Source organism: Microchirus variegatus (assembly GCF_963457635.1).
Source record: "Microchirus variegatus genome assembly, chromosome: 3".
NCBI lineage: Eukaryota > Metazoa > Chordata > Actinopteri > Pleuronectiformes > Soleidae > Microchirus > Microchirus variegatus.
In genome coordinates this window covers 18,650,078-19,226,793 of record NC_139804.1, presented here as the reverse complement: position 1 = coordinate 19,226,793, position 576,716 = coordinate 18,650,078, and the positions used below count along the sequence as shown (strand labels likewise).

At 39.4% G+C, this 576,716-nt stretch overlaps 13 protein-coding genes across 15 annotated transcripts; 6 read left to right on the top strand and 7 right to left on the bottom strand.

Moving 5' to 3' along the window:
• Positions 1 to 1,090: 1,090 nt before the first annotated feature.
• Positions 1,091 to 16,260, top strand: tbx4 (T-box transcription factor 4; the record flags this gene model as incomplete). Its single annotated transcript, XM_083886801.1, has 8 exons — positions 1,091 to 1,228; positions 1,485 to 1,579; positions 8,750 to 8,869; positions 10,216 to 10,363; positions 14,217 to 14,369; positions 14,460 to 14,548; positions 14,697 to 14,932; positions 15,614 to 16,260. The coding sequence occupies 8 exons, from the start codon at positions 1,091 to 1,093 to the stop codon at positions 16,258 to 16,260; spliced, it is 1,626 nt and encodes a 541-aa protein (XP_083742927.1).
• A 26,372-nt stretch (positions 16,261 to 42,632) lies between these two features.
• brip1 (BRCA1 interacting helicase 1) lies at positions 42,633 to 100,146 on the bottom strand (the record flags this gene model as incomplete). Its single annotated transcript, XM_083886875.1, has 27 exons — positions 42,633 to 42,678; positions 44,387 to 44,666; positions 48,100 to 48,214; positions 56,127 to 56,269; positions 58,516 to 58,638; positions 58,777 to 58,998; positions 63,146 to 63,868; positions 64,890 to 65,195; positions 65,329 to 65,411; positions 65,715 to 65,827; positions 72,573 to 72,694; positions 72,922 to 73,081; positions 83,156 to 83,317; positions 84,130 to 84,270; positions 84,443 to 84,620; positions 84,707 to 84,861; positions 85,621 to 85,753; positions 85,840 to 86,039; positions 86,165 to 86,386; positions 88,800 to 89,054; positions 92,022 to 92,087; positions 93,035 to 93,094; positions 95,809 to 95,958; positions 96,804 to 96,946; positions 97,241 to 97,471; positions 99,278 to 99,389; positions 100,054 to 100,146. The coding sequence occupies 27 exons, from the start codon at positions 100,144 to 100,146 to the stop codon at positions 42,633 to 42,635; spliced, it is 4,737 nt and encodes a 1,578-aa protein (XP_083743001.1).
• A 4,546-nt stretch (positions 100,147 to 104,692) lies between these two features.
• On the bottom strand, positions 104,693 to 115,572 carry LOC310924867 (protein phosphatase 1D-like; the record flags this gene model as incomplete). The annotated part of the gene is made up of 6 exons (XM_083886714.1): positions 115,026 to 115,572; positions 113,357 to 113,585; positions 110,939 to 111,063; positions 110,638 to 110,819; positions 109,872 to 110,096; positions 104,693 to 105,112 (listed from the first exon to the last, which is right to left on the bottom strand). The coding sequence occupies exons 1-6, from the start codon at positions 115,561 to 115,563 to the stop codon at positions 104,693 to 104,695; spliced, it is 1,719 nt and encodes a 572-aa protein (XP_083742840.1). The 5' UTR covers positions 115,564 to 115,572.
• A 2,691-nt stretch (positions 115,573 to 118,263) lies between these two features.
• appbp2 (amyloid beta precursor protein (cytoplasmic tail) binding protein 2) lies at positions 118,264 to 132,222 on the top strand. Of its 2 annotated transcripts, XM_083886791.1 has the most exons (14): positions 118,264 to 118,634; positions 121,016 to 121,104; positions 121,664 to 121,815; positions 122,467 to 122,590; positions 123,351 to 123,519; positions 123,647 to 123,736; positions 123,888 to 123,955; positions 124,036 to 124,141; positions 124,317 to 124,441; positions 124,854 to 124,939; positions 126,806 to 126,996; positions 127,454 to 127,619; positions 127,718 to 127,770; positions 128,546 to 128,749. In XM_083886791.1, exons 1-14 carry the CDS (start codon positions 118,497 to 118,499, stop codon positions 128,621 to 128,623), a joined length of 1,635 nt encoding a protein of 544 aa, XP_083742917.1. In that variant the 5' UTR covers positions 118,264 to 118,496; the 3' UTR covers positions 128,624 to 128,749. The 2 variants fall into 2 exon arrangements, with proteins under 2 accessions (XP_083742917.1, XP_083742916.1); XM_083886790.1 differs by lacking the exon at positions 127,718 to 127,770 and having other exon boundaries at positions 128,546 to 132,222.
• Positions 132,223 to 134,142: 1,920 nt separating this feature from the next.
• On the bottom strand, positions 134,143 to 137,057 carry LOC310924884 (uncharacterized protein). 2 transcript variants are annotated; one of them, XM_083886731.1, is made up of 6 exons: positions 136,877 to 137,057; positions 136,053 to 136,148; positions 135,861 to 135,973; positions 135,448 to 135,571; positions 134,748 to 134,920; positions 134,143 to 134,658 (listed from the first exon to the last, which is right to left on the bottom strand). In XM_083886731.1, exons 1-6 carry the CDS (start codon positions 136,914 to 136,916, stop codon positions 134,596 to 134,598), a joined length of 609 nt encoding a protein of 202 aa, XP_083742857.1. In that variant the 5' UTR covers positions 136,917 to 137,057; the 3' UTR covers positions 134,143 to 134,595. The 2 variants fall into 2 exon arrangements, with proteins under 2 accessions (XP_083742857.1, XP_083742858.1); XM_083886732.1 differs by lacking the exon at positions 136,053 to 136,148.
• A 2,062-nt stretch (positions 137,058 to 139,119) lies between these two features.
• usp32 (ubiquitin specific peptidase 32) lies at positions 139,120 to 191,317 on the top strand. Its single transcript, XM_083886189.1, has 34 exons — positions 139,120 to 139,253; positions 149,687 to 149,814; positions 155,146 to 155,251; positions 156,552 to 156,670; positions 158,427 to 158,586; positions 165,659 to 165,790; positions 165,995 to 166,102; positions 166,365 to 166,480; positions 166,949 to 167,011; positions 167,289 to 167,372; positions 167,467 to 167,528; positions 167,639 to 167,741; positions 168,594 to 168,780; positions 169,504 to 169,682; positions 169,989 to 170,129; positions 171,533 to 171,698; positions 176,461 to 176,618; positions 177,620 to 177,701; positions 177,852 to 177,926; positions 178,353 to 178,491; positions 178,576 to 178,681; positions 179,428 to 179,601; positions 180,622 to 180,796; positions 180,887 to 181,038; positions 181,903 to 182,014; positions 182,124 to 182,323; positions 182,480 to 182,664; positions 182,881 to 182,967; positions 183,430 to 183,550; positions 184,781 to 184,972; positions 185,112 to 185,337; positions 185,443 to 185,897; positions 185,983 to 186,075; positions 187,361 to 191,317. The coding sequence occupies exons 1-34, from the start codon at positions 139,196 to 139,198 to the stop codon at positions 187,532 to 187,534; spliced, it is 4,818 nt and encodes a 1,605-aa protein (XP_083742315.1). The 5' UTR covers positions 139,120 to 139,195; the 3' UTR covers positions 187,535 to 191,317.
• Positions 191,318 to 214,046: 22,729 nt separating this feature from the next.
• LOC310925007 (galectin-9-like) lies at positions 214,047 to 236,906 on the bottom strand (the record flags this gene model as incomplete). The annotated part of the gene is made up of 7 exons (XM_083886874.1): positions 214,047 to 214,193; positions 230,070 to 230,226; positions 232,338 to 232,426; positions 232,933 to 233,052; positions 233,563 to 233,767; positions 234,373 to 234,461; positions 236,874 to 236,906. 7 exons carry the CDS (start codon positions 236,904 to 236,906, stop codon positions 214,047 to 214,049), a joined length of 840 nt encoding a protein of 279 aa, XP_083743000.1.
• A 1,731-nt stretch (positions 236,907 to 238,637) lies between these two features.
• LOC310924339 (galectin-9-like) lies at positions 238,638 to 249,623 on the bottom strand. Its single transcript, XM_083886046.1, has 8 exons — positions 249,488 to 249,623; positions 246,773 to 246,861; positions 246,047 to 246,251; positions 244,470 to 244,589; positions 244,155 to 244,379; positions 243,426 to 243,514; positions 241,136 to 241,292; positions 238,638 to 239,371 (listed from the first exon to the last, which is right to left on the bottom strand). Exons 1-8 carry the CDS (start codon positions 249,518 to 249,520, stop codon positions 239,225 to 239,227), a joined length of 1,065 nt encoding a protein of 354 aa, XP_083742172.1. The 5' UTR covers positions 249,521 to 249,623; the 3' UTR covers positions 238,638 to 239,224.
• Positions 249,624 to 253,298: 3,675 nt separating this feature from the next.
• On the bottom strand, positions 253,299 to 276,947 carry LOC310925388 (kinase suppressor of Ras 1-like; the record flags this gene model as incomplete). The annotated part of the gene is given in 20 exon segments (XM_083887336.1): positions 253,299 to 254,589; positions 255,211 to 255,344; positions 256,875 to 257,010; positions 258,245 to 258,376; positions 258,472 to 258,605; positions 261,455 to 261,551; positions 261,783 to 261,979; positions 262,062 to 262,310; positions 263,084 to 263,138; positions 263,490 to 263,547; positions 264,664 to 264,838; positions 264,954 to 265,066; positions 265,929 to 265,990; positions 266,073 to 266,156; positions 268,104 to 268,170; positions 268,265 to 268,428; positions 269,250 to 269,622; positions 270,624 to 270,771; positions 276,872 to 276,892; positions 276,894 to 276,947. Coding segments are annotated over 20 exon segments (2,547 nt in total). The 3' UTR covers positions 253,299 to 254,495.
• LOC310924551 (centrosomal protein of 41 kDa-like) lies at positions 260,256 to 261,152 on the top strand (the record flags this gene model as incomplete). Its single annotated transcript, XM_083886333.1, has 1 exon — positions 260,256 to 261,152. The coding sequence occupies one exon, from the start codon at positions 260,256 to 260,258 to the stop codon at positions 261,150 to 261,152; it is 897 nt and encodes a 298-aa protein (XP_083742459.1).
• A 23,211-nt stretch (positions 276,948 to 300,158) lies between the features above and the next one.
• wsb1 (WD repeat and SOCS box containing 1) lies at positions 300,159 to 314,644 on the bottom strand. The gene is made up of 9 exons (XM_083886180.1): positions 314,417 to 314,644; positions 312,655 to 312,823; positions 310,017 to 310,300; positions 309,551 to 309,682; positions 307,490 to 307,590; positions 304,871 to 305,043; positions 303,709 to 303,822; positions 302,824 to 302,931; positions 300,159 to 302,329 (listed from the first exon to the last, which is right to left on the bottom strand). The coding sequence occupies exons 1-9, from the start codon at positions 314,454 to 314,456 to the stop codon at positions 302,167 to 302,169; spliced, it is 1,284 nt and encodes a 427-aa protein (XP_083742306.1). The 5' UTR covers positions 314,457 to 314,644; the 3' UTR covers positions 300,159 to 302,166.
• Positions 314,645 to 315,733: 1,089 nt separating this feature from the next.
• On the top strand, positions 315,734 to 335,317 carry cuedc1b (CUE domain containing 1b). Its single transcript, XM_083886495.1, has 11 exons — positions 315,734 to 315,866; positions 320,342 to 321,027; positions 321,734 to 321,861; positions 322,605 to 322,731; positions 323,616 to 323,877; positions 326,889 to 326,954; positions 327,143 to 327,223; positions 328,651 to 328,744; positions 328,990 to 329,048; positions 329,340 to 329,409; positions 330,816 to 335,317. Coding segments are annotated over exons 2-11 (1,200 nt in total). The 5' UTR covers positions 315,734 to 315,866; positions 320,342 to 320,715; the 3' UTR covers positions 330,817 to 335,317.
• A 10,470-nt stretch (positions 335,318 to 345,787) lies between these two features.
• Positions 345,788 to 437,104, top strand: sorl1 (sortilin-related receptor, L(DLR class) A repeats containing). The gene is made up of 48 exons (XM_083886153.1): positions 345,788 to 346,117; positions 362,434 to 362,550; positions 366,029 to 366,163; positions 367,433 to 367,594; positions 368,442 to 368,509; positions 374,956 to 375,136; positions 387,056 to 387,157; positions 388,469 to 388,638; positions 392,873 to 393,065; positions 393,365 to 393,482; positions 398,741 to 398,814; positions 399,966 to 400,054; positions 400,511 to 400,689; positions 401,464 to 401,650; positions 402,970 to 403,098; positions 403,996 to 404,081; positions 404,610 to 404,782; positions 404,893 to 405,024; positions 406,188 to 406,279; positions 407,142 to 407,388; positions 407,496 to 407,634; positions 407,725 to 407,898; positions 408,049 to 408,162; positions 408,272 to 408,394; positions 410,206 to 410,325; positions 410,420 to 410,545; positions 412,025 to 412,132; positions 412,407 to 412,538; positions 414,496 to 414,627; positions 414,803 to 414,937; positions 417,163 to 417,315; positions 417,512 to 417,682; positions 418,511 to 418,639; positions 419,345 to 419,471; positions 419,640 to 419,809; positions 420,608 to 420,720; positions 420,852 to 420,956; positions 422,063 to 422,129; positions 423,335 to 423,417; positions 423,506 to 423,596; positions 423,730 to 423,920; positions 424,552 to 424,671; positions 427,143 to 427,307; positions 427,987 to 428,161; positions 429,200 to 429,306; positions 430,043 to 430,235; positions 431,322 to 431,534; positions 432,942 to 437,104. Exons 1-48 carry the CDS (start codon positions 345,797 to 345,799, stop codon positions 433,007 to 433,009), a joined length of 6,699 nt encoding a protein of 2,232 aa, XP_083742279.1. The 5' UTR covers positions 345,788 to 345,796; the 3' UTR covers positions 433,010 to 437,104.
• Positions 437,105 to 576,716: the final 139,612 nt, after the last annotated feature.

The window sequence follows — 576,716 nt, the reverse complement described above, 5'->3', positions numbered from 1 at the left end:
TGTATGAACACATATTATCCTGCACATGTGACAGTTCTGCTTTTTTCCATGGAAATATGCGAATTTTTTTTAAAAGTGTAATTGTTGTACATTTTCAACAGGCCATTGAATATAATTCAAATATTTAATATTTAATTCTACATGATCGTCCGTCCTTCCATCCCTACAATGAAGGTGTGTGTGTGTGTGTGTGTGTGTGTGTGTGTGTGTGTGTGTGTGTGTGTGTGTGTGTGTGTGTGTGTGTGTGTGTGTGTGTGTGTGTGTGTGTGTGTGTGTGTGTGTAGCCCTGCTGATATAATGTATGAAGGTGGATTCTATTATTTTTACTAACAAACAGTATTGTATTTATCCACCGCACAAACACACTTTGAGATTAGGGTTAGGGTTACCTCAGATGTGTGAAATGTTTAGATTTGACCTTTAATGTATTAGTTTGTTGTCTGTAAAGAAGTTCAAAAGCACAAATAACTACTTACTTTTACTCTTAACTTGACATTTAAAGCAAAAACCACTTGAAAATAAAATAAAATCTTTAATTAATACTTTAATTCTCATATTTATCATGACAATCAATAATAGCGACTGATTTGAAAAGTTGTTTTTATCATGATAACCCTTAGCCATATTGCTTCATCCTATGGTGTATGAAATATTAATAAAGATTGTATTATTTTTCATAGAGTTGAGGCTGTAAAGCCAATGGGACTGTGATTAAGTGTAGACATTTTTTTTTTAGTCAAATAGGAAAATATAATTGTGCAGCGAATCAGTAATAATCATTAGTGCAGGTACTGTAAGCACATATTAATCATGTCTCAAGGCAACATTAGTGATGCCAGCACACGGCTGGTGTAGAATGTGTATGTTTGAGTGTTTGAGTGGACTGTGATGGCAGCGAGTTAACCAGTGCATTTCCACAGTTATCGCGCTCGTATTGGATCCACATCGTTATATTCTCTGGAGAGGAGAGTCTGTGTTCTGTCTGAGAAGTGTCACATGACAGCCCTGATGTACGGCGGACATTTCTCTGTGCTGTCAGAGCAGCTCGCTGATGCCTCTGACAGCTGAGTATGTGTCTAATCCTGCAGAGATGCTGCAAGAGAAGGCTTCAGCTGTGACGGATGAATGTACGAGCCAGACCAGCGTGGAGACGGATCACCTCGCAGACCGGCCACGACTGGGCCCGTCCTCAGCCTCCGCCATTCCCAGCTCCAATGAGCCTGAGCAGGTACACATGGGGATTTCATAAAGAGAGAGAGACAGATGCTTCTTATAAATGCACCCTGCAGACCAATGACTATTTTAGAGTTTTAAAATACAGATCAATCAAACTGTAAAAGTCACTAATTTTGAGACACATCAAAGGAACGATTTTAAAGCTGCTATATGCATGTGTGTGTACATCTTGGACAGGAAACTCTCTCTTGACACAGTTTTGTTTTGTGTTGCAAATTGATTTCCGCTCTCGACCGTTTCTCTCGCAGAAGATCGAGAGCATCAAGGTCGTCCTTCACGAGAGGGAGCTGTGGAAGAAGTTCCACGAGGCCGGCACAGAGATGATCATTACTAAAGCAGGCAGGTTGGTACAGCAGCACGAAACACACGTTATTCATCTGCACTGTAGTAGAATCTGCATTCACTGATATTGAGGCACACAGAAAGACCCAAAAAAGACCGTGACATTATAAGCTCTATAATACTTCAGCCGTATAGGTGTTCTTTAGAGCTGTTTTTGGGTGTTTTAACAATGTGAGCGGGAAGTGTGTTCCATGCATTTTGTCCCCTTATTATTTATCTTTATTCAAATTTGAATGTTGTTGTGTTTCATATATATATCCTCCAAACAATACTTTTTACAGTAATCTGTAAATAAAAATAAAATAAGCGAATTAAACTAATGCCATGACCTCTTAATGCCACTGTTGTAACTTTCCTTAATAATCAGTGAAGGAAGAAGAATTCAGATCATCTACGTCAGATGCTAAACGTAAAGATTTTGATTCAAATATATACGCATTGACTGAGTCTACTGCCGACTGATAAAAGCAGCACAGTGTGGCTTTAGCGGCTGTTGGCGAATGCAAACCAAGCATTTGCAGCAGCTCCACTGGAAGAGCACGAATCCGGTGCAGCGCGAGCTGACTTTTATGATGAAGAAGAAAGAAAATGTGATGTTTGTCAGTGACCTTGCACATACACGGCAATCGTTCATCAAGAATACCAACTCCAAAAATGAGACAACGGCCATTTTGGCGGACAGTTTGAAATATGTCAGGGAGTAACGGAGCAGTCAGGAGCAGCCACAGTGAGCTGTTACGTGAGGAGCTACACACCTCCAACTCCTCAGCCTGATAAGCAGCACGCACGCACACACACACACACATACAAATGCACATGAGCAGCAGGAGAATGAGATCAGAGCTTTGAACAGAATGTCTGACGTCTTTGTTTGTTTCGTTTCCCCACAGAACGATGTGACCTGTCATGTTAAACTACATTAGCTGTTAACTTTCGAAATTTACAAGTGTCTTCAAATCAACCACAGAAGGTTTAAAGTTTAACTAAAAACATGTGTACTTTTATTTGTTTGTTTGTTTTAAAAGTACATAATTTTTACTTTAAAAAGGCCTTGTTATGCACCTGGACCTCATAGAATGTTCTATCTATACATATATACATTTTTTTTAATATACAGTGGACAGTGGATTTATAGATGTACAGTTTAAAAATGTCAAAAAGTTAGTACTTACTATAGTCAAGAAATGTAAGTAATGGTTTTAATTATGGACACCAAGTATCATAGTAACATATCGCAGTTCTAAGTTTGTCTCTCAGGAAGAGATGGAGCGTTCCTTCAGGAGTGACTACATAATTGAAAACACAAATGACTGCCTGGCTGCTTGGATTTAATGCGACCTGAGGATTAGATAGTGAGGCCTTCAGACATTAACCAGAGAATGAGTACACTCGCAAATCGACCTCCGCCTCTCTTTCCTCATGGGATTTTTTTCTAGTCAGAAAATTTAGAAGGTCACCACATTTTTTTTTTCTTTTATGCTGCATAACTGTGAGAGATGGGCTTTCCCTTGTCCAGCTGATAAAGTGGGCTCTCAATCCTTAAAGCCCTTTGAAGGCAGTGGTGGAGCTGTGCAGCTGTGCTGGGAACCTGTGTCCTGTGTGCTTTCACCTACAGTCGCTCCGCAGCAGCGGACGTCACCAAAGCTGGCTTCAAAATAAAACTGTACGTGAAATCAATCCAGACGGGATTATTTATGGATGTTATGAATAGTGCGTGTGGAGCTGCTCACCTTGTTATCATGCAAAAGGACATTTGGTAATGGTGAAAAGAAGTAAAGTGTGTTCAGACAGTTGCGTTTAAATCTGGTACTCGTCAGTAAAAACATGTCCAGTGATTGTCCACTAACGTGACAATCAGACGAAAACATACAATCATCATCATCAATAATCATACTGCTTCCTTATAGTGTAATTACAAGCAGGAGTCAGATGATTAATAATTAAACACAAATTATTCCGATCGATTCATTATTAATTTGAAAGTGTCATAAAGTTTACAGCATAGTTGTGTATGGTTAAATATATATTAGGGCTGCACTTAACTAGATCTGTTGATTATTATCTCGATTAATTGTTTGGGCCAAAATGTTGATCAGTGTTTCCGAAACCTGGAAATGATGACGTTTTCTTTGTTACATGGAGCAAAGAAAACAGAAAATTCACATTTAAGAAGCTTTGATTATATAAAAAAAAGCAAGAAACAGCAACAATGTGTGCATTTTCTCAGTGTATGTTGGAACCTACATCATATTTTTATAACCTGTCAAAGGTGGGTCCCAGCACCTGAGAGTACATGTTTGAATAATACTGTAAAATAAGGATGTAGTTTCACACCTGGCAATTTGACCCTTGGGTGAAATGTGAACATTTCACTGAGAAAAGTCGAATGTCAGTGGGAAAGTGTGAAAATGGAGCAGCCAGACTCCAGAGGCAGAGTGGATCTGCAGGTGGCTGAGTTAAAAGAGCGGGGGAAAGACTGTGAGAGGGAGCCATGTCAAAATGTTAAGTGTTATGTGAGTCATTTGTAAACATTACATGATAAAGTGACTGTCAGTTAGAGCTGCACACGGCCATAGTCACAGTGGTTTTGTGGTGTTTTCAGTGCTGCCCTAAGGTTTGTGCAAGTGGGATTTGTTTCGGAGAAGTTGGAGTATTTTGTGATTGGAGCCATATTGTGCATTTTGAAGTGGAAACTGGCTTTGCCCACATAAACCCAATACATACAAGTAAAAGAAGACAAATAGAAAGAATGGCAGAGAGAGAGAATAGTGAAAGTGTTTACAACATTTCTGGTAGAAAAAGGCCACCGTAGATGCTTGATACTCTAGGGAAGAGGAGAGGTGAGTAGAGGAAGCCTCTGTTTATTGCACTTTGCAGTCTCACCATTGGATGTCACTAAGTCTTACACACTGGACCTCTGTCACTCTTCTTCTGTACTCATAATTAGTGGAGTGGAGTGAAAATAACTGGCCCCACCTGCTTCCCTTAGGGTACCAAAATAATACTGTAAGTCCAGGGTGCAGCGAGACCAACTCCACCCACAACAGTCAGCCGATTGGGCATCAGAAAAATATCACTTTCTAAATACACAGATATGACGCCACACATGCCGCCTACCAAGTCGTCAGTTGAAACGCTGTGACCCAGTCTGACCCAGGGCTTTACTATTCCAAACTGAACTATACCATAATGGAAACAGTATACACTGTTTCCCAATGCAACTTGAACAATGTATGTTCCTCTCCAGTGCTAATTTGGTCAATGTTGTAATTAGCTTCTTTCTCAATTGTTGTGTTATTTATCCTTTTGTAATACAGTGGTCACTGTGGAGGTACACCATGGTTTCTTCTTCTTTTTGAATGGTGTGGTGGCATTAATCAAGTCATTTATTAAATAGCCACCAGGGGAGTGATATTGCTGGGAGAAAAAAGAAACTGGAAGGAAGTCTATGGGAAAATAAGCCGACTTCTCTGTTCTAATCTCTTATAATAGCAGTAATTATTTGACTTTCGAAATTATTATTCCCATGTAGAGGAAAATTGAGAATAAAGCGGTGACCAGTGTGATTGACAGCTGGTATTATACAATAGGTTCATAGTTGTTGGTGACTGGAAGAGCACCATCAACTTTTATATAAAGCCAATGGTCAGCTGCCACAGAAGTAAACAGCACAGCTGTGTTTATTGCACGAACACATTGAATATTTTAACTAAGTCCCAACAATTAACATGTCATTTTTGGACAGTGCTAACACAAAGACAGACACAAATACATACATGAATATGGATTAGAAGAGCAGACGGGATAAAAGGGAAATCTGCTGTGACATGTGAGGAGGGTCAGCAGAGCAGATGTGATGTCAGAGGTGATATAGACACAGAACAACCACACTGTCAACCAAAGCAGCTCATATTTCCCCAACACTCTGAGCAGAAACCGGCTCAGTCCACTCCCATGCGGCACCTACAGCTGAGCCCAGTTATTGTGAGTGTCATTGTCCAGGCGTAATCCTGCCTTTATCTAAGCACCCTGTGAAGCTCTTCCCTCACTCTGCCTCATTGTACACAGCCCGTCAAGAGAGCAGCGGCCGCTTGATAAGAGAAACTTGGCGCCCACAATAGGCTGACTATGCTAGGTTGTAGCGCTTCATCATCCCCCAGCGTGGTGTTTGATCTCACTGTGGTACTGGAGATTCCCAGAGAGGAAATGGATCACTGCAGGGACAGAACATGTGGGAATGTTAAGAGAAACAGCTGGCACAGAAACACACACACGTAAGTCTGTGCAGCTATTCCTCTTAGGACACGTGCACTGACTTCTAATTTTCTCTATACCTAACTATAACCTGAACCTAACCATCATTCAAATCTTAGCCCTGAACTTAACCGGCTCCTTAGAAATGGTGATCTGGCTCATTAGAACCAGACTACTGGTCCTGATCGGGTCAGTGTTTATGACAGAACATGTTCAAAAGAGGTAACACAAACAAGTATACAATAGTTTCCATGACTTCAAAGAACATCGACTTACATTAATTTCCCGTAGACTTACTTTAACCTTAACCATAATTACTCGTGTCCTAACCCTGAACCTGACCTTAACCATAACTTTAAAAAAATGTCTTCACCTTAATATGTATTCATTTATTTTATAGGGACTTGATTTTGTCCTCATAAAGAAGACAAGTCCCAATAATGTTTCTGTGTAAACAGATTTAGGTCCCCACAACATAAGGAATACCAGGTACACACACACACACAGATATTATACAAACACCCTCAGTGACATCACCATATGTGTATATGCATGCGTACATACCTAAAGTATAATGCGTTCATGTAAATACACACATGTAAATATGTGTGCGTGCGTTATAATCTTTATTTAAGCTTTACTGAGATTAAAAGTATCTCTTACAAGAAGTTCCTGGCCAAGACAGGCACCGGCATGTTTAACAGGGTTTCAGACAGACATAACAACAAGTCACAGTAAAAGAAATGTAGAGCGATAAGGCGTCATCATATTCATAAATGATTTATCTAAAAGGAAGGTGAAATACTGAAGGATGAAATATCAAAATATACAACAGAACAATTTCCAGCATTCAGCCATAAAAAATATTAAAACATGTAGTTATTCAAAGCTAAAATAAAACAATTAGGTGAGGCCAGCTCTTTAAGATTGTGCTGTTTTTGTGCAATACAATCTTACAGCATCCAGTTCTCCAGCAGCCATAGTTGTGAAGTGTATCATTTCTCTCTGCATGAGTCGGCTTCTTTGTCGAGTGTCTCTAAAGGCTGCATTTGTCACGGGCCGTTCGCCAACCGTGTTTGAAGCGCGCCGAGATCCTCAGAACATTTGTTATTGTTGGACCCGAGCTAAGTTTGTATATTATCTACAGAACTGAGGCACGTTGTGACTCAACAACATCCATACGCGTCTGAGATTCCAGCGCTTCGGTTTGCTCTCTGCGGCGAGACACATGCATCTGAAGAGCGAGCAGCAGCAGAGCCCTTCACTGGGCAGTTACAGTCACTTTATACAACTCAGAAGGCCACATGTGTTGACACAGGCTTCCATCTGCTCTGTGTGTACGGTGTGAGAGGAGCCAGAGATGAGCAGAGGTCTGTTTCAAATGTTCCTCTAGGATTAACCCATCTTTCAGTGAGCATGATACCGGGACTGATCTCTCCTAATGATTGGATTTGAAGCCTGAGCGAGAGATTTAAATTACCTGCCCTCAATCCCTACCCTCTCTCTACCTCTCTTATGTGAAAGAGTATTTACTGTAACATGATCACATGGTGTAAGCACCGTGAGCCTTTTTGAAGACTGGCACTGACACAAAACAGCGAGCACGGCTATACTGTAGGTGTTTTGATGCCATGGCTCCCTCTGAATAAAACATGTAGACTTTACACAAGCGTGTGCGCCAACTATTTAACAAACTGCACTGGGCAGCACGCACACATAAACTGCAGGCCTTTCTGACCGGAGCCTCTTGAGCAAAGCCCGATGTCTAAACTGTTGTCCAGTCTCAGGCGCCATTAAAAACCACTTAGGGCTTTAATAGGAGGCACAGAGGCCTTTGTGAAATTTGCTTTAGTGCCGAAGGGATGAAACTGTTTTTGGTTTCCCAGCTGAGGTCAGGAAAAGTAGCTCCTCTGTGTGTTATTATTGCCTTTACTCTTTGTCTCAGGGCATTTTAATATTATATTTTTGGAGTCCTCCGAATAAGAGGATTTTAGACTTTTCACCAAATGAATGCACGCACGGAGTACAATGATTACCAGGAAAGGCGTTAAGATTGTGACATTAGGGACACCAACAATAACAGCTGTGGTAACAAGTCCAACTATGTAACATGCAAAAAAACAAGTCGTGCAGTTAAAGGACAGCTTCTGACCCTGCTCTTCTCCCAGTCCTATCATCTTCACGGCACCATGCTCATCTCACTCTCTTAAGAACATCAGTGACCTGCAGTCAATGAGATAATCTGATCTTCACCAACACTGCCTGTGACGATGCTACATGATACACACACACACACACACAGCTGTCTCGATTACTACCATGATCTTTGTAGAAAACGTTCGCAAATAAAAAGGCAACACCTCACAAATGAAACTAACCATAATGTAGAACACACATGGGCAACATGTGGCCCAGAGGCCAGATCAAAACCCGCAAACAGTTTTTATCCAGCCCGTGACAGGCGCATGGGTTAGCTCAAGCTGACAGCTCGACTGACGGATCTACATCATGATTTTAGCAGTTGTGATGTGATGAGGACAGAGGCGGAGCTAAGATGAGCGCCTCAAAAACAGAAAAAGTTGCCTCAGAATGTTGTGTTTTTAACCAGGAGTCTAATAGTGAGATATGATGAGACAATACTGCAAATACAGAGCAAACAAGTGAAACACAGCCAGACCTTTATTTTGAAAATGACAGGAAAGGAAGTGTACGTTTTTTGTTTATACCTCTCTGTTTTAATCAGAGTTATGGATGTTTTGTTTCGAATGGTTTTCATATGGTTCATTTTGTGTTTGTAACAGATTTCACTGACTTAATTCCAGCTTCTTTTTTTTACATTTAAAATGTAAATATGCATGTTGCATGAATAGATATTTTCAATGATTCTATGATCTAACAACTTCAATCCTTTTAACAGGAGGATGTTTCCAAGCTACAAGGTTAAAGTGACTGGGATGAACCCCAAAACCAAGTACATCCTACTCAGTGACATCATCCCTGCTGACGACCACCGCTACAAGTTCTGTGATAATAAATGGTAAGTTTGTAAAGTGGCTGAGGGCTTCCCCAATGATAATAAAAAAATTAAAATATGATTAAAAAAAACTGTTTTAAAGCAAGACACTATAAAAAAATAAATAACAGAAACAAAAACAGCCTTACTTGAACTGATATGACAATTTGCTTGTGACTAATATTAAAGCCATGTCATCCATCGTTTCTTTATCAGTTAAAGTCAGTATGAAGTAAATATGAAGTAAATGTTGTCATGTATCAAATTTCACACATGCAAAATACCACTCCTCACTGTAGCCAGCAGCTGGCTCAGACTTAAGGTGCCGACAGTGAGGACACAGTCAGGAAAGAAAACCCTATCCTACTTCGGTCCATGGTCTTGGAATGACCTACAGGTCTGTTTGACGTTGGGGGCTTTGATTCCCTTTCAGAAGAAAATTGTCTGAGTTTTTAGTCACTAGTTGCATCTGTAACATCTAGCTGTGAAGGACTATTGTTTTTTAATGTTTTATTATTTTACAGTTTTAACAAAGTAATGCCAAAATTGTTTTAATCCATATAAGAAAGTGTATTTTACGACCAGGCCAGGACATAAATTAGATGGACAGATCTCAATGGATATTTACTGGATAAATAAAGTAAAAAAACCAAAACAAAAAAACATTAAAAAACGACTGTTTAATACCTAGTGGTCATGTGATCTGAATGACAGTCACACGAAGAGTGCAGACAGTCCAAGTCACATGACAGATCATATTCAACAGAGAAAATGCTAAGTAAACAAATCATGAATTGGACTCCTCAGAGCATCAACATATTAAGATATCAAACACATACCAATACAAACATGAGAACATAATAGAAAACGAGAGGAATCAAGTTTCGCATTTCCTCTTGCAAAGGAAAAAAAGAAACCAAAACACACTTGACCTAAATTGTAAAAGTTTTGCCAGAAAAAGATTTCTGAGTTTTTGATCTTGTGACGCGGCCTGCAGTCGCTGGCTCTGCTCTGCTGTTCCTCAGCAACACTTGTTAGTCATGATGTTTTAGCAGAGGCTGCAGTTCTCAATTTCAGTGAGGGCTGAGAGCAGAGTCTTTGTAATCCCATCATCAACAAAGTTATGGTAAAGGAGACTGACATGAGGAACCACTGGCTCCTTAAAGCCGTTACCTATACAAATACAAACGATTCAAATTGTTTGTTTCACATTAAAGATCATGTATTAGGACGTATAAGGACTTTTATACTTTGACTTGGACTCTCCCTTAAAATCAACAGGGTAGTCATCGTTGTGAATTTTGAAGAAAAACACAAATGTTATTTTGTTCTTCTATCTTTAATTGAATGTATCTCATGCTTGTTTTTAGGATGGTGGCTGGAAAGGCAGAACCAGCGATGCCAGGGAGACTCTACGTTCACCCAGACTCGCCTGCCACAGGAGCTCACTGGATGAGGCAGCTGGTGTCGTTTCAGAAACTCAAGCTCACAAACAACCACCTGGACCCTTTTGGACATGTGAGTATCTGATCTCTACACAATTACATCATTCTAGTCGATTACAGTATGTTTGCATTTGACTCACCTCGCTCTGTAAAAGCTGAGAGCCGAGCAACAGTTGTCAATCATTTCATGTTTCATTTCAAGTGGCTGAATGAAAGATATAGTAGGCAGTTTTGTTTGTTATTGATCTATAATTCAATAATAACCTCGCAAAAAGGAAAGAGAGTCAGATTATACATGCAATAAATCAGTGGAGCTCTCCAGCTGACACATGTCATCTGTCACTTATGAAAGTGCAGCTCAACAATCCAGTCAGTGATGAATAAAATTGATATTTGATAAAGGAAATAGTGATATGGGTATTACATCTTGCCTGGGTGAGGGTGGGTCAGTGGGAGAGTGAGTTACCGTTCGACTAGAAGGTTGTGGGTTTGATTCCCAGCTACGCTAGTTTACATTCCGATGTGTCCTTGCGTGACCCTTATCCCCCATGTTGCTTCTGCCGGCAGTGTGATGAAAAATGTGTGATAGAAAATGTGCCGTACATTGATGAATGGGTGAATGGCAAAACTAGAATATAAAGCAGCTTTGATTTGTGGTCATCAAGACTAGAAAAGTGCAAAATAAATGGAGACCATTACTATTTACCTAACCAATCCACCAACCAAACTGGATTTTACCTTTACAATCTCATATATGATTTTGGACAAAGTATCTGTAAAATAAACAGCTCATGTGAGACATAAATAAGAGGAAAAATAATCACAACTGTTTTTATGGGCAGATTCCTTAAAGACGAATGGGAGAAAGAGAAGGAGTAAATAGTAGAGGATGGAGGGACAGACAGCAGAGGCAGAGGGAGGTGAAGAGTGTGACTGTGGCAGCACTCCCCACGGAGACTCAGGGATAACTTGTCTGAAGCCATCCCATCAATGGGCGGGCTCATTAGGTTCATAACCTCTCAGATCAGTGGCGGGGCCGGCTGTCAGGTTGAGTTGAGTGCCTGGTCAGTGATAAGGGCGAGTAATGAGGACACAGCAACTACAGAGGCCAAGCGGAGCCCAGATGACGCCCAGACCAGGAGGTGTGTGGAAGGTCAGAGTCTCTCAAAGGAGACTGAAGGAACCCTCCATTCACTACTAATTATGCTCATTACAGAATATGTATGACCGACTAATTTATGCATCGTCTTCTGAGCTCATACTGCCGAGTGTTTGACAGTGCACACGGTTGTTTGGAATTTCGGTTATTATTAACTTTTAAAATAGAATTGTGTGTCATCGGGAGACGATGTAAATCTGTGGTCTACAGAGTTCACTCAGTACTCCTCACACTGTAGAACAAGGTCTACATTTCTAGAGACCTTTTCCTTATCAGGGTAGTTTTTTAATTTAGAGGTCAACCAAAATTATATATTCATTCATTCATTCATTTTTACATGGTCAGTTACTTTGACTGAGTTTCTGTTTTTTCTATACATCTGATAAAATATAGTGTAATTAACTTAGAATTTACTATAGAATTAAGTTATTCTGTCGTGCAGTATACTGTGATATATCTTATCAATAAAATATATTATGATTATTATATTATTATTATTATTTTGGATTCAAAACACATGAAACAGGTTATCACATATTTGGAAGAAAGTGACGCAATTGACCAATGCAGATAATTAAATGCCCAGTGTGTAAAATTTAGGTGAAGTTATTATTATTGTTTGGCAGAAATTGAAGATAAAATATAAAAATGTAATCATCTGATTGTATGAGTCACAGTTTTTCCCTCACACAACAATCTAAACATCTTCAGAGTTCTGATGCTAAATGAAGGCCGCAAAGGTTTTCCAACATACTAAGTAGAGAAGGGAAGGGTGATATTCCGCTACCAACCGATTAATCAGTCTATCTCTGATGAATTCATCAAGTAGTAATGATTGTTTCTTCTCAATATCATGCCAAACCCACACAAACCACAGTCCCCTCTTGACAGTGAACGCTGCCAGCATCAGCAATAAAACGAAATGCTGTTTACAGCTGGTGGTCACCTGCAGTTCAGACTTTTAGCCGTACTTCATTTTATCTTCTGTGGTCAAAAGTTTAGAGCTTCATCCTGCAGCAGTATCTTATTTTCAGTAACAGCAATTATTCCCTAAAATAAACCATGAAGCAGAGAGAAATCGGCTTCAAATGCTGGCACTGGACGACGTAATCTGGGAACGATCCAATGTTGACGTTATTGTCTGGCGATCAGGTTTGTGTTGTTCTGTGCAGTCAGTGCTTATAAATAATTCTTATTGTCCTCTCTAGAACTCATTTCAAGCACATCAGTCAAAGTAAAATGATCGTCTCTGAATTATTTTATATCAAGGGAGATAAAAGAGTATTTTCTTTAAGGAAGGATTCCACGATGGCTGCCTTCAGACAGTGATCCAAGAGTCTCCAGTATCAGACAGCAGAGCAGACAAAGGTCAACAGAGAGACTCTGGAGAACCAACCAATAGCTTATCTCTGTCTCCAGCCTGCCTCAGCAACAGAAGCATGTGAGCGCGCCGCCGTTCAGCGTTCAACCTGAGCTTATTCCTCGCTGTGCCCTCCTCAACCTTCGCCTCTCGTCGAGAGCCTCCTGGAGGAGGAGAAGGCTCCTCATGAGACTGTCTGCTCAGAGAGGAGGGGAGCCGAGGTGCAGAGCTTGACATTCATCAGCCCTGACAGAGCTGGACTAGTGATGACCCCACTATTGTTGCTAACGCTTCAATGGGCACAGCACTAGGCTGTGGTGAGCGGTGGTGGTGAGTCGACCTGCAGCCACCCAAACAACCCAAACACATGCTGCCTGCTACATTGACGCACAAACACTCAGATTCCCCATCAGGTGTGACGGAGATGAGACATACAGAGAACCAGTGAGCTGATATGAACAACAGTGCACTTGAGCAGCTTAATTTAAAATGGAATCAAGCTGTTAACGGATGGGAAGTTGTATAAGCATATAACAAAGCATATGTGTTACTCTTAATGAGCTAACTAAACACAAAAAACACAAAAATAACGTTAATCATGGTTTTAGTATCAGGCTGGTTTGAAGGTCTGCTCTGCAAATGTAATATATAAATTAAATAGGCATCAAACAGTAAGTGAGGATGATATATGAGGCAAAATATGAAGGCAGATGAAGAACAACAGATAAATCATGTAAAGACACAAGTGCAGACAATGAAGACAATACCAGATTTATTATCAATTAAGTGACGCATTTGATATTCAAACAATAGATTTCATTCTTTGTTATAGTACTCCAGCCAATTAATTTCTTTGCTTTCGGCTTCTCCCTGTCTAAGGGTCACCACAGATCCACACACTTGTCTTGGCAGAGATTTTGAAACCAGATGCCCTTCCTGACATTATCTGAGCTTGGAACGAGCACTAGGAGTGCACTGGATGTAGTGTTCATGACTGGGGTGAATTTAAAATATCCAATAACAATGAGCAATGAGGATTGGATAGTTTGTGTAGGAGTAACCCAGCTCCCAATCCAGCAACCCTCCAAGTTCCCTTTCTACTATGTTGATTATGATCACTGTGCAATTGACAACTAATAGTGTCCAATAGGTGCATTGTTTCAGTAGAGGGTGGACAAACACTGGAGATTAATTTTCACTTCTTGCAATTTTTTTTTAACGTATTTTAAATATTTTTAATGTTTTCTAGAGTTTTATTTTGTAATTTTTCAATTGATTAGGTCTAAAGTAGGTAATCAGGAACTGTAACCTGACCTAACTGTTGTCTACTACACCACTATGGCTGTTGTGAATGTTGCTACAACAACTTAAAAAAAATGAAATGTTGCTCTCTCTACTCTTTCATAGATCATCTTGAACTCTATGCACAAGTACCAGCCCCGACTACACATAGTCAAAGCCGACGAGAACAACGCCTTTGGATCCAAGAACACTGCCTACTGTACTCATGTCTTTCCTGAGACAGCCTTCATCTCTGTAACCTCGTATCAAAACCACAAGGTACGGGCGTCTACTCATGCACAGATGAATCTAAATGTAAAAGTATTTCTCTAATTCAACAAGTACTTCAATGTAATTCAATGTTAATAGATTACACAGCTGAAAATAGAAAACAATCCATTTGCCAAGGGATTCCGTGGTAGTGAAGAGGGAGATCTGCGTGTTTCAAGACTACAAGGGTATGTTTATATGAAACTGAGTCTTTTGTAAACGTAAAATACTGTGTATAAAAAAAATATTTTTTGTCTCAATATAAGAATCTATCTTGTCTCCTTGAAAGAGTGTTGATACAAATGGTTGACCCTGTTGTGTTTCTCTGCGCTGAAGGAAAGACTTTCCAGTGATTTCAAAGAACATGGTTCGTCAGAGGCTCATCTCCTCACATAGTCACCTTGCAGGGAAACTCGGAGCTGGAGTTCTGACGGGACATCCTCAAGTCCTGTCCTCGTATCAGTATGATACTGGAGTTCCCATGTCAAACACAGACGCCCAAGATTCCATCGCAAACCACTTCACTCAGAGCAGAGATCCCGGCCTTCTGTACCACTGCTTCAAACACAGAGGTATCTTCTTTGTCTTTATTCAGTAATCATACAGAATTGAGCTATAGCTAAGCCCTGCCCTTTAAAACAGCTGTACCAATCACAGACAAGTCAATCAAGTATCACTTTCACAGTACGATCTGAGCTAAGACATCCATAGAAATCATCCAACCATCATTGGTGATCATCACTTTTCTGTGGGTTTGTATGGATGTGGGTATATATGAAGTTCCACATGGAAAAATAGTCAACCAATGTGCAGTGGTAAATACAAGTTATTTGGATAAAACCTATCGTCACGTTTCAGGCCATCTATCAACAAGCTGCACCTTGTTAGAATGGCAAGACGCTCAGCTAAATAGCTCCAACACCTAGCAATTGAAAAATTGTGTCAGCAAAATTCTTGGAACAAAGACCACTTAAGCTTCATGCTAACAACCTAACCTATAAATTATATGAAAGCCCATCAAAGAAGTGCATCTCACTGAACTCACTGAACTGGCAGTCAAAGCAAAAACACCAACTTCAATGACATTTGTCACCACAATGTCACCAGATCTTGCATTTTAATCCAGAATCTTGCAGTTTTAAAGCTAACATAAGGTGCAGTGTGTAAAGAGAGGGCTTAGCCATGGGTCAATTGAGCAATTTCCTTTAATGGTTCTCTTTAAAACTAATGAAGTTAATTATATAACTTTGCAGATAATGCCCGACACCTGGAGCTTGGCTGTAAGCGGCCGTATCTGGACTCGTCATCTGTGGGCTCAGAGGAGCATTATTTTCGTCCAACACCTTCTTACGAATCATCCCTGCTGTCCCGTCCATACTGCACAGAGGCGATCGCCTCTCGAGAGGCTTGTATGTATGGCAGTATGGACGCAGAGTCTGGATCTGGTGCAGGAGACTCTGACGACTTAGCCAACTCCCCTTCAGTAAATTGCAACATGTGGGCTACGATGCAGCCCTACCCTCGCTACAGCGTCGAGGGCGTTCCGTACCAGCCCTTTACAGCTCACTTCACCAACGCTGCTGCAGTCACACCAATGGTGCCACACCCCACCCCGTCCATAATGCAGAGGTCACAGGCTGACTTGGGAGTCTACAACTCCTCTTCAGTGCAGCTGCCCATCATACCGCCCTCCTCCTCTTCTTCTTGTTCTCCAGCTGTTCCTGGTTCCAGAGAGAGGCCAAGCCATCCGTCTCTGTACCACAAGAAGCCAGGCTCACCTCTTCGACCTCACAGAGATTTCTCAGCCTATCCTACTCAAGGTACCATATCCATCCGGGATCCGTCCTACCAATACCAAGTGGGGCTGAGCAGTGCAGGGACTCACTGGACTGAGAGCTAACATGGACCACTAGAAAAAACATTTTTGTCCAATGTACAAGTGTGAAATTATTCAAGGTTTATGCTCCACTGCAGTCAGATTGGTGGCCAAAGCTATACCATGAATTACTCTCAAACAACTGCAGTAATATGTGCAAGGCGGTGGCTGACGTCCACTTATAGATATGAAGCATTATGTACTAGAAGTCTGTGATCACATACAGTAAAATTGCTCCTTCATACTGAGATGCAAAGCATAGGTATGATCAGTCCTTCAATTGTGACAAAGGGAGCATTAATCTTGTTTACACAAACAAGTAACAACTTATTCTCAGGTTTACCTAACTAACCTGAAACAACAATAATGACATATGTTTTAAAAACAAACAGATATGGGGGGAAATTAGCTATTCTTTTTATACAGGGCTTTTATATGTTATGAGCAGTGAAGTTTAATCACTTCATGAAATAAAATGAGTTCTAAGGATGAGGCTGATGTTTTTACCTCTGACATGGAGGTTAAATCTTTGCTACGTTTGTGTCTGTTTGTGAGCAACATGACTTAATGTTTTGATGAAGTCTTCTGGAGATGTAGTAACCAGTGCATGGCTCACCCTGTTCATGTACTGAAACTGTGGGGAAGTGAGTGGCCTTGGCGGAGCTGTGTGCTTTCTGAGTGCTTTCTCTAGTGCGTTATGTTTCATGTTGTCAACAGAAATGAAAACACCGGCCCTCTCTCAACACTTTCCTTCTGTATTTGTGGCTTTTGCCTTCATGCCCAGTGGCTGAAAATGTCATTCACATACAGTAGTTCAATTAAGAAAAATCCCAGAAGAGCTGGGAATTGTAGTTTACAGGAAATTTTGCTCAAATAAATGGTATAATTGGTAAAAAAAAAGGTATATTGTTTAAGCTCTAGTTCAAGCATTCAACCTGAGGAACGACATATATCAAACACACCCTTTTGATCATGGCAGCCTACTTAAGTTGTCAGAGCACTGACCACACTTAAGCTGCCTGCTTGCTGCCACACTACACCACACTCCACACTAGCATTTCAAAAGCCCTAACGTCTTATAGGCCAGACTCTGAGTCTATATTCCCGCTGGGTGTAGATTATTATTATTACTATTACTTCCTTCTTACTCTTACGCAACGCTTAGTGCTTCAATGTGTGGAGTGACAAGATTGATGCGTAAATAGCAAATATCAACAATATAGTATTGTATTCTACTTCCACATAGTTATCACAGGTGGGTTCAATCCATCATAATTTATAAGTATAGCCCAAATGTATGAATCATAATTTGCCTCATGTGGCTTAACAGACTGAACACATTATATTTGGTGAGTATTTCTAGCACCAAAGCTTCAGCTCACAAACCCTCAGAAAACAAGTGGTACGGATGAATGGATGATACAGTTTATGCCGAATTTATTTGCATTAAATTACAGTGGTTTTGTTTATGACCTGAAAACCTGGGCAGATTGATGTGAATTGTCCTCTGATTGTTGGTCTCTGTCTTTTCACTAGATTATGTGACAATTGAGTCCTTGACACATTCTCATCTGAGAGCCAATGTATTTATAACCTTTACAATCCCGATTCTTCTCATGTGCCAAAATTAAATGTTTATTACTATATAATGATGTTTCAAGTAAAGTGGAGTGTATTCAGATGTTCATATCAGAACATGTTGGGACAAAACAAGTCAATTGTACATAGTCTAGGAATTTTATATTAATACTTTGAGTGAGAAAGCTAGCTCCCATACAGAGCTCCATAAAAGCAGCCAGGATGAGATGTCAGTGTTTTGGTCTGTTCACATGCAGCGTCTTTTGCGAGAATTCTTTTCAACACACCTGCACAACCAGAAGTAATGATCCAGGTTCACCACACACATCCAGTGCGATGCGTTTGTTTTTCTGTGCACATCTGTGGCACACCGAGTTGAAAATATTTCACTCTTTTGGAATGCAGCATCTTTTGATCCTCGGTCCAAAGAAGTAGGTCAAACTGGTCTTTGTTCACTCTGAATTAATCTTTGAGCCTCCATCATCCACAAGCTCCTGAATCAGGTGGTGATGAAGAGGATGCACATAGAACCAGGTTAAATCAAGTCACTGGTAATCTCCAATTTGTTTCCCTAGTTTTAATGCATTAATTAATTCAGTAAAGTAAGTAAGTAAAGTAATTCAACTCCAATCATCTCAGCAGCTCCCTTGATTTGGTTGCTTTACAACAACGGCACAACAGAAGCACATCCCCACAAGCGTCTCGGTTAAAAACACCTTTGGTTTCTTGCAGGCATTTTTCAAGCATTTTTAGACACTGCTGCATGTGAACAGCCCCGTATACACTTACTCTGTTTTGCTAGTTGTGCATGTGGTTGGTTGTCAAAGCTTGGCTCCAAACAATATTCTAAAGAGAACAGCAGTGCACTCAGAGGCAGAACCAGATGGGAGCTTAAAACAACTGTTGCTCAGCCATAGTTAGTAGCGTTTAAAAAAGAAAAAGAAAAAAGAGCTGCATGCAAATCCCACTCTCAAATGACTATACTTGGAAAACATTCTATGACTGCAAATACAAAACAGCCTTGACAGGGAAGCTAATATAGTTTTGTAATAGTCTAACAGAGTGTGAACTTGCAGTGAAAAGATTAATAAGTGGGTAATCCCTTATATTTTTATGTATTGTTACAGTTTCCATTTTGTCAAAATATATATATATTTTATTATACTGATGGTTTTGGACACCTAAAAAATAAACAATTTCATAGCTCTATTTTTTATTTGTGGCTGTTTTTCATTCGAGAACAGCACAATGGTACTAAATTACAAAACTGTAAGAAATTATCATTTTTGATACCATATTATTGCATTTTCAAATTAAAAACTGATCCTTGACAGTTCATTTTGTCACATCACATGTAAACTGTTTAGTTTTTACAGTATCGTTGGGCATACATTCATATTGGATGCAAAAAGTGTTAATGTTCAGTGTCAGTGCAGAGGATAATATGCCCTTAATGTAGCCTGGAGGAAACTAGTCACATCCATTTACTGACGAGTGCTGTTCATTCCAACCTTCATAATTAAGCATAAGTATGATGTTTATTTAACCTTTCTTTAAGGGTTTGAGTAACCTGAATTTACTGTGGCTGTAGATAAATCTGGTAATGTATACTGGAAGTAATAAAGCTGTATTACACTCAGCATTGATAGTACAAGTACAGATACAGATTCCTCACAGATTCCACCATACTCTGAGTTTAATAAACGTTAGAATCAAATCACATAATGAACATAAAGTCCTATTTTGTTTCCAGATTAAATGAGCCATGTACGAAACTGGACATTTAATATCAATATCAAAAATGTGCAAATGTAGTAAATGTATTTATCCATCATTTATTTAACTTTGTGGTGACTTGATGAAGTTCTCGTCAGGGCAAAGGAGGCTCTGTAGTCTTTAACTAATACAGTGTGAGCTCAGTTTCATCTTAACTGGGGTTATATATATGTACACACATATATATAAAAATATATATATATATATATATATATATATATATATATATATATAAACCCTGTAAAGTAGAGTATATGTTTGCCTGTGGTTTTGGAAACTGTAAGCTGCCAAAGCTGAGCATTTAAATGCAAACCTCCCCCCTAAATAAACTTGTAAAATAAATGCTAAAAAAGCTTTTAAAGATCTATGGTGACGTAGTTTGCGCTCAAACTAAACAAGTCTTCAAAGAAGGTCATTGCTGTTTTTCAGACGCAGTCGCCCCACTACTATAGTGCTGCACTGTTTTCACTGTATGGCTACTAAACATTGGACTGTCCAGCCGAATCAAAAACTAACACTTTACAATAAATGTTCCACTTGAGAAACCATCGTAAAATGATGAAATACTCTGCAATTAAAAGTCAAGGTGAGGCCAATTTGTTGGATGGAATGTAGAGATGGCAGGATGAGCACCTCAGCATACAGCACACTGCTCTCTCTCACACAGAGAGAATTATTAGATCATGAGTTATGCTGATGGTCAGGTCCTGGTTCATGTCAGCACCTCTTTCACTATCTTTCTCTCAGCTGTTGATTCATTTCAAGGAAAGGCTCTTCCCACAGAGCTACCACTCAAATCAACAAATAATTAAACAGCTATTGTGAAATGCAGAGCTGTAACTTCATTATGAAAATGGTGATATTTATTATCTGTTCAAAAACAGTTTTAGTTCGTTAAGTTACTCTCAAAAATATCTGCTACTGCAGATCACACATGTTCTTCCTCTTTGCTGACAAATGGCTTCCATTCATTTCAATATGGCATAAAAATCAATTGTCAGACTCTTGAAACTTGAAGCGTGTTTAATTTTTGTGATCCATCATAACAAACATCAAGTCTGCATCAGCTTCTTTCCCACGTCAATTCTTAAATTTCAAGATAATCCATTAAAAAAAAAGGAGAAAAGAATGGAAGCCAGTTGCTTCCTGGAATGAAAGAAAAGGTACATCCTATAATGTCATTCGCAACAAATGTGATATAACATGCGAGAGTGCACATATGGAAGCCATAAAAATTAAGTTCATATACAAGAAAGACTGTCTGGATTATCCTGTACAGTCCTATGCATTCTTGAACCACACATAAGTCATGGGGAGATGGTCAGGGCGGATGGTGCAGGAATTTAATACTGGAGACCAGGGTTTACATCCTGGGGTAGGTTTAAGCTAAAGAAATGACTGTGGGCTTAGTTAAATATTAATAAACTGTAAATAGATGGTAGGTTTCAAGGTTTAAATTGATACATTTGGGTGTTTGAAAATGCCTTAAATGTGTGATAACGTCACAAACATATTATGTAAATACATTTAAATTAATTCTCAAGGTTGGGGATGGATGACACAGAGAATAAAGCTTTACATACTGTAGTATATATTATGGAATCAACAATAACTGAATGAATACACAGGCAGAAATAAAAAAAAGGCAATCAAAGAGAATTTGGGGCCTCTGGACTGAACTGAACTGAAGGTAGCTTGTGACATTGGGTTTAGTCTAATACATAAGCATTGTTTCCATAAAGTAACACAGGGTTTCTGGGTCAGCAAGTCTGCAGTGGCCAGCGATGGTGTATATAATGTAAGTTTCTTTACCCATGACCATGAGGGTACACGTGGGTGCTATGCGGACATCCGGATGCAGCCCAAGCATTTGTAACCCCGTGGACTGTACGTGCAAACTTCACATGCTCCAGGAAGACAGTATATTGGTGCAGATTGGAATGTGGGATCAAGTACACATGTGTGGAACACTAGACCGAAGCAGACTGACATTTTGTGTGCATGGAACCATGGGCACATATGCAACTCTCCGCTGACACAGAATGTAAAATGTATAGAAATGGCCACTAGAGTTTCTAACCAGGGTGTTGTACCTTCTGTACATAACTTATCGTAAAAATGAAGGGTTGTTGTTGTAGGGTGGTTTTTGTGGCCCAGAGCTATTACCTGATTTACCTACCACTCTGTGATGCCCCAAGCTGTTGTGATCCTCTCGTCCTGGTTCTGTTTAAGCTTCAGCCTTTAATGTGGATGAGAGAGCAGAAGTGGACTGCACTTGGGACCAGCCATATCTGTTAAAAACACAAAACACTGTTTGAAACTACAGAGAAAATGTATTGTTAATATGGGTATTAGAACAGATCAAATTAGGCAAATATGGTTTTGTTTTAGGTACAAGTTTACACCAACAGTCTCTGACTTAAGTTGAATACTCCCTAGTTTTTTAGGTCAAAACACGAACAGTACTTTAAAAGACAGCAGAGACACGTTGGAATTTATGTTTTCCAACTTTCCACATAAAACTCCAGTCACTCTCATTACAGAGAAGCTAGGTTTAAGCCTGTTATGGAACACAAGTTAACCAAGCTGAATACGTACATCCAGTGAGAGAACCTAGTGCTTGCAATCCATCTGGAAGTCATTGAGGGTAGATCTGGCCATTCCTCTCTCCCCTGCATCGCACTACCCTTCCTTACTGTCGTCCCATAATCCCTTGTAACAGCCGCTTGGGTTTGGCTGGCCCATTTCGACACACTGAGGGGCTTAACTTGGCCATCTTGTAAAAAAGAAATGGCTCGCTTTTTTCGGCAAGCGGCTCCAAAAAGACACTTTAAATATCTGAGGGGGATTTAATATCAAGTCCATTTGGGCTTTTCTGGAGCCCTGTAAATAGTCAATTAGTGGATAATTCTGATTTTATCCACATGCGAAAAGATCTGGCATGGAAAGGACAAGGGAAGTCGGGGGGGGGAGGGGGTTCTCATTTAGCTTTACTTCAGGTGCCACAAGCACAAGGTGACTTTGTTGAGTTTCTGAAACTGAGCATGTTCAGATGTTTTAAGTCTCCTTATTTTTATTCCTTCATGAAAATGATTCATTGTTTACAGGAGGACAGAACACAGTACTCTCAGATGGATTACCAACAGTGGACAGAAGAGTGGGATGCTGGAGGACTGGGCCAGAAGGGCACACTTCTCTATTAGGGGGGACAATAAAATGTGTTTGTGTCCCTTGATCAAACCTACAGCTGTTGGCAGCAGAATAAACCAAAGCTAAAACGGTATTATAAAATAGAATCCCTACATTTCAAAGTGGCTTTGGATAAAAGCATCTGTAAAATAATCATTACAATGCGTTCCTGTATTAGACATTAAGGCAAGAAAAACAGACCTTTAACACTGAAAAAGAACATTTGATATCAGACGGATTCCTCAGTACTGAAGTCACAACAGCAGAGACACAAAACAAAACTTAAGTGTTGTCTTTGGACATCAAATAATCTTTGATGTGGGACATATAACAAAACATATCAAACTCAAATTTGTATCAAACTCAAAAGGATACAGGTAGGCTACAACAGGATTTCTTACTCCTGGTTCTGGGGTCACACTGTCCTGCATGTTTTAGATGTTTCCCTGTGCCAACACACCTGATTCAAATAGTCAGCTCATCAGCAAGCTCTGCAGAAGCCTGATAACGACCCATTTATTTGAATCAGATGTGTTAAAGAAAGTAAACATCTAAAACATGCAGGACAGTGTGTCCTAGGACTAGGAGTGAGAAATACTGCGCTACAACATAGATTATGCATAAATATTTCACGTTCATGACTACAATTACAGGCACCATACTGTAGACCATTGGTTCTCAAAGTGCGGCCCGGGGGCCAATGGCGGCCCACAGAAACATTTCTGGTGGCCCAAAATGAATTACAGTTGATAGTTTTAATCCAGGAGCTACTAAGCTTGTTAAATGTTTATTGGACATTACTGGATGCAGATCAATAAGTGTAAACTGTACAACTGCAATCTGGTCATTAAAATGACTACAAATGGGATTTCTTTCTGTTTTTTTCCTTTGGCGGCCCTCAGTCCAACGTTGGGTTCCCAAATTGGCCCTCAGGTATCAAAACTTTGAGAACCCCTGCTGAAGACTATATGTTCATAACACACCAAAAAGCTGGGAGAATTTAGTTGCTTTCTACAGGGAACTGTATATAAAAATGAACGTAGTCTTGGGTCCAGAAAGTGAAGCAAATGCAGAGGTTACTGAAAACTTTATCCCCATGAATCACTCATTTTGGTCCCATTTAGACAATAAAGCAATGGACGTACAGAGGCTTGGACATCTTGTGATTGGCAGCCAATTATAGGTTAATAGTTGCAGGGTTAGGTGGACTAGCAGTGGACTGGCTCTCATTCAGGCCCACCCCACTCACCCCAATGGTGGCAGACAAAATACTACAGGATTTAAAAACAAGAGGTCACAAACCAATGCATGATTTCACGGTGGGTAATTAGTTATACCTGACTGATACAGTATGTATTCACCATAGTAGGAAAAGTCTACATAATGCTTCATCTCAAGCCACAAATTAGATGGAATCATGTCCACTTTTGCACGACAGTAGCCTTTAAAAGAACAAGGGGTGAGCTCAGGTTTAGGTAAGGAAGGTTCCTAACCTGCAAAAACTGCAGTCACAAAGCAGAAAAATAATAATCACACTCATGGATATTGTTCAACACTAATAAATAAATGTACAGCAGCTTAACTGACATGTTTCAGTGCATGGATTTCCTCAGCCAGGCACTAAGGAAATCACTGACAGTGCGGTAATGTTGATATCCTGAATCCTGTAACAACCCCTCGTCTATACGGCTAAATAAAGACTGACAGTATAGTCATCCAGTGGAAAAGAAAGTCACATCTAATAGCAGCGAAGGAGAGTCCAAACCACACCTGACCCTTTTCCTACCCATTACCATATTTAGAAGTTCCACTTCTCTCCACATTTGGCCACAGCAGCAGCAGCAGCAGCAGCAGCAGCTGGATATACTTGATAACCTGCACCAGAGGATCCACAAATCATCTGGTTCCTAATAAGCAAAATCTGACTTGGGAACAGATAAAATTCAGTTTGATGTGATCTGGGTAATGTTCCATTTTGTTGCAGCAAGTTTAAGGTGCATCGACTGTGGCTAAGACCCACGTCGACCAAGGCAGTCACATTTATCACTTAAAGACTATAGAACTTAGTATTTACCATATCATCAGTCGTAAACATCCCCTTGTTTTTCCCCAGTGGCCTTACATTACATGTCTGTATTTGTTCCCCCCCCATCATCTGTCTGATATTTGAAAATTGTCATACTATTTTAAACTATTAAATACAATTTACTGGAATCTTGACTTCAGAATGTTTTGTAACTGTTGACCTAAGAGAATGTCACACAGTTTTAACAGGTCTGTAAATAAGTTAAGTATCTGTGTAACTAATAACTGTTGTTAACAAGTGTTCAAAATGTACAACAGAATATTACTTTAAAAGCTTTTGTATGGGTTTTGTTTTGTTATTTACCATGTGGTAATAAGCATCATCTTTGCAGTTGAAAAAGAGTGCAAGAGTAAATATCAAACACCCATTCAATGTCATCATGTATGACATGTAATAAGAAGAAAAGAAAAGTAAAACTCAGGTAGATGAAGTGACGCTGTGCATTTAGTAAATAAAACAAAGGCTTTGATAGTCACCTTGAGACACAGTGTGATCTCCATAGACAACTTGACTTTCATTGTAATGTTATTTCCAGAGCACTTTGGGTCTTATTGGACAGTCAGTGGGATTTCAACTCGCCACCTGACCCATCCTGCTTCCTTCTGCTCTTTGCTAACATAATCTGTTACACAGTGAAGTGAAGCAGCCAAAATGCTACATGCTAATAATAGCCAACTTAAAAAAAAAAAAAAAAAAACTTCACTAATGATTAAGGCAGATGATTAGTCATGAGCAAACGCCTGCCTTGCCATCATCAGCGAGTTAGGAGACGCACCCTTTGGTTCCCTAATTATTTCCTTTACCCTCTTTCACTTCTGGCTGGAGCCTATTTGATGTCTGGCTTTTTAGACAAGCGCCATGAGACAAAGCCACAAACCGCCCCCTTTCACCTCCACTCCAACAAGATTCATCTCGGCTTAGTGGTTCTATTGAAAGATTGTGCCCGTGGTTAACAAAGTCAAAGGAAAGGAAACTTCCCCAGACTTACACAAGTCCTGAAAGGTCCCTGCTTTTCAGGATCTTGTGTTTATGTTTACCCACAATTACAGAGGGAGAGGGTTCCTTAAGTTGTTTTTCAGTTCCAACTGATGGGCAGAAAAAAAGAAGTGGAGAAGTGTGACAGTGATTTCCTGCCGCGCTCTTGGGAGGAAGTATGACATCAGTACACACACACTGTACATACAGGCTGTGGAGACGTGGTATTGCAGGTCAGTGGTACGCAATGAGACAATGAGGCTTTAGGACATAGGATAGTGTCCTGTTGGAGCACCTCTACCCTCTACTGGATGAAATGTGTTATATCAAACAGACCTCTCAAATATCAGTGTGAAGTATCTGCACTTGACTCGGTTTGTCACAAATGTCTCATTAGCCATGAATAAGGCAGTATCTAGTTATTCAGGGCATGAAAAATGGATGTTGTGTGTTGAAATAAATAAATAACAGTGCGCAATGCTGTCATGTGATGGCAGTGGTTTAAAAATCATTAACCACTGATGACTAACAGGTAAAGGGGTCAACCAAGAAAAAGGACAGTTCAGTTTTGTTTGTGTTGATATTAATAGACAGAACTTTTTATCTGAATCTCATTTATGTTTTACAAGCAATCAGCATTTCCATGTTAAGGTGGATTGAATTAGTCAGTTGATTAATTGTAATGGTAAATGGTTTTGTACTTATATAGCGCTTTTCCAGTCTTGATGACCACTCAAAGCTGCTTTACAATACAGTTCCCATTCACACCCATTCTACTCACACTTTCATACGTTTTTCTATCACTCATATTTCATACCCACTCACACGCTGCCGGCACAGCCGTCAGGAGCAACATGGGGTTAAGTATCTTGCCCAACACATCGGCTTGTAGACTAGCCGAGCCAGGAATCGAAACCACAACCTTTGAGTTGAAAGACGACTCGCTCCCACTGAGCCACCGTCGCCCCAACGCATATAACTAATATTAAACTATTGTAACTTATCCATGTAAGTTTACATAATTTGTATATTCTTAGAAACTTGATAAATGCTGCTAAATGCACTACAACTTCATTTATTAATCCAAATATGCAAGGTTAATTTTGCAATTATTTGTATCATGTATTTACTATTTAGTTTATACATTATTCTGTTTGAAATAAACAAGTGCAATGCAGCGCAGACCCAAAATACAGATTAGACTGTGTTGTTCAATGAATATTTACATGTTGTGTCATATGTAATTATTAAACTATAATAAGTTTTCTGAAAAATAAAACAGAGAAAAACCCAAATCAGTCAAAAATGCTTTACATTAACTACTTTGGTCTGAGTTCATTTATGTGGTGACTCGTTTTTATACTTCTACCATGAATGCTTTCATATTTGTAAGTGTTTATAAGTGATTTTATTTCACCCATATACTATAAATAGGCTGTAGTTCATTTTTACACTCTTATCACTGCATTTCAGCTCTGGCAGCTTTGCCGCCTTTGCAGCCATTCTGGCAACAGTCCATCCAGACCAAGTAAAGGTGGGATTGACAGAGCAGGCCAGTCACATATATCCCTCTGAGATGTTTGTCCTCCACTAAATCTGTAACCACAATGCTCAGAGCCGGCTCCTTAAAGCTGCGTCTTTAGCTGTCGGCCTGGTCCGGATCAAGTATTTAGTGCGGTTTATCGGGGATCACATGCTGCTGACGGGCAGGTTCGCAGAAGGAGGAACAATCCTGACGAAGGTGATTAAGTATCTAAAGAAAGGCTGGGCGAGAGGCAAGAGACAGCTAAGTTCATCATTTTGCACGCTCTATGTAGAAGCCATGATTGGGTCAAACAACACCCAACCTTGCATTTCATTGACTCTTTCTAACCTTCACAGTATCACAGAACCTCCACAGGTGCAGAGCATTAAGCTGTACCTATTCACCATCTTCATAGTGGCATTAATTTTATCAGATCACTGTCTGCACTTCCTTGCTCCTCAGGCATCACATGATCAAACAGCATCTCATTGTTTAAGAGAACTTTTCAGGGATTCTTTAGAGATTTTTTCTTAAACATTTTTAAAGAAAATAATGTATATTAAAACTGAAATCAAGAAATTACTTGAAACTACAATCCAATGTCCTGAACTTACAACTTGTCAATTTCTTATAAAAGCACAATATTTCAGGGTTGGGTGAACATTTCTGTAAATATACCAGAATTAGCCGAAGCACTACTTTTCATCTGTGTCTCCATTGACTGATGCTAGAACAGTTTTGGGTTGTGTTGAGTGTGTCACTTCCTCTCTGTAAAGCACTTTAAATGTCTGGGTTTTTAAATGTGTTCAACTCAATAATTTAACCACACTTGACAACCACAGTAGGTTGATTTTTCATTTTGTTTGCCTTTGACTCCATTTGCCATCAGTAACTGCTACCAACACAGTTCTGCTGGAATCAAAGAATGCAGAAGTCACATGGGTCATGGAGCGACAAATATTTCCAGCATTTAATCCTATTAATAAGTTGATAAAATAACATATTATGTGACCTCACATGAAATGCAGTAAGTACTGATATTATATGTCAGTATGTCTTATTTACTGAAGCCTGTAAAATAAAAGCTGATGTAATTGTGGTGATGCTTGACTCATTGTCCTCACTTACATTTATTTTCTATTCATCAATAAATGTTGGTGCAAATGCTGTTAATAGCAACTACTCCATAGCACTCCAAATAACTGACTAAAACCTTAAATAGTTTTAGTCAGTTGTAACTTCTTTTTCAGGTTTTTAATCCCCAAAACCTTGCTTTGATTAGTGTAATCCACGGTTTCTCAATCCTGGTCCTGGGGACACGCTGCCCTGCCATGGTTTAGATGTTTCCCTGCTCCAACACACCTGATTCAAATGGTCAGCTCGTCAGCAAGCTCTGCAGAAGCCTAATAACGATGTATTTATTTGAAACAGGTGTGTTGGAGCAAGAAAACCCCTAAAACATGTGTGGGTCTCCAGAACCAGGATTGAGAAACCCTGGCGCAATCGATCAAGTAATCAAAGCACATTAAAGGTTAATATTTTCCAAACTTTCAAACAGTCTAAAAGTGATAACATCAAATTGTGTCTCAAATCTCTTTATGGCACTGACTGAGGGTGAGCATAGCATGTCTACGTGCCATAAGGCACAGCGTGGAATATCAAGTCTCCTCAAATCTCATCCGTTTGTCACGCCCTCCATCCTCTCGTGTCTCCCCGTGTGTTAGTGTGAGTGTGACTGAGAGGACAGCAGAGTGGAGACAGGTGTCCTGTTGTCAGGGCAAAGCCTCACCAGCTGCATCTCATCCTGTAATCGAGACTTTGACAAATACCCAGCTCTGCCACAAGCCCCAAGTCAGGGTCTAGCTCCTGCTCAGTCAGGCTGCATTCAAGTTATGGTAGATTATATTTGGCCAGGTGACATTTCTAGTATTTGCACAACACTATAAGTGTTTTACAACTTACTGGTTTTGTGTCTGAATATTATGGAGGATTCAGACACTTCCACATGGGCTTCAATCTCTATACTCAACATTGTTCAAATTAAATTCTCTAAAAAATAATGTTGTCTGGCATTAAAATGTATTCTCGATGCGTCCTGGCTGTGACCACTTGTGAGTGTTTCTCACTTTTCTGCATTGTATGCTAATACACACATGTGTTTGTGGAAACAAAGTTATGTTTTTAAGCAGCCTGACAGATGTGTGTGTTGTGTGTTTGTGAGTCTGTGTGACTGTGTATCAACAGGGTAACACAACAGCATGATTTACATATATGCACTGTAACATGAAATATTATTTTATATTATTATATTAATATTATATTTTGCAGCAGTAGATGTAAATAAATCTATATATATGAGCACATTAAGTTGACAGAGAAACTGCAGGAGGTCAGAGTCAAATGAGGACAAATTCCCGTTCACACATGTAAAATAACGTGTCCATAAATTTCGCCGTCTAATTGTCATTTTTGTGATGGGATGTGAGGACTCATTCAGGATGCATTGGTTGTATTCACATCATTAATTAATAGCAAATGTAAAGCCTACCATCTGAAACTCCACACATTTTACACTATGGTTACTTATTTGTTTTTACAGTGTTTTAGGGCAGATACAATAGTAATTTTCAAAACACTATTGTATATATTCATCTTTTTAAATGTTATTAATATTCATATTCATATATATTGTATTTTCCCTGCAGGGACAATAATATAGGGACAATAATATATGATTGATTTGAATACCAGTTTTGAATAAGGTACAAAGAGGGGTTTCAGTATTCTTGAATGGATAATCAAAAAGTGTGCAGTTATACAGGCTAACATGATGCCAACTTTATCATCAGGCCATGTAAATTAAACCTGTGAGTTATTACATTTGCACTTACAATTGCTTGATAAGGCTATGTCCTCTCTTGGGTCAAGTAGCCGAGGTGTAAAAAAACCCAGACCTGGTCCTTGTGATACAACACAAGTTAATCTGGACACCTGGTGTCCTTACAGCAGGTGTTGGATTACTTTTCCAGGATGTAACCCTGCCGGCTGGCCTGTGTCCTGCAAACTGAGCGTACAGTAAGAGGACTAAGCACAGGTAAGAAAAGGTAAACTTAAGGATTTAGGTCCTCAGCTCTGACTCCAAAGAGTCTTAGCAAGTGATTTGTGGCTCATCCTCGCTGGGCTTAGGCTGTGACGATCTGCCAAAGCTTGGCCATCAAATCAGGTCTCTACTTAACGTGGCACAGCCAGGTTGATCAGGGAGATGGCTGAAGAATGGGTCACACATCCTGTTAAAGTAGCTGTTTCAAAGGGTATTTAAAGGGTGATCCCATTACGTTGGATTGAAAACTACATAATGTGTTCCAAAACAGCTACAGGAAGGATTCTGACAGCAGCTTTTGGCAGGAAACATTCACAGGACACATGCTAACACATATCAGGCTTGTTTTTGTCACGAAGGAGGGAGTAAACTTCAGTGTTGGCAGAATACAACACATTTAAATTGTCTGGCTATTTGCTTTGCTCACACTTAATCTTTGTTACAGGATGTTGATGTGGAGATGCACAAATAAACTCAAAGTGATGTCAGATAAGGTGTGCTGATTACAAGGCTATTCCATCTGGAGTAATCATGTGACCATGGTTTATAAGAAAAAAAAAATGAGGATGGTATTGGGATGGGATATAGGTTATGGCCCAATGTGTTAACTTCATTCATTAATCACACCAATCACAGCAAGTATACGCTTCACAGTGAAATGATTTGCATAGGCAAAATGAGACTCACAATGGTGGAGTCCACAATGGTGAGAATCTTCATGTTAACAATTTCACAGTGCAGATGTCCAGGATAAAACGTGTGTCAATGATAGCTAGAGACAGTATGAACAAAGATTGCAGGGTTATAAGTTCGAGTGTGTCTCCAGTGTAACGGTCTTCAGTAGACACACTTGTACACTCTTAGAAATAAGAGTTAAGTAGAACCATATAAGGTTCTACGGCATGTCCTCCTAGGAGAACCATTTTTGGCTCCAGGTAGAACTTTTTTTTTTCACCAAGAACCCTTTTGGAGGATTCCACCAAGAACTCTTTTAAAACCCTTTATTCAGGAAAGGAGTTTTAAAGGGTTCTCTGGATCAAAATGGTTCTTACTGGAACCATTAGTTTTTCCAAGAACCCTTGAAAAACCTTTTCTTCCTGAAGAAAGGGTTTTTCAGAAGCAAATGGTTCCAGGTATAATTTCAGCCCTTGTAGAAGGACCCTTTTGGAACCCTTATTTCTAAGAGTGTATGGACCATCAATCTGTCCTTTATCACCACAAAGTGTTTGTTTAGTATCTTGTCATGTCGCCCACGGCGTCTGTCATGAGGCATTGAAGGCTTAAAAGGCTGAGTGATTTTCATCACCAGGGACAGGAAGGGTGGGCAAAGCCATGCCAGGCTCATCCTGCAAACACCTTCACAACTACTTCCTGCATAACAGAAGCAGAGATGCATGAGATTTGAGCTGCGTTTAGATTAAAAAAATAAATAAATAAAATCTCAGTCATTCAAAACAAGGAGTTGGATGAAAGGGTGTGTCGCGTGAGGAAATCACTAATTGCTTAAAGAGCCCAAGCACAGGGCCATGGTTTGCTATCACTAGCACTCATCTCACAGAGACACATACAGCCCAAGCAAAGACTAGCAACATCTGTGATAGCATAAACAACATCCTGATATAATTACACAGTCAGGAAGTTAACACAAGACAGTATGTCTGCAGCTCTGCACCACTCTGGGTGCAGGTTCCCTGAGGTGTAGTCCAGTCTGTGCATCCTCCTCACAGACAGTCTGCCTCTGCTGGGAGATAGTGATGAAGATAACCACTGGTGGAAGAAGAAATATTCACATCCACTCCTACACTAAACACATTACATAGAGAATATGGGCCCTCACTGGGTCTACATTATTGTGTTTTTATTGCTGACAGAAGTTGAGATTAAGCTAAATCTATCTGCATCCTGTTGGGTGGTTTAACAGAGTGTTTCCCAAACTAGGGGTCAGTAATTCTGGGGGAGCTGTTCAGACCTGGTATTACCATCTGTCCTCAATAATGTGACAGCACCATGTATCACTGTTCACACCTGGTGTGAAAATTCTTCCTGGATGTGATCAGATCTGGCATCCTCACTCTTTATTCAGTCACACATTGACGTCATGCCTGTTTGCAAAAAAACATATGATGATTTTAACAAATCATGTCTGCTTTATGTTTGTTTGCCTGTGTGACAGAGAAAGAAAGAGACGAGGAGCTTCACTGAATCAAACTGTCACTACTATAACGTGAAATACATAGTTATTAACTCATTTATTTTGTGTGTGGCAGTGGCCTTAAATAAATGAACGTGAGGGCACTGATTAGTGTAAGAATACTGAGAAACTGCAGCGAGTCAGATGACCTCAGCTGAGGAGGAGGAGGTCTCTAAGGCATCCTGAGGACAGACTGCATTTGCTCTGGAATGTGGACACATGTCCTCAAACCACCTCTATACGTGGCTTTTGTGATCAGATATGAGGATGAATGCAGGACGCACTGGGAGCGTTCAGACCGGTACTTAGTGTGATCTGCCCATGTTAACAGATGTTAGTACCAGGTCTGAATGGGGTCAGACCTGGGTCATCAACCTGTTGATTTTCTTTCCACATGTGAGGCGATTATGACGGATTCAAGTATCGGTTGTAGCAATTAAATTCACAGCAATTTGCAGGAATAATTATGATGTGTTTAATATCCTCTGGGATTATGGAGATCTCAAGTCTCTGGCCTTGTATGAAGCCCTGGTTTAACTTTCTGCACAACAATGCTTTCTATTTCATACAAAGATCAGGAAGAAAGTCCAATAGATACAAATCCAGTACACTCTACTGAGCAGTTTGTGCATTCAGTAACAGTATCGGTCTGACACTGGTCAACATCCCTGGAATCAGATGTCACATGCTTCACTACGGACAGACAATTAAAAATGGAAATAAAAGTCAGCAAAAGCTTTTTATTTGTTACACAGTTGGAGAATTATGTCTATGAAATGACATTTTAACAGCTTCACAGTTCATAAATGGTCTAAAATGACTGTATGACAAGTTTGTGATATCGGTATCCATACATACATATATATATATATATACATATATATATATATACATATATATATATATATTAAGACAAAATATTGCCTATTCACAGTTACTTAATTGTGTTTTCTTACTGTTAAATAACAAAGACACATCTAAATTGTGTGTACCCTTTTAAAAAAATAAAAAATAAAATAAGTTAGTGTTACCTTGCAAGTAACATGCACTTTCAATTACGTACATCTGTGAGGAATACTCAGGTTAAACTCTGGTTGTCTGGTTGTCACAACAAATCTAACAACATCCTGTTTTGTCTGACTGACTTCACAGCTCTTTATCCCTCTATAAACATTTTTAATTTTAGTTCTATGTCACTTTTGCTTTGCCAGCAGCATGGCCTGTGAAAGACTGTATGTTAAACAACTTTTTGAAATCTTGTTAAGTATGCCTGTTGTTTGAAGGTTAGGGTAGGGTAAAAAAAAAACAGCATCTCTTCTTTCTGCTGGTGTCTGGAAACTACAAGCTACACAAGCTACAGTGCCCCCTAGAGGCTTTTAGAATTGTATCAGGTGAAAGGAGAAAGTCAGAGAAGAGTTATTTTAGAGCATGCAGGATGACGCAAGGTGAGGTGAAAGGAGTGGTCAACAAAAATGTGTCATACCTAAACACACAAAACTGCAGTTTGTTTCCCACAGCACACCAACAGTTTATTTGAACACCATGACTACACACATTGTTAAAACATGTAACTGTGATCTTAATAACTAAGGTCAAAATTGACTTTTGCCCCAAACCTGGATGTGTATCTGACACTAACAAGATCTTTGTCTGAACCTAAACAAACTATAATTTGAGATTTTTTTTTTCAGCTTAATGAGCTAAAAAATATTTTTAAGAGGTGCTGATGATTTATTGGTCATTCAAGCCTTAACCCTTTAACACCTAAGCCTCAAAATGTCCGTCTGGACTTTTTTTTGCCTATTTTAACCATAAAAGGGCCAGTTATTATCCTGGTGCTTTTGCCCATTTTTCCAGAATAACATTCAATATCTGGCAGTTATTTATATTTACTGCATGTAAGATAGATGCAGTAAATTGAGATATTAAAATGAAGAAAAAAAAAAGTTTTATCTAGAAAAAACACTGTAGTTGTACATGAACACCAGATTCTGTGTGTTAAATTTGAAATTTGTGTATAACACGTATTTAAAATAACATTTGTTTGAGTCTTTGTCTCAATGTACAAAAACAGGCAAACATTCTTTGAACTATGTCCAGGTGTTTTTCCAACTCTCTCCTCCCTTGTGACAAAGCTGCTGATTCACCAGCTTCCTGCTACAGCGTGAGTGAAATTACCGTAATAACCATGTGTTGACTATGACGTGCAACTTCTCAACTTTCAGAAACCGTTGGAATTTTCCCGATAGCACAAACTGACGCGTATTTGCAGTAATGCAAAATGCACTTGCGTAAACGTGTCGTCTGCGATACGCTCTGTGTTAAAGGGTTAATAGGACAGACTGTAGCATGAAAGGGGGAAAGCAAGAGAGAGACACAGTGTAGGGCCATGTCTGCAGCTAACCTACATGTTGATGTTAATGTTGATTATCTTTGTAATTAACCGAGTACTTGTTTGGTTTGGAAAATGAATGGTCAGAAAATGTTGAAAAGTGTTGATCGTGTTTACTAAACCTGGACGTGATGATGTTCTCAAATGTCTTGTTTCGTCCACAAGCTATACTTATTCAGTTTTTGTTTTATGGAGCAAAAGAAATGAAAATATTCACATTTAAGAAGCTTAAAAATCAGAAAGCCTGTTTAAATTATTGAAAAAAAAACACTCAAACCAATTAATCGATTATCCAAAAACGATTCATTTAGTAATTGATTAAAAATTGTTGGAGCCCTAGAGTTTAGTATTTTGTACAGAGCCTTTTTCCTTCTTTTTTACCAGAAGACTCCACATATGGAAGAGGTTTTTGTTCACCATTTATTGACTTCAGTTGTATGTGTTACATAAATGGCAGTAAAATAGTTTGAATTACTACTACACAACTTGGTCACAGTGGCTTGTCATCTTTAAAAAGAGGGTCTGGGAAAAACTCCTCAGAAAAATGTTTATTGAGCCTCATTTCTGAATAGACTTCCATACAAACCAGTGGAGTTTTTACCCTAATGGCCATTCAAGAGAATACAGAGTAAAGGCACTTCCACATACCAGCCTTTCCACAACTGTCTGCTGTTGAACTTTAATACACATGTTGACAACACCACTGCCAATACGACAGGGGAATACAGAAATTACATCAGCAGTGTATTTAAGAGACATGTTGACTGAGACTCCTCTGTAATCACGCAGACAAATTAGTGCCTCCTGTTTAAGTATTTATGAACATCCTCTATGTGAAGTGAGTATTGATTGTGTGTGGAGTCAAATTATTAGGACAGTGATCCATGACCAGGCCATTTGTCAAAGTCACTGTACAAATGGCTGATTTCAAATTAATGACCATCTTGGCTTTCCTTTCAAAGCTTGCTTTTCCATTAAGAGGCAGTGCTGCTAAACTGCATGGGACTTAAGCTAAGAGACAGCTGTCAAGCAGACTAAGAGAGCAAACAGTGCACTTTTATTCATACCTATGTGCAAACATACACACACAGACAGACAGACAAGCAAACATGTGTGCTCAATCACAATTGAAAAGGTGAGAGGTAGAGCGCTCTGTGGCACCCAGAGGTTTTTTTTAAAGCTAGAAGCTCCACTCCCTTGTTGTCTCTGCAGCCTGTTCCCGGAGCGCCTGCGTGTGTTTGTCTCACTGCCGCGTCAAAGTGTGTGCTCACGAGGTGACTGTGAGCAGGGATGTGTTTTTTAGATGACATGAGTGTTTATTTTGCCAAATCCCTGTGTTTGCTTTGTATACATTAAGGGTTCACACCCTTAGTGACATTACTTGAAGAAGATTTCATTCAAATGTCACTCCTGAGCTTTACATCCATCAAAACAGAAAGTTTTTCATTAAGAAAGTAAAACATGAATAGATGCATTTTTGATTAATATACAAAAGAAACAATAAAGACGTCCATTCCAAAATATATTTAAATTGGCCAAAACAAAAACTAATCAATCGTTTTTCACTTGAAATCCACGACTCAGCACCTAATGAACTGTGATCCCCAACCAATTTGAAGAGATACTCTCGACATGTGAATGATAGGTGATAACAAATCCTGTTATTCCTGCTATACTAGTTCCCTAGACTGACACATGAAATGGTCAGATAGAAGAAAAGAAGAATTAAACTCAATTTAAGCCCCATGGCTTTGTTTTATCACTTCAAACATGACCTTCTAACAGATGCTAAACTGCAGCCTCTATTAATTTTTAACTGGTAAGTTTAAGACCAAATATCAAAAAATGTACTGTGAATTGTTGTGCTGTTATTAGTACTTTCCAGTGTACTTTTTATGGAAAAAATGTTGCGTCACTATGAGCAAAAAAACAGTTTTCCAAAGCTCCCTATCTTTGTCACTGAAATAGTCATGAGCACAACGTCCAACACAAGAATCAAACTGAACTATGCTGTAGTGTGTCGGTCATGAGTGATTCGTTCGAAAGTACGAATCATTTGAGTGAACGAACTGACTGGAATCACTTCATGAACTGATTCGTTCCTTTCTTATTTCAGTTGAGCTCAGCAGCTGGGAGTGGAACTGCCGCATTTTGTGAAACACTTGTGAAGTCGTTCGCAGACGCTGTCACTCACTCATGAATCTTCGGCAAACGACGCCAGCCAACGTGCGCCGAGCGGGGGGGGTGACTAGTAAGAAGAACTGAGTCTGCCGTGCTGCTGTGATTCGCGAACGAACTGACACAGAGAGCTGGTGAACTGTGGCTGTGGACATAAATCTCATGAACGAACTGACACACAGACCTGGTACTGTGGCTGTGGACGTGAATCTCGCAAACGAACTGACACACAGAGAGCTGGTGCACTGAACGATCGGTGAACTAATCTTTTGAACGAATCATTTCAATGAACAGATTCTAGTGATTCAGTACACTCAAATGAACTGCCGATCCCATCACTATTATGCCGAACTGTAGATCAGTTAAAAATACTCAAAAGTCCTGAAAACATGCGTTAATCACTAACATTTAGCAGGAAAGGTCTAAAATCTCAATTTCTAACAAATGAGTCTGGTGTATTTTACGACCACACTGTCAAAAGCCGGCGACCGTGAGCCGAATCACAACCTGACTGTGACTGTGTCAGACAGAGACTGTGCTCCAGTCATGCATGTATGGATGCATGGATGTACTGAACGATTCGCTGAACAAATCTTATTAATTAACTGATTCTAATTCACCATACCCACATCAAATTCAAATCACTGATGCTAGCCTACAAAGTGCTTCATGGGTCTGGTCCACCTTCTTAAATGCTCTCCTAAAGGCCTATGTTACACCTCGAATACTCTGTTCATCAAAGGATTGTCATGTGCCAATCACCCCGCACAAGACAATCCGGACTCTTTTCATGTGTCGTTCCACGCTGGTGAAGTGACGTACCGAGCGCTACCAGCTATCTTCAAGAAGCTCTTGGAAACCCAGCTCTTCCAAGACATCTTCTGTCCTACCACTTACCCTAACCCCTACCCTATCTCCTTCTGCACTTGGATCCACCTCAGCACTCTCACCCTCTATCAGTCCACTGTACCTATCTAGTGTTCTAGAGTTCTTTCCATGACTACTTCTTTGTCGCATATCCCTCTCTTGTAATTCGCATTAGATAAAAGCGTCTGCTAAATGCTTAAATGTAAATGTAATGATTCAGTACAGTGAAAAGAACTACTTTGCAGCTTTTTCACTAGTTTGTGTCACATATAAAACAACGTCACAGCAGTTTCATTCAGCCGTGCTATGACGATGTTGAGGACCTACTATGACGTAATGGAAAACAACGTGGTGGATGCCAAACTGAGTAGAGCCGGGTAGTTCTAGAACTGTAGCCTTCAGTTAGCATCAAGACTTAAAAGATTGTCATTATTTTCATTTCAGTTTCTGCCAAATGAAAATAATATCACATACATTTCACACACTGGTCCTTTAATGCCAACAAATAGGAGAGTGGCGTATACTTACAAGCTGATGCACATCACATGTGTGTTAACACAAATATCCAGTGCATTTAGGCATGTAGACACGGTCAAGATGAGCAGCTTAAAGGGACACTGTGTAGTATTTATGGGTTTATATGACCCAAAATCCACTTTTGTATACATATTATGTGCTCCTGCATTGTCTAGTCGCTGTATAATATTCTTTGTTTCATTTTCGTAGTGTTTCAAAAAGTCATGTAAACTAACATGGTCGCGGGCCGCTACTGCATTGCCACGACGCCATGTTTCTATCGGAGCCTGTTTAAACAAACGAGAGAGAACAAATCAAGCGTCGCTTTACTTGTAGCGGAAGTCCCGCCTCCTCTCTCTCCGCTTCGTCTGCTACGGCCGTGGTAGCTCGCCCTCTCCTTTGCCTCACGAACCTCATCTGCTGACACGGAAAAAGACGACGAGGACGACATTTGACCGGCTGAGGATACCGTAGCGCTCAGGGAAGGGAGGGGGTGAGCAGAGGAGCAGTTCTTTGTTGTAAATTTCAGCCTGTCCTCTAGATGGCACTATAAACTACTTACTTCCCCTTTGAGTGAATAGTCGAAAAAATACACAGTATCCAGTGAGCAGCAGTTCCCTGTGCAGAAATGGTTCTAAATGATAGAAAGGCAACGGTAACTCAAACAAGCATGTTCTGAACGCAAACTTGAAGCAAGCGGGCTATAGCAGCAGGAGACCATGCCAATTGCCACTCTCTTGCCGTTCTGAGATAATATTGCACTCTCAAAATGACATTATTATCACTAATGTTAAAATGTGGTGAAACTAGGTCGAGCAAAGTCAGATACAGACTTTTCACAGGACGCAGATTTATTCCCAATAAGATAATTTGCTCTCTCATCATCATCCTCTTCCTTACATATATCATTATTGTTTTTTGTTGTTGTTTGTTTCATGTTCTACGCACTCACACACCCTGGTATATACAGTAGAACAGCTGATTTTTTCCACCAAGTATCACCATACGCAGCTGAGGAACCACAGTTTGAGAATCATGTTGCTAAATAAAACACAGCAGAAGACACAGGAAGAGAATATGGTCTGGAGTTTTCTGTTTAAACATTTTACCAGTGCCAAAGCAAAACAGTTTGTAGCAAAAGTTAATTGTAGACATAATCTGAGTCAAATCAAATCAAATAAATCCCATGTATATATATATTCTGCATGACTGTAAGGCATAACTGATGCCTTCTGCCAGCTAAGCAAACAGGCACTGGGGCCAGATACTGAAAATCAAAGCCGAGCAATCACAACTTGTGAGACTTCAAGAGGAGCGATGGTGATGTCACCTCTGCTCACATGTTAACCCAGTGGCACCGGGAGCAAAACACACTGGTCTGGCTATAATCTATCTCCAAATGTTTATGTGGTGGACTCAAGCAATGCCATAATAGTAAATGGTTTTAGAACAAGCCCAGACTCGAGCCGGGCACCACTCCTCAATAAGTCAGCTGCATACAGAGCTGTGAACAGACTTTTTGCTGCTGAATTGTTCATGCTTCTTCCCTTGGGATACTCATGTTGTACTCACTCCACAATGGCTGGAGTATTCATTCAGTGACTCTTGACCATCTCTTTAACATTCTTTCATAACTTAATTCTAGACACAGTAAACCTGTGTCAAGGGATTGGCTAAACAAAAGTGACAAAGTGAAAGATGGAGACGCCATGTTGACTCTGGTCACTTTAGAGAGCTTTGCTGGGATAGCAAACAAGCACAATTAGCTTCAGAAACAGATGTCATTCTATTGTGAGTGACACAGCAGATACCAGAGGAGCAGCCTAACAACAGGGATAGCTGAGACTGTTCTCACTGCTTAATCACATGAGCCTCTGCAGGCAAAGTAAGTAAACAGTGCCCCTATCTGTCCGTAGAGGGTAAGACAGACAGGTCGACTTGATTCTGGGCAGGGCAGCGTGTCAAGGGTAACAAGGCTTAAAGACTCAAGCGGGAGGTGGGCAAAGGCAAAGACAGCATGTCTGCAACACCTTCGTGTCACAAAAAAGGGATTATTAGGTTGTCCCATGATCAGTATACAATGATGCACGCACACAGGAATACAGACGGCCCGATTAATTTGAGACGTAGCTGTTAAAAGCACAACAGGGGTGCGAGGGGCTTTGTCCCCCCCCCCCCCCCCCCCCTAAAGAACTGGGTCATGACTGAAAACCAGGAGAGGAGAGAATAAAGGAAACTGCATACAAATTGGTTGTGGGGGTGGGTCCTCGTCACCTGCCCACCCTCTTTACACATGGCTGTGTTTGACTGAAATTTCACACAGCTGAGATGAGACTATAGCTTAAACCTCCTTTTGTGTTTCTGTCAATAATCATGTTTGCACTCTCATGAGCCTGTGGCTTTAGCTCGAGTAAGTTATTTGCTGCTGCACCTCTACCACCTACATGACTGACTGATGTATGGCTTTGCTGGTACACAGGGATTATAGTTAGCAGTTACTGACACGTTTTCTTTGCTGCCTTTTATCTCCACGTTCTGCCTCCCACTTTTACACCATTTGAGCAAACAGTGTCTACAAAAAACAGACTCACATAAAAACAATGTTAATGACTTTTTGGTTTTTAATTCTTCAAGTTCACTTTGGGACAGATACTGGCAGTATGAGGTCTACAATATTGAAAAATTATATATATGAAGTCAACTTTTACAATACAACTTGAGTAAAAGTCTTTAAGTATATGACATTTACTATACTTTAATATCAAGAGTAATTTTCTGATATCAGTTTTAGGTGTAAAAGTAGAATTAGCAATGGTTGCTCAGTGGTTGAGCAAGTTGCCTTTCAACTGGACGGCTGGTAGTTCAATTCCTGGCTCTGCCAGTCATTACTGTATGTGTCCTTGGGCAAGACACTTAACCCCACATTGCTCCTGACGGCTGTACCAGCAGTGTGTGCGCTGTGAATGTGTCGGTGAATGGGTGAATGGCTAAACTGTAGTGTAAAGCAACAAGTGGTCATCAAGCTCTATAATAAATGCAAACTGTTTACCAACTGTCCTTATGATTTTATCTGGTAGTAACAAGTAACAAAGATAGTTTGGGGAAATGCATTGGAGTAAAAGTTCAAAATGTATTTAGGAAATGTAGTTGCAAGTTGCTAGAAAATATAAAGTATAAGTATAGATACTCATAGATTTGAAAGTGGGAATTGACAGTCAGTTTTCTGTGTCCACACTATCATGAAAGGTCACATAAATGCGAAAATCTGACATCAATCACTTCAGCCTGGCAATTTGAAAGTAGCCAAAGCACTGTAATTTTGTTTCATAACACACCAGCACACTCCATCTCTGTCCTCTTTCATATCGCTTTGTTGTGAATGTGCTTTTACTTGGTTAATTCCTTGCTAAATCAGCTATATCAAATCAAATCTGCATGGAATGTGCCAAAAAACTACACAGATTTTCAAATGCTGTTTCAACCTGTCAGGTTTGGTGTTGGCTGTAGAGATCGTGCCCGACCCACCCAATTTAGAACAACAACACACATTTAGAACAGCATCAGGTAAGGATATTATTGACAGAGCCTGCTCATAAAAGCATGAAATGATATATCATGTTGCTGCCATAATCATATCGATAATGTGGCCAATAAAGGCTAGTGAGAAAAAAATAAGTGCAATCTATCAACTACCACGGAGATAAATATCAGATAATATAAAACTTTGTCTCGAGAAAGAAAGAAAAACATTTGTTAAGCAAATCTGAGACAAACATTTAAATAATATGTTTTTGTAATGCATGAATACCTTTACTATACTTCTGTGTTATTGTGGTTATTATCATTATTAAATTGTTGCCCTGATGGAAACCAATGCTCCAGCTCATATTTCTTATATTAGGTCATATTTCACTTAGAAAGTAAGAATTGTATGTAGATTATTTAGTAATTATGACAAACATAAACACAAAACATGAATTACTGCAGCAGAAAACGATTGCATATTATTTGTCCAACCACACATCATTCAGCCATGTCATAAGTGGAATTCTCCAACATGTCTCGACTCCTGAGAATGGTGACACAGATCTAATGCAGGTTATACCATATGACCCCAGACTGGTCACGGGGAGCAGTGAGGGTTAAGTGATGGGTTAAAGGGATAACACCCCCATGTTACTTCAAGCACATATGGATGAGGATAGATGAGCATGAGCATCAGAAGATTAAGGAAAAGAAGAAGTAGTTCTACAAAACACTAATTACATCTGAGCGCTGGTTGAATTTCTTTGAACTGTGTTTCTTTAGAAAAGTCTCCACTTTGACCTTAGCTGTATCACTTTCACTTAAGACCTTAAAACGTTAATGTTGTTGGACTTCTATTCTAGTATCTGTGAATTAAAAGGGGACGTGAAATGCTGTGCAATATATGATAATACCAGTATAATGTTTTGTGTGATTAAAAATAAAGGCCATCTCACTATAAAAACTATATAATTGCATGCTGACATACTGATGCCATGACAACTCATTTAGGGTCTAAAGTGTGTCATATCCAATCACATTCGCAGGACATGGGAGCTGCTGGTTTATTTTAAACATCAAAGTCACACAATAACACAACTGTCTCTACTGATTCTGGTATGGGAGAGTGAGTGGTTTGCAAAGCAATACAAAAATTGCAAGGTAACAAACAGCACACAAATTTGATTACGGCAACAACGAGATGCATTCAAGGTACCCAGGTAATTTTAGCCCTAATAAATACTGTTGTAAAATACCTCATAAAAATGTTGCAAAATACCCAGTTTTCATGACCCCCTCTCAGATTGCATGTATCTGGACTGTGTGTACACGTGAGTACACGATGAAAATATGCAAATTCCACAAAAAAAAACAATGTATATATCAATATGTAGTGTTTGTTTATTAAAATTAAGATTCATTGTCAAACTATTTAAGGGTATAGGAATATAGGAATTTAAGGGATAGTTCAGGTTTTTTGAAGTGATTGAGTTGAGCATTTTAGGAACATATACAGCACTTTTTCTGGCCAGAACTTTGTAAACCGCTCTCTTCCCATACCAAAGTCCAGAGGAAAAATCAGCAGTTTTACATCTCACTTCACAAAAGTTCAAATGTGAGTTGTTGTAAGCAGTGGACCAGCATCTTCTTCACGGTTTCTGGTGTAGGAAAGCAAGAGCTTTAATAACTTTGGTTTCTAAGCAGAAACAACTGTCTGACAGTGAGATTAAGTGGTGAACATAATGGTTAAGATGTTGCATTTAAGCAGGGGTAGCTTTTATTAGATTAGCCTTTTTGTAAGTGGCTAAAATCTTTAATTCCATCCGTTCCTGCCATGTTATCCAGTAGTGTCTGGGTATCAGGAGCGTGCTCAGAAAGGTGATTTTCTCTGCAATGTCAGTGTTGATAATGTGTCAGTACCTCATACAACCACACTTCAAAAATCCTGAATGATCCCTCCATCAGTGATGAATCTAATATAGTTCTGCTCTCACTCATATCAGAAATAGAACCTTGTCATTTCTCACAGGACAACCTGTGTCCTTTTAACAAAAGTAGCAGCTCAAACACTAGCGCACACACAAATGCCGAGTTACTATGCCGTGCAGCCTTTCATGGTGAAATGAAAGGCTATAGGGTTTGTTGAGTACATTTAGAGAAAGTCACCTACAAAGTCAGGAGGGTAAATATAAAGAGAGATGGGCTTTGGAACTGAAGAAACAATGAATTAGAAAGGCAACTTTGAGCGGCACCTGTTCTGAAGCCGGAGCACCAGGGTGGAGGAGTGGAGGGGACAAAAGCTGAGCATTATGCTGGTTTTACAAAGAGCAGGCAAGTCTGTTTGCTTTAGAGGTGTTGCCTTTGCTGCCCCAGCGACTGTGTGCTGCAGGGACGCCCGCGGCTTTTGTTTTCTGACACGAACAGGGGGTGTCTGGAGCAAGTGGTGAACACTGATGCGTGACTGAATTCCTATTGGACTGCTGGAAGTGGGACAGTCTGTGGAGGACACCTGCATGCTCAGCTCTATAGTGGCTATATATTACGAAAAGAGCAGCACCAGCATGTGGGATGTGCCACTGATGATGGGTTCTGATAGTATGATGAGCATGGCTAATGTCAGTATAATATTTTGTCTGGAACTTACAAGACTTTGGTGTTTGAAGCAGCGTTTTATCTTTTGTCCACAAATTAGATGTAGTGTTAAAATAAATACTGAAATGGACAGTCAGACAGGTTTGAAGCACATTCACTTGTCAAAATGACATGACTACTGTCTACAGATGTTTGGTCTCTACTGGTCTCTCAACCTGTGTCTTCAACAAACTGTCTTCTTCCTGGTGACAACTTTGCCTCAAATACTTGTGAACTCCATTAATTGTTGATGACACAAATGAAACAATTTGCCAGTAATAAACATTTGCTTCTGTATAGACCGTGCAGCACAAGGCTGGTTTAATTAATTACACTGAGTGGCCACACTATTGGATGCACCTGCTCAACTGGTCGTTAACAGCTAATCACATGAAAGCAACTTTGGTAAACTTATGCTGCGTTCCAGGGCCCATCCAAACCAGTTGGACGTGGGACTTATCCTACCTCCAACTAGAAAAAGTGGACTGGAATGCCTGTCGAAGTGGGACCTCCTACTCGCGAAGTCTGGGCTGATCGACCTACCCCGACTTCACCAAAATAACGTCGGAGAATAATGGCAGTGCCCATGTAGTCACATGAATAGGCTATAAACTTTACTTTTCTGTGTATAGACTTGTTTTAGACACAGCAATTTTATCACAACTTGTTTTTCATGTTATGGCGTGAAACTATGTTGTTGTTTTTATCTGTTAGCATGAAGATATGTAGAGCTACGGTAAAAGTACACTCATGACGTTACATATCAATATGTATCGCTTTTACATATACGGCTCGCTTGTGTATGTAAGTAGACTGAATTGCTGACAGTCTCTTCAAAGCGCCGTGATCGTCCATGTTTTCTAACATTCGACTTCAATTGCTGGAATGCTTTGAAGTAGGAGCTACTACAATTCACGTAGGATAAGTCCCACATCCCATTTGTTTGGATGGGTTCTGGAAAGCACCATTAGGCATGTAGACGAACTGATGAATTTCAAACAGAGCATCAGAATGGGAAAGAAAGGTGAGTTAAGTCACTTTGAACATGGCATAGTTGTTGATGACTCGATGGACGGGTCCAAGTATTTCTGAAACTGCTGGGATTTTCACTCATTGAAATGATAATATTAGTCACTATTAATCAATATCAACTATTACTGATATATATATATCAGTCAATATTAGTATACATATACATATATATGTATATATATATATATATATATATACACATATATATTAGGGCTGTCAAAATAAATTTTTAATCAGATTAATCACAGGGTAGCTGTGGATCAATCACGATTAATCACGATTAATTACCATTCGTAAATATGCCAGAAAAATTTTCTTCTGTTGGAACGGAGAGATAAATAAAGTATGTGAAAATATGAATGTAAAGAACAATAAAATACTGTAAATAACTTTTTTAAAAACCTATACAAACTTAGTAAAAAATAAACATTACATTGTAAAGAACTCACATTATAAGACAATATAAATAAATAGAAAAAATAAAATACTGTAAATAACTTTTTAAAAAAACTTTAAAAAAAATTATACATTGCACTGTAAATAACTCACATTATAAACAAAATATAAAGTATAGAAGTTAAATAGTTTTCTTGTGGTACTAAACCCACAGCAGGAAATTCCTCATCAGCACCTTTGAAGCACTGCTTCTACTAGTTAGTGTTAGCGTCAGCTAGCATTCTGACGCTAATGTTAGCTGCAGTTCAAATCTGTGTCCCGGTTAGACAATGACTGTTAATGTTATGATTATATCATTATCTGCGCCAGTAGCACCACTTACAACTGTGTCTTTCTTTCTTTTTTCTTCATCCTCTTTTTTTTCTTCTTCTTCTAACTACCAGATTGATTACTCCTCTTCATTTTCCTTCAGCTTCATTTACAACTTGCAGAACGATAACTTCACACAGGTTAACGTGAGGTGACGTGGGGCCCCTTTAGGGAGGTTTCCTACTGAGATGTCACTGCAAATCAACCATTGTTGTTTAAGGGGGACAGGGATGCGGCTGGTCAGTGGTCACTGATGCATTTAGGCAACAGCCCTCAGGCTCCGAGTGTCGGGTGCCCCCTATCGGCTCGGGGGCCCCAAGCAGTTGCCTGCCTTGCCTGTTATTTTCATAAGCTGCACGTCTACCCGTAGCGCGATGAAAGTGCATTAATGCGTTAAAAAAAATTTAACAAGTTAATTCCACAAATTAATCATCCTGCGATAACGGGTTAATTTTGATATATATATATGTATATATATATTCATATATACATATATATATTAGGGCTGCCCTGAAACTTTTTATATATACATATATATATATATACACATAACTGTGCAGAAATCTTCAGCCACCATTAGATTTGTTGTTTTAGCAATTCTATAACGACAATAGAGGATAATTATTTCTATATCACTTTACTGGAACACATCCAGAAAATATGTATGCAGTTTTTTGTTGTTGTTTTTTTAAAGAAAAAAAAAATTCTGAAAAAAATAAAAAAACATCCTCTACAGGTGTCAAGTATTTAGTGTGATCTCCCCTTACACTTGAACAATAACACAGCTCTGTTAATGCTGGAGTGGAACCTTAATTAATGTTATTGGTAAATCCTGTGTTTATCCTACTATTTCATTAAAAAAAATAACCAGCATATCTGCTGTAAAAAAAATACGCCAGGTTTATTTAAGACATGCTTGAGCATTACATACACATGTTGCATGAGTTAAACTCATTGACAGCTTGCTAAAGACCAGCTTTAAGTCACATCACTTCATTACAAATGCCAATGATCACAGAATTTGACAGACAGAAAAAACGACAAAGCTGGTGGCGCCCTGAAACTTTTCACAGTACTGTGTATATAGTCCAGAGTTCAGTTCAGTTCAGACCTTTATTGTCCCAAATTTGGTTTGCAGCAGTGGTTAAAAAGACACAAGTTAGGACACACGACGTAAGGACACAGAATATTGCAAGCAACCTGACAAAATTGAGCTACAAGAAGTGTTTGTTTAAAAAAGGCTGATTGATTAAGTGCATTAATTGCATTGAGACTTAAATGGAACAAAAGTTTGGAGGATTGGTGGAGTATTGTTGTGATTCCAGTGGAGATATATACACATATATTTATATATATATATTTTATATATATATATATTTATATGTATATGTATGTGTATATATATATACACACTGTATGTCGCATATTGTTTAGGTTATGGGTCACTCTTTGTTGTCTACATTGTCACACCATAAAAAGTAATGATGCATTCTGTGCAAAAATGGCCACCCAAATAGGATTAATTCAAACTTCAAACGTAGGTAGAAGGTGTGTTTGTGTGCACACTTGTATTCAACACTTTTCTCAGCCCTTTGCTTTTGCATTGAGCCCGTGCTCCACTGTAAATCAGGGAAGCTGCTGCCGCTGAAAGCCTGACGTGGAGCACAGAGAAAGTGGATTTAACCTGTTCAAACAGAGATGGGTTGAGAAGTGTCATTCCCACGGCGAGGTGTGCCAGCAGGCTTTGAAAGTGTGATGAGTCAGGACAAGCTCCCTGCTCTGTTGCCACAGAATTAAAACACTGAGAGTGTCCTGTTTGATTTTAAGAGCTCATGTTGTTAAATAGTCTCGTCTGTCATCACTTACAGATTCTACTAAGAGGCCAGAACAAAGAACTTTTCCCGTTAATACTCAGTGTCGGGATTTTCCTGAATTATTCATATGATTGTGTGTGGTCAGAATAGGTGTGAGAATGCTAGAATGGAAGGGCAAAATATGTTGTGAAAAAACAACAATAACACATATATAGGGCCGACGCTGTGTCCTGTCTCACGTTCATTTGCATGGACACCCAAGATGAATTTTACAGGGATGTTTCACTGAGTGTGTTGAGGCTGTGGCCCTCAGGGCCCCAACACGTGCAATATTTACTCTGGTTGGACCACCAACAGCACAGCGCCTTCACTCCTCCCACTTTTCAACACGCTACCTTGAATATGTGTAAGTCCCCAACTTTTACTCAGCCTTCTGACAAGTAGCTCTCTGACAGCTCTTAATATGTCACCTTTCACCTGCACTCTGTCAAAAGAAAAGGCAATCCATCATTTCAGGAGAGAAAAACAGAGAATTTAGCACGGGATGAGTGAGTAGTTACATGATCTGCTGAAATATTTGCAGAAGGATTCTCAAATGTAGGAGTGCTTAAGCATATCTGAGGGAGTTTCCCCACATCTGCCCAGCATGAGCAGCAACAGATGGTAAAAAAAAAAAAATCCACCCCTGGAATCACAACCGTACTCAAATCTTTTATTCAATTTAAGTCTAACGCAACTTTGTAGACACAGCAGAGCATTTGAGGTGATTGTCTCAGCAACTGTGATTCGCTGTTGTTGCTTTCCCCAAATATTGCTTGATACCAGTTTTAGTACACTACCGGTCAAAAGTTTGGGGTCATCTATACAATTTTGTTGTGTTTTCCATTAAAACTCACACTTTTATTCATCAAAAGAGTTGCAAAATGAATCGAAAATATAGTCAAGACATTGACAAGATTAGAAATAATGATTTTTATTCAAAATAATAATTTTGCCCTTTAAACTTTGCTTTCGTCAAAGAACCAGCAAAACTGTTTTCAGCTGTGCTAACTTAATTTCAGAAGGGTTTTCTAATCATCCAATAGCCTTTTAACGCGATTAGCAAACACAATGTACCATTAGAACACTGGAGAGATGGTTGCTGGAAATGGGCCTCTATACACCTATGTACATATTCCATTAAAACCAGACGTTTGCAGCTCGAATAGTCGTTCACCACATTAACGATTCATTTATATATATTATACATTAACATTTATTACATTTATATATATTATATTCATTGAAAAAAGTGCTTTTCCTTCAAAAATAAGGACGTTTCTAAGTGAGCCAAAACTTTTGACTGGTAGTGTATGGATTGTGACTAAGGCGTAGAAAGTATTTGCTTAAGGTAAGGAAAAGTTCATGGTTCTTCCCAACTCTGTTGATCTGTTTGGTAGACGTGTCTTAACACATCACAGTGTCTTCATAATGGCACAACACGTCTTCTGACGTCTGGTCTTGAACTGGTTTTGAACTGTGGTCTGGGAGGGAGACGTCTCGCTATGTCAAAAAATAACATAAACTAGGAGAAAATATGTAACTCAGAATGCAGTTGAGAAGTGTGTCAACATTCATACATTTACACATATTTCAGATCAGCAGTGACTGAGCATGAGCCGCTCTTAATTCTGCACTTACACAGACTTCCTACCTGTACCCAAAACCGTCAGCTCAGTTTTGCTATTCATAGGCATGGATTATGTTGCAATTGTAATGACAAAAGATTACAAAAATGCTGCTGTGTAAACTTTACAGGGCTGTTTGAGTCTTGTCTGAGTATTACAGTGTGTATGTGCAGTGTTTTGGCATTTGTAAGCCTTTTAACGCAGTGTTGTGTTTCTTCACCTGGGACTTCCATTTGGATTGTGTCTCACTGGTTCACCCCAACATCAGTGCAATTGTCTTCTTTGTTTTCATGTGGTATGTGTTTTTTTTTTTTTAACAAAGACTAAATTTAAGTCTAAAAGCTTGAGTGAGCAAAGAATTCTCGTATAATCTTCACAGCCAAGCTAGACCCTCAGGCACCTGGTAATTCAGCATCTAATGGCAAGTGGAAGATGCCTGAGAAATGTTTTTTAGTGAACTGAACCTACACTGCAGAGCTTTTGTGTGCTAATATTTCAGCATTACTTAGGCAGAAACATGCAGCTTTTTTTTTTTTTTGCATCATACTGTGCTACAGTGTTTAAAGAGGCTATCTCTTTATACCTTGTCTTAAAGCAAAGTGCTGTTCCCAAATGAGAAGCAAATGTTTCTCGAGACAGATTTATGAGACACCATCATTCAAGGCCGTGCAGACTGTGCAGCTCAATAAAACATACGGTGACTAAGAGCAGGTAGGCAGTGAAAAAAGGTTTAATGGAATGACCATTTAAAATATATGATTTCAGTTTTAGAGGACACATTAACAACTGTCTGCTTGACATAGTATACTATGTACTGTACATCTTCAAAGCAAATGAACATCTGAGCCTAAAGATTTTCTTTCTTCAAATATCTAAAGACAAACAATCTTGAAATCATTTGAATGATGTCTTTAGTGTGAGGATGGTTGCAGATTGGTCATTAAATATAATATATATAATATAATATAAGCTGTGTAAGGTAAACTAGCACTGTTTTTTTTCTGTTGATATATGAAAACAATGATAAACTTTAGTTTTACTCTGTATTCTCTTGTATGGCCGTTGGGGGCAAATCCACTGGTTTGTATATAAAACTGTGACTTTGAACAATACCTAATGTATCTTAACCTGCTAGAGTTCACAGATGCTGCTAATTTAAATATATCATCCCTTGGCATTTGACAGACAATACATGTTTTATTTTCTTCTCACTTGATATAACAACTAGTTTAAGGTTTTCAATACAGCATGATGCCCATTCTGTAAAATGATGATCCCATTTAGAGTCAAATAGATGATAAATGTATTGACAGCAACATCCAATAGGTGCCGTTTATGGTTTTTTTTTTTTACTTTTGATATTAATTTTCAGCCCTCATCCCCTTCTCTCAAGAGGCTTTGCCTTTTGCCAGGGCACCACTGCAAATAAGAAATTGTTCTTAATGACTTGCCTGGTTAAGGTTAAATAAATAAAATGTTAAATAAATAAATAAATAAATAAATAAATAAATAAAAAAAGCAACAACATGGCACTGGACAAACCACTCGCCCACACACACCAATAAGTGATGTCATGCTGAGTTGACACTTGTCATGATTGAGTGAACATAGAACTGTGTCTTTTCATTATGTTTGGATTTCTCACAGGAGGGGGGAAGAATAACGTGGAAATCTGCACCAAATATCTTATAGTGAGATATTTCAGCGCAGACCAAAGCAATCAATAGAGCCATGCTGCTAAAGTGGTTAAAATGTCCGCAAGTCGAATGAAAGTGATAAATTATATCATTGTTCTTAGCAAGATTTCTCTTACTTCAGTTTAGAGCAGATCAATCAATGCTATTGATTGGTTTAGGTGGCAGAGTGAAGCTTCCGATTACATCCCCATTAAAGCTAGTTCAACTATATTGATTGAAATAAGGATAATGACAGATCTACTCACAAATCAATAATTATTATACCTTCTCTTTTGCACTTTGTACGAGCAAATCTAACTCAAGCAATGACCAATATTATATATACAGAAAATAAACCTTAAGCTATGGGCACATGAAAGAACGTGTACAACTGGACAACAGCAGATGATGATACTACATGAACATGACACCACAAAAAGACGTTAAGTAGTTTAATGGATCAAAGTTTTATATCTTTATATCTTTGCCAGCGTTCCACCATAGATTGGGTAAGGTGCACAAATGGCTAATTGCTCATCTTTAATGCTCTCCTGCTTGGACCCTACTACAATATGCACCACTAAAAAGGCACCAGGCTATTAGCCGACAAATGGTTGCCACAATCACACTTATAGTATTAACCAGATTACAGTGTAAGCACACAAAGATGAGCCCAAACAATGGTCGTCTATATCAAGATTAGTCAACTTACAAAACCCCATAGGAAGATTAGGTGTCTAATTCCACTGACCCTAAGAAATAAATCTGGGTTTATTATCCAAGAAGCCCCAAACCTCTGACTGAAGCCAAGTTCTAACAGCTGCTCCAGCAGACAGATTGTTAAAGACCCTCTACTGACGATCATGATCCAGTCAAGCAATCCTTATTAGGCCACATACGCTTAAAGAAATCAATTCCATTAGCGATTCACTGAAATAAAGCAGTTTATGGATATCGATTAAAGGGATACATGAAAGGAGACGGTGAATTCAAACCAACTGCAGATAGTGTTCATATTTGTATTAACCTGTTTTTTTCTAATGCTATTTCCACATTCATTTGAGTGTTTCATCAACAGCGTTTTCCTGATCATTTTTATCCATATTTATACCTGATTATATTCAGTGTGGTTTAAATGCTATCGTCAAATCAAGAGAAATTGGTTTTCACAAATTATATTTTGTAGAAACAAATTAGAATCCCCTTTAACTGTTACCAAACATGCCTGAGAACTATTATTTCTGTATGGAATGTTTTTTTTTAAACCATTTGTATACTATTATATGCAAACAGTATTTTATTTAAATGTATCACTTATTTATTTTTTATTTTTTTTAAAGACAGAAGAAATTTCTTAAGTTTCTAAAAAAAGTGATCGTGCATACTTTTTTAAAACTAACATTTTATACTGAGAAATGACCACTGGAACTTTGACATGAAGTAACTATGGTTACATTTTAACTGTCCTATAAAGCATTCTGGCCTCAACACTATAAATATGCCAGGTGCTGATTGAGTGAATTCTCCCTATCATTGGCTCAATGTTAATTTTTAATCAGATGTATGCAACATTTAAGCAATAACTACAGAGAAAGTTGTTTAACATCTCTTACAAAAAAAAACACTGAGTTACTTAATTTGCATCGATGTGCAAGGACTGAAGAGAATCCATTATGAGCTACAAACAAATCAGTGAAATGAAAGTAATTGCCTTTGATATCCACTGAGGCATGAAGATTTCATTAAAGGTCACACATCAGCACTGGCAAGCTTCCAGGCTCATCAGTGCCATAACAAAGAACATGTGAAACACACACGTCCCTGTCTGTTATCAGGTTACTACTGAACAGTAATTATACGCGATTACGACAACAGGTCAAATATAAAGATATCAAGGCAGGTGTTCATGGGAAGGCAAAGTCAGAACATGATCGGGGAGGGGGAGCATGAAGACGTGATGACAAATTGAAATCAACAGGCCAAAATGACAGCGGTCAGTGATGCCCGTAAAGTCGTTAAAGTCGTGAGTGTGTCCTGCCCCACGCCAAGAGTGCTGGAGTCTATAAACAGTGCTGCATGCAGACTGGTGTTTGGGTGTCTGGACATTGCACCCAGACAGACTCCAAAGCTTTACATGCAATATGGTGTATGTCAAATTCACAGCTCAACAGCAGGAACTTGAAACGCCACACGCAGGCGTCCAAGAAACTCTGAGGCAATGTGGTGGACCAGAGTGATTACTGAGCTTCACATTGCTTTTAGCTTATTTTCTTTTTAATAAAAATTGGTTCTCAGTTCACAGCTACATTTGTTGTCAAGGAAAATATATATATAGATATAATATATGCAAAAATTGGCAGAAATATTTAGCATTGTGACAGGTGACAAACGATGATATTTACAGGGATACAGGGATGTGACATGTTTTCATGACTCCGTAGTTCCTGTTTTAATGTGGAATTTCTTTTGTTTTCTTTTAGGCAACTGTTAACGTCTAAACATGAAAATGTTGTGATTTATTTATGTATTTATTTATTCTTCTCCACCCTTTTTTCCATTGTTTTCTGAAGGTTCCTATGGTATGGATGAAGGTCAAAAATGTGATTTCTTGTGATATAACTGTATGACTGAGATGAAATAATACGCTTAAAAATAAAATTATATGAGTGATTAATAACTGATTACAGATAAATATAGTTATGACCCTAAAGCATACAGTTTGCAATTGCATTGCAATTGTGTTTTGTCAAATAGGCTGTAGTATTAATTATTTTCCTCAATGTAAACTAGAATTGGGCAAAAAATGGTGGTTTGTGATTATCCACATTTTTCAGTCACAGCAAAGTCACTAATATGTAGAATCAATAAAGGATTAAAGGACAGACTTAATTAAACCACGACAAAAACAATCCAGCAAACAACGATTAGCTTGGCTCACATAACATCAGTATCTCCTGTTTCATAGACTCAAACATCGTCTTGATTTCCACTAATTCTATAAATATAAAACAATGCCTTTTGTCAAGATTGCATCAGGATGAGACAACGAAGATCTGAAAGTTTGGAAAGTTGCAGTTTAACCCTAAATTGTGAGGTCCTTCAGGGTTAATCTGTGTAATCTGGCAGGTCACAGCCATAATCTCAAGAGTGGCAACATAAGCAACTGTGCTAGAAAAAAAAGGACTACACAGTTATTGCAACGGTAATATTTTTGATTTGGGATTTAGCGAAACGGGATTAATTAACTGAAGAACAATAATAAGGAAAATCTCCATTAATCAAGGTCCTGGTAGAGGAAAGTAACTCTGAAGTGACTACATTTATAAAAAAATGTTTAAAGAAAATAATTAGGATTTCAGTCAAAGTGATTTTCAATGAATACAAAAACATTTAACAGTTACTGTGCAGCATAGAGGCATCTCCTCCTGTCTGTAAACCAAATCATTAAAAAAGCAGCTTAAGGATTAACAAATCACTGATGCCATGAAAACCAGCTCAGTCACTGCTGGAAGCTGTGATTCTTTGTACCGTGTCTCTGCTCTGTTACCACTGTAAGTCAGATTATGGAGGGGGGAGTCGTTATTGATTGAAATGTGCCTCCTGCACAGCAGGTGTTCACTCTGTACACGTTGATGGTACAAGTCGCAAAAACAACACCAGCAAGAAAACAGCAGAGCTGCTGTTTTATTAAGCTGCAGGACGTCACTATAACTGACTGACCGACGTCTTCATGTTTTTCTCTGTGGATCATGAACTGCATCACAGCGCTCCATCTGTCACATTTTAAACACAGCGAGAAGAGTGGCAACATGTCTCACTATTTATAGAAAATACTCTGGTCTTATGTGAAGGCCTGTGAAATTAAAAATACATGGAGCATTTATGCCTTGTTATTTGTGATCAGGACTTTTCATGTTATGCTGCTCGTCACTGCTCATTCTACCAAAGGAGCTTCATGCATATTCAGCACCATTGGATGTTAGAAACGTAGATAAACCGTAGCTGGTGCCAAAAGCCAAAAAGCAAGGAGTAGAAAAGAAAGACATGACAGGAAGCAGCAGAAAAGATAATCTGTTACTTGTCAACTACATGCTAACAGCAGTTAGTCGGTGCTGTTGCACAATGCACAAACACAAGACAACATTTGGGGGTTTTGGATGTCATTTCCATTATTTACTTCCAAACTCAACACTTCATTCATGACTAATAACGTTGTTTGCCTTCTGTTCCCTGGTGGTTGCTTGTCGTAATATTATGATGAACAAATTCAAAAGATATAAATAAATAAATAAATAAATCTCAGGACAAGCAGGATTTAAGATCTAGATGGCTTTGCATAAAAATTTTTTTTTTTTAAAAATAGGTCTATATTTTTGCATACAGTATATTCACATGTGTGAGTCTTACCTGATCTTTAGCATTGTCTTGAGGGTACTGGATCTCTGCTGCCATTAAAGCTGGAGACAGAGCAGGGCCTTGAGACAAACACGCTTTACACTGCAGAAACGTGGTAACAGAGCAGTCCTCAGAATTCCAGAAGGCGTTATATGCTGCATGAATGAGAAGGAGTGGGAAAGGCATGTAGCTTTACTCACACTAAAGGAACTAATATGACAGAAAATGTTGACTAGAAGTTAAAGAACGTGTCTCCTCTGAAATGTGTTGAATCTTTTTAATGTGCATAATTCTGGTTCATCATCTTAGATTTCTGAGCCTATTGTTTAAAGTTTAGAAAATAGGAAAAGAGTTACAACAAAAATATGTCACTAAATATTACTGCTCACACCTGACATACATACATTGTGAATGCGTCTTCAGATAAAGTGACCAATTGTGATGCATCCCAGGTATTTGATCCACGTAATACAAGGTGTACACAGTCCTCTTTAACACTGTTCACCCTGTTGTGATATTTCAGGACAGTTGTTATTACCAGGTCTGAACAGACTCTGTGATAGTCCTGTTCCAGAATGCACCCTGCCTCTCACTCATCAGCTGAGGTTTACTCCAGCTGCCCCTGTGACCCATAAGGGAAAAGCTGCAGAGAAGGATGAGAATGAGTGAATGGTCACCATGGCTGTCAACCCACCAGGTGACCTGTTGTCACAGTAGCATTGAAGAACAGTCCTTAGGGCCTTCAGGGATGTGAGATTTTGCACGACCAGGAGTGAGCCTGAGCTTTCTGGCTTTGATGGATGAAGTGTTGGACACTGGCAGCGACCGCTGACTACTCCAGGACTACATCTTACTTTTCTCAGTGATGCTAGATGATCAAATTCACACACAGCCCATCGTAGTGCACCTGAACAATCAAATCATAGTGGAATGATGTCAAATTGTGCCAAATTCAAGCACATTTATGAGTCATTTGTGTCATAATATAATTTCTTAACTGGTAAATAAATAGACTACCATGTGCTGCAGGAAGTAGTTCCATTTCACACATAGAGCAGTAGAGTCCACGAGAGCATGGCTCCTGTTCTTTCCCAATCTGGAAAAAATAATAGATTTAGCTCATTTTCTTTACTGTTTACTTGAAATACACACTGAAATTAAGACAAATTTCACACACAAAAAAAGTTTTGCCTTGAATGGCTAGGACAGTGAAGCTTAAACAGGATGCAGAGAGAGACGGGGAAGACACAGCACAGGACTGCAGGTCATATTTAACCCAGATTATTCAATGAGCCCTATGCCCTACAGGGGACCAGCACAACCAAGTGAGCAACTCGGCATTGCCAAAAAACACAACTTTTTTTTTTGTTCACGTATTCCTTCTGGTCTCCCAGAAAAGCTTTTCCCAGTATTTGCACTCATCTGCAGGTACTGGGAAATGTTACACTTGTACCTTCCATACAAAAAAACATTTTGAATGTTATGTTTTGGCAAATAATTCCAACCACATCATCATCCCCATTTCCTCATTTCAGCTGAAACTGCGAGAATCATTAAAATCTGGAACATATTTTGGTTCAGAAACGTGAGCTCACATGAATAGGGCATCAAGCTATCTTGGAATTAAAACAAAACTTAAGTTTTAATCTGTCTCAGTGAAACCATATCAGTTATCGGGTGCGTTGCTTTTAACAAACATGCTGCACATGCACAGCCTGTGTTAGTGCTTCTGCTGAGCCGTGACACGGGACACATACCTTTCTTTTAGGTGACGTCTTGCTACATCTGCTGCGTTTCTGTTTGCAAGATCTCTGTACTTTTATAGCTTGATTGAAAAACAGAGAGAGATGTGAGAATGTTTTATTCAAAGTTAGTAGAATACATCAGAGCTAAAACTACAGCACCATGACTATAAAAAGAAAGTTAGTATTCCATTGTAATATAAAGACATGACAATAACTCACTAACCTTACGTCATGATCCCTTTTCATGAAGTAAAAGCTTGTATGCTTTACCTTTTACAGATAATCTGTTAGTGCTATTGAGGCACAGGCCCTTACCAAAGCAAACTCAACTAACCACAGTCAGATTTAAGTAGAAAACTGTTTTATGTAGCCTGAATTCAAGGCACTTAACCCTTCATTGCTCTTGACGGCTGTGCTGGCAGCGTGTATGAAATAAAGGCACTGCACATAGATGGAATGCATGAATGTGTGAGTGAAATAACTAATATATTTTAACTAAATATAAATAGAGACCATTGACTTTAAAAGTGCTATTTTAACTTTTCTTCCTTATAAAAAATACAAATTTAAGTATGTGCAATATAATATATTATATAATTTATAATTATATAACAATATTATTGTTAATTATGGTGCTGACTTTGTCCAGAACTTACCTTGAGGTTTGGTTTGCTGACATCCTGGACCTTCCACTGACAAACTACATCCTGCTCCTCCAGTGTTCTGTTGATCACATGATTCTCCTTGATTGGGAGTCACAATGTCAGACTGAGCTGCTGCTGGAATAACATGAGTGGTGGACACTTTTATAAGAGCTATGCTTTCATTTACACCCACAGTGGACTTTCCTGAAGCAGTCACTGTGGTGTGTATACTAAAGTTAAAGATATGGCAGGAAATGTAACCATCATCCTTACCCTCTGACACATGACATGTCTGGTAATCATTATGTCGGTTTCTGTATGATCTGCTGCTGTCTACTCCTCTGGCTCTGACTCTGGATGATCTGCTCCTCACATTAAGGGTAATTTTCTTTAACTTGTGATCTGCTCTGACCTCGTCTGTCCTCCTCTGGCTGCTCCTGGGTTCAGTCTGCTCTAAGGTCACACTATCTACACTCTCCACTCCAAAGCCTCCACCTGTCAAAATTAAAATGACGATGCATTTTTAGCAATGAAACACAAGCATGTTGTCCTGAGCCACAATAAACAAGGATGCTATACGAAAAGAGATGAGAGTAACTGCCATAAACCAATGAATCAGTTGTGCCAATTATTTTGGTGCATTTTTGGCAATGTTTTATTATTATTATTATTATTATTATTAATAATGAATGAATGAATTCATTCATTCATTCATTCATTCATTAGAAAGCTGAGTTTTACCTATGTATGTAATTTTATAATTTTTTGTTTTCAAGATAACAAAAATTAGTCATTTAGTTGCATTAAAAATGCAACTAAATGTCTTTTGTGATAAAGTTTAGATTTTGATTACCTATTATTTTTTATAAACTGTTGAGGTTCATGGCAGTGGAGACACAAAATCTGATAGAAGAGATAGACAATAAGTGTTGTTCAGTAAATGTTTATACAATATAAGCAATTGTGTGTATCCTTTGTTAATTTTAAACTGCTACATTTTCTCAGATAGAGAAAAACTGCCATGTATGTATCAGTTGTACAGATCTGTGAAGATCGCGTAGCATAAAAGACTGCATGTACAACTGTTTCCCTGTACGAGATTTTTTTTTTTTTTGATTTTGTTATTGAAAGTAAGATAACTCCAATGATAACCAATACTTGTATGCTTCTGCTGACCAACAGTGTGTGCACACATTTTGTAAAATTTAGTAAAAATTGATGTAGATTTATAGAGCTTTGTAGATATATGAGTGCTGCCCCTTCCCAAAGCCAGAATTGAATATGGACAAACACATATGTCAAATCTGTCAGATTTCAGTTTACATTGATGGAGCCCTTTTTCAGTTGCATTTCTACCATGCAACGTTTTTGGCCCTTCTTTCCATCAACAATGTTTTCTCGGTGTAGCTTTGATGATTTGTGGTTGGGGGGAGGGGGGAGGCAGAATTAGTCTAATGGGGAAAATGCAGCCATTCACAGCCATTACTGGGTCTTTCAGAAGCGTGGGCTCCCTATTAAGTGCTTTTAACACACATTCACTGGCCTCTCGACGCTCCGTTTTGATGATGTTAACGAGTAGTCATGCACGATTACATATAAGGGTCTTGGGAGGGCAGCTGATGAGCAAAGAAAGGCTTTAAAGGAACACTTGTCTACTGTGTTCGTCTACACAAATCACACAGTGGTGAAGTTTTATGCCATAATGAGACAAATCACATCAGTGTAATCATGTTAAATCTAATTTCTGTCTCCCTTCAACTTACCCTGTTTGATGATTCTGCATTTACCACTGGCTTGATTAAATCACCTCAGCTCCTCACACTCAAACAATCAAATATGCCCATGAGCTGCTGATTACACATACGTAGTGTACTACACATGCATTTAAGGCTCAAAAATAAAAATCATATTTACGACCCAAATGGAGAAGAAGAAAAAAGATCTCAGTGAATTGTAGAGTAAAATAAAATCTTATATTACTAATGTGGAAATCTTACTGTGAATGACTGGTGTGAATGTCACTGGGCTAGGCAAATAAAAATGTGATTAGATGACATTATAATTGTAAATTAAATAGACAATACCTCTTTAATATATTTATGTGACAATACACATTCTTTTCCAGTCTATTGCCTTTGAGTTTTTATGGCATTTATTTGTATCTTAATATTTTTTTTGAACATGTATCCATGTATCCAAGCTATAAGCTATGTATATTATATATTTTTTTTTTTTTTTCCAAAAACAGATATTTAATTATATCAATTTTATAAAATGACTGACTTGAAACATTTTTATTTCTTTTTTTTAAACATATTCCACTGGCCATGAGTACAACTGTCCAGATGTTGAGGATCTCATGTTGCTTTGTCTCTTTCCTTTCACTGTGCTACTTTGTGTGTTTTGTGCTGGTTGGTCTCTCCTCTTTTCAGGTCTCCATCCTGGAGGATGGAAGCTTATGTAGTGGCAGATGAAAACTTCTTAATATCCTCCAAGATTGTTATCACAATACATGTTTTCAATCTATTGTCATTGTGAAGCTTCATACTGTAAATCTGTTCTGTACTCTATCCTGTGTCTGTCTTGCAAATGGATTTAAGATTACTTCAATAAGGAAATCAGTTATTATTACCAGTGATTAATCAATTAGTAAACAAACAAAAATAATAGACAATTTTTGCGATTTCAGTTTATTGTTTATTATTATATGTTAATATGTTCTGTTTGTTTTTGCTAGAATTTTCAGGACCAAGCAACCATTCATTAATTGAATCAAAAATCAATAGATGTGTCCATACTGAAAATAATCATGAGTTGTTCCAACTTGAATATGTCAATGATGTGTTGTCTTTTTTGTGCTGGAAAGTAAAATTATTTAGGTTACTAAAGTGCCAAACAAAGACGTTTTGAGGTACTTAAAACTACTGTAGTATTTCCATTTCCTGTCTCTAGAACACATTCCTCCCTAAAACAGAAATACAATTACAAAAAAAACAGCTTACACTAAATTTTATTGTGACAGAATTAACATGAAGGATTGTATTGATGGTTGAACAAATGTGGCTCCACGTGCTAATCCCACTCATGTTTACAGCACATAATTACATAATTGGAATAAAATGTGAAAAAAGGTCTGTGTTTTAGATTCAACCAGGCATGTTCAATGCATGCATGTAATGTGCCTCGCCCATAACGTACACATCATTAAAAACAGAACTAAATGATGTCATTACATGCTGTTTGCAGATGAACGTGGTTTTGTATTTTAATGATTTGATGAAATTCGAAAATCAATCAGTGCTGCAGCATCAGTAATGTTGGTTAAGTGTTAACCGAGAGAAGGCTTTAATGGCCAAAAGATGATGTTGTGTCACACAACATAAGTAGGTGATTGGACATGGGAGCTGGATGAAACCTTGAAGTGCGTGGGTGAGTTGCCCGAGGCAAGTAGACGGTCTCTGTTACATGAAACAGATGAACTGTGATGCAGTGTTTTGAGAAACAGTATAGGCAGCAATAGTATGTAGAAATTGTAAAAAAAAAAACAAAAAAAAAAACATTTTACATTTTCAGTTTCAATGTGTGTATATATATATATATACAGCTGTGGTGAGGAAATGTATCCCATCATACTGTGCAATGAACCAAGTATATGCACTTTATTCCCAAACACTGCCCAGCCAAAAAGAGTCACATACTCTGACATTTCATTTTGTGCCTAACTTACAAGTCTGTGGGAGCAGTCGGTACGTTTATATGACATTAAATGAGAAAATCATGATTTTTGTCCAACTAAAACTTGACTTTCAGTAAATCAAAAAGTACTGACACACCCACATAATGCAGTTGGGAGTCAAATGACTATTGTATGCAAACATTCAACTGGACCAGGCACTCTTCACAAGCAACGTAATTCCCACCCAGGCTTTAAACTAGAAATATAAGAATACACTGGCACATAGAAGACAACAATAACATAAAAACATGGCAACACCCAGCGCAGTACAGTTTTGAACTGATGAGGAGAAGAAACCAAATGTATGCTCAGCCTGCTCTAAGAACTGAGAATTTTAAAGTTCATGGATGGTAGGAAGACTCAGAATGCCGCTCAACATGCTACCAGCTCACCATCAGTTATAGTAGTTTCACCCTGTGACATAATAGTTAAACTAAAAATTACCTGGTATCACAACCTAGAATAACAGGGTCCAATTGTATTAGTCCAATAGAACAGAGTTATAGCTCAACTAAACTCTGCATGGAAACATACCAACTCGGGCATTGGTTCTTTTTGTGTCCAAAAAACGAGAGATCAACTCACTACCTGATATTTACTGAATAACCAGGTATTTCTGGCATATTCCAAGGTTCTTCAAGCTAAAATTGTGAAACAGTGATCATGAGTCATGCTCACACAGACTTTGGTGGGTTGGCCACAATCCCATTTAGAATCTCTGGGATGTACTACACTGTAGAAGACTTCAACAGCCATCCAACTCCATCATTAATGCAAGATCTTGGCGTGCCATAATTAAGCTAAAGCCGGTCCAACAAAATATTGGGGAATGTGACTCTTTTTTTGGCTGGGAAGTGTACATTCAGCTTAGTTTATAGCATTTATTGTATCCTGGTAGTTAGTTACCTTGTGGGGTGGGAGGGGGTCTGGACCTTGACAGCCGGTGGAGTCTATTGTGTGTCCGCCTGCTTTGGTTATCCACCTGCTCTGCATCCTCACCTTGCCCTTGTACTCTGATTGCTTCTTCATGTCCCTGTGTTAGCTCTGTGCTCTCCTTACTGACTGAAATTGCACCATGCCCATCAAGCACAGTGACTTTCCCTTGCCCCTGGGTCTGATTTGGTTCTTCTGTCAACAGGGCAGGGCTCTCTGCCCCTGAAACCACCCCGACAGGTGACTCTGTCTCCATCTCCATTCCTTCCTCTCCTTCACCTTCAAAAAGTTCTGGAGTAAAGAAAATGGTCTCATCCATTTCATCCTCATCTGGATTGTCTGCCGAGGGAGCTTCACTTTTACAGATGTAACGTTCTGTTGCTGTAGACAACCCCAGAGCCAGACTGTCTGGTTCCACTTTGACTTCACTCGAGGCATCTATGTCCTCATGTTGAAGACAAGACACCTCAGTCTCCGTCTGTGTAGAGGTGATCTTCTGATCCTCTGTCTCCTTCTTTGGAGAATTCATCTGCTGTTCCTCCTGGTGCTCAGAATGATTAGGTGCCTCAAAGTGCTGACTGGGATTATTGGCTGACTTCTCTTTGAAGATGGCTTTCTTGAAACAGCTGATGGGGCTGGAGGTGAAAATGCTGAACAGTGATTGAGCTGCGCTTTTCTGATGTGAGAGGGACTCTGCTGTCATGGAAACAGAATTCAGTTTAGTTTCTTTGAGTTTAAGAACTCAAAATTGTGACAAAGCTGCAGAAGCAAATATGTTGGGATGACCTGACATGAGACAACTGCACAGTCACCTAGGCTGTTTTATGTAGAAAGACATAAATGCGCGCTTACGCTCAATATAACCCAAACAAAGGTCGAGGGGATTTAATTAAAAGCAACAGTCCAACATCTGCTCATCAGCTCGCTCCAGCGCCACTCAGGCATGCAAAAGATCTTACAGTAATGAGGCAAGCCACTCAACTGATCCCATGGCTCCCGCCCCCAATATCCACCCCCCAACTATGAAGGAGGAGAGGGGGCGTCTGTGACTGCCCTTCTACCACCCTCATCCACCACACAATTCAAATGAGCAAACAGTTCAACCCTGCCATGACCCAGAGAGACAATGGGCGCTCACCAAGACAATGTGCAAGCATGTCATCTCAACATATTTCCATGTGCTGATGTCATGCCCACATGTCCTTCAGCACAATAACATCAATGTCTTTTTAAAGACATCGATTCTTTTAAATGCCGGTTGGTTATGATCGGTTCTTTTAAATGCCATAATTCATGATAAAAAAGAAGGCCCCAAAGAGTGGGAACAGTGTGGTGCTACTGGCTCAAATCTTTTAAAAAATACTCATCTAATCAGACATTTTAAAGAGTTTATTAACCATAAATATGTCTGTATAAGGGTATATTAACATTGTTAATTCTATTACTTACAACAATCTTCATTACTTATTATATGTAGATTTTGCTTTCTTTTTTCCCTTTTTAATGTTTGGATGCATTTCCTTGTTATGATAACAAATGATTATTTAAAAGCAAAAATGAGAATGTGTCACAACTACCCCCACCACACTTCCCAGGCCACTTAACTGCCAAGTTTGAAGTTGACTGGAGGAGCGGTTGTTGAGAAAATGAAAGGTCAGTCAAATTTGAGCAATTATTTTGTAAAACAGATTCATAGTAGTACTTCAATGCATCTCACCTGGTTTTTCTTTTTGCTCAGTTTTTAACTGTGCAGGAGTAAAGGGAAGGGATGTAGAGGGGCTTGTGTCCAGCTGGGGTTCACACGACTCTGGTGTCTGAGGAATTGAGGCCTGGGACAGACCCTCTTTCTCTCCAGAATCTGGGAGCTGACCATTTTGAGATGAGGTCGTGGAGCAGTCTGACTGGCTGCCTACATGGGGTGTTGCCACCTGCTGCTGTACCTGAGAGAATGCTACCAGCGACTGCATCGCATTGTCAAAGGTATCATGATGCTGGACAAGCTGGCGAACCCATTTCGAGAGACCTAAGATTACACATACATTCACATCAGAGACAAACACTGTCAGTGGTCTTATAATGGACAACTAGTGCCATCTAGTGTTCAAGTTGAGAGGCTGAGCACTTTACAAGTGAAGCCACAGCACATGAATGAATACCTGTGATGTATTTATTAGGATTGTTCCTGTAACGGTCATCCACTAGAATAAGAGCGCCCCAGTCATTCTTGTGGCGGATACACCTGTAAAGTGATGGTTGGTAGTGTAAGTACAAACAAGGAGAGCAAAATGTGAAATAGACATTTGATAAATGACATGCCAAACCATATTGCATTTCTACAACATTATTTAATGTCTATTCTGTACTTATGGTTCAGATAGATTATCTTCTCAACTATATACAATTTTGCAAGGTTATTTTGCAAGAGACCTTACACTTAAAGAACAAAGGCCTCAAAAGCACATTATCATTAGATAAGCATGTTGTCTCTGCTGATAGCAGTATTTAGCTATAGGAGCATAAAGCTTATTGAGGACTCATTTACCTCCCCAGTGCCTGGTTCAGAGCTCTGTAGGCCTGAATCTCATACCAGCGATTGCCTGGGAGAAGACCTCTGGACTTGCAGTGCTGGTCATTGTACTTCATCTTCAGTTCAACCTGAAACCACATATCAAAGAATGTTTAAAAAAAATGAAAAAAAAAATGCATTAAGGAACATTAATGCAATTATGTTAAGTCAAATTACATTGGGACTGGAGACCTGTCCAGGGTATATACAGCCTCTCACCGAATGTCTGCTGGGTTTGGCTCAACCCCCATATTAAATACACTAGTGTACTTTTTGTGAGTATTATAGGCACAATAATGGCAAATGTTGGCAGTATCACATTTCAAATACTGTCCTGATAGATGCAGATAGATCAGTCTGCACTTTCAGAACGAAAGACACTTTTGGCTAAAACGTGTCTTTAAGGTGTTACAACTGATTTCACTGTGCAATCATGGGAAAAACCAGCCATATTGGTCACCTATTTGTCATGCTTTCCCTAGTAAAAATGAGTGAATATACAGCACAGAGGAACTGTGTTATTCTGTATTGAAAACAACAAAGAGAGAACGGTTCAGCTCGCATCTATGGTGTTTTTTGCAGTCTCCCTACTGCAATCCTAAACCTGAAACCACCAAGAACAAAGTTGTTTGTTGCCTGTTTGCAGGTATAGGGTTTGTCTTGATGAAGATAAAGAATATTATCTCATGTTGCATATTGCAGCTTGGATGTTGTCAGCTATAATCCTGCAGTGCATTGTATTGATCAGTCATGCATATGGCAAAATAAAGGCTAAATGACAAAGAACATTCTTAATCATATCAAATATCATTTTAAAATTATACTTACTGACCAAAATACATAAACTTTGCTCTGAATAAAAGAAAAGACTAGTGTGTCATTATCAGGGAAATAATCTTTCATGCATCAATAATTAATTAAATTAATATCAAAGATGTCTGGACACATCAAGTGGGTAAAAGATATAGGGCACACCACATGCCCTATAATACCCAATGCCTGAAGTGGTAAAGTATCACCTTTCCTCAAAGTTAGATTTCTTCTTAAAAGGGGAACAAAGAGGCTGGCTAAACCATGGCTAAGACAGAGTAGACATGGGACATGGGAGGGGACAGACAAAGTGCCCAATGTGACATGAAGCATCCCTCCACAAAAATGCCAGGAAAGCATCCATCCATTTGCATCCGTCACTGCTGATTTTAGCACTAACCTTTCAGAATTGACAAGTGAAAAGTTCAGCTGGCGTCTGACGGGATGCCAGGCAGGGCAGGCTGCTGAACAGGCTCTAACTACTCTTGACAGGTACCGTGTGTTCGCCCTGAGCCACCAAACACGGGCCATGACAGGTGCAGCCTGTTACCTCACGTGCATCACGCAATGCCACTGTGGCCCGTTTGGACTGCTGTGCAATAACAAACGAGCAGAATCGCTGGGAAGCCTCCAAAGTCGGACAATGACACCTCACCTCAGATTCAGGCAAACAACTGAGTAACGCCTGCCACCATGGAACATCTGAACACTTGAGAAATTCTGCAGTTTGTAAAATGAAGGCCTAGATTTGTTTAAATCAGATGTTTGATCTGCAAGAATGCAACAGTAATGCAAGCGGTAACTTATAGCCCTGTCACAAAAGGTCTTGTTGATGTAGCTGGCATCATGTTTGCCTATGTATGAGACACCAGAGCAGTTAAAGAATACACTTCTAAAGCCACAGCTTGAATAGAAAAGGCCAGTAGCCCCGAGTCGACAGTGTCATCTAAATGTAATCACAGTCCATTTCAGCGCTTGAACCATCACATTCTTGCTCTATGCCATGTCACCATCCAATCTAACATGACAGGTTGCATATGTGAAAAAGCCAATTCTGGCTGCTAGCAAGTCCCGCAAATGTGCCAGAAAGCTACAAGCTAGAAAGGATTAGTTAAAATGTCAAGAGATCAGTCGCTTGCTTTGGCCTCATCCTCTACAGCTACCTGTTCATTCCAGAAAACATATATTTCACCAAAAGGCATGATTCGCAGCTGAGTGCACCTGCTTGAGCTACATTTTACACAGACAGTGTGTGAGTGAGTGAGTGTGTGGGTGTGTGTGTGTGTGTGCATCAGTGTCAGTGTGCATGCCTCTGGCAGTCCAGGACATCTTGTGTCTGTCACTGAGATTGTTGAGCGCCTCATCTGCTTCCTGGGGTTGAGGTGACAGCCGAGTGGCTCGTCTGGAACACAGTGTACATGTGTGTGCGCCTATGGGTCACACACACTTGCAAGAACATCAGAATATCATACTACTTTCCCCAAGCTAATGGGTAAGCTCACAAAATGGCAACACACAGAAACTTACTATGCAATATTTGCCATCTCAATTTAAAATATTATTGAATTATAAAGTCAGGCTGCTTGACTCTGTATGTATAAAGGCTCCACATTATACAATGGAGCATGAAACCCCAAAAAAGCCTTATGAACCTGGTCACAGGCCTTTGTCTGCATCATGAGACCAGTACACAATACAAATACACAGTATTTGCATTTATTACATGCAACGTGTATTTTCTAAGAAAACAATACGAACACTGTGTTCATCAAGTTCCTCCTTTTGCTCTCAAATAGCCTCAGGTCCTTTTTAATCGATTTCGCAAGTTGTTTGAAACTTGAGACACTGCTCCACTACGGTGACATGACTGCATCACATCATTACTGCAGATTTGGTTACTATTGGTTTTACTATTGGAGTGTGGAAATCCCAGGAGATCAGTAGTTTCAGAGATAAACTAGCTAATCTGCACCAACAGTCATGTTACTTTTGAAAAGCTCCAAATGATTTGGGGAAAATATCCAATTACTACTTTGAATGTTGTTGTTTTTTACCTGAAGTTAAGCCTTTAATAGTCAGTGGTTTTATTGATTTAAAAGATGCTGGACATGTAGTTGTATGTCATACATTTGTATGTTTTCCATTGGAATAGATCATGTAATGAAGCCCTTGCTAATTGTTTTATTTTAACTGCAATTCCAATTTGTTCAGCCCTAATAATAAAAACTTAACAGAGTACAGCTAGAGTAATAAACTGCCTTAAAAATAATATTACTTCTTCTGTCTGGCATCACTGAACATTTTGCAGAGTAAAATTGCGACTTTTATTATATCAAGAGCAAAGTTTGCTTCAGACTGGTGCTCATTTCGCCAATGAGAATGCATGTTATTGATGATGTGATAGTAAAAATGTGCAAAGCTGGGACAAACAAACCGGACCTTCCTCATATCTTTAACTGTATTTTCATCAAACTATCCTTATGTCTTATTCACCTAATCGTATTACACTCAGTGTGGATAGTGAGGGTGTGAGAAAATTAACCAATTAAATTTCTAATTTTGTGTAGCTTATTCATGTCTTGAATGTCTACATTCTGGATTAGCAAAAATCAAGGTTGATATAAAGCTGGCCTGTGGTGATGACAAGGAAGACACAGGCAGAGGACATCTACAGTATTGTAAAGCATTCCTTCAGTGTCTGATGATGAAGCCATATGTAGAGTCTTTTATGTTTGCCTGGAGCATCCATCATCCCTCTGCCAGATGATTTCTGTGAACTCTTCAGCATTCCTCCACAGACCCCTCTACATCATGCTCACGGGCTCTAGAATTAAAATGTTATTAAACAGTGGACAGCAGCATGACTGAACCCTTCATTAAACTAAGAGAGATGCCTTATCAGCTGTAAGTGTCTTTTTATTGCTTGTTAAGGCCACTTATCGTTGGCTCACGCAAGCAGGGCATGACTGTTCACTGTAAAACAAGCCACTGGAAAACTCAACATAAATGCAATACCACATTTGGTAGGGCTTTCACTACAGAGACTTCTCAAATTCAAACTTTGATCTTTGTCACAATAACACAACAGGCCAGTAAAGTTGCCTGCCATGTGCTTAGGCGGTGGGGTTTAAGAGTTATGTCTGTCTGGGAATGCAGGTCATGCAGGTACAGTATCTGTGAGATTGCTGGAGTGCTTTAAATCTAGAGAAGCTCTTATCTATGCAGTGAGGGTGAGTGTGGTGCAGGAAGAATGAGATAAAGTGTCTGGGTCCACGTGTGCTCTGAAGAGGATGTCAACATGTCAGCAAAAGTGCAGGGAGAGGAAAACGCATGAGCATGCCACACGAGGCGTCTGCCTGTGTTCACCAAAGACGTTTCAAACATTACAGCTGTAGTTTGTAACGTTTACATATAAACAAATGTCTGTTACATTCAAACAAACGTCAAAGGAGTTCACACAATGCAGAGTAAACTTGTCAGCTCCACAACTGAGCAGGTGAGGCAGAAGAAGCACAAAAGAGTTAAGTGGGTGCTGCCGCAGCATCTGTGCTAGTTTAGAATGCTACAAAGACTAGCTGGCTGCATGGCTTTGACAGTGATTAGTATCAGTGACCGCATTCTCTCAGTGGTGTAATGGGGTAATAGCTCAAAGGACTTCACAGCCCCAGAGGGCTCCTCTCGAGTCAACACTGCCACTCTACTAGTAAAAGACAAGATAAGAGGAGCAGTCGATGCAATGAAGTAAAGAGACAAAAAAAAAAAACTGAGGAAGATGAAAAGTAAGAATTATGAAGAAATAAATGTTAAGAAAACAATGTTCAGGAGTAAGTAAGTATAAAGGATAGTGTTTATTCATCAAACCTAATCCAGATTTAATTGTCAACCAAACATACCCGCTGATGGAGCGCATACAGACACAGACACCATATACAGTATACACCTACCCGCTTTCACCGTTTCCGAGTTTTGTCACTAATAATGAGATAGGGATGAGTCAATTTAATACTCTGTATCGTCTGATACTGGTCAAAATCGCTGCATTGGAATCCTAAAATAAAAAAATAAAAAATATATAAATAAAAAATCTAATGTAAATACTTGATTGAAAATGAAAAGGAGTGAGGTTTGCACATGTCTGCTTCAGTAATCATGTTAGCTCTGTGGACTTTAAGCTTAAAGAAAAACATCTAAGAATCATATTTTTGCTAACAACAGTATGATAACTCATAGTTGGATGGTAAATGCATCACATTAACAACACGGTGTTCAATTAACAGCTTTATTGTTTAAAATAGGTAAAAAAGACAATACAATATCAGTACCAGTAGATACTGATGATTATGATACCATTTGGGATGAAAAAGTGGTATCAAGCCACTCCTATCTCTAGGAATTAGGGAAGAGTTTTTGTTTTACATAGTAGATTAAATTATTGCAGCTATTACTTATCAGACAACATTATTTTTAAATATCTAGCAAACCAGTCAAACCATACATGGTATAACAACTCTCTCACTTGGCCTTCTGCAGCATGATTTAGACCATCTACCTGTACCTAAACAGCGGCACTCACTAAAAGAAATAAAAATAAATGTTAAAAATAAATCAGATTTTAAAAAAAGCAGCAGTGATGCCCTGAGAGCTGACAGATGTGAAACTGACAGCTTTCGCTACACCAACACTGACAGAACAGGTTAGTGAAAGCTTCATTATGCTCTGACAGGACACTGTGGAAGAGGACAGGGGAAGGGAGGTGGGAGGCGTTGAGGGAGACGTTGAGGGAGACTCAAACTTAAAGGTCAACTTTATCTGCTGAGGATGGAGCAGACACAGCATCGCTTTGGGATTTTGGGAATATTGGCTCTTGGTCAAAAACGTTGCTGAAAACAGTTTTTATTAATCTTGGACAAATGACAGTTCTCCATTTTCCCCATCCTTCTGATACTGTATTGCACCCCAATTTTAACCAATTAAATAATGCAAAAACACCATCCAATCATATTGAACAGCCTGAAAGAAATAATTGGATCGTGGTGCATCAATCAAGCTGTCATCTGCCCCCCCTCCCCATATGTGTGTAGCCCTCTTCGTGCACTAGTGATGCATGTGCAGAAAACAATTGCTAAATCCAACAAGACAGTTGCAGTACCGTTATGACAGAAAAGGTGCCAACAACAGGTGTTGGTTGCAAATGAAAGACATTTTTTGGAGAAGCTACTGCCAAGAAAAAGGCTGATGCAAAGCCATCCAAGACCAGAGAGAACATCGGTGCAGCGTTTGAACGGTGGTGACAACTGACAGCCCAGAAAGGGCTGCAAAGTCATGCCATGGTGGCTCTGTTTCTACTGGACTGGTAGGTTAACTGTATGTCTTTGTTATCTTTTTAGATTATTTGTTGTTTTCAATCACCACATTGTCATTTGAACAATTATCCAAAACTTAGCATCAGCATCAGTGCTCGTGAATCTGTTTTCATTGCGCATTCCTGTACTCTGCAGGTGGAGATTCGGAGGGAAGTCTGAAGGAAGGGGCTTGGACTTTTTAATTCAAAATGTAGCCTGCTCTAACAGTTTTTCCAGGATCTCCAACCCTACCTTTAAGTCTTTATGCCAACAAACCAGTGGTTATCAAACCTGCTTCATAAACAATTTGAAATTTCAGAGAAACATCAATAACATTATAACTAGGGATTCACCGATTGATCGGCTAGTAACCGGAACTGGACGATTTTCACGTGATGGAATGAAATGGCTCCAAAACACACATAAATCACTTGACCTTGTGTGTACTGAAGCAGGGTAGCTGTAAATCAAAATGTGGCAAACTCTCAAGATAGTGTTTTATTACATGACTATTTTTGGTAAACACTACAGTATGGCATGGAGTCTTCTCATATTTTACTCACCAAGCAGAAAACCTACCTACATCTGTCACTAAACAGATATTATTTTACGTTTATTTTAAGACAAGTTGTGAACCTCAGTCTTTGCCAGTTGTGTTCTTAGCACTTCATTTGTAACTTACCTGGAGGTCTTTGATATTTGGGAAGGGAATTCCAATGGTGACCACAGCCCTTGCATTGTCATCTGTAAAGTCCAGCCCTTCACTCACTTTACCTCTACATACAGCGATCAGCAAAGCACCATCTACAACACAGAAGTGAAAACACAGTCAGTGACGAGCAGTGTGCAGTAGAACTCTGGCAACTTTGATGCTGTTGTCCAAATACATACAAAATAAGTTCAAAGTACTGATTCACAACAATTTCCTATGGCTAAGACCTGTACTAGAGCATTATATGAATATATAGGAGCACAACTTTTTAGACCAAAGCAACTGGTTTAAAATCAGTGATGATGTTAACCAGCCTTACCTCTTTCACCACAGTATTTGATGGCATCGTAGTATGTGTAAAGCAGTTCGTCAAAATCCCCCTTGCCACCACCGCGGGGTTCAGTGATCACGGTTTTCTGCTGTTCTAGCTTCTCCCACAGACCAGTGTTGGTCCATCGGTCCCGGAGCTTGTCCAACATCTGATCAAACCACAAGAGTTATCAGGATGTAAATACAGATGTTTGCATAGCTTCTGAAACTTTGGAAAAGTTAAAATAGATACAATAAACAGAATTGTTAGTCAACCGTGCAATATCCTTAGATGAGTTTGCTACTTCAGAGTGCTCTCACACAGTCATTTTCTTAACGAAGGTATCTCATTAAAATGAACACTACATTTCTATTTCACTAGTCAAACAAGTTATTTGTGCAATGTTGTATTATCCACACACATTAAGATTTACCACATATAATTGCTAAAATGTTTTACCTCGATTGAGAAATGTTTCACTATTTAATAAAACCACAATTAAGAGCTTTCTTCAACTTTCACTCTGGAGTAGAAGTCTTTAAAGAGCCAACGTGTGTCCCTATGCAGTGTTAATGTCTCCTGGATCTGTGACAGGATGTAATGGGTTCCGTCTTGGGTCCTGCCCCACCCTATCGCAAATTTCCAATTGAAAATCCATTAGGATGTTTTTTTGAATAATCCTTCTGCAAGTCAGTAAGATAAACAAACACTAAAAAAACATCACTTGGTAGAGATAAAACTCGACCTGCCAGAAACGTGAACCATGGGAATAAACGACAGCCAAACAGCAGGAAGCTATATTTTAGTTTGGGGAACAGTGATGCCACCAATCTTTATATACTTTCAAATACACAGCTCTATAGAAGCAACAGCACAAAAAAGTTCAATAATATTAAATCACCATATGACTTTCTTCAGTATCAATACAACAAATGCTTGTTATTTATTTATGGATATAAAGTTTAGGCACTGGGATACACATCTCATACTTAATGTTAAATGTTTTTATCTCAGTTTTTTGTTCAACAAGTGTTTATTAAAAATCACAATTAACTGGTTTATTTAAATTCACATCTAGCGAAAATGTAATCTTTAATTCTAAAGTTTATCGTGATAAGGAGCAGAAATTACTGATTTGAAAAACTGCTTTATTGTGCTTCTTACGATTACAAAAAGAAATCATGAGTTTATCAGAGATAATGTGGAAAATACATCAAAGCCCACCTGTTCAAATAAGCCTACCCTCTGTAATTTTACTAAATTTTCTGATTACTATGTCATCATGGTGTCTGTTTTTTATAATTGTGTGTCTCTGTAAAGTGTCCTTGAGTTATATAAAGGCACTTATAAACACAATACTTTATTATCATTATTATTATCATTATTATTATAGGGTACTGTTTATTGCAAAAATAAGGTTTCCTATGGGCATCATCATCATCCTCTTCCTCAAACATACGTCAAACATTAAAACTGTTATTTTTTTCCACACTCCAAAAAACTATATCGCATCAGCCCAAAAAGTTCCAGGCTTTTGTTACATAATACTTAATATGCGTTTACATAATACTGTCAAGTAAGTTACAGTAAGACATTATCACACTTTCTCAGTCTGAAACAAAAGAGTTTGAACTAGAAAAGCACTCGGAGAGCGCAGACCTCCACCAAGGCAGCTCAGTGACTATAAAATACACCCTGCCGGCATGCATGCATGAACAGATCATGCCCAAAATTTAAGCAGTTGTTTCTGGTCCCATTGTGGACATTTCCTAAAAATTTCATTCAAAACTGTCCTTGACTTTTCAAGTTAGGTTGGTCACTAACAAACAGACAGACAGACAAACTCCGGCGAAAACATCACCAAGAAGACAAGGTGTTCAGTAAATGTCTGCTGCTGTGTCCTCACACAGCATGATGCCTTTTCCTTACTTGCACTTACAGAGCTGATGTGTTTAAACCTTGTCTGTAATAAAATCACTGCGGCTGTGCTATTGTTAGTACAAAAAGTCAGCAGCTCTCAAGGGAAGCACATTGATCTAAAAGCCCTCATTCAAACATGGCCCCACTCATGTCTGTGCTGTGCAGATTATATCCATGAATAAGCATGGCCTCAGAATCAAAGAGCAGCTTCACTGACATGGAAACGTGTAAGAAGGGTCAGGTAGAAGTTCTTCTTGTAGTCGACATCAAACTTTTGAATGAGCTAATAGTGTCGAACTGTAAAGTGTGAGCCCGGAGTTGATGGAGCCACAAGTTGGCAGGAAGTCGGGAGTTTTCAACAACACCACACCTATACTGTTCAAATTCATGTTCCTTTAAAGCGTTTAAAAATGTTTTCACAGGTCATGTTCAGTACAGGGGAAAAACTACAAAGTCTGATAATTTATTACATGCCTGTATATTTTTTTATATATATATGATTGTAGTGACATGAGGCATGGGAAAGTTTTAATCTGGTCAGTGCCTCCCAAAGCAAGAGAGGGCAAGACACTTGAATTAATAAAACATAACACATTCACTAAATATGCAAGGACTCCCCATTTACGTGCATCTTCAAATTCAGCAAACTGTTTGTCCTGCAATTGCTTTCCAGTGCAATCTCGAGCAGGAGATGAATAACTAATGTTATGCACTTACTGCAGATCTGCCAAGAAACAAAACAGCCATTATCTGCCAGGCTGCACATGGAAAAGAGATGATTCCACAAGGAGCGAGCGAGCAGTGGAATCTCATTCAGCAGTGCTGCACCCATTATGCTTTTTTTTTTTTTTATCACTGGCACAAAGCATTACTACTACTATGGTGTGCTTGTGTAATAATGTAGTGCTAACTATGGAGTAGTTATACATTCATTCATGCATTTTCTACGACTTTATCCTCGACATGAGCAAAACAAAGGCAACAGCATGTAATCATTACAGCTTTTGAGGAGGAGTTACGCCAACTATGGCTCTGGTGCATCATCAAGCTATATTTTCACATAACATGTAAAAAGTCTTGAACTCAAGACTGGAGAAAACAATTTTCTATTCTGTTATTGTCATTTTTTCCACATGTTCTCAGCCACCATGTATGAAGAGGAAAAGTAAATAAATTTCTGTAAGAGTGCAGTCAGCATTATGAAATTAAGGGCATTTACGCCGACTACAAACAGCTTTGGTGCTTATATTTACTTAATCTTATGGTGCTTATGTTAAAACTTAATCAGTGTAAACATAAGCACCAAAGCTGTTTCCATCATGGTACTGTTCAGTTTCAATCAACTTTTTAATAATTTAATACTTATATTTGGGACTCTGGAGTTCCTATCAGTGTGTGAAGTGTGAAAAATGATGAGTCACTCATGTTTTTGTGGTCCTCCTCAGTCTAAGTACAGGAGACAAAACATGCATTGTTGACTTCCGCGCTCATTGGGACGTCACAATGCGCTAAATTCCTGGAATTGTCCGTAAAACACGCAAGAATGCTGGCGAGGGCAACAGTTTCCCGAAAACCGGAAGTCTGCGAAAAGTTCTATTGTTGGCTCCACTCAGTGACCTTTTGACCTACATTCACAGGTGATTCCCATCATGTGAAAGGGTATTTAAGGAGGCCAATTCTAAGGGTTTCTCCTCATTGCATCTTCTCTGAAGAGTGGCAACACGGGAGCCTTAAAACAACTCTCAACTGACCTGAAAACAATGATTGTTCAACATCATGGTTTAGGGGAAGGATACAGAAAGCTATCTCAGAGATTAAAGCTCTCCGTTTCAACTGTGAGGAACATTGTGAGGAATTGGAAGACCACAGGCACAGTTCTAGTTAAGGCGCGAAGTGGCAGACAGTCACAGTCAACCCACAGACCAGCTCCAAAGGCCTACAACATCATCTTGCTGCAGATGGTGTCAATGTGCATCGTTCAACTATTTAGTGCACTTTACAAGGAGATGCTGTATGGAAGAGTTATGCAGAAAAAGCCTTTTCTCTGCACCCGTCACAAACTGAGTCGCTTGAGGTATGCTAAAGCACATTTGGAATAAGGTGCTGTGGACTGATGAAACTAAAATAGAGTTATTTGGGCAAAACAAGGGGCGTTATGCATGGCAGAAAAAGAACACAGCATTCCAAGAAAAACACTTGCTACCTACAGTAAAATTTGGTGGTGGTTCCATCATGCTGTGGGGCTGTGTGGCCAGTGCAGGGACTGGGAATCTTGTTAAAGTTGAAGGTCGCATGGATTCCACTCAATATCAGCAGATTCTGGAGAACAATGTCCAGGAATCAGTGACAAAGCTGAAGTTGTGCCGGGGCTGGATCTTCAAAAAGACAACGACCCTAAACACTGCTCAAAATCTACTAAGGCATTCATGCAGAGGAACAAATACAACATTCTGGAATGACCATCTCAGTCCCCAGACCTGAATATTATTGAAAAGTTGTGGTGTGATTTAAAGCTGTCCATGCTCGGAAACCATCAAACCTGACTTAACTGGAGATGTTTTATAAAGAAGAATGGTCCAAAATACCTTCTGCCAGAATCCAGACTCTAATTGGAAGCTATAGGAAGCGTTTAGAGGCTGTTATTTCTGCAAAAGGAGGATGCACAAATATCACTGTTTTTTTCCAATATGATATATTTAACTGAAATTTCTTATCCAAACGACCAATGATTTATAAAGGAAATCCATGAACATTTACAGAGGTGCCCAAACTTTTGCATACCACTGTATATGACAGCAATGTGCCTGCTAGAGCCTACACGACCGACATACATATAGTGTGACGTCACCGGTGCAAAAACAATGAATGATGTCATCAAATTTGACACAATGGATGAATGGATGACAACCACCTTACCATACCCTTTTATTCTGGTACCCCAAGGGAAGAGTGCCAAAAAATTGAGTGGCAGGGACTGGTTATTTTGGTATTATGAACAAAAAATTGCATACCTTACTGTCAACAGTTAATAAAATAGTTTTCTTAGTTTTTTGCAAGTGCCGACATGGTGACAGTCTGGATGTCTAAGTAAAGTTATTTTGACAGATTATCACTAGTCTAATATTCATCAGTGCTTACAGAGTCATAAGACAATGAAGCTCTTGTCACAGTGTGCTCTGAAACATCATCCAAGTTTGATCTTCCTCCACAGAAGCACCAAAAGCCCAGATGCTCTGAAGAGAAACCAGGGAATGCTGAACCCTCAGCAACACAAGCTCATGACAGTTGTTGTCCCGTGAAAGAGCTGCTGTCTTGGTTACTGGAGCAGCAGCGAGCCATCTGTGCTGATGGAGTTTCTACATTCCACGTGGTTACTGATGAAGTGAAATCATCAGCATCAGAAATATCTGTAGGTTTCTTTGCATATCATGACACATTAACTTTTAGGAGGTTTGAATAACAGATTTAAAGAAAGATTCATGATACTGTGTCTCCAGCTTACTTGTATTTTTTTTTTTTTGCATTTAAAAATAATATTCTTAATACCATACAACCACCACCACCAAAATCAATTACAGCTATGCATCATAGGTGTAATTGAAAAGGTGTTAAATAAAAGTGTTTTTATTGATTGCCCACACTTTACAACGCAGCATAAATGGGAATGTACAGTATTTGGCACATAAGAGGGCAAAGCAAAGTATGAATAATTGATTGTCCTTTCTGGGCATGGAAGGTGCAATGCCCAGCCTCTACTGGTGAAACGGTAAAGTGGGCCAGATTTCTCTGCCAATTGGGACAGGGTGGTGAACCAGATAGAAGCAGTGAACTGTGGTCTTTCTCGCACTTTTACACTTCTCCTCTTCCCCCCACACCTACTATCTCCCCATCTTTCACCTCTTCGGCATCCGGCCTCTTTCTCTATCCTCTTCCCCGTGTCCCTGGTGTCAGTGAGCTGTGTGGCGACACATTGCAGCTCTGGTGCCTGCTGAATTATGGAAGGGTTTGGAGGCCACGGCATTAATGAAACATGCAGCTAGGAGCCACATTTCACAGTGGCGAGCGGAGACGTGTTGTTGCAATGTAAATTATTCAGTCACAAAATATCACAGCAACCATCACGCCACCACTGGTGGCAAGAAGCCACCTGCCACCTCTGACCTGCCACTCTTCAAATAACAATGGAACACTGCTAAAACATGGCCTGCTGCCCAAGACTGAATACAGAAACATCCACATAAAAATCTACATGACAATTTCTAATTGTGCTAATTAATTATTAAAATATTGTACAAAAAAATACAGCACAATCATTTGTGAACATCACTTGTGTATCTTATTTGGCAAAACGTAACTGTCAGCATAATGTACTGTATGTTGGCAGTGACCACATGTCACCACATGAATTATGTTGCTCAATGATGTGTGCAGTGGTTTTCAGATAGCAGAGCTCTGAGGCAGAGAAGAACAATATTTAGCGCTGTAACAATTCAATGATTAATTGATTAGTATTACTTATTTTTCTCATTCTTTATATAAAAAGAGTATATCATAGGGCCATATATAATGGACTTTTGTTATGCTTCTATTAAAAACATTATTGTTACTGAATTATTTTCAGCCTGATACTTGTTCTTACACAATACCTTGTGTTCTGTTTCAAAGACAAGAAATAGTTGTTTCACGTTGTTAAAAGCTCCATTTGACTTTAGGTGGTTTTCCTTGCGCTCCATCTAACATTCCAACAAGCTCCAGCTTAGTCAGACAGCAGTAACCCTCAAGTTTCCACTGTAAAAACTCTTATAAAACAAAAGAGATCAGGAGTTCTATGCCACAGACAGAGACACAGTCTCACTCTGAGATAACAGTGCTTCTGGAGCTGTACCACCGCTGCTCAAATGGCCCCGAGCTGCTGAGTATGGTGCATGTGCTGCTTTGACTTTGATTTGACACATGCTCTGAAGAGCTCAGGCGCCAGCAGTGGGTGCGTCTTCACACAGACAGCGAGGCGACGTCACCTAATGGCCCTTATCAAAATCTCCATTAAAAGCATTATGTAGTCTCTGCCATCTTTTGCTGCCACTTCAATAAAACCCTGTTTTGTTTTTTTTAATAAACCATCAGTCCCCCTCTCTCCTGTGGAGCATTGGTCCATTCCTTTGGCGACTAGGACCAGATGGTAGAACCCACTGTGATTTTAAAGGGCATTAACTGAAGGGATGTTGAGGTTAAAGTGCTACAAAACCATAGCACTGGTGCAGGAAAGTTGTATGTGTGTGTAAGACCATGATTACAGGAAAACTTTGTTTGTCCATGCATCTTAAATAGAAGCAGAGCAAGTAACATAGTTCATTTGACTGCGGTGCACAAATGCCTTTGCTTTGAAAAGACAAAGTCAGCTATAAAAACTTGGCTTAATTATTTTCTTGATGACTATATTAGTGGTTTGGTCTAGAAATCTCAGAAAATGGTGAAAAACCTCAATTGTTCTTTCAAAAACCTCAAAATCTAGATGTCCTCAAATGCATTTTGTCCACAAACCAAAGAAAAAAGGAAGCGGAGATATATAAGAAACTGAATTTAGAGTAATTAAACAAAATGTTTCTAAATTATCAGAAATGTTTGTGATTTATTAAGTAGTCAATTAAAAATTGGGTTAATTGCAACCTTAATAAATACAGTGACAAAAGTCTAATTTACATTTTTACTTTTGTGAATTTTGTGTGGCATAAAAAGACAGTTTAAGCTCAGTGTATGTGTATGAGAGGACAACAACAGCTCTTTATGTCCATTACAAAAAAAAGCAGTGTATGAGAGGCTGAAAGCCATCACCTTCATACAGTGAGAGGGGTGTTCAGGGATGACCTCCCCTCTTTGTGTAGCCGACACAAACATACACACACACATGCACACAAACACACAGATTACAGAGCAGACGGGACTCAGCGGCACCAGTGAGGCCTCCATGGGCTCCAATTAATACCCCAGCCTTTCATTTCCCCCCTCATCTCCTCATCTTTAAGAGTTGACTGCAGATTAAATATTAATGCATCAGCACAGAGAGAGACAGAGGACTCCTACATGATTGTCAATAGTGAGACAACATCCCATTGCTCATAGTCGCTCCTCGGCTGGCATCAGAGGATGACAAAAGGGAAGGTAAAATGAGAAAACATCGAGGCCCAGAGTCTAAGCTTTCCTTCACAGTTTGGATGGCAGTATCATCAGCTGTTTGAGGAAGCAACCTGATAGTAAGCAGTGGAGGAGTATAGAGGATTCAAATCCACGACTCTGCACGTGTCATGCTGAAATGCACATCAAATACTGGCTATGCCAATATGCCAAGGGCAAAAACTAAAACTGCCAAGGGCAAAAACACAACTGTAGAGGTGCACAGATAGAAAGAAATGTTTCCACTTCACATGGCACAGACCCACTCATCACAGCAAAACTATCTAGCTTACATGATGTGATTTATTTGAGCCAGGATGAGAGAGTAGGAAATAAGAATTCAAAATGCTTTATACTTAAGGTGAAAGGTCAGGTTAGAGGTCAACCGAATAATCGTCGAAAAGTTTAAATTACATTTTTTTATTCATTATCATTAAACAGTTAAAATTTATCACAAAGAATCGGCCAAATATATGGGCCAAGAGAAAATCTGTATCAATATCTATTTTTTGCTCTGTACTCGCCCCTTGCACCAAGAATCAACCTGAGACACAGAGGTTATGATCGCTGCAAACATGTCTGCCAGTTCACAAAAGGCTCACCCAAAACAATCCGTGGTAGTTTAAAAGTACGGCAGGTTACAGATTTTTTTCTATGGACTTTGGTGCTGTGCAGTGCATTGTGGAAACACAATGATAATATGCTAGCAGACAATGCTTTCACTGCTGTAAGTGGTTAAATTGATTATTTTAAATAATACAGTGAAATGGGTTTATGGCACAACATTTTAACATGTTTGTGTATGTAAGTGATGATTTTTGTTTATGTTTAAAAGTGTTGCTGTACAGAGCCCTGACATAGCAGGGCAAAAAGACAACATTTGACTCATAAATAGTTAATTTTCCTTTATATACTGGAAAATTTTACATTTACAAATATTACAATTTTAAAAATCTTATGTCTGAAACTCTCTTCATAAGTACATTGCCTGCAGTGATAAAAGTAAAACACTTTTTTTTAGGGGTTGCAAGAGAAATGTGTGTCATAGATACCACTTCATTATAATGTGTAATCATACTGGCTGTAAACATGTACTGTCTGTTATACACACACAGTATGTTAACTGACGAAAAATGCTGACCCAAGTCACATGTAACTTGCAATGGGGACAAACACAACGACAAATGAAATCCACTTGCCCTTTTGTAAGCTAATGTGACAAGTGAGCTGTAGTGAACATTAATTATTCATGGACAAAAAATGCATAACAAACACAGGGGGACAAAGTGTCTACGAGTGTGCTCTCAGAAGCGCCCTCATTAACTGAAAGAGGATACAGTTCTGTGTGGATGACGACATTTACCAAGAACCTGACAAGTGTCTCTATTGATTAGTGGTGATCTATTCTAACATACTGTGCCGTGTTAGCAATGGGATCTATTGGAATACAGGTTTTGAAAACTCTAACTTTTTTGATCTAGGGTTAATACTAATACATTTAAACATCAGCAGCTGTATACATGACTCCTCTTTGTGGTCTATAACTCCTCCTAGTGGTAAAAAGTGAAAATTAATGTAAAAGCAAAATACACTGAAAATTATTATCAGTGTATTGCAGCAATGCAGTCAATATTCTGCTCTGAGAGTATTTTTTTATAGAGGATTATCTATACAAGCAGTCTATATCTATATGGGCAAAAAACCAAGTTACCATCATTGCAATATCACTCAGTGATACCATGTCTTGACCTCTGACAGCTTTCTCAGTCATGTTGAAGCTGGTTTATTGTACAAAGTGCTTAAAGATGTTTAAAAACAGTCACATCACTGCATTCAGACAATAAAAGAGCATCTAGAATGAGTGACAGAAGCAACAATGTGATACAACAAACACTGAGTTTGACCCAATACCCAATCATTTACCCATCAGAAGGCAAAAAATCAATACGAGACTATTATCCTGCAGAAATTAATTAAATGTATTAAAAATATTAATGCAATTATTGCAAGAATTTTCTTTAACTCTTAAAATGGCTCAGAAACAGACATAAAAATCCCTTACGTTGCATTTTGATAAGAAACTATTTTTGCATCATTGATAGCAGTTATGTAAACAATATAAAGTGAAAAACAAAATGTTAATCTCATTTACCTTGTAAGATGGCAAAAAGCAGAGCACCCCCTTGGCCACCACCTGGCACACATGATGCAGCAGGGCACCCACCTCGTCCTGGAAAGCATACGTTTCAGCATGTTGGAAGGTGGCACACAGTTTTCTGCCTTGGGGTCCTGCACCAATTGTGCCCACCCAAACCTGCAGAAAGTATGTTAGAGGATGTTTATGTGGACAGAGCATTTCTCCTTCATCTGCTTAGTAATTAGGTAGTTTCAAAAGATGAAATGCACACTGTGACTTGTTTGTCAGTTCAGGCTGCTATAGAACAAACATAGAAACACCCTAAAAGCAAGACAACTTCCAATGTACATATAAAAGGCTTATTCAAAGACAAACAATTTTAATGCAAGTATATTCAGTTTCTGGCCATAAAGCCTCCAATTTAAAATTATGTTTTAAAATCAAAGCTGAGTCATAGGTTCAAATAATCACAATTTCATTGTGACCAAGAGTACATTTCACCTTTAACATTAGTCAGCTATAACCATGCAAATATGATTACTACAAATGTTACATATTTTTTCAACTATTACCCCAGAAAACTAAATATTTAGTAGCAGTTAGACTGTGACACCTGCTGGACACAAGTGGTACTGTGATAGATGTGGACCAAATACAGGGTCAAAGCTTCAAATTGTCTAATCTACTCTCAGTTTCAGAGTTCTAAAGACTGAAACAACCACAGTTTATCATTTCCAATTGACTCTTTTGAAGACCTCATGTTGACCAACATGAGGTCGATTGGTTGATTCATCCTGAGTGAGCTGATCAAATGTGTTGCGCTCTATGTTCAGATAAACTCAGTGTTGTTAACTTGTAAAGTTGTCACATTTCCGAAACCATGCCTTCCTACAGTATGATACAGTACATAATCCAGTAAATAGACTTCTAGTGAACACAAAATACACACAGTTCAGAGTTCTCCTAGACTTAAGACATGGGCAACTGACCTGGGACTTCTTGATAACGTGATTGGCCTCAAGCTGAATGGTGAATTTCACCCCAAGTTCAGAGGAGAAGGAGCCCATGGGTGACAGGGTTCCTGAAGTCAGCACAATGCTGTGCACCACCCGACTCAAGTCAGAGAAAGCCTGAGAGATAAACACACAAACAACCATCAAGGGCCATTTTAGGAGAATGTTTTGACTGGAAAACTGGAAATCACCGTTTGTCACTGTTTTTTTTTTGTCATGTAATATGTAACTACAATTTAGAGCCCATTAAGTCTTGTATTGCTGTGGTCTGCAACATCAACCCTCTTACCACAGCCGGGTTGAGGCACCAGAAGCTGAGTGACAACACCTCTGCTTTAACTTTGGTGTTCTGGCGTTGTCTGTGGCGTGGGCGGACAAAAAAGCCCTGGGCATCAGGAACATCAGGTGGGACTTGGTTGGTCCAAGCATAGTTCCTCTGTAGAGCTACCCGGTAATCTTCAGCAAACCTATACAGGCAGAGAGGACAACAAAGTCACAACACAGTGAGTACTACATGTCAGCCACTGGCTAACATGTTTGTGTTGACTCTGACCTGCAGTTGTCCCTGAAGAGGAAATCCAGAACCATGAAGAGGTTTTTGAGGACAGTGGAAGTAGCTGAAGTGATGGTGGGGATCTGTACCATGTCCTCTTTACCATTGACTAGACCAACACGCTCCTCCTTCTCAAGAATTGCTTCCAGGTTTTGCTGTCACATGAAAAGACAGTGGACATGTGAGAATAAAACAACATATTACATATCATCCAGTGAGTGCAGTGTTGACTTTATGTTGTTTGGATAAGAAATGCAAACCTTTGGACAGGGCTTTGATAGTGTTGATTTACATTACAGTACATACAAAGTAAGTACTGTATTTTGGTTCCTACGTGTATTATGTTGATGAATGTTCCTGCAGGATTAATAAAGTATCTATCTAACTATGTCAGTAACCTTCTCACAGGGACTTACACAATCAGACAGTAGATGTCAATCAAAATCTATGTGCTTCACAGCCCGTATCAGGAAACATACTGTCACTGTTGTTTGTGCAGTGATATTTGTCAGTTTCCAGGGTTTGACGGTAAATCTGGGAGAATTTCTGTCTTAAAAACACTTAACCTGGAGCCAAAAAAAGGAGGAACAGACAGGATGTACGCCTAAAGTTGACCAAAGCTTAAAAACGTAAACACTGACTGCTAATAACCCCACAGTTTTGCCAGTCTCACACACATTTATGTTGTGCATACAACTTTTTCGACCAAACATCATTCACACCAGGAGCAATTAGGGGTTTATTCTTTTGCCCAGGAACACATCTACATGTAAGAGCAGGAGCTGGGGATCGAAACCAGCAACCATATAGTTGGAAAAAAAACCTGAACTATAAACCAAGCCACAGCCTCCACAAATAACTCATGACAGTGTAAGGTTGTCTTCCGTACAATTAAGTAAATATATTTAAAGTACCTTGAGGATAGCAAAAGTATCTGCAGTGATGCCCAGAGTATGAAAGATGCAGATTATTTCCTTTCCACTCCAGACTTTACTTGCAGTCTCATATCCTCTTTCACACATGAGGCTTTTGCTTTCCTGGATCCAGCTACACAAGAACAAATACAAAGTGAATATCTACTCTGCTAATTATGAGACCACCAGTGTGCACATATGAATCACTGAATGACTGACTTGATCAGACTGTAGCAGAAATCCCTGAGTGATTCATGTTGGGATTTTCTGATGTTGCATTTGATCATGCCCTCTAGCTCATCCCTGGTCAGCAACAGATTGTTATGGTCCAACGTGAAGCTGGCACTCTCCCTTGCACAGTCTTCAATGTTGTGGGCTTCATCCAGCACCAAGATCTGTCCAGCCAGGTCGATCTCCATCTGGTGCGGATGAATGTGAAGACAGAGAGAAGAAGAGAGGGAGAAGAGTGTTTAAAATATAATCTGCCGCTGTGGTTCATCATCCGTTGTTTGTTCCTCTTCTCAACTTTTTAAACCCCACTCACACTCTCTCTGATCATCGGGTCCAGGAGGTAGTTGTATGGGCAGAAGATGATGTAAGCACCCTGCCTAAGTTCACGGGCAGCATAGTAAGAGCATGAACGGAGACGTTTTCCAAGAGCCACCAGGTCCTCAATATCCCAGGCTTCATGAAGTCCATGAACCTTTTGTAGTGTTTGCTGGTCCCGCATTCTCTGGACCCCATGGTAGTAGCGGCACGACCTACCCTGTAATATGCACAGACAGAGACAAGAGAGGATAAATCAAAGCATAATGATAAACAAATGTTAATAATAATGAACGGCATTAACAAAGCACCTTATATTACTTCATACAAGCTAACAAAAAGAGTAAAAGCACAAAGAGTGATGAAAATGTCACAAAGACAAATCCAATCTAAGAATACCCAAATGCAGTTATGTAAAGCTTGTTAACTTGCATCAAACCCATTGAGACCTAAAGGCAGTGATCAAACCAAGTGTAAAATGACCCAGGCTCAAATTTCTCATCATACTGATGAGTTACCTGTGTACTACCCGTGTAAAATAAGCACAAAGACACTTTTCATGTAAGAAAGGCCTGTGTATGTCATTGTCAGGATTTGTTATGAGACAATTTTAGGAATACCATTAGAACACCTGAGAACAATGCAGGTTCCTCACAACTTCTTCTTTAAGTTGAAAATGGTACAATCTTCAGGGAACGATTAACAAGAGACACTGAGGCTGAAGTGAAAAAAACACAACCAGTTGAAGAGGCAGATAAGATGGTGCATAGTCAGGTCAGATGGAAGAGTGTCTTTGATTACCTATGCTCCATTTGGGGTCAAGTGCCTAAGTAAGTAAGTTAGTGGAGCAGCATTTAAACTGAAAACTTGCTTAGTTCTGTTACTTTGATTTGTTTAGACTCATTTATATAACAGAGAAACTAGATTCCCCTTTAGCAGAGTTGACAAAGATCATTTTAAATGCTGCCTGGGATCAAGTGTTCTTGCTATTGTAGTGGTTTACATGTTCTGACACTCATACAGTGAATGTAGACGTGTAAAGACGCACTATCTCATGTACCGACCACCAATTACTCTGTCAGCAAAGGTGCCTGCTTTAGATGTCCCACCCTGTTCTTTATGAATTGAACAGCTTGAGGTGACACTGTCACACAAATACTGTACACCAATGGATTCATATATCCTCCAGACACTACTTAAGATCATTGAATTAAATCTTTTTACTCTTCATAAGAACAATGACCACTGCCTTCACTGAATGAAAGAGTTTTGAAAATTAATGGCCAGCCAGCGACATTTAGGAAAGTCGGGACAGCCTTACGTTGAGTTCAAACAGAAATGAGCTGTTGTGAATAAAGACACCATTAGCTTATCAATGTGTGCTTTTGTATATGAATCGCTTTGTGCCTGTACAGGATAGTAACCTCACACCAACAAGACTAAACCCTGAGGTGATGAAGACACAGAGAATCAATGACACCCACTCCAGTGAGCAGTTAGAACTGGGCCAGCTACTTCATATGACAAAGTTAGACAATTGCCATGGAGGTAAACACCTCCAATGACAGCTTAATTGTGCTCATTACAGTAGGCGCCTCAACCTTAGGACAGTGTAAGGGCTTACAAGTGTCTCATGTTGCTCGCTCAATGCTTCTTGACATTTTAGTGTGTCCAAAAGACCCTGCTGTTGCAGATATTGTAGCAGTATAATTACTGCTCTAAGGCTACATCATCAAATGAACTGTAGTTACCCTAGGGTCTATGTTTCAACTCTTTCAAACTAAAATTAGAGGGTAAATCCACAATTTTTGAATCCAGGTGAACCTGCAAAAAAGGCGATCGACAACATTCCCATTGCTAGTGGCTGTTATGCCCTGTGGTGTTTTTCTTATTAACCCCTTTATCACCCCTGTGTGAAATGTGATATCACAAATGTGACAGAAAGTTGAAGGAGGAAAAAAACAACAGAGCTCAGTGACAATGTGTCTGTTATTTAAATTGTCCCTTGTTCAAAACTCATCAGCGAGTAAGCGGTTTTAATGTGTTGTTAACACTTTGTAAAAAGTAAGGCGCACTACAAACATTTGTGGCTCATGACAATTCTAACGGCAGAAAGATAAATCTGTGTCTAAGAGTTGCGCTGGCCATGTCATTAAGAGGAAATTTGCATCTTGTGTTCCCACTAATGCAGATGGGAGTCAAAGACGGTAACAAATCAAATGCACCATAGTCATTTGACGTGAGAGTGAATGTCAATCAAACGCATTCCCATGGATCATAAACCAACTTAAACGCTGGGATTTGTATCAGTGTGGTTATAAGGGACGGAAATTGATTGGAATTAAAAAGTTAAAGCAAAATGTTCCCTTTTACTTTGTTATACTTTTATACAAATTTGACCCTGTGAAGAAGAAAGTGCCATTAGGTGCTGGATTTTACAGCTACAGGGTTCAATACTGGTCCAGGAGTACTAGGCGTATATATTCAAAACAGATCATTGTGAGGGCTTGACTGAAAAGACCTAGGTTACAGACTGTAGTTATCAGGCTCCAATCAAATCTCACCATGTAGCCTGTAAATGTACATGGTGCAGATTATTAATGGCATTTGAGTGCTTATGTGTTTGTCCTCACATTCTTGGCCTCCAGCAGGTCCTTGCAGCGTTCATTGCGATTGAAATGCGGTGCCACCTCTGGGTTGACACAGGTGTGATCTCTGCTGGATAAGATGGTCATTGGCACACATGAGTAAACAGTGCGTTTCAGCTCATGGGCAATCTGTGTTATCTGCTTGTGTGTCCTTGTGCCAAAGAAAATCTTTGGGATTTGCTTTGTGCTGTCTTTCACTTTGGCTTTGGCACATGGGCACAGAGGGCAGGGTTCTTGGCCCTGGATGGAGACAAGAAAATAGAGAAACAACAATTAAACAAGGATTAACTTAAAAATCTGTACATTTTACAGCCAACTCCCTGATCAGAAACTGCTAATGTCATCCTGTGCAGTTGTGCTGACTCAATAATATCTCAGTTATGTAACACAGTGACAAGTTGATGTTCATGGTAAGTTTAATGTTGGCACTGGTGCGTCAGAGCAAAACGTTTCGAAAATTTGAATCCTGATTTAACAATACAGTCAAGAAACCTGAAAACTGTCCAGAACTGATGTTAAGCCATTGCACTGTTGGTTCCCTTTTTGAAATATTAATCAATCAATCTCACCAACACGCACCTTTGTGTGCAGTACACATTTAAAACCGTTCACGTTCTAAATGGTCAAATATATACTGTAGCTTACATACAGTACAATAATATGGTATACGCAGTTTTTTAGTACACTGCAATACACAATGCTAGCAAGTCATCAACATTAGCCACTGTCGCAAATGTTTTGTATGTTCTTTTGAAATACATATGGAAACATATGGAGAATTTGTATCCATACATATGGTGTCCTGTCTCTCTGTACTAGTTGACCTTTTCAGGCTCTGAAAGACGATAGGCCACCATTGTGGAGGCTGGGAAAATGTAGCTGCTTCATAATTAGCTGTCCAGTGACATGGTGGATTCTTTTTTGTGTAGCCGGCACCATTTATGAAACTGATCCTGCTTAAGTTTTGAGCTCTTTAAAGTGGTGTACTCTTTGACCACCCAGTGCCTCCCATACATCATATAATCACAGCTCATCTCTAATCCACAATCAGGAATATAAAAGACTAACGTTTAATACAAAACACTGAAGACACAGTGTTGGATATGTATTATTCATTAAATGGCCAATTATAACTTTATAACAATTTGTTACACATTTGAAAAATGATGTCTTTGAAATGACTCGGCATGATTTAACAGCTTCATAGTTCATAAATGGTCCAAAATGACGTATCAGATAAGTATCCGTAGATACTCAAGTGTGTTATATCGTATTGGTATCAGACACAATAAAAGTGGTATCATCCTATTCCTACTGAAAATGCTGTATATAATTGCACAGCAATGCATACATGAAATGTAGATTGAGAAACATACCATTAGTGTTGTTCAATATTTGGTTACTGAAGTTTAGCATTTCTTTCAGTAATTTGTGATCATTGAACATTATAGTTGTATTATATCAGATGGGGTAAAAAGAATCAGCATCAATTGATAGCCATCGGCTGCCCTGATTTCTAGAAATTCGACCACCCACTATTCAAGATGCTCCAATAGACACAGGTTACATACACCATGTTTACATATATTGGACACTTTTCTGAAGTTAGAAGTTTGTGCCACGTTTGTATTAGCCCACCATGTACACATAAAACGTGTAAGAAAATAAACACACACAAATCTTCTTGCATGGGGCAAAATGTTTCGCATGTAAGTAGTAAAGGCACCTAGTTGGCAAGTGTTTCAATATGAACACAATATGTATTTTAATCTATGGGATGGACATCAGTAAGTTGGGTCAGAAATTGTGGTCAATGGCAGACATTAGGTGACAGGGATGCTCGTGCACGAGGAAAAACAGAAGAGGTAAGGAACCTCAGGTAAATGAGAATGTCACCGCAAAATGTGATCAGACTGTATCAGGTTGAACAGTCTGTCAACAGCTGCACAGAGAGGAATGTTAAGGTAGCGCTGTGGTGCATGAACCCCTCATTATAAAGATAAATGCATACTAAAAGTTCAGTGGAGCGAAAACCAAAGTCAGCTGGGATTGGCTCTAGAGAGACGAGGAAATAAGTCAACCATATACTCCACACGTGGTCAAAATAAAGCTCAAAACTATACAGCACATACTGTCATTCAATAATAGTTGATTTAAGTTACGCAAGTGTTTTCATCTAAACAAATTGCTCGACTGATGTCTAAAGATTGAAATTGGCCTTGAAAATAACACTGAAGGCCCAACTGATTAATTTGGCTGAAATATTTTTTTTTCTTTTAAAGAGACCATGTTGGATAATTATTATTGATTAATCACCAATCACTATAAATTATGCATTTTTTTGCCAGCAACTTCTTAAAAGTAAATCTTTATTTTTATTTATCAAATTTCTTGTGTTTCATGTATTTATTTTTACACACATTACACACTCTGAAGTTAGAAGTTTTTGCATGTATCAAAGATTGGCTTTGTAAAAAAATCCACATCAATTGACTATATATTTTTTATTTATGCAATAAAAGACTACATAAAAAGATTTTATCAATTTGTGATAAAAGTGAGAGTGAGAGAAAGTCTTGCCTTAAAACCTTTGTGAACACTTGACAGTTGTTAATTTAGATAAACACTAACCACATGCTTAGAAATAATGTCTGTCGCTAAATTCTCACAAAATTTCCCAAATGGTTCCACATAAGAATGACTGGTATGTGTTGTCACGCATCACAACTTACAATGGGCATCAGATGGTACGACTCTTAATGACAGACAAGTGGCTCAGATTACCCACCAGCCCAGATTCTCCAACCTTGTTTTCCCATCAAATATTACATTGTGTGGTGGAGTGTAGGCCAGATAGAACCCTTAGAGAGCCATCCTTCAGAGTTAAGAGGATAACGAGCCCTGAGCCCATGTGAAAAATAAACAGAGGTAATGTCGGGCCCCAACACCAGTTCAAGTTACCTTTCTCTTCTGGAACAGTTACGCTTCACAGCCTGGGCCCTGGGCCCGATCACCTTACCTCCTGCTGCCACATTAAACAGAGGCATCCAAATATCCTGCTCCAAGATGGCCAATAATTACTTATTCATTGGCAGGAGGGGGAAGGAGGGATGGGTAGGGCAGAGTAGAAGGTCTTGCTGATGAATAGAGGCCCTTGTCAAAAGCTGCAGCAGGAAACAGCTGACACAAGAGTATCCTTTTACATACCTGCCTCCCGAGATGCCAGGACAACAAGGTTTCAAGCTTGGCCCCACAGCCCAGTGCAGACACCCCCTAGAAAGGAATCCAGATAACTGGCAAAAGGGGCAAACAGGACACCAGCTCTGCTCGCCACAAGAACATAATGGTCCTTTCACCGCAGGACTTTTCACTAGTGTTGCTCTTGGGTGCTGTTAAAAATAACAATGCCCTTCCTTTGTCTGTCAAGTATCACATTGTGTGAGCAAAATATTTTGTCCATTGATACAGCAATTATGTACACAGTCAGAAAAACCAGAGTTTCTAAAAGGTTCACACTTCTTAATGTATACTGTTTATTTAGTTGGGATATGCAACCTGTCTTAGCTTTACCAAATTATTTCAGGTGTGATACATATAACCACACTACCAGGTGTGAGTGCATGCAGTGGCTAAAGCTGTCTGGAACTGACAGAACAGAGGTCAGCGGTGTTACTGAACACCTCAGAATATTCACAGGTAGGCTTCTGTTGCCGTTCTCCCTGCCAACACCTGATAGATGGAAATCTCACACTCCGGGGGGCCAGTCAGAGGGCACCGAGGGGCCGCAGGCACTGGATCACTTGGGTATCGGTGGCGCCTCTTGCTGGACGCCAATTTGCTCCTCATTCCACAGCTTTCAAGGGCTTGGAATTCATTCCAGTAAGGTGTGTTTCAATAGCCAATACCTCAGAATACATGACACCAAACACCCCCTCCTCCTGATATGACCACACTGTGCAAGGAGGGTCTATGGCAGATATCTGCCCTCCGAAGCACCTGTTTATCCCTCAGGCACAGTAACCAGCGGGTGAACCCCATTCAATATTTATCCCTGTGGCTTTCACAGATCAGCGGCCCAGGCGAGGCAAACCCTCTTAATTAAAACTGGAGCTTGCTTCAAAGGGCCCCATTCAGGCCATCAGTCAGCACTCACAGGACAAAGGAGCCTGGGTTATATAGCTTCAGGGAAACCAGAGACAGACTCGCTTTTTCAACTTCACTTTCCCTCCTCCTCTTTTTCCACCTCCCGTCATCCAAAGATCTAAATCCAAGCCACACACCTGTGACAGGTATAGACAAAGTTGTGAGAGTTCAACCATTCCTGTAAAGCTTTGCATCAGCAGTTTATGGTTCATTTGGTCTAATGATAGCGCTCTTGCCTTTGCAACAAGAAGACCTGGGTCTGCGACCCGGTCGGAATAAGGGCCTTTATGCATGGAATTTGCATGTTCTCCCCGTGTGTGCGTGGGTTTTCTCTGGATTCTCCAGTTTCCTCCCACAGTCCAAAAACATGCAATATGGGGATTGGGTAAAATTGGACAATCTATATTTACCGTAGGTGTAAGAGTAAGAGTAAATGGTTGTTAGTCTCTATACGTATGGCCCTGCGATGGATTGGCGAACTGTCCAGGGTGCATCGCGCTTTTCGATCCATGTCAGCTGAGATTGGCGCAAGCACCCCCGCGACCCTCATGGGGAGGATAAAGCAGTAGAAGATGAGTGAGAGAGTGAGTGTGTGGTCTAATGATTATGGATCACTGATTATTCACCAGAGATATCATCTGATATTGAACATGAATAAGGTGTTACTTGAAGCACTTCCTCTAGTGGCTTCATAAACCTCATTTCCACTAAGCGGTACAACGCAGTTCAACTTGCCACAGTGTGGTTTGGAACAGTACACTCTGATCTGGCTTGCGTTTCAACCACAAAATGTGGGCCAGATAGTGATATCTGTGTCAGCTACGTAAACAGCATGATGTCATACCAGCATGACACAGTGTATCCTACCAATAAATTACACAAAGACGCAACACAGTAAACAAAGGTTAACAATGGAGAACATCAAGCTTTTCATGTTCTTCCCTCTTGGTCTGTTGTTATTTATCACAAAAAGTCATCAAGCTTTGTTTGAAAGAAATCTGCAGGGGGAAAAAAGCTCTGCTGCTTTTCAATTGACGATTAACCAATCAACCAACTTCAGTGTGTCCACCCTTAAGGAGCTGGACCACTGTGCTTGTTACCCAAATGGAAGGGTGCCAAATATAATTGCATAATGTATCCAACTAAAAACAAAACTGTACCGCTACAAGTGAGATACAAGTGACAAAATGTTTTCCTTTGAACCTCATACTGACACACACGCAACATTCAAAACAGTACTCCATCCATTCTCTGGTACGTATCCTTCGGTGGGTCGCAGTGGGAGATTGAGCAGACAGCAGACAAAAGACATTTGTGGAACACTATACATGATGTTCAGTAAATCCTACCTGCCAATTACCTAAAAACACTGTACTAATCTGTACTAATGAACAATTATATATTAAATAATTATACATACATACGTTTTATTTTACCATTCTTTTTTTCCATATTTTTCATGGTTGTTGGAATTTATATTTTCAAGAAAAGGGTCATTGATTTTAAAATGACTCTTATTAAATAAGTTGTGGATCATAATTTGAAGAGAACATAGATGTACACCTATGCTCCAGCCTTGATCAGTTTTGTGTTGTAGTGTAACACCACCTAGTGGTGACAGTGAATAGTGACGTAATTCTGAACCTGGTGCTCAGAAAGTAATTTGTCTCCAAAAGTAGTTAAATTCTTCTGCACTGACATAGTTCATGGTGAGTAACAATCTGTGTCTCTTTAACATTCATGACACTGATATAGTGCAGCACACTCCTATTACACAGATTTAACGAACTATAGAAGAGGAGGAAGGACACGCACAAATAATAGTAGCCTACTTGAGGCTCTGTGCCATTTCAAGGTGTCACTGGTGGAGTCAAACTTTTTTATATTATAATTCATTTGATTAAAGCTACCGTCAGTGAAATCCTTATATCAGGATTGTTTTATTATTAAATATGTCTTAAATAGCTTGATATTCTGACATCATTCTGCTATCATTGATTCAGAGTGTGGTACTGCAATGATTAATTAATTATTATTCAATCACTAAATGAAGTGCCTATTTTGATCATGGATTAATCAGTTAAACTGAACAAATTCCTCCTCCCAAACAAACATTTTCATACAGTGACATAGGAGGGAGGGAAACGAAAGCTAATGAAAGCAACTAATAGGAAGTTAATCAAAACCTTTGACTTCTAATAATATCAGCAAAAATTACAGGCTGCATCAATTTCTGATAAAAATAAGTAAAAAGCAACATCATCAACAGCAGCTTTCATGATGTGGGAGGACCTTAATGTTGTGTATACTGGACGAGTCGGAGGCAGCATATCGAAGACAACTTCAAGAACGATGTCTGTGGTATGTTCCTTCTACTGCAAGTGTCTTGGTTCGAGTTCAGGAATTATCATCATCTCCCTCCCTGTTTATTATCTTATCATCTAACCAGCAAAGCACCGTCACTCGTTGTAAACTCGTCCGGTGTGTTTGCAGCATTAGTGTGTGCGTAAGCGGGCAGGTGCACTCTATGGGGGTGGGGTTATTGTTTGTCTGGTTGTGTCAGACAATATATTCACTCCACTACACCACAGTAGTATAGTATAATAGTATTCATTATACTGTATAGTGTAGTAATTTGATATTTTCAAGTTCGTTAGTTATAATTGACGAAAATCTGAATTTTCCTTTTTTGTATATTGTGTTTGTATGCTTTTACACCAAAACAATACAATTTACTGCTTTTTTATAAGGAGACAAAATTAATATTGAGCAGAATTAATTCAGGCCATTAGTCCGGCTCTCAGCAATATTTTATGTTTCTCATGTGGCCCCTGGGGTAGGGTGTACTCACACTGCAAAAGGCCAAGGACAGACTGGCTGATGCGGGGCCGTATGGCTTTGGGTCCCATATCTTAGTCGGGGGCTTCTTTTCCAGCACTGGTTCATCATCATCATCATCAATGAATACGACTCCCTTCTCCTGACGCTTTCTTTTACGGCACTGAGGAACAATCACACACACTTCACTTTATTTGACAGCACATAAGTCAACAGTTGTGCATTACATATAGAACCACCATTTTTTTTAAATTTACTTCTACACCTATGCAGTATGAAACTTGGCTAAGTGCATGTTAAATTCTGATGTTTCCACTTAATAACGCCATATCTACATTTACTGCTGGTGGCAGTGTCAGCTCCTCACACTATAATCACTCCCTTCTCTACCGATTTTTCAAAAATGTGGCAGAGCTTTTCTGTTTTTGCATTGAGGTAAGACAATATTTTCAGACCTAAGAAATCTCAGCTAGCAAGAGAAAGAGTTCATTCTTTATTCCATCTCTATATTTGCAGAGATGGAATAAAGCAGTAAGTGTAAATAATGTGTTTGCATCAAATACTCCTTTGTGTCATATAGTGTCAGGTAGAGGAAATCACTGAGCTTGTCAAAAGACTAAGACACATTCCAGAGCTGCAAAGCAAACTGGGTCATGTAGTTGGATCGGCATTCATGGAATCAGCTCAGGCACTGAAACGTGTATTTTAATTCAGTCAGGTACCGACTGATCAGAAAGGAGCTGGTGCAATATTGGCATTACGGTGCGTGCCCATCTAACCCCAGAAATAGTGTACATTGCGTTTTGGCTCATATGTACCTCAGTAACACTGATTGATTTAGCTCTGTTATTTATCATCACATTTTCACTCCTGTTACATAGAACATAAATTCATCAATCCATCACTATTATGTTGTGTGTTGATGACATAATGCCAAGACACAAATTGACATTCACCTTCTAAATGTAATACACAGCAAATTCATTGAAGAAAAAAAACAACAGCAACCTTGTTCTCAGTGTGTAAGTTTCTCCTGTCTGGCATGAAGTCATCATCATCTTCTTCGACAGAGGTCAGGGACGACTGAAACTTCTCGGACAAGCGTGAGGCTATGGATTGTTTCTTGGGAGGCGGCTCCACATCTAATAGCTCTGAAACATTATAAATAATGTTTGGATTAAAGAGTCAGAAACTGAGTTCTAAAGTGGCTTTGTTAATTAAGTATACCAAAGCTAAATCTTACCTCTGCAGGAAGGATCAAGGGAAGAGAATGTCTTCACATTTTAAAAGAATAATGGAAAACTTTAAACGGATACAAAAAGGTCATCTCCAGGCAGCCTTGATAATATTTTTGGCCATACTGTCCAACCTTGTGCTATACAATACATTTAAATACCGTGTGCTGCTGTAAATCATACAACCACAGTGTGTGCAAACAGACTTACTATGTTCAGATGATGGGTGCAGCTGTGGTGTTGCTGTGCTGGGCTCTTTACACGGTGACTCAGTCAGGTCCACAACAACAGATGTATCTGCTGTTGGCACTGAAGGTCCTCTAGTTTGACCATGACAGGCACACTGACAGGGAGAGGCAACGTCTGACTTCTTACATTCTCCAGAGGCATTAAGTGACATTTTCTTGTCCTCCATTTGACTTCCTCCTCCTTTCAGTTTAGCTGTCAAAACAAAATCAAACATGGATATAACAGTGAAACTAGTTATCAGTCTGTATTTAGAAGGAAATGGAATTAACAAAACTTTATTTACAACAATGCCAATATAATTTTCTGTTTCTTAGCAATTCCTGATCAATTATCTGTTTGGGGAAAATGGGACAATTCGACACAGACTGGGGGAGCTGGAACTTGAACCACCAAACCTCTAGTGAGAAGGCCTGCTCCCTCTGGATCCTCTAAGGTATACACAGGTTCACAGATTTAATACAACAGTTACTATCTCTAAGTTCAGGAGGAAAAACGCCATACTGGAGACCCAGTTGTTTTAATTTAGAGGCAGACCAAATTTTGAAGTTTTAAAAACAATGGTGCATATTTTTTTTAACAATTTACTAAATTACTTTATTAGTTGCAGTCCTAATTTATTTTAATTTAATAATAGGGATTATCGTGAATACTCGATTATTCCTTAGTCATCTAATTATAAAACGTTGAGTACATTAAAAAGTAGGGCTGTAACGATACACAAACTCACGATTCGATTTGTATCACGATTTTTGACCCACGGTTCGATACATACCACGATTTATTTTTTTTTATTTAAAAAACATTTTATTTAACCAACATTTACTTCTGTAACAACTTAATTTAACATTTAATAACACATATTTTGGAACACTATGAACAGATTTGAACATTTCTCTCTTTCTATAACAAAATAATACTGACAAAGTAAATGATCAGTCAGACTGGGATTTGTCCCCAAAGTTTGTTCCGGTGGAAATAACTTGTTTTGATAAACAGCAAAGGTAAGACAACATTTTCCGCTTGTATTTCTTGAAAGTCAGTTGTGTTGCTCTTATTTTGGGGCTGGATCCATGAATCTTGTTCGTAGAGGGATAAAAATGGTACCGTTAGAATCTGTGAATTCTCCGCTATTTACATAATCGTGCTGACACCCAGTGCCACTTTTAAACATGTGCGCTGTGGCGGGTTTTTTCACCTCCTGCGGGTTTGATCCACCGGTGTTTTAACTCTGTTTGGTGAACATAAGAATGGTTTAAATGAGCTTTTAGCTGAGTTTCTGACCTTTCTGTGGGTATGCAGCATGTCTGTGTTTGTTAAAGTTAGACATGGTTTTATGACGCTTTTGTCTCTGCGTCTGACGCTGCCCCCGATAAAGAAGAAATTAAGGTGATTAAAAAACATAACCCGTTAATGATGACTGTAATTAATTAATCACAATCAACACGATAATTCGACACCCCTAATAAAAATAATAGTAATTTTAAAAGTTTGGTAGCGATAACAGCTCGTATCATGTGGCTGACTGGAAAATTCTGCTTTCTCACGCCACGAGACAGGTTCGTGGCTCTGAGTATCGTGATTTCGATTTCAATACACATATCGTTACAGCCCTATTAAAAAGACAAATTATTAAGAGACTGATGAGTCTACCTCCCTATCCTCTTGTTCACTTGGTATGGCTTTGCTTCAAATTGAGTTCTAAGTGCTATAGGATGTATGGAGTCACTGTAGATTTTCATTGTTATTAACTTTTAATTCTGTGGTGTTGTGCTGTAGAGTCAGGGGATTTCCCTTGATAGCTCAGACAGGTCAAAGTGATGTTGACAATCAAAAACAACAGTAGTGTGTCAGAGTTGCAGCCTCTGTTACTGAGTGCATGACATCATGTTAGGTGTCATGTTAAATGACCCTCCCTAGTATAAACACATCAGATTATAAAATACACCTTGAAATACTCAGTAATAATTTAAAAGACATTTTTATTCAACCTTAACTTACCAAACTGAGCCTGCTGCCATCCCAGAGCAGAGCAGAGCAAGGCCAAGCTTTTCCCACTTCCAGTGGGACTCTCCAGCAAGCAGTGCTGACCATTGTTCAGCCCTCTTATAATCTACAGACAAGACACACACATTAACACAGTAAGCTCAGAGCATCAGTAGTTCAACACTAACTCTATAATGTGTTAGTGCGTGAATGACCTGAATATGGGCAGATTGGGTTAGTTTAATTAGTGAGACGAAATTGGTTTGATGTCCCTCAAAGGATGAGTGACTTAATTTGTTTTGAGTAGGACTTGATTCATTGTCAACCATTTTGATAATCGATTTGAGTGTTTCAGCTTCTTAAATGTGCATATTTTCTTTGCTCCATATAACAAAGAAAGCATCAACACTGAATACGTTTGGTTTGTAGACTAAGAACTAAAGACTAAAATAAGGTTTGAAAAACACTGATCATCATTTTCTGACATTTTATCTACCAAACTATATTCTCAATACTCTACTCATGTATCCAATAATGCTTTGAGGTTCAAACAGTATTTAATTTGACTTGCTTGTATGAGGACTGAGTCCAGTTCGACCAGAACACATCTGAAGCACCAGTTAATAGACCAGTTACAAACATGCAAAAACAATTATTTATTTGTTATCAAGTTTATGAATGCATTATGACTCGAATTAATGCGTAATAATTATCTATACATTTGAACAAATCCATATTTAAGCACACGTATTATCTTGTTTAACTTCTGGAGTGGTAAATGTGTTACTCACTGAATTCATCATGGCCAGCTGGGATGGATAAGCCTTACAGGGGAAGTGGATCTTCACCCCTCCTATTGTATATTCCACTGGTGATGTAGCCATGATCACCGTCAGCTACACAGAAATGTGACTTTAAAACAGACAAACAACACTAATTAAGCTAAGAGTAACCATAATTTATTATTACACGGACAAACAAGTGAGTGTAAAAAATAGCTGCATCAGTTACCATCAGTTGACATTAACTAGCAAGCTTATTGGTACAACATTTAGCCAATTACTGAACTTGCCAACATGTGTGCAGTTACTTGTCACCTACCTGAGACGTCACTCGTTAGCTAACTGCTAACTACCTAATACATACAGTGTTTACGGCGTTACTTTCTTGACCCATTAATGTTTATATTTAACGATAACAAGCGCTATTGAACATTGCATTTCTCTTTCCGAATAAAGGTGTACGAACAAATAGTCTGTTTCGGTTCTCGTGGCTCTCTCTTGCTGCCTGTGTGTAATAAACATTCCCGCTCATACAAATTAGATTGTGGCACTTGGCAGGAAACTAGACTACGTGCGCATTGACTTTCCTGTAAGGGCTTTCAAAATAAAATAATAATATTTCATTTCATTCATTTATAACAATATTTTCCCTAGAACATAATCTGGGTGGGAAAATTATTTAAACTGGAAGTTCTTACTGACTGCTTAGCATCAACAACATTTCTGGTAAGTGGTTATTTTAACGCGTTGGGGTTTTATTTTGAAGTCTGAGGCGGCTTGTTGGTGACAACAGTGAAAGTGGTGACATTCCTGGATAGAAAATTTACATTCAGATGCGGAAATTACGTAGGCAAACGTGCGCGTGGTACAGAGTATGCCAATGTTGTTTGTTTACATGTGTTCGATTTCACGGTCCAAAGCCAACGTTTACCTCCGTTTTATTTTTCCACTTCAGTGATAGCAGTGGACTGTTTTTACTACAAACAATATGACCTGTCACATTAGGAAAAGTGCACATCTATATAATAGCATGGATGGTGGCTTAATAGCATTTAACAACTGCTCCAGTTTAATACTAAACAGCAGCATCATTCATGTTATTAGAAACACCTGTGCTTGTGATTTTTACAATAGACTAGCTAAAGGCACCTAGTTGGACTGTACATTTAAACACTGACATGATGTATAATTGTTATGAATCAAAATTATATTGTGATAAATATTTAATAACTAGTTTCAGGATGTAATTAAGAATGATTTTCAATACCATTAATATGTTGGTTATTTTATTGAATTCATAATTAGTAGTTTGTCCATTAAATTTCAGAAAATGGTGGAAAGTGTCTGTTGATGTCATCAAACTGTTTTGTCTCCAAACGAAAGATACTGTTTATTGGCAGAGGAGCAAATAAATCAGCTCATATTGACATTTACAACTGAAAGACTTAATAATCACTTACTTTAAAAAAAAAAATCTCAAACAGATTGACTTAAATTTGTTGGTGATTAATTATATCATTATTCGATTCAACCAATTTGGTCACAGTATGTTTGTTCAATGTAAACCACTGAGCTTCTAAGTCATATCCTCAACATGACAATCGTATGTAACATAATTGTATTTCACATGATGGCAATTCAAAGCTTAACAAGCAGTCTTTTTACACAGCACATAAGTAACGTAGATATCTCAGAAATACTCTTATTTAAATTGTATTTCCAGCTTTACATTTGCAATGTGCACTGCAGTACAGCCATCTGAATCAGGTTTGTCATCATAAAATGAGCAGATTTATGAGATTATATCAAAAATAAAAATAGCATCTCAATTAAGAAAGAGATTGTATTTGCTGAGAGAACACATCAAACATCAATATCATTACTTGATATTTTAATAGATAATGTACAATATTTTTGAATGATCCAAAATCCATGTTACAAATTCTAGTTAAAATCATACTTGGCTCCATGAAAATACATTATCATAAAACAAGGTTTTACAAGGATTTAGACATCGGTTCCATCTGTAATTCTCCTGTCATGTTCATTCAAATCAGAACTCTCAGAATCGAAATATACGCCATAAAACATTTTCCATTTACAATGTTTTCATTTTTAACTCCAGTCATGCATTCAATTCTTTCCACATGGTCTTTAAAATGAAAAAAAAAAGTCCCTTCGCAAAGACATTACATCACCATTGTAGTGCAAAAATATTCCCTCAGAAAATCCACACAGAGTGTTATTTATTCACAAATGACCCTTGTGCATACATCAGTAACAGTATTGCTGCAGAGTGGAAGGGACAATGGCGAGAAGGAGAACACTATAAAAACCAAGTAACCTTGGTGCAAACAAAATAAAATAAGGTGGCAGGATACCATGGTGATGAAACAGTAACATGCTTGTGACAGAGCATTTGTCTTATTGCAATACATGTAGACATGATGTTGTGCAGCCACAATGGAAGTCTGGCAGCACGAACTAATCACAAAAAAAAAAAGAAAAAGTGTTGGTCCCTCTGAACCAAGGGAAGTTGTTAGCAAGCGGAGAGGGAGAGAAAAAATCTATACTGGTAAAGACGGACACACCAATTCCTGCCAAAGCTTGAGTACTGCTAAAATGCATTCTTGCAAACATCACAACAATGTATGCAACACAACTGTTGGCAAGATTTATCCCCCAAGATGCAGAAATTAAAAACAACTGGTATGATCTAAAACTTCACCAGCGGGTCATGTCAAATATACAAAAAATAAACAGAACAAAAACACCCACTACATTTATTCACCCATCATATACAATGCAATAGCTTACTGATTTGTGACTTTAGCAGCACCTTCATATTCAAGACAAATCTCCAGTGATTAAATAAGATGAGAATAATAAAAACACAGGGTGTGTGTATTCGAAACTTGAGAGAACAATAAGCTGAAGTGGATCTAAAATGAAATTCCATGTTATTATTGTTATAATAATACAATACAATAATATATAAAAATATATAGATTTCTTTTAAATGAACACTGTTTCTTACTTCTTAAGACACTACTGTAAAATGTGTAATATGTACACCAGTAAATACAATGTTTGCAGACAGGAGTGAAGTAAGACATTTACTCAGCCTTTCAGAATGATTACTTCATTTTTTAAAACACTGACACAAGATACAGTTTCCAGGAAAAACCTTTTTTAAGGTTTGAAATTTGTATTGTACTGGTGTTGAGCAAGAAGACCAGAGTTTCTATAAGATTGTTTTGAGTTGCCAGAATGTGCAGGACAACTGCAAACACAAGGAAAGTAGACACCACTAGACACAGGGATGACAGTGGAAGGCAGCTAGCTGTGTGTGTATGTCAAGGTTCCCACACTTTGGTTGATATAAAATTCAAGGACTTACCAAGGCCATGTCCCTAAAATTCAAGGACCAATTGTGCCGGCACAGCTCAAGAGGACAACTAATAAGAGCCGCTTCACCCGCTCTTACCCACTAATTGCTCTGGATGTAATCTCTCATCAATGACAAAGAGAGACAGTGTCCACAACAACACCAACTCTGTTCTAAAATTGGTCCTAGATCTGTTTAAAAGCTGGGACGCACCAGAGCGGCTCTGTTCCACGTGTTGAATTAGCAGCAATGGTGTAAATGAAAGAGGAATCACTCTGAATGGCTGTTAGCTGCACAACTCACCACAAGAGAAGTAACACTGAAGTGACACAGTCAAACAAACACATACAGCTTCAACTAAAAATGCTCATGCAAGAGGCTTTTTTCATTTTTCATCAGTCTCCAACGACACGATGGCCTCCTTTCTCTTATCAGACATTCTGATGATTATAGCTGCATTAACAAGTGGTTAGCCAGTGAGTGGTGGTTTTGTTGACCCTCTTCCAGTTTCCCTTTATACTGGACAAATACAGACTGCTGCCAAATGCTGATCTGGACTGTTATTTCATGACGTGCATGCACAGGACACACAGTATGTTTTTGCAGTGTGTTCTATGCTGTTTGGGCTGAAGCAGATGGATTTTCTTCTTTAGGGAAGTGATTGGGGACCTATTTTGGAACCACTGGTACCACTACAGCCAGGAGGTCTGTGAAGACTCGAAATTCATCAATTAAAATCATTGTGATATTTTTATAGTACATACTCTATTATGTAGGTCAAAAAATTTTTTTTTATCTCATCCAAGTTCATAGATTATTTTCTAATCAAACTATGTATTGTTGAATTACTCCAAAGGAAATACACATGGGCACCTCCAGGATGTTTTTCAACTCCAGAGTTGGCTTAATATGCTGTTGCCGGAACTTCACATCATGTGAAAGTCAGAAATAAAACTAACCGTGATCAAAAATAGCTGATTACAGTACCAGTTCTCTGTCGTAAGCAACTGCAAACAAACTGCAAAGTGCGTGCGTGGCCGTAAGTTGGTACCACATGACTGGAGTGTTTGCCCCAGAACAAGTGGCCCTGCTCAGGAGGTGATGGGTCAGAGAGCTGAGGTCACTTTTGTCTCAAATAGATTTCAGGTTTCAAATAAAGGTTCAGGTTCTCCGTTCTGTAAAGTCCAAATGCTCAACTCCAAGTCCTGAAAAAATGGAGGACTTGAGTCGGAGTCATGGATGCGAGTACGACAACATTGTTCAGTACACACACACAGTTGTCTTGTTATGCTGTTGGAGAATGGGGGAGACGTTAGTGGACTCCTTTTGTTTCTTCTCTGCATTGTGCTGCACCAGTGGTGGCCTGTCTACAGACCCGCGCCGGCTTTTCTTGGTCGAGTGGCCTGATGATGATGATGATGATGAGGATGATGATGATGATGCTGCTGATGATCCGTCATTAGTTCTTTTGTTGCTGGGTGTCCTTCTGCCAGCTGTCCTGTCACTGGGACTGGATTGACTGGGCAGCTCAGTACTGCTGTTCGGACACAGTGGAGTCAGAGCAAACGGGTCAGAAAAATTCATGTGGTACAGGCTGCTGCTTCCTGATAAGCCATCTCGACGCTCCAGGGCAGGGAGGAAATCACACATGTCTGAGGGAGGGTCTTCCTCTGGAGGCCTCTGCAGGGGAAAAGAAAAAAAAAAGGGAATGACAAACTGTACTTGCACCTACAAATAAAAACATAGCAACGAGAATTGGGAAATATTCTTGCATTTTCCAACAACACAAATGACAAATATGTGACCCGCCACGGACCAAGCGGGAACAAGTCGGCAAAGCGCAAAACGAGAAAAAACAGGAAAACTTTTTTTCCCCCAAAATTAGGGATTTCCGTTTTTTTCAAAATTACACAAGTTGAAGTTTTGAAGAAGCCACTACATGCTTCAAATCACAGTATTGTGGGTCTTAAAACCATAAACTTTGTGTTTGAATTAAGGTTGTTTTATCGCTGTGAATCCTAGTTTGGGTGTGGCGATTTCACATTCCAGAGCTTTTGTTGCTTTTTCAGCCAATCAGCTGACTATCACGGAGAATACACATGGCTAATTAATATGCACGTAGCGAGAGCGAGAGTGGGAGGGAGGGGGAGAGATAGTCTGTCCAGCAGTTGTGTGTGTGTGCAGTGTATGTGTGCAGTGTGAATTAAATCATGATTGTCATCAAAGCAGTCATCATCAAAGCTTTGTTGAACAAAGGAAGACAAAGAAAACCGGAGAATAAGTCAGCTGTGGCACAAAGACAGAGACAGCAGAGAGACGGCTGGTGTGTGGACTGTTAGCATTTTAAGCTAGCGATATTTATGCTAACGTGTTAGAAGACTTCATCGTCACAAAAACAACAAACAGATGATTATTCAGCGGCTGAAAGAGAGCAAGACAGACACAGTAGTTGTCTGAGATGATGACGTGACGCCAGCACCGCTATATCTCCTATCTAATTGGACTTTTGGAAGTGAACAGACGTAAAACTGCGACGAAAAGGAAGCACGCCCGGACCTCTTATCTGATCGGAGGCACTGAAGTCTGCCGGAATACCTTTCAGTTTCTTATGGGGTGAGTTTTCATTAACGTTGTTTATCTATGTTATGTTAGTGTTCATTCAAAGTCACATACAGACGCACATAGGGACGCTGTCTTTTAATAATTCACTGTGCGTTTCATAACGCCGTTTGGCTACATTGTTTTTAGCTGTGCCTAGGGTTACCACCTTTCAGAAATGAAAATAAGGGATGCCCCACCGCGGCTCCTCTGGGCCATGACCACCACAGAGCCGACTAATCTAGGACATCTAGGCACGTGTGTTGTAAGGGTGTCAGGGGTTTTTCTAGTAAAATTTCACTATGGTGAGTACAAGGCGAGGGAGCGGAGCGACCGAGCGGAGGCGGGTTGGTGTGGAGCATTTGAAAATTTGAGGTAAAAATGGGGCATTCTGAGGCTTTTTGAAGGATCATTATGGTAACATGAAGTAAGGCCAAGTAACTCAAAACATTACAGATCTCTGTATTACAGAAAACATCTACTTTTGGAAGGAGCTGGGGAACACATGAACATGAAATGTCTTTATTGGCAAGAGCAATATAACTAGGGATGCACCGAAAATCAGGAAACAGTTGGCTGAAACCGGAAAAACCGAAATAAGTTATTGTGCTAATTCTGTACCATTGTTTTTTTTCTTCTAATTTTGTTATGGCAGGGACTGTGTGTGCTTACCTCACTAAAGTCAAGGCATTGCAATTATAGTATATTATATTATAGAGTGCGCCCCCTCATCTGGTGCAGCGGGCCTTTTTTTCTGCGCACCGCACCTGCACTGTGGCTTCTCTCTCTCTCTCTGCTGCGTTGTGCGTCGCTGCTGCGCGCTGCGCTTTTCCTCCAAGCGATCTTTCCGTATCAGCACAGACTGGATTATTTCTCTATACGCAGTTTTATCTTTACATCCAATAATAATCTTTATGACGAGGATCGGTACAGTCGCGATGACGTGCGATGACGACAACTCAACAGCGCACTTTTCATTGTTTTCACTCCGTGGTCTCAATCTTTTTGTAGAAGAGCTTTAGTTTAGTTGTAATTAAGGGAATAACCGATTAATCAGATGAGCTGATGTCTTCAGTTAACTGTGAGCAGCACCGATGTGTGGCGTCTGTTGCTATGCAACCGTGATAGCAGCACGCGCACAGAGGACCGGAGCCGGGGCGGCCGGGATCCTGCATAGATCCCGGCACGACAAGTTTGCTGGCCTTATTATTCCCTGTGTTTTATTTTCATCTTTATCTTTAGTGTTGATGTGTGTGTGACAGACATGTGGATTGGATATTTAAGGAAATACGGAACAAACTGCGTCCCGTATTGAACCAATACGGGACGCAACATTTAATTGCCAAATAAAGGACGATTCCGTATTTTACGGGACGGGTGGCAACCCTAGCTGTGCCTGCTTAGCTCGCTAGCTCGGCACTCATATTATAAGCTACGATCATCTGATCGATATGTACGGGAGCATATGACCTCTGCTGAGCAAGAATAGCGTGTGGATAACACACTTAAGGTGCGTTTCAGAGCGTTATGTTGCCATAACGGTTATTAGCTATACTTGAGATTGGCTAGCTCACTATTGGTGTGTTAAAAATAATACCGTAAGAGGAGCATGTCACGGCCCTCTTTGAGATTTTGTACACCCGCATGTTCAGTTTGATAATTCATATGCTTTGAGACGAAACTCCCGTTTTCGAAACCTAACATTGCATTGAATGATGTGTGAATGGCACACCTTTGCATGCCTGAATCACACATGTGATTAACACAATGTGTGATGAACTTGTTAATTACACGTGCGATTCATGCACATAAAGGTGTGGCATTCACACATCATCCAAGCAATACTACTGATCAATCTATACTGATTCAGTGATAAAGTGCCTGTTAACATGAACCATGATATGCCCAGGATTTTTCAGAATCCTGGGCAGGATTGGCATGTGAAGTTGCTGCCAACCCATGTATCTAAGGCCTCAGTGTGGCGTCTATACATGAGGTTGGCTAAGGCTCTTGGTATGTGTAAAAATGGATTTCTATACAATAGCCAAATGCTTATATTGACCATTAACACTATGAGCCATTAGAATGAACATAAACATAATATTTGTCTTTTCAGGTGAACATGCAGTTTTTAATCAAGCTTCAAAGCACTGTCGTCAAGTAAAGGGAGCAATGAAGTCATCAGTCTTCCTGATTGTTGGCCACACCAAATATGCCCCTGACTGTGGCTTTGGACTAATCAAGCAAGCATTCATGAGGACCAGAGTCAATACTTTGGCAGACATCGCTCAGGTTAGTTCATTTTATTAGACTGCAATAAGTAATGTGTAAAATGTGATTTTTTTGGAAAAGTAAAATAATTATTTTCATTGTGGTTCTTGTTGTCAACAGGTAGTGGAACACAGCTCTCCTAAAGGTCGCCTCAATATTCCGCAGCTTGTTGGAACGGCAGATGGCAGAGTGATAGTAAAGGCCATCGACTGGCAGACACATCCGAGTCCCTACTTTCGAAAGCTCCCACAGATCAAGAGTTATCAGCACTTTAGGTATTTATATTAAAACTTCTGCATTTTATAAATAAAAAAATCATGAATGGACATAATAGTGTTCCATGTGAACAGTGAGCCATGTTTTAAATATCCTGTTGTGTGCTTCTATTCTGTCACAGCTTTGATGCCAACAGACCAGGTGTGGTGCTTGCTCAAACTCACAGTGATGCAGAGCCTATCGAGTTTCAGCTACTGCGCAACCCAGGAGTTCTGCCCCCTGTTGACAGTCTTCCCGTCCTGGCTTTTTGAACAAATCAGCCTTTCTGTTCTGATGAGGCCAAAGACTTCACATGCCCAGCACGAAAGGTTAAAGCACAGAAGAGGAAGCAGAAGAGGGTGCGCTTGTGATGTTATCATTTAGCCCGCATATCAACTGTGATGGACAGTGGGTACAGTCACATTGTGGGGGAGGAACTGGTATTGAAGATGATAATATAGTCCATGGTCTGGAAAATATTGAACTCTCCTTCACACACTTAGATATATTTTATTTGATATTTGAAGTATGTATCTATCTTTCACCTTTCTTGTTTCTCATTTTTATTCAAGTGCTTTTTGTAACAGAAGAATTTCCCTCTGGGGATCAATAAAGTAAATTCTGATTCTAATCAGTCCACTGAAGTACTTGAGGCAAATAACACTACATTGACATGAACTACATTCATTCCTTTGTTTTCAAACTGCTACACTGTTTCTGTCCTGTGGGCTAACAGATATCAGATGTCACTGACAGCTAGACTGGGTGGGGGGTTGTGACCATGTAAATGTGATGCAAATGAGCAGCTATTGGCCTGGCTCCTCAAGTAGGTCAACATCTTTCAGGCTGAATTTCTCCCTAAAGCAGTTTGAGGAGTGGCTACATTCAAATGGCCACATCTTCTTCAAAAATTATCAGATTTACATGTGTTTGACATTGTTGGAAAGCTTAGAAATCACACTTTCACAATCTGTAAATAACTCTAAATGTCCCGAAGTAGACTTGTGAACATTTTTGCCATGGCTGGACACCTATATGTTAATAATAAATGTTTTCATAACATTTTAGTTTAAAAAAGGAGCAGCTGGGAAAATGGAAACTTTCATTATGATATTATCTGCCCTAATTTATTAATGTGTAAACTTGGCGAATTAACATTAGACTATATATCCGGCTATATCTAGTGAGTTCAACCCACTGTTGAAGTCCATGAGACATTTTTAAACATATACACAAACCCTTTTGACAACAAAAAGATTTAAAAAGTGTGTCTTGTTTTGTTATCTAATAGTTCATATTGTGTCCCTGTGCTCACCTGGAGAAGAGGAGTATCGGCACGGGATAAGTCGGTGGGAGGACACTGGGACACCTTGGACAGGTCAAGAAGCACCTCCTCGTGGTGCAGCGTGTCCTGCGAGGTGCCCGACTCCTGCAGGGCTATTACAATGGCACTGGTGTTATCGGCACGCAACATCCGCTGGCGCCATCGTAGAAGAGCATGGCTGACGAGCTGCCTGGCACTTGATACACTACAAGATGCCTGAAACGGAGAATGTTGTTATTACACAGAGTCCACACAGTGACCATCAGGTATTTAAATGTTCAAAATGCAAAACTGAGTGCAGGCATATCAAACCAAAGCAAGTGTGATTGTGATTGAACAAATTGTCGTTACAAAAACAGATTGGCCGAACGTGTCACAGCAGCTAGTCAGCCACAATGGAGAGGGAGTCCGCAAAGCACAGCCAAGACAAAAATATTACCAAAGAGTTTATTAATTATTAAAGAGTTTGTAGTAAAACCACAGGGTTACCATCAGCTGGACAATTTTAATTCATTTTTGACACTACACTTTCCCACTATGTTAATTGCAGCGATCAAGCGGAACTCATGCTCAAGTAAGTGTGACATAGGAAGTCAAGTCGAGCCCAGCTTTTACCACAACACTCAAACGTAACAGCCAGACAAGCTACTAAAAGAGAAGCTCGGTAACAACAACCCTGAAAGTTGCATGATGACCTATAAGTTGAATGATAACACGGCTCCCATTCACAGAAACAAGTCTTTGCTAATGCACTCACCGCCACTTCGCTGTTGTTCTGACACATCGAGATTGCCTCCTGAGGTGGCACCCTGTTCCACAGACCGTCACTGCCGAGGATGATGTAGCGATGTTTTTTGGGGTCCAAGGTCACCACACTGGTGTCTGGCTCGGGAGAAACAACAAACTCGCCACTGTAGAAGTCGTAGCTCCACAGATCACCTGTGGTGAGAAGACGGACACTGATTAATGCACCGCTGGTTTTGACAAGAACATGACTGCCTAATTGGATCCAATTGTTTTTACAGTATAGCTTGACAGTAATGTAAACAGTACGCCACCTAGTGCCCTGGCTACTGCCAAGAATGGTATCTGGTCGATGACAGTGCTACGACGCACCGGGCCGTTGTGACTCAGTCTTGGTCTCTTCCAGACGACCCGATTCACTCCAGATTTCTTAATCACACTGTCAACACACACAGGAGAGAGAGCAGAGAGTGGGTTATTCATGTGCTGATGCAACAAGAATTACACACAACTGCCAGTTTGTAAATCAACCACATTTTCTTTGTGATAAATTATGCTCGCATGAAAGTAACAGTTTTCAGTTTATGTTTTGTTTCATAAGTTCTTATTTAAATTAATTCAAATTAAACTTAATCCTCCTTTTCTAGTATTCTATATCTTTTAGAACAATATTTGCATATATACTATGTGGGTTTTTTCAAAACACAAGCAAATCTATTAAAAGGCTATAGGCGCATCTCCCATTAGCAGTAAAGTTCTATTATTTTCCCTCAAGGGAGTCTGTATTCGTCATCACAAATTTTGCATAAACAATCATTGTGAAACACACAACACTGATAGAGTAAAGGTTGTTACATTTATATCTTTCACTTTAGCCCCTCTTTCAAAAAAAAGGAGCAATTTAACTATTTTAGCTCACTACTTGAACAGTGGACTCTTAGTAAAGTGGTAGAGGCAAAATTAGTGTTTCATGTGAATATTACTGTTACTGAGCCAATAAAAAAAACTGCATTTTTTTTCGATTCCCCCAAAAGTCATAAGCCAGATCTTTGAGGATGTTGGTGGGACCTTTTTAAGTGATGTTGTAATAGTATTGGAACTATTCTGTGAACTGTGAACTCATGAAACTGTGGAGTTTCAGCTTGATCAGTAAATGTCACAGACAGTAGAAAGAACTTTATCCCTGATACAGTTAACATTTTGTTCTAACAGTGTAAATAAGAGATGCTTATTGGTTAACAATCCCCTCTTTGTTGAAGGAGGGGGAAAGTGAGGGTACTGCTTCATGAAATCTGTTACTAATCTGAAGTTTGTCTTGTTCCTTGAAAGAGAAATAAAAACTACACAGAATACCCATTATCATTATTGATTGCCAAATACAGCTCTATAGAGAAGGAGAGAGGGTTCATACAACAATTTATAGATATAACATAACACAATTTAGAAACATAATCATTAGAAATCATCTATTTTACCCACAATTGTCAAAAATGATTAAAAATGTGATGTTTGCAAAATAAAACCATGTTTTTTCTTTCAAAATTTAAATGAATGTGATGTGGATAATGATGTTCAGGGCAGGCGGCAAAATACTATATTTGATTGGAGGAAGTCAGCTACACCAAGGAACTAATAACATCATGGTTAAAAGGAACCCCGGCTATAAGACTTGTAGTTCTTAAAAGATAAATGTTAGTATCCGTTATAATAAATTTATATAAAAAACCTTCTTGATGTCTTCGTTTTTATAAAATTTGTAAAAATAGTTTAACTCATAGGTCACAATTGTTGTTAATGTCGCAATGCACTCTGAGTAGTGACGTCAAAAGGTTGTAGTGGGGGCTTCGGGACCCTGTTGTGACTGTTCAGCATAAACATGTCATCTGTTCAGCCTTTTCAATTTGAACCCGAGCGAAACATACAGGAGGAGGACAGCACTGACAATGTTTCACAAAACGAGCATCAAAATGAAGAGCAAGAAAGACGGGATGAGGCGAGGATGGACAAAACCGGTGGTGTATGTGCGGCAACTGCGTCTCCATGGTAACCGAGAGGGAGAGTGTTTGTTGTCAAGAGCTCCAATTTTTGTCAGCAGATGTTCACGGTAAGCTATTGTGTGATAAAACTTATTCCAATATCAATAATTTTGGAAATTATTAGCATCCAGAGCTGTCGTGTGCTTTATAGATAATTAGGATATACAGTGAAGTGGCGACTGCAGAAGCGGGTTGTCTGCTCAGGAGAGCATCCAGCGTCTCTTGTCTCTGGCGCTTTTTAACACGAATTTCACTCGCTTCACGCGGGCGTTTAGGCTCCTTATGTGGGAGAATTGTCGGAAAGGCATTTGGTTTAAGTCTCCGTTTGTATCCACCCGCTCCAGTGAGGTCTTTTAGCAGCTGTGGTCGGCTTTCGATTGGCTTTTATCCCCTTGTTGCCTTTTATCGAAAGGCAACAAGGGAAGTGATGTGAGTTTACACAGCTTTCCCACTGACAAGAAGAGGAGAAAGGAGTGGGAAGATGCCTGTGGAAAGACACAACTTCCTAAAGATCCGCGGCTGTGTTCTCGACATTTTTCGCCAGAAGCATTTGAGGCTTTTAGTCGAGAAGGTTTTTTATATCAATTACTGATACTAACATTTATCTTTTAAGAACTACAAGTCTTATAGCTGGGGTTCCTTTTAATAAATCTGAATAAAATATAAAGGCAGGGTGACTTATGCATGAAGCCTTACCTCCCTCCTAAACCTTCAATACGCTCCCTCTCTTTGGGGAGTTCAGGTTTGTGGTCTTGTGTAACTTCCACGGCTCTGATGAATGGAACTGTGGGATCGTCCTGGATCCCTAGAACTACTGCAGAATCCCCAACATGGGCCACATACATGCGGTTCCCTCTGATAACCACTACACTGGCTGTGGTGCCTGATGTGCTTGGGAGGCCTTTGAGAGTCTTTGGCCATTCAGCTGAGATGAGATAAGACAGACACATTAATATACAGTATTAACAAAAGTTATAACCATAACACCTCCACTTCCAGTACAATGAACCACACATTCAACAGCAGCGTAACCTGTTAGACAGGAGATAAGCACCCCGAAGAATGAATTATGAAATTATTTCAGATGGATATCAAAATACATCTGTTGTTCGGGGAGAGATTGATTGCTGTTGGCAGAGCACGCATTTTCAATATCTTACAACCATGTTCAGAAGAAGCCAAAATTGTGATCAAGATAAAACTACAACTGTGACATCCTACTGAACAAACAGGCTTATTTGCAATCCCCTTCTGATAGTACATAGTGCAGCTGTATGAAGTCATTTCACTTTACTAGCGCAATGTTGCTGTTGCCTCTGTCTGCTTTGGATGCATGGTGGATGTCACCACCACGCAGAGAGAGTTATCTGGGGCTGATAGGCTTGACGAGCATTATGTGAACTTATTGACCTACGCCAGAAGGTATATGTTTTCGCCAGAGATTGTTTGTTTGACATTTGAATTTAATATTTAATATATTTAATATTAATAATTTGTTTATATTTAAATATTACACACTACAGCTCTACCTGGTTAGCGTTAGGAAGAAGGTTTGGCTCTGACTGTTCAAATGAATGGAAATCAATGTTTTTGAGCTCTAACAAGAACAGCTGCATGAATGTGTTTTAAGTGCCTCTTATGTACATAATCGATTGAAAAGTGTTTGACAGATAAAATTTACACTGTGATCGAATGAACAGGCATGTCCTGAATAAACTGAGTATTGTGCCTTGCACACACCCTATGTTTGTGTTGTGTTGGTATGTGCGCACGCACATGACAGCTGTAAAACAGCTGACTTGTCCAGACATATCCACATACACACCTAAACAAAATTGTGTGCCTTTGTATGCGTGCCTGAGGCATGACTACTGACATCTTACCTACACTGAAACGAGAGAAGAGCTTGTATACAGTAACAATGTTAGCAGATACAGCGACTCCCAGAAAACAGACAACAATAAACTATGAGCCGCCAAAAACAGTGAACTTCAAACAGCCGGAGAATGTGTTTGAGAGAGAACTGCTGCCAGGCTTTGTTTTTATAGTGAACCGGCTAATGCTAACACTACTAGCTCTGTTGTCTCCATGAAACCCGTGATATCACACTGTAGAAAAAGAAAATGATGCTCGTCGAGTTTTGGAAACAAGTGAAAGAGAGTGTATTACAGAGTCTAAAGAATATTCGAGGTATTCGCTTTGTTAGCTACCCGTGTGTGCAGCACGCTCCATAAAACCGGTGAAACTAAGCGGCTGTAGGCCACAGACTTGTCTGCTGTGGAGGTCTAACATCAGTTAAACAGCCCCACGTTGACAGTTGACATGTTTAAACGTTATAACTTTAGGGAAGTGTCAGTTAACTTACGCAGCTTCTTCCACATCGCGTGGTGACATGCCACAAATCCTTTGCGTATAGCGGCGCAGACTTCCCGGTCACAGTTGGACCAGAAGCCGCGCTGCTTCTTCATAAATTCCCACAAATAGTCTTGCGCAAACTGCGCAGCCTCGCGACCCCCGTGACCGTCAAACACTGCGAAGAACGCGACAGAACGGCGGGAACGGCTGGCCTCTGTCTGCGGAGCTCCCGGTTTGCTCTGACCTCCCGGTGAACATGGATTCGCCGATGAACTTTCGTCTCCTTTTGGCTCTGTGTAAACGGTTGAATCTGGAATTTGGGGGGACCCGGTGACTTCACCGTTATGGGGCTTGTGTGTTTCTTCTGCCGGAGAGTTGACCGTACAGTTGACCGCACAGTCTCCACCGCCTGTCTCCTCCTGCTCACCCGACGTCGACTCATCTTCTCCCGGCTCAGGCTCCACTATAATCTCGGTCACATCTTCCATGTATTTCCTCCCTCCCTGGTCTGTAAATACACTCACTCGCATCAGTATCGCGTTTTCCATTGCTCCAGGAATAAGTCGCTCCCAAATGTCTTTATAATATTAGCATATACAATAAACTGAGAGATCAGTTTTTCTTGTGCTGCGTCCTGTCTTTGTTTATGTTGGAGCGAAGTAGGCATGCTCAAACGCGCTGACGTCAGTACTTCTTCTTCTTCTTCTTCTAACACATGGACGTGTCGACGCCTGTGCAGCTGTCGCCCTCTTCTGGCTGCTTCCAAAATGTGAGGAACTGCAAAGGGAAATGCAGAATATTGCAAACAGTGACTGTGTTTCTTCAGTGTTCTACACAGCGCTCTATCCAATGTAGGGGTGAGTGGTGTTGTCCATGATGGATCTTTGCCACAATCTCACTCACTTTCTTCAGTAAGGTCCAGAGGTTAGTCCAGGACTGAGCTAAAATGACTTTAGGCCTTCTTACAGGACATCTGTATTATTAATCCAGGCCAGTTTGATATTGAAGTAAACACCCAGGTTTTCACATCTATCCATGATCCCAATGTCCAAATCCTCGATGATCACTGGACTGATCTGATGCACCTTCCTGCAAAAGTCAGTCACCATGTCCTTTGTCTCGGTGGCGTTGATGTGAAGGTGATTGAGCTCGCACCACTCAACAAAGTCAGTGGTGACTCTCCTGTACTCCAGATCATTATATTAAGATGCACTTTGGTTTGGTTTGGTTTTGGAAGTAGTCAATTTACGAGAATAGAGTTGTACTGTACTGCTGGCGTGTGTAACAATGGGAATTGTTGTCATTGTACATGGACTGTGAACAAGTGAATGTCGGAGAGTTGACAGCTATAGTTGTGTGTATATGTCTGTTTATACTATTTAAATAAAGACCCATTGAGCAAGGGGTAAAATTAATGATCAGTCGGATTGTTTCTTGAGAAACCACAAAACCTCTTATTCTCATAAATTAAGACTTTATTCTTGAAATCTACGTCCCCCCCAATGTGGCCCTAATACTCCATCATAGATAATACATGATAGATAAATCCTGCACACTGGACTTTTAAAGACAGGTACTGTGTATTTCTCAGAATAGAGGCAGGACTATGCTGGCTGTCACCAGATGTTGCTGATCATGTCTCAACATTGTATTGCTGGGTTCTTTGATCCACTCTACAGAGTGGCCAATGCTTTGCTTCTCCCACTGGAATTATGCACTTTCATCACAATGCCAATCACAGGACAGGACAGACATGAAGTCCCCATGTGAGTTGAAGCCTGGAAGCCTGTGGAGTTAATAGTGTGAACACATCCAGTCTGAATGACATACTGTACCAGAGACCAGCGAGAGGTCTGCTTCTGAAAATAAGTCAGCATCAGCTGAAATGTAGTCACACAGCTTTCATTGTATACAAGTCTCAGCAAATGTGGATTTCCCAAACCAGGCTTCAACGAATGTTACTAGACCTGGAGAAAATTCACTGAAACTGTGGAAGACATTTTGCCCTTATGTTTTGCAACCTTGTTATTGTAGCATTTCATTACTCCACTAACAATAAAATGCAGAACATCTTCCTGAGTAGTCTATGTATTTTACCATTCATAAAGAAAAGAGATGTATTTCTTACTCATCCATGGGTGGTGGTGGCTAAGTAAGTTCAGCTAGCAGGTAAGGGTGTAACAATTCTTCTATCTTGATCATTTGATTCAATGAGCAACAGTACATATCACACATATGCCATTGTTTTGTTTTTAAAGTGACTTGTTTTGTGTTGTTTGTCTTATATTACTTTACTTTATAAAAATGTTATTTCATTATTTATTTTACTGCAAGCTGTTGAATCATATTCATGGCCCATATTTTATAAATGACAGGTGTCACTAATCACATTAATGTGCCAGGCAAAAAATACCAATTGGTATTGTATTATATGTTGTTGTAAAGCCCTTAATCACCTTTACAGTGAGGTTGAACTTTTAAGGATTCTGCTTCTGTGGAATTAGAAACACAGCTATGTGCCAAAATCCCCTGCAATATTCTCCTGTTGGTATTCATTCTTATTTTGAGTAGCTTGGTTGATTTTTACACTGTGAAGGACCTCAGTAGTGTGGAAGATCCATAAATGTGACCAGGTTGGAAGTGCCAAGCTAGCTGTGCATGCTATTGAGGTCCCTGACAGTATAAAATGAATAAAGTATAAACATGTGTACCTTTTTCCTTATAACAGAGGGATAGTGCAATCATTTAATCCGCCAAGCAAGTCAAAACAAGAGTGAATACCAACAGCAGAATATTGCAGGGTGTTTTGGCAATTTTTTTGCCGGTACCCACACCACACATTTTTATGTGTTACTCATTCCACAGATAATACCAATTGATATTATTAAAGCAGATAAATAATTGACTGAAATAACGTTACCAAACTGTTTTTGATGTGTTCTAATTCTAATTCTTGTCCAAATGGCTTCTGTCTCTCTATATGTTCTGTTTGAGGTTAAACTAGGCCAATTAGCTTAATGGGCTAAGTAATAGTAGCCTATGATTTGCATGAGCTACTGTATAGTATTTTAATCACACCTGTCGTCTGTGACACTTGGTAAAATCACATTTATTTCAGTTGTGACGAGGTTATCATTACTTATCCAAAATAAAGCGTACAAAAAAACAACTTTTATTTTGCTTCGACTGCACAATGACGTCACTGCGTCAGCGCCCGTGGGTTGTGCGTCGGGACCATGGTCGGGACGGGGGCACTGTGTAGCTGTAGGCTTGTCAAAGATGGAAATTAAACATCGGCGAAGCAGTGTATGAGAGACCTGGCTACAGTGTGAACATGTGTGTAATTGTTGCTTCAAACTGAAAGTTGTATGAGGACTCACGGAGGAAGAGGCGCTTCAGTCGTAGTGAGGTAGCTAATGTAGCGGAGTTGGGGAGGGCTGTAGCTGCTGCTGCTGGGGTTTTTTTGGAGAGGGAAAACAACATGGCTGCTGTGGAGCTCGAATGGATCCCAGAAACACTGTACAACACGGCTATCTCGGCTGTGGTGGACAACTACAGCCGATCTAGGAGGGACATTCGTTCGCTCCCGGAAAATATACAGTTCGATGTTTACTACAAGGTAAGAGCTGTTGGCCTACAGCCTCCGTGTTTATCTTAAAGCCACCCGACGAGTAGATAATCAGCTGCTAACTGTTAGCTCAGTATAGATAATGCTACCTCAGCTCTTGTAGATGAAAAAACACGTTTATTTCTCTGTAGCTAAACAACGTTAACCGTTAGATTACCCTACTTACATTTTCTGTTAGTCATAACAGCTGTCATGCTGTTCTTTGCCATACATGTTTGTGGAAGAAAAAGCCACAATCGACACTACTGACCCTGGAGCTAATTACATCAGAGACTAAATGAATCGTTGTGACATGTAAACTGTCTCCGTCGGGTCATTGTTTGACCCACTTTCATTTCGAGTAGGGCAAACGTTCTGTTTCAAAATGTCTTGCCTTATTTTAGCACTCGTTTATTCATTTTTGCAGCTTACAATGACATACGAATTTTGAACAGAGTGCAAAAGGTGATGAGCACATATGGGACAAAAATCGTAACCACAGTTTCTGGTTAAAATTGTTAATATAGTAAATAGACAACATCATATTCCTATAATTTTACCATTAAAATGTAACTGTCAATGGCATCTTTAATGGGATTTTAGATAAAATGGGTTTAATCCAAATTTTCAACAGTTTTGGTCACATCCATTTTTGTTTTCTTCCTTTTCAGGCCCTTGTATCGCCTCTTTTTATTCCTTAAGGGTTTTTACACTCCTACTCTTACTATGTCCCTGGAGATCAGTGTTTGCTTGTGGTTTACAGCCAGGGGAGATGAGGCAAATAAGAACAGGGCTTTACACAGGTTATTCTGGATGAGTTGTTGTCTTGACTGTATTATTTTTGTTTTGTCATACTCATTAAGGTGGGACGTGTACATAAAGTTATCACACTGAATTGCTGCACTTGTCCTCACACACACAAGCTCACAGATGTCATAGTAAATCATCCCCAGGCTTTTATTAGAATTGTCACTTTAGCAATTGTCTGCTCTTGTCTTTGACCCTGACTGGCATCAGGCCACTGTTCTGTCTGATAAATCAACTGCTTGTGAGTCAGGGTTACTTGAGTTTTAGGCTTTATGCCCCAAAGTAATTTGGAACTTTAACCTTCCACAAACAACATAACAATGTGTCACTTGTCAGCTTGCCATCTGTGGCTTGGAGTAAAGAACGCGTCTTATCGACTCTCGGACCACTCTGACATTAAGGCAGCAAGCAGCCGTATTATTTATTTATTTATTTATTTTAATGATAATTACCAGGGAATTTAAGCTCTATGACAGACATAACTCAAATATTACCATAACTGAAAACATTGTACATGACATTCACGTACACTGCCTGCACGCGGAGATGAGAACAGGAAGCAGATTTTCTTTTTGACCATTGTTTACTTAGTTTCAGAAAGTAATATCATGGAACGAATAACCCTAGTGAAAACAAAGAGCAAGGATTTCTGACGTGAGCCAATTGATGAAATTAAACTGAAAGTTTTAACTGCACTTTTCATTCACAGCTGATTATAGAGTAGCAACTAAGGCTGTATCTATTTTCATAATCCATTTATGTTTGATTGATGTTGATTATATTTTTTCCCAATTTGATATTTAATCCATAAAATTAAAAATATAATAAAATAAAATAAAAAAGTAAAATGTTGTTAAATGTTTTTCAAATTTCTAGTTGACATATCATCAGTTGTCATCTTTTGTCCGAGTTCTGTATTATATGGCACGGGAATACTAGAAAATATTTACATTCAAGAAGTTGCAAAAACAAGATCATTTGATTTAATTGTAATGACTCAAACTGATTAATTTAGTGATTGATTGATTGATCATTTTAGCCCTAATCTTTTCCTGATGGGTTCTATTTAAAGCAAATGAGGAATGAAAAGCCTCATTTGCCATGGCTGCCATGTCATAGTTTCCAACTTGGGACTCCCATCGAGACTATGAAGCAGCAGATATTAAGATAAGAATGGAGTCAACAGAGTTCTTCAAACATCTGTTTTAGATGCCCAAAAACACAATAGGTAGTGTGGACGGTAGGTGTAAGTGAAGCAGAATGAAAACATAGCAGTGTGGATGTAGCATAAGAGAGATATGATCCAATAACTGCAGTCAAGTGCCACAGCCGTGGCTGGTATTGTCTCTGGACCCCACTATAGAGAGCCATTGAATGTAACAATGTCCCACTCAATGCTTTTTGATGACCGGATAGACATCAGCACTTTATTTTGTTTAAAATCCTGAATGGTAGACAAAAGTATCACCTAAAACACATTCTGTCAACACACTGTGTGGTTGTGCCACTGCTGGACGAGTTTACATGTTTTTTAATATTGTTAAGAGTGATGCTATTTTTTTCTTTAATCTTTGTGTGTCTTGTAGCTTTACCAGCAGGGCCGGCTCTGCCAGCTCGGAGGGGAGTTCTGTGAGCTGGAGGTGTTTGCTAAAGTGCTGAGGGCCTCAGACAAACGGTAAAACACATTATACCTCAAAACCTTACACCTTTCACAATGACCCAACAATCCTGTAACATGGTCTTGGTGACTGTGTTCCCCAGATGTTTTAACTTAGGACTTTCATTTATATAAGGTTAAAGTATGTTAATGCTACATGTAGTGAAAACTGAATCACATAGTCGATATAGATGGATGATTTCAAATGAAATCACAATTTTAAACACCTGCAAGTTGTTGTGTGTTCTTCACAATTAAAAAAATGTAATACATAAATAATTATTTTAGTTGTGTTAATCCTTTTTCATGGTGTGATTTTGTTGTCAGACATGTGTGTATGTCTTTTCATTTATTCAGTCATCGACCAAAATATGTAAGAATTTAAAATTTTAGCTTCTAGTGCCAAATATTGACACGCAATTAAAATATGATTAATTAATTAGATACATATTTAATTGATTCCCACTGCTAGTTGCCATCATAACATGGTGAATATGGACTTTAAGTTAACTTATATTAAAAAAAATGAAAACAAAAAAACCTGACGTGGTCTCTTTCATTGTCCCCCTCCCTGCAGGCACCTCCTCCACCACTGTTTCCAGGCCTTGATGGACCATGGTGTGAAAGTTGCCTCAGTTCTGGCAAACTCCTTCAGCCGCCGCTGTTCTTACATCGCAGAGTCTGACGCCCATGTCAAAGAAAAGGCCATCCAGTTCGGCTTTGTGCTCGGTAAATGACTAGCGGTGGGACGGGTTTCACAAATTTCAAACATTTTGAGTTCCTGGCAGATGAGGGAATAAGTGCAGGGAAATCTTGATTAGCTGAAGTTAATAATGATTATACTTATTTTCAAATGCTACCTCTGGAATTGAAAGGGTAAATATTAATAATAATAAATTAGCACCACATGTATTATAGTTCTGTATGCTTTATGGAGAAGAACAAACAATGTACTTTATGCCCTGTATTTAAATCACTGCATATGGAACTGTAAATGGGTTGAATCGTAAGATAGGACCTCATAGATGGTGTTATGCTGTACATACAGCCATGATCCACTTTATAAGTACACCTAATAAATTGTAAGGAGTGACACCCACTGAGGTCTTCTTCTTGTCTTGGTTGTGGTAAGTGGTTTTATGAATTATTGTTGTATCTTTATGGTCTCCAACTGGTCTGGTCATTCTCTTCTCCTTTTCCAAGCAGTTGAACAGGTGTACTGATGTCTGGATTACTGAGCCACGCCCTACATTTGTAACATAAGAACAGAGCAAAACAAGAGGGAATGATAGAGATCAGAACGAGGAGTTTCCATGGCTGATGCTGATGCCCCTGTGATTTGGAACCTGTTGCATTAAACCTGATGCTCTCTGATTGCAGGTGGATTCTTGTCTGATGCAGGCTGGTATGGAGATGCAGAAAAAGTGTTTCTGTCGTGCCTGCAGCTGTGTACGCTCCACAGTGAGGTCCTCCATTGCTTCCGGGCTGTGGAATGTTGTGTTAGGTCAGTCACTTTAAGCTATTGACATTAACAATGTGGTTGTTTGTAATTTTGATAGAACATGAATTGTTTTATTAACTTATTTATACAGTTTTTGGTGATGGATTTTTATTTTATGTTTTTTTTTTACTTTTATTGTTGTTGTTTGTGTGTGATTGTGGATACTGGAATTTCCACATATAGGATGGATATTTTCTTTGTAAGCAAGCTGACAAGTAGCCAGGGTGGACATGAGCTCAGTGAAAGATGTGACTGAGAACAACAACAAAAAACAATTTTTGCCACTTAACTAAAAAAGAATCTGTCAGCTTAAAGGTCCAGTACGTACGTTTATTTGTCATTTATTTGGAATTGAGGCAAGGGCCTTGCTTTACCGAGGCCATGGCCATTAGGTCAGCCTTTTATAATGTAGCTAAAATGTTTCTGTTTCACTGTCCTCATGTCAGCTGTTTGGTAGAGAGTGTACATAATACATAGTACACAATTGTGTGAATGCAACACACTGACCATGCATAAGTCCCACCCGAAACTATCCCTTTAATAATTTGTAAAAGTAAGCTTTTAAGCAAAAGGCCTGGTCCAAAAAACGTGTTAACAGCATGATTAGACCATGACCATTTTTGCTACCTTGACTGTTAATGACAGAAAGCGAATGTAACACTAAATTGTGACTTAATGAAGGATGCTTGCTCTGCTTTTATGGCTTTGCACAGTAAAAACAGTGTGTAGATTGACCCTAAGCCTCACTGTTTTGTTTTAATAGGCTGCTTCATGTCCGCAATGGTAACTGTAAGTATCATCTGGGGGAGGAGACCTTCAAACTTGCTCAGTCTTACATGGACAAACTAGCCAAACATGGCCACCAGGCCAATAAGGCTGCGCTATATGGTGAGCTTTGTGCCTTGCTCTTCGCCAAAAGCCACTATGATGAGGTATGTAATTGAACCATTGAAGTATGTTAGTATTTTTAATAAATAAGTGAAGCGCAACTATCATCACTATGGCATTGACAATGCTGTATCATATTTTTGTCTGCACATCCTCCTGCTTGTCTCGTAGGCATACAGGTGGTGTATAGAGGCTATGAAGGAGATAACGCCAGGGTTGCCTGTCAAAGTAGTGGTTGATGTCCTTCGGCAAGCCTCCAAGGTAGTGTTCACAGTGGTGGAGATTTCTTTATTTATATTAAAGGTGGTTGTACAGTCAAAGCTGTGTCAGAACATCTGCTCACACTGTCATCAGTAATTTAAATAAAATGAGATGTGTCTGTGTGAAGTTTGACCTTGTCTTTCTGCTCCAGGCCTGCGTTGTGAAGAGAGAATTCAGAAAAGCAGAGCAGCTGATCAAACATGCAGTGTTTTTAGCAAGGTAATCTGCTGTGTCTCGTAAATCTATATTGTTGTTTTCTCTTCTTATCATGGATACTGAATGTTTTTGTTTTTTTGCAGAGAGCATTTTGGACACAAGCATCCCAAGTACTCTGACACGCTACTAGATTATGGATTTTACTTATTAAACGTTGACAACATATGTCAATCAGTGGCTATTTACCAGGTAAGTAACAACATGAAAATAATGTATTTATAAAATATTGTCAATAAAGCTGCAGTCAGCAGGATTGGAGGAAAAGTCTCATACACAAGATGTTAAAATACTGCTTTGGGATGGAGGCTGTCTGCTCTGTATGACTTGCTGGAACAATGATTAATTTTTTCTGTACAAATTCCAGACGGCGCTGGACATTCGACAGTCTGTGTTTGGGGGGAAGAACATCCATGTTGCCACAGCCCACGAAGACCTGGCCTACTCATCATACGTGCATCAGTACAGCTCTGGGAAATTTGACAATGCCCTGTGAGTGTAATGAATCCAGAGTCGGCTAATTACTTTCGACATGAGCCTCTTGTAGATGATGCATATGATGATGACTCACACTGTGATGATCTGTTCTGTTACTCGCTGCTCCAGTGTTAATGTCATGTGGCTGCATGCTTTGGGTCTGTGCCATGTGATATTTTTAAAGCACCAATCATTTTAGACACTGACATGGATTTAACAGTTGTGTAACTCTGTGGTGCTTACATTGGATTTCTGTGTACTTATTCAGATAAGGTAATGCTCTGACCATTGAAACCATGATTCACTTTAGGAACGTTCACGCTTGAAAAGTGTTGGACTGCCTTGGAAGCTTTTCTTCCTGATGATAAAGAAGGCAGTTTTCAATTCATCTGCCATGTTTGTTTCAGCTGCTTTGTTTGTCTCTCAGATTTCATGCAGAACGTGCCATAGACATCATCACTCACATTCTGCCTGAGGACCATCTTCTGCTGGCCTCCTCGAAAAGAGTCAAAGGTAAGACTTGTTTCTTTAAGATGCAGGGCTGCAATGATGGGAAGTATCGACAGCCACTATGGCCACACCACTTTTGTTAGCCTCACACTGTCGTGTATGTTTTGGATTGTCCGTCTGTCCATTTGAACACACTACATTATACACCAGTCCCATTCTTATGAATGAATTTCACATTTGTTATACATTTTCACCTGGACTAGGCCTGGCCTTGGTGATCAAAGGTCAAAGTCACAGTGGCATCACATCATGTTTTTGGCCTTTTGAATATTAAATTCCTTTCAGGTCAACATGGCCTTATGTGTGAGGAAGAACAGTGTGTAACTTAAGACCGTTTGCCAGTGGGGACATACAACGCTGGGCAGTAAATCTACTTTCCTCACCCAAACCAGGACCAATTTAGTTCCTAAAAATCTATAAGGCTTAAAAAATGCAGAGTAGTGAGGACACCAGGCATGAACATAGCAGTGAAGTGATGTATTTAAAAACTGAAACATATTACGCTTCACAGCGTTGTTATTGTCTCCATCTGTCTTGACGTTGAAACAAGTTACTTTCTGTGTGCGGTGCAGTGAGAGTTGTGTGGAGGCGATGGACCTTATCAGCATCGCGTGAACTTGTTTGGCATTTCTTTATATTTGAAAGTTACATTAGAAAGGCTTTTGCAAACAGAATTTGTGATAAATATTTGCCACATATCCCCAGCATTCACAACGGCTGCGTAATGTAACTGTGCGAAATTGTGACTATTATTTTTTTCGAATCGTGGTAGATTCACAGCTAACCAATCAGAACGAGTGATGTTGATGTCGTACAATTTTTGTTTGTTTCCCAAAACCCCATATTTAAATTAAAAAAACAAACTATAATGACTGCAAGGATGACGTGAAGGGGATAGTATGAACATAATGTTATTAAGCTTGTGTATAATCAGAAGTGTGCAATGATCTTGCATAATTGTTCTTTGTAGTCGAGGATGTGAAGAAGTTATGAAGAAACCTCAGGGACACATATGTGAGAAAGAAAAGAAGGGCAGGGTGATGTGAGGAGTGGCCAGGCAGAATGAAGAGGAGGTGGAGACATTTGGAAGCGATGGCTTTTTTTTTTATAGGTCAATTTAATTCATTCAGGAGGTAGGCCATCAACATTTACACAAAGCAACCCTGTATTCCCAATCCTGTTATTTTGTGACAATAAAAATGTTGTATCTATATTGACAGTCTGCTTGTTGTTATGGTGATATGATTTTTTATTATATAGTACACAGACCAATTTAGACTAGGAAGAGCAGAAGGATATGACAAGGCCAGCAAACCCACCAGCAGACCCAACACCAGACCTGAAAAGTGAGGGGGAGAGTCGTTGGTTGGTTAAGAAAAGAGAGTAGTGGAGTAATGTTGGAGGATTATTTAATTATTTAAAATAAAAAACGAAGCCAGGGAAGCTGAAAGAGTGATGCAGAAGGATCTCATCACCCTCTTCCCCTTAAGCTTGGCACCTGGAATTAGGCGTTTGCCCCCAGACAGACACTAATGACCGAAATTAAACTTGCAGGAGTTGTCAAAAGGCAGTGTAGGGCGGATGTACGTGTCGCAGATCCTGAATTACACAAACACTCACACTAATTGTCAACTATTTTGATAGTTGATTGATTGGTGTTTTTTTAAGAATTACAACTTACAAATTACAAGACAAAACAAGACATTTGAGATATCATAATTTGCAGGTTTGAAACACAATGATCAACCTTTTTTAAATTTTTCTGGACAAAACAAGTACTTGATTAATTAAGAAAAAATCCACAGATAAGTCAAAGCAAGCAGCCTTGTCTAATGTAATACACACCTGCCATTCCTTTGTTTCTGCCAGCCCTGATTCTAGAAGAAATCGCCATCGACTGCCACAACAAAGAGACAGAAGAGCGCCTCTTGCAGGAGGCTCATGATCTGCACCTCTCCTCTCTTCAACTGGCCAAGAAGGCTTTCGGAGAGTTTAACGTCCAGACAGCCAAACACTATGGCAATTTAGGACGACTCTACCAATCTATGAGGAAGTTTAAGGTGTGTGTGTGTGTGTGTGTGTGTGTGTGTGTGTGTGTGTGTGTGTGTGTGTGTGTGTGTGTGTGTGTGTGTGTGTGTGTGTGTGTGTGTGTGTGTGTGTGTGTGTGTGTGTGTGTGTGTGTGTGTGTGTGTGTGTGTGTGTGTGTGTGTGTGTGTGTGTGTGTGTGTGTGTGTGTGTGTGTGTGTGTGTGTGTGTGTGTGTGTGTGTGTGTGTGTGTGTGTGTGTGTGTGTGTGTGTGTGTGTGTGTGTGTGTGTGTGTGTGTGTGTGTGTGTGTGTGTGTGTGTGTGTGTGTGTGTGTGTGTGTGTGTGTGTGTGTGTGTTCATGACTGAAAGTAACATATATTTTGAATTATGAAGTGGCGCGTAAATGTGGAAGAGATCTTTTAGTATATCCATTAACTGCTTTGTATCAATATTTTCCATTGGTTGTTTTCTGTATGTTAACATTTATGCAGGAAGCAGAGGAGATGCATATCAAAGCCATCCAGATCAAGGAGCAGCTCCTGGGCCATGAGGATTACGAGGTGGCTCTGTCTGTAGGTCACCTGGCCTCCCTCTACAACTACGACATGAACCAATATGAAGATGCCGAGAGACTTTACCTGCGGTCCATCGCTATCGGTCAGTCACACTTTATTGTTGTTTGGACTGTTTGGAATAATGAAACTTATTCTTTATCCATCCATCCATCCATTATATACCGCTTTGTCCTCCACCAGAGGGTCACGGGGGGTGCTGTGCCTATCTCAGCAGACATTGGGCGATAGGCGGGGTACACCCTGGACAGTTCGCCAGTCCATCACAGGGCTTCATATAGAGACAAACAACCAATCACTCACACACTCACACCTACGGTCAATTTAGAGTGACCAATTCACCTAATCCCCATATCGCATGTTTTTGGACTGTGGGAGGAAGCCGGAGAACCCGGAGGAAACCCACGCACGCACGGGGAGAACATGCAAACTCCTTGCAGAAAGGCCCTTGTTCCGAAGTTGTTCCAAACGGGGCTTGAACCCAGGAACCCGGGTCTTCTCTATGCCTTATTTTAAATTTGGCACAAACATTTACTTGGATTCAATCAGAATGTGGTCGTTTGCCTTGTTAATGCATTATTAAAATACTGTGAGATAATCCTTTGAAATTTGGCACACATTTGGCACACATTTGGATTAGGTCATAGATCACATGTTAAAATCCATTTTCACATCCATTTTCCTAACATGAGAGTTGTATAACAGACAGTTTTTCCCATTAATTAAATAAACTGTGGCAGCCTGCTTTAAATTCCAAACATTTTAATACACTTACTAATACACAGTGTTTTGCTTTATTGCTTCATCATAGAGCTGTTTGCAGTGCTCTTTGCTCAACATGCAGGAGAGACCCAAGGCACTGCTGGCCTTGGGTCTCTTCTAGTTAGTTAATTAGGCCTCTTAGCTGACTTTGTAATTCATGCTTGTTCAAGTTTTTTTTTTTAAAGATCTTAAGTTAGACAGCCTAATTAGCTGTGCAATTAAATTATTCTGTATCTCTACCTTTCACAGGAAAGAAGCTGTTTGGAGAGGGTTACAGCGGGCTGGAGTACGACTACAGAGGCCTCATCAAACTCTACAACTCAGTAGGAAATTATGAGAAGGTGTTTGAATACCACAACGTGCTGTCCAACTGGAATCGACTGAGGGACCGTCAGTTTGCTGTGGCAGATGCCTTGGAGGACGTCAACACCACGCCACAGCAGACCCAGGAGGTGGTGCAAGCTTTCTTATTGGCTCAGAGCTTGGGCCCCACTCGCCCCTGTCTCGGCTGATTTTTATGTGGGATGAGAGGAAGAGGAGAAAAAAAAAGACACGTGGGGTTTGGCCTGGTGAGGGCACAGTATAAACCCAAATGTGATGCTTCAGTTGCACACAATTAATTAGTAACACACAAGTCATTTCAAGCATCACTGGCAGGTGAGTTGGCTTGTGTAGGTTGACTCCACCTGCCAGCATGAACTCAACGTACACACAAACACATGTAGTCATGGAATATTAAAGTCGAAAACACACATTATCAAACCTCATTGACACCCACACAAGCCACTGAGATGCAGCTTCACCCCACAGAGCAGATCTCTGCATTTCTCAAAGAGAAAGAGACTCATGACTGAAGAGGAGGAGGAGGAGGAGGGATGAAAACAAAAAAACAAAAGGAAAGACCTCAAACATCCTGTAAGGAAGACAAATGACCTCTCCTCTCCCCTGCTTGTGTCTCGCTCACCTTTTTCTTTTCAGTTTGGAACCCGAGGACATTTTTTGCTTTTGTAGTTGAGCCAGTGTCGATCTGAATGCCATGAGACTCATCGCTGATCCAAAACATGTTCTCCGGGAGCATGCAAGTGACAGAGCATCAGGAACGCCACGTCCATTAGCAGCATCACTCAGTGGATCATAGATGAAAGTTGTCAAATATCTTTGACACCTGTACAGTAAAATGCAGATTGTACACTTAAATCTCAGCGGTCATTTTCTGTGCGATGAAATGTAAGTGGACCCGAAGAAGACGCCGTGTTTGGAGCCATTTGTTGAAGAGAAATTAAATAGTGGAATGTGTTGAATCAGTGGGTTTGTTGTTACACACAAAAACAGCCTTGACATGTTTGTTTTCAGTTTATTTAATCTTGTTTTCAGGTTTCTTTTGTCCCCGCTTAGTGACATAGCATCATTAAAATGCCAATAACTTATATGCAGAAGTGTATGTTTGCGTAGCCCGTTATTTATGCTTTGCCTATGAAGTGAGCTGAACAACAAGACACCTTTACTATATACAAGGGACATGAAAGGGAGTGAGAAGGGGGGGAAAGCTACATGCACAGTCTTAGAAGCCTCCTGTTATCTGTTAAACTGATGGTGTGGCCTCCTGTGTGTGTGTGTATTTGTGTAAGTACAGATTGATCTCTGGTTGCCCAAGTGCTCCACTGATGACTACCAGCCTTACACCAGCTTGCACTTATCTGTCTATAGATGGACCCATACTTTGAAGTGCTAAATAAATGTAGACCCTTAAGGGCACTACAATGGGGACCAATATTGTAAATTTATGCGTGTGTGTGTGGATACATGTGTCTGTTGCCTCTTAAGGACCTTTTCTGGCATAAACAATGACCTTGTGAGGACCAGCAGTCCTCATGGAGACCAAAACCTGTGAGGCAGACCCTCATTTCTGGGGAACTGGTAAAGATTATGGGGTTATAGGGTTAGACAATAAATGATTATGGTTAAAGTTAAGGATAATGCTTTGTTTCGGCCATCAAAGCAGTGGCAAGAACAGATGCACAAACCCGTCTGTGTATATGACTGTGCATGTGGCTTTTTATCTCCACTTTGTTTGGTCAGCTATATCCCATTATTGCGAAAGCTCAGTCAAAATATTCCTGAACAAAATCTCATCTGCTGTTTCATATACGAGCTCGACAGTCTTTGCTTGCAGTGGTGTTGCCTTTCACTCACAACGGACCAAGAGGGAAAACAAGCAAAGAGCCAGTGACAGGACGTCAAAAACTTGATCCTGTGTCTCTCTTAGCCTCAGTAATTGAAGTGCTCTGATTCATACCAGTTAATTATGAGTTATGTCGGTGTTATATCGGCTCAGTCATTCTTTTAACATAAACAGCAAACCGTATCATTATTGATAAATATGTTGATTATTTTCTCAATGATTTTGTTCCTTCGCTGCTATAGAGGAGTAAAGAAACAAACAAAAAAAATATTTTGTGAAAATACATACATTCATTGATTTATCAAACATTATTGGTGATTGATTCAATAATTGCAACTCTGGTATTAACCAAATGTTAAGGATCCGATTGGTTTCTTTACTTTGAAGCGAGATATGTGCTTACAATAGACTAAAAAAACCTCTCTGTGATTAAGAACAACTGTGTAAACTCTGCCTAACTGAGCTCACATGTATCTTGGGCACTTCTCTGCTGACATTTCCTCCATTTTCCAATGTATCTAAAATAGTCAATAATCAGGACACATTGTCTCAATGCTAAATTTAGACCAAAATCCAATGGCTTCTACCCTGGTCCATGTCCCACTCGTCCACAAGGTTGTCATCCTACAAAACAGAAAGCAACAAACTAACACTGATGAACACGACCTAGCTGATTGGTAATATGATATAAAATTAACTGAGTGTAGTTAACCTCTCAGGTCTTGGCCCAGAGGCTGGGCATGCAGATAGTTATGATTTTCCATTACAAGTTCCAGTTGAACTGAATAAGTAGTTTATTTAAAAAAATTAAAAAAGGAGTTGCCTTCAGTTCACTCACTGGCAGAAACCAAAACTATGTGCCTCATGGTTGAATATGATCAAGATGTGAGTAAAATGCAGAAGTTGAGACGGCAATGTGTGAAGAAACAGCAGAGGACATTTTGCTCCCTGGTGGAAAATGTGTTATCGGAGCCATTTGAAAGAAAAAAAACTTCAGGCATTAATGTGTGCAACATAACCTACAATGTGATGCCTTCAGTAAAATACCCCACTGTTTTTTTTTCTATTTTCTTTTTTAAAATCATGAAAGAAGACATGAAGCTTTGCGTGGATGTTGCTTCATTGCTGTTGGACGCCCCCCCACCCCCCCCTCCGACATAGTGAGTTAGTGGGTCCAGCTGAGGAGATCCAGCCTTAGTCTTAAAAGGACACTCAGCTCTACTTGTGGTGCTTTGGCTTCAACACACACACAGCCTCCCACTCAGTGAAGGAGAAGAGAGATGATAAGATTTGCAGATGAGTGTCGAGCTAGACTTATCACAATCTTTCAGTCTTGTAATTCATATTATGTAATCTATTCTCTGTTCATTCCATCTGCCTCATCACCTGCTTCACTGACTGCTCTCACATAAAGGTTCTAAAAATGTTACATTGCATCCTGGTCTAATAGCGATGTTTTCAACCCATCTGCCAAGAGTCTTTGTCTTTAGTCTCTGTTCCCACCCATTTTGACATGAAGCATTTCCCCCCCATACTTATTTTCTTGTTAAGATGTCCTGTTTTCTGATCAGGCAACAGGGGAAATAAAAGATAAGTCCATGTAAATGATAGAGCAGAAATATGTTTTAAGCACTGTTGGAATGTTTTAGGGCATCTTTGATTTTTAATAATGACCCTGAGAACACAGCTGACTGATGGTATGTAGGAGACGTACTGTAAGTTCTGGACATGTCTGGTATCTGAAAGGGAGTGAAATGGTGAAGAGGGGGAGGACGGTCAGAGGGCGGGGCCTCGCTGAGGAAGACGGACAAGCGCTCACTGAAGCTGCAATCTCTTTTTTTTCTTTTTAAGAGTTCGGATGAGACGAGCGACACCAAATGTGATGAGGGAATGTTTCACTGTTGTCTTGTTACTGCTTCACTGTTAGCTGCAAAAAAACATTAAAACTTATACTGTATCCTTGATCACAAAGGCCATGTTTGTTTTTCTCATGTGTTCACACTGTCACTGATCACACAGCAGTTACAGAAGGAAATTACATTTCAGTCCAGGCTGTTGGAGAAACACGACTGTACAAGATACTGGCCTCCATAAAGCAAGGCCAGTGCTTTAAGTACACATAAAAGGCTTGTTATAAGGCTATGACAAACAAATGATTCTTATAAAGCTGTTAAACACTTATGCGAACATATTTATGAGTTAAATGTCTTCCTTTAAACCCTCCTAAATGTACAGAGCCCCTAAAGTAACTTGTGCATTACCGTGCCTGTAGTTTGTTGAACACAGGGATGTTTGAAACATGGCAGCATTAACTGCTTAATTTGTGTAATCTGTGGATAGAATTGTCGTGTTGTTGTTAACAATACAGGCTACACACAAATACATGCATAGTATGTTTAAGTCCCGACTCGTCAGGTGAGGTGCAGGACATTGGCCTATATTCACACGTGTGGTTCTCAGACTAGGGGCTGGGACCTCCAGTGGGGTCACAATATGCAGTCAGTGGGTCCTGAGAGCTTATGCAATTTAGAAACAGTTCAATATATTTTATGTTTGCCATAGTTTGGCGAAGATTCAAGAAAAGATTTTATTTGAAGTCAAAATGTGTTGATTCTCTGTGCCTACTTAGAATGATGATTATGACAGACTGAGACACATGAGTTGCAGCAGGTCAATTTCAGTGCAGTGTTTCAACACATGAAGCAGTATGTATTAAATGTGCTCTGAAATTCCAGATTCTAAATTAAAAGATTATTAACAAAATAACAAAATAGGTTTTATTTCCCTCCAGTTAAAGCTCTAATAGACAGGATTGGTGGAAAAATAGTTGATTGTTCGGTTACAACCACAGGGTGCTAAATGTCCAGTGTGTCGTGACACACAACTCTATGAGGTTTGCAACATGGGTGTCCTTATGGACTCAACTCTATCATTTGACACACACATCAAATCTATCACCAAATCTGCCCTTTTTCCATCTCAAAAATAACTCCCTAATGCGGCTGTCATTCTCTGATTCTTTCACTGAGACCTTCATCCATGCTTTCCTTACTTCAAGCCTGGACTAACTCCTGTTTGGGATCCAACACATCCAGAACCATGCTGCCAAGGTTCTCACTTGGACCAAACCTTGGCAACACATAACCCCAACTTCCTGTTAAGTTCTGGATCATCTTCAAGCTTCTCCTTCTCTGCTACAAGTCTCTCCATTCACTTGCTCCACATAACCTCTCTGGCCTCCTCCGTGAGCGCAGTCCCTCCCGGAACCTGCGGTCTGCTGACCTTGGTCTCCCTTTGGGACTCCCTCTGGCTATTCGGCATCACCAGGCACCAACTCTGGAGTCGTTTGAATCCGTGTTGAAGCTTTGTTAGTGTTTTTGTTCTGATCTGACTTTTTTCTACCTGTACAGTGACCTTGGGTTTTGTAAAGTTATTATTAACTCTGTAATCACATCAGGGAACTACAGTGGTCTCCACACATCAGAAAGGATGTCATTCTTTGTGGATGTAAAATACTTTATTTGTCTGGTTGGTCTGTTCAAGCTGTTGTATTTGGCTATTTCACTGTCCCCTTCCACATCAAATATTGACCAACTTGAATTAAAAATGGTCTGAACCAGGATTTACATTTTTTTTTTTACTTTATTAAAGCAGAAACCTCTCTCACACACTGATATAATAACAATCCTCAACATAAACTACATAAATATCACAAATATACAAATAAACATGGGTTATAAACCTGTATCAGGTCCAGTGCAAACCATTCTCATGACGTTTTACCAACAATTCATAGAGCGACACACAAAGCAAAATAAAGCCACAACTACATTTTTGTAAACGATACACAAATCCCTTTAGGTCATACATTAACAATATATATGATTATTGCCGGACAAGTGAATAACTAAGCCCTGCATACGTGAGTGTCAACTGCAATTATGGCTATTTAATAGCACAAAAGTAAAAACAAAACATACAACACTGAGCAGCAGGTGAACAGTGTACCATCATAGGTCAGCTCCACAGCCTGGTCTGAGTTTTGCTATTTTACTATTCTGCAAACCACAGGAAATGTTTGAACCTTTGTGAGTGTGTTGAATCTGTTCAGAGGCACTCAGCTTTTTTTCTCTGACTCGTCATCAGTGAGATATTTAACATGAATCCATACACACCATATCTGCAGAGAAAAGATTGCAAGTATATTATGTTCAACCCCACCACAACTGATCGTCACAGGTTAAAAGGTGTTAAAAGGCGAGTTTCTACCTCCACTGTCAGAGCCAGGAGTCGGCCTGCAGCCAGCACCATCGTCCCCACAGCCTGGATCCACAGAGGCAGATGGAACCAGTGAGACAGTAAATCCCACTCACACGCATACAGCCACAGAGGGAGGCAGTGCAGGCCGCTCACCACCAGGGTGCCCAGCACTGTCCGAAAGCCTGACATAAGGATCAAATGAATCATCAGTTGTACAAGTTTAACGTTTAATTTGCACATTTCTCAGCTGTAGTTTGTAACATATTGTAATATAAAGAAATGCTTGTTGCATTCAAACCATTTTTACTAATGAGTTCAGTCACACAAGGCTGATTATGTCCATCAGCTCCACATAACTCTCTTTGTTTCTTAGTTCTAGTCTGAGTTTAAAGTAGGTAAGAACTGTGGCACATGCTCAGAGTGCCCAGGAGAGATTGTGTCCCACTCTGGACCAAAAGTATACATGATGCAGTAATAGATCGACTCCCAATCCCATTTTAAAAGCCCAGTTTTAGTCAGAGTAACATAATAATTAGAATTTTCTTCTAATGTCATGTAAAAGACAGAGTAGTAAAAATGAAGCATGGTGAGCATGAATCAAGTCTGTCTTATATTTGCAGCCTTTTCCACTTTGCAAATTGTGATTTCGATAAGAACAATTTTAAGCATAAACCTCAACTTATTGATGGTGGACAGCAGAAGCAGTTACCGTTTGCCATGACGGCCTGTATGAGCGCTGGGCTGCTGCTGAAGCTGTTCTTCCACTGGTCGCCTCTGGTGCCGTGGTTACACACAAACACACACCACTCCACTGAAGACACCAGCCAACCCCACTGCACCACAACACACACACACAAGAAACCTTCAGCACCGTTATTAAGAACACAGCAAGTAGAATAAATCAAAACAATAGCACAATGCTGCCAATCCATCATTATAAATGTGAACAACTTCATTTTCTCCAATTATACTTTCACTGTATTCTCCTGTTTATTGGCAATAAAAGCATTATTTTCTATTATATTATATTGTGTGTAGCTACTGTAAGTCTAAAATAAAGTTATAAGCACTGGTTCATATATATTTATATATGTGTGTGTGTTACATTCTGAATCAGCAAACCTTAAACAGTAAGCCCCACAGCATTCCTCTGCCAAGATTGTCCACCACTACGTCCAGCCAGGCCCCAAATTTAGACGTCTGACCCAGCCTCCTCGCCAGCCACCCATCCACTCCTGATATAATACAATATTTTTCAGTTTTTTTTTATATATATATTTTTATATGAGCTTTTGCTGACACATGCTACATTACCATCTAGTGCTATGGAGACTGAGTACAGAGGGACAAACAGTGTTGGTGTCTCAAAGGATGTCCATGCAGCAAACACCAGTGCAATCCTAATGTATCCTGGAAGAGACACACACACACACACACACACACACACACACACACACACACACACACACACACACACACACACACACACACACAGTTGATGTCTTTGCCAAAGTTACACCATAGTCTTTCGGGCTAAAAGTTAAATGATTTTACTTTGTTAGCAATACTACTAAAATAATGACATTTAACACAATTCCAGAGTGTTTTCACCCTCTCAGAAATAGTGCTCAACTGACTCTTTGTTTCACTTTAACTTTTTTAAGTGCTACATTATCATGTATTACTAATACATACAATTCAGTTCTCCTTAGATAAAATGAACTTTTCAGATATCAATAACTCATAAAAGTTACCTTTAGTTGGCAAATGCGCTCCATTCTATTCATGTGTATTGTGTCGTTCTCATTTCAGATACCTTTAATTCAATGTATATACCTGTAACTAAATTATAACTAACCATAATTTCAGTTCACGTTCAAGTAACATGAGCCACAATGTAGGTATCTATATTCTCCTTTTTTGTATATCCTAAACTAAGTTTTAACGAGTCATAGCGATGCTATAGATATCTTAAACTGGAATTGTGACGAGACAGAACATATCAATTCCAAACAGTCACATTGAGCCATTAAATGTTAATACGACGTGTCTTAGACATATATCTACTAAGCCAACGTATGAATAAACTAATATTGCAAAAAACATGCACTCTTTAAACAGTGTGTTTCGTTTCCCACCAGTAATATTCGCCCAGTACAGCAGAACGTCAAGTCCCATGTCCGCGCTCTGTTTCTAGAGATGCAGCCTCATTCCGGAAGAACAGAGGATAAAACCTGCACTGCACTCTGATAACCAGCTCCAAACAAAACATCCACTGACGAGTTCGTGGGCTCCGGTTGTGTCCACGGTCTGCTGCCTCAGCTATGGCTGCTTTAAATGTGACGTGTACACGACGGCGCCTCTCATTTTTCGTCACACCCACGAGAGGAGACGACGTGTGTGCACTTCCTGCGCTCGCGCGCACACACACACACACACGCACAGAGAGACTTGTTTTTAATATCTTAGTGAGGACACATCATTGCCATAATGTATTCTATAGCTCCTAACCTTAACCATCACAACTAAGTTAGGTTAGGGTTAATTTACCTTAATCCTAACCGAAACCCATATCTAACCCATCCCTAAAACTAGGTCTTAACCCTGAAAAGGCCATTTTAAAGTCCCACACAAAATGTCCCCACAAAAATAGGTTTTTACGTGTTTTGGACCTCACAAATAATTAAATACAAGCACACACACACACACATACATGCCCTCCATCCTCCCCAGAGAGATTTTAAAATAGGTGTGTTCCATTTTCACATGACTACTTAACAGTCCTTCGAAAAATAAGATGAAGATTGTAATAATAACGTAATTGACATACAAAACTTGAAGTGACAAGGCTAATTACAAGCCACAATTAAACTTAAATAAATACATTGATAAATAAATAAATAAACAACGAAAAAGTGCTTTGAGGAACACAATAAGGCATAAATATCATGGCTTCTTCAGTAGTTGAGATTCCATACAGTCAAATTATGACAAATAACATCAATTTTGACATATTTGGATTTTAAAGATGGTTCCTAGGTTCTCCTTATACAATGTTAATCAATATGTTCCATTGGGGAGATCCTCTGTATGAATTATCTGATGTGTGTCAAATGATGAGATATTAATATTTTTTGTACCTTGCCATAGTCATGAAGGTCCTCCTGGCCCTGCCAAAAATCTTTATGAGTAAAAAGAGATTTCTCACAATTGCATATTCATTCAAACAGAAAGAACAGGGTTTTACTTTAGCAATATGCAGCGGGAAAGTGGTTATTTGGAATGTATTTGGTTTATGGAATTCTTTGACCTTTGGATGAATTGGCTATTTTTAAATACTGTGAGTAATCTGAAAATATTGACAAATCATATGCTATTGTTTGCTTGAAGTTTGGCACAACACCATTGATGATGGACAAAAAACAGCAATGAATTGCATTGTGTACATGTGTCAGTTCTTTGCTGGACAGTTGGCCGGTGGCACCATTTTCTAATTTACAAAATGACCTTATAAAAAAGAGAAAAATCTGACATGATTTTCCAATAATTATAGGTAAATATACAAGTCACAGACTATGTTTATTTAGTTCCAGAAACGTGTTGATTTATTGTTTCTCTAAATTAACTGCTGTTGAATCTATTATTACATTTTGATGCAATGTGTCACATTTGATGTTCTCACAATAAACACTATATCACTATATGGTGATCCCTAACCCTATATCAATCTGGTTAATGTAATAGTAATGTTATATGACTGACTTGTTGTGTGTATATGTTTTTAATATGCACAGTAACCTCAATATTAATAGTTTTTCTTTATTTTTATTCATAAAGACTACCTTATGAAACTGTCATCAAAGCAAAGGGTGGCCACTTTGAAGAATCTTATGTATTTAACATATTCTGGTCTCATCTGCAATATAGAAAATAATGAAAATAAAGGAAAACCACTGAATTAAAAGGTGTGTACTAACACTGTGTACTGTATGACTGTTGTTAAGCAGAGCAGCCACAAGATGGGGCTCCGCACTTTTCTTTTTACATTACGTTCCTCTCCCACACATTAACTACTTAGTAAATGACTGCGCATAAGATAAAGGCTTCATTTGTGTTATTTTAAGTTTGTATAAAACAAAGGAATTAATTCTGTGGAGAACGTGTGGTGACAGCACTATGGTGTGTATGTGTGCGTGTGCGTCCGCCGTTGTAGTAGTTGTGTTTACAAGCATGTGAGGAAAGGCGCTTGATCAACTGACCTGTGGAGTCCGATCATGTGACAGAATGGAGGCGTCGCTGAAAACATTCACCCGTTCACCACACACACACACGAACACACACACACACACACACCACCAGGAAACCTATTTCACAACAAATGGATAAGGCGAAACACTCTTGAGGCTAAGTCAGCTGCTAACATTCAACTCCTCATATTGCAGTGAAATGAGGGCAGCATGGGGGCCAAAGAGTCGAGGATAGGATTCCTGTCGTATGACGAGGCCGCGAAGAGAGGTAAGCTCACAAGCAAGTGACCAAATCCACCTCAGCTGCGCTAGCCTAGCGGGCTGTCTGCTAGCAGGCTAGCCTGCTGCTGACACATTAGAGCCTGGCCGCTCCACGTACTGACCACGCTCTGCAATCTAGCGATTGAAGTGGCTGACATTATTGTATAAGATATACACATGTAAAAAAAAAACACACCTTCCACACCACCACACGCGAATACATCTGAATTCGGCATTGATACATCGCACAAAACTGTCTGGATTTTATTTTTATGTTAAGGTTTACAATAGCTAAGCTTGTATTTTCAGCTGTTGTCGTACCCTTAAATAGCCTACGCTGAGCAGCAGAAAGACGCATTCCTGTGCAATTAAGGCTTAATTACAATTGACTAAACAGCCGATTTGTAGCCAACATTTATCCCGGAATGAGGAGCTCTTAATATCAGTGTCGGGGCAGTAACAAGTGACATTGTATGATATCCATGTCCTGATTATAAGCAGTGTTGACGTTAAATTGACATATGTCTGGCCGGTGTTTGGTGGTGACACTCTCAGCACCTGCCAAAGCGTTACTATTGAGGCTAGGATATGGCTATTTTATCAAAACAGTTGACCGGGCAGTCTTGAATGTGTACAAACTTATTTTGGCTGACACTTCAGTCTGCCACTAAGCTGTTTTCTTTTTTTCATTTCTTCTTTTATCAACAGAGCTAGCAGCTATCTTTGAGTAACATTACAGTATGGGCAGCTGCTAGCTCAGACTGTTAGCTGCACAGCTAAGTTCCCTGAGGGAAATGCCTTCGGTCTGTATCTCTGCTACGATCAGATAACGTTGATCTCCAGTGTTTACCTCTAGTCTGGTTGCTTCTTATATGAGTAATGTGTCGATACTGTATTTACACGAGTGAGCGGTGTTGTCAGGGCGTTTGATGAGAACAACAAAGAGGGATGTTGCTTTGCATGGCTGTTGCTGCATTCAGCCGTTTAACAGTGACGATGGTGGGCATTTTAAAACCGAGAGAGTCCTTGTTTGATAACACACAAGTGCAGTTCATCATGTCATAATATCACATCAGCTAAATTTCACGACTGAGTCAAAATAAAAGGAGCAAAGTGCAAATCTAGGTAAAGCTGCGTTATAGCTGTGTGAGAGTGTTGATGTACTTGTGTACTTCACCAGGAAACAACCAGCAGCTCTCATACCTGGTGGCCTTCACTTTGCACTTTACTCCTGGGTTGGCAGAAGCTGACCTTTGTCAGTTTGGATTGCAGGCTATGAGAGAGAGGCTGTTACACATTCATCCATGGCCGCGTTGTAACTTTACAAGAAAGTGAGACTCCTGTCCCTTACAATCACATTTAGCTTAATGATTGTTGGATTTTACTGATGCCTGTTTTAGTAATAAAAGAATACATAGGCCCATGCATAAATCCGTCCTAAGCTATGGGTCAATTAATCACGAGTTTCATTGGCTTGACTTTACAAGGAGGGTGAACACACGGTCTGCGCAATATATATTTTGACAATTTATGTACAATATACATATTTAGGTTTATCTCTCACTTGTATGAGATTATGTTTAAAACAAAAAAGAAAAATTAGTAGATGTTTACAGTATTTCTTATTTTATTATATTATATTTTCATATTCATTAAAGCCTGTGTAATGGGAACTACAGCCTCAGAAGCTACAGTAAATATAGCAATGAGCAATATCCAAATGGAAAGACATGAGATAAAATGAATGTGAATATAAGTACTTTAGAGTTTAGCAAAGCCTCGCTCTTTGGATTCGTCAGAATAATTGTATTGGGATTTTTTATTTTTTTTTTAAACATCACCTCTTTGTAGTGATTTGTGTCCTCAAGCTGACGAACACTCCCACCATCATGATTAGTGCTTTAATTCAGTTACATTTAATGAATTAAATTTGTCATAGAGGATCAACGCTAATAAGTAATTTAGTTTATAAGTTCAGCAGTTTGAATAATTTGGATTCTTTCTGGGACGGTGTTTGTTACTGACTGTTACTGACTCAAAAAAAAAAAAAAATCATAGCCCTGTGAAGCCAAATGTATTATTGTGTCCTTCTATGTACAGACGAGGTAAAAAGCACAGGAATGAATGCAGATGAAGCATGTATGTCCCTGTGTAATTGTGACATTTCTCAGAAGGATGGTGTGATTCTGTGTTGTTAAGTAACTTTAATGGTAAATGTTGAAAGTAATCTCCAGTTCTAGATGGTAATTAACTGCGGAGGACAGACTCTCCCAGAAGTAACACTGAGTTATATGTCCTTGCAACATACAACTAACACCTGATAATGCTCAGTGAACACAGCTCCAGTCTGACCTTGTCAGAAGTGTTGACTCACCTCACTGAAGCTATAGTTTGTGTCGCTGATATTTTACACCAAGACTTTTTTTTAATACTTGATCTTCAGAGTCTTTGGTTGAACTATCATGTGATGTGATGATCACTGTGGCATGAACACAGAGTCAGACATCTTTTTTGAAGCAGGCTAATTTAAACATAGACCACAGAACTGCATAACCTTGTATTTCTGGTTGATGTCAGCAGGCCTTATCACACGGGGTAATAGACCGCTGCTTTGCATCCCTACAGTACCTTGTCCTCTCTAAACGTGGCATCCAGTGTGGGCAGGTTAATGTTTGGTTTGTTGCAGTTTGTTTGATGGAATATTACATTATAGAGCAGCATGAATATTTTAAACCCAGCCTCCATGCCAGTCTTTAGATATCATGGCCGCTGATGGCTGATATACGATGCAGATGGTTTGGCCAATATGTTTTTTTCCTCCCTGTGATAAAATATAATGATTTAATAACAACAAATGATACACTTAACTTAAATAACCATCGATTGAATAACACTTATGGTCTGTCTCTCCAATCTACATTTTGTGTCTGCATTGCAGTGCACTTCTATATTTCCAATAATATATATATACATTTTTTTATCAATGAAATGGGTAATGAAAAAAAGTAAACTTTGTCATGCTGATGAAAAAATGGAGTGACTTATTAGCATTTATCAAGTTTCTGCGAACACAAATGTGTAAACTAACATGAGTCGGTCATAAACATCATAAACTGCAATTAAGCCTTGTATCTGCAGTCTGCTGCTTTATATTGAGGCACTGTAACTCTGTAACCTTGTATTATGCTGTATTTTACTAGTAGTATTAGGTATGTGGGAGATGACACTGTATGTTGTGTGTTGAGCTACATCAGAAAGACAATCGTCTGTCATGACAAAGTCTTTCTCATTCTGATTCTACTGGCTGATGGCGATCAATAAAAGATGGCTGAAATCGGTAGGACCTGTTCGTTAGTCTCCTGCTACAGCAGTTTGTCTGTTTGCATCCATGTATAGCTGGTTTGCACAGCAGGTAAACTTGGCCATACACTGTATGTTTTCTCTGCCTCATCACATTGGTCATCTTCTTCTTATTATTAATATTATTATTATTATTTGTGTAGATAATAAGCAGGCTGAACACAATGCAATAGTACACACACAGGTTTATGAAATGCTGCCTTTTGCAGGTATGTACAGGCAGATGTCAGGATTGTGATTGGATTAGTCATGCAGAATGCAGATCTATTCCAACAGTCTTTTTAAGCTTCATGGTAGATTGTGGTTTGACTGTAGTGATTTTGCCGTCTTCGCCAAACACTCGCCAAGCTCTGTTTCAGGTAAAACAAAAAGGGACGCAAGGAAAAAACAGATTATTGCCACAAAGACTCAGTAATTACTTAAGCATATCTTTGCTGTTTTATCTTACTTTCTAAATGTCTCTCTTTCCGCATCAAAGTCCAGAGAGAGAATCTGCAATTTAACATCACAGCAGATGGGAGGTTTTGATGAACTGCTGCATCCATCAGTAAGTTCAAATGGGTTACTTGGCAACTTTGGGATTTGAAACCCTTTGGTCAGATTTACACAAGTGACGCAAACTTACCAAACGTGACCGCAGTAGACCAGCAGCTCATGTATTCCCGCAAGCTATAAATACTGATTTCCTTTATGGACTTTGGTCCAAGAGAGAAAGCGTGGTTTACAAAGTGAGCCAAACTCAAGTTTCAAGTCGTGAGAGGCTGTCTGATGGATACATGAGGCAGCAAACATATTCTCATGGTTGTGTACTCTTAAGCACGGCATAATTTTATCAGATAAACCTTATATTTAAGTGGCTGAAATCAAAACCGGCTGGCAGCCTTGTTTTCAGTGACGGAGAGCATCCGAGTAACAAGCTGGTTTGTGGCTCAGGTTTCGTGAAAAGCCTAGTCAGCACTGATAATGTGTCAGTTCCTCAAACAACCTCAGTTCAAAAAACTGAACCTGAACTGTCACTATCAGTTTTCAGATGAAATGGAACACAGTTAGGAGTAACTGAGCAAAGAAACAACATTCAACTGGGTTTCTTTTAACTAAATATCCATCCTTCATCTTTATTTAGAAGCTTGAGTATAGCTTGGAGTTTGAGTGACTCTGTCCCTGGCAAACATTTGATTAAACGGTTGCTGTTTGTTTTCCCTGATTATAATCTTGTGCAGTGCAAATAAGAAATATGCATGATTACGGACACAGATATGAAAATAAAAGCCAAACCAAGGTGACCACACCCAAACGCAACCTGAAAAAATAATTTGTTGAATTATGTCACGTCCAGAAGACCTCAGGTCCTGTATGACAGTGAGCCATGTCATTCTCAAATCAAAATTGCTCTTTGAAATTGTAATTTGGGGTTTTTCTATGTTCAATGCAAATTCTCAGTCTCCTATTAGAATATATTGGAGCAGTTAGAGTAGTTGAAGGTTGAAAATGTAAAAACAATTAGAATACAGTATTTTTAATAATATATTCACCTGTAAATAGCCTATATAGCCAAAAAGCATGATAAAGGTTTAAATTGGATGATAATGGTAATGGAGTTTTGCTAATTGTGGTTTGTACACTTTTCACATTTACAGTAAAACATCCACAGCAGTTATGTAGTCCAAGTGGGTTTGCAAAGCAGTGGCTATATATTGAACCTTTGTTATGTTGTTATGAAGAGCATTTTCATCATGATACATTGTTATTGATTTAATGCCCAGTGCTACTTGAATTTAAGAATTGTTGTTTTTCCATGACCTGATAATGATCCTTTGGTCCCTTGATGCTACTAAATCCTACACACACACATACTCACTCACTCATTCACTTTGATTCTATGATTCTATGACAGAGTGAATGTTGAACTGAAGCTTTTTTTTTTTTTAAAGAAAAAAAAGAAATTATATTTATTACCCTACAATTCAGCCACCATTAGGTTTCGTTTTATTTACATGTGCATAAAGTGTGACATGTCATAGACACAGGTTAGCAGTAGCAACACAACAACTTCCTGCATGTTTATTATGAATGGGAACACAACTTGGAATACTTGACTGTACCCAGTGTTACAGGTCGGTCTTCAGCAGAAACCTATGCTAAACAGTCAGAATACAGTTCTTTTTCAGGAGGAGATATAAGGATCAATTAATTTATTGACTCTTGAAATCAAATATGAAAAATAACATTGTTATTGTTTATATTTTTTTCTCTCACTCAGATACCAGTCAAAAGCAACGTCATGCTCTGTGTTCAGTAGCAGGACTTCCTGTATGTCTCTGTTGCCTGTAGGTGTTTTTGTTGACAGTTCACCATGACTAAAAGGTCACTGGGGCTTTGAGAGTTCAGTGTTTGCAGACTGCTGCTGCTGCGACCTCGCTGCTTGCTGCCTGGATGTTTCCAGTCTTGCTGATCATAGCAGTGGGCCGGCTCAGCCCAGCTTATTTCATAGGAAGGCAACTACTGAGTCACAGCAGAGGGCTGTGCTGCTCTGCTGCCTGGAGGATTTAGTAAAGTAGTTGTAACAACCTGCTGTGTGTGCGAGTGCATGTAATGTGTGTTTACATTACTAGAGAGAGAAAGAGAGAGAAGTGAAGGTTGCACTGATGATGTATCTGCAATGACGATGATCCCAGGCTTTATCTGAGTATGTGTGAGCGTGCGTGTGTTAATGTGGAAAGTGTGTGTGGGCAGCTGTAGAAATCAGAGCCTTTGTTTACTGTGAAGTGAATGGTAACCGGTGGAGTTTAATGCAGCTCAGTGTTCACCAGTAGCCTCGCAGCATTACAATACACAAAGTGTTCTCCATCATGTGGAATGCTTTGTTTTCGGCTCTGTTTGACCATCTCGCTGTAACAAGTGAGCTATTATCAGCCGGTGCTGTTGTGTCATCAAGTGGCCTCCGTATCATAGCAGAACACTTCACTGTAATTCTTTCACAAACTGGACATTTTCTTTATTCACTGTTTTTAGAAGCCATGCTGTCATGCATGAAGACAAATGTGAGTCAGCAGCAGCATGGATTAGAACTGGATTTCTTTGGTTGGGTCTTGATGGTAACCCATATGGAGTTGAATTATAAAATTGACAGAATCAATTTTTTACATTTTTTTATCATCTTCATTGGTCAGTTATTTTGGTTCACAGACCATTCCATAAATGTCAGTTTATAACAGTTTTGTATATTATTTAATATTTCAGTGTTATTGGTTGTTAAAATCAACATCATATATTAGTCATTTGCTGTCCTGACTATAGAAAAACGTATTCCAGTACACCTCCAATAAAAGTAAGATTATTTTCCTGTGTTTAAGCTGCCCTGGCCATAGTTATTCTGTTGTTGTGTTCATTTTTCCTTTTCTCATTACATATCTCATATCTCATTATTGTCTTGAATCCTGTAATATTTAGAAAAGCAGAGCTGCTCCAAGTCTTCTAGAGAAAGTCATTTTAATTTTTGCTTATCACATTTTAAAATAAAATGCAACTACTGTGTATCGCAGAAAGAGATTCCATTGTTCAGCCCTAAATTCACTTATTCTGTTTTTATATTATGAGTTATTTGTATATATTTCTTTAGGTCCTTCACTTTATGAAGAAATAAGCAGAACGCACAACATTTTGGCCCAGAAAAAAAGAAAATCACCAGACTTTTTTTTATCTGTTTGTGTTGTTGTGTTGTAGACTGTCCTACATGATATATTTTCCTCAGGACCAAGCCAGCCTGTCATAAAATCGACCTTTGAATTTAGCTCTTACCTTTCTGATTCATTTTTATGAGTTATTTTCTTTTTTGCTTTCAGAGAGTAATTCCTTTTCAATTGAATTCCCTCTGTAGCTGCATAAGCTATACCTGCTGCTCTGTGTTCAACAAGCATATGAGTAGGGCTGGGCAATAATTCAATACTGTGCAAAAGCTTAGTTGTTTTTTATGTTTGTCAAATTCTGTGATCGTTGAAATTCGGTTTGGAATGATGTGACTGAAAGTTTGTTTTATAAACCAGCAAGCTGTTTAACTCCATCCATCCATTTTTTACTGCTTTATCCTCCACATGAGGGTCGTTGGGGGCGCTGGTGCCAATCCCAACTGACATGGGGTGAAAGGTGGGGCACGTCCGAGAAGAGTTGCCTGTCCATCACATCACAGGGCCACATAGAGACAAACAACCATCCTGTGTGTAGTATACAGAAGTGTAAGATAATGTGCAAGGACTGCATAAAGGAAGAAACAATATACAGTATATAAACATTAAAGTGTTGAAACAGTAATAGAAAATAGAAACGAAAAGTGAACATCTAAACTGTAATACAAAGGATAAGTGATCATTAGTTATCTTACGCTGTATCACGAAAATTAGCCATATTGGGTTATTTGAAACATGTCTTAATCCTGATGAATATTGTCCAGGCCTACACATGAGCCTTCATCTGTCTTCAGAATCATGTTGGCCCTGACCTTTGTTTTATTACCAGCCTCAGCCCATGAAGAATCAAAGAAGAAAAGCAAATCAACAATACCAATGTGATACTCAATGTGATATGACTTGAGGAATTAATGTTTTTTTTAAGCACCCAACACATAGACTTAGACACCCTGTGGTCCTCCAGTCAGTCATCACCAGCATTTATTACTTAATAATACATAAACAAATACAAAAATACTAATATGGAAATTCAATGACTCCCCTACCAAATTCCTGTTATGAGCCTTTTGAGTTACTTCATGAAAAGATTGTAATGATGAATCAGCCTGCAGCAGTTGATTGAATTAAACACAACTCGTATATTTGTGTGTGGGGACAAAGGTCAGGTGAACAAACAGTTTTTTTTTTTTTAGACAGATTGTCCAGTTTGGGCATTAGCTGTGTCTCAAGGGGAGAAATGTGATGTTTTGGACAGTTGGTAGCCATGGCCTAAGGTTGGGGAGATTCTTAACCAGAATGAGAAACATTTACAATTATCTTCTTAATCAGGTCAGGGTTAGTCTGAATTCAAGGCTGTATAAATCCCAAAAAGTGACCTGAGTTGTTGGTGTGTGTGTATAATGTCAGTGTCCTGACTTAACTCGCACAAACTCGTGACTGTTGTACACATGGGTTCAATCACTGATGCAGTTAAAGGGGTTATGTGAGTTAAAGCTCTCTGTACAGTCAGCTACTCTTAACTAATCTCATATTACTATTATACCCCCAGCCCTACAGCAGCCATTTCTTATTATATCCTGCTCTGTTAAAGTCACAGCAGTGCAGAAATGCAACTGCTTTGCATTGCGTTTTGACAAAAGGTTACATGCATACACTATGTTTACCCCCCTCGATACCCAAGAACTATTTTAAGACAAATGACTTGATGGTAAAAGCAATGCATGCAGGTTTTGTATTGACTTTGGTTCCAATCAGCATTAATAGGAAAACAAAACCTGGGTGAACATGCCAATTTCTTCCTTGTCTGCTTCATTTGTGGTTGTTCCTGTATTTACATGTATTTTGTAACATGTATTTACACCTGGTATATTAACATGTGTCTCCGGTGTCCACTTCAAGATCTGATTGCTATCTGATCACAGTCATCCATGCTCTCATATCTGCAACGACAACAATGTTTGCACGTGAAGTCACACAGTTGTATGGCCTCCTCTTTGCTTTTCAAAGCAGGAGAAGTAGTCTTTGACAAGTGGAAACCCTACGAAAGTAGACGAAAATGTGCAGTTTTGTCCCTGCTGTCACATTAGCTGTGGTCAGAGCCACCAAGCACCTCTGCTCCACTGACTTGTTGTGGGTTGAGCGGAGACGCATCACATTTACACTTTTGTTCAATCTGGTTACAATGCCTCTCCGACCACCTCCTGAAGTAGTTTAGCAGATCGGATAACAATCTGTCCTCGGGTGTATTTACACGTGTATTTTAAAGTGGTCGGGCGCAATCTGATTGCAATCCAATCACAGATAATGCGTTTTTATGCCAGGTGTAAAGGGGGCCCATTTGCCATTCATCACATTAATGTATCATATCTAATGTGCCTCTAATGTTCATGTTTAAAATTTGAACTGAAAAAAGACTTTGTGTGTTTCCATTGTTCATTGTAATCAAATGGTAAAGAAAAAGGCTGAAAATTTGCAACCCTACTACTGATGAAAAATTCAGTAAGAAATCATGTGAATTATTCTCGCAGGTGGATTTAAATGTGGCAGGCAGTGTCCTTCTCTGATCATACACCTCCTCAATTGTTTTATATGATTTAAATTATTAAATCTCTGCAAACCTAACTTCAAATTGAAATGGAAGTGGCTGTTGATAACTGAATGGTCAACATTGATCATTGATGATTATTTATAACTGGATATTGCTGAACGGGAAGTAGATCTGTTTACTTGCTGATTGTGTAGCTGATGTGACTTAACTCTGAAACTGTAAACCTCATTAGTCAGCTTTGAGATTTGAGCAGAATTTTGTGAGGTGTTGTTGAGATTGACTGGCTATAATAAAACATTGGAGCACCACCACTCCAAGCTCCTCCCCCAAAGGTCCCTGAACTTTCAAAAGTACTTCCCCTCCAAGCAGGGATCTAAATAAACATAGTTTCTCTGGTAAAGTCCCCAGTTCCTGGTGAAACATGGCTATTGTTTTGATTTGTATTGGTGCTGCTAACAATATTAGAATGGTGAATTAGAAATAAGAAATTAATTAGAAAATGTATTGTACTGCCCAGAGTATGGGAACTGACATTTGTGCTGAAAACGAGTGTTGCATTATGAACCACAGACCTCACAGCAAACTGCTAAATACAGTCTGTAGAAAATTGTGAAACTTCACTTTTCACATTTCAGCATCGATGTTTATTATTATTATTATTATTATTATTGTTGTCCATATTTGGTTTTTGACACTCTTTATTTACAGAAATACAAAATGACATGTATTTTTTTTCTTGTCATGTCGTAAATAAAATTGTGACATGCATCATTGTGAAATCACATGATGCATGTTTTCTGAACAATGGAACTGACACCCGTGTCTCCTCTGATCATCTCTCCTGTGCAGTCACTGATGTGGAATTGAAACGGCTGAAGGATGCCTTCAAGAGAACCAGCGGTGTCTCCTATTACATGACCCAACAGTGCTTCTACAGGGAAGTGCTGGGAGATGGTGTTCCCCCGAAAGTTGCAGAGGTAAGCTGTGATAATGCCACACACCAAGTTAAATTCAGCTGAACAGTCACAAAGACATGACGGGGACTAGGGCATTGATTTGACAATATCATGAGCATCTGATATCCACACACCATATATACATATATATATATATATATATATATATATATATATATATATATATATATATATATTAAAAAAAAGGTTTTGGTTTGCTGGTTGAAGCTAAACAGTAATAGGCATATTTTATACACCGGTGGCAACTGTGCTGGTTAAATGGAGGTCCATTGTAAAATTAGCCCACTTTTCCTGAATCTCTCGTTTCAGGTCATGATGTCAGTTTTGTTAATAGAAGATCAGTCATGGCACATATGAGTGGACACCAGTGTGATTGAGAGCTGGTTTCATACAAGAGCCTGTTTAAAAGTGACATCTGTGAACTTGTGGTTTCAAAATCTGACATGATGGTGGTCAAAAGCTTTAAAACCAGAGTTCAGATTCTTATGGGTGACATTTGCCACTTGATAAAGTAATGGCGTAGTGTGCACAAGGCAAACGGTGATGTTGAACATAGATTTTTTTTTATTCCTTATGAAACTGTGGGTGCCTGGGTACATATTCTACATTGGTGGTCCCCAAAATAATGGTGCCTTCAAATGGGAATTATGAACCTATGTTTGCGACATGGGATGGATTGAATATGATATGCTTCATGTTCAAATATAGGCAGTGGCAAGATAATTGCCAGCTAGGGTGCAGATAACATTATTGTAATAAATAATTATGACTCTTAATGACTAAAATGACAATGTATTAAGTTAACAATCCACTGAAAATAAACTTCCAGGGGTTCTATGTGGAAAGTCCATGAGTTGTGAACATACAACATGAAGGGTTGTTCAAATTAACTAATATTTTAAAAGACTGTAAACACGACTCATTCGAAGGCACCATATGTTTACTGAAGGACAAGTCTCGCACGTGGCCATGAATGGCTTCCGAACTAGTCACAATGTCATCAATCAAGCTAATATGTTTACTCAATTTTTCACAGAGTAAGTCAAGATAAGACTGACAGAAGTACCAACAACAGGCACAAAACAAAGCAAATATTTCCACCCCCAAAAAGGAAAGCTGAGACCAATGTAATGAAGCTGGACAGCTGCACAAGCACATGTGAATATGTTAGTGGCAGAATGAGACTATCATAGTGTCAGAGGGTGAAAGATTGCATCCGTCTCAGATATGTAAGAATGGTAACTATATAGGGGAGGAAAACAGAAGCTGTACAGTACAGTGTAGTACAGTACAGTGGGTGGATGCAGTTCATAGGAAAGGAAAAAAAAAGGCAAATAGGTCAGTGAAAGTGTCAACCCCTCCACACAGTTTCACACCAACCAGCCAAATTACCTATTTTAGTAGTAATTGTAAAGGAAACTTTTGAACTAAGTAGATCTTGGCTTCTTCATGTACAGAAACACCATAGATACTGTAGAATATATGGTGGCTTCAACTATTTCCATACATTTTATTTTTTCATAAACGGGCAGTGCATATCAAGGCTTTAAAAGTAAGGACTCGTAAAGTGTTTGCAATAATCTACTCATACACAATCTCGACAATTTGCAAAGCAGCTTTATTGACATGACCATTGATATTTTAGGATACTTTGAAAGTTAATCACAAACATTAAAGCGGCCATAGAGTGGTCCTATCGCACATAAATGTGAGTTATGGAGGTTTACTTGCATACATTAATTTGTTTTTATGGTCAAAAACCTCCTAGTTGCTGGAAACGAGCCGATAGAAATCTCTTCTCACTGAAGCTCTCGTCAGCCGCGCTGTTTCAGACTGAAATCTCACCCAGAAGACAGACTGTGTTGTGATTGGCCAGCCAACGACAGCTTTTCCAACTGTCTTGTGATTGGCCAATACCTGGAAGTGACATAATCAGCAAACTGGCTCCCACCGTTACAGAGGTAACGGTGGATGCACTGCTACTTATTATCAAAAACATTGTTTTAACAATGCTTCACTTCCACAACGGACGTTCTTCTTCTGCGGTTCAATGTACGCAACCGGATGTGCCCGGGCCAGGAGGATCCGCTGTTCAGGAGAAATGTTAGTTACGTAATGCGAACGGGTTTTTTTCAGACATCTCGCTGAGCCAGAGATTACAATACAACACAGCGTTCTCAGCAGTGGCTGAACTGTTTTTTTTCTTCAGGGCTTCATAAACGAGGTAATGGGGCAGATACACACCAAAAAACAGCGTTAATTGCAACTTGCGTTCTATGGCCGCTTTGAAGTCAATTGTTGTGACAACCAGATATCTGCTGTTTCTGCTGTCCATCTGTTTTCTTTATGGGAGTGTAACATTTTGTCTTGAAGAAATTCTTTGAGTCCTCAAGAGAATTCTTTTAATTTTGGCACAAATGTTCACTTGGACTAACTTGGGCTCTTAAAAACCTCAGTCAATTTGCATGTTATGTGAGTCAAGCAACTGTGCAACAGCAGAGGTATACAACTACTGGGTGGTAATTCTAGTATTTTTTTTTCATTTCAATGACTGACCTCTGAAAACACCCTGTGACCAATTAGTAGGTTGCATTTTCTTTGGTCTTCTTTGGCTGTAAAAATACACGATGACACGCATGAAAAGAAAATAGCCAGAAAATGAGGAAATAGCATGACCTTGAAAACATCCACAATGCTGCTCTATTTCAGCTTCTCCTTTTATACTAGGAATTCCTGTGACAAAATACATGCCTACATAGAGTGCATTTATTTTTATCTTCTGCTCAGTCACAGCATATCACCTAAAACAAGCATCATGCACAATGGTCTTGTTTGGAGATAAGGATTCATAACAGCTTATCGTAGTCTGATGTCGAGTTCATGAAATACAAGTCTGAAAAGCTGCTTCATCAGTTGAAAACACAACTCATTGATGTAATATGTTGAAGAGAAAATAGGTTTGCCAACAGGAGAAGTGCTCACAAGTAGTTCCTCTTCTGCACTTTCTCAATAACTCTTCAGAGGATGTACTCTATAGAGTATACAATGTACTGTGCTAAACCATTTAAAATGTAACACTGACTGCATCATATTAAACCGCTGACCCTTTTACAGTCCAAACAAATATCAGCATTCATAACATTCATTCAAAACCAAACACATTTATAACATTGGCATTGCCCAAAAACAGCAACGGAAGCTCAGCTTCCTCTAAAATGTCGTCAGATATGTACTTTGTTGTATTTACATTTCAATACTGAAAGTGCGCGAGAACACGATGTGTCACTCGACAGATCGTTTGATGTGATTTTCATATTTCTGTAGCAGCCTCCGCATTAAAACCTCAGCTCAGCTTCTGCACACTGATAGGAGGAACTTTATGAAAGGCGGAACCAGGTTTTGATTGACAGCATTGCAGAAACATAGGACAGCGGCGCCTTTTCTGTCTCAGTCCTCTGTGGAATTTGTGAGGGAAGTCTTTGGACTAATAGCTGGTGGTTGTGTGTTATTTTCTCGGAGAAATAACCATTTTCATTTGTACATATACACTGTAAATAAAAATCATTTTGTAGATTTTCAGTTTTGCATAGTTGTGTTTTCTTGTTCTAGTTGTCCGTTTGCAGAAGTTATGTATGAATAACTGGGCCTGAAATGAGCGTCCCCTGTATCAGAGACCAAGAACCGCCACTGGTATAAAACGATATTAAAATGGAATTAATCTCATAAATATTCATCACATAAATTAATATCAGTATTTTACATATAGATATTCAACATCAAATTCATAGTTCTGACAGAATAGGCTACTGTCCTGAATGAGCTAAACAAACCAAACTGAAACCCTGACCTAAAAACCTTAAATACAAACAGAACTGTGGGCTTGGCACCCCAGTGTGAAAATTCAATGTCACATGTTCTGTTTCTCTGTATTTCCATTCTGTTTGTTACATACAGACACATTGAACATATAAAGCTATATAAAACATATTTCTACCTCACAGATGATGATGATGATGTGAACTGGAGCATATAGGGGAAGTTTGGTGGTAAATGTAGTTTGTATGACACATTTCCCCTAAAGTGCTGCGGAGTGTTATCTCATGACCACGCGCTACACTCGAATCTGTCCAGAAAAAACACCCATTATAAAAGTCTTAAAGCAGACCTAGACCGGAAGTTCCTATTAACACTGTTTTTTAGTGTGTATCTGCGTCATTACCTTGTTTATGAAGCCCTGAAGTTTCTAAACAAACAGTTCAGCCACTGCTAAGAATGCTGTGTTTATTGTAATCTCTGGGCTCAGCGAGATCTCTGAAAATCCCGTAATAGTTACGTAAACATCGGTTCTCCTGAACAGCCGATCGTCCTGCTCCGGGCACTAGTCCGGGCACATCTGGTTGCGTACATTGCACTGCAGAAGTAGAAGAAGGTCCGTTGTGGAGGTGTTTCACGAGCGACAGTGTTTTCTGACTCTGGGTCTGACTCCGGGTCAAAGTCATAAAATGGAGTGCGGCGGGGAGTCGTGAAGAAGCTATTTTTAAACACTGTTAAAACAATGTTTTGATAATGAGGAGCAGTACATCCACCGTTCCAGAGGGGGGAGCTGCGCTTCTGAGAGCGGATGTGCTGAATAGTATTGGCTAATCACAAGATTCTGTCTTCTGGGGGTGAAAGTTCACTCTGAAACATCGCGGCTGACGAACAGCGTCAGAAAGGAGGATTTCAATCGGCTCGTTTACAGCAACTAGGAGGTTTTTGACCATAAAAAAAACATTATGTGCAACAGGACCACTCTGTGACCTTTAAAATGCATTGTATACATGTATCCTGTAGCTCGGTACTCCTGGTTTATTCACCACAATAATGCAACTCTTCCTCAATCCACTTTATGAATGGTATTGAAGCTGTTCTGTGTGTGTTGCGCACACTTGTCATTTATAGTGAAGGCCGTGAGAAGAGCAGAAATGCAGAAGCAGAAGGGCAGAGTGATTGCGCCTCGGGCAAATTGGGCTTCTGCTGCAGACAGGCTTGGACATGATTTTTGGCCCAGTGGTTACTCAAGTCAAAATGAACTTTGCTAAAGGGAAACATTTATTATAATCAATTAATATAATGATATTTTTTAGTTTGCGCACCAACAAAGCAAACAATAAAAACAGGATGCTCAGGGACAAAACAAGACCACTCATTGTGCAAGCTTGTTTTCAAGTAGATTCATGCAATTATGCATTAAATGTTTTTTTTTAACATTAATTGCTCACAAGTGCATCTGTGAAGTGTGAAGCTCTTAATGTTTCTCACATTCTAATGTGTTTTTTTTATGTGTTGTAGGTTATTTACACCTCATTTGGAGGCTCCTCTAAAGGGCTACACTTCAACAATCTGATCGTTGGTCTGGTACTTCTGACCAGAGGACGCGATGAGGAGAAGGCAAAATGTGAGTTGTGCTTGTTCAGTCAATTATTTTGTACTAATGTGTTGTTATCATCTTCTCTCATAGTCTATGAATGTTTCAGATCACAGTCTTAAATGTCTTGAAATAAGTCAACAATTTAAGTTACCCAGCTGTCAACTGCAAATGCCAAAGAAGATCTCATTTGTAGAAGATACTGTATGTACAATAGTGTCTCCATATTAGCTAGAGTTCATTCAGCCAGTGAATAGATAGAATAGAATGCCTTTATTGTCATTATACAAGTTGTACAACGAGACAACTCGGTTCTCAATCCTGGTGCTTGGGACACACTGCCCTGCATGTTTTAGATGTTTCCCTGCTCCAACACATATAATTCAAATAAATGGCTCATTACCAGGTTTTTGCAGAGCTTATTGATGAGCTGACTATTTGTGTTGGAGCAGGAAAACATCTAAAACATGCAGGGCAGTGTGTCCCGAGCACCAGGATTGAGAAACACTGCATTAAGCCATAAAGTCACTTATAAAGTCTGATTTTAGCACAGAATTGTTAACCCCCAGCTTATTGTAAAATTAGACAGAATCTTTTTTTGTTGTTTAGTGTATAATTATAGAACATGGCCTGATTTATAACCTGTTCAATTTCTGTTTTTCATAATGGACTATGAGCGCTTTTCTCCGATTTCCTCCCACAGTCCAAAAACATGCAGATTTGGGGATTAGGCAAATTGGACAATCTAAATTGAACGTAGATGTGAGCGTGAGTAGTTGTTTGTCTCTATGTCGTCCTGTGGTGGACAGTTGATCTGTCCAGGGTGTACCCCACTTTCACCAGTGGATCACATATGGAGCATAACGCGGTAAAAGATGGATGGTTGGACTATGATCGCCCCTTTGCTTTCTAGCATTGCTCACCATGAGCACCACTTGTAGGATGCTCTGTGGGATGTATCTCTTTGAACAAGCCAGTCATAAAGCTTCATTGTGTTTCCAGAGATAAACTGATTCATTTTTACCTCCGTGTCCGCTGATCATTTAATTAGTCTTTTGTCTCTAAACATGCCTAAATTGGGACAGATATGAGCCTTGTTTTTACTTCCTTTCAATCTCACTTATTATCCTCCTCATTCTTATTCAGATGGTTGTGTTGCCTTGTGGTTGATGTGTTGCAGGCAGTCAAATCCATCAGGATATTATCGACATTGTAGCTTCCGTTGTCATTCTAACCGCTACATGGAAGAGGCTGGTCTGTCTTCCTGTGATAAAGCTGATCCCTGACATTGTGTGTGCGTGGGTGTGCGTGTTTTTTTGTCTGATTATAGACCTCTTCAGCCTGTTTGCCAGTGATCTGGGTGGATATGCTGCCAGAGATGATATTGAAGCAGTTCTGCAAGTTCTGGATGGAGAGGTTCCAACCTCCCTCAAGAAGTGCTTCAGTGAGGTCAGTGAACATAACCGTTTTAACTGTCAGTGCACAGTGACTCCAATGTGTCTGTATTAACAACTTTAGGAACATTTAGGAAAGACACAGACCCTTTTCACACCTGCTATTAATGTCCCTCATGAGTGATCTGATTGAACTCTGATCTTAAAATATACGCTTTCGAATTCATTCGTTTCCAAAGACAATTTGCAGTGGCAATATTGTCCATGATAGAATGCTGGAATATCTATTTATATTAATATGTTTATGTATTTATTTATGTTTACAAAACATTACATGACAAATATATTGTTGTTTGACTAATTTCTAATTTCTAAAGGAATATTTTCATAAAATACAGACATTGTGCACCAATGTAGACACCTTCAAATCCTTGTTTACAGCTGCCAGTTGAAATATATAAAATAGTCATAAAAGTTAGTTAGGTAGTTGTAGCCCACCTAAATATGTGCAACTTGCCATTTTTGTCATAAGAATGCTCATCATTACTATGTTCACTGAAACCCACAATGATATGGGAAAATGTGACCACTGATCTGTTTTTGAATTTATTTTATTATAGAATTCAGTGAGGTTTTCAGTGAGGTTATCTTCTTTTTTTCTTTTAAGTGTTGCCATTCTCTTTTGAATTTATGTCATGAAATAAAGCCCTGGGTGTTGTGTCGCGATGTAGACTAACAGGTTTTGAAATACAGCCATTAGCTCTCACTGATGCCATAGGTTTTAAATCCTAATCCACTGCAGAAAATTACTTAACTCATATTTCTGTAATATGTAAAAAAGAACAAAAGAAAAAGAGGCCATGGAAATCAGAGGGTTTCTCAGCATCAGTGCTGCTGAACAGGGAAGTATTTTGCATATTGAATTATGAGTAGTTTCTTGTTCTATCAGAGGAAGTGGCAAGAAGTTTGGTGAATATTTTATTATTCTAGGTACGATCGAGGGGATCCTCATACCTTTTGTTTGAGTTATTGTAATTTAAGAATAATAAATAATAAACACAGATCTTATTTTGTTAAATGATGCTTGATGCTTAGTATTCACTAGTAAAGGAGACGGATCATATGGAGATGGAGTGTTTCTATGCAAGGTTCTGTTAACTCTAGAGTTCTGTCCCTCAGTTTATGACCTGGCGAACTGAGCTTACTGGCATACTACACATGCAGAAAGTTCAATGCAAGATGACTGATAGTCTTCATAAACTTTATGATATTTGGCAGCCATTCCTGGGTCACCTTGCACTATGTAATACAGCCTCTGACTAATGGAAAACTCGATGTGCTGTCCATCTTTTTTTTTTTTTTTTCAAAGAGTTTGTAATTTAATGAGCAGCAGTGTAATTGTTTTTGTTTTTATATATTTTTTGTTTTTGTATGGTTTAGAAAAAACAAAGAAAAGGATCTTCATAAACAGATATGACATCGGTATTTGACTACAACACAGGGAAAGCCAAATCCTTTGACTCACAGGATGGATGTAAATGCCAGGTGTGAACAGTTGTACTTAACTCTGTCCACATGTTAGTGGCTCTCAGGACAGATTAATACCAGGTCTGAAATCGGTCATTATACCCAACTATTTCAAGAGATTGTCGAAATTAGATGTCGTTTAATTTTTAGAATAGCCAAATAAATTAATCAGCAGATTATGACTAAATCAATTTGAGCCGAATGAACATCAAGACAGGAAGATGGGATAAAATGATAATGGTGACTGATGCAAACTAATAGTGTGATTGTGTGTGTCGTACCAGGGTGACAAGGTGAACTATGAGCGCTTCAAAAACTGGCTCCTGCAGAACAAGGAGGCCTTCACTTTGTCCAGATGGCTTCTGTCTGGCGGAGTGTGTGTCACACTCACCGATGACAGTGACACGCCCACTTTCTACCAGACCCTGGCTGGCGTCACACACCGTGAGTACCTCGTAATGAATCACTTTACATATTTGTCCTCCAGGGAGTCTCACATGTCAATCATTACAGCTAGCATCATACTCATCAAAACCACAGGTATAAGAAACATCATTATACATCAGTGTCATGAGAGCTACCTGAGGTGTCCGATACCAGCTGCTAACTTGTATTTATATTAAATGCTCATATGACTGCAGTATCTGGTTCATACAGCATTCAAATTGTGAAAAAAGAAAAGTCAGCAGTTCCCTGGCTCCTCTAGTGTGCATTCCGTTGTTCCTCAGTTAGACACTTGACCCTAAATTGGTCCCAGAAGTTGTGCTGACACATTTTTATTTTGTCCCCAAACCATAATTAATGTGTTTTAAATAATTTTTTGAGAAATGGAGGAAGGAAGCCAAAAAATATTCACAATAAGCTGAAAACTAATAGAGCTTGATTTAATTATTAAAATTATAAAACACACTGATTAAATTGATCAAAATAGTTGACAATTGTTTTAGTAATCAGTTAGTCATTTGTCATGTGTTTTACTGCTATCCAAATTAACGGACCTGTTTCTGATGCATTATTTCATTGTTTCATTGTTCCGTTAATATTAATTTAGGGTATATTTGGTTACACCATGTGAATCAGAAAATGAGTAAACCCCCCTGCACATTTTGCCTTTATGTGCTTAATATCTTGTTAGTGGAAATACTGGATTTACAGCAATCTAGTTGACACAGCTCTCTCTGTCAAAATAATGCTAGTTTCTGTTGCAAACATAGTAGGAATAACCATATAATTATTCTATTTGGGAACTACCAGTGGTAATGAGGTCTATGTGGTACCTATGGAGCCCTGGTGCAGCTCTTTGACTCTACTACACTAAGTTGTTCTCATGTCATTTTGTCCATTTATGGAAGTCATTAATGTTGCACAGTATAGTGGTGCTGACAAAGTATCATTGTTTGTGTGTGTGTGGGTGTTAAAATGTGGCTTGGGCAGCATTTTTCTTTCTAAAACCAACCTTAGCCCAAGAGAGAAATAACCAAGCCTAAGCTGAATCTGACTGGCATTTTGTTTAATGTCCAAAACTGAGGAAGTCATATAAGTAACCTTAAATCTATTTTAACCAGTCAGTGACACTCGACTGCTTTCATGGGTACATTCTTTTCTTTTTTTAATGACCATCACTACAAACATGAAATACAAATCGGGAGATATACCCTGAAATACAGCCCAACCTGTAAGTTTAACCTTATTTATTCTATTAAACCAAAGTTAAGACAACATGTAACATTGGAGAACTGCTGCTCTTTGATTAAAAATTGAAATGACTGAAATTATTTCACCACATTGGCAGGTCAAGTGTCGCCTGTCAATAATCCACATTAAATATTAATATACATTTATTGATCATCTCTATTACAAAATGTATTGTTGACCCTACCAGTAGAGTCAGTAGTGCCACATTGATTAGTTAGCTGTCCTATCGATATCCACAACATGTAGATGTAAACAAAACCAATTTCCTTTTCCACACTATACTCCCTTCGTACAAGCTTATATATATACATATACTTAACCATTACTCACACTCCTAAAGTTTGTGAATGAATTACTTTTTCTTCAAAGTTAATAAACAAATGAAATAATTCATAATTAAATTATGTTCATTTGCGTCATCTTCTTTATTTCAACTGGAGCCCACTGAAATATTTGAATAGACTTTTAAGCCATGTTTTCTCCAAGTGGAACAGTTTGATTTGTATACATTCGGTACATATTTATTTGCGTTTTCATTATGAACAGTACCAAAATAACCGGACCCAACCCTTCCCTTGAGTAATGGTACGGTACGATACAGGTGGAGCTAAACCGGCTCCACTCACAACAGTCAGCTGATTGGGCAACAGAAAAGCGTCATTCCCCTGCGACTGGAGTTTCTTCCATGCGTGCAGCTTATTCTCATACAAAGCTTAATGTCTTGTTGAGACAAACAGCCACAAACTGAGAACTGAAAAAAAAGAGCTGCTGAATGTCCTCTGTTGTTGTCTGGTATGTTGCGTTTGATGTCGTCATTCGCTGTTGTCGCCACCAGTATGACTTCACGCTATGTATCTTGCTGACATCGGCCACAGTACACACCCCACCAACAAAATAAAGGCACTCTTCTCCATTGAAACGCAAGCCTGTCCCAGGGCTTTACCATTCCAAACCATAATGTACTGTACCTAACCAAACTGTACCACGATGGAAACATGGCTTTAGTGCCTTTTAAATAAGTGTAAGCCTACTTTCACAATGGATGTATGCTTGGTGCGTGACAGCAGCAGAGCTGATCTGCTGTGTCTCACACGTCTGTCGTTCACACAGGTTGCCTGCAGCTATGCTTTACACAGAGTTTGCTTTTTCAAAGTGCTCCACTGTAGGACTCTTAACCTTGTACGAAACCACACTAGGTTCAGACAAAAGTCCAGAAATGATTGTTTGGCTCAGGTTGGGTCAAGTGATAATAGTAGAAACTGGGGATTAGGTAAATCGGTCATTCTGAATTGACCGTAGGCGTGAGCGTGTGAGTGAGTGGTTGTTTGTCTCTATGTGTGGCGCTGTGATGGACTGGTGAACTGTCCAGTGTGTACCCCGCCTATCGCCCTATGTCAGCAGAGATAGGCAAAGCACCCCTGCGACCCTCCGATGGAGGATAAAGTGATAGATAATGGATGGATGGATAGTAGAAACTGATTAGTGATTGACCTATTGTCTCTATTCAGAACAGGGCTTTACTATTAACTACAGGACAGTGAATGCAACACGATAACAATAACTCAAAATAAACCACAATGGTTAGATTATGTAAATCGTTAACAGTGGTTACATTTAATCAAAAGTTAATAAATTAAAAAAATTAGATGTGTGAATTGATATAAGTAATTATAACTTTTGTCATTTACCATAACCATAAATAAAGGCTAAAAACCACTCATGAGACACCCAGACTTTATTTTGCCAATTAAGGACGGAGGGCCGGAAAGAGCCTGTGTTGTCCAGAGAAACTGAACGCTGCCTTTTAATCTGCCCTGCTCCCAGGTTATCCTCTTAACTTTGCGTCTTTGCCTGGTGAGAGAGTGACTGACACACTACTGTTTGATGATTCTTGCCAGAAGAGGAACATGAACAACAAGACTGAATCATGGCAGCATTTATCATAGTCAGTCCTTTGTCACATTGCTAGCCTTTGACATGGACACAAGGTTAACAGAGTCGAGGTGTTTGGGAATAATATCGGTCTGACACGTTGACATAGTCATCTGATCGTGGCAGTTGCAGGGAATTTATCATGACACGTGCTGGCTATGGCAACACTTCTCTAAGGATGTTTCCTGGATAATGGTATGGTATCTCTGCTGTCACTCGGAGAGAGTCGCACCTCTAGGTGGGTATCAGGCCAGCAGTGCACCTGCCCTAGATGCAGTAAATGGACAGTACTGTTCGGAGCTGTCAGTTACCTTATGATAGAAGACCATTGTCACTCTTGCAGTGAACATTGTTGCATAGTCTGAGGGAGTTCAGGCTCAGCCAATAGTTTTCTTCTTGTGTGTTTTCTTCACTTGAAACACAGTGTCTAAAATTTATTAATATCTTCTTCTGTATCTTCTGTATATCATACTAAGCCTTGAGTACTGTACTGCCACGTAGAAGCTTGAATAACTCTGAGATGGAAAGGTGTACTGTAGGAGAGCCACAGCCAAAGAAAATAAAGATGCCTTCAAATGTTAAATTGTGAACTTGTGTTTAATACATTTTAAGGTTTTAAACATGCAAATGGTAAAGTTGTGAGAACAGTGTTTCTAGGCAACACTAACGTGGGTGCCCATAGACTCCATGGGTAATGTTAGTGTTATTTATGTCAACTCTGCATGTCTCGTTTGTGGCAAAACTTCTGCGGTTATGAATTTTATCACAGTATGAGTTATTTGACCACTTTGTGCAGCTGTAATGTGAATTCAACATGAGGTGGGTGTAACAAATTGACTCATCTCTTAAAAATGCTAAACAATCTCAATTGAACGCACCACACAAGTGTAATCGCAGTCATTGACTCCATGGGTGGGTGGATGGATGGATGCATGGATGGCAGATGGATGAAGAATAGCAGTAAGGCAGAGGCACAGCTGATATCAAGAGCATTTAGTATGAAAAACATGTGTAAGTCTATTCCTTCTCACATAACAAGACTAATCAGTGAGAGATTAGAAATGATGCCACTGACATTCTGATGCATGCTCATTTTCAGCCTTATCTTTGTTCTTAAGCACCAGTGCAGCTGAGTTAGTGTTTTATGAGTGCGTGTTTTGGAGATAGAAATATCCATCTGGACTTTGATACATTACAGGTACAGTCTGTAAAATGTAGCAACATTTATTGAAGAAGTTGCATTTTGCAGCTGAATGTCCTTCACCTCAGTCTTCCCTTCGGAGTGTGTTGGAGCAGATAATATGTAGCCTTCAGTAAGTTAGTCAAAACCTATTGTAAAATCACGGCTGTCCAAAATGGTGGTCTCGGTGGAGCTGACCTGGCTCCTGATATAAACATAAACGGCTCATTCTGGGGTACTGAAAAAAAACAATTCATACAATCAGGTTATTGTACATTATACCTAAAAAAATAAATAAAACAAGTATAATTATTTTATCTTCAATTTCTGCCAAATTAAAATAGTTTCACACTGGACCTTTCAAGGTAGTCTTTAGTGCTTGTTCCCTGTTTTAGTACAACCCTCAATAATTTATCAGCGACTGCAATAGCCATATAGTTCCTGTATGTTGTAAATGATTGATTTCATAGTCAGTGCTCCCTCTTAGACAGTTTAACCTAAAACATACCAGCCAGGATGCAGCGTTTTTCAGAGGCAGTAAAAAAGGTGATTGAGTGGTTCCCAGTCGGACAGAGGTGAACTGGCCTGATTTTCACCTCTGGACTTTAGGGAGCCAGGCCCTGCCCTCTCAGGTTCACCAAGAGTCAGCCACAGACACCATCATCTGAGAAACTGGGATTGATTGTTGCTCGAGATAATTCACCCATTTCTCTGCACGGATCAATATAAAGGTTTTCTGATTGTACATCCAAGCTTTCAGGAAGTTTGTTGTCAAACCTTAACAGCAGATATTTGTCAGCAATGTCCTGCTGTTTGATCCGTGTTTCTGTTTTAGCACCTGTCAAATGTATTGGCTCCATTCCACAGGCTGACTGATTAACTATACAATCCTATTCCCTTAAGCTATGGATTAGCTTGTTGAAAGGGGGGAGGCTCCCTCACTGACCCTGGTAGAGCTTCGAATGCTATATTGGTCTGATCTGTATCACTTTAATACAAGCCAAGTCACAATTTTTTTTTGTCATTGAGTAAAAGATAGGTTCTCCTCTCAATTTCCCAGTTCAGATTTAAAAAGAAAGGTTAGTTTATTTTGAGCTAAAACATAAAAAAGCAAGTCTTATAGTCATAACGTATGCCCTTTATAAATATTTGAAATATTTTCAAAGGTTATTTATTTATTTGTCTGTTAACTGTCAAGCTATATGTTGATTAATACATGAGTAATATGATAATTCCATCTAAAATTCAACAATGAGCAAAAAAGAACCTTTACATTGGCGCTCCTACTTTATAATTACGCTGTTTTCTACTTTTCGTAATGGCAATTCAGTTGATTCAAGTCCAAGAAAACTTAACATCAAGTAACAAATCATGAACATCACTTGTTAACAGTTAACAAACAGTAATATTATTGCTTTAAAGGTCCAGTGTGTATGATTCACAGGTTATGTATATATACAGGTATGAGCATGTATATACATATCATTTTATATACATATATATATGTAGTATTACATTTAAAAAATACTTTTTAAGAAGAAATTAAGAACTCTGGTCTTTTTGTTACTCGAGAATGAGTCCAACAATACTGCCATCTTGTACACCATGGTATGGGGGACAGTGTGAAGATACTGTCTGTGTCTGGAAGGCCAAAAGTGACCAGCTTTTCATGAACTCCTCACTCCAACCAGTTGACCAGACTGTGGTCACAGTGTGGGGTGGTGTCACAGTGACACAGTCCTCTACTCTCCACCACTCATCAGCGCCAGTCGTTGATGAACATGAACACAGTAACTCATGTTCTCTTACTGCTCTGCACTTAGTTCCTTATTCATTATTCATATCACTGAATGCATTATATACTTCTACTGTATTACTGTGGATCAAATAAAAAAAGATCTTGACCAGCTCATGTACATCTGTACTACGATAATAACATACATCATTTTATTTATATTTAAAGGGGCTGGGTGTGTTTTTTTTTTTACACCAATGAATGAACTGTTCATAACATGACTTCAAAAAATTAGACCGTCTTCAACTTCATCTGTTGCATAAAAAGGCCTATAGACTAACTTGTGTGAATTCGAATCTGGTTAAATTTCCACAAAAACATGTGACATTATTTGCACTACCATACACCTCAGGTAAACACCAGTGGTTGACTTTTCTATCCAAATCCGAAATGGAGTAGCATCTGCTAATATCAGGGAACAACTGGTTCTCACCAAGGCACAAACAGTTCATGCTCTTATAACCTTTTTTTTAAATAACATTTTAATTAAGTTAATTGCTCAGAGTATTTTTTTTTTTCTTTGTGCGATTGATTCACAATATAATAATAATGTTTTTCAAATCTTTATCCAGCCAATTCAGCCTTTCACTACTGTACTCACCAATATTGCAGCTTCTTGCCTTCTTTCACATCTGAACAATCGTAATGCTTATTAATAACATAACATTCACAGTATTCAAATGAACGAAGCAAATACTCACAGGTGGGATTGTATATAAGAACAAATGGAAAATTCATCATCTTAGATCTTACAGAGACAAACAACCATTCACACTCATAGCTATATCCACAGTCAGTTTGTCCCCAGTTAACCAAACCCTAATCGAATTTTCTTCGGACTGTGTGTCTACTACTGTCCTTCAATTTGTGAAGATCACAACAAAAATCATTCTTCTCTTCTTTTTCTCTTGCAGTGGAGGAGTCAGACATTATAGACTTGGAGAAGCGTTACTGGCTCCTGAAAGCCCAGTCCAGAACCGGCCGCTTTGACTTGGAAACCTTTGTCCCACTGGTGTCTCCTCCCATCCATGCCTCACTGAGTGAAGGTTAGAAACATTTCACAGATGCTGTTTTAGTGTCTGTCTGTGTAGTGTCTCGAGCTGCTCTTATGTCTGGGATTTGTTAACTTTATTCTGTACTGTACATTCACAGAGGTTAGTGCTATGTGGTTTTATTGTGGTCTTTACTCTCTTCTGTCTTTCAAAAGACTTTGCATGAATATAATCTGTATTTTGGATCTTTTTCTCTAGGCTTGTTTCATGCCTTTGACGAGAATCGGGACAATCACATCGACTTTAAAGAGATCTCTTGTGGACTCTCTGCGTGCTGCAGAGGGCCGGTCGCTGAAAGGCAGAAATGTAAGCCGTGCCTTGGTTTTTTTTAATCATTACAGATAAATACATCCCAGAGGCTTTGCCTAATGATGCCAAGCCTTTTTATCCTAACGTGTAGTCCATGTCTTCTTTGTAGCTATTATCATTCAGCAATGGAAGCATATTGGATTCCCTGCTGATAAAATAAAGTGCACGGTCAAAGGCTTAAAATAAAGATTTAAGTTGAAGTGCTGTGCTTCATAACCACATTTGTATTTCACACTGCGTCACTGTCTTTCACTGGCAGTTTGCTTCAAAGTGTTTGATGTGGACCGTGATGGAGTTTTGTCTCGAGATGAGCTCCATGAAATGGTGGTGGCCTTGCTGGAGGTGTGGAAGGACAATCGCACAGACACACTCCCTGTAAGTTCACACATCTGTCTCCTTCTCTTCCATCGGTCCTCTCTTACCTTTGTACTTGCCTACCTCCCTTTATTTCATACCAATATTTAAACATCTTACTTACTTTCCTCCCTTCCATTCTTACCTCCTTCTTTATCCTCTTATCTATCTATCTTATTACATGTATTCCTTTCTTCCTTCCTCCCTCTGTGAGTTACATTCTTGCTTACTTTCCACCCTTCTTTCACCTCTAACTTGCCTTCAGTTTTCACCATCTTATTTACCTAATTATTCCTTTCTTACTTCCTTCCTTTCCCTTGTACTTACCTTATCCTTATTCTGTTTGATTACCTTCCTTGATTTCCTTGTTTGTTCCTTCCATTCTTTTTTCCTTTCCTTGATTCCTCTCTTAATTTCTCCTCCCTCTAATTTACTTTCTTACTTACCTTCCACCCTCCCTTATTGCTGATTTATTGTGTTACCTTGCAGGAGATGCATAGCAGTGTGTCCGACATAGTAGAGAGCATCCTGAAGATACATGACACAACCAAGGTGAGACAGGCACTCATCATCTTTAATGTAGCTACGTATTCTTCTTCCCCAGTGGATTTCATACACTGATTTAAATAAAATCAACAACATTTCACTCCTTACCCGTCCTTTAACCTGTGTGAAATTCCTCTAGTTGCCATAATATCACTGGGAGTACACTTTACTAACAAGAAGTATCCATCCAGCCACTAAACTTTTTCTCTTAGATTAAAGCTAGTATTCTCCCATTATAAACGTGTTTGATATGCTGAATTGAGTGTTGTTTCTCCCTCACCAGCTGGGTCACCTGACCTTGGAGGACTACCAGATATGGAGTGTGAAGAGCGCATTAGCCAATGAGTTTCTAAACCTACTTTTCCAGGTCAGTAAAGTCACATGGTTGTTCAGCTTTGACTGAAGCATTCTTAGATAGTCTAGTCATTTTTTTCTGTGTTTTCCTCTTTATACTCATCCAGGTCTGCCACATAGTTTTGGGGCTCAGGCCTGCCACTCCTGAAGAGGAGGGGCAAATTATCAGGTATGTACATGCCCTCATTTCTGACATGTTAATATATTGTACAGGTTTGACAAATGTGCTGTTTTGACCAAATGCTATTGGCCTGTCTCTCTCTCTCTGTGTGTGTTTAGGGGCTGGTTAGAAAGGGAGAGCAGACATGGGCTGCAGCAGAGCCAGAACTGGTTCCTCATCTCCATGCTGTGGTGGCAGCAGTGGAAAGACTATGTCAAATACGTAAGTCAAAGCTGAAGATGAATTGCACTGCATGTGACGATACTAACACTAAAGAACCATTTGACTGATGATGTCCTTGAGCAAGAAATGTAAAAATATAGTGCTGCTAGGATACAACTTGCTGAAAGCAGGTTTTGAAAATGTAAATGGCAGATGTCAATTATCTGACAGGTTTATGATGAAGTTAAGGTTTTTATCAGTGGTATATCACCTCCCCAAGTTAACCATTTTATGTATATTTCTGATAATTTCCAATATTGTCAACTGATGACAAGGTAAAAATGAAATTAAAAGTAAGTGTTAACTGTTTTTTTCCACTGCTGATGACTGATAAGAACCAATCAGAGCAAAGGTCTCAGTTTCTCTCTGTCTAGACCAGAGTGCAGCCCCAGAGATTTCAAACTAGAATGGAACCATCAGCTTTTCCATAGTGTTCTATTTTAGGTGCTGTAGGTAGATTTTTATTGTCATGCCATTTATATGATTGCAGCCCGGTGAAAAACATTTAAACTGAAAACTTAAGAAATATATCAGTTATGCAACAATAAGGAAAAAATGTGTTTAAGAACAATACATAGATAGATAAATAGAATAAATGAAGAATATAAATAAAAATGAATATGAAAAAAAACATGCAGCACCAGTCTGGCTCTGGTTCTAAATGACTTTGTCTCTACATTCTGCTGCAAAATCAGACACATAGGGTAGTTATTTATTTTATAGATCTTGCAAACATGAGAATTTACGGTCAGCCCACACTGGGACAGAAGCAGAGAATACAAACGCCACATTAATCTCAGATATCACTTTAAACAATGACAGGGCAGTCCCTGCTGTTGTCTTCCTGTCCAGGAGCATAAAGGCATCGTGGTGGAGCAGCCATCCATCCTGAGCTCACTGCGGAGTCCGATGGCCACAGCCACCATAGGGCCTGTCCCTCCTGACAGACTGGGAGGCCTGGGAACCTTCAGCCCCATCAGCCCCACTGAGGAGAGGTCACCCGATGCTGTGTCCAGTGCCTCAGAGGCTACGGAGACTGGTCAGTCGACACACTTTACGTTACCCTAACTAGGAATCAATTCACATTCCTCATTTTGAAAAAAAAAGAAAAAGTTTTCTTTGTTTACTGGGTTTGCACTGGGCCGACTTGTTCCCTCTTTCGCCGTGGCAGGCCACAAATGTTCTCATTTTGTTCACATTCTGTGAATGCAAAATGTCGTTATGTGTTACTTGTCAATACGTATGTAAATGGAAGTTGTATTAGACTGCTGTAAATGAGACTTGGATTAAATGTAATCATATCATTAAAAAATAGTGAGAAACGCTTGATCTATGAACAAGATTTTGTAAGATTGACACAATTGAATGTAATAACCAGTAACCCGTGTCATTACCATTGCTGTTTGGTGCAGAATTAGAGTGGTACTTCAGGTTTTTTGAAGTGTGGTTATTTGAGTCACTGACGCATCTCATGCCTGTCTCAAGCAGGTTTTAGGCACAGGGGATGAGCAGAGCACACTCGACAATATGAAAGACACCGACTGTATGTCAGTACCTCATACAACCACATTTAAAACAACTATCCCTTTTAAGCCAACATTGATGAAACAACACTTTGAAACCTTCCAGCTCTAATCATTGGCTTTTATGTGGAATATTAGCAGGGAATATGAATGATTATCATGAATGATTAAAATAGTAGTAATTGTGTTGACTGATGAGATGAATTCTCTCACTCCTCTCTACCTCTGTATCCAAGCAGCTCTGAGCCCCCAGGTCTATCCTTCTGCTACAGAGAGCTGTTTTGCCCGTCAGCACAACATATCAGACAACAACAATCAGTGTTTTTCTGGAGCCAATGGCCACCTCCCCTCCCAGCTTGCAGCACAAAAACCTGGAGCCATCGATAACCAACCTCTGGTCAACACAGACCCCATGAAGGCAAGGAGAGAGAGAGATAGAGAGAAAGAGTGTGTGTTTGTGTATATTGAATTTAAGTGTAGTGAGTGTACACTGCACAAAAAAGGTAAAACCTGTATCAGTGTTTAAGTGGGCAAACAGGTCAGCAAAACAACTGGATCTCTCCCTGTGTTTTCTTTGGTTTTATTTTTAGAAGATGGTCCTCTTCTCAGACCAGATTGCTCTGTCTTTTTTTTCCTTATCTGTGTATTTTTGTTATCTTAAAATAGGCAGAAAACTGTCTTTTGTGCACTTATGTAAATTTTGGTGTGTGTTGTGTCTCTGCAGGCCCCTACACTAACCATGGAGGGTGGCAGACTGAAGCGCTCCTTGCAGCTGGTGCCAGGTCGAGACTTTCAAATTGTGCCAGAGCCAGTGTGGCGGGCTCTCTACCACTGGTATGGTGCCAACCTCAGCCTGCCGCGACCGGTGAGTGCACACAACATAACTACTTAAAATCCACTATACTTTTGGGACAGTTCCCGTCAAATTAGCACTTTATAGCACTCAATATAACTTTACAATTAGATTGTCCTTCTTTTTAAAGGATTAAAATCCAATACTGTGCACCAGCATGTCAGACCAAAACAAACAGACATGTAACCTTGTGTATGCATCAAATTACTTCCAGTAGCATTACTTTCTTTGTAAGTACAACCAGAGGGTCACCTTAAGTTTAACTTAGTTAACTAGATTAGTTTCTGTCATTACCAAACAGCTCTTTACTCGCTTTGTCTATCAGTGTTTTAAAGTAGAACCTATGAAGTCATGTACAGGACTGACCTTTCAGCAAACTCAGAGTTAATATAACATGGAAACATTCAAATGTGCTCATGCACACGGTAAACAACCCCATTTGAATGCAGCATGTTTATTTACAGGGTGCTGTTGTTAAGAGATACACTTGCACAAATGCAACAGACAGACAAACGGTAAAGAGTATTGTAATTGTTTGCTTTCTAGGTTTGAATAATGTGCAAAATTTGTGGGCGAGGAAATGTTGAAACTTGAGCTTCAAAGAGCTAATCTTTATTTAGAAACAGTTCCCTGGATTTTCACAGGAATCATTTCACAACTGTGTTGACAATGGCCCCTTTTGAAAGATCTGCCCACTCTGTTTTTGAGCACGTCATGTTTCTGATCTGTTTGTCTGGTCTGAAACTCCAAGACAGATTACTTGATTTACTTTATTTCATAACATTTAATTTCATAATGCTAGTTGTCATTATAAAATGTTATTTAACACTGTTACATTACATTACATTTACATTACAGACAAACCCAGGTGACTCACTGATTATATTCATGAAATGATCACATGAAAACTTGCAGAGAAGTGACGGCCAGTTCATATGTAGCCCTCAAAAGTGCATGAAAACATGTGAAAGAAGCCATGGAATTTTTTTAACTGAAGGAACTGAGGGTCACACCTGTTGTGTCCATCGTTACTAAGCAACTAAAACCTGGGAGCTGCAGAGACAACCAGCCTCATTTAATTAATCACAAATGAAACTAAGAGATATAATCAGGGACACATTCCGCTCACTGCAGCTTTGCTGCTCGATGCATGTGTGAAAACGCCGAAGGATTGAAATGAAGAGTTAAGAGTCTATTTCAGAGTAAACAAAGACAGCTTTGGCCCGCTGATTGGCCTGAGTATCACATGTTTTCATCTTGTGGCAACATAGATAACTTCCAGATAACTAACAGTTATGTGTTGTCACTCTCATTTGTGTGCACGTCTCATACAATGCTCTGTTAAAACAAAAAAAAGGTATTTGTGCATGCATGCATGTGAACTGCCCCTCAACATATCTCTCTCAACCGGGCAGGTTATCCTGGAGAGCAAGACAGGCCAACCAGAGCTGGAGCTCTTCCCGCGCTACGTCCTCTTCCTCCGTCAGCAACCAGCAACGCGTTCCCCACAGTCCAACATCTGGGTCAATATGGGTATGACCAGCCTGCGAATGTTCCCACCGTATTTACCCCCACCAAGAGGTAATGTAAGCCTGCAGCAAGACTGGAGCAAGCCAACAACAAATGCTTCACTAAGCAGCCCTGCATTCTCCCAATTTAATCCCTCTTTAATGGACTGATCCAACCCAGGCAGTGCTATGGAGTGGGCAGTAGAATGAACCAACTGCCCATGAAGGGGAATGACTGCTTTTCACCATTTTAAGTTTAATCATTTAAACTTGTCAGTCTTCACAGACCTTTCCATTCAAATATTCATTTTGACCATCTTTGCTGCAATCCTCTCCACAAATAATGACATTTTAATCAAAAAAAAAAAAAAACAACCCCAAAAAAACGTTTAAACTCTAATTTGGGAAAATATACAGAAGAGAACATTCTGGACCACAGTTTCCAGAATATCTGTGCACTTCCAACGGGATTTTGGTTTGATTTAAGTCTTTGTTTTAACATTAGATGATAACAGGCACATGTTTTGCCCCTTTCTTGTGGCTGTAGTGATAAAATAATGTCCACACTTCAAAATGTCATTTGTCAACATTTAAGGACATTTTAAAACAGGCTGCACAAAACAATATCCCTTCCTCCCTCCCTCCTTTCCTCACTATCTTCAGCCTGTCATTTTGTCACCAGTCCAACCAGGACACAGTCAACAGCTGCAACTGCTCTGGTGGACTTTGTTTCCTGGCTTACAAACATTGTGCTCTTTAGCCTTCATAAACAGCATATCTTGCATTTCACCAAATGTTTCCTCAATTTAGATACATTTCACTGTTCGGCTTTGCATGTTGAATCACTAAAGTGTTGTCTGAGTGGAGTGTATCCACACTTGCAAGTTGCTTTCTCCTCCTCGCCCGCTTTGTATGCAGTGAAGAAGATGCAGAAGTGACACAATCGAGTTGACTTTGCCCTCATAACTTTGATGGGATTTTAGGCACTGACATTTTTTCACTTATGTATTTAGTGTTTACTTTTCTTTGCCTTTATTTGGATAGAGACAGGAAACAGTGACAAAGTCAGGGAGAGACAATAAAAATGATCCCTCGGTCTCGGAGTTGAATCAGTGAACAGGTGCTCAAGGCAAATGTGCCAGTGTTGTATTTAGTATGGTACACACCCTATTTTACACCCCCACACTAGTTGATATAACATGAATCAGTACTGTGTAGTACAGACATATTTTAGTTATTATCATTAAAATACACAGTTTGTTATTAGACTAACATGCATATGGTTTTCTGATGTACAGAATGACATACTGAACCCATTACCCTGTAAAAATGTAGTCTTGTTCTGCCTCAAAACCTTTTATAACAGCGCATAATTGACAAAGGCACATTCCAAAACACGAACTAGCCTTTTATGTCAATTGGGTTTGTTGCATGTGAAAACAATGGCGCTGTTGCTAAAATTCTCATCAGCTCAGATGGAAATAGCAATGTTCTCTGAAGTACTGTCATCATCACCAGCATGACATTTTCCCTCTTTGGACCTGCACAGACCAGTGTGTGGTTACAATGATAAACATTCAAAGTTAGCGAGCAATTTTGAAGGTCACGTGAAGCTTCCATGAAAAGTTTCAGAAGCAGACATTCAATAGGACTAAGTCCTATTTTAAACAAGTAAACAAGTTTTAGCTTCACGAGGACGATCACGAGCATGATTGTCCCATATTGAAAATGCACGTTCTGCAACGGGTGCCTATAGTAACACTACAGTAAGACAGACGAGCAACAAATAACTGCAGTGTTTTGAAAGTGTAGTTAAGTGCTTGGTCCACGTTGGCAGCCAATATCAATACTGTCAGTTTTAAGTGTCAGATGGAGAATAATGGGTTTTAAATTTCACTTGTATTTCACGGACATGGAAAAGCTTGTGATTTTTTTTTCTTCCAGTCAACAACAAGCTGATAATTAAAATATCATGTGCCATCTGTTTACCCCAACAATTGCAGCTGGCAATTAATAATTTTTTTGAAGTTTCTCAGTTCATCCTGTACATTAATCACTCTTCTCGCTTCATTAATTTACGAGATGTAGTAATTATAACAGAATATAGAAAGACATGCAGTATTACATGATACAGACAAGCATATCCATTCATCTGTTTTCTACCACTTTCACAGGTGGATCGTGGGGGTGTTCTGCCAATCTCAGCTGACATAGGGCAATAGGCAGGGTACACAGTTTGCCAGTCCATCACAGGGCCACATATAGAGACAACCATTCAACCATTCACTGTCCTGACCTATGGTCAGTTTAGAGTGTCCAATTTACCTAATTCCCATATTGCATGTTTTTGGGCTCTGGGAGGAAGCCAGAGAAGCCGGAGAAAACCCATACACACGCAGGAAGAACATGCAGTCTCCATGCAGAAAGGCCCTTGTTCCAACTGAACCTGGGTCTTCTTGCTGCAAAAGCAAGAGTGCTAACCACTACACCAACCGTCTGGCCCATAAAAAGCATATTTGACTGCAAAATGTAAATAAGGCCCTAACGTTGCTGAGCATTCATTCGCTGGGTCATTGTTTAATTTCTATGTTCTCGCAGTGGAAATGTTACACACGCTATTACCCACTACTCACAATCACAGACATCACTCAGACAATAACTGAAGCTGAGTTTCACCTGTGGTTAGTATCATCCCTTTGTTTGATGTCTAAGTGGATATTATGAACAAGGTTACTGTAAAAAAAAAAAAAAGAAATAGAAAAAAGAAAAGAAACCAGATGATAAAACACGAGGCAGTGTCCTACAGTGTTGCTTCAGTATAATCAGGTTGGCGATGGCATCAGCACTCGGCGTTATAGCTCTGGTCCTAATCAAGTCAGCATATCAGCTTTCAGGCCACAGACCTGAGTCCCCACTGGAGCTTTGGCTTCCATCATGACTCATACTGTCTCATAGCTTGTGATTGCTGGGCATTCAAGCTGCGGTAGTCAGGATTATTAGAGAAAATAGTTGATTGTTGAGTCTCACCCCCTGGTTGTTAAAAATACTTTTTGTACAGAACTTTTTTTGTCCTGAGTAGGATTGTAGATTTTCTCAACCAGTAGTTCAATAGTTAAGGATTAACAACAGAAATCATGTTTTTACATAGGCGACAAATAAGTTATGTGTCATTAATTTCAGGAAATCACTAACAAAAATAATAACCAAATAAAAAAAATGGGGGCTGTTGCTTGAAAAAGCTGCTTGTGTCAGTCTGTTGTTAAGTCAGGCTGCAGAGAAACACTCACTGGTGACACAAATGTCCCTGAGATGCACTGATATTACCCCGAACAACCCGGGGAATCGTTGTCCATGAACTTTCCACCAGTCAACACGATTAGAACCAGAGAATGAAAGTATTTTCACTCGTTTTAGTGCTGTTAGATGTAATTGAGAAGTAGTGGTCCCCCAGGAGAAATGGCATTGCCTGAGTTGTGGCTGTAGCAGAGCTCTGCCCTGGTGAATGTGCAGCAGACCGATCCTCTCACCTCATAATTTATTTCCCTGCTCTTTTGACTCCTTTTTCTGCTAATTTACGTTAGTACTTTGGTTGGTATACACACCGCTGCTGATATAAATCTTAATTAGAAGTTATGGACAAATGACACACAAAAGAAGCAAAACCGACATTGGTTGGTTAGTTAAATAATACATTTTTACTCAGTTAAATTCTTAATGGTGATTAATTGCATTTACAGTCTGTTTATTAGCTAACTCACAGTTGTTAGCCAATGCCGCAATAGCAGAAAAAAACACAAATGCAAATGTGTTCTCTCATTGTTAGCATTACCAGATAGGACCACTCACCACAGTTTTTGCATATGGTAAATGGTTTGCATTTATATAGCGCTTTTCCAGTCTTGATGACCACTCAAAGTTATTTCCAGTTTCCATTCACTCACATTTTCTATCGCTCATCTGCTGCAGGCACAGCCAGCCAAGAAACCCAATTGAGCCAAGAATCCAACCCACAACCTTCGAGTTGAAAGACGACTCACTCTCCCACTGAGCCACATGTCCACAGATAAAATTGAACAGTACTCTGTCCATCACTGAATTACTGTGAAACTATTAAGACAGAAGTACAATTGACAGTAAAAGTACCCAAGTAACCGAGTTCTCAGAGTTGGAAATTTGACTTCCAACAACTAGAGTGCACCATGAAGGTATGCACAGGTTTCACACTCAGATTTCCACTTGGATATCACAACAAAAATAAAGAAAAGTGCTACCTCAGTGTTAAGACAGTCTATTGGCTTGGTGTTAAATATTGAAAATGTATCAAAATATTTAGAATTTAACCTGAGGCAACCTTGAATTGGTGGAACTTAAAAAGCAATTGATGGTTCATTTTGAGTTATAATTGAATGGTAAGTCTGTGATGATGGATGAGGTGTATTGATTTACTTTGTACCATTTAAAAAAATCTGATGTCAAGATCATGAATTTAATCAGTGATCAATATCAATGAAGTGAAGATTTTGTATTGATTTAACAGGACTAATATTGATTGGTTTGCATTTGATTTAATCCAATCTAAGTCCACTAAGTTGATTGACCAATTACATTTGCACTGACTGATAAAATGGCCCTTTCTTGCTGCTTCCTTACAACTAATCCTCAGTCAACTGAACGCTGCTGTTAGTGTTTTAAGAGGCAGTTTGCATCTTAAAGCTTTTTGCAAAACACCATGATTGTGGATGCCATAGCAACAAATCAGTTTCCTGCTCACATTTTAGACATAATGATTTGAATCGAGACATTTCAAAATGGCTTGCTTTGCTCTTACAACCCAGCAGGTTCTGTGCCATCACCTAACGCTCCTCTGAAGAGGGTGTTGGCTTACACTGGCTGCTTCAGCCGAATGGCCACGATCAAGGACATCCACTTCTACCTATCCCAGAGACTTCGCATCAAAGAGGAGGACATGAGACTCTGGCTCTACATCAGTGAGGTGGGCAAAACTGTTCACTATTAATTGTACTGTTTTTTCATCTGCTGGACTCAATATCAGGTAGTCAGCCAATATTTGATAAAAGCACTTTACAAGGATGTTGGTCTGTCAAGTCTGTTTCCCCACTCCCTCACAGACCAGTTTTCTATGTTCACTTTGTTTCTGCTAATCTGCATTATCACAGCGTTGTTTTGAAATATGATTAATGTGAACACAATATACAATATACAACACCTTCTACAAGGGCCTCAGTGTAATTCTGTGGCAGGAACCAGCTGGTAATAATGGTATCATTGCACTAATTCCAAAGACAGATACAGGGTTCTGAAATAATATAGTTCAAATATCTCAGCCTGTGGTCAGTCGGTTCCCTAAGGCATGTGACCCTTTGTCTGATTGCTAATGCTTCTGTCAGGTGGCCACTCAATGTGAAATGTAAAATAATGCCAGTCTTTGCCTCAGATTATACATGTTGTGACTTAAAAAGTTATGCAAAATAAAAATGTAATTGACAATAGAATAAATAATGTTGCATCGAACAAAATTGGCAAACTCCAGGAGCCCCAAAACTCCCAGATGTGTTAGATATTTACTAAATGCTTTGTGTTAATTTGAATGAATAAATAATTTAAATGATGTGGTTACAAAACCACAACATCATCTGGAGGGCCTCAATGTAGGGCTCTCTTAATCGGGTCCCTTATCAACAAGTCATTTCAAAATAGTGCTTATGTTGTGCATGTTCCAGCATTTATTCATGTTAAATTACATTATCCCATATTTAGGTCAGATAATATTCCAGCACAGCACATTTGATTCAGCATCTATAAAGAATAGCTTATAATTATCTTTTAGTGTTCCCTATAGGGTAAATACAACCATGGTTAATGGTACTTTTAAAATGAACCAATGCAGATTGAAATACATCAGAGTAATTATTCTTGAGTTGTAATATATTAAAATGATGACTAGTTTCACCATGCGTTCTGATTGTTGTGCAGAACTACCTCACCCTCCTAGATGATGAAGATCACACCCTGGAAAGTCTGAAGGTCCACGATGAGCAGCAGCTAGTTATTGAAGGTAAGAAAATATATTCTATTATATTTATCTTATAAATTACTAAACTTTCTTCCAATTTCTACCTTTGATATTGGGCATTCTGAGGACTGGCATATGAAAGTTGGAGCAAAATGGTTTTTAATGAGACATTATATTACTCTTCTTCCACAGTCAGGAACAAAGACATGAGCTGGCCTGAGGAAATGTCTTTCATTGCCAACAGCAGTAAGATGGACAGACACAAAGGTAACACAAACAGACACTTGTATACTTTGACATTAGTTCCGTCCTTGAGGAGCTGAAGGTAATTGGGTTTGGTAGAAGGGGTCCTGCTGGCACCTGGTGGTCATCTACCCACTCCCAGAACCCTTTTAAAATATCACATTTTGCTTTATCAACCCTAACAAACATTTTATTTATATATTTGTATTGTTAACTGACACTTGACTTAAGAATGTATATTGCAAATCAAATCACTATCAAGTTTTCTTTGTGTGTAAGAAGGGGGAGAATGTTTTTTTCCTCGGTTATTATTCTGTATTGCTTTAACATGTCCGCACCCTGAAGCAACGGTGAATAATGTAGTTATTCGTTATTCCGAACCCATGATTTTAACTCCTCGTTCACATGTTTCTGTAACTCTAAGCAGAATGTCCCTTTTTCCAAACCCAGTTCCTACAGAGAAAGGAGCCACTGGTCTCAGTAACCTTGGCAACACCTGCTTCATGAACTCCAGTATTCAGTGTGTGAGCAACACCAAGCCTCTCACAGAGTACTTCATCTCAGGGAAACACCTCTATGAGCTTAACAGGTGTTTTTTTTCTTTCTTTTACAAGTCTGCCCATCGTTGTTGTGAACCTTTTTTTTTAACCAGCCTGTTTTTGTACATCAACAGAACCAATCCCATTGGGATGCGAGGTCACATGGCCAAGTGTTATGGTGACCTGGTGATGGAGCTGTGGAGTGGCACTCAGAAGAACGTGGCTCCACTCAAACTCAGAGTGAGCAGTCTCATGAAATGTTCATTTATTTGAGTGTTTCTAGTTGTTCTGCCATTCACAGCATGTGTGTCTTAAGTTGTGAGTGTTTTAGTTTCTGCTCAATAGCTGTCTTTGTGTTAAGTTCACATAGCCTGATGATCTGGTCACAGATCTGTTCTGCAACTCGAAGGCAATCATCCCTAATTAGCTTGTTATTGTGGGTCAGCAGTTGCTACTTGTGAAATAATGAAAGCTGTGTCGTGCAGAGATGCGCTAACGCCTCCCCCGATGTGGCTCAGCCTCTATCTCATTACCAGGAAGCTGGACATTTGATCTGAATCTGTGATAACTCCAGCCAATTGCAGAACAGGACAGGCCAACAGTCCCTGACACCTGAACAGGAAACAACACTTGATTAATTAGAGAAAAGGAGGGGCAGAAAGAAAAAGAAAAGAAATGGCACATCAATAATGTGACAGATAGCATGGACAGCTCCTGCACAAACTCAGTGGTTGAATTGTAGACATGAAACGGTACAAAATGAAGTCTAGTTTTTAAGTAATGTCATGCATCATGGGTTTTATGACCACATGTTTGTGATGAAAGATACTAGTGGCTCTTCCTGGTGAAGGATCATGTTGCATATATACCACATCGCTGGTCACTCATGCAGTGTGAACCTCACGACAGCTTCAAAGCGTGTTAATTTGGCTAAAGCTAAAGGACCTGATTATGTCATATTCGTCATGTCATTATCTCCTCTCCAGTGGACTATAGCAAAGTACGCCCCGCGCTTCAACGGTTTCCAGCAGCAGGACTCTCAGGAGCTGCTGGCCTTCCTGTTGGATGGTCTTCATGAAGATCTAAACCGAGTTCATGAGAAACCCTATGTGGAGCTGAAGGACAGTGATGGTCGGCCCGACTGGGAGGTGGCCTCTGAGGTCAGTCACTCCACTGATCACATACTCACTGATCAAAAAATGTTCCAGGATGGTGAGAATATAAACATGTAGGATGGCAGTGTTGAGATATCATAAGAACAAATATATTCTCATTGTAACTCCTCGACTTTAGAGTATTTATAAGTGTCCTTCAGTGTCAAAGTAAACCTCACCAAACATCTGAGTAGCGGGACAACATAGTGGTGCATTCAATGACTTTATATGTGATGATATTTTTGAGTTTTGTGTCCAACTCCCAAAAAACCCCAAAACTGTTTCTGCAGTTTTTATTGTATTTTATGCAGCAGCAGACATTTTTGATTTATTAACTCCGGTGCAGGATAGAGGATGACAAAATGTAAAAGCCAAATAGGTGGGATTGGCCCCTCTGGCTCTTAAGACATTATTAGACATGAACTCTGGAAAATATCCAAAAGATAGTGTGCTGTTATGAACAAATTATGGGTCCCATGTGACAAATCCAGCAGTCGGAGTCAGAGCAAGAGCACTGTCTGAAACATTCAGGTGAGAGATGGAGCCCGGTTTGCACATGCAGGAGATCAGGAAACTTACCCACTCATTCACTGTGAATTATCCAAATCTGTTCCTGCTGTGTTCTCATGCTGGCTCATTATACAGAGTAATGACTAAGAGGCTTGCAGGAGAACACTAGAAGTTACTTTTGCGGACCTTTGTGCTCTCACATACAGCCTCTCCTGACAATTTCTGGAGCATGTCCGGACTTACTGTAAGTGCATGTCTGAAAGTAGCTTAAGTATCAGACCTCTCAATCAGCTGAGGTCTCCTTGGAGGTATTCTGAGGTAATGAGCTGTTATATCCACTGGTGTCCGCTCAGAAAGTCAGAGAATGTGAGCCGAGCAGTCGATATAGTCACTTGGTACATCAACTGAGCTTTAAACTGGTAATGTAGCTCTATTGATGTTCTCTTTGTCCTGAGGGATGGGATTTGCAGGATTAATGTTGTGTGATCCTTCTAGTCACTTTATGCATGTCTCTAGGCATGGGAGAACCACCTGCGCAGGAACCGCTCCATTGTGGTGGACCTGTTCCACGGTCAACTCAAGTCCCAGGTGAAATGTAAGACGTGCGGCCACATCAGCGCTCGCTTTGACCCTTTCAACTTCCTCTCTCTACCTTTGCCCATGGACAGCTCCATGCATCTGGAGATCACTGGTGAGACTGGAGGACAGGCACTAAGGTTCTAAACGTGAATCTTAACAATGTGATAAATTCTGAATGGTGTTTGTTGATGTGTGTTTGTAGTCATTAAGCTGGATGGCTCCACACCTGTGCGCTTTGGCCTGAGACTGAATATGGATGAGAAATACACAGGACTGAAGAAACAGCTGAGCGAACTGTGCAGTCTGAAGCCAGAGCAGATCCTCCTGGCTGAGGTCCACAACTCCAACATCAAGGTACAGAGACTCACACACTGCACTACTAATCGCACAAACAAATGTCTGAAAACACAGAGGGAAAGATATTATCAGGGCAATGCAACACAATTGAATATTACATTTACAAGTAGAAGTTACAGTAGAAGCAAAATGGCTTAAAAAATGTTTTAAATAATTTTTCCATTATAAGCTTGACTAACTCTTACAAGGTGTACCATCACCTCTTATTGTTGTTTAGGATGTTCTGTGTAGTGCAGCACTTCAGGAATCCTTTTCACACTAATTCACCATTCTCCTGCTCTCAGCTTCTTTGTTGGCCTGTTACATTTTGCTCACAATACATTTCTGCCTGTGTTCCCCATGGTATCAACCAATAGGTCAATAGATGTAGTACAGCAAAAAGTATAGAAAGCTGTAAAAATATCAAAGTGGTTCCAGCTGAAATGTCCACTGTTGAGAATGTCACAAAGACATAGCAATTCGAGGGCGAGTCAAAAAAGAACCAGAAATCTTTCAGACATAATTATATTATGTTCTGCAGTAATATGGGTGTTCAGCTCTGCAGGAGGGTTTTTTCTGACACATGAGGTGTAGGGCACTGGTTGTGTATCTGCATCTCACAGTGGACTATTCAAACAGGTTAGACACAAGAGAATCATGAGGAGAAACTGTTTTCTGACCCACATATTTTAATTTGCCTAAAAGAAATGTGCAGTGTTTGTAGCTTTGATTACTAACTACTGACCTGGAAGGTGTGCATTTGTTTGTTTCTAATCTCTGTGTCTGTTAGCCTTTTACTGCACGATTAGTCATTTCCACCTGCAATACTGACTGTTAATGTTAGCGATTCTGCAGACTGATGTACGGATTCCATGTTTGCAGAACTTCCCTCAGGACAACCAGAAGGTTCGCCTGTCAGTAAACGGTTTCCTGTGTGCTTTTGAGGTCCCGGTGCCAGGTTCACCAACATCACTGACCTCACCCACACTGACAGGTGAGCTTAGCCACTCACTTTTTTGTGTTTGCATGAATCATACATCTGTCTGACATACACTGTTGCATTCACTATTTCTTTCTGCCTTCTTCTCCTCCAAATTTTTAAGACATCACTCCTGTTGCTAACGGCTCAGCTCCTAATGGTCACTTGGACAATAAGCCCTGCCTCATTCCTAACGGTGGGCCCAGCATGATGGTTCCCTGCAACTCAGAGATAACTGTGTCCAGTGCGGTCTCTAACGGACACAGCACACCAGTGCAGGAAAGCCCCTTTATTGGATACATCATCGCTATGCACAGAAAGATGGTGAGAATGGACATAATTTACATTTTTTATCTTTTAAATTTTCTCTACCATTAGAAATGATTTATCCATTACTTTGTGTAACTTTTTGTAACAGCTGCTTTGCTTGTTAGTTGAGAATTGAGTCCTAGCTCTTACATGTAATTTGTCCATTCGCAGATGCGTACAGAGCTGTACTTCCTATCATCTCAGAAGAACCGGCCCAGTCTGTTCGGCATGCCCCTCATAGTTCCCTGCACTGTCCACACCAGTAAGAAAGACCTGTACGATGCTGTGTGGATCCAAGTGTCCCGACTGGCCAGCCCACTGCCCCCACAGGAAGCAAGCAACCACGCCCAGGACTGGTACGCTTGGGCTTGGGGGGGTTTTGTACATTCACTGTCAACAGTTCTTGAGACTCAAGCCCTGTCTGAGAATAAGTCCACATTAATATGTTTTTTTATGTTGTTATATGTTATATGTTGTTTTTTTTGACTGTAAATTTTGAAAACTCAAAATTCTTTTAGTGTAGATAATAAGTAAATTATTCACTCTCTCTCTTCCACGCCACTAACCTGCAGTGATGACAGTATGGGCTACCAGTATCCCTTCACTTTACGTGTCGTAGGTAAAGATGGCAATTCGTGTGCCTGGTGTCCCTGGTACAGGTAAGACTTATTTGAGATATTCTCTATATTTTCCATGTCATCATAAGCCAAATTAGTAGTACTTTGTAGTTAGTTCAGTACTTCACTATTAATTTGATGTTTATAAGTACATCTATTATGAGAATAGTGTCCTCTTCATCAATTCACAGTTTTTTACAGTTTTCCACCTGTAATTTGAGAAAGTGGTATAACTATATACCTGGCATCTCTTAATAGTTGCTTATAATGCTTTAGAAATGGATGTAAATAGACAAGAAGTTAGTGGAAAATATTGTACCTCGGTATGCAGTGCTCCCACTAAGTGGAAAAACAGAAAACTTTCTTGCACAAATGTAGACCAGAATACTTTCATTTAGTTTGTTTTCCATTTTTTAAGGAACATAAATACAGTATTAGTTTCTAGATTTTGTTGCTGAAGTCAGTTTATGAGCTGCAGCTGCATCTGTGTGTCTGTGTCTCCAGGTTCTGTCGAGGCTGTACAATAGAATGCTCAGAGGACAGAGCTTCTGTTGGGAATGCTTACATTGCTGTGGACTGGGACCCTACTGCACTGCACCTCCGCTACCAGACCTCTCAGGAGAGGGTGAGACTCTTCATTGACACAATGCCTTCCCTAGCCCTTACCCTAACCTTAACCATCACAACTAAGTGCTTAACCCAACCCTAATTCAAACCCTAACCCTGAAACCATGTCTTAGCCCTGAAAAAGCCATTTTTGGGGTGTCAGACTGTAAGGACCAGCAAAATGTCCTCAACTTACCAAAATTGTCCTCACTTCTGTAGGTATATGCTGTAGGTATTGGTCCTCACAAAAATACCCATACAAGAACAAACACACACATACCTTAGATCAAAGACAGACACTAGTCACTACTTGCTCAGGCTAACCATTTCTAATTTTAGTCTTGACCACCTTTTACAATTGGAGATGCCACGTTTATTCACAATCGTATAAGCTGTTCCTATGGTCTGAGGTCAAAGGCACTGTGGCACTGACCCCATAATTTAGACCTGGTCTTACCACACATACCACATTCAGAGGTGGTCAGGGATGCATGTGGCCACATTCTTTTGCTTGTGTGAACCTAAATCCTTGGAATGCATTAAAGGCAGCTGCCTCATCTTAATTCCTCTGACCGGCTGCAGTTTCTCACTTTTTTTAATGCACATTTTTTTTTTTTTTTTTTTTTTTTTTTTTTTTAACGTCTACCTTGAGTTATTATTTGAAAACCTCCATTAAATCAATGCTGATTAACAAATGTTACTTTTTTATAATGGTCAAAATCATATGCTTCCTCCCCCTTTCGTGCTATTCTGTCCAATTTAATATAAGCACTCTCTCTCTCTCTCTCTCTCTCTCTCTCTCTCTCTCTCTCTCTCTCTCTCTCTCTCTCTCTCTCTCTCTCTCTCTCTCTCTCTCTCTCTCTCTCTCTCTCTCTCTCTCTCTCTCTCTCTCTCTCTCTCACTTAAACACATTAACAACGGATATATCTATGCTCACACTGGCTATATACATATGTAATTTGGTGTTTGCAAACAGAAACAACATCTGTGTGTATTTGCTTACAGTGCAGGGAAGTTGTATTCTATCACAGGTGGTCACAGGAAACATATTCAGGGCATTTAGAGATTAACTGAACACAGTCCACTTGTGATGGGATCTGTGAACAGGGCCACAGTGTCATTTAACACCGTTTTGACCATAACTCACAAGCACATGTCCTTCACTGCACTGAAAACAGTCTCTTAGTCCCATAAGAACCGTAATGCATCTTCTCTTTAATCATATGACTATATCGTGTTCTGCCTGCAGATCGTGGAGGAGCACTGCAGTGTGGAGCAGTCTCGCCGGGCCCAAGCTGAGCCCATCAGCTTGGACAGCTGTCTGAAGGCCTTCACCAGTGAGGAGGAGCTGGGAGAAGACGAGCTCTACTATTGCTCCAAGTGCAAGACCCATCGACTGGCCACAAAGAAACTAGATCTCTGGAGACTGCCGCCCATTCTGGTCAGTGAAACTCTCCTACTTTGTCACACCTGAACTTGTGTTGTTTTTTTGTGCGTGGGGCTCTGTGTGGTTTTCAGTGTTATAACAGTTTGTTTTTTGGAAAAAATAAATAAATCCTTGTGATGCATCTCCTCACCAGATTGTCCACCTGAAGCGCTTCCAGTTTGTTAATGGTCGCTGGATCAAATCCCAGAAGATCGTCAAGTTCCCACGGGAGAACTTTGACCCCAGCGCCTTCCTGGCTCCCAGAGACCGAGAGCAGCACTGCCTCCACTCCCGCAGTGAGAGTGAGGATCTTCTGAGGGTTGGAGATGACAATCTATCCTCTATCTCTGCTCCCGCTGGCTTCTGCAACCTCCCCAAAGGTACCACATGATGTTCAATGTTCTGTATGTTTGGAGTTGCACTGACACTGTCACGAGAATGAGCACTTTATCACCAAGCTACATCTCCCTGTGGTTTCTCAACAGCCTCCCCTGCCTCTAGCAGGAAGTCAGCACCTTCTCTCAGTCGGACCAGCAGCCCCTCCAGTAGCCCAAAGAGCAACAGTGGTGGCCGCAGGCCTGGCCGGCTACGTCTGCCTCAGCTGGGCAGCAGACACCGCCTCTCTAACAGCAAAGAGAGCCTGGATGGAGCTACAAATCCTGAGGCTGAGCCACGGGAGAGTGCACCACAGGTGGACACAGAGGGGAGCACATTAGCAGGGGCAACAGGCCTCACTGGTTCAGGAGAGGCCAACATGTCTGAGTCACTGTGCAGCACAGAGGCGGCAAGCAGCCACTGTGATGTGGTCCTGATGAACGGTGACAGCAACGGGCTGAGCTCAGACTGCAGCACTGAGAGCTGCATAGATCCTGACAACTCGCTGCTGCAGCACAGAGACAACATGTGTCTGGACGCCGTCTACAACCTCTATGCAATATCGGTAAGTCAATGTCATGCAGGTAGTTGACTTAATAGGCTCTCGGTTTGAAAGAGATGGAGAGATTTGGTGTGGTTTATCTCCTCAGTGTCATTCAGGAATCATGGGAGGAGGCCACTATGTGACATATGCCAAAAACCCCAATGAGAAGTGGTACTGTTACAATGACAGCAGCTGTAAGGTAAGACAGAGCACTCAGTCACAGTTCCTGTGCTTGTATTTAATAGGGATCTCTTATTATCTTTTTTTTTTTTTTTTTTTTAACAATCTCTTTATTGAATTTTCTATTGTAAAAGAGAAATACAATAACATATAACCACAGAGAAATTAGTAAAATGTTACAGAAGTGTACAAACATACACTGTCAGAGCAACTTTAACATTCTATACACACTTGCTCCATACAACTGTCCCAACAAAACAAAACACAAACAAACAAAAACAACATGGCGGTCCGGGGACATCCCCAGTGAAGGCACCTAATCATGAGTCCACAGAAGATACATGATCATATAGTCCAGAGAACAGGAGCAGAAGAAACTGGCTCATGCAGAGGGTGCAGGGATCTCTTCTTGATCTTAAGTGTTTTTTGATCATGTTAAAAAGGTAAATTATTAAGATATCAATGACATCATCTTGCTGGTCATGTGAGTTCTGAGTGCGACAGGATGTATGGAGTCATTGTAGGTTTCTGTTTTTTCACTTTTAAACCTGTGGTGCTATGCTGTAGATTCAGGAGGAGGATTTCCTTTGACAGCTCAGACAGGTCAAAGTAATGTTTCCATTAAAAACACAGCAGGATGTTCCTGCAGTTTTTCAGCGCTGCAGCGCAGCTCTGTTACCAGGGTCACGGTTAGTGGCAGGGCTTTTACAAACACTGATATTTCAGCCTGGTTTTTATGTAAAGGGCAGTCCATCTTAAATTTAGAGAGAGAGAGAGGCTATTCCTGCACATGCAGTGCAGCAGGATGAGGGGACAGAAAAATACAAATATTTAGATAATACTCAATAATGTTCAAATTGCATTTTTGGTTGAAATGCCCATCCCATTTAACTGCATATTTCATTACCACATGGACTCTTGTACAGTTTACACAGAGACACACAAGGATAACTAAAAAGTAATTTGTTCTTGTCAAAATCAGCAGTGAGACATGATCCTTTTCCACAGATTTTAGTGATGTGCAACAGCAGTGATTATATATAACACATAAAAATAACTGACCAGGTCCACAGACTTTTAATGAAAAGGTCGGATTGATTGAAACTGATCATAAATATTTTACTGTTATTTTAATTTTAATTGCGGAAATAAAAAAATATATATTTTTAATAACCCTCTTGCAGTACCTTTACAGCCGTGCAGGGGGCAATGACACACCCTTTGGGAAACACTGCATTGTCTCATTTCTTGTGGCAGCACAGTACCAAAATCTCTACCATTTCACTCTCCTTTTTTATCTTCAGGAAGTGCACTCTGAAGAGGTCGACCCTGACTCTGCCTACATCCTGTTCTATGAGCAGCAAGGTGTAAACTACTCCCAGTTCCTGCCCAAGATCGACGGCAAAAAGATGGCTGACACTAGTAGCATGGACGAAGACTTTGAGTCTGACTACAAGAAATACTGTGTTCTTCAGTGATGGCACCATAGTCTTCCATCAGCCAGCACTACATCTGCTCTGTGCTGCCCCCTGCTGCTCTGAGCAGGAAGCAGCAGATATTCAGATCAGTCTGAGGAACAATGACTGGAGTCAGACTGAGCTCTCTGCGTTTAGGGATGCGTCGCAGCACTTTCTACACTTGATCACAAACATGGATTAGTGCAAAGGTTTACCAAGGTGACAGTGAAGCCCCGGTGAAAGCACTAAACTGGTGCACTTTGCTCAAATTCCTCCTCCTCCTCATGTGAACAACCCTAGCCATAACACACATGTAACATAAACTTGCATACTAACACATCTCTGAATGTATGCCTATGTGGCCAAGTGACAAAGTGAGGTCGCTTTGTTGTTGTGCATTTATCACTTATGATGTCAGACTGAAAACAGACACGACTAAATGTGTGACCTGAGCCCAGATATTTGAAGTGAAGAAAGAAAATTACAAGGCCATTGAAAGAATTCTAGTTGTAAATGCGAGGCCAATAATTGGGCACAGTTTTAATGCCAAGTGTAAACAAGGTCCAAAGCTTCAAAACCCTACTGTGATGATGTCATATTTGATGCCACAAGTCAAAGTAATATTAAAATGTCGATGTCACAGAGACTTTAAAAAGCGATAGTGTCGATAAAGAAATTATGAGTCGTAGGCTACCTCATAGCGTCTTGCAGCCTGTCAGCCAACTGCTCCCTAAACACTTGTGACAGTATTAATAATATGTAAATGCTTCCTTTTTTTATATACGTGGTACAACACATTTCAGGACGCCCAAAAACATCAACACCGCCATCTTAGGATACTCACACAGATCCTGATGAAATTAGGTTTGAACCTTCAGCTGCCAAATGTCCATGGTTATTAGTGCAATGTTGACGTGTTTGTTTCCATACACTCACTCAGATCATGATTCTTACGAGCATTTATGGTTTGCTGAACACAGATGCCATGATTTCAGAAGAAGCATACTCAAAGAATAATATACAGTATGTTTTTTTTTCCTCTTTTAATACTGCACATTTTAAAAAAATGATTTATTTTAAGGCAGGAGCCAGTTGGGGTCAGGCTCATCTTCACATGAAAATTTCTCTCACTGCATTTCTCAGCTATTGACATTTAAACTCATGTAACTCAAAGGTTACTACTTTCCACAATAAGAAAGCAGAAAAGGTTTTACCTTCATTTGACTGATGTATTATCACACCACTGAGCCCAAATATTTGTAGCAAGAACAACCAAAACTACTACCCTTTTTTTTTTTTTATTGCATACATCCAAATTTCTAGTGAAAACCTGACTTCTATATTACCCACAATGCAAGTTTACTTCCGACACTTAGCCTGGACATTTGCCTTTAAATTAGCTTCAAAGAAACATGAAAATCAGCAGAGATCTGTTTTTAAATCCATGAGCCCATACACTTAAAACTGTATTCTTCAGCCAAAATGACTGTAAAGGAAGAATCAGCAAGCGTACAGTAGAAGTGTTAACTTGTAAACACACTGATGTGTGAAGTTCCCTCTTAATTGTTAAAACTGTAAAGCAGCGTTTTACTGACTGTGGTTTCAAGCATGTTTCACATGTGGGTGTGGTCAGTTGTAGCACCTCCATTCACGCTCGAGTTCCCTGAGGTAAACCTGTAGCATGTTGCCAAGACCAAACACTGACAGTCAAACAACAAGGTTTTTCCACTGTGGCTGATGTTTAGAACCACTAACACAACAAATCGGCATAAAATGCTTTACTTGATTTCCGTTGTCCTCCGCGGGGGACTCAGACTGTCTTTGCCCAGGAAAATGACCGTTTCATTTCAGTGTCGAAATGTAGTTTCATTACTATTGGGGAAGTTGTGTTGTGACGCACTATTTTAATTCCTCCGATATTGTGTGTGTGAAATATAATGTGCTTAACAGAGTCTTTGCTTTATGTCAACGCATAAACATAAGACACGTGATACTCACAACACACAATATTAAATGTATCAAAATGTGCGTTTAGTCACAACTTTCTCAGACGAATACCTTCAGTATTTTTACTTGACATATCGTCTGTATTCCTGAATATAAATAGTTTAATTATGTTTCTTTCTTTCTTTACAAACTAACTCCCCCCACACTGTTTGTGCGTGGGCCTTCCAGTGGGTAAATCTGGCCCTGACGGATCCTATGGACCCAATCCTGTCAAAGTCTGTTTAGGACTTCTTCTCTGTAATATGATATGTGTGTGTGCGTGTGTGCGTTTAAAGTCATTTTAAGGTTCCTACAAACAAACAAACAAACAAAAAAAGGTGATGTGGTACTAGGTACAGGAGAAGCTGTGACTGCGACTGTGTTCACTTATATTTTTTAGTAAGGTCATTTAAAATAACCCCTATTTTGACAACAGACCAGTCATACATTTCAGGTTGTATGGTAAATCCATATAGTAATTCAAATATTTATTACTTAAAGAGTGACTAAAGGACACGATTAAGACATTTCACACCATTACTGTGCTTCTCTATGAATATAACGTATGGTTTAAGTTTGCTGTTTGTTTCTACTTTTAAAAAAAGAACCAAAGTCTTTTGAATCTGTTGAACTAAAGCATGTTTCTGGACTGTAGTTAAATCCGTAAAACACTTCTTTACATCACTGGACCCGTCATTTAAATTGCTCCCCCCCCCGTGCTGAATCTAAAAAACAAAACAAAAATACTCTGTTGCTGATCTTATCTGAAGGTTTGACGTTGACTGTTGAGATTAGTTTAAAACGAACAAACCTGCGTTCTGCTGCGTGGAGTGTAGAGGTGTGTGTGTGTGTGTGTGTGTGTGTGTCAGAGCTCCTGCTGTGTGGGACTCTGATCACTGTGACTCCCTGTCGCTCTCCTCTTAGTCTTTTTAGATCACAGGAGCTGAATCTCTGTGTCCACCCCTTTTTAGCTGCTGTTTTTTTTTTTGAGAAGGTGGTGTCATTATGGGGAGATATCTGTCGCTTTTCCTTTTGCAGAGTGTGTTTGTTGAACGAATGAGAATGTACATACGCGTGCTTATATATACATTATACATGTTTGTGTGTGAGCCTGTTTCTCTCCATCCTTTGCACCGAGCCGTAGACGACGTCCAGTTTGTGTCCGTGTTTGTCATCACATGGCTCAAAGGGAACATTTTTTTTTGACTAAAGATTTGTCGCTTGACTACTCGATTGGAAATTGCTTCTTTTAAAGGTGCAATAGCTGTCATTTTCTTTTCTTCGTCTTTGGCCCTCAAGTGACTTGTGTGATGCTAATCAAACCACACCTGTGGCAAAAAAACAAACCGCATTAGCATAAATAAATAGGTTTTAAGTGGGGCTTCATTTCAGCACATCTTTCATATTCCAGGAACAAAGATTTTCTGCCCAACAAAAGTGAACTGTGCGAACGCTGATCCTGTAAAACATGGGGTTAAAATCTGAAGCCCCGCCTTCCTTTTAAGCCCCACCTCCATTGTCCCCACCCACCAAAAGACTGATTCCTCATCACAGACAGTGCAATCTACTACTGAGCTGTCTGTAGCCTCTTTTTATTATTTAAGTTCATTTCTGCCGGATCTGAACCACACGTGTTAATTTAAAAGAACTTTTTTTTTAAATAGGTGTTTGTTTAAAAGAAAGTGACATTGCACTGACATAAAAAAAACCTGTACATAAAATGTGTTTTGTAAATAAGCCAATGAAAAGTATGTATTTGAATATGAACTGTACAAAAATGCTGTACTTGTAGTTGTATATGGAGTGATACTGTTGATCTGTAACAAAGTACCCAACCAACAAATTAAATTCTGCAGAGGAAACAATGACAGCAGACTCAGATGGTTTTATTTGTATTATTTATCTGAGTAAAGCACTTTATTTTGAAAGGTCTAGTGTGTAGAATGTATTGGGGATAAAGAAAATACAGTATTTAAAATTATTTTCATTTTAAATCAATTTATTATAAACTGAACACTAAAAACCACTGCTTTCTCACTGCCCAGAACGAACATAACAAAAACAGGCTTTATGGAGGAATATTCAGGTTGTTGTACTGATGTATTCAAATGTTTGAAATATGAAGCTTTATGCCTGTAGAGGATGATTTGATCAATTTAACAAAAACCTACAGTGGGATTACAGAATAATACAGTACTTACAGTACAGTACCAAGTATCTGTATACACTCAACTTACAGTATGTGAGCTAAGACGACCTGCGGAATCCAAAGAGCCTCCAATGACAGTGGTAGAAAATGGAATGATTGACATATTTTACATTTGTCATTGTCCAGAAAAGCACACACTCAATTTCAGATGTCCTTCCACATTTGAACAGAAAACGAGAGACGACAATTCATTCAAACTTGCTTTATTCATTGAAGAACTCCGGTTCACTTACCTCAAAATGCAGCTTTACTGAAAATGCAATATTCTGCATGACATAAATGTCATGGTTTCAGTTTTCTCTGAAGCCATAACTATTTTAATCAAGTATTTGTGCCTTTGAGACTTATTTGCAGCACAAGAAAACACAGCACTTCAAACATGACTGGTGTCTTAAAATGTTCACTTTTCAATCCACTGCATATATTCAGGTTATTCTGCAAAACATTTTCCTCCACATGATAAACTGTGTCCATTTTACATGTGGAAAAACAATCTTGTGTATATTCTTCTCGAAAAGGAAGGACATTTGCAATAAAGGCGCTTCAGTGCTTATTTACAAATGCGATCAGAATGGTCCATACGGTGAATTCTATACTTTTAACCATCATATTGTGTGATATGTTCCTGTTTAGTTCCCTGTTGCCAGGAATGATGGATGTAAATCAGGGGTCTCAAACTCAAATGACCTGGGGGCCAATGCACATCTATTGTGGTCAAGAGGGGGGCAGCCTAGAGAACAAAAAGTTCAACTGTTCACAATATTGCATCATGATATCACACGCATACTTAATAATACTATTTATGATGCAAAAGTAATGTATTAATATCAAAAACTGGCATTTATTTTAAGTTACATAAATAATAGTGTGGACAACTGTAATTAAAATTTGTACCAGGAGCCGTTTCGGGCCACTGTCATTCGTGGCTCAGGCCCTAACAAGTGTATTTAATTAAATGTTGTATACGATACATTTAATTATGGGATAATAATGAACAAATGTCTTATTATTACTGTTATATAAACATTACTAGCAAACATATATTATATTCTATCACCTCGCTGGCAGCTGTAGCTCAGCTACACACATGTGTTTAAAAGACGCTGAGGTCGTGGGCCATGTTTTCATTATCACTTATATTAAGTGGAGGGCCGCATGTAAACGATTGGGGGGCCGCCAGTCTGAGACCCCTGATGTAAATGATGCTATCTACAGAATCATGGTCTTGTCTGAAGTAGTTAAGGACGATCTTGTCGGTGCAACTGGTCTGCAGATGACAAAGCAAGAGAGAGAGAGAGGAAACCACAGTCAGGGTCTCTGCAGCTTAAACAGCCACTGCAACACTTGTGTTTCACCTACGCAGCATGTGCAGGGACTTTTGTTTGATCCTCACTGACATAATTTCAGCCACTAATGCAACAGCAAAATGAAGCTGAATGCTTCACCTGTCTGCGGTGTTGGTTTATCTGTGCGTGGATCATCAAGTGTGTGTATTTCTAATGTAAAACACATAATATTACAGCTTTACTGCCTCCGTCTTTTTCCTTATTCCTTTCTCATCACTGCATTAAAGGGGTGTGAAGACACACAACCTGATCCTGCACAATGTATTGATACAGATACAACTTAAAGAAGTGACAGACAGTCCTCTTTGGCCTCTGTGGGAAAGGCGCAACAGTAACACAACAGTGATAAGGGCCGAGAGAGTTTTTTATTTTTCCATAATGAATGCAACAAACAGAGCGCGTTACGCTCACCCCTTCCTTTCTATCATAGGTGCATTTCTAAACTTTGACGGCCTTCACATCCTAAACAGGATGTAAACACTCTTTCACCACTTTCTCTACTCTCCCAGCCATTTCTTTATTTGTCCAGCTGCCGTAGAAACATGTCAGCCGCCTCTGTAAAACAAGCTTGTTGACCTTGTCTCATAAAAGACTACACAAAAATATATTTTAACCCTATACAAACAATTTCAGAAATTTCTGAAATGTTACACACTAGAGCAGGGCTGTCAAACTAATGTTTAGTTCCGGGGGCCACATACACTGCATCATTTGATCTCAAGGGGGCCGGACCAGTCAAATAATAGCATAATAACCTTTTAATAACAAGAACAAGAACATGTATTTTACCTTTGTTTTACATTTACTGAGGTCTATTTTTACAAAACAAATTATGAACAACCTCAAATTTCGTGAGATAAATACCCTTAAATGGTCAAATTAAGCATAATATTGTTGAAATTGCACTTATACGTTGCATGCATGATAACTTACAGATCACAGTAGATCTGACACAACAGCACTTTTAAGTAAATCATTTTTACATGGTAGTGTTGCTATTTCACTACTGTTTCCACCACTTAAACGGATTAAATTATCAATTCCCTGATAGTGATAATTAAAACTCTTTAAAGTGGTGATAATACATTCTTTTATTATTAACTTCTATGCTCTGAATCTATCAGACCCAAATAAAACTGGCTTATGATGTGCTTCATTTTATTCACATTTCACCTGAGACGACCTCAGGAGTTGAACAGCGATGAGTCAAATGTCCACTGAAGCTTCACATGCTCTGAATTTGAAGATAAGGTGAGTGATGCAGAGTGTCATGCAGCTCAAACCACCTGCTGCTTCTTCCTCATTTCCTCTGCTCATGTTGTGGTTGAAGCTGGTGACAACACGAGCCACGCTCCACGCTCCACACAACACACCGCTTCAGCTTCGAATGAACGCAGACGTGCAACACACACGCAGAGAGATGCTTCAACTCAACAGTTTGAGACAGTTTCTAATCACAGTCAGCTGAAGCATGAACTGATGTTCAGATAACGACAGCAGGTAAGACTGTTTCAGACGTTTCCTTTCAATGCATCATTTAAAAAGGGTGTTTTACTTCTTGTTCGAGGGGGGGAAAAGATCCTTTAATGTCTGATTGTTGAGTTCATTTAATCTAATGACTTTCTGCTCAGCATCACTGACTTTCACCTCCTGGTGTCTGTGACCGAGCAGAAGATATGACATCTGGGAATTTAACTCGAGTGAATGGCCTCAACAGTAAGATTTACATGCAGATGACTTTACTTAGATGTTTTTAAAACACACTAGAGCCCAGTTTTTCCCCTCTGTCCTGTTGGTTGTTTCAGGTGAAGAACTGGTATCTGCCGTCTACAGCCTCACTGCGGTTCTTTCCGTCACTGTCCTCACATTCACACTCCTCGGGATCCTGTGTTTCAAAAGGTAGGAGAGGCTGAAATGATGCCATCAGTTATTCCCTGCATTCATGTTTGTGTTCACTTATTCTTGTTCCAGTTGTGTTTATCTGTGCGACAGTCGCACGAGGCAACATATTTATACTAAAACTGTCATCAGATGAGCAATAATCTGTTGATTAAGTAAGAAATCAGTGTTTCCCAAACCTGGAAATGATGAGGTTATTGCGTGTCTTGTTTTGTCCACAAACAAAACTCAATCAGTTTATAATGATTTCAGAAATCAGAGAACTAGTAATCAATTAATAATGATTAATCGTTGTTGCAGTCCTTTTATACTGAGATCACAATTTTGAATATCTGTCCAACTCCAATACAATATTTTACCGTATTTAAACAGCTGTTCATTTTAATTTTATTATTTTGCCACAAACAAAACGGAAGGACTAGGTCTACATAATTCTGTTATATTTTATTTCCACTTTATAAAAAGTTGGGTATAAACAACAGTTCCTAAATTTCAGCTTAGCCGTATAAAGACATGCTTGCATTTACCACCTGGCTATAATGAGAACATAATGTTTCAACTGTGTGGCAGACATTTGCAGCTCTCACTCTCCTTTTTGTCAGACATGTGCAGCATGTTGCCTCTGTTTAGTAAATCATTTCCATCATTATTATAGGCTTTATGGCTCGTATCAGATTTCACATTTGTATTATTCCAAAGTCTGATTCAGTGATTCCATCCAGAATCAGCTCAAACCTAGTATTGACACACGTTTACTCAGACTTTCTTTTAGACCAGGGGTCTGCAGCCCTCTGCAGTGGCTCCTAGTAGCTTTGAAAAGGTGTTTTAATATTTTGTGCAGCAATGTCTGTGACAAATACAATATTAAAAACCCTTTGAATTAATATGGAGCCATTCTCGACACTTAAATGCACTCATGTGTGCATGAAGAAGTACACGTTTGGAGTCCTCTCCATCTTTGGATCTACATACCTGTTGATGCCATGCAGGTTTTTCTCAAGCATGAACTACACACAATCCAAATATTGCTTCATTTATTTCAAAGTGGGTTCATTTTAAATTCATTGATCTGCCACAAACAGTGGAAGGACCAGGTTTACATAATTCTGTGATTTATTTGTTGGGTAAAAAGAACAATGAAATGTCAACAGTTTTCTTTCTGTCGTTCCTACATTTCATAAATGCAACAAACTCTTCGCTCTTATATGATGTATATAGTATGTCTGTATGAAAACCTTTATACATGTTATTATCTTCATTTTATGAGTCAAACAGGTTTTTTTTGCGGCGCCGGATTAATTTTATTTCGACTCTTTTCATGCTAAAGTTTGCAGACTCCTGTTGTAGACTCTGACTGTTTTCAGAAAAGTGGAGCAGCCGTCTCTCTCTCTCTCTCTCTCTCTCTCTCTCTCTCTCTCTCTCTCTCTCTCTCTCTCTCTCTCTCTCTCTCTCTCTCTCTCTCTCTCTCTCTCTCTCTCTCTCTCTCTCTCTCTCTCTCTCTATTCTCTCTCTTGATTTTCATGACACTGAAAGGTAATTATGGGATTACCATTATTACCTTCACCATTATTATCTAGGTATGATATATATATATATATATATATATGAACTGGTTCAGTTGGACTTAAGGCTGGACACCAAGGTTATTACAGTTCAATAAAAAAAAAATAGAGTTACAAAAACCAACAACCTGATAAAGCACTGAAACTAAATTATTATTGGAACAAAATAAAACTAACCACACTTTTCGTGAAAATGTGCTTAGTTTTCATTCATTCTTTGTAAATGTATTTCATACAATTTCATTACAATGTTGGACATAAGGCTGTGCTAGTTAACCATACCATTCTTTATGTTGTTAATTGGGTTTCATCTAAGTGAATTTTTTTTTTTTTTTTGCTCATGTTTTTGAGTCTCATAGCTCACAAACGATGTGATGTGTCTCATGAGGGTTATTTATTATCATTTATGTTATCTTCAGTTAGTTAGTATTTTGCTCTTTGAATTTTAACTTTCACATTAACTGCATTCAACCTCAGAGTCTTTATTTTTTATTTTTTATGACACAATAATTATTATGACCTTTATGCATCTTGCACCTGGAAAATACTCAAAAAACAAAAAACTAAAACTAACACTAAAACTAACAAACTACACTAAAACGAAGCATTTACAAAAATAAAAAAATAAACCTGCTCTAAACTCATTTTAAAAGCTAAAACTAATGAACAATCCAAAAGTATTACATAGAGTTGTTAACACTTAGCGCTCACATGACACAGATCTGTGCCACAGGTGCACCATGGTAAATTGCCATGGGAATAATACACAACTGCTTATCTGGACATCCTGGGGGTGTGTGTTTATATTCAGGCTTTAAAAATGATGTGTTTTGTTTGTTGTCTTATGTGTTGCTGAGTCAAAGTTATGATTCCTTTTATATCACATTTTTAGTAGTGAAATAAATTAGCAATAATTATGCAGAAGTCACAAAATAGACTGTTTTTTTTTTCTTTTCTTTTTGTTCACACAAATGAGTACTTTTTGCTCAGTTGTATTTATATAGTTGGGGATTATTAAATACTTTTTCCCCTCAATATAACAATCTGATGAAAAGAAAAAACTTATGTTTTTCTTTTCATCAGATTGTTATATTGAGGAAAAAAAGTATATATATATATATATGACATTCTATATTGCACATTCTTATAGCCTTTCTATGTTTAATCATAGTAATGCGAAAAAGCAGCCAAAATGCTCTGTGTTCTAAGGGTTGACACTGATGATGACACTGAAACAGCTGCTTGTGTTTTTGATCGTTGTTGCAGGTGTTTGAGTCTGAAGGTGAAAGTGTTATGTTTTCATTAGCAGCTGAAGATATTCTTATTCTTTAGTATGTTGTTTTCACGTGTCAGTGCAGCACAGACTGAGGCCAGAGTTAAGTTATTATTGTTTAGCCACATAATGGGCAGTCTAGTTTAGGCACAGTTACTGTGAAATAGTACTTGTTTCAATTGTTGTTCAGTTTTACCAGACACATTTCATATGTCACGTGGACAGAGGTCACTTTTATTGTTTACTTTAGCTATAACATGATCCCTGTGGACAGGGTTAGGTTTATAGGCAAGGCAGATTTACGTGTAGAGCAAATTTTAAACACAAGGGCAACTCAGTGTACTTTTAAATAACACTCAAAAGTCTTAACCAGTAAAATTTACAATTTTAAAATTGTAACATAAATAAAACAAAGCATATGATAATAAAAAGAGAGAAAGAAAACGTAAAGTTAGACGCAAATGGAGCATAAATAATTGTTTGTAATGTTTAATATTTACTTAAACATTATTTAAACAATGTACCGTGAAGCAGCAAAGGATCAACATTTAAAGTGATTTGAAAAAGCTCATCACTTGCTGGCTTAATACGTTGTTGCCTAGCAACAGTGTTCTCACAACTTTACCATGTGAATGCTGCCATGTTCAAAACTTTTTAATTCATAGTTTTGTGTGATTATCTGAGAAAGTTTGCATCAAGAGTAACAGCACAGCTGTAAGTCAGTGTCCTTTCACACCGTACCATGAAGTGTGCGTGCACAGTGCAAGGGTGAAGAGAAATGGAATGCAGTCACTGTTATAAGTGACATCTGTGGTTTTTCTGTTCTGTGAAAATGGCTCCGTGTATTTCTTAAGAAACTCACCACAGCAAATCTACTGCCAGACTCCAAACCTGCTCGATATTTGTGGTCGATCTCTCTCTCGTTCTCACCTTTGCTGCATTTATATGTTGCCAGACTATTTTTCATTTTCGTACGATACACACACTGTGATAACTTCGAGTGGGAAAAAATAATGCAAAATCCATAAATCATGTTTTGTTTTCGGACTATTTATGAAGTAATTTTCTCCCCCAGAATTATGATATTTCTACTTGTTTGATGATCAGAAACTACTGTTTCTGAGGTTCTGTTTATCAGTGTTTTGAAAAGATGTTCTCGTGTGTGACTCACATTTGTGTTGTGTCCTGTTTTGAGTGGCTCTGTTCATTGTTTCATTGTTTTGTTTCTTGGTCCAATTGTATTTATTTTTATTATTAGCAGGAGCAGCTAAATGTAGACATGGAATATGCATTGATTTTTAGCAATATGACTCCTGGGTTGTTAGCACCAACGTTATAATAGTCTTGGATTTTTCATTAGTTCTAGTTTTTATTTAGTTTTGGACCTTTTGAGTTAAAGCGGGTTTGCTAGTTTTTAATTTGTTTTTAATGTTTTGTAAATACTTAGTTATAGTTTAGTTTTTATTAGTTTTAGTGTTAGTTGTTTGTGATATGGAGCATTTGCCAGGTGCAAGATTAAAAAAAAGTAAGTATTCAAGTATTGTGCCATAAAAACAAAACTTTTAAATGTATGAGGACAGATGAACAACCATCCTTGAATCAAATATAACAGTCTACAAGAAATAAGCCTGTAGTGCAAAATGTGCATAATACAGTTAGTATGTCAGGAACAAATCAAATAGCCAACAGACTAAAGACACACATGAACATAACATAAATAATAATAAATAACCCTCATCGAACTGTCCAGGTTGTACCCCACCTATCGCCCTGTGTCAGCTGAGATAGGTACAGCAGCCCCTGTGTCCCTACGGTGGAGGATAAAGTGGTAGATAATGGCTGGATGGATGAAATAACCCTCATGAGACACACTACATTGTTCGTGAGCCACGAGACTCAAGAGCTCAATCTCAGCAATAAACCTAATAAAAGACTAGAGGTTTGATTCACATTGATGAACCAACTCTGCTATGTTTTACTTGCAGAGCCTTATGTCCAACAAAACAAACTGAAAACATCTAATTATGAAAATAGAAAAATAGAGCTGGCTCAGGGAAACCCGGACCATCTCTTAGTTATGCTGCTATAGACCTAAACTGCTGGGGGAATTCCTGTGGTGCACGCACACACACCACTCTCTCACACTCAGGGTATGAATATGACTTTATCATATGTCATTGACCTTGTTCATTCTCTCCCTAGTTTGTGTCTTTCCTTCCTTTCCCCTCTCTCTCTCTGTCTGTGTCCTCATCTTGTACTGGGCTATTATTATTATTATTATTATTATTGCTATTATTATCATCGTACATATCATCACCATTATTATTATGCTATAATTAAAGTTGATATCAGTATAATTTCTATCAACATTTCTGCTGCTGCTTGTATAAATGACATTGTAGTTCTATAAACATCACTGACTCTAACTGTCCTGTCTAAACTTATAACTTGACACAGTTGTTGTATATCTGCTCCTGGTCTCCTTCTTCTGTCTCTACCTCATCTCTCTCTTGTCCTTTCTCTCCCTCACAGTGCAGATTTAGGGATTAGGTAAATTGGACACTCTAAATTTGACCATAGGTGTGAGAGTGAATGGTTGTTTGTCTCCTTGTGATGACCTGTCCAGGGTGTATCCCACCTTTTGCCGTAAATCAGCTGTGGATTGTCACCAGCGCCCCCACTCACCCCCACGTCCCTCAAGGATAAAAGTGTTTGAAGATGAGTGAGTGACTCCTGGGTTAGACCACACAGTGGAACACGTGGCTAGCACTGTTGCCTCACAGCAAGACGGTTGCTGGTTTGGGTCCCACTCTGGGCCTTTCTGTGTAGTGCATGTGTCCTGTGTCTGGTTTCCTCCCACATGTCCAAAAACATGCAGAGGTTAATCAGTTAGACACTCTGAATTACCTGTAGGTTTGAATGGTTATCTCTATGTTGGCTCTGAGACTGAACTGGAATCTTTACAAAGTACAATTTTCCCTTAGATATCGTTCTTTGAAGTGTACCATTCGGGAGCTGCGGGCGACCAAGTCGACGTTGCGGCCTGTATCTCGGCAAGAAGCTTCCATCATGTCTCTGAGGCCAGTGGAGGAGGAAGAGGAGGAGCTTCAGCCTCAAGCTCTTCTACAGAAGAGCAGCACAGTCAGGTCTTCATCCAAGAGGCGATGGAAAGGCCTGCAGCAGGTACAACTGCTATCATCATGCTGTCTGATATGATTAATAAATTATGACACCCAGTGTGTATGAATCAGTGGCATCTAATGGTGACACTGGAGACTCAAACAAAGGACTCTGTTCACCCTCTCATTTCCATGTGGATCAGGGACGTTGCAGTATTTGGTGTTTAGTGATGTCTTCTCAGTGTCCTGCAGTCACCCAGTGCAGTTCTGCTGCACGGCCTCCTCTGATGAATGTCTCATATAATCTGTCCAAGGCTCCTCGATTCACAAAGTTGGATCTGAACCTGCTGCAGCTGATCAAAGCAGGGAAAGAAGGCGTCTTCTACCAGGCCAGGATGACCAGAGGAACATGCAAAGGCCACAACATGTTCACATGCAAAATCAGCAAAGAAGGTTAGACACACACAAGACTGTACTTTACCTAACTTTCTGTCCCATTTAAGGGAGTGGAAACAACATGGTGCAGTTAACCACAGCAACCAGGACATGGAAATCTTTAAGTGCGGGTTTGATTTCTGTCTCTTTCCTTTGAGGCGTGCGTCTCAAGCAGGTGGATGTAGAAGTTTCCATCATGAGGAAACTCATGCACCATAAGAACATCCTGCAGTTACTGGACTGGAGCACGACTGAGGGTGAGAGCCGTGTACAGTCTGCACCGACTGTTGTTACGCAGCTTCTTCCTACTGGCTGTTTTTATAACGTGTTCACTTTGTACAGAGCCTTACATTCTGATCATGGAGTATGTGAGCTATGGCACACTCAGGACCTTCCTGCAGACCAACAAAAGCCTCCTGGTGGCAGATCCTGAACTGCAGAGCCTCCTCACCATCGCCTCCTACCACATCGCTCTGGCTATGCAGCACCTGCGCTCCAAAATGGTAAGAACATCACAGACAGACACAGTCTCACCATTCATGCCCTCTGACTGTGTATCAGGAATTAGTATTCTTCTGTGTCTGTGCTCATCAGTGTTGGTGCGTCTTCTCCTGCAGATTGTTCACTGTGACTTGGCTCTGAGGAACATCATGGTCAGTCGGTTTCCTTGGGAAGTGAAAGTGGCAGAGTTTGGCCTGGCTCGAGATTTATCACGATTAACCAGTCGCCACAGCAGCCGCTGGAGAAACCCACACGTAAGACTAAGATGGACTAGCACTGGTTCAGTTCTACTAAGATTCAAATAAATCACACCCTTTTACATTCGATATAAGTTATCATAGTGAAACTGTAAATCAATCTGCTTTGAAGCACATTCTGAAAACCACAGACTATATTCACTATGTATCAACTCTACATTGAGGCATCAGAATCAGAACTGTTTGACTCCAGTTTCCATTATATTTATACATTAAAGAGACATACTGTTCAATTTTTATAAATAAATATTCATACATATACACAGACACATACAACATATAATCTATCTATCTATCTATCTATCTATCTATCTATCTATCTATCTATCTATCTATCTATCTATCTATCTATCTATCTATCTATCTATCTATCTATCTATCTATCTATCTATCTATCTATCTATCTATCTATCTATCGAGATATATACTGTATATACACGCATCAATTCATGAATCTATTACATGCATTATGAGGCAGAATTTTCAATGTGTGTGTGTGTGCTTGAATTTATATCTTTGTGAGGTCCAAAAACCATACAACGCTGTCTTTATGAGGACATTTTGACCTTGTGGGGATTTTATTCTGGGACCTACAATTTTATAGGGCTTTTTCAGGGTTAAGACTTGGGGTTAGGCTAGGATTTAGGGTAAGGGTAAGTTGTGATGGTTAAGGTTAGGGTAAGGGACTAGGGAATACATTATATTATCTATCTTCACTAAGATATAAAAACAACTTTATATGTGTGTATACCTAAATATACTGGAAAATGCATAAAACACATGAGACAGTTTAGCTGGTTCTGTCCTTCACAACATGTCTGTTTATGAGTTAATTCAGTGTCCTAAGAAGAATAGCTGCACACATCTGTGTGTGTATGTGTGTGTTGGGGGGGTCTCAACATGAGAATGTGGTTAATTATAATTTCCACCCAAACTTTTTACTTTACTTCCTGTGTGGATTTAGCATGTTCCACCTCTGTCAGTGTGTTTTTTCCCAGGTTGACTCGAACCCACATACATGAAGTCTGGGCTTTATGTTAACTGGAGACTCTAAATCAACCATAGGAGTGAATGGTGCAGGTGACCTGTCCAGTGTGAACCCTGGCCTCTCATTACCTCGTGTTTCTGTTGACCTGACTTCCAGCTCAAAGTCACATTTTCCACTGTGTGTTATGACATTTACAGCAGCGAGTGCCACTGCGCTGGTATCCACCCGAGTACTTCAAGACCAACTACTACAGCTTCAAGGGAGATGTGTGGGCGTTTGGCATTGTGCTGTGGGAGATGCAGACCTTTGGTGAGTTAGTGGTTCATGAGCAACATGGGGTTGCATGTATGGGAGTGTTTCTGACACTGAGTGAACGTATGCTGTCCATTTGAAAGCCTGTAAGGCAATTGCTTTCAAGCTTCCCCTAATTTTTCAGTTAACATACACTATATGGACAAAAGTATTCAAATGCCTGACCATTACACCAACAGGGACTGTACTGATGTATTCAAATACATATAAAGTACTTTAATACGGACTTGCTCCCCCTTTTGCAACCATAACAGCTTCCACACTTCTTGGAAGTGTTTTTGTATAGAGCATATAGTTCTTACACAGTCATGTTGGTAAAAAAAGGGATCTTCCTCAAACTGTTGGAATCATAATATTGTCCAAAGCGTTTGCTGAAGATGTTAAGATTGTCCTTTATTAGAGATATTAGGACTAGAGACCAAAGCCTGTTTGAAACACTGGAATTCAACACTTAACAAGTGCGACCAAATACTTTTGTCCATATAGTGAATATAAACATGGTCAAAAACAACACATTGCACTCACCCATCACCACCAAAACTGTTTCAACAGTTTCACAGAAAATAAATAATAATAACAAAAATATTGATCACTCATTCAATTACAGTTAATGTACAATGTATCATATTTGTATTGTCCACAGTTAATAATAAAAAAGACCTTTATTGACCTTTTATACTGAAGTATAGATGACACACTGGTAATGACATATTGTATGCATTTCTCATATATGTATATGTATATATACATATACAAGTATACTGTATATACACTACCAGTCAAAAGTTTAATTTTACATTGTAGATTCTCACTGAAGGCATCAGAACTATGAATGAACACATATGGAATTATGTAATGAACAAAAAAATGCAATGAGAGAAATAACTCAAAGTAGCCACCCTTTGCTTTGATTACTGCTTTGCACACTCTGGGCATTCTCTCCATGATCTTCATGGGTTTGTCACCTGAAAGGTTTTCCAACAGTCTTGAAGGAGTTCCTGTGAGGACACTCAGTCTTCTGGCTCTGTGAGAGTGGAGGGAGAATCAACTCACTGCAGTCAGGTGTGTGTGGCACTGATTGGTGTTGATGAAGCCCAGGTGTGAAGAGTGTTCATATACCTGAGTCTCCAGTGCTCTGTGCTGACTCATTGTCTCACCTTCAGAGACAGTGAGAGCTTCTCTCTGTGTCTGCTGAAGTTGTTGGTGTATGTATAAACACCAATTTAGAACTTAGTGTGTTTGATGTCAGTTTCCCAGTGTATAACTTGTGGTGCTGGAGACTTTATTGTGACTTCAGCCTTTTGGGTTATCAAAGGTCTCCAGGGCAGCTTTCCTTTTGTTTGTCTGGGTCTCCTGGACAATTCTGGTTTTGAGTCAGCTGGTTGGCAGCAGTGGTTTAGTTAATCATCTTAATGCTTTATTTCATTAAAGAGGAACTTAACCCCTGTTCTGAAGTTGACTCTGCCCAATGCCTGATTTTGAAAATCTAAAAAAAGTAGACAGGTAGTTATCAGTGAGTGGGGAGGTGAGTTAGCACTGCTGGGAGCGTGATGATCAAGTGACAGCAAGCGCAAATTGCAGCAACGGCAGCTTGCTGTGGTGTTTCCAGTGGCAGCTTAGAGCTGCTTTCTGCATGAGACACGCATTTCAATAAGTCCACTCACTCACATGCCACACATAACATTTCTCACACTGATAAGCAATAAATGTCACTGCACATAAATGAGTAATCGATGAATCGATGACACGATGGCAGTTTGCTCTGCATCGTTCATTCAAACAGCTGTCTTGAATTGACGACTAATCAGCCAATCAGAAAACAGTATTCACTATTGCTGGGCAGAATGAACGCTCTGTGCTCTGGTTCACAGCTCCGCAGTCCGCATCCACAAGGCTGCACAGCTGGAGTCGCGAGATTTTAGTTTATTTTACACTGTAAATGTTGTAAACACAGCAAACGGAGCAGTTTTTCTATCAACCGAATAAACAGGAGCATGCGAAGCTTATGAGGACTTTCTGTGATGTAGTAAAGTGAAATATGATGTGGCGTCAAAACACGGGAGCTTTTATTCTGAGTAAAACTGGATGTTTTATTTTCCTACTTCCTCTCCCGCTCGTGCTGAATTCCGCTGAATTTATGCAATGAATTTATGTGGCTCTGCAGCTTGCACACTCCAAACCCCCCAGCCACTGCTGTGTCTCTAAGGGGTAGATAGAGGAAGACAGTAGGTAAGCCCAACTTACCAACTGTCTACCTCAGTGATAAACTAGCTATACATAGGCATCATTGCACAAGGAGACCTTTTAGGCTCTCATGAGCAACAGGTCTCTCATGACCAGATGCTTAGGGAGATACCTGCCTCAGGGATCCCTTAACAATGATCCTATCTGGAGCATGTGTCACATGTTAAGGGGGTTCTCCAGAAGTTGGAGCACCGACTTTTTGTTAAGGCTGAAAAATATGGCGCAGGGCAGTGTCAGAATGGACCTAAGCAAGGTCAAAGCAGTGCAGGAGTGACCTCAACCTAACTCCTAGTAAAGGGTCCTCCTTCACAATTCCGTTGGTCCCTGTTGAAGTACGCCGACTTCCCTGAGTTTGTTGATGAGGAGAGATGATCAGGAGACGTTCCCTTAGTTTAACACCTTTATTATGACAAAAAACAGATATATCTGATTCAAGATTCAAGATTCAAGATGCTTTATTTATCCCGAGGGAAATTATTGTGCAACAATTGGGAGGTAAAAGTGTAGATGTACAAGAGTTAAAAGAAACATTAAATAAAATAAAATAAAATAAAAATAATAATAAAAATAAAATAAAATAAAAATAAAAATAAAACAAAAAAATAAAATAAAAATAAAAGTAAAATAAACAAATAAGACAATGCAACAAAGTGCCAAACAGAAGGAAAAACAGTAACTTACAACAGTAACTTAAATGCAACAATGCCACAAAAAGAATCCAAAAAAGAATCACAGTCAACGTAGGTATATATAATATACAGCAGTACGCACGGAAATAAAATAAGTACAACTAAATATGGTGAGCACATGTTGAAAGTGATAAACAGTGATAAGGTGACTAATGATATCAGCATAGTGCAAACAAAGTAAAGTGATGAAGTGATATGGTAAAGTGACATTTGATCAGGACACAGTGTCTCCACTGTTCCTAATGCGGCCAGAAGTAGCTAAATTAAACAGCCTGATGGCCACAGGAAGAAAAGACTTCCTCTGGCGTTCTGTGTTACACCGGGGGAGAATGAGTCTGTTGCTGAAGGTGCTTCTGCTCGAAGTCAGCAGCTGGTGGAGAGGGTGAGAGTTGTTGTCCAGGATACTGTGCAGTTTACACAGCATCCTCCTCTCAGACACCACCACCAAAGAATCCAGCTGGACCCCCAGGACGGAGCCAGCCTTCCTGATGATCCTGCTGATCTTGTTGGCGTCTGCTGCCCTCAGCCTGCTGCCCCAGCACACAACAGCAAAGAAGATGGCACTGGCTACCATCGACTGGTAGAACATCCTCAGCATGGTGTTACATACGTTGAATGACCGGAGCCTCCTCAGGAAATAGAGACGACTCTGGCCCTTCTTGTACACAGCCTCAGTGTTCTTGGCCCAGTCCAGTTTATTGTCCAGGTATACTCCAAGGTACTTGTAATCCTGGACAACATCAACAGTCACACCGTTGATGGAGATGGGTGTGGGGGTAGATTTCCTCCTGCGGAAATCTACCACTAGCTCCTTAGTCTTGGTGGAGTTGAGAATCAGATGATTAGCTCCACACCAGTCGACGAAGGAGTCCACGACGCCCCTGTACTCCTCCTCCTTCCCCTCACTGACACAGCCAACAATTGCAGAGTCATCAGCAAACTTCTGCAGGTGGCAGGACTCAGAGAGGAACTGAAAGTCTGAGGTGTACAGGGTGAACAGAAAGGGGGAAAGAACAGTTCCCTGTGGAGCCCCAGTGCTGCTGACCACAGTATCAGACACACCATCCTGCAGTCTGACATACTGTGGTCGACCCGTCAAATAGTCCGTAATCCAGGAAACCAGGGGAGGGTCCACCTGCATCGCCGTCAGCTTACTCCCCAGCAGAGCAGGCCGGATGGTATTGAACGCACTGGAGAAGTCCATGAACATGATTCTCACAGTGCATCCCGGTCTGTCCAGGTGGGCGCAGGCACGGTGGAGCAGGAAGATGATGGCGTCCTCCACACCCAGTCTCGGCTGGTAGGCAAACTGTAGAGGGTCTAGTGATGAGCTGACCAGGGGCCGAAGAAGTGACAGGACCAGCCTCTCCAGGGACTTCATCAAGTGTGACGTCAGCGCCACCGGTCTGTAGTCTTTGGAGGTGCTGGGACGCACCTTCTTCGGTACTGGTACCAGGCAGGATGTCTTCCACAGCACCGGGACCCTCTCCAGACTCATGCTGAGGTTGAAGATGTACTGCAGGACTCCGCTCAGCTGGGTCGCACATGTTTTGAGGAACATCTGGAGACCCTCTCTGGGAGCTTGACCGAATGTCTACTCGCCACCTAAGCCAAGAGGAGTCTAACTCTTCTCTGCATCTAGCCAATATATATACCTCCAAACCCCCTTCCTCAAACAGTCTCAGTACTTTTCCACTTCATTCAGCATGCAAAACCCCAAATCCTATTCCTCCAATCAGAGGGCTAGTTAAACTCCTCTTATTTTACGAGGTCAAAGAATGCACATCCTACCCCCCATCCTACCCAAAGGCCATTTGTGACTTTACACACCGCCCAGCTCTCACCATTTCAGGTTAAAAATTGATCAGATATCACATCCCCAGAGGCTGAGAAGGCATTTACAGAACTGAAGAGAAGGTTTACCACCGCTCCGGTCCTGATTCACCCAGACCCCACAATACCGTTTATTATAGAGGTTGATGCCTCTGATGTGGGAGTTGGGGCAGTTTTGTCCCAACGTTCTCCAAATGACCAAAAGCTCCATCTCTCCACGTCTTCTACCTGCCAACAGAAATTATGATGTGGGTAACAAGGAACTGCCTGCTGTGAAGTTGGCCTTATAGGAGTGGCACCATTGGCCTGTGGTTTCCGAGCACCCATTTCAAATCTAGACAGACCAAGAATCTGGCTTATATCCAGCAGTCCAAATGCCTAAATCCTTGCCAAACTCACTTTTCAACAGGTTTGAGTTTAACCTTTCATACCATCCAGGTTCAAAGAATCTGAAGCCAGATCCCCTATCTCGCTGATTTGAGTCATCAGGTAGGGACGGTGCTCCAGAGCCCATTGTGCCCCTTACTCGCATCCTTGCCCCACTCACCTGGGAGATTGATCCTGTGGTTCAGGGGACTCAACAGCTGGAGGCAGGTTTAGGAGGGCGACCCCCCAGGCTGTCGGTATGTTCCAACAGGAGTGCGATCACAAGTGCTCAGTGGGGTCACTCCTCACAAATCACCCTGGTGTTCTTCACACTCTTGGTTTTCTCTTCTGGTGGCCTCGTATGGGGAGAGATGTGAGCAAGTTTGAGGTGGCTTGCACTATTTGCGCCCAAAACAAGACATCACAACAGCCTCCTGCTGCTCTGCTCCGGTCTTTACCTAACTCAAAGCGTCCATGGCCTAATGTGGCCCTGGATTTTTTTGGACTACCTTCATCTAAAGGGTTCACTGTCATTATGGTTGTAGATCGGTTCTCAAAGGCAGCCCATTTCATCCGTCAAGCTTCCCTCTGCCCTAGAGACCACCCGACTTGTAGTCAAGCATGTCTTTTGTCAACACGGCCTCCCCCAAGATATTGTGCCTGACCGAGATCCTCAATTTGTTTCCTGTTTCTGGAGGGTGCTTCAGCTAGTCTTTTCGTCAGGGTTTCACCCCGAGAACAGTCAGACTGAGCGCACCAATCAGACACTCGAGAGAACACTTCATTGCCTGGTCTCCTCAAACCCTACCACGTGGAGTGAACAACTGGTGGGGACTGAGTATTCTTATCACACCTTTCAGAATGCATCCACTGGTTTATCTCCTTTTGAGTGTCAGTATGGATATCAGCCGCCATTGTTCCCAGAACAGGAGAGAGACGTGGGGGTGCCTTCTGCTGCTCGGGTCATCCAGCAGTGTCATGCTCCCTGGAGGCATGTTTGGGCGTCTCTTCCAACACTCTGTGGCACGACAGAAGCACTTCGCAGAACACCTGCTTTATCCTCCACGAGGGTTATTTGGGGTTATTCTAATCTGTCTCATTTCCATGTAAATAGTGAGAGATTAATTTTTATTGTATTGTACTTCATTTGAAAATGATACTAATATGTTAAGTTGACACTTTCAGGCACTTTACCATACCCAAACCTGGAGACGTCAGAAGCAGTGGTGTACCACATCTGTATCGGTCATAAAAACACAAACCCTGAAGGCTGCAGACCAGAAATGTGAGTCAGAACTATTTAAATATAATGCCCTGATCTTTATTGTTACCTATCCTAACATTACAATAATCCTTATTCTAGAATGAGTGACTCTGCAGTGAGTGCAGAATTCTGGTAGTTTGATTGTTAATAAAACATCTTTTTTCTCTACCTCAGTGTGATTCATGACTTTATATTTTTTTACTGTATGTGCTAAAGTAGTTGCTTTATTCTCCACAGACTTCATATCATGCAGGACTCGTGGCTGGAGCCTTACACTCTGAGACCATCATTCACTGACATTGTCCGCATGTTAGAGAACATCATAGAAATCGACGCGGTAAGAAACTGCTGAGCACTGAGTGTGCCATACACGTTTTAGTTACTTTACATTATCAATAACTATAATGTAATAAATAATAAAATACTCTTTTTACAATTTGTAAAAACAAAACAATCTCACCTTTCATTTGACATGTATTGCACATGACTTTAACATATTAACCCATACAAAAACCCTGCATGGTGTCAACAGGTCAACATTAGACTTTTTTCACATGTGGATTTTATAGTTAATGACTGAAGCAAATGTGTGAATCATCATGTTGACATTATTTTTTATTTTATTTATTGAACCTTTATTTAACCAGATAGAACCCAGTGAGATCGATGTAAATAGAGATTTAGGAGACAAACAATAATTTTGATAAAGACAATAATGTGACAGTGTATACAGTTTGATTGACAAATTGAGGTCACAGTAATATTGTTTAATGGTTGTCTGATGTGATAAGATAACAAAAGGCTTCAAGTGAAATCAGGTCAGACATTTTCAGCTCAGTCTGGAGCGTGTTCCATGGAAAGGGAGCGACAAAGCTCAATGCTCTTTTCCCTATTTCTGTTTTAACATGGGGGAACAGATAGATGGAGAACTTCACAAGAACGAAGGGCACATTCTGTTCGAATATAAAGTTCACAGTGATGAGTGAGTTACGACAGCAGTGACAAATCTCAGTGATAAACAGTTCTGTTCTAATTTGATGTATTCATGTACTTAATGGCCATGGGGAGCACACAGCAGCTCCTTTATGCTGGCAGGACAACTTCCTGTTTAGTTACAGGTTCACACAGATCAGTGTTTTTCAATCCTGGACCTTTGCTCCAATACACCTGATTGTAATGAATGTGTCATTGTCAGGTTATCAGGTTATCACAGAGAGGTTGATTATGAGCTGACCATTTGAATCCTGTGTGTTGCAGCAGGGCAACATTTAAAACATGCAGGGCAGTGGGACATAGACAACCAGAAGCAGAAATGGTGTAAACTATTTTAGGGCCTAAATGTCTGCACATACTCCACAAGAACAGAAACATGTGTTCTCTGTCCCAGGGCTGTGAGAAAGTAATGACGTCATTATTTTCTTATAATTCTCATTTGGGAGTTTTTGCAGCAACACATCATCTGGGCAGAATATTTACTTGTGTATTTATCCAACAACTATCGTCTGATTGGCCAGAAATGTGAAATAGGCATGGTTAACTTCCCAGGTATAAAATGTCCGGGCCAGAACTAACTTTGTTCTTGTTCTTGTCACCTCGAGAACCTTGTTTTTGCAGAGTGTGGTCTTCCCTTTGTTGTTCCAGAAAGTAGAACTTTAATCTCTTAATACTGTATTTGATACCATTATAGAGTGGGGACAGTAGCCTTATATGGTTTTACTGCAGTCTAAATTATGAGTTAGAAGTACAATTCTTTCATAGATGCACTCGGATGTCATTCACCACGTCATTTACACACCTACGACGTATTCACACCAGCCTTTCTAAATTGAATCCTAGTTCGTTTTCTTGAAAACTCGGGTGTGCAACCGAACTCTGATCCGCACCAAAGAAGCGAACTCTGGTCCACCTAAAAAGTAGGTCTCGGTTCGCCCGTGAACCAAATGCAATGCAGGAAAGACTACAATTCAGGGCATTGTGGGTGAACACAACCACAACAAATGTTCGTGTAGAAAGATAGCTGGGAGAAATGGCTGAGCCCATTGTTGCAGCGTGTACTGTACGTGTCGTATGTTCACATAAAACAATAGGATTTGATGCAGCTCCATGTTTTTGCTCTGATGAGGAGGAAACAGAAGTTGTCCTGCATTAACCAACAGATGAGCCAGATTTGTTGTGCATTGTTTGTGTAAGTCGTTAGTTTATATATTTTAGTTAAATTACTAAAAGGTTAGCTATTTACACATTTATATTCCTAATTATTATTTGCATATTTACATGTTCAAATACTGTAGTTACAGCAGCTTGTTTAACATTCTTAAATAATTAGCTGAATCTGCCTCTGTAGTTCTGACTCACATTTACCTGTCTAAGTCCATCAAGCTTCTCAGTGGTTGCTTCAGAGACATGTGATGGATAAGAAGGAAGTAAACAGGAAGTGCTGTTGTTGTGGAGCTGCTGAAGTGGAGAGAACAGTAAAGTGCTGCTTAAGAAAATATCCATCTCCCTCTGGCTGTTTATTCATATCTAGAGTGACCCAACCACCACACATCGAACCCTCACGTTACATTTGTCTTGTCTTCTTCAGTAATTTTTGTTGCAGCGCCGCTTCAGGTGAGGAGGGGAATACGTTGTTCAAAAGGTTGGATTCGTTTCACTAAAGTGCAAAAGTGTGAAAGCAAACTCAAACCGGCTGAATGTTGCAACCCACAATTGTGTCTAGTGGAATATTAGGTGTGAAAACGAATAGAAGATAGATGTGATTTCCTGAATCTGACAAGGCATTTTTTAATGAACCCACTATACAAAATACTTCTATGATCCAACAGCATGATTTGTAAGTGAAGTTTGAGATCCTTTGTATGTGCAGTTAGACACACACCTTTCTGTTTCTACAACAAGACGAGAATCGTTCTCATAAATCTTTGTTAATGAATACAGCCTCAGTAGCCTCTGTCATGTCGCAGTTGTAATTAGATGGTCGTGAGATGTTCTGCCGGTGAAATGAAACGTCCCTCTTCTCTTCTTTGCAGGACTATGTGGACGTGGAGGGTCCACAGCTGCTGGTGACAGATGAGGCTGAATATCATGAAGCTAAATATCTGCGAGCATCCAGCATCACTGTGAATGACATAAATACCATCTAAATTGATGTTCACTATATGATAATCATCAGATAGAAATCGACCAACTTTCATAACCTGTGTGATTAATCACCAAATCCATCACTCAGTTGAGACATAGGTCATGTTCCCCCACTCATTTATTGTTAGTCCACAACAGAAGGGAACGTTTATCTTAAATATTGATAATATCTACAATAGGCAGGATTTTTGGGGGCCAGTAATTTGAGCACAGTCAGCGACAGGAGGCAGATTTATTCCCAATAAAATAATTTGCTCTCTCACCATTCTCCGCTTCCGCATATATATTTCATATAATCATATTATTATTTAATTTATTATTATTATTTTGTTATTTGTTTCACTTTCTACGCACTCTGGTCAAACTTAGAACAATATTTTGGAATTTTTAGTACCAGAGGAAGCTCACATACCACTATTTGAGAACCAAAGTTAAATTTTTTTCCAAATAGTAAGTAACACTACAAGTGTAGTTTAAAATAATAATAATAATAATAATTTTAATGATGAAGTAAAAGATTTCAACTGTACATGTTTAATTAAATCTTTTGGTGATATTATACAACACTGTACAATTGACTGTTTAACAATTAGCATAGAGTAAATCATCTCGTATTTCATTTGAACATTTTAAAGCTTTCTATTTGTCTTATGTATCTGTGATGACATTTGTATACATACAAACATGTTGTGAATAATGTTTTTTAAGAAACTTGAGAACCAATTTCAGACAAGAAAATGAGACTGCCTGTTTCAAATAAAGGATAACTTAACACATTGATAGACATGTTTTTTTATTTAAAGGTTTCACAAAGCATTAATGATTTCATAGCACACTCTTATACTATTAAAATCTTTGTCTCAAGTCCACTCCCTTAGCTGCATAATAAAGTAATAACAAAACATAACACAGCACAAACATTAGACAACAAACTTGATTAATTTTCCCTTTTTTATAGTATGGCATATGATAATATAGAAATGATTGATAGTGGTATGAAAGCATTGGACGTAAACATGCAGCATCCTGTAAAATCAATCAGCATGGATTCATTGATAGATGTGTTGAGCATTGGTGGTTAAGAGGTGACAACCACAGCTGGTGGATCTCTACACAATCACAGAGGTCAGCGTGAGGTCACCGTCGATCTCCATGGACTTAATGTTTCTGAACAGAGTGATGCGGTGGCTGTAGGTGTGTGCCTGCACATCATTGACCAGAATCCTGAAGCAGCTATTCTCACAGCAAATGGTCAACTGAAAAGAAACAAAACACAAAAAGGGCATTTTATGATCACATGTGAAGCAAAAACACGTGTCTATGAATAGAAATCTTTTCAGATCTCAGCTAATGGAGAAACTGTTTCCAGAACGAAATGTGGCTGTTGTGAGGGATACTTTTCAGTAAACTCATGACATGTTATCATTACTCTGAGCTGACTTATTGACACCAACAGAACCATGAATAAATTACAGAAGGTTATGTTGTACGACAAAGAAAGCCTGTGTTTGCTGCTACTGTAATGTATTTTATAGTTTCACACTATAAAAACAATAAGGATGTTTAAAAACAACTCATAAGAGTAGAATACTAAACATTTAAACAGTCTAAATTAGCAGTTCGAGTGTGGGCCATAAATATGGCCATTAGTTTACAATAAAAGGGAAATGTTTAGTATATAAATAAAAGTAAATATACTGTTCGTAGTAGCCGTTTGTCAAACAAATAATAGTTTCAAATTAAACTTCAAATTATACAAATAAAAAGGCCACTGTTGCACCATGGGTTGTGGTGTATGCGGAAGGGAAAAACATAATGTCCAAACAAAGGTCCAATTTCAACGAAAATGTGGTTTATTTAACCAAAAGGACGAGCAAACAAAAGAACAAAGAACATTCCTGTGTTTCTCCCACTCCGGTAAAAAAAACATTTTTCCCACCCAGATGCACGCTGGTCTCTTACCGACAGCCTACCTATATAACTTCAGGTGCCCTGCTAATGTGCCAAAATGAAACAAACACAAATTGTTGTGGCCAATTTGGATCTGTGTGCTTGTGTGAGTGAATGTGGGTGTGTCAGTGGTGAAGCACTGGTTGTTATGGGTTACTTGCACACCTGTGAGCATGGGTTGGGTAATTAGTCACACAAAAGTTAGATAGGGGAGACACAGCTGAGGAGGTGGAGGGAATTAGGATCAGGAAAGCCACACAGTTTTTCAACCGTGTCTGTGTGTGCAGCAATTGAATTGTTTTGTGTCACAGTATTAGTACTTTTAGTCTTTTATACACAAGTCTGGTTTTAAGTCTTGTGGGATCCAGCTTTTGTAATTGACTTTAAAAGATTTGCAAGCTAATAAAAGTGTCAAACTCAAGCCAATGGAGGACATCATTGTTGTACACCATCACGCGTTGGAAATGGTTTCAAATTCCCTCAAGTGGCCTTTTGGTAGCAAGAATGCCACTACACTTTGTTGAAAAACTGAGCTTCTTGCTGCAGTCCACCATACTTCATGCCAGCTGATTCCAATCAAGTGGAGGCAAACAAAGAAAGCCTGAGCCATAACGCTGAAGAATCACGGTAGGACTGATTAAGAATTGTTAAGCCGTGTGGAAGAGAATGGCCTTCGCACAAATGGGATATAGGTAAATCCTGTTACAATTCAAAATAAAGCCTCTGGCCTTTAAATCAGTCAAAATGAATGAAGTGGCTGCAACTGTCAATCAAGGTGAAATGGAAAGTGAATGTGATAAAAGATCAACCAAGCTCACTATTAAAGCACTGGAAGCAAAAATAATATCACAACAAAAGGAAAGGAATCTCAGAATAAAGAAACTCCATAAATTATCAAAGGAAGTTCAGGAACTAATGACTGCACAGGAAAATGTGTCTGAGGTGCAAACAAAGCGTGAAGTGTTCTTAAAGCTGTGTGTGGAAACCAAAGAGTTGCATCAATCATTGAAATCAATATTACCTGAGGATGAAATGTTAAAGCAAGAAGAATGGTATAAAACCCGAATGCAAAGCAATAAAGAAATAATGCACAAAATTGAAGAGTGGTTGCTTGATAAAAAGGAGCAAGATGATGATGATGATGATGATGATGAAAATGACAATGATGCTGCTGCTGTAACAAATGTGCTTAATGACAATGCTGCTGGTTCTGTGGTCAATGATGATATTGCTCCTGGTGACAGCGTTTCTAATGTTGGTCGTAAAACGTGCTCATCAACTGGCCGCTCTAGCCACCAGTCTTCAACTTCCTCTGCATGTTTAAAGGCAGAGGCTGAAAGGGCTGCTCTTCTTGCAATGGCAGCTGGCCTCAAAGAAAAACATGAACTGGAAGCTCAGGAGGAGCAAATCAGAAGGAAAAAGGAGCTTCTGGAACTGCAAAGTAAAATCGCTGCTAATACTGCAAAGGTTGCTGTGCTGAAGGACAGAGGATCTGATGGTCGGAGCTCAAGAGCCCATTCAGATGGCATGAATTCGTATCTGAAAAGATCGAAACTTGAATCGTTTCTCAGACCCTCAGCCATAGAATTTGTTCCACAAACTTTAAAGCAACAGTTTCATCATTCACCACTAGGAGGGAGTAAGGCTGCAATGCCAATGGAGGCACAGCTCAGGTATTCAAACCATCAGTCTCATCATTCACCTCTAGGAGGGAGCAAAGCTGATGTATCAATGGGTACACGACCCAAGGATCATTTTGTACATGGTGAACAAAGGTCTTATGTTCTGAATCCAAACTCAAGCATGCCTCAAGGATTTCAGGAAACGTGTCATGTGCATCACACACAGGAACCCACCATGCAATGTACACAGGAATCAAATCAACGCACTGACCTAATGCAAACTGATGTGGATCAAGGCAATCTGTTAACCATCATGCAACGGCAAAATGATATTACAGCTCTTCTGATACAGCAACAGTCCTCACTGTCACTCCCTCCACGAGATATACCAACTTTTGATGGAGACCCACTTGAGTACAGTGCATTTATAAGAGCTTTTCAGCACGGAGTAGAAGCAAAGGCTGCTAGCAGTATAGACTGCCTGTATTTCCTAGAACAATATACAAAAGGACAACCAAGACAACTGGTTAAGAGCTGTCAACATATGCCACCCGACAGGGGATATTTAAGAGCAAAAGAACTTTTACAAGAACGCTTCGGAAATGAGCAAAAAATAGCGAGTGCATACATGGAGAAAGCACTGGGATGGCCACCAGTAAAGTCGGAGGACATCAAGGCTTTACAAGCTTTTTCATTGTTTCTCCGTGTCTGCTGTAATGCTATGGAGGATGTCAGTTATATGTCTGAGATGAACATGCCATCCAACATGCGTGCCATTATCATGAGGCTACCTTATAAACTGAGGGAAAAATGGAGAAACACTGCTTATGAGTTGCAGGAGAAGCATCACCGTCAAGCAAGATTCAGTGATATTGTCAAATTCATGGAGAGACAAGTGTCTATTGTTTCTAATCCACTTTTTGGAAACATTCAGGACGCAGCAATTTCATCACCAAATCGTAACATTGGAAACAAAGTCTCACAGGCTCGACTCAAAGGAAAAGGAAGTAGTTTTGCAACTCAAGTGGCAGCTGTCAATTCTACAACTGTGGCTCAAATGCAAAATGAGAGAAACTTACCTGATAAAACAACAAAGGTGTCTTGCCTGCTGTGTGAAGAGGGTCACACATTGGAGTTGTGTCCCAAAATGGAAAAGAAGTTGCATAGAGAGAAAATCGACTTCTTAAGAGGGAAAGGTGTTTGTTTTGGGTGTTTAACTATTGGACACATGAGCAAAGACTGTCATAGGCGTCTGTCTTGCAAATTGTGCAACCTGAAACATCCTACCATCCTCCACATTTATTCAAAGAAAAATATCAACTCAGAGGACACACAGCAGGAGATAATGGAGAAAAGTCACGTAGTTTCTCCCAAGACATGCGGCCATATAGGGGCCGGAGCACAAGATTGTGTCTTGGCAATCGTACCCGTACAGATCAAGGCAGACAAAGGCAGTAAGATACTAAGCACGTATGCATTTTTAGATCCTGGCAGCACAGCCACTTTCTGCTCTGAGCGACTCATGAGGGAGCTAAAGGTCAAAGGAAGGAGTGTCAACTTTCTCTTGAAAACAATGAATCAAGAAAAGTTTGTTGACGGTCACATCATCTCAGGACTGGAGATAGCAGCACTTAACAGTGACACTTTCTTTAAATTACCTGATGTGTACACACAGTGCAAGATGCCTGTGACCCGTGATAACATTCCACTGCAGAAAGAGTTAAGTGCCTGGTCTCACCTCAACTCTGTTGAAATTCCTGTCATTGATGCTGATGTGGAACTGCTCATCGGAACCAATGTTCCAAAGGTAATGGAACCATGGGAGGTGATAAACAGCAATGGTGAAGGACCATATGCCATCAAAACCCTATTGGGATGGGTTATTAATGGACCACTGAGAGGAGGCAGTGAGATTGACAGCAGCTGTAAGACCCTTACTGCTAACCGTATATCCATTGCTCATATAGAGGAATTGCTGGTGAAACAGTTTAACCACGATTTCAATGAAAAATCAACAGATGAAAAGCCAGAAATGTCCAGAGAAGATCTAAAGTTCATGGACATTATGAACACCTCGGCTGAACTTAACAATGGACATTATTGCTTGAGATTACCTTTCAGAAACAATGATGTTGTTATGCCCAATAATCGCCACATTGCTGAGCAGAGAGTTCGCTGTTTGAAAAAGAAAATGGAGAAAGATGTTATGTTCAAAGAGGAATACATTCAGTTTCTCAGAGATGTAATAAGCAAAGGTTACGCAGAGAGGGTGCCAGAACACCAGCTGGAAGGAAAAGCAGGCAAGGTCTGGTACATCCCACATCATGGCGTGCACCATCCAAAAAAGGGAACCCTGAGAGTGGTGTTTGATTGCGGTGCAAGTTTTAAAGGAACCTCTCTTAACAGCCAGTTACTGCAGGGGCCAGATCTAACAAATTCTCTGCTTGGAGTCCTCACAAGGTTTCGTCAAGAACCTATTGCAGTGATGGCGGATATAAAGGCAATGTATCACCAAGTCAATGTTGCAAAACAGGATGTAGACTTTCTCCGCTTCCTCTGGTGGCCAAATGGCGACCTGGCACAATGTTTCACTGATTACAGAATGACGGTTCATCTGTTTGGCGCAATATCATCACCCAGCTGTGCTAGCTTTGCTCTAAGAAAGGTCGCTGATGATAACAAGGCAGCATTTCCAGCACATGTCACTGATACCATCAAGCATAATTTTTATGTGGACGACTGCTTGAAGTCCTTGTCTTCAGAAGCTGAAGCCACAGCACTGGTGAGAGACCTGACAGTTGTATGTTCTTTGGGAGGCTTTCAGCTGGTAAAATGGATTAGCAATAACAGAGCAGTGCTGGAATCCATTGAGGTGGAAAAACGAGCCAAAGAAGTAAAAGAGTTGGACTTTGACAGAGACGTTCTCCCTGTTGAGAGAACACTGGGGTTGCAGTGGTGCGCAGAAACGGACACTTTCAGGTTCAAGATGGCAGTCCAAGACAGATCATGCACAAGACGAGGTATTTTGTCTGTTGTAAGTTCAGTGTATGACCCCATTGGATTCTTGGCCCCCTTTACCTTACCCGCCAGGTTGATGTTGCAGAACCTGTGTAGGCTGAGCTACAGTTGGGACGAGCCCATCCCTCAAAGCTACCAGCAGCAGTGGGTCAGGTGGCTAGAAGATCTTAAAAGGCTCAGCACATTCAGCGTGCCACGATGCATTAAGCTCCAAGAGTATGGAAAACTCATAAGCGCCCAATTGCACCACTTTTCTGATGCCAGTGAGGCTGGATATGGTACGGTCTCCTACCTTCGTCTGAAGAATGAACAGAACCAGGTTCACTTGGCTTTCATTTTGGGAAAGGCACGTGTTGCTCCCGTGAAAAAAGTGACGATTCCTAGGATGGAACTAACAGCCGCTGTGCTCGCAGTAAGGGTCGACAGGATGTTGAAAGCAGAGCTGCAGTTAAACATGGAAAGTTCTATCTTCTGGACGGATAGTACAACTGTGTTAAAATACATCAAAAATGAAACAAAACGCTTTCACACTTTCGTGGCTAACAGGACTTCTGCTATAAGAGAAGCTACTGTTGTCTCACAGTGGAGGTACGTGGACAGCAAGCAGAACCCAGCTGATGAGGCCTCTCGTGGGGTCAAGGTTGAGTATCTTCTCAATACCAGCAGATGGATCCATGGCCCAGATTTTCTTTTCAGGAGTAAGAGAGAATGGCCTACTAACATTTTGGACTCAGCTTCTATTAGCAGTGACGACCCAGAGGTTAGAGGAGAAGCCATAGCAAACATTGTGATCATCAAAGATGCACCAAAAGCAACAACTCAGTTAATAACCTACTCGTCTTCATGGAAAAGGTTAAAAACCTCAGTAGCTTGGTTTCTCCAGCTGAGAAAGGTGTTGCAGCTCTTGAGTCAGAAGAGGAAGGAAATGGAAGTTTCTGTGTCGAGCAATGGGCTTGACATAAATCAGCAAGAGAATAAAGTTGAAAAGGAGATGAGAGCATTCAGAGCCACACTAGGTGGTCAAACCTTGTCTGTCGAAGAGACTTCTGCAGCTGAGATTGCCATCATTCAGTATTGCCAACTGGAAAGGTTCAATGATGAAATAGTTGCGTTGAAAATTGGAACATCTGGAGTGAAGAAAAGCAGTCATATTTACAAACTCGACCCGGTGCTGGAAAATGGGCTTTTGAGAGTAGGAGGACGGCTTAGTAAAGCGGCTATGCCAGATGATATGAAACATCCAGTCATTCTTGCAAAAGATCAGCACATCTCCACTCTCATTTTACGCCACATTCATGAACAGCTGGGACATTGTGGAAGAAATCACCTGCTTTCCAGACTTCGCCAACGTTATTGGATCACAAATGCAAATTCTGCTGTCAGAAGGCTCCTTTCTTCATGTGTCATGTGCAGACGCTATAGGGGAAAGCTAGGTGAACAAAAGATGGCAGATTTACCAAAAGAGAGACTTCAACCTGACCTCCCACCATTCACAAATGTGGGTGTTGATTATTTTGGCCCTTTTGAGGTGAAGGCAGGCCGCAGCCTCATCAAACGCTACGGCGTCATATTCACTTGTATGGCCAGTAGGGCTGTGCACTTGGAAATGGCATATTCTTTGGATACCAGTTCTTGCATCAATGCACTGCGCAGATTCATTTCCAGAAGAGGCCAAGTCTTACATCTCAGGTCAGATAACGGAACCAACTTTGTGGGGGCAGAACGTGAGCTGAGAGAAGCTCTGTCTGCACTGAACCACAACAAAATTCAAGGTGAGCTACTTCAGTCTGGAGTGAAATGGAGCTTCAACACTCCTGCTGCATCCCATCATGGAGGAGCATGGGAAAGAATCATTCGTATGGTCCGAAAGGTACTGAACTCTATACTTCAGCAGCAACACACAGACGATGAAGGACTGCAAACATTTCTGTGTGAGGTGGAAGCCATACTGAATGATCGTCCCCTCACAAAAAATTCAGAGGATCCTAATGATTTGGAACCTTTGACTCCAAATCACATCCTCTTGTTGAAAGGCAAACCCGCTGTACCACCTGGGCTTTTTGAGAAAAATGACCTTTACTGTAGGCGACGCTGGAGGCAAGTTCAGTTCCTTGCAGATCTCTTCTGGCACAGATGGATTCGGGAGTATTTACCTCTGTTACAGGAGCGACAACAGTGGATAAAAGACAAGAGAAGCTTTGTTGCAGGAGATGTTGTTCTCGTGGCAGACTCGACTGCTCCTCGTGGGTCTTGGCTGTTGGGGAGGATACTACAAACTTTTCCTGGCACACGAGGGCTCGTACGGTCTGTTAAAGTTCAGACCAAATACAGCGTATTGGAGCGACCAATTACGAAGATTTGTCTTCTGCTCGAAGCCGATGAAATACCCTTGTAAACTCACGTCGTACCTTGGCGTGAAATGTGACTCTATGGACATGTGAACATTACCAACTCGGATTTAAAAAAAAAAAAAAAACTAAAAAAAAAAACTGGGTATTGCAACTTGTAGTAGTTGTTCTATTGTGTTGAATTGTTATGTTTTATACAGTAACAATTAGGGGCCGGTGTGTTGTGGCCAATTTGGATCTGTGTGCTTGTGTGAGTGAATGTGGGTGTGTCAGTGGTGAAGCACTGGTTGTTATGGGTTACTTGCACACCTGTGAGCATGGGTTGGGTAATTAGTCACACAAAAGTTAGATAGGGGAGACACAGCTGAGGAGGTGGAGGGAATTAGGATCAGGAAAGCCACACAGTTTTTCAACCGTGTCTGTGTGTGCAGCAATTGAATTGTTTTGTGTCACAGTATTAGTACTTTTAGTCTTTTATACACAAGTCTGGTTTTAAGTCTTGTGGGATCCAGCTTTTGTAATTGACTTTAAAAGATTTGCAAGCTAATAAAAGTGTCAAACTCAAGCCAATGGAGGACATCATTGTTGTACACCATCACGCGTTGGAAATGGTTTCAAATTCCCTCAAGTGGCCTTTTGGTAGCAAGAATGCCACTACACTTTGTTGAAAAACTGAGCTTCTTGCTGCAGTCCACCATACTTCATGCCAGCTGATTCCAATCAAGTGGAGGCAAACAAAGAAAGCCTGAGCCATAACGCTGAAGAATCACGGTAGGACTGATTAAGAATTGTTAAGCCGTGTGGAAGAGAATGGCCTTCGCACAAATGGGATATAGGTAAATCCTGTTACAATTCAAAATAAAGCCTCTGGCCTTTAAATCAGTCAAAATGAATGAAGTGGCTGCAACTGTCAATCAAGGTGAAATGGAAAGTGAATGTGATAAAAGATCAACCAAGCTCACTATTAAAGCACTGGAAGCAAAAATAATATCACAACAAAAGGAAAGGAATCTCAGAATAAAGAAACTCCATAAATTATCAAAGGAAGTTCAGGAACTAATGACTGCACAGGAAAATGTGTCTGAGGTGCAAACAAAGCGTGAAGTGTTCTTAAAGCTGTGTGTGGAAACCAAAGAGTTGCATCAATCATTGAAATCAATATTACCTGAGGATGAAATGTTAAAGCAAGAAGAATGGTATAAAACCCGAATGCAAAGCAATAAAGAAATAATGCACAAAATTGAAGAGTGGTTGCTTGATAAAAAGGAGCAAGATGATGATGATGATGATGATGATGAAAATGACAATGATGCTGCTGCTGTAACAAATGTGCTTAATGACAATGCTGCTGGTTCTGTGGTCAATGATGATATTGCTCCTGGTGACAGCGTTTCTAATGTTGGTCGTAAAACGTGCTCATCAACTGGCCGCTCTAGCCACCAGTCTTCAACTTCCTCTGCATGTTTAAAGGCAGAGGCTGAAAGGGCTGCTCTTCTTGCAATGGCAGCTGGCCTCAAAGAAAAACATGAACTGGAAGCTCAGGAGGAGCAAATCAGAAGGAAAAAGGAGCTTCTGGAACTGCAAAGTAAAATCGCTGCTAATACTGCAAAGGTTGCTGTGCTGAAGGACAGAGGATCTGATGGTCGGAGCTCAAGAGCCCATTCAGATGGCATGAATTCGTATCTGAAAAGATCGAAACTTGAATCGTTTCTCAGACCCTCAGCCATAGAATTTGTTCCACAAACTTTAAAGCAACAGTTTCATCATTCACCACTAGGAGGGAGTAAGGCTGCAATGCCAATGGAGGCACAGCTCAGGTATTCAAACCATCAGTCTCATCATTCACCTCTAGGAGGGAGCAAAGCTGATGTATCAATGGGTACACGACCCAAGGATCATTTTGTACATGGTGAACAAAGGTCTTATGTTCTGAATCCAAACTCAAGCATGCCTCAAGGATTTCAGGAAACGTGTCATGTGCATCACACACAGGAACCCACCATGCAATGTACACAGGAATCAAATCAACGCACTGACCTAATGCAAACTGATGTGGATCAAGGCAATCTGTTAACCATCATGCAACGGCAAAATGATATTACAGCTCTTCTGATACAGCAACAGTCCTCACTGTCACTCCCTCCACGAGATATACCAACTTTTGATGGAGACCCACTTGAGTACAGTGCATTTATAAGAGCTTTTCAGCACGGAGTAGAAGCAAAGGCTGCTAGCAGTATAGACTGCCTGTATTTCCTAGAACAATATACAAAAGGACAACCAAGACAACTGGTTAAGAGCTGTCAACATATGCCACCCGACAGGGGATATTTAAGAGCAAAAGAACTTTTACAAGAACGCTTCGGAAATGAGCAAAAAATAGCGAGTGCATACATGGAGAAAGCACTGGGATGGCCACCAGTAAAGTCGGAGGACATCAAGGCTTTACAAGCTTTTTCATTGTTTCTCCGTGTCTGCTGTAATGCTATGGAGGATGTCAGTTATATGTCTGAGATGAACATGCCATCCAACATGCGTGCCATTATCATGAGGCTACCTTATAAACTGAGGGAAAAATGGAGAAACACTGCTTATGAGTTGCAGGAGAAGCATCACCGTCAAGCAAGATTCAGTGATATTGTCAAATTCATGGAGAGACAAGTGTCTATTGTTTCTAATCCACTTTTTGGAAACATTCAGGACGCAGCAATTTCATCACCAAATCGTAACATTGGAAACAAAGTCTCACAGGCTCGACTCAAAGGAAAAGGAAGTAGTTTTGCAACTCAAGTGGCAGCTGTCAATTCTACAACTGTGGCTCAAATGCAAAATGAGAGAAACTTACCTGATAAAACAACAAAGGTGTCTTGCCTGCTGTGTGAAGAGGGTCACACATTGGAGTTGTGTCCCAAAATGGAAAAGAAGTTGCATAGAGAGAAAATCGACTTCTTAAGAGGGAAAGGTGTTTGTTTTGGGTGTTTAACTATTGGACACATGAGCAAAGACTGTCATAGGCGTCTGTCTTGCAAATTGTGCAACCTGAAACATCCTACCATCCTCCACATTTATTCAAAGAAAAATATCAACTCAGAGGACACACAGCAGGAGATAATGGAGAAAAGTCACGTAGTTTCTCCCAAGACATGCGGCCATATAGGGGCCGGAGCACAAGATTGTGTCTTGGCAATCGTACCCGTACAGATCAAGGCAGACAAAGGCAGTAAGATACTAAGCACGTATGCATTTTTAGATCCTGGCAGCACAGCCACTTTCTGCTCTGAGCGACTCATGAGGGAGCTAAAGGTCAAAGGAAGGAGTGTCAACTTTCTCTTGAAAACAATGAATCAAGAAAAGTTTGTTGACGGTCACATCATCTCAGGACTGGAGATAGCAGCACTTAACAGTGACACTTTCTTTAAATTACCTGATGTGTACACACAGTGCAAGATGCCTGTGACCCGTGATAACATTCCACTGCAGAAAGAGTTAAGTGCCTGGTCTCACCTCAACTCTGTTGAAATTCCTGTCATTGATGCTGATGTGGAACTGCTCATCGGAACCAATGTTCCAAAGGTAATGGAACCATGGGAGGTGATAAACAGCAATGGTGAAGGACCATATGCCATCAAAACCCTATTGGGATGGGTTATTAATGGACCACTGAGAGGAGGCAGTGAGATTGACAGCAGCTGTAAGACCCTTACTGCTAACCGTATATCCATTGCTCATATAGAGGAATTGCTGGTGAAACAGTTTAACCACGATTTCAATGAAAAATCAACAGATGAAAAGCCAGAAATGTCCAGAGAAGATCTAAAGTTCATGGACATTATGAACACCTCGGCTGAACTTAACAATGGACATTATTGCTTGAGATTACCTTTCAGAAACAATGATGTTGTTATGCCCAATAATCGCCACATTGCTGAGCAGAGAGTTCGCTGTTTGAAAAAGAAAATGGAGAAAGATGTTATGTTCAAAGAGGAATACATTCAGTTTCTCAGAGATGTAATAAGCAAAGGTTACGCAGAGAGGGTGCCAGAACACCAGCTGGAAGGAAAAGCAGGCAAGGTCTGGTACATCCCACATCATGGCGTGCACCATCCAAAAAAGGGAACCCTGAGAGTGGTGTTTGATTGCGGTGCAAGTTTTAAAGGAACCTCTCTTAACAGCCAGTTACTGCAGGGGCCAGATCTAACAAATTCTCTGCTTGGAGTCCTCACAAGGTTTCGTCAAGAACCTATTGCAGTGATGGCGGATATAAAGGCAATGTATCACCAAGTCAATGTTGCAAAACAGGATGTAGACTTTCTCCGCTTCCTCTGGTGGCCAAATGGCGACCTGGCACAATGTTTCACTGATTACAGAATGACGGTTCATCTGTTTGGCGCAATATCATCACCCAGCTGTGCTAGCTTTGCTCTAAGAAAGGTCGCTGATGATAACAAGGCAGCATTTCCAGCACATGTCACTGATACCATCAAGCATAATTTTTATGTGGACGACTGCTTGAAGTCCTTGTCTTCAGAAGCTGAAGCCACAGCACTGGTGAGAGACCTGACAGTTGTATGTTCTTTGGGAGGCTTTCAGCTGGTAAAATGGATTAGCAATAACAGAGCAGTGCTGGAATCCATTGAGGTGGAAAAACGAGCCAAAGAAGTAAAAGAGTTGGACTTTGACAGAGACGTTCTCCCTGTTGAGAGAACACTGGGGTTGCAGTGGTGCGCAGAAACGGACACTTTCAGGTTCAAGATGGCAGTCCAAGACAGATCATGCACAAGACGAGGTATTTTGTCTGTTGTAAGTTCAGTGTATGACCCCATTGGATTCTTGGCCCCCTTTACCTTACCCGCCAGGTTGATGTTGCAGAACCTGTGTAGGCTGAGCTACAGTTGGGACGAGCCCATCCCTCAAAGCTACCAGCAGCAGTGGGTCAGGTGGCTAGAAGATCTTAAAAGGCTCAGCACATTCAGCGTGCCACGATGCATTAAGCTCCAAGAGTATGGAAAACTCATAAGCGCCCAATTGCACCACTTTTCTGATGCCAGTGAGGCTGGATATGGTACGGTCTCCTACCTTCGTCTGAAGAATGAACAGAACCAGGTTCACTTGGCTTTCATTTTGGGAAAGGCACGTGTTGCTCCCGTGAAAAAAGTGACGATTCCTAGGATGGAACTAACAGCCGCTGTGCTCGCAGTAAGGGTCGACAGGATGTTGAAAGCAGAGCTGCAGTTAAACATGGAAAGTTCTATCTTCTGGACGGATAGTACAACTGTGTTAAAATACATCAAAAATGAAACAAAACGCTTTCACACTTTCGTGGCTAACAGGACTTCTGCTATAAGAGAAGCTACTGTTGTCTCACAGTGGAGGTACGTGGACAGCAAGCAGAACCCAGCTGATGAGGCCTCTCGTGGGGTCAAGGTTGAGTATCTTCTCAATACCAGCAGATGGATCCATGGCCCAGATTTTCTTTTCAGGAGTAAGAGAGAATGGCCTACTAACATTTTGGACTCAGCTTCTATTAGCAGTGACGACCCAGAGGTTAGAGGAGAAGCCATAGCAAACATTGTGATCATCAAAGATGCACCAAAAGCAACAACTCAGTTAATAACCTACTCGTCTTCATGGAAAAGGTTAAAAACCTCAGTAGCTTGGTTTCTCCAGCTGAGAAAGGTGTTGCAGCTCTTGAGTCAGAAGAGGAAGGAAATGGAAGTTTCTGTGTCGAGCAATGGGCTTGACATAAATCAGCAAGAGAATAAAGTTGAAAAGGAGATGAGAGCATTCAGAGCCACACTAGGTGGTCAAACCTTGTCTGTCGAAGAGACTTCTGCAGCTGAGATTGCCATCATTCAGTATTGCCAACTGGAAAGGTTCAATGATGAAATAGTTGCGTTGAAAATTGGAACATCTGGAGTGAAGAAAAGCAGTCATATTTACAAACTCGACCCGGTGCTGGAAAATGGGCTTTTGAGAGTAGGAGGACGGCTTAGTAAAGCGGCTATGCCAGATGATATGAAACATCCAGTCATTCTTGCAAAAGATCAGCACATCTCCACTCTCATTTTACGCCACATTCATGAACAGCTGGGACATTGTGGAAGAAATCACCTGCTTTCCAGACTTCGCCAACGTTATTGGATCACAAATGCAAATTCTGCTGTCAGAAGGCTCCTTTCTTCATGTGTCATGTGCAGACGCTATAGGGGAAAGCTAGGTGAACAAAAGATGGCAGATTTACCAAAAGAGAGACTTCAACCTGACCTCCCACCATTCACAAATGTGGGTGTTGATTATTTTGGCCCTTTTGAGGTGAAGGCAGGCCGCAGCCTCATCAAACGCTACGGCGTCATATTCACTTGTATGGCCAGTAGGGCTGTGCACTTGGAAATGGCATATTCTTTGGATACCAGTTCTTGCATCAATGCACTGCGCAGATTCATTTCCAGAAGAGGCCAAGTCTTACATCTCAGGTCAGATAACGGAACCAACTTTGTGGGGGCAGAACGTGAGCTGAGAGAAGCTCTGTCTGCACTGAACCACAACAAAATTCAAGGTGAGCTACTTCAGTCTGGAGTGAAATGGAGCTTCAACACTCCTGCTGCATCCCATCATGGAGGAGCATGGGAAAGAATCATTCGTATGGTCCGAAAGGTACTGAACTCTATACTTCAGCAGCAACACACAGACGATGAAGGACTGCAAACATTTCTGTGTGAGGTGGAAGCCATACTGAATGATCGTCCCCTCACAAAAAATTCAGAGGATCCTAATGATTTGGAACCTTTGACTCCAAATCACATCCTCTTGTTGAAAGGCAAACCCGCTGTACCACCTGGGCTTTTTGAGAAAAATGACCTTTACTGTAGGCGACGCTGGAGGCAAGTTCAGTTCCTTGCAGATCTCTTCTGGCACAGATGGATTCGGGAGTATTTACCTCTGTTACAGGAGCGACAACAGTGGATAAAAGACAAGAGAAGCTTTGTTGCAGGAGATGTTGTTCTCGTGGCAGACTCGACTGCTCCTCGTGGGTCTTGGCTGTTGGGGAGGATACTACAAACTTTTCCTGGCACACGAGGGCTCGTACGGTCTGTTAAAGTTCAGACCAAATACAGCGTATTGGAGCGACCAATTACGAAGATTTGTCTTCTGCTCGAAGCCGATGAAATACCCTTGTAAACTCACGTCGTACCTTGGCGTGAAATGTGACTCTATGGACATGTGAACATTACCAACTCGGATTTAAAAAAAAAAAAAAAACTAAAAAAAAAAACTGGGTATTGCAACTTGTAGTAGTTGTTCTATTGTGTTGAATTGTTATGTTTTATACAGTAACAATTAGGGGCCGGTGTGTTGTGGCCAATTTGGATCTGTGTGCTTGTGTGAGTGAATGTGGGTGTGTCAGTGGTGAAGCACTGGTTGTTATGGGTTACTTGCACACCTGTGAGCATGGGTTGGGTAATTAGTCACACAAAAGTTAGATAGGGGAGACACAGCTGAGGAGGTGGAGGGAATTAGGATCAGGAAAGCCACACAGTTTTTCAACCGTGTCTGTGTGTGCAGCAATTGAATTGTTTTGTGTCACAGTATTAGTACTTTTAGTCTTTTATACACAAGTCTGGTTTTAAGTCTTGTGGGATCCAGCTTTTGTAATTGACTTTAAAAGATTTGCAAGCTAATAAAAGTGTCAAACTCAAGCCAATGGAGGACATCATTGTTGTACACCATCACGCGTTGGAAATGGTTTCAAATTCCCTCAAGTGGCCTTTTGGTAGCAAGAATGCCACTACACAAATAATAAACAAGAAACACCTAAACTAAACAAATAATAAACTAGAATACTAATGGGAATGTAATCATAATAAAATCAAATAAATTGACTAACAATAATCAAAACTAAATACTCACTAAACAAAATACTAAACTAAACAGCACCAAATACTAAAAATAAATAAATAGCTCCAACACTGTTTATTAATTAAAGTTATAGATATATCATATAATAGACCACGCGGACAGCCGTGCATGTTAAATTGGAGGGTCGCGACTCAAAAAGGTTGAGAACCACTGCCTTAGAGAAGAACATAGACCAGCTTTGTAGGACTTAAAAACCCTGTGTTAAACCCTGGGTTTTGTGAATAATGTCAAACCCAGCTTCATGTCACTGGCCGCTGGTGTGAGTGTATAATCTTACCGTGAAAGGCTGTCCCTGGTGGAAGGGCATGCTTCCACTACGCTCTTCACTGCCCCAGAACATCCCCTGCTTAGTGTTCCGCACCACAGCGTTCTCATCGAAACGTGGATTGTAATGCAGAGCGATGCCAGCGTTTATGTTGAGATTCACATGGAACCTGAGGAAAGGGAGGAAAGAACATCAAGGTCATTACATCCATAAAGCAGGTCTGATTCTAGATACTAAATATTGCTCAATGGCCTGATGAAGGTGAAGCTACTACATGTTACACAGATGATCCAAATTACTCATTGCTCTGTTCTAACAACACATGTTATGGAATGAACTTTACACAAAACTATACCTGAGTTATATTCAATCACAATAATGTATAACTCATTTTAATAATTCCTCTGCAATGACCTTAAACCATGATGTAATAACCAGGACTATTACCAGGTGGCACTTAAGTCAATAAAAAGGTTGACCTTTAAACAGACTGCACTAAGTCTGCGCTGTATCATCCCTGTGAAACTAGTGTTTCGATCAGGGGTCATTTCCTGTTTTGAAGTCCCTGCCACAGAAAAACTGAAATAATGCCAAATTTGACAAACCCACATTTAATCATTGTGTGGGTTCCACCTTCTGTTTGTTTTAGTTGCAATCAAAATAAATGATGATGAAAAGAATGAAAGGCTGCAGCTCACTGGGCATTTTCAGTTCTCCACATGCAGGGGAACGCACAACCAGGGTCTCGTCACATTATCAGGAAGCCAAGTGTACAAGGTCAAAATGCTGAGTCACTGTTTCTGCTGCAACTGAAGGAAACGTTGTCACCTCATGTGAACTGAAACACTGACTGTTGTTCTGGAAAATGTGGCTCCATTTTTCTGCCTTTGTTTCGTTTCTGGGAACACGGTCTTTGTATTTGTGGGATTTAAATGATAGATTATGGCTTTTAAACTGATTTAGGTTTAATATAACATAATATTTATTTTAATTAAGGCTTTATCATTCCTGGCACAGAAGCCAGTTAGTTGTTGGTTTAATGAAATACTTGATAAATATAGAGATATAGTTTGAACAGTCAAGTTTTATGTACTTCCTTCATTTTTTCAATTCATTACTGTCTTTGTGTGTACACCAGGGGTCTCAAACACTGGCCCGATATGGAACAACGTGTACTTCAGTATAATAACTCAAAATAATTCTATTAATATCAACAAACAATAATTATATATTATAATAATAATAACAATTGAGTCAATAATATCACGTACAACTGTAATTAATACCATACATCCATTTTATACCGCTCTATCCTCCACATGAGGGTCTGGGGGGTGCTGTGGTAATAAATAATGCACACAGAACACATTTACTACTGTGATAATAACAACCAAATGTCTTATTATTACTATTATAGACAATACTGCAAGCAAACTTTAAACACAGGACATTGAGTGGGGGGCTGCATATGACCCACGGGCCTCCAGTTTGACACAACTGACTTAGACTTTATGATAAGACTGTTTTGTATTGTGTATTTTACAGGGTTCAATTCAGGGTTGCAGCAATGATTAATCATCCAATAATCGGTATCCAAATAAATCTACTTCTATTTGAATAATTTATTAATGGTGTAACAGCCATTTCATCAAGTTTAGGAAAACTCACAGCATTGCCACTGATTTTAAGAAAACTTTTCTCTCCAAACAAAAATCAAGAGCACAGTTTGGAAGATGGATGAATCTTAGAAAAACATGTGGAAAGTGATCAATAAGGACTTGCCAAATCTGCAAACAGACCCTGCAGAGACAGTATGTTATGTACAAATGAATAGTTAATTAATAGTTTAAATGTTGTGAAGACGTTTATTGAGTCAATTTTGTCAATGAAGCTGGTAAAAATAATTGTGGTACAGCAGCTCTCGCTGACACGAATCCATGCAGAAGGCACTGTTCATCCTGTCCTGTTGTATCCATCCATTTTTGGATGAGTTCTTTAATAATCTCTGGACATAGATTCATGTTCCCCAGAGTCAAAACTAAACAATAACAATTTCCATTTGCTCAAACTATTGGAGTGTTCCAACTGCAACACTAATTTCCACTTTGAGGATTAAAAAGCTCTGAACTGGACTGAACTAATAACTAAATAAACAGAATAGTCAATAATGAAATTAAAAGTTAGTTAGGGCCTGACTTTATTCCTCACTGTCTTGACTACATAAGGTGTACAATTAGTTTCAGAATAAAAATCCAGCAGAGGCTAATGAGAGAGTCAGACCTTGTGGCATTGGGCTTAACATTTCCCTGGATAGTGATGGTTTTCCCAGGTTTGAGTCCACCATTGATGGATGCTCTGTATGGAACAGCCTGTACAAAGAAAGGAATAAGAATTCATTATTATATATGTAAATGTACTCATGATTTATTCTGGTTTTAAGAAAAGCCATTTGTTTACACCAGCAGCTACTTTGTTTTCTTTTACAGAGATGATCACATACAGTACCAAGAGAACACAGGGCTTGATGGTTTAACTTGCACCAAAAAGGTTGCTGGTACCACAAATATCTACAGACCACTACTGTATGTCTGATACTTACATATATCCAAGTGGAAAATCCTGGCTTTGATGGAAATCCTGGCTGTGGTGGGAATCCTGGCTGCGAGGGATTTACAGGAAGAAGAGGGAATGATGGCTGAGGAAATGCTGGAGAAGCTGGGAAAGCAGGCTGTGGAGGAAAAGCTCCAAGTGCAGGAAATGAAGCTTGAGAAGGAATTACATGATGTCCAGGGATCTACACATGGAAGGAAATAATCAATTGTACTTCTTAATGTTTTTTTATTGGTATTACTACTAATTATAGCGACATCCTCACCATATTGCTCTGACTGGCAATGGAGAAAATTTCAACAGTCCCGCCAACAGAGATTGTGTCCACTTGGTGAAAGGGAATACGATGCCTGTAGTCCATAAAGTGGCTGCCGTTGATATTCAGCTGGAATGAGCAAATATATGATTGAACTTGTGCCTTATTTCTGAGCATTGAAGAATATTTTTGCATGGACAAGATTCATTGCTGCAAAGAATATTTCCAGAATGGGAGTCGACTGGAAGGATGATCCAGGTTTCACCACAATCTAATGAAATTGCTCACAACTTGACCCAAACACATACACCTACGTCTGATTAAAAACTAATGTTGTTGCAATGTCCAACAAGAACAAAATAGTCATATAGTCGATCAAGTCCTATAGGGAACCTTTAGTCATGAATTGTTAATACAACAGTACATATTTGACCATTTATTTTAAGACCATTTTGAAAAGGCAGAGCTTCCCTTGCTGTCACAGAGCAAGTTAGTTTTATGCCTAAAATACCATGTTCTCCATATGCAGACAAAGACAATGCATTAGTTGATTAGTAGTAGTAGTAGTACTAGTAGTACTAGTAGTACTAGTACATAAAAGATCATTTTAAGACTATCAGCAATTTTAGTTCAACAGACCAGGAAGGAATCACGGGCAACTGTGATGAGCAGGTTGAAGTCAGAGCCAGGAGGAAGTAAAGAGTTGTACTTCCTCTCCTCACTGCCCCAGTGGCCGTGCTGCAGGCTGTTGGCGACCACACAATAGTCACCGTCATACCGTGGGTTAAAATGGAGAGCAATGTCCGCATTGGTCCAGGAGCCGCACTGTAAATTCACATGGAACCTAAAAGCAATCGGCATGAACTGTAAATCTGCAAATAAAACATTTATGTCATAGGTCACTGTTGTCCAAATATGTTGCTAAATGCCACCTGATGTGGAATTGGACCTACAACCAACAAATCATTGATTCCATTAAACACATCTGACAGATTGTCTGTATTTTTACTGACACAACTTTTCTAGCCCTTCAGACACTGGAAGTCCAGCAAATTCAGACCAATTCAAGGTAATGTCACAGTTTTGTATGAACACACCAAATGTATACTTTAATTTATTAATACATGTTAAGATGCATACTCGTTTTTAATATGAAAGTAAAGAGCTATATTTAAAAAATATTTAGTTTCTGTATCTGTCTTGACATTTCAACTGAGCATGTAATTATTTTTAATAATTAGTACAATACAAACATTTAAATATGCTGAACAAAGCCATGACGCTCGTCCAGGTCTTTGCCCAGACATTTCACAAATGAAAAAAAAAATATATATATATTTTTCCCCAAAAATGTTGCATTTTCACACTGAATAAGCATCATAGGTTTGACAAACAGCTGAGAAAAGAAAAGCTTAAATGATGATAAATAAATGAAAAGATGAGTCTGACCTTCTGGCTCCAGACAGGACTCGTCCACTGATGGCAATCACATTCCCCTCCTGCAGACCACCTTGGATTGATCCAGTGAAGGGAATTATCTGAAAATATTATAATGTAACAGATAATTTGCAGATTTTTTTATTATGTTTTCAAAAATTCAGGAAATGCCCGCAATGGGACCAGGAACAAGTGATTAAATTTTGGGCATGATCCGTGTGGGGGGAGGGGGGGTGTTCTGAGCTGCCTTGGTGGAGGTCTGTGCTCTCCGAGTGCTTTTCTAGTTGTAACTGTTACAGCATGATAACAACAATTTAATCGTATGACCTTCAATGTGCATGACATTTTACAGCAGTAAACAGCAGCAGAGCAGGGGCAGATGAGTACAATAACAATTCCACATACCATCAATGCGATCGATTCTTCATAATATGCCATGCTGTCTGACATGTATAAGTGCAAAAAGAAGATCTGACTTTCTCAGGTTCTCTAAGTATTGAAGAGATTGTTGGTGTCATAAAAGGTGGCGGCTGAACAAGATAAAAGAGTAACTGCAGGTCTATTAAATCTGCTGAGGACTGATTAAGCCAACAGTGCCACGTGAATGAAAGATGGTCAAGTATTTTTTAACAGTTTAAAAGGGTTTGAATCTATGTAACCATCGTCAAAACCATCCAGAACATCTCTGTCTACTTCTATGATGTCAATTTGTCAGTCGGGAAACTTCATTTCCTTCCATTGGAATTGTTTGACTGTATAAATATTAAAAACAGATAATTGAATATTTGTCTAACTACATTTTGTTTTCTGTTCACAGTAAAGATCATGGGAGACTGCTGCAGAAGACTTGAAGGCCCATGATGTGTTCCGCAGAAGCTAAGGCAATTACAGTCACCTAAGCTGTGACTCTCTTTCTTTCTTTCTCTTTCTTTTTGAATCACAGTCTCTGTTCCCTTTTGATACAGGTGTGACACTTCAGATACAGAGTTACAGCCTTGATAGCATGCTCATGATCTACCAACATGTAGGCGTTTGTTTTATACAATACAAAGCAGCAGTGAGTTTCTGAATTTAAAATAACGCCAGTCACCAGACACTTGCTATCTACACACAAGGGCTTTATATTATGACACAATACGACATCTGAAAGTAGTAGCTGATAGGTTTACTCAGCATTGTGTGAACACAGTTGGCAATGGTTTGAATGTGACAGACATTTGCTTATATTTAACAGTTACACACTGCAAATTTAAGGCAAAAATGGTTGTGAAAAGCTTAACGTGAGACATTGACACATGATTATAACTAAATGCTGATAATAATGGAGATGTTAACAAAATCATTGTTTATTGAAAAAAAAATTTCAAAACATTTTGGAATTCTGAACACTTCAACATGAGCAAAAAATCAGACTTACTTTTATTTTAACACTGGCTGTGTTATTATCCAATATGTGTCAAAAATGGAAAAAGAGACAGAGAAGTTTGGCTATATCGGCCCCACCCTAACAGTGTGGTTTATGCCTGAGGGTCTGGATTTTAATGTCCCGTCCTTACAATGCCCTAAGATATATGGTCTAACAAATATTGTCTGAACGTGAAAGCAGTGTCGATCATATGTATATCATTGGTTAATAAACGTAAAGAAGGCTTTCGTGTGTTAGTGCTGCTGCTGCTCTTCACCCTGTTCGTCAGCTGCGGCTAACGTGAAATGCCAATAAATAAAACATCTTTAATTCTGAACGGTCAAAAGAGCATGGCTTTATTGGCACCAGTGGTTAGGACGACGTTTGTGCTGTTCGCACTGTTTGTCGCTGTGAAAAACAACTTTTTCCACAGATAAACTACAGACGAGAACCTCTTCCATAATGTCGTTTTTCTGAGAAGCTTGTACATGTACCAGAAGTTCCTTGGCAACAACAACAACAAAAACCCTGGATGCCACCATTTTTGCCAACTTATGGCTATAATTGTAGTAAGTTAAGACCGTGCACAACAGATATTTTGTTGTGAATAAATAAAAATACTGTGAATAAATATTTGTTTTCCTGTTCTGTTACAGATACATCATAGTATATATTATAAATTAAATTGAATTGCAATGAGTAGAGTATTCTCTATTCACTTTATCATCTTACCATCATTGTCACGGACAAAATTGTATTATAGTGTAGTAGTGTGTTCTCATTTTTTTGTGTTTTGGAAATGGCCGCCCTAACCCAGGCCCTGAAGTGCCCCTGATTAAACTCTACATCGATCAGTGTGACATCAGGTCTCTGTGTGGAACTGGATTATTCCATTATTAATCCAGTGTTTCTGTGTTTACTTTTCACTTTTCCATAAAGCTTTTCCATAAGTGCACATTAAATCCTGAAAAAAACATACATTCAGTTCTTTGTCGTCCTGTTAGAAAACAAGTAATTTTTTTTTAAATGTATCTACCGTCTAACGGTTTCACCAAAAAAAGACACTTCATCACCAAACACAACCACATACATGTCAACAATCACTTACCGGATTATAAAACAATGTCTGATTAAAAGCCATGTTTCAAGGTTGAATTGTGGAGCTGGTTTGCTGCAAAGTCTGGAGTAAAAAAAAAAAGAAGATAAGAAAAAGTTGCGCTTTTATTGTTCAGAAAGGTTTCGATTTCATTGCAGGAGGCGGGACCGAGGAGGAGCAGCAGTTTAAAGTCTAGCGGTCACAGAATGGTCCTTCAACTTTCTCTTTTCCTGCTTAGTCAGGTGATCGATCATAAAATTGAAGAAATATAATCACTCATAAACAAATAATGGTTTCGTTTCTGGATAAATGGTGCAGTGTCTCTGTGTTATCAGTGTTTAACAGTGTGTTTATCAGTGTGTTATCAGTGTGTGTGCCTGCTGTTTGTTGAATAAAGGAAGCTGCAGTGACCAGTGAGTCTGTAGACACAACAGAGACACTTATATCCTCCACTGTATCTTTATTATTCCTTCTTTTCATTCACAAAATACATTGAGAAGATTATAGAGGCTGGTTTCATGTGTCATAGTAGTCAGGTGATCGTGTGCCATTTGTTGTCGGGCGTCTCTCCGTATATGGGCATGAAAGTGTTTCCAAGGCAAGAAGGATCTGCAACAACTTCAGATGAAAGCGGGAACAACCTCGCGTCAAAGGCCCATTCTGCTCTTTCAGGAACATGGTGTCAGTCCCAGGTTGCAAACAGCAGTGGAAAAGGGGTACCTCTTCCATTGACCACACCCTTGTCTGTTGACGTCACATTTTAGTATCGGCTCAGCTCGCTTGGAACCTCGCCAGAGCAGGTACTAAAAAAGATGAAGTGTGGCATTCTGAAGAGCGACAATCTTATTATTATGAGAGGGGGTCCAGCTAAAGGATCACACACAGATCCTACAGAGGCCTCGTTGGCAGAGTTGTCAGTGCGTCAGTCTCATTGCATTGTGTCTCCCTCCCCTCCTGCACTTGGATCCACCTCGGCACTCTCACCCTCTATCAGTCCACTTTTCCTAAAGAGTAGAGTTCTTTCCAAGACTTCTTGTACGTAGCTTATTCCTCTCTTGTAAGTCCCTTTGGATAAAAGTGTCTGCTAAATGCTTAATGTTAAAGATCCCATGACATGCTGCTTTTTGGATACTTTTATATTGGCCTTCGGGGCCCCTAATACTATATATTTTCCCGAAATTCCGCCTTGGTGCAGAATTACAGCCACTGCAAGCCAGTTCTAAATGAATTTCTCTAAAACGAGTAGTTTTTGCCTGTAGCTTTAAATATGCAAATGAGGAGGTGAGTGGCAGGTCAAGCTGGAGGGTGGGGTGTGGCCTTTCCCGGCTTGCAGCCGCGGTACCATGGATACTAATGTTTACAATGGATGTATCGCAATGGCTCGTAGACCCGCGGTCTTTCAACCCTTCCAGTTTGACCCAGATTCTGAAGAAGTAGTAACTCAGTGCCCGTGCAATCTGTTTTTGTGTTAATATTATTTTATTCTTTGTTCTTAAATGGATTGGCTTTTAAACCAAGTTTAAGTGGACTTTCTGGCAAAATCTTATTGTATGTATTTTAGTATTTCTTTGTTCTATTTATTGTAAGAGCAGCATTCTTATCTGGGATTTGTTCTTGGGTAAGAACAGAAGCTCAAGAGCACATTTAACTCACATTTCACAACACGATCAGTTATTGAAGAAAGAAAAGAAACTTTCTTGAGAACCAATTAAAGACAATAAAATTAGACTGTTTCAAATAAAGGATAACTTAACACATAGATAGACACATGTTTTTATTTAAAGGTTTCACAAAGCATTAATGAATTCACAGAACACTCTTATACTATTAACCCTTTACGCTGACGACACGTTTGCGCGAGTACACTTTGCATTACCGTAATTACATGACGGTTTGTGCTATCGGACAATGGTTTCTGAAGGCTGAGAAGTTGTGTAGTTATTACGGTAATTTCACTTGCGCTCAGTTTCAGGAAGCTGGAGAATCAGTGTCTTTGTGGTACATAACTGCCAGTTATTGGAGTTTATTCTGGAAAAAACACATTCGACGGACATTTTGAGGGTTAGGTGTTAAAGGGTCAAAATCTCAGTGTCAAGTCCACTTCCTAAGCTGCATTCAAGCTGATAAGAGCAATAACACAACATAACACAGCACAAACCTTCAAGAAATCTGATGAATTTTCCCTTTTTTTGTAAAAAAAAAATAAACAAGGTATGGAATATGATAATATAGAAATGATTGATAGTGGTATGAAAGCATTGGACGTAAATATGCAGCATCCTGTAAAATCAATCAGCATGGATTCATTGATAGATGTGTTGAGCATTGGTGGTTAAGAGGTGACAACCACAGCTGGTGGATCTCTACACCATCACAGAGGTCAGTGTGAGGTCACCGTCGATCTCCAGGGAGTGAATGTTGCTGAGCGGAGTGATGCGGTGGTTGTAGGTCTGTGCCTGCATCCCATTGACCATAATCCTGAAGCAGCTATTCTCACAGCAAATGGTCAACTGAAAAGAAACAAAAAAGATCTTTTCAGAGCTCAGCTTATGGAGAAACTGTTTCCAGAGCCAAATGTGGATGTTATGAGGGACACTTTTCAGTAAACTCATGACATGTTATCATTACTCTGAGTTGACTTATTGACACCAACAGAACCATGAATAAATTACAGAAGGTTATGTTGTACGACAAAGAAAGCCTGTGTTTGCTGCTACTGTAATGTTATAGTTTCACGATGTAAAATCAATAAGGATGTTTAAAAAAAACTCTTATTAAAGTAGAATTAAATTAATTAATGAATTAGCATCTAGAGTATGTGCCATAAATATTACAATTAGTTTACGGTTAAATGCCTACAGTTAAAGGGAAAAATTTAGTATATAAATAGATGTGTGTGCGTATATATATATATAATATATTTGGCACATGTGAAAGATTGTCTGATTTTGTGTGTGTATTGTGTGTGTTCCTGTATTTGTCGCTTTGTCAGGACCAAAAATCAAAGGACATTTTGGCTTGTCCTCACATCCTAAGAGCTTTTGGGGGGGACCCGGTTTTAGGATTAGGGTTAGAATTGGGTTTAGGTTAGGGTTATGCACTTTTCCACTATACAGTTACCAGCATGACTTGGCTAGGCACAGCTCGACTCGCCTCAGTTTGATATCGTTATAATAGCACTATTCATTGCTATAGTGCTTCCTGCATGTACTGAATCTTTAGAATCAGTTAATTAAAAAGATAAGTTCAGTACTTCCTGCATGAATGGAGCACAGACTAAAGATATAAACGCACAAACTTGAAATGGTGAACAAAAATAGAATGCCATGACATTTGCTCAGATTCTTGATGCATTTGTTTATGGAATGATTTGTTTGCTCAAACCCAGTAGTCCAGTGTCACTTGGCCACTTCTATTGATGCAATCTCAGATTGACTATTTCAACTCACAAGAGTCATGGAGCATGGCAGAGTGGTGGTCAATATGTGTGACCTGTACACAGACACACTTATGGTCTGGTCAATAAAAGGGCACACCAAAATGTGGACTTTTGTGACTTGTCAATATGCCACAGATGTCACAAATCATGTGCCATTGGCATGCTGAGTGTTACAGCTGTGGCAACACAACTGAATGTGCATCGTTCCACTGTCAGCCGCCTGTGGACTTGTTTCAGAGAGACTGGAGCGACAGCGAACCGTGCACATGCCCGCTGGCCACGTGTTACCACGCCCGCTCAGGACCGGTACATACGGCTCCAGCACCTCCGTGATCGATTCCGCCCACGACCAGAACTGCCTGTGAGACTGTTGGTCTGCACAACAGGCAGATTTCAGCGCAGACAGACAGCACATTGACCACACCAGGGTCTCGACCTCACAGCAGACCAGCAGAAATTGATCCTAATGCTCGCAAATTAAAGCCACTTTATTGATAAAGTTGTACTGTTATTTTTGGATAGTTACTCTGTTTTGTCACCTAAAAATAACTACAAGTTTTTCTTTGTGCGTTGGGTTGCAGGTGTGAATGATTGACTGTGTGAGAGTGTTCGGGTTGATCCTGGCTAGCAATGTGATTGTTCAGTATCTGTTACTACATTTTCTCTGTTATTTTGAACTTGACGTGTAGCTCCAGTTACCATTTTGTTTGACCTTAGAGAAGAACATAGACCAGCTTTGTAGGACTTAAAAACCCTGGGTTAAACCCTGGGTTTTGTGAATAATGTCAAACCCAGCTTCATGTCACTGGCCACTGGTGTGAGTGTATAATCTTACCGTGAACGGCTGTCCCCGGTGGAAGGGCATGCCTCCCCCACGCTCCTCGCTGCCCCAGTGCGCCCCCTGCTTAGTGTTCCGCACCACAGCGTTCTCATTGAAACGTGCATTGTAATGCAGAGCGATGCCAGAGTTGATATTGAGATTCACATGGAACCTGAGGAAAGAGAGGAAAGAACATCAAGGTCATTACATCCATAAAGCAGGTCTGGTTATAGATTTTAAATATTGCTCTTCAATGGCCTGATGAAGGTGAAGCTACTATCTAAACCAAAAAAAAAAAACACCTGATCCTCCTGCAAACTTATGCCCCATTGTCCTCTTGAATAGCATACGTAAGATCCTGGCTACTGTTGTAGTACACTGCATCAGAGACAAAATAGATGTCATTACTGCAAGAACTTACTGATTATTCTGAGGGCAGACCTCAAAGAAAGAAGACTAGGACTGTTACAGTCTGAAGGGAACCTACGGGAGCTATTGAAGCTCGCGAAGAACAGGATGCAGTGGAGAGGGTTGAAGACAACTGGTTGCAGCTGCAGTGTGTCCAGACAACTGCAGCAGCAGAACACAGTGGATGATGATGATACTCATATTATTATATTGCTGTTCTAGCAATTTGTGTTATGGAATGAACTTTACACACAACTATACCTGAGTTCTATTCCATCTCATTTTAATAATTCATCTGCAATGACTGCAAGGTGATTGCTACCAGGTCATTTCCTGTTTTGAAAAAAAAGTCCCTGCCACAGAAAAACTGAACTAACGCCAAAGTTGAGGAAACCTGACAAGCATAAACTGGATTCATTTCTATGATATTAACCCAGTGAGTATGATTTCCACATTTGGATTGTTTTAGTTGCAATGAAAATAAATCTCCAGATGAAATGATTTCAGTTCTCCACACGCAGGGGAACGTTTGAACAGCACAGGGTCTCGTCACATTATCGGGAAGCCAAGTGTACAAGGTCAAAATGCTGAGTCAGTTTCTGCTGCAACTGAAGGAAACATCGTCACTTCATGTGAACTGAAACACTGTTATTCTGGAAAATTATTTTTCTGTCCTAGTTTAGTTTATTTTCTATGTTATTGACATTGACATGGGATTAAATGGGATTAGATTATGTCTTTTCAACTGATTTAGGTTTAATGTCTATAACATAATATATATTTGAATTAATGTTTTATCATTACTGGCACAGACCAGTGAGTTGTGGGTTTTATGAATGACTTGTAAATGGTCTGTATTTATCTAGCCCTTTTATAGTCCTGTCTCAGATCACTTCACTTCCTGTCACTGTGTGTTTTCCCTCCAGTCTTGATTGTCTGCCCCGCCCTCATTAGATTCACCTGTGTCTCGTTGTCTCCTCATGTGTATATAAGCTGTGTTCCTTTTCCCCTCTGTGTCAGTCTGTCTTTGTACCTCCATGTCAAATGTTCTGGCCTTCTTGCAATTCATTTTAATCTGTTTTCCTGTTTTTTTTTAACCCACAACCTCGAAGTTCAAAGACAGTTCAAAACTCACTCCACCAATGAGCTACTGTCGCCTCCATTTTGGGGTTTGGGTAACCATTTTCTGGGACAAATGATGACTCAAATAATCAAGGGGTGTGTCCTGTCTCTGTTACTGTGCAGTTTATACACGAATGAAAGCAGGAGTCACTACACTGACACAAGTTACGGGACACTGACGACAGACTTTGTGCTCTAGTGTAACAGAGCACAAAATGTTAAGAAAGCTAAATGTTAAGAAAACTAAAGAACCCAGGCATTCATTTTAAGAGAACTTCAGTTTCCTCTCGAAACGAAAATGAAGGGCACAGTTTGGAAGATCTTAGAAAAACGAGTGGAAAGTGATCAATAAAGACTTGCCAAATCTCCTAATTTTGCATGTGAAAAATTGAAGCTGGTTAAATAATTGGGGTACAGCAGCTCTCATTGACACAAATCCATCACAGAACAGTTTATCCTGTCCAGTTGTGTCCATCCATTTTAGGATCAGTTCTCTACTCTTTTCTCTGGACAGAGATTCATGTTCTCCAGGGTCAACTAGTGAACTAAACAATAACAATTTCCATTTGATCAAAGTACTGTAGTGTGCCAACTACAACACTAATTTCCACTTAGGGACAAAAAAACTAACTGAACTAATAACTAAAAAAGCAGAATAGTCGATCATGAAAATAAGGGTTAGTTGGAGTCTGATTTTTATTCCTCACTGTCTTGACTAAGGTGTACAATTAGTATCAGAGTAAAAATCCAGCAGCAGCTAATGAGAGAGTCAGACCTTGTGGCATTGGGCTGAACATTTCCCTGGATAGTGATGGTTTTCCCAGGTCTGAGTCCACCATTGATGGAGGTTCTGTACGGAACAGCCTGTACAAAGAAAGGAATAAGAATTAATTATTATTTATGTAAATGTACATGTGATTTATTCTGGTTTTAAGAATGCCAATTGTTTATAGCAGCAGCTACTTTGTTTTCATTTACAGATATGATCATATACAGTACAACAGTACATCAGTCAAGAGAACACAGGGCTTGAACAATGATACTCACCCTTGGCTGTGTCTTAACTTCTTAAGACACAGGCAAAGGCCTACACCCTAGTCTATGTAGACCATGTATGCAGCCATTGTAGATCAATAAATCTTATTTTAATTGTCAAGAATTTATCTTAGATTGCTGTTAACCCTTAGTACAGATCTGTGCCGCATGTGCACCCATGGTAATTTGCCGTGGGAATAATACACAATTCCTTATGTGGGCATACTTTTTGCTGAGGTGTGTTTATATATTTGGTGAAAATGAGATTGCCTAGGTTGTGCTGAAGAAAAGGGATATAAGAAACTCTAGTATATTGCACATTCTTGTCCCCTCTGTATATTCTTTTTGTAAGTATTGTAAGGGTTAATTACACATAGTGTATGACATGACAAAATTACTTTTTAAAAGTGTTGTTGGTACTACACATATCTCCCGAACTGCAACCCACTACTGTGTGTCTGATACTTACAAACATTCCAGAGGGAAATCCCGGCTGTGATGGAAATCCTGGCTGTGAGGGAAATCCTGGCTGTGATGGAAATCCCGGCTGTGATGGAAATCCTGGCTGTGAGGGAAATCCAGGATGAGGAGGAAATGATGGCTGAGGAGGAAATGCTGGACAAGTTGGGAAGGCAGGCTGAGCAGGAAAAGCTCCATGTGCAGGAAATGAAGGAAATTCAGGATGTCCAGGGAACTACATATGGAAGGAAATCACTATTATCAATTGTACTTCTTAATGTTTTTTTTTATTAGTAGTATTATTATTAATTGTAGACATCCTCACCATATTGCTCTGAAAGCCAATGGAGGAAATGTTAACAGTCCCGCTGACAGAGATGGTGTCCACTCGGTTAAACGCAATACGATGCCTGAAGTCCATAAAGTGGCTGCCATTGATATTCAGCTGGAATGAGCAGATATATGATTTAATGTGTGCCTTATTTCTGAGCAAATGTCAATTTATTGATTTATCTCCATCCAGATGGTGTGAGTGGAATGGAATAATGATCCACTCCAACTGTTCCACCACAATCGAATGGAATTGCTCACAACTTGACTCAAACACAGTACGTCTATGTCTGATTAAAAACAAAACAGCCATCAAGAAAACCACTGCTAAATTCTCTGTGAAATTCACTGTGATGATGAGTTTGATGATGAGATGGTCAGTTGGTGCGTGACTGTAAAATGGGAACTGAAAGTCTGTGATATGTATGTGAGGCAGTGGCAGTCGCTGGTCTGTGAAACAAGGGAAGCTAAAACTAAAATTGTAGCAAAAATGTGCTTAGTCTTTCGTCTCTGTAAATGAATTCTATACATAATCCTATGGGTTCAAATGGAGTGCATTTATTTTTTCTCTCCTGCAAATTTGAAAGGTTGTATTTCCAATCATAATAAAGTGTTTTAAATAACATATGTTATGTTGTTAACTGGGTTGAGTTGGTTCATCTGAGTGAATCAGACCTCTAGTCTTATTGTTTTTTGTTTTTTTTTTTGCTCATGTTTTTCCTCAGCTTGAGTTCCTGAGACTTCTGACTCGCAAACAATGTGATGTGTCTTATAAGGGTTATTTATTATTATGTGCATATTTAGTCTGTTGGCTATATTATTGACCTGGCACAGTAACTGCATCCAACCTCAACACAGTTTTGACTCAGGGATGGTTGTTCATCTGTCCTAATATACTTTTAAAATGGCATCTTTTGCTGTGCTTTTATGACACAATACTTGCACCTGACAAATACTAAAACTAAAAACTCATTCAAACTAAACTCATTTTAAAAACAAAAAGTGGAAGTGACGATGTTGCCGCATTTATCCAATCACTGTCTCACTCAACACAGTGAAAATAGCTATTCTGTGCTGTTTCATAGAGAACAGTTGAAGCTGAGCTTCTATTGGGTTTAATGTGTCATGCTGCTGCAGCAATGTCCAACAAGAAAATCACCTCAGCTCATTCTGAATAAACTAGTCATAGAGTTGAAGTCCTCGGGAATCTTTAAGCCCCTTTTCCACCTATGGTCTTGGCTCGCCTCACCTTGGCGTGGCACAGTTTAGGTTGGTTTTCCACTACAAACTACTACCAACTCAACATGGGCGGAGTCATCACTGCGCGGCTGCATGAAACTGCCACGACTTCGTTTGACGCGCGACACACAAACTAGTGACTTGTAAAGCAGTTGTTTTCAGTGTAACTGAATCATTAGGATCAATGGATTTAAATATTTGTTCAGTTCTTCCTCCATGACCGGAGACCAGACTCTGACTGACACAGTCACTGGACTGAAATACAGCCACAGGGTTTGTGATCGCGATCAGCAGTGCTTTTATGACCTTTTAGAGGATTTTAGCTTAACAGACCTGAAAGGAATCACGGGTGACTGTGATGAGCAGGTTGAAGGCAGAGCCAGGAGGAAGTAAGGTGTTGTTCTTCCTCTCCTCACTGCCCCAGTTGCCATGTTGCTGGGTGTTGGCGACCACACAAGAGTCACCGTCATACCGTGGGTTAAAATGGAGAGCAATGTCCGCATCGGCCCTTGAGCCGCTCTGTAAATTCACATGGAACCTAAAAGCAATCATGTGAGAAGTCATTCACATTTTATTTTATAAATGTGGCTTTAGAACATTTTTCTTCCTTTAGAAGCTTGTAGTGAAATATGTTGTATATAAAACATAAATAATAATAATCGAGTATATACAAGATATATAAAAGTCATAGTTGAGTACAAACTGATAATATGCAAATCAAATATTTAAATCAGATCTCACTGTGGTCCAAATATGTTGCCAGATGCAACCTGGTGTGGCACTGGGCCTACAACAAATCATTAATTCAGTTAAACGCATTTGACAGATTGTTTGTATTTTTACTGGCACAACTTTTCTAGCACTTCAAACACTGGAAGTCCGGCAAATTCAAGGCTCTTCATATCAAAAAGAAAAGAAAAAAACAAACAAAATACTTTCATCTCAAATTTTTCCTCCCCATAAAATGTTACATTTTCACACTGAATAATAATCCTATGACAAAAAAAGGAAAGGAAAAGCTTTTAAATGATGATAAATAAATGAAAATATCAGTCTGACCTTCTGGCTCCAGGCGGGACTCGTCCACTGATGGCGATCACCTTCCCCTCCTGCAGACCACCTTGGATTGATCCAGTGAAGGGAATCGTCTGGAAAGATTGTGATTTAACATATACTTTGCAGATCTCTTTTATTGTAACTGTTGCAGCATAATAACAACAATTTAATCACATGACCTTAAATAACAATACATTCATACAGCAGGTTCACGGCTTAATAGACCGATAATGTCCACGATGATGAAGTGTCACAAAGCTACTACTTTCAAACCCATGACCTGTTTCAGCATCTGCTAACTTAAAGTTTAACGAGTGAATCTGACTCAACGATCACAGCAGAGGATGAAGTTTACATCACAAACCAAACCCTTACAGTTTTAAAACTGTTTATACAGTTTAAAAACGCTCCACAGACACCATTATTCACCTGTTCTCACCTGTTTGTAATCCATGTAAATCCGTTACAGCTAATCTTACACATTCCTTCTGGTCATGTAGAAAACTCCAGTCTTTCGTTTGGTTCCTAACCTCCTACTCTGGTAGCGATTTTGGAAGCTGCAAGTGTCCTATCTTTTGTTGATAGAAATTAAATAAAGGTTATTCTATTTTGGAATATAATTGTGTGTGGGTTTGGCAATTGGATGCTGTGCATTGCATCTTGAGAGATTGATCATTTATAACAAAGTCAGAGGATTTGTCAAGATATGGGACAGTGCACTGAGATACTTTAAAGGGCTTAAGCTGTTATGTAACTGAGTCTGTACTTATTATCTTATTGCAGTATTATTATCTAACTCCTCCTGAGATGTCTGCCTTATGTTAGTATGACCATGGACTGCTATTTTCAGCAAATATGTCTTGTGTTCTGTGAGCTTTTTTTTTTAATTTTTAATTTTTTTAATTTTTTAGATTAAAAGCAATAAACCTAAGTTAAAAAAAAATATATATATATTGACAATACTATATCGAGAAAAACCCAAAAGTTAACACAATGACCAACTTCTTGGTGTAAGTCTTAGGGAAAGAAACGCCTCCCTTTTAACAGGAGGAGTCTGACCGAACCAGACTAGGATAATTGCGGCCATTTGTCTCGGCCTGTTGAGGTGAGAGGAAAATGTGGAGGAGAACGTGAAAGAGTTCTGCTTCTGATGAGAAGAAGCATCTGCTCACAGAACAGAGAGCTGAGGAAATCCTCTCACCTTCACCACATCCTGAAGCACAGAACTGAGTAAAAGTTATTCTTTACAAGATGTTTTTTTTTTCCACATAAAATATTTTTCCAAGTTGTCTCATAATGTGAGACAGCTGTTATAGATCCATGTTCTATAACAGCAGAATCTCACCATGTCACCACCCCAGATTGAAGAGGAACTCAAATATTCAAATAGTGAATTTGAGCCATTTCCTCAGTTGTACTGTACTGTATGTCAATGAACCTTTTCACGTTATGTGATAGTAAATGTGTATGGCAGTGTGATAGCAAGACACTTCCATACACCACTACAGCTTTCTGTCAAAAGCTTTGCCATTTCAGAGTTGCAACATTTGAATCATGACGCAAACTTATGATTCGGTGAGTCAAAGAAAGACTATGTGCAATGTTGAAATATAACTGACATGATTGTTGAAACAAAAGTGATTAAACGCTGCAGCTTTCTGTCTTTGTGAAGAGAAAAGATTATTTGTATGCTCTGTCCTTCATCTGAAAATGGGCTATGTCAAGCAAAACTATAAGAGCTCCGTGTTTACAGCTGTAAACCGCAGCAGAGTAGGGGCAGATGAGGACAAGAGACATTTATCTAGCTAAATGATGATAATATATAATATATTTCATTCGAAATTTCTCTATAAATATTTTTCTTTTATTACTAGTTATATTATCCAAGATGTGGCAAAAAGGTAAAAATAGATGATGAATATAACACCTTTTAATTCTTAACAGTCAAAAGAGCTTGCTTTATCGGCACCAGTAGTTGGGACGACTCTCATAGGTTTTGCACTATTTGTCGCTGTGACGTTGATGTAAGAAAAAGGTGTCATTTCAAGACACGTTTCCACAGAAAAACAACAACCAGAGCCTGTACCTCTTCCATAATGTTGTTTTTACATATGGTGGTCACATGTAAACGCACAAGATTTATATTTCTCAATGTGATGTGCTCCAATAAACACATTTATAAATATATATTTGCATTTACTTGATATGATGCAGCTTTATTTATTTTGGTTACAATTTTTCTAATTTATATATAAATAATTTATTTATGAATAAATACAAACACTGTGAAGAAATACTTGTTTTCCTGCTCTGTTACAGATACATCATAATATATATATATATTATCCATCATTATCATGGACAAAACTGTGTTATAGTGTAGTAGTGTGTGCGACGGAAATGGCCACCCGACCCGAGGCCCCTTGTCCTGGGGGCTCTACAAACGCCCCTGATTAAACTCTACACCGATCAGCGTGACGTCAGGTCTCTGTGTGGAACTGGATTATTCCATTATCAATCCAGTGTTTGTGTGTTTACTTTCCACTTTTCCATAAACAGAACAGGACGACAGAACAGAACTTTGTCGTCCTGTTAGTAAACAAGTAAAAGGCTGCATGTGTAACCTCAGACAGACATTTCTCTACCGTCTAACGGTTTTCACCAAAAACACACACTTCATCACCAAACACAACCACATACATGTCAACAATCACTTACCGGATTATAAAACGGTGTCTGGTTAAAAGCCATGGTTCAAGGTTGGATTGTGGAGCTGATGTTTGCTGCAGAGTGTTGAATAATAAAAAGAAGAAGAAGAAGAAGAAGAAGAAACGCTTTTATCGTCCGGAAAAAGTTTCGACTTCACTGAAGGAGGCGGGACCGAGAGAGAGGAGGTGGCGCAGTTTAAAGTCTAGCGTTTCACTGAATGATCCTTCAACTTTGTCTTTCTCTGCTCAGTCAGTCCTCCACTGTGTTGTTATTATTCCATGTTTTAATTCACAAAATACACTGAGAAGAATATGGAGGATAGTTTAATGTTTATTCAAGTATATTGTTACTGTGATAATTGTTTGTTTATTTGTAGTTTATAGTTTATAAGGTAAAACTTCACACACCAGAAAAGATGAGGGGGTGGATGGGATGTGAATGTTTTCACATGAGAAGAGAAATAGGAAATGAACAGGGACGTACAGGGAAGTGATTGAAATACCAGTGGAGGCTCAGTTTTCATGACTGTTGCCAGTCGATATGACCAGTGTTGTAATGTAACTAAGTACAAATACTTTTTTACTCTACTTGTACAAAGTTCACGTATCTGTACTTCACTTTGTTATTTGTATTTCTGGCAATGTTTACTCCTCAAACTATCTTTGTTACTCGTTACTACCTAATTAAATCAGAAGAAGAAGAAGAGCTGGTATTATGGTCTGTATTTATATAGAGTTTTTCTAGTCTTGATGAGCTTCTTTAAAACTACAGTTTGTTTTTACCCATTCACACACTGCAATATGGGGTTAAGTGTCTTGCTCAAGGACACATAGACTAGCAGAGCCAGGAATTTAACCCACAACCTTCCAGTAGAAAGACAACTTGCCCTACCATTTACATTTTGTATCAGAAAATGACTTTTGATACTTAAGAAATATTATAAAAAGTGACCTCAACTTCTACTAAAGTCATTTTCTGGTAAGATACTTGTACTTTTACTCAAGTATCCCTTTATGGTACTTTATACAATACTGCTTATTACACATGGTGCAGGAGGATACATGTTCACCTCATGTGCCTTGTACCATATCACAGCTGTTTTGCAGAATGCCACTTCTGTTTGGTGTGTGATTTTAACTGATTAGATATTTCCTATCAGTCCTGACGCCAAGAAGGACATACAATTGAATAGATAGATCAATAATAATACTGTTTAACTGAGTAAAGGGTATAGGATATCTCCAAAAGAACATAAAAGTAACAGAGCAGCTCATATTGTTTTGTATTTATGAATGTGTTCGTCATCCTTTGCCTGTGTTGTTGCCTCAGTCTGAACCACCATGTGTATACACATTCCCACATGTTAGAGCCTCGAGCTTTAAAGATCCACAGTGTAACATTTAGAAGGGTTTATTTTTCAGAAGTTTAGTAAACTCAGAAGTTTAATTGCTTAAAGATAACGAATATTTTGGTCTTTGTGTCCTGACAATTATCCTATTATTTGTACTCTGAGGGCATTGTTTTACAGAGGCTCCTTTGTTACGCTACCACGTCTCTACAGCAGTCTGAATGGAGCAGAAGCTTGTTGTACAAACCAAAAAAAGAAGAAGGAGGAAATAGATGTCTGTTACTTGTGAAAGAGATGAGCAAAGGTTTATCGGTAATGATTCACAGTGTCTGTGTGGCCACAGAAAACCAATCAGAGGTTCCACTGCAGCATTAAGCAATTCTAGGGCATGAACCCTCCCACATATTGCCTGCATTTCCACTGAAATCCTGGAATGACTCATCCGTTGGAATGAGAACCTTCTGTGATTCCTTCAAAGCAATAGCCTCAAACAAGGAAAAAGGTTTTAATTGCAAACACACATGTGGACAAAAACAAAAAAAGAAAGAGGAAAATGCAACTCCTTTTCTCCCTTAGTGACCAGTTCATACTCATTTTCACACTCTGTAATATTGATTAAGCCTATAAATGAGATGTAAGTTAGTGTGTAGAGGTTCCTGCTCAGTGGAGAGTGTGTCTAACTGTGTAAATTAACCTTCTATGGACTTTGAATGCAAACAAATGCAAATCTACTGTCAGTTCAGTCTGTGGTTAATCTTAACGAAATAAAACGGTTGTCTCTGGCAGTATCATCAACATCCCCTGTTGATTTTGATTATTTTTATTTTGTAGAGACTGTCAGAGGGCATATTCCTATATCCTATACATTTGCTATTATAGCTACTTAAATCTGCATCTTTCTTGCCCGAGACATTCATCCTTCCCTCCAGGCATATCGTTCCAATACAAAAAAATTCGACTGGGAAACAAATCTAAAGCGAAATAAACACATATCTGGCCTGAGAAACATGCACATTGCTTTTTACAAAGGCCTGTGAAACAAATGTGTGGTTGGTGCACACTAAATGAAACTTACTGAGTATATTCATTCAAATGAGCTTATTTTGGTATTTAATGGAAAAAGAAAACCCAGCTCGAGTGAAAAGGTTTCGATATGTACTGGATCAATAAATGTTTCTGCACAGACCTGCACACAGCTCCACTTTTAATGAAAGACTGGCTCAGAATTAACCAGGACTTGCTGGCTTTCTAAAAGATGGTGATGTTTGCAGCAAAGCATTTACAATAATAATTGGTATTCCATCAAAGATCCATGTAAAATTCTTTATTTTTTTTTTATCATTTCTTTTACAGCTTTCTGTACTGAATGTGTCTCGAGTAACACACGGCTTTGTTTCACTATATTATTCTGCATAAATAGTTTACCTGTGATAGTTCCCTTGTGTAAAAATTGGAATGCAGGACACGAGGTCAGTATCTATAATATTGATGCCTGGCCAATGCAAAGCTACATCACTTTTGTTACGTGAGTTGATGAATGACCAGTCATGTGCCTCACAGGACTGACTGGCTTTGCAGGTGATCAACAACACAACAGATAAGATAAGACCATGTCATCTGTCAATAAGTGTCAAAAGCTGATGACAAAGACTCAATATAAAGTCAAACACTCTATTTCACATGATTTAAAAAAACGCTTCCCACACTGTATGTATCAAGAGGAAGCAGTGAGTCTCCTGATGAAATGGAGAAGTCCATTTGGTAAAGTAGAGCATGACAGGAAAACCCATGACTGTATCTGTTGGGTTCCTTCTGTTTTAAATACTTTTTTTCTCTTTGGCCTGCTTCTCGTAAAGTAAATCCTGTGTGTCCTTCAGTGAACCCATGTCCCACTTACAGTGAGTAAATTAATGCTCAGGGGGATGTTTTTCTAATCCTACTGATCATTAATCATTAAACCACTTCTCCTTGGTATTCAATTCAGGCCGGTTAGACAAGTTGCCTTTTTCTATTACACTGTTTCCTTACTTTATTATATAGTTATTTTGTTATTCGCTTTTGGATTTTTTTGTTGTTGTTTGTTTCTGCACTTTGGTCGACTGAGATTGCTTTATATGTCCTATATAAATAAAGTTGACATTGACAATGAGAGAGTTTATGTCAGACTTATTAAAACCGCTTCAACAATATATATTGTTTTAACATTTTGTAATAACAGCATCACGGTTGGTTGCCCTTTCAATCCTACTTCTTCTTTTCTGAATCATTATGTTGCTGTTCAAAGGTCACATGTTTTACTGACATATGACCTATGGGGAATTCCCATTGGCAATGTCTGCAGAAACGTAGATGTAAATGTGCATAAAATACATGTCTAAATAGATATATTTTTAAAAAGACCTTTCACAACTTGTACAATATAATAATCAGCCACAGTAAAATAAATAAATAAAAACAGCCCTTCGTTTATCTTTCAAATCAGCTTTAATGTCTACAGTTGTTCAGACCAGAAGCTTCCAAAATATCAACACATTATGTACAAAAATTCTCGCAACCCATCCTCAAAAAGAAAACACCAGTCAACTGTCAACAGTTTGGAGTGTCTATCATCTATACATAAATACACATGAAGTACCAGTTACAATGAAACCTTGCACTCACACAAGCACTGTATTTTAAATACAACAACCAGCACGTTATATACATGTATACATCGGGTCACTGCTCGATCATGCTTGATTGGGTTTCACCATTTTTTTTGGAAGCCCATGACATTCATTGAATATCGTACACACACCCCACTGACTGGTGTGAGGCAGGACACACACATGCATCCATGCACGCACACACACACACATGCACACACACACGCACACACAGCTGCAGCATCATCACATAATTCACAATTAAAATTTCAATTCACAAGAGCCATTGTCCTGCCAGGATTCAAACTGAGCAAATTAGAACATTTCAAGTGCAGTTCATGTATAAAATCTCTATGTGGGTGAATCTGAACTCCAATGCTGAAGCCTTGATGTTCACAATTTAGCCGGCGCCATATTGATGTTTTTGCAAATGGAATTTCACAGACGTCCTCTAGAAACCAGGCCCCGCTAGAGGATGATACCATCTGTCACTGACACTGGTTTCCACCCATGTGTGCTGAGCTTGATCATTTATTTCCCTCGAACTGGGAACTAAATTTACAAAATTGACATTGTGTACAGAAAACCGCATGATTACATCCCCTTTTAATACATCCTCTTTATCAATTCACTTTTCAGTAAATTACAACAGCACGCATTTTCTAATTTTCTCATTATTGGTGTATCTTTCTTTGATATTGTTTTGTTTATTTATCCAGGTTCAGAGCTCTGCACACTGAGGGTCCACAAACTGAATATAATGGGGCCCAATTAAGGGGTTTCCAACCATGGTATCCTTGCCAAAACCAGTTATAGAATTTAAGGGAGTTCTTACAAAACAGAGACCATGATGTCTCATCATCATCATCATCATCATCATTATCAGTGTGGGCAGGCAACATATAAAAAGAGTACTTATTAACAACAGATGCAGATCACATGACACTTGTTCTCCTTAGTCTCTTTAAGATCAAGCTCAATCCAATACAGGTTTTGGCGATAGAGTTTTAAAGGTGGTCAGCTCTCAGCTGCTATATTTGTACATGTATGGACAGTGAGCATGCATACTCTGGTGACAGAGATCTCTCAGACAGTGATGATGATGATGATCCCACAACCTTCACCAACAGGCAAAAGCGGCAAAGAAACAGAAATTGGGAGAGTTGGAAAACAAGTGAGCACGTGGACAGAGAAGAGCACAGATGAAGATGAAGTGTAGGATCCAAGGGAAGCCATGGAGATCAGACACAGCAGGCGCAGGCAGGGGTGAATCAGTCGACACCCAGTTGACAGGAAATGACAGGGAAGAGAAAGATGAGAGCGATTCTCAGAAAGACAAGAAAGAATGTTTTTTTTTTCAAACTGTGTGTCAGTATTCAGAGAGTAATGACTGATATGCCATGTTAGGAATAAAAAAAATCAGAGATACTTCCCCAAAATACAAATGGCAGTCACATTTCAGATCCTTTATATCAGTTGATAATCAGCAGGACAGAATCATATATTCACATTTCTTTATAAAATCCTTTTTTTTTTTACATTTGCATTTGATTGATCATGTATTGATTGATCGTGTATTGGTTCTTTTCAGCTCAAACCCATTCTGCCTGCATGCTGTTCTGACATGAATATGTGGATAATGATACAGCAGTGATGAACTACATCAAATGTGTAGACTCCCCTTTTTAGTGTCGGGCTGGTTCGCCCTGGGACTGGAACGTCCAATCTATGATACATACTCATTAGTCTTCCAGAAGTGTCCAGGATGAGAGAGTCGGCGGTTCAGTTTGGGAAGTTTCTCCAGCATGTCAGACATCAGGGTGAAAGTCGGCCTGTCGTCTGCCTCGAAGGACCAGCATGCAGAGAGGATCTCCTGTTGGGAAACAGGTGGTTTAAAATCTTTGGGCCTTTAGCGAGTGAACAACGAGGCTGCAAAAGCATCAGAAAGCAGTGAATGTTAATGGAAAAGTGAGTGAAGGCTAGAATTAACAACAAAGAGCTACCTCTGTAATTGGGTGTCTACATTTAAAGTCACTTTACAAGTCTACATTATTAGTCTACATTCTCCTTAATGTAAAATTTAACAGGGAAAATGCTAGTGCTGTAAGAGATTAAAAATATAATTAAACCAGAATCAAAGAGACATGCCATTTAACTTGGCTGCTGAAAGAATGAACCAAAGAAAGGGATAGATAGGGATTTTATGACCTTTTAACCTTAATTTTAAAAAGGTGCAACAAAGGTTTTGTATAATGCAAATAAAAATTGGACCTGAGATAGAACCCTGTGGCACTCCAAAGGAAATGGTTTTAACTGTTCCACAACAGAAACAGGGGACTGACTGATCTGTAACTTCAATTGATTTGAATTAATACCTAACAATAACACTTGACCTGAGATGGTAATGATTAACCATTTGCTAATAACAAATAAATAATTAATAACTATGACGGTTTAATTTTGTTAGCCTGTCATTTCTCCAGACCTCACATGTTTTTGGTTAACAGAAGAAAAAGAAGAAGTCAAAGTTGATGGAAACAAATATGACATCTGTCCTGCAAAGCTCTGTGACAACTGCAACTCAGGAGAAGGACAGTGAACAGAAGTATAAAACTTCCTCAGCGACAAACTCTTCTCTGGATGTAAATCTAGTTGACTGGTGGTAAAAGAATGCACTCAATCAATGATTAACCTAACTATTGCATGAAAATGCATGAAGTTTGCAACCGTAACACGAATGATTTATGCTGGTGATCATGATTAATGGAGTCATTAAATATAAGATTAATCACCACAAAATTATATTAAATACTGTGGATGTGAATAGAATTTATCTAATCAGTACTAAAATACAAATACAATAATTGTATTGTATTTGTTTTTCAAAGAAATAGAAATATTGATAAAGTACGACCATTTATAAATCAACTCCCTTGTTAGCTATGTACCGCAAAGAACACTGCGACCATCCACTGCTGGTTTATTGGCGAGTTCCCACAAGTCAAAAGAAAATTGGCCTGTTACTTACGCTCCTAAACTTTGGAACACACTACCCTTTGATATCAGGGAAGCCAGCTCACTAGAACTTTTTAAAAGACTTAAAACTTGTCTTTTTACTCTAGCCTTCAACTAGCTCCTTTTCATTCCACCCTGTGTTGTGTTTAATTGTTGTATTTGCTTTTTAAATGTTATTTTCCTTTTATTGTGAAACACTTTGAGCTGCAACACTTGTATGAAAGGTGCTATACAAATAGTTAATTATTAGTAGTATTAGTATTATAATGTGTGCTGTGGTTGCAGTTCATAATAAAAATCATCAATTTGGTTAGTCTAAAGTTAAGTACGGGCTTAAAGATGACAATAAATGATGAGGCTTGTTCCTCTGCGATGTTAGCAGACCCACCGTAACCTCCTTCCCCAGATTGGCATCTGTCAGCACATTCTTCATGCCCACACCGCTGCCAACGAGCCAGATTTTAGCTTCCACAGGTTGGTTGGTGATTGGCCAGTCTCCAACCTGAAGCTCATACCAGACTGTGCTGAAAGTGACAGGACACAAACGTCAGAGTCAGAGAACAGTCAGCTAAATAACTGTGCAGATGTGCCAGATTCTTTTTCATTCACTTTCTGTCATAAGTGACCCACATGGATCATAAAGCTTTCAGAGAACATGGACTTACACAATTTTAGAATAAGTGTGGTTGCATTTTCTCAACCCATGTGAATTTCCCATTTAATGAATGTATTTATTTATCTGATTTAACCATTTTTTGTTTCTTTGAAGGGATTTTATTCTGAATTACCACATGAAACCAAACTATAGACTATACTATAAAGAGAGTATAATTACTTCCCTACACTACACCTTGCCTCCACCTGTCTCCTCCTTTCTCTCCTGCTGCAGCAGGAGTACACCTGCTTCCAATCCACTCATCAGCCCAGCCTTTATATTTCCTGTTCCTCAGTCACCACCAGATGGTAACAGACAACTCTGTGCTAATGTCACAGCGCTCCTGGAAAACATTGTTGACTGTAGTGTCTACTTGCTGCTTGTATTTCCTTTTTTTTATTCATTCCTGTGTTCTCCTGGACACAGGAGAACACAGGACATGACGCATTACATGACGCTTATCCTCACTGCTGTTTGGGACTGATCGCCACCTCTGCTACCGGTACCTCAACTACTTCCCTGACGTTAGTTAACCTTTCCCTTTTTGAATAAACAGTTAAAAAGTGCCACATCTCCTTGCCTGCCTGCTATTGGGTCCTAAATTGATTTTCTCCTGATTAGTAGAAATAAAGGACAGGAAAATGGTCTCTTACAACATACTGAAGTTCTGAAATGTTTTATCTGGTGTGTTTCTTATTCGAGAAATTGTTCTTCTATACAACCTCTTCTCCTGTAACTTTCTAGAAGCCCAACCTTACACGACCCAACGTTCCATAACTGTCCCTAAAGAATTACAAACTTACTTTCTAGGACCAAATCTTCAAAAGGCCAATGTGACCCAACATTCTGGAACTAAAATACAATATTAAACATTCCAAACTGTGATACAAAAATCTTGAATCCTAACTTTAAAGTGCCAGTGTAGAACATCTGTGAATAATTATCAAAACACTGCCAACTAGTACATCTTTTCGTGGTTGATTCAAACAAATAAGTAACAACCACAGAAAAAAAATCAAACTATATTTCAGTGCTTCTGTTACATTTGAAACTATGCATAACTTGAGTGTTGCTGTTTAAGTGGAATAAAGACTGGTCAGTACCCAAAGGCATAGATATCGGCAGCTTTGGAAAAAGGCAGCTGGTCCTCATCCACCTCTGGACTCATCTTACGGACAATCTCTGGAGCCAGGTAGTGAATCCAGCCGTGGGGTATCCGCAACACATTATTCCGTCTAAATGCATTGAAAACAAACATTTAAGATAACAATTCATACAGACATACAGAGTGATTTTTTTTATTTTAACTTTACCCTTATTTTACTCCTACCTGCCTTCTTCTACCACTCCAGACATCCCAAATAGGCCAAAGTCTGTGATGACTACCCTGTTTGTGTCATAGAATACGTTCTTAGACTTCAGATCCTTATGAATGATGCCTTTGGCATGGAGATAACCCATTCCCTGCCGAAAAGAGGGATTTTAGTCAACATATCTCATTTATACTTTCATTCTTGAGAGTGGGTGATGAGCGGATTCATGGCTGAGTAACACCTTCACATATACATTTACTCACAGTGCACACAATCAACAATTTTAGTCGCCAACCAGTTTCCCTGGAATTCTCTATGTTGGAGACAGTTCAAAAATCAACATAAGCTAATAAATGCAAGTTAACCTCTGGATGAATGTACCTCCTTTCTGAATATATTTCAGAGAAGAAAATATCACTGCCTATGATAACGGGCCCACGGTTGGTGTAGTGGTTAGCACTCTCGCCTTTGCAGCAAGAAAGTTCCTGGGTTCAAACCCCGGTTGGAACAACTTTGAGCCCCAGTTGGAACAAGAGCCTTTCTGCAAGGAGATTGCATGTTCTCCCCGTGTATGCATGGGTTGTCTACGGGTACTCCGGATTCCTCCCACAGTTCGAAAAAAAAAAAAAAAAAAATTGCGATGAATGTATGTATGAATGGTGGTGGTGGTCGGAGGGGCCGTTTGGTGCACATTGGCAGCCACGCTTCCGTCAGTCATGCTCCAGAGCAGCTGTGGCTACACGAGCTTACCATCACTCGTGAGAAAGTGTTAATAATGGCCAATTTGTAAAGTGCTTTGGGTGTCTAGAAATGCGCTCTAGAAATGTAATGAATAATAATATAATAATAACAACATTGAACACTGTATGAAAAATACTTTCAGATTTAAATTATTTCTCCTATGTGTATTATTTAACCATTCAGTTTAATTTGCCAATGTCTTTCCTTGACTCCTACCATAGGATTCTCGCTACCTCAACAACCTCAACCCTACAATCAATAAAAAGCACTTTGCATGAGAAGACAATGATTATTATTGCTTTATTATATCCAACAACAGAATCCCTCATCTGTCCTATCTGCCTTTGATCTGATCTTTACATGTGCATAGATCAGCCATGTGAATCCTGCTGGTTGGTCAGTGGGTGGTGGAGTAACTACAGTTGGCATCTGTAATTGTCTGTGATGGGTTTTTCAGAATTTGCATTGCCTTTGCTGTCAATGTCTGTCTCAAAGTTCAGTAATTCCTTCATAGTCTAACACTTTATCCTCCACATGAGAGTCACGGGCAGCTGGTGCCAATCACAGTTGACAAAGGGTGACAGGCGGGGTGGACAGGTCATGAAAGAAATGAAAATTGCCACTCTATGGTGAAAACAACCCATGTGTAATTATCACACACGTGTCATAGCTTCTCAAACATTTACCTTCCTTCACCTTAACCTTCAAACACCTATGTCATCAATACTCTTGCCTTTGATATGATTAAATGTGTTGATGTCATCAGAGTGGAAAAGGCAGCACTGCAACATTACATCAACTGCCACAAATCACCAAAGAAAAATAAATCTGGTTTTGTATTACCATACACAGGAGGATGACGCTCAATTGGGGAATAGGTAATGTGAAGTATGGGGGGAAAAAAATACAGAAAAACCCAAAGTATCAGAATGTGAAAACCACGTTGGATACAGGAGCCAGCCTTTCACAATATATGGAACGGCTTGAGGAGAGGAGACTGTATTTCAAGTTTCGTAAAGATGAATTATTCAAGCGGTTAAAGGTGACGACATTAGCACAAATGATCATTCAGGCATCCTCTGTGTCAGACGTGAACGAGATTGTGACAGACGGTGACTCACACGGAGTCAAAGATGCAAAACTGCGGTGTCATTTCAGTCACCAGGATGTAAGAAACACCAGGGACACTGAGCAGCTGCGGAACACTGCAAAATCAACACAGTTTGGTGTGTTCAGCTGTGGGAGAGACATGAGCCCCGAGAGCGAGGAGTCAGAGATTGAGCTGGCGGACAGACCCTATCCCAACTGCCCCTACATGCTGCTGGATGTACGGGACCGAGATGATTACAACCGCTGTCACATCATTGGTGCATACAGTTTTCCACTTCGCATGCTATTTCAACAGGAGGGAATCAAAGAAATGTGGGCATATAAAAATGTACCAGGGAAAATGATAATTTTGTATGATGAGGACGAGAGTGCTGCCAGTCAGGCGGCCACCATCATGTGCCAACGAGGATTTGACAATGTCTTCATGCTGTCTGGAGGTCTCAAGATAATCTCAAAGAAATTTCCAGAAGGGATGACGACGGGCTCCATGCCAACATCCCATTTGTCCTCGTCCACTTCCTCGTGTATGTCCTCGTTCACATCCTCAAAAAGGAGAAAGAATTTGCAGCAGCAGCAGCAGCAGGTGATACAGACAGCAGTGATACAGACAGCAGAGAGCAGGAGGCGGTTTACATCACATGAGCTGTCCAAGATCCAGCAGCAACTGGAGGAAATCAGCTCCCAATCTAGAGTGTGTAGAGTTGGAAGTCAATCAAGCTCTGGCGTTCAAAGCAATAGACACTCGAAACTGTCTGGCCGCACGTCAACCATCCGCTCCCAGTCTGGAGTGTCCAGAACCGAAAGTCAACAGACTTCCATGGTTCAAATCAGGAGACCCTGGAAATAACCCCACCAACCCTCAGCCACACAGATGAACACACAACACTTCATGACTTTTCAAGTCAAAAGGTTGTCATTCAAGTCATTGAGGCAGTGCTGCTAAATTAAGTCCAAGAGGAGTTGCAAGTCTATTGATTTTGTAAAGTCAAGTCTCAAGCAGAAAAAAACTGTAACTTAAGTCTGACTCGAGTGAATCATGTGACTCAAGTCCTGTCCGTGGTAGGAAGCGTAAAAGACAACCAATGACAGACAGACATACAGAGATGTTCTGACAGACAGACAGACGTACAGATACCGCTTACTGCTTACCTTGACTATGTCCTGTGCAATCTGTCTGGTTTTATTGATGTCCAGCATGTGACCTCTTTCTCTCACAACAGAGAACAAAGTCAAACCTTTGCAGAAACTATAAAACAAAACACATGACATATTACTGAAAAACACATAAGAGCATATCAAAAAATGAAGTATGCATTGTTGATATCAGCTGAAAAAGGCAAGAGGCCACTGCATATACTACGACTACTAATAGTAATAATACCAAACAAAAAAACAATTGCAAATGTTGACTCAGCATTATCAGAGGTGTGTTGTCTCAGAGGAGAAAGTGTCTTTTTTTTTAATTCTGAAAAATCACCTGGTGATGATGGCGAGGTGGGGCGGGGCCAGGCAGGCGCCCATGAACAGGACCACATTTTCGTGCCTGGTCTGCCTGTAATTCATCACCTCCTTCTTGAAGAGCTTCAGGTGATCCTGGTTGTTGCCGTCAATCTCCATTAGGCGTATGGCCACCTCACCGTGCCAGCGACCCTTATGCACCTTTCCCCAGCGACCCTGGACAGTCACAAAGACAAATGTGTCAGCTGTGTTGGACGAAGACACTGTTAGTCTACGTCTACTTTATCTCCATCCTCACCTTGCCAATAAGCTCTCCCAGTTCCAGCTGCTCATACGGGATGTCCCACTCCTGCAGGTAGACGCTGGTCTGGCTGGCTTTACGACAGATCTGGCCCCTCCAGCGACCAGCGGTCCCACGGCGACATATGGAGGACGGCAGGTCCTCCAGCTCATCTTCATCATACTCCTCGGCAGCATAACTATTTTTAACGTTGCTCTGGTCAGCTGCTTCCTCGTCCTCAGCTGGGTAGTCTTCCTCTACCCCCTCCTGCTGGGACAAATAGCAGAATAAAGGGAAATTGCCTGACGGACAAAAACAATGTCCATATGTCTGGTCAACTTTGTGTGTCTGTAATTCTTTATTTTGTTATGCTACAAGATGTGTTAGGATTATTTCTCACTTTCCAGCCTTGCTTTGTGACAATGAGGCAACATCGGCCAACACTTAATTGTCGCTCACAAAACTTCTGTGAAAGTTTCAGTCACCATACTTTGTATCTCCTGACCATCAGTATATCATTCTGTCAACATGTTTGTATCTACTGTATATTTGGGTTCATTTTTCTTTATTTGGAGGCAACAATTTAGAATTTTGCTTTACTTTGAGGACAACAGGAGCTCAAGGAATGGAGGTAGTGCTTTGCTTGTTACAATCAAGAGAGTAACACAGCATGTTTTAGACCATCATTTCAATAACATCAACATGAACATGGTGCCTATAATCACACAAACAATATTATCCTATTATACTTCCTCTGATGATTATGAGTATTAGGCCCAAAGTCGTAATATTAAAGACGTCATAATATTACGAGACGAAACTCATCATTTTATGACAATAAAGTAATATTAAAAAAAATATATCGTAGACGATATGGTACATTGGTTACACAAAAATGGAAAATATGCTGCACTGTTGTGCACTAGCAGGACATACTTATGTATAATACATAAGCACATCCTTTGACAAACAGCATTGTCAAAAATGTATGTAACAAAGGAAGAACTAATCACTTCTCTTTGGTCACAGTTAATACTCACCCCTCCATGTTCTGTGGATGGGAGCTGTGTCTCAATGACGGCCACCTGTGAGGCTCTGTAAGGAAAACCATGATGTGTTTTAAACGTCACTATATGTAAGAAATTATGATATTAAGGCATGAAATGACCATGATGGTAGACCATAGATTAAGGGAAAATTGAACGCACTGATGGACCATTACTAAAGCAGGGTTAAATTATCAAAAAATTACATTTTGGCAGATTTATTTATTAATAACACAATAATGGTTCATATATGTGCTTTAGAATTGTTTCAGAAATGTGTTGAGGATCTCTTTCAGTGTAAAGAGTAATTTGCCAGTGCCCTCTGGTGGCTAACATAAAACACACACATTTGGAATCTTGTTTTTGTTGGAGTCTGTGTATCAGTGCTGGTGTCTCTTACCCAGAGTCATTGTGGCTGCTTGAATGTGGAACAGCAGCACTCATGGAAACAGGGACATCTGTTGGAAAACAACATTTAATTCATGGACAAACAGTCTAACCTCACGAGCAGAGAGGTCTGCCCCTTTGTGGAGTTTAGGCACCTGATTGGTTAAAGTGTTGTGGGAAACCATGTCTCCATACTTTAGCATCTGTAAACACAATCTATCCTCAGGATAGATCAGAGACCTCCTCCTCCGCTGAAATATTCTGACCTATGAACACTGATTGTGAAACGATTTTCTTTGTTTAATGGTTAAAATTAGAGTTGATTAATTGTTTTAACCAATCAAGCAGCTCTGATGTGATATTTTACAACCTGTAGGCAGTGGTAAACACTGGATCCAATAGTGCCCAGTGGCTGAACTGCTTCAATCACACATAATATGTGGTGGACACTAAATTGACCATATTATGGTCAATTTAGTGTCCACCTCGCATGTAAACCTCACTGGCTAAATAACACACAAATTATGGATTAATGGCTATATTTGCTCATTTAAGTGCTTGTTTGTGTCTGTATGTGATTTTATTGCAATGATTAATAACATAGACAACTTTCTAAAGAGTCCATGAAACAAAAGGATGGTGAACATTGTTGGATCCATGAACTCTCCAGAGCATGAGGCCTGGTGAGTGTAATGCAGAGTCCACGGCATGTTGAGCTTAGAGGTGCCTTCAATTAACCTTGTGAAATCCATTACTTCTGCAATCACACATTAGTCCTCTAACCAAATGTGTGAGACAGATGTGTTCAAGGATACTTGTCATTTTCATCACTTCTGCAGTCCTCTAAACTGATGCTGCCACCTTGTGTTAATGGGAGCACAGCTATTTAGGTAATTACAGTAACTAGGAAAGAAGTATGGAAATGCATACAAAAAAAAACTTTAAAATTTTTATCTTGTTAAGAAATATTGTTAAAGCAAATTGTCTTGAAATATCATTGACACTGACTTTTTTCTTTTCATTTCTGACACAATGGTGAAGTGTATCAGATCAGACGGTAATGTCAGGTGAGAACCGATTCACTTAGCGCAGTCCACTTGTGATCAGATCAATTATGAATCGATGTTAATACCAGGTCTGAAAATGAATGGAGCTTGAGTGACAACAGTGAGTGACAGGCTGCTGACCTGGGAAGTTGAAGCGATTGTCGCTGGAGCCCCGTGGAGAAGGGTTGGCAGGGGGGGTGGCGCTGACGCTTGGGGGGTTACTCTGCTGCAGATGTGCAGGGGAGGAGGGTGTGGAGGAGGTGGCTGATGACGGGTTACTGCTGGAATCCAGCTGGTTTAAAGTGGCGGGAGGCTCCTGTGAACACACACACACACACACAGTGTATTTCCAGTGCATTGACGTCATCTCAGTCCTACATTTCTAATCTTCATCTAATCAGTCGTCTTCAGGTAGTAAAAGCTGTTCTCACCCTTTTGTTTATTGCCTTTGGTAAAGTGCCATATTGCAGTGGGATCTCTGCTGTGTGATCGATCCGATTATTGATATCTGAGGGCACTGATTCTGCCCTGCGCATCCTTGGCACTGCAAGTCAGATTCAAGAATTACAACATTTCACATGGAAAGATACAGAAATAATTATCTTTTTTGTTTACACATCTCAGGGGAAAATAATCTGAGAAAATGCATCATTTTCACAAATGAAACATGCACACAGACACATAAAGACACACAAATCACTGACTCATGATTAATGAGCCTCATGTTTAGGTCATTAACATTTTGGGGGGAGGCTCTCTGTTCTGAGCCCCTCCCACCAGATGAGCAAGGGCTGCTACACACACTTTGTACGAGACAGGTGACCTGAGGCAATCTCTTCATCTCTGAAACACTCCATCCAGATTGAGAAATGATTTATTGCTGACTTAACTGTTGTTGTTTTGCAGCATCGACACTTGTTGCTAACAGTGGAATGGTGACCTTTCCACCAAAAGGACGTGTATGCCCAGCTGCTTAGCTTCACAACCAATACGAGCACCCTTTCTTTCTCTCAAGACAATCTCTCCATCTCTAAAAATACTCCATTCACATTGAAATATGATTTATTTCATGAATTGTCTGACTTTTTTCCCCTTTTGTTAGGTTGATTTGCAGCATTGACACTTGTTGCCAAAACTGGAATGGCGACCTTTCCACCAGCTGCTTAACAGTACAAGCAACCAGGAGCGCTCACTGTTTCTCTGAACAGTCCTGTGATTGGTCAAATTCTGGGAACAGAGTCTAGAGGAGGTGCAGAAGTCTAGTTCTGACTCAGATCACTTTAGGTTATTATTATTATTGTTATTATGTAATGCACCTGCTATCTGCTGAAGATGACTGGCTCAAATGTTGATTTAAATCCACCATAGTTCAAACTAAAAAAAAAAATGTGTTGAATGTTGCTTACATGTTAGAAATGATATCCGACATGAGGGAGCATCTTTGGTGCATTTGTTGTGGCACTTTAACCTGTGAACAGATGATGTGATGACTTAACATGCATGAACAGACAGACAGTGGAGTGGAGCAGGTTTTATTTGCCGTCTCTTACTTGCAGTGCTTGCACTTTACACCAAACATCATGCTCCTGTGACACACTTGGCACGTCTGTGAGAGCCAAGACTTGGTTGAAAACCTACAAAGGAATTAAAAAAAGCGTTAAAAATCTAAGATACCTTCGACATGCACGCTCCCACTGTTCTGTAGTAGTTAGACCAGTTACTGTTTACACCAAACATAAAACCAGGTGATGTTCAGTATCTGTCTGCAAGTGCAGACAGGTTTCAGGTTCTACCGCTGCATCTTTGCATTAATGGCATTTAACTTATGACAAACTGTGTGACCTTTGTTTTTAAGCTGTCTCAGGAAGTGTTTATGTATCAGTTTCATTAAGAATGATTCTTAAATAGCGCTTCATATTTATGTCTGTTACAGGATACACTTCATTCTGGCTATTTTACCTTTAATGTTGTTTAGTGTACTGCATTAGTTTGGCCCTGTGGAGAAAAAAGTTGCCCACTCCTGATTTAGTCTATTTCTGTGACTGAGAGCTGAAGGAGGGTGTGGTGGGCTAAAGTGCAGATTACACACAATACATGACCTTTATTTTTATCAGGTCTGTCCAACTCTGTGCATCTTAGACAAAACATATGGTTTTGTTTAATTTTAGAACTCAGATTCTACAACTTCCTATGGTACCACCTCAGGGCAGATGGTGACCCTGAGACAATATTGCTGAGCTAAACAATAATTGATAAATGCAGGTTAAACACCACATTAAACAGTGATGGCGACCTTCTGAAAGACAGTGGAGAAAATATTGTAGTTGTGACCTTCACTTTCCAGCAGGTTTGTGAGAAAAACAGGCCACAAAATGAAACCCAATTTATTTTTATCATGCAGTTGATGAAGACTGATATGAAAACATTCACTTTGTTTGGTAAAATAAACAGCGGTTCAGACACCGAGCACTCTGCATTGTTCAGATTCCTGGTTTCTTATAAAACCACAGCACTGAGTCCACAGTGGTTCATCGCAGTGGGCTCAGTGTGACAGCTCAGCGAGTCATGCTGTCTGTTCCTGGTCGACTATCATAGGGAGTTCACAGGAAACCACAGCAATGATAGCGGAACATTCCAAAATAGTTTGTGGGGGTGTTTGTTTGTAGAAGCAACACACAGCAAATTTGTCCTTGTGGGTTCATCTTGGCCAGTGACACAAACAATTGATAAAAGTAGTTTTTATTTAAAAGCTGTTGTGGTTCATGTCAGAGAGGCAAATTTACTGTTGTGGTTAAAGGGATAGTTCAGGTTTTTTGTAAAGTTTGGTTGTTTGAGGTCCTGACTCATCATTACTGACTGACTGCACCACTGTTTTGAAACAGCCTGCGACACAGAAACACACTCATTTATAACATGGCTGCCAGTAGAGACAGAAGAAAGAACAGGTTTCAGCCAGATAAGGAAGAGCTCACCATATGCCTGATTAAGTCTTTGATAGGTTAATGACACACAAGTTGTTAGTCTACTGCTACCTCCATCATTGAGATCAAAGGTGTTTTGATTTATTAATGATAAATCCATTATTCTGATTTACTGAAAAGACAAATACTTAACAAACAGAGAAGCATATTAAGATATAGACTTCAGCAGAAGTCATAAAAGTTTCTCCTTGATCTACAATCAGAGCCCAGAGAGTGAGAGGCCCATGTCACTGAGCAAACATTAAGAATCACTAGTCAGAATGGCTGTGGAAGGGGTCTGCCCCTCCAGGCCGTACTTTCACACCCCTTTGTTTAAGGTATCAGGGACAAACCCCCCCTCCCAGAAGTATTGTGCAGGATGTTGTAGTTAGGTGCAAGTTTAGTCTAGACATCATAATTTGAATACACAAAAGGACCTGCTAGCTTGTGTTAGGAAAGGCTCTAGCTCTGAGACAAAGAAATTGAATTTGCCATTACACAGACAGCTGCTTCAGGCATTCGAATATATTATTATGATTAACTTTCACACTTATGCTCTTTTGTATTCTTTGAGTGTAGACAAGGCAGGGCAGGAGATCAGTAGGTATCACAGTGACTAACCTGTGTGTTATGGCCAGGCCAATGTCTCTCCTCATAGTCTGAGGGGAACCTCTGGTCATTGTCATATCTGTGCAGAGCAAAAACAGCACACGATGGAAACAGGAAACACAGAAGCATCGTTAGAGCAGAAATTCAGCCACAGTGTCTTAACGAGGACTCACTGTCCAGCAGGTTGGGGACAGCGGACATTGTGTATGGTGCAGAGGCCGGAACAGGACCCGGTGTTCTGGCAGATAGCAGCGGCGAGCGTAGTGCAGAATCCTCAGGACTGTTCCCGCTGCCGTTGATCTGAATGACAGCCAACACTTTGTTCTTCTTACAAATTCTACACAGCAGGAGAGGAAAGAGAGCACTTACTGCAAGATCTAAGATACTGTAGTCCACCTCATCCTGTGACAGTCACAGTTCAGCTGCACTAAAAAAACAACTGATGTGTCATCATCAGCACAAGGTAAACCCTGTTGTGATAGTCATTAGAAACATTCACCTTGTTGCAAATTTAATTGAAATTAATCACAAACTTGTCCATTGTTAACTTGATTAATCACATATTTTATCTGTTCTAAATGTTAATTAATAATTTTTCATTCTCTGTTGGAGTGAACAATGTGTTTGCTTAATGCAAATATGTTCATTAGCCATTGTTGGATTAGTCCATTCTGTGCTGATAATTAATGCAAATATAAATCTTACATATGGTTATTTCTGCAGTCTTTTTAACGATCAGTGTGTAACTTCATTCCTTAACCTAAGGCTCTGCTTGAAACATTTGTTTAACCTCACTCATGTTTAACAATAGTTTCTTAACCTAAAGGCAACTGCAGTTTCACTTTATTAGCATAGCTGTTATGCTCTGCCTTCCTTCCATCAGTCGTGATGCCAAATGCATCACTGTCTCCACAGACAGAAAAGTAGAGTAGAGCTGATAAAGTTAAATCAGTATAGTGTGAAATCATTGGGTTGAATGTGATGGACGTTTTCTTATATTTAAAAGTTACATACTACAATTTTAATTGTGGGGTTTGAGATGCCAAGAGAATAGCAAGGATGGTACAACAGAAATGTTCATAAAATTCAGTTTGTTTGTTAATTTACATGGAAATCCATCCATCCATTATCTACGGCTAGTTGAATTCTAAAACCCACTTGTTGGAGGTGGGCTCTTCGATGCGGTTGGCGAGCTGCGACTCATGACTCTTGCTCCTCGTTAGTGCAATGTTGGGGAAGAGCTGCAGCAATTTGCGAGGAGGTGGAGGAGATGTGTGAGATTGCCTTGCGGTGCGCGCCTTTGACATCTGAGTGGCTGGAGGGGTGACTGGCTCCGGGGTGAAGACGTCAGTTGCTTCATCTGGCGTTATGCACAGTCTTTGGTCATGTGAACAAGGTGCCACTGAAATGGAGATGGAGGGGCCTCGGCGGCTGACAGGCTGCAGGGGTAATGAGTTAGTGGAAGAGAAGACATCACTCTCTTGCTGGAGGTCGGACCTATAGGCGCCCGAGTCAGGCTTCATGTCACCTCCTGCAGTCAAAGAGGAAAGGGCTCATATTAAAGATGCAAAAGACATGACAAACTTTGTGGCACAGCATTTTCTCTCACAAAACCAAATCCTGGTGGCAATGACAATAAACTAGCAATAGCAAGACGACTGCTATAACCGATAACTTTACAATATATTTGCTGCTTTATTTCACCATTAGACAGCCTTGTTTGTAAACCACTCATTCTCTCAGAACAAAAGCCACAGAGAACATAAGCATTTGTAGCTCACAGGACCACAGCCGCGGGTCTACTGTTGCTTCTTTTGGTAAGTTTGTGTCACAACACATTTGAGCTCCCTGATATAGGCAGCAGTGGACCACCAACTCTAGTGAATCAGGATTTTCTTGTGCGCCTGTGTTCACCTGCTTCTTGGAGACAACAGTGCCCATGACCTCACAGAGTTGGTGCTGATAATGTGTCAGTCCGTCATACAACAAATATGAACAATCCCTGCAGGAATGTGACTTGGGCAATTACTTTTGGCTTATAACCACTTCTATGTAAATCATAAATGTGAATCATTCTTTTACTACAGCTATTATGCTATTATGTTTCAAATCAGTGATTCAAAACAACAGCAGTAAATCCATCCATCCATCCATTATCTACCCTACCGCTTTATCCTTTATCCTAGCTGACATAGGGCGATAGGCGGGGTACACCCTGGACAGTTCGCCAGTCTATCACAGGGCCACATATAGAGACAAACAACCATTCACTCACGCTCTCACACCTACAGTCAATTTAGAGTGACCAGTTCAGCTAATCCCCATATTGCATGTTTTTGGACTGTGGGAAGAAGCCAGAGAACATGCAAACTGCATGCATGCAGAAAGGCCCTTTCCAATGAGAGATTAAGATATTATAAAATTAGCATCATTACAATGAGAGAAGTTGAGATTATGAATGACTGCTTGTTTTTGAAGCAGTTGCAGTCATTGATGCTTTCACATCATGCCGGGCCAGCTAAGTGTTCTCACCTGTTTCATCCGCACTCTTCAGGCAGGAAAGGGCGGCAGTGAGGCGGGAACGATCCTCTGAGTTTGAGCCCAGGCGTCTCATCGTGTCCTGCAGCTCAGGGCTGGACGTCTGCAGCACGCAGTCCACTGAGGGCTTCCTTGTTGCAGCCTGTAGGAGGACAAGCAGGACATCTCCATCACTGATTTACAACACACAATTGCAACAAGCAAAGCTATTATTACTTTAATCAGCAGGATATTGTGTCTACTCAGTGTGATTATGAGCGTTAACACCAAAGTCTGTGTGCTTCTTTTCCCTGTTTATAACCATAAATGCCCTAAAATAGTACCAGTCCTTGCACATAAGTTCAATAAATCAAATGTGATCTGATAATACATCAATCATAACCAGTGGGACCTTTAGTTGTTTCAATTATCTTCACATAACAAAAGTGTAAAGTGGGTTGAAATTGGCTCCCACATCTCAGCCCTCAGCTTCAGCACTGATTCCCTACAGGGCTGTGTGCTGAGTCCCATACTCTTAAACCTCTACACCCATTACTGCACCCCCACCCCACACTCTGTAACACCATCATTCAGTCAGCAGATGACACCAATAGCTCATTTCTGAGGGGATGATTTTGCATATTGATATGAGGAATAGCAAATGTTTGGATGGTGCAGGCATAACATCCTGTATTTTTTTAACACTGCCAAAAGAAGCGCTGATCATAGACTTCAGGAAAAAAAATGAAAACAGATAACGGGGATTGTGTTGAGAGTGTCTCATTCTTCAGTCAAATCTGGTTTCTGGGGCACATGGAGGAGACCTAGAGCGCTAACACTACAGCAGAGACTCTACTTCAATATGATCGTCAGTAAAAAACACCTCAAACAGAAACTGCCTGTGGCTCCTTTCACTTCAGCTGCTCCATAGGAAGCACATTATCATAATACCTCTCTGTGTGGTTTGCCAGCCAAACAGCAACAGAGAGGAAAGTGCTCCAATGGGTTGTCACAACCACCCAGAAGATCATCTTTCTCTCCTCCCTGGAAGAACTCTACAGTTCTAGCTGCTTGAAAAGGGTCCAGTACATATAAAAAATACCCCAACCCGAGACTGTTTTTAAACTGTTGCCTTCAGGCAGGCAGTTCAGGTCGATTAAGACTTGAACAAACATTCATTTACTGATATTTATTATTTATTGGTTATTTCTCAGGGCAATGATTGCCAGATGTGAGGCAATTCCTGGTAGAGGAACAAGGTGAGATTTCTCTTAGCTCACATCATAACATGTTATTGTAGGTTCCCATTGACTGGATGCATGTGATCCATACAGTGTTTACAGCCACAGACAGGGACCATCTGTCCACAGCCAACAATGGATGACTATTAGAAAACCAAAAGCATTTTATAGTCTACTGACCATTGAGTGAACTTCACTATTTCTTGAATAGTATGTCAGATTTTCAACATCCTCACTACATTGCATTCAATTGGCAATCAATTGCATTGTCACCTGTGAAAAGGTTCCTCCTCCCTTTTCACCTGCTCATGATCCCTAGAGTAATCAGCCTCGGTGAAGCCACCTGTGGCTGGTTAGCGGAGCATTGGATCAGGCTGATTAGATGTGTGTGAAAATACTAAGACAGACGTTGGAATCATATTTATCTTTAATAGTTCATGTTTACTTTCATAGTAACATAATGATATTTCATTTTTCTGTTGCAGGATAAAGGACATTTGAGTTCTGGCTGTTCTAGTTTACCTATCTTTACCTCATGCAATGGTGCAGTCCGATTAGGGTGGAGCTAGGAGGTGTATAAGAAGCCACTTGGACATTGCGTGATGGGGGAGAGTGTTGCAGCTTATTGTGGGCATGTGTGAAGTCATTTGTTTTGGTCACCTTTGTGGTGCATTGACACTTGTTTACTGAGTCCTTCTTCAAACAAAGCATCAGTTTAATTACCACCAGTGCTGCAGGCCACACTGATTTATGTAGCATTTCTACTGCTAATGTTACATCACCCATATCTGAACTCCTCTTTTAAAGCCTTGAGATTCATGATTTGACTGGTACCGTAGTCAGGCTTTGCAGACCACCTGGACAATACCAACTGTCAGTCATACTGGTGTCATATCATCTATTTTCTCTCAAGATTGGAAGATAATTTACAAAATTGCCGTCATGTTTTATTAAAGAAGATCTGAAACTAGGGGTTGAGTTGACCTAACTTCAAAGGAAAATGTTTACTGGTGTTATAAATCAAGTGGGAACAGCAGACTGTGTCTCTCAGGTGACCAAAAACACACACTGAGTCAAGTGAAACTAACAACATGAAACTGGGTCAGGGTGTGAACGACCTAGATCATACCTCTGGACAGGTAATCAGCTCACAGAGGCCAAATACCTGGAGTTTCCCACCAATCAGAGGCTTCTTGGATGAGGTGAAAATTATCGACTGAGTCCAGTTCTCTATTATCTACACCCCTTAGGGTATAATCTCTTGAATGACTGAGAACCTTCGCAGACAACACTGACATCAGCATCATGATTTGTCATGAAAAAAAGGCTGATGCCAAACATCTTTCTTACACTTTTTAATGTGTTTTTTATTATTATTCTAAGTGCATTGTGATTTATAGAAGAGCTAAGGACTGCTGATAAAAACAGCATTAAAAGCATTAACTGAATTCAAACTGGCACACTGCAGATGAAGAAGAACACCCCTGTCTTTGACATGTACTAACACTGAATATTAGCAAAATTATGATGCTCACCAGTGCAACAAATTTGACATGGCTGAGAGGAGAGTCACTCCTCCTAACCCATTGTTGCAGCTACTTGAGGTAAACTGCTGTAAAGCATCAAAGCAAAACAATCTAAAGCAATGCAAAGAGAGTACGCCACAAATGTTTAATCCAAGTTTCAGATCATTCATGGTTCTCCACTGACCAGAAGATCAGTGGTTTATCCTGCCTTTTATAATGCCTGCCTTCTCAAGTCTTTGTGCCAACGTGGACGAGAGAACATTTTGTGTGGTCATCAAAACTAGACCGTGTAGATCAAGCCCCTACAGGACAACAGAGGTGGCATGTTTATTAGACACAGGAGTGTTGGCTCTCTGTTTACTGTGTTGATACACAAACAGGATTTGTATGATCGAGTCATGGAAGAATACATAACCTCTCGCCTCACCACATAAGTCAAAGTCTGAATACTGCAAAGCAAAGTCTGGATAAGTCAGTGGCATTTTAGGGAAAAGAGCTACACAATTGTTACTTTATTGGTCATTCAGTTCTTTGACTATTTGGAGCAATGTCCTGAGAAGGCTGTCCAAACTTTTGCACCAATTAGTGTTCTCTACGTTTCTCATTGATCTTTTTTCATCCAGGTAAATACCCCAAAAGTGTGTGTTTATATGAAACACAGACTGAAAGCTCTGAAAGGCAGCACAGGTGTGGACTGGGATGTCAGACTATTTCTTCAAATGGTTCAAGAGACAGATAGACAGGAAATAAATCTTACATGTGACACATCGACACAGACATAATTTCCATTGAAAAAGAGTGCTTTGGGTCTGTCAGCAGGTTCAGCCAGGCATTGTTTTCTGAACCTTGATGTAAGACAGATTCCTGGAATCAGCTGGTAGACTGTGAAAACAAGTTTATTCTACACCGCTTCTAATTTACTGGAATGTGTTTTCTCAACCTTGGCTGTGCGTGTGTGTGTGTGCACACGCTCAGTGAAAAGAGTAGTGAAAAGGAATTGCCTAGTATCCAGGGAACTGGCTCTTTTCTACACTATGTCCAGTGTCTGTAGTAAGAGACATGGACAGACAGGGACAACACCTCTGGTCACCTCTAATTACTCTTGGTGGCTGCATGGACAACATGTGAATGGGTGTGATTTTAATTTTTTTTTTTAATTTTTTTTTTTTTTTTTAAAGCACTGCATGTAGAAGTGCTCAGAATATTAAGAGGGAAATAACTTGGAACAATCTTGCAAAGCTATTACCCCAACATAGTCACTGGAAGTCAATTGTCTATGTCTGTGTAGTACTTTTCTAGTCTAGATGGCCACTCAGGTCCTTATAATGGCTGTAGTAGTCTTCCAGGAAGTCAGTCAAGAAATAAGAATTTCTGAATAGTTACCAGAGGGTGATTTCCCTGGTTGCAAAAAGAACTCTGAATGGAAGTGTAGGGGAAAAGGAGCCTTCCTTCTACTTAATTTATATCATCAGTAAATATTTTCCTGAGGAATTAATGGCCTCAATCAGTAGTTTTGGGTCTTCCTCAATAGAACATAATGTTGATTTTGTAAATTATGTTAGAAGTAGATGATAAAGTAGGACACATGAGTGGACACTAGTGTGACTGTGATTGACAGTTGGTATCATCCAATAGTAGCCTGGTTGCAGGTAATGTTTGTGAATGTGTTGTTTGTGTGTCAACGCAGCGCCAACCAAATTGTGAATCTTAAGGCTTCAAAAATGGGAGTGCAGATTCTTATGGGCAACGTCACAACCAGCTGCCACTCAACCAAAACCCTGTGATGCTAACACCATGACAACACATGTTATACATACATACAGACAGACAAAAAATAATAAGTATAATGAAAAAATATACAAAACTGCATCTGTGATGTCAACAGGACCACATTTAGCCATGATGACCCACATCCACACACCCATGCACACATGCTCAAAACAATATGAGTCACACAGGCAAATGACACCATACACCCCCCCCCCCCCCAGTGGTTTAGTTTCATAGATACCAAGCAGAATGCTATATCACAACTTTTTTTACATTCATAAAATTCAGTTAGTGCTGTGTGCAGTGTGGATCTGTACTATTACTAAAAACTACTGTTAAAAAGAAGCTTGAAGATTACAGCGTCTACTGAACATGAGCAGTTGCCAGACAAGAGCTTGCTGTTTCAGAATAAAAGCACCAGTCACTCCAACTCTGATTCAAAATAGGAGTAGTATGTTAATCTACAGGACTTCTGACCTCATCCCAAAGATGATTCTGCTGAAATTAAACTGACGAACATGTGATATGTGTATGATTTGCCCGCATGGTCTAATGTGAAGAAAGTAAACCAAAACCAATCTTTAATGACACGTGTTAAACTGAACACAGTACTGAACTAGAACTCAGCCACAGTCGATAAAAGTTTGAATGAATGGTTACTTTTCAATCTGCCTCCAACTGATTAATTCATTCTCAACTGCTTATCCTTAGAGTCAACTGGAGTCAATTTTAGCTGATCTTGATCGAGAAGCAGAGTACGACCTGGAGAGGTCACCAGCCTTTCACACAGGCTGAGGCTGAGGCAAAAAAAATAATACGCACGTTAGTATCTACGGTCAATTTAGTGCTTCTAATTGACCCGGTCTGCATGTTCTTGGACTGTGGGAGACAACTGGAGTGCCCAGACAAAAACACAGGGGGAACATGCAAACTCCACACATCCACAACCCTGAATCCAGATGAGATTCTAATATGAGACCCTCGGGTTGTAAGGCACCAGAGCAAACCACTTTATCAATGTGCGACCTAGTCCTCATTGATAGACTGTAGATATGATGTTTCTTTTCTACATTAATGTGGATGGCTTCCTCACAACTGTTGTAAAAACAATGCTGAGTTTTTGCAAAGCTGAGGCATACCTTTACCTGAGCAGTGCCTGGGCATGCCTCAGCTGCCTGCGCTGAAAGGAGACTAAAGCCCAAAGTGAAATGAAGAAAACGAGGAGAAGCACTGACAACAAGTTAGGACACTGACTGAGACAGAGCAAACAGGAAAGAAAGACTTTCTTCTTATGCTGTGAATCAGAAAGAGAAACAGCCCAGCCAGTCTTCCTCCAACACTTATTAATGGTTTACCATACAACAGGTTGTACACAGAAACAAACAGTAAAGCAGACCGACTCAATGAGAGGGGTAGAGTCCACTGACAGGCATGTGGTTATGGATATACACCTCGTCTCCACCTAACATGCAAATAGGAATCTGCCCTGAAGCTCAGCTACTGGCAAAACTGATTCACAAGCTACAAACAGCTGAATAAACACAGAAAAAACACACACACACATATATATATATATATATATATATACACACACACAGATACTGTCACTGCCTGAAACTGCAACAATGAGGAAGTGCAGGAAACACCTTTGCTAACGCTTCGTTCTCAGGCTCACACACTCTAAGCTGACAGACAGACACAGCAGAGGTTTGGTGTAGTACGTTACCATGTGGTTGACAGTGTCTGCTCAACACTGAGGCCCCTTGCTCACAATATTCAGCCGCTGTTACAGAGTAATCCATGAGCTCAACAAGCTGCAGGGAAACTGACAGTCAGCCAACAAATCTTCCCAGTCTTGTTATCACACTCCCTGTTTTTTTCTTCTTCCCTCCTTCTAAACTATCCCCTCCCCTCTCTGTCTTTCTCTCTCTCTGTCTCAGCAGGTCTTTCCAGATAGTGAGTGGGCCGGTCAGACTTCCTGACATGCCAATGCTGTGCTTCAGCGACCAGTGGCGACCGCCCGTGGGGCGCCTGACTCCCTCTGGGAAAACTTGGGCTCATTTACTTTGGGATCTTATTTTGGTTACTTTGGTCAGTCTCACAGCTGGGTGTGAAGTTTGTTTAGAGAGCTGGCCTCTAAATATCTGTGGGAACAGATAGTGCAGACTTCTTTCTTTGATTTGTATTTATTTATTTATTATGTAAGCGACTCTGGAGCGGTTTAGTGTATCTGTGTGTGGGTGGGGCTCTAAATCTTCTGTTAGACGGTAAAAGCTGATATTCTAGGAAAACATGTGAGGGCCTGGTGCAATATCAACATGCAGAAACAACATTGCAGCAGAAGCAGCTTGGAAACACTGACCCACAGTCTTTGGACACAGGTAATCTGACTAATGAGTATCATCAATACCATGCACAGATTCCTTACTAAACCAGAGAAAGCATTTAAAAAGCACTGTCACGCCAGCACAGCTCTGGCAAAGTTCCGGGTCCTGGACCTAATTTAGAACAGAAGAGTGCATTCACATTAAAAAATAATTTGGTTCAGAGCCCCCCAATATAAGTTGAATCCGAAAGGAAAACAGAAGAACATACTGACAAAAAGACAAGAGCAAAAGAGAGGAAGACCATGATCTTTACAGGAGACAAAATGTTTGGTGAATGGGCGTCTCCTGAATTCCAGCTCACAGATCCTTGATGTGATCCTCCACGCTGCCTCTGCCATGTTTACTACCACTCACATTGTGCATGAAGTAACACATATGAAACTCCTGTCTCATCACCATCAACTTCTGACACTTAACGTCAAACATGACTTTGGCATTTTTTAATCACATTGTTTCCCTTCTATCTGCCCACATCACATAACTGCCAAACCCCCACCCCCCAATCCCGGAAAAAGCAACCTCCCCAGGCAAAATTATCCTCCTGCACGCAATGGATACATATTTAAAGTGAAAAACAAGAATCTTAATTAAGATCATTATGAATCTTGAGGTCATGAAATGACTGGAAAGGCACCTGTGTGTTTCAAGTCACTTGACACACTAATAGTTTTTCAAGTGAGTAATTATCCTTAAAAAAATTATGAACCATGTAGCTGATTAATCTTCTGGTGGCCAAATTAAAATACTTTGCAGATCTTACAAACTAAAGCTGTAGTAGGCCGATTTGTTTCATGTCATTGATCAATCTGAGAGGTAACACTTCTGTCATATGATAGGCTTTGACCAATCACAGAAGGCACTCCTATTGGCTGCTCAACTACAACTACTCTGTATACAGGTCACTTCATTGGAATTATACATTAGCAGATCATTTTACTCATACCATTCAGAGAAAATACTTGTTACTAAATAGTTTTTAAAAAGCAGAAACTGACAACATTTATCAAACAGTCATTTCAGGTATTTTTCATCAAGTTCGTAGGGGATTTTGATGATAAGCAAACATTTTGTGCTGTACCTGACACTCAACTAATGCACTTACTCAAAAGCCACTGCATGATCTTATCATTAAGCAGAGGAACTGCCTCCAGCTGTAATCACGACTGCCAATCTTTGCCTCTTCATACCATGTGATGAAAAGCTGAAGCCTTGTAAACACTGGAGGAACACTGCTCTTACCAGACCTGGAACTAGAGGCATTTCTCACCTCTTCCAAAGTAATACATGAACAGAAATGCACATGCAAACCAAGGACATGCACATGATAATGACTTATTTTAAACATAACTTAAAAATAACAGTACTGCAACTTCAAACAGATGGCTTAAGTCGTGTTTCCACCGAGAGGGACGGTTCGGTTTGGTACAGCACGATAAAAAGACCCTGTTCATAACAAGAGGTTCAGGTAATACATACCCTTTCCACACTCTGTGTTCCATGATTAATGTCAAACAGTCTTTCCTGATGGCAGTGCTATAGAGTAAATGTGGTGTGGTCACAAAAACCCTTAGAAATCACGTTCAGGGGCCACAAATGTCCTGTTGCCATGGACCAAAACATTGCCATCATTTGGTCCCAGCAGAACACACAAGGCATTTAAGTGAGATGAATGCCACACACATTTATAGCCGCTAACTAATAGCGCCAGCTACGCAGACATGGTCAACAAAAGCTGAGCACCCTGTGTCACCTATTATAACCGTATTCTGCTCAGTGACCAAACATTCCTGCTGCGTGAGTCAGTGGGAAGCACAATGCAGCTCACACAGTGATCATGGGAAAACGGTCAGTGCTGGACAACAAACCAGGACACAGTGTGCAGCAGCTCCAGCCTGAATCAGTGAAACTAACAGCAGTGACACATGAACTATTAAAGCAATTTGCAAAATTGAGCTCAACAATTTAAGAGTGTTTATTACAGTCTGAGATGTGATGTGACAAACCAGCTTTACTTGAAAGGAGAGTTCAGTGGTAGAGTGTAACTGTGTTCTTCACAGCAGGTGCAGCGTGAGTCAACCCTGTCTCACAAAATTATGCTCACACACACAATCTCAAATTACTTTTATGTGTGTGTTTTTTTTGTTTGATTTTACATAACAGGGAGTATATTTTATTAGTAATCACTCAAATATCTATAGTGTTGTAGTTTTTCTTACTTCAACTTGTTTTGTAATTCTCAATTCTCACACGAGTGATGACAACAAACATCCCATATCCGTATATCTTCAAAGGAATAGCAGAATATGCAATATTTGTTATAACTTGAGCCTTAACATTCAATGTGTTTTTTGTGGAGAAAATGTGAACTAGGGCTGAACAATTAATAGAGATGTATTCCAAATACGCAAATAACGCAATATGGCGATATTTCTAGAGAGCCAACATGTGTGTAAAATTGCACCATACAAATATCTGCACACATATCACATAGTAATCATTTGAAATATCTTAAAAATGAGTAATGAATAATTATGAAAAAAATATCGCCATGTCACAAATCATATCGCAATTTCAGTCAAAAATAATCGCAATTCAATATTTCTATATAATTGTTCAGTGCCAAAACCTAACCACATCCCTCATACCTGCACTGGATTTTCACTGATATTTTGTGACCAGAGGCAACACTCTCCTTTTTTTTTTATCACAGCAGGATAATAATAGTCTTAAACCTAAAAAATCTGTTTTGAATTCCCACACAACAGCTAATATTACTCAGTAGTAACAAATTATTTGTTTTTCAACTTATACATCAAGTCAAAGTAAATTTATCATAGACGTTTTGTAACCATTCATTAAGGCCATTAAAGAGAATACCCGTTTCACTCACTTCCGTGTTAGCTTCACTTTCCCAATCAAATTTCTTATTTACAGTCCATGTGAATAATATAATCGGCCGTTCTCCAGACGTCCCATCACAGCTTGAGCCCCCGGGACTTTGCCTGCCATGTTCCAACACCCCTGTCCACACTGCTTCCATTCATTTACTTATTTGGAACAGTGTAGATAGAGAATATATATATATAAGTGCTATCTGTGGTCAGATTTTGCACCAAAACAATCTGAAGTGTAGTATGTATCCAAAGAAATGACCAAACTTCCAGCCGTTGAATTTAAGGTTGATTTGTTGTCCTACCTCAGTGTCCTACATGTGATCCTGTGAGGTTTGGTAAAAATCCTGCTGCTCCCATGTGCGCTGACAGTCAGCCCGAGTCTCTCCTGCACTCTGTGCCGCTCCGTGTCTCTGAGCCCACCTGTCGCTTCCTCCTCAACACGGTGTCAGGAAAAAAAACTGAGTCACCCTGAGGCTCAGCTCTCACCCTGCCTCCAGTGTTTGTGAGTGCACTATTGTTTACCAGGAGCTTTTCAAGTCTGCCAAGCTGTGTGTCCATCTGTGTGTAGATCAGACAACATGTGTGCGTGTGTGTGTATTGGTATGTGCAGAGGCTGGTTTGGGGTGTGTATAAATAGCACACTGGGGAGGGACAGAGGCTTGCAGTGCAGCTGACTCAACACATTCTAGTTTGGGTGAGTGCTCATCACACAGTGTAGTCAGGCTGCTGGTGCTATTCAAAACATTGCAGGACTCTGTCACACCAACACACTGTGGCCCCATAATCATCAGACCTTACTACCACGGTCAGAGAATTCACTGAAAGTAAAGTGATCCAAGGTTTGGTTGACAACCTGTGGCTCCTCACAGAGATGATGCATGTTTCCAGCCTTGATTGGAAACGTTGATACTGCTGTTTATCCCTGGGCATCTAGACTGTGGTGGTGATCACAATAACAAGTGGTCTGATAACGTTAAACTTTAAGACACTACCCTTTTCTCCAGGATAGGTTTAAGTTATTTATTTCTCTGAACATAGCATTTTTATTGGAAATCTACTATTATATTTGAGCTTATTTTACTTCCCTGGCCTATTCTCTCATCGCTATCTATTAAGTTCAGCTCTGTTTCTTTATGGTAAATGGTTTGTATTTATATCTCACTTTTCTACTCTTGATGACCACTCAAAGCTGCTGTACGCTACAGTTTTGCCATTCACACCCAGGCACTCACACTTTCATACAGCGCATCTATGTGCAGCACATTTTCTACCACAACGTGGGGTTAAGTGTCTTGCCCAAGGACACATCGGCATGTAGACTAGCAGAGCCAGGAATCGAACCCACAACCTTCAACTTGAAAGACGACACGCTCTCCCACTGGGACCGTATCTATGTTCCCCGGGTCCTATGTTCCCCGGGTCCTATGTTCCACGCTTTGTATGAGACCGGGGAACATAGAACCCTTTCTCTAAAAAAGGGTTCTACCCCTTATCCTAACCCCTTACCCTAACCCCTAATCCTAACCCTAACCCTTAACCCTGGAGCTCCACACCCAGGCTTCCACAAAGTGGGGAACATAGGACCCTTTTTTTAAAAAAAGGTCAGATGCTCCCCGATCGGGGAACATAGGACCCGGGGAACATAGGTACGACCCCCTCCCACTTACCGTCACCCGAATTGTATTCCATCTTGTGAAATGATAGATGATTTTTTTTTGCCTTGGTAATCCTTATTAATTTCCTCTGTCATATGGAAAACCTAATCATGTTCATTGGAATATCTGAGATGGATACTGCGTCTGTGATAAGCTCCTCCATAAAACAACTGTGATACACTCAGTATCCTCCTAAATGGCCCTGTTAAGCTGCATTAAGAGTATCTAAATGTGCGTCCGCATTAAAGCCTGGATGTGTTTATACATGTAATTTTACAGTGTGCATGTTAGAAAGCTATTTATGGACACTGAGCTGTCAGCGTGTTACAACATGTCCACACAGTGAAGTCATCGGTATGTGTCCTCACATGTTATCAAGACGACACCAAGCATGTGCTCGGCTCAGCCCTGTGGTTGAAGTTATACTTCAAGTATAATGTTCTCACCACACATAACAGAGGAGGACAGGAGGAGAACATGCAAACTACTCCACACACAGAAATGTTGAACTGGTCAAACCAGGAGGTGAACTGGTGACCTTCTTGCTGTGAGGTAACAACACCTGTTGTGTGTGTGTTGGTTTGGGGGATTGAAAATATGGTGACTCAACTTTCACTGCATCTGTCCTATTCACCAGATTAGACCTAGATCTAAATAAAGTTTTATTATTCTAATCATCCCAAATTCAGTTACACATTAAAGGTCTAGTGTGTAAGTTTTTGGTGAAAAATCACCTGATTGTGTGAATTGTGGTTCTTTATTACCCCAGAATGAGCCTTTTTATGTTTGTAGAGATGGTTCAGCTCTATGAAGGCCACCATTTTGGACTACCATGTGTTTTACAGTAGCCCACAATTGACAAACTAACCACCTTTTGAGTTTTGATGCTAACTGAAGGCTGCATAGGTTCTCCATCCCGCGTTGAGGGGAAGGGAAGGGTGAGGTGAGGTATATTCATATTTTCTCACCATACCTTTAAGAACCCAGTGGTCTGTCATCTTTATCTCTTTAACTAACAATTCATCACTGAAGCAACCTTTGTCCACCGTTCTAGCCACATTTTCTGCAGCCATTCTTTACGCGTGAATGTTCATCTTTGATTGCATGTCATCCATAAGTCAGCAGAGTACTACTCATCACCACCAAGAGTCTACATAAGTTGACAGATCCAAAAGCATTTGCTCTACTGCTGTTTAACAATTTGGGTTTTGGGAAATTATTATTATGTGTCAGAGAACGGAGACACACTTGCTCTCCAGTCTTTCATATCAAACAAGAACTGTTCTCTCCTGTCCTGACTGTAGGTTTTCACTTCAGCTGTAAAGTTGACCACATGTACTTGGTCAACTTTACCTGCAGGGGTCGCCAGCACATCATACACTGCCTCACTTCAACTCGCTTCAGTGTAATGGAAGGTTCACTCGGCAACAGAGGAAAAAAACTGCAACAAACAATTCTGTTTTTAGATATCGGTCTGTACAAAAGTCTTAGGTCACCATTAGATTAGTTGTTTTAGCAATACTTTTATGACCATACAGTATAAATATTTCTCATTAACTTAATCAACCAGAAAATAATATTAAGTGTGAGCTACGCTTACACTTTAACTCACACTGGTGTCGATAAATACCTGCTGTGAAAAGTATTATTAAAGTATTATTGAGTATTACATACACATGTACATGTTAAACTCATTGACAGCTTGTTTAGGTATAAGACCAACTTTCATTAACATCATTCCAATCTTTCACTCTGTACATTACACATCTAGCTTTAAGTATTGTACATGTTTTTTTTTAAATAGTAAAACTATAAGTCTGGCTTTATGAGTAATCTTCATTCCTCAGATCTTACTTTCCATGTTGGTATGAGACATTAATAAAGCTGAGATGTGACTTACACAGAATGTAAAGCTATCGTGAGAAATGACACTTCATTCAGTTTGAGGAAATCCCCCTGACTGTTGGTCCACATCAGATGCCAGCTGTCAAACCGACTAACACACTGTTAAAATATGTGTGAAGCCACTTCAAATGCTTGTTTTAAACTGCATAGGCTTAAACTAATGAGATTATGAATGCATGCTGAGGGCAATAAGCATCATTTGAAACTAATCTGTAAATCATTTGTAGACTATTCTATCATTTCTATCATGTGTGACTAAGAGCCTAAGACACACTTCACTGACACTTTTACAATGAAAAGACTGTATATTCAAATATTTAAAATAACTGCATGAATGTTAATGTTAACTTGCAAATCGCAAATGAATCACACCCTTGTTATCACCTTCAACTTTTTAATACTCTTATCAACATGAGAGTGGCTAAATATGGTTGCTTTATGCAAATATGTTCATTATTAATTCATTAGTTTGGGTTTTCATTTCTTGAAGTAGAGAGTATATGGTTAAATTGATTAAAGTGAGGAATGAGTAACGCTGTGTAACATACAGTAGTATATGTATCCTGAAAAAAATTGCTAGAATGCACTCTTCACTTTGGCTCTAAATATAGATTTTGTATGCACTAACATGTGATGACCATGATTTTTAAAGCACTCTTTCAGCAGTGCGTAGAGTGTACGCTAAAATTGCACATGTTATGTACGTAAAAGCATGTAGCCTGACTACAACCAGAATACGAGTGCTGCATGTTTGAGTGGAGGGAGGTGAAATACCCTGGCATGTGTGGACCCTTTACATGAAAACTAGAGGGTATTAGTTTGCACAGAACAACACCTGGAGCTGTACTACAGTGATGAGCCCGCACATCTTCAGCGTCTATCACTGTCTCGATCTCGCTGGGCTCAGTTACATGAAGACGGCAACCACGTTACACATGTGCCACACGGCTGCATGTTGCATCGTCTGTGACAAGCATCATATTTCTGACACGGCCGAGATCAGGTCTGCTCTCATCCACAGACACACAATGACTGCCTTATAGAAGATTAAATATACATCACACAGAGAGTAAGCATATTATACACACATACATAAACAACATATATATACACAACACCAGTAAGTACACACAGAAAAAAGAAAACCAGTGAAAAGAAGAACTATAATCTGATGCTGCGTCTGATCATAGTTTTATATTCTACAGCCGTCTCCTCATCCTCTCCTGGTGACCGTTCCTAATTTTAATCAAATGTTATTTCTGGAAAGATGTCTTTTCGGCTTAATTTGTAAAGCCTGACGTGTGCATGACTGCTGTGTGGCGTTGCTGCTGCCTCTCGCTCGCGTGTCTCTCCACACCACCACCAACATGTTTATGACTTTAAGAATGTGCCGTTCATCTGATATAATTACTGCATCTGCTAAAATTGTTTTCATGCACTCAGATTCAGCCCAGAAAAGCCTCTTGCCCAAATCAGATTTTTAAGCATATGAAGATTGTATAGTTTTTTTTGCCAGTCTGGACTGATAAAAAAAACAAATCTGATTCAAACCACATACAGAGGTGTTTTCAAATTCCATTCTGATTGGATTTTTACAGATCCTTTTCAATTTGAACGTATTGGTCGCTAAGATAGGATTTCAGAGTGCCTTCTGTTGTACAAGTGACAATGTTTCCCAAAGTGTGGACCATCGCCCACTGGAGTCCCAGAGAAGGCTTGAGCAATAAACGTTGTTCATTTTGTTTTATTTATATATTTTGATAAATATTAAGATTGTGATGTTTGCGATGATTTGTGATGATTCGTTAGTCACCAAATGGGTTGTGTGTGTCTACTTCAGCAGGGCCTTTAACAGTGAAAATAACCAGTAAAGGCAAGTTAAAAAAAACAAAAAAAACATAAAAGTTCAGGAAACACGGGATGGTATATGTCTTGTGTGAATGTGTGGGGGGTTCGAAAAAACATGAGCAGTTGGAAAACCACACGGGGCTTTCCTGACTTTGCATAAACTGCCTTCTTTACCTCACATTAGACTGAAAACCTATCCAAATGCTGCTTTAACCACCTGCACCTCCACTGACGTTTGCTTCAGTGTGACTGACAATTCCCCCACACCTTCATTACACCTTCATTACACCTTCATTACACCAACAGTCAGACTTCAACAATGAAACCATGAATTCCTCACGATGGATCGGAGCTGTTGCAGCAGTTTTCACAGTTCAATAAAAAGACGATAAAAGAAGGTTGTTCAAAGCTCTGAACCAAAGTTTACTAAACTCTTCAATTTATAACATTTGCGTCAACACGACAGCACACTCATCTTCTCCTCCCACTGACATTCACGTAAATTCATCGTTCGTGTCAAACGAGATGCGTTCACAGTGTGTGGGAGGGAACCACAGCTAAATTCTACCTCTCACCACAGACATACACACAAAACATATCTGTGCTCTTCCCAGCAGAGTGGGCAGCAACAGCTGCTCGTCACTGACAGCCCTCATCCAACAAAACACACACATGCAATTAAACAGAGTCAAGGAAACCTGACTATACGACAGATTTCATTTGTCACTGGAATATAAAAAATACTATAATAGTACTAAAACTGAACCAATTCAGCACAGTGTTTTGTTTCACTGCTTACCAACCTAATAAAGGTGGGTGAAAATATTTGGTGATATACCATTGACCTTCCTTGTGCAATATGATAATCAATACGCAAATATTTATATTTTTATGAACAAATGAAGGCTCTGTAAAGTAAACAGTCCCTGCCAGTTTCACTACTTCATGTCTCATCATGGCGGCATGAATGAGGGCAGAGGTCACTTTTGATATCTGGCAGGTATTCAACCCTTTAGGAATTACGGTAGTGAGAAGCTTACATCACAAACGTGTCACGCACTCGTCGTTCTGCGGAAGTCCTGAGAGGCTACCGTAATGACAAGTATATGGGCGCAAAGCTCTATATCTCTGCTTTCCAGTATCCATCCATGCGTCTTCTACCCTTTATCCTCCACATGAGGGTCGCGGGGATGCTGTGCCAATCTCAGCTGACAGTGCAAAAGGCAGGGTCACATTCTGGACAGATCGCAGTCCATGTTTTTCTAGATATCACAAATGGTTTTGGAGTTACTGAAATGAAAGTATGCATGCCAAATCCTGTTATTGCCGACAGGATTGGTACCAGAAGGGTTCATGACAGCTGCCATCTGTAAAGTTGCATTGCTGCCTACGTGACCTTTCCATTAACTACTGTTGTGTCGGTCATGAATGATTCGTTCGAAAGAATCATTTGAGTGAACGAACTGACTGGGATCACTTCATGAACTGATTCGTTTCCTTTCTTAGTTCAGTTGAGCTCAGCAGTGAGCGTGGCGTTCTGTGAATCACTCGTGAAGTCGTTCACCGCCGCCGTCACTCACTCGTGAATCTTCGGCAAGCGACGCCAGCCAACGTGCGCTGAGCGGGGAGGGAGTGACTAGTAAGAAGAACTGTTTCTGTCATGCTGCTGTAATTTGTTCGCGCTGTCAGTCACTGACTCAGTCATGATTCGCGAATGCACTGACACAGAGAGAACTGGAGAACGAGAATCTCGTTCGTGCTGTCACTCACTCAATGACCCGCGGCACAAACGTCCTGCACTCAGGGAGGAGGTGAGTCAGGTAGCAGGGCACTGGGCTCCTGCTAAGCACTGAACGATTCGGTGAACAAATCTTTTGAACTAATCATTTTAATGAACGGATTCTAGTGATTCAGTACACTCAAATGAACTGCCGATTCCATGACTACCATTAACTGAGTGTTACCCTCTGCCTCTTCCTTTGCCCCTTCTTCTTCTGCCTCCACTCTATGACTGTTAAAGTTACAGTATGTAGAATTTAGTGTCATCTAGGGGTGACGTTGAACAAACGTAGTAGTACCAAAATGACTGACTCGCTGCTGTATTGTATAACGGATTATAAAGGGCTCATTGTAAAGTAGTGGAAGTTCAACAGGTGATAATAATTATCACCTGTTGAACTTCCACTACTTTACAATTTATAATAAGTTAAGGAAACCTTTAAATATTGGATTAGATTAAGGATGACAGCTCCTCTCGAAATGTATTGAAATTAATGTGCATACTTATGTGCTTTATTTTGTAAAAGCATTGGAAGGATTTCAACACAATATTTTGGAGACCCCCCCTCCAGAACTTTGCATTACAAAATGAAAACTACTATTTATTTGTCGGTGAAAACGTTTGTTTAAGAGTTAAAAGACTGTGTATCATCAACTTTTCAAGAACTATTGACCAAAAGAACATTTAAATAAAACTACCTTCCGCCGCGCACACTCACACGCACACATACACACACTGCGTTACCTCCAGAGTTGCGGGTCTCCTGCAGGCTGCGGCTCCTCTGCTCCTCACATGCAGAAGGGTGAGTGGACACTGATGCTGCGCCTCCTTCTACCGCAGACTGTCAGGTCTCTTCTGTCTCTTCTGTCTCCTCTGTCTCCTCTGTCCATTCCTCCACGTCGGCGCGACGTGTGTCACTGCTGTCACTCCCGGCGACGCGCTTCCTTTACAGCGGTGGCTGTTTGAAGCAAGTGTCCGTGTTTGTTCCTCCCTGAAGAAGCTGCTACACGTCTTCAAACAAACAACCCGACATAACAAGGCAAAAGGTTACAAACACGTGGTGTATTTGTTTAAATTAAACCAAGGTTAATGTGACAAAGGTGAGTTTATATTCTTACATTTCTCCTCTAAGATACACCGTTCACGAACTCAAGGCGGGGATGTTCTTGTACACTTCTGCCCCCTGCTGGTGTAGATGGAAACGAGCGTCTGCCCTCACATCAGTTGTGAGGGCTTTCTTTCTGACCCGAAATCATCAAGTCTGTGAGCGCCCTCTGGCGGTCACTTTGGAAACGTTATGTGCACTTTCTGTGAAAGTCGGCCTCACACACGTGTGACTGTGAATATGCTTTTTAAAATCTACTCCTGCATCCATTTTTTTTGCTCTCTTTATGTTGGCTACTCTTAAATTCAACAGAAAGTAAACAACATAAATAAAAATGCTTATCAAGCAACATTCTTTGGTGAAGTAATATGGCACATAAAGTGTCATTGCCCCAAAACTGGCAGATTAAATTGACTTAAGTTAAATAATAATAATAATTTCAAAAATACTACAGAAGAAAAGATTTCTCGGAAGCTGGCATGTTACAGAGTTGACCATCTAGCACCCGAGTGTCTATGAGGTGAGGAGATAATACAAGTGGAACTAACACAACGCTGATGACGGTCACAGAGAGAAACAGAAGGAAGTGAGTCCAAGTGAAATAAGACACAAGCACAGACATAAAATAAAACGGTAATTAAAAGAAAGGATTGTAAACCTGTACTTAAACCTTATCACATTTGAATATACATAGGACATCTGTTTTCTGATATACTAACACTCTTTGTGATTGTGTTTTTATAAATGCTAGTTGTTTTTGGGTTAGGGCCTTCAAATGGTCCCCTTATGAGAGGAATACAGTATGTTGTTAATGGCACTGAATTGAATTTAAATCAATGAAACACAGAGAAGAAGAAAAAACTTGCCCCAAACTGAGACACCAATAAATGCAAAAAACTCAAAACAAAAACTGAGCAAAAGGAAAAACCAAAAATCCAAATTCAAAGCATTGTAAGACATTTTATTCAGTTGTAATGCGGATCTAAAGATACTTATAGAAGCACTGCTAGATTGGATGTGGGTTATTTATTTATTTATTTTGATGGACTTTCATACTGAAAACAAACTGTGTTCTGTGTCATGGTGAGACCTTTGTGGCGCTGTCCAGTGCTGAATTTCCTGTGTGTCTTCCCTCGCGTCTGAGCGGTTCAGATCTGACTGAACTAATGATACTGACGGTTCTTCTCAAACACACACAGTCTTGATCCAGAAGTTAATCAGCCCGTCTGTCAAACACGTCCACACACCACCACTCAGAACTTACATAGCTGTTGTCTTGGAGACAAGCATTATGCCTTTGATTCCTTTGATTTAGAAACCTCTTCTATGATTGGCTGATTCAAGCGTGTCACGGTTCAGCACCTGAGGTGTTTGGTCAGCCTTCAGTGATAACAGCATCAGGTACTGACTATTTAAAAAAACAATCTGCCAAACACTGATCATAATGAAGAGGCAGAGAAGCAGCGTCCAGACTCCACAGGACTCTGTTCACCATCTCGGAGCAGAGCATCTGGTCTCCTGGACGACCTCACTCAGCAGGAGCAACATGGGGTATTTAGACGACTGTCACTTCTTTTATTACTCCATCTGCACTAAAGGAGACACTTGTCCTTTCAGACACTGCAAGGAAGCAAAGGCCAGTGAGACAGTCTGCAGCCTGTGGCAGGAAGGACGCTGCTTCCAGGGCAGCTGTAGGTTCAGACACATGAACATCACAGGGAGCAGAAAGCAAACTCCTTGTTATTGGGAGAAACAACCAGGCGGCTGCCAAAAGACACACTGTCCCTTCCTCCACGAGAAGCAACGACACAATGAAGTCACCATCACAGTCAAAGAAGACTTGACTGAGCAGGCCGAGGAGGAGTTGTCTGGATTCCTGACTCTCAAGAAAAGGGGAGTGGAAGACCAGCAAGCTGTGGAGATTCAAGCTCCAGACAAGTGTCAGGCTGAGTGTGTCACAGCTAGGACTGGTCCTAAGAACACACATGTGCGGGGAGAAGTGAGAGTAAAGACTCTGGAGGAGATCCGCAGGGAGAAGGCATCCAGGCTTCAGGCTCAGCACAACACAGAGGATGTAGAACAGACTGGAGCTATGAAGCGGCGCTTCATGCGGGTCATTAAACAGAGCATAGACGTGTCCTTCTCCTCCACTCATGATGAGCTGAGCTTAGATGAGCTTGTGAAAGAGTTCAACTGCTCTGATCTCGATGAAGGCGAAGATGCCAGTAAACCACTGCAGAAAGTGCTGCAGGAACTGATAGAGCTGTGTCACAGCTGCTGACTGAGCACTAACACTGCCCGCTCCATCACTGCCTGCCCATATTGTTTGATGTTCATGAAATCATATCGACACAGAAAAGTAAAATAAGATAATGAATGATCTGATTTGCCTAATCCCCAAATCCTCATGTTTTTGGACCGTTGGACAGTCTCATTTGTGCTAGGCAAATTAGCACACTTTTAGCTAAATTATTATGTAAGAATGTTGCTGTTCTGGCAGAAAACATTTTCTAACTCTTGGCACAGACTCAAATTTCCTTTTTTTTTTCAAAAATATTTTTGTAGGACGGTGTTTTTTTGGTGTTGTATTTACTAAGTGAACCTCAGAGGTGCTGGTGACAGAGATTAGCTGTTAGCTGGTAAATATTATTCAAACTCTTGGCAAAAAAAGTTAAATTTAACCAAACTTTCCACCACTTTTATGCTAAAATATTTAAGCAATACGAATGACTATATCACAACCTGGGAGCTGTGTTAGTTAAAAACTAATTACATATTAAACTGTTTTATATATTACAGTTTTCATTGGTTTACGTAGACATAGTAATACACATTTTGGATACTGAAGTGTATCATCATAGCATGTGAGCCGGATTAAGGGACTGTTCACATGCAAAGCAGAAAATGCATGAAAAGGACGGAAGAAGCCAGAGGTTTTTTTAACTAACTAGGGGTGTAATGGTAAGCAAAAGTCACGGTCGTGCCTCTTTTTTGACGCCACAGTTTTGGTAATTTTTGAAGAAAAAAACATGAACTAGTTTTTATTTATTGACGTTTATTATGTTTTAATGACTAACAGACTCAACCATAAACAGTGGCTAATTGCCCATAATTTCCTGTATGAATAAAACAATTTGTGTGTCCAAAATATGCTGTGTGAGTTTGATCTTAATTATTTATATATATATTAATTCAATTAATTCACATACTTTTATTTTGATGATTAGTTGGACACAATTTGATTAAACTCGATTAAAATTAAGCACAATATGAACACTTCTACCACAAGATGGAGCCAAAGCATTAGATCATTGAGTCTTTAAGTCCTAAGTTGTATATTTGTGTTTGTGTGTAAGTATATGGTAACTTCTATATATGTGTATGTGTGTGTTATTAGACATGCCTTGTTAGGCTATAACCTTTTAATGTTGTATATTGTCTTCTTTGGGACATTTTCTCTGCCTTGAAGGTCCAGTGTGTAAAATTTAGGTTTCATTAGGCAGAAATTGAAGAAAAAATAATGACATGCTTTTAATATAAATGAACACTCACCTGATTGTATGAGTTGTTCTTTTTCATTATCACAGAATGAACCTTTATACTTGAAGATAATAACAGTGTTCTAAAACACAAACTGACGTGCTTACATTTGTTCTAGATACGTCTGTCTGATAGTGTTGGTGTTTCTTACTCTGTGAGCTGCAGAAGGAGCAGCAGAGTTTTTCAGTGTTCTCTCTGAGATTGTAAAAGATTGTTGTTGTTGATGTGAGCAGTCTGACACATAACACATTCCTCCACTGCGGCAGCAGCAGCTTCAATTCCCCTCATCTCAGCTTCTGGAAAATCCAGTGATTTGCCATGTATTTCATTTTATAGTGCATAGTGAATTAACAGTAAAAGAGGAATGGTGTGTTTTTTTTCCCCTCTGCCTGCTGACTGCTCCACCCTTCTGTCCTTGAGAGCCCATACCACAATGATAACTCACTTCCTGTATGGAAACTTCTGCTTCTCTCAGTATCAGATCCTCTTTGAACCACATGATGATGATGCAGCAGCAACACTGAGACAAATCAGTGGTGAAATAGCATTATTTCACTTGTGGTATGTACTTTGAAGAAAGTGGATCGACACTACAAAAAACATCAACTTTATAACAAAGCTGTGAATGAAGGAAAGACGTCACATTGTGAGATGAACAGTTTAGTGACAGTTAGCACATGAAGGCAAATAGTAGATAATGTACATACAGTTGCTCACTAAACACCTGAAAGATTTAAAATACTTAAATACAAACAAACATCAATTGCATTCTCAAAATCTGAGGCTAACTGAAATGAAAATGCTTTAACAGTCACAGCATACTGTACATACCTTCAGTCAGAGTCAGCGAATGGAAATTTCAATGGACTTTTCAGGGTCCACCTCAATGTACAGTGCAATTTAAAATACGGCCTCAAACAGTCTCATACAGATACAGATGTTTTAAAGTTTATTTATGCATCAAGCTTTTGTGGGTAGTATCAAACTTCATTTTCATGGTAAGATTCTCCTTCAAATTGTGGGAGTGAGATGGCGGGCTTTATTATATACATATAAAGGGCTTTTTCTCAGGTTAAAAGAGCAAATTATTTTTTAAAACAACTATACACTTACACAAACATACATATGGGTGGTATATTCAATTTCTTCAAACAAATCCTCTTACATGTAACTTTAATATGAAGAAAAGGGAATAATTAACTGTAATTTGTTAAACTAAGTAAACAAACTAAGTAGTAAACTACTTATCTTATTGTCTTTAGGTGTGTCAGTGAGGACAGATCCACCAGGTACAACTAATTATAAATAATGAATCATGATCAGAGCTGCAGTAGCTGAGGCCGTGCAGCAATGCCAATGCCAAATCCATAGACTTGTACACTAAGCAACATACAGTAAGTATACGCAAGGCAATATGTCAGGCAACACATCTCTTTGCCGACTTTTTATAAAAAGTGAAGATGTGGACAGCTGTTGTGCTCTGAGCTTTAAGGTACACACCAAGAAAACAGCAAAGGAAAAAATATTTCTTTGCATTTTTTATTATTTTGTTTTATGTACTTATGACAACAATAACAACAATCAATATTGTTTTTTTGTTTTTTTGAAATCAGACCCTACAGTATTTCAGATACAGGCTTCTACCAAATAGCTGAGACGTATGTTAATAAATAATAATAACCATAATAAAAGTGTTAGTGAGTTCAGCTTGATGCATTTTTCAATGAGATATAGTGACTTAAAGTGTGGACGACCAAATGGTTGATTAGTACCTTAAAGGATTAAACATGAACCTTTTCCTAAAGTAAAGGCTTTAAATAAAAAAAACAAACAAAGCAAGTATACTCTTACACAAACAGGCATATATTCATTATTTTGTCAAACAAACCCTCCTACATGCCACACACTGGACCCTAAGAAGAAATAATAAAGTTAGCTGCTTGGCAGCGGTGGTTTAGTTAATCATTTTAATGCTTTATTGCATTAAGGAAGCCTGTAGTGTTTCTATACAGTTTCATTGTTTTTTTCCCCTTTCCAATCTATCACTAATTATCACGATTTTGTGTTTATCCCTCTGGGATAACTATGAGACACCCCTGTGTCCACAGTTTCCTGACAGTCTTGTGATTAGTGCCCAGCATTAATCTGTTTGGAACTGCTTATCCATATCTCTGAGCCTGATTGTCTTTAGGTGTGTCCGAATGAGGACAGATCAACCAAGTACAACTAATAATAATATTAATAATAATAATAATAATAAAGATTAGTAGCTGAGGTCACGCAACAATGCCAATGCCAAATCCATGGACACCAAGCAGCATCAGGTACAGAACAAGTCCAACATTTACTAGCTTTAATTATCTTGTTTATTTTGCATGCTTTTATTGTGGCGTGCAAGCATTCAACAAGGGAAAGTTGATCATAAATTGTGGCTGGAGGTCATTATGAGGCTCAGATTTATTCAGTCTCTCAGGTTCTGTGATTCACTGCTTGATGTCTTATGGCTCAAAGTGCACAGTGAACTCTGATGGCTTGAAACTGGCACCGTTGCCCTTTATTTTTGCAGAAGCTTTTCCTGCCACCATGGTGGTGAGTCATGTGTAGTCTGGAGCTCTGTTTTCAGCTCCTCTCCACACAGCCAGGTTGTAAACTCAGCTCTATTCCTGCTGTCCCTGTAAAAGGAGATACATGCAGAGAATAAAATGGTAAGAGATGAATGAATGAATCAACGGTCTCATAGTTCAGCTATAGTGAGGTGTGTTAGGCAGAAATGATAAACAGTAGCTGGAAAGTGACAACATTGAAAAAAAAAAAAACACAATAACGCAGTATATGAATGGAAGTGGGCCAATACAAATACTGAAAGCTGATTGGAGGAAAGGCAACAGGTGAGTCCACGAGTGGGGAGGAGTCATGTGGCTGAAAGGAGGGAGCTGGGGTTACTGCAGGGCAAACGTGAGTGGTCATAAATAACACAAGAGCAAAGGATTATGGAAAAGGCAGATAGCGAACAAGTTAATGGTGTATGACCTAATGAACTAAGGCACGTGTGTGGTTTTCTGGAATTTTAGACCCTGTTTAGACCTGGTATTAACACCTGTCCTGCAGTCACAAGTGGACAGTGCTTAGTTCAAGTCTGAATACACTTAATGCATCCTAAATGCTCTCTCACCTGATCATAAAAATCACATCAAGAGGGACATTGATGCCCTCTGACCTCTCCAGTTTGACAGTATTTTCATACTTCACAGTGCTCATACGTTAAAATCTGACCCCCCCCTCACAGCAAGAAGGTTGCTGGTTTGCATCCATGTCCAAGGTTCTCCAGTTTCCTCTCACAGTCCAAAATAATGCTGAGGATAATTGGACACTCTAAATTGCTCGTATGTATGAGTGTGTGTGTGAATGGTTGTTGTCCTGGGATGGACACGTGACCTGTTCAGGGTGTACCCCACCTTTCTCATTATGTCAGCTGGGATTGGCACCCATGTGACCCTCATGTGAAGGATAAACACCTGGTTTACTCCAGGAGCTTTTCATTGGACTATATGTTGTTGTTTGGTTTTCTTTAACACCTTATGTTTTTAGTTTTTTGTGTCTGTTTTCTGTTTTCCTCGTTTCCTGTTTTGTAGTTTTTCCTTGTGTGCGCCTTGACAAGTTTTATTTCCTGTCCTGGCTGCTCACTTGATTGTCTGCCCCACCCTAATTTGTTATACCTGTGTCGTATTAGTCTCACCTGTGTTTGATATCCCTGCCTAGTGTATTTAGACTATGTGCTGTCCAGTGTCTCTGTGTGTTCATTTTATTTCAGTTCAGTTTATCCAGTTTGTTCCTGTTTGTGCTATGTTTTGTTCTGTTTTCCCCTGTGTTTCGGCCCCATGTGTTTATGGTATTTATCAGTTTGATGTTTTCTTTAATCTGTCCCCTCCATCTTGTCTTCTTGTCCCTTGTTCTGTCTTTTTTTGTTTGTGCTTAATTACCCTCTGACAAGAAGATCCAAGACACATTTTAATGCCAGCAGGTGTGAAAAGTCATCATTTATGTTGTCCACCAATCTCTCTTGACAGTTGGTAACACTAGGTCTGAACGAGGGTCTGTTCACTCATCAGTCGATGTTTGTTGATTTAGAAGGAAAAAAAAACGAGAGTACAATGAAGAAGAGAAGCACGAGCAGGAGTTGCATAAAGAAAAGCCAAAGTTATCCAGACAATCGGGTTGTGTCACATAGTTACCTTAATCTTAGCAACGTGAAACGTTGCTGTGTTTTTCCACTGTTATTAAAACATGGCTGAATGTATTAATAATACATTAAACTCATCCTTTATTATAATTATTGTCACCCAATTTGAATTGCAGAAAAGTGCAATAAATATGAATTGCCTGATAGACATTGTGTGCATGTGACGGTTGTGAGGCTAACAATGGATGTTGAGTTTTGAAGATGAAGTGGACCGAAGAATGACTCATGGATGAGAAATCCAGTGCTTTCAATCAACATAATGGATGTTAACTACCATATAACAACAACACCACCAACTAAACAACCAGTCAATGTCACATTTTTAAAATACCAAACAGCTTTTAAGTTGACTGACACTTTTATATGTTAAATATGTGCCTGTTTTTTTTCCGTTACAACCTGAAAAGTTAGACCTGTTTTGTACCCACTAGGTGAAAAGTTTCCTTAATGCACACTGAAGCTGAGCTCTTTGATCTGTTTATCTGTTAACCACCGTGGGAAGTCACTCCCTCTATTTTGGTGTTTCCTCCTGCATGAACGTGAAATCGTATAGTCCAGTCAATAATAAACCAACATGCACAGCGAGGTCAGATTTAGCTGCTGGTAAATTCCACTCAGGCTGTAAAGTATTTTTCCAAGTCCTGATGTCTGCAGCGGGTCATCTGAGTCTCACAATGTTTGTGCGACATGCAGAACATAACAAGAAGGGCAAATCCTGCAGATAATTTACAGTTGAGGAATGTGATTTGTTTTGAATAAGCGTAATCTCATCATGAGACTGCAGATAACAATGAACAGAGGATTCCTCTGAGGATTTGATATGCGAAGGAGAATTCGCATTCCAAAGCAAAGAAGAAGAAGCTTCTGCTTCAAAATGCAAAAAAACACACTTTGCTTTAGAAACATGGCAGCTCATGAAAGCAAAACCCTTGCCTAAAGTACATATAAAAGGATTATTAACTTGTACAAACATATTTATGGGCAGTATATTCACTTTCTGGTTATGAACTCTCTTAAGAGACCACCCAGTGCAGACTGGATTCAATAATGGTAAACATTACTTCGGGCAGATGACAACACCAAACCACCCATGTTTTCCATGAGCACATAGGAGTTCGAGAATTATCCTGTTTTAATGAAGGTGTGTAATTAGATGTCTAAAATCATTTGAGCCTAAGCTACAGGCCTTTGTCACAGCAGACACTTTGATATGTTTTAGCTCAATCACATTAACAATGGACCTGTCCAGGCTCCACCCCTGCCTTTCAGCCTATGTTAGCTGGGATTGGAACCAGCAGCCTCATGTGGAGGATAAGGCAGTTGACAATGAATGAATGAATGAATGGATGAACATTAACAATGTATGTGTTAATTTCAAGTGAGTCAGGACGAGGTGACAGTGAGCCATGCATGCATCCTGAAACTGAGGCAGCTACACAGGCAATTCCACATTGTTAAAGTTACAGTATGAGTCAATTTAACACAAGCTCTGATTAGAAACAAATACACCAGAATATTGTTGAATTTTTAACGTCAGTTCAGGGTATTTAATTATTTTTGTGTTAAAATACCTTTGCAAATCTAGGGTGTATTTGATAGTTTTGGTGTTGAAATATCACTGAGTGAGTTTACATGCACACTAAAAAAATTATTATTATCAGGTTTTTGTAGTAATCTGGTTATTCAAGTGCTCATGTGAATGGAATAAACATATCATTATCAGTTTATTGCCGTTATCAGTTTTTGAAAAACCTGTTTAACACACCTAGGTTTCTGTCAATAATCTGATTTCTTAGAGACATGTAGATATGTTATTCCAGTTCCCCGATTATTGCCAGTAATCGTTTTTTAGTGTGCATGTAAACGCACTCACTGAAAGAGTTGAAATGAACACTAATCTCGAGTGTATTTCATAGCCTAAGTGTTAAAATATCACTGAAAGAGTTTAAATAAACACTAATCTAGATTGTATTTCATAGTTTAAGGGTTAAATACCATTTAAAGAGTAAAAATGTATGCTAATCTAGTGTATTTCATATAGTTTAAGGGAAAACACCATTGAAAGAGCTCAAATTAGCACTAATCTAGAGTGTATTTATAATTTAATGGTTAAATAGCATTGAAAGAGATTGAGTGAACACTAATCTAGAGTGTCTTTCATAGTTTAAGGGTAAAATGCCATTGAAATAGTTGCATTTAACACCAGTCCAGTGTATTTGGTCCTTTACTTTGTAAATGGAAATCAGCCAGCATCAATTTGATTATTTACACCTGTGCTTTGGTTAAATATCTGCCATGAAAAAGGCCCATCATAGCTGCTGGATGGTCAGTAATTCATTACCTTTGCTCCAGAGTAAATATTAATGCAGTTTGTTTGTTTCATTGCTTCGTCACTCCCACTTCTTCAGGGACGGCCTGGATAGATGGGACAAGCCTCCAATATGGACCAATCCACTGTGAAGTCATTACATGTTGTTTACGGACAAAAATTTTTACAGTGCAGAGATTTATAATGTCCAACCTTCTCCTGTTCCTCCTATCCAGCAGCCAAAGGCGTTCTGCTCCATCTGTTTACCTCTATTTTACTGTAGACTATAATACATTGTATAGACCTGTATGTGTGTTGGTAGCTGATGATCATGTGACACCATAGTACCATGTGACAAGTGAGTTACTGAAATGTGTGAAAAGGGTTAAAAAACAAACGTCCCTCCAACTCTTAGTGAGTTATGTTGTCACAAAACTAATATTTACTGTTCCAAAGTTTGAACACGTGACTGTGCTCACCCAGCTGCTGTAAAACTAGGTCATGCTGACTTAAACTAACACTAATTGGAGAACAGCAAAGCAATTATTTAAGTTAAAATATTTAAAAGAGATTGTTCAAGTTTTTTGAAGTGTGGATGAATGAGATCTGACAGTGACTGCATGCTCTCTGTGCTATATCTGAACCCACTCAAGTCTGGGACATCTTGTACGTTCACCTCTTATCTCATCATTAGACAACATTTCCAACTGGAAATTTCAGTTTATATTCCACTCACCTCCCACACCAAAGTCCATAAAGAAAATGTGTGTTTTTAGTGCACAGGGACAGGTACTCTACCCCTGCCTCGTTTGGCACATTTGTGTACATTTGTTCAAATTTAAATTCAAAATAATCATATATATATATTTATTTTATTTTTTTAACTGATGGAGGCAGCAGTGGATCAACATCTCCAGAGTGCCATGATATAAAATGGTCTATTTTCTCTATAGACTTTGGTGTGGGGGAGTGAGCAGGCTACACAAATGGATGGAAGACTGCTCAACGTGAGAAGAATGACCATATTCTTAACATGCCTCATTGTCAGTGTAACAACACAACATGGATAACACAATATAGACAATAGCACAATGTTTTTCAATGTCACTTTGTTCCACTGCTGCTAAAACTACATAAATTGTCACTGTAACTCACCTTTATTTTTGTTTTGCTACTTATGTTTAGACTTAGATCTTTATTACTTAATATGTGTATACACACATATATATGTATATATATATATACATATATATATATATATGTATATACACACATATATATATGTATACACATATAGCTTAACTGCAGTGAAACGAACAACCACCATTATTTATTTCCAAAAAAAGCCTTTATTTAAACTACACACACCCAAAATAAAATAATAATAATAAAAAAAATAGAAATGCAGGAAGAAAATACATTCATATGCACTCCCCACGTCATACTGCATCTCACTGAGGCAGAACTGTGTTTGTCCAATCACAACAGTTTCAGGTACACAAACCCACATCATGTAAACCAATCTTAAACTTCTGTGTAGATTTAACACTGTAAGCCCATTCATGAGACACTGTCTGTGTCTTAGCAGGAAGTGATAAAAAAAACAAAAAAAACAATCCGCCCATTTACATGTACACTATCTGCAAAGAAAACCTTTGGCTTAAACACTCACTGTCAGTGAACTTATTGCTAAGAATGATTGACAGCTGCTCTGTAGCCACCTTCTTATAGAAACACAGAGAGGACAACACTTGGTGCTCGCTTTCCCTTGAATAACAATCAAGAAATATAAGATTTGAAAAATGCTGCTTCTTACAAAAAAATTGTGCATATATTTCAGTGAACAGTAAGGTATCTAAGAGCAGCACATGTCCACAGCTGGCAGCTGATTGGTTGGTTGCTATTGAATACGTTCAAAACAGGAAAAAAAAAAAGAAAAAAGGAGAACATGCAGACGGGGCACAGCAGCACTGTGACCCCACATGAATGTAACGACACCCTGCTGGGCAGTAAGATATGTAGCAATGCAGACATTTTCACATTTAAAGGAGAATAATATACAAAAAGACAAATATTTTACAGAAAACAATGGATATAAATGACAAAATAAAGTGAAAAAACCCAACAGATCCAAAGAAATGATACAATTTTGTATATACACATACATATCACATGGAAATTTGTATACAGGTATTTATACAGGCTTTTTAGTGTACAGGTCAATCAGCACTGGGCTAAAAAGCTTTTTACTGCGGTAGAGGGAAGTCAAACATTCTGTTGCCAGTTCCTTTGGGTGGACTGTGGGTGAGCTACACTTTCACGTCAAGGGTGAGGCCCAAGTGACTGGAGGTTTGGTAGCAAACATTACGCAGTGTTTGTTTTTGAATATGAAAAGGAAACTGTGGAGTTCTCTTGCAACTCGACAAAGTTTCCCTTTGTCAATGTCAATCTTCAGAGTGTTATTAGTGTTACCCAATAAATTCTGGTGAATTTCATAATTCCTTTTTCAAAAAAACATGTTTTTAAACGAAACTCTGGCTTACGAACTCTTGAGGTAAGACACTTTCAGAGAAATATCTTTGGCATTTATTTACTTAAATGTCTTGTCTTTGATTGGCTGGGTTGTACGTTGATCCTGTTATATAATCTCCTCTGAGCTACTATGCACTGGTTGACTGACATGGATGATTTGTTGGCTCTAAAGGTGAAACATTAGTGCCACTGCTGAAATGGATCAATAATGACGGACTGTGCTAAGAAATGTATTTGGAAATACAAACTGCTGCTTATTCGCACAAAAAATCTAGGTTTTACGGAGTAGTGCCATGGTGGTGTAAATACTGTTTCAGACAAGTTTTGTTTTTTTTAATTCAAGTGCTATAAATGCTATAATTTGTTTTTGTCTTTTATGACATACCACTGATAATAAACAACATCAGCCACTCTGACATGAGAGAGTTGGCCTTAAAACCCTGTATCCTTTAAAGAGCCCAAGTTTACGTCCCTTGAGCTCACCCACTAGCCAACAGGAAACCCAACATTGAGAGCAATCACCACTGCAAAGCTCCTCACGAACCTGGTGAGGAACTGGAGCTGAACACTTAGTGATATATGACAGAGGTGACCTTACAGGTATGAATGAAGCGGTGGCCCCAGGACACTTATGCATTTATATCACATACAAAAATAAATATGTTTGAAACAACACAATATCCAGCTGTAAGTGGATGTGGATAACACAACCATATGTTTGACAAAGTTCCACGCAACACCATTCTGTGGATTCACTGGTTCTTTTTTTCAGCGTATTGCTGCTGTGGCATGTGCAGTTGGGTCCAGCAGGTGCTGGGGTGAAAAAGTTAGATGACTCTGTACGTCAGGTAGTCACGGAGCGGTGTTGGAATGGCAAGGGACTCAACCTGCTGTGTGGTCATCACCCGGCGCAGGGCCATCCTGCATATGTGCTGCAGACTGGTGACGCTACGAGGACACTCCCAGAAATGCATACCACCATCACGAGTCCTGGAACAAAAGACAAAGTGTCACTACTATTCTACACACAGTATCACAAGTTCACTTTCAGGTTCCAGGTGTGTTTTTTTGGAATTCTGCACAGCTCCTTCTACAGACATACCGATCCATGTGTGTGTAACTCTCAGTAGAGATGGAATTATAATAAATAACAGGCAACTATGTCAGTGTTAATTTGTTTGCACTTAGAGAATCCTGTTTGTTTTTAATTAAACTAAAAAAAAACGTATTACATATTTTACGCATACTGCTCAAACGATCTCAGTTAAACCTGATATGAGCACAAAGTCAGTTCTGAAGTAATTTTCTAATAGAAAGAGTTCAGCTCAGAAAGTGTGTGTGTTCTGCAAACAACAGGCAGAGATAAAACATGAAGAACAGGTTCCTCTGAGTCCTACATCTTACGGCAGGAGTCCGTTAAGTGTGGCCCAGGTTTGTGTAATGTGAGGATGGTTGGTGTCTTCATATGTGTCGGTGTGTCTTACCCTGCAGCAAGGACACTTCCGTCAGTAGAGAAGGCACAGCTGAGGCCGTTTGTGAGAGGGGCGATGGCCTCAGGGGCTCTTTCCTCAATGTTCCAGAAACGAACCAGTCTGAGCACGCACAGGCACACAACAGGAATTAACACCTTTGCCAAGTTACAGTTTACATGCAGGTCTGTACAGACTTGTATAATGTTCTATGTTGTATGTGGTTAAGACTTTTAAGTGAAAAATCTATTTCCTATTGTCTGCATACAACTGGCTTTGCAACTGTGCAAAACTTCAAAGCATTTTATTTGTATATGGAGAGAAAGAAGTGTTAAGTTGCTTTTCTAATCATTTGAGCTACAAACGTCATCTGTTTTCAATTGAAAAACATCCAGTGTTAGTAGGGGTGCTGTTTACAGCCTCCATTTTATGAAACTTCCTGCTCATTCCTTCATCGACATATTTTCCCTCCCTGGTCAGAGTGATTAATAGCTACCCCGTGACAGTCATGTGACGTGTCCACACAGACATACAGTGGTTCTGTACTCACAAGTCACATTAAGACTCATGACTAACAGTGGGACTTAAAAACAAACTGGCAAACAGAAGCCGTTTTCTGCTGTGCTCTGCTGTTTACTTTATCTGCCTGTGTGCACAACTAGGTATCAGAAAAAAAATACTCCACTGAACAAACATCCACTCAGGAAGAACACAGCTGAACACTCAGGTTTATCAAGGATGACACTGTAACCATTGTTCAGGATTTAAACACTTCTAAATGTAGGTGTTTGCATGTTTATTTGCTTAACAACCTCAGAAGCACAAACTAAGAAGCACCATGAGGCCTACGGGTTAATAAAAAAAGAAAGAGGCCACAACAGAAAGGGCACATAATCTTACCTGTCATCAGTAAGGCTGGCGATGTGGCGCCCATCAGGACAGAAGCTCACACTGCGAACCCAGCGGTCATTTGATCCTCCAGCAAAAATGGGTGAAGGAGGAGGGAAGAGATGACTGGAGAAAGATTAAATCCAAGTTTTAGTCACACAGTCTTCAAATAGAAAAATATGAAACATTCACTATTTGATTTTGAGTTTATACTTCTATGAACCAATATGTGTCTTAGTGAAAACATATTTGCAGCAAACTATTATATCACAACTGAATTTTGTGAACTGCTCACTCTCCAACACTAGAGACACAGGAGCTGTTGGACTACTTCTGCCTCATTTTGTTAGTACATCACACTGTTGTGTAAAATTGCTAATTTTCTGTACGGAATTTGGTGAAGGAAGCAAATGGATTACAAATCAACACAAACTTCAGTTTAGAGAACATAGACTGAAGTCACATAATGTATTCAGTGAGCCTTTTGTGACTAACATCAGTTTTTACTTGCATCTCTGCTGACAGCTATGTTTTCACTGAGAGCAAGCAACCATATCTCAAACTGCAGGGTATGAGCTGGGTACACAGCACGGTCAGCACCTCATAAAACCTAATTTCAGAAACCCTGTATCACTTTAACATTACCGAGTCAGCTCTCTTCTTGTTCTACTCTTCCACAATGTTTTAGCCACTAGTGACTAATGTGACTTGACAGAACCCCAAAATATGGTTTATAATATTTAGCCTCTCTCATCAAGCTTCATATACAAATTGCTAGACTCCAAAATTAAGCAATATAAGGATAGCTTTGTTCCTGCAGCCATCCGAGTGATTATTATAACCCAGCAATAAATTCAACTATTTTATCTTGTTTTTATCTTGCTTTGATGGTTTTGACCCTGTATTGTGCAGTGTCTTTTTAATCCATTTGATTCACATTGTTCTTTTGATCCCTGTCTTTTAATATGAGGCACTCTTGTCACTTTACTTTTATTGTTGACACTTTCTCATTACTCTGTGTTGTATGTGCATGTGTGAAGGAGGCCACTGTAAACCAAATCTAACTTTGGGTATAAATCAAGTTAACTTGACCTTGAACATTTGGACTTAAAACACTTAAAAACAAACATCTGAGCATCAAAAAGGTTCCATGTTGTGTTATTTTTGTTCATACCCCAGTTCCAGCAGGATGGTGGCTTTGTGGTGGTCCCATACAATGACCCGGGTATCGTGAGAGGCAGTGGCCAATAGTGCCCCATCTGGTGAAAATTCACAAGACACCACATCATTGTGGTGCCCCTCCAGCTTCCCGATCAATGTGTACTTATCCATGTTCCATAGAAACACCTGCAACGTGAAGAGAGGTCTGTTATAGCCCATGGCATGATATGAAAAGAGTATAAATGAACTATCTTACACTCTGAATTACTATCTGCACATACATCAGTTAGAAATTGAATTAAGCAAAGGAATCAAAACAGAATTAAATGTGCTCAGCGTCTTGGTAAAGCTTTGTAACATTAAAATAGGTCAAACAAACAAGAGCACATGCTACACAAGCAGCAGGGCTATGTCAAAATACAACACTTCACCTACAATGAAAATTAGAATTAATATTTAACATTTATATACAATAGTATTAAACTACATAACTATCGATAAGTTTAGTTATCGTTTAATGTGGTTACATGTACTATATATATAGTTATATTATAAAAAAAAAAAAAAAGATCTAGACAAAGAGAAAATAAAACAAGCAGTAACTTAAGGTGACATAATATTACTCCACTGGTTTCCTCTTTCAGAGTTTTAGTTCAGTGTGTTTACAAGAGGCTCGCACCTCCGGCAGAAGCCTACGAAGAGAGACAGATACTGCAAGAGAAAAGAATATTTTATGGCCAAAGGGGTTGATACCTCTGGCAAAGTACACATATGAATATATACATTCACACACGCTCTCACACATGCACACACACTCTCAAACACGCACGCACACATAGACTGGGAAACAAGTGATCATCTGTGGAGTCAGTCAGCCATAGTGTGAATTTTTAGAATTAATATATAGTTTTTTTCATTAACCTCAATTCAAATTACTGTAAATAGCTGCAAACACAGCCTATGAACAAGGCCGGTTAATGACCTAAATAAAAACATAAGTCTAAATTTGAGTAGGCTTCTTTTTCTCCAGACCTATTTTCCCAGGATTAAATAAAAACAATAGCCTCATAGTATCTGTTAAATCCATAAGATGTCTTTTTTCATCATGACTACCCAGATAAAAGATTGCAGATGAAATGCAACTGTTTATTGTTGGTCCTCTGCTGTCAACTACAGAAATATTGTGTGTTCCTTATGAAAGAATTAGCCACAGAAGAAATGTTGGCCAATCTATCTACAGGTGTATTGTTATAAGTTTTTGAAAAGGGTTCAGGACACACATACTCTCATTTCAAAATGACTTCTCTAGGCTAACAATAAACCTGAAACCTACACACTTGTGTAAGACATTGGCAGCTTCTGGCCAACACTTACGGAGCACTCGCATGACAGCAATGGAGACTTCAAGTGAATCACTGCTCATTCACAGATGAGAACGGCTCAAATTTTCTAGTGCCATTACGGCCTCCTGCCAATCAAATCACATTTATGTCTGACATCAAATGCTGCCCTGAGCCTTGAGAAAAGGGGCAGTTGTTCTTCCCTCTAGCACTGCCAGCATGGCATGGCCATATTGCTTGTCCCACATGGGAAACTGAATTTTTTGTTGACGATGATGATGGTATCAACACCAGCGTCAAATGTGCAGAATGTCAAGTCTTACAGCAGTGCATGCATGTGAGTGCTGCGTAAAAAAGAGAAGAGAGTTGGCAGACTGTTTGTTTAACTGCTATGCCTGGCTAAATTACTAAACTGGTGATGGGAAACATGTAAAGTGACAATAAAAGATTTTACTTGTACAAAAGAGAATCTAGTTTGAAAGATGGTTGATGGAGCTATTCAAAGATGTGGTGGTGGGAGTGGGTGTATGAGAGAGATGGGGGTTGAGGGGAAGTAGAGGGAGTATTTAAGCACCAGTTTAATGAGAGTTTTAGACTGAAATTAATAAAATAAACAAAGGAACTGCAACAGCAGAGGTAGACAGACACGGAGCAGCACCTACGTACAGATTGACCTTGCTGGTCAGGTGCCAGGCTGACCCTGGCCAGGCCTTTGGGCATTGCGCACTGTGCGTCCGCGGTTTACACCGGCTGCTCAAAATGTCAGCGCGGCGGTCCTTTCAAAACCAATCACACACTGAGCTCTGCCCCCACCTGTGACAGGGAGAGCAAGACACACACTGTAGGGACACACACAACCTAACAAAGGCACCACCATGTCTACTATATCCACTTTGTTCAGTTTAACCTCCAGCTGTAGATAAGTTAAACTACTGGTGGCCAGCCTGTAGAAACAATACCCAAATATATTTGTATGCCTTAAGGGCTTTAGACACAACGTTACTTAAACTACATGTAAGTTGATAGCAAAAGTGAAAACAGTGGTCTGCTCTACATGCAAACATCTGAACACCCCATAGCAAAAAAATACCACACTGAATCTAGAAGCATGTAGCTCAACTTAATAAGGCACCAAGCACAGTTTGTTCTATGGTGGGATTGGGAGGACAGAGCAGATGAGGAGTGTTTTAATTTGTAGATTGTTCAAGCATAACTGGTCACAGGCATTTGCAAACAGATTAGCTATCAAACCCATTACATTGAAGTAAGTAAAGAGGAACGGGAATACGTACTGCTTTGCCGGCGCCAACAGAGCACAAGATGGAAGAGTCGGGGGTGAAGGCGCTGCAGTACACCCAGCTCTGATGCCCCCGCAAAACCTTCACCATATTACCTGCAAGAGACAAACCACATTATGAAATTGCACAATACAGAGAACATTTTTGCCTTTATTTGAAACACACTTTAGAGACAACTACCTGGACACCAACACATTCCATTTTAAAATATTATTTATCTTTGTCTGTTGGCCAATAGAGAAGTATTCAGTAGCAAAATCTCCTTTCCAAGACCAAAGCAATATTTGTTTCATTTTTAGATGAGTATTATTGAAAACTACTTTGAGCAGCCGATTCAATACTTGGAAATATGATTTTGGCCAAGGGAGACACTCATCTCACATATGTGAGCCAAACTCGCACACTCACTCATCTTTCACCACAGTTTCAATGTCTATAGCTCCTAAATACCCATTAATAAGGAAAAGCACAATGTTACTTTTGAGTCAATGCATTGATACATTGTGAATTATTTAGATGCACAGCTTCACATCATAGAGTAGTGTAGCATTTAGTCGTGTACATTTCAAAGTCAAAACCAGTTCTGCAACATACAGTGGTATGCAAAAGTTTGGGCACCTCTGTAAATGTTCATGATTTTCCTTTATAAATCATTGGTCGTTTGGATAAGAAATTTCAGTTAAATATATCATATTGGAGAAAAACACAGTGATATTTGAGAAGTGAAATAAAGTTTATATGATTTACAGAAAGTGTACACGAATTATTTAAACAAAATTAGGCATGTGCATAAGTTTAGGCACCACAAAAGAAACATTTTGTGCATCCTCCTTTTGCAGAAATAACAGCCTCTAAACGCTTCCTATAGCTTCCAATTAGAGTCTGGATTCTGGCGGAAGGTATTTTGGACCATTCTTCTTTACAAAACATCTCCATTTAAGTCAGGTTTTCTGGTTTCCGAGCATGGACAGCCTTAAATCACACCACAACTTTTCAATAATATTCAGGTCTGGGGACTGAGATGGCCATTCCAGAACATTGTATTTATTCCTCTGCATGAATGCCTTAGTAGATTTTGAGCAGTGTTTAGGGACATTGTCTTGTTGAAAGATCCAGCCCCAGCACAACTTCAGCTTTGTCACTGATTCCTGGACATTGTTCTCCAAAATCTGCTGATATTGAGTGGAATCTGGAGCTGGTCTGTGGGTTGACTGTGACTGTTCTCACCATCCATACCCTCTGCTTATTTGAGATTTTTATTGGTCTGCCACTTGGGGCCTTAACTAGAACTGTGCCTGTGGTCTTCCAATTCCTCACAATGTTCCTCACAGTTGAAACGGAGAGCTTAAATCTCTGAGATAGCTTTCTGTATCCTTCCCCTAAAGCATGATGGTGAACAATCATTGTTTTCAGGTCATTTGAGAGTTGTTTTAAGGCTCCCGTGTTGCCACTCTTCAGAGAAGATACAAAGAGGAGAAACACTTACAATTGGCCTCCTTAAATAACCTTTCTCATGATGGGAATCACCTGTGTATGGAGGTCAAGGGTCACTGAGATTACCAAACCAATTTTGATTTCCAATAATTAGTGCTAAAGGTATTGGAATCAATAAGATGACAAGGGTGCCTAAATGTATGCACATGCCTAATTGTGTTTAAATAATTATTGCACACTTTCTGTAAATCATATAAACTTTATTTCACTTCTCAAATATCACTGTGTTTGTCTCCTATATAATATATTTAACTGAAATTTCTTTCCAAACAACCAATGATTTATAAAGGAAAATCAATGAAAATTTACAGGGGTGCCCAAACTTTTGCATACCACTGTATAGGTGGTAGACATGCTTCCTATGTAAACTACAGATTCACACAGAGGCTACAGAGGCAGCAGATAAGTAATTCATGATCTAGACGTAGGCCACAGTATTATTTTTATTTCAAAAACATTGTTGAATGTATGAATAACTATACCATTCTACATTACAGCTACATTACAGCTTGGCCCCTATTCCTTAACTGAAACTGAAGATAACTCGGGTCATCTACGTACCATCATCTTTAAGGTCCCACACTCGCAGGGTCTTATCTCTGGATGCAGAAACCAACATGAGGCTGCCATCAGGAGCAAAGGTCAAGTCTCGCACTACATCAGTGTGGTCCATCAGATTCAGCAACAGTTTTCCTGCAAAAGATATCACAATAATACGGATTCACAAAAAAATCTTCATTCTACAGTCAGATTTGAGAACTTGCAGAACAGACGGACTCCATTTCTATTTTTACTATCTATGAGATGATGCTGTTGCTGACAATAAGCAGTTTCTTTAATCCTCAACTCCTTTCTTTTTCATTTTGTTTTCAAATACAAACCTCCCATATTGGGGTAAGTAAAGTACTTAATTAATTTATTTCTAAAAATAATCATGACTTTACAGAGATTTTACTTTACTTTATTTCCCTAGTCTGACTGTCAATAAATGAAGCTTAACATCTAATTATAAACAATGAGTACTCACCAGTGTAAACATCCCAGATCTTGATGCGACCATTGTTCAGGCCTGTTGCCAGAAGCAGCTGGTCCTGGCCAAACTTGAAGCGGTGCCACTCAATGTTAACACAGCGACTCTGCTTTTCTGGCACAGAGGAACCGAAGGCCAAACCCCAAACGATGTCACCACAGTCAATGGTGTGTTCGCAGGGTTCACCAGATACTGGGATTACCTGTCCACCATCGCTGTTCTGACGGGAAAAACGCCGTGGGCTCGATGCATTGGTGCCCACGCCACAATTGCCCACTGAACTGCAGCGACAGAAGAAGGAAGAAATACAAGAAAGTCAATAAGAGACAGACAACAAGAGACATATGTGCTCTCAACACAGTACAGTTGGACATTTTACAATCTTTTATTTAAAAATAAATAAAACATTTTCTTGGGTTTTGAACACAAACAAGACATTGAGCCACAGCCACAACCCAGTTGAGACACAAACACAGTCCTTTTTTTAACATGTTGGGCCAATCAACTCTTTATGTGGAATTATTATGTTCTCGCCGTGCATGTGTTATGACAAACCACAAACAGTACCACCATTGCATGATACGGGTGTTTTAGCTGTGCACTGCTGAGGGTAGACGGCCACAGATTGGCCATGTTACCAAGCAGGGCTATAGCACTGTGAGGCTTTATCCCCTACTCCAAAGCTATAGTGCCTATCCATATGTCATCTTCAATTAAGTTGGTTGTGACATGGGTACAAGGCAAAATCGTTGCTGGGGTTTAAAAGTTGCAATATTTTATCATTTTTTGGCACAGTGAGGGGAAAAAACAGCTTACCAGCCTGCTGTTTGGGAACAACATGCACTTGTTTACTATTTCAATATGAGAGTCATAAGGCCTGAGTAACTACAAAAAGAGCCTGTAAAGCACAAAGAGTTGATAATAAAAGCCACATGTCTGTGGAGTGCTTCTTTGTGCTCAAATAAACTGCTAGAAAGTAGGGCAGAGACAGAGAAATAAGGGTCAACAACAAGCAAAACCAACATCAAGTTAATTCATCTATTAATCTCAGGAGAATTTGCTGGTTTGTATAATTCCAGTGATTACAGCTAAGCCGCAGATAAGTGACCTTGAGCCTGACAAAGTAAAGTGTAGTTAATCTGAACATCGAAATTATATCAATGTAGTAGAGTAGATGAAGTGCATTTATAACAAATAATTTTCTGTTACGTGGCCTGGATTTACCTGATCAGTGACAAACAAAAGATATAAAAGCCCCCTTTCCACTTTCTGCAAAGGCAGTATATACAATAAATAATAACTCTCAGGTAAACATGATTATTGTCAAGTTACAGTAATTTTGCAATACTACAACTTTATTTTGCTTGTCTTGTCAATGATGTTCACCATTCAAGCAGTGATCTGAAATCATTCAGTTGCTGCCAAGTTAAAAGAAAATGTAACTTGGCAGAAAGACTGAAAGATATATCAGTGTAACCACCAAGCCTGTGCGAGACAGTTCCTCTATATTGTTCTTAATGTCAACATTTCCCATACAAATACTAAATCTGACAAATATCTTGTTCTACCTCTAAACATCTTCTAACTTCCATATTCCCCATCTATGGAGCTCAGATCCAAGCCCACACTATGGACATAAATCTTTAAAGGAACACCTAAAACAAAGTACATCGCTTAAGACCGAGTGCGTGACAGTGAATGTATCCACCTCTGCCCCAGCTGTATTTTCTTGTTTCCTTCCTGTGTAATGTTACTAGGTTGCACCATTGGGTGGTGGGTGTGAATCATCCAGCCAATAACAGAGCTCAGGGTGAGAGGGTGGGAATATGTGTACACATATCAGGTTATATGATTGCTGTGGTCTCCATCCGTGACACCGCTGAATACAGAGCTCTCTGTTTCTCACACACTCATATAAACACACATACAGGTTTGCCCAGCTTTCCTTTGCAGGACACTGCATTGACTTCTACTCATTTAGACCGCCTAAACCAGCATTATTCCAAAACCTATACGAAAGCAGCAGAAACACAACTGCCCGATTGTGTGATCTTAACTCGCGTGTCTGGCATTTAGGGAATAATGTGTTACAGTTCTCTTTCACCATGTTGGGTGAAAAAAACAACAATCTCCACTGCAAATATAAAGGCAGAATAACAGCAAGTTTATACCTTTTATACAAACAAAGGTTCAATATTGTCACCCTAAATGTGCTTTGCTGTGCAAAAAGGAGTAGTAGGGGTCAGCTATTTAATGTGTATTGTATGCCTTTACCACCATGTCAATAATAGCAAAATTACAGTAGGTCAGGTAAGAACAATAAGTAATGACATTCAAGTGGATCAAGGTGGGTACTTATTACATACCAGTTGACACCTGTGCAAAATGCCTCCTTTCCTGGCTTTCATCCCCTCTATCCAGAATCTAATGCTCATATAATTAAGGGAAACTGAGAATTTGACTTATACCCATGTTGTTTGGAATCTGCAGGCACAATCTTGAAAGGTGTCATTACAGTGCAGAAATAATGGGTACCTTTGTTTCAGATGCTTTTCTTTCAAATACTTTTGAATAAAATCTCAAATATGAATAGGCTGCATTGACTGGGTGTGTTCATATTTCCAAAGATACTTACAAGCTCTTCAAACATTTTGTCCAGGGAATGAGCTTGACAATGCGGCGCCCCTGAGACCAAGCAATGTAGGAACCATTTGGTGCGAAGGCTACTGTCCAAGACTCACGCCCAGACTTCTGGTCAAAGGGAGCAACAGGCACCAGGAGTTCACCGATGAACTTAGCCTTACCTGAAAAACAATAACCCTGTTACCTCAGCAGAACACATATCATTGGGATTCCGAATTAAAACATCACTACATTTCTGCTCATTCAGGCCAACCCACAAGAATTTCAATCACACCATCTCTGATACAGGCATCTGATTTGATTTTGATCAACAATCATTCATAAATAAACAGTGAGTATTGAATAGGGAGCCAAACAGGACATAACAAGGGAATAAGTGAATCAATTAAGATATCATGAAACAAAATCAAAATATGGTTCAGTAATGTAAGATTTTATCAAAAGCTATGTATAAATTTAACTAATTTTCCTACTTGCACATGGAAGCCACATTTACTCTGAAAAGTGACCTTTGGGTTACTTTTACCCTGTAAATGTGAGAGATTTCAGAAAGACAGCCACTGGACTGATACAGTTTCACAACAATTACCATCAGTAAGGAAAAAAACCTCCACACAAAGAAATGTCTGTGGACTTCTACCACATCTGATGTGTGCTACTTTAGCCTGGTCTGAATGTAGAGAGGTTGACAGTAATCTAAAGTATCTGAGGTTTGTGGACAAAAACAAAACTTAAAAGGACGTTGTTAGGGCTAAAAGGGTTGTCTCAATAAAAAGACATTAAAATAGTCAACAAATAATTGTTGCAATGCGTGTCAAATAACAACATACATTTTTAAACAGAGAAACGTTTATCACATCTTAGGCAGACATTAAATAGCATTTATGTGTTGAATTTATACTTTTTGCTACTGAATGCTTGCCCAACCCTGAACGTCGTCATTCTGAGGTATGGGAAACACCCAACAACATGTTACACCATGTTCTGCACGTGAACATACATTCAGAAAGGTCCAGGGAAAAGCATTTCTGATGCTTCAAAAGTCAAACTTCATTCGCTGAAATGTTGAACAAAAGAGATTGATATTTTAAATGTAACTTTATAAAGTTCCCCCGACTTAACACTGCAGGGACACGGTTACATACACCGCCACGATAACAGTGTCGCCTCGCACGTACGTGACTCGCAGCGGGTATTGCTGCGCTGGTGTGCGTGTGTGTGTGTGTGTTGAGTCCGTGGGGGGATGGAAGCTCCGAGTTTGCATCAGCAACTATGCGAAATGTTTCTTTCCCACACAAATATACGGAGAGACTTGACAGAAACGAACTATACACACCAAACTGAATGTCATTCACCAGCTATTTAAGCAACACGGTACACAATAACAAATAAACATATATTTTCCCCGGCTAAACTGTATTCGCCAACATCAATGGGCACGAGCATTGCACGGGAGTGTCCCACGCGCATAATACACACTTTAACGTCAGGGTTGAAAAGAATATGACGACGCAAATTAGCGAACGCTAAGATAGCATTAATAACATCTTAACTACTGAACGCTTATAACTGCTGTTGATTAGCTTACGCGCTGTATTCGTTGCATCTATTCTTTAATGTGATTTTACTCGGGTTACAGTGTAACACTGAAGGCTAACAGTAGTAACCATGTCATATTAGCGCTCTATTAAATACCACGCTATACCCACGACCAACCACCACGGACACGGCGATAACGGAGCTTTTCCACTTACCTAAATCATTTTCGTTGACAGAGTCTGGAAAGCTTGCCATCTAAATTAATGCAAAGACCTAGGAGAAAACCCCAAACACGACCCACAAAGCCTAGATATCTGGAAGAAATAATCAAACGGTGCGGATTTAGACTGAGACGGTGCTTTAGCCTCTTCTGACCGATGTCTGGAAACGTCGACTGAATTCCTCCGCCAAGCTTCAAGTCCCGGATGATTGCTAGACCTTTGAGCTTCTTCTTTTTTCCTCGCTATTACTTTGATAAAATGAGGTGTAATTTTGTTTTAATGTTTATATAATCAGCTATGCTCACGGTATTTGTAGTACTTTATATTGTGGACATGAATTATATCCCCGGTGATTTAAGTGGCCTCTGACTCATTCGAGGGGAGGGTTCTCAGTGACACGTCAGCAGAGTTGCCATGGTAACACCACCTCCCCCCGTTGTCTTTTATTAGTTTGTTTTATCCCTCTTGTTATTTTTTTCACTAGTGCTGTACACCGCCCCCTTGCCAACAGACAGGAAAATGAAGCATTACTGCCACCAGCTGGTATAATATTTAAAATATCTTGCTTTTTTAAAAAACGTAATTTTTGTAATCAAAATATAAACTAAACACACCCACAAATCACAGCCAATATTGTATTTGTTAATGTATATATACACATATACATATGTGTATATATGCATATCTATATATATATATAGATATGCATATATAATACAAGAAAAACAAAACATATCAGCGATTTATTTTTCTTACAATGTCTGCTTATTTGCCATTCACATTAAACAAGCACCGTTCTATTTCCAATAAACAAATAAAAACATTTAAAAAATTAAACCCGAATAACCCAGCACGACCCAGGACCACTGTCAGCCTCAGGCAAAATATAAGGAAATACCACCCCCTAGTGGTTGAGGGGAAACTCACATATAGAAACGAGACATGGCTCTTACAATGTTTTTGAACTTTTTTTTGAATATCATACTACAGTGTTGTGTGAAAGTTATAGTGTTGCTTCCATGACTATGCATGACCCTGGCTTTCTCAAACCTAATTGGTGTGGAAGCCTAATTAATGTAATTAGTAACACCTGTGTTTGTAATGGCCGCTGTAAAAAAACCAAACAAAAAAAAAAGTTTACCGACAGCAGGTCTATTATTCAAGACGTGCTATATGTTACACATGATGCACGAAACAAAGTCACATGTATTTTATGTTGAAGTTGACCGTGTGCGGTGGAGAACATGGCACTTCCGCTCCCGAGCTGAATTTAATGGCCTGTATGTTGCTGCTGGTGAGGGAATGGAGTGAATGAGGGAGGGACATATCGTATCCTTCTGGTTCTCGTTACGATGCTTGAATCTCCGAAACCGTCGTCCTCCTGCTCTACGCTGCTTCCATTCGACACTTAAACAAGCTGCGAGTCCTCTCTGTGCCGCTGTCTGTGAGTAACGTCAGCTTTTGACACTGTTAATTCAGTCTGAAGAGACGTGTTTGACAACAACAGTTTTTTTTTTTGGTTTTTTTTAACTGCTGGGTGTCATTAAATGTAGCCTAGTTCAGCGCTTCATTTTACACAAACCTGCAGCGGTGGGTTGTTTGTCTCCTGCGCCGTTAGTTACACTTTGTGGTAACATATTGTTGAATGTGGTTCATATGTGTTGGATGACTGAGGCCTAGTGTATGTGTTTGTGAATCTGTGGGAGCCTGGTTGTGATTACTTCACGGTAGCTGGAGCTGCTATCACACACACACACACACACACACACACACACACACACACACACACACACACACACACACACACACACACTCTGCCTCTAAACCTAGTTTGAGATACGGCCGTTACAGATATTAACGATTGTAGCACAACGTCGGCGCTATGGTTTCTTCTAAGTAGAAAATAAAAAGATTCGAGTGTTAAATCCGGTTTATTGGAGCAAGATTTGAGAGCTGTTAGCTGGCTATTCGATGAGCTGCACCGTTAGCGTGTTGTGTTAGCGGTGCTCTGTTGCTTTGAAGGAGCACATGCACACAGGATATGTGATGTGAGTATGACTAGTATGTCTCACTTTATTAAAAAAAAAAATGTTCAGGTTAATTGACGGATATATACAGCGTGTGTGCACACTAACACACAAGCTGACGCGATGAACCGTCAAACAAACGGATCATCTCATCAGCTGTTCATCTCAAAATACTCTCTACCTTAAAATACACACTGCTGCTGGCCTCTGATCCAGGCCCCTGTACGAACCTTCAGAAGGGGACAACACTGAGGACAACTTTATTTTGGTAACAGGAGCCTTTAAAAATATGGTAGATTACTGAAATAACAAATCAGGTTAAATAGCTCTAAGGTTTCTGGGTCAGAAGTGTCGGATGTTTTTTGTTGTCCTGAATCAGGAGCTATTTCTTACTTTTGTTTTTATTATTAGTAACTTATTGACCTAAACACGTCATTAAGTTAAATTTAAAACTCAACATAAATAGGTTGGTAGAAAATTAAACGCACAGTAAGTTGTTAAAGTAGTTTTGGATTCCCCATCTCCTAGGCTACATGCTGATGTCTGTGACCCTACATTAGTCCTTGTGACTGTTTCTAATGTGTGGATGGTTTGATAGAAAACCCTTCCATATACAGTGGTGTATGGATAGGTGTGCAAATAGTGAATGTCAAATAACAAGGGATATGAAGAACTTTGTCTAATTGGTACTCATCATTGGTTCCTCATTAATATTTCAATACACATCAGGAAAAATGAATTTACAGTTGCAAAATGGGATATTGTGTGCATAGTTTGTTTGCATTCTCCATCTCTCAATCACCCCTTAAAGATGACATGGTTCTGTTTTGTTGCAGCTGTTTCCAGACATGAGCCCAGTAGAAACAATTCCTTTACCATAGTTTCACCAAAAGCTTAACATTGTTTTAAAATCATTGCAGAAGTGTTTTGAGCCACGTCTTGACTTTCAGTGGTGAATTAATTTTTTTAAAACGCTTCTTCTGTATTATGTACCTGAAAAGTAAAATACCTGTGACACAGATCCAGGGAAACCTGATGGCTTCTGTGTATGAGCTGCTGTCACCGGCTCAATGTTTTCCCTTCACTGCCATTGATAACATTCATGTTGATGAAAAGGAGAACAAATGGAACATTTTTCTAAACATAATTGCTCATTCTTATTTATATTAGATTACACATACAAGTTTCTTTTCAGCTTTAACTATTCTATTTCTATTCTATTCTAGTTAAATTCTACTATTTAACTCTTCTTTGGTGTTTTATGACAGCTGGTATCCATAATGTTACATCTTACGTCTTTCCTTTGCCTGCTCCTTCTCCTTAGCACTGGAGATTTGTCTACGATGTCACCTAAAATGCAACCAGATAGGTATTGCATTATACCATTAAATAGTTCAATAGACTGTTCATTAATGTATCCCTTATTTCTTTATTATTGATACTGTGGGTTTATGTGTTCGACAGTTAGAAAAACTGCAGGGGTATCAATCATGTGAATGGAGCAATGAGTCGTGATGGCAGTTAAACACTCCAGTGTCATTGTTCTAACTGGTATACATTTAGAGATGAATACATTGTGCAACAGGTAATGTGACCTGTTGAGTTAATTTCCTTTCTGCCCACTTTGACAGTGACATCTCAGGCTGCTGTGTAACTAGTTCAGCATAGGACAGAGCTGACACAAGTGCATGTGTCAAGTCCTTCAGGTACCAGGAGCTAGTATAAAGGAAAGACCGCTGGATTTTAAGTACAGGCATTGAGCAGCTATCATACACCCACATAGAAACATGCGTGCCCTCTGAGGACTGAGAGTCCTGGATTGTGTGCTAAATATAGAGTGGTTCTTGGGTCCAGGTTAATATGATGATGCAGGGAAGGTATCTTTTATGCATACAGGGCGGATGCCACACATACACGCTAATACCAGCAGCCTCTCATTTTGTGTAGTGCCAAGTCTGGTGTCGTCGGTTCAATGCTTGTGTTAAAGTATTTCTTTTTTAGTATTATTTAGCATGTGAAGGTATATTCCATCTTTTTGTCCAAAATTTAGTTCAGCATTTTGTATATTTGAGACTGTTGACAGAATTCAAGGAAATGTAGAAAATTATTGTTCTCAGTGACTAGTACTAAAAGCTACTTCCTGCTTAGTCCTGACTCAACAGTTGTTGAGTTATTACAAACCTATGCTGGGATTTATATTATAGACGGCATTCTTATTACCTTCTGCTGTTTGATTTCAAAGTTCCCCTTTCCAATGTCAAACAAGAGTTTGCTCCAGTGATATTGATTTGACCAATGTACTGATTAATTCCTCCAAAAGGTGCCATCAGAGTTGTTGTTTTGCCAACTTCTTGACCTTTACTTTGTTGTGTGTATTTATAACAACAAAAAGCCTGATCTCAGTAGATTTGTAGATGTAGATTTGCTGTTGGAGCCCTAAGAATGAGATGTCTTTCAGCAAACATTCTAGTTCAGTGATAGCTGTCAGAATATAGAGTGATTTAGCACTGATTTTTAACAAAGTCAGTTATAGCCTTACTTTTTTGATATGTAATTTCTGCAAGAGCTGCACACAGCAATCAAATCATATGGGTGTTAATGGTTCCACTGAGCATATCCAGTCATAGGTAAATTTCACCTCTAGGGTCCAGATTATGAAATTACTTGTCTATTTTCCTCATAATCTCCTTCCTGGGCTTTGTACTGCCAAAGACAATTTTGAATAGTAAAAAGAAAAAAAAAAAATCTGTGTAGGTTTTTTTTTTTCCCCGGAGCAGAATGAAAACAGATGCACTGACACACATAGTTGGTGCCCCCTCCAGCTGAGGCCTCCTGCAGCAAACTGAATCCACATTTTGGTCCTTTGATGCATGTCTGTCTCCTCTCTCCCACTTTTGGTGTTAAATCCTCCTCTTGACTAAAGGCTAAAATAAAAGTACTATAAAAACTTAAACTAAAAAAAGGACATTGGTGTGTTCTCAGTTGTCACAATTCCACCATTGCTGATCTAAACCATAGCTGATAAAAAATGTCTCTATTGAATCCTCCCATGCTATTGTGCCAGGTACACCAACAGAAGGTTACCAAATATTGGGATGTACTGATTCATCAAACTTCCAGCTTGACAACTGAAACATAAATATTTAACACTTGGTGGAAATGGAGTTTGTTTCTGTTAAACAAGGCAATCAGAGATGGCAAACTTCACTCCATTCCCGCAACAAGCGCCTGGCGGCCTCTGTGGTCATACTGGCAAGTGCGGAAGCACAGACACACAGAGCCACTAAAAACAACCTCACTCCCACTCTGTGCGGTGAAGTAATTAGTTCACATATTGCTCCACACAACTGGGTCTATTTCTCACTATAACAGTGTTCAGATTTTTTGTCACCTGGCGAAACTCCCACAATGCTACAACTTTTTACGAGTAAAGTGTGACAGCTGCACACGAAAAGTTTAACAAGTTTTATTATTCTGCTCGTTCAGCAGTTTGACAGGATGAACACCTTGTCCCTGCACTGCTGCCGTATACACACAGATGCTCCCTCACTCAGTAGTTGTAGTAGTATTGAATAGTATTGATTGAGCTTATTTTCAGATGATGAATAACAGATGACATGCAAATAATGCGGCATCATTTCTGCTCACAAAAACCAAACGGAGGCAGAATAATATCAACAACAACAAAAATCACCAAGTTGGACACTGCACCTTTAACAGGCAATTTGTGTGAAGTTGTTTGGATAATGCTCTGAAGAAGGCTCTAAAATGGATTAATACAACCCAAGCAATCAGACTTACCCACAGGCACATTTAAAACTGGTTTTGCAAACCTCATAAAAGAGCTATGTAAGGTTTGTGTTGCTAATGCTCTTTCCTTCTCTCTCTCTAGGTGATGACTCTGATGCAGCTATGCATGTTCCTTGGAGGATTTTGACTGTAACCTTCAACTGGTGACGTGACCTCGGACGTGTGATTGGTCACCACTTGACTGCTTCAGTCCCTGTAAACCCTTTACTACAGTCAGTCATGACTGACGCTGCTGACTAACACAAAGTAGCACTGGAACTCCATTTTCTTTTTTTCTTTTTTTTTTTAAACTTCCATCAGAAGCCTGTCGTGTAAGTGTAAGAATGAGAAACTGAGTCGGGAGAGAAATTGGAAAGCAAGTTAAACTGAAGGGGCTGAAGTGCTTGTGTCGGTGACAGAAAAGTACAGCCATCCTGTGAGTAGGTTGGCAGCAAGTGAGGCAGCCAGGTCCTGAGGATGACTAGCCTCTTCAGGCGCAGCAGCAGTAATGGAGGCTCCAGAAACGGTAGCAGTGGCGGCGGGGGAGGAAGTGGACAGGGGCAGCTTAATAACAGCAGACCCAACCGACAGGTTCGACGCCTGGAGTTCAACCAGGCCATGGAAGACTTCAAGACCATGTTCCCCTCTATGGACTATGAGGTGATTGAGTGTGTGCTACGCTCCAACAACGGAGCTGTGGATGCCACCATCGACCAGCTCCTCCAGATGAGCATTGACGGACAGGGCTCAGATGACAGCTCAGATTCAGATGACAGCATCCCACCAGAGGTCAGTGGGAAAGGTTATAATAACACAGCAGTCAGGAATCCAATGCAAGCCCTTCTTGATAGGCTGTCGGTATTGACAGTGTAAGCGAAACCCAGTTTGATTTTATTGGTAACCAATAGGGTCAGTGAGATGTTTATTGAAGATGTAGGGAACAGATGTGATGGCTTATTTTTGAGTGTTGGAAAATTTTTTAAAAAAAAAACTTCATGGTACAGGTTTCCCACCCAAGTAATTATGTCTGAAGGTAGCAGGGGTACACATGCAAGAGATGTGACAGGTTCACAGTCTAGAATGTGAAAGAGAGGAGGGCTTGACTTGCCACTTTGGGGTAGTGTGGACGTTGATAACTTCATTAACAACCGCATGATGGCACTCTAAAGTGAGCATGAACCAAACACTGCTGCAGGTGGATAAATAATAGCATAACGGAGCAATTGTCATGCAATTATGAGTATTAACATTTTTTGGTTCATGTTGAGGGATACATTTGACTATGCTGCTTTCAGACATGCTCTTCACTTGGAATGTTTGAATTCATCGACTGCTTAGTCAGTCTTCAGCTGTAGCAGTCGATGTGTCGCAGTCAATACAGTATTTAACTGCTATTTACCTTCGATAACGGTCTCCTGATTTAAATTCGAAGTGAAATACATGGAAGCAGGTTTAAAACACAGACAAAAGTTTTTATGCTGTCTTTTGTTTCTAGATTCTGGAGCGAACATTGGAACCCGACAGTTCAGATGAGGAACCACCTCCAGTCTACTCGCCACCAACATATGATATGCACATTTATGACAGGAAATACCCAGAAACCCCACCAACACCCCCACCAAGGTGAACAAGAGGGACTTGGAATTAGATTAAGAGCTGCTTTGTGTTTGGATTTCTGTTTGTCACAATTAGTGGATGGAAAGTTGATAAAGATCATCTACTCTCCTCTCTATTGCCTCCGAGTGCAATTTTGATCACATCTGCCTTTGATTTGGACCATTACCAAATTAGTTTTGCATGTATTTGTCATTGTAATATTGAACCAAGTGACTGTTGATCTAATTAAAGCTTACCTTTCTTGCATGTCTCACAGCACTTTGAAAAAGTTTGAACATGAACACCTCCGCCTTCCTCAAAGTCCCACCCTCCAGGGCGCAATGACAGCGGCTATGCGCATGCACAATTCATTAGCAGCCTGGACACAGAGTGCTCAGGTTGTCCGCTCTGCTCTGACTGCAGGCTGAGACTGCGGAGGTTACTGTGCTTTGGGAGGTGATCCCGGCAACGTACGCTGCTTGTTGAGCTCAGTAACAGCAGAGTGATGCATGCTCTCACGCGAGAGTCTCCAAACACCACAATTTATTCGGTCGAAATTGTTTAATTGGTCATACTTTTATCATAATGATATGAGAATTAAATAATTATGAGTTTCAAAACCTGGTGGGTTTATCTTACGTTTTAGAGTGCCATACGCTTAGTAGGAGCAATTTCAGATTACAAAAGAAAAATTTAAAAATAAGAGAAAGGCAAGTATAGCTTTAAATGGGTATTTGGAGTGCCTAATCTTTTCTTTTACTTATGGGTAGATTTGAAGTCCAGCCACCTCCCGGTCACCAGCAGGTCAGAAGCTACAGGAACTGGAATCCTCCCATGCTTGGAAATCTTCCTGATGATTTTCTGCGGATTCTTCCTCAGCAGTTAAACAACACAACGGTAAGAAATATTACCACACAAGATGTTAAATGGATCCACAAAACTTCTGTTATGGCTTACTTGATGTCCTCTTCACACATTATTTCTTTTGAAAATTGTATCTGAGAACATCATGTGAAAACAAGAAAAATATGGCTCTGCGATGCACTTGAGCCATAGTTGGCATAATTCCTACTCGCACTGTTACGACATAATAAAAACCTCAGCAAGCTTTATCAGCAGTTTACCCATTCACCTCTGAGTAACTGCACCTGCTCCCACAATATTGCCATGGTCTGTTGAGTCGCTGAGATGTTTTTGTACCAGAGATGCATCTTACCTTTAAAATTCCCAAAGATGAAATGAAGTAGAGACGAACAACAGACGGAAGAGCAAACTCCTGCTGTGTGGCCATTTGAAAGAGGGAGAGCAGGACTATAGTTAAACCAGCTCTTGTGTACAGTACGCTGTTAGACTGCGATTTAAAATGGGGAAAATGTCACTTATACATGTTTATTTAGCAAGTGGCTTGATACTGGATCGCTCACTCTTGTATTGCATACAAATGCTGATGAACAGTGGACCTTGGTCTTTTTGGACAGTGCAGAAAGGATAAAATATTCACATCAGAGGAAATTGGAGAACCCACTCATGAGATAATCTTTATCTCAGGGACCTTTATGTTAATTTGAACAAACTTGGCAACATACAGTAGAATTTCACAATTACACTTATTTTATTTAGTCATGAAGAAAGCTAGTACACAGCGATGGTTCAAAACAAAATGCTTCGTTAATAGAAACCTGCAGCTATTTTAACTTGTGTAGAGAATCAAACTGGTGCTCTGATTTCTAACCATTGCTTTGATTACATGACCACTGACACATCCTTTCCTCCTCCCACAGAGCCCTCAGAGCAGCCTCTCCCAGCCTTCGTCTTCCTCTTCCTCCTCAGTCTCTTCCATAAGCCAGTGGACAGGCCAGCCTGGTTCTCGATCTGGAGCTGCAGGGACCTCTGGAGGTTCTGGCTCGGCAACAGGAGGCACGGAGCAAGACAAGAAACTGAAGCAGTACCTGGAGGACGAGCGCATCGCCCTGTTCCTCCAGAATGAGGAGTTTATGAAGGAGCTACAGCGCAACCGCGAGTTCCTCATTGCCTTAGAGAGAGGTATAAAGCACATTTGACTCCTTGCACAGAGGTCTGTGGTAGAATATAAAATACAAGCTGTCTGCACCGTTGAGATTGTTTTTAATGAAATATTGACAGGTTCTCTCGCTGTTGATGCTGAAGGTTCCCTGTGGAGTTCCTGATTATTTATTTATTTATTTATTTATTTAAAGTCATGTTGGGATGTTCTAGTCTTGATTGTGCTTAAGGACACACAAGCTTGTGTGATGTGGTTTTACACCAAGTACTGCTCTACATGTGTGATAAACAAGCCTCAGTCAGGGAGGGAGCAGCAGTCAATATTTTGGGGATTCAGGTGTAGACGGTGGATATCTAGGCCAAGGCTAGGACATCTGCTATTCTTTTTTTTTTTTTACATGATTTACAGACAGACAACAAATGAATGAAGCTTCCAGAAATGCAAGAATGGGGTTGAATGATCTTTAAATAGATTTTTGTTTATCAAGTACCAAGTTTTCAATTATTAGTTGTCTGCATAAGAAGGCAGACAAACTAAAACGTGAACAATGTTTAATGTAAAATACTTTAAAACATTTTTTTTTAAAGTAGAGATAAATATTATCAGCACAGTGACTGAATTGAAGTCCAACTTTGTATGTGTTTAAAGGAAACTCCACAGGGGGCCATTTTAGAGAAGCCATTGTTTCTTTGTGCCATTACTTCAGTAATTGATGCTTGATGCTCAAGTCCAATGTATGTCTTCTTGGAATTCATTTTGTGAAAGTGACAAAACTTTAATATGATCAGAACCTGCTATATCAGCAACCCAAAGCTATTAATAGGTAAATGTGTCTGTGCCAAGATGTAAAGATACTGCTTTTTTAAAGCTCACATAGAGTGGTCCTGTTGCACATATATGTTCGTTATGGAGGTCTACTTACATACATTAACTTGTTTTTATGGTCAAAAACCTCCGAGTTGCTGTAAACGAGCTGATAGAAATCCTCTTTTCTGACGGTGTTTCCCAGCCGCGAGATTTGAGACTCAACTCTGTCACCCAGAAGACAAAGTCTTGTGATTGGCCAGTATATTCAGCACACCCGCTCTCAGAAGCGCAGCTCCCCCCTCTGGAATGGTGGATGCACTGCTACTCATTATCAAAACATTGTTTTAACAATGTTTAAAAAAAGCTTCGTCACAACTCCCCGCCGCAGTCCCTTTTCTGATTTTGACCCGGATTCAGACCCAGAGTCGGAAGACACTGTTGCTCGTGAAACACCTCCACAACGGAGGTTATTCTTCTTCTGCGGTTCAATGTACGCAACCGGATGTGCCCGACTAGTGCCCGGACCAGGACGATCTGCTGTTCCAGAGTTAACGTAACCGGACCGGGTTTTTTCAGAGATCTCGCTGAGCCTGAGATTACAATAAAACACAGCGTTCTCAGCAGTGGCTAAACTGTTTGTTTAGAACCTTCAGGGCTTCATAAACAAGGTAAGGACACCGATACACACTAAAAAACAGCGTTAATTGGAACTTCCAGTCTAGGTCTGCTTTAAACTGTCGGATATAATGCCACTCATAACAGCTGATCACTTCAACAGTAAAGTATCAGTTCAGTTTGTGATCAGTGTTATCGAGCTAAGCTTTGAGAGGAAAAAGCGTTCATAACGGCAGTGACTCACCACATCCATTTTATTACTCTGCTCTGCAAGTCTGCATCTGCCACATTATTCTCACTCAGCTGGGAGATGGAGCAAACATGGCTGGCATCCTGTATTTTTCCAAAGAAAACGGTCATTAAAAAATGAGAATCATGTAACATGTATGTGCAACAGGACCACTCTAGGTCCGTTTTAACTTTTGTGTACTAGGACAAAATTGATTCCATATGTCTGCATTTGTCTTACACCTCTCAGCTTTTGATCCAACACGGTCTTACTCCCAAGTTGTCTCATACAGATGCTCGGTCCAGACCCTAGGTTATTTTCCAACATGCTCCAACATTTATTGAATAGCTCTACATCCTGACATCTCTCCCTGGTCTTGAGTGTTTGCTCAGTGATATTAGTCAGTCTCAGTCTCTGAACATAAATCTAGGAAAAAGTTGTCCAGTTACAACACTTTATCCAATCAGTAGCCAGAACAAAGAGGCGGTCCTCTGCTCTTGAGGCTAGCCGATTTAATGATGAATAAGTGCTCCACCCCCTCACCTCAACATGTTCATGAAGTGATGTAGGGAGTAAAGGGAGCGGAATGTTAAGTATACCACATTGTCCTGCATTGAAAAGGTTAACTAATGGTATGCATTAAAAGTTCTTGATGCAGACAAACTTTAAACTACCACATATCATTCAAATGTTTTAGTCACGTACAAACCACAATGTTCTGTAAGAGTGACATGGCTGCAGCCCTATACTAAATGGATACCCAGTGTTTTTCAAAAGCAACACAAACAAAAGTCCTGACCACGAGTCTGTATGTGACGAGCTGGGAGTGAGCATGTCGATCAAAGCCTCGGCTTTCCATTGTTTTAGGTTTTGTTTTTGTTTTTTAAAAAAGAGCTTCTCTGAGTTCTAGCTTGTATATGTTATTATTCACTTCATTCAGAAATACAATCTTAAATGAAAAGACAAAAAAACTGACTTGGTTCTGACCTGAAAGCAACAAAAAATGAGCTCTTTGAGCTCAGAACTCGGAGAACAGATTTTAATAAATCCGTCCAAGCTCAAGACATTTATTTGTGATCAAACTTAAGTTGACAAACCAAATATTCCCAACTGAATTTACATTGCAACTGCAAGGAGAGGCAGTTTTTTTTAGCACCTGCTTGAGAAAGCGAGCTGAAACAAGATTGGCAGTAATTTAAAAGGTTTGTTATGGCTTTTCTTCTGCAGCAGGACAAAGCTTTTAAAGGTTTCTTTCTCATCTGCCACTTCAAGATGAATTGATGTGGAGGCTTAGATGTTTGGGAGAATTCTACCTTTATACCTGAGCTCATCACATCTTGTTCATCATCAGTGGTCATAACATCTGCTCTCTGTTTTTAGATCGATTGAAGTATGAATCAAAGAAATCAAAGTCCAGTCATTCATCTAGCATGGAGAATTCCACAGGTAGATATCACTCATCAGGCTTCTTCAGCTCTTCTCTTTGTTAATGTCTGAACTCTACTCAGCACTGCTCTCTGTGCTACAGGAGTCACTGTGTAAATACCTGTGCTCTTGCACTTGATGACGTGTTTGACGTATAAACACGTTCATGAGTGTACAGTGTGGTAGTGGTGTTGTGTGTATGTGTGCAGGAGAACAGTGCTCTGCATCGTCTATGGAGGCCATCTCAGATGACGCCCTGTTCAGAGACAAACTCAAACACATGGGCAAATGTAAGTATGATCATTTGCATTAGTCTTTAAAGTTGAGTTTCTCATGGTACATTGGGCAAATGTTTAAATATTATGCAAAATCAACTTTGTAATCATTTAAATTCTTAAATTTGGGACTCTGGAGGAGGTCCCATCAGTTGGCAAAGTGTGAAAAAAGATGAATCACTCATGTTTTTGTGGTCCTCCTCAGTCTAAGCACAGGAGAAAAAACATGCGATGTTGACTTCTGTGCTCATTGGGACGTCACAATGCGCTCAATTCCTGGAATTGTCTCGCAGAGCTCTGCTTTGTCCGTAAAACACATGAGAATACTGGTGAGGGCAACAGTAACCGAAAACCAGAATTCCGCAAAAAGTTCTATTCTTGGCTCCACAGTGCAGCACAGAGTCCTACATAAACTTCCAGCCTCAGAGGATTTATCTGTCCAGTGGATACATGTTATATATGACCTGCAAAATGGGTTTTTTTAAGAGATACTACTAAACGGTGTCTTCTGAACAGGTCTGTCTTAGCAGGGGTGCATTTGTATTACAAACAAAGACTTCACGGAATATATCATCTTTTCAGATATCTGATCCAGTGAACAGTATCGGGCGGACACCATTACAGAGTATCTGATTGGCTCATCTCTAGACCTTCATTTTAAATTAAATGACAATTGACATGATTACAAAATATTTACACGTTTTAGTATGGCTGAAAATACCAAAAAGCACCCACAAAATGTTTCAGAGGTAGATTCTACTGTAAAAGAAAAAGAAAAGAGGTTCACCGGTTTTATGTATAAATGCTTGTTGCATCACAGTTGGTGTGAGGTCTAAACATACATCATGAAGAATTGATGGCCACATTTCAGTAATTACTCTTAATTCCTTATACATTAAACTGTAGCTTTGAATAACAATTCTGCAATTTATTTTACTCATATTTTCATTCTCATTTGCTTAGGTAAGACTGTGTGTAGGCCTGATGGAAAAATTCTGGAGCAAAAACACTCTGATACAATAACTTATTGCTGTAGGCATCTTAAACACCGTGGGTACGATTTTCATCTTTTTGCACCAATCAACACTGGAGTGATGCAGCCATAAATAACGTAGCATGTTTAAAAATGCAATTTTCCACCAGGCCATTCATCTCTGTCACTCTTAACTAAGTGGAGAGTGTTAATGCTTCCTCAGGAGAATCCTTCAGCTCTGGTGTCTTTAGAGTTGTTCAAACAGTCGCTCTACATGACCTCTACATGACCTACATGACCATGATCGCTCTACATACCGATATATTACCCACTGACACATCAAGGTCACACTGATGTCCTTCTGTATGGAAATAAATCTCATGCAGAAACAAACATGGTGCACTGGATGGTTCAGGACAAACATGTGCGGTTAATGACAGAATTTGTTTTATTTTTTTTTCACCTCTAGCAACGAGGAAGAAGCTCTTTGAAATTGCCAGGACATTCTCCGAAAAGACAAAGAGGAGAAAGACAAAAAGGAGAACGCTCCTGAAGCACCAGTCGTATCCTTTGTTCAGCTCTGTTCACTTTTGTCTGGGTCACTGAGTGACCACCATTAACTACCAATGATTTCATTCTGCTTCATTGACACCCTATGATTATGCAGTAACATTGTGTGTGTTGTTGATTAGAGATTTATTGAAAACCATTATATAGGAGTCAAATTAATCACTTCTGTGGATGGAAATCCTTACTTTGATTTGTGTGTCCATGAGTCCATGATTTACTTAACTAACTTCCTGACCAGATTGGGCACAGCCAACTCTACAGCCAATCTCCTGGATGATGTGGAGGCAAACCCCTGTGGTAAGAAGTGCATCACAAACAGACACTAAAAAGCATTTTGTGTTCGTAGTCCCTCTATTAAAGAGCAGTTTTTACTGACTGGTTTAATGTTTGCAGAAACAATCCCTACACACATTAGTCTCTCACCCCTGCAGTTCATCTTCCCTCTGAACAGTTATGAGAATTAGTAAAACTACAATGAGTAGCAATGTAGCAAAAACGGAACTGGTATTTACAGCAAGATCCCTCATATTTATTTGTCTGTATCCATTGGCAATGCACTCATTATGACGTTTTTATGTTTGTGTCCAGAGGAAGGCGGTCAGACGAGGAGAGCAAACACTCAGGAAGAGAATGAACAACGTAATGAGCCAATATCATGGTAAGATACGACCATGACCCTGTTCAGCCCAAACATGGTTTTAACTGCAGAGGGATGTGGACACGTGCTGCTTCAAACTAATTCCAATGTGGTTTATGTGATCAGATTATATCCTCTGCTGACAACCTTTGGCCAGCACTAGTTTTACCTTTTTATTGTTCAACTCTAATCAGCACTCAGTCATTTATTTGTAGCCATCACCACAATATCAACTGTGATATGATCTCATATGGTTTGTTTTTTGAATGGTAAACACTTTTTTTTCATTTAAACGCATACACACGCACGCAAACATGCTGACAGTAACTGAATGTACATATTGTCATCACTGTTGGTATGAGAAAGGCAGAAAAGTAAAGTACCATTATATGTCAATTAGGGGTGGAGGAAAAACATCATAAAACATTCTTGGATGCATCGCGATTCAAATTCCGATACTTTAAAGCTCCCATCTACCTCATTTATGAAGCCCTGAAGGTTCGAAACAAATGGTTCAGCCACTGCTGAGAACGCTGTGTTGTATTGTAATCTCGGGCTCAGCGAGATCTCTGAAAACACCTGTCCTGGTTACATGAACAGCATTTCTCCTGAACAGCGGATCCTCCTGCTCCGGGCACTAGTCCAGCTACATCCAATTGCGTACATTGAACCGCAGAAGAAGAAGAACGTCCGTTGTGGAGGTGTTTCACGAGCGACAGTGTCTTCTGACTCTGTGTCCGTCTCCGGGTCAAAGGCGTAAAAGGGACTGCGGCGGGGAGTCGTGACAAAGCTATTTTTAAACATTGTTAAAACAATGTTTTGAGTAGCAGTGCATCCACCGTTCCAGAGGGGGAGCTGCGCTTCTGAGAGCCGATGTGCTAATTACGTCACTTCCAGGTACCTGGCCAATCACAAGACGGTTGAGAAAGCTCACGGTGGCTGGCCAATCACAAGACAGATCGGCTGATTTGCAGCAACTAGGAGGCTTTTGACCATAAAAACAAGTTAATGTATGTAAGTAGACCTCCATAACTTGCATATAATGTGCGATAGGGCCACTCTATGGGAGCTTTAAGATGCATCAATAGACGATTTGGTGATGGTAATCGAATCATGAGGCACCTAAAGATTACGACCCATAATGTAAATGCACAGACAGTGCTACAATAAACTTAATTCACAGTCAAGTTCTGTGCTACTACTGTGCCACTGGTGCCTCAAAATATGTCATAAAATATTGTGGGGGAGAAAACGGATAAAAGTGAGTTCATAGCTTTTCTCCTTGTCACCCTAAATTTAATGATGTTTCTTTTCACCCTCTAACTGAAGACACGCCTACAGAAAAGCAGCTCAAGTACAGTTGCACACCCTCGGAGAATAAAAGAACCTGACAGCATAATTAATCCAGACTCTCCTTTGCCTTTCAGATTCCTTCCCTGCTGCACCATATCAGGGTTACCATGGTGAATTCAGCGTGACCCATCTGTGGTGGCCTTGCAACCGTTTCCACCTTTATCTAAGCCAGCCAATATCGGGCTCAGCTGTGAGTTGAGACCTTTCTCTTCCCAGGGAGAAGAAATGAGTCGTTCCCTTCACTGGGCTGTCTGTCTTTAACTGTCCTTTCTGTATTATAATACTTTGTTGATATTTACTTTGTGTAGAGGAAAAATGCATTAGTCCTGACCAGTATTTGTTTAACTCACTGGGAGGAACACTAGCATATAGTCATGATCCTGCCATGTGAGCATTTGTTACTTATCCAGCGGTGTACAGTAGCAGACTGTGTTTGCTCTGTGTTTGTGTTAGCTGCGTTTCAAAGTGCGCACATCCCCCTTTTATATCCACTTAACCGTGTAGCGCTTTTATTGTTTTGATTTTTATTTTAACTACGTTTTCTTATCCAGTTTGTAAGGTGTTTGCGTCTCTGAACGTCAGAGTTTGTTTGAATTTGTGTTGGAACATAGTGGTCGTTCCCATTGTCTGTTCACGCCATCACTTCCCTGTTGTCTACACGTGTCCGTGGCCATGTGATCAAGTGTAAAAGGACAGTTTAGAAGAACGGGAGGAATAGTTTTGCTTTGATAATTAAAAGTGGGAACGGTGTGATTCAATTTAGTGTAGCATCAATGCACGGCTATAAAAGCTGTGATGAGCTAAGGCATCAGCTCATTAAACGTGGATGGCGCAACATAAACAAATGTATGTCCTTTTCATAAACCGCATAAATCCAGAGAAACTGGTGTTTATACTGGATGGCGTGTCCTCCATCATTCACATTAGAATATGTATTTCCCACTGGAACCCAAGAGGTCAGACTGGGTTTAGACTGGGGCTGGGTGATGTTGCTAAAAATATAGTCATGATGTATTTTCGCATATTGATCAATACTGATATTTAGCAAATTATATAGATTATTTATTGGACTGATCCAGCCAGTTCACAGCACATCCTCACTGAAGCCTGAAGAAATCGGAAGTTTACTTAAATGTATTTGTAGCAACCGTCTTATTGAGGCTTTAAGTTTGTTCTTTTTGTGTTCTCAACACTTTTACTCTTGGATTTTAGGATGAATGCTTCCACTTAATTCTTCACACTTAAAGGGGACATAATTATGTAAAATCAACTTTTTAATCATTTAAATTCTTATATTTGGGACTCTGGAGGTCCTATCAGTTGGCAAAGTGTGAAAAAAGATGACTCACTCATGTTTTTGTGGTGCTCCTCAGTCTAAGTACAGGACATAAAAGCTGTCTGACTTCCACGCTCATTGGGACGTCACAATGTGCTCCGTAGTGATGGCGAGGGCAACGGTAACCGAAAACTGGAATTACAGACATGTTCGTTAGAACACCAGGGAACTAGTTTAACTTGGAGAAATGAAGCATAATATGACCCCTTTAACAGTCATTGCTTGACTAAACAAAACATCCCACCCAACTATGACATAAATAAACTGTTTTCCCCACAGGCATTATCTATAGAGAACACCTCTATCCCTCACTTGGTTCACATGACGTAAAATAACATGCTGTTATTTTAGCTGCTAATGCTGGTTCTGCTAACAGCAGACTTTGAAAGAGGTGAGGAGACGGTGTTATTGTGCTCCTCATCGTTTTTGCAACTTCCGAACCTTTTCAACACTAAAAGTGTTTTTATGAACAATATTCTCAACTTCAGAGGATAATTCATGCTCACACTAGTGTCCACCATCACTTTCTTTACCCTCGGCCGCGCTCCTCCACACCCACTTCCTCTGTAACAAGTGGCTGTGTTTTATGAAATAAATATCTTCAAAACGTATCATGTTATCACCCAGCCCAAGTTGACACAAATGTTTTGATTGGATTAGGTTCAATCGAATTGGCTGAGCGTGTGTGTGTGTGGTGCCAGGTATACATTTATATTCTATAGCTATGTACGTTTCGATGGTCATTTAGACTTCACGTGTCTGTAAATGGGGGGGGCAGTAACCATGGTAACAATTGCAGGACAGGAACACGGACTCTGTGCAGTTTACAATGATGCCATATTTCGGCCAGGAAATCAGAACACCTGTAAGGCTCAGGTCTATTTCTGGCACAAATACGTGGCCCAGCCTGCATACACTGTGTCACTGTTCCCATGGAAAATAAGATAACTGGCTGTGTGAAGGTTGAAAAGATGGACAATCCTCCCTGTTAACTGAGAGAAGAGTCTGTCTGTGATGAGTCGTAGTCATCTGCAGTTTCCTACAGCTAACTCCTCAAGATGAGAGGAGGAAGTGGGATCTTCAGTTTCACACATCATCAACTTTTAAAGAGGAAGCTCAAAGATTCTGAGAGACGGCACAGCCAATGTCTCTAAACTAAACTGAGTGTGTGTGGTTTGGTGGCTGCCATGCTTGATGGCAGAAAATCAGGACACGTAATTGCTGTGTTTGCAGAGCAGGAAGCCAGTGATGGCTCTCTGCTTCGTCTGTGCACTAGTGACTCCTGCTGGATGTTCTGGGGAGCAGCACCTCCTGCAGTCCTCCGCAACAGCAGTGTGATGATGGTAGTAGTACAAAAAAATAGAACTTGCCAAGTGAAAGAAACTCAACGGAGAGTGTACACCATAGAACAAATGCTGACAAGTTGCCACCAGATGTCAATGTCTACCTCCTACTCATAAGACCTTGGCTCTTTAATTAGACGTTGTGGTTGGTTGGATTTTCATTTTATTTCCTGCTGCATCTAGAGAGATGTTTCTGTTATTTTAGTTTCTACAAGAGGAGGAAGAAATCAAGTGATCACTCTTGGATTTAACTGTGTGAAAGTGTGAAAAAACACCAGATTTCATATTTGTAATGGTGATCATCCTGGTCATTATGTGATGTTGGTGCAGGTCAAGATTGAAGTTCAGTGATATGAAAACAAAAAAAGGCTTGTGAGCTTTTCGTTCAGCACATGTTTACTGTGCTTTTTCATTGGTGTGTGTAGATATGAAGTTAGCATGGATTAGAGAAGTCGTAGAAGTCTGATGTAGCCTGTGTGAACAGGTGTCGGAGAGGAACGCTGAAATGTGCTGTGAAGATTTCCTGCCTCATTTTATGTTCCGGACAAATTAGCTGAATGAACACATTTGTGCATAAAACAGTTTTCCTTTCATTTCACAAAATGTCAATTTTTTTTTCTTTGTGAGCATTATCTGTCTCTCTTGTAAAAAAGTATTTAGAAGAGATTTTTGCTTGGTCAGCATTAGACATGTTTGGATGTTGGACAGTGATTTTTAGTGAAAGGACAATTCTCCTTCATTTGTCTCAGTGCGTGTGTGTGCGTGCGTGCGTGTTGTAGGGAACCTTTTGATGTGTTCTCCTCTCAGGGACACCACACCCCCAAATAATAAAGAATTTTACTACATGTTCAGGTTAATCCTCTAAAGTTTTGTTTTTTTTGTACTTCAAATAATATAACATAATGTAAGAAATATGTTACCATTTCCTCCTCTTCATTTGTCTGTTTGAAAGTATATTTACTCCCTAAAATGTGGTGTGGTGACATTTTGGTTTACTTTTGATTTTTTTTTTATTTTTTTTTTAATCTTAAATGATTAGTCTTCCTAAACTCAAAGATGTTCATGTACGATACAACACTAAAGGGAAAATCCACTCCTAAGCAAATCAAGCAATTCCATTAAAACATTACATCTAAAACATTAAAGACTGTCACTGTGACCTTGTTTTTGGGGGAAATGTAGCAGCATTGAGATCTAGACCGTTGGATGTGATTTCCAAATAAGAAGTTTGTTCTAAGATTAACTAGAGGATAATATCTGAGCCAATGCATTAACAAATAAGATTTAATCACTTATTAAACTTTCAGTTGTTTAATCAGTTTTTGTCATTTTCCAACACACAGTTTAGTTCACATTTGTTTAAACTGAAATCTCAGACTGTTTAAAAACTGCAATGAAGTAGCTTATTCTTTCTCTCTGGAGCTCTCCATCGTCCCATTTTGAGGAAAACAGGAAGTGTTGAGGGCTCGGAATGATGTTAGGGTGGATTTTCTCTCTTCAGTGCAAGTCAGACACCAGTCAGCGAAACATGGCCGACTCCTGACGTGGTTGTACAGGTTCACAGCGGTGTGTCATGGATGAACCTGACACAAAGCGAGATGGGTGGAGTCTGTTAGCGCTGTGTGAGAATGTGTTTCATATTGTCAGTGGCAGAGAAAACGCGTCACTATGGAGACGCCTCACAGCAGAACTCATCATCATGCCAGGAAGAGGAAGTGTTTTTTAAACCCTACCTGAGACTCGATGAGCTGGAGCAGGTGACACAAGTCTCTTACCGTGTCTTTTTTTCAGTTCTTTGTCCTTTTCCCCTAATTTTGCTGTAACTTTTACTGTATCATTTCTTTATGAATTAATGTATATTTGTAAATATATGAACATGACCATTAAAGTTTTTCTATAAAGCCAAACTGTTTTACTGTGTTGACTATATGCTATAGACATGCAGGAAATGTTTTTGTTTGATGTCATATTTTTATATTGTTTGAGGATGAGTTGTTAAAGTAAAAGGTCTTTAAGGAAAGGACTATGAGGTAAACTTGAAAACTTCACTAAAAATGCTCAAACACCCAGAAAACTCTACTGGGAAGACAAGGGAAAGGAATAAAAAGAAAATGAATAAGATAGGTTTCATTCCTATTACAGATGGAGCTTCAATAATTGTATTTTTGTTTATACATGCACTACTCGCAAAAAGTTAGGGCTTTTTGGATTCACGGTTGGTGTAGTGGTTAGCACTCTTGCCTTTGCAGCAAGAAGACCCGGGTTCCTGGGTTTGAGCCCCGTTTGGAACAACTTCAGAACAAGGGCCTTTCTGCAAGGAGTTTGCATGTTCTTCCCGTGTGTGCGTGGGTTTTCTCCAGGTTCTCCGGCTTCCTCCCACAGTCCAAAAACATGCGATATGGGGATTAGGTGAATTGGTCACTCTAAATTGACCGTAGGTGTGAGTGTGTGAGTGAATGGTTGTTTGTCTCTATATGTGGCCCTGTGATGGACTGGCGAACTGTCCAGGGTGTACCCCGCCTATCGCCCAATGTCTGCTGAGATAGGCACAGCACCCCCCGCGACCCTCTGGTGGAGGATAAAGCGGTAGATGATGGATGGATGGATGGATTCAATTTCAGAATGCACATAAAATGCAATATAACCTTTACAGGTGAACTTAAGTTAACCTTCACTAAACCTTTGAAAGCACATGCTTCTTGAATAATATTCTGTTCAATAACAATTAACTGTGATTAACTGCAAAAATCACAACAACTGTCTTATGTAGTGACATCAAGAGACCAAGACGACACTTTGAAATTGATCAAGTTATTGAGACACTGAGATTTTTTGTTGGATTAGATGAGTACATTTTAATTTAGTAATTTTGCTTTGGGTTTTGTGTTTTATTATTTTTGTCTTAAGTATATAATATATATATATTCAATATTGATTTAAATTGCTACTTAACTACTACTCATATTTTGCATGTCAAGCAAAAACACGCTACAATAACTTATTGCTGTAGGCATCTTAAACACTGTGGGTACTATTTTCATCTTTTTGTTACAATCAACACTGTGGAGTGATACAGCCATAAATAACGTAGCATGTTTGAAGCAGTCAGTCACACACATAACAAACTGCTGACACAATTCAAAGTTGACATGCAGTTTTCCACCAGGCCATTCATCTCTGTCACTTTTAACTAAGTGGAGAGTGTTAATGCTCCCTCAGGAGAATCCTTCAGCTCTGGTGTCTTTACGGTTGTTCCAACAACAGTCGCTCTACATGACCTTAGCTAATGCAGATATATAACCCACTGACACATCAAGGCCACACTGATGTCCTTCTGTACGGAAATAAATCTCATGCAGAAACAAACATGCTGCACAGCATGGTTCAGGACAAACGTGCAGTTAATGACAGAATTTTTCTGATCTTCAGTTAGGACCAGTATTGATTTATTTGCATTAGTTTGCTTTAGTTACTTTTGACATTTGATATTATTTGTATTTTTGCCTTTGTGGTTTGTTTGTTTGTTCATTTCAGTCAGAATTATTTTCTCTTTTGCTACTACGCCCCTACCTTCCCTTCATTTTGTGTACAAATTTGCTTTGTCCATGAAAGCACTTGATAAGCATGTGTGTTTGCAGTTGCTAAATAAATAGTTAATATTTTATTATGTATTATGTTAAGTATGATACATTTGGCAATTTTTCACAAGAATAAATACTGTCATCCCAATCTAACTGAGATTTACTCCAACTATACACTCACAACAGTGAACGCATATTAATTTATTTTATTAATGAAAATAATCTCATACTGTAAGGAGGATAGCAATCTATGAATATATATTTGAGCATTTCAGATATGAAGAACACAAACTGCAGAGGTCACATGTACAGTAAAAACTATAGACAAAAAAACCCAGAAATAATTCCTCAGTTAAATGGTCTGCTGCTAACTTGCTTCCTTGTGTAGCGAACAGGCCGTGATTAACCCTTCAGTTTATCAGAAATCAGAGCCAAAGTTTGCCTCAGATGGTTTTTCTTCTCCTTTAGAAAAGACTCCAGGTTTCGAGCTTCGGTCAAAATGCCCTCCATCTGCTTCACCTGTGCCTTGTCTGCTGCAGCCCTCACGCTGAAACAAAACCATAAACACGGACAACAATGTTCGGTAACAGTGAAAAAAAAAAAAAAAATTCTTAATCAATTAAAATGGTCAGTACAGAGGATCACATGCTGACAAAGCTGTAGTTACTGTTGCTGGTGCACAGTGTTAGCAGAAGCAACATTTACAGGCCAAAACATTGCCTCCCAAAAGAGAGGCCTGACCCCCACTGGAGGGCGCCACAGTACTACACTTGGTCACAAAGCCCTTATGATTTTATGTACATAATGTGCAAATTATCGAAAACTCTGCTATTATTCTTTATTATTGTATTATAACAAAATGTAAGGGTTCCATTAAATATTTATAATACATAAATATTAATATGAAATCATTTTTTTCACAACTCAATATGTGACCACCCAAGATATTTGAGTTGATTTCTGTTAGAGTTAGAGATCTTAGAGATCTAATAAAAAGTCTGGCTGCTTGGACTATTAGAATATGTGTATGCCAATGAAATTAAAAGTAAATAATAATCAAAGCGTGTTCTTCACAACAAAAAAAAGGGGGGAGGACAGGGGCAATCAGATACTTTATAATATCCACAGAAAATAATCTGTCCGGAAGTTTATTCAAAATGGTGAGCAGATAGTAAGAGTTTTAAGGTCATTATGATTTTTAAACACTTCATTGTCCCATGCTGCAAGGGAAGCACGGGACAATGCTCTACTCTGCAGTGGATTTTGTTTCATTCGTTTCAATGTTCAATGAAACTGCTAATTTGTTATAGGCGCAATACATGTCCTGCAAATGAAACTCAACAATCAGCTATTATTCTAGCAATCATGTTCCCTGCAGCTTTAACAAAAGCTCACCTAAGTGTACTTTGTCTTATAAACACGTCCACTTGCTGTTTGACAGCTTCTCCAGTAGCCTTCATATGATTCATCTAAGTAACAACGTACTGATGCAGACAGCCGTGGACCAGCAGCTCCTATGTTTTGTCAGCTAAAATTGATGTTAATTTAATTGACTCTAATTGTATCTAACGGTGAAAAGGAGTGCGCTGTTTATAACATGACACCGAACATGAGAACTAACAGCAAGAGACAGCAGTGAACACACCTTTATTTTAGTGTTCCTGTGCAAGTGTATGTTTGATTTAGTGATTTTTTTATGCTGTTTATGGTGCCGCACCACCACCTGGCTGCTTCTCGGCACATGGAGTGTAAAGAGCACAGTCACGTGTATTTAACAGACTGTCTCTGTATAAGTACCTCCTCTGCTCAGCAGGAAGTGCTGAAACATTTATCGACCGCCAAGAATTAAAAAATTAAACATGCATGAATTCAGCTGTTTTCCCTAAAGACCTCATCAGACTAATGCATAAGTATAAATGATAATTAAGAGAAGAGTTCCAACAAATAAAGAACAAATGAAACCTAAATTTAATTGCTAACTTAAAGACTCACCTTAACACTTCAGCAAACTGTGACAACAGCAGGCTGACATCTTTATTTGCATCTGTAACACAGAGCAGACAACAAGAAGCATCCATCCAGCCAATCAAAGAACATGGAGACTATCACTGGTGCTGGTGAAAACATGTTACATCAACAATAAAAATAAAAGAATTTGTTCTCATTTGATGTTATATCTCCATTAGAAATTAAGCAGGATTAATTAATTTAGACTATCAACAGCCATTTTCAGACATGAAGTCTAGATAATGTCCAAAAAATGAGGTCCAGACATTTCTTTGGAGATGATCGTGTGATGAAAGAGCTTGTGCTTCAGATGTATCCACAACAGCAGGAGAATCTCCAGAGAATCCACGCCAAGAGTCAGAGCCTGGCTTAAGCATCTAAGAGACACAGCACTCGCCCAGTCACTCGCTGTGGATTATCTGCAGTTTCTCTTGCTATGTTCTCCATGAGCTCACTCAAACATTATACAGATATTACACGAGGAAGCTGGCAGGAGAATTTGTGAAGAATAGGGGTGGGAATCACAAGGTACCTCACAATATGATACATGGTCCATAATACCAATAATATCACAATAATGCTGTCATCAATATTATAAGACAATCATATTGCAATACATCACCATATCTGTCTAACTGAAGAAGACATCCATGAAAAGTCAAAAGTGCAGGATTTCTCTATTTTTTCATAACATAGAAAACGAGTGCATAAAGTCTATGTATTGAACATGGATGGAGCATCTCTTAACGTAGCTTTCTCCATCATTATCCCGCTGTAAACTCCCTCTTCTTCAGCCAGATAAGTTCTGCCTAAGTTTCCCTCATTCGCAAGGAGACATCAACTGGCGACGCCCTGCTAGTGATATTGGCAGGGACTGTTTAATTTAGAGCGCCTTCATTTGTTAATTAAAATATCAATATTTGCCCTGGCGTATTGATTATCATATTGCAGGAAGAAGGGCCCAAAGCAGTGATGAGCAACCAATACTGACCAGCGTCAATTATCATTCACACTATTCATTTTACAAGATGACCACCTTTGCCAAACATCCTGTTTCTGTTTCACAACTTGCTGCTTAGTTTACAGATCCCTTTCTAAATTCCTGTGAAATGTTGCTTTTGTTTACTATAGCAGTGTGAAAGCCTTCGGTTTGATGCAATTTACTTTTGTTCAGTTGTGAAAGAAATATGCAGTATATGCAGTTTACTACTGTATTTATAGTGACAGAGTGGTGTTTACATACCTGCACCTATAGACTCAAATAAATCTGATGACTCCAAATAGGACAGTGCAGTGTGAGGTCTTTTCTTTTTTAATGGTGATTCATTGTGATTTTCAGGTGCACATTCCATCTATTGAAAAGAAAAAGACTGGTTGACCTGAATCATTCAATCTATCTATCAGCAGTATATGTAATATATTGTACCACTTTTTATCCATTTCATAATTTCAAAAATTGGAGTTGAACACTGAAGCACTTTGTGTGTGTGTGTGTGTGTGTGTGTGTGTGTGTGTGTGTGTGTGTGTGTGTGTGTGTGTGTGTGTGTGTGTGTGTGTGTTTGTGTTTTCTCACCTCTTGGGCTGTCGTCTGTTTGGGGCCTTTGTTGTTGTGAACTGCCTTCTTTTTTAGCACCAGTGGAACATGCTTTCTTGCCTCTGGTGTTGCTTCTGCCATTGTGATGCAATGCTTCTCAGAGATAGCAATATTCAAGAGATAACAATATTCAACTCAGTAGAAGAAAAAGAAAAAGTGGCTTAAAACATTGAGGATTAGCAAGTACAGAAGATGCAACAATGAGCTAAAGGCCATTAATAATATGCACTGTGTAACACAGTGTTTTTGGATAATATGTTGTGCCAGTATTCTTTTTTCTATAATAATAACAATTGATTCATAAATTCTTCAAAACATGTATTAACACGTATGATCTGTCTCTCCGGTCTTCTTTTGTGTCAAAAATAATAAACAGGCAAATCTGGCTGGTAGTCACTAGCTAATATATTCTACATGTACTATTATACTAATGTCTTACTAAGTAATTTGAACCACATTTATTAAAACAATGTTTTTAGACACTCATGTCAATAGAAATACACCCGTTGCTGTTAACCTTACTGGTCGTTTACTTTGGGCTAACTAGCAAAGAAAAAGCTAACACAAACTCTGAGGCGTTAGAGCTAGTTAGCATGTATGCTAACAGCAAAAATACTTAATGTGATTTAGCAAATATTATATACTATTGTTTGCTGACATTTACTTACAGGACACACAATCTCCGCGTCAAAAACTTAAATGTGTCATGTGTCCCGGTAGCGAGCGAACAGGGACATAAACTATGAGTTTATTTGTAGTGAGTGTGTGTTTATTGAATTTTTATATTAAGTCAAAACAACGCGCGTGCAATTACCGAGTCTGTCACGTGCTGCATTCACTGCCACTCGTAAATTCTGGCGTTTTGCGAGAGAAGACGCGGAGTGTTCTTAATGGAATGCCGGCAATTTTTGAGACTGTTGTGAGCAATGTTTGCAATAAAAAATCAATAGTTAAATTGCGTTAATATGAAAGGAGCAGATGAGTTTTAAAAACAACATTGTATTTTGTATGATTGTATGACATTCTATAAATGTATTGATGTTAGATTCTTCTGGATTGTTGGGGAATATTGCTTTGACGTCTTGTGTGGCATTAAGATTAATTTACAGGAAGGGATGCTTTATTATTTTGTAAAAAAAAAATAAAAGATAAAGAAAACCTCTTAAAACTTATTTCATATACATCAGTGTAAATTATCTGAAAGAATGGCAAACATCCAGATAAAATGTGAATTGAAGTTTGCAAAGCCTTTAATCACTCTTTTAAACTTATTTTGAATGAACACCTTTTTTTCCCCAGATATTCCTGTTTGTCAATTTTGCATTATTTGTTCTATTAAAAATAACAATTTCATGAAAATAGGTTTCTATATATTGAGTTATGTGTGACTTTGGTTGATTAGTTAACAGAGCACAATTGTATCCAGTGTTGGAATGTACTTAAGCAGAAAATTCACACACGTAAATTACTTTACTGTGTGACTCTCAATATCTCAATCAGAGCAGAGTGAGATACAAACAGTTAGTTTTCACACTCCTGATCTCAGCCAATGTGTTTGAAGGAGAATCACATCTGTTTCTGTTTGACATCATCACACTAACACCTTTACAGCTGCAGGTTGTTTGTTGTTGTTACCTCACTCTTCACCCCACGGAGTTTTTGGTGGCTCTGTGTGTCTGTCTGTTTGTTTGTGCTTCCGCACTTGCACTTGCCAATATGACCAACAGAGACCGCCAGAGGCCTGTTGCGTGAATGGGGGGAAGTCTCCTTTTTGTTGTTTTGTTTTTTTGTTAAATTCCCAATGTGTTCCCAGAGATTCCATTTAAAAAACAAACTATTGACTGTTACAGACATTCCAGTAACATGTTAATAGAACAGCATTGGTATAGTAATAACTTTGCAGTATGGAAGTAATATTACCAGTAATAACTAGAAAACAACAATGAGGACATATGATTGCATTATCACAATATTACAAAATCACATCTTTACCACATACTATTACCATTTTGTTGTCGTATTGTAATATAAAGTGCTCCCATTGTGGACGACAAAGATGTATTGATTTTATTATTGCACTTAAGAGGCAGAACAAGTAATGTTAATATACTGTATATGTTTATATTAGATGGGGAAAAAAGATATTGGAGGACAAAAAAATGGGAGAACAAAATGTGCAGAATGCAGCAAAAACAACCCATAAAGGTTTGTTGTGTAGTCCCCTAATGTGTGTTATTAAAACACAAATAAAACAGAGCAGAACAGCATAACAACTTCTAAATACTAAAAATATGTTATGATGGTGAGAGTTGGTATGATATGGAATTACCTATTTGATCCAAAAAGAAAGATATGGCAGATTTCTGAAATGACTGTAGGAATTTCTAACGAGAATGTAAATGGTTTCAACAGTAAAGTCCTTAGCGTAAATGATGCAAACAGAGTGGGAGTGAACTGTGAATAGAGACTGTGAAACAAGACAACACATTAAAAAATGATAACACAAAAATGGGGAGCATGTGAAGAGAGACCTGGCAAATCTATAACATAATGTTATCATCAAGTACATCGTTTTAAAAATAAGAATTTTCTGGATAACAAGGTGTCATATTATTTAATTAACATTTTCCATATCATTTTTAAAATAAGGCCTATATGATTCTTTTCAACAGAAAATGTAGTGACAGTGAATCAGTATTTCTGGTTTGTTGGTTCCTTGGCATCAAAGAAAGAATAGCAGCAGTCTTTAAGGAAACAAATCAATGGATTTTTTTTAGTTGTTGCACAAATTAAAGTTGTTTGTAACATAAACTGGCTGTTGTGGACATTCAGTGTCTTCAAATCCCAATGGTCTGAGTGGATTAAATCAATACAAAGGAAGATTACAACTAAGTATAAGGTGATAAAGTGTTAGGTTTATCTGCAGATCAATGCTGCGGCACAGTGGCTGTAAAGTGGCTTATCTGTCAAATGATACCATAAAGCAACAATATAAAAACAAAGATGCAAAAATCCATGCATTAAGATGATATATAATTCAAGGTTCATGAAAATAATGGCAATAATAAGAACACAATTGTTAATGTGATTGTTGATAAATGACATAGGTAGTGATTTCCATTCAGGAGGGAACATTTGTGAAAAAGGGCTGTGATTTTAACGCATAAATGTTACCCAAGGGTAACATTATACAATAACAAATGGCAAACAAAACTGCAACAAATTTAATCAAATACTTAATTTGTCAGTCAGCTATAACTGCACACGAGTAGTGCTGTAATAGATACTGACTCTGTGGATCCTTGTCAGTTATCCTTTACTCGTGATTAAAATATATCAGAATACAGATTACAGAGTCCGTGCAGTTATTAGTTAGGCATTAGATTTATCAAAATTAATCTAATGCCTAGATTAATCAAAATAGCTTAAGAACATTGGATAACAAAACAAAAAGAAAACAGTGCCGCAGATTATTACAGTAACAGCTAGTTTGGTTTGACTGATATTATACTGTAGCATTTGATGATGTGATTTTGAAACAATAACTTTTGTTTCGGATCTTTTTTGGGTGCAACAAAAAAACCTCTACAGAAACATTCTCGTAATTAATACATGTGGGAAATCAACCATGATACGATATTATCACGATATTTATGTCACGATACGATATAATCACGATATTTAGGTCGCGATACCATATTATCACGATATTCATGTCACGATACGATATTATCATGGTATTTAGGTCATGTTATGATATTATCACGATAATTAGGTCAAGAAACAAAATGATCACGATATTTAGTTCACGGTACGAACTTATCATGATATTTAGGTCACGATACGACATTATCACAATATTCAACCCACGATATGATATCTCAATATTTAGGTCACTATATGATATTATTACAATGTTTAGGTCACAATACAACATTATCACAATATTTAGGTCATGATACGACATTATCACGATATTTAGGTCATGATACAATATCACGATATTTAGGTCACTATAATTATCACAATGTTTAGGTCAGGATTCAATATTATCATGATATTTAGGTCACATTACGATATTACCATGATATTGCAAAATACTATACTATTTGCGAAATCATATTGTCAGACAACAGCTCGATTGAGAGTGAGCACTTGGCGCCATCTAGTGGACTGAAACCTCAATAGCTTTTTTATGCTAATCCATAAAAGTTTAATGTTTATATGCTCAAAAAATCAATACTAATAGCGATATAATATGGAGGAGCAATATATTAAGATATTTCACTGTATTGATATGTCTATTTACAGTATATGCCTTTAAAACTGAGGTGTGGAGATTTTTTATTTGTTGTTCGTAAGATAAATATTTGATGATATATGTGAATGTAATATTTTTTGTTTTTACCATAACAATGCTGATACTGAGTATCGGAATGATATTTTACTATTAATTGCAAAATAATCATAGCCAAGTGCAAAGTCCAAATTGGAAGATATTGCAAGTATTTAATGAAGACAAAATTTGTGACACAACAGCAAAATGTTGACACTCTGCACTGCAGCAGAAATTCACTGGCCAAAAACTCCTGCCCTTTAGATGACAAATGTGTTGTTTGTAAACAGACTCCAGAAAATACAAAATCATCATGATTTGCAGATATTTATCCCGTTGCAAAAGCTATCTATTTTGAATCATAAAATCGGAATATCTGAAAATAGGCAGTATTCTTTGTGACCATATCATGCAACTGAGTTTGCATATTGCTCATGCTTAATAGCTGTGTTTTTATCTTATCTGTTGTTATTGGGGCTGGTCATACATATGAAGCGGATAGATATATTTATAGATATGTGGCTTTTTAGGTTAAAACATGCTTCGAACAGCTGTGTGTTTCTGATTTTTTTTTGTGTTTTGTTTTTACACAGTCTTTGTATTTTTATCATTGTTCCTTCTCCGTTCTCCCTTCGTATCTTAATTAAATAAAAACACAGACAGTGGATTAACGGTGACTTGCTGTATGCCTTTGTAAAACACATCAGATGCTTGTGTTGTGTTGTATGAAGTGTCGTCCTTCTCGACATTCCCATGGTCAGTGAACGCAGCAGCAGCAGCAGCAGCAGCGGGGGCATCGCTGCCTGTAGAAGGAGCTCTTCTGTGTCTTACCTAACCTACAGCCAAACGTACACAAACATGGCGATATCACAGGCGGTCGGGATGCCTTCGTCTCTTCGGTGTGCGTTTTATATACTCGTCCTCGGCTTTCCTGGAATAAATTCGTCGACTCTTCGTCTGCAACCGGAGCCGCGCAACATGCCGCCTCAAAACACAGGCTTTTTCACTATAGAAGCTAATGAGGTTTCTCCAGACGGAGGTGGAGGAGGCGCCGCGGCTCCAGCGCTGCCCGTGGCCGACCGTAGTAACACTGAAGGCGGCTCGTACTCCGGTACCTACCCGCAGCATCGAAGCCGTCGGAGCACCGGCGACTCTGCCGTGCTCAATGTGTACGGACAGGTAATGTAACGCATCCCCGCGACACTGTCCGGTGTAGTGCTGTGCATCACCTTAGACTGGCCTTTAGCTGCTGAGGATGTCTTTGGAGGAAAATTACGCAAGCATATGCACCTTTGTTTTTAAGTGCCTTCATGTCTTGTATCTTGATGTGACAGTGTTCACTGGTGTATGGAGAAAAAAAGTGGCTCGTTCAGCCTCGAAGCCACAAACCCAGTGAACAGAGGAGAACGCGTTTCATTCCACCTGATGTTCTCGGTGTAGCTGAGGAACGTTACAGTTCAAATGAATGGTCACTCACTCGCCATAGGTTTCCCTGTCAGTCAGGTTAGTGGCAGTCTGACTGTGACTCTTCGTGAACAGCCATAGAAGTTACCAGAAAACGTAATTTAGATTCTGGAAGTGTGTGAGTACTTGTTTTGTGACCCTATCATGACCTATTAGGGGACAAAAACCTGGTCCTAATGTGGCAGAACCTCATTTCTGAGGCTCTGGTAAAAGTTATGATTAAGGATTTCAATTGTGGTTAGGTTAAGGTTAAGGATTGGCATTCATTGGTTATGGTAATGATAGGGGTAAGACTTTGGTTAGGCAGTCCAGCTCAATGGAAGTACATGCAGTGTCTTGACAAGCAATGCTTTCTCTTTCTGTTTGTGTGTTAGTGACCAACACCATGAAACAAGTGTTTTGCAGTAGGTTAGCTGTTCTCAGTAGAAGAGGGCAGAGTGGTACTGATGCCAGCTGAGAGAAGAATGAATTAGAATTAGAAGAATGCAGCCCATGGTCATGAGGAAAGGAATTGGGCTCATAACCAGATGGTCACCAGTTCAATGCCCAGGGTGCAGATAAGTGTTGCCCACTGCTCCTGCACCTGGCTTTTGTGTGTGTTCACTCCTGGTGTGTAATGGATGGGTTAAATGCACAGTACAAATTCACTAATTGGTGTGTTTGCAAAAATGACTAATTCTAATTCTGGAATAGGGCAGTATTGCTGATGTCAAATGAGAGCTACTGTTTTTTTTTCTTCTTCTATATGCAAGTTCTTAACAGTTTTGGTATTGTGATATCAGACCCATAGCTGCAGCTCACTGTGTCTGAGCAACTCTGCTTCCAACTCTGGGTTTTGAAGTGAGCTGCGTTTTGTGTGGGTGGTGCAACAGAGCAGAACACCAAACCAAAACGTAAACAGAGTTTGCGGGTGGGAAGTGAATGAAGTTTAGCTTGTTAATCATAGCTGCACCATTACTATCAGTGAAGCCAGTATTTAATTTTCATTTTCATTTGTTTTTCTTCTCTGATGACATGTGAGGGTCATTTTATGACTTAATACTATACATTTCTTACATAGTGTACCTTTTTAAAGGTGCCACAAGTAGTCACAGTTGTACAACGGAGTATTTGTGCCAAACTGAAGAGGAAAAAAAAATTAAGCTTTTTAGAATAATGTTGTAAACAAGATGAGGAATGTGGAGCATCTTGTGAAGTTATTCCTTGCTATGGGCTTCACTTATAAGGAAATACTTCATCTTTTGGCACATCAGCACCACATTAGCATCACATTAGCATCAATATCAGGGCTTTGAAAAGATTGTGTAAGAAACCGAGTCTATTCCGAAGGAAGAATCTGTGTGAAATCCTCTCCACTTTGTGGTGGTGGAAATGGCTGGTTGTGGTTGACTGGTTACTTTGGAGGTAGGGCTGGGCAATCACATTACACTTATATCAATCGATATTGAAATGTACCATGATATTAATCGTATCAATATCTCTGTCAAGCTCAAAGGTAGGGCTGGGTGATTTGCTTAGAAATAATGTCTAGATATTTGAGGCTATATCACAATATACGAGACATATGGGAATATAAAGCTGCACACAGGTTGTTTCTCTGGACTCATGAAAAGTTTTATTTTGAGATATTTGCGCTTTTAAAAAGTGTGTGTGACAATACACTGTAAAAGTACTCAAAACGTCTGCTGTTTATGATCTGTATTGCATGCTTAAAATACCTTTAATTTCAGATAAAACCTGTTTCTTTTGGTGTTATAATGTTAAATGAAGGATATTTACGTGTTTGAATTAATCTAATTGCCTATATATAAGGACCAATTCTGCTTTTACACAAATAATAAGGCTTAAAATTAAAGACGTGTATAATTTTGTCAATTCCATGCGTTTTTTTAAATCAATGTATACAATTTTATTTACAAAATTTGGTGTATTTCTCAAATGATTATCAACAGCCTTTTAAACCAGGAAAAGTCATCATAGTTACCTTATCATGGCATGACAATGTCCAAAATCTAAAACCATATCTGTCTCATGTCAAGCTATAGATATAATATGATATATTGCGCTGGCCTAATGTGGCCTAATGTGGTTTTTAGTTTCTCAAGGACCAATAATTACATACATTGATAATTAAGATTTTGAGCCCAGAAGAACTGGATCTCTGGTGAGCACAGTGTCTCAGAGACGTCATCAGAGAGCCAGTGCTGTATGGTATATTGATTCTTATGATAAACTGAAGCTGTATGGCATTGCAGTTAATTGCGGCACAGACAGAATTATCCATCACATCATGTGCATACACCACTAAAACTGAAACGAAAGTGGTAATGTTACAACTTTAGTCTGGAAAGCTTACATGTTGTTCTTCAAAATGGCCCTAATATACTCCTATGTAGAGTTGAGCACTAGCACATCTGAACAAAAAAAAAAGTGTAACATCATCACTGGTCTCCATATACCTTTTTCTGTTCTGTCTGTGTTCCACTTCCCACTTCTGACCCACTGTGGTTGTTCGCTGTGCATTTGTGACATCAAAGAGGATTCACTGGGGAAAATGAACTGAAAGACAAACTCCTCTAGTGACAATGGGAAAGGAGTGAATCACCATTTTGAAGCAGGATTTGGTGTGGAGGTAGAGGTAGAAGACGCACGCTCTTTTTGACAAGCTCTAAAGCTTACACGCGATCATCCTCATCTTAGGACTTCCACTCCCACACTCGGCGATTGTTGAACTTCTCTGCAGCTACATTACATTTCCAACTTCAGAGAGGCCGTGGATAAGATCAGTTTTAGACCTGAAGGGGAAAAATAGGCGTGACGTTGTGTGTGTGGCTTCATTAAACAATGAGGTGTAGCAAAAACAGTGTTTGAAATGTAAACAACAGACAGTTACCCAAATGTAAACACACATGCAGGCTCAGGGTGTGTCTGCTTCTTTCTCTGCTGCTTCCATCTCTTTTACATGAAAACCAGTGGAACCACAGAGCGCTGCAGCCTGAAGGCTGACAGAACCAGAATCTCGACGGCACAGACACACACACACCAATTAGTGAAAGTGAATTCAACCTCTGTATTTAATCCTTCCTTTTTTTTTTACACACCGGCCGTGAACACGCACAAACCACTTATCCGTGCCATGGCAGCAATGTTGGTTGTTGGGGTGTGTTTTCATGAGAATGTCAGTTTGACCTGTCTGAGCTGGTTGAAGAAATCCTCCTCCTCCTCCTCCTGACTGTACATAACAACACCACAAATTTAAAAGTGAATAGAAAAGTAAACTGACAATGACTCCACTCATTTAATAAAATAAATAACCACTCTGTTGATGACATGAATTTGTAAAAATCATTAACAGTGACTAGAAACCTTGGGTCAGTTGTGCTTCATATTGTGCGTCTGAAATTGCAGCCTTTGTGATTTGCTAATTCATTTTGGACAAATAAAATGTTTTTGCTCTACAGACAGGAGGACATCCATATTATCAATCAAAGGAATTATAATTAAAAGTACATTAAAAAGTATAAATAGAGTTATTATTGTTAATTATGAACCAATCAATACATTTTATTTACTTAGTTACTGCCATAGGAGGAAACTTTAATGCCTAATACTGTCATTTTACATTTAAGTGATCAGATAAATAGAGTAGGGATAGACCGATTATTGGCTGGGCCGATATTTGGCTTTTTGACGCACACTGGCATCGGCCTGTTTTTAAATCGGATGGTCGATAAGAGATCTATTCATTTATTTAATTAATTACAATTTCAGTTAAAGGTGCATTATGTAATAAATCTAAAGCAACTGGCCATAAAATCCTCCTAATATGGATGTAGTAACCGTTTTTGGCAGCATTCTTACATATGGCACCTTTAACTTCATAAGAGATGCTGGGAACTCCCTGTACCTTTCGTTTTGTCTGAACTTAAAACAAAGATAAGTGAGCGATAAAATAATATTTCAGTTATATTGAAATTTTTGGAAAAAACTTTACATGCTGCTGAGCCTATTTGTGAGAACGTTAAAACAAAGATGTCTATTGTCTAAGATAAAAAGAACCTTTAACATGTTGCAAATCTGAAAAGCTGTTTAATAAACATATGCTTAAAGGCATTTAAACGTTAAAGTTAAGTGTTGGTGTTTGTATTATTCAAAATTCTGACCCCAATATTTTCACCTTTACTGCAAATTAATATTGGCTCCAAATATCGTTTATCGGCCTCCTTGAAGACTAATAATCGTTATCGACCCTGAAAAAAACCCATATCAGTCTAAAATAGAGTATTAGATGTCTCATATCACAAAATAAAACATCGAACTCCATTCTGTTTTATTCCCTTTATGGTGTACTACTTCTGGTAGGGTAATTTAAGACTTAGGAACTTCAGGAGGAACTTCCATGTAGTTGCCAGGAAGATCAGTGTCAGGAGACTGAGAATGATGCTCTCAAGCGAAATGGAATGCAGCCATTTGTCCTGTTTTTATTTCCACTTGTGCAAGGCCTATTTGCAGCAGGTGAACTCAAATCAAGTAGACACATCTCACACTGTGCATGAAGTGAAAGTAGGATGGATCCTCCCTGAAGCTGTGTTTGTGCCAAACAACAGGAAGTAGAGAAGCAGGCGGCACGTGATTGGCTGAGGCTGAGAGTGTGGTGAAAACTCTGCTGTCATGATAACTTCACTAAATAACACTAGTCTTCAGGAAAATTGTTGACATTTTACTGGTTCACTTATATATTTTATACAGTTTATTAAGGGTGTGTTAAAGGTTAAGATTTAAGAAGCTGAAAAATCTGAAAACTTTTAATTATTGAAATAACATTGATTAATTGATTATCAAAATATTTGATGATTAATTTAGTAATTGTATAATAATCGATTAAATGAACAATTGTTGCTGCCCTAATGTAAAATGCTAAAAGACTGAACTGGATTGTTCAGCTTTAGATTGGCTGTTTGAGTTATTTACATTTTTATAATATAGACTTTGCTAAGCAAGATTAAAATAAAATCTTTAGCCTTTATTGACAGCTTACCCAATTACCCAAGACAGCAATTTTACATCACAGCACACAGTACCGGAGATGTAAAACCACTGCTGCAAACATTGTCTCGTAAATTAGGTGTTTGAAATCCTTTATTCAAATTGACTCAAATGGCCTTTTTGGGCTGGAGAGGTTTACTAACTTAAATTTTCAGTTGGAAAATGCGCATGTTGAGATAAAGCAGCAAAGATATTCTTAAAATGTAGGTGCAGATTTTATGAGGTGGCCGTAATCTCTTCCTCCTGTCCCTGCTGGCAGCCGTGTTACAGTGAGCGCGAGTGTCCCACTCTGAGGCAGGTTCACAGAAACAGTGTCATGCTCGATGAAGTCAGATGATAATGTGTCAGTACCTCATACAACCACATTTTTACCATCAAAGTTATCATCAAATACGAAGTCATCATCTCCAATAGCATCAGCTGTTGACCAATTGCTATCGAAATCGGCCCAGAATCTTATTCATGTGGTTGTTTATTTAATGGAATACATAGCTTTATGGCCTTGCATACAAAAATGACTGTGTACTTAAATCGTACAAAAACAGACGTGAGCTACTTATATTGAAAGTGTTGCACCGTCATTTTGTTGGATGTGGAAGATGTGGACCTAAAATGTAGCACGCTTGGTTGCGCAGAATGAGATTGCCTTTCACCTTATTAACGGTGTTTCCGCTGTGTAAATATGAGAGAGTAATGAGGAGGCTCTGCTCTCTGCTGGAAAAGAACATCCTAATGAAAAGCTTTAAATCCTCATTGCTGCCGTTGTTTCACCTGCTGCTGCTGCTGCTGTTGTTGTTTGCAGGCGGTGTCCATGCTATTTCTGGTCCCCTAATGGTATAATTACCCCTCTTAGTCATAATGTACTAGCTCCAGTGTGTAGTGTAAATAAACAATAAGACGCCACAATACAAGAACTAGAACTAGAACCACACTGGTCCAGCATGTAGCAGTATATGTTCAGAAATACTACTGTTTTTACACCATAATTTGTTGCATTTCAATGTAAAGACACAATTGATCAACCTTTAAAAAATTACTTTTATTAAAGTCACGTCCATCAAGGTTATCTTTTCTGGCCTGTCTGTTTGTGCCTGTCAGCAGCTTCACTCAGTTATTCCCTTTTGCATGCAATTTCACCTCCATTAACATTTCTTAAACATTCCTATGATTTCTCAAATTTAGTGCAGATCTAGATAATATTTTAATCTGAAAAATATATCACTCACTGGAGACGAATTTCAGTCAGAGATCTACACCTGCTGTCATCTGCAATGTCATTTCACATTGTAAAGTGCTCACTCCCCGAGCTGAACCCAATTATTTTGACAGGAATTGCGATTGTGATATGATTCACGATATCAGAGGGAATGGTAATTATTACACAATTATTCTCATTTAAAATGATTACTGTGTGGTATGTGTGCAGAACTGTGAGAAAAAAAATTATGTTCTCTTGTCTGTAGAATAAGATGTGTATAGATCAAGTGACACAGTGGTATCAAATAAAGCAGCTGTGTACTATAATCTCCTGTGTCTTCACAAGCTGAAAAAGTGAGCTATTTATTAACTTCAGTTTCCAGTTGAAAACATAAATATTAAACAAAGCACACTCTTAAGTAATCAGTCATGTATTTTTTCAGGTTGAGCTTTTGTTAAGTGGGCTAAAAGCTGTTATTTTTCCTTGTGTCTTTGCTGGCAGCCATTTTTTAATGAGAGTGAGCCTCCATGTCTTAGGCTGGTTTCTGGCTCAAACTCATCTCATGAGAACCACACTTCAACAAACCGTTGCCGATATGATAGTGTTAAGTAAACAGCAATTCTTTGTTTATTTTTAAATAAACAAAGAATTGCTGTGCTTAAAAGGACTTCAATGTGTAGTATTTATGGGTTTATATAACCCAAAATCCACTTTTTTATACATATTATGTGCTCCTGCATTGTCTAGTCACTGTATAATAGTTTTGGTTTCATTTTCGTAGTGTTTCAAAAAGTCATGTAAAATAACATTGTTGCGGGCCGCGGTTGCATAGCCACTGTTAGCAGCGAGACGCCATGTTTCTATCGGAGCCTGTAAGGACAAACGCGAGAGAACAAATCAAGCGTCTCTTTACTTGTAGCGGAAGTCCCGCCTCCACTCTCTCCGCTTCGTCTGCTACGGCCGCGGTAGCTCGCCCTCTCCCTCACCTCACGAACCTCATCTGCTGACACGGAGGTAGATGACAAGGACGACATTTGACCGGCTGAGGATACCGTATCGCTCAGGGAAGGGAGGGGGTGAGCAGAGGAGCAGTTCTTTGTTGTAAATTTCAGCCTCTCCTCTAGATGGTGCTATAAACTAGTTACTTCACCTTTAATGTTTTTGTGGATGCGCTGTATCTGCTCCCACAAGCTTCCACTGCAATATGAACTGGAGGGTTGTCACTGCCTCACAATTTATTTTATAGCAACACAAAAACCTTTATGATAAATCAAGCTTTGATGTCTTTTTGGACCATGGACACAGTGTGTGTTTTCAAATATTTTATCTGAAGCTATCGCCTGATGAGAGCCACGGGACGGGACGGTGATAAGCCAGAACAATGTGCTGGATGATGCTAAAAAGCTCCATGGACTTGGATTTGGGGGACAATTATTTTTTGGGTATAACACTACTGTTAGCCACTGGCACAAAATCATTGACGTTTTGAAAGTAGCCTCTTTCGCTTGCGTTCGTTGTTGTCTTCCTCCACTTGTGTTTGGAGACTGTTTTGTGATTTATGTTCACTTTTATTTTATTTCCTTAGTTTCTGTAATTGTGTACATTGTAATGCGTACTTATTCTGTATACTTATACCTGAAAAAAAAAAAGGTTTCTACACAGTGCACATGTGGTATGTTCATGCTCAATGTTTTCTCCTCTGATTTTGGTGTAGCAGCTGTCATTATGATCTTTGGAAAGATCCTAATTCTAATTTCGGCACCATTTGGGGATGTGCAAAAGCATCACTCACAGACTGAGTCAACATAAACATTGTGTGTGCAGGTAGAGTGAAAGTAAACTCCAACTTACTGACCACATCACCCACAGGAGAGGAGTAGGTCTGCAGCACTGTCAATCTCTGAGAAGCTGCACTCTCATACTGTAATCCCCGAAGTTGGGCTGGAGGTACAACAGCTAACTGTGTGTGTGTGTGTGGTTGCACAGCACTCCAATATGGAAACATCTTCATTAGTTTTTTACTCCGTTGAATTTGTGCTGTCAAGACCTTTTAAGAGTTTTCCCTTTGACAAGGAACAACCTCTCTTCATTTCTCATTCATCCTCAAAAAAAAAGAAGCTGAATACAGCGTGTAGTGTATTCCCCAGAATGTTTCTCAGTCATAGTGCTGTTATGTTGGATTCATGAGGATGCTATGAAAGGGCAACCTGCATTCATTCAAAATAATTTTTAATTAAATGGAAAATAATCATTGTAGATTATTTATCTATCTATATATTCAAACATGCGACCAGGTCTCAAACCTGGGTCTTCTTGCTGCAAAGTCAACAGACTACACCAACCGTGTGGCCCTAGGGTAACCATTGTAGAAGTTATCATTTACTACAGAGTGCATCCATTCAGCACAGTAACCAGCCTTGTATTAGAGCCTGGTAAACATCCAGTTCAATGCACACAGACATGCTACTTAGTTGATCTGTTTTTGTCATATGTGTTAACACCGTTCTTTCTGTTATTGAGGGGGTAATCTTGCAAGACCCTAAATTTACTGTCACATAATAACAGAAGACAGTGGCAGACAGTCATGCATACTCCTTGTAGTCGGGATATTACAATGATGGCTAAGGAGCACAGGCAAACTCCTCACACATCTAAACTGCTCAGCACCTGCCAAGAGCACAGCCAGTCCTCACTGCCTGCCAGTCCTGCAGAGATGATGTCATTGTTTGAGACGGCGCTATGCCGCCAAAGCTCTCCTGGCCATGATACACATACCCCCATGCTATTGAATAATGGAGCGCTGGGGAGAAGAGAGGGGAGGCTGGAAGTAAGCGCTGCTCTGTTCCACTGAAGGAAATTAGGTCAATTATGAATTTGGGTAATATTTATCAAAACTTTATCAGTCACAATGCCTCTATCGATGAAGAGGGTTATTAAGTCGGACATAACAACAATTGACTGTCACTAATCCAACATTAAGGGTTAGGGGGTAACCCTAACCATGAGTGTGAAAACAGTGACGCCAGTGACCACAGTTAAGTGTTGTCCCGGGGCCAGAGCATGCGACAAAGACAATTGCAAATTCAGTAAAATTCATGTCGGCAATAATGACACCCTGTTACGCCAATCGGAAAATGTTGAATTTGTGTGTAGAAATGCTGGTGTCCAGAAAACAGCATTAGCTTTATAAATGGCAAACTTTCTGGATCTCATGAAGAGAGACGATGTCTGTCCCACTTTGGATGGAGAAGCTCTCTGATCTAGAAATGTGGCAGTTTGTCAGAAAGGCAACACCATTACAATCCAGAGTTGAGACCAGGAGGCAGATTTGCAGTCTTACACGCTTCTCTGTGCTTCTTTTCAGGCAGTCACCACCGAAAAACCCTTGACTGTCTGTCCCTTGACCTACTAAATTAAATAAATCAATGATAAACAGAAGAGGAGTTAGACATTCTAATTTAATAAAAAATCAACATGGATTCCAAGATTATCACTTTAAATGTGGACTGTTTAATATAAGACCACTCTCCTCAAAATCAGTTTTAATTAATGATCTAATTACTGAGCATCCTATTGATTTATTCTGTGTAACTGAAACTTGGTTACATGATGAATAATATGTTTAAATGAGTCGACACCACCCACACATATTAACACTCATGTTCTCAGAAGCTCAGGCCGAGAAGGTGGAGTCGCAGTCATTTTTAATACCAGACGTTTAATCAACTCCAAGCCCAAAGTAGGTTATTTATCTTTTGAAATCCTTATTCCTAGTCTTTCCCATCCTAGTTGGATATCACAGAAACCAGTTCTGAAAGTCACCGTTTATCGTCAGTACAGATAAAACCATAATTGTAGGGGATTTCAACCTTGTCTTAGCTCTGCATTTAATTCGCTGTTAGAATCAATTGGTTTGTGTGAATAAACCCACCCACTTCCCAAGTCACACCCTCCATATTTTTCTGACATATGATAAGAAGTTTCCCTTTTTTAAAATTATTTACTCATTATATACATTTACAGTATTATTCTCCTTTAATTGAAGAAAATAAGAATAATCACAGGTTTCTTTTCAGCACTGTAGCCAGGTTGACACAGTCTGTCAACCTGGTTACAGTGCTGAAAAGAAACCTCCTCTGCTGAGCCATCCATTCTTTTAACATTGAGCAGTGACGACTTCATGAACATAACTAATAAAGTAACATCAAAATTGTATAAGAGCTTCAGAAGCACCAGGTGTACAGTTAGTCAGTTTCTATAGATCTCCCTGAGTTAACATCATTTAGTATCGTCATCCAAACCATCAACCTGTCAGTTAGATCCCATCTCCACCAAACTGTTTAAAGATGTTTTTCCTTTAATTAAAAGTTCCATATTAAGTCAAATGAATCTATCTTTATTAACTGGATATGTGCCCCAAGCTTTTAAAGTAGCAGTTATTAAACCCCTTCTCAAAAAAAACAACCCTTGACCCACATTTCTAAGCTAATTACGACGGACCTATCCAATCTTCCCCTCTTTTTCTAAAATCCTAGAAAATGCAGTTGCAAATCAGTTATGTGAATATCTGTGCTGTAATAGCCTGTCTGAAGATTTCCAGTCAGGTTTTAGATTACATCATGGCATAGAAACGTTCTCCTGGCCTCAGATAATGGTCTAGTCTCTTTACTTGTCCTGTTAGGTCTTAGTGCTGCTGGCAACACCAATTGAATGTCACACATTTTTACATACTGGACCTTTAATTTCAGAACTTATAGATGTCAGTCACATTGTGCATGTCCGAGTCGGGTTGAGGAAGGATAACTCAGCTTTTGCTTGCACACACACACGGTTTTGAACTTCTCCATCTGTGATCCCAGGTTCCCTTGGTCTTAATTCTCTCTCTCCCACAACTCTCTGATTTTGCACTGAGGTCACACCAAAAACACCAAAACTGTATATCCAGTCCAGTAAAAAAGTGCCCTTAGATGTGTGTGTGTTGGAATGTTGATGATTAATGACCCTGATGGATTTGCAAATATCTACAAATGACTTCTAGATTACTATCAGATGGGTTGGGCTTATAAGCACATGGCCATTGCACTCCATACGCTTGCTACTTGTGCTGAGAACTGGGTTAGGAGTGAAATGTTGGTGCAAGTTAGCTGTGGCATCATTGTTAAAGCAAAAAGTCAAATGGTTTCTCTTAGCTTTTATTGTTTTGTTTTTGTTAACTGCAAGTCATCACGTTATTCCCTCCTGCCAAGCACATACATTTTCTCTGTGAAATTTGGACATAATTCTATAATCGCATTTACAACCAAGATTTATGTTGCATATTTTCCAAATAATTTGTTTGATTAAAACAACTGTGTGCAATTAAAAAAAAAAGAAAGAAAAAAAAATCATAGAAGGAAAACGCTGTTCATGCATTACAATAATTATCCGTGGGTATGTAGTTTGGGTAACACTCATTCCTTCTACCATTAACTTATCAAAGACTCAGATGGGTGGAAGGAAGGAGAGGAATGTAGCTGATAGCAATAAAGTAGGCTCCTTATCTGTTGCAAAGCATAAGCTGCATGAAAAATGCCTCTTTAATCAAATCAAGTGTCTCTTGATGCAAATGCATTGTTGCATTTGTTTTGTTTATTTCCTGTTTCCTGAAACATAACCTTATTCCACTGGTTAAGGATGTTAAGGCTGAAGAAGAGTCAGAGATGTAAACAGTTGAAATGACGTGAATAACTGAACCTCTCCTTGAACAGCCTGAGCGACTCCCCCCTGTGAGATGATGGGAAATAACAGACTGTGTGCATGTGCCTGCAGGAGTCTGGATCTCATGCGTTGATACTGGGTTAGCAGCATTGTCTCAAGTTTGTTTAACTGTGTTGGTCTTGTTGAAGTTTCACATGCAGTGCTCTGCTCTGACATGATATGAATGGCATGCCTATGTCTGTTGTAGATGACTAATGCTTCAAGACCAGTCCTGTGTTACAACTCAGCCATTAACATACTTTCTATGGAATTATCTCTGTCCCATCGCTGTTAATACGCTCTGTGAATACTGAACACTGGGAAAATATACTCGTCTCATTCTAAATAATCAACATTTATTAGTGAGGCTTGCATGAGTGGTGAAGAATTAATTTTAATGGATGTCAACAGCTTTTTATTTGGATCCAAGCACGAATAAGAAATGTGGCCAATTTCACAGCTGCATTTAACTCATGCTAATACAGAGAGAAGCTTGACTTCAACCAAATAAGTATGAAAAATCACAAAGCACAGCATCTAATGTGATATATGATAGTGATGTGTCTGACGAAATTGTAAAGTACGAAGTGTGGAGTCATGACAGACCTCTATCTGCAGGGTGTGTCATTAAAGCTAGTGGTCAGATAATGTTATACGATCCATAGTCTAGTTGGAGTAAGTGAATAATGCATTCAAAGGTTAATGAGATGCTGAAAGACTGCATTGTGGTCATTTATTTACACACCTTAAGCTCACAAGTCACACACACACAACATGGTGTCAGTGTAATATCCACAAGGTAACAACCTCTGTAACAACGGCTCTGCCGTTACTATGGTTACCCCACTGTGCCATCTCAGTTCAAATGACAGAGCAACAACAACATACATCAATAGTTCCATAACCTCACAGTATGGAATCTATGGCTTGGCAATATGGCTTATGAATTATAATCTGGATATGTTTAGGTTGTATTAATGATATTCGAGATATGTGGGTTATATGGGTTATATTGTTTAGTTAGTTATTTCTTTATGCACACACACTAATTAGTGATAGTGAATTTGACCTCTGGAGCAATGGGGATTGGGTGCCTTGCTCAGGTGCTATTTAAATGCCCATGTCTGGAGAGTGACAACACACCGTAAATGCACTCTAAAATATCTACTCTTTCTGATCTGTATTATATGCTTAAAATACAGTTATTTACATATTGAGAAACAATGAAATTGCCTATAAATATGGTCAAATTCTGCTAAAACACAAATAATTGGGCTTAGAATTAAAGATAATATAATGTAGATGTATTGCCCAGACCCATCGGAATCTATATCGAACAAGCTTAAGTGAATTTTCAACACCTAAAAGAGTTTTTACAGCACTAATGATTTAATCTTGTGTCTCATTCACGTTAGGTGAATGGCAGTTTCCCCTCTCTGCATTGCATGTCAGTGCCATGAAATATGACAACTGCACACGTCCTCTCACCTCACCCATGCTGCAAGTGTGCATACTCGCAATGAAGGAGGAGTACAACAACATGGGATATGAATCTGATCATCTATTTAACATGCAAGGCTGCATTTAAGTCTGACAGTGTCTGGCAGTGTGAAGGCTCCTTCAAATGTGGCAAAACATAGAAAACAAACAATCTAATGGGTGCATCCTTTTTGGGCTAATTTATTTATTTAAGAGCAAAGCTAACTACCTAGCTGTGCAGGAGTCCAAGTAATAGTAACTATAGCAGCTGACAGGACATAATGATTCAGTGATGAGGGAGGGACAAGCTTGTGATGTTTTTAAGAAGCTCTCTGATGATCTTATTGTTGGGTTTGCTCAGTCTACAAAAAAGTGGGACACTACTCTGACGCAGCTTTGCATTGTGCATTATGCATATTGTCTAAACACATTCAGGCCAATCCTTTTCTCTGACTATTACCAAATCTGTAGGAGAGACATTGTCAATACCAGTTTGTAGGGATGCACAATATTATCCTGCATGATATCAGTATCCGCAGATATTGACTTTAAAGATGTATTTCTCATCTCCATTAATCTTCGTCATTGTCTCAGATTCATGTGCGATCATCTGCAGAGCTGCACCCTTTTTTTGTGTGCGTTCACAGCGTGGCCGATGAAGCCTAAAATGAAGAAATATACTGTCGTAACACCTTGACCTGACAGACAGCCCTGGCGTTTTACTGAGGCAGCCTGAGGGAGCAACTCTGAGGATAAATGGAGAGAGAAGGCAGAGCAGAAGGGTGTTTATTGAAGCAGGAGATGGAAGAGCTAGTTGTTTATCATCAAAGCTGGCTTCACAACAGAGGCTCATCGTCGATTCTTTTTTGGAAGTCACATTTTGAAAAGATTGAAGTTGTGTTTCGGTGGCAGAACAAAGGCTTCAATATCATGTGCGAGGAAAAAGCCACTCTTAAATGTCAGTGCTTTCCTGGAGTTACTTTGTGATAAAGTGGTAAAATATTCTCTGTAGTCTAGCGCTTAATGATTTCCTACTTTGTTAAGAATCACTCAGCCTCCTAACAGAAGCACAATGTGTTGGAGCTTTATCAGTTTATGGATTACTGAGAGCTCTGAGGGAGAATATATTGGTGAGTCTGCCCTCTCATTGATGCATTTTTTCCTTTTCTTAAAAAATACTGTTCAATGTTGGTGTGGAGTGGATAATCCAAACCCTGTCTTATAACAACATAAAAGGCCCAGCAGTTCAGGCCACTCTGCTAGACAGTGCTGCACTTAATGTCTGAAATGTCTACAAGTGAATATTTTATTTACCTCATGTTCCTAACTTTGTCTCAATAGCTGAATTTTGGCAGAGTCATCCACATCTTTGTTGTGTTAGTCGAGGTTACAACGCAGAACTGGGTTGTTGTTTGTTGTATCTGATCACAACTGATGGGACCAGCAAAGATACTTGTTGTTTACGCCACCAGTAGGAAAAGGCACAAAGGGTTCTGAAGGGACAAAAAGAGCCTGCCTCACAAAGGATTATCAATAAAAAATAATGCAAGGAAGGCAGCTTGGAGATGAGATGGCAAGACAGTGACAATGAAAAAGATGAAATAGGCCATTTCTTTTTATTGATCTATGTGCCCGATGGGAGGTGCACTGAAGGGGAGAGTGTGTGTCGGTGCAAGTTATGGCATAACCTGCCTTAGACACAGGATAATAAACATGAAATGTGATTATATGCAAAGAGAGAGCTTTATAAAGACGGTAATAATTAAGGCTGAACAGTTCATCAAAAGCACAGCTTGAAACAATGTATTTTGTAAATTAATTAGGGGAGAGATAAAATGCTTTTATCACCATTCAGTTGTATCACCATAGTTTGATGTCGATTGAATTTGTACTGCAGATTTGATTTATTTAAATTCTATAAGTATTGAGATTCGGTGGTGTCTGAAATTTAAATTGCATTTGAAAGTAATATGCAATTTTCAAATCGCAGGAGGCGCAATGTTTGTTTTTCGTGTCGAAATATCATTTCAGATTAATTATTGTCTTGATCTTTACACATCTTATTCTACAGACTGAAGAGAACATATTTGTTTCTCACAGATTTTCACAAATATCACAATGAAAATTTGTGAAAATGAACATTCCTACTGATATTGTAAATCGTATGGCAATCGCAATTCCTGTCAGAATGATCACAATTAGATATTTATTCAAAATTGTTCAGCCCTAATTATGACAATTTGCAGGGTGTGTGTGTGTGTGTTTTTTTTTTAAACATATCTGCTTTATGTAGCTGAACCTGCAGTCAATACAATAAATAAATAAATACACTCCAAGTTGAAAGTCAAGTGTTTTTAGCTTTGACTACTCAGTGTAAGCAAAAACAAAATAATATGCTGGGCCAAAATGAGTACAAACACTCGTTAGAACTGAAAAATCGATTTTCAGAACCCTGGTTTGCAGAAACCACTGATGAAGAGAACCAATACTTTGACTTTATTTTCACCAAGGTGGTAGAAATGTCACGATTCTAAAGCAAACCTATTTTGTTCTTTTCTGTTCTGTCCTGCAGGCCAACCTGAATGACTCCCATAACCAGATGGTGGTCCACTGGGCTGGAGAGAAGAGCAATGTCATTGTAGCCTTGGCGCGAGACAGTGCTGCAGCCACGGGGCCAAAAACCAGCGCTGTGAGTACAACTGAACACATCTGTGCCACAGAAAAAGTTCCTATAAAGTACCTATGCACACGAGTGTCTGTGCAGAACAGCTTTGTCCTCACTTAATGTTCATGGTATTTCTTCTATTTTAAGCTATACCTAGGGGTATCTCCACATTGTGCACTGTTATTACACATTTTTATCTCCCTCATGTGAACTATGTCGTACTTTACCCCAACTGGAAGAGCATGTCTGAACATTTGGAACTTGTTGTTTCATTTGTATGATTCTAGGGTCAATACTAATATTGATTTCTCTCCAGAGAAGCAGTATAAATCGACAAGAAAAAAAGTTTTTCATTTTTTCCTGTGAAATTTTATTATTGGTTTATTTAAACATGGACAGTATTTGATAAATATTTCTGTTAATGTGCCAGAGTTAGCCGAGAGGAAATCTTTCATCTGTAGTTCCTGGACAGATGTGTCCCCCTAAAAACAGAAGGAACAACTGAAATTACGAAATTGTCATTACTCAAGTGTGTGTTATAATTTTAAAACTGCAACATAGAGACTGGCAATAGAAGATTAAACAAAATGGAGCTCCAACAAATTATCATTTTCATTTGTTTTCCCGGTTAGTCAAGTGTTTGTTTTGTCCATAAAATGCTAGAAAATGTTACAAAATGTTGATTGGAATTTCACAAACCTCGAAATGATGATGTTCTCAAATGTCTTGTTTTGTCAACTAATTATTTCTTTGTCAAATGGAGCAGTGGAACCAGAACATGTTCATATTTAAGAAGCTGAAAAATCTGAAAAACCCATTATAATTATTAAAAAAACTTATTCTAAGCAATTATGTAATCAATTAATAATCGATTAATCTAATAATAGCTGCAGCCCTAAAAGAACACATTGAATGTAGTTAAAAGTAACACTCATTAAAAAAATACAAAACAGAATGTAAATATACCTAAAACATCTCAACACAACAAAGTGTAATAAAATACTTGGATGCTGCTTCCTTTTACTCTTTGATACATCCATTTAACATTGTTGTAAGAAATTCAAATTCAAGTGGATAACACTCTCTGTTCTGTGATTACACATATATATATATTATATGGGTTTTTTTTTATTTCAAAGCAAAATAGAGACTGCGTCGTGTCTCGCATGCATCCATAGCTGTAGAGCAAAATATTACTAAAGGATAAAAAGTTTATTTAATGTTAAATTGTCTCCCTTGGGAAGAGATTGGGGCAATGCCTCAGTCTTTTTAAAAAATATATAAATTTCATCTTGTTTTATTTATTTTGAAATAAATCACTCTTGTCCCATGTCTCAGTGTCTATAAGAAGAATTAAAAACATAATTGCCTTTTCTACTCCAGTCCAGTTTCCACATGAGCAACAGCCCTAGGCTGACGCAGCTCAGCCTCAATGGTTACCTGCAGTTATCTCTAAACCACAATTAAACACAGGAGCTGAGCTGCTGCTGGATGCTGAAAGCAAAAGCTTTGGGGCACAGGATCCTGTCGAGTCGCACAATGCTCAGAGGTTATAAATGATACAAGCAAATAATAATACATTACTGCCTGGAGGCACAAACACACTCAGTTATTTCACTGGTTATGTCAACTTGTGTTTCTTTCTGCACTGAACCAGCTCCAGTCAACTGGGTCACACAACACCTCTTCCAAAACTTTCTTCATACTGTGGATTGAAATATTTTGATCTTCTTGGCTGTTTTTCTAAAATGTAACTTGAAATGTCATTGTGTATAATGGCGTTGATTGAACACATGTTACGTGCGAGTAAGTTGCACCAAAAAGCATGTCCTGTGTGCCAAGGCCTTTAGAATAAACATTTTATATGTGCAGAATACAAGGCTTTGCTTTATGGGGGCAGCTGTCTTGTGCCACCATGTTTCTACAGCTACAGAGTGTGTATTTCATTTCATTTGAAGCAGAATCTTACCACTCAAATGAAGAACAACATCATCCTTCCTGGTGAAGGTCACAGTAGTACCTTGATATAAAGGGAGGAGGGAGCAGAGGACTCCAGCATCTGGATCAGTCTGCAGTCTCAGCATTAGATATCACTATTTCTTACACACTGGCCTTTAAACTGCATTTATATTATTATAAAGATAAGCAACATACAAAAATAAGTTACATTTGCTACCAGTCTCAATTTAAATGTTAATGTAACAAACTCTAGGGATGAGAGGAGCTTTTGTGATCGGTTATTAATACGCCTTGATTCCACTTGCTGATTCTGTATTCTATATTGATAATGCCATTTATTCAGCCTCTTCCTTGTTATGCCTAGATCTGCCTTGTTGCACCTGGTTTGTTCAAGCCTCTCTGATAATTACTAAAGGAAAAGCTCGCGTTTGCACCAGGACCCTCTTGTCTGATACACTGCTGTTGTTATCTGATAATTCGGCAGTTAAATGACACAGCTCACTGTAATATACAAATTTGTGAAAAGTAATGGAGTCGTATGTCTGCTTCTGCAACTCTGACCAACCCTGACAATGTGTAGACACCAGCAGAAAGAGAGTGTATTAATCAGACACCAGCCAAGGTTTCTCTCTCTCTCTCTCTGCTGATGTGCTGACTCACACAGTCACTGTTAATTAGCCAAGGCTAAATGAATCTACCTGTGACGGCTTAAATTATGGTTGGCATCTCAAACATCCTCTTGCATTGTTTGTTTGGGCTCTGTTAATCATCATTATTGAATGGATAGCTCAAATTCAGCTACACTGACTGGTTGCTAGGCATGAATATATATCATTGAAAAATGCAAAACATCTATTTCCATTTCACAGATGTATATCGACCCATTTAAACTGTAAGTAGCTCCAGCTGGCTTGTATCTTTAACAACATAGTAAGAATTGTTTATGTTTTGTCCTAGTAGCTGTTTTGAACAAAGCCACAATTTCATGACAAATATACCTGATGGATTGATTCATTAACTGATACCACTGCTGTGCCGAGGCTCGTCATGGCATTAAAATCTTGCATTATACTGTAACCACCTTATCTGTGCAGGCTGCATGGTGATCGTGTTTCTTTAAACTGATACTTTATGGAAAAAAATGTCCAAATATATCAATGACAGGATCAAATAGAAACGCCTCTATATTATTGCCACACTTGATACTGTTTTTATAAAAGCGCCTGCTTCCCTTCAAGCAAAACAATGTCTTTAAGTCATGATATGGTAATAAAATTCATTACTTTATAATGAAAATAATGATTTACCTCTTAATCTACATGCTACAACAGAGAACCATAAGTTTAAACAATAGTTCTTTATAATAATAACCTTTTATAGCATTCAAGGTCACCCCTCATGTTGTAATGAATAATAAAATACAGAATCAGTAAAACTACCAGTAATACAGTACAGATGTGTGTTTGATAAGCAGTAAAACTAGTCACCAGATACCTACAAAAAAGGTATCTATCCTAATAACTCCGTGTTTTTTTGTCTCCAGATCTATGTCTCCTATGATTACGGTACCACATTCCTACTTATCTCTGAAAAGTTCCAGCTGTCAGGAACCAAGTTCAAGGAAGGCACCAAACAGGTCATCTCCCAGTTCTACCACAGCCCTGCAGACAACAGGAGGGTAAGTCACAGTCTGATTCATCTGTGGATTCATGTAAACAAGGGTGCACACACTGTGGTCACATGCTCCTGGATACACATTTGTGTTTTAAGGGTAAGGTACCTGTGAAAATACATTAGAGGCAAGACTGGATTTTCAGGCCCAGCATCTGTCTGACACGAGGTAATACAAGTGGGACTGAGGTGGAAAATGATACAGGAAGTATTATATAGAAATAGGTCTCTCCATTCCCACTTGATTCTTAGCAACGTCTACCAAACTGCACAAAGAAGAGTCTGAGGGTTTTCTGCTGTGCTCATTGTTACTGTTTATCTCATTATGGTTACGCTATTTTTACCTGTCTTCTGTGACCTGATCCTTAACACTGATCTGTCTTAGCGAGTTCTTTTGACTTTGTGATTTTAGGTTTTTAAAGCCACACCCTGTCATTTCTTTTTGAAGTATTGAAATATTTCAGAACATACCTAAATGTAGAGCTGTGCTATCATAGCATCTGTGACCCACTGTATATTAAACGGTAATGGAGCACTGCAGAAACATCTTTTTCAATAGCTTTTGAAAGCTTTTGGAGTCTCACTCTTGTAACCAGTCAGATGATGACGTTAGGCTTGAGGGCTCAATAAGTGAACTCACTTCTGGTCTAGTGCTCTTCTCACACTGGTGCTTCTAACTGCTATCAGCTGCTGGAAGAGTCCACTGTGGCTGACTCAGGTTGGCAAGCTCCCATTCCCTTCATTAGCAGAGATAATTTAGACGACATGGATGTCTGTGAATATTATGACTCTAACATTCACTCCCAGGTCTTAATCAGAAGATAGCTGACACATCTAGGCTTGACTCCTTACGTTTTTAAGACATTTTGGTCTTATTTGATATTGTCGCTTTTATATTAAAGGCAAATTCATAAAAATACCTTTTTTCTAATCTGTGTAAAATGTGTGTAAAATTAGCCATGTTACATGAACATAAACAATTCCCATAAGTACATCCATAAGTTCACAGTGCAGGAAAGTGCATGACTCATTTAAATGCACTGACACATTATGTCAGTAATGAAGAATAGAAAAAGGCACTGAAATAAACATGTTGTTGTCATAGCAATGTCATTTATGAAATTTAAGTAAAAAAAACATTACATTAGAAAGGCAGGGAGGGGTTTTAGTGATGAAATCACACAGTATTTTCTCTTTGAAATATTGTTTTTAAAATGCCTCCACATGCCATCTGACTTGTTTCTGTACTAATGTGTGTTTTCTCTCTTTTTGTCAGTACCTTTTTGTAGACTCCACCAACAACTACCTGTGGAACACCTTCGACTTCTGTAAGAGTGTCCAGGGTTTCTCGCTGCCCTTCAGACCAACAGACCTGCTGCTCCACAGCACAAGATCCAACCTTGTTCTGGGGTATGACAGCTCTCATACAAGCAAACAGGTAAAGATGTGGCTCAATTTGTCCTCATGGGCTGTAGACTAATCCTTTAGGAGAGGGTTTGTCACTTCTGGTCCTGGGGAGCCACTGTCCTGCATGTTTTAGATGTTTCCCTGCTCCAACACACCTGATTCAAATGGTCAGCTGGTCAGTAAGCTCTGCTGAAGCCTGATAACGACCCATTTATTTGAATCAGGTGTGTTGGAGCATCCAGGACAGTGGCTCCCCAGGACCAGGAGTGAGAAACCCTGCTTTATGACATCCTTTGTGACACTGTATAATATCATGTGTGAAACCATGAGAGCAACATTCATATCCCGCAATAAGAATGTATGTATAATTTGAACATTATAAATTACAATGTTCTTTTTTGTTGTTGTTTTTAGTCCCTGTTTATTTTCATACTATGATGTCTATGATGATATTCCTGTGTTTTCAGCAACAGTAACAACTTAACTATCTCAGAAGAAGTTGATTAATATTCCTTTTCTAATTATTTCTCATTAAAGTAAGATGTGTTTTGCCCCGGGCTGTGATTTAAATGTTCAGCACTTGTGTGATAATTATTGGAACAGCTTCCACAGCAGCCAAGAGAAGTAGCTATTTATTTTTGTTTTTTTCTCCCTTCTTGGGCATGCTAGGTCTTTTATTTTCCTCGTTGAATTCGGACACAATAGCACCAAATGGTTCTCCATTGTTCACCTCACAACTGTAAGAGCCAGAGTGAAGGAATGAGCCTGACCTACATTTATACATTGTGCCACCTCGCCTTCTTTTTCTCTATTATTCACTCGCTTTGCCCCTTCCACCTCCTCCTACTTACACCCCCTCTCTCCTCCTCCCCCCACAGCTGTGGAAATCAGATGACTTTGGGGAGACATGGGTGTTGATCCAAGAGCACGTGAAGACCTACTTTTGGTAAGACGACCACTGTTCACTTTGGCTCTGTTCAAATGTGGCATTAACACCCGTCACAGGTGATTTGATCTTAAGGAAAGAACTCCAAGTACTTTCGTTCACAGCTCATTAGCTCATGTGACCACTTGTTAATTTTGTCACCCAGTTTTTTTCCAGTAGTCTTAGTCATGTTTCAAATGTCCTTATTAATCTTAGTCAAATAAAACATTTTAGTCCCCAGCGACAGAACAAACGACAACATGGACTATAAAGCCCCAGAAAGTTTTTTTTCTTGTGCACAAAATTTGGGTTAGGGTTAGGGTTAGGGGTTTTGACTGTTGTCGTTGCTGGATATCTGTCTCATCATTTGTTGACAACAATAAAGAGACAATAAAGATACAATAAAGTTTTATTTTTTCTAATTTTATCTAAACATTTTAGTCATCTTTTTCCGTCTAAAATAATGCATGGTAATAAAGTCTTAGTCAGTATGTATTGATAGGGCACTGGTACAGTCTCGTCATCGTCTCGTCTTAGTCATGAAAAAAAGGTTGTTGACTAATATATTTCATCTCATTTGTTTAACACTGCATTTCACTTTTTCATTCTTTATTCAAATATGCACTTGCGTCACTTGGGTTTACAAAGTCCTATACATGTAATGAAGTTAATGTGTTTGTTCGTAAATAAAAATTAACCTCTGTCATGTTTTGGTCCGTATTATGTATATAGAGAATAACAGTGCACCCATCACAGAGCCCTGTGGTACGCCTCCCATAGACATTTTCAGTTTTAGAACATCGACCATCAAATTTAATACACTGATCTCGGGATATTAAGTCAAGTTCTAGACGGAACATTTTTTCGGATTACTGAGAATGTTTGCACATAATTATTGTTTGAATGTTTGAATGCTGCAGTCTGAGGATTGTTGCTGTCTGTGTTTATACCATAAACAATGACCCTTACCCTTCATGTGGCAAAGCAACAGTTGTTTCAAACTGGTTTCATGAGAGGACAGGACTGAAGCTAAACCAGCTCTGTGGTTGTGTGATGTGTACTGTATGTTATTAACCTGTGATCAAATTGATGAAAATGTTTTTCTACTAATCTATAAAACATGGGAAAGTCACTTCTCTACATGTTTGTTGAACCAGAGGATTGATAGCAGATAATATTCTGGGTGAACACTGACAAACAGAGCTGTTCGTTCAGCTGCTTATTGTGTGTACTTGTATCTGTTATCTCTTTATGACACTTCCTGCCATAAACACTGATTAGTGGTCCCCATGGAGACCATTTCTGATGAAATGGTTATGTTTAGGGCTAACATTTGAATTGTGGATTATAGGAATGATCTGGTTTTGGTTAAGGTTAGGAATAATGCTTGGTTTAGACTGTCCAAATGGAAGTCAATGAGAGTCCAAGGAATAGCTGTGCAAACGTGTGTGTGTTTTTGGCTCCTCCTGTGGACACACTCCCAACACCTTAGAGCGGAGAATGTCGCTGGATTTTACATGACTGGAAACCAATCTTTTAAACGACTGTTTTTAATCATTCACATTTTGGCAAGGTGTTTAATAACACATTTTCCTGTGAGGTGACAAAGCCAGAAGAGATATTTCAAATGGCTTCACACACACCTTAAAGTCTCTTATAAAGAAATAGTGTTGGCTGAAGACTAGATTTTTGTTGCTGCTCTTGCCATGTTTATATCTATTGTCATATTTGTCAACTCAAACATGTTGCCCTCAGAGTTCCGGCAAGATACATGGCACCTTTAGAAACAGGATACAATGCACTTAAAAAAAAAAAAAATCTAAAAAAAACCATCCTCTACAGGTGTCAAGTATTTAGCGTGATCTCCCCTTACACTTGAACAATAACACAGCTCTGTTAATACTGCAGTGGAACCTTAATTAATGTTACTGGTAAATCCTGTGTTTGTCCTACTATTTAATTTAAAGAAATATCTGCTGTAAAAAATTTCTATTACGGCAGGTTTATTCAGGACATGCTTAAGCATTACATACACATGTTGCATGAGTTAAACTCATTGAAAGTTCGCTAAAATATAAGACCAGCTTTAAGTCGCATCACTTCATTCCAAATTCCAATGATCACAGAATTCGACAGACAGAAAAAAACAACAGAGCTGGTGGCGCCCTGAAACTTTTGCACAATACTGTATATAATGATGACATGTTCAGTTTAAAATGTGGAACGGGAACAGAAAGTGTTGTTTTGTGTGTGAACTGTAATGAGTGATTTTTGCAGTGTGAGTTGTATTTGATCATCCCCTAATAGCTATGAAATACAAAACCGCTCATTGCAGTCAAACCTAGTGTCACTCCCACAGAGACACTATGGGAGTGATTTGTATAACGGCATTAACGGTCCCCTGATATTTTCTTTTGAACTGTAGAAAAGATCAATCCTGCAGTGAATTAAAAATAATTGATTCACTAGAGACACATAGTCTGATGTCGTCTAATTTAATAAAAGCTAAAGAATAGTGTAGGATAACAAGAAGTCTTTCATTTAAATCCTTCTTCAGCTTATCCAGACAATCCGACAATAAAATCAGTGACTTCATATCCCTTTTTCTTGCCAAAAGCTTCAGCTCTCTGTGACTTTAAATTTAAATGAAAGCAGTCGTGGTACAAGGCAGAGCTTCAGAGTCAGAAAAACAAGGGCTCAGGGAAAATGAGGACGCAGCACTTAACAGCACCATCAGACAGCTCTGATGTCTGCTTGTTGATAAATGAGTATTCAGATGAGTAAAGGTCCCCCCTCTGGTCTCTGCATCTGCTCATGTCCGAGTAAGTGCGAGATGGAGGAGCTTTTCGACAGATCACGCAGAGCTGCAGGTCGCCCTCGCTGCTGCTGCCGCCCCTCTGTGAAAACAAATTACTTTTTGCTTTGTAAGTGACTTTCTGTCACTGATAACACGATAAAACAGATGCACAGTTAACCTGGCGCACTCACCTGCACAGCTCACCCAGACCAGAATTAAGGGGCAACTGATGAGAATTCTGAGACAACCATGGGAGTTTTTTATGTATTAATATTGTAATGAGAAATATATAATCTATGAGCCATTACCGAAATAAATATCAACAGTATCATTTGAATTGCAGGTCAAAACTATGAACTGAATGCACAAACAATTAACATATCAGCTGGTCAATATGAATGGAAGCAGCTATGGCTGCTGGTGTTGATGGTGGCACCACATGTGAACAGTGATTGGCTCATGTTCAAAATGTCGGTGTCACTTTTCAACATAAACAAATGTCCTCAATAGTCGGACCACTGTCAAATGAGTTCACACAATGATGATTTAGCCTATCAACGCCACACGACTGTGTTTCTCAGTATATTATAGCACTGGTTATATCTCATGTCACTCTGAGACATTTCTGGCTGCACACAGGAAGTGATTTGTTTTTATGTTGTGACAGTCATTGCAAGATTGCAAGATGACTGTAAACAGGTCGGTGCATGTCTGAAAACAAAGCAGCACCCACAAAAACTTTGAGAAGTGAATTCTAAGCTCAGAAAACTGCTTGTTTAGCAGTTTGACAAGAAAATTGATCTTGTCCCTGCCTGACCTGTGCTGCTGTTGTATACTCACAAATGCTCTCTCAGTCGGGTCTGATAGTATTGCTTGACAGCCTGTTTCCAGATGAAGGAAGCAACATACAAACAAAGTTGCATAATTTGTACCAGACAAATAATAACTACTTAATGCAGCTTAAAGCGCTTGACAAATCAGTGACACTGGAAAACTTGGATCAATTAAATGGTGGAGCTAAACCGGCTCTGCCCTCAACAGTCAACTGATTGGGCAACAGAAAACCATCATCCTTTGCAACTGCTTTAAATATCCCATGGAAGACGAGGGCAACGGCCACAGTCTATTCTCTGTGACAAACATCCATTAAGTGAGCAGAAAAAAAGAGCTGCTGGATGTCCTCCATTGTTGTCTGTTGTGTCGTGTTCATGTGCCTATGAACAGCTCTACAGTGTTTGTTATTTATTTGTGATTGTCTGTCCTTCCTCGTTGGGTGATACCAGTGTACATGGACATTAGTGTTAGATGTGTTACCATGAGCAGACTTGACTCATGTTAAACAATGCTTTCAGGCGGTCTGTGTTTTATTCACAAGCTTTACTTCGTCACCATCACAGTTGACGCTAATGGAGCTGCAGAGCAGATTTAATAGTTGACGGTGCAGCCTGGAACGTTTGTTTTTCTCCACCACTCGCAGTTCTCTGGTGACACTAACGCTGTATTGTTTGGCTTTCATTTAGTTCACATCGCCCCCAATGTTGCATGATGTGTCATTCTTATGGTGACAGTTAATTGGATAGCTAGTGCTGCGTTCAAGAACGTGGGGAAAAAAAAGTTGTGTATAAACACAGTTGTGCACACAATCCAATCCATGCAGAATCTATTTATAGATAATAAATACACACATAAAATGTACCGAAATATTCCAATTCATGCGCCCAAACCGAACTGTGGCTTGATGGTTTATTGAACGGTTTGTTTGTTTTTACGGTAAGGTTTTGCACACTTACTAATAAGACTAGCAGAAGATTAGTTACAGTGGAGGAAAGGCTTTTCAGAAGTGTTCAGAGATTAATTCAGAGGAAGAGACAGAGACAGACTGCGAATAGCCCTCTTAAGCACTCCATCAGCTGAACAGCAGTCTTTGAAAGAATGCCACAGAGTCAGGGCCGAGCTGAGACACTGCTCTCTCTGTTTAGCTCTCGAGACTCTGGAGGAAAACACACTGATTTGAAAGGCTCAAGTTAAGAAGCAGTGAATCTCCTTCATTCATTCTGGGCCTCTCTATGCCATGGTTTCTTGGTCCTTGGTCACAAATAGTTCCACCAGGCTGTTTGTCGAGGTTGACCGACAGACAGTTATTTTTGTATTAATGATTTTTCTCTGATATTTTGTTTTTAGAATGTTCGGGACAAGGATCCTTTGACAGGGTGAAAACAGTCTCAAACAGTTCAGTGAAGGCCATGAATACTGGGATCAGATTTAGGTGATGTAACCTTTAAGGGCAGAACATGTTTTTCACACTGAAACGTGTTTCCTGAAGCTGGAAGGATTTTCTAAATAAAACATCTTCATTTAAACACTGATTATCAACATTAGCTGGATGCCACCAAGGATGGAGTTTTTTACTGCATCAATAAATGAGGGGTCAAACAATTAGGCTTGGAATAGGTCAAAGCAGACTCTGACTCTTGGTGGCTGTTTTGTAGCCTTCTCTGTGGAGGCAAAGGAATTCTCTGAACTTCGAAACCATTTCAAAAAGCAAATACGAGTCAAAGGGCCCTTATGCCTTTATTTGTTCCAGACATTTGAAGCAGTAACTATTTCCCCACTCAGCACTGATGTGTTTTAATCAGCTGATGCACCTGTGCTCGTTCTTATAAGAACGTTTGTTTTTATAATGAGCTGTGTTCAGGAACGTTGTTGGCACACTGATGTTTTAGTGGGAAAAGCAGTAGTCATCTGTGAATGTAGGCAAATGATGGTCACCTGGGGCGGCGGATTACAATGTGACGCACATGGAAAACAGACATGTGATTTATGGTTTGACATTTGTGATGAATTATGTAGTTATTAGAACTGCACAATATAAGAGTATATATATGTGAGCAAGCAATTGACTGGGAAATGGATTTTGTATGCATTTGTTTCAAACCGTAACTTGCGCAAGCCAGGTTGATTCCGTCTTCTCAGCCATGACTTCATTCACTGTTTTTTGTGTTTCTCGGCACAAGACATCGCATACACAACAGCTATTAACTGACTGCACCGACAGTCCACCAGCATGTCTGTTTATATTCTGAAGTCATGTTAAATCATGCTTTCTTGAGATCCTAAATCTCTGGAATCTTCTCCCTGGTTTTTTTTTTTGATTATATACCAAGTGTGTGACTGTATCGTCTAGTCTGTGCTTTCTCAGGATTAAAACATTGGAAATCGGTTACAAAGTCTGTTGTGTCTGTGGTCTCCCATGTTTTTAAAATCAAGTCAGATTTGAAAATCCTCTTATGTGGGACAGGCTTCAGGCGAGAGTTTGTCTGTGTGTTCAGCTCCCCCAGTTTCGGAGCAGAAAGTTTTGCTGAATTTTACAAACATTTGGTAAGATGGTTAGTAACTCGGTTTCATGGGTAGAGAAAAACAGAAGAGATATTTTTTATTGTAGATGAGGCTTATGGTACACATAAAATGCAGGTCTGCATGAAGACTGGCGCTGTTAATTAAAGTACTAAAACATAATGTATGTGGAAGGAAATAAATGAATTTAATGCAGGAAAACAAGAACGTCCATGTTGCAAACAAACACCTTTGAACATCCTTTTAACAAAACGATGTCTCCCTCTGTCACCCTTGTCCCTTTCCTCCACCTTGGTTCTCTTCTCTCCCATCTTAGGGGGGTTGATCCCTATGATCCCCCCACGACAGTGCTGGTCCAGAGACACGAGCCCCAGGGAGTCTCCACCATCCTCAGCAGCACAGACTTCTTCCAGAGTGAGCAGAACCGCAAAGTGATCTTGGAGCAGGTGGACAGCTTCCAGCTGCGTGAGAAGTACATGTTTGCCACCACCACCCGGGTAAGAGAGAGAAAATGATCTGCAGTATGTAGTATTATGTATCACATTACTTGGAACACAACTGCCTTTCTCTTTTCATTTGTATTCAAGTCAATTTGATTTGTGTCAAAAATACATTTTCCCTACAAACCTGGCATTTAAAGGTCTTCTTGACATGGCTGTCAGACTTCTGAATTTTTTGTATGTTTCTTGTCACAATATTGAATAGTCTATATGTGGTCTATATCAGCGGTGTTAACTGAGGAGGAAACACAGTGATTTGTTTCAGAAGAAGAGGATGAGACTGGATTTTACATGATGCCAGTGTGGTGTCTAAGAGGGAGGGATCAGAGAAATGCAGGATCATCACCGCGATGGCGTTAATACATCTCAATGTTATGTCGGGAATTGGTGTAATCCCCCGAATCCAAGATGAGTCATCATCGTCATCCTCATGCCTAAATATGCAGAATCTACTTATGCTTTAAGAGTCATGCCATGGGGTCTTTATGATATCTGAGTATTTGCTGACAGTTTTACACCACATTCACTTTACTAAGTCAATGATTTCGATTTAAACATAAATGCACTTATTTCAAATTATGTCTTTCCGTGTTCCATGACATGGTTCCTTTCACAATGAAATGTGTCAGTCTCCACACTCTTACAAATAAAAGTGCTAAGTAGAATAAGGTTCTTCGGCTTGTCCTCATAGGAGAACCCTTTTTGGCCCCAGGTAGAACCTTTTTATAAAGGTTCCACCTGGAACCCTTTTGGAGGGTTTCACCAAGAACCCTTTTAAAATCCTTTATTCAAGAAAGGAGTTTTAAAGGGTTCTCTGGATCAAAATGGTTCTTACTGGAGCCATTAGTGTTACCAAGAACCATTGAAAAACCCTTTCTTCGGTAAAGGGTTTTTCAGAAGCAAATGGTTCCAGGTAGAACCTCAGCCCTTGTAGAAGAACCCTTTTGGAACCCTTATTTCTAAGAGTGCAAGTGTGTGTACAAGATCTGATATTCTACCCCAGCAGTGTGACTTTTCACCAGGAGTTTGTCACCACTTTTGTGTCTTTTTATTCTTTAAATGATGGGTTGAACATTTGTGGAGAGTGACAGACTTCCTCACATGAACTCAGGCAAATGCAATGTAAGGGTGCTCACGTACACATGCAAAGGGTCCATGTCTCCAACATAGATGGATATGTCCCCCTGACCATAGTGAACCTCTGCACAGACATGGAAACTAGGACCCATGCTTAAATGGAAATTGATCCACTTATTATCTTTTTAATTTTAAAGGACCCATAGACCAGAAGTTCCAATTAACACTGTTTTTTGGTGTGTGTCTGCGCCATTTCCTCGTTTATGAAGCCCTAATGTTTTCGAAACAGTTCAGCCACTGCTGAGAACGCTGGGTTTTATTGTATTCTCGCGCTCTGCAAGCAATCTGAAAAAGCCTGGAATCGTTATGTAAGATCACTTCTTCTGAACAGCAGATCCTCCTCCTCCTCCCAATACTTGGTTATTTAAATATTTTATAGTTAAACAATTCATTAATTGAACCAATACTGCAGCCCTAATGTAATAGTATAGTGCAGTAAAGACATCGTTTCTAAAAGGTTTTACTCCTGTCTTAGAAACTCCCATAGAAAGTCGATTTTGTTTGTCCCGAGAACAGCTCGCACAGTTGAACTGCGTTCATTGTTCTAGGTTGAAAGCAATTTGTTCAGGTTGTTGGAGTTTGTGGGTAAAAGCAAAAGAGCTGAACTGTAAAATAGAAAAAGCTTGAATATAATGGGCTGTAGGTGTTGGAGTAAATTAAAAAGACAAAGTGTGTTTGTAGATTTTTTTTCCCTCCTCCCTTTTTGCTTGGTTTTGTCACCGCTGCTTTCTCTGGCATGGTTGCAGAGCTCTCTGCAGCTTTCCTGTGGTTAGACTGATATCATTCCCCACCCCAGTCTATGTATACGGTACCAGTCACCAGCACTCAGCAATGTTACATGGCATCTCAAATTAAATTTCCTGCTGTTCCTCCTGTGCACCTGCATGCATTTTTAACAGCCTACATTGTTTTACAGCCAAGTTAAGCAATGTCGTGAGCAGCCAGTCTCCCACTTCAGCATATTCTGCTGAGTACAACAGATGTTCGATCAATATTTGGCTGGCGGTAACTTGAAACACTCTGTTTGTCATCATTAGTCAACAGTGTTTGCGTAGCAGGAGACTCATCTATGCAGCAGGCAAACAGATAGTGGAGCAAATGGTGAATATGATTTGGATCTCACCTCCTCCACTGTTTCACAGGCTGCTCCAGATATGCTTTCCTCTTTGCTACACGCCAGCTTTGCCACGGTCTGATGATGGCCTGTAGCTGTAGTCATTCAGAGACAGTTGATTACAAAGGAAGGTTAGCGGTGGACAAATTTTCAGATCTAATCATGAATTTCAGTTGGCATAAGACATTTTGATTGCCCAATGTGTAATATTCAGGAGGGTTTATTGTCAGAAATTAAATTAACTGCTCATAAATTTGTATGATTGTATAATTGAGAAATACGTAAATAATAATAAAAATATATTTTTATGTGCTTTAACATTGTCAGCCACCATGTGTAGAAACTAGCCTGAGCCCACATTTTGCATAAACCAAGGCAGTAGACGTTGTCAGTAATATCTGTATCTGTATTGGAATCTCATCACCTGATGTACATCTTGTGGCACCATACCTTGTAGTTTGTGAAAACGGCAATGTAGCTCCCTGATGTGCTTGGGAAAGGGGAGGTGTGAGTGGATGAGTCCTTTCTTTGTTGCGTTCTGCAGTCTCATCAATCAATCAGCATGGGAATCAAAACATTGCATGAGGTATGTCATTGTTCACCTCTGGACCTTTTGTCCTGAGCAGCTAGCCCTGTTACAAACCTTGCCCCTAACCATCACAATGAACTGCCTATCATTCAACCTTAACCTAATTATAATCCAACACTAAAACTCCAGTCTTGATCCTCAAAAAGCCAAAAATGTCCGTGCAATGGTTTTGAACCAAATATAATAAGAGACCAAGTGAAAGGACAGTGAACATGCTGTGTCAAGGCACAATTATTGATTACTATTAACACATCATATTAACACCATTTATACAGTTATTACTATCCCACATTTAAATGGCTGATCACTGTCATCATGATCTTGATTAGAAATTTCATCTGCACATAGCAATAAGTACACGACACACATAATGTATTCAGGTAAATGCTGGTTGAGAACAGGAAGCACAGTAAAAGGGAAGCATGTCATCTCTAGCAGGAAACGGTAAACAGGAAGTTAGAATGTTTTGCATTACCAAAGTTTTAAAAATAATTTAAGGTGACCACTACTTCTCTCGTTTAGCTCAAGTAAAGCATATCCACATCATTTGACCCTTTTCTTTAATATACTGTATATTTCAGATTTATGGTTTAATTGATGAAGATAAATAATAGTGTCAATGCATATCATAGTTTGTAATTCTAAAAATATTTCCCATCTAAAGCTCTGTCCTAAACTAGATAAAATCCAACAATGTAGGTAGAGAACGAAACCTCATTTTAACTTGTGACCTAAAACTGATTATCGAGACACACAAGGACAAAATAGTCCCTCCAACACTTGACTTGATTGTGTGGGTTTTCTGTCTGTATCCTTTGCTCAGACAGAGTAGTTTCAAAGCACTTCATCAGTGCTAGGTAATATTAATGTGACCTGCAGGGAACAGGATATGATGCTGATAAGCTCAGAGACGCTGTTATGTTTATTCAGCAACCAAAACAAATGGAGGCAGATGGCTAAAGATGAAATGTGGTTATTGATGGGTGCAAGAGTATACAGTATGTCTGTCCCTGAAGTGACACCATGCTGTGGTAGACTCTTTCCATCAACTTGGAAAAACTTTGTAAAGTGAAACTGTCTCAGTTCCCTGTTAGGTGCCATTGTTACACCAGTAAGGCGTGCAATACTTTAATAGTGCTGAAGAAACTGAAGTGTATTACTGACTAACGTGGTTCCTTTTAAGTTTACTTCTCTTTCCCTTTGACACTGGCTATGTTTTGATCCTTTTTTTTATTACACTATCCTAACTACTGTTGTCATTAAACCTTTGTTGGTGAAAAGGTAGAAAAACACGTCAATTTTAGTGGATAATAATTAGATTTTTTTTTTTACCCTTTATGTATACCAGGTGTATTCTTTGTTTATCTCTTCATGGATTGCAATGTGTACCACCACTCAGGCCCTGTGTGGGCTGTTGATTTAATTTACTAAAGATTTTGTAGAAACCTGCAGTGCACAGCTGCTTGTAGTGCCTCCATTAGGATACTATTGGTTTGGGGCTTGGTGCCTTCAGTAGGACAGGGAAATCAGGAAATATTGGTGGCAGACATTGTTGTGCTGCACTGCTACTTTTACCGGTAATGGCACTTCTTGTCCAATCTGTTTCACTTTAAATCAGTTGAACACATCATACTTTTTGTTTTTAACTGTAGACATGTTGCGATGTAGCTAACAGTGGCTAAATGCAATGCAGCATAACAAGCTGAAAGGGGGCATATTGTCGTCTAGTGTAGCGGCACACTGCGTCAATAAATTGATTCCTTGCTAGTGCTTGTATACCGGGACAAGGACAGTTGTCTTATTAAACAATGGTAGCTCAGCTTAACTGTGCATGGAAACATGATGACTTTGCAGAAACTGTTGACCAGCGTTGTTAGTGAGACCAGGGCTGAGCCACCGCTTTTGGAAACATAGGCAGTCAGATGACTTCCTACGTCTATGAGCAATAGTGACAGTGAAAAATGATGACAAGTGTAATCCCATTTTAATAGGATTAGAATAATGGATATGAATATCACAAGGGCCTTTGGCTGTGCCGAAGTGCTCAAGATAATTAAAGAGCCATAAATGGAGTTTTCTACAACATTAGAGATCCTGAGGAAAGGACAGCTAATCAGCCCACATAGGCACCAGCCTGGAGACGAGAAGCCTTTTTTTTCCACATTACACGCAACAAAATTCAGGTGCACTGCCTGAAAAAATGGTGCTCAAACAACATTACCTAAAAATTCATTCTTAAAACCCCATACAGTCAACATTAAAAAACCCACATATTCAGTACTAAAACAACACACATTAAATTTCACACATGCATAAACAGTATGTTTAAGATGCAACAGTTTTGCATAGTGATATTGCATAGGACAATAATATTGCACATGAACAGAGTTTATAGAAGATGTGATGGGGTTGTTGATAAGGCCTTTCCCGTCCTCCCACTTACTGTGTCTGATAGATATTACTTCTCCGTTTGTTTCCAGAATCTACAAAAGGTCTGGTATAGAGAGGAAAACATGGAGATAGTGGGAGTGATAAAGGTGCATCATACTTTCCATTGTGTCCATGTGTCTATTTTATTAAATATACAGTTTATTTAATACCAAATGTATTTTATAGGTTTAATGTATCAATGTGGTTTCATACATTACATACTCATTACATTACAAGGAACCAACTCCACACCACTCATAGGTTATCAACCAATGGCTATCAAAGGAGAAACCAGGTGTAACTAGCCTAATAATCCGTATTTTGTTTTCGTCAAATGTTCTCTTTTTCCACTGGAAGAGAAGAAACTCTCCGCCTGGAACCATTTAAACAGGCTCCTCAGACCCTGTGGAACAGAGATGAGACATATTGACTTCTTGCTGTTTTACCAGCCAATCTGAATAGCATTATTGTCTGAGGTGCAGTGGGTCATGAATATGTAACAGACTATCCTTGATATAAAGGCTGGAGAAAGAGCAGACAGGGGACCTCATTACCAAACACTCTCAAGTATGTAAAGGTCTGATGGTAATCAGCCTACAACCGCTGGGTGAAACAAAGACATTTTGCCTCGGAGGTTTGGCCTGTGACATTTCCAGATTGTTTTGGGGTCAGTGAAGGTACCTTTCAATATGATTTAGTGTCGGCCTTAAATGAAAGAGCCACCAGTGAACACACTCTTCCTTTCGGCCAGTTTTGTCACCTTGTTGTTGTTTACTGCGTTTTGAGTGGAGCTCTCGTTCGCTCTCACTTTTTCGCTTTGTGGCTTACAGGGAAGTATTAATGCTCACTAGGGTGTTTGAGTTTTATGCAAATCATTGGGAAATGTGTGCATGAAATGTGTGCAATCAAATTGGCTTATCTTAGGTTTGACAAGCTGGTATTTTATAATTCTCATATGTGAATAGGTGTTTTGAGAGTGACCTGACAGCCAAAGGTTATGGATGCACACACGTGGAGCAGCTGGTCCCCGGTTTTGAAAGGTGGAATCTTAAGTGACTGCTGCAGTATGTAAGGTGATGGAGACAACAGTTAGACAGTTGTTGTTTTTTGGTAACCTGACCAAAAGAAAGGAAGTTTGGAAAGAAGTTTGTCGTGAAAGAGGTATGTAACAGTGTCCTTGAAAGATTAATTCATTCATTCATTCATTCATTCATTCATCCATTCATTCATTCATTCATTCATTCATTCATTCATTCATTCATTCATTCATTCCTTTGTTTATTTTTTAAAGTAAATATTTCTACTGTAAAGCAGAGGTTAGGTACCCAGTAAAGAGTCCTGCTGAACTCCTGGAACCAGGACACATGCTGGCGTTGTGTAAATGCTGGCAAATAGTCCCACTTGTCACTTTCAGGAGAAATGGAGAGAAGAAAGACTTAATAAAATAATCAGTTTAAATAAAAGACTCATGGTTGTACTAAATACTTAACATTTTCTATACTGCAGGTGATTCTACTATGAGAGTCTAGTTCACTCTGTTGGACTCCTGTGACTTTTTCTTTTCTTTTTTTGAATTCTCATGATAGTGTCATCATATTTAATACATATTTCTGTGCTTTTCTCCTCTGTGAGGATAATACATCTCATCCCCTAAAAGAAAATCTCACTAATAGAAATGTATTCAAAACAAACTGCCTTTATATAATATAGAATATATCTAACCATAATGTACCTGTATCTAGCAATGTACAGAAATTGTTATTCCATATTTCTTCTATGCTGATACCACTGAACATGCACAGAAGCTTATTATTTAGCTTAGCCTTTATTCATCTCTGTAAATCTTTGTGTTACACAGAGCTGAAACTTGCTTTTTCAATAAAAATGAATAAACATATCAGAAACGATTAATAAAAGCCTCTTTAAATGAAGTCAACGTTAGTAATTCATAGAAACTTAATCTGCACTTCTGGATCCCGCAAGTATTTTTATTGGACAAAATAATATATGTTGTCTTTCAGGATCTAAAGGAATCTCATAAAAGTCTCTTTTACTTGCCCCAGGGTGTTCAAGCATCTCTGCACACACTCGCTACTCACAACAGTTTGTATAATTGCAGCAGGCAGTTGTTTGCTCAGTCAGCAGTAACATTACTCCTGTTATCCCTGCAAATGTGGCTGTGTTTTGATTTAGAGGATAAGGTAATATCAGCAACTGGAACTCTGTATTATATCTGCAATCCATTCAAAATTAATATTATTAACATTTTGTCTGTGCCACATGCATCGACTTCAAGCCAAAGAACCACATCTTAATTCAGGGATTTGATAGTGTACAGAGGATAAGTTAGAGTGGTCATGAACACAGTGTAACACCCATTTATCACCGTTGCCTCTGGATTGCAATCTGCAGTTCAAATGGAATCATTTATCATCGCCATGTCACTTACATGTGTAACTACATCAAAAACATCCTCCTGTCTAACCTTTCCTTTTTACTCCCAAAGTGATCTGATCTTAAAACCCTGACTGAATTTCTGTAAGAAAAGTACTGGCTCCTTCCACTGCTACTTATGAATTGTTTTATATCATCTGCACAATTCAGATCATAGTGTTTTTGACCTTTCATATACTTTTCTCCATGTAGCATACCTCCTTTTGTACCTCTTTCCATTCCTTCCATTTGCCTCGGAATAGTTGCTGTTTTGCTTTCACACTACACACGGTCGATGTGGCTGCTACGCCGGATAAATCAATTGAGTGAATGGAAAAGGCTGAAATGCTTTGTCTGAGGATCCTCAGGCACTATAGAATGAACACAACTCTTTTCAAGGGACACACACATGCAAACACAAAGCCTTACTGCAGGTACACTTTCTATAAACATCAGCCTCACTTTGTTGAAATGTAAGCTTCTGATTGTTGTAATATGCCTTTCATTAACTTAACATTGTTCATTTTATGTTATTTTTCAAACTTTAGGAACTTATTTAACCCATGTAACAAACAAATAACATTTTATAACTTAGTAACTGTGCAGCAATGTGCAATACTTGATGATGTTGATAGTAAGATATAAAGCCACTTAAATAGATTCATATTCTGCACTAGGCAGGGACTTCCCCCCTGGAAATAAGGACTTTATCAGGAACTGCGTGTGTTTTGACTGCGCACAGTTCCTGGTAATTATTTCTGGCTTAATATTTCACCCCCTCAAAAAGAACTTGCTCATAGGGAAAGTCCAGGAACCTTCGAAGTTGAGCTTGCAGCACTGAATTTACCTGTTCGTGCTCCAGCACTTTTTTTCAGGTGATCAATCTCCACAACAGCTCGTAAAGTCACATACATAAAGTCATGCACAGGCAAAGTCATACACTTTGCCTGTACAGGAGAATGTGCAGATGCTGATGAGCTGGAGGGCTCAATAGAAACACAACAATAAGGGAAGGTGAAATAATGAGACACGGGTGGAAAAAAATCAAAACAAGGGTGGTTAATCTGGAATAAGGACAGAAAACCCACAAAACAGGAAGTAAGCGAGATGAAAAAGAAAAGGAATAGTTAGTTATTTTTATGTGTGTACTACAAAGTAAAACCAAAATCATGAAGTACCAAACAAATATTAAAGGGGACGTATTATGCAAAATCAACTTGTTAATCATTCAAGTCCTTATATTTGGGTCTCTGGAGGTCCTATCAGTCAGCAAAGTGTGATGAAAGATGACTCACTCGTGTTTTTGTGGTCCTCCTCAGTCTAAGTACAGTCGATAAAACACGCAATGTTGACTTCCACGTCATAAAGCGCTAAATTCCTGGAATTCTTGTCTCGCGAAGCTCCGCTTTGTCTGTAAAACACGCGAGAGTGCTGGTGAGGGCAAGGGTATCCGAAAACCAGAAGTCTGCGAAAAGTTATATTCTTGGCTCCACAGTGCAGCACAGAGTCCTACACAAATTTCCAGCCTCAGAGGATTTATCTGTCCAGTGGATACATGTTATATATGATGGCAATGTGCCTGCTAGAGCCTGAAAATGATCACTTTTCCAAATGCTAAATGCTGTTAGCTCCCAGGAGCCTCTTTAGCTGATGTAATTTCCTGTCCCTTAAGTTTCGTTTTACTTTTTTTTAAGGTGGACCTAAAGAGATACTACTGAACAGAGTGTTCTGAACAGGGCTGTTTTTGCAGAGTGATTGAACTGCTGTGGTGCTTCATCCTTATGGTTATTTGACCAAAGCATGTCACAGACATGTTCATTAGGACACCAGGTAACTAGGTTAACTTGGAGAAATAGGGCATAATATGACCCCTTTAATAATAAAAAGTAAATACATGAAAAAAAATACATAAAATGAACTTTTAAAAGACACATTTCTTAAAACATATCATATATCATATCACTTGGGCTTGTAACCGGAGGGTTTTCAGTTCAAGTCCCAGGGCAAGTCAAGGACTTGGGTGTCCCTGAGCAAGGCACCCAATCCTCCACTGCTCCTGTGCCTGGTTTGTTTGTAATAGGGATGGGTTAAATGCAGAGGTCATATTCACTATCACTAATTACTGTGTGTGCAAAATAACTCATTCTAACCCTAATATACTGCACCTCTACATCAATGTTTTAACCTTCATCATATACACTCAAAGGTGCATTTTATTAACAGTTTTTACTTCTTAGTTATTTGAAGTTAACCTTAGCTCACCTCTCCTGGTTCTCACAGTGTGTAACAAATCGGTTATCATACTCTCCATAATAATAATAAGTGCTCATGTTCAGTTTTGCAGCACATGTCTTTGACATCCAAAGGGTGATTACAGTTGAAAACCTAAGAAGTTACCTCTTAATATGAAAAGCTTTTTTTAATTAGATTAATGCTTTGAAATCTCAACTCAGGGTCTCAGGGACACTGACACTGAAAGGCTCATCATTATATACTACATGTATTGTCAAGAGTCAAGTGAATTCGATGCGCTGCTTTCCTCGTTGAATTCCTTTCTCTGAATTGTCCCCTGATCTTTCCTGTCTCTCTTCATTCATCTATGTCTGTTTTTCTTCCACCTCTTCCTCTCTCGTGGCTGTTGAACAGGGGGTCAGATAAATAATAGATGTGCTCCGCTCTCTGTAATATATTTATATAAAGAGCGGGGGAGAGTATGTAAACTAACTAATAGAGTAGGTGTAAACAGAAGTGCAGAAGTGGAGCCTCAAGGCTGTAGTAATCGCAGAGCAAGCTATCAGAAGAGCAGCTACCCTCATTCATGGCTTTGATAATAGATCAGAAGATCCTGGACTAAAGTGTGTGATATGTTAGGTTTTAATACACAGTCACAGTTTAGAGTTGGAGAGGTGCCTTAGGCTGGATCACTGGACAAGTAAGTGACCAACGTCTGTGCTGTCATTAAAATCTGAGATTAGAGAGATAATCTTCAACATTTGAACTATGTTTTTATGGAAATTAATATTTTTGCCAGTTCACAGATGATAAAATAGGTCAAACATTATAGCACCAATTAAACAAATGGGTGAACATCATTATAACATAATGGAACTTATGAATAATTGAGTATTGAAGAAAAGTAATATTAAGGAATAAAGGGTAAACAACAAGCATAATATGAGGTAAGGGGTCAAAAACAGAAATTATATAAAATGTCAAACTTAGCAATAAAAGAAATTTGAACCTTCATGACCCAGAAATCATGGAACATGATGTCAGTAAAGTGCACACCCAATGGTTTTCTTTGTAGGAAATAAAGGCTGTGGAGGAAAAACAATCTCGGGTATCATCCATCATCTGTTTTCTCTAACACTGTGAGAGTTTTTTACTCTGTTGGAGAAGGTCTTGATGCATCCCCTTCACCGTCAGAAACAGTGAAGGGGATCACCGTCTGTTCCATTCAAAGTCCATTTCAAGCAGTAACGCATGAAACATCCAAACTTTGAACGTATCGATCTCCGCAAGACAAACGCCTTTTTGTCTTGGATTTTCCTTGTTTTCCTGTTTGACTGCATCATTCAAAAATTTAGACCAAATGGTTTAAAGATGGGCTTTACATGCTCGCCCCACCTACATTAGAGTTCATAATTTATTAAATAGTTGTATGCTCCGTAAAACCCCAACATGCTTTAATGGTTTCTTTATAATATGGAGCAAAGAAACACAGAAAAGCTGATATTGATGTAAATCTCTGGTGGAATTACCTTTTGAAAGAATCCTGAAAGTTTGCAAATATTATATTTGATGATTTCACGTGTGGAGGATAAAGCGGTACAAGATGGATGGATGGATTTCATGTGCAAATGAGTTTTTATTCTGTATTTGAGTTGGACTTTATCCCTGTTTTTATTCCGTGATAGTGTTAGATTTCTCTACTTATACAAAATTTTTTATTTATGAGACTACTGGACTTTAAGTTGTCTGTTTTTTTTATTCAATGTCTTGCGGTCTTTCCCCCCAAAAAAACATCACAATGTGTTCCTCCGTAACTCAAAAACCTGTGTGTCAGTCCGGATATTGATTCCAAGTTGGAGCTGACGCAGCAGAATTTCACGGCATGTTACCATATTTCCTGCCTCCAGGATGTTTAATGGTTTGACAAAGTGATGAGTAGTTGAATGAACAGTGCTGCTCTCTGTGTCCTTTTACTCTCCAGAAACTGCTTGGCAGCCATGAGTCATCATCTGTTCAGCTCTGGGTCTCCTACAACCGCCAGCCGATGAAAGCTGCCCAGTTTATGACCCGCCATCCAATCACAGTGAGTCTCCTTCAACATTTAGAGTAATGATTCATAAGTTAAGAATTTATGGAAGGACCACGTGTTCGAATTGGGATGTGTATCAAAAACTCGGTACTTTTGGGTGCAGACAAATGGACAGGTGGAGGTCTCCTTTCCTGCAATACGTCAGTGAAGCACCACTATACAATTTTTGCTGAATTTGCTGTCACTGAAGAAAATACACCACATTATGACATTATGTTACACCCTGTTTGTACCAAAGACTTAGAGTGAAAATGACTGAGGCTTTGTTGTCCCTGTGACAAGTCAGTGAGCCATTGACATGATTTTGAAGCTGTAAGATAAAAAAGGGTTGTTGCAAAACAAATTATTATACCTTAATTTGCCCTGTGCTTAGGTTTAACCACACAAGTAAGGTATTGTTTTTCTCTGTTTTGTGTGTGTGTGTGTGTGTGTGTACATGTAGTTGTAATAACATCTTTGTAAAGGCCAGTTAATTATAGACTTTAAGGCTGACTCGCACGGTTGCAGTGGAGGTGTCAAATGAAACACTTCTCATTTACTTTGAATGGGATGGCGTCAAGTGTTGCTTCACTTTGCTTGTAAAAATTGAGCAAGCACTGAGCAGTCATAACATTTTTTATTTTTTTTGCAAATATTCCAACAAAGGCACTTGCCAATCACATCACTTTTTTACATTTAAGCTCAAACAGTTCTCCATCCAAACAGAACTCATGGACAAGGCCATTGTCCCAGGTGCTATGTTATCTCAGTATCATGCAGTAGATTTACATCACATCACTATACAACCTTAGCTTCCTGTAGTTGATTAAAGCAAATAGTTACCTATATATAAACTCCTGAAAAATGCAACGACCTAGATGACTGAGAACCTGACAGACCATGAAATCGGTCTCAGAAAGTCCAACAAATGTACTGGTACCGGCCTCTGGGTATTGGTGTGGGGATCGACTCACAATTGCATTAACTTGATGTGTTTTTGTGCAAGTTCAGTCAGTCTAACGTGGTTTCATTCATTTTAAAAGTCCAGCTTTAGTAGGACTAACAAAACAATGAAGTGTGGATTACTTGGAATGAGCAAACTGTGTTTGAATAATGTGGTAGAAAATAAATGCCATAACTCACTTTCTTATTTTTATGGAAAATCCAGCCACACATACTGTCAACAGTATAACAGACATAGAGTCTTTTCACAATGTGTCTACTGATGTATTCTGTCCTCAGTCTAACCAGACAGTAGGTCACTGACCTCAGTATGTCACCCACTCTGTCTCTCTCTGTCTCTCTCTCTCTCTCTCTCTTCAACAGGAATACTACATAGCCGATGCATCTGAGGACCAGGTGTTTGTGTGTGTGAATCACCTAAACAACGTCACACACCTCTACATCTCAGACACACAAGGCCTGTCCTTCTCTCTGTCACTGGAGAACGTGCTCTATTACAGTCCTGAAGGCTCTGGCAGCAACACACTCATCAGGTGCAACACACACACACGCATGCACACATGCATGCGCACACAAAAACATACTGCTAGACCTGCTAGACTTGTTGGACACAAAAGACTCAGAGAATTATTATCACTAAGATCCTATCAAAGATGCATGGCCAACTTTAAAAAACGAAATCTTTGCCAAGGACACTGAATCAGCCACTGTCCTCACACATACTTTTACGGGTTCATTGCTTCATGTTATTTGAGTAACAGTATTAATACCTCATTGTCAACATGGCACACCCTGCATCCAGTTTTTACTGGATCAGTTTTCTTGGTGTATTTATCAAAGAGAAGAATCCAGTTGGTAACTTAGTCTCGCCGCACTTTAGCAACACTAAGCACTTATTTTCTATTTGGATACACTAAGTAATAGATGTGTTTTTAATATTTCACAATATAATGGAAGGTAGTCCACATTTACAGCCATGCTCCTGAAGACAGGCTTTTACTAGGTAAAGTAAGGCTAGGTCACAGAACGGCTCACTTTTCTTTTAATCACACGTTAACTGATGAGATATGAGACACCGGTCTTTTAGGAAATAGAATCTTATTTTTATGCAAGCCACTCACTTCTCATAACACAACACATTCTGTCCCTGTTTCAAAGTAAAAGCAATCTTGGCTTTTAGATACCTGATTCAATTCTTTCAACAAAGCTTTATTGTGCAATATGTGCAGAACAGATAGATTTGTGGCTTCATAATGAGAAGTCCTGTTTTTTATATTAGTACAAAGTATATTGAGTATTTATATGACTTTCAAAGGCAGAACCTATGTAAAACATAGCCACAGCTCCACAGCAGACATGGTCCATGAGCGAACTACAGAGCTGTGTGAGATGCAGCAGATCACGCAGTGCACAAGCATTCAGTGTGAACCCAATCTGAAGTGACGATGGTAATTTGTGCAAATCCTTTTCTCATAACGATTACTATGTATGTGCAGGACAAACTAAACCTAAAGCTACAGTTACACATTTCCTCTTCCTACATCGCCAACTTGACTGGAAATGATTATTGATATTAATTATGTAAGCTATAGCAGCCTGTCGTAGTCGAATTAGATCCACCATAGTCCATTAATAAACCAAAACATTTGAGTTATAATATTATAATTTTTTTTACAGTATGCATTGTCCCTTTTTCCAATTGTTGACTGTGCTATGCTGATGTGGAAAGCCCTAAGTGTACTCTCTGTATGTTCGCATGCGTGTGTGTATGTGTTTGTGCATGTGAGCGGCTTTATCCTACACAAACTATGTCGTTCTGTGCACGGTAAGCAAACTATTTAAAAACCTGAAACTCGACTTTATCGGCTCGGTCTGCTCTAGGAACATGGTGGTTCAAGGCTACAAGTCAATAGTTTTTTCCTTTTAAAGCATTACACTTGTACAGATCTTGAATACATATATTCACTTTATATAATACTTTATATAATGAAGGAGTCACTTAACTACAACGCTGTGTTTGCTCTCCTATCCCCTTAACACAGTGTATAAATACTGTAGATATAAACAGCTAAATAATTACACGATAAAACTCTAATTACAGATAAAGATCTGTAATTATATTAAGCCGCTGCATGGTGACATCTGCCCCACAGTGTATCCAGTGCGTCACCTTTAAGGTCGAGTGAGACATGTTTAATTTAAATAATGCTAAAGAAAATGTTAAAATTATTGCTGAGGTATGAATTTGTACTTGCACTATAAAATCACTGATCCACACACCAGCACAGATCCCCCCCTTCTCCTCTGTCTCACTCGCTGAGAGGTCTCCAAATGAAAAACCACAGACGTCTACCATAAATTATACTGCATACAAGCCTTGGCTTAAAACTAGCATTCTTCTCCTTTCAATCCACGTCTGTCCAACTACTCTGTAACCCACTTAATGTTTCTCAGCTAATGTTTTTCATGTCATTTAGTCCATAGCAGAGGAGAGCTGAAATGTGACACGTCAGGGTTGAGTCAAAAATCAGCCGTGTTACCATACTGCCAACTACTGATGATGTCTAATTCAGCATCCTCCATACAATTTCAATCAGAAACATGTTGTTTTGCTGACTGTTATTTTATTTTTAGTAGTGTAAGGAACTATTTTGTTATTTCATTTAGCCAGCAGTTAATCAAATATGTGGTGTTTTATTAATGTCACATTTATTTTTCACGTTATAATAAACATCTAACCTTACGCTCAGAACTGATTTGGAGAAAGGCATCTTTTATTTTCTTGACAAAGATAGAATTACTCTATGCTGACAAGAAGACTTGATATCCTTTCACAATAAAAGTTCCGAGCACACAAAATCAGCAACACCTTTACTTTGAGGAAATTTGCAAGACCACAGCCAAGAGGAAAGGAATTGAGCTTCACTGCTGGTGTCTAAAAATGATGGGTTAAATACAGATTCACTATCACTAATTGGAATGTGTGCAAAAAAACAACTCACTAAAAACCCAAGAAAATGCATGACAGATGAGATAAGATACAAATGAATGAGCCAAAAGAAAGTTTCAGTCCCTGATATTGCTCCAAACCTACAATAATAAAGAAAAAAATACACACAAATAAAAGAAATATAAATCAAGCAAGTGGATGAGGACAAAATGTAAGAAAACCAAGGGTCTGAATAGATGCAATATAAGAAAGTCAAAGCCTTGTAAAAGAATAAACCTGAAACTAAACTAAATAGAAAAAGTAGTATTGATACTGTATATTTTAGTTTATTCAGTTAACAGTACTGACTCAGCATATACGGTCTTTAAAATACAAAACTATACATGCCCTTAGTACAAAAAATAATGTCATATTAAGCTATTGTTCAGCAAAGTCAGTAGCATCACCGTGTTCTACACTCTACTGGATCCTTCTATTTATCATATTGACGCTTGTGACAAAGGACTCTTGTAGAATTCTCTATTCCCCATTGTTGATCTGAAACCTCTCCCTGAGGATAAAAATTCAACTTCACTGTACGGTGGATGAGAAGAGTCGTTAATAATTCTGTCAGCTTTACTACACTGTACATTCCACATGGCTTCTTTTGTGGCTTCTCTGTAATTCTCTGTAAGATCATGTTCATTATTCCCTGCAGCTTCCTCTCTCTTTTTTCGTATTTGATTAGGACACAACATGTTCCTGTTAAAATACAGAAGGCTTTCCGCTCTGCTCTTATTGCTATTAAACAATCTCCACACACACAGTTTTATGACTCACTCAAACGTTGTTGAGCTTCTGTAGAAAATGAAAGTTATTTTTCTTAAAAGATTATCCCTCTACCGTTTTTTTAATATTATTAATTTCAACCAATTGCCCATCACTCATTCTTCTAAGCATGAAAGCAGTAGTCGGCAGGACCGGGCTTGATCAATCTTGAGCTGCTCTCATCAGATGAGTCCAAAGTTAAACACGTGTTTTATAAGTGACAGATGACCTGAGGGAATCTCTTCATTTCTGAAAGTCAGCCAGAGCATCATAAGCAGTTGCTGCTATTACTGGATTAGGGATCTTTCTACCAAAGGCACCTGTGTGCAGAGCAGTTGTAGTAGAACCGCTAATAGGAACACCCATTCTTGTCTCTCTGAACTGCCCTGGGATTACTGAAAGGTTATTATGCAGTTATTTATCAGTAAAGCCAAAAATGTCCTCCCCATTGTTCCTTTAAATCTTGTTTTGTCCTCTACTTGCCTCCTGTCAGTGAGAGCGCTGATGTTAGATATGCACAAACAAATCATGAAGGACCCTAGATACATATTTTATAATCAGAATATGATTTATTACCTTCAGGAAGAGGTTACGTTGAGATGTTTTTGAACAGCAATGTTGGCTCAGGTGCTCAGGTTCTGCCAATACAAATGAGTCTCTGTTGTTTATATTTTGTGTAACACACAATGACAACAAAGGCATCTTATCTTATATGATGCTACATCATCTGCTATGGATGGCGATGGATCACTGTTTCTTGTTTTTTTTTTGTAAACATTTCCAGTCTGAGTGTCCTTGGGCAAGACACTGAACCCCTTCATTGATGTGTTCGTGTGGAAGAGGATGCTCGCTCACAGCATAAGCAAAATATTCCTTATGATATAAAACAGCATGAAACTAAGGCTTTGCACTCAAACCAAAACACAACAGAGTGAACAGTTGTTGATTATAGTGACAGAGGAGAAGTCTGTCCCTTAGTTTGACCATTATCTCTCTCCTCTGTGTTTCAGGTACTTTGCAAATGAGCCTTTTGCAGACCTGCATCGCGTGGAGGGGCTTCGGGGTGTCTTCATTGCCACGCTCATCAATGGCTCGGTCAGCGAGAACAACATGCGATCTGTCATCACCTTCGATAAGGGAGGGACATGGGAGCTGCTTCAGCCGCCTGCTGCCGATAGCCTGGGAGGAACTGTGGACTGTCAGGTACAGAGTACTGCAGCATTTTTTTAAATCGTCACAGCATGTGTGTAATTTATCATATCACACAGCACAGTTTGATATTTGGATATATGAGATACAGTATAATATTATTATCCACAGTTGTTCAAAATAAATGGCAGACAGCAATATTATTCTATAAATGTTGAATCACGAAGGTAAACATTTACAGAAAGGTAATGAAAGATAATTGGAAGGATAAGAAGAGGAGGCAACATTAAGGATGCCAGCTGCTAAATAAAAAACTAAAGAACACCATCTGCCTGTCACTCTCTCTCCTTCAGCTCAGTAAAGGTTGCTCTCTTCACCTGGCCCAGCGCTGGAGCCAGCTGTTCAACATCCAGCTGAGGAGGATGCCCATTTTATCCAAGGACTCTGCACCCGGACTCATCATGGCCACAGGTGAGACAACAAGCATACACTTCACAATCATTTTTTTGTTCAAGCACACTGTCCACACTGTAGCTGCAATTGATTACGTAGGATTTGTGGCTCCGGACATAATCAACAAATCTGCATGGGCTCTTGTGGTAACAACATAGATGTAACCCACATTTGTGATGCGCCATTTCTCACACTGATGTGGGTAGAATGGAGGTGCATTGTCTCGCTCTCCAGACAATCTCTCTGTAAAGTCACAATGCAGAACTCATACATGGAAAAACTCGGCTACAGCAGAGACTGACGTGACTACAACCTGCTGTGACTGCACATTGTTCTGGCATTGCTACCGTGTGTGCTAAAAAGCATGCAAAAGATTTGAATTTGGAATCCAGTTTGAGACTGAGACATGTAGAAATCTGATTTTAAAACATATTTGAAGGTGGTTTGAAAGAAACTGCATGTGTCTTTTGGTGTCTAAACTCCATGCATTCATTGAATTCTTGAACTTTTCAAGCCATGATTGTATTCTCACCTTACCCTGAAGCATGAGGACAGTCCACTCATGGGACAGTTCAGGGAGCGAGAGAGAGAGAGAGCATTCTCCTATTGGCTGTATGCATACATGTACCTATGCAAAGCAGACATAAAAAAAAAACCCAACAAAAAAGAGAAAACTTAACGAATCGTGTGTCAGTATGAGCAGAGCATTTCAGAGTGCTTTTCAAAGTGCATGTCTCTGTCCAAGCAGAGAAATTGACTTATTCGTAGTGATCCTGTCTACTGCAGCTCTAAGGCAGAACAGATGACTTTGGGTGGGTCTCTTTCTGTTGTCAGAATTGACAGCTCACTGACTGAGTTTGTGTTAATCCTGGAATTGTAAGCTGTTGGGCTTTTCGTTTACCGTCCATAGCCCTCAATGGGGCAGTGTGAGTGAGACCGTTGTCCGTCCTTTTCGGCATTGACAGGAGCTTTACGCCTTATTCAGCATGTTGAATCTGCAAAGTCTTCCTTCAGTGAGAGAGCTCACTGTGATTGGTTGCTTAGCTCCAGCCACTCAGGAGACGAAAAGAGACATGAAAATGATGAAGCAAGCAAATGACTTTCAAACAAAAGGACACAATCCATTTTTAGACAGTGGCATGGTCATCTGGAGCGAGCGGTGGTGTGAGGACTGAGTGACAAACTATATAAAAGGTCTTCTAGTCGCCTTCCTTTTTTCAAAGACAAATACAGTCTATTGCCACCTACTGGTAAGGAAGATAATTCCTCTCATACAGGAGCAGAACGTGCTTTGCTTGTCAGCTGTTGTCGAGGAGGTGTGTGCAAGTGCAATCTTCAACTTCCTCTTGTTCTGACTACACAGAAGAAAAAAAAACAGGAAACAAGTCACACCACAGGTCCTGCAGGTTCTCTGTGAGGATCTTGTGACTGTGACAGGAGACAAATCTTTAATGTTTCAGTGTTTTGAAGTTTGGTGGACCTCTTAAACTTGCCAGAGAATGTAATACTATAAGAAGATGAGGAAACTGCTTCAACATGTTGCCGACAAAATCCATCAGAATCACGCAGCAGACTCTCCCTGCTGTTGGAGGCTGCGTTGCCTTGTCACAGCTGGTGGAAAACATTGATGTGTTTACGCTCTCCAGTGTCTAGGAGACTGTTTTTCCATGTGCCCAGCCAGTCCCTCTAATTAAATCCTTAATACATAATGGGCACAGAGAGAGAGGGGAGAGGAGGGAGGAGTGCCATTTGCTTCATTATCGCTCTCAAACAGATGGGCTAATTACAGCTGCAGTCTCTGTCGGGCACTCAACGGGTCAAACACACTCATGAATGCAGACACACACTACAGCCATGTTTACATACACAACAACTTCAACTGCTCATTCCTCTACATGCTTGAATAATATACCAGTATTATTATTATTATATTATTATAGTATTATGCAGTATACAGTATACAGTCAGTGCATCATGTTTTCTATACATTATGTAGTAGGGTTGGTCAGTTTTGATATCTTGAAACTCTCATTATACATTATTACACAGACTAATTATAAATTGACTTCATAGGATTTAGTACCTAAGGAGATTCAATTAAACAGTAACATTTAACAAAAAAGGCAGCAATGATGATCACATATCAACGTTTTATAACTCAACAGATCAAAATGTGCCATAGCAAGTTTTTCTACGGAAGAGGCTGATGTGCCACTTTACTCCAGCCTCACATCTCAGCCTCTCACTCTGTCTTTGTCTCGGTCAAAACTGTTTCATTGTGGAATTAGATTTGTGTCAATATTTTCAAACAAGAAAATGAAAATGTAATCATACAAAATTTACTTGTATAATATACACTTGTTCTTTCTATCTGGAACTTATAATTGTAAGGATCTCACGTTTGTCAGATTATAAACTTTAGATACAAAACAAAAAAGCATGGTGCAAAGAACAAATCAGGGAGTGCGAAGATCAACTGTTATTTCATACAATAAAATACAATATTTTTGAATGATTAAATAAAAAAAGTGTTGTTTGCGTCTTTGTTTCGAGGGTTGAGGAAGGTGTGCGTTAATGACTCACTTTCAAGTTACAGTTTGGCAAAAATTACAACTTTTCTTAACTTTGTTTACCGTAAATGCAACACATCAGGTGCAGTTCTCTTTGGGATCATATAACTTCATATGCAAGTTCACCATATCCTCTGCATCCTTCTGGCTCTGAAACAGCAGGAAAGCAGCTGGTGTTACCTTAGCTTAGCTTACCTCGTCACTAGATTTCTCAACGAGCCTGACAATTACAACACGACCCGACCCGGCCCGCGGGTCTTTAACGACCTGGCCCGTTGAGAACTCTACTCATCATTGACAACAATAAACAGTGCAGGCAACTCTGTGGTACAGAATTGTGCACTTTGACCCCATTCAGACCTGGTATCTGTTCTCAGTGATCTGATCTGATTCTGTCTCAGGACAGATGGTGCAAAGTACAGGTCTGGATAGTCTGATCACAGAAACCACATTCAGAGGTGGTTTGAGGACTGATGTGGCAAAAATTGTCGTAAAGGTGTCTGATGAAGTAAGTTGTTGAAGGACAACAGCTCAGAGGCAGGTCAAAGATGGTTCTGCGGCACAGAGAAACGTTACAAAGCTTTACATTTGGTGCTCGTGTCAAAACTTTATCTTTGTGGAGTTGGGAGCCAGTTGGGAGATGAATATGGAAGTAGAGATGACTGTAAATCAGGTTTTCTGAGCCTTGCTCAGATTGCAGTGGATCTGCTGATGATGTTTAGACTAAAAATGTATAAGCTATGCTGAGCATGTACTGAGCTAAAGGTGAACAACTGTGGATGAGCTATGGTAGCTTCTAGGTTAAAGGTTAACAACTGTAGATGCAATTTTTACGACTTGTGTCTGGTCTTGTGTCAAAAGGTGATGTGACTAAACCACAGTGATCTGCTGAGAATCATAGTGTAGGTAACAAGTGTTCTGTATGCTGAAACAAGCAATGTATGAGAGTAAGTGTTATTTTCCACTACAAGGACACATTTGCTTAATATTTTATATATATTTTTCATATGCATTTATGGACATTTTTTCTGCAAATAAAATATTGTCAGCATGAGTAGAGCTTTGAATCACTCGGGCTCTTCCGTTTTCTCTCACACATGGTGAAACAAACATGCTGGCAGCAGAGTCATCTGTACAACCAAACATCCTGTAATGTTGTCCTCACAAACGGGCATGATGTTGGTTTGTGTTTGAATAACGGGGTGGGGATCCTTTGATGCGTGACACATCCAGGACACATTCTAAGGTGTGCTGGATGTGAACAGTCCTACTTTCAGGACACATCAGGAATATTAAGACCTTTACTTAACACAATCTTGATGTGATCGAATCACTGTTAATTTCAGGTTTGAATGGGGCCTTTATTGTTCATGGTGAACCATGCATAGACCTCTCTCTGCCCTGAGGTTAGCTGTAGACATAAAGCACACATGCACCCACTTCTCTGCAGCTGCGTCTAACAACAACTCTCTCATGTTCTTCATTTCCTGAATTCTACAGCTAACTTCTCAAAAGGTCACCTATTTAAAGGTACAGGCACATTTAATATGATGCAAGGACCTCAATATTTGCACAGTGTGGAGCACTTTTTGTCTATGATGGTAATGAAAATGTGGCTATTTTCATAAACTGTGCTGTATGTTAATATGTTATTATCACCCAAATCTAATGTGCAGTTTAGAGCACACTGAGTATATATTCCAGCTAAAGTGGTATTAAGCTTGAGTAAAGCATTAAACTAAACAAAAGCAGATGATATCATTTACAGTTGCTTGCAAAAAGTAGTCCACCCGAGTGCAGAGGCCATATTTTGTTTATTTATGATGTGAAAAAATGTCAGCACCAAATGTTAACACACTAGCGTTCTCCTCCCTCCTCTGTCACCTCATGATCTGTTATAGCAGAGAGGGCCATCTCTTTGTGGAGTTCTTGCTCCTGATTGGTTAAAGTGTTGTCGGATAATTTGAAAGTGTCTCCGACATTTTCACACCACTGAAAATACATTACATGATCGCTGTCAGATTACGAGTATTTACCTAGAGTAGCTTGAAGTGAATTTAAACTAAACAGTAGATTACACCATATGATGTTACCTTAACCTAAAGTAGCTTCACCACCATTTTGTTGATTTAAGATGATGAAATAAAGCCAGTGTATTTGTAATGTGCTGATACTTAGTAAAAATATGTCCAACCCTCCATCTGTGCAGTGATTCCTTTAACTCTGGCAGTTACACAAACCCAGTGAATCGTTGTCTCACTATTTTGCAGTGGGTTCTCCAAGCACCACCTTTAAAGACTGTGGCCAAAGAGTCCAGATTGAGTTTCATATGCCAACAAAACTCATCTCGAGTCAAGCTGATACAGATGGTGCTTTGAATAATGAATATAAATATTTGACAGAAGAAAAGACTATTAATTTTTGGCTATCACTAGCACTGCAGAGGCATCATGGAGATCATGGCTATGGGTAGTTAAAAAAAAATCCAGTAGTATCACTTTTCATCAGAGGAAAGTATTTTGTCAGTGTCTGCAATGGCAAAATACATGAAAAGCCCTAACCCAGAATGCAATGGTTTGAGATCTTTGGTTACACATTTTCCATTTGCGAAAGCGACAACAGCAGTGGCCACATTGAGTGTGTAATATCAGGGGGAAGCCCCGCTAAAGTCTGTGTGTAAAATGCCTTTTTGTCCTCTGGCTGCAGGATCTGTGGGCAAGAACTTGGCCAGCAAACCTAATGTGTATGTATCCAGCAGTGCGGGAGCCCGGTGGAGAGAGGTCAGTACAAAATGAGACACGCTTTACTAGAAAACACTGTCTGCAAATAAAGAGAATGAGATTTGATCCGTCTTTCCCCTTAATTCCTTTGTTCTTTTGGAATAATCTGCTTTTAATACTTAAGAATTCATATATTATTTTGATAATAGTTTAACATATTGATAACTTTGATGTTGGACAGCCAGTACTGTATTCATGTTTCATGAAACATAACTTGTGTTTCAGAGTGAATTCATAGCAACTGAACCTCAGATCCTGAATATCAGTCCAGTTGCTATGAATTCAATGACATGCATTTCAGTTTTACATCAATGTCTTGTAAGTCTCTCCATATATATCCTGCCTTCTAAGAGTTGCACATGCATTTCATACTATATACTGTAAGTCGATGTGGTTGTCTTGTACCAATGTCCACTTCGGGGCCAGTGTGGACCCTCGTGGGCATGTTTGAATGAGGACATTTACTTTGCACTGACGACAGCAGACTGGCGAACATGGAAATTATGAATTGGCCTTAATGCTGCATTAGCTGAATAATGTATCCACTGTGGGACAACAGAACAAGCAGCAAACTCAGCATTTGATATTTTTTCAATTTCAAATGATGACGTAGTGCACATGTTAACTATCAGTCTTCTCTTCACTCGTTCAGTAGTAACAGAACAGCATTAGCATGCATTTAGTTAAGGGAATATACCAACTAATGCATCTTTGAATCATTTGTTACCTTATTTATTCATAGAATCAAATAATTAGTTTTACATGAATATACAGAAATTAACAGTCCCATGCTGACTCACACAGACTCTTTTAATTTATAAATATTTATTCATAACATTATATATATTTAATTATTATTATTTTAATTCTGAGTATTATTATTATTATTATGACCAGTGTTATAGTTTGCCTCATACTCTTCATACTTATGACACTATCATAATGAAACACTGGGGAGTGGGAAAGTAACTTTTTTCTCTTTTTCGACTGGATCACATTCAGGAACTTTGGAATGAACAGTTAATTGAAAAAAGATTTTCTCTTGCAGATAAGCTGATTATTTAAATTAGGAGATACAATTTGTTCACAGATAAACCGTTTTCTGCACAATATGTTCTGATAGTTAATTGCCCATGTGTCCTGTAATCTAGGCTCTGGCAGGCCCTCATTTCTACACATGGGGTGACCACGGTGGAATTCTGATGGCTATCGCACAAGGAGGCGCCACTACACATCTTAAGTAAGTCCAAAAAGCCTATTTAGATACTTTCCACATAGGAGGAAAAGCTCAGAGGCAAAGTCTGTCATTCAGTTTGTTGTTGTGAAACAATTCAATCTTAGAGAGGCTTGTCACACCTTCCAAATGAAATCCCCAAACAGCTTGAGGGAATCTGGAGAGTGAGGAATATTAAAGTGCTCCTGCCCCAGTGGACTCATAAAATAAGCATAAGCAGATTGTAAGCAGCTTGTTGTTGTAGAAAAAAACAAAAACAAACCTTCATTAAACAGAAGAGTAATACAGTATCTTTATGTTAAAAGTAGCACTGCAGGCTGCTGATATTCAAATGCAGGTGTGAGAGATCAGTAGTTTACACACAGAAGGTTTGTGTTAAATCACTTTAAATGCTTCTAACAAATGCCCAGATTCTTGCGTATATCTGAAGGTGGAGTTAAATGTCAGCCATGTTCTCATCAGGTTCAGCACCAATGAAGGTGAGACTTGGGCCGACTTTCAGTTCTCTGACAAAGAGGTGTACGTTTACCAGCTGCTGACGGAACCCGGCGAGAAGAGCACCATATTCACAATCTTCGGTTCCTACGCAAACCAGAGACACAGCTGGCTCATCCTTCAGGTCAACACCTCCGACATCCTGGGTAGGTCTGAAAATGAGAAGGTTACAAAAAAAAAGTTTCATCATTAAATATTTGACACCCAATGATAATTCACAATCTGATTTGTGACTCAAAGCACTTATTATTGCTTTAACCTTTGAAACCATGACATTAAATGAGCACATTATATTGTGTCTTAAATCTCATGCTGTCTACAGCACCGTGTTCTGAGTTAAACAGAATACAGTTATCTCACTTGTTAATTATTATTTATTATTATTATCAGCTAAATGATGGCCAGTTTGCATTTGGAAAAAAATAAATATTTTGCAGCCAGTTTACTCAGAGATTTGCTGTGCAGAACCTTGAAATAGTAGCTTAAATAAACATTTCTGAGACATATCAACTTTTAATTGAGCTAATTTTGTTGAAATAGGTGCAGTTTTGTTGGTAAAAATATAATTTCGTAAACTACTTATTGTTAAAGCTACCAACTGTATTATATAGCACATAAAAAACAGTATACCATATAAAAATATGAAATATGGTGCTAATAGTATGTTGGATGTGTATAGCAGATGTTGCTGTGTTAAGATTATTGTTAAATTTATACTAATAGGGTAAAAAAGGAGATAAATACACATTTATTGAGGTGTTTGTAAACACTATGAACCTTTTCTGCTACCAAATATCACTTAAAATGTCTTACATGAGCTACAGTACAAAGACAAATGACAAATGGCAAATTGCCCATAAAAGGAGCTTAGCAGAAATCTTAAGTTCCATATGTGAAGCTTTTCTTTATTCTTACCCTAGGTGTGCCGTGTTCAGAGGCCGACTACAAGCACTGGTCTCCGTCAGATGAGCGGGGTAACGAGTGTCTGCTGGGCAGAGAGATAACGTTTAAGAGACGAGCTCCTCACGCTACATGTTTTAACGGAGAAGACTTTGACCGACCCGTCACCGTCTCTAACTGCTCGTGCAGACGCCAGGATTATGAATGGTTAGTGAATCGCACATGCAAACAGTTGTGCTACTATACTTCACTATAGAGCTATGTATTGTAACATCCATGTCTTCAGCCAGACGACCTTTGATTATATCCAACATGTGTGGCCTTTTCTGCACATTTATGCCATAATCTCAGTTTTCCCTCTGGCCGTTAATCTATGAATCTGAGCAAAATAGCCTTCCTTCAACAAAAATTATAACTGTTTGTTCCTTTTCATTCACCTGGTACGACACATAATGTATCTGTATATTATATTTCATATATAATGTCTGGTTGGGGCCACAAGGTTGGTGTAGTGGTTAGCACTCTTGCCTTTGCAGTAAGAAGACCTTGGTTCAAGCCCCGGTTGGAACAAGGGCCTTTCTGCATGGAGTTTGCATGTTCTCCCCGTGTGTGGGGGGGTTTTCCCCGGGTTCTCCGGCTTCCTCCCACAGTCCAAAAACCTGCATTATGTGGATTAGGTAAATTGGTCACTCTAAATTGACCGGAGGTGTGAATGGTTGAATGGTTTCTGGTGAATGGTCTCTACGTGACCCTGCAATGGACTGGCGAACTCTCCATTGTACCCTGCCTATTGCCCTATGTCAGCTGAGATTAGCACAGCACCCCCCACGACCAAGGGCTTTTCTCTGTGGTGTGTGCATGTTCTCCACATGCGTGCATGGTATTCCTCTGGGTTCTCCAGTTTCCTCTCACAGTCAAAAAACAGGCAGAGGATAAGTGCACACTCTGCCCCTGTGATGGGCAGGTGATCTGTCCAGGGTGTGACCCCGTCTTTTCCCCTATGTCAGCTGGGATTGGCTCCAGTGACTCCGTGACCCTCCTGTAGGGAGTGGTAAATGATGAATAATATGTCTTGGTGTGTAATAGCTTATGTTGCTGTGAATTCTGCTCTGTTTTACTTTTTAATATGCCAATGCAATCATATAAATCAGGGAATCTTCAGTGTGAAGATTTTGCTGTAAAATCAGTGAATTCAAGAAAGAGAAACACAAGAGTGATTTAACTTTGAAACATGGACACAAAGTGAGTTTTATTATTGTCTTAAGAGTTTTTTTTAGATCAAGACAGATGTTCAAATACTCATTTGTTCGTGTGGCTGAGACTTATGTTCATATTAGTGGTTGACGGAAATGGCCAATAATCGGACTCATGATTTAATTTCAATACTCAACATTTTTACTGGAGCTCCTATTATCACAACAACATAAAATGTAGTTTTTAAATGTTCCTCAGGTGTTGTGAATAATCAGTGGGCACTATTGAACTTATTTTTCTATTCTTCCTCCTCCTCCTCTCTCTCCCTCCAGTGACTACGGCTTCAAGCTGAGCGAGGACTTGTCTCTGCAGGTGTGTGTTCCTGACCCGGAGTTCTCAGGTGACCTCTACGCTCCTCCGGTTCCGTGTCCTGTTGGTACTACGTACCGACGCAGCAAAGGGTGAGCTGTAGTTAATGGACTTAACAGTAGAAAAATGTGCAGCCTTGACTTACTATACGACCAACTGTTGTGAGGGAACTCTGAGGTAGTAGTTGAAGTGCTTCAGCTTAAAGTTTGGGTCAAAGTTTGGAAAAGCTTGCAATAGCAAAAAGGAAATGCAACCGACACATCCCACACTCTACTGTCGGTCCTTTCTGAAAAGCTTTGCTGACAGAGCACTGGAAGTTCTCGTCTCTTTGTGACTGTCTGGTGTAGACACACAGGTACGCCAGCCAACGGTTCCATGTCGTCTAAATAAATGTCTTATTTACAGTCTTGCAAGCTCGGCTGCAAATAACGATTATTTACCTTTTTGTTTAGATCATACAGTGTTTAAATAATATTGATTGTTTCCATATCTAATGTTTTATTTTGCCAAGAAACAAAAATATTTAGTTTCTTGTCATGGAGAGCAAAGAAACCACACGTAAGAAGCTGAAGTCACGGGAACTTATTATTTTTTTTTTTTTATGAAAATTGTTGATTATGAAATAAATAGTTTTTATTATTTATGAAAAAAAATTATGAAGCGACAGCTATCAAAATGTAAACATTTAAACAAATGAGATTTTAAAAAAGTGTTTCAGCAACGAATGACAGACAAAACCTTTTAAAGCATGGAATCTTGTTTTCAGGCTAACCTCAAATGCAAGAGCACAAATATAAACCTGCTTAGTGAAACATAATATGAACATTAATTTAGTCATCTGTTTCTATGCTGCTTATTAGTTTTTTTCTTAAATGGAAACTAGCCTTTGTTCTCTATTCAGTTCCGTTACTGTGAGACTAAATGTTGTTGTGATTCGATATGTTTGGTGAGAGCCCCAAATGATGAAAACGTGTTTGTTCCTGCTGCAGTTACAGGAAGGTACCAGGGGACAGCTGCAGTGGAGGAGATGTGGAATCCAGGCTGGATGGAGAGATGCTTCCGTGCCCTGTCGGAGGTAAAACTGCACTTTATTAGATTCATTGATCTTACACCAAAGCACTTCACTCCAGTGCATTCACATGCACACAGGCTTTAACTGAGATGCTGCTCATTCACTTTGAATGAGGTGATGTCATGCGTCGCGGAATTGCATTATGCATCCATTGCTTTACTTTGATTGCACCGCGTGTGGTTGACGTTGGAAATTGTTGTAGTAGTAGTACGTATTATCATTGAAGTCACATACGCGGTACACAGTGAAGTGAATAATTGGTGCAGTATCAAAAAGTGCATGGGGAGCAGTGAAGGATAAATGCTTTTTACCCTAACCACTCCTGCAATGCTGCTGGATAGAATAATAATAATAACAATAACAATAATAATAATAATAATAATAATAATAATAATAATAATAATAATAATAATAATAATAAAATCAACATCGTCAAAAATCAGTAAGTGTTACGCACTGCAGCTTTAAGCTTGTTATATGTTAACGTATAAGTGTCTCTTCTCCTCACTTGTGTCTCTTGTGATGTTGCAGAGAGTAATGAGTTCATCCTGTATGCGGTGAGGAACTCCATCCACCGGTACGACCTGGCCACAGGCACAGACCAGGCCCTGCCACTGGTCGGCCTCAGGGAGGCTGTGGCTCTAGACTTTGATTATGACAAGAACTGCCTGTACTGGGCTGACATCTCACTGGACACCATACAGGTCAGTGACTGCCTCCTCTTAGTGGGTTTGCTTTGAACTTGAGTGTTGATGGAGGCTGTGTACAAACACTACGTGAAGCAGGGATATGTCTCTCTCTCTGTCTCCTGCAGCGTCTCTGTCTGAATGGCAGTACAGGTCAGGAGGTCGTAGTGAGGAAAGACCTGCAGAATGTGGAGGCCCTGACCTTTGATCCCGTCAGCCGACTCCTGTACTGGGTTGATGCCGGAGCGCGGAAGATTGAGGTATAGGAGTGTTTTTGTCTAGGTATGATTGGCATTGTTAAAATGCAGGAAGGGTGAAGGTTACAGGAGAAACTAATCTAGTCACCACAGGCTGTGATTGATATCGGATCTGAAGATTGATATTGCCACATCTGAGACGTGATCATTAAATAATCCTGCTTTACACACTGCTGGCAGGCTAAAATAATCCCCAGTTACCTGCACCTTTGTGTGGAACATTAAGGATTTTTTGTCATCTGTGCATGTTCACAACCTCAAGCATGGAAGTGAGATTTAGATAAGGAGGTTAGTGATGTTTACATGTGTGGCTCTGCTGTGAATGATGAAACACAGAGAAACTACAATGATTGGTCAAATTTGCAAGTAAATTGGTTGAGTGTCCTTTAGTTGTTGCAGTCGCATGATTACGATTCTTCAGACCAGTTATATGTACCTAAAAAAAAATAATAATTTGTGTTTGTTAAATTCCAAACCCCCTGATCCCGATCCAGTCCACACCTATGTTTAGCAACCTTGGCTTTAAAGACTTGTTTCCCTGACAACAACTGCACATTTTAATCCAGTGTTGAAGAACTGGAAAATCTAGACTCATCAACCCAAGCTAACCCTGGACTGATAAATATCAGAACTGTTGTGAATACTATCAAATCTGTGCAAAGGAGAGTCGTGCCTAAATCTGCTTTGACTGAAATTAGGTATTTTAGATTAGAAAATTGTACAAACATGGATTGAATAAACCTGATGTAGTGACAACAATTAGGGTTGCACTCGAGGATTAAAAGAGCCAGTGCGTGCTATTATTCAAGTGTAAGGGTAGGCCACACTAAATACTTTAACCTGTATTGTATGATCTAACTTTAACCTGTAGTTAAAGTTGTATTTTTTTCCTCTGTTTTAAAACTGCATACATGTTTCCCATATATTATGGCTACGTTCAAATAAAGAGATTGAGCTTGGGCTTTTGCACAGTACTGTATATGTGAGATTCCTCTTGACTGGTACTAGATTTTTCACACCACAACCTGATAACCAAAGCAAAACCAAATAACATCTTGGATTTAGATGATTTTGTCCAGCTGTCCAAATGTTAATGGAGCTGTGTGACACTGAACATGATAAACATGATTCACTGCTGTGCAAATGATTCACTGCTGTGTTTAAAGGTTTCCAACCCTGATGGAGACTTACGCCACACTCTGCTCAACTCGTCAATCCTGGAACATCCTCGGGCTCTGGTTCTGCTTCCTGGAGAAAGGTAAACAAAATTAGACAAGCTCTAAGCTATCAACAGTTATCACACTGTGGTGTTCATGTTTCAGTCTTTACTTGTTTGTTCAGCAAATTTATTAAATTCAGCCTCATTGCACCGTCTCCCTTTCCTCTCCTGCCTGGTGTCTCTTATTGGGGCAAATAAGGTTTCTTTGTTCATCTTTATTTCTTCCTCAGGCATACAACATTGTACACTCTTTAAATAAGTATCAAATTGATATTAGTCTTAATAAATCTAATAATTTGCAAGGCTCTTCAAAAATTGCTACATGGGATTTTTCTTCTTACAGCTCAAAGTGATAGTTCAGGGCTTTTTTGAGGTGTAGTTGTAAGAAATAATGATACATCGTCGGCATTCATACAACTGATGGCACTGCTTGTATCCCCTGTGCCTACAACCCACAGGGCAGAGTTCTCTTTGACACACTCAAAGAGAACATGGCTGCCAGTGTGGACAGCTGGAAAATCTAATTTTAGCCACTTAACAAAAAGCTCACCTAACAGAATCCACACCTGAGAGAAGAATGGAATACTGAGGTCTTTTTGGTTTCGTTTTCTGACGTAACTGGCAACCCGTGGTTGCTCGGTAGCTGAGACTCTACTGACTGCAATGATTGGTAGACCCAAAGTTGAGATGAAGTGGCAAACATATTCTTAAGATGTTCACATAATATGGCTTACATTTTATTACACATCGCAGTCATCTGTATGTAAGTTGCTGACAGTGTTTCAGTACTTCATACAACCACACTTCAGAAACCTGAACTAGCCAAGTTTAAGTGTCCATGTTAAGGATAAAGTTGAATCAATTCCACTTTAATTCATTTTGTAATTTTTTTTCCCCACAGTCTGATGTTCTGGACTGACTGGGGAGACAGAGCGGCCGGAATTTACCGGAGTTACATGGATGGAACCAACGTGTCTTGCATTGTGTCAGAAGGCGTCCGCTGGCCCAACGGGATCACAGCTGATGACCACTGGCTCTATTGGACTGAAGCTTACAGTGACCGCATTGAGAGAGCTGACTTCACCGGGGGCCAGAGGAGCGTCCTCATGGAGGGGTTGCCCCACCCGTATGCCATTGCTGTCTTCAAGGTGAGCTAGTATAAACCAAACATATACATGAAAAAAAGCTGATTCTGGTTCAGATTTCAGAGAAATGTTTGATTACCATTTGCTTTTTCTGAATGAATTTTTTTTAGAATGACCTGTACTGGGATGACTGGTCCAGAATGGGAATCTTCAAAGCTCCAAAAGTCGGTTCCCAGAACAATGAGTTGATTGTTGGTAGATTAACAGGAGTCATGGATCTGAAGATCTTTTATAAGGGGAAGAATCGAGGTAAGGAACAGACTAAGGAATCCAAAAGTGGACATTTTTTGTCAGGAATTCTATTCAGGAATGTTTTTGTGAATACTGTATTTCCACCAGGTCATAACGCCTGTGCTGACCAGCCCTGCAGCCTCCTCTGTCTGCCTCAGCCTGGACACCGACACACCTGTGTCTGCCCAGATGGTGCGCCAACTGTAACCATGCCCAATGGCGAGCTGCAGTGCCAGTGTCCCACTGCTTACCAGCTGCAAAATAACACCTGTGTCAAAACTGGTGAGACAAAAGCATGTACTGCAGGATCATAATGTGCTGTGAGATGATGTATGATCTAATCTCTAATGGTAATAAGGCCTTCATGTCAGAGCCTGACGAGCTGATGAATTAGTCATGTTGCATCTGTCCCCCCCCCCCCCCCCCATTCAGAGCACAGCTGTCTGCCCAATCAGTACCGCTGCTCCAATGGCCGCTGCATCAGCAGCATCTGGAAGTGTGACAGCGACAATGACTGTGGAGACATGAGTGACGAGCAGGAGTGTCGTACGTATTCAGCAGCTTCACTCCTCTCACAGTGCACACTGGTCAAACTGCTGTTTCTGTTCGGTAAAAACAAACAACCTGAATTTCTTTGTGTCCTGTCCACTTTCAGCCACCACGACATGCGACCCATCCAATCAGTTTCGTTGCTTGGCCTCAGGTTCCTGCATCCCTCTGGCCTTCAAATGTGACCATGAAGATGACTGTGGGGACAACAGCGATGAAGAGCACTGTGGTAAGACACAGTGACTGTAGTTAAATAAATGCATGTTTGCTTCAGACTATTGACATTGATATGGACTAATAATGCAGTTAGAAATGGTGTTTGACCATATGTTAAGATGTTTTCCCTGTGCTGGTTTATTAATTTTATCTGGGTACTCAGGCTTTCTCCCACAATGCAGATTGAATTGAGGTTAACTGTAGACTCTAAATTGACTGTCGGTGTTATTATGAGAGTGAATAGATCATCTCTGTATGATCCCACTATGAGAGGCTGGTGACCTTTCCATGGTGAACCCTGCGTCACACACAGTGTCAGATTGCTCCCCAATGAGCTTTAAAGGATAAGTGGCTCAATATGAATGAATGTATGAAAGACTGTCATCTTGAAAACAACCTCGGTTTTTACATGAACAAAATGTTTATAACTGATTTTTTTTTTTGATGAAGAAGCTGGGAAAGTAAAATCATACACTACCGTTCAAAAAGTTTGGGGTCACTTAGAAATGTCCTTATTTTTGAAGGAAAATCACGACTATTCTAGCTGCAAACGTCTGGTTTTTAATGGAATATGTGCATAGGTGTATAGAGGCCTATTTCCAGTGTTCTAATGGTACATTGTGTTTGCTAATCATGTTAGAAGGCTATTGGATGATTAGAAAACCTTAGAAAACCTTTGTGCAATGATGAAATTAAAACTGTTTTGCTGGTTCTTTGACAAAAGCAAAGTTTGAAGGGCAAAATTATTATTTTGAATAAAAAATAATTATTTCTATATTTTCTATTCATTTTGCAACTCTTTTGGTGAATAAAAATTTGACTTTTAATGAAAAACACAAAAACATTGTATAGGTGACCCTAAACTTTTGAACAGTAGTGTACTGATATTCAAGGGTTCACCTATGAAACCTTGAGTGTTATGGTGTTTTCCTTTGACAGCATTCAGAATGTTTTTGCTTATTGACATTTTGACATCTGCTTTCCCTGCAGGGATTTCTGAATGTTCTAAAGTCAAAGAACTGTTGTAATGTACACTCACTGTCAGATACAGTAATTCATCATAGATCTTGATGATATTAGATTTAAGACCCAGTGCTAATTTATACAGGGTTAAAAGTCTGATTGTATCCGTTCATAATGAATTATACTGAATAATTGTGTAAATAGTGTCACAACTATGTGCAAAAAACATATCAATAGACTAATTATACAGTTCTGGTGTAAAAACTTAATTTTAAAGGGAAAAAAAATGTGCCAAGTTTAGAGTCCTGTGGAACTCCATATATTTCCAGATTTCCACTGGTTTGTGCTCATTGTATGTAGTGTAGAGCTGCAACTAACAATCATTTTCATAATAGATTAATCTGTCTGTATTTTTTCATGATTAATCAAGTAATGGTTTGTCCCATAAAATATCAGAAAACGTTAAAAAATGTTGATCGGTGTTTGTCAAACCTCGAAATGATGAAGTTCTCATATGTCTGTACACAAAACAAAATGATTCACTAATGAATTCTTTATTTGGAGGAAAGAAATTAAGAAAATATTCACATTTAAGAAGCAAAAACAATCAGAAATCTTGTTTTAATCATGAAAAAACTTCAAACCCGATTAATCGATTATCAAAATAGTTGACGATTAATTTAGTAATCGATTAATAATCGCTTAATCGAGTAATTGTTCCAACTTGAACTTTTGTATTACAAAGTTCACTTTTTCTCCCAATCCAGAATGATTAGATTTTTTACCAATGTCTAACCAGTTTCCTTATGTGGATCAATAAAGTGAACTCTATCCTAACTGTATGACTGTTACTTTTCTCAGAATCTCACCAGTGTGGCCCAGGGGAGTTCACATGTGCACGGGGAGTTTGCATCCGCGAGGCATGGAGGTGTGATGGAGACAATGACTGCAGAGACTGGTCAGATGAGGCCAACTGCACAGGTGAATGTTCACGCTGTAGCACAAGTCCTGTATATTTGCCTTTGTCTTTATCAACACCTTCAACCTTTTTCATCATTCTGTCTTTGTCCCTCAGTGGGCCACCATACATGTGAGGCCAGTAGCTTCCAGTGTCACACAGGTCACTGTATACCACAGCGCTGGATGTGCGACGGTGATGACGACTGTCAGGATGATTCTGACGAAGACCCTAGATATTGTGGTGAGTCAGAAACACACACAAGTTCGCACAAGCCGTACGGTCAAAGTTGTCATTCGGTATTTACATAGAAATGTTTTGTATAATCATAAAAATCAGTCAGGATGTATTTCTAGAACTCTTACAGCCTTTATGCCTTTAAGGCTGCCTTTGAGAGAAAAAGACTGGGCAAAGAATAGAGTTCTGTGGAACTCCACACGTTTAGTTTAGTTCTGATGTTTTTCTTGAGTTGAGCAGCTCCATTTGCAATGTCTGGCAAAGCATGAGATAATATCTAATCAAATAATACACATCGACACATTACAGCTGATCACACAATACAATTAATTACAACAAACAATTACAGCAAAGAGAGAGACATCATTTCACCCTGTATTTTACCCTGATTTAAGGATGGATAGATGGCCAAAAGTGTGCGATCTTATCCTATTAAATAAAAAGATAATCAGTGTATGGCACTAATATCACCTCTGCAGGGCTGGATGCACCTGTGTTGTATATGTAATGCTTTATATTCTCCACAGTACCTGCATTTGTGTTAATAATGAGATACAGGCATCAATTTATATTACATTTATATCCAGTTAACTTACATCATTATTTCGCTGAGTCTGCCACTATGCAGTCTTTAAATCATTTATACAGAGAGGCTGTCATAGTCGATGGGTCTGCATATGGGTCATAGCTTTGTTAGATGTTTGCTGCTAACTCAACAAATTTAACTGGCCTGAGAAATAACCCTGAACTCAGGGCAGTTAATATGTTATATTTTCGTTTTTTCTTTGCCCATATTTTAAAAGTTTTTCAACTTTGTTAAAGTCACGAAACAATGTCTTATGAGTTATACTGTACCTCCTATGTCCACAACTCATAATCCTAACTCATAGCCATTTGTACTCTTAGATGTTGAAAGAATGATTTGTATTCTTACTATTTTTAACCTCAATAATAAGAAATGAACACATTTCCATTGAAATAATGAAAATGCAGCTCACATACTTAATGACATAAGGTCCTTTTCTTCAAATTGCATTTGGACTCATCTTGAAAGTATTTCTACTTTATAAGTAATTGTTCTTAAAGCTTTCAGAAAATGAACAGTTGCAAATATGGCACAGTCCTAATAAAACCAGGCCTGTAAAATGACCAGTTACAGTGAGTGCTCCAATTAAAATAATTGGCCAAAAAAAGAGACTTCAATAACTCCAGAGGTCTGAATATTTTCTTACTCCTATAAATCACGTCTATATCATTCAGCATAATTCAGCAACGTTTTCATCAATTATGTCACTCCAACTTATGTGCTCATCATGTGACCAAAGCGTTCATCCCTCTGTCTATAAAGTCAGTATTTTGGGTGTAAGGTTTATTCAAGTCATGTTAGTCATGGACCTGAACAAACACAGAGACTACTGTTCAGTCATCAGCTCCATGGAAACAACTTTTCTTTGTTATTAATGTTGCACTGTGTGTTTTTTGAAGGAACTCAGTGTAAAGGCTTTCTCTGCTCCAACGACACCTGCCTGCCAGCTACTGTCCACTGCAATGGCATCAAGGAGTGTCCGGATGGCGCTGATGAGCACAACTGTGGTGAGTGACATTCTTTTTTTGGGCTCAGTTACAGAAAGAGATGCAAGGCATCAAAAATCATTCTCCTCATAGGTAACTCTGCTCACACAGTCAAAGATCATTTTAAAAAGACACCAGTCCTTATAACTGTGAAACTTTTCTTAGAATCATACAGGCACTGTTAATACATTGTTAAAACATACATCGCCCGGCGCAGTAATTATTAGATGTAGATGTAAATGTGTACTATTTAATATACAGTTTAGTTGTGAATTATGTCATATTTCACCCACAGACCCGCTGTGTACTCGCTACATGGAGTTTGTGTGCAAGAACCGAGCCCAGTGTCTGTTTCAGTCTCTGGTTTGTGACGGGATCAAACACTGTGAGGACGGATCGGATGAGGATGCTGAGTACGCCGGATGTGGTGAGGAGCACAAGCACTCACACGCCTGCACTATAGCCCTCCCCCTTCATCTTTGACACCTAGTGATTGAACTTTATGATCCATAGAAAACTCCTTTGATGCTATAAACCCGATCAGTATATTTTGGGGGAAAGGGGCAATGGGATGCACTGTCCTCTCATTAGCAGCTTACATAAAGCTGCAGTGCACTGCTTTTAATTAGAAACCAATGTCTATTATATTCAAACCAAATGAGTTCACACTATGCTGATTAAGCTGATCAGCTCTACACAATTCTCTCTCTCTCCTGTTTCTTTATATAGCAGTGTTTCAAGTATTTGGCAACATTCCCACACTGCACTCACAGAGATGTGTTTCACCTCACAATGTACGGAGGGAACGATAAAAGCTACCCTAGTAAAATAATGCAGCAAGACAGCAGTGATCTCTATGTTAAGGAATTAACCCAGTTCTCTGTTACATGAGTGACTGAGATATATTAAAATTAATTCGAAACAGAAACGGATGGAAAATGGACCAAGGTTTGTCCTTTAAGAAAGCTCTGGGAGTGGATTAAGTCTGATGTCACCGCCCACCCACCGAAAAGTTTTCTCCTGAGGCCCTATTCACACTGGATGTCGCATTTCGGTGCCTACACACTGCACGTAAGAGTTGTCTCGCCCATTTTTCATGCGGTTCCCAGCAAAAATAGAGAACAGAGTAGATATCTGTTGAAACTGATACTGACATTGTTATTAAACTGACACCTCTTATTGTAGTTTTAGTGTCTAGGCTGAATCTGAATATATGAAGAACATAAATATTATACTTTTACAGGGTTCCCACGGGTCCTTGAAATCCTTGAAAGTTTGTGGATTTGCAGAACAATTAGAGAGTTACGTTAAGCAAGAGAGAGCAAATGACGTGATGTCTGGTAAAGGCAAATGCCAAGATCTCTGTCTCACCAAAGAAAATTACAAACATTGACTTTGACCAAGATCCCAAGGACAATCACTTGTCCAGATGCAGAGCATGCTGCAAATCAATGAAAGTGGACGCCATGGTAGAATCTGCTCTTAAAAAGTTACCTTCCCATCTTAAACTGTGTCAGCACATTCAATCCTTTAATTTGAGGGAATTGGTCCTGGAAAGTCCTTGAAAGATCCTTGAATTCAATGTCAACCAAGGTGTGGGACACCTGTTTTTAAAAGTATGTTAGCACCTGTGCAGATTCTCTTTCTCTCTCCCACTCTCTAAGGTCTAAATGAACAAAAATTGAGATAAATCAGAAAATGAAGTCACAGCCAGTGTGAACCCGGTGTAATCCTCATAGTCCAGACTTGAGCAGGGCCTCAGTCACTCACAGCGCATGTTGCAGCACTGACACAGTTAACAAGAAAAGAACATGTGTTTACACTGAGCTGGACTGGTCACACACGTCAATGCACCTCAATACCGGCACATTTTTGTATATGCAGATCATGTGATCATGTTTCTCTGATGTCATTCATTTCTCTACAATAGAAACAGACTGTGAGTCCGAGGTTAAGGTGACATTGGATCCTTAATCCGAGCCCAAACACACTAGTGGCAGTGGGCCTTGAAAGGGATTTCTAAACATTGCATCTCTTATACAAAGCCAATCAACTTAAATTAAAAGGGATTCTCACCAAAATTGTTGTTGCCGTGCACTCATTTACTCAGTTGTTCTTGAGGGCCCCCCTCTCAGCTCAGACTCTCTCCTGTTGCAGCGCCTCTGTCCTAAATTAGGTCAGATCTTTAATCAGAGATCCTGCGGTTTCTAACCTGTTTGTGTTAAGCACAGGAAAAAACAATGAATATATAATTATTTAGACCTAAAATTCCCATTTATGCTACCCTTTCTTCTATTCAAACATTTATGTATGAGATCCAATTGTCCTCATATTATGGTGTTCACCTTTTAAGTGATCTTATGTGCTTGTGTGTTTCCCGTCAGCCACACCATCTGAATTTGGAAAAGTGTGTGACGCCTACACCTTCCAATGTGCCAACGGAGTGTGCGTGAGCCTGGAGTGGAAGTGTGACGGCATGGACGACTGTGGGGATTACTCGGATGAGGCCAACTGTGGTGAGGCTAGAAGACTTTATACTAATATTCTGATTACACACAGAACAAAAGCTGTACTAATGAGTAAATACCATTATTGTGTTGTGCTGATTTGTCTGTACAATTAATGACTGTAGTTTAGTTGAAGCAGCAGTGTGTGGTGGTCACTTTTCCTGTGTGGATGTGTGTGTTGCAGCTGCTCCCACTGAGGTTCCCGGCTGCTCCAGGTATTTCCAGTACGAGTGTAAAAACGGTCGCTGTATTCCCACGTGGTGGAAGTGTGACGGAGAGAACGACTGTGGGGACTGGTCTGACGAGGCCCAGTGTACAGGTACGGTCATCTGTGATAAAGCTGCTTTTATACATCCACCGTCATTCAGTCAGTCAGTGAGATCATTGAAATACTATTGAAAGGATTTCCATGAAATGAGGTTTAGGGCACAACCCAGTGAGGAACTCATTCAGCAGGTCAGATTAACAATGTGGATATAAGGCTTCTTTTACCACTTTCTTTAATATTACAAGCAGAGGTTGACCAGTTTCATGTCAGCTGGGATTGCCTTCAGATGTTGGATGTTCTTAACCAATTGGTGATTCTTGTCAGGCTCTTGTGGCCAAAATTAGTATTTAAATACAAATCATTTCCCTTTCATGTCTCTGATAGTTGGCATTTGTGATGTGTATTATTACTAGCATGCTATTACGAGGTAGTATGGGTTGCCCACTAACCTAAATGGTTTGATCTCTGGCTCCTTCAGTCTGTGTGCTGAAGTTTCCTTATGCAAGACCCTGAGCCTCAAACTGCTCCTGGCAGCTGTGCTGACAGTGTGTAAATGATGTGCGAAAGAAGAAATGCTGCATATAGATGCATTGTATCAATGTGTGTGAATGCATGCACAGCAAAACCTTAGTGTGAGAGGGTTTAAAATGATGCCACAGTTATCTGCATTCATTCCCTGTTTGGTTCTCATCAGTTTTTCATACTCTACCATTCAAAAGTTTGGGGTCACATATACAATTTTTTTTTAAACTCACACGTTTATTCATCAACAGAGTTCCAAAATTGAATAGAAAATATAGTCAAGACATTGACAAGATTAGAAATAATGATTTTTATTCAAAATAATCATTTTGCACTTCAAACTTTGCTTTCATCAAAGAACCAGCAAAACTGTTTTCAGCTGCGCTAACATAATTGCACAAGGGTTTTCAAGGGTTTTCTAATCGCCCAATAGCCTTCTAAAGCCTTGGCCTCGCTTGGCTGTGCTCGTACACAGCTGTGACGTCACTCTGGGAAATAAGATTTGTCTGGCCTTTTTATAGCCTTTAGGAATGTTTTTCAAATATGAAACTCCATGTAGAATATAAAGATCTATAAAAGCCCGTGTCCATGTCTTGAGGTGTCCTGTGGACACTTTTACAGGTGTCTCTTTTACTATTGTGGTCAATGGGAAAATCGCTTTTTGGGCCCCATGGGATTTTTTGTTGCAGTACCCACAGTGGCCACCATGTAAAAATTGTCTTCAAGGCAGAGGGGGTGTTGCTCTATGCAGTTCATATTATACATCCATGGTTCATACTCACCACGTTGTTCGTTGCAGTATTCGCTGCAACGACAGAGGGCGTACGACCAAAATATTCAACTTGTGCTGCCGGATAAACGTCCGCTGCCTAGCAACAGCAGTAAACAACAACTTTCTGCATATCGCTTACAATGGTCTCAAAATTACTGTCCGTCTATCTCTGTTTCACGTATTGCGACAAACATCCCATAATCCACCAGAATCACCTGGAGGGATTTCCCCCTGGGTCACCACTCTTTCTATGAGGTCATCTTTTGCCCTTCACAAAGCGATCCCTTTTTTTTTTGTTCACGTCCTACAGCAAAAGCCATCATCTTTTTGTAACGTGGTTAAAATCTCCTTCCATGAATATAAGGTCATGTGACTGTCTCCGTGCTCTCGGACAGAACAGTCATACAAATGCGTGCACAAGCGGACCTGCTCGGCCAGCCTTCCATTGAAAATGAAGAGTTGGTGCTCGCCTCAGCCGACAAAGTTACAAAAATTCAGGATATGACGTCATTGTTGGCACGCGCCCAGCACACTACGGCGAGTAAGAACAAGGCTTAACACGATTAGCAAACACAACAAGAGATGGTTGCTGGAAATGGGCCTCTATACACCTATGTACATATTCCATAAAAAACAGATGCTTGCTGCTAGAATAGTCCTTTACCACATTAACAATGTTAAGAGTGTATTTCTGATACATTTAATGTTATATTCATTGAAAAAGAAGTGCTTTTCCTTCAAAGATAAGGACATATCTAAGTGTCCCAAAATTTTTGAACGGTAGTGTATTTATTTTTAGGCCCTATTTTTTCAGTCTCTCATCATTGGTCTAATGAAAACTTAATAAAAAAAGATTGAACTTAAGAATGGCATTTGTCTGCTCAGTCCACATGAGTGAGTATATGTTTTCAGGTGTAGTGGAAACAGCTTCTCTATCACTCTCTCTCTGACTGCTCATTTAACTTGAATCTCCTGCCTCCAGGTGGTGTTACTCCTCACACTGTGGCCCCTGGTCCTTCCACCTGTGCTCCCAACCGCTTCCACTGTGGCTCTGGAGCCTGTATCATCGATACCTGGGTGTGTGACGGCTACACTGACTGTCCTGATGGCAGCGATGAGCTTGGATGTCCCACAGGTAAAACCTCTCTGCTAATAAGGATCCAACAACTTGGGCACCCACGTAATATTCATAGCTTTTATTTTGCATAATGAGCACCAGCATCTTCCTCCCACTCCCACAAACCTTAACCCTACAAAGAATAAACAAGCAGGAATATTAAAATGTTTAAAGTAAACACACTTACTGTATGTGTTTTGTATTTCTGTCACAGTGGGGAATGGAACCGTGACTTTGGCCCCAGTGCCCACACTGGCTCCTCCTGCCCCTGGACGTTGCAACCGTGGTCAGTTCTTGTGTCGTCGACCCCCTCGCTGCATCCCTGACTGGCAGCGCTGCGACGGGCAGCTTCACTGCGAGGACGGCTCTGATGAAGCACAGTGTCGTGAGTCTCCCCTGTGATTCCACCACAGACACACATATGCGAGAGAATGAAATGGAAAATCATATTTTGATTCATATGCCTTCACCCAGCCATAAATCGAGCTCACATTCACAATGAATGTCAGTCTATCCTTTATCCTAAAATCCCATGTGAATAACTTAAGATCAGCTTTCAGCTTTTTTGTCCACAAAAACTCATATTAAAGCAATAAATTACACACTGCATCATAAATTAAGAGTTATAGTTCAGTAGTTTACTGTGTTTGGAGTGAAGAGTTTGCAAACCAGTTCTCAAATGCTTAAATCTGCCTTTGCATGAGATGCAAAACAACATATAGACGTCTTTCAGGGACTGGTGAAGTACAGTGTAGAGAGTCTGCAGCTGGAGATCAGAATAAGTTGGGTGATTCTTAACTCCAGAGTTAAGAGTTAAAAAGCTGTGACATTAACCCAGACAGAGACATCATGGACTGAGCTCAGACAGAATCCCCCTAAATGTTGTTAAGGTCAGATCTTTGTCTCTACTAGGAGCCGCCTGTTTTCTTCAAAAACAGGTCTGTCTAAGGTTTAATTTACTTTACCTCCAGCACTGTGAAGGTCAAATGTCTGTGTTCACTAAAGACTATTTGTTTGTGTGATATAAGTTCAATCACATTACATTTGTCTCTTCTTGTGATTTAGATGAGTTGGATCACTCTGTTCCACAACTCAAAACAGTTTAGTGTAAATATCTCAGATGCACATTACTCACAACAACTATATAAAACTGTTGTTGTTGTCTCCTCCATGCCTCCCCTGCCTGTGTTTTCCAACCTCCATGGCTGTTCAGCCACACGTGGCCCTCTGCTTTGTGCCGACGGGTTCCGCTGTTCTGATGGTGAAGCCTGCGTGCTGGACAGTGAGAGGTGTGATGGCTTCTTGGACTGCACCGACCACAGCGACGAGGACAACTGCACCTGTAGGTCCACACGACACTCCCACTGTGACCATGTTTTTTTGAACTTGAACATAAGCTCCTGAGTGAGTCAGATCAGTGTGGACCATGGCCCCCTGATAGACAATGATAGTGCAGCATGTCAGTTGTGAGAGGCTCAGATTTGTAATTAAACTCTCAATACTTGTTTTGCACTGTAATGACATTATTAAGTTATCATATCAGTACTGTAATACAAGTACACATACTTATACTCAGTCTGATAATAGACTTATTGGTACATTAACTATTAACTAAGTATTGAAACAAAGCCCTGGTATTTAATTCACGTAACTAAGTACAGATAAAGTGAGCCATTTAAAAAAAAAAAAAAAAAAAATTTGAAGCACAGATATTGGGTTATAGTCTTTTTTCCAAACTCTGAGCACAGACAGGTCATTCTGTCTGTTTATGGTGTTACACTAGAATAATCATACGTGATGGGGGATCATAATGACTGGCTTTCAGGTGTTGTGATTATATTTTGATGGGCTACATAATTTAAATTGTGTTCGGGGATGAGATGAAGCACCAGCTGGACAAGCTCACCACATTCTTTAGTTCAATAATAGTGCAATGCTGCCACCTACTGGTTAGTAGTGTGCACTTGCACTTTTGATCTCCAAAATGAACCTGTAGCAGAAAAAATCACCTTCCTCTCTGTCGCTCCTGTCCCATCCCCCTCAACAGTGGACACCCTCGTGTATAAAGTCCAGAACCTCCAGTGGACACCAGACGTTGAAGGTGCCATCACTCTGACCTGGTCTCGTCCCAAGAACCTTCCCCTGGATTCCTGTTACTTCCTCATCTACTACAGGTGAAGTCCTCTCTGTCAACAGTTACCAGAACTGCACACTGTTAGGAAAACATTGCGCATGAGATAATGACAATACGACATGCGAAAGATAAACAACAAGCTGCTGTGTACCTTGTGTCCCCCTGATGTCTTCATGTCTCATTTTTCCTCTGGTGTTTTTGTCTTCAGAGTGGTGGGCGTGCAGCAGTGGACCATCATGGACACTCACAGCAACAAGACCAGCTACAAACTGAACGTGCTGAAGCCCGACACCACATATCACGTGAAGGTGCTCACTCAGTGTCTCAGCAAACTGCACAAGACTAACGAGGTGATCACAGTCAGGACACCAGAGGGAGGTGAGTATCACACCAACAATTTATTTAGGCGTGTCCACTGTCGTAAAGGTTCATTAACTGTAATAATTTGCCAATGAAAGTTGCAGTAAAATCAGAATGTATGCCTTTATTAATGGCTTTATTGTTGTGAGTTGGGCAGCATTTGAAATGACAACTATTTTCATGCTTTCTCACTGGAAACAAATCTAACATTTCCGTTCAATAAATAATATATCAGAACAGACATGAGTGAGTATCAGTCTTTTCTCTTGTCGTCCTCCTCCCCCTGCTACTGCTGAGTCACTGTCTGCAGGTGACATTTACAGAGGGAGAGGGCTGGTTTGTCGCAGACAGCAGATATTTTTAGTAGAGTTCACTGGATTTATGTCAAAGGAACATAATCCCAGAGTTTTCACTGTAGCTTCCTTGTAAGAATTCGCTGTTACAGTATCACTTCAGTAACTGTGATAGTTTTATTTGCTCTTCCACACTCCTTATGACTCCAGGCGTTTGTTCTGAGAACATTCTATAGTAATATACTTTATTTGAATAGCACTTTTCAAAACAAGGTTACAAAGTGCTTTACAGGGTTTGATATAAAAAAACATATAAAAATATAAAGTGAAATATAGATATTAAAAAACAACTTAAGACTATGTACTATGATTAATAAAAGACATTCAGTCAGACATAATAAGACAGGCACTATCCACAATTGTGGCAGTATCATAAATGCACTGTTTATATTTGTTAACCACTGTGTGCATCTTATAAATATACATAATGTATAATGAATATATGTGCATGTGTGTGCTTTAGTGCCTGACCCTCCTCAGAACCTGCAGCTGTCATGTGACAATGGTGAGGATGGGACAGTGCAGGTCTCCTGGAGTCCTCCTGATAAAGGACACGGCCTCATAAGGGAATACATTGTAAGAATTTCTTCTCCATGTGTCCATTCTGAGTCTGTGTAGAGGTGGTAGTGGGTTTTTTGTTCGTTTTCCGCTGGTACAGTCTACACTCTCAGACTAAATCACTGCGAATGTTAACTCTTTCACATCAGGTTGAATACAATGAGCGTGGCGGTCTTGAATGGACATCACAGAGATGCACAACAACCAGTACTGAGGTGAAGGAGCTGCAGCCGGACACACTGTACAGGTTCAGGGTGAGTCTTTCATATATACACACAAAATGTTTTATCTTGGGGATGCTTTGTTAAACCCCTTAACTTAAACTTAACCATCACTATTTAATGCCTAAGGCCCACCACCCTCACAAAATATCAATGTAACCTGAAAAAATACATTCACCTGACCAAAAAACAAAATGTATTCCAAATATTTAAGCATAACTAGGGTTGCAAAGAGTTGGGACATTTCGAACTTCAGAATATTTTGAAATATTCCAAATTAGAAACTTTTCAAGGGAATTGAGAGAATTAATGGGAATTTATGCAACTCTAAACATAACCAAAACCCTTCACTTTAATAAATTGTAATAGCTTTAACAGTCTTTACCCTACTAATAAAATGTACTCACACTGCAAAAATGTCCTCACATTACTCATGTCTTAACTTTACCAGAATCTTCTTTTATAAATTAAATGTTCTCTCTTTCCCAAAATATCCTTGCTTTGAAAATATAACTGAATCAAAAATGTCCTCACGCTGCCTAAATATCCCAATGTCACAAGGTCTATAATTATAGGAACATTTTTGTATTCTTTTTCTTGCATTCTTCGTACATTGTGCTTGTACGCACAACCCGCTTAAAATTCACAAGGTCAGGAAGTTAGTATAATTAACAGAGATGAGCATTTCAGGCAAAAATCCTATTCGCAAATCACAGTGGCTTATCTGATTAATGTGCATTCTAGTTATGAAAAAAAGTGATTTTAAAAACAGCAGAATATTTTATGATAACTCATACAGCAGGTTGGGAACATAATTTGTCTTCATGCAGTTGAAAGAAAATGATAAATTGTGTCACAAGAAACGGAAAGGTAACCTAATATTGTCGAGTGCTTTGAGAAATTTAATTTGTTTGAGTTGTGCCTTAAATTTTTGGAACAAATAAGAAGTATATATATGAAATTAATACTTGACAAAAGTGAAACACACCACATCGGTGTAAAGGGAGGTATAATAACACAAATACATACAGTTCTTCTTACCCCATCACTATGATAAATGATTTCTGGCGTCATTACAGTCATAATATTATCATGTAGTTTGGTATCAGTGTGGATGACACTGACATGATGATTGACAGGTGGCAGCAGTGACCAGTCGAGGCATGGGAAACTGGACAGAGATTAAATCCATCACTCCTAAGAAAGGTAAGATGAGTGTCTCCACAGTGAGACAAACACAATCAGTCCTGCACTGCCATCTGCTGGTGTTCAGCAGGTATTGTAGGCCTTGTGCAGGTGTGCTGTGCTCGACACTGCACCACTGTTTGCAAAACGGTGTCCTTCATTAAGCACACATGTTTCCGTTTTCAGAATTAATTTGTTCCAGTCCTCAGAAATAGCCTCACCAGACCACTTGAAAACCACTGGCGGCTCCTTTGGTTAAACCGCCGACCACATGTTTTCACATAAAAAATGTTCAGATGAAGCCACTGAAGTGAATGAATTCCCACTAAAGGAAAACCTTATTAAAATCAGGCTCTCTGTCGCAGAAGTGTGTTCATTATAAATCCCCACACTGGAGTTGGTGTTTAATAGTACAGTAAATCCATCAGTACTGCACCACAATCATGTCATTATCATTATCATCGCTGCGTGAAAATGAAAAGAAGTCACACTCTCAGTCATTCATTGACATAGACTCGACTTTGATTGTTTGTATGATGTTTCATAAAATGAAATGTGTTCCTTTCAAGGGGACTGATATCCTGGGGTTGTAGTCACAAGACCCCTTCCTCCCTTCCTTCCTTCTTTCCTTCCCTCCTTCATTCCTTCCTTCTTTCCTTCCTTCCTTTCTAGGGCTGTAAGTAATCTGACTATTATTAATAAATTGGTAAATAGTCATCAGATAATGAGGAAAATTACAGTTGGTGTTTATCAAACTCAAAATTGACAACATGCTAAAATGCCTTGTTTTGTCCACAATCTAACTATCACGTTTAATTTGTGATATAAGTGCAAGAAACAAGAAAGTATTCACATTATGAAGCTGAAACCACAGAACATATTCAATGCTCAAGCCAATAACCAGAGTATAATAATAATAATAATAATATAATGTGTGTATGTGGCCATGAGTCCATCCTTCTCTTAGAAAACATCACTTTAACATTACTATGGAATAGTTGGAGCTCCTCAGAGGCAGCAACAAACATTTTCAAATTTGATTGTTTGACAGAAAAAATTCAGAAAAGACGTCTCAATCGGCTTAATAATAATAAATGTCCTTAATTGTGAGGAGAAACTTCCTTTTAAAAAACATCATCATTCTGAGAATCATATCAGTTTAATTTTAGAATGTCGGTTAGTCACTAGAACACACTTGTTAAATTGCTGCTGTCTCTCTGCTGCAGCGCTGCCTCCTCCCTCTGTCATCGCCGACAGCATCACCACCGACTCCATGAGTCTTTCATTCAGCCTCAACTCGCAGTACGATGTAAGAGTCTCTCTTTATAACACCTGATGAGACTGTTCCGTCTCTGTGTGTCTGACCGTGACTGATGCGTCTCCTGTGTCTGTTTAAGGTGAAACAGTACATCGTGATTCTCTCATGGCAGTTTGACAAACACGTCAAAGAGAGCAAGAACTACACAGTAAGAGAGGGGATCCTCAAAGGTACTGTTTATCGACATTGTGTCTGTCAAGATATTTGTGCTCTGTGAATTCAAGTTACTCATTTGTTTTATTATTCTGAACTTGCCATTGCTCATTATTTTATTGTCATTTGATGTGTGCCGTCTGTTTCCAGCTACAAACCTGACAGCAGGGACGGTGTATGAGGTGGCAGTATGGGCTCACACCAGCATCGGGGACAGTCCCACCGCACTGTCTCATCATCAGACCGCCGGCACCCAGCCAGAGAAACCCCTCCTGAAAGCAAGGGCTCTGAACCAGACAGCTGTGGACTGCAGCTGGACCATCAGCGGACCTCCCGCACAGGTACGACACCCAGAAATGTGTCAAAGTAAAAGTCAGAAAAGGCATGTTGACTAGCTGTGAAGCTTCTCAGAGAATATTCTTTGGACTGATGAGACAAAACTAGAGCTTTTACACATTGTCACTTCAGCTCTATGTTCATGGACAGAAAAACATGGAGCTTTTTTCATGCTGCTTGGTACATCTAGTTTCAGGTAACATAAAAGAACTTTTTTGGAGCTCTGGGTCGGGGGTGTAGCTGATCACTAATTCCACAATAACATTTTAGCATAATTTATGTCAGGTGATATGAGAGAGGATCTGAACGCTCTGCACCTCCTGTGGGCTCTATTTACAGTCTTAGGCCCGAGGCTTAGTCTGGAACAGTTTGTGACAGCTGCGATGCTAAACCTTTGTTGTTCACACAGGGAGTATGTCTGCTGTGGAACTTCTGATCTATTGTACATAGGGTTTTGTCTTTGAAAATGATAAATACTCCTAATCAAATAAATGCAAGGACTCTTCAGTTTTAAGACAGTTAAGTTTCTCAGAAATGGATCTTATGTCTTTAAATTAGGTTTTCTTTTGTAAGCCAATACGATCACCACTTAATTGAATCAATTTACATATGAGTGTTGTTTTTTTGTGTGTGTAGATGTACGGTATCTTTTATGCCACCTCTTTCCTGGATCTGTACCGGAGTCCTCGTCAGGTCCGCACCACATCTCTCAGCCTCACAGTGACAGTGAACAGTGATGAACAGTATCTGTTCCTGGTAAGTCTTTGGGATCTTTATAGACTATTTCGCTCCACTTTACATTTAATGCCTTCAAGTCTGGAAGTGTGATGAACTTCCTTTTGTTGTTAAAGGTCCAATATGCAACCTCTGCCTCACTAGATGTCAATATTTTCTACGCTGACTTCATATTGCGTTGTTTACCTTCTTCACAATATGATCCTATTTAAACACTTTGCTGTCATTTGTGACATGTTCACTTGCTGTAAGCAGAAAGCAGACTCCAGGATGCTTTGTCTACAGTGTGTATAGGATAGAATAGGATTAGCTTCCTTACTCCCCAAAGGGGAAACGTGTTTGCTACCATGGACATTATACAGCAACAAGACAATGCACAACAGAGACCATGTGTATAGTGTGCAACAAAAAGCAATACTATATAATGCATAATGGCACCACACATCAACATCAACATCAAAAGGGCATGCAGAGGCTAAACATAATGTACAGAAATAAAATACGCTAAATTACACAGTGTAAAAGCATAGGTAAAAACATCAATAATCAATAGCAAGGGTCAGCAGTTCTTGTTAAAAAGCCTAATTGCAGCAGGAACAAAGGACCTCCTAAATCTTTCTGTTGAGCAACTGGGTAACAGGAGCCACTGACTCCTACTACTTCTTGTATATCATCATTACGAGTTCCACTTGAATGCATGGATGGTGACTTATGAGCTGCTGGATAGTGGTCATTCAAAGTGTCCAGCTGAAGGCGACGCTCAGGATTTACTTCCAAAGCAAACTTGTTCTTTTGTTAAAAAAAAGTCTTCAAACTAGGAGAGAGAGAGATGAGACCAGGGTTAATATTGGTCTAGTATTTCTGTGATGGGCTCCTGGACTCTTTAGTAACTTGAGGTATACATTATTTTACATGTCTGTTTTCATAGTACTTGCTATAATCAGCATGATAACTTTCTGGCTTCAGTTGTCAGAATTTTTGGCACTTTTTTGTTTGTTAACAGGTTTTTTTTGTTGATTTTGTGACATCTGGGCAGATGTCTTAACACCCAAAAGTCTCAAGTAGAGCACACTTTAATCTCTCAGTCATGTCAAGCTGTTTTCACACTGAGAGCTCTGTGCTGGCATAAAGCCAGGGAATGCGAACAGAGAAGCATTTTTTAAAAGTAACATGGCCTAAAATAATCCACAGTCTTTTCACTTTGAGGGGAAAAAGTCACCAAAGAAGTGTTAAATTATTTTGTGTTATTTTTGTCAAATTGAGGTGTTAATGGGAACCATGATGTGCTCCACAGCTCGACTGTGAGAGTTAAAGTGAACAGTCAATTGGGGAAGACAGAACTTAAAAAAACTAACTATGTTTTGTTTCTTTTCAGTTAGAGCCAGACTTTCAAATAATATCACATCAGAGTGTTTAACATGTTCCATATTTGTAGCTCCAGCAAATACAGCTGCTCCTGATAGTGACATTCACATTGAATATAATGATTAAATGCATTGGATCATTGACATTATCAGACAATAGCTTAATTTCATCTAAAAGACTTTTAAAGTATAATAAAATAAAATAATAATAATAATATTATCCTATATTGTTGTTTTTGTGGGGTTCTTGGGTGCATTAAAATGCTGATGTGGATGATTCTGCATCACTGCCGTGACAGGCTGTAATATAACCAATATCACTTTGCTGCATTACTGTGATATGTAAGGCAGATATAGCAAAAAGAGGTAGATATTCACTGCTAATGATTAAAATGCAACCAGTATTTTGTTAGCTGACATCTGGACATATTACACTATATCAATTACCTCACAGTTTGATGTTATTTAGTGTCCTCCTGCAGTCCTGTCATCTTTTGTGTTCACTGACTGTGCATGTAAGACTAGTGTATAGGATTTAGTGGCATATAAGGGAGAAATTTAAAATTTACTTCCCAATACCCTCACCTATGAGCAATGGGTCAGGACTGAAAGAACAAGATCGTGGCTACAAGTGGCCGAAATGGGTTTTCTCTGAAGGTTGAGAAGCTCAGCCATCTAAGAGGGACTTGGAGTAGATCCACTGCTCCTTTGTGTAGAAAGGAGCCAGTTGGTCTGGACACCTGGTAAAGATGCCACTTTGGCAACTCCATCAGGTGGTGTTCCTGGCACGTCCAACTGGGAGCAGATTAAGGACTAGGGGACTAGTATCTCATCGTTTCGAAATTATGATGTACTGAAATGTTTTATTTCTTCCATAATCTTAAACTAAAATTAATCATTGGAGCAAGTAATCCAGAAAATATTTACATTTAAGATCCTTAAAAATTATTAGAGAGACAATTTTTATTCTTTAAAACAAAAAACACTCAAACTGATCAATTGTATTAGCAAAATACTTGGCAAAACACACAATAGTCATCGATAAATTGATTAATGCATTGTGTTCCTCCTTGTGTTATTGTAGCATCACTATCATCATGATCTTTGTCATCTTTTGTCTGTCCTCAGGTGCGTGCCGTTTCCCCCTTCCTTGGTCCTCCCTCTGACTATGCTGCTGTGAAAATGATTCCCAACGAGAGGCTGCCACCCAGGAACCTCCATCGCGTGCGAGTAGACAAAACCCAGGCCATGCTGAAATGGCAGCCGCCCTACGATGCCCCGAATACATTTCTGGTACAGCACTGTCTCGTGTTAGTGATATGATGAATATATGATCAGCATCAGAAATGTGATCTGGAGGGTGTTTCATACAAACTGCCAGAGTTAATGAGCGGGGAGGAAAAACTGATAATCAGATATGCAAATGCTGCTCTTCACACCTGCACTGACAAGTGCTTCCAATTCAGCAGTGAGATATATAATTTGACTTAAGCCTAACAGCCTTGAAGGAGATGATTTCATGAGTGTGGGTTTGTCCTCCTAGCATTTTTCTATCTACAGTTTATTTTATAATAATCTGAAATCTCAATCTCTTATAATGGGCAAAACTGTAAAAAACCTGTTAAAACCCCTCAGATTTGAACTACATTCGGTGTGTATGTGCATGATCAGGCACTCTATCATCAGATTAATACTGATCCCGATTATGAATTTAGTGGTAATCTAAATTTAATATACATGGGAAGTCCCATTTAATAACAGATCGCTAAGGTTTTCATATTGTTACAATTCTAACTATGGCTCTGGCCATATTTATGACTATGGCTATTTACTTACATTGTAAAGAGGAGACTCTCTGCATGTGCTTTTCATGCACTTTCAAGCTTTAAGTGTTGTGTTTCAAATCATCTGCTATTAAGCTTTACAAAGTGATATCTAACCTGTTAGTGTATCTTCCTCTTTGCCCTTATAGACATATGCAGTTCATGTGAGGGACGTCATCCGTAAAATAGAGCGAGACTATAAGGTGACCACAAAGAACAACACAGTGGAGTACCTGCTGAAAGGCCTGGAGCCCGGAGGACGATACAGCATCTCTGTCCGTCTGCTCAACATGAGCAAGGAGGCCAGCTTCACTCTAAGCACAGGTTACACACACGCATGTACTTTTCAGCTGTAATCCATCACATATGAATTTAAAGAGAATATTTATCTTCAGACACATTGAGATGGTTAAAGTGACATAATGATTCACCACCATGAATATAATCATCGATCCCAACCCTCTTTACCACGTAAGAAGTGTAATGGTTCTAAACCGAAACTGAAAACCTTGGTTCAAAAGACTTAGGTTCTGAAACGTATTCTATCTTCATCTGCCTCAGCTTCACGGCACAGTGTCTCACTCACAGTGCTGTGTGAGTGAGAGAGGGAGTAGAGCAGCGTGAGCGGCGAAAGACAGTGTGTTCTTCTTTTACCGCTATCCTTTGCATCGCAGAACATCTAAATGTTGGCACTGCGCTTAGTCGTGCCTGTAGCAAGACACCTGTCAAGTTTGAAATCAATCGGAACATCGGTTCAAGAGATATGCGAATAACACACACACACACAGTAGGGCAGCGAGAGCAGCGAAAGCAAATGTGTGCTACTTTTACCGATATCTTTTGCATTACTTCTCCAAACACCGTGAGATAGTGAGTAACACAGACACACACAGCAAGACAGACTTTCCTGGAATTTATAGATAGATTTAGAGAATGTAGACTGGTCTTAAGAAAAGTGCTTTTATTTATTTTTGTTATACGTCAGAGTAGAAGTTTTTCATTTTTATTTTATTTATTTAGACAATGTAGACTGGTTTTAATGTTTATGTTTTTGTATTCCTGGATAGTTAAGAGATTAATAGAAGTGTTTATTTTGGTCAAAAGAGAAGTTTTTTCTGGATGTTTTCCAAAAGTTTTTTCAGTATATTTTTAAAAAACGAGGTTTAAAAAGAACCACGAGTCAAAAATTGAAGTTTGCATCGAATCGTGGGTTTGGTGAACCGTTACATCCCTACCACATGTACTATTTTAGTTGTTCTCATTTAAATAACTGTCACATGATGTGATGCAGTTTTCCTTGTGCTGTGTCTCAGTGCCAAGAGATGTTTCCACCAAATTTACGCATTGTCTCCTCTTCTGCAGTTCCTCTTCCAGCTCCTGAGGCCTTAAAAATGTTGACAGAGAATGACCATGTGTTCCTTTTCTGGAAGAGTCTGGCTGTCAGAGAGAAGGACTTCAATGAGACCAGGGTGAGACACCATTAACCACAAACTTCTCTTTTACACAGTGTTACAACCAAGTGGCTTGTTTTGGATGAGAGGGTGAAGTTTGGTAAGAAGCGGAGGGTAAATAACACCACATGGTCACGGCCTGAAGCATTCTTTGCTTTATGGCTCTATTTGTCTCCAGATGGGATCATAATTTACTCAATGGACATTGTGTTTTATTGGACTAGACCTAAAGTGATGGAGACCATAAACCTCAGGAAAATGTTTAATGAGCGTGTAAATCAACTGAGGAGTAAACTCATTTTCTTCTCGACATGTATATAAACCTTGTGACTATGTCCATCTTTATGTATTATCTATGGTTATAACATTGTCTTCCACCTTACTTAAATTAAATAATGATAATATAGCATAATAAAAAAAAGTACATGGGCCACATGGCAGAGACGTGGTTAGCACTGTTGCCTCATAGGAAGAAGGTCAGCAGTTCAAATGCCAGTTTGACTGAGGGCCTTTTTGTGTGGAGTTTGTATGCTGTCCCTGTATGTGCGTGGGTTTTCTTCCCACAGTCCAAAAACACGCAGAGGCCCTGTGATGGACTGGTGACCTGTCCAGGGTGTATCCCACCTTTGACCCTGAAAAGTACATTAGTTGTAGAACCAGTGTATGAATGAATATGCCTGTGAAGAGTGATCGTTTTCGCATTTATCTTTTTGTTCTATCCTAACCCCTAATGTCCTGGATGTGCTCTTCACAGGGTTATGAAGTGCATGTGTACGACAGTGTGACCAACCAGACATTGTACCTGGGAAATACCACAGAAACATACTTCCGCATCAGCAACCTGCTGAAGGGACACAACTACACGTTCTCGGTGCAGGCTCGCTGCCTGCTTAGCGGTCAGCTGTGTGGTGAACCCGCTCTGCTGCCCATCAATGACCTAACAGCAGGTACTGCAGCTTTTAGCTACACACATTGATAGTTCAGGTTTTGGAAGTGTTGTTGTGTGAGATATTGACACATAATCAACACTGAGCAGAGCACACTGCGTTTTACACGAACAAGCATGATACCAGACACTGGCTCGGACTGATAATGTGACTGCCAGCAGTCTGAACAGAAGGGGACAGATGGAAAATCAGATTTAAGCCACTTAACAAAAGGCTAACCTAATAAAGTATATGCCTTCTTAAGTCTACAACATCTTACAAAAGTGTTTGCCACTTAATCTCACATTTGGAAGCCTTTTTTCAGCTGGAAACCAAATTTTATAAACTCTCTCCTGCACCAAAGTTCATTGATAAACTTTGCATTTGTAGCTAGCAGAGATACAGCAGCTGTTGTCAACTGCTGCCTTGTTTGGTAAGTTTTAACTCCATAAAGTCAGTGTTGATAACAGATGGTCAATACTAGGGATGTGAATCTTTGGGTGGCTCGCGATTCGATTGGATTCCGATTCTTAGGGTCACGATTCGATTCAAAATCAATTCTCAATTCAACCGATTCGATTCATACGATTCTCGATTCAAACGATTCTCGATTCAAAAATTGATACAATGCATAGTGTGTTAAGGCAAATTATGGCATCAAAACAATACAGTTTGTATAAGATAATGTCATCACACAAAGGCAAACTTAAGACAAAAGTTAACATTTATTAATTCAAAACAAATAAAAACATACTTACTTTAAAAAAAAATAACTTGCTTGAATAAAAGCTTAGCCTCGCTGCCTTTTTCTCCCAGAAGTTACAAAAATTAGTTTAGTTTAGTTTCATTTTTTTTTTTCGAATCGTTTTTTTAAGTTTATGAATCGATTCAGAATCGTGGATGATTAGAATCGCGATTCATATGTGAATCCATTTTTCCCTCCACCCCTATTCAATACTTTTACACACAAAAACACAGAAAAAACCTGAACTATCCATTTAATTAATTTATGAAATGATAGCTATAGCAATGATAAATGGTAATAATAACTTAGTAGCAACTGTGAACTTCTACTCACGCTGTAATTGTTCCTTTCCACTTGTCCAGGAGCCGCTGATGCCGCCCGCAGCGAGGGCCACTCAGGGGACATGGCAGCAGTCGTGGTCCCCGTCCTCTTCCTGCTGCTGCTCGGTGTGTGTGGCAGCCTGGTGGCGCTGTACCTGCGACACCGCCGACTGCAGAACAATTTCACAGCCTTTGCCAATTCCCACTACAACTCTCGCTTGGGCTCTGCCATCTTCTCCTCTGGGGATGAACTCGGTAAGAACACATTTGCTTTCCTGAGATGTGTATGGTCAGGCCGTCTAATATTTTTCTGGAGGAAGAAATGCTCGGCAGAGGTCAGCAGAGTCCAGGACCGATCTGTGATTCTGTCACTAGACGAGGAGCTATAACGACTGCTGTTTAGTCGCGGATCATGTTTTTGTTACTGCACTAGAAAGTCATAGTTGTTAACTTTCCTTAAAAGTTTTTAATTATAATAATTTTATCAGGCAGAACTTCATATTTAAACTTTTTAATTAAAATGTAACAACAACCAACACCTCAATTTACCTTAAAAGTGTGACAAAAATAGTTATAGTAATAATAGTTTACCGTCGCTACAGGCGAATGGCAAAACGATGTCGTCAAAATATTGTATAAGGGAGATTATATTTCCATTTTACCCCCTCCTGTGTCTTGCATGGATTAACGACAGAAAGAAAGAGTTTATATTGAAAATATCTTGGTAACTATGTATGGCTTTGATGTCATAATTTTTTCAAGTTAATGTACGCAATAGTATATGAGAAACTTTTCTAAAGATCACAGCTACAACTGTCTCTGTGCTACGAGACATGTCAAAGAAAATACAGTTGCCATAGTAGTTGAGGAGAAGGAACAGTTACAACTTTTCTGGTACGGTTGTATGTGGTACAAAATCTGCGATAGTTTCAGAATATGTTTGCCACTTTATTTCACCAGTAGTCTTTTCTGATTGGAGACCGCAGTGAGTAAACTGCTTACTCTCCTGCCAGAGGCTTATGGAGGCAGCAGTGGAGCTCATGATCTCATGTGTGGAGTGATGTAAAACTTCACCCCCAGGGGCTGCTCCACAGGGATACAGTAAAAACACAAAATCTTTGCCTGTGCCATTTCAACACCTGCAGGTGTTTGAATTTATCGTAAACCTTAAAAACTGACTTGAGTGTGCCCTTAACAATAATTTTAAAACCACACAGACACACAAGCACATATTCTCTGACTGTGTTTAGTGTCCTGCTGATAGAGTAAGTAGGCCAAGGAGATCATAGACAGAAGATATTAGCTTCTGAGGTGCTTCATTTTCTTTTCTCGTGGTGATGCTTGATGAAACTTTTCAATCATAATTAAAGTGAATGGAAAGCATATGTGAAAAAGAACTGCACACCATGAACAAGTATGCTGTTCTTACAGAGCACACAAATTAAACATAATACAGAAAAATTATAATTTCGCCTCATTTTATCACCTTTCAATTTGAAGTGTTTTCCAGATTTTTAATAACATGTCACAAATTCATTTTAACCGAATATCATGATAGTCACTACCTAATATCCTCATTTAATACATAAACAAATGCATTATTGCATCCATTTGTCCTACAGTAAATATATTGTTGTTTACGTTCTCCTTTGTTCCCTCCAGGTGACGATGATGAAGACGCTCCCATGATCAGTGGCTTTTCAGACGATGTTCCCATGGTCATCGCGTAGCAACACATCTCTCCACTACCTGTTAATCTCCTCTTCCGTCTACCTTTCTCTTCTTCTGCCCCCGTCCACTGCCCATTTACCGTCCCTCCGATCATCCCCTCTTCCCAAATTAACAGGAAACATGAAGAAAAATTGAAAAGTGTAACAAGAGAAAGAGATATTTTTCAAATATACAATGCACTTTTTTTTGGATGCGCAATAACTTATTTTTTATAATACTAAATCTATATATATATGTATGTATGGGGTCAAAAAAGGACAAGGAGGAAGAGGTGGACTCTGAAACAAACTGTGAAGGATTTGACTTTGTGCAGCGTGTCAGGGAAAGAGAGACCCTATTTGTAATGCAAACTCACTATCCATAGGAAGCGGTTCACTGCTTAAAGCCAAAATAAGCATAAGCATCCAGAGACTCAAGTATAAAATGTTACACATAAAAATAAAATCACAAAATTAAAATAGGGTAAATACTGCATACAAAATGTAAAAAATAGAAAATATCAGAACAGTGAGTGTTACATAATTTGGCGACAGTACGGTGTGTACGATGTTACATTGGTGCCCCGTGTGAGGGCTTTGAATGAGATTATGGTGGATCATGTTTCTTCGTTTACAGAATCCCAATGTTGTCTTTGATCACCAGTTTGAAAACTGTTGATTCTTGTTTAAAGAAAAAAAGAAAGAAAGAAGTCAACCAAACAGATCTGTGATTGGACTGACCATTGGCACCATGTAGTGTCCCCATAGGTACACTTGTTTTTACTCTCTTCTCCACCACCAGCACACTGTTCTGTCTGTAAGTAGAGGCAACACATGTCCCGCGATATATGAGAATATCTATGGCTTTGAGGGGCAAAGTTTGACCCTCACAGCTTTGCCAAGATGGTAAATATTTGTAAATACTGGCTTTTAAAATGTTCTCTCCTTGTAATGCTGTATCATATCATTCTGTAAAATGTGCATTTTCTTTTTCTTTTCTTTTTTTTTTTATCATTCAGGACCACAAATTATTGTCCCCAGCATTTTTGCCATAGCTGTAGTCACAGAGGAAGTGTGTTTGGGGTTCTCAGGGAACTGTGTCGGAGCGGACACCAGCACAGCACCGCCATCACCATCAGCACCACCACCGCCATGGCTTAGGTAGCACTGTCCATCTACTGTTGAATAGGTACAGAAACCTTACAAGAGGTACGGGATCAGCTGTGGGTGGAATGACTGGCAGGCACAGCTCATTTAAGTCGTGATTAAGAGTTTCAAGCTGAGGGCTGATTCATGCAAAAATATACACTCAGTTTTTACATACCTCTCGTATGTAGTCGGAGGTTTTAGGATATTAGTCTGTGAGATTTCAGCAGCCATGTTCAGAGACTGTTCCTTCAATAATCCAGATTTGCCCTTTTGTGACTGTTTACACAGAACCTTGGTCACACAGTGAAGACAAGATGTTATGGTGCAAAGTTTACCAGGCAAAAAAAAATCTGTTGGTCCAGGAAATAATGTGGAGGAAGTTTGTAGGAGTTAGCATGGCTAACGGGCTAACGACATAATTTTAGCGATTTTCTAGTATACAGTTCTAGCATTACTCGACTTGACTCGGCACAGTATGGTGTCAGGCATGTTGTTTCCATTACTTCATAGTTCCTCCTCAACGTGGGTGGGATCTTCATAGCATGGCTGTGCGAAACTGACGTGACGTCACAAAAGACACAAACTAGACGGGCAAAGCAGTTTTCGGTTTACTGAATCAGTTAAATAAAAAGATAAGTTCAGTGCTTCCTGCATGACCAGAACACAGACTCCGTCCGACACAGTCACTGAACTGAAATACAGCTGAACGGGTTGTGATTGGGCTTGTGATCTCCGGATTTCAGCTGTGCTGACACCAAATAAACCAGACTCCTCTGTTAAATGTTGAGATGTTAGAAATGTCCTTGTTAAATGTTGGAGATTAAGGTATGTTTTCAGGATTTTAAAGACTTCTTAACTGATCTACAGTTGCACATTTTTCTGTTTGATTCCTGAGTCAGGCGTCACACTCATGACTCTTCCAGTGACGACATTCTCTGACCAATCAGTGGCCAGCAGTCTGTTGACATCACATTTTAGTATCGGCTCATCTACTCCTCACCAGAGCAGGTCCCCAAAAAGTACCAGGTACTATCCCTAATGGAAAAGCAAAAAAAAGGCATGCTAGAACAGTGTCGTGGAAACGTGCCATAAGTAAACCATGCAGTTTATAACTGTATGGTTTAAAAAAAACAGACAAAAACAAAATATCTTCTTACACTTGCTTAAATATCAGCAGTATAACTTCTAGTATAATTTCAACATGCAGTACAGACACTTACTATGGCTGCCTAAATAACCAATAAAATGCTAGTTAGCTCATGTTAGCCAGTTACAACCAGCACACTCAGTAGCCTCAAAGCTAGCTGCTAGCGAGTAGCAAACATCTCCTCACTCTCTGCTTTTTGTTGTTGTTTTTCGTAATAAATACATTTTATCAGCAAATGCTTATCATAGTTGTATAAAGGTTTGACAGGTATGACATTTTGAAGCCCCTTAGTAAGTTAGTGTATCTATCAACATAATTTAAATACAATTGTTTTCATTTTCCCACAATGAGCCTTTTATATTACACTGGAGCAGGTCCTTTTTTCATAGGAGACTGCCATGTTTGATAGAAAATGTTATTCAGTTGGTTGCAATATGCAACATCACCCCTAGATGCCACTAAATCCTACACATTGGTCCTTTAATTTTAAGGCAGGTTTTCATTAATAGGAAAAGTTGTATAATATTCTATTAGATTTATATTATTTTGTTTGCATAATAATCAGAAATGTGTTTTGTCTTTCCACCTGCATACATAGTCATGGGAAGAAGGCAGAAATCTCAGAGACTGATATCTGAAAACCTGAAAGAAAATTAAGTGTAAAAGTAAGAACTGTAGATTTTTGGAGTGTGAGAGAAAACCTGTTTTAATTATTTGGATGGTCCATTTATGGGGCAGTTGAACAAGTCTTTGGTCAGCACCAGTCGATTGGACAGGGGTGATATAATCGCTCTGTGTCAGTATGTACAGAATCACATAGTTGTACGTCTGTAAATGTATAACACACCGCCCCGTCACCTGACTTTGCACTATAGTCCATTAACTGATAATTTGTGTTTTGCCTCTCAGCTTGAGCCATTTGATCTGGTGGTGTTCTGCTCTTATTGACCTTGTTTTGTTTGTTGACACGTCGTCATGAATGTATTTTTATACTGTATCTACACTTTCCAAGGTACTGTCCCAGCTCATTATGCTACAATCACCACCTGTGAAGTGAATGCACGCTCTCCGTTTTTTGCCCTTGACACGGTGAATTTATAAAGCGACCCAGAGCAGCAAACATTTTTATTTGTCAGGTTAAAGCCCAGAAAATTCCTGCAACATATTTCTTTTCATCTTTCAACTCATCATCTCATTATTATTATTATTATTATTATTGTTATTATGTCTGAATTGTAACATGTAAGGTCTTCTAAAGGGTGAGGCTTGTGTTCATGCTCTCCACCCTGAATGTCTCATATTTGGTCTTCTTTCTTGGCCTTAAAAACCAATTTTTCTGGCATTGATGCTGTTTTTTCTTTTTTCTTTTTCTGATTCTGTGTTTTGCCACATAATGCCTTATTAGAATGCGTTTGAACTTTATGTAATTGTGTTTGTGTCGTAGAACACAAGTGCACATGCATGCTTGCATATACAGTACACACACAAACACACACAGGCTAATGAGGCTGAAGAAGAGGTTGGTGTTAGGGCATTTTGGTAAACTCTGTCGGATCACTGCTCTGTCCTGTGTCAGCTGCTGTACGCTGGCCTCTTAGTCTGTTTTTAGTCAGGTTTTTACTCATGTACAAAGTGTGATTATATGTTCTTATGTGATGGTTTGCTCCACAATTGTCTTAATGTCAACTCTTGTCAAATGATTTGCTTCAAAATGCCGTTTGGGGCAGAGGAAAGTTGGACTTGGTCGTGTCTGAAGGTGTTCATGTGTCGCTTGCTTATCTCGGAGGTTGCAAGAAAGCAGAGATGTTTGGAGAAACAGTGTGAGGTGTTTTCAAAACCACTTATACTGAAATAAACTTGCTGAAAAATCGAACTCTGTCATACTCACTCATTCTGTTACTCGCCGTGCCAGCAAGACATTTGTAATGTCTGTAAAAGATGACAAAATAATTGTGTTTCTGTTGAATGGACATGAACTTGTCATTGTCATTAGATGACAAAAGACAGAAAATTCCTTCAGGTTTTGACAGATGAGCCCAGATTCTAATTTTGCTTCTTTCAAAACAGATATACCTTTTGTTTTTCGTGCCGCATGATCTGACACTTAAGGGGGAGAGGCTGTGCAATAATTAATGAAAAACAAGATGGAGCTTGTGCCTGTCAAACACAACACTTAAAAAAAAAAATCATTTAGAATTTGCCCATTTGCAAGTTAGTGATTACTCAAACCAGCCTCTTATAGGTTTGAAAACAAAGCTATTATACCTGTAATCAACAAACCACTTCTTATTTGCGAGCTTTCTGACAGGTTGAAAACAGTCAATATATGCATCATAACAATGAGAGTTGGTTATTAATATGAATATTATTATTAATAATAATAATAATAATTATTATTATTATTAATAATAATATTAATAATAATAATAATTATTATTAATATTAATATTAATATTAATATTATTATCCCTACAACCCAAGTGTAGAATATTTGAGGAAGATTCAAGATGTAGAAAAACAACAGCAGGAAAAAGAAGAAGAAACCTAACAACAAAAACAAGGAGGAAAAGATAAGAACATTGAAAGAGAACACCTGACCAACATCTGCTTCTTTAACAAACTGCAGTTCAAGCTGTTTCACTGAAGCCTTTACAGGCCTTTTGCTCCTGATGGGACTGTTTCTCATGAGCACTCCCACGACTAAAATGACTTTGCAGATAGGATCTGGTTTTGAATGATGATGCTACTTTTTTGTCATTATCGCTGTCATCTTCTCACAGCCTGAGTTTAATGGAATTCTCTGTGGACTCTCGCCACACTAATAAATCACCGGACGACTCAGCCTGCGATATTTAAGCTGCTTTAATTAAGGCTATCAGGAACCTTTAATTAATTCAATAAATCTTTTATTCAACCAAATCACCGTACATGCATACGACAGTCATTTGCTGTGATCTACAAGGATAATGTTACCATTTCAGAAATGTGCCAGGTCACAATGACACAACACGTACTATGCATTTTTGAAATGTGCTCCAAAACCCAATGATATTCATAGACAATATTCAGAGCATCTTTTAAAACCTCGAGCACACCACTTAAGAAACATTACAGGCAAGTATTTAGCCAAAGACCTCTTCCACAAGAGAAATACTTAAAGAAAAGTGGAAGAAATACTGTGACATGCATCACTTTTTTAAATCACAAGATAAAAGTGATGCATGTGCACTTGTAAATGGATGAGAGTGCTGAAGTTATGGTGATTAAGGTGTTTACTGAATAACATAAAAAGGCGGAGATCTTATATTGGAGTGGAGGTGTGGGTGAATATGTGGGAATAATACACAGTTCCTTATATGGACATCCTGGGGATGTGTGTTTATAGGTTTAGGCTTTCATTTATTTATCTTTTCTTCTTATGTGTTGTTCAGTCAAAGTTATGATTCATTTCATATTGCATTTTAGTAGTGATATAAAGTAGCAAAAACTGTGCAGAAGTCACAAAATAGAGTGAAATTTGAACTGTGAGGTATTTCCAAATTTCACAAATCTGTGAAATCTGATCTTAAAAATCTGTGCAAAAGTAGCAACAAGGGCCCAGCGCAAACCAAGTAAACAAATAGCTTCTTTTTTTTCTTTTTTTCAAAATTAGGGATTTTCTTTTTCTTTTGCTTCAACATGACAGTATTGTGGGTCTTAAAACCATAAGTGTTGTAGCTGCTGTGTGTGTGTTCACCACTGAATGGATCATCTGTACATCTTAAGAAGACAGAGGTATCTGGTCATGCCATGCCTTTTTATGGTCTTTAGGAATGTTTTTCAAATATGAAACTCCATGAATTCAAAATATAGAATATTAAGATCTATAAAAGCCCGTGTCCATGTCTCGAGATGTCCTGTGGACACTTTTATAGGCGTCTTTTTTACTATTGCGGTCAATGGGAAAATTGCTTTTTGGGCCCCATAGGATTTGGTGTTGCAGTACCCACAGTGGCCACCATGCAAAAATTGTCTTCAAGGCAGAGGGGGCGGTGCTCTATCCAGTTCATATTATACATCCATGGGTCATGCAGACGCAAATCTCACTTCTGCTATGCGAGCGTTAGCATTAGCATTTAAGCTAGCGGACGTTATGCTAATGCGTTAGCATAAAAGTTAGCAGACTTCATCGTGGCAAACTTTCTCCAGAGCTTATGTACGACAAACGGATGGATTATTTAGCGGCCAAAAGAGAGTGGCAGGACATGGGAATAACTGCACACCTTGAGGAAGAGACACAGAAGTTACTTCTGAGATGACGACGTGACCCAGCACCTAAATTAACCTTCTATCTTCTTATGGGGTGAGTTTTCATTTGATGTCGGTTATCTACGTTACGCTAGTGTTCATTCAAGTCACATACAGGGATTTAAAAAAAAAAAAAATTTCATGCTAGACACTGTCCATGGATGTATTTTAAACTCTGGATAGAGCACCGCCCTCTCTGCCGTGGCCACTCATGGTACTGCAACAAAACATACTTATTGGGCCCAAAAAGCAGTTTTCCTATTGACCACTATAGTAAAAGAGACGCCTATAAAAGTGTCCACAGGACACCTCGAGACATGGACACAGGCTTTTATAGATTTTTATGTTCTATATTTTTAATTCATGGAGTTTCAAATCTTCCTAAAGGCCAGAAAATCCTACCCTCGGCCTACTTGTTCCCAGTTTTGCCATGGCTGGCCACAAATGAGTTAATGAGCAATAATTGTGCAGCAGTCATAAAATAGAGTGTTTTTCCTTTTTGTTCATACAAATGAGCCAAGTGAACTTTGAACTGTGACGTATTTCCAAATTTCATAAATTCTATCTGATTTTAAACATTTTGAGTACTTTTTGCTTGAGTGTGTTTATATAGTTGGTTTTTTTTCTTTTTCATCAGATTGCATAGGTTGTGCTGTAAAAATGGATATAAGACACTTTATATTGCACATTCGTGGAAAAAAGCAGCCGAAATGCTCTGTGTGTTCTAAAAAACCCCCACGTTATTTAAACCACAACCAAACAGATGTTGATAAAAATGAATGAATGAATGAATGTTAATAAATATTATAATATATGGCATATAATATGTACACGGAAATGGGTTATATCGCTGAGCAAATAACCCACAACGGGCAGATATGTGTTTTTAGACTTTGTTCACAATCTCCACATGGGACAAAAACAGAAAAATCTATCCTATCTAACATATCAAAAACGATCAATTAAAAAATGGTTCTGCCTTTCAGACAGTTCCTCCAATCATCATGCATCGTTCACGATCTGTGATGAACAGCTGATTCTGAACAAACTAGGCATATCGTTGATCGCGTTCTAACAAACAAAGTCAGGCCGTGTGGCGAGTATGCTAAAGGCGCAACGGCAATCGTCAATGCTCCAACACTCAAGTTGAAAATGTTCAGTTTTGACGAGGAATTCATGCACATGCGATGACATACTCCGGGTGATGTCATGTACTTGCTAGTGGCCAGACTGCTGAAAATGGAGTTGAAAATTGTCATTTCTGTATGTGGGCACTTGGAGCTAGTACGGTGCGTGCCTTACCATGGTTGTTATTATTCTTGTTTTTAGCAGCTGGCTAAGAGAGTGCCAGGCATGTTTAGCCCTGGATGAGGTCAGCTTTTGGAGAGAGGCAGTGTGGGTCTGGCTAAGTTGGAGCACTACTTCTGGCTTCTTCCTCCTTGCTGTCGCACTCCTTGTAAAATAAGTACAGTCCATGCCTCGCCATTGTTGTTATCACAGTTGTTTTTAGCAGTCGGCTAAGAGAGAGCTCTGATGTGTTTATGGTCAGTGGCTGTAGACATCCTACACATGCTGGAAGCAAGTGACCAATCACAGCCAACTGGCCGTCTGGTTAATCAGACTACCTTTTCAAAACAGGAGGGTGGGGAGCTCTAACCACCCGTTTCTCTGAGAGGAGGTACACAGAGCTGGAATAGTACACAGAGCTGGAATAATATCCAGTTTGAACATGTTTCAAGAAGTGACCTAAATTAAAAGTTTGCTCATCCTGACATAACTCTCACATTAATTTGGGCTTACGACTGGCATAAGGAGTTCACTGGATGTGGCCACCCGGTGGCTGGGGTTAATTTTAGAGTTTCATTGAGCAATTGGGTACCCCAACACTTGACCTGACAAGCCGGGACTTGAACCGGCAACCTAAATTAAAAGTATAAACCTTAATATGCGCATAATATGTCCCTTTCTGTCTCACTTTACTCGCACAACCTTGCTTTTGCCTCCCTCTGTCTTGCCAAAAACACAAATCACTTCCTGTGTGCAGTGTGGGAATGTTGGCGTTCATCATGAGACCTTATCACTGACAAACTGGCACATGGAGTCATGTAGAACTGATATAGACATCATCCGCATTGTGTTAACAGGCATTTGTTTATATTTCAAAGTCATGTACTATAGTTTTAATGTAACTATATTCACCAGTACATTCTATGTAGTGTCTTTGTATGCTGTAGCAGATAAGAACATACTGATGTGCATTGTGCACCCACCATGAACTCATCCATGGCTGCTTGTCGGGAGCTCGCTGTCTGTGGAGCTCCACCCTGCGGTGCCTTGCTTAAGTATAAACAAGACTATTACTATGACTCACCATCATGTTAGTGTACTGGAGGCCATTGGTCTTGTTAAACATTGGTATTGAACGTCTGTGACAGTCTGACTGCTGGGGTTGTGTTTTGGGCTGAACTCTAACTCCTCTTGTCTGCATGAGGAATCACTGCTCTGACCTTGTCAAACACCCTGACAGAAGCAGGAGGCAGAGACAGCCCAAAAAAATTATTATGTCTTCCACCCTCAACCCCCAGGGATCTGAGAGTTTGCCTTTTTGCTCTGAAGAAAGCTTCAGAGGACTCAAAAGTTTCTTGAGTGTTATGGTTACTGCAGTATGGATGTAGCCCTGGAGATAAACAACAAGCAATCCAAAGCACTGAGGCATTTCATTTAATCATTGTTTCTTTCTTACCTTTATTTCATGATCACTTTCAAGGAAAGGTAAATATCACATTATATTGATGTTCTTTATATGTCTTAAAAGAAAAGTTCACAACATTTTCAACCCCCTCACAAACACAGCCGTTACCATGGTTACACTACTGCTGCTCAAAGGGGCTAATAACAGCACAAAACGTGAGGTTTTGTCTTTTTGAAGTTAGTACTGACACAGTCATCACTAACTGTAGTTGTGACTGCCATCACAAGGAAAGGACACATGGAAAAAAATATCAGCTTTTACCTCACCATTAAACGTTCTTTTACAATTGGATACTTACATTTGTATGTTGTTCTCTCTCCTGCACCAAAGTCTATAATAAAAAAACAAAATTGTTTGCTCTTGAGGACATGAGCGAGCTGGTCTAATTTGATAAGTTTGTCAATCAGGTAAACGGATTTCAAATCCCGAATTCCCAAAATAACAGTTGGAGTTACTGATAGATACAGCAGAGGATCGACAACTCCTCGGCCCACTTGTTGCTGGTTTTGCTGTGGCTGGGCACAGATTTGTTTGGCGTCAAGAAATACACATACACATACAAATACTGTATTTAGGGTGTATTTTTACATACATTTTTTTGTCTCTCCCACGACGTTATTCCTCCATTACAATTACATACACATGGCCAATTATGAAAATTAGGTGATGTCTAGCAACTTTTAGGGCAGACATTAGCTTCTTTCTGAACTGAGAAGTTGGCAACACTGCTGCCATTAAACAAAAGAACAACAATGGCCTCAAATCATAAGGCCAAAATTTCTCTCGGCCCTACTTGTTGCTGGATATAAATATATATGCATGTTTGATGTCACTACCTGGAAACTTGGGCAGATACGTTTTTCCAGACATGCCAAATTGTTTTTCCAACTTTATGTGGCCTTTCATGAGATTTTTCCCAGTCAGAACTTGACATCATGTGAGTGCATGATAACTATATATTGTATACAGAACTGTGTCTCCCCTGTTGTACATTTACAAAGAAAGAAGAAGAAACCAGTATGTATTTCAGTGGTAGCAGCATGTGCTGATTCATGTGCTGTGTAATTTTGGAGCGTTTACATGGTAAATGTTGAGAAATGACACTATAAACGCTTCATTGTGTGGTACTGACATTGTCTTAAACTCTGCTGAGCACATTCATGGCTGACAGGGTGCAAGCCAGTTTGTTTTTTAATGACTTCAGGATGGTGCCTTTAGTACAGTCTCCACACATACAGCTCTACTTGTGACTCTCAGCCAGTTAATTATAACCAGCTTACAGCTCTCTACCTGCCATAGGAACACTTGGTTTCTATAGCCTCTCTGTTGACACTTCTATCTGACATCTGTGTCATAACATGGTCCTGTTGCCTCTCAGGGAGCAACAGCAGCTCTAACGGTAATAGCATGTTTCCCAGCAGCATAAAGTGCAAGTCTGTGTGCAGTGTGCAACTCCTTAACAAGATAATTGAGGATTTCATGCACATTAGTACATTAATTACAGTTTTCTTACAATTTACATTTCATCGTTTGATAAAGTGAATTGGAGTGACAGATATATGAAGTACTAATAAAGAACTGATGGTCTTTTCCAAGGCTGGAAGCAGAAGTGGAGAAGTAATGGATGGATAGATTGCCAACCACTGGGGTTAAAGGCACATAGAAGCAGAGTGCAGAGTTGTGAAAAAGCATTCTACTTTGAGAATTGGAATTAAAATTGCCTTTATTGTCATTGTATGTTCATGCAAAAAAATCTACAGTTCTAAAATAATTACTGATAATGATTCATGAGTCTTGTGCAATTGCTACCTCAAAGGATGATGGGATATTTAGGTTGAATAGAGATAATGACTTTTTGAACACCAACACTTCTGTACACTTTATAACACTCCTGCTACAAAATGCAAAACACACGCTCTGACTGATTTGTCCATTCTGGCTTTTGTAGAAACATGACCGAACATGATGGCTGACTTCATCACCCGTTGCTTAAAGTACCTTTAAAGTATTCTATGAACACCAAAAGTGTTTTATTTTGAAATGATTATGCACTTATGCATACAAACATACTTCAGGGTAGTAATCAGTGTCTGCTAATAAAGCCCTCAGAAATATCACACACTGGACCTTTAAATCATTTAGATATCATATATAGATATATTTAGATATAATCATTTAGACTAATTATAAAACTGAATTTATGAATTAATCAATAATTAAATGAGAAAAGATATTAGAACAGTTGACTAATTGAATGATAATAATTTGAAAGAAAATAGACATATTGCATAAAATGTATCTATTAAAAAATCCATAAGGACTATTATCTAGACCTAATGTTTTCTCACCTCTTTAAATGTGCAACAGCTAAATCATTTTTTTATTAATATATTGCTTTAAAATTGCTTTAGAATTGTTGTTCGTTTCTGTATGCTAGTCTTATGATAGGCCGATCAACCCTGCTTCTCACTCAATATCAGCTGGGTGGTCTCCAGCTCTCTCTGTGATCCTCACAGATAAACAGCATAGATAATGGGTGGATGTATAGAAGTGGTCATGCACATCCTCTCTAAAAACACTATTTCATGTAGTATGTGTGTGTATATACTTCCGCCATAACCTTATACCCTCTCCAAACGACATCCACCTACAATTGGATTGCTGACCTTTCCATTGGCTACTTATCTGTCCACTTAAACTGCAGTCAAAGGCTATGAAATCATTTTGTCTGGATGGCTATCAATGTCCTGCTGCTGTGGGCCTTTTATTGGATGACGATGAACATCCTGCTCTTTCTGGCCAATAGGAGAGATTGGACTCACAGCTTTCATAGCAACAAGGTTCTTTGGCCATGAATAGTCACCAACCCACTGACACCCTGAAGAGAAATCATTTGAAAACTGTATGTTTTCATATGACAAAGTTGGACCTGATAGGAATGTTTTTCTCAAAACAACCACACCGATGTGGACAAAAAGCTGACTTCAAAATAAAAGGAGAGGGTGTGTCCTTGTCAACTGATATTGTCCTCTATGTAAACATGTTTTCTTCCCCCCCCCCCCTTCTTTCTTTTCAAACAAGGAAGGCCAAGGATGTTGCTATTCTGACTCTCACTAAAAATTACCAGATCTTTTTTTGGCTCTCTACAATAGTAAAGGCGTGTTGCTTTGGATTTTTTAAATAGTACAACCATTTAGTTGCACAAAGAAACTCAGCCAAGAAGTTTGTGTTGTTCCTAATTAGACTAATTAGTTCTTGAAGTTTCTTGGGTTCCTTCTCAACGTGTTATTGACAATTTCACACCTTAAATCACCAGACAAGGTCAGTTCGCATGTAGGAAAGGTTACAACAACTTTGCAAGACAAAAGATTTTAGAAATAAGTCTGAAGGTATTTGGATGCTTAGCATCTCTCCCTTTATGTTGCAGGTCATTGAAGTTGATTTCCAGACTTTTGGAACGAAAACAAGAAACTAATGAGAAATGTTCAATTAAAAAGATTTGTCAGTGGCTCAGCAATGATGGAAGCACTTAGTGGAAGGAGATGTGGATCAAGGTGTTCTATTCCAGGCAAGCTATTCATATATTTAGAAATTACCTTGGCACAAAAAACTGCAAAGACTCAATCCTATTTCACCCCACTTACTTGGGTTAGGGTTAAGGTGAAGTGTAAGAGCTCACTAGCCTTTCAAAGGGGCACACTTCAAATGGAGAGCTAGACTTCTAAACTAATCCAAGGAAATTAATGTTGTATTGATAAAGCAGGGTTGAGTCAGGAACACTGTTGTAATAATTTGACAATTCATTCTAACAAATAGGGATGGGGCCGATCCGATCCAGTATCGGTATCGGGTTCCGTTACAGATGTAATTGACGGATCGGAAATCTGTACAGTTTGATCGGAAATTTCCGATCCGTCTGTTTGTGTGTCTGCTGAAATGTCTCCACAAGTGATTCACTGAATTCTCTGTTAGCTGGCTACAAAAAGTGGAATGGGTTTCCTGAACTGAGACGCGTCGCGGAGTAATGATGCACGACTCCGTTCAGGAAATCCATTCCACAGTTTACAGCCAGCTAGCAGGCGAGCATGATTGAACCAGGAAGTTCAGCTCCGCAACCTGCAGCCGACGTAATCCCAGCCGTCACCGTTTTAAACGCCTGCTCGCTGAGGAGAACAGTACTGACAGCGGCATAAAAACAATGAAAAACACACTCCTCCAAGCCAGGGTTCACGTTAGCCGGTATATATGCCAGTTTTTGGCTGTCGCGTGAATTTGGCTGGCGAAAAAAAATATCGCCGGCCGGTGTGTCTGTGACTCCGTTCGTGTGTGCGCTGCTATGCGCTCACTGTGTGTGTGTGTGTGGGTGTGTGTGTGTGTGTGTGTGTGTGTGTGTGTGTGTGTGTGTGTGTGTGTGTGTGTCGCCAGGGGTCTGTAAAGTCGCTGTAAACGTTGTAATAGTCTTATATATCACACTTGGCTGTATAAAGGAGTTTATTAAAGCCTTATAATCAAAATGATGACACAAACAATGATAATAATATTAAAGCAAACAGAGCATCCATATCGGAATAGTATCGGAGTATCGGCAGCTATCTAAAGTCAGATATCGGGATCGGATCGGAAGTGAAAAAAGGTGGATCGGTGCATCCCTACTAACAAATGGAAATGCGTTAAAACTTATACTTAGTTAGACTCTGATGTAGAAAGATGGGGGTTTACTAGCAGCAGCAGTGTGAGGCAGCATTGGTTTCGCAGGAAATTAGTGAAGGGAGAGTTTTGTGTAAATGGACCACCTTGGTGAAAGAGTGGCTATGATTTAGAGGTTGACTGTAAGCTAATTACAGCTGAGTATGACCATCTCCAACTAATCCAAGGCTTTATTTAAGGTTGTTTTTCACACCAAGAATTACTGAAGGAGAAGATGAGACAAACAATGAACAAGAAAACTCGCTCATCTATTGGTTAATGCAGGACAACTTCTGTTTCCACTACTAAGAGCAAAACATGGTCTTGGTTTTTTGATTTGTTTTACATGAACATAAGATACATATGTATGCTGCAAAAATGGGCTCAGCCATTTCTCCCGGCTATCGTTCTACATGCGTGCATGCTTTAGTTGTGTTTACCCATAATGCCTTGCATTGTAGTCCGTTTCCTGCATTTGGTTCACTTGAAGTAAACTGAGATGTTTTTAGGCTGACCAGACTTTGCTTCTTTGGTGCGCATCAGAGTTTGGTTGCGCAGTCACACCCCAAACCAACCGGACTTTCAGAACAAACAAACTAGGGTTTGATTAAGGAGGGCTGTTGTGAATGCAACCTAAAAGAGGTGGCTGTGGCTCAGTGGATGTAGGCAAGAATTCTGCAATAGTCAGGTAAAAAATGTGGAATATGTATTGGGTAGTAAGTAGTTAATTGGTCAGAAAAAAGTTCACTAGAAAGTAACACCTAGGTCTAAACAATAGGGGAAACTCTTGATCTTTTAATTATAACATATTGTTGCACTAGACTTCAACTGTATTGGGTTGTCTTGCTAAAAACAAATAACTGTTGCAATGTAGTGACTGTTGTATCTGCTTGACTTTGACCTGACAGTCACGCTTGTGTAACATTGTACCAGTGTGACGACATGAACGATGACAATGAACACAACACAACAGACAACAATGGAGGACATCTAGCAGCTCAGTGATGCACATGAGCCAGTCTAGCTCCAACCTGACTATACCATACCATTTTACTCTGGTTCCTTAGGGAAGGGTCCCAAAGAATAGCACAGTTGGGGGCAATTATTTTTTAACTATTCCTATTGGAAATGCAAAAAAATATGTACTGTACTGTACTGAACAGTTGTATTCAGTGGAAACAGGTTTTGCGCCTTTTTCAATGTGGTCTCCAGGGTTTCCCCCAGAAAACCTGCTAAGCCCGGTGGTAGGGCCTCTTGAGCAGCCCACAAGCAGGCAAGGCCTGGCAGCCTGCCAGGCTTATAATGCACTGGGGGAAACCCTCTGTCTCTTTCCACTTCCACTCTGGACCGTAGTGAACTGCATTTGTCGTGAAAGTGTTCCCTTGATCACAATGTGGAGCATCAATATAGCTACCAGCTTTTTTAGGACGTCCTTCTCCTTCTCTCTGGTGGAAAAAATAACATTCTGTATCTATGGTTTCATACCAAGTAACTGCAACTGAAAGCCTGTTGTGTAATAATAGCATGTATATGTAGCCATTACATTTGTTTGCAAACATAAATTAATGTTTTACCACTGACAAAGTAAATGCCTTTCTTTCAAGGCACAGAGCTTGTAGTCACAGGTATACTTTAAATAAAATGGCTAATGCATCTCAACACAGGGCGTGAAAACATCCTTGTCTCTGCAGATATGAAGGATTGTCAAAGGTTTATTTTATTCTTGGATGAAATTAGAAACAAACTGTAAATATACAGAATTCATAAATAAACAAATAAATAAAAACATCTAAATATAGACCTAATAATATAATATTTAATCTAATATAAATCTAATATAGACCAGGTTTGTTGAATGACAATTCAACAAACCATTTAAATACTGCATAGAATCACATTTAATCACAATAACTGTGGATTCTAAGCGCCCCAGAAATATTCATCAAGCTCTACAACACTTTGTAGAATTAGAGCCATTAGATGATAGATATATCATATCAAAGGAACTTTAGATGTTTCAAGAGCATTTTGCCCTTAACCCCTTCTAAATCCCTACCTTGATGTAGGTTTGATTTAACCACAAAATAAAAAAAAATGTATAACACATACATTCAAAACTGAAACAGATATTTTGATGGTGGCCTGTAGAATATTGGTCCACTTCTCCTCAATTGGTGCTTTTCCACTACACAGTTCCAGCACAGCTCGACTAGGCACGCCACTCTTTTCCATTAGTGATAGTACCTGGTACTTATTTTAGTAGTTGCTCTGGCGAGGTTCAAAACGAGCTGAGCAGATACAAAACATGACTGCCGGCCACTGATTGGTCAGAGTGTCATCACTGGAAGATTCATGAGCGTGACGTCTGACATGAACCGAAAAATGTCAGATAAAATCAGATAAAAAGTCTTAAAAATCCTGAAAATTAATTAAATAATCTCCCATCTTTAGCAAAGAAATATCTAAAATCTCAATATTTAACAGAGAGTGTATTTAACAGCACTGCTGAAAGCGATCAGTACACTGAAAACAACTGCTTTACAAGTCACTAGTCAAGTGTTTGTGTGTCTTGCTTGTAAAACGTCATCAGGGCAGTTTAACTGTGCTGATGACTCCACCCACGTTTAAGAGGTAGTATGGTAAGAGAAATGAAACCAAACCAAATAGAGCTGTGCCATGCTGAACCTGTATAGTGGAAAAGTGGCAATAGGCTATGTGGGGTTGCCAGGCATTTACAAGAATACACAATTTTTCACTCATATTTTGACAAGCTGTCCCATAGTTTTAACAAATATATATGTACAAAGAAAATACTTCATGGAAAGCCAAATATCTATAAAGATTCTTGTCAAAACAGATAAAGAATGTGTTAAATCACATCTGTCCTTGAGCAAAATTAAAACAAAAAACATTCATCTGCTGAAATATGAATGCAGTCTCCATCTGTGTGCTTCAAAAATGCTGTACTTCAACAAAGAAATGAAACAAAGAAAACAATGTATGGATATTGATTCACTGACTTCAGACTATAGGGTGCTGTCATCGTTTTTTATTATGAATAATCATTGTTTGTACAGTAAAGTTGGAAAAAATCTGTATATGTATGGAACTTTTTTGGACCTTTTTTTCTTAATCCAAATCTACCAAATATCAAGCATTAATTCACAAAGAAAGAAAGTGTGGTAGGTCAGAGTGTTGCATTACTTTTAAAATCATCAGCTTGGTGGTAAAGTGAGTGATCTTTCAACTGGAAGGTCGAGATTTCATTTCCCACATGTACGAGCCTCCCACTGTGAATGGGTATGAAAGATGCATGATAAAAAAAAGTGCTGCACGTGTGTGTGAGTGAATGGGTGTGAATGGGTGTGAATAAATTAATAGCACAGCTGCAGTGTAAAGCAGCTTTGATTGGCCGTCAAGACTAGAAAGTGCTATAAAAATACAGACCTTGTACCATCTTGGCATTTATAAGAAGCAGAAATTGTTATCTATTCTTTTAAAATTTATTAATTAATTAATTAATTAAATTTATTTTTGCAGCATTTTAATAACACCACATTCACTGCAATTACAAATTACATTTCCCTCTAGCCTAAACACTGTATTCCTCTCTTGTTTTCTAAAGGGATTGCACTCAAGTCAAATTGTATACTCATTTATCATTTGGGTAGCACTGACTGAATCTGTTCATGTAAACATAATATTAGCCTCTAACTGATGGCATTGGAAGGTCTCACTACACGCATTGTATTTTTTGATTCTACCACTTGGAGTCACCAGATATAGACTTTATAAAAAGTGGCTTTAATCATTTTGTAACTTCAAAAGTTGTGACTAAGGTCCACATTAAAAGCAGTAAAAATTAACCTAAGGCCATCATTTTCTTCATGAAAGTTGTATTGACTTTGTGCAATTAAAAAGAAATATAAATCACACAGACCGCCTGTCAACATACACCAAATACTGAGCTGAACTGAATGAGTTGTCAAGCCACAAAAGCCTCCAGAAGAAATGAATCAGAAAGGGTGGAATTCAAATGACTCATGTCTGTGTCACTCACTAAACAAACGAGATACTATAATAATGTTTCAGGAGATCCTCCACAGCCTTAAAAATCCCATTATCCCACAAACAAAGAGGCCAAAGATGCAAAAAAGTCGAGAAATTTTCCACAGTAGAGAAATGCTGAGCTTCTTACAGCGTACCAAATGACACACTGAGGAAAGACATGAATACACGTCAGTCCAACTTTCCTTTGACCCTACAGATGTGTTGCATTAATGCAGGCTACAGATGCAATTGTGTGTCTGAAGAGACTCCCTGCAGCTTCTGCCAATAATGCTCCCCACAATGTTCACAAAGGGATGGAACCACCAAGGGAGCTGTAAAACTTTGTTTGATTGATTGTTCTTGGTGTTTTTTATGGCATTTGGCATTGGTAATGATGCATTACTTCTTCTCTTTCTCTTTTGGGCAGTAAAACCTTTAGTCAGTGCAGGGGTTGGAAGACAGCTTGAGCTGAAAATGTACATAGATGTTCAGATGTTGAGAACATCCCAGCTTCCCTCAAAAATGTTGCTAATTTACTTTCTCCTGCTCCACCTCAGCAGCCCATACCACATTGTGGGTATGGCACATTTTACCCATATTTTCAAAAAAAGGTGGTGTTTAGGTGTTTTTCCACCAATTGTAGCAAATATTGGTTATTGTTTCCTCATCATTTCCCTTCTCACCTGTGAGACTATTTTCCCACTTCAGCAAAATGCATCATATAGCGATACATCATTATATTTGTTTAACTGAAGAAAACAAAACATCTGCAAAAAGTAAAAAGTGCAGGATTTCTAGTAGGGCTGAACGATTATGGAAAATAATCTAATTGCGATTTTTCGTGCCAATATTGCGATTGCGATGCGATTATTTTTTAAAGGTCTTAATCTTCTGTATTATTAAACAAAGACAAGCAATACATCATAAGTATGGCCAATACTATATTACATTAAAAATAAACTGTTCTTTCCTGGAAGACAGACCTCTGTTATGATGACATGAGGTGATGCATGAATAGATGATTTTTATTTAACTACTTCAATCACAATAGCATATTTGGAACTTACAAACATCTGAACATAAAGTGCTGACAAGGAACCCTGGTGTTAAAATGATAGTCAGTCACAATTCACACAAAGTGCAGATTGCATATATATATATATATATATATATATGTATATATATATACACACATATTTATAAAAATATGTGGCTTTACCACACTCAGTTTTTTGACATCTGTGAACTGCTAGACAGTCATTAAATATAATAATAATAATAATAAATAAATAAATAAATAAAATATACACACAACCCGTTTTGAAGTGCGTTCATATGGCGTAACTAGGGATGGGAATTTCAGACTTTTTTTTTTTTTTTTTAACAGCAGCGGCAACCGCAGCAATGCGGGGGTGGAAACTAACTATTCTACAGTGTACTACGTCGTTTTAGGCTCAAAAACTGTCCATTATTGAACATCAAAACAGCGATAATAAAAATGAGGGTAAAAAAAAAAAGCGGAGCAGAGAGAACCTCTCCGCTGGCACAGGTGTGTCTCCAGACGGCTCAGGTTTTTGAACCTGCGCTTGTTGTGTCCACCCCCGTTCTTCACATTAGCGCAAGCTCGTTCGCACTACAAACGCGCACACACACACACGCTTGGACACGCACAGTCACTGAACAGCTGTTCGGACAGCGGCCGAAGCTCCATAGTCACCTTGCCGACCCGCCCTCACCTATTCCATTCACAAAAACGGGCCGTGACTCGTTCTCCGCAACGCGCGCATGTGAGAGCGCAGGGAGCCTGCATGTGACCAGAGTGCAGCGTCTGTGGTTAGACGATCTCGTTCATTATATTTATATCACATGTTTTACACGCGCATGTCACGTGAACAGCGTATAATCGCAGCCTTTGCGGTTAGAAAATTGCACTTGATCATATCGCGATATTATCGCAAATGCGATATATCGTTCAGCCCTAATTTCTAGTCTATGTATTGAATGTGGATGGGGCGTCTCTTATAGTAGCTTTCTCCACCATTATCCCGATTAAAACTCCCTCTTCTTGGGCCATGTAACTTCCTCCCAAGTTTCCCTCATTCATTTTTGCAGCGCCACCATGAGGAGACATCAAGTAGCGACAGGCAGAGACTGTTGTCTGACGCGTCCAGTGGAAATCCAGGGTCAGAGTGCCAATGCCAATATTTGCCCTGAATCAATTATAGTATTACACGTCAAGGACGGCGATATATCACCTATAAGAACACAATTTAAGAAATAATTTAGAGGAAAATGGGTGGAAGTAAAGTATGGTACATATGAGTGAACACCACACCAGTGTGATTGCCAGTCTGTGAGTTTCTGTTTGCAAAATATCAACATGGCATCAAGCCAAAATGTGTCTCTCAGTGCTTCAGAACAGGTGTTCGGATTCTTTTAAGTGAGGTCACGACCGGCTGCTACTTGGTTTGAACAAAGGGTACAAAGTTAAAAATACAAAATAGTAATAACTTGAATATTGTCACTGAGCTCTACTGTGCAGAGCAGAGGAGTAGTTCTCCATGGAGCTTTGACGGTATCACTTTTCGTCGGTTGTCATGCAAGTGCAACATATGATCCTGGTGACTGGAGCTACCGTGTCTAGTAGTGCAGAATAGACTGTATTTGACATGCTTTTGCTTGTATGATTCCTTCCTCCATGATCTACACAGAAAACTACAAAATCTGTCTCATATTGGTGTCTGACTTAAATTTGTGTCTATGTGTGTGAAGACATTCTCATTTCCATCTGCAGTGTGAAAATACACCCCTCCTCACACATTTCACTTTCCTCCCCTCCCATCCATTCTTGGAACAAGGCCCCCATTGGACATAAAGGCCACATTTGTTCTCAACCTTGTGCCATTGTTGTGCAAGCCTACTGTTAATATCCGTTGCAAATCTGCTTACTTTCAGATTCCATCAATATGGGTGGGGAGGACAAAGAGGGGACTATTTGGCCCGTTCAGGGCCCAGAGAAAGGAGAGAAAGGATGCAAACAGAGGGTGTCAGTGTGTTCCTTGACTCTGGGAGGGCGCTGACAATGACAGCAGTATGAAGCACTCTGTTGATTGATCAGTCTGATGTTGTGCTGTTTGGGATGGATGTCGCAGTCAGAATTAAACAAACAAAGGCTGTGAGGAAGTGGCCTCATTTAGCTCTGGGATTTAGGAAGGATGAATTCAGTTTGAGCTTAGTGGATGTGGTGGGTCTACATGTTCTTCTTGTAATCCATCAATAATTTCACACTGTGTGATAATTAAGGCCAATGGGGGACGCAACAGAAGCACCTACGGTAGATTTATTTGCAGCAAATCACTACAAATCAAACTACAAGCTGTAGATTCTGTGGCGTTTATCAAGGATGGTGCAGCTCTGGGTGCAGACATTAATGGATGAACATCACGTCATCAGTGAAGGACTTGCAATCACAGGAGAATAATACAGTAAAAACCTGACAGTTTTGGTCTAATTATAGACTTAGAATAGCAATTGCATTTGTGAGATTGTGTCTCAAACTTTAATAAATTACAATTTTTGCATATATTTAAAAAAAATGTGAGCTGAAGCACACAAAGACGCTTTGTATATACGTTGACCTTTAGTGAACAATTTAAGTCTTACTGCAAATAAAACCAGTTTCCAAGGGATACGTTCATTAGACAGCAGCTAAAATAAAAACACAATAAATGAATGAAGAGAAAAGGATTTTTGTTTACTTCTTTCACTTTGGAATGTACAATCATTTATATATAATTAATTAAATCCTTGGGCTTCAGTACATAACAGTACTATACAGTATCAACAATGTACCATATTACATAGTACAATGACCTAAATCAGAGCCCTGTTGTTCATCATCATAGCTAATACACGGAGACGTATTATTTAAAGCTCCCATAAACCGGAAGTTCCAATTAGCGCTGTTTTTTGGTGTGTATCTGCACCATTACCTTGTTTATGAAGACCTAAAGTTTGGAAACAAACAGTTCAGCCACTGCTGAGAACGGGTTTTATTGTATTCTCGGGCTCTGAAAGCGCTCTGAAAAAGCCTGGAATCGTTACGTATGGATCACTTCTCCTGAACAGCAGATCCTCCTGCTCTGGGCACTAGTCTGTGCACATCCGGTTGGGTATGTTGAACCATAGACGAAGAAGAAGAACATCCGTTGTGGAGGTGTCTCACTTGAGACAGTGTCTTCTGACTCTGGGTCAAAGGCGTGAAAGGGACTGCGGCGGGGAGTTGTGACGAAGCCATTTTTAAACATTGTTAAAACAATGTTTTGATAATGAGTAGCAGTGCATCCACCGTTCCAGAGGGGGAGCTGCACTTCTGAGAGCTGACGTGCTGATAAAGTCACTTCCAGGTACAGGGACAATCACAACCACAGTTCTGTCTTCTGGGGTGAGATTTTGGTCTGAAACAACGTGGCTGACGAGAGCTTCAGTGAGGAGAGATTTCTATCGGCTGATTTGCAGCAACTAAGAGGTTTTTGACCATAAAAACAAGTTAAAGTTGTGCAACAGAAATGCCATAACCATCATGAAGCAGTCATATTACTACACTTTGTATCTGGACATGTTGACAAATAATTGGAATTGGTACAGGATAACTTTGATTGATTAACGACAAATTTAGCAAGCACAGACAAACTTGTTATTGGACTGTAGTCATTTAAAATGGTCCTTTCCGCTTCTATTACAAGGGGAATAAAAGCAGATTTTACTTCCCAAGAGCTTAAAGTGTTTAAATTATATGCAGGGGATTTGACTATAAAGTTAATTGCCAATTTTAAGTCTAAATTTAAAGTAAGGATCAACAAGATCAGGTCCAGGAGGTTTTCTTGGATGTAAATTGTTGTAATAAATAAATAAATTGAATTGTATCTGAGAGTTTTTACTCACAGAAAGGGATTTTTTCTTTTCCAAAATCTCCAAGGATCAATTAGACTTTCAATGGAAATAGACAAGAACATTTTGACCTGTCACCAACCAAATCCCCATCCACGGTTACAATAATGTTTAAACAGTCAGTATGTTTGTGTTTTGTGTGCAGAGCTTTGATGGGAGAACAGACAGCAGGGTTTGATTGATTGGTTGCATTGGTTCTAGCCTTTTAGCGGGCAAACCAAACTCCTATGTTATCAGATATTTTAGATTTTTTTTGTGGGGTTGTTGGTGCCAATCCCAGCTAACATAGCGCCAAAGGCAGGGTACCTCCTGAACAAGTCAGACTTGAAGACACGAGTGAGTTCATTATTGGGGTAAGATGAACAGAGTCACAGACAGGATTTGAAACCATCTCACACTGGGGTTTAGCCCATCCCAATTGGCCCAACAATATTTCATAATTCCATTATGACTAAATATGCTTTAAAAACTTCATTTAACTGTTTTAGGCAGATGGAAACATTTAATAACAGTACCAGTAACACAGAGGCCCTCAATACCAACCTATGGAAGTAAATGACTGACAATCAAATGAAGTTACAAATCATTTTGGCAAACTGAGAAGCCCGGACAGCTGGGAATGTTAACAAAAAAGGCGTTCCTTAAACTGTATAATAGACATCTTAAAATCATTTCTGAAGCAGTGAAGTGGTAAAGTTTAAGTTTCTGTACCAAGCAAACTATCCTCTCTTCTTCAGTGACAGCTGTGCCCAGGTATTAATTTTCTCGTCACAGTTAATTAATGTGAGTAGTAAGGATTCATCAAATTATTTGCAGAGATCTAAATGTCATTATTAATTGACTTTTATTTTCTAAGCAACACTATATTACCTCATCAGAGAGTGAGTTCATATGTGAGTCGACAGTTAGATTTACCAATGAACATGTCAAGGCAAGTTTGAACAGAAGCAGCAACACTGTAGAAGGTATTAACTGGTCATGGTCAGCCAAGGAGTGAGATTAGCAGTGGAGCTGTCAGCTTGAAATGAACAATAGGTTTTTGTTTTTTTAAATATTATTTTTGAATAATTTTCTATGGAACCTGCAGCTGCCGATAAAGCACCCTTTTGCTCATTCAATATCCTGGTAGGTCTTCCTGGCGTCACTAACAACCTTGAGTGTTTTACTCTCTCACCTTGCTACAGTCAGTCCACAGGAGTGCAGCAGGATGTCGAAACATCACAGTTGGCTGTTGTTTCTTGTGCAACATTAAAGTTTTCTGACCTCAGCCAACTGTGATAGTGATTGAAGTTGTAAGTGAAAGAGGTTTAAACCTTTAGCCACAGAGGGCAGCAAAACACTGCTGTCCAACCTGCTGTTATACATCTTTCAGGGTCATTAATGAGAAAAAAGATGCCCCTTTAGTACAGTTGTCATGCTCCTCCTCTGCAGGACTCATAGATTTTTATTTACTTACAAGCAAAGTTTTTCCTATGGACCTTGGGCCCTCCACATCTGAATATTGCAATTGTGAGATAGGATAGAAAGTGTGTAGAGGTTGAAGTGATGTAAAGTATATGTGAACTAGTTTCCCTCCTTTTAAAGAAGACCTACCTTTATCAGCTATAAACATTGCCTATGGGGTAAATTGCGACAACCACTTTTACAATAGTGTGAATTTGCTCTGTTTTCATCTCCACGAACTATAAATGCATCTGGCAGTAACAGAAGTAATCAAGATACCATTACTGCAGTGGCATCTCGTTGCAATGTTAATGCAGACTACATTTTTCTCGTTTTACAGTACTGTTTGGAACAATGACATTACATTTGGGAAGAACCTGCGTTTTCAGCGGCTCCACTTGTAGTGATAGGATTCAACTTTGTCAAGAAAAAAACCTGACATCAGTCTTGACTTGATGAAAAGTGTCTCTGTGTATGATTCCTGGGTGAGAACATGACCAGTATGTTCACAATTTAATCGTTCATCTGTCTGCTCTGTAATATCAATCTCCACTCTCAATAGGTTCGATTAGGAAGCCCATAACTACAGTCAGATCAGTAGGGCTGTAATCAACCAAAGAAACTCTTGGTCGACTAAAGCCCTGAAATTTCGACTAAAAATCGACTAATTGGGTGAGGGGGGGGGGGTGCTTTGCGAGTACGGCTATTTTAATTTGAAAAGAGCAGAAAAGAGTTCATCTGCGCAATACCATAGCCTGTGATATCCGAAAATAATGTACTATGTCAACTAGTAATATCAGCACAATAACTGTTGAGGAATACAGAGCGAGACTGAACATAGGAGCACAGCTTCGCGGCTGAGACGCAAACAGACCACGTGACGCTGCCGCTGTCACGGGCAGGTGCGTCTGCAGTTATAAAAACAATCAAAGATTATTAGACTAAAACATTGAAATATGCTAATAATTCTGATATGTTCATACACAATACGGACGGAGCAACCTTAGCTTACCGTTTTAAAATGGTATGCCATGTTTGTATAGAGCTGTGAAAAGCAAACTGTTGCTTGCAAAGTTTGCGTTCCACTTTTTTACCGTCATCTACTTTTGAAAAATGCTGCCACACTGCTGATGTCTTTGACATGGATGCGACAGGAGGACTGACTGTAGCCTAACATGCAAAGCTCAAAATCCAGGTCTAATCAACGCTAATCTGTCTGTCGCTCATGAGCCACGGAGCGACAACAACCCACTGGGCTGGACCAAACCAAAATAGTGGAAAACAAGGGGGATGTTCTCTGAAGACACTTGTTCTCACGTTATAAAACAAGGGGGATGTTCTCTGAAGACACTTGTTCTCACGTTATAATGAAAACATGGATGGCTAAACATACATGGTTAGCACTCTTCCTTTGCAGCAAGAAGACTCAGGTTCACGACCCAGTCAGAACAAGGGCTTTTCTGCATGGAGTTTGCATGTTCTCCCTGTCTGTGCATGGGTTTTTCCGGGTTCTCTGGTTTCCTCCCACAGTCCAAAAACATGCAGATTTGGGGATTAGGCAAATTGGACAAACTCTAAATTGAGTGTGAGCGTGAATGGTTGTTTGTCTCTATGTGGCCCTGCAATGGACTGGGGATCCAGCTTTTGCCCTATTCGCGACCCTTGTGGAAAATAAAGTGGTAGAAGATGGATGAATGTATTACACCATTTACATAAACATGTATAGTGTTAACTAACAGTTGTCTGTCTCGATTTATTTTTCATATGTATGTATTTATTGTGAAGTATACATAGTTCCATATCAAAACAAACACTTTTTATTTGAGTATCTGTGAAATATCATCATGAATCTTTATTGTGATGTCTACAATTTTAAGAACAGCTGTTTTTTTTTCTCACTTTTTTCACTTTGAAAGCTCAGCTTCAACTGTTCTCTATGTGATGGCACAGAATATGTTTTTTTCACTGAGGTAAGCTCGACAGTTATCTATCTATACATTCAAGGAACGTGTGTGTGTGTGTGTGTGTGTGTGTGTCTGTGTGTTATTTGCACATCTCTCAAACCAATGGTCCGATCGAGTTCAATCATTACAGGTGACTTTGCTACGGGCACGAGTAAGTGCAGTTTCAAGTTTGACCGTTATTTGGATAAGTAATGCAAAAGATATCGTTAAATATATCGGTAAAAGAAGCACACATTGGCTTTTGCTACCCTACCATAGCCACTCCCCCTGTCACTCACACAGCACTGTGGGCTACTTGAGAGAATAACCGGGCTGCACGGCAGACAAGGCGCGGTGAAGCTGAGGCAGGCGACCAACACAGTTCTCAAATGAACTGCCAGGGAACTTTTGCTGTGAAGTAGTAACAATGAGCACTCAAACGCACTAAACCAACAATTACTAAAAACACACACAAAAACAGATTTTGCACAGGCACTGCACTAGTTGGACAAATGCAGCAAATCATCACTTCCAGGAAAGCTCAGTTTCTCTTGGAGTCAATGGAGCAGTGCAGGCACAGACACTGGGCTTCTACATGATGAGTAGATGAACTGTCTGAAAGGCAGGACCAGTTTTTGATTGACAGTGTTGCAGAAATGTGCAAGACAGCTGAGCCTTTTCTGTCCCAGGCCTGTGTGGATTTTCTGAGGGAAGTTCATAGACAAAAAGCTGGTTATTACTTTATTATTAACTCATTGGCTGCCATTGACTGCTATATAAACGGCAATTCAACCTGCTGCTCTAAAGCAGCCACAGTTTCAATATCAATCCCTGCCTGTTGCTGGCACCGAATTAACCAAATTAAAAATTAACCAAATACAGTAGATTCAACATTCATAGAAAATAAAATAAAACTGACAGTATGACAGTTTTATATATAGCCGCTCTAAAGCTTTTTACACTTGTCAAATGTCTGTATTCTCTGCAATGTCAGCTACAGATAGATGTAGGTTTTGCATTGGTATGCTAATGTTCTGGATAAAATCTAAAAATGTAGTTTGGTGACATCACCCCTTCTTCTATTTTCATTCTCTCAACTGTACTACAGTACAGAACTGCCAGTATAGGCAAAGCTGTCTGGAGCTAATTCAGATTATACTCAGTAGGAACATTTTTACATTTGTTCTCGTGTTCACTGAAGATTCTTTGCAAGGTAGTGTGACCTGGCACTTGTGTTTCAGAACAATGGATCTGGCCATGCAAGCTCTCATTGTGTCTCATTGTCTGTGTAATGAGGGAAGTTCTCCCCAGTGATGAAGCCTCATCCTTTTCATTTTAGACACCCTCCATGTCTGTTGCACCGCCTTGCTGACAATCTCCTCTGCTTAATGAAAACATAACAGACATAACAGTTTTTTCTCGTCTGGGTAAGATCCCTGTCATTTCCCAGTCATACCAGCCAAATCTGCCCCCACTGTTCCCCACCTCTCTGTCTCCACTTTACCTCATTTACAAAGCTCCACTGTCAGACCCCTGGCCCTCCACATGCATGAATGTCAGCCAAATGTCCTCCTCTGGGCTTCTTCCATCTTCCCCATTGCTCCTCAGCCTCTATTCCCTTGTCTTCTCCTTTGTTCCCAGGTTCTCCTATCCCACAAAATCCCACCCCCACCCAAGCCTCAATTTGTCTTCAATTAGTACACCTCCAACAATACATCCCTTGGTGTCCATCAATTTTGCCCCTCCTGCCGCCTCTTTTTCCCCTTACTTGTCAGTTTCTTGCTGTGCTCGTCTCTGTTTCCCCCTTCCTTAACACTTCACCATCTCTCTCTCTCTCCCCTTCCACACTTTGTTTATCTGTTTGCTGATTCAGTGGCTCACATCCATTTTACCCAAAGTCTGGGGAGGCTGGCCAATGACTCTGAATGCAGCCTGGGAGACAAAAAGGCCTGCCAGCTTCCAGTGTCATTCATTCATTGGGCACAACACAGTCAGACAGGCAGATATGAAGGGGCGTACACTAACACACCATGGCTGTGTATGCATGCAGAAATATAGGTGGAGATTTGACATTTTTTATTCAAAGGTCTATGATTGTTTTTGTTTTTTTTAACATTTCAATGATTTATCAATTAGTAATGTTCCATTTTTAAACTTATTCTAAGACATCATGCAACTGGATTCTCACCATCTGGACCTCATAGTTACCACATTCTATTTTCCGCCTGGTCTCCCAAAACATCCTGCCATTTTTTTTTCTATACCACATTTCAATGAGGGAGTTTAATGAATGAAAAATGAATTCATTCTAGATTGAATAATTTGCTGATTGTCTTTGGTGCTTGGACACGATGGGGAGAATTCAAAGCTCAGTGCTTCCACTCTCAAAAACAAGACCAGCTGATGAACAAGTGATTACACCACTGCCACCCTGGGAAATCCCTAGATCACTAGGAATGAGTGTGCCTGCTTGGAAGGAGACAAAACAAGGAGGTATGACAATATCCGTGTTGAACCAAACAGTTCAGTATGTCTCACAATTTGCATTTCCACTGTCAAACATGGAGAAGGACACCAAAATAACCAATCAGTAGTGTCCCAGTTTTTGGAACACTTTGGTTGGTTTGATACCAATCCCAGTGGTCCAGCCCCAACTGGATGGAGCTTGATACACTCATAACACAATCACTTGCGGTCAACAGGAGAGTAAAACGGACGTTTTTCTGTGCAACCTTCCCTTAAACAAAGCTTCGTCTTGTGTTAAAAAGCGGCACACTGAGAAGAAACTATATGGAACATGGGATGTTCTCCATTGTTGCTCTTGGTTTAATTGTGTAGCAGTGGAATGTATTGATGAGCTACAGTGTGTCACACTGGTATGATGTCACGCTATTTATGTAGCTATGTAAATGGTATGAGCAAAGCTATATTATTTACATATCCATCCTACACGCTCCCATGGGGAAAACGAGCAGCACTGTGGTGCACCATGGTGAGATAAATAGCACTGTACTGCTTGGTGGAAACGTGGCTAATGAAACCATGACTGAAGCCTGCAACAAAGTAGTGTTTCTGATTGTTTTATGAGTTTCATAATTGTCATCAAAATTGATACAAAGTAACAAAGTGACACCCTTCTTGTAGTGGTTGGGACCAGTGATTATAGTGAGCCAGGTCTGCTTAGCAAGAGACAACAGAGACAAAATGGCAGGCCATTTTAATCCTGTAGCATGAACACTATTATGAGAACATTCCAGGTTTTTTTGTTTGTTTTTCTATGGATGTCGATGCTTTGCGGAGAAGCCACGATATTGATCTAGCCCTGACCTGGTGCTTTTTGTGCTTGTACCTATTCAGGAAATAGTTGTCATCACTCTACATTTCAACTAAACTCATCAACAGAAGTGACACATTAACTCACTGACATGCATCTTTGTAGACGTATTCAACATCAATTAGGTTAATCACAGTCAGCTCACCTTAATCTGTGATTAAGGTGAGCTGACGGCATAATTGTCGTGACTGGGTTAGCGTTCCTTCAAGCATTTTAGAAATGTCTCATGCACAGTAGCATAATAGCTGAGATTTAACACTTATTCTTGACCTTGCACTCATCAGACGACAAAGGAGTTTAACCACAAAGCCCCAGGTGTCCTGGAACTGTAATGCTATTACTTTTTGTCAATTTCCATCTCCAAGATCGAGAGTGAATAACGGGTTTCTTTAAGTGTTTAAAAACTTCTCATTTGAGAAAGATGTGATTAACTGAAGTGTTATTGAAAAGTAGAATTCAATCCAGTTTCCAAGTCACATTATAATTACACCACTGTATGTACGGCTTAATCATAACACAGTAAGTGACTGCTTCATATTAATTTGAACCCTCTCAAATCATATCGAACACTTGTCTGACAAAGAAGCCAAAGTCCTTTTGAAGCTTCCAAAGAAAAACTACTTATATTACTGGATGTTACTTTTAAATCTATTAGTCAAATACAATAAAGTGCTCAAACTAGTGTTTCTATCGATTGAAGAATGGACTGAAAAGTGATGCTGATATCAAACATTGATGATTTGTCAAAAGAACTGGATTTAAACTTGAACATGTGTCCTGCAACATGCAGCTCCAAATGTCATGAATGCAGTCTGAACGGTATGAGTAATGCTAGATATATAACACATAACTTACCGAAATACCACATACACTAAAATCAAATGTCTTGTCCAGCAGAAGGCTGGCTGTTGTCTTTTTCTCGCTCTTGCTATGTGTGTGTGAGGAGGGGAGGGAGAAGCGATCAGTCAGGTGCTGTCAGTGTTTTTGTAATTACTCTGAAGTCCACAAGGGACAATCTAAGTTCTGTACTGGAGCTTTAAATATACATTGTTGGGCTTTCATGAAGTCACGTCTCTCATTTTACAAACGCTTACATGTATTAACGTTTTTTTCTGTTATAATAATATTGAACTATGTGCAGGAGAGAGGGTGGAGGTTGGGTGGCTAGTGCAGTGGAGTCAGGCTGCCGTCTGGCCTAATGTACCCGCGGTGTGATTGGCTGGGACTGCTGGCCTGCATACCTGATACCCAGCTCTGTTCTAATCATCCTTTTCCTGTAGCTTGGCTCGGACAACGCTCCTTTCTCCTTTTATCTCGTCCTGCTCCACTCCTGGCTCAGATCAGGTTACTAAAAGAAAAAAAAAAAAAACGCCGCCTGCCACCAACTCTCTGTTGCATTGCCCCCTTACGATGCCTCTCTTGCACTCTCACTCTGTCTCTACACGTACTCACTGCTTCTACAACTCTCTTTTCCTTCCCCTCCTGTGACTGCCACCCTCTCTGTCTCTGTTTTCTCCCCATTCAATACAAATCCTCTGCTTCTTGCACTGAAGGCTGACGCAAGATGGCTGCCGAGGGATAAAAAAGGACAGGGAGTGAATGTCTGTTTGCAGTGAGGCTTTCAGCTTAGCAACTTGATATGTTTGGAAGCAAACGACTGTTACATAGAACTGACAGATACTGCACATTTTTTTGTGATGACTGATAGGTGCTGGAAACAAAAAACTGTTGGGACCCAATGTAAATACATTTCATGAACGCTGCCTGATACTTTCTTTATGAATCGAACACGTTTGCGGCAGTGTTTAGTTTCTTTACATTACATTGTACAATATTCTCATGAGGTGAAATGCAACACAATGAAATTATGTTGTCTTACAGTAACTGCTTCGTAATCATTTTGATTCTGCACTGACTTGTAATAGGGAGACTTTTGGTGCCTCTTGAATGTCTGTTCTTGCATTATGTGACTTTAGTGAGCAGGTGCAAACACTGAGGGATCTTAATCTGCTGCAATATGGTACAGCAAATTCAAGACTACTGCCAAACTAGACCATTTATAAAGATCAAGTTTTCTCAAGTAAAATATGTATTGTAATGTTTGTTGCAGCAGCAGCACTTTTATACCCAGTTGTCTTGAGTTTCATTTTAGTGAGTGGGACTATAGAGTCAGGACTTTATTCAAAAATTGATAGGTTTTGGAAAACCACGTAGCGGCTCAGATTCTGAACCCAATAGAAATGGTGATCACTTGTGTCTACAGAGGGCGCTGCTGCTTATTAAAATGACAGTGTTACTTTACAGATCAACTGCAGTTCTCCTCAGACCTACAGAGCAGTTAGCTGGGTGTTTTGCTCAATGATTTTGCTGTGGCTTGCAATTTTTCTGTTCTGTTGTGTCTCATTGTCTCATCAAGCTAATTTCAAGCCACAGCAGCAGATGTTTCAGCTCAATAAGATCCATAAGCACACTGTCAAATGTATCATTATTCTTATTCTTATTATCATTAATACTACCACAAGGTGCAAACCAAAATAGAGCTCAATTTTATATGAATGCATCCATAATGTTGTATGCTGTTTGCACTTTTGCATATTAACTTTAGTTGCATGGGAATTCGCTACTTTTGTTTTTACAGTTGGACCTTTACAGTGACCCTTAATATGTTCTCTCTATTATTTTTCAAATCAAGTGAGCCACATGATTTTCATCCAATCCAGGAGTTTCAACTCAGTCCCACTATCAGTCCCATTAACCACACCAACACACCACATTTTGTTAAAATCATATTATGTCCAGATGTATAACACAGCAAGGTAATGAGCCTCTGTTGTGATGAATGGCTTTGGATCCATTCATTATAAAATAAAGGAAAATTGTGTGTGTGAGAGAGAGGGAGATGGTGTTGGAGAAAGAGAGAGGGAGCAGTGGCTGTGTATCTACTGGAGCAAATGAGCACATGTTTGTGTGAGGGGACAAGACAAAGGATTGTGAGCTTGAAGTGGGGGGACTTAAGTTTCTAAATTGGCCTCTGGCCCACACTACAGGGTAATTGGGCAGATTTTGGGTCTGATTTGCCCCCCTGACAACTGTGTGGGCATTCCTTATTCAAGGCTGGTCTGGACCAATTATCTACCCAAATGATCCTGTAGTGTGAACTGACTCTCCCCAATTTTAAGTTGCAGTAAAATCCGTTGAATGGTACAGTGGTAGACTATAGACTAGAAACCTGCAAATGAGAGCAAGCTGCCACGGAAGAGTCACCAACCGCAGGACTAACCATATTGCTCTGAAGTCAAGTTTGATCTCGTTCCTTTGAGATCCCCAAACCCTGGATTTATCTCTCTGAATTAATTTAGTTTAAACACTAAGTGTGTGGTCCTTCATCTTGGAAGTCATGTTTGTATTCTCCCATACTATAAAAATTTGTTAAGATACAGAAATCCTCTTATGTGCATGACGATTAAGGAAATCCTGCTGTACTTACAGTACTACTCTGTACTTAATAACACCAACAACTCAATGCTGAGTGAAAGAGTGTGCATGCAAAATCTAGAATGAGTGAAGCATCGCTGTCACATGCGGAGGCAAAGTAAGGCAAACAGCGATATTATTATTATATTAAACATTTGTAACATTTGTTCAGCTAAATTTGCATTAATATCAGAATTGATAATACTACTTGCAAATGTCAAGACAAGTGATAAAATCACAATGTCACAGGTCACTTAACTACGGTGATAATCATGACTGTAAAAGGGATTTAAGCATTGTCCTTTACAGGTGCAGATTGTCAGAAGCTTTGTCATGAAACATGAATTATGGTTGTGAATATGTCACAGCCCACAGCAACATTGTTGACTTCAACAAATTACAAAAACAGTGTACAAGTGTTACCTATGCAACCTCTATCTAGAATTAAACAACTTACCTAAGATTACGAGAAAATTCAAACAAAAACAGTCTCCCCTGGTTTGTGCCCTGTATTTGCAGTCACAGGCTGAGCTAGCATATGACTCACAGATGCAGGATTTGGTGTCAAAGAAACTCTGCATTCAGTCACTGTAATTTTATGTTAATGATAAAGAAAGAAGGTGCATTATCATCAATCTTTTGTGGTGCACCACAGGGCTCCATCCTGGGTCCACTTTCTTTTCTCCACTTAATATAAACAAAACATTTACAAACCTGTTTCAAAAGCAAGTTAAGGGCATCCTAAACTATTAGCAAAATACATTTTAACTAAGGTCTCAGCCAAGAGGTTTTGGTGTGTATTAACTTAATATTGCACACTTTTCTGATCACATGGCCACAATCTTGCACTTATCTGAAATGTAAAGGAGTGCTTGAAGAACAGAAAACAGAAAAGCTGACGTTTTTTCCGTTAGACAGAAAAACACCCTATCCTGTCCGATCTTGTGTTGTCCCACATTGTCCCGTCCGGCCTCCTCCTGTGTTAAAGTGTTATGGGGGGCAGGTGTTTCTGTGTGTGGATTCTCAGTGTCACTGTGCACCGTGGGAGGACAAAGACATTATTGAGGAGGCACGCATGGAGCAGGGAGCAAGCACAGGATACTCTTACAGACCAGCCAGTGTTTGTGCCAAGTCCTTTCCTTCACAACAGACACTGTGTTCAGTTTCTCCCCACTCCCAGCTTTGTCCTGTCTGGATCTCTTTCTCTCTCTCCCATTCCCCCTGCCTCCTCTCCTTTTTTGTTTAGAGCAGGTTGGCTTGCACTGGATTCAAAATCTAGGGTGTAGATGAAAGGACCAGATACCAATCATCTAAGAAGATAGTCAGGCATTAAAGACCTCAAGGATAGAAACAGAAAGGTGCAGGGTTGAATAAAGTTAATAGAAATCCAATGATGCTGTATTACAAACCTTACAATGAGGAATGGACAGCCAACATAACTGAATACTAATATGTCATTTTTGTCAGGGTGATGATTAAGGACATATGTTCATTGCTGAAACCTAATTTTGCGAAGACATCCATAGTAAGATTAGATATTGTGACTTAAAGTACTGCAGGTAAAAACATCTGATTTTGTGCATAAAGGAGTCAACAGTCCAGAAATGATGAGAAAGCCATTTGCTGTCATGGTTACAAAGACCTTCAAAATATTCAAGGCACTTTGCAATGCCATTTAATTAGTTATATTAACCCATTAATTGGGCTGAATAGTCTTTCTGTTACCACTCCATCATTCATGTCAGACAGTAACTTCTTGTTTGACATATACTGACTTTCTTTTGTCATTGTTTGCCACACATAGACCTTCAGACGACAGAATTTCAAATTCAGAAGTGGGTGGACCAAAAAAAATGAAAATAGCTGGTGTTTTGTGGGCCACACATTTGTTCCAAAAAATATAAAATTATCATAATAATAAGTTTTTGGCTGAAATAAAATGTTTATAGCAATTACAGCACATATTGCTACAAGGAATAAAAATAGCCAAACATACCATATACAGTATTTTTCACTTTAATTTGACGTTATAATCAAATCAGACAGCAGCCAGTCCACTTTACAAGTGGGACAGAGTTGGACATTCAAGAGTGGCACAAAAGTTAAATGCCTGTAACAGACAAATTTTTTTTGTCAAACATTACACAATAATCATGAAATGACTTCACATGACTGTGTTGAACAGATGCTAATAGTACCTGGATGTCACAAAAAGATTGGCCCCACTTCTATTAGCGACAGGACGATGTGTATGTGTGCGGCAATGCTGATTTTACGAGCATCACAGCCAAGCAGAAATATCGCTGTGAGTCACAGAACAGACATAGCGGTGACTTTTTAGGGCCAAACCTAAAGCGTCTAGGGCTGCAACAATTACTCGATTAATCGATTATTAATCAATAACTAATTTAATTGTCAACTATTTTGATAATCACTGAATCGGTTTGAAGCTTTTTTTCATTAGTAAGACAAATAAATAATTTTATGGACAAAACAAGACATTCGAGAACATCATTATTTCCTGATCAACATTTTTTCGATTTTGAGAATAATCATTATTTACATCGCTAAAACCATCCTAACCAATTTTGTAACTAAAATGTTGCCCTTGTCTCGACGTTCCTCCCCCATTCCTCCCTGTCCCCGGGAAAACTGTCACAAAACAAGCCATGAAAGTAAATAAATATTTCTCTGTCCATTCGCTCTGAACTCACGATTATCTTAGTCAACTTTGCATCGGTGTTAGCTTGGCGAACAACATTGCTATACACTTTGTCAATTCAGTTCCAGTAACGTAAGTGTCTCTGACCTGTCTCCTCCATGAAGAGTAGTGTGAGTGACTCATGTAGCAGCCAATCACAGCACAGCACCTTGTTTCATGCGTAACATCAAATCAAAATGAGAGCCGTTCTTCTTCTTAAAATAGGTCATAGATGAGTTTTATCATAGTCCGCTTCATTTAAGATAGTTCACGTGCCATAGGGAAAACTAAAAAGGGCTGGCCTGTGGGCTGCTAGTTGAATAGGCCTGCTATATACTGTACAAGTTAAAGGTGCATTGCATCTTCCTTCTTTTTACAGAACTACAAAACTAAGCCCTTGGTCTTGAGATCATCATCAGAGTTAATGTTTTTTGTTTCAAGATTTTATAATCCAGCCCACTCCCTTATAGGGATTGTTGTCTTCTACTGATTGACATGGCACCTCATGTTAAACATCCAGGGCCTGAGCTTGATGGTAGAGTACTCTAGGGGGGAGATTAACATGTGAACTGTGGACTGGGAGATATTAGGCATGTGACTTTGAAGGAGGAGACTACATTTTTACCATCATAATCCTGACATGATATTCACCATGACCCCATGAAAACAAGATGATAGTGAGCCCACTATGATGTGTAAGAAAAAATACACGGGAAGGTCTTCTTTGTCTTTCGGATTGATATATTCCTTTATTGCGTTAAAGGTAGTTACAAAGATTGCAATTGTTCAATGAAAACATGGTTTACCCTATGCCTTGCTTAGGCATACTCTATCTGGTGTTGTCTCTTCGGTCCTGTCTGAGTGCACTACTTCCTCACAGTGAATTCCCCTAACTCAACATAGCCATACATATTTGTATCCAAACAGTCAATGAGTATGCCCACCCGCATGTGCAGATTGGCTGACTCAATCAGTCCCATCATCTCCAGGACTGAGACTGAAGTCTCCTCCAACATGTGATCACCTTTGGTCTCTTCTAACAATGAACGTGTGATCATCTTTTGTCTCTAACAGGATTCCGATGATTTAATCAAATTCATCTGGAGCCTCTTCCTTCCTCCTTCTTTTACAATTGATAGTAGTCGTCTACCTTTGTATTGTAGAGACTGACTCTTACAGCAGAAGGCAAAGGGCAGCTCATAGGCAACCCAAAGTTGAACAGTATTGGTACAACCAACCTGTTCGGCAAGACAGGATTTCTTACAGATGTATGGTTCGGAGAGAGTGGCATTGTCCAAAAGACAGGAGGTGGAGCTGGAGGTGGAGATTTTTGTTGATAGTAACCAGGATGGACATGATTAACGGTTGAACGGTTTGGAAATAAAAAGTCAAGGTTGAGATGGTTTGGTCACGTGAAGAGGAGGGATAGTACTTATATTGGACAAAGGATGGATGTTGGGAAGGACATGAGGACAGCCAAAAGATGTACTGTGCAAAAAATTGAGTGAGCTCTATGTATTGCTCATGTTGTCTGGACATAAATCTGTTTACACTGTCACTTTTGACAAAAAGCAAATCCCCAGCTTGTAAATCACAACATTTTGAGGTAAAGAAATGTTTTAAGTTTAGGGTATTTAAGGTAAATATGAATGAATGTAAGTCAGTATATTATAATGTAGGTGGTTGTAAGATTGCTTGGCCATTATTCTGTATATCATTTGGCACGTGTTGCTTAGTGCAGTTGAATGTAGAGACAGTGATGTTGAAGGAGCAAAATAATTACATTTGTAAATGTTTCATATAAACGTATTAACGTTGCTTGGCCTTGCACGGCCTTGTTTCATTTCTGTCACTCTTTTTAAGCCAAACACTGTTTAATTTTTATGCATGGAAATGCACATAAAATGAACATAAAATAAATCTGAGTGTTGTAGCTCCCACTGGACCAATATAATCAACTCTATCACAAATGAATGGAGATACATAAGCCCCAAAAGCACACTTGAAATTCTAATAATGTGCAACTGCAACAGCATTCTAGTTATTTTCAAGAGAATCCAATCATTTTCTGGACATGTCATGGAACATAACTTACAAACATATTACCAAAACTACTGAGTGACAGTTGACAGTTTTGAGTTAATATTAATTGAGAACATAAAATAACATAAAATAAAATTGTATTTGTACATCGCAAACCTTTATTGATTGTTCTGAGTTGTCTAGCTTTGCTTGAGAACACCCTGCAACAATGCAACTCTGCATTGTTACACACAGCTGCCAGGAAAAGTGGGCTAGTGCTTCAGAAGTCTGGAATGAGGTCACCGTTACATTTGAAATAAAACAATAGTGTGGTGAAATGACACCATTCTGCACCGGCCACTTGAGCCCTGCATCACGACCCGCCACTCAACCTGTTGAGCAAGTCCGGGCTTAAGCAATGACAGTTGGGAAGTGTGTATTACACAGAGCAGGACACCTGTTCTGAAAATGTCAAACAATGCAAACAAACAAATAATGGCTCATTGTGATGATCGGCTCTGAACCAGTGCAGAGATGAGGTGTGTGTGTGTGTGTTTGTGTGTGTGTGTGTGTGTGTGTGTGTGTGTGTGTGCGTGTGTGCGTGTGTGTGTGTGTGTGTGTGCGTGTGTGCGTGTGCTTGTATTTGTTGCCTCATTAGGACCTTTTCTGGCAGAAACACTGACCTTGTCAGGACCAGCAGTCCTCATGAAGACCAAAGCCTGGTCCTAATGAGGGAGAACCTCATTACTGAGGACCTAGTTAAGTTTATGAGTAAGATTTGAAGAGTGGTTAGGTTAGGTTTAGGCTTTAACTGGTTATAGATAATTCTGTGTTTAGGCTGCCCAAATGAATATTAGTCAATGCAGTGTCCTCAGAAGAATAGCTGTGCAAACTTGAGTGTGTCCTCTGTCCATCTCTTAGGGGTGTGATCTGGCTTTTGCATGAAAACAGAGAAAGATGACACTGGTGTGATAATGAGAACCTCACCCTGTGGCTCGTGGAGAGAGAGAGAAAAAAAAAAAAAAACTTGCTCCCGCCTTGACAAACTGCTGTGTCATCAGAAAACGTTGTCTGCAAGACGTACACTTTTGCCCACACACTCATTGATTTGAATTTATATAGACATTGTCTGGCTTAAGTTCCATCCCATTTTTGTCAAATTGATGGTGCCTGAACGGGGGACCTACTTTTTTTAAAGATGATAAACTATTATGACCTAATTCACTAGATAAATCTTGACACATGTAAGTTAGTGCAACATGTTTTTACAGTCACCGTATCACCATATATGAATTTAAAAATGTAAATGATTTTGAAAATGTAAATCAACCATTTCCACATTTAATAGAGGAATCACAACTTTATTTTATGCATGTGCTGTTTAATATTCTCGACTGGGAACAAAAAAATCAGCAGATGTCTTTGGCGACTGCGATAAATCATGTTGTTTTGCACCTCAGATGTGTTATTTTTTTTAAATTTACATTTATAATGGCTTCATCATTTGCTATCATTTGCTATCGTTTTCATCATTGTATTAGTCAAAGCAGCTTCTCTGTTTTGGACAGTATATGAATCTGTCCCTGGACCTACACTAAGTAGTTCACACCACATGATTTTCAGCCCAGTTTTCCAGTCACTGAAGAATTTTGCAAGCTGATTGGTTGTTAGTAAACATATGCAAGTCGACGTGCTAAAAAAAACTGCAACCCACCTGACCATGTAGTATCAGGACACTAGTAAATAAGGTTAGAAAAAAGACCAATTATTGGTGTCTGGTGTTCCCAGTTCTTTGAGCTTTGGTGGCAGAATGTTCAGCAAATGGCAATGAGTAATGGTGATTGAGTAGTGATAAATAGTGATAATAATAATAGCTGGATGGTTTTAAATGTGGTTGCACATTTGCTATATGCCTTAGAGACATGAAAATATAAATTGTGTAAGATAAATATGGAGTTCTATGGATTTAAAGTGTTGGGAAGATTTTGTGTAATCCAAGTTCTCAACCCAAAACAGTATGTCACATTAGTTTTGTCTTTATTAGATATGTAACTTCTTATATCTTGTAAAAATGAGTTCATCAGGAGTCTAGACTGTCACTTATAAATATGACCTGTGGTGTCCCTCAGGCGTTATTCTGGTTTTCCCAGCATCTACTGCAACACGGCAGTCTGACACTTATGTCATAGAGTGACAAGATAACTCGCATGAGAACATGAGCTGATGTTGAGCTGTGAACCAGGAGAGGTGAGATAACTCGAGCAATGTCTCTTAACAGATAGAAAATTTAAGTCTTCATATCCATCATGGAATAATCGAACTTGTATATGTTTTCATTTAGAGATATTTGTACAATTACAAAAATACCAATACATGAGCATCCCTGTGACAACGTATGATTGGCTTCATTTTCCTTTTATTTAATGCTAGTTATTATTACTAATTTTAATCTGTGCCTTTTCTCCACAGTCTGTCCTGGAGCTTTTCACATATCACATGATCTATATCATTATCAACAGGCTAATTTTATTTAATTGTCAATTAATGTTTTTTTCATTGCCTCAGTATTTGTCTATCATTTTTTCTTTATTGCTGCATGCTTCTTTTATATCTGTTTATATCTGTATTGCTTTGCTGTCAGAAATTGAAGCACCAACCATAACCCTGAGCTACCTTTGAATTAGTCAAGGGAGCAGTACATTTTCATTTATCCATATGCCTAGTAGCAGAAACTGCAAAGACAAAAGTCAGTGACAATAAAAGTCTTTTTAATACTTCAATAAGACATTTGTTCAGAAGGAAAGAGAGATGGGAAGAAAATATAATCATTTTGTCAATACCATGCCTTTTATTTGTGTGACTAATGCACCACAATTATATATATTTTTTTCTTACAGAGCTAGACCCAGGCGTATGTAAAATCCCTGAAGAGATTATTTTTATTACACAGACAAAATTGCCATTTACTTGGAGCTGTTTTGTGATGAGCAGGAAAAACACTGAAGAAAAAAAATTAAACAATAAAAATCACACCAAACATCAATTAGTTTGATGATTTTGAAATACAATGAAAGTGGAGATGTATTCATGAAATAGAATTGATGCTTGATACGACTCAACTTTTTTATAAATAACTTCCCCTCTGGTTTAGAATTGGACATGTTTACCGTATATAATGTTTGAATGTTTGGTACTAACAACAGTGGACTGTAGTAACTCTGCAGAGCTGCTTTGTGAAGTGATTAAAATCGAAGTTTGTATGCAGCCTCTATGGAGAGCACAGGTTGGCGCAGCATCTACACATTTTGGGTGGCACCTTGGATCACCTGGGGGGGATCTCTTGTCCCTTCTTTTCGAAAAGGTACAAAAGAAAATTGGATTGTGCTCTTATATAAATCTATGCATGTCCACAAACACACACAGTCTTAAGTTTGAGTCACAGTATGTGGAGAATGGATGGTTCCACTAAAGCGGAGTAGCTAAGCAGCAATAAAGCCAGAGTGAGTGAGCGAGGTGAGACAGACAGGTTGATTATGTATATATGTGTGTGTGTGCACACTGTGGAATATGCATATATACATCTGCCATAATGTCTGTGGTCATGCACGTGCATGTGTGTGTCTAAGATAATTAACCATCCACACAAGCGTGTCGTTCCTCCATTGTGTGTCAGAGTGGATGGCGGGGGTCCTGAGGAGGAGCGGAAATGCTGATTTAGTCTCACATTAGTCCATGGAGTCTGCTTTCTCCTCGCTTTTCCTTTTGATTAGACCAGCATCCTTCTTGGATGTTAGGTGGCTCCATTTAGAAATACCTCCCAAATGTTACTCTCCTACCACCTGCCAGGCCCACTCAGAGACCTATGGACACACACCATCATCCTCAACATTGCTTTATCCACCATTCATTAACTCTACCACCAGCAGACTGCGGTGTGGCCAGCTCGATGCTCAGTGGCCTTTTCCAGAGAATTGTTGGGGGTTTAGTTCCTTGTAGATATTCCACGCCGCTTTGCACCCTCAGATTTCACGCTGCAACATTAACACGAGCTGACACACTGGATTAAAGGCAGACAGCTGGAATGCTCGGACCCTTTGTGCAGCATGGACCTCAGCCAAGAGTCTTCACTCTGAGGCCAAGAGAGACCTGGGAAAGAGAGCCCTCCTTGGAAATAGACACAAGACTGGCCAAGAGGGTGGAATGTACCTGATGGAGTGAAACCTTCAAGGGCCTGGCATGGGTTGATCTATTACAATCAAATGGGCAAAAGGGTCACTGAGTTAACATTGAGGGCAAGAAGAAATGAAGACTCTCATTCCCCCTAAAAAATAAATAAAACAAACTAAATCTTCTGGAAATAAAATGATTTTTGTAAGGCAGTTAGGCAGTAAGGCATTAGTTGTTTGGTACATTTTTAGCAATAGGCAGAGATTGTAAAAAGTGAGTCTGCTCTGAGCAGCAGCAAAACAGTAGTGGTAGTGAGTCAGATAAAGCCATATTGTAGAGTCTGTGTCCTCAACACAACCTTTACATGCTGAACTAAAGCTTGTATTCTAAGGATTTCTGAGGAGACCGTTTGGGAGTTTCAGGGTTTGCCAGTTTTGGCCGAGTTTATTGGGGAGGATTATTTTTGATATCGTTTAACTTTCACTAAATGTCTACATGTCCTGTTGAGTGCCCTGCTCTTGTGGTCTGAAAGGTTATACTCGATACTCAAAATAACATTTCTATGCCTGAAGCTGATTTTTGATGTCCTCTTTCTTATATTCCCTCAAAGTTGATCACATTAAACAGAATATTTAATTACCAGCAGTCCTATTTCATCGAATATCTAAAAAGTAGATAAGATTTTAACAATCAAAGCACAAAAATAACCACTTAAGCACAGTGTTTAATTCAGCCTGAAAATGAGGTTTAGCCAAATGGTTGTTTGAAAGAAAATAAGACAGAGAGATGGATAAAGGGAGAGCCACCGATTTGTTGAGCGTCTCCATGGAAACAGAGCAGTCTAGTCACACATCATTATGGCAAGCCAAATGTTTGTATTGGCCAGCCAGTTCCGGAATGTATTCTCCCCATGCTAATAGCCTTCAGATGCCATCGGCTCATTGCACTCAGCAATGTCACCCGACACACACACACACACACACACACACACACACACACACACACACACACACACACACACACACACACACACACACACACACACACACACACACACACACACACACACACACACACTTAGAGAGAGAGAGGAAGAGAGAGAGAGAGAACTGGCAGTTTTATGGCTTCAAATATTTCCCCCAGGAGATCTGTCTGAATAGATAACATAATCATTCCCAAAGTACTGCTGGCTGGCACAACTGGCTGTATTCTCTCCACTAAGCTCTGCCCTTGTTTGTGTGTGTGCATCTCCATGTGCCCTCTTGCATCCCGTGTTTCCGTGTGGGTCACACTGCCTACAGAATTGCATACTTAATTCAAAATCTAAGGTGTTATATGCATTACAAGTCATAAAAAGACTTGATATATGAATGGCAAAGTTTGATGAAACATTAAATTGTAATACTTGCTTTACCAATAAAAATGGTTCAGCCATTTTCCGTCTTGGCCGCAAACACTGTTTATGTTTTGTTGAACCACCCACCACCAGCTACCCATGTGCTAAGATGAAGAACTAGATGTGTTTAGTTGCGTCTTGACATATGGGTTAATTAAACACAGCTGTTGCAGCTAAACCTGAAAAGCCTCATTATCCCTCTAAAAAATGTCTTGATCGAAGGAGAAAAAAATTGGATTCTGCAATAGAGATGCAGTAAAATATAGACGGCAGAGATGAAGTTGAAGACGGACATGTCGATGTAAATACTGTTCACAAAATTGGGAACTTGAGCTAAGGTTAGCCCCCCTCTCTCATACACACCGTGTATATCTATCTTACATATTATTTTTTCAGGCCGTTTTGCAGGCCTTGTCGTCTCCTTATCTCTCCGTTCCTGTGACAGCAGACACCGTCACGTTCGATCTGTCTGTTGTTGGCATGCAAAAAGGAACCAAAAGGGTTTGATATTAATCAAAATAAACAGTGGGACGGTTATGTATATGCATGAGCACACTGTAATGACGGGTGTATTTGCAGGTCTTCTTTTGGATATCTTGGCAACAAATTATTCAATTTTTTTTATTACAGTAGCCATTTTAAATGCTGAAGGTCACTGTACGTATTTTAGTCTTTTCCCTCATACAGGTAGTATATTTAATTGTTACTGCAAATGTTTGCTAACATAGGGTTAAACAATGCAGCTGGTATCAGATTTTGTCAATGTCTGTTTTCGTCTTTGGTAAAACAAAGAAACAAAGAATTCTTGCCATTTCCTCAGAGTGTGCTTCAAGACGGTCATCAAATTTGGCTTCTTCCTTCTGGATTATTAAGTACATTAACTTAACTAGCCAGTGTTACATCAGCTCTGACCATCAAAATTCCGCAGGTTGGTACAGTGCTTTGTTTTGGTTACGTAAGAACATTTAACTTGGTAAACACTGGCAGAGAATTTATTCATAGCTCAGATTGATATTGATTTTTAATCTTGTGACTACTGTAAATAGAATATAATCCTGCCACTGCTGCTTTTGGTAAAGAATTAGATACTTTAGGTTTAGGTGGTGGATATTCTCATGGTCACATTTTGGATATAACACTGGCTTGTTATGTAACATCAGATAAAAATTTAAACATAAAAAAGTAGTTCAAATGTCAGTGAATCATCCTCTCTTACTAAAAAACTAAACTAAGTAACTAACTATAACTAACTATACATTATCATGTAACCTGTGGAAAAAATACACACATGCCAATAATTTTTAATCATTCTCATATTAGTTTTTTTTTTTTTAGCTGGGATAGCAGCAAAGTCTCTGAATGTTTTTGTTTCATATATTTCAGACCGTATACCACCATAAACCAAACTACTGTAATTTTCCATGTACCACTTGCTTCTGTAGATACAGCAGCCATTTCGCAAAGTGGAGTCTATTGATCCCAGGTGTTTTTGAGGGGTTACAGTGTGTCCCTAGCAAAAGAGTGATTTATTTTGAACTATGTCCACCCAAAGATAACACAATGACAATCCATAATTATTCAGATCATTATACACTGGGTACGTAGTCAAATTTGGGTCATACTAGTGGTTGCTGATATTTATATTACAATACATTTGCATACTTTTATTTTTCTTTGCCTCTTACCTTTCAATGGTAGACTGTAGTCATAGTAATAAAGATAAAATGTCACTTGAAAAGAAGTTAATAGCCATAACAATGGAAAGTCTCAAATACATATTGGTAAAACAATTGTGGTTAATAGGACAAAATAAGAACATTTACAAAAAGGCTTACTGTATTCACTGCATTAGCTTACTGTTTTAGCCGGCAAAGTATAAACAGTTAACAAATGCTGACACACCAATATAAACTGTAATTAATTATACACATTTACAGGCTATAAGAGTTTTTTTTTTTACATTTTCATTAGTCAGTGCAGTCTGAAGCCAGTGTACTTGCCCCTTGGATCAGGATATTTATGCCTTATTTTTGAAAACAAAGTGTCTGTACCGCTGCTGCTGCTTGAATTCAGGCTCAGGGTTGTGGTCGTTGTTTGTGCCACTGAAGAGCTTGAGCTGAGAGGTGAGTAATCCTTTGATAAAACCATGACAAAGAAAATATGTTGTGAAAGATTCTAACCACTGTTGCACTGTAAATTATTTATTTTGAATAAACTACAAATTCTAACTGAACACAAGCTCATTTGCAAACTCTACACTCAACTGACCTTATCTGTGGTCAATATCTGTGATATGACTCCATAAAACGATATGGATGTAATTAAGGTTCTATGAATTCTGGATGACCACCAGAGACGGTATGAAATACCTGGATATTCATCACGCATATGCGCAGATCGAGACATAATACCAACAAAGTCACATGTCTGATTTACGAAACCCAGCCGACACCTCTATGAACTGTCTCAGAGCTTGAACAGGACGGCGCAAGTTGGAATCAGAACGCAGACCCCTGCCCCTTACTCCGGGGCAAAGGCTGTCAAACTGATAGGTTGGTTAACAACGCCTCTTAGGGAGGAAAGAGGGGTTTGGCCACATGGTAACATCTGATCCATCAGAACTCCAACGCAAACAGCGATGTCCCCAGCAATGGACAGGGCATGAAGCTCACCAACCCGCTTTGCAGATGTAATGGCAAGAAGAAAAGCAGTCTTAACAGACAGCCATCTGAGATCAGCATGTTCCAGGGGCTCAAAAGGAGGAGAACACAGGGTTTCCAGGATGACCAACAAATCCTATGAAGGCACCCGAACGACATGTGGAGAGCGTAACCGGAGTGCACCCTTCAAAAACCTCTGTGAGCTCACAGATCGACCATCCCCATGGGCATGTTGAGCCGAGATATCAGCCACATATACCTTTATAGTAGAGACAGAGAGCCCTCTATCTAACAACATTTGCAAGTGCCAAAGTAGTATAGGCACAGAACAACTCTCTGGGTTCACATTCTGATTACCACACCAAACATAAAAGAGTTTCCACCTGTTGGCGTACAGCAGTCTAGTTGAGGATCCCACCCAGGTCACGTGACTTTTTTGGCATTATGTCTCGATCTGCGCATGCCCGTGATGGATATCCAGGTATTTCATGCAGTCAGGAAGAATTAATTAGTACCACAATAATTCATGTAAATTGAACATGATGTACATATATGTTCACGTCAGCACATTATTCAGTCCTCTCGTCACTTTCTTCATTATTTTACAACAGCATAGACCTGCAACCATAGCTTCTATGAGCTCACCTTTAAACCCGACAACGTTCTCTGTGATGAAATAACGTGTTTTCACTGAGTCCACGACTCTCAGCTGCCCTGTATTACTTTAAGTGGAATATTTTTGGAATACTTTTGAGTACTTTTTAATGTGTGCCTTCAATGTTACGATAAGTTATTCAGTCCATTCAAATGGAGAGTCTTCACTGTGATATTTGGTTTCATTGTGTCCTTCATGCTGAACATTGACAAGAGAAAAACAGAAGTCTGTTGTGTGTGGATTTAAGAAAGAAAATAACTGCCCAGCATGGTTAAGATGTCATTGGACAATGTGAAAGTAGCTGGATGTTTTCAGGTTGAAGAGGGGAGATAGTTTGAATCATACATTTTCAAACTGGACTTTTGACGGAGAACTTGACTGGAGCTAGTTATAGTGCTTTTATAAGAATGTTCTTTGGGAAGATTAAACAATGTCTGTCAAGCCTTGATTATTAAATCAGCACACTATCAAGCTGTTTTGAATTGAAAAATAATGTCCGTGTCAAAGGGTTTGGCTGCAGTCACAGCTCAAGGCTCCTACAACAGGATAATGTTAAGGATGTATGAGAATAAACCATTTGACTTGTGTGGCTACAGAATCCAATTAAATGTCTATAGAAAGAGAGAAATAGTTCAAAGTTGCTGTATTTTCCCTGCAACCAATAGCAGAGGTATAATTTGGTCTCTAGTAAAATTAAAATATTGTTCATGCTCATTACACAACAGACGTAAAAGTAAATTTTCTTGTGCAAATACATGAACATAAAGCAAATAAATAAAAGAAGGTGAGGGCGCTATCAAGGAGGTTGCAGCCCCTTTAGCCAACAGTTTGAGTCATCACCAGTCATAATGGGCAATATTGGTGTATTTGCCAATATCTGATAATATCAATATTGTGATGATAATATTGTGCATTCCTAAATCAAATGTGAAAGAACTGAACTGAACAGATTCCAGTGATTGAGCGGCTGATCAGGGAGATAATGAGGAACATGTGAGCTGGTTTAAGCAAAGATTGGAGTAAAACCATTAAATGCTAAAATTTAATTTTGTGGCAGTGTCAGAATATTTTGAATACTTGTGTGGTACCAGCGCTAAGACCTCATTTCTTTCTTTGTTTCCTTTTACTTAGTCTTTCTACCAACCTCATATCTCTTGTGTTCCAGCACTGAATCTCATCGTCTCATTACCCCCACAATAAATCCTGTTCAATTGGCTCAACCTGAGTTTGTGTTCCGCTTAGGTCGGGTCTTTCAGAATTGCAGTCGAATAACCAATTATTCTACCTATCAAGCCAAACAATTTAAACCTTCTCTTACTGCTCCACAACCATTATCTCCACATGCATTATTACACGTTACATTAACCCTAAACTATTCTCCAGAGATATGGGAAAAGGTAGGTACTTTCTACTCTAGTGTTCTGTAGTGTGTTGTGGAAATTTAATGCAGCAGAGATACAGAAAAGCTTTCTGCTACATCACTCCCCTGGTTTCTCCTCTACTGCTGCTCAGTTTGACCATCTGGTTCAGGGAAAAGATGTCTCAGATGTTCCTGTAGTGTTTTCTCAGTGGAACTGTCTTACTGCAGCAGGATCCAGTTTGAATGGTGCAGCTTCTAGGGAGAAGTCTTTAGTGGACTCAGTCAACTGAAGGATGACCGTGCTGTAATAAATGAATGTGACTCTCCCAATTCTGAAAATGGAGGATTATAAAATGCCAGGTTAAGGGTGATGGCAGAATTTATGCATTTTTTTTTAACTTTTTATTTATTCCACACAAGTAAAACACATGATGATGTACATAAAATCACACACATCCACCTTGGTCACAATACATTAAATCCGATCCCTTCATCCATACACTCACAGCATACCGCAGTCCCACACAAGTCAGGATCACACAAATATTTGGAATATTAATTAAAATTTGACTTCAGAATAATGATCCACTAATACAGATAAATGTATGTACAAAACCAAGACAGGTGTTAGCTCGAAAAGAACAAATAAGGTACATATGAAAAAAAAAAAAAGAAAAAAAAACCAAAAGGCAAGACATAAAATGAATACAATTTAAAAAAAAAAAAGAAAAGGCATTTAGATCCCTGGTATTGCTTGTATTATTGGTTTCCATTTTCTCTCAAATTTTCCTAATTTCAGTTGTAATCTTGCTGTAATTTTTTCCATAATGAAAACCTTTTTCACTGTGTCTGTCCATTGCATTATGTTGGGGGAATGTGGCTTCAACCAATTAATTGTGATCATTTTCTTTGCTATCAAGAGCAGGACTCTCACTAAGTAGCTACATTCTCTGCCCCTCAGATTCTCAGGTAGTATCCCAAATATGTAAAGGATAGGGTCAAGATGTAGGTCAATACCCAGAATTATTTGTATTTCTTTTTTCACCCCTTTCCAAAACTCTATTATCTTTGGGCAATCCCAAAATATATGAGTGAAGTCACCCACCATGCCACAGTTCCTCCAACATGCATCTGATGTTTTACTATATTTTGCAGTGATAGATGGGGTATTAAAATAACGCATTTTTACTTTCCAGTCAAACTCCCTCCATGTTGGGCTATTAGTTAGTTTATGTCCTGCTCTGAACGTTTCCTCCCAATCATCATCCGTTATTATTACATTTGCTTCCAATTCCCATCTTTCTTTAACATCCATATTATTATCCTTAGATTCACATTGCAGTGCCCTATACAATTTTGAAATGAGCCCTTTTTTTGACTCTTCTTCTGTAAATGACATGAGCAATTCTTCAACCTTAGTTATTTCTTTGCTTATTCTTTCCCATTCATTATGCTTCTGAAGGTAGTGTCTCATCTGCAAATATTTATAAAAATCATTATTTGGTAAATTAAATTCCTGTTTGAGTTGTTCGAATGATTTCAAAGTTTGCCCCGTAAAAAATTGTGCTATGTACACCAACCCTCTGTTCGACCATCTCTCAAATCCTGCATCCATGATACATGGTGCAAAGTCTGGGTTTTTAGCTATTTTTGTAGCCTTACTTACAGAGCTTGATACATTTAATTTATTTTGTATTGTCGACCAAATTTTCATTGTTTCTACAATCACATCATTTTGAATTTTAAGTTTCTTTTTCACCAGCCTGGTTACAAATGGTAATGACTCCAAAGATAATGTAGGACAGGCCCTTTGCTCCATTTCAACCCATATTGCATCTTTGTCTGTAGTTATCCATAATATAAGAGCTCTAAGTTGAGCGGCCCAGTAATAGTTCCTTAGATTTGGTAAATTTAGTCCTCCCTTATTTTGGGGGGCCAAAAGTGTCTTGTATTTGATTCTTGCCTTTTTGTTTAACCATAAAAATGTCGAAATATTTTTGTCTAATATAATTTATGCATTTTTAAATCAAAATGGAGCAGTGTGAATCGTGATAAACAAGTGATGTTCGTGAAACATCACAGTTCAGTCTGATTTACAGGACAAAGGACAGTCTTAAAATAAATGATTCCTTAAAGTCGGAAGACCTTCATCATCATCATAACATCAATACACACATTTTAAGTTGTTGAATGGTCATAGATAAACAAAATGTTGACTTGATTAGTTTCACATGGGAAATTAACAGTGGCCAGTTTTTTTTTTTGAATCATTTTAAGTGATGCTCCACTTCACAGGGGTTTAATTTCCCCTGGCAACTCAAAAAAAAACCTGGCCCAGTCTTACTAATCTGCACAGTGTAAGGGTTCTTCACTTAAGAAAATGAGCTGTCATGCAAAAGAAGGTAGCAGCGGCTTGGCTTGGCTCAGCTCAGCTCAGCATGGCAGCTGGGTGAAGAAGGGTGGAGACATAGAGGGAGAGGGTGAGTGTGAATAATGATATGAGAGAAGGAGCAATAAAGAAATTGAAAAAAGTGAGTGTAATAGGTGGAGGATGTGTTGAGAATAATGAACAGGAGATTGTGAGTTATTAAAGTGTAGTTAAAATTTTTGAGGTGGGGTCGCATGAGGTACTGCATACCTGAGCTGCAAGGACATGTGGGAATGAAAATGGCTGCAAGTGGGGACTGCCAAACAACAAGTGTGTACAACCATAAACATTTGTTTTCCACTTTATCTCATAATATAAAGATAATAATATATATAAAGAAAACCAATGACTTAAAATCATGTACAGTGGGTGATGGCAGCTGCCCTGATCTGCCTCTGCTGCAAAGCTGTTGAGTTGCAGTTTGTTCGAGTCTCTGCTATGTTTGACATAGAGTTCAATATGAAGCCAGACATCTGTTGGTCCAGTAAATATTTCACAATTAAACTTTGAAACTAAGAAAATTAACGGGAATCAGAGAACTGAAATGCTGTTGTGTTTGAAAACGGAACAGGATGAGTTGTGACATATGCAATGATATAGATAGTAAAATGTTGACTCTTCCTATGACGCACTTGTGGCTCATGTGAAAAATAGGCAAGACTTATTTTCAAAAGCAGTCACGTGACTCTTGAGACCCATCTTACACATGCATGTCACATGGAATATTGATTTGGTGATATATCATTGTCATTCCTCATGCGACATGAGAATAGATCAGCAGGGCAAATATCAATAGTTTTATTAATAAATGAAGGCTCTCTAAATTAAACAGTCCCTGCTGGTTTCACTCACAGGGCATTGTTACTGCATTTCTCGTTGTGGTGGCGCTGCTCAAATAAATGAGGAAACTTGTATTGTGTGTATGTATATATAAAAAAATCAAAACTCAGAAAAAGTAGTTAGTTAATAACTCACTTTTAAATGTAATTGACGTAGTTTGTTGATGTAATTACTTATTTTATGGAAATTACCGCATGTAACCGTATAGCAGTTTTTTTTATATACTGTAAAACAAAATGTAGGATTAAAATATTTATGTCAAAACAATGCTAAAGATTTTGCTGAAATACATAATATAGCCACACTGTCTTTAGAAAAGGGCCGGATTGACCTGCCACTCTCTCAGACAAGACAAGGTTACAACAAGCAGCCATCATTTGAAGTGGCAACAGGTTGCCAAGGGATACAAAGTATAACCTTGCAGGAAACATCCTCAGAAAACGCAGCTTACTCACTGTGAAAGGAAACTCACATTTGTATGTCGTTATCATTGATGTTATGGGCTTCTCAAGGACAATTATTATTAATCACTGGTCAATATTAATATTCAGTTGCCACCACTATATGAACCAAAACACTGGATTGGCTTATTTATGTTGAACCAAAAAGTCACTGATATTTAAACAGATTGTTTATACTTAATATTTTCACAAACATTTGAGCCCAAAATGTTACCACTTACCACAACTTATTCTGTATTTGTAGGAATGAAAACATCTGATAATCTCTGCTGCAACAGAATCATTATGAATGTAGCAGACAAGTGGTTTGTTTGGGTAAAGTCTCTGTGGGTTTCCTCAGTGTCTGTGGTCACTGATAAGTGCTGTGATTGTACTTATCTCGATGTGGGTGGGATGAAAAGGCACATTTAAATGTACAGGCAAGAGATAAAAAAATAAAGAAAGGTTACAAAACACTTAAGGCAAAGACTGTTTATGTAGTTCCACACAATTGGGTATAAATAGTTTGTAATATAAGGCCTTTTACGGCATAGCTGTGGTGGAAATACTCTGCTCGTGGCATAGCATGAACACACACACACAGCGATTGTATCAGGCAGTGTGGTTCATCCAAGCATTAAATAACTCCAACATCTCTCTGTAAGACAAACAGTCCATATCTACAGTCAAGTGCAGGCGGCTGCAGCTCGTCAGCAGCATGGGCTGGCTTGCATGTGGGCAGCCACGCTGGCTCTGCACTAACACTGTTATCTACGCAACTCTTGAGGAGACAGACGGAAGTGAGCCCTTGATTTACAAAATGTAGGACTGTATTTGCTGAGAGGAATCGCTTTCAGTTTCAATCATTTTCAATTCAGCTGTCTTGTCATTACTATTACAGATACACTTCAACATCTCTCCTAACAAACCAAGCATTTGTAGTTTTACCATTTTAAAAATAACAGATTTACAATGACACTACAGTACAGAAATGGCATTAATTACTTTTTTTCAGATCTTATCTGTCAATAAAGTCAAGTACAGTAAAGGGGCCACATGGTTGGTGTAGTGGTTAGTACTCTTGCCTTTGCTGTTTTCTCTGGGTTCTCTGGATATTGGAAAATCTAAATTGACCATAGGTGTGAGTGTGAGAGTGAATGGTTGTTGTATGTGGCCATTGTGATGGACTGGCGAACTGTCCAGAGTGCACCCCGCCTATCGCCCTATATCAGCTGACATAACAAAAAAAACAACACACTTTTAACAGGAAGAACTCTCTGACAGAACCAGACTCAAAGATATGCCGCCATCTGCCTCGGCCGGTGTCAAGTTATAAGTTTATACAGAACAGTTAGAGTCAGTGATGACATGTTTCTAGAACAACAGTCATTTATATGAGCAGCAGCAGTAATTGTTAATAAACATTGATATATACTGATAATTGATATATACTGATATAGATTTATTTCATTTTATTTAATAATAGCATAATACTAATGGTTACCCAGCTCTCAGTTAAATCAGATAGATTGCATTCTTGTCGACGCCTCAACACATTGGCTTTTCTATTAATGCCGTAGTAAAGAAACTTGTCTAAATTGGTCAGCAAATGGTCAGCTGGGAATTGGATATCACTTTTTCCTTTATGACTAGTTATTTTTTACACATTAACACCTGGTAACACCAGTAGGTTTGCATGTAGACACAAGTCTTATAGAATCTCTGAAGTGACTTCTGCAGAAATTTGCATTCACACACACTTTTCTTCTTTCTTCTTTCTGCAGCTTATGTGACTAATTCCTATTGCATCATCACACTCTCTGGATTTGAGCTACTACACTCAGATCTGTAACCTGTTCATACCAATGGTTTTCTTCACTGGACTGGATCTTCTCTGAAAGGGCTTGCCGATCAAAAGGTGCACTCCTGATTCCACTGCGAGTGGAATTTTGTCCCAAATGCTCTAGATGAGTCCATTTTAGAACAGTTTCAGTTGTTGAAAGGAGCGGCCTATTTGAAGGAGTGAACTCTTTTCACCGGGTAAAAAGAAGAATGGAAAGAAATCATTTTCCCCAAGCTTTCTTCTGCTGATGTAATGATTGACCTTGAGGACATGTTTTCAAACATTCAAATATTGAAAGGAAATCTTCACTGATTGCAGAAATTTGACACAACTTGACACCTTTCAGAGTAGGTGCCATGTCTTTGTGGGCAGTGCCTTTGCTTGAATGGGTTGGCTTCTTCAATGCTTCAACGCTCTTTTACTGTGAATATCAGGTCATGAGCAAGCTCTGCTTCTCTTGACGTAGTCTGGAAAGGAGTTCTTTGACTCTGATTGCAGCAAATGAAAACGTCCAGTGTCTTAAAGTTGGACAATCTTTCAAAAGATAGTCATCAGTCTTTGAGCTTTCTCCTGTCAGTAATGCAGGATTTGGTGTTGGAAAATGATCTGATCTCATCTCTAAATTGTTCTGCACTTGATGCAGGGACATTGAAATAGCTGGGACGTGAGGCATGTGTTGCACACGGTTGATTTGTAAATGGTAAAGGTTGAGGAATGCATGGAGAGCTAGAGGCATGTGAAGTTCTCCTGCTGGTTTAACAAGAGCAGTGGAAGTGGTTTTCGATCAGCTCATTCAGGTCATCCTCAGAGAGCTCATCAGTCAATATATCCTTGCCTATTCTTGCCTGACACCTTCACTTCTCCTTGACAGTTATGGACTGATATACTCCTTTTAGCCTGTCCTTTAGAGACTCTCTTTCTGGTAAAGCTCATGGCCTTTTACTTCTTTGTAGCCTTGTCACCACCTTTGGAGATTCTGTTTGTAGCATTAACGTTGGGAGGAGTTGCTGCAGATTTACAACAGGTCTAATCTGACTTGATTAGCAGATGTGAGCTGATTAGTGTGTTTGCTGAAAGGCAGCACTCTATTGTCCTTCTTAAGTTTTCTTATTCCTGTCAGCCAGATATTTGGTCAGCACCTGCTCCTAGACCTTTTGAGATACATCGAAACTCTGGAACGTCCGGCCGGAACCGGTGTAGTGTGGAAATTGAAGATGGTGTTACTGACCCTTGTCGTTCTTCCGCCATATTGGATTGAATAGAAAGTGAAACTAAACTTTCACAGCTCACAAATTTTGTCCGATCTTCATGAAACTTGACGTACATGATCCTTGGACCAAGCCTCACAAAAGTTACCAGAAGGATTTTTGATTTTCAGAAGCATTTGCCCGTCACAGCCAGAGTGAAATGAACTCAGGACTCCAATATGAGGAAGCACAAGATCTTAAAAATTAAGTATTGATGAAATTCTCAGCTGAAGCATCAACACACCCTATTCCACTAGCTGCTTTCATTAGTGAAATGCACCCGAGCAAGCACACTTTGCAGTTCCCCCGGAAATGCATTCTAGTTAGTTTTGTTGTCTCATGACACTGTGGATAGGGGAGCATATGTCCAATTCACATTTCCTATATCTGCATGTCCATTGGCCTCTGATATGGTCTGTGTGATGTATCACTATTGTCATCTACTCTTCTCAGCAATGGTGCATACTGCAGGTAGTGCAATATATTGTGTTGTTCAACACAATCCAGTTGGTGGCATAATTTTTTCAAAGAGAAGCTGTGCAAGACAATCCACTGTTACCCTCATTTGTTGATCTCCATACACAACATGATGGCTACGCACAAGCTAAAGGAAAGCAGCAGCAATGCTGCTGTTCCGTTATTTCCTCTATTGTTTTGACACTAGATTGGCTCTTTGGCTTCATAAAAACATACAATTATTAGTTTTAAAACCACACACCAATTCCACCAAAAAAATGTATTCAATGCATAAATGGTGCCACAAGTAGGAGGATCCTAATGCACATTGTTATTTTGTATAAATTATTCTACACGACTGCAGTTATACTAGACAACACAATGGTGTCTTATTGGCAACTCTGAGCGGTAGTTAAGGCAACTGCTGTGAAGTATAAATCTGAAGCCAGGTGAAATTGAAAAATCCTAATACAACAAAATATTCAAAGCACAATTTAGAAATGAAGGCACAAGGGAAACACATCAAACTGTCACTAAACACTGGGAGCAGAGAGATCAAATAACAATGAGGTGAAAACTAATCAGACACAGGTGACACGTTAAGACACAGATTTAACTAAAGGAGACAAAATGAAAAGAAGAACAGAATGCAAAATTACACAAGATAATTAAGGGAGAAAACAAATGTTACAGAAATATAAATCCATATTTAAAAGTTTTATCAATTAAAAGCCATCTTTTGGAGTCAGCGCTTCATAACCCAACAGCGATGCTGTGAGACCAGACCTGCTTTTGGTCCTTGTGAGCAAAATACACAGAAACAACACAAACCAAGCTGTGGGCTCACTGAAATGAAAAAAATAAAATTGTGTGTGTGTGTGTGTGTGTGTGTGTGTGTGTGTGTGTGTGTGTGTGTGTGTGTGTGTGTGTGTGTGTGTGTGTGTGTGTGTGTGTGTGTGTGTGTGTGTGTGTGTGTGTGTGTGTGTGTGTGTGTGTGTGTGTGTGTGTGTGTGTGTGTGTGTGTGTGTGTGTTTGTGTGTGTCTGTCTGGGTGTGTGTTGCACTGGTCCCGCTATCATTCTTGTGGGAATTGCATTATGCCCTAACGAGAAGCTGCAATTAATTATGTGTTCACATTCCTTGAGGATTACCTTGAGATCTGAATGCTGTATTTCTACCATTAACCTCACAATTGTTGAGCTGAGTGATAAAACAAGAAATTGGACAACTGTCCAGAGTTGTAAAATCCTGTCTCACAGTAATAAAGCATAAAGCAGTGTTTTAGGTGTTGCACACGCCATGAACTTAACTCATGTATCGGTTACTCCAGCTGGACTTCATGGATCACATTCACTGGTACCGGAGGCAGCACTCCCCTATCAACACTCCCCCATTTTTTCAGTCTATCAAAACAATATCTAATTCATTGCAGTTTGCCAAAGAGAAATCCTGTTATCACCTTCACACTTTAACGATAATTAAAAGTGTGTAGGATTTATTGGCACCAAGCAATAAAAACTGTAGATTGACTGAGTAGCTCTCTCCCACTTCATTTTCCAGGGTGTCTGAGAACCTACTGTGACCTTCAGATAAGCACAGCAGTAGCAAGATACTGGTAAGGAAATGGGTACTGTTCCTCACAAACCGGTTTCATGTTGTGATATAATTAGCATCCCAATGTAAAACATGCAGTAGATATCTGGTGATTATTTTACATTTCCTAGGCCACATCTACACAGAAACGTCAAAAAGATGAAAACAATCTTTTTCTTTGCTGTTTTCAAAAATATCCCCGTAAAGAAGTTTCAGGAAATATCTCCGTCCAGACGAAACCCCCTGAAATGACTCAAAACACTGTAGTACATATGCCAGCACTGTAGTTACACTAAAAAATCAGGAGAAGATGTTGTAAACATTAGGTACGCACAAAAATTGGAGTCACAGATGAGCTGTGGATGTTCAGTGCAGCTGAGTGTGGAACAATTTGTTTATTCAAGTAAAAATATAAAAGTAAAATTCATTTTCTCTCTCTTTATTTTAGGATTCAACACTTTTTCAGCCCTGTGTGTGAAATCTCTAAAGATAGGATGTGTTCTAGTGGTATTTACCGTCTTTTCAGATTGACTTTGTTACTTTTCATTGACAGTAGTCGGTAAAAATGTCAAACAATCTCCAAACAAAAGACAATGAATGATTGCGCAAGAGAGAGCTGGGAATATGACATCATCTTTTTCCAAATTTAGTGTATTTCCTGTTATCATGGAAATATGAGGCCAGTGTTTTGAGATTTTTCCAATCAGGGAGGCGTTTTCAAAAGATAGTTTTTCAGGTCCCCTAAAACGGCATCTCTGTGTGGACGGAACACCTCTTCGGCAAAAAACTATGCTTATTCACCTAAACCCGTTTCTATGTGGCCCCTGAGATTATGGAACAAGTATTGTTTCTATCAACATTACACTGTACAATCAATTTGAATATAATAATGACTGATTGAGGAGTGGCCAAGTGACACTGGACTACTGGGTTTGAGCAAAACAAATCATTCCATAAACAAATGCAAGAATCTGAGCAAATGTCATGACATTCTATTTTTGTCCACCATTTCAAGTTTGTTCGTTTATATTTTTGTTGAGTATCTATCTCACTCCTACCTGGAAGGTGAAGCTAACAAAATACACCAGACTTTAGTTTCAATGTTACAGCTATATAAATATGTCTTTAAACCAAGAAATCTGATTTGAATTTATCATTGTTTATCAAATTTACACCAATTTCTTTTCTTAAATGTTTATTTAACACAATAAAAGTACAAAGGTGAAGAAGTCTGAATCCTGTCTGAAATATGAGCCTCTGCATTTTATTCATTGTGGGGATTTCTAAAGTTCTGTAAATCTGTTATTCATTCAGTGTTGTTAATGGACTGACCTGCCTCAGACAGAAACTGTCTGTCTGTCTGAGGCACTGTAGCATTTATGTTTTTTAAATGTTATTGTCCAAATTAACCACCAACTGTGCTGCGGTGATGGGACAGAGGGTCTCGCTCTCTCTCTCTCACACACACACACACACACACACACACACACACACACACACACACACACACACACACACACACACACACACACACACACACACACACACACACAAGTTCAAAGTCATGCTCATCTACCATGTGTCGTGTGGAGTAGGATACTGTTTGAAGTGGGGTCAAGGCGTGAGCTGGAGGGGTGGAGGTGGGGTTTTCAGATCTTATAAACAGCCGCACTGATTTGAGGTGAAAAACCTCCTGCTGGCTGCTGTGAATGGTGAGTTGCTGACTGCTGTTTGTGCAGCCGCGCGTAGAAGAAGAAAAGAAGAAGAGAAGAAACACAGGAAGGAGAGGGAGGGATTAGAAACAGAAGCATGGTCTTGAACTTTGTTGATGGCACATTTAGGACCTCTCATTATTTTCATTAGAAAATGTATTGGTCTAAAATGTTGCCATATTTTCATTTAAGATCAGTTTGGCAATTCAGTATCACAACCACTCACAATGTTTATCTTCCAAAGACACCTTCACTTTAGTTTTGACTTATTTTTTGTTTTAATTTTCTTTTGTGTTTTCTGTTTACGAAGGCCACATGACAAATTGTCTTGTTCTCTCTATCTTATTTGCAAAATTAATATAATAGAAGATAGATGTATTGCCCTTGTGTCTGTAATAAGCTTTCTATGTATGCGACAGGAAATTACATACAAATGAAATTGCAAAAACTGTCCAAGGGTACGAAGCTGTGTTGCTTTACTAGCACTATGTCACAGTTGTGTTTCCACCTTGCCTCCATCAGTCATGTTGCGAAATGCACCACTTCCTGCATGCAGCACACGAGTGTCACCAGGCGACATGAGATTTAAACACAGCTACTTCTGAGAAACACAGAGAGAGCTGATTGAATGTAGCAGACTTTCTTGGAAACCAGCCAGTGTCACATACGGCGTATCAAGGATGAAATATTAATGGCATCAACTTTATTTTTGCTTGCTTTTTTTGAGTGTTAGAACTGATTTATGAGAAAACCTGACCAAACAAATCAATCACAAGCCACCACACAATTTGATAACCAAGCAAGATGAACCAAAAGCTCAAATCATTAGCTGAGTTTCATATAGACCACATCAGCATTATACTGATATTAAAAAGACTGATGAAGAGTAGTCCTGTATTGGATTCAGTGAATGGAATGGTGCTTGCTGCTTGCTTTACTTATTTACTTGCTCCTAATGGTCTCCCTACATTACATGTCATTTAGCTGACACTTTTATCCAAAGCGACTAACATTGATCAGTTTTCACATTGGAGAAAGGCAAGTAGCATTAAGGGTCTTACCTAAGGGTCCACACTAGGTATTAGCTGACCTGCCAATTTGAACCCCAGCCCTCCACACCAAGGTCTATACCACTGAGCTATACCAGCAGCTACATAAAGATACATTAATTTCTACCATCATAAGAGAATCTGAGAGGCCACATCATCACAGTGTTCTCACAAACAGTTTCATGAGAATGAATTGTGAATTCATTCTAAAGGACCAATAATTGTTTTTCTGATTTTATATGGAAGTATGGAAAGAGCACTCTACCCTATACCTTGTTATTTTTGACTTGGAGGTGCCATCTTCTTTTTTCATCCATAGAAGGATCTGCAGCTTAGGACAGCAACACATAGGGCACTGTATTACACCTTTTCCATTTAAAGGGGTCTATGTCATGTATTCTGACATGATACTTTACAGACCACTATAACAGTTTTCTTTTTGGTGCTGAAAGGGCACCCATTAGGGCACTTCATCGCAGACTGTCACATGTAGAGGCACTCTAAAGGCCACTTCATCCTGTTTTACCCACAGCTAAGACAGCCATTAAAGAACTTCCGTGTGTTTTCTCCTTTGTGTGGGTACCTCAGACGGTATTTTATCAAGTTGACTCTACTGTGGAGGCACTAAAAAGAGCACTTTTGCATACTGTGTTGCGCTGGATGAGGCGGTTGCCCCCCTTGACTCCCCCCGAGTGTACAAGTGATTTGAGGTGCTTTTAACGACAGCGTTGGCAATAGTCTCTGCTGCACTGTACACAAATATTTCTGCTCAGGAGCAGTGAGCCCAGTTCCAGTATTTGTCTTGGTCTGGTGGTTTTTGCTAATATGCCTGTTAATCGTCACAACATAGTCACAGCAGCATAGAGAAACAAGAGAAACATAATAAAAGTTTAATATTGCTATGTTTATGAATTTTACAAACAGTGATATATTACTCAGACAATATGGGCTTCAAATCTTTAACCTCAGATTAACTGGTCTCTTTAAATTTCACTCATGTGCAAACATCTATATAATTATCTGACAATTATCATAATACTTTTCAATACAAAGTCATTTGAAAATTTTTTCATCTTGATTACTTTTTTGACCAAATTGCATAGCTAGCAAGTACAGTATTATTATTTTGAACTTTTGACCAGTAATAAACACGGATATGATTTGAACGCAGACAAAGAGACACTCACATCACATCACTGACATCGCCTCAGTGATTAAGAGTCTTCATAGGACTATATGCATGCATACTTCATCTCACACTGCATTCTAGTGGATGTGATATCTCTTCAGCAGATCTCCTCGCACAACCTCTCTTTTGTTGTTGTCTACTTCAACCGAAATACGAGCCCGTCACCAACTGGACCGTTCAAACTGTCATGAAATGTTGTGTACATCTGTAAAGGGTCCATGATTACAGTTGCAGACATGGGTGAATGATGGCATTTATGTCACTGACCATAGTGGACAATACAAAACTATACAAATGCATTCATCCTCTTATACAGTACACAACATTCGATCATGCAGAGATGATGTATCATGATGTAGAAGTGCAACAACCAGTGTCATAGCATTATCATAAGTTGAGTAAGTAATAATAATGATAAATAAGTAAGTAATGTTTTTATACTTCAAGCATGTGATACATAGCGATGACCCAACTGCCGCAGAGCATACTCACCTTCCATAACCTCTGCAAACTTGTGGGCATGGCAAAAATCTGTGGCACAATCCACCACAGAGGCTTATATTTAATTTCCTTTATGTCAAGTGGATATAATAATAAGAATTATATCCACTTGACAATAGAATATAATAAGAATAACCATCAAATGGTAGACTGTTTCAAGGAAATATGGTGGCCTTCAAATACCAAAAATTGTCATTCATTTTGGTTTGCATCAAACCAAAAAGTTTCTGCTTTGAAAGGTAAAATACAAGGTCGAGCTGGTTTGCCCTTCCATGCTGCCATCATTCCTAAATATCACAACGGACAATGGACCTTTAAGTTGTATCTTCTAGTGCAACTGTTAACAACTCACTCCTATGTGGTCATATAGTTTCAGTTCCATGCAGTCCACCCATCAGACCATACTGCTCCACTTGGCTAACGTATTGTTCAACCTGTGGGAACCAGCTTCCTTTATGAAGAAAACTAAGAGAGAGAGCAAGAGAGAGAAAGTGAGAGAGAGAGAGAGAGAGAGCGCACAGTAGAGAGAGCCTGTTCATTCTCCCACTTTCCATCGACATAATGGTCCTCTTAGACTGAGAGAGCAATGAAAGACAGTGGGAGGAAGTTGCATGCTCTTCACACTTCAGTGGTCCACACCTCCCCTTCTATCCCTCCCTTCCTCGTCCTTCTCTTCTTCTTCCTCCTCTTCTCCTTCTTTTTCCTTCTTCTCCTACCTTTTTCCCTTCCCCTCCAGCACACACATTTTTCTTAATGGATTCTTTTGAAATGGGACAAGAGAGAGAGAACTAGATCAAAGGAGGCCAATTGCCACACACAGTCTTGGATCTGTATACACACACACAGGATACACACACACGCACGCACACACACAAACACACACCTTTCATTTATTTCCAACTCCCAAATGCAAGATAACCTTTACAATTTTGAGAATGCAACAATTACACAGTAGCCTCAATTGTGTGGCTGAAAATATATTTTTGAATAGTGTACCTAAGACTCTCTCTCTCTCTCTCTCTCTCTCTCTCTAGCCACAACTCTTTAAAAAAGTTTGTTAAAAACATTGCTGTTTAGACAGACTGCAACACATGAAATGGCTAAGAATTTGCTGAAAGTGAATATATAATTTGGTCTGTGGTGGAGGGCGCTACTGTTCACAAAAAATGAACAATGCATTGTGCTTTAGCTGCACAGAGCACACCACCACTCATCTCCACATCTGATGTCTGCTCTGGTGGTGCAGCTAATTGTAGCCTTGCACCTTCAGAAACACCATCTGCTTCCTTACCGCATTACCTCAGTCTCTGTCTAGAACCTCTGCTCGTTGGAGTCGCTGTGGGCCACAGATACAGAACATACGCTGTACTGGATTTGGAGACAAATGTGAATTGTTTCAGTCCAACTTTTAAAAGAATGTAAACATGTTAGGTCGACTGATATTGTGACCAACACCCAGTGGAGCAAAGCTGGACCTATTCTCCTCTAATGTGTGTATACTGGGATAAAGACAATAGTCCAAGCTACAACTGTAGCATGAATTAACCCTGTATGGAAACATAGTGACTGTCTGTTCATGGTTGACTTTGACCTCTGTATTATTTTAATAATTTTCCAGACAAAAGTCCCTGACATTGAGGTATCATGAGTGACTCAACAACAACGATAAAAAGCACTCAAAAAGCGCAAACCTGCACCAAGGGCTCGATACTGTCACCATCATGGGCGATTACACAGTTACATCCCCAACATCATATAATATACATGTATATACACTAACAGTCAAAAGTTCCTTCCACTTCCACATTCAAGTAAATGGAAACTTTTGAAGTAGTGTATATACGTATGCGTATATGTATATATATATGTATATACGTATGCGTATATGTATATGTATATATATGTATAAACATACATATATGTCACTCATTTGTGTGTCTCGTGTAAAACAAAGTTTGATGCAGCCGCGCAGTGATGACTAAACCCACGTTGAGTAGGTACTATTTTGTAGTGGAAAACCAGCCTAAACTGTGCCGAGGCGAGGCGAGCTGGGAACGTAGGTGGAAAAGGGGCTATAGTGAATGCGTCTGTCGCCACACACGCCATCCTACTCCACACTTCAGCAAGATTTTTTCATGTCCTTCCAGACAGATGAGGGCAGCAGTACACTGGAATCATATACAGACTACTCAGAAAGAAGCAGCACCTGCATTTGTCCCGTGGTTGTGCATGTTGTACAGTATGGGACAAAGGATCCATCTTTCCGTACATCTTCTACCACTTTATCCTCCACATGAACATGAGGAGTGCTGTTGCCAATCCCACCCGACACAGGGGTCAGTTATGTTGCCTGTCCATAACAGGGAGACAAACAACCATTTACCAAAACCATTAACTCTCAGAGTCAATTTAGAGTGTCCAATTTACCTAATCTACCCAAATCTGCACACACACAGGAAGAAGATGCAGACTCCATCCGTGAACGCGGGTCTTTTTGCTGCAAAGCCAAGAGTGCTTACCACTTCAACAGCCGTGTGGCCTACAAAGAATCTTTCTCTGAAGTCCTGACCAGCCACACTGGAGCTACCTTGCGGTGTTAACAACTTGTATGTGCTGGTCAGGTGGTAAGTCAGACTATTTATCTCCTAGCCCTGTTTATGTAATTATTCAATCATTAACAGACACAACTTAAACCCTTTTAAATAAATGTATATTCAGTTCTTTGGCTCCATTATATTCACCACACACAGCGACAAAACAAAATCCAACAACTCACAAAAACACATCTACAAGACAAAAAAAACCCTGAAATAAATTAGTTCAAAGATAAGTTAAAGATAAATAAACATAATACCAAAACTTCAACTCCAGATGTAGACAAACAAACACATAATCTAAAACAAAACGACAACAAATTAGTAGAAAAATGTGTGCTCTTTTATGTTTTGTATGTCACTGTGTCATATCTATGGACTATTATCTATAGTAGACTTTGTACATCACTTTTGAATTCAGTGTAGATTTTTGTTGACTCTAATGTCTCTAGTTAGACTCCAACATAACCTCCATTGAATCAAATGTTTGGAATGCACTTCTAAGCTGCATATAATGAAATTCGTTTACAGATCAAACGAAATCATTCATTTGTTTCCATTCACAAGTTTTTCTATATGTGCCAGCTGATAATGATGCATCTAGAGGAGCTATTCAAGGATTGGTCCATTGTGACAGACAGAAGTAACATATTTAACAAATACACCCTCTTAGATGCATGAAATTACAATTACACACTTATGTATGTTATAGTCAATTAATATTCAAAATTCTTACAAGCGTCAAACAATCTTTCAACATGATGAACTAAGAGGAAATGCAGCTTATTTTTCCACACTATTTTTACTTAGAAACATTGTGTTTTAACTGCTTCTGGAGCTTTCGGCTGAAATGGGGAGATGAGGGTGATGATAACCATTTCCTGGACATGAATGACTTTAGATTTAGGGAAAGTGAGTATCTTGTGGGAAGGTTTAGGTATAAAAAGCCCTTAGTTACTGCTCAGACAAGATTTTTTCATGACATCAGCATCCTCCCATCATAAGAATACATAGCGTTAAAATCCAATGTGTTGCAGTGTTAAGGGTTTAATCACATGGGATACCAAAACCTTTGGTCTTGACCTGTGTCTGCTGCTTGGCGGACATGTTGCAGACTCTATTACATGTATTATTATTACTATTATGATAGCACATACCTTTGTGATACTTATCATATAAAATCTGAAAGAAAATACATTCTTTATGAAATGCATCTCAAGAATGCCATTTAGTTGTGAAGGAATGCAATTTTTGTGAGACAGGGTTGGTTTATATGTTCTCTCTGTGTGAGAACAGCTAGGATAGCTATTGATTCAAATTAGCTGCCTCAGAGTTGATTGGACATTTCACACTCATATTCACTCTTCCCTAACTGAAACGCACACTGTATACTTACTGCAAGAGCCATCCAAATCAAAAAAGGATTTACTCATTAAATAATAAATTTGAGGTAAACTTTTGAGGCAATTGAGCACTTTTAGTAAGACTTCTTTACTCCTCAACTCATAGTTTAATCCACTTGTCTCTCTTATGTTGAATTGCTGCTTTCTCCCTGAGCCTCCTTCATGTTTCGTTTCCTCCTGTTCTCTCATCTCCTCACAGCTAAATAAGCTTTTTTTAAATTAACTTTTAATAAATAGCACTTTTAACAATACTACAAAGATAAAACAAGATTAAAAATCAAAAGGTCTGAAAGATAAAATACTGAATATGTTGCTTTCAAAAATGAACATGAATTCAACATTAATTAAAACCACATTTAGATCACCCTGGAGCCTGATTAGAGGTTTCTATTATGTTAAGTCATGTGACAAATGAACCATTATAACCATTGCACAAAAACAGGCATAAAGCAATATACTACATATATCAACCACAACATTAAATGACAATAACTTGAATGTTGAATGTTATGGCATATCTATTTATTTTTTATTTACTTAATAAACATGTAGAGAATAACTGCAAGTTTGAAATCACATTATTGATGATTCAGACAAAAAAGGACTGAGCCATAGCATTAAAGCTGGTTATCGGTTTTAATGGGGCTGATAGATGTGAAATTGAAATGCTTTGGCTAGCATGGCATTGTTTTTTGGCAGTGGACAGTGTTATGTAAATGGGCTTGTATACAGAAGTACGCCTGTATAACTAGAGGGTAATATGGAGTGTGGAGCAGGTGAGTCAGGCCCATGAATAGATAAATGAACTTTGACTAATACTGCACAAGTAATGTGTCTATCCTTAAATTCAGCCAAGCATTTTTCGTCTCACCATTTTTTTGTTGTTGCAATCATCTTCTCTATGCATTCATTTGTTGCAAAGCTCTTCACCCAAATCCTCCTACTAATCCCGAATAAAATTCAATAGTCTATCATGAAAGGTGGTCATTAAAGGTCTCCTGCTAAGCAGAGATGAATCAGGACCGTGTATTAACAGGGATTGAATGTAAACTCATTTTTAATCCATTATGATGGTAAGCATGTTGACAAGTGCTGTTTGTGGTGATCAGAAACACATACAGGAAGTGAAAATAGAGAGCTCGCCTTAATGATGTCAATGATACAACAGCACTTTTGTTTTATCTTGTAGCTGTTATGCAATTAAAGTTGAGCCTGTTCTTAAAATAAAATACAAAAAAAGCATGTAAAAAAGGTAGATGCTATAGAAGAGCAGAAAAACAACTGCTCCAATTTTCTTTTTTTTGCCTTTGAACTCCACTTGCACTTGCAGAAACTAGTAATGTTATACAACCCTCTGGAAAGTTAGAATACACCTTACAAAACAATGGCACACGTCAAACACATTCGTCATTCACAGAGGCTAAAAAAACAGAGGAAATGGTGTTACTTTGCAGGAAGAGCTCAGCCATCTACATATGCTGACAAACAGCAAACCCTGAGCTTTGCTGGTGTATCTGGAGGAAGCCATTTGGAAGAAACATGGCTCCCCAGAATAAATAGCCTGTACAGGGCATGTGTACTGACAGATTAAACCATCTTTGAAGTCTGCCATACATCAGTTGAAAACTCCCTTCCCCTGCTCTTTAAGCTAATAAGCTTAAATCTTCCTGCAGCTTTGGCTGCTGGAAGATTCATTTTCCATTGTCATACAGTGTAATCACATAGATTTCTGCCCAGCTACAATTCCTCAATTATGTCAGCAGCAAACGACACCCAAACCATGTATACACCAAACATGACCCTTCTTTTTGTATGTGAGGCAGTCGGCAGCTCAGTGTGCTCAGATTAAACTCTAAGAAATGTGGGGGCTGAGGTCGTGCAGGAAAGAGAAGGGGAGAGAGTGCAAGAGATAAAAAAAAGGGTAAGAAAACGAAGGATCACAGAGCAAGGATTGGAGAGGAGAGTTGCAAAAGGGGGAGAAGACAGAGAGAGAGCAGGAGAGGGGAGCGAGGTAGGGGAAGGCCACAGGGTTCAGATTTGACTGTCATTTTCCAGCATGGAGAGAGACCGAAAGGGGAAAACTATGTAGTGCAAAGATCTGCTTTCAGGTTTCTATGACAACAGCAGACTATTATTCTCAACCTTCATTTATTATGAAGGGATCAGACTTGAATGAGGGAGGAAGAGAAGGAGAATGGACAGACAGAGAAGTCAGGTCTCCTGTTTACCTCAGCCTGCAGGCAGCAATCTGTGACGTAATGTAATTAAGTAAAAACCCAAGAACTAACCTGTAACATAAAAATATACTTGTGTTTATTTTGTTGTTTACACAATAAACAGCATTTGGAATATTAAGTTATAAATCTCATGTATAGAGGACCAACATTGGAGCCTTGTGGAACACCTATACCTCATCTGCGTAACTTTTTCTAAAAAGAAAAGACTGCTTTTTGTTTACCTTTCAATTTGAAATCAAATATTTATTATATAACGGAAGGAGACCCAAAGTTTAAATCAGAATAAACAGTGTACACATAGTCCTTCTTTTTTACGTAAAATATCAGCCCTTGTCTTACTAATTCAATATTTTGGGGAAACTACGGTCTGGATGAATGAGATTCTCCACAGACAAATTATCATTACTGTAATAATATATACTTAAAGACTAAAGTATATATGTATATATGCACTGTGTTATTCCCATAGTCTAAATTCTGAAGAAGAACAAACTGGAGAGAGGAATGTGGAGGAGATGGGAGGGGACAATGTATGAGCAATAAGATATGAGGAAGTGGGTGGTGTTTGGGTCGAGGTGGAAATATCTCTCTCTTGTTTTCCATCACTCCTTTCCCTTCGAGTCTATCTCTCTCCACTCCTCCCCTCTGCACAGCTCCTAAGTGTTTGGGTACAGATCCAGCTCCAGGTGCCCCCCTCCTCCATGCCCAGTACACAGAGCTGAGGAATGGGGTCTTCATGCCATGCACTACCTTCAGGTCAATGGGTTTGTTCTGGCAGGGCCAGCAGAAGTGAATGGGCGTCAGAGCAGTTTCATTACAGTAGAAGCTGGCTGAAATGAAAGCTGTATTTAATGTCCAGAAGAGTCCATGCAACTACTTGAGAGCCAGAGGGGGAGAGAAAGAAAGGGAAGCAAGAAAGACATGTTTTTATGTTTTTTTGTACTATTATATTTTGAGAGGAAGAAAGGCCTTGGGATAAAATTCACAGAGGTGAGGACAAAGTGAATTTCCAAATTTTGTGAAGACATGGTTAGACACTGGGGGTGGGGTGTTTTTTTGTAATGTAAGGGAACAAGGCCGGGTTCACACTGGATGTGCTAGCTTTTTATTTGTGTTGACTGATGAGAGCAGCCGCACTTGCCTGCGTGAGATGCGCTCCTCAGGTGAATCTCATGCGAGTGAGGCACGTGGCTCTTTCGGGAAATTAAAGACTCGCCTATTCTTAACGCAAGCTGCATGTACTTCCCCACAAAAATATGCAGTGAAAATTATCTTTCCCCACAGTTTCAAAATCTGTCACATATGTCCCAAACACAGCATGTCCTGCTGTTGTAAAAGTAAAAGCCCTTTAGCATTTCAGTTCTGTGACTCCAATACAGAAGTCTGCTGTATTAGTTGGGTGCATTTTAATCTCATTTGAGACCAAGTATTAAGCCATGTTTCCATTGTGGTACAGTTCGGTTCGGTACAGTGCGGTACAGTTTGGAATGGTGAAACCCTGGGTTAGGCTTGCATTTCGACTGAGAACACTACCTGTGCACGATGGACGTTCCATTGATTGGAAACACGCCTATATAGTCTGGAAAAAGTCAGACCAATGATCTGGAGATGTAGATCGATGGAAAAATGTTTCACCCTTATGGCTATGTAGAAATGGCGACTAACGACTTTTGCCCGGAGGAGCTCTGTGGAGCAAGTTGCCTAAAATGAAAGCAGCTGCTGAATTGAAAGACGGCTGCTCTTTCGGTGGCTGCCATGTTAGATGTAAACAAAAGCCTGCTAGATGTTACATCTCTGTCGTTATATTGCTAAACTGGCATCTAGTGCGCCAGGGGTTTGGGATCGGTTCCTTCTTTTGTAGAAGTAGTCAAAATGTCGCCCTTGCCAGACGTATCTGCAGAGTGAAATCGAAACGCTGGCGGACTTGGCAGGGTTCACCCAGGTGTGCAAAATGCAGCAGATCAGTGCGGCAGCAGTCACACCCTGCACAAAGATGGTGTGGCTCAGATGTGGCACAAACACATCAGGTGTGATAACCCATGAAATAATGCACAATTACTTTTTTTACTGTATTCCATATAGCTAATATAAGGGACACTCGTTTTGAGTAGTAACGGTACAAAGTCCCATTTTAGTTGGGCTAAGACAATAATAACAATAAATAAATTTAATGTCATGTAAACATGTTAGTCAGACTAAAATCGAGCTACCGTAGTCTTAGTTGGACTAACATACCTGGATAATGCGATTCATAGTCCGATTAATCCTGCATGTATACACTTAGTTGGACTGGAGTCAGACTTGCCATTCTGCGCATGTGACCAAAATTTCCTCCCTGGTCTTTGACACAGAAGTAGAAGTAGATGACGTATAAACTCGATGTAAACTAATGTTGCCGGAAATCATACAGTGGAGGCCAACACAGGAACCGCAGCAATCACGATTAACAAGTAAAGAGGGTACTAAACCTACAGAAGCACAGCACAATCTTTCTCCCCGTTCATCCATAGAGAGATACAGCGCCACCTACTGTATGTAGACGTAGTCAGACGTACAATAAATCAATGTTCTCCTCCGCATGGATACTCGGCAAGTTGTCTTAGTACGATTAAACTGTGCATGTAAACGTACTGAGTGTCAGGACTATATTGTTTTGTTTTGTTTTCCTGAGAAATGTCTACTAACAGCAGCAACATTGCTGCAAAAGGACAAATGTGTGATATTGCCCCACACTGTTCACTTGATGAATGCATCAAGTGAAGGGGCTTTCATTGTATTTCCTAAATAAAAACATCACAAACATTTTGTGCAGTCTAGGATGTCAAGAGTGACATTGCAGTAGACTGAGTAAGCAGCAGTGAGCCAGTGGCGCTCATTGTCTCTGCAGGGTTCAGTGGAAACATACACAAGGTAATGATGTGGTTATTTCAACCCAAGCGCGTTTAATGACCGAGATCGTGATGAATAACGTTTTTACTGTCAGAGCTGGTGTGGTAGCCTGAAAGCGGACAATGCTTTTTTTTTTTTTTAAAAGGTCTTGGTTTTGTGTCAGACTCAGACATTATGACTCAAGCTTGTCTAGGATCCTGTATTTTAAAGCTGTAGTGTGTAAAGTTTAAATATAAATAGGTATCTGTTAGATTCAAACCATTGTCAAACAAGTTCACACAAATAGTAATTAAGGCCATCAGCTCCACACGATGGTAGCGATGTTTTAACGACAGACGTTCTGTTCTGGAGCTTTAAATCAAGATCACAACTGATTTATTTGCATGAATCATTATCGTGACTGGATGGAAAATCTTCAAATGCATCAGATGTCGCCAAAATGACTGTTGAAAAGTTTGCTTCCCTCCCTAAACCTCAAATACTTCATTTTCATGACAGCATTTAAAGGAAAACACAAAACAGACACTCTACATACTGCGATACCTTCCTCTTTCGTGAGAGGGCTGGAGGTGTGACCACAGAGTTTACATTTTTTTTATTTAGATTTAGTTTTATAACCCGTATCAGTAAAATACCATTTACCAGTTAGTCTAATTCTATAAGTCAACTAAATAAAATCACATTTTAGTTGACTAAAATCTAATGCGTTTGATTGTATTTTTTAAATGTGTTCATCATCATCCTATCTATTAATATGTTATTATTAAGGTTTGAATTGACATTTCTTTTTGTTGCATGATTGTTTAAATTTGAAGACAGTGAAACATTACACACAAGTTATTATCTTCACCATGTCAATTGGTATTTTTATTTAAAATCCAAAATTAGCAGCATTGTCGGATGACTGACCTCCAAATGAATATATTCTGACCAATGTCCAGAAGCAGCACTGCATTATAACCAGATGCAAATTAAGAAAACGTCCCAGTCCAGATCAGGTCATCAAACAATTAAAATGGTTTTACAGGAAAATAAAATACAGATTTAGACATTTAAAAAAAAACAAAAAACAAACTTCAACAATAAGAGATGAATGAACAAGAGAATATTTTTTTCAAATGTATAGTTTTTTCAATTGTTAAGTACAATTAAAACAAAGCTCAGTGTTACACAGTCTAATTAAGCCAGAGGCTGAGAGCACAATTAGAAATGTAGGAATGCTTGAAACAGCTTTTATGCTTTGATCACATCAGTAGAAATCGATTAACATCCTTTATCTTGATGTCTTCATTGTCAAATCAAGAACTGTTTTGGAAATATAATTATATTATATTTGTGACCATGCAAGTCATTTCTAATTGTAACATTATCTTTTTTGGCCTGTGATTGTGTGTTATTTTACACAATTATTTCAATATATTTTTAAACTTAACCTTACATTTATAGGCCTTAACGTTCAAACAAAGCTTCGGTGAGTCAGGATCAGTAGGTTTGTTTGGAGATGTTTCCAGGAAATTTCACTGCGAGACAAAATGCTTTGAGACACAAAAGCTGTGGACACAAAGGCATTTTTCTCAGGGAGAAAAAAACGAAACAAGAAAAGAAAAGTTTGAGACTCTAACCTCGAGTTCATAAATGCTGCAAAGCATAAGGACCAAAAGAATAAATGAATACTTCTGTATGTGAAGTCCTTAGAAACGCAAAGGGTTTAATCAATAACATAATCAAAATCTCTTTCTTTTTTTTTTTATATTTAAAAATAAAAAAATAAAAAATAAAAATGACAACATGAAATACATAAGCTTTTACATACTGGCTCAAAATAACGAAGCATCTCCTTCCACATCCCCACTAACAACCAAATCTATTTAACTGGTTCTATTCATTTAAACAACCCATGGAGATGTATTAGCATTGTGCTTTGTGCAGAAATCAATTGCCATCTAAATGCTGCTCTTTAATATAGCAGCATAATATATAATAAAACAATTACCCCCTCAAAATATTGAGTGTGTAATCTCAAAGATGAGATACAAAAATAACCCAAAACATTTAACAATAAATAGGATTTAACGGTTGAAAATGATATAAATAATATTCCTCATGTCCTCATCTGCCTCCCTCTGTCTCGCTCTCTCTCTTTCTCTCTCTCTCCCTCTTTCCCCAATTGCTGCCCTCAGATGCCTTTTGGCCTACTTTTAGCTGCAGAGCGCTCCAAAGTGTGTGAGCCAAATTTCAGCATGGATTTACAGGCAGCGCGAGCGAGAGATGGAGGGATAGAGAGAGTGAGAGATTCGGCTTTATGCTGTCAAAATGCTATGCTTTAACATCTTTATTCCAACACCCGCGGGAAACGCATCATGAACTACATGTAGAGCCTTTTGTGGTTGATCTAAAAATAAACTGAAAATAACACCCATATTTAAAAAATAAATAAATGAATTAAACCCACAGTAAAAACGATGACATACTGTGTTTAAAATGTGATTGTGAAAAACGTCAAAAATCAACATTATTGCAATAAAACCTGTTTAGTTTGTGATTCAGCTTTATTTTCACAGTTCCATGGTGACCACACATAGATAACTGTTAATGAAGTCATGTTGAGGTGAGAAGGCTGGGAAATCAAAAGTGTGAAAAACGCAGTGACAAACATACTGAAGTTTAGTTCAGACTGAACTGATGTGGAAAGCCTCTAAATGTATGAATTTACGTCAGTTTGCTTTTGTATCCGAGAATGTCCTTGAGCTGTTTGATCTCGATAATGGAATATTCTACTTGCTTTCAGATAAACTCAAATAATCCTCGAGAACGCACAATCATTCGTTGAATCTGGTTCACCTTGATGTCATTTTAAAACCAAATGAATAGAGTAGATTAAGATGGTTACATGTGCTTTATGTGTAATGTTTAAAAAAAATTAGCACAATTATATTATTTTAGTTCAAAAACTAACAAAATAAATAAGTAAATTTGTCCCACTTTTGGCCAAATAATTACGTATTAACATTACCATAATTAACAAATACAAATGGTTTTTTTGAATCTAACTAATATTTTTATTTAAAATGTATCTGCATGTCAAGTTAGTTAAACTCATTTTAACACAATACATGTAATACAGAAAATCAGTCTATGTGAGAAAGTAAATGTATTTTATTTTAATGAACATGTAAAAAAATTATTTGATTACACAGTAACATTAACGAACTAACCAAACGGTTGTTTGACAGTAATCAGCGCCTTTTAATAAATTGTGTCGTAACCCAATGAATTAATATATACTTAAATAGGTTTAATTGTTTTCATCCTATTCTTGGTATATTTCACTTATTATATTTTAGTTTGACTAACAAATAATAGATGCATAACATGAATTATATTATTAGGTTATGATAAAACTGAAATCTGAATAAATGAAAAATGTGAATGCAATTAATATAAATATGTCTGTAATGTGTGTATTCAAAATGTTAAGTTAAATTATAAATTGTTTATATGTATAGGTCCTGTGTAGGAAAAGAGCGAGTGATAGCACGGTAAAGAGAATTAACATTCAAATTAAAAGAGAATTTTACATAAAGAAGACATAATTCAAAACAATTGTAAAATATCAATATTAAAAATAACAGGATATCATATAGGTAAAATCCAACAGTTTTAATCACAAGAATAACATCAAGTCATATTATGATGAAAACATAAAGACATAAGAAACCTCTGCCAAGGTCAGTCTGGTTCGCACAGTTTCAGTATGGATCCAGATCTGGGTTTGGCCCAAGCTACAGCATAACATAGACCTACAGTATGTTGATGAGATACTGTTATATTATTTTTTCCCCCAAAGTAATATTTACTTTTTTATCCGAATTATTAATGAAAATGTTCAGAAGTTCCCTTTCACGTTGATGATAATTGCATGCAAAAGTCCTGCATTCATGTCCATATCACCATCAAAATCTAATAAATTCATGTTATACATCCTCAACATGGATATGAACTCCTTTAAAATAGATCATAAATCAAGCTTTTTCATCTGTAAATGCATTAGCTAAACACTTGATTATTACAGCATGTGAAATGTGATAAGACATATGAGAATATCGGTCTATTATTCTTCACTCCCCTGCACGTAAATGCAGCTCACCTGCAGAGGAGCCACCTCACACTAAAGCCTGCAGAGGTTCCCTCCTGCTGGACTGTTGACAGCACTGTCAGCAGGAACACTCAGTCATGGAGGACAGCTGTTGGGGAGGTTGTAACAACATCTGGTTAAAGAGAAATATATTTCATCCTGCAAAAGAATAAAAGAGTGTTGGCGCAAACAACAGGCACCATTTATCCTTTACAATTACTGTTATTTTTGTGTGATGTCCTCCAGAAGTTAATATCCATCAGTGTTTACTGCTTTGCTTTGTGTGCAACCACAAAGCTAAAAAACAAAAAGAAGATGCTTGTACTGACAACATTTGAGTTGACACTCAAAAGTGTTAATGAATAATTTCATAATGCAACACTATTTAGGCTAAAATGTTAGCCTGTGCTAATATATCCTGGAATACTAAAATATTAATAGACTAGCACATAATTGTATGATGCTGTTTGTTTGCTTGTGGCAACATTTCCACAAATATAAAAAAAAATAGTGAACACATGTTTTGTGTAGTGCCTAGTTTTAAGCATATTAAGTGCTAAAATGTGAGCATGTGGTAATATTTCCCAGAATAATAAAATATTGGTGGACTAGAACATAGTATAATATGTTTGTATCAAGCATACGGTTTGCTAAAATGTTAACATGTGGAAATGTTTCCCAGAATACTATTAGCTGCCTAGCAATGCCTAGTAACAAAATGTCTCTTAAAAATGTTAGCCTTAAGTGTTATACTCATGCTAAAGAGGTTAAATCCTATCAACTCTCATTAAGCAGTTGCAACTGTTTGTCTCAATATTAATGGGTTAATCCAAAAAGGTAGTGTTTGCTGAATCATTAGCATATCATTCAGCCTAATATGACTAATAGCCTAATCTGTATGCTAAAGTGTTAGCATGGAGCCAAATAGCATACAGCATAATGTTAGCTTGTGTGTTAGCACAACCTGTGAACTCATAAGTGCTATGAAATAACAAATGGTGTTGTTGTTTTTTTTTAGCATAAAACTATGATGCATTAAAAAAAAAGAAATAAGAATTATCTAAATCAAATCAGCACAGCTACTGGTATTATGATATCAGAGGCACATTAGCAAACAAACGTTTTTCATTAACTGTAGATGTCTGTCATATGTATCTGTAGTACAGATGCATGTTTTAGTTGATATCCTAACCATAAAAATGTGTGTGAGAGAGTGAGTGGGCAGATGAAATGGCCTCAGTGTGTCATATCTTTCTCATGTTCTTGGACCATTCTGACATGTCTCGACCTGTTTCATTAAGCTCGAAGAGAGACAAAGACAAAGGTGCTCGAGCAGAATCAGGACAACTCTTACATCATAAAGTACAAGAGGAGAGGAGGGAAGTGTGCATTTGCTTTTATTTTCTGACAGAGAACGCATTAATGAATATTTCAATACCTAAAATTAAATGTACATTTGCATAACTAATTCATTATTTACAGTGTTTATACAGGTAATTACCATGACACACATTAATTAATCATGTAAGTGGGAATAGTGCATTATTGTGGCATTGTTTAACAAATAAACATATACAATAACTACATCCATTTATGTGAGCAGACTCACTTCTGAGAGGCTGCTTGTCAGTTGTCTTTTTGAATGGCTGTATTTATGTCCATTTACTGCTTAATGTATATTGCTAGCAGAGGAGAGGTTGTAAAACGTCTTGGCAGTTCTGCAGAAACACACGTCATGCCAAGGAATTAATCTTGTTGAAACAGATTTAAGCTCTTTAAAAGGCATAAAAGATACCTCCAAAGATAAAATGCAAAACACGTCAGACTGCAAAATCTCACCATTCATTTAGAGCCTCTATTAATAAGCACGACTGTGGAAAGAAGTGATAATCATGTGAAATGACAGCAGCAGGACTTTATTTAGACACAACTGTAAGATGTCTCTGTCTCACACAGCACTCACTGTTCTTCTCCCATATCACTGCCATGTTTATCATGAAATATTGGCAAACTGTCATCATCAGTCCTGTCATAAATAATCTTTCCTGTTTTTAAAGAGTACAAAAAAAATCAGTATTTATTAGACACGCTTGTGTTTGATGAGTTTATTTCAGAAAGTTCCAGTTCCAGTCACGTCACAGAGGTTTTACTTAAAATGATCTCAAATATAAAATGTTCTGTATGAACAAGAGTTTACGAGGTATAAACTGTATTTTCAGTGATACAGACCACACATGTCTTTTGTCAATTTAGATGGAATGAGACACTAGATGTACAAAACAAAGACGAATGGACATTTATTTGAATATAACATTTAAAACATTCACAGGTCAGACAGATGTAACATACGAGACAGGGGATCTGAAAGTAAACCAAAGTGATAAAGTAACAAGTGAGCAAAGACTGTTGTGAGAAGAAGATGGTGGTGATTTTCCTGACCTTAGGTTATAGACAGGTCACAACAGGACATGGATAAAGGAATACCTAAAAGACAAGCAGGAAAAAGGACAATTAGGATGACTAATTTGTTTGTTTGATGTATTTGTTTGTTTGATTTTAGTCAAATATCATCTGCATCAGATAATGAACAGAGTGATTAGTGACATAGTGAAACAAATCATCATTCAATGAGTGGGAGTATTTACTATAGTTAACGTAACAAAATGAAACAAATGTGTCAAATAAAAAAAAAAAACTATGAAACAAAAATGTTAAAAACTTTATTAACCAAGTATGACTGGACACACAAAGACACTGACCTGGGATTCCTATATTGTAATTTCATAGAAATATAACAGCTGACACACATTCATCAAAAACAAAGCTAAACAAACAACATGATGCTAACAGAGAAACACATGGTTATACAGAAAATACAAAATAAGGTTAGCAATAATAAAAAAAAACTGCTTCAATTATTGAATAAAATTGAACAACATTACACATTAAATGAATGAGATAATCAGAACTGGCTAATTATTATTTTTCATTGATCAGATAAGTTTTATGCAGTAAACCATCCTTAAGACTATTGTACTAACTCACTATACTAAGTGTTCGGCATGTTCCTTTTACAGGATTACATGATATTTTTGAAATCAATTCATTTTATGCCTCAACAACTCGGTTAATAAGCTATCTGTTGCAGATCTAAACCAGAGACCCAGTTTGTCAGGAAAAAGTAATTTCCACAAAGATTATTATTTATCTTTCAACAAAAGAAAACATCGTTCAAAAATGTTGCCTCCTCAGTTTAAAAGAAAAAAAAAAGAAGCTTAAAACACAAACTGGCACAACTTCCAGGCTGTTCAGGCAAAATAAAAAAAAAATAAAAAAGTAAAGGCAGCCAACAGGCTTAAACAATTCCTTTAAATGTCCAAAAACACTGCAGCTATTGGATGAGGCAGCAAAGTGTTATGTTGATTCATCAGGGGATTTCCAGTCTGTCTTTACAACAGTGATACTGAGGCCGCTGAGGAAGAGGAGTGGACAGGCTCTGCCTTGGCCTCCAGTCATCAATACCTGGCTCTCTAGTTGATAAAGACAAAGAACAGCTTTGTGTGTCTGTGTGTGTGTGTGTGTGTGCGCCTGCTGACACACTGTTGGTGACATTAGTCTCTCTCAGATTAATGAGGTTAGTGTGTAGTCTGGTTAATCTGCTGGTGTGATGTGCCTGCGCAAAAAGTCCTTTAAACTGCTTTAGCCAGCGTAAGGAAGGACAGATACACAGACACACACGGTGTTCTCATTCGCCCGGACCAGCACATTTAAAACTGCTCAGACTGCAGACGAAACAGCACAGACTTTGGCAGCTAATACACAGACTAAGTAGAAAAAAAGGAAGAAAAAATAAGTAAATATGATGAAAGTACAGGAGCTGCCCCAAATTCTAAATCTGGTAAAGTCGGCCAAGCTACAGTACTGAGAAATGCCTCAGCAATTTCAGCTATGTGGTGAGTAAATAGGCCACAGGTGTGCAACTATTCTAAAAATGACCTCCTCTGCTTTCCTCAACCATACGTAGTGGCTTTTAGCCAGCATGGGAGGGGGCACAGGCAGTGCTGCAACGCCACCTTCACCAACAGATTGGAAGAAAGGCGTAGTAAACCCCTCTGCAGTGTTCAGCACTGCTACACACACAGCTACTGCTGGAAAAGCACACACACGCAAACCCTGACCTGCTCTGATTACTGATGCAAGTGTTTATCCTGCAGCTGAGAGCAGGCTGTACATTGAAGGGAGTGGCAGAAAAGAAAAGCTGCAGAATGGTTGGTGAAGCCAGTCCTGCTGCCACAAAGACACACCAAGGCTCATCGGTCTGTCACCTCGCTACATCCCATTTCCAAATGTACTGATTGATCTTTTTGATTAATAATTCAACTTCTACTTTGAGCCAAATGGACTTATTCCTCGCACATTGTCCTGATGTGGTTTGGGCGTAATCGTGCTACAAGTGAATACATTTACCGCACCTTTGCCTTCACCTGAACTGCCCTGGTGACCAGACTCATCCTCTGCATCCCATCTGCACCTAATGCAGTCTTTCTTAACAAAGGTTCATCCATTAAACAGAATATTCATATAAAAAACAATAAACCAGGAAAGGCCAATATTTCAAACCACAAAAGCAGTTTTTACTGACTGGCATGTTAAAAGCAGCTGCATAAAAGCATCTCTACCGAATCAAAGACGGAAACATTTCCAACCATGTTTTCGTCAAATACGTATGAAATCTTAGATCTGCTCAGAATAACGCTCACAGGCTCTCCAGATATAAACTGCATCATCTGTACTTTGTCAAGAGGACGGTGAATGGCCCATAATATTTTAATGCAAAAAAAAGAGGACTGGTCTCTCTTTCTCGCTCTGTCTGTGTGTCTGTCTGTCTGTCTATCCTCCACGTCTGCCTCAGCCATGGGGACACAGTGTACAGACAGTGCGCAGAGCAGCCAAACAATGGAGAGCAAGCCTGCAGCCCTTTTTGAGCTCACCGGCTAGACACTGAGTTGCTCCAGGTCAGTGTTTGTTCACCAAGTTGAACAAATAAAAACAAATTTGAGGCAGAAAGATACGTAGAAAAGGAGTGAGTAAGAGATGGAGCGAGGGAACGAGCTCATAGTGGCATTACATAAGGGAATTGCAAAAGCAGCAGCTTATCAGTGAAAAAAGGGAGAGGGGCTGGGGGGTGTAGTTCAAGCTTAAATCCATATACATTCATTAACAGCTGGATGGAAAAATCTTCAACAAACTTAAGGATTGTACGTCCTCTCCATCAGTCAAACACATTTCGGTGAGGGAAGGAGCATTTTCAGCATAAAGGTAAAACATTTAAATAAATAAAAATAGCCACAGTGATGATAGATTGATCGAAAATAAACAAATATGTATGATAACACTGATTGAGACGTCAACAATAATCTTGATTAAATAAAAACGCAGAGAAGCAGTTTTATATTCAAGCAAAGCACATACACAGAAATTACAGTTCAATATAACATACTATAAGTAATCATATAATAAAGAACATTTTAATCCAGCTGAAAGGCCATTAACATGATTAAAGTCCATCACCTAAATCTTCAATATGCAAGAGTTTAGTGTCCATTTAAATTAAACTACATCCACAAGTGATGAATTATCACATTGTACCCCATTAAAATCAGATCTTGGCCACTAAATATCGATGAATCTCACTGTCAGAGCTGTAGCTGTTAAAAAAAATGACTGCAAATGTCTCTCAGGAGAGCGATGGCCTCCTCAGGCCAAAGTGCAACATGCATGGGAGGATGACATGGCAAACTATCACTGCAACAAGCAGTCATGGGAGAAAAGAACATCACGGCTCAGCCAACATGGACGCTTGTCCTAAGGAGCCACCATGTGCAGCTCTGAATAACAATTTGGTTGGTTGTAGTAGCGAAGTGAGCGAGTGGGATTTCTTGTTACTACTGATGACAAAGTGTGCCCTTGCTCTGGTTGCAGCTCCATCGCGATGCAGTCACAGACGCACCTTGGTTATGAATCACGGGCCACAGCCATGTCACACAGTGGCACAAAGCCACTGCAGGTTATTCTCAGTGGACTCCACTTACCACCACCATCAGGTTTGTGTCGCATTGTGTTTGTGTGAGCATTAACGTCGCTGAGGGTTCACTGAGGTCAAGCACATAATGTACAGAGCTGTCAACGTCACGCTCAACATTACACTGTGCTGCTCTCAAGCCATAAAGGTGCACACACACACACACACACACACATACACAGAACCAGGCCTGTGGTTGACACATCACACCAACAGATGCTTCTTTATTGAACTGTGTCCACTTGTGTGTGAAGAGTATATGCTATCACCTCTGCATTAGCATTACCTCTCAGAAACCACTTGTGCTAACCACCTGTTTCTTCACCAGCTAACAAGCAGTTGTATCCAGTTAGTATTCCCACTTGCTACCAGTCAGCCAAATGATTAGCATAGATGCTTAAAACTGCAGGTATTTGGCACTTAGCCCAGATGACCTTAACTCCACTGATGCGTGAAGTCATTTAAACACAGCATTTAGGGTCTAAGCCTCCATTTGAATGTACAATCTGTGTCTCTTTTGGATCAAAATGCTATGTTAGCATGAGGCTACAAAAAGTGATTTCTATATGGTAAGATGGACAACATCACATTGATGCTGAACAGTCCTGTCTGACATATAATGATGATTAAAATTAGCCAAATGATTAACATAGATTAATAATATTAATGGTCACTACAGTCAGGCCTCCATTGCCAAAGGATGACAGCTTCCTTTAGCCCCCCCCCCCCCAAAGATTTTACCACAGACCAGGCCGACTGTAGTTTCTGCTTAATCCACATTCCATCATGTGCACAATGCAGCAGTGGTATACAAGAAAGGCCCAGGTGACATGCAGCCACAGCAGCGTGTGAGCCACACAGAGTGAACGCCTTAGCTCACTGCGCCATGGCCTTCCTCCTCTGATCGCCATTGTTCGAATCAGGAACGTGCGGCAGACAGTGCTGGCCATGCATCCCTCCCAGCTCCCGAGAGCCTAACCCGTGGACATGAAGGCACAACGTCACAAGTTAGGGTCTCAGGGACGGAGAGAGACACATCTTCTGCCTGTGCACAGCTGAACTCAGCCACCTCTGGATGTCTTTGTTTTCTGTTTCAGCGTTCCAAGAAAACGTGCTTGTTGCTAAAAAAAAGAAAAAAAGAAAAAGAAAAGCTCCCGTGTGCTGAACTTGTCTTACGAGGACTCGGAGCATCTGAGGATATCTTGCAAGAGCAGAGCAAACCATGCCGGTGACACACATGCAGCAACACACCAAGACACACTCAGAAATTACATACATTAACTGAGCACGCTGACTGCATCCTCCTCTGCCCTCACGTATAGCTGTGAACATACAAGTGCAAGCCTCAGCCAGACACAACACTGGCCAGCCCCCCCCCCCCCCCCCCAACTCTCTCTCCCTCTCTCTATCACTCTCTCTTTCTGTTTCTCCCCTGCCCCCTCCCCCATCTTAGCTGAACAATACGGCACTTTGAAAAATGCCTCCTGCTATCAGGTACAGAGCCTGCTGCTGTACAGTGAGCCCAAAGATCTCCCGCCATCTCGGGGAGAAGCTAAATCAGCAGATGATATGTAATTATCATCACGGCAAAAGCCCCCGTGTGGATGCATCGATTACACGTTCAGAATCTGAGGCTGTAGGGACCGCACAGCGCCAAACAATCCATCTGACACGATGACTTGCATGCCTTTCTTACTGTCACATCCTGCACCGTTAATGAAATCATGCAGTGCCTGCTCGATTGCTACTAGCGCAGATCCCCATTCAGCGTTGGTTCTGAATCCTCCGGAGAGGAAAAAGACGAGCAAGATAACAAAGCTCTGCAGCTTCTTCGTGCTTCCACGGTGGTCTAAAGATTAGGAAACAGATGGGGAGCTTAGAGGGGAGCAGAGAGGAATAGTATTTGCTGGTACCGACTCACCCTCCCCTTTGGATCCGGGATGTTCTCCATGTCGTTCTTCTAGCCTGCTGCCTGCTCAGGAGGAAAAGAAATAGGAGACAGAGAGAGAGAGAAGCAAAGCTCAGATTTAAACTTACAGCACACCAACAAGGTTTCCAGGAAAGCTTACAACATGAGAATGAAGTTGGCCCGTGTGGCGAGTCAGAGAGTCAGAAATAAATGGCGAGAGAGAGAGAGAGAGACGAACAGAGAGGAGAAAAAGGCGGCATGAGGATGGGTGGTAGGACTAAGCTGTAATGAAGCATTTGCGTGCTTTCTTTCCCTCTATGCCTTTGCTCTCTCCCTCTCTCTCTTTCACACACTCATACACACACACACACACACAGCAGAGAGAGCGGGAGTGAGCAGGCTGGGGAGGAGAGTCGCACAAGAGAGAAAGAAAGTCAGCGAGACGATTCCTCTTCCGAGAAAACGAAAATGCTGAGAGGCTGGAGAGAACAGGTAGGTGGCAAGAAAGTGGACGAGAGACATCAGAGAGAGTGCTAAACGAAGAGAGCGAGCATCGCACCGCAGAAGCAGTGGCTGCAGCCTGGTCCTCAGTGCCAGAAGCATACCAGTTTGCTGCCATACTGAAAAGAGAGAGAGAGAGGGTGTCCAGGAGCTGGAGGACGAGGGGAGGGGAGGGGAGGGGAGGGGGGGTGTATACCCACACGCACACACACACACATGCACACACACACCTTTCCTTGCACCTTCTCCTTAGCCACTACTTGCATTGTAACCAAACCTACAGGTCCGAAGCAGGTTGGTGTGAGGGGAAAAATGCACGCGCACACACACAAATCCAAGTTAAAACGAATGCGCCTGCTGATCTCTTGTCTTGCTCCGCTTTCTCTCGTCTTTGCCCTTTTCCCTTTCATTGTTTTCTCCCTCTTTCAATCACATGCAGAGCTGGAAAGGAGGGAATGCAGTTAAAAAAAAAAAAACGATCCCCCCTCACCCCCCCACACACATCCCTTTCTCCCCTCTTCTTCTCACCCCTCTCCTTCTCTTCAATATTAGTACTCTTCCCCTTTTCTTTCAGTCCTTCCTGTACTTTCTTTTCCCCCCTCTGGCTCATTGTCCTTCCCTTGTTGATAGGCAGGAGAAAAAGAAAAAAAAAAGAAGAGAAAAGAAAAACCAGGAGAAGGGGGGAGAGAAATATCATCCATTAATTTGCCTCACAGCTGTATTCGCTTACAGCCAGAGGCCCTCTTTTCGTCTGTATCAGGCAAGAGAGAAAGAGAGAGTTCGGGGGGGTGGGGGGTGGCGAGAGAAAGTAGTCCTCCTTGTTTTTTTCCACCTTGCCAGTGTCCGTTTTCCACCATAAAACAAATCCTCTGTTCTCCCTGTGTCTTTCTCCCTCTCTTCGCATGCATGCAAAAACAAAAATCCACTTTTCCAGTCTTTCTTTCTGTCTTTCACCTTATTCTGCGTCTCACACTCATACTATCCCTTCAGAAAGACCAGCAGAGACAGACGGCGAGAGAGAGAGCGAGGGAGGCAGAGAGAGAGGGGCCTATAGAAACATTGCTATATGATGTGATTTGGCTTATAGAGGCTACATTTAATCTCCACTGCTCCCCCAGGCTTTGGTGTGGAGAGACGGAGAGAGCGAGTGAGAGAGAGACTGAGAGACAGGGAGGGAGGAAGGAGAGTAAGAGGAGAGATGATGGGGGGAGGAACAGATGGAGTAGTGAAGGAGAGTGACGACGTACAACCAACTGTAGGCTCAAATCAGCGACGGGCCCCAGAGAGATGGGGAAGAGAAGAGAAAAAAAGAAAGAAAATTCTATGAGACCACACTGCCCTCTTGCTTTTCTTCTGCTCCCTCCCTCCTTGACTGACTGATCGACCAACTGTGTCTGCAGTCGGGCTAATCTCCAATCCTTTTGGACTGCTGTCTGGCAGACGGAGCATTGTGCTGGGTTTCTATCTGGATACAGCTGCAGTTGCTGGAGAAAACCATGCAGCTGGATCTAAAGCATGCTCCCCTGAAAAGCATGTATATGAATATGTGCACACACACACGCACACGCACACACACACATACCCTCATGTATCACCTGCTTTGTGTGTCCAGATAGAGACAGCCTTCTCTGAGGCGCTAATATTAGCCTGCTTTGCGAGGGTCTGCAGAAGGCAGACAAAGGCTCACACTCGCCTGCACACACATGTGCGTGCTCTGCACATGCATGAACATGCAGAGACAGGTGCAGCGGGAGTACAACAGACATGCAAATACACACTAACAAATATCAGAGGACAGGTTTTAGATAAAATTCAAACATTTATTAATTTTGGTACAAATGAGAGGAAACCAAACTCCCTCCCAAGAGGTGAACGAGAAACTTTGTATTATATTAGTTGACGGCTCATTGCGATTGATTAACTGATTTCATTTCACTCACACTTTAAGTACTATCTGCTGATAATGGCGAGGAATTAGCCCCAGCTTGCCAAGCAGTTGACCAGGAGAGACCCAGATCTGTCGTGCATGGTCCAACGAAACACTGTGGATGCTGTGTGTCTGTGCACTCAGCAGGGCATGGTGGCGGCCAGTGGGATGCACCCGCCTTGGACGGCTGCAGCAGCTGCACAGGTTGCCTCAGGGAATGACTGGCAGTTAGTCATATCTGATTGATGGTTTACTGAGGTCATTGCCATGGCAACAGTGAAATGAAAAAATAGTGATACGCTGATATGACAATTAGTATCAGTATCGTCTGAGTATCAGATGTCAGAAAAAGTCAAACTTACAAATTCTGATCTCATAGATGCTTCACTAAGCACAGTCTGAGAAATTAAAATAAATATCAGCAGCAGCATTTTAGCTGAGTCATGCTGTGGGATGTTTGTTTCTTCTTTTTAATGGAGCAGCATATTTGTAACAATTGGAGCATTATGTTTTTGAAATGGTTATAATGGCTGGATGGTAATACAACAGCAACATGCGTTGTTGACATATTGGTAGTTTAGAAGATAAAATGACAGTATCGGTCTGATATTAGTATTGTAAGTACTCAAGGTTGCAATTTTAATATTGGTATTGGTATCGAGCAGCCCTAATGCAGCAGTCATAAATATTATTGTTAATATTAATTTATTTAATAATATTGATAATATTCTGCTCAGACTGAATTGAAATGACCCCAAAAAAAAGTGCACTGAAGAGGCACCAAGTCACAAAATCATCCTCACAATGCACTTACTTTCTGCTCCACACACACACGCATGCACGCACACGCACACACACACGCACACACACACACGCCTCACTTCAAGACAGCCATTTATTCTAGAAAATCGCTGCATTTAATTTTCCACCATTTGCAAAGTCATTAAATCAGTGTCCCACAGCTGGAAACTTCCCAGAGTCAACCAACAGGGGGCAGTCTTTTGCTCCTCTATCTATTACCTCCTCTGTACACAAATACACATACTGGTAAATGTGGAGGCAGACAATTGCCCCGGCCTCACTATGTTCTTACTATATCATACACGATGTCAAGGCTAATGCTGCTGCACTGGGGCTGTTAAAGGTTACAAATCCAGCAGAGGCAGCTCCCTTTTTTTTTTTTTTTTTTACTTCTGCTGTAACACGTACAACAAAACGGTGAAATCTAGTGCACATTTTGATACCGGAGAGAATAGAGTGAAGGAGAGGGTTTGCTTTGATTGTAAAATGTCAGGTGGTAATGGAGGAGAGGCTGCAGAGGGAAGGCACTGAGAAGTCGCTGCCCACGAGCAGCAAACCAGTGATACGGGGCGAATGCAAACTCTGAGGAAATTTTTGTCACTGCAGTTTTTTATTTTCAGTAGAAATCTAATTCCTCACTGGGTTTCTCAGTATGTCTGATATTTTGACAGCAGTCTGCATCTGACTGGAAACATTATGACAATAACTGTTCACTGTGACAGTTGATTTTAAAGCCTGTAAACGGACTGCGATGCTGTTGTCTGAGGCTCAACTCCTGTTTTTTTTTTTTTTTTTCCTTTGTGTCTGATATCCTTACAACCTCTATCTGTCATCGCACTCGCAGCACGACTGAAGCAGTGGGACTTCTACCACACAGCCACCAGCATTAATGAGGTTATCACTGAGTGAATAATAAAATGTCACCTCAGAAAGGAAGAAAACTGATGCTTCCAACATGCAGAGTGGTTTCAAAAGCTGCCACGTCATGTCCAACTGCTCTTCTATGGCCTTAACGCCTGCTCTACCTGCCTGCTGCACATATACACCAACGCTCCTGACCGCAAAACGGCCAAAACACACAAATTTCAAATTAAAAGGGATAAGTAGGACGATACTGGGCTTTTAGTAATAATCAGTGGTGGACAGTGTATTCAATTATTCTTCTCAAGTTAAAAAAACTATCACCTTGATTATAGTTTGCCTGAGTTAAAGTAGAATTGCTGCTAAGAAAAAAAAAAAAAAACCTCAAGTTATAGTTGAAAATAGCTCATTTAAAATGTCCTCAGAGCAGCAGGAGAAAGGGGCGTCTCCCCTGTGTCGTGCAAAAAGGACGAATGGATATACAACTCGAACTTGATGTTTTTTAAAGTAAGGCACACCTTTACAAATTAAAACAAAATGAAACATGTCCATTTAGGGAGGTATAACGTTGGTGCAGACAATCCCGTAAAAGACTTTCAAATAATACAACCATTCAATGTCACATAAATTGTGGATTTTGCAGATTTTTTTACCAACAAACACGAAAAACTGTCTTACTGCACATCTGTAAATCGAAACAAGTCATAGGTGTTTTCCCTATGTATCAGGGATATTCAAGATGTTTTAAGACAAAAACGTTTCATCCTGTAGAATAAGAACCAATCATCCACTGCAGTAGTTTCCAGGGTGCTGCGCAGTAGATGGGCGGTGGCAATTTTTAAACTTGTGGTTTTTTTTTACACTCGAACGAATGTGATTTAAAATTTAGAAAATTACAGAACTTGGTTATGTAAAAGTAAAAATTAAGATTTTTAAAAAGTACAAGGCCACAAACAAAACGAGGACACCAATGCAATTAAATGTAATTTGTTACTTCCAACTCTGGCAATAATTAATCATATTTGACATAAACAAGCAAACTTCATAATATATATAATATTAATCCAAACACAACTTTTACTTAATTTGACACTTAAAAAAAAAAAACCTGTCTGTGTTCCAGCTCCAGTCAAACTCGTCAAATGAATATGTGAATAGTGAAAATTGCAGCTTTTTCTTTTCCCAAAACAATTTTTTCAAAGATGTCGCCATGGGTAACTTGAATAGGCATTTTTCATGACTCGGACCAAAACAAACAAACAAACAAACAACAACAAATTACAAATTATTATTACAAACAAATTATTATTCACAAACAGTAATAAAAATGAATGATAATGGCTGTAAGCTGCAGCCAATAATAATAATAATCGTAGAAAAAGAGGCATTTTAAGATATGAGGTGAAATCCCCAAAGCCAATCTTGAAATGGACTGGCATGTAAAAATTTCATTTTTAATACTTGTCTTTAAAAAAAAAACAGTGCCATTCTGCAAGACAATCAGAGATCAGTGTTTTACCCTACAAAAGCTCACTTCATACACACACACACACACACACACACACACACACACACACACACACACACACACACACACACACACACACACACACACACACACACACACACACACACACACACACACACACACACACACACACTCACACTCACACACACATTCTGGGGTTACAAACTCAGAAGTAGAAAATGTGGCGTTTCCTCTCCTGCTCCATCACTAAACAGCCTGGAATGTTAATGACCATGTGGAGAGAGTATGGTATCAAGTAGACAGCTTGAGTTTTTCTTCTTTTGTGTGGTGTAACTTGTACAGCAAACACATTTGGACTGTATCGATCCAGCTGCGTAGAGTGCCATGCATACCTCAGGGAAAGCTAGGAGGTTGTACAGTTATCTCCTGCGGTGTTATCCTCAACTATACAACCTACTACCTCAGCCTGGGAGCAAGCAGACCTGGACACCAGGGGCTGCAAACATCTGAACCAGAACACTACAAGACAAAGATGTGTGTAGCAAACTTTAATCCAATCTTCCAGGCGATTGCAACATTTTAAGACAGTGTATTGTGGATACAGAGAAAATAAACACGTCTTATTCAGCCAGTTAGATTTCAATCAGATTTTCTCCATTAATGAAAAGGCTTTAAAGGCTTCATGTGTGGGAGGCAGTGGCCATTTGTGTCAGGCGCCACCAACCATTAGTTCCTTTGCTGTCTCTCTTTGGGTCAATGCCATCAACACTATAGGGGCCAAGTTGTTTACAAACTACACAATGGATGCAGCAGCAATAACTTTGTCAAAAATATTTCGAAAAACCACAAACTAACTTCTTTCATTTCTGACTGATAATGTTTGACGTATAACCTATATACTTATACATTTTATTCACTGTAGGTTTAAAGAGCTTCACATGCTCAAGTGGTTTGATTGTGAACCCTTAATGTAGAGTGAAGCAGTGCAACTTGCAGGCTTTGTGACAGTGGTTGAAAGTGGTTCATAAAGTTGGAAGGAGCTGGTACAGCAGCCCCCTGCTGTGTTCTGCTGATGCTGCTCAGGCTGTTAGAGCTGCACAGACGCAGACCTGTAGATACAAGCTTGTGGTGAGTGTTAACACAAGTTCGGATCTACGGGTTCGGGGCTGTGAGCAGATGACATCACGCATCCATCAGCATGATGAGATGCAGGAGAAATACGCCTCTTTTTTCAGTGTAGCCTTTTATACTTAAAGAACCTGTCTTTGTATGTGTGGTTGGGTGTGTGAGTGTTACCAAGGACGACAGGAATCATTTCAAACGCCAGTGAAAAGGGTAAAAGTTGTATATTGATATAAATCATTTATATAGACTAAAAGCGCAATTCATAAATTAGAAAAAATAGGAATTAAAATTATTTAGCGTAGCGATAGAAAACATTTTACATTTCACTTACATATCTGAAAGAAAAGATTGCCTCGTTGCCATTTCAGCATATTAAACAGAATCTAAAAAGATAAACTGACAGAAAGTCAAAAAAATCATACCACGTTATTCACAAAAATAAATTATATTTTTGCAGTGCGTGGAAAAAAACACTTCTTCTTCACAAGTAAGACAAGTCCTGCTCCCACAACTCCTTAACTCTTATTTGTTTGCAGATTATTGTCTTACCAGCATTGTTTTCCTAGCTGTTTAAGAAACATTTCAGTGACATGCAGGCACAAAGATAGTTTTTTTTATTTTATTTTATTTTTTTAAATGAGGCAAATGTTTAAAATAAACCGCAGATAAGGTGTTATTGTGAAAACCAGGTGAAGATGTTCGCCTCCATAAAAATAGCTGCAGATATTTAACATGACTGGTCTGGTCAGAAAAACAATGCAAGAATAATGTTAACTCAAATTTTTTTTTTTTTTTAAGTGAGCATAAAGTTATTCAAATTTAATTGCAGGCTAAAATAAAAAATAGAAATAACGTTCAGGGTTTTCTTCAAATTGAAATTGTGCACAATTGTAGAATGGATCTAACACTAACTTCGTATTACTGAAATGAAGTTCATTCACATATTCTCATAATGTTAACACATCAATTCAAATAATGACAAATTATTGTGATTAACCTTTTAGTGTTGAAAAGAATAAAGTACATTTTTACAAATTGTGAATTAAAATAATTACATTACAGGCCTTTTGTTGAGGGTTAAAGTCATCAATCCGCACACTCATTTAAAAATATATATATTTATCGTCACAAAAAGTTCAAACGTAAATTACAACACATTCCTGTTTAATATGAATGGAGTTGCTCTGCTTGTATGAAAAAAATAAGTGAGTGGTCCAGTTTCAACTTTCAGACTGCATCTGAACTTCTCTTTCTCCTTCTCCTCTCTCTGCCTGAATTTAAATGAGATGTCTGACTTTGAAGCTGTTGCCAAGTTTCTTTAAGTATGTCAGTGGGTCTTTGCCAGTTAGCTGAAAGACACCTTGAGATGTGCTGAACAAAGAGGTCAGTGGGGTCCACAGCACCCTGCCAGCCAATGCTGCCACCGCTGCACCAGTGTGTGTGTGTGTGTGTGTGTGTTTGTGACTGAGTGAGTGTGTGCATGTGTGTGTCAATGAGGATGACTTAGAAAGCACCGACAAAGCTAAGACCAGCTAAAGGCCACCAGCCTGCATAGTTCGGCACTGAACAGCGCCAGAGGCTAAACCCAGCAGCGTTACCCGCCCTGCTCACCTAAATCTACCCAGCAACAGAGGTAGTGTGTGTGCGTGTGTGTGTGTGTTTTGGAAAAGAGGAGGGGTTCAACGAGTGTGAAGAAGTGAGAGTTGAGGAAGTGACATGTCATTAGCACTTCATAATATCACGCCGTGTAAACAGATAGTCACGGCTAGCCAACAGGTAGCGTTAAGTTTAGGCCCATCAGCACAGCTAATGTACAGCAAACGTCCGAAAAACTCCACTACAGAGAAACATCAACAACAACAACAACTACCACAGAGTTGCAAACCAGGAGCCACAAAGCACAGAAGAGAAGTGGGAGAAATGAAGAGAATCTCAGATTGTTAATAAGATGACTTACCGATTTTGCCTTTATGTTTAGCTTCCAAATGTTTCTTTTCGCTACTCTGCAGGGCCTACGGAGCTTGGCAGAAGGTACAGCAGTCATGTCCACTGTGGCCCATCGGAAAAAAGAAAAAAAACAGCTCAAACATGCAACTACAGTAACAAAATCACCCCAAAAGGCAGCTGGGGTGGGAAAGAGGGAGACAAAAAGGAAAAGCAAATGGAAGGAGCGAAAGTGGTGAGGGGAGGAGAAGGAGGGGGTAAAAGTAAATGATAACAGAAAAACAGGCTAGTTTTTGTGGTGTTTTTACAATTTCGGTTTACCGCGCGCTACTAGTAACAATAACTATAAAGAAGAAGCGAGAGGTGATCTTTCAGCCTGTAAAACCTCTGCATTCTACAAGCTGCTTCCCTGCACTACGAGCAAATGACAAGCAACATCTGTTTGTAAGACACCCAAAATCCCAGCCTTAAAAAAAAAGGGAAAAAAAATTGGCTTGAGTTTCTCTCTTTTTCAGTCTTGAACTGCAAACTCTCCTTGCCTGTTTGACTCCCTCACTCGCTCAGCTGAATAAGGCAAAACAGAGAAAAGGAGAGTGAGGAAATTCGGCGAAGAGAAAATGCAGCCATGAAGCCGTCCTCCTGTCACCCCTGAATCCCCCCCCCCCCCCCCAAACCAACCCCCACTCCCAGCACACTCCCTGTTCCTCCTCTTCCACCCCACCCCCTTGAATGCAACAGGGACAGTCCACTTCAGGTATAGCTACTACTCACTGAGTCCTTCTCTTCCCAAAACGCCCCATTACTCCGACACATAAACACTTGGACCCACGCACTTGTATCCTCGTCTCACAGAGCGTCCCACACAGCCAGAAGCAGACTGACTGGCTTGCACGTACACACTCGTGGATACACTAACAAAAGTGCATATACAGAAATACACACACACACACACACACACACACACACACACACACACACACACACACACATTTCTTGGAAAGCTTCCCTGCACCAAAACAAATACCAATCTTTAGTTAGCCTCAGCTGCGAATAGAAAAAGGGTTCAGTTTGGGACTTGGCTTTGGTTTAGCGAGGAACAGATACAGACCATTTCCCCATATGCCTGCCTTTCACAGGTCCGGAGCAGCTCCAGATCTGACTGTATCACAATACAGTGAAAAAAAAAACTTCCTCTGTCATTTATACCTTCTGATAATTCAGGTTCAACAACAATAACACCCTGACAGTGGCTGATATTCGGCAAACCAGAAATGCTGGACTGGCATTTCGAATTTTTTTTTTTTTTTTTTTTTTTTTTTTTCGCGTGCAGAATTGTCACAGTCGTGTTATTTTCAAATGCTCGTGACAGGACACAAGTCCTGTTCCACTACAGGACATAAGTGGGTGCCAAGCGAATCGATAAAGCACTTAGACACAAAGGGACATTTTTAGTTAAAGATGATAGATAAACATACTCCAATAAATGTACCAGGAAGATGGCAGAGATTGATACCCGACACAAAAAGTAAAAAAAAAAAAATAATTTTGCTATTTTCCTGCCTCTCATCTCTTTAGTATGCTTTGGAAGAGGGATTTGCAGACTGGTTGGTTTGGTAAACAGGGACATACTGCATGCTGACATCACTTTGCAGGAATTTTGGGCATTCACGTCTAAGGAATGGATTGCCCCGAAAATAAAATGTATCTACAGTACTCATCTGGATAATTATGGATGCCACTACAGATATAGCTAGTGACCACAGACAAGCCTGCATTCTCAACCTAATTTTAACTTCTTCAAACCTTTACCAAACCATACCCAACATGTCCAACCGTACTATATTCAGTTTTATTTTTAAACCTACTTCTATTTTAACCTCAGGAAAAATCCCAAACTTTTACTTACATTGGAAAATCACAACAGTTCTTAAATGTATTTTAATTTCTGCCTAAAATTCATAATACTAACACGCAATATTCACATTATTACAGTATATTTTCTGGAATGTTGATGATAAAAATAGATTATATCCTTCAAAAGAGTTTTTACATTTATAAATGTCAGTTTTGTTAAATATATCAGCATTTAAGGAAAACAGGTGTGTAAGTCTTTTGTGGCATTTTTTTTTTACATCACAGTTTGGTGACACTCGTCAACATTTATCGAGAGCTGTTTATCCAGCTGTGAGTGATCATGTGACCACAAGCCTGAATCATAAAATCAGCAGACACATTGTTTAAACATCAATCAGACAGTATTATCATCAAGTGGCATATCATCAGGTAATATATTACAAAGAAGGTCCAAGTAATAGCAAAAAAAGTTGCAACCAATAGTGTGTGTGACTGTAATACGGGTGATACTAAGGAAGCTTTTTTTTTGTTACTGAGCAGAAGGTAACTGCTGTTTTGCAGAACAAAAAGCTTCTCCTCCATTTAGTTCCATTCATAAAATTCACCATGTGTGCTCTTTGTGTTGTGAAGTGCAGAATGTAGTAGCTTCCCATAGGATCCAATGTGTGAATGCATGTACTGTATGCGTTGGTGAGTGTGAATAATTAAGCCTGAATGAGCAAGTGTCAAATTCATGCTTTATGGAGCACAACAAGGAACCATGAGAAGAAAGTGTGAGTATAGCATTTTGATTGTAGGAAAATATTAACTAAAGCAAAGTTTGCATTTTTGGATATGCATTAGAATATTTTATTTTCTCTTATGAATGTGTTTAACAAGATCCTGATATTTGATACCTATTGTTTTAAATGATGGCCAGTGTTAGCCAACAAACTGTGCTCTGTAATGAACATACACTGAGGGTCCACTAGTGAAGCCACTGTGGAGGTTCATCAAACCTGTGTTCTGTTGGATTGTACATGAAAAAAAAGCCTATTCCTTATTTAATTTATAATATCAGTAAACAATTTTGTGAGTAGTTTATGCTTCAGGTCTTTTCACAGTGTTATGTCTATTCAGTAAATTATAGTCCCGTTTAGAGTCTATAATCAGTCATTCCCAGAGACTTGGTTTGAACCCCAAAAATGGGTCATTGGTATTTCATCAATCCAAGTTGTGATTTTTTATTTCTTTTTTAAATATATATATATATTTAAAATCAAACATAATGGAAATATATGGTTTCGCTGTATATAAATAAAATGAACTGTTACAAAAATGGCAGTGTATTGTGAATTGTGTTGTAATGCTTTATGGGAAACACTGAAATAGACCATAAAGTGTGACGTACTGGGGCTTGGACACAGTGTGATGGACAGCTAGTACAAGTGTAGGTGGACATGCAGTGGACAAGCTCTCTGTCCCACCACCCATGTTCCAAATATGGTTTCCTCTTGTTTAAATAACTGAGACAAATACACCAAGATGTCAACAGCCAAAATGTGAAACGTCAGAGAAGTTTGCAAACCATCATGTTTTTTTATGGTTTGACTCTTGGCTGGATGTCACTATACAAACTATGTTTCCACTTAAGGTGAGGAGTCATTTAATGAGTTTAACATTTTCCTTAAAGAGGTATGTTTGTGGTAATCTGTGATAATCTAATGGTCCTTCACTTGCCTTGGCCTTGAGGCACTGTCTTCAGGATGACTTCTTATGCGGAATTAAATAACTTAAAGGTCCAGTGTGTCAGATGTGAGTGAATTATTTTCATTTGCCAAAATTGAGGATATTTTATACAATCACCTGATTGTATGAATGCCACAGCAGCCTCACCAATAAATGTTTAAAGAGTCAGGGAATAAAATAATTAAAATATGTAATTAAAATGTAGTGTTTGACATTTCACAATGCAGTCAGGGTTAACAAAGAAAAAAATGCATATTCACATTATTGACACAATCCAAGCTGTATTGTGCCATTTCTTAGATGATGGATTACAGGTTGTGCCTCAAACACACCTGATGAATCTGAACTTGAGTGTGTTGGACTGAAACTGAGGCCGAGAAGTCTGCCTGTAGCAGCTCTCTGAAGGCTCCCCACTTTTAATTAGGTGAAATATTATAGAATAATTAATCAAGCATGCCTTGCCCTGTGTGTTGTCCTCCTACTTTAAGACATGATTAATCCTTGTTTAACTTTTAATTTAAACAACTCGTCAAACAGTTCCACGCAACTCAGCGGTGTGTTTTGTTGAAGTTTACTAGCACTTTCTCTCAGGCAGCATGAGCCACTTCTCTTTTCGTATCTTTAGGCACAGAGTATCACCCCTTTCCAAATTTCAGCCTCTGTACTCTTTCCATCTTCTCTTCTCTTTTCTCTCTCTTCTCCTTCTGTCTGATATTCTGGTCACGCACAACTGCGGCAGCCCTCCTCCAATCGCTGGCATTAATCCACACCTCAGACCCCCCAGACACACAGTCTGGTCTCCTACAATGTACCTCAGCTCCAAAACTTTCCCAGACACATTTGGCCTTCTCTCTATCGCTTACCTCTCCCTCCCTCTTCAGCCCCTTTTCTTTCACTCGGTCTCCCCACCGCTCTTCATCGTCCAGTTTCATTTGCTCTGCCCCTTTCTTTCTCTCTATTCAGCCATGGCCTGTCTGACAAAAGTATCTCCTAATCTTCCTCAGAGCCCATTTGACATAAAATGGCGGCAGCACAACGACCAATGGTGGCTGTTCCTCTAACATTAGTGAGGAGAGCGACACTCTTGCAACAGCGCTAAGGTTTTACTTTAGAATTGCGCCACCATTTTCATGTTTCACAACACTAAGTAGACCCACAGCAAAGTTCCACGCGGTAGAGCACAGAAGCCCATGAATTCTAAAAGTCTCTTATTCGGCTCATGTTCATTTACAGTTCATTTATTGTTTTCACCTTATTTTCATTAAAGATAATTAGTCAATTGTTGAGATGATGACATTACTTTTAGAGTTTCTCCGCACAACTGACTGATTTTGTTTTGCATGAGCTGGCACATAAATGGCAATTGTTGATGTTTGTATCATCTTGAATGGAACAAAGGATTTTTTACTTTGCCCTTTCAAAGTGACATAAAGTAAACAAACCAGTCTCTTCACTGTAGCTTCAATAGACCAGACTGTGATGCAGCCACAGGAGATGTGAGGGTCTTTCTTTTAAAGGATCAGTCAGATACCACATTTGGAAACACTTGAGGCAAGTTAAGGTTTTGTGACCTTGAAAAACACTACACTACAATGTAATTCACAGCATGTAAACACACATAGTTCTTTATTTATGAACCTGCTAATTCATGCAATGATTCAGACACTGCAATGCAGACATCAGTCAAATGCTTCAGGTAATGTTCACATCAGAATGGAGAAATGTGATGATTGTTGGTTTACTCACAGTGGTGCCAAAAGCAACCACTTGTTAATGACAGATTTGAAGAGACCTTTGATAGACAGACTGTTTTGATAACCACTCCTAAGCACTGTAACGAGAAGATAAGCATCAGAATGTTACAAATGCAACCTTGAGGTGGACGGCTGGCTCCAGTCTTGTCAGCCAAGAAGAGAAAAACGAGGCAGTCCATTTCCATGGATCTAACAACAGCTCAGATTTAACGTTCCAAGTTCAATACAACCTGGAATCCATATGGAGTAGTTACCACTTGGTCCACCAAAAGGTGCTGTAATCCACAAATGCCCTCTATTGCACCATCAGAAAAAAAGAAAACAGGGATACTATATTACCTTCATGAACGGACAGGCGCAATGCCAAAGCATACCATGATGGACAAGTAACATACAAATCTACAAAATCTACTGTATTAGCTCCAACAAAGGAATACTGTGTCATGTAATATTTGATTTTTGGAAAAAGTAGCACAAACTTAAACTCTCAAACATGACGACCAGTTCAGTGACCTCTCCTGTCACCAAGAACAAAGTCTTTGTGGAATGAGAGTCAAAAGTATTCAGACATCCAAAACAACAACTATAGACTATCACTATCACTTAAGTTAGTAAGTCATAAAAGCTGAAGGGCACCTGCTGGGGACCCCCACTAAATGAACATTATCAATTGTTTACCTAATTGTCATTGGGATGCCAAAGCTCTTCTTAACATTCTTGCACTGCACAGTCGCTAATAAATGGCATGCTGACTAATTATTCTTTGGCAGCTGCTTCCAACAAAAGAAAGGACCCTCTGCAAAAGCCACTAATCAGTATCTGTTGGCTTGGACTTGTAGTCTCCCCTCTGACAGTGTTTTCCTCATAAGGGTTTTAACGTTTATCTGTGATCTTGTTTGGCTCCAGTCTTGGGAATCTTTCTGTTGTGCTGGGAAAGGACAAAGCTAAGAGGATTGAATTCAGAGCTGCAGGCAGACATGATGGGAAGTGTAGATAGAATGCAGAATGAGAGTCCTTGTGGTAAATAAAAGTTCATCCAGGACACAGTTATTAAAGTGAGAGCTCAGCTTGTTTTTAAGTGGGGAGTTGAGGTACTGACACAGGGTCAGCATTGACTTCTTTGACATCACCCAGAGACACAGAAAACATGGCGGCCAACAGGGACACAAGGAAAAGCAGATTTTAACTAAAGGCTCACAGAATAAGTCTAGAACTTTGATGTTTGAAAGCATTCGTTCAGATTTACCTGTGACACAAAATTGCTAAATGCCAAAGTCTCCAAAAGATTAAAAAAAACTGTTGATGCCAACCTGTGACCCAGTCTGAGTGAAGACGGCAGCTTGGTTGGTAAAAGCAGTCCTGAGAACGGACCTCATACAACCACAGGAATAAGGAATGATGAATATGACGACGATGATGATGATAATGAATGATGAATGCGATGCACAGTTCATTTACTTTACCTCATTATAATTTGCCTTAATTTCATGAGCATCCACAATAGTATTGTGGATGGGCTCAGGGTCAGTGTTGTAGCAAGAGAGCAATTTTAAATGCTGGTACATTTGAAAATCCAGGGTTCATGCATACATGTTTAAATCAAATGAATGTTTTCATCAAGTGTCTACTGTGTTCTTGTTTTGTGATAGGGTTGGAAAAATGAATTACTGTTAGCTGTCCTTTTATGTTAATAAAGGCTGATAAACAATATATTTTTCCTTAGGCTTCTCCGTCTTGGTAATGAACCTCAATCCTTAAAAGGTCCATATGTCACAATTGTACAGTTATATTACACCAGTGACAGAAAAGTCATTATGAGCAAACAAATCCATCCGTCTGATGCAACGCCCAATCTTTTGTTTGCTTTTCTTGCCATCCTTTTGTTTCTACCACTGGGCAAAAATGCTCCCTCGTTCTCTCGTCTCCTCCAAAATCCCTCCCCCATCCTTACTCGCAATCTCTTTTTGCGTTCCTTTCCTGTCTTTCTCCTCTTTCCATCTCTCTGCACGCCCCACCACTCTCCACTCTCCTCTCTCCATCACCACAGCCCCCCCTCCCCTTGTATGCATGTCCTCATCTGACCCTGCTAAGCCTGAATCACCGTTGGTGCCCATCTGAATCGGGCACAGCTGGTGCTGCTGCTGAAAGCCGAATGCCATTACCGCCGCTGTCTCCTGTCCGCTCTGTCTGCCTGTTTGTCTGAGAGACATGTCTTTATAATGATATTAGTCCTATTTCCAAGATTTTTTCCTCTCTGTATGCTCTTTTTTTACTTCCCTGTCCCACAGGGATAATTATGAGCTTTATCTTATTTGTGCTACAATTCAGGAAAAGGGAAGAAATTACATATATAAAGCGATAGGATAAATAAACATGTCAGCCATTTCATGAAAGGACGATACAAAGCGAGGATGGCAGGAAAGGTGACATTTGTGCTCTGCACAGTCCAATCACAGGTCAATAAAAGCAGGAAATGGAGAGAGTGTCTCTGCAGTGGACTGGACAGTGCTGCAGCAACAGCGGCTCACTTTGTGCCCACTGCAGATAAATAAAGGGAAAGCAAAAGGGGCAAAATCAAAGGCTGCAGAGGAGAGCATAGAGCCAGAAGGAAAGCCCCCATAACACTTGTTCAAAGCAATGCATGATAAGAGCGATAAGTATAGACTAATTGTTATAATCAAATGTGATATTTTATGGGCCACGTGTAGTTAATGACCTTTCTGCACATAGATACTGGTGATTACAATGTAAAACATTAATCTGTGCCTCTAATGGGATTGTAATGTTAGAAGATTGCTTTTATTCTCAAAGGAAGTGGTAAATTTGTGATGAAAATAAAAGCTGCTGCTGAACTAAACCCTCACCAGGCTCCATTTGGTGCTCAGCCATGCCTGTCAGGGAGCATCAATAGCTCCAGCCTGTGGATCTTTTTTATAACGTGTCATAAAAGGATGATTTTAAATCACAATGACTTGCTTTATTATGACAATGAAAGGAGCTGTGGGGCTTGGAGATGTGTGGAGGTGAAAAATTATGATTTTTGCAACACTGCGTGGGGAATAATGATACACTGAACGCACTGTTTGCACCAAACAGGGATCAAGGCTTTCATTCCATAAAATGGATAGCCCCATTTTAAATTTGACCCCCTCCACACTGTAGTGAAAAAGAGAAGAAAACAGAAAGGGAAAATGAGAAATAGGAATAATTAGAGGGGCGACAGCAGCGTGAAGTTACTACTTCTATTTTTGTTGCACTAATCTATCGTTAAAAACAATGGCTATTATCTTTTTGTAATATAGCTCATGTTGTAATTGGATATATATATATGTAAATATACATTTGTAACTTTATTGTACCACTATCAAGTTGTATGCTGAGTTCCAACTGTGGCATGCAATTAACTTTCCATGTAAAGAGATAACACTGAAGCGATTAATGCTGATTAGATGATTCTCTCATTAAAGCTCCAGTGTGTGGCTTCTGTTGCCAAAGCACTGCTAGTGTTGCTACCTTCCAAGACTTCCCCCACACCTCTGCAGAGCTTTTAACATTCATTTTGATATGTGTCAGAGAACTGAGGATAATTTCTTCACCTAAAGTTTCCCGTCATCTTGCTTTATTAGTCTTAACTGTTATGCTTCCACCCTCCCTCCATCAATAAAATGCATCACTGTGTCGCCACAGACACACAAATACACTGCTTTACTGAGAAACAGAGAGAGTTGTCTGAGCTGATAGACTTAATCAGAATTGTGTTAACTCCTCTGACAAAGGTGTTAATGTAACGTATATTCAAATTGAAAAGATACACACTACAGCTTTAAAATATTTTTGGTGAGTGAAGCCCTCTGGAGTTGGTTTTACAACAATGCAGACAGAATGGGAAAGCCACCAAAAGCTTAAAAAGATAAATAGAATAATTTTCCACTGGTTTTTCACATTTCTGAGCAGATGCGAGGGTTACAACAAAAATCATGTTGCAGCAGAACTGTTCTGTGAAACATGTAATTTCTTTTAAAAATGTTAGTTAACAGCTCAAGGCAATATGAATCGCCCCATTTCACTAATTAAAAAAAGCCTTTTTTATGACAGAATTAAGAAAATTAGTCCAGTTGTATGCTTTAGTTTTCATCCCTGCAGAGCTGCAGACTCATACAGATGAAAAGAGTGCCAGAAAACAGCAAACAGAATCTTTTTTAATCAGACACTCGGCCCATATTAGTATGCATAAGGCACACATTTCAGGTAGATTGCAAACTAGTGACTCATAAAAAGAGATATTTTGTTTTAGTTACTTTTTTAGACTGTGATTGGTCTGTACTTTGATTTGTATGTGAGCAGAGTCATGCAGACTGGGTTTTCAGGCAGACGACCACACATATCCAATCAAATTCTAGGCATGATGTTCGGTGCTGCCCAATCACACAGAGGGATTTAAATCAGGTTTGGGAGCTTGAAGTACTCTGTGAGGCAGTTTAACACATTGTGGTCCCGAATGCAGCGTAGCACTGTGCATGTGATGGATGTGCCGAGCCGTCACAGTCATAGAATATTCACATGCTGCTTCACAAAGTCTGACATTTAAATTCCATTCCAAAACTCTGTCCCCTTCCAAATGTTATTTTAACTGAAACTTACACAGACCGCTGTTTCATCTACCAAATCCACTGTTGCTATTGTTCACCTGTAACCACAGCCAACAGTGACATCAGACTGTGCTTCTACACTTCTAGGTCTACTTCAGCCACTGGAGGTCAGGAGAAATTAGATTTGAGCCAGTGTTTGTTACAATCAAATCTCTTAAACCTTTTTTTTATTGCAGCCAATAACTCTTTTCATCTGTACGTTGTGGCTTAGAAGAAACACAATAAAATCTTGTCAGAACTCATGTCAGGGTAAAATTAAGTAAAGAATGAATTATAGAGAAAGACTCATACAAAAAAAAAAATAATTTATATAATGGAGAAAAAAAGCAAATATCCATGTCTTTTATTATTAGTGCATAAAACTATGAACACCAGTAAGCAAAGTCGTGCCTTTTTTGCTCCTGCAGCCTTTTTTGGCGTCCTTTATTTACAGTTGAACAATCGTTTCATCTTTTCTAAAATGTCCTCTCTGTAGTTTGTTTTTTAACTTAGAACTTCTTTCATTAACATAGGTCTAGATAAAGCACTCAGATAACTCAATGTTTTGCCAGGGATGCCCACTTTCCCACATTGTCAGTGCCCCCTTTGTTTTCCCAGAGTCTGAATCACCACCAAAATCTCCATCATTTCTTCCCTGGGCAACAACCTACACCCCAGAAGAATCTGTCCTTCGCTTTTTGAGCTATGTTGCTCAAAAAATTGCTCATAGGCAAACAACCAAACAGACGGAGAAACAGGAATTAAAGCATAACCTACTTGGCCAATGTAACGATGCACATAATGCACTGCCTATAAAAAAACATCATCCTTGGCCCATTTTTGCCACTGGCACCTTTTTAAAGATATTGATCAATAATTATATATAAAACCTTTCATAATAATGTAAATTAAGTAATCTTAAGTGTTACCTAGTCTTCTGACTCTACAGGCTTTAAAGAATCTGGTCTGCAATGGGATGTAATCACAGTTCAGAAAGAGACGGTGCCTCCTATTGGCTGTTGTACTAAGCCATTTTGTGGAATGGTTGCCCTGCTAGCATTAGCTACAACTGACTATATTGAAAAGCACCTGTCCGAAGAGAGTGAGACGATAAACACAGTTTAATGCATGTACATATGGCCTGAGCATCAGAGAGTCATCTATTATCATAACAAGATTTGATTTGATGATACAGTGACAGTTAGGGGCAGGTGCTGTGGTTTGGCCTTGACATTTGAAAAGAGCATGATTGTAGTATTTTCCGTCCTTTAAGTTTTAAATTATAACAGTTCTGTTGAACAGCATTTAAAAGTCAGTTGTAATTGGTCAAGTGTCTGGGTTGGGGGCGGTGCAGATGATGAATGAATGAATCATAAGCAATCGTCATGTTGTTGCCACTCAAGCCACAGTGTGCAAAAGCTAAGAGGACTTGATAAAGCATCTCAATAGTCCATTCAGCCAAAGATGAAAACTTTATTGAAGCTTTTTTTTAAACAAAACCGAGGTCAAAAGTCATCAGTCAAATCCAATTAAAAGTTAACAGAAACTGAACATTTTCTATAGAAGAAACTACATTGAATGCAGTTGACATTTTGCCTACAAACTTCCAAGGACAAATTTCTTTTCATGTATGACCTGGTTGCAGGACCCCCCCCCCCACACACACAGACACACCCACACTAGAAGTAACCCTGCCCTTTTGCTGTCCTTCCCTTGTATCCTCTCTACTCCTTCTCTCCCTCTCCCTCTCTCTGTTGTTTTCATGTACCAGTCCCCCCATGAAGGACAGCTGCTGCGAGCTGACAACCTGGCTGCCCGCCATTCATTACTCTGCCAGTCGATTTTTCTGTGCCATCCCCCACACCAGTGCCCATCATGCATTTGTCAGACACTGTCTGGGTGTTGCTGCTGCTGCTGCTGCTGCTGCAGAGCTCTGACGTGAAATCAAGAGAGAGAAAAATGCACTTGTGTTCATTGAGTTTTCAGACTAAATTTGTCTCTAGGTTTGTAGCCTTCTGCTAAAAGAGCTGCACACTCCTTAAATTAGCTCAAAAGCAGTAAATGTGACTTACTGCTACACACGGCAAATCATCTTAAATCCATATAGAAATTACTGGAAAATAAAATATTGTCAACTATCAGTGGCATTCACATTTATCTGAAAATATAATGTGACATTTGCCCTACAAGTATATGCTGACAAAAAAAATACACAGATCCAGCATCGAGGTAGTCTGGCATTGACCCAAAGACAAAAACACACAGAGAAATGTCTGATCGTCACTCGGGTTATTTCGAGGTCAGAATAAAGCAAGTCCAAGAGGAGTCTCGCAGAGAAGGAGGCGATTCTCGCATGAAATCACCACAAACAATCATCATCATAATCATGATGATCAAGTTTCTTTTCCCAGTGTTGAAAATGTTAACTGCTATTCCTTCTCATACCTGGACATGGTTGGAATGTGATGGGCAAGTCCTGTCTGTTTCTGTTTCTATGGAAGTGAAAATACTTCTGCATTAAATTGCTCTAAATTCCAACAGCTATCACTGATCTACACTCTTAGAAATAAAAGTAGCGAAGTAGAACCATATAAGGTTCTTCTTGTCCTCATAGGAGAAACCCTTTTGGCTCTGGGTAGAACCTTTATATCAACCCTCCAAAAGGGTTCCAGGAAGAACCCTTTTAAAACCCTTTATTCAGGAAAGGGGTTTTAAAGGGTTCTCTGGATCAAAATGGTTCTTACTGGAACCATTAGTGTTACCAAGAACCCTTGAAAAACCCTTTCTCGGGAAAGAAGCAAAAGCAAGTGGTACCAGCCAGGTAGAACATCAGCCCTTGTAGAAGGAGTGTAGTCATCAGTGATATAGGTATCTCAGTTTTTAGGATCTGACAGTAGATCTATATAATAACATTTTCCAGTATCCCACACAACTTTAAAAAATCAGTAGCCATAACTCCACAAAGAGGCGTTCCTCTCTGCTGGTGAAGTTAGGCTATTTGTAGGTGAATAAATGCCCTCTAACAAAACTGTTTATTAGATAATATAGGTTGAAGGGAGAGGAAGTTAGTAATTAGAAGTTAGTCAGTTAGGTCTGTCATTATCTAATGACATGACATTCGAAAACCAAATTGTGTTAGTCCAACTAAAACCAGACTTATAAAATACATGTATACATGTTAGTTTAACTGAAATTTTAATAAATCTAATTTCACAATATCAGACTAACACACCGAGATAGTTGGTCAAATAACTATTGCATGTATAGACTTTATTTATGAATGCAGGAATGACTAAGAGTCTGACTTCCTGGCACTTCCGGTATTTTGACTATCGATAACAAATGAAAGTGGCAGGTCAGTTCATTAATATTACAGAATAACTAATACATGTCTACAGGATGAGCTCATGACAATGATGGAAAAACGTTATATAGTTGTGATTGAATGATGGAACTAAGTCACTATAGGAAACGGTCAGGATCACAATGGAGGTAGTTAATCAAAAATAACCAGTTTGTACATTGTGTCATCAGAACATAGTGAAGGCTCAATTAATAACTGTTTGGAATGGCCGCTCTTAATGACAGGGTGGAAAAGTTGCCGTTTCACTGACACAATGTTTTGTTGAAATGGGAATAACCTCTGGAAAGTTTCCTCTCAGTATTTCAGAGTGTATACACAAAAGTGGCAGAAGGAGGTCGATGGAGAATTTATACATGGACATACAATATAAATCATGGTTTATGGGAACAAAAATGGTCTTTGTGGTCAGGTGGTTGTTCCCGACCATTGATGTCTGTGAATGGACAACTTTGCATAGCAGCCATTTTGACACATTTTAGCAGGAGGCTAAATGGAAGTCAGCTTTACTTGATGGATTATTTACACCTTGTGGTTTTCCCTGTGTGACCTTCAAAATGGCTGCTGTGCACAGGGCCCATGAGAGGCAAGTAAGATGTAAAGTAAGAAAAGATAAATTAAGCTATTTACCATTTGACTCGTGTAACAATGCATTTGTCAGCTTGGGTTTAAAAATAGCTGACACTGCACACGTTGGTTACAATGCTGATTTTGTGAAAGTATTTCTGTCTACGTGTTATTTGTTTCTGAAACATTGATTAAGGATGTAAAGAACTTTAATCTACTGATAATGTATTTGAAAATACATTTGCATGGGCCAGATGAAGATAAGTTTAGTGGGGTCATCAAGCATAATTATTTCTCCTCTTGCTGAGCAAGTAAACCAACTGGACATTCTGCAGGGTGTAGTGAATCTCACTGACACTAATGTTTGGACATTCAGATTGCACATATATCTTTAGAACTGGTGAGGCCTCTTTGTTGAGAGGTGAAACGGTCACATCTAAACTCGAGCAAGTCCAGATGCCTTCATACTCTTGAAGATACAATGATCTGGATGAGTGATAGACCTTTACAGATTGGTGTATCTTTTTATCTCAGGTGCTACTCTAAATGAATGTAGATGAAATAATCTAGTTTGAAGACGATTGTTGGGGAAAAGGGAAAATGCGAGTTCTGAGGAGTTTCAGTTGCCCTCCCCTGTCTGTCTAAAGGAAGGATTCTGGGGCATTGCAAATGGCTCTCCGTGTGGAGACATGACCACTAAAGCTGTTAAATCAGATTTTGACTGGTAATGCTGCATAGTTAATGCTGTGGAACCCCTCATAATAAGCATAGTCTCTGTGAATGGCCTCATTGGTGTAACCAGATCAGGTCTGCTTTGATCTAACAGCTCAATACAGTCAGAGACTTGAGTAAAGTCTTGCCAGGAAGCTCAGTTCCTGCAGAAGTGAATGGCAGACGGCCACAGGATGTGCTAGCAGGCTGTCATTACAGCAAAAGGGTGGCCTTTGCTAAACAGAAGAAAGGAGGAGGGGAGAAATAAAATAAATAACACATGAATGGCTACTTGTGTAGTATACTTTGCATGTTGGCCTGTGCTGTCTCACTAACTGGGGGTTTCATCTGCACGGGACAATAAAAGAGATATATTTGTCCTTAAAGGTCCGATATGCAACATTCTGCTTTACAAGATGTCAGGAAACAAAGGTTATCAGTGTTCAGTAATAATGTTCTGATGGTGACAGTATATATAACTAATGTCTTGAGGAGAGAGTAATGTCACACTTCTCTGTGTGTTGTCATAAAGCTTTTGTTTTGCTTGGCGGTCCAACTGTTGCATTTGTTTGGGTTGCTTGTTGCTGACCATATTCAAACACTCTCCCGTCATGTTTACGATTATGTTAACTGAAACTTTTAGACAATTTCCAGTCCAAGGCCGTGTCATGTATATTGTTGTTTTATGTAATTAAAATCAAAAGCCATATTATGATATAAACTACAATATATTGCTTAGTGTTTAAATATTGATGTCATGACACACGACACAGAGTCCACAGCATTTCATCTATCTATGGGTGAATGCCCACAGTGGCCCACAGGACACATCAGGAATTGTAGCCTACTAAGTTTGAGTTACTCAAGTAAATCCAAACAAAGGACCTCAAACACCATAGGCACAAAATAACACATTTGAACATACTGATGGATGAAGCAATGGACCAACAATTACAAAAAAGTGGTGAGAAAAAGTGATTAAGATTGTAGCACGGATACATGTGGAGGCTGACAAACGGGGAAGGATTAACAGTTATATTCAAACAGGCTGAGTTAACGTCTGTGACAACAGAGTTTCAAGGAACAACTACGTAATGCATTCAAGGGACCCTGCAACTCTCATTATTTCAACAAACTCACATGCACTCCACATTTCCACATTTGTTTAATTTTGCTAAATTAATTTTATAAATGATGCTGCCTGCAATCATCAATAAAGCTTTTTTTCAGTTTAGTATTTTCTTTAATGAAATTATGCACACCATTATTACAAATTTCACTGAAATATCATAAAATTATTTTAATCCTATACCTTCCGATCTCACAACTATGAATTCATGACTTCAACTTGCATGCAGCACTAGAAACAGTGAGGAGTGAGCCACTTAATATTGGCAGAGAGTAGTTCCAAGCTGAAGGCGACCCTCTGGTTTTATTTCCAAGAAAGCCCTTTTCCTCCTGCACTGGCAAGTAATTTGATGCATCCCCTGTGTCCAGTCATGATCATGTTTGTTTTGAAACATGATCAAAATACAATTTTGTTGGTTATTGTGAAAAGTGTGATTATTGAAGAAATACATGTATGACCTATCATTTGTCTGCCAAAACCTCTTCAGCTTTCCATTCGCAGTTATAATGTCATACATAAATGGCAGCTGTTCTGGGAAACATGAGGCCATCAGTCCTCCAGCTCCTTATAAACCTGCACTTAACACAATAAGGCTGGCACATCATAAACTGCTCTTTTTGTTCTGTGTGAAACACAGGGGGAATAGTAAAAGGGGGTTTGCAGACTTGCCGACGGGAGGAGGAGAAAATAAATGCAGAGCCATTGCAGGGAGGGATTACAGCAGGGATGGAGACTCCCTGGGAAATGTATATTTTTTGAAAGCTTGCAGCAGTAGTTTGGATAATCTCTATAAGGTATTTTCTGAAAATCTTTATGTCAAATAATTCCAGAAAATGTTTTCCTAAGCAAAACTCCCAATTATAGCAAGATAACTTGTCCTTTCTGCATGGAGTTTACATGTTCCTCGTGTGTGTGTTTTCCACTCAGTTTCCTCCCACAGTTCAAAAACATGCAGCGGTTAATTGGACACTCTAAAATATCTGTAGGATTGAATGTGAGAGTGAATAGTTGTTTGTCTTTGTGTGTTGACCCTGTGATGGACTGCCGACCTGTCCAGGATGTTCCCCCGCCTTTTGCCCTGTGTCAGCTGGGATTGGCTCCAGCGACCTGTGACCATCATGTGGAGAACAAAACAATAGACAATGATCCTCCTGATTATTCAGACTTATTTGGAACAAACTCCAAACTGTCTATTTTACACATCCATCACACTAATACAGCATCATTATCCATACACTGGTTTTCTGGTTCAGCTAAGATTTATGCACGCCTTGTTCCACACTTTCAACACTATATTGTTATGTTTTTTCTCTGCCAGCTGTAACTTTCATGCTGTTTCAAAGCCAAACACTCCCTGTTTTCCCATCTGATCACACCCTTGTCTCCGCTTCCTGAATTTGTCCCATCCACATACTGAACATACCATTTTTCACATCATCTTTATATGTTCAGCCAAGCTTTTCTGCCCCATTCTTCCTGATTTATGACCAAGATATTTGTCTTACTTGTTTTGTATCACTGTCTGCCTGGTTTGATACCTGCCTCTTACATACCAGTTACCCCTCACCCACTTATGCTTTTAGGTCCTGAGATTTTCTGAGATGTGATAATGCAACTCCATATTTTGTATGCACAAGGAGAGAATATCAGTGCATCAGGTTTGCTTTTCTTGCAAACAAGGAGGTTTAAATAATTTGTTAATGCTGTCTCACTGGCCAAATCCTCTTAATTCTGGACCATCTAATTGCCTTACTATATCACAAAAGTTAAAAAGCAGCAAAGCTTCTATTGCTTTAGCTTTGGACATTTAGAGAAAAGTGCATGTTCATAGCTTACACTCCTAAAGAACACGATAACTGTCCCCAGTTACAAGCCGTCAAGACTGACTGTTGGGTAAGAAATCTTTATGCCCCCAATTAAAGCCGTGTGGATTTTGGGTAATTTTGCACCTACAGTTAATTACCTGTGTTAAATTTAAGTGCAGGAAGCAGTATGTAACAATTGAAGAGTGTCAGGTGCATTCATGCATTAAACTAGAATTTACAGTTAGTCATGCAACTAAAATGAATATGAATGCTCACTTTATAGTATCAATAGCAACTACAATGTTTCCATCTATTGACTAAGACTGAAGGTATAGTGCTCTGGCATGACTGAATGTTATTCTCTCGACGTCAAGTTTGGGGCAGATTGGACAATGTATATTTGAATTCCAACAATTTTCTTGTCATTCCCAAATCACCACAGACACAGTGCTTAACAAAAACGCAAAAGGCTTTGTATCCTAGGCAACCAAATATCACACAGAATTGTCACAGCCAATTAAAAATGGCTGACTTCTTGTTGGATTAAGGAAGAGTTGGGTAGAAATGTAAGTTAATGTACCATCAAAATAATCTTGGATAGATTATTTTGATGGTTGAAAAGTGACATTGTGTTGCTTTTAATATTTCAAAAGTTGAAGCCCCTCAGAGATGTTAAGAATTTAATCTTGCATTAGAATGTAATTAAAAAAAGATCCATGCACAGGTCAGTGCTTGGGCCCTAAGTAACATAACTGATAGCTAGAGTTACAAAAAGCAGTGGAAGATTTGATTAAGTTTTCCTTAACTCTTCTCCTGAAACTATTTGAGACACACAGTAAATGTTGTCATTTTTGCCACTGATACTGCCAAAGTATATTCTTGTATATTAGCTTTAACTTTCCTCAAACAACTTGTACAGTTCCTGCCAAAGGTTTTCAATTAAACACTGGCAAAATGTTACAGTTTAGTTTTAATTTAATAAAACAAAACCTTTACTCCCAACAGTCAGTGTCTGTACACAGGCTGCTCTGACTATTGTTTCTACTTACAGCTGCAAAGAGTGTGAGCCAGGGGAAAGTGTGAAAGTATGTAAGCCAAGGGAATCTGGCTGAAATGATGCACCAGCTCAGGCTCAAATAGACAAAACGCAATGCCTCATTCTGATCTTATAGACAAAGAGTAATCAGTTCTATAATACAACAAATATGTAATCAATGGAGCTGAATCACACCACATCATTTCAAAAAAACGAGGTGAAATGCACTTTTAAGAAAAGGCTCATCTCAGCCCTTTATAACAGAAACCAAATTTATCACTGGAGAGCGCTCTACAACAGCACTTGTTCTCCAACTGTGAATCATTTATCTAGCAGAGTAGAGTTCCCTGGTGTATTTGACCATATGGGGACATTGTGATGCACTTATTTCACAGACGGATGATAACAGTCAGGGAAGAAAGAAGGAGACAGGAAGGAGGTGGAAGAACACTGCTGTCCATGACTTCCTCAAACTCTTTAAGCCCTCAAGAAGAACAATGATTCCTTCCTCTGCAACTGCTGCAGCACGGACAGTACCACTGGGCAGTGTTTGGCAAGGAAAGATGGAGGAAGTGTACCCCAGTGTGTTTACATTAACATTCAGAGAAAGTGCTGCGCAGAACGGCAGCTATCTGCTCTGTGCACAGCGCATTAGAACCTTTGATTGAAGGATGATCATGGCTAAAATAATGCGGACAATAAGTAATACATAAAAAAAAAAAGAAGTATTGATCACCGGAGTGTGATTTGTTATGGAATGCTATCCAAAGTGAAAAATGTAAAAAGCAACAGAAACAGTACTGAGCTTTTAGCAACACTGTACTTGTCAGGGTCCTTCTTTGGAGACAGGAAGTTGGACATAGTTCTTAAATATGGTTTCTGTGTGAGAAGACAGACAACACAAAATAAATGATGTCAGTATCAATGATGTCATGACATCTCTCATCCTGTTGCAGCAGCCTCCCTGATATTTCCTGAAAAATATTAGAGCCACTGTCCTCAGTGTAGATTGCTTTAGTTTTATCATTTCTCAAATGTCTTCATGAAAACTAATCAATTGACAGACCATCTGTGGGACCATCTGTCCCACATAACCCATTCATTAAAATGACTTTGTACCTTTTTGCCAGGAGCAGAGATACATTATTTTCTCAGTAAATAACAAAAAATGATTGTAAAAGACAGGGCAAAATTCATCCACTCTATAATTTGTTTAAATCAATTTGCGATCTACTAAAATAAGACATAATTATAAACTACAACCAAAATTCCACATTTCTTTGGGCTCTGGTATGCAGGGAACACCCTCAATTGCCCAAAACAAAGCCTCACCCTATTTGTTCAAATAAGTTCTGTTTTTGGTATGTTTATCCTAAAAAAAACTATATGATTATATGACCCGTCTGATTAAGTATGCCCCACTCTAGAGGATAATTGGACAGATTTTTGTCCCAATCTGGTCCTTCTGAGTGTTTTCAGATTTTTGAGATTCAGATTTTTGAGATTATCTGGTCAAATTATCCTGTAGTGTGAGAGATAGACTCAATTTTAACGTCATCAGACACATGTTTGATACTGAACAGGGCGTGAGCAGAACCCCGGAATAACCAATGAGAGCGAGTTGACTGGGAAACTGGGTACTTTTGTTTAGAACCGTAAATTGTACAAACCAAGTTGAATCCGTCTTCTCAGCCAAAACTTCATGCATAGTTTTAATTGTGTTTCTCAGCACAAAACATTGCGCACACACAACAGCTATTAAGTGATGACGCCAACAGTCCACCTCCATGTCTTATATTCTGAAATCACAGTAAATCACACGAGATACACCTCTGTGAAATCGTTTGATTAAACACCAAGTGTGTGATCCTGCATCTTGACTGGGTCATTTAATCTGTGCTTTATCAGGAATAAAACATTCAAGATGGTTTCATTGTGTCTGTGGTCTCCCACGTTTTTAAAATCAAGTCAGATTTTAAAATTCTCCTTAAGTTAATAGATGGCTATCTGAATCTTGAGATAATTAATCTTGTGTCATGACCCATCTCAAACTGCTACTTAAACGGATCTGGTTTCATCTTCACTTTAGAATCATCCTGAACTCAAAACTGGCTTCATTTGAACGCTGTTTGCAACAACTTACACTGTAATTGTGCTACATATGCACAAATAAATGACTGTTATAAAAAAGATCATATTAACATTTTCACATGTGACACCAATAATGTTGTGACACCAATATTTTACACATGCAAAAGTAATCGGTTAATGTTTGGCTGTCATTAAGTTGAAAAGACACACATTTCGACACATTGTTGGTGCCAAATAAGCCGTGGTGTCCTGTGTCAAAGTCACACACTTGCCTGATCTGTCCATTCATTCAGCCTGGCCTTGGGGTTTTTCCCTGCACCACAACAATGTCACACTACCTTGCCTTTGTTCCTGCCAGACAAGAGTCATAATTCAAATGGCTGCGCCAGGTCCTTGACGGGTCAACACAGACATTCAAATGGAGGACAAATTTCACTTTCCTGAAAGGACAGTCAAAGCAACCAAACATAACTTTGGAGTGAATTAATTATACACAGGATTAAGACAAATGCTTAACATAATGGTTTTGGTCCAGGATCCCAGTATTAAGACTTCATATTCTCAGATTACCATTACTAAATCCATTTGCAATACAGTAATTACATTCAGTGTGTCAAAACCAAAGGAGGAAATCCAGTAGTGATGTTGCTGTGGTGGTGGATTGATGTATTTGCTAATGACTGGTCAAAGATTATTGTCCATTTCATAGCTACACCACATTAAAGGTGGTGTAAGTGATTTTATTCTAACACGCTTTTTGTCAAATTTTGTTAATATCTCATTGCTCGAAAAATCTGGTTTTCATACACATCCCTGGCTCTTTATTTAGGAAACAAAGTAAGCTGTACTACCAGAACACGGGGACCTGGGGCAGTGGGAACGAGATGAAAGTGATCCCCATGGTAACGGTCATAAATGGTATGTGCTAACAGTACTCTAATCCTCTTTCTTGGAGCCATTTATAAATAAAATATGTGGAAGCATCACCTGTTGCATCTCAAATGGGCTAATGTAGTAATTCCTCTCCCTTCTCCCATTGACTGACTGACCTGAAAATGTGTCCTCATATAACCTACACCAGAGACGTGCACTGGGCCGGGTAACCACAGATAATCGAAGGTAGCAGAAAGGTAGCATGCAGACTAGTAGTTGTAGTTTATTCATATAAATTAACTAAACTTCACAGTGCAGTTGGACAGTGGGTGAGAATTGAAGAATCCTGCTTTTTCTGGGGAAATTATGAATTTAAATAATTGCGCAGTAATTTAAACATCTAAATAAGATTATATGATTAATTTGGTTATTGGAGATTGGATATTATTGGAGATTGGCACAGCGCCCCCCGCAACCCTCATGTGGAGGATAAAGGGGTAAAAGATGGATGGATGGATGGATTAGACCTACTACATGAAGTCACTGTGCTATCACATGTTCAGCCACATGACCAGCCATACTATATAAGCATACAAGCCGGATAGATCTTCTGATTTCCCTTTTTGAATACCGAATACAGACGAGCACCATCTGCTGATAAGGAAAGTAGTTTTTCTCTCATGCAGGGGCAGAATGTATGCTGGTTGCTTGTCAGTTATCAGTAGTCGATGCAGTGCATGAGTGCAATTTTTCCACCGACACATGTGAACTGAGGCAGTGACGCAGCCTGTGGTCCTACTTTGCCGTCAGCCAACTGTTGGGGGGTTTGTACCAGGTTTTAGTGATAATTGTGTGAAACAGCTCCAGTCCAGTGCAGAGCCTTGTTATAAGTTAGCAAAAAAAATGTTTACCATGCAGTATTATATTTGCCTTGTTTCTGAACAAGGCGTGGGGTATAACATGAGGTAAAACAAATCTTTGACCTGTATACCACCAGTGGGCACAAAGACATAAAAACCAGCGCACATAAAGCACATGGCATCAATGTGCTGTTGTTTGTGCTGTGAATATTTTCTGACTCTTGAGAGCAAATTACAGGAGAGGAGATCCACTGGTAGACAAAAATTGTAGGGATGTGTCAGAAAGATTACCATACCATTAATTCAACAAGCTGCACATACAAGTTCAGCCAAGTCTTTGACTATTTGTATCCATGACTAATTTGCTACTAATTCATGCTAAACCAGGAATTTTCTATTTAAAAATATGGACAAATGAGCTGTAGAGCTCCAGTTGAAACTATGTGCTCTGTGAAAGAGTTTAACATTTACAAGGATGTTTTATTGGGTACATTTTCAGTAACATACTAAAAAAAGTGCCTACAGTTGTCTCTTTAAAATGTATCCTATTATTGCTTTACCACAAATTGAGCACTTTCCTCTTCTGTGTCAGCAGGTGTTACACACTGTGACTCAAAGAGTTTTGACTGTTGCTCTTGAACTTGAGGTTGGACTCAAGTTGAGGTTGGTCATTCATTTGGCTAACTTCTTCACATTACATCTTGCTTAAAGCGGTATTTAAGACTGGTTTAAAGGTGCAGATATATATTTTTTGCCCTGTCAGTTCCTGCAGCAGTATCAAGCCACCTTTTAGGTCACAGGCAATTTACTTTTCAACTTCTGTCGTGTTATGTCATAATATAAAGCCACCATAGATCAAAATAAATACTGATGGTGTGATTTTTCTATTGCCATTACACTGTGCAGTTAGTTTTACTGTCTTGATCACAGGGTAAGCAAAAAAGGTGGACTATTGCAGCTCTAACTGGAGAGTAGTCTTATATAACTGTGATTGGAAAGATGTGGTTGCATGACACAGTATTCACAATCAGTGAATAGGGTACTTTCAAAGTTGAACGCCTACATGTTGGTAGATCATGAGCATGCTATCAAGGCTGTAACTCTGTATCTGAAGTGTCACATATGTATCAAAAGGGAACAGAGTCTGATTCAAAAAGAAAGAAAGAAAGAGAGTCACAGCTTAGGTGACTGTAATTGCCTTAGCTTCTGCGAAACACATCATGGGCCTTCAAGTCTTCTGCAGCAGTCTCCCATGATCTTTACTGTGAACAGAAAACAAAATGTAGTTAGACAAATATTCAATTATCTGTTTTTAATATTCATACAGTCAAACAATTCCAATGGAAGGAAATGAAGTTTCCCGACTGACAAATTGACATCATAGAAGTAGACAGAGATGTTCTGGATGGTTTTGACGATGGTTACATAGATTCAAACCCTTTTAAACTGTTAAAAAATACTTGACCATCTTTCATTCACGTGACACTGTTGGCTTAATCAGTCCTCAGCAGATTTAATAGACCTGCAGTTACTCTTTCATCTTGTTCAGCCGCCACCTTTTATGACACCAACTATCTCTTCAATACTTAGAGAAGCTGAGAAACTCAGATCTTCTTTTTGCACTTATACATGTCAAACAGCATGGCACATTATGAAGAATTGATCGCATTCATGGTATGTGGAATTGTTGGAACTGGTGACGTGGTAGCTCAATAAGAAGCACTGATATTGCATTGTGATGACAAATCTTGACAGACAGTCCTCCTATCTAACCCAGTCTGTTCACAGATTTGTTCAAGGTTTTACCAAACATGTCTATGTTGTAAGACAAAGGTGCCCAACCACCGGGCCGGTCCACGGGGGTCGTTTGGTACCGGGCCACACAGAAAGAATAAATAACTTACATTATTTCCGTTTTATTTATTATCGGGGTCTGAACCATGTTTTATTTTGAAAAATGACTGGATTCCCTCCGTTACAGGCACGTTTAAGCATTACCATAGTGACCAGAGAGTGTTAGGGGGCCGGTCCAACATTCATTTGTGATATCTGAGAACTCTGACCTTGCTGAATAAACTAACATTTAAACACTAACAATTATTTGACACAAGACGATGCTGGGATAACAGCAGCATTATTTTACTTTAGCTCAAGGTAACAATTAGTTGTATTTGTATTTGTTTGTCTTTGAGTCCATATGCCTGCTTTACAAATACCAAGGCTCAAACATCTGCACATAGTTCCCTCCCACTTCTCTGTCAGATGCAGTTACGTTGCCTGTTATTGATTCAAAGCCTCACTGCTAAATGTGACTTTTTTTTTTCAATCATTTCTGCCAGATTATTTTGGGGCCAAATGCTGGACACCACTGTGAGGGTTATGTCCACATTGATTGAAACTGAAAACCCTTATTTTCTGTTTTTCACTGCTAATGCTGCTCAGGGTCACATCACAGCTGGGCATACTTATATTTTGCATTCTTGATATATTTTTCTCACTGTCATGTCATTTTGAGGCAGTGGCTTTCACAATTTAAAACCATGCAAACAGCTACACTTACCAGCCACTTTATTAAGTACACCTGTTCTGCTTGTTAATTCAAACCTAATAAGCCAATCACATAGCATTTAGGCACTGGGTTAGACATGTCCAAGATGATTGTTGGTGCCAAACGGGCTGGAATTAGTATTTCTGAGACTGCAACTGAGATTTTCATGCACAAGCGTCTCTTGGGTTTCTCAGAGAACTTTCTTTGCCTTGTTGATGCCAGAGGTCAGAGGAAAATGGTCAGTCTGGTTCGAGATAGTTAAATGCAACAGTAACTTCAATGATGATTTATTTCAACCGAAGTACGCAGAACAACACATCTCTGAACACACAACCGAAAACTGAAAGGTAGAGGGGTTACAGTAGCAGCAGTCCACACTAGATGCCTCGATGACCACTGTATTAGGTATCATATGTACTTAATAAAGTGGCTGGTGAGTGTAGGGGTATGAATGGTGTTTGTGTTTTAAGGTCAAGGCCTGTAACTGTACGCTTCAGAGTAGACCCCTTCAAGTGACAGCCCAAACCATTCAACAACAATAATATCAGCAAATCCATAAAGCAGCGACGATTAAATTAAAGTGGATTTAATGAGGACAAGTTGCAGTGCAAGTCTTTTTTTCTTTTTTTTCTTAATCAGCAGAGCAACAGCAGTATTTTTAGCTGCGATGATAAAAGTACTAACAGTCCCTTTAATCCTCTCTACAACCTATCATCTATTTTCTATTACAGAAAAATAAAATTAACTTTGCTGACTTTGTATTCTTTAAGACAGAAAAAAAAGGCAAACGACTGGAGGTCAGCAGTGGTCTGCTTTGTATAGGCCCCTGTCCCTTTAAAGACAATGACCTGACCAACAGGGCACTTTGGCTGGAGATGAGAAAGCAGTTATTTCCAGCACCCTCCTCATTTATTTGTGTACGTGTTTTAAGAGACCTAAAGTAGCAGGCTGGATGCCTGGGAGCCATGCTGATAAAGCAAGAAGGGGACTGTATGCACTTTACCCACGGCCCCAGAGTGAATTGGGGGGCAGCATGGGGGGGCACAGACAGGTGATCAGAGCCAGGCGGATACACTCGGGTGGATAACATGTCTTTAATGCTACTGATGGACTGCCCAACTGGCGCCCTGACCGGCTGGCTGGCTCTATGCCCAGCGTTCTTCCACTGGCTGTTCGGCTGTATAGCTCGGACGACTGGGAGTCAGAGAGAGAAAGTCAGGGTTGACTGACAGACAAACCGCAGACAGAAAGACAGACAGAGGCAACATGAAACACTGGAGATAAACAGAGGCCTAATACACAGACAAGTAAACTCTGTGGAATGTTGATGTAGATGCATTTTATTGGTAAAACTGGTGAAAGCACTGAGAGAGCGTATACTGTAGCTCAACCAATTAAGATCAAATCATTTTCTATATGAATCACCAGCAAAATAGTTTTTCCCTGCAGCTTCAGAAAATATAATCAAAACCTAACAAAAGTAAGAAAAGTCATAACATTGGGAAAGGGGAGCTCAATTTGTCTGGATTTTAACCTAATAAATTCATGAGACATGCGTTACAACATGTACATGGAGAAAGAAAATGCAAATATGTAAGTTAAAATGTGCTTCAGATCATGTTTACTTGCCATCATGAAAATTAGCCTGCTTCTCACTCGATTTATAACGTCAGCAAACATTTTCCTGAGGTGTTAATGGTCTCAATCACTAGTTCCTGGTCTCCTTCAATAGAAAAATGATTGATTTTGTAACTATTGCCTTTTAGAGCAAAGTAGTATGACAAAAAATTATGACAAAATGTGTCATGAGTGGAAACCATGTGATTGACAGCTGATATCTTTGAATAGGAGCCTGTTTGCAGGTAACATTTGCACAGTTTCAAAATCTCAACAAGGTCCTGGTTAAACTGCAGATGTCACAGTTTTGAAAATACTTTATCAGCATGGCTCCCAGATTCTTATGGGTAACATTATTATTGGTTACCACTTGTTCCTTTCATGAGTTTGTTTTCTAAAGAGTAAATAGTAAATACCGAATAACTGCAGGCTTCGACATGAGCCAAAACAAAGTGTTTAAACCCAAACTTGGATGGATGAAATGAGAGTCTCAGTGAACCGTGTCAGATGTGGGCGGTACATAATCATTATTATTTTGTTTAGCAGGTGAATTCACTTCTGAAACTTTCCGTGGGCGCTTCTTTGTGTTTTCAGTCATACTCCAACCTGTTTGCAGTCGTCTCCTTTTATGAGCGTGATGTTGCAGACAAACAGACATTTGTTCATATTTCAAATATAAGCTCCAAAGCTTGTAGTAAATAAGCTGGTATATGTAGAGTGATACTGTATATCTGTGATCAGATCAAATGTGTAGCAGATTGTTTACCACATTATGATCCAGCATTTGTGATTCAAAGAAAGTTTTTTCCATAATATGTAAACAAAAGTAGACATATATGTAATAATATATTGTTATTCAGAGAATTTAAGTGTTGGTGGGTATTTGTCTTCATAGCACACCTTCTACTTTACCATTTGACCCAACAGCAAATGAGCTGCAATTTATTTTCTCAATTTCAATTAAGATCCTATGAACAACTATTGAAAAAGAGGCTGATGGTTCAGAGAACCTAAAAATAAAATAAACCTAAAATACTCATTTCCGGGTAGATCTCACTCTAAATGTGTTCAGTGAGCCTTGGGCTGCACTTCAAAAACAAGTGTTTGGGAGCTGCACTCTCTAGGGCTTATGATGCCATGTATCAATGACTCCAAAAAGGGAGAGCAAACCCAGTTGTGTTATGGCTGCAGCAACATCAAGAGCAGTTCACATCTTGGCATTGTCCAGTACTTACTCTTTGTTAATTAGTATATGGTGATCTCTCTCTTTCGCTCTGAGCCCTACTTTGTTTAAAATCATGCTGATTATGTTCAAGTGAGCTTTGTCCATACAGATAGACACTTACATATATGTATTGATTACATTACAGTGTCAAGTGTAGCAAATTACAACTAAACAAGTTGAAAAGTTCAATTACAATAGACTAGAGCCATAAAGAGAGATATTTATTTTAAAATAGGGGTTACGAGTCCTAGCATTTGAGCAGTTAAAGGATGAAAGATTCCCTTAATGCCATTCATCTCAAATTGAATATTATGATTATAATGTTGACCATTAACACATTGACACACCTTGACACAGGTCAAAGTTAACATTCAACAGTTGTGATATCAACCATAAGAATCTGAACTTTTGTTTTGAAGCCTGATATGTTGAGGTTTTGCAAGGCATCACCTGCAACCAGGCTCCTATTGGATGATATGAGCTGTCAATCAGACTAGTGTCCATACATATGTGCCATGTTTTACCGTCTATTTTATTCTAGATAAAATCTGAATGTAAATTTACAAAATAGACAAAGAGAATTAGGCATTTTTTTCCTTTTCCCCATTCAAGTGTATTTTTATAACCATCAGAGTTCCCCCCGGTACAGTGTGGGAATGGGTATGATGCATGTGCGATTGAAAAACCACTGTATATGAATATGTAATGGTGCTTTTCCATTGTAAAACTCGACTCTACTTGGTTTGGTATCAGTCACATCGTTTTCCATTACTTCATAGTGCTTCCTCAACGTGGGCAGGGTCATCATAGCACAGTGTCGACACTCCCTGACCAATCAGTGACTGGCAGTCTGTCGAAGTCAGATTTTAGTATCAGCTCAGCTCACTTGGAACCTCGCCACAGCAGGTACCAAAAAAGCACCAGGCACCAGACACTCAAAAGCAAAAAAAAAAAGAATTGAGTCGAATTGAGCCGAGTAGTGCTAGAACTGTTTATTGGAAACGTGCCACAATTTGAGTATAACACGCAATTTTCTAACTTTCTTGGGAACATATCTGTTGTTTAGACTCCCATGATTATCCTCTGCAGTTTCATATTATATGATCCTAAAGTGACACATATACAAAAAAGTAGTGTTCAGCACAGCTTCAAGTACAATATGAATAACAGTCTTTGAAATAAAACGTGTAAAAGGCAATAAAAGGCATTTATTGCTAAGATTTGTCATCAGTCCATACAATAATAATAATAATAATAATGATGTTGTTTGTCATCCATATTTAGATACTGAGAAGCTGGATATTGTAGTCAGATTTATTCATCTGTATGATCCAAGTGAGATGATTGTAGCCACAGTAACACAGAGCTACAATCTAATAACTATCCTTCTCTTCTCTGTGTAAACACCGTGTGCTTACACAACCCTGAATGAATCCCGTCTGACCTGCTTCTAAAAATACCAAGACACAGCTTTATTTCCAATCATTTTCTAATGACAGGACACTTCATTTAAAAGTGCACAACTGAAGACAGTGTATACAGTGAGCTCTTGGCAGACAGGCCTGTTTATTTCAAGCTGTGTTTAGATTATCAGACATTTCAACTACTGTTAATAAATAAACAGCACACACTCTGGGTCTCAGATTCTGTTTGATGTTGACAAATTGCTTAAGTGCTGTGGTCAAGCATTTAGCGCCTGCTACTATAAACCCTAATTTTGAGAGTCTGCTTACTACAGGAATGCTGCAGTGTGATGTTGTGTTCAACTGCATAGCAGGGGCGTTACAACAGGGTGGACAAAACAGATAATTAACCCCCAAAAGTCCCCCAAAAAACACAATCACTGTGTGAAATCATATGTTGAAGTTTGAGAGTTTCACTTCTTGATTATGCTATCATGTTATAATATGTGATCATTTGCACAACATTCGGATAGTTTGGGTGCATAATTTGTGCTTTTACACAACAATAAAATCTATTTTCAGACTTGTGAAATTATTAGTTACCTTGAGTATTTGATGAGAGTATGGTGAGTATTTATAATCTGGCCATGGTCACACTAATTGTAATGAAACTTCAGACAACTGCCTGACCAAAAAAAAAAAAAAAAGATTTCATCCAATTAACTTGAAACTAAACTGCTCAGGAAAATTAGCCACAAATGACAGATTGTATAATTAAGTCTGCAGCAGAGTGAGAGTGTCTGGTCTGGTGTTATAATTTAAGCAAGACATTCAGATGTGAAGTATGCTCTGATATGCATATCTATTTTTGATCAAATACAATTCAACAAATGAGGTCCCAGATGGATGAAGCATTCTATCTTAACAACAGACAACTACTATAAAGATAATCACCATGAGTGACAACAGAAAAGGCAGAATTTAGATGGCAGGGTTCTGTATTTTATTATATAATATTGTATTATATTATATTTCTAGTCATTTTGGACATTTAACATGAACATAAAGTACATTTGGAAAAAGTATGTTTGTAATGTTTTTGCCAAAAAATGGTAAGTGGTCTGTATTGATGCAGAGTGTTTCTAGCCTTGATGATCACTCAAAGCTGCTTTACACTACATGATTGCCATTCAGCCATTTACATCCAGTCACTCAGTCCATCTATGTGCGACATATTTTCTGTCACTTATTTATTATAGTTGCCACACGGTTGGTGTAGCAGTTAGCACTCTTGCCTTTGCAGTAAGTAGACACGGGTTGAGACCCGGTTGGAACAAGGGCCTTTCTGCATGGAGTTTGCATGTTCCTGTGTGTGTGTGTGTGTGGGAGGGGGGGGGGGGTTTCTCCGGGTTCTCTGGCTTCCTCCACAGTCCAAAAACATGCAATATGGGGATTAGGTAAATTGGTCACTCTAAATTGACCGTAGGTGTGAATGTGAGAGGACTGGTGATTTGCCCAGGGTGTACCCCGCCTATCGCCCTATGTCAGCGGAGATTGGCACAGCGCAACCCTCCTGTGGAGGATAAAGCAGTAGAAGATGGATGGATGGATAGATATATTTTGCCGTTATATGCATATTGGGGTTAAGTGTTGCCCTTCAACACATCACATTTAGCTGCTCCTTCATCAAAGCTTTCATTAACAATATTAATGGTGGACAGCGAGGAGAGAAACCAACTAAAACACAGTCACATATTAAAGCCATTATCTGTAAAATTCAGTGTCAAGTTGTCTGGATAATGGATTCGAAGAAACATTACCTATGTGAAGCCTATTTGTGTGCAAAGGATTTTTTGTTTGTTTGTTCGTTTTTCTTATAGAAGGCACAATGAATTATTAAAACTACAGAAATATCCATCTATACATTGAAAAATGCACCCAAACTGGGGTCAAAATGAAGAGAGAAAATTATTGAATATTTCGAGAATAGTTATAGTATTATGAAAATACATTCTAAAAAGTCATAATATTTTTATGAGAATAAAGTCGTAATATTATGATAATAAAGTAAATTGTATGCGAATAAAGTCGTAATATTATGAGAATAAAGTACATGTTATGAGAATAACGTAGTCATTTTTGGAAAATAAAGTTATAATATTATTTATTTTATTTATTTATTACAATATTATTATTGTAGATATGTATGTATTATTAAATAGCAACAGAAGGCAGATGTAACCAGCGGTAGCCTTGCAGCAAACAAACGAGATGATTTCCTCCAAGTCTGTGATTCTTTCTTCCAAACAGACTCAGTTTATTGTACAAAGTCCTGGTGCTAAAGATAATGTGGTGCTGATGTATTTCTTTATTTGTGAAGCCTCACTCAAAATGTAACTTCACTAAATTCTCCGCGTTTTTCATCTTGACGCAGGTTGCAGCTGATCATCTGAGATTTTGCTTGAATAACCATTTATTCTTTATTCTCAAAAGATTACGACTTTATTCTCATAAAATTGCGATCTCGAAAGATAAACTTTTTTTTATAAATTATAAATAAAAACACTAGACACTAGAAACAAACACTAGACTTGCGCAAGAACTGATGCACATCACGTAGTGCATCCTTAGAAATCCTAAACACCTTCATCTTTTGAGAAGTGCAAGTACACAAATGAAAGTGCTGCTACCAAATAGTAAAATTATTGCTGGCTATTTGAATGTAGAGAAAAAAATGTTTTACATGCAGACTCATATTTTAATGTTGTTGGACTTGAGTTGATTACTTGATTTGCCGCCTAAGGTAGAGCTGCAAATCTTTAACAAACCCTCTCCCTTGTGGTTTATCTTCTGGAAATACAGTGAGTTCCAAATTAAATTATATTATTCAACATATAAATAAAGAACTGCTATTATGTCAATGTAACTTTGGTCTATCATGTTGGGAAATCTTCCAGTGAGCATTAATACTCCAGGCTGTACCCTCAGATTGCTACTCCAATTAGAAGTTGTAGGTGACAGATATGATGACAGGGTCATGGTGGGATTTCAGATCTGCCAGTCCTGGTGAAGGAGGCCTGAGAGGAAGAGGACAAAATATGTCTCCCCCGGAGATTAATAAATATGCTACATTTTGGCTGGACTTCAACTGGCTCTCCTCCACCACACTAGAGTGACAGCAGCATCTCCTGACTGCAGCATGGACTGTAGGGAGAATCATGAGGGCTTAACGGGGCGATTGGGCCGTGATCTAGTTGTAGTTGTTGTTACAGACACGGGTTAATAGCGTGTAGCTGGGGCCAGTGAGCCCGTCTGCTGGGCGGTTAGGACAGTGAAGAGGTGGCCTTGGAGTTGTGGGAGTGGCCCGGCCCAGATGGCCGTCCTATACAGCCCAGGGACTTAATATCTTTTTTTCCCTCCTCCCAAACCAGATGGAGACTATTACAGTGGCCTGAAAGACCTGAGAGAGAGGGAGGGAGAGAGAGCGAGAGAGAGAGAGAGTAGTGGGCGAAGGGTGTGCATGGGGGTATCTAATTACTACAATTGTTTTTTTTTTCCTTTTCAGTCTGCCTTTTCTTGCTTTTGTGACACAAAATGCTCCACTGCGATCCCTCCAGAGAGTTTCTATAAGAGACAAGACTGTGTTACCAAAAACAGAAGGACAGACAGAGAAAAAGAAGAAATGCAGAAAAGGGCAGGAGAGAGGAGGAGGGAAAAAAAAGCACATTAAAGATATGCAAATCCAGCTGTCTGGGGTGAGCAGCATTAACTCGTGTTAGCAGGATAGCTTCCTCTATTTTTAGTGTGTGTGTGTGTGTGTGTCGCTCTTTTCGCCGAGGTGTGTGATGACTTCCTTAAGTCTGTGCTTTCATGTTCTAGTCAGACAGTCTGGGTGTCGAGATATGCCAGCAGAAATATTCTTCCTAATTGAGACACTTCACAAATGAAGCTGTCAAGCTTCAGCTTCAAACAGAATCCACAACAGCAGTCGGCGGGAAATTTCTAGGACAGCAGTGAGAGGCTCTGTCGTTTTTTTTCCACCATAAATTGCAAACAAGTGCAGTGTGTTAAATCATTACAGGCTGGTTTCAGGACAGTCTTCAGAACTTACACAGTTATGTTTAAAGGGAATTTTTTTTAGAAAAATCCATGAGAATTCACTACAGAGAGCTGAAAAGAGTCATAAAGAGCAGCCAAACCAGACAATTCTTCATGACATCTGACAAGGAAAAGTTAAGAATTTCATTTTGGTGGTGCCAAAAGACAATGTCCCGATCACAATCATCCAACATAGAGAGTCGTAGGCAGGTGGACAGGTAGGAATTGGCAGTGTTCACATGCTATTAACATCCATCTTGAGCACTAAGTATGTCTGTTCATACCTTGCAGTAAAATGCATCCTGATGTACTGGTCCTGACCCAGTATCTGACTGATATATGACAATGAAAACCGCAAAAACTCACATTTAAGAAGATCATCATCAGGCGCCTGATTATTCGGCTGAATTATTATTTGCATTTGCGAAAATATTGCACATTGTTACAAAGGCTGCAATTTTGAAAGCGATTAAAGTGAGAGTAACATACAGTACGTCATGTGACTTGCAAGTTACTTCTCCTGAAAACTAACTGAATTAGTTACTGAGTTTCAAATTATAAAAGTAACTAGTTACTAGGTAGAGTAACTATCGTGTTACTTTCAAGTCCATTTTAAATGCTCACCTCCACCCCCTCAGAACTTAAAATTCATGTGCATGTTCAACTATTTAAGATAAATCTCAATATTATAATGAAATGGTCGCTTAATACAATACATTACTCACTGAAACAGTGAACACAAATTAATATTTTAACGTTGCTGTGGGAGGAAGTGAGTATAACATACCTGGTGACCAGTTTGTTAAGCAAACGGTCTGGCAAAGACATTTTCCTCAGCCAATCATCATCACTTATGCGGTTGTCTCATGCGGAGGAACAGTAAAAAAAAAAACTTTGCCTCTCGGTTTAGAGATGTAGTTGGTCTGATGAAAACAGCTTCAATAAGCTAATAATTTAAGTAACACACCTCATTTTTGGCAGTAACAGTAACGGCATTACCATGATTGAAACAGTAATTAATTAGATTACTTGTTACTGAAAAAACGCCGTTAGTAACGCTGTTACTCCCTTCACTGCTTGCAAGTGAGAGCAAAGCAGCTGGCTGAAGGAGGAGGGAGGAGGTTAAATGTTGTTCAGTGGCTCAACAGAACACTTGAGTGTAGAAGAGCAAAAGCACTTCGATGTGTGGAACTATTTCACCTTTAAAAAAAGGATGCTGCTCAGCAACAGGTATTCTGCCTGGTTACTACTGCTACCACACTATTATCATAAGTGGGTGTGTGGGTGTGTGTGTGTGTGTGTGTGTGTGCGTGTGTGCGTGCGTGCATGCGTGTGTGTGTTTGTGTGTAAGTGAGTGAGATGGATTATGAAAGTGTGAGTGGGGATATCACACAACTCAGGCTGGATGAATTAAATTTTTCCTGGATTTTAAACTGAATGTACAGATGTGTATGTTGTGAATATGTTAATGTGTGTTTGTGTTTGTGTCTGTGTGAATGTGCAAGTAACCGGAGGACAGCAAAAAAGAATCAGGCGGAGCTGAGTAAATCAATGCACTTGTCATGCTGCTGGAACATGAAATAACATTTGAATCATTACAAAAAAAGAAACTGTGTTTTGACAAGTGTTAATATTGTGTCGATGGCTACAAATAAATAAATCTCTGAGGCCTGATAAGGGCTTTGCTTCCACTGTGCGTGCCACGTGGATCCCCAAATCACCCTCCAAATGTGTTTTTTGTAGTTGGCTCTGAAGATGCAGTCAAGATGCAGTGAATGTGTTCAGACCTCATCTTGGCACAGTCACCTTGTGATCACATTACTCAGGACAGTTGTTAATACCAGATCTAAATGGGTTCATAAATAGATACTCAATGCATTTAGGTGCATTTTGTCCACTTGATCACCCAAGATGAGTAATGATGCGACTTATGAATATAACATAGCCTGAGGCTTGAGCTTTCTTTACTCTGGTAATTGTCCAGGAAATATTCAAAGAATGCAGTCTTAGTTTTATGAATACAGGAAACACTGCAATAGAGAAGCATTAGTGCAAGTTTAATGTCTGGACACTTGCACTGGCAATTTGATGCTAACAGCTACATTCACACGAGTCGCGAATCGTGCGTGAAATGTGTCCATTACAGTCACTCTCATGTATATCATGTCTGTTGTGCAGCAGGGACAACAGCAACTGACACTAAATTCATTCCTTTTATAAAACGTAATCAATAAACTGACGCGGTATGTGGTGCTGAAAACTGAGCTACACAGGCTCAGATGCATGCACATACCATACTGTACAGATATGTACACCTACAACCGCGCAGTATCAGGAGTGCACACACACACACATAGTATACAGCCTATGTAATCTCATCGTCCCTGTCTGCTCATCCCCGTGTCCTGTGTTTGTTTGTGTTGTATCTAGTTGCCGGTGCCATATGGTATCCGAAGCCATTGGTATCACACTCTGGCCCTAATAGCCTGCTGTTCTCAGGGCTCAGCTCTCCCTGTCTAAACAAAGACTGCACTGACAAACACAGGCAAGTACCGGAGTTCATGATGAAAGTTTCAGAGCGGGGACTCGCGTATTGTTTTACTGGAGCGCTCTCCCTACAGCTTTGCACCTCTGTCCTGTGTATAATTAGGAGCATCACTGAGACCAGTGAGTGTGTCCAGCATATTTCCAGCAGCACTGGAGCCTAACTGGAGTTGCTTTTGTATGTATTCATGTCACGCCGGTGATTTACACTTTAAGATCCAGTGTGTAACATTTGGGAGGGTTTATTGGCAGAAATTGAATATATACTCTGCCTTTTGTAGACTTCCCAGCCAAAAAGTATTTGGACCACCTCTAGCTTGATGATGAGACAAGCGTTTACTGTGGCATTTTTTGGATAAGATTCCGTGTGAAGATTTACTTCAATCCATAGATGCATTCATTCCCCCCAAGAGTTGGACCACTTTGTTAAATCTTCTCTAACACACCACAGCAAAATACTCAATGGGGTTAACGTCTGTGGTGGACGTCCATTTGTGAAAATGCTGACTCATGCTCCCTGAACGAAGCCCAATGACTCCTGCTATTATCATCTTGGAATATGTATGAAAAACATGGTCACTCAGTATATTTTGGTATTCAGCTGACCTCATTTGCTGGGCCCATAATGTTGCTGAATCTTGTACACTATATATACATTTTAATGTTCACTGATATACACTGTCCCTGTTTTAGGTAAATAGACTTCAAACAAACCTCAAACCAAGAAAGAGTCCACTGCTTCCATGCTGAACTTAGTCCTATCCTATATAATGTACTTTTTGGAAAAAAATACGTGTTGAACCTCTTCTAATGGCATCATATTGTGTGCACTGCTCTAAATTCAGCCCTTGCAGCAAATCATCAGCCTCATCTCTCAAACAGTTCAACCGCGTGTTAACTTGGTTAGCTTCAGTAAAACTCTTGAGGTCACTCGCCTGTCTGACGCATTCAAATCTCCAGAGTCACTTTTCCCAATCCTGGGGCTTACTGATGTCAAAGGTCACCAGAGGTTTAATTATGAACATCATCACTGGTTGTGCAGCACTTTTCTGCCAGAATGCCTCAGGTCTTGTCTGCAAAATATCAGTACTCACACTTTTTTTTCCAGCAGTCCATCCTCAATCAAGGCTCTTATTCTGGCACCATATTGACTTTACTTTATTCAGGTTCATGTACAAGGAAAAACAGAGACCACGCTAAGCTCTGTTCACACTAGCAGTCTCATGACATCATCCACATGACATAAATAAAAAGACATGAGGTGGACTGTTGGAATGGTCAGTTAATAGCTGTTGTGAGTGCAATGTTTTTTTGCTGAGAAATACAAAAAAATATGGATGAAGTCATGGCTGTGAAGACGGAATCAACTTGGCTTGTAATAGTTACGTTTCTCAACAAAAGAATGAAACATCCATTTCGCTCACTTATTCCGGGATTCTGCTCACATCCCCAATCACTGTTCAGTCATAAATATCAAACATGTTTAATACTTCAGTCAGTTAACTCCCACACTGGGGGATAATTTGGCCAGATAATAAATGTTCAAATCAGCTGAAAATCAGAAGACACCTACGATTGTGGGAAGGACCAGATTGAGACCAAAATCTGGTCAATTATCCTCTCGTGTGGGACGGGCTTTTCACTAATTTCACCTTTAACTCTCTGATAAATCTGAAGTTTGTGACAGACTTTTAGGAAAACGAGGCACATTTTTATTTCCCAGTTTATTTTATTGTAAAATGCAAAATGCATGCTAATTTTTCAAATCCAATTTTTGCAAACACGTTGGCACGGTTATAGCTTGAAGACAATTGACAGTGTAGTTAGACTGATTTGCTTCCTTATTGTTTCTTACAGGCTTGACAGCCAGTTGAGAACAAAATGTGTTAAACTTTCATTCACCTTGTTGTCAGTGAGGAATCCCTGACTTCGCTGTTGTTTCTTTGTCACTGTTTCTTTTTTTAACTAAGCAAAATGCTGCAGAGGAGGAAATATACATCTCTGTTGATATAGAGATACAACTTGTGTCTTGTTTTCATTTGGAAATAAAAATGTATAAAGGTGGATGTAGCCTTTGAGTCTCTAATAAGTTTTAAGTCATTTGACATGACAAATGCAGCTGTTTTGTCCAAGAGTCCAAGAACATGTGATCCTGCTCCCATAGATGAGGGTAATGCATCACTCACATTGTCATGAAAAAAAAAACAAGGAAGAAGAAACATGGCTTGATTAAATATTCATTAGAGACACTGCATGTTTACATTATGTCTGCTAGTTATGGACACTATGCATTATAGATTAATGCTTTGTGAACACCTTGCATATGAGTAAATGTTAAAACTTCACTCCTGTGGACTTGTAGGTAATTACCCAAACACTGTGATCTCTATGACCTGTTTTAATTCTCGCCCCTCCACAGTAACACACATTCACACACATAGAGAGAAAATGGCAGAAAGGAACTGTTGGCATATATATCATATATATTTTTAACAGCCGTTCAGTAACTTGAGTGAATGATATTAAGTTTATCAGTATTTAACTGTAGCTGTTACTCATCCCGACTGCATCCAGTAAACTGTGCTGTGAGGTATGTTGACTAAAGGATGACCATGATCATGTGAAGCTAAATTGTGATTGTGCTAAAATAAATACATTAAAAAATATGACAGTAAAGTCACCCAGTACAATCCACTTAAAAAAAAAAAAAATCATGGACACTTTACAAAAATAACTATATGCGGCACTGCCGAAATTCCAGCATGTATTCCAATTTCAACTTATAATGAAAACTTTTTCCCATGCCTGTGGTTAATGAATCTGATAAAAAGGAAACAGCACTGCTGCTTGAAATGGATCTAATCAATTTATGCTGCTGGAATCGATTCACTTCTAAGTCTTTGTTGACTGAGACACGGTCTATATTTTTACAACAAACTTTTGATGCGCCGAACCATAACAATTTTTTCTTTGTGTATCTTTGAAAATATTGCTTTCTATGACAACGCTGGTGAAGTATCTGTTTTGAGGAGCTGGCAGGATAAGGATTAGCAGTAGCTACAGCAAAAGTCTGTAGCAGATCATAGCCAGAGGAGAGAAAGGCGAGTGTGGTCTGACAAAAAGCAGGAGGCCTAAAGTCAGCTCAGCCCAGGGCAAGAGCTGTGCTCCACTCCCCAGAGAAACAAACACACTGAGCTACGCTCTCACATGATAAAAGTAAGCAGGAATATACATGAACATACATGAAAATAGATGCAGCTCACAACTTATGTGGAGGAGACAGTGAAGCCATGGGCTTGGTACAGAAAGGATCCTTTGTTCTATTAGTAAAACACACACACACACACACACACACACACACACACACACACACACACACACACACACACACACACACACACACACACACAAAATAAAAGAAAACGGAAAAAAGTGTCCATACAAAGCAGGCAGAGCAGAAAGAAGCTGCAGGTTCATGGCTATTGCCGAATGTTAAAGTATGAAGTTTGCATCTGTATCAAACATCAGTGTTGTATTGAGTACAGCTACACTGCATATCATCTTACACAGGAATCTAGCGTGTGTGTGTGTGTGCGTTATGCACACGTACGCACTGTGCACATGAAATACGAGACAAACCCTTGTGATGTTTTTCATTATATGTTCAGTGGAAAACATGTTTTACAGTGGAAACGTGGGTTTAGGTGAAGATTATGCAAGTAGTTAATGTAAATGTCAAATATAGGTCAGGAGAATACAGTGCTACTCGTGTAGAGCATAATTAATACAACTTTACATTGTTTTAAGTGAATATCACTATATAACTGATGAAGTTACACACATTATGATACTGCAGTTCCAACTGAAATTTGCAACAGTAAAGCAAACAGTAAAGCAGAGAAATGGTAACTAGACTGAAAACCTTTTTCAGTCAATGCCAGTCCTCCTGTTTTAGTTGCATTTTTTACATGCAGGTTGGAAAGGAATAGTGGCTAGATTAGTAGACAGTGTGTCAACAATCATATCTCATCTTCTACCTACACAAATAAAACATAATTGTATGTAACATGTGGGGAACAGGGAAACAATAATAGGAAATATTTGTTTAAATTTGAGTGGAATAACTCTCAGTGACAGGTCTTATATAAAGGCCAGGGTGATTTGCAGAGTTAACAGCTGGGGATTGGAAACAGTCCAACAGAAACAGTCCAGTTCACCAAAGCTGGTCCCTGGGGTTTTTCTGCTCTGTGGCCTCATTAAGACTGAAGCACATAGTGAAATGACATGTAAAATTAAGAAATAAGTGGACCATTGTTTTATGTTTACAATATTCTTGTGTAGCTGATCTGATATTACTATAATATTATTATTTCTATAATACTATTATTTCCATAATACGAGTGAATTGGTGTAAGCAAAGCACAGTAATATCTGTGTCTGTATTGGTGCCAGATTTGCAACAATGTGACGCTACGCAAGGGACAAGGGAAAAACAAAGAAACAAAGATACAAAGAAATGTCATGATCTTTCATTCATTAAACTGTGGACTATGCCTTCTGAAACATTAAAACGTGCTGTTCATCGTTATCGAAATGTGTAAAACTAGAACTGGCATAAATCTAACAATTAAACAGTCATTAAATCCCCACTTATAGTAGTTGAATTGTGTTATTTACCACTGAAAATGTAAACGTTCTTTTTGTCTTTGTATATTACATTGTGCTTTATTAACAATAAACCTTAATAATTAGACATGTTAGCATAAGTTGCAAATAGCAGTATGAAAAGTGATATATGAAAACATTATATTATACAATTATAATATAGTTGTATAATATAATTTTATCTCTATATGTGAACATAAAAGCTCTAAATAGCAATGAACTTTGTTTCACACCACAAGAGACGTTTCCAGGACATGGATGTAAGTCAGTGTAATGTCCTCCAAAACTGTGTGTGTGCTCGTGTGTGTGCGTGTGTGTGGTGAGAAAGAGAGGCTGTGAGTGCCTGCTGTATGTGGGTCAGGTCATCTGCACCAGCAGGTTCTGTCAGGAGGTGAAGATGAACTGTGAGGAGAGAAGTGTCTCTCTGTGTCAGTGTATCAGTCTAGCAGCTCTAACCCCCACCTTCACACATCTCACATCACTGTTCAAACATATCACGCAGAGCGTTCACACACATATGCAGAAATCTACATACGATTAAAATGGAAGCACACCCTCTTATTTTACTTTTCTTAAAATAAGAATTTGAGTTACTGTTGCCTTTCTATCATTTCAAACCAGTCTGGTCATTCTCCTCTGACCTCGGGCATCAACAAGACATAATCTTTTGCACAAATCAATGCTGCACACTGGGTATTTTCTGGTTCCAACAACCATGCCGTATTCAAAGTCCCTTAATCACCTATCCTCTCCCTTCTGATCCTGGTTTTAGAATTCAACAGGTTGTTACCATGTCCATATGAGCATACACACAGCCCTGAATGCACAGGTGTTTACAGTGAGTTCCCTGATTTGACAAATGCCTTGAAGGTAGACCTTCTTTTTTCTGCACTGCTGTTTGCTGCTGCTCTACATCTTTCCAGGCCCTTGGCCAGCTTCACCAGTACTTAATCACCTGAAGTGTCATGATAAGACGTCCTGAAGGCTTTCCTCACTGTTGCCAAAAAGCAGGCAACCTACCTAGCCCCCAAACGGGGGGGGGGGGGGGGGGGGAGTTTAGTCAAGATGGTGCTGTTTTCCAATGCTGTGTTCCCATCATGGTACTTTTCGGTTTAGCGCAGTACGGTTTGAATGGTAAAGCCCTGGGTCAGGCTTGCGATTTGACTGAGAACAGTACCTTTACTTGGTAGGCGGGATGTGGGCTGTGCCTGATACCTGTGTCAGCGAGGAAGGTAGTGTGATGTCGTACCAGTACGAACGACAATGAATGGTTACAATAAATGACGACATCGAGCCATCTGCCGACCAATTAGCCGACTGTCCTGGGTGGAGCCGGTCTAGCTCCACCCTGACCGTAACGTACCATTTTACTCTGGCACCCCAAGGGAAGGCAGGACTGGGTGGGACTGGTTATTTTGGTACTATTACAAATTGAAATACAAAAAAAATGACGTACTGATCTTTACCAAAACACACCTTTCCACTGTAGCTCAGTGGGAGAGTGAGTCGTCTTTCAACTCAAAGGCTGTGGGTTTGATTCCAGGCTCCGTTAATCTATATGTCGATGTGTCCTTGGGCAAGACACTTAACCCCACGTGGCTCCTGACGGCTGTGCCAGCAGCGTGTGAGTGGGTAGGAAAGATGAGTGATAGAGTTAGCAACCTTTGGTATTTGTGTTGCAGCATAATCTGCTCACCAGGGACCATGACTGAGACCAGTAACACACACACACACGCACTGATTGTAGCCTTAATCAAGTTCTTTGGCACCACCACCTCCAAGAATTTTAAAGGTCCAGTGTGCAACATTTAGCAAGATTTGTTGGCTGAAATTAAACACATAAAACTCATAAACATGTTTATATAATATAAGCACATTAGAATAGAAATCTTTTGCGGTTCGTAGCTTTAGAGTAAGACCCATCATGTTTCTGCAGCAGCCTGAACAGACAAACCAGTCAGTGTACTTTTTGAAGTAGAGGTTTAAAGAATGACATCCTTTGTTGCATGCTATCGTAGTTTGCTGACCCATTTGGAAAGGGAGGGCTGAGTGGAGGCGTCCTCCATTTATTACAGTCCCAACATTAGATGTCACTAATTCTTACACACTGGACCTTTAAAAAAGACATCAGCATAAGGTGCATAACAGTGATGGAAGTTCTTCCTGAGGCAGGTGAAGATGCTCAAACAGCCACAGGCACTGTTGATCCAGATCTGCTCTTCTATCACTATACTCCATCCTCATATCAATCATCCATGTCTGGCACAGTGCAGTAAACAAACAGGACACTGAGAAGCTGTATCATTATTCACTCAGCTGAGGAGACCATTAGCCTCAAGCTGCTCCCCAAGACTCAGCTGCACCCTACCAGCGCCAAGCAGGATGCATGCATGATCATCTCTGACCCATCCCTCCCTGGACACAAACTCTTTGAACTTCTTCCCCCAGGCAGAAGACTGAGATCCATAAAAACTAGTGTTAGCTGATGCAGGAGTAGCTTCTTCCCAGAGGCTGTTGTCATGCTAAATAGCTGAACTGTACTGTTTCTACACTGTACATTTCTTTCCACCTCCACTGTTGTGTTACTGACACTGTAACTGCCTCACACTGACAGTCCAATCTATAGTTGTTTAGCCCTTGCAACCTACTTTTTTTCTCCTACAATAATAGTGGTTTGGAGGCGGAAAATCTCTGTGGCACTCGTGTTTCGACACATAATTAAATAAAAACAACACCTGATTAGCAAAGCAGCAAGAACACATTCATGAACTCTACAAAAGACACTCAAATATACTTAAATCCTAAAGAAAGAAGACAAGTAACAAGATTGAATCCCTCTCTACTAATAAGCAGCTAACAACTTTGGGCAAAAAAGTAAAGTTTATACATTTAAGAAATATATTTAACTAATAAGATTGACAGATTTATATATTATATTATTGTATATGGGATGTGGGTGTACAAACACATTAAGCTGGGGAAGGGCAACATATTTTTGGTGTTATTGATCAATATTTTCACAATAGCTTCAGCATAATGTAAATCAAGTGATCTGAATGTACAGCTTTGGGAAAATCGTTGGTCAATTCAAGCGCAGTTCAGAGAAAGAAGGCACTCTTGGTTGTAGCTGTGCATACATTATATCCCTTCAATGAAAAGCTTTCAACAGCTGCCCATGCTGCAAAGCAACCTATGAAAAGAGAACAAGTCTAAAAGAGAGTAGATAATAAATGCAATAGCACATGTGTAAATATGGGGGGAGCATTTCAGTGTTGGAGGAATGACCTTAGGTCATCTGTCGCATATGAAACGAGTGAGCGATTCTCTGCTCATCTGGTGGGAGGGTCTCTGGACAGGGAGTCTACATTTCATAATATTAGTATTTAAATAACCTTCAGATGAAACTTGTCAACTATTTCCCCCAGCAATCCTGTCTATTATGTATTTAAAACTATAGCGTGTCACTCTTAAATGAGTGAGTGAGAGTAATTGAGGAATGCATTTTTAATAATAAAAGAGAATGAATCAAAGACACTGGACTAATGGTAGGCCATTATTAACTATAAGCTATTAATATCAGCCAATTGCAATCTTTTTGTTTTTGAAAAATTAATTCTAATTAAAATGTTACTTATCTTTCCTCACTGTGTACACATGTTACCCAAAAATAATGAAGGCACTGAATAATGAAGGGGAGTTTCTTCCTCCATTTAATGATATGAAAGAAAGCAGTTCGTTTCGTCTTTGTGTATTTTGCAGCATCATTTCCCTGCATATCAGTCATTGATTAATTTGGTCAGTTGTGAAAATTGCTGTAGCTCTCAGCAGATGTGTCAGTAAAGACAACAAATCAACTGATGCTGTGTTGGATCCTTTCATATTTTCGCTGCACGGATGCTGTACAATCGATGCTTTAGCGCTGGATAAATATCTCACATCCCCTGCGTTCGTACTCATCAACACTTCCCTCCACAGCTCTGCATGAGAAGTTTGCCTCTTAACTTCTCATGCTATTAGATTTGACTAGCTCATTTTTCATCTTGACAGCTTCACTAAGGCAGCCAGAGAAGGCACAAAATGTGTGTGTGTGTGTGGTGTGTGTGGAAATGAGTACAGTCTCCTCGCCTATTTCCCTCAAGTCTGCTCATCCTTGTCGCCATTTCAAAAGCTGTCCTTCCTTTTTTCTCCCTCCGACTTCTCGAACCCCCCCCCCCCAACCCTCCATCTTATTACTCTTTCTTCTCTACTCCTCCTCCATGATATTTTCTCTGCTTTTTTTTTCACAAGAGGAAAGAAAAAAAAATCACAACACTTGTCTTCTGGCTGCCAGTTTGTCTCCAGCCTTTCCAAAGTTTCCCTGCCTCAGTATTGGCTGCTGGGGCTGCTGCTGGATTGGTATTGGCTGTTTCCAGCAGGTGAGGCAAAGCTGTGCCACTTAATCAATGCCCTGCAGTGAGGGAAGCAAGTGCCAGACTCAGTGCAGCACTAGTAGCTGCAGCCGTCAGCATTGGCAGCTCTCCATGAAGCTGAGGATGGGGATGGCATGACCTTCAGACGGCTGGGACAAGCAGGGGGAAGACAAACAAACACACACACACACACACACACGCCATACATGTCTTCACTGCAAATCACATTCCTTCTCCAAGTGTCCACTTTTCCTCTGCAGAGGACATCGCTCAGATTTTCACAATAGGACTGTATGGGAGGCATGTAGGCACTTACTGAAGGTCAAATAAAACATGTACATACAGGCTGCAGAGGCTGTCCAACCCTGTCAACAGGATCATATGTTTCTACAAATCGCAGATAAGCAGGAGCTCACGTTTCTGAACCAACATGATCACTATCACTTTCACTGCGGTTGTGTTTTAAATGCTTGTGGCACATTTGGCTGAAATGAAGAAATGAGGGTGATGAAAGCCATTTCCTGGCTATAAATGTGGTTAGGTTTAGGCACAGACAATAACATGTGGGTAGGCTTTGGCATATAAAGCACCTGGTTAGGGGTGAGGAAAAGATAATAATATTTCTAATAACTTCATCACCCTTCACATTCCTTCCCAGAGTTTCTTCATAACATTAAACACAATGTGCCACAGCATTTAAGTGTAACTAAACCCACAAATTGTATTCTGGTGAAAACCAGTGTCGTAAGTATATAAGTGATTTTATTTAGTGATACAGGTACACAGTTTAATGTGAAGTATTAAAATTCCAATGTACTGCCTCTCTGGTCAAACACCAGCTCCTGCATTCAAATGACTTTCTTAGTCCACGCCTGTGTTACTGGTACATGCTTTCATCACCCTCTTGTCCAATCAGCGTGAGGCTCATTGTCACAGACTCCACCCTTTTAATGAACACAGGATCTGTCGCTTTGTTGTCTTTCTTTCTTTACCACTTGAAATGCCAACATCAGACAGCGTCATAAACAACCGCGGTCTGTCAAAGTGTGACTACGACTCCAATGTAAACCCACTGGCGGTGCATTTACTGTAGATGCTCAGAGCAGAGAAGGGGTCAAATTAAAGACAGACATTGAGGGTTAGGGGTCAGGACAGGACTGAGGACTTAAGGGTAGCATAAATATCTGGGTTAGGTTGAGTGGACATTCACTATGGATATTCACAATTTGATCTGAGCGTCTAAATCTGCTGCTCATCAGGTCTCAGATGCGGAAGAATACTTTATGCATTTGACCAATTGATAGGCTCATCTCAGGGAGCATCTCATTAGCAGCTCGTGTGAGAATTACTATCAGACCACACCCCCTGTCCCTCACTCTCAGCTCTCAGCCCAGTTCTTGGTGTTTTTCCAAATCCGGCATTGGGCGGAGTTGGGGGAGAATCTAATAATCCACTAGACTTGGTACGATAGGGGACTCGAGCTGAACCTTTTGAATAACGTATTCCCCTCCTCCCCTGAGGTGGCACTGCATCAAGAATTACTGAAGGAGAAGACAAGACAACAATGAACAAGAAAACTGGCTCATCTGTTGGTTAATGCAGGACAACTTCTGTTTCCTCCACATCAGCGCAAAACACGGAGCTGCATCAAACCCTATAGTTTTCTGTGAACATACACGCTGCAACAATGGGCTCAGCCATTTCTCCCGGCTATCATTCTACACACAAGTATGCTTTGGTTGTATTTACCCACAATGCCCTGCTTTGTCCACACAATGCCCTGTGTTGTAGTCCGCTTCCTGCATTTGGTTCGCTTGAGACCTGTGTTTTAGGCGGACCAGAGTTTGCTTCTTGGTGCGGTTCGAGTTCAGTTGCGCATTCACACCTACTCAAACGAACCGGACTTTCAGAGCAAACCAACTAGGATTTGCATTAGAAGGGCTGGTGTGAATACGACTTAAGTGACACCTTCTGTCCTGACTCACTGTTGCTCGCCACTGCCAATCCCTCTACACAAATACTTGTATGACATGTACGTATGATAACAAATTTCACATCTTTTTTTTTTGTCTGTCCAGAATGTACATCTCTCATTTGCAGAAGAGTGAAATAGCACTTTTTTCTTGCGAGAGCATACTGAGGCTGCCATATGCATTAAACTGCTGCACCAACAACAAAGAAACTGCACATCACTGCACAACGCATTTATATCAAGATTAATGACAGAATGTTTAGGATGCAAGTAAAACAGATGCTGTCTGGGAAAATAAACATAAAAACATTTTCTTTAAAAAATTGCCCGGCATTAACATGTTGTATCTTTGTTCAGGCAAAAGGCCATGTCACAGTATGGCATACCTTTTTTCTTATCAATACACATTGTTTGTACAGTTATAATGATAATGAATAATAATATTATAATAATAATTATAATAGTTTATGTACCACTGACCACACCTGTCAAAATTAGCTGTGACTCTCATTTCATCCATGTCATGTTGGGCTTACACTTTGTTCAGGCTCATTGAAAATCCTGCCAATCTACTGTATTTGCTCTTTAAAAAACAAATCCAAGGACCAAGCGGTAACCAGTCGTAAATATACCCATGAGTCTGAACTCCCTTTTCAAAAACGTATTTTTTCTTTAGAAACATCATTTATATACTTGACATGCTATTGAAGAAGACCAGAAACGTGATTGAGGCCATTATCTTTACTGACGTTTTCCCCTTAAACATACATTAAAACAGAGTTCTCTTTGCAGAAGAGTGACCTCCTGGTGTCTGTTCAATATACAGTACTTCTAAGTATACAGTCTACGGGAAAGACCAAAGCAAAAACACTTAATCTTCAACAATTTTGAACAAAATAAAATAAACAACATTAGGTCACATGACTTTTTGTTTTGGATTATCAAAGACTGACTCTTGCAAACATTTAAAGCAACACAGTTTATGTGGGATTAGCTCAAAATAAACTACAGTTCCCAATTGTTCCCTCAGTTCCTGGTAATCAAACAGTCCCTGACCCCAACAAGTCTGGCAGCTCTGTATTATATTCACTCAAACTGAGCCTTGATGTATTACTGCAGGTCTCAGATCACCAAGAGGATCAGGATGAACCTGTTCATGCGGTGCGTTGTAATAATCACAGGACATAATTGTGGGTTTTCACATACGAGTGTGAACTTTGCTGATGTATTCCTTCTCATGGAGGATCATTGTGCTGCCAGTGTCCCTGTTCTCGATGTGAGACCCCTTCTCATTTTTGGTTCTATTTTATAAATTCAATAGATTATTTTTTATTTTAATATGAAGATCATTCAAACATGCAGTTTTATTTGTTTTATTGTTCCATGCTTCTGATTAAGTCCAATATTTTAGATACATGAAGGAAAATGTCATCCACTTAAATAATGTGGCTCATCAATGGTTTTGAGAACACAATATCAGGCGTTTGTTCGAGTCATATTGTGATGCTGTATTTAATGCCTGTCCACAAATATGATGCCGCATATCTGCCAAAGACCACTCTTAGATGTAGTTAAAGTGAAGCTTATTTAATACTTCTATATACTTATATGCCACTTGACAGCTTTAATAAAGAGCCAAGGTGATGTATAGCAATGCCTGCATTGAAATAGAATAAAACTTTGGAAGATGGGATGTGTATTGTGTTTGCACATATCAGTCATGACATTAATGTTTGTGTGTGCAAAATGCAAACCAAAAAATGCACTACAGTATAATATTGTACAGAAATTAAATGTAAATGCTTAATAAATATAACATATTAAATGCGACTGAAGTATGTTGACAGAAGAGTTGAAGGTCACTGTCTCTATATTCGAATCTGCCTGCCTGCCTTGACCCGGAATCAGAATCTGTGACGTTGCCTGATTAATGTTGATGTTTTGGTGCATTAACAAACACAGTAATGAGAAAATAAGAATAAAGAAGGTGTGTATGCAATAATGGGACAGCATTAGATTAGAGCACATATACTAATGTAAAAAAGAAGAAAGTTCCCTGTGATCAGGCTCAGGTGGCAGCTCTGAATAGACGCAAAATCTGCTTTTATTTTGATCATGCACTTAAAGGTTTTCTAAGTAGCAGCCATTGTATTAACATAATGACACTTCAGTCGCAGACCAAATCCTGTTCTTTCATTCAGGATCATTCTGAAAATAATATATATATATATATATATATATATATACTGTATACACCATACGTGCACACACACACATCTACTCCCTCTCCCTCTTGTCTTGAACACTCCTTCCACATACCGCTCTCCTCTCTGACCCCTGACCTCTTCATCTCTTGAGCTCTGAGCAGAACCACCACACCCCCTGTGTTGTGGGCCTATTAACAGGACTCACTTCACTGCAGTGATGCGTCTCCTTGTCCGTGCAGCTGCGGCACTGAATACAGGGGAAACCTGGGATTCTCAGCATCCACCTCATTGTTTCACTGTCACTCTGTCATGTGTTTCAGACACTGACAGAGAGGGGAAATGCTCGAGGGTTGACGTCTTTATCCATCATCGCTCCATTTCAAAAGAGCTGACTCAAAAGGTGGTGTGATATGAAGGCAACATATATTATTTATTTATTACTTCCACCAGGGAGGTTGTGCTTTCGACTGTCTGTGAGCAGCATCATTCAAAAAGTAACAGATCAAATTGGATGAAATAGTGGTTTCATCCAAAGTCACCATGTAGCATGGATGGTTTTGGAACTGTTTGGCCGAGGTTTGCACTCTTTGCCCCTCTGTCTCAACTTTCTCTAACTCTTATCTTGATTTCTAATATGTTTGGAATAATGCTGTATTATCATAATTGTATCATTATTTAAGACAATCTTTCTACTGCCCTGCAGAGGTTTCCTTGCTCCAACACACATGCTTTAAATAAACAGGTCGTTATCAGGCTTCTGCAGAGCTTGCTGACGAGCTGACCATTTGAATTCAATTTGCATGTAATCCTTATTTAGTGTAAGGTTACGAATAAATATCACTTAGTGGTACTGTAATTTCTGAAAGAAATTTGTCAGTGATGCAGGGAGGCTGTGCCTTCACCAGACAAGGCTCACGACCACCTCCATTATTTTTTTGGCAGGGTTATTTGTCGTTAACGATTACCTAATTGTTCACTCATTTTAGAGGCTTTGTATAGGGTCCCCTCCAAAATGCCTTTTTTTTGTTGTACGAGATGTTGTATCGCTGGAAATAAAAGAAGAGTACTTTAATTTGCCATGTATTGTTTTACTTGATGAGAATTATTTTTTTTTTCAGGTACATATATCCTGGTAAAATCTACCTGGTGTTAGTGATGGTGTTACAAAAGTGAACAGGGTTAAAATATAATTTTGGAATTTTGGAATTTTGGAACCACTCTGTCAAATGATACAATATGAGGCAATATACATTATAAATGATATCATATTAATTTGAGGATTTTTAATAGATACACAACCAAACATCGTCTTGTCCATTTGTATATGTGTGTATAAAGGGTATGTCCATGTATTGTGGGACAGCAAACAGCTGCTGCAGGATCCATCAGTCAGCTGCTGTATTTATAGGGTGATGACCATAGAACTCTAACAGCTGCATGAGACGGGCGGGACGGAGACAGAGCGTGAGACGGACAGGACACATGAACCTGACATGTTCCGTACTTACCTCATCAATCCCACCCGTGCTATTGCACCAATTTCACATGAATTGTGTTGTTTTTCTTATCTTTGTCATATATGCTTACATGTTGCCCAGCAATTATCTATCCAATCACTTTGTTATTGTTCTACAGCAGGAGTGTGAGTCCACTGGTGACCCTATGAAGTTGGCCGGCATATTCAGGTCATATTTTGCCATTTAAACTCAATGTATTTTAGACGTTTACATCGCTTAGTGTGATTTTGAGCATTATTGTCAAGACTCATGCATGTTTTTGTTTTTTCTTAATGTTTGGTCACTCTTTTGGGACATTTAACCCATTTAGGTATGCAAAAGTAGTGTGGAAAAGTGTGTTGATTTTCATCTTCTGATTTTGTCAATGAACATGAAATAACATGTATCCCATTTGGTCACTGTTGTAATTGCAGAGAAAATGTTTCATTAAAAATTTCACTTAATATTTTAGAACATTGAGCCACATTGTTGGTGTAGTGGTTAGCGCTCTTGCCTTTGCAGCAAGAAGACCCAGGTTCGTGACCTGGTTGGAACAAGGGCCTTTCTGCATGACGTTCTCCCCATGTGTGTGTGTGGGTTTTCTCTGGTCCTCCCACAGTCCAAAAACATGCAATATGGGGGTTAGGTAAATTGGTCACTCTAAATCTGTGAGAGTGAATGGTTGTTTGTCTATATGCGGCCCTGGACTGGCAAACTGTCCAGGGCGTACCCCACCTATCACCCTATGTCAGCTGAGGTTTGCAAAGCTCCCCTCGTGAGCCTCATGTGGAGGATAAAGCAGTAGAAAATGGATGGATTTCAGAATATACGTTTTTTCATCATGTGAACACTTTTGTAACAGAGGCCATCTGTTAGGTCTGACCCTCCTCACATGCTATATAACTGTAATAGAAGTAGTAGTAGTAAAAGTAAGCTTTTACTTATGCATCACTTACAGCGTATGTGGTATTAGCAGATGAATGCCAGGTGTCATCGGGAGCTTCTAGCCTGCAGTCCTGGCAGCTCCTGAGGAAGGAAAAGATAAAGCAAGTTTATATCTAAATGTCTGCAGAGATTATACTGAGTCGTCAAGAAGGCAAGTCTCTGAAGGGTCGTCATTAAATGGATCAGAGCAGAAAATAAACATTTGCTGCTGCTTATGTTGCTGGGCAACATTCCTAGCTGCGATGATGATTTGTTTTGTGTCAAAGATGGAAAAACTTTCAGCAGTGAATTCTGCTGCTCCAAAAAAACTGGTCGTTCAACAGTTTGACCTTGGTTCCACCTACCGCTGCACTGCTGCTGTATACACACAGAGGTTCCCTCAGTCAGCTCTGATTGTATTTCTAGACAGAGCCCATTGTCAGATAAAGGACACAGCACACAAATAATGTTAAATAATTTCTGTTCACGACCAAACTGAGGCAGAATAATAGCATCACCAACAATAAAAATCACAAAAACTAAACGTGTAAATGTTTAATGTTGAATGATTTCAGTTCATTGTGCTCGAACTGAATGACCAGACAGTGAATGAGAAGTTTTCCAAAAGATAATGGGGGATAAAATGGAACTGAGAGTCCTGAGAGTTAAGTGACCTTTCAACTCACAGCTTGTTGTAACAAGGAGTCCTGGGAGTACGGATCACATTTACACCTGGCAACACTACGATCTGATCTCAGTGCTCCTACTGAGATCAACTCCGGATGTTGTCCAGCCAGTCTGATAGCATTTAGATTGCAATACATCGTGTGTGCATTCACACCTGCACTAATGT

Bases quoted from the DNA above. Each gene is read 5' to 3' on its own strand.
- appbp2 (XM_083886790.1), top strand. From the start codon at position 118,497: ATGGCTGCTGTGGAGCTCGAATGGATCCCAGAAACACTGTACAACACG. The intron at 124,142-124,316 runs GTAAGTAACAAC...TACAAATTCCAG, and splicing joins AATCAGTGGCTATTTACCAG to ACGGCGCTGGACATTCGACA. The intron at 126,997-127,453 runs GTGTGTGTGTGT...ACATTTATGCAG, and splicing joins AATCTATGAGGAAGTTTAAG to GAAGCAGAGGAGATGCATAT.
- LOC310924884 (XM_083886731.1), bottom strand. From the start codon at position 136,916: ATGGGACTTGACGTTCTGCTGTACTGGGCGAATATTACTG. The intron at 135,974-136,052 runs GTAATGTAGCAT...GTATTATATCAG, and splicing joins AGTCTCCATAGCACTAGATG to GAGTGGATGGGTGGCTGGCG. The intron at 134,659-134,747 runs GTAGAAACTCGC...TTTTCTCTGCAG, and splicing joins TCCTGGCTCTGACAGTGGAG to ATATGGTGTGTATGGATTCA.
- usp32 (XM_083886189.1), top strand. From the start codon at position 139,196: ATGGGGGCCAAAGAGTCGAGGATAGGATTCCTGTCGTATGACGAGGCC. The intron at 167,373-167,466 runs GTCAGTAAAGTC...ATACTCATCCAG, and splicing joins TTCTAAACCTACTTTTCCAG to GTCTGCCACATAGTTTTGGG. The intron at 182,324-182,479 runs GTGAGAATGGAC...GTCCATTCGCAG, and splicing joins TCGCTATGCACAGAAAGATG to ATGCGTACAGAGCTGTACTT.
- LOC310924339 (XM_083886046.1), bottom strand. From the start codon at position 249,520: ATGGCTTTTAACCAGACACCGTTTTATAATCCG. The intron at 246,862-249,487 runs GTAAGTGATTGT...CAATCTTTCCAG, and splicing joins AGACACCGTTTTATAATCCG to ACGATTCCCTTCACTGGATC. The intron at 246,252-246,772 runs GTCAGACTGATA...GATTGCTTTTAG, and splicing joins GTCCCGCCTGGAGCCAGAAG to GTTCCATGTGAATTTACAGA.
- wsb1 (XM_083886180.1), bottom strand. From the start codon at position 314,456: ATGGCAAGCTTTCCAGACTCTGTCAACGAAAATGATTTAG. The intron at 309,683-310,016 runs GTGAGTACTCAT...TATCTTTTGCAG, and splicing joins GATCTGGGATGTTTACACTG to GAAAACTGTTGCTGAATCTG. The intron at 307,591-309,550 runs GTACGTAGATGA...TGTCTCTTGCAG, and splicing joins GTGGGACCTTAAAGATGATG to GTAATATGGTGAAGGTTTTG.
- cuedc1b (XM_083886495.1), top strand. From the start codon at position 320,716: ATGACTAGCCTCTTCAGGCGCAGCAGCAGTAATGGAGGCTCCAGAAAC. The intron at 321,028-321,733 runs GTCAGTGGGAAA...TTTTGTTTCTAG, and splicing joins ATGACAGCATCCCACCAGAG to ATTCTGGAGCGAACATTGGA. The intron at 327,224-328,650 runs GTAAGTATGATC...TTTCACCTCTAG, and splicing joins ACTCAAACACATGGGCAAAT to CAACGAGGAAGAAGCTCTTT.
- sorl1 (XM_083886153.1), top strand. From the start codon at position 345,797: ATGGCGATATCACAGGCGGTCGGGATGCCTTCGTCTCTTCGGTGTGCG. The intron at 366,164-367,432 runs GTAAGTCACAGT...TCTTTTTGTCAG, and splicing joins GCCCTGCAGACAACAGGAGG to TACCTTTTTGTAGACTCCAC. The intron at 407,899-408,048 runs GTGAGACAAAAG...CCCCCCATTCAG, and splicing joins TAACACCTGTGTCAAAACTG to AGCACAGCTGTCTGCCCAAT.